General features: G+C 42.7%; 7 protein-coding genes, 1 long non-coding RNA gene and 1 pseudogene across 45 annotated transcripts in view; 5 read left to right on the forward strand and 4 right to left on the reverse strand.

The window, feature by feature from the left end:
- On the forward strand, positions 37,290 to 131,924 carry RALY (RALY heterogeneous nuclear ribonucleoprotein). Of its 22 annotated transcripts, XM_021077806.1 has the most exons (12): positions 37,435 to 37,791; positions 57,706 to 57,769; positions 59,833 to 59,924; positions 77,144 to 77,226; positions 123,295 to 123,559; positions 124,991 to 125,063; positions 125,256 to 125,303; positions 127,594 to 127,760; positions 128,478 to 128,591; positions 128,781 to 129,061; positions 130,307 to 130,355; positions 131,573 to 131,919. In XM_021077806.1, exons 5-11 carry the CDS (start codon positions 123,304 to 123,306, stop codon positions 130,349 to 130,351), a joined length of 984 nt encoding a protein of 327 aa, XP_020933465.1. In that variant the 5' UTR covers positions 37,435 to 37,791; positions 57,706 to 57,769; positions 59,833 to 59,924; positions 77,144 to 77,226; positions 123,295 to 123,303; the 3' UTR covers positions 130,352 to 130,355; positions 131,573 to 131,919. The 22 variants fall into 22 exon arrangements, with proteins under 22 accessions (XP_001929139.2, XP_003134451.1, XP_003359995.1 ...); XM_003359947.4 differs by lacking the exon at positions 57,706 to 57,769 and having other exon boundaries at positions 37,344 to 37,791; positions 131,573 to 131,923; XM_013985298.2 differs by lacking the exon at positions 57,706 to 57,769 and having other exon boundaries at positions 37,580 to 37,791; positions 127,558 to 127,760.
- ASIP (agouti signaling protein) lies at positions 132,078 to 308,250 on the forward strand. 9 transcript variants are annotated; one of them, XM_005672859.3, is made up of 5 exons: positions 132,078 to 135,001; positions 162,976 to 163,096; positions 303,208 to 303,377; positions 304,647 to 304,705; positions 307,864 to 308,250. In XM_005672859.3, the coding sequence occupies exons 3-5, from the start codon at positions 303,218 to 303,220 to the stop codon at positions 308,038 to 308,040; spliced, it is 396 nt and encodes a 131-aa protein (XP_005672916.2). In that variant the 5' UTR covers positions 132,078 to 135,001; positions 162,976 to 163,096; positions 303,208 to 303,217; the 3' UTR covers positions 308,041 to 308,250. The 9 variants fall into 9 exon arrangements, with proteins under 9 accessions (XP_005672916.2, XP_020932971.1, XP_020932972.1 ...); XM_021077312.1 differs by lacking the exon at positions 132,078 to 135,001 and adding an exon at positions 159,851 to 160,050; XM_021077313.1 differs by lacking the exon at positions 132,078 to 135,001 and adding an exon at positions 159,851 to 159,948.
- On the reverse strand, positions 140,645 to 159,732 carry EIF2S2 (eukaryotic translation initiation factor 2 subunit beta). The gene is made up of 9 exons (XM_001929150.6): positions 159,557 to 159,732; positions 154,394 to 154,571; positions 152,397 to 152,500; positions 147,910 to 148,045; positions 147,109 to 147,209; positions 146,352 to 146,500; positions 144,247 to 144,303; positions 141,719 to 141,804; positions 140,645 to 141,125 (listed from the first exon to the last, which is right to left on the reverse strand). Exons 1-9 carry the CDS (start codon positions 159,569 to 159,571, stop codon positions 140,950 to 140,952), a joined length of 1,002 nt encoding a protein of 333 aa, XP_001929185.1. The 5' UTR covers positions 159,572 to 159,732; the 3' UTR covers positions 140,645 to 140,949.
- AHCY (adenosylhomocysteinase) lies at positions 315,547 to 333,841 on the reverse strand. Its single transcript, NM_001011727.1, has 10 exons — positions 333,722 to 333,841; positions 328,045 to 328,235; positions 326,603 to 326,678; positions 323,636 to 323,785; positions 322,472 to 322,584; positions 321,807 to 322,014; positions 321,630 to 321,717; positions 321,411 to 321,528; positions 319,709 to 319,903; positions 315,547 to 316,466 (listed from the first exon to the last, which is right to left on the reverse strand). The coding sequence occupies exons 1-10, from the start codon at positions 333,747 to 333,749 to the stop codon at positions 316,335 to 316,337; spliced, it is 1,299 nt and encodes a 432-aa protein (NP_001011727.1). The 5' UTR covers positions 333,750 to 333,841; the 3' UTR covers positions 315,547 to 316,334.
- ITCH lies at positions 399,576 to 508,426 on the forward strand. 4 transcript variants are annotated; one of them, XR_002340135.1, is made up of 25 exons: positions 399,576 to 399,724; positions 404,423 to 404,549; positions 421,197 to 421,287; positions 426,320 to 426,461; positions 426,784 to 426,908; positions 428,054 to 428,191; positions 431,314 to 431,359; positions 441,887 to 442,044; positions 443,602 to 443,791; positions 445,642 to 445,737; positions 451,967 to 452,141; positions 457,351 to 457,420; positions 464,791 to 464,875; positions 470,558 to 470,686; positions 472,337 to 472,409; positions 473,463 to 473,534; positions 477,265 to 477,353; positions 479,852 to 480,011; positions 480,292 to 480,425; positions 480,746 to 480,886; positions 490,079 to 490,199; positions 490,610 to 490,714; positions 494,494 to 494,590; positions 501,561 to 501,633; positions 505,017 to 508,426. It is a non-coding gene; the product is annotated as an itchy E3 ubiquitin protein ligase (long non-coding RNA). The 4 variants fall into 4 exon arrangements; XR_002340136.1 differs by having other exon boundaries at positions 404,423 to 404,499; positions 505,017 to 507,672; XR_002340138.1 differs by lacking the exon at positions 426,320 to 426,461 and having other exon boundaries at positions 404,423 to 404,499; positions 505,017 to 507,672.
- Positions 468,446 to 468,700, reverse strand: LOC110257495 (annotated as a pseudogene).
- Positions 512,914 to 531,314, forward strand: DYNLRB1 (dynein light chain roadblock-type 1). 4 transcript variants are annotated; one of them, XM_013985283.2, is made up of 6 exons: positions 512,933 to 512,976; positions 519,461 to 519,516; positions 523,065 to 523,140; positions 528,193 to 528,346; positions 528,556 to 528,723; positions 530,938 to 531,314. In XM_013985283.2, the coding sequence occupies exons 4-6, from the start codon at positions 528,205 to 528,207 to the stop codon at positions 530,979 to 530,981; spliced, it is 354 nt and encodes a 117-aa protein (XP_013840737.1). In that variant the 5' UTR covers positions 512,933 to 512,976; positions 519,461 to 519,516; positions 523,065 to 523,140; positions 528,193 to 528,204; the 3' UTR covers positions 530,982 to 531,314. The 4 variants fall into 4 exon arrangements, with proteins under 4 accessions (XP_013840738.1, XP_013840737.1, NP_001177109.1 ...); XM_013985284.2 differs by lacking the exon at positions 519,461 to 519,516 and having other exon boundaries at positions 512,914 to 512,976; XM_005672863.3 differs by lacking the exon at positions 528,193 to 528,346 and having other exon boundaries at positions 512,950 to 512,976.
- Positions 547,293 to 548,968, forward strand: MAP1LC3A (microtubule associated protein 1 light chain 3 alpha). The gene is made up of 4 exons (NM_001170827.1): positions 547,293 to 547,484; positions 547,808 to 547,863; positions 547,950 to 548,056; positions 548,364 to 548,968. The coding sequence occupies exons 1-4, from the start codon at positions 547,445 to 547,447 to the stop codon at positions 548,524 to 548,526; spliced, it is 366 nt and encodes a 121-aa protein (NP_001164298.1). The 5' UTR covers positions 547,293 to 547,444; the 3' UTR covers positions 548,527 to 548,968.
- PIGU (phosphatidylinositol glycan anchor biosynthesis class U) overlaps positions 549,166 to 576,716 on the reverse strand; it is a 121,408-nt gene continuing 93,857 nt past the window's right edge. For 2 of the 3 annotated variants that reach the window (XM_021077222.1, XM_021077223.1), the window contains exons 9-11: positions 575,316 to 575,440; positions 569,470 to 569,612; positions 549,166 to 549,600 (exon numbers count right to left, since the gene is read on the reverse strand). In XM_021077222.1, coding sequence (XP_020932881.1) covers positions 549,487 to 549,600; positions 569,470 to 569,612; positions 575,316 to 575,440 — 382 coding nt within the window. In that variant the 3' untranslated portion in view covers positions 549,166 to 549,486. 3 annotated transcript variants of the gene reach the window in all.

The raw sequence follows: 576,716 nt of genomic DNA on the forward strand, positions 1-576,716 counted from the left end.
TTGTAATTTCTAGACCACTGACCTTGGTGTGATTTTATTTCTACTTTCCCCTTGTTCTGCTTTATTTGAATTCTTCCTAATGGGGTGGTATCATTTTTTTCAAAACAATAGAGTTAATTTTCTAAATGACTGCAAGAAAATAAACCAACATATGCAAGCATATCTAGCTTGATCACAGACACTGGAAAATTAGCAAAGTGAGAAGAGTTGGTTTTTTTCTTTTTTTTTTCTGGTGCTCATGTTCATTTATAAGACCAGCTTACCACTGGTATCAGTGCCTGGAACAATTTAAACATGTAACCCAGATGTACCCTGGAGTCTCTCGCTGTGGGCGATCTCAGTAAGACTGACTCAGATCCCAGGTCCACGGTCTGTAGGTCCACGAAGCCTCTCCAAGAGTCTGGAGCCTCTTGGGGTTCACAAGCTCCGTAACATCTGCCTCCGGGGGCCTGGTGCTGGCATGAATCTCAGTGACCCAGATGTGAAACTCAATCACACACAGACAAATAAACCACCCAGATCACAAAAAGCATTCATGGGTAAAATTAAATTTTTTCTCAGTTGGTAAAATTTTTAAATACAGAAAAGCCAGAGAGTAATCTAACAAACACCGATCCCCTCCAACTCTCAGGAGATGGATGATGCTATCATTTTAGAGTTTTTGCATCTGATTTGAAAACTCCTATGTACACTTCCCTCCCCAGAGGAGTTCACCATCAGGAATTTGCTATCTGTCCTTCCGCATCTTGTTTTCATATTTTCGCTGCATATAATATAGCCACAAAAGCTGGTGTTTTGTTCCACCAGCTGCCGTTGGCAGACGACCCTCAGCTGTAAGCTGCCTTTTTGAGGTAGCCTGCATACTTGGGAGCATAGAGACCTGGTCCCCTTGCCCCAGCTGAGCACAACTTTGCTGAATCCCAGCTTCAGAGTCCCTCAAGCTGGGGTTGGGTGTCTGGGTGGAGCATCAGAGTCCACAACACTGCCACATCTCCCTAAGAATTGTGATGGTAATTTTTTGGATAACACAATTGTCACTTGATATATGTGTATATCAAACATTTGTAACCACTTATGAAATGTGTCTTTTTTTGTGGGGGGGACTCTTCCGTGGCATGTGGAGGTTCTCAGGCTAGGGGTTGAATCAGAACTCTCGCTGCTGGCCTACACCACAGCCATAGCAATGCCAAATTCAAGCTGCATCTGCAACCTACACCACATCCAGGGCAACACTGGATCCTTAATCCAATGAGTGAGGCCAGGGATCAAACCTGCTTCCTCATGGATACTAGTCAGATTCATTTCTGCTGAGCCACGACAGGGACTTGTAACTGTGTCTTAATTGTGCATAGATTTCAGATGATCACAATGCTAAATGTCACCCTTTTGAGGTCTGTCTTCATAGTTTCATTGCTCATTCATCCAGTCAAAACTTGAAGGAATAAGCAGGAACGGTGCCTTTTCCACCAGAAATCTAGGCAAGAACAATTTCAAGTTACGCCGGCAGCGGAGTCACCAAAATGTAGTTATGGTAGAGACGCGATGTTGTTCTTTGCAGTGGCAGGAGAGAGGCTAAGATCTGGGTCACAGAGAGATAATCACACAAAGGGGAATGTGGGAGGCCAGGATGGGAGTTTTCTAGGGAATCAAGCTGTGGGAGGAAGAAGAGAATGACTGAAGTACTAAAGGATAAAGAAACAGCTCCATCTGGACAGCTCTTGAAAGCTGGGCAGACATGGACCAATTCCAGAAGCGTCACTAAGTCAGGATTTGGTTGGAGTTGGATGGAGAATTCTTTTCACCTGCAGCAGAGGAGAATCCCTGTGACCACATAGAAAAGACTCTGCTTTTTGGAAACAAAAGGTGTTGGAATTCCCTGGTGGCTCACAGGTTAAGGATCTGGTATTGACACTGCTGCAGCTCAGGTCACTGTATGGTGCAGGCTTGATCCCAGGCCCCAGAATTTTTGTACGCCATGGGTGAGCGCCACCCCCCCCAAAAAAAGTGTTGACTTTGCTATCAAGGCTGACATTGCAGTGAACTTACAGAATGGGCCCCAAAGGAGGAAAACAGAATGGTCAGCAGGAAGGCCTGGGAGAACCATTTTTGTCAGGGCCCCTCAGTTTAAAATGGAGAAAACAGAGAGCTCCCATTGTGGCTCAGGGGTAATGAACCTGACTAGTATCCATGAGGATGTGGGTTCGGTCCCTGGTCTCGCTCAGTGAGTTAAGGATCTGGTGGTGTTGCTGTGAGCTGTGGTGTAGGTCACAGATGTGACTTGGATCTGGAGTTGCTATGACTGTAGCATAGGCCAGCAGGTGCAGCTCTGATTCAACCCCTGGCCTGGGAACTTCCATATGCCACATGTGTGGCCCTAAAATAAGTAAATAAATAAAGAAAGAAAGAAAGAAAAAATAAAAATTAAAAAAAAAAAGAAAATAAAATGGAGAAAGCAGTTCAAAGTTGATTAAATGATAGGACCAGCATCGCACTATGGATTGTTGGCTATTCTGTTTACTCTCCAGATCTACCCTTCACCCTCCACAACCAGCGAGGCTGTGCCCCAGAGGCTCAGCTCTATGGACTGTGTCAACTCGATCCTTTCCTCTCTGGCTTCCTGTTGGGTTTGCCCAATGAGAGGCACCTGCCGAAGACTGGAGGGTTAAAGGAAAGAGTAATGAAGGCATTTATTTCCCCAGCTCCCTCCGCACTGGGGCCTCGGACTAGAACTGTTCTAGAAAACCCTCCCCTACAACTCCAGCTCTTTCCACATTCCCATGAATACCCTTCCTCCTTGCCTCTTCAGGCCTGGAGTCATAACACCCCCGATAACTGTCGCAGCCTCTGAGGCATTTCCCCATCCTTTAATAGTTTCTCTTAACCCTTCTTGCACCTGTAGAAATTCTTTATTCTCTTGATTATTCCATTTGAGTGTGCCATCTCTTTCCTAATGCAACCCTGAATGTTGTATCATTTGGGCTAGTCAGTCTAAAAGTGTTCATGCATAGTTGTCCCTTTTGGCTGCTCAGACTCAGAAATCCATACTTAGGTCTGGAGAATTTCCTACTATAAGACTCTCAGTGAGAAGTAGAGCTCCGTTCCTAACGCAGAAATGCTAGTTATTTGCTTTCCCAGCCTCCCTCACCACTAGGGTTTGGGGATGGAACCTAGGCTCAGGCATTTAGAGGTACATACCAGACTTTGAGAAGCCCGTGACATGGAGACATAGGGACAATGGAGGGGTCCAGTGTGGTGATGGTGGCCATAGAAGCAGCAATATTCTGTCTCTGGGGCAGTCCAGGCAGTAGGGCCAGTGGCAGTCCCTAGTGTCAGGTGTGAAGTTGATCAGGGTTAGGGAAGCAAGCTGAAGGGTCTGGCATTCCGCAGTGGGGGCAGCGGGGTCTTTACTAGATTAGAAAGGACCTGCGCTTCTGCCACCCTGGTGGCCATTCTGGTTCTCCAGTTTTCCCAGCTATGTTGAAAACTCTCCTGCGTCTATTTCACTTTCCTCTTCTGCTGAGGTCTACCAGAGTGAGTTTCTGTTGCTTGCATTTACAGTGGAGGTTTCCTTGGAGGTCCCTTACAAGCCTCTCAAGGAACCAGAAAACAGCGAGGGGCTGTGGCATCCACTCTATGCCAGCCTCTCTCTGCCTCCCGCTCTGAAACCTCAGTTTGTCCCATTCTCTCTGTGTATCTGCCATGTCCTTCTCCAGTTATGGCTTTGTCTTAACCCATGACAGGGCACTCTGGTCTATTGGTTGGGAAGCACCCACTTTGAGGCCAGAATGCTTGGGTTTGAATTCCAGATGTATTGCTTACTAACTATGAGGCTTTGTTCAAGTTTACTGCCCCTTGGAGTTCCTGTCGTGGTGCAGTGGGAAAAAAGCAAACTAGGAACCGTGAGGTTGTGGGTTCTATCCCTGGCCTTGCTCAGTGGGTTAAGGATCTGGCGTTGCTGTGAGTTGTGGTGTAGGTCGCAGACATGGCTCAGATCTGGTGTTGCTGTGGCTGTAGTGTAGGCTGGCAGCTATAGCTCTGATTGGACCCCTAGCCTGGGAATCTCTATGTGCCGTGGGAGCAGCCCTAAAAAGCCAAAAAAAAAAAAAAAAAGTTTACTGCCCCTCTTTCTTCTTCTGTACAATGATTATGGTAGGGTCTCCTTGTCTTGAGAAATGAATAAGATAATATATATATAAAGCCCTCACCAAGCTGCTTGGCTCATAGTAGCAGCATTATTATCATCATCATAATTCGAGAGCCTTATTAGAGATGTCTTTTTTTTCCTTTTTCTTTCTTTTCTTTTCTTTTTTTTTTTTCCACAGCCACACCTGCGGCATATGGAACTTCCCTGGCTAGGGGCTGAATTGGAGCTGCAGCTGCAGGCCTGTGCCACAGCCATGGCAATGCCAGATCCGAGCCACATCTCATGGCAACACCGGATCCTTAACCTGCTGAGCAAGGCCAGGGATCAAACCGGCATCCTCGCAAACACTATGTCAGGTTCTTAACCCACTGAGCCACAATGGCAACTCCCAAAGCAGATGTCTTAAACTCCAGTGCTAGGAGTTCCCACTGTGGCTCATCGGTAACAAACTGGACTAGTATCCATGAGGATGTGGGTTCGATCCCTGGCCTCACTCAGTGGGTTAAGGATCCAGCATTGCATGAACTATGGTGTAGGTCACAGATCCAGCTTGCATCTGGCATTGCCGTGGCTATGGTGTAGGCCGGCAGCTTTAGCTCTGATTCTACCCCTCGCCTGGGAACTTCCATATGACGTGGGTATGGCCCTAAAAAGCAACCAAAAAAAACCTCCAGTGCTAAAAGGGGCCAGGCAGGCAACAGGAATAAGTGACATGGAACCATATGTAAGAACACACTGGGACAAGGCGGGGAATATGGAATATGGAAGAGTGTGTGCCTGTTTAGGGGAACAGCATCTTCTCACCAGCAGCTGTTTATTGCCACATGGAATGTGAGCCCAGTGATGCCAAACTTTCCACTATTTCAACAGAAGCCAGACATTCAGATTTTTATGAGAAGCTTGGTGTTTCTAATATTAATAATCCAAAAAAAAATCACTATGCAGGATAAACAAAACACTTCTAGGTCCATGATGGGCTGCAAGCTGCCAATTTATGTGTTCTGAATGTAAATCTCTGAGTCCAGTTGAAATTCTCAGGGAGAGAATATGGTTGGTTCAGGTTCAGTCCTGAACTCAATCAACTGTGGCCATGATTCACTGCCCACCCAGTAGGGAATATGGTGAAAACTTTCTTAGAAGAAGATGTGGGCAAGAATGTGGTCATGGGAGCTCCCATCATGACTCAGTGGAAATGAATCTGATTAGTAACCATGAGGACACAGTTTTGATCCCTGCCTCACTCAGTGGGTTAAGGATCCAGCGTTGCATGAGCTATGGTGTAGGTCACAGATTCGGCTTGCCTCTGGCATTGCTGTGGCTGTGGCGTAGGCCAGCGGCTACAGCTCTGACTCGACCCCTAGCCTGGGAGCCTCCATATGCTGCAGGTGCAGCTCTAAAAACACCAAAAGGAGTTCCCATCGTGGCGCAGTGGTTAATGAATCCGACTAGGAACCATGAGGTTGTGGGTTCGGTCCCTGGCCTCGCTCAGTGGGTTAAGGATCTGGCGTTGCCCTGAGCTGTGGTGTAGGTTGCAGACGCGGCTCGGATCCCGCGTTGCTGTGGCTCTGGCGTAGGCCGGGGGCTACAGCTCCGATTAGACCCCTAGCCTGGGAACCTCCATATGCCGCGGGAGCGGCCCAAAGAAATAGCAAAAAGACAAAAATAAATAAATAAATAAATAAATAAAAAGACCAAAAAGAGAAAAGAGAAAGAAAGAAAGAAAGAAAGAGAAAGAAAGAATATGGTGATGAACACATTGTAGAGAAGAGAGGGCAAGAACTGAAGAGGCTCCCCAAGAATAGCTTCTCTGTGGATTGACAGGGACACTGAAGGCAAGTGTATCAAGAATGTGATGAGCCTAGTAATTACAAACTTAAGATGTGGGCTTATTTATCTTATATAAAAATATGTCTGTAGGAGCAAGAATAGGGCTGGTACAAAGACTCAGATATAGTCACATGATTCCAGATTTCTTCCATCTTTCTACACTTCCATCTTGACATGTAATTTTTATGTTCATGTGTTACCTCATGACTGCAAGATGGCTGCAGCTGTGACCATCATGACTATGTTCCAGGCAGAGAGAAAAGGAATGGAGAAGTGAGGAATGGTCCTTATGTAAAGACTTCCCACAAATTCCCAGCATAGTTCTTCCATCTCATTGGTCAGAACTGATTCACATACCCATATCTAGCCACAAGAAAATTGGGAAGGTGAATATTTTTAGCTTGGTATATTGCAGCCACAGACAACATCAGGGATCTGTTCATTAGAAACAGGGAGAGGAGATCCTGCGGCAGCTCAGTGATAAAGAATCCAACTAGTATCCGTGAGAACTTGGGTTCGATCCCTGGCCTTGCTCAGTGGGTTACGGATTTGGCATTGCCATGAGCTGTGGTGTAGGTCGCAGGCATGGCTGGGATCTGGCATTGCTACGGCTGAGGTGTAGGCCAGCGGCTACAGCTCTGATTTGACCCCTAGCCTGGGAACTACCATATGCCGTGGGTGCAGCTCTAAAAAAAAGGAAAAAGAAAAGAAAAAGAAACAAGGAGAAAATGGACCTCAGATAATCAGCAGCCTCTCACTGAATAGGTACTGTGTAGCAGACTTTGGTTAAGCACTGGCCACAACAGGTTGAAAGCCACAGCCTGTACAGCAGAAAAATACAGAAGTGATTATGAAACCCACTGCAGCTGGGCCTGGTTCCAAAGTGAGAAAATGAGCCTCTGGTTCCTTACAGCTCCTCCAGGCCTCTCATCCTTCCTGACCCCTCCTCGGCCCTCCAGCTGTCATTGTGGCCCCACCATGGCCTAAGCATGGTGGGAAGAATGTGTGATTAACACCAGTAGCAGTTTCATGAGGCACCAAGAGACGTTCCAGGGAGAAATATGTAACTGGCACATCTGGTTTATAATGTATATTAATCCCTGACATGTAATTTGAGTAATATATGTAAAGCAAAAAGTCCAAGTGCTGATTTAGGAGCCTTATTATTACCCTGTCAGCAGAATTCATGTTCTATTTGCACAGCGCTCCGGGTCCAGCATCTCATCCAGGGCAGCAGGAAGGAGAAGGCTTTCTGATAGATGCCAGCTGATGGCGGAGGCCCCCTGCAGATGGGGATGGGGCATCAGTCAAGTGCTTGGAGCCCCTAGAAAGGGTTGGCAGGAGCTCATCTTGGCAAGGAAGACTGTGGAACAAGACCAAGTTCCAGCTGGAGCTAGGGGCAGATCCATCCTTACCCCTCAAAGAATATATCTAGAAAACTGAGGGCTTTGGAGTTCAAAGCCAGCTCTGCCACTTTCTCACCATGTGAATTTGCACAAGTTGCTTCAGCTCTTTGAGCCTCAATTTTCCCCATCTGTAAATGGGAATCACAATAGCATTTAGCTAATAGAATTGTTGTGAGGTTTAAATAAAAACAAAAAAATGACAGCAAAACCCAACCACATACTGAGCATTTCCTGTGGGCCAGTAATATTCCGAAGGTTTTACATTTCATCTCACTGAATCCTCATAGCAAATTCATGAGCTAGATGCTTTTATGACTCAACTTACGATTGAATGAAATGAGGCACAGAGAGGTGAAATAACTTGCTCAAGGCCCTACAGCTTATGCCTGGCAGAGCTGACTTCAAACCCACATAGTCTGGAGCTCAGACTAGTTGTGGCTCAGTGGGTTAAGAACCCGACATAGTGTCTGTGAGGATTCAAGTTCGATCCCTGGCCTGGTTCAGTGGTTTAAGGATCTGCAAGCTGCGGCGTAGGTGGTAGATGTAGTTCAGATGCTGTGGCTGTAGTGTAGGCTGGCGGCTGCAGCTCTGATTTGACCCCTAGCCCGAGAACTTCCATATGCTGCAGGTGTGGCCGTAAAAAGAAAAAACACAACAAACCAATAAAAACAGATAGTCTGGCCCCTAAGCATCTCCTCTGAAATGCTTCAACAAACTGCTGTATTTTCTGAGGAGCACTCAGAAAAAGGGTAATTCTCCAGGGCAGTGATGTTCAGTAGATCTTCCTGCGATGATGGAAATGTTTTATAATTCTGTTGTGTCCAATACAGTAGCCACTAGCCACAGATGACTGTTGAACATTTGAAATGTGGCTAGCTTGACTAAGGGTCTGAATTTTAATTTAATTTTAATTAATTCAGGTTTAAAAAGTCACTTGTGGCTAGCGGATACTGTGTTGGACATGCAGCTTTGGCTCGCCACTCTCAGCCCTGCTGGAGGGTTTTAACCCCTTCTATCTGTTAGAACCTCAGGGAGATTGGTAGCTTGCCGAGTAGGGCTCTAGTAATAGGGCTGTGTGAACTGAACGAGGAGGGTGATGGTTCAGTCCTTTCCATTGCCAGTTAGAACATGCTCTGGACATCACCATTCAGAACACTACTCCTTTAAGAGAATGGGGGCTCAAGATCCCAAGCCTTCCAGAGAGCCCCTTAGCTGACAGCTCCAGGATCCTAGACATTGTCCCAGTCAGTGAGATTGTATGATAGACTTGGTATCTACCCTTCTGGAACTGGCAGTCTCTCGGGGCGGCGAGGGGTGGGGGGAAGGATATTAAGTAAGCAAATGACCGCTCAATTAATTATTTAGTAACAATTAATTAAACTCACACCTGAGTGTATGCTAATGTCACAAGTGATAAAATGGCAGTGAGAGAAAGTGCCTTGGAAGCCCTCAACGGAGAGCGGTTAATTGTGTATGGGGCTTTAGGAGATGGATTGGTCAGAGAAAAGCATCCAGTAAGGCAGGTAACCTTGAATTTGGTCTTAAGGAGTTGGAGATCATCAGGGTGAAATGTGAAGGAAGGGCATTCTAGGTGGAAGGAACAGCATGGGCAAAGGCACAGAGGTGTGACAATACTTCGAGTGGTCAGATAAAAGAGAACATTGTGATTCAAGGGGCAGTGAGAGAGGATGAGCCGGGGAACCGTACTGTGAAATGTCTTGAATGCCATGCTGGGCTGCTGTCGTTTATTCTAGGGGTGAAAAGTGTTTCTAAGCAGAGGTGAGCAGTTAAATTTGTTTCAAAAGGCAGGTTCTGCTGCACTGAATAGTGTGGAGCTCTGCTGCTCTCTAGCTTGGTGAAGTCTTCCTGGTCTCTCCAATTCTACTCTTGACTCCTCTGATCCAGTCTCCATTTTGTCTGTTTAGGGTACAGCCCTAAACAGACAAAAGGTGGGGGGGGCATTAAAAATGTGTATAGAAGTTCCCACTGTGGTGTAGTGGGTTAAGAATCCGACTGCATCGGCTCGGGTCACTGTGGAGGTGTGGATTCAATCCCTGGTGCAGTGGGTTAAAGGATCCAGTGTTGCTGCAGCATAGGCTGCAGCTGGGACTTGGATTCAGTCCCTGGCCCGGGAACTTCCCTATGCCAAAGTTGGGACCATAAAAAAAAAAAAAAAAAAAAAAAAAGTAAATACCTCTCCCAAGCACTCCCTTCCCCATCTACCTCTCCACCCTCAGGGATGCCTCAGGGAATTCTTTTGTGTGTAGCCTTCTAGATTTCTCTATGCTTGCAAATACTCTTCTGCCCTAATTTTCTTTCACTTAATAGCGAGATCTTTTCACATCAGTAAAGAGAGCATTCTCATTCTTTCTCTCTCTCTCTTTTTTTTTTTTGTTTTTTTTCTTTTTAGGGCCGTACCTGCAGCTTATGGGAGTTCCCAGGCTAGGGGTTGAATCAGAGCTGTAGCCGCTGGCCTACACCACAGCCACAGCAATTCGGGATCCGAGCCTAGTCTGTGACCTACACCACAGCTCACAGAAACACTGGATTCCTGACTCGCCCAGCGAGGCTGGGATGGAACTCTCATCCTCATGGATACTAGTCGGATTAGTTTCCACTTTGCCACAATGGGAGCTCTTCGTTTTGTTTTGCTTTTTTTTTTTTTTAACATAAAACACTTGTAGATTCACATGCAGGTATAAGAAATAATACTCACAGATTTCATGTACTATTTATCCAGTTTCCCCAAAGGGTGACATTTTGCAAAACTATGCTGCAATATCACAACTAGATACAGGCATTGCTGCAGTCAATATGCAGAATAGTTCCATCACCAAAAGCATCTCGGTGTTGCCCTTTTACAGACATACCCCTTCCTCCCCACTGCCTCCATCTCAGCTTCCCTGGCTCCTGGCAACCACTAATTTGTTCTGCATGTCTACAATTTTGTCATTTGAAGAATGCTGTACAAATGGAATTACACAGTGCGCAACATTTTGGGACTGTTTTTTCTTTTTCTTTTTAGGGCCACACCTGCACCATATGGAAGTTCCTAGGCTAGGGGTCAAATAGGAGCTACAGCGGCCAGCCTATGCCACAGCCTCAGCAACACAGGATCTGAGCTGTGTCTGTGACCTTTGCCAAAGCTTGGGGCAACGCTGGATCCTTAACCCACTGATTGAGGCCAGGGATCAAACCCGCATCCTCATGGATACTAGAGAGGTTCTTAACCTACCGAGCCACAGTGAGAACTCCAGGGCCGACTTTCAATTCAGCTTAATTCCTGGGAATTGCACATATCAGTAGTCCATTCCTTGGCCGACTACTATATCGTTGAGTGAACACACGACAGCTTTTTTGACCATTCACCCACTGAAGACATCTGGGCTGTTTCCAGTTTGGAGCTATTCTAAACAGTTTGGGTTGTACGATAGTTAGATATTTAGTTTTATAAGAAACTACCAAAATATTTTTAGAGTGGCTGTACCATTTTATATTTCCACCAACAATGTATGAATGATCTGATTTTTTTTGCATCCTCACCAGCATTGTTACCATTTTTCATTTTAGCTGTTCTAATAGGCATATATATATATAATTTTTTTTTTTTCCTTTTTAGGGCTGCACCGGAGGCATACGGAGGTTCCCAGGCCAGGGGTCTAATCGGAGCTACAGCTGCCAGCCTACACCACAGCCACAACAACGCTAGATCTGAGCCTCACCTGTGACCTATACCACAGCTCACGGAAACACTAGATCATTAATCCATTGAACAAGGCCAGGAATCGAACCCACATCCTCATGGATGCCAGTCGGGTTCGATAACTGCTAAGCCACTATGGGAACTCCTTTTGCCCATTTTCTAATTGGATTGATTTTGGTTTTATTTTTACTGTTGCGTATTAGAGTTATTTATATTCATACCCTTGTCAGACTTGTGGATTGAAACCATTTTCTCTCAGTCTGTAGCTTGTCATTTCATCCTCTTAACAAGGTCTTTCCCAGAGCAAAGTTTTTAATAAGTCGAATTTATAAATTTTGCCTTTAATGAATCATGTCATTAGTGTCACATCTACGAATTCCTTGCCTAGAGTTCCCTGGTGGCCTAGCAGTTAAGGATCTGGTGTTATTTCTGCTGTAGCATGGGTCAGGTCCCTGGACTGGGAACTTCTGCATGCCATGAGCAAGGCTAATAAAGACAAAAACAAAACAAAACAAAACAAACCTACCTCTTTGCCTAGCTCTAGACCCCTGTATTAGTTGGCTAATGCTCCCATAACAAACTATCACAGACTGGGTGGCTTAAACAACAGAAATTAATTTTCTCACAATCCTGGAGGCTAGAAGTAATGAGCTCATGGTGTTGGCAGGATTAATTTTTTTTTTTTTTTGTCTTTTTGACATTTCTTGGGCCGCTCCCGCGGCATATAGAGGTTCTCAGGCCAGGGGTCGAATCGGAGCTGTAGCCCCCGGCCTACGCCAGAGCCACAGCAACTCGGGATCCGAGCCGCGTCTGCAACCTACACCACAGCTCATGGCAACGCCGGATCCTTAACCCACTGAGCGAGGCCAGGGATCGAACCTACAACCTCGTGGTGGTTCCTAGTCAGATTCGTTAACCACTGCGCCACAACAGAAACTCCCAGGATTAATTTCTTTTGAGGACTCTCTCCTCAGCTTATAGGTGGTTGTGTTCTCCTTGAGTCTTCACACGGTCTCTCCTCTTCATGAGTGTCCTAATCTCCTTTCCTTAAAAGGACACTAGTCATTTTGGAGTCATATTGGAATTGGACCTCTCTTTTTTTTTTTTTTTTTTTTTTGGTCTTTTTAGGACCACACCTGAGGCATATGAAAGTTCCCAGGCTAGGGGTCGAATTGGAGCTGCAGCTGACAGACTATGCCACAACCACAGCAACACTAGATCCGAGCCACATCTGCAACCTACACCACAGCTCATAGCAACACTGGATCCTTAACGTACTGAGCAAGACCAGGGATTGAACCCAAGTCCTCATGGATACTAGTTGGTTTTGTTACCACTGAGTCACCATTGGAACTCCAGGACCCATCTTAGTGACCTCTCCTAGGGGTTGCTCTCGGAGCCCTGAGCCACTATGTGAGAAGTTTGACTGCCCTGAATCTGCCCTGCTGTAAGGAAGCCCAAGCAACATAGAAGAGCCATATACAGGTGCTGGGGTCAAGAATCCTTACTGAGCCCAGCCTTTGAATAATCCCAGCCTAATTTATACATACTTTTAGTCTTGTTTGCTTCTTTTTTTTTTTCATTTTTTTAATTACCCAAATGAATTTATCACACCTGTAGTTGTATAATGATCATAACAATCTGATTTCACAGGATTTCCATCCCACAGCCCAAGCACATTCCCTCACCCCCGAAACTGTCTCCTCCGGAGACCATAAGTTTTTCAATGTCTGTGAGTCAGCATCTGTTCTGCAAAGAAGTTCCGTCTGTCCTTTTTTCAGATTCCACATGTCAGTGAAAGCATTTGATGTTGGTGTCTCATTGTATGGCTGACTTCACTTAGCATGATAGTTTCTAGGTCCATCCATGTTGCAAAAAAGGCTGGTATTTCGTTCTTTTTAATGGCTGAATAATATTCCATTGTGTGTATGTACCACATCTTCTGGATCCACTCCTCTGTCGATGGACATTTAGGTTGTTTCCATGTCTTGGCTATTGTAAATAGTGCTGCAATGAAGTCTTGTTTGCTTCTATTTTTAAGTTAACCTATTTTTTTTTGTTTGTTTAAATACGTCTTTAAAGATGAATACTTTAAAATGTTTTTCTAGGAGTTCCCATCATGGCTCAGTGGTTAACAAATCCGACTAGGAACCATGAGGTTGCGGGTTCCATCCCTGGCCTCACTCAGTGGGTTAAGGATCCGGCGTTCCCGTGAGCTGTGGTGTAGATCGCAGACATGGCTCAGATCCCAAGTTGCTGTGGCTCTGGTGTAGACTGGTGGCTACAGCTCCAATTAGACCCCTAGCCTGGGAACCTCCATATGCCTAGGGTGCAGCCTTAGACAAAAGACAAAAAAATAAAAAATAAAAAATGTTTTTCTAATGCATATTGTAAACAATTGCTACCAACATTTTTTTGAGGGCCTCTCTCAGTATGTGGAAGTTTCTGGGCCAGGGATCAAACCCAAGCCATAGCAGTAACCAGAGACAGCAGGGACAATGCCAGACCTTAAATCCACTGAACCACCAGGGAACTCTGTTACCAAAACTGAAATTCATGCTCTTCCACATGTCATCTAAACTCCTCTTGTGACTCACCAGGAATACATCTTGCTTTCTAGGAATCACTGTACTAAGCTTTTTTTCTAATCACTAGGGTCCTAATTTCTAGCTTCTCCATTTGAGAATGCATGAGGCTCCCTTTCCCAGGTTGGTGTTGCATGTTGCCCCAAGGGGCCCCTGCTCTCTGAAGGAGCTCACTAACTTCATTCCCATATAGTGCATTGGAACAATTAGCATTCATGGGAAGTGACCCATGTCAGGAGCTGTGAGGGGTCTGACAGCTTACCCTATTTACAAGCTGAGAAGCTAGGCTGCTTCGTGGGTGCCAGCAGAAGACAGGTCCTGGGGCAGAGACAGGGACTGTTTTAGTTACAGTGAAAGTGTAGCAAGAGTGTCAGGCTTACTCTGCTTCCTCATGTCACCCATGTCCCAAGGAGGTGATACAGGTGGGCCTGCACACACAGTGAATTGTGTTGTAGAAGAAGTCTGAGCCTGGAGAATCTGCTGCTTTTACAGTGAGTGGCAACATATCTGCTCTTGGTCTGGGGAAGACGTTACTTTATCCTTCAAGGTTGCTTCCTACAAACACAATCCTGAGAAATGGCCTGGGTAGAGGGCAGTTAGGGACACTTAGGGCCCATGCTGGACTGCCCCTCCCAGGAAACCACACCCCCAATAGATACCCCAACCACAAGCTCCATGACCCAGGCCAGATAGTGCTGTGAAGTCCCAGAGTTAGAACTCCACCACGATCTTCCCATTCCCGATTCCACTTAAACCAGTCATAATAAAAGGTAAAAGATTTGTTTGCTTCAGGAGTTTAAGGTTTTTTTGTTTTTGTTTTTGTTTTTCTTTTTAGGGCCTCACCTGCAGCATATGGAAGTTCCCAGGCTAGGAGTCAAATCAGAGCTGCAGCTGCCAGCCTATGCCACAGCCACAGCAACACAGGATCTGATCTGCCTCTGAGACCTATACAACAGCTCACAGCAACGCCAGATCCTTAGCCCACTGAGCGAGGCCAGGCACCAAACCCATATCCTCCTTGTTACCAGTTGGGTTCATTACCACTGAGCCATAATGGAAACTCCTCAGGAGTTTAACTTTTACTAGTAAAATAATGCAAATGATAGAGTTCCCACTATGGCACAGTGGGTTAAGAATTCTACAGCAGGAGTTCCTGTGTGGCTCAGTGGTTAGGAACATGACTAGTATCTATGAGGACATGGGTTTGATCCTTGGCCTCACTCAGTGGATTAAGGATCCAGCATTGCTGTGAGCTGTGGTGTAGGTTGCAGACTTGGCTCGGATCCAGCGTTGCTGTGGCTGTGCCGTAGGCCTGGGGCTACAGCTCCAGTTTGACCCCTAGACTGGGAACTTCCATATGCTGCAGGTGCAGCCCTAAAAAGACAAAAAAAAAAAAAAAAAAAAAAAGAATCCTATGGCAGTGGCTTGCCAGGCACAATGGGTTAAAAGATCTGGTGTTGCCACAGATGCGGCTCAGATTCAATCTCTGGCCCCGGGAACTCCATGTGCTGTGGGTGTGACAATTTGAAAAAAAAAGTTAGGAGTTCCCACTGTGGCTCAGTGATAACGAACCCGGCTAGTACCCATGAGAATGTGGGTTTGATCCCTGGCCTTGCTCAGTGGGTTAAGGATCTGGTGTTGCTTTAAGCTGTGCCATGGATCACAGATGTGGCTCGGATCCGCAGTTGCTTTGGCTGTGGCATAGGCTGGCAGCTGCAGCTCCAATTTGACCCCTAGCCTGGGAATTTCCATAGATGTGGGTGTGGCTCTAAAAGGACAACAACAAAAGTCTCCTCCTTATTCTCCCTTCAATCCCAAAGTATTAAAGCACAAGTAACCATCAAATGATCACTAAGTACACAATGAATTCCGCCCCCACCTTCTCAGAACAGGGTTTTAGAAAAACTTACACTCATTTTTCTCAATTAACCATTTTCTTCCCAATAATAAAAAAAGAAATAAAACACTGATTCCAAGTTTATTTCTCAAAGCTCCCTCCTCTGCCCACCAAGCTGAGACCTGCTCTTGGATTGACAAATGATCCCAGTGCTGTATATTTGAGCTTTTACTGAGGCCTTCTGTTTGAGAGGAGATACGAATTGTGCAATTCCTCATAAAGAATGGATCTGTTCTAGTTTTTATGGTTATATCAGGTTATAAAAAGTAATAAATTAATTTAGAAATGATTCAAGAAAGAGAGGGAGAATAAGAGTCAGAACAAAGCTAGAGTGCATATTTTCTTTGCTGCCTCGTGTAGTGAGAGAGAAAACATGGAGGGTCTGGGCTTTATTTTACAAGGGGCTTAAATTACAAGTACCTGACTCAGAATGTTGTGTTATGACCATACCTTTTCCTCAGAGTTCTTTTTCCTCTTTATCCTTGGGGGTGTGTGTGCGTGTGTATGTGTGTGGAAATAAGAATTAGGCAGGGGATAGGTATTTCTAGGAGTCCTCAGAAGGAATTTCCTATGTGCAGTCACCTCTGTGGGGCCCTTCCTCTCTCATCCCAGCGGCCGCCTGGGAATATCTGCTGCTGGGGACGCCCCTTAGAGGCTCCTCATCTTTTCCACTGCTGCTCTGTATTAGTCAAAAATTCTTTGCTCAAAGTGCTAGAAACCCAACTCTGACTGGTTTGAGCATGACAAAGGGATTTATTGGTTCACATAACCAAACAGGAGTTCTGGTTGTGGCTCTGCAGAAATGAATCTGGGTAGCATCTACGAGGACGCAGGTTCGATCCCTGGCCTCACTCAGAGGGTTAAAGATCCGGCATTGCTGTCAGCTGTGGTGTAGGTTGCAGACATGGCTCAGATCTGGCATGGCTGTGGCTGTGGCATAGGCTAGCATCTACAGCTCCAATTCGACCCCTAGCCTGGGAACCTCTGTATTCCTTGGGTGTGGCCCTAAAAAAAAAAAAAAAAAGATAAACCCAAACGACAGACAGCACAGGGCGAAGCTGACCCCAGCAATCCAAGTGCCATCAGGCTTTTTTGTTTGTTCATTTTGTTTGTTTTTTATTCTTTTCAGGGCCACCCCTAACCCTAACCCAGGCTAGGGGCCAAATAGGAGCTGCAGCTGCCAGCCTATACCACAGCCAAAGCAACACCAGATTCAAGCCGCATCTGAGACCTACACTGAGGCTTGTGGCAACGCCAGATCCTCAACTCACTGTGTGGGGCCAGGGATCAAACCTACATCCTCATGGATACTAGTCGGGTTCTTAATCCGCTGAGCCACTGTGGGAACTCCTCATCAGTCTTCTCTTTCTTCTCTCTGCTGCTCTTTGCTTGTTGCAGTCATTCCTGCCTCTCACAGATGGTCTTTCTCTACAAGGAGGGGAATGTGGCCTCTGGCAATCCCTGAATCATAGCCTTCCAGCTTTAGCAACTCCTGAAGAACAGAGAACATCTCTTCTTTGGCTTTGGTGTAAAAGATTTCAGATGTCTCTATCTGGCCTGGCTTGAGTTGCATGCTCATGTCCTGGACCAATCACCATGATTCCATTTCCAGAATAAAGTTGGTGAACACTAGCGTGGCCACTGGGGAAGGCAACTGGGAACCAGAAAACCACTTTAATTTGTGTGAACTATCGTGTTCCTTATGAGAACTATGAAGCTGGTTCCAAGCCCTTTCCCCAGACTGCCCTTTAGGAGGCCTATCTGTCAGTGGCTGGGGCTGGGGTGAGATGGAAAATCCTCCCACATAGATGTTCTGTGAGCCTGCCATAAAGTCACACACCATCCTGGGAGGCAGCACCCTCTCACACTCTTTGGGGGCCCTTTGGATTTTGTCTCTGTGGTTCAGTGGGTGGGTCAGATTCAATACTACCAGGGTAGCTGGCCTGGGAGGTGGGACTGGACAGCAGCTGCTCACCTCTTTGGAACAATGTGGCTGGGAAACATGATCACCCAGTGTCCCTGGGCCCCTGGAAGGGCTGGCAACCAGCCAACTTCACTGGCATTTTGACTCCATTTAAAGTGTGGGACATTCTGACCTTGACAAGGCCGCACCTGTGGCATATGGAAGTTCGCAGGCTAAGGGTCGAATACGAGCTGCAGCAACCTGGGATCAGAGCCTTGTCTTCGACCCACAACACAGCTCACAGCAATGCTGGATCCTTAACACACTGATCAAGGCCAGGGAAACCCACATCCTCTTGGATACTAGTTGGATTCAGTACCACTGAGCCACGACGGGAATTCCCTGAGGGGTGTTCTTAATTGCCTCCCAGAGGGATTTGGCTCCAGTTGCCACAGTGGTAAACTACTTGATCACACAAAATTTATTGGCAGCCTTTCCTTCTCTGCCTCCCTCTCCACTCTACTACCAGTGTTTCTTGGGATCATCACCAAATAAATCAGTTGGTTTCAAATTCTGGTCCCAAGGACTGCATCTGAGGGAAGCCTAAGCCATCATCCATTTAATAGGTTTTTTTTTTTTTTTTTTTTTTTTGGCTGCACCCAGGGCATGTGGAACTTCCTGGGCCAGTAATTGAACCTGTGCCATAACAGTGACCCAAGCCACTGCAATGATAGCAACAGTCTTATTTGCTATGCCACAAGAGAACTCCCATTTAATATTTCTTCTTTTTTTTTTCCTTTATTTTTAAGGCCACACCTGCAGCATATGGAAATTCCCAGGCTATGGGTCGAATTGGAGCTGCAGCTGCTGGCCTATGCCACAGCCACGGCAACACTGGATCCAAGATACATCTGCAACCTATACTGAAGCTTACGGCAATGCCGGAAACTTAACCCACTGAGTGAGGTCAGAAGTCAAACCCACATCCTCACAGAGACTATGTCGGGTTCCTAACCAGCTAAGCTACAATGGGAACTCCCCCACTTAGTATTTCTTAAATGTCATATCTGTTACATATTCTATTAGAGGATGATAGACAATAAACATATATGGTAGAAGCTCTTATTTATCTCATGTTATCAGGACAGATATTTGATAAGTACATCAAAAATATTAGTTCAAATGTGTGTTAATCACAACATATGAAGCATACATACCTTAAACATTTTAGTCTAATTCAAAATAGGTAAATGTACAGTTAGGTGCCAATATTTGACAGAAGGCTATCTCCAGAAAATTCTGCATTGATCACTGAGGTTTCTGGGTAAGTGGAGATATGCTTGGGGAGAGCTTAAAGAGGCAAGGGAATGGCAGAAGAGAACCAGTCAGTGGCAGGGCAGAGTCAGCTCCAAAACTCAAGGCTTTTGAGTCCCAAGGCTTTTAGGACCGAGTCTTGTCAAGGTCAGAATGTCCCACACTTTAAATGGAGTCAAAATGCCAGTGAAGTTGGCTGGTTGCCAGCCCTTCCAGGGGCCCAGGGACACTGGGTGATCATGTTTCCCAGCCACATTGTTCCAAAGAGGTGAGCAGCTGCTGTCCAGTCCCACCTCCCAGGCCAGCTACCCTGGTGGTATTGAATCTGACCCACCCACTGAACCACAGAGACAAAATCCAAAGGGGCCCCAAAGAGTGTGAGAGGGTGCTGCCTCCCAGGATGGTGTGTGACTTTTTGGCAGGCTCACAGGATATCTATGTAGGAGGATTTTCCACAGGAGCACGCTTGGCCCATGAACTGGGCAAGACAGAATGCATGCTCCTGTGGGCAGGTGTTTTGGGTCTTCTCTGCAGCAATCATCCTTGGGGCATGGGTGGAGTGCTGAGGAGATATGGGCAGGGCTCTGGCAGTTGATGACAGATGGGTTATTCCTTCTTTTAAACCAAGATATCCTGTGGTTTCCCTCTCTACCTCTGAATCAGTTGGGAGGGGAGGACTGTCCACATATGGGTCCAAATCAGTCTCCTGGCCTCTTAGGCTATAGTCCCAGAGGACAGCACAAAGAAAGATCTATAAGTGGATCGACCAACACCAGATGCCATCTTGAGTAGAGGAAGGGGTGGAGCCACAGAAAGATAAACATTTTACTGAAAAGATACTAAGCACTTACATGAGATTGCTTTAAATTGGAAGAGGCTAAGTTACTGTTAATAATCAGGTTTATATCTTTCTTTCTCAATAATAGATATGAGAGGCACAAGAAAAAAAAAGACTGTACCTTATAAAAAATAAAGAACCTATATATTTCTTTGTATCCATGAGTTATAGAGGGTAGATTTCAATCCTCCAATAGATGGGATCTCTATGAGGACAGGGCCTTTACCCGCTTTGATCATTGCCATACTTATAGGTCATAGCACAGTGCCTGGCACATAAAAGATACTGAACGAATGACCGCTTCCTTTCTGAGATTCATTTAATTTCAATTAGTTTATTGCAGCTTTACCCAGAGCTGATCAGGAGTACTTGTATTTTCTATCAAATAATTAAGTGCTTTAGTAGAGAGCCAGGGTGTGAGGGGCCACTTTCTGTGCTCCACACAGGCTCAGCTAGACTTGCAGAGAATGGCGAGACTGTCAGGGCACTGGCTGATAATGGATGGGTTGTGTGTGTCCCTTCGATTTTATGCCCTCTTAATGAATATAAGTAATGGCTGTCTTGTCCCTCACTGCCGCTACATTTCTGTCTCCAAGTCTCATTGTGATCACAGATGAACAGTGCTCCTTAGACCCCTTATGTCCCTACAATCATGGAGTAGAGCTGGATTCCTGGGCCATCACTGCCCTCTTTGACCTGGATGATCTTGGGCAAGTTGTGTTCCCTCTCTGAACCTCAGATTCTCTATCTGGGTAGGGCAGCAGCCTTGACAATGGCTCTAGGCTTTTCTCTCTTCAAAGCCTCATCTCACAGTAAAAACATAGGTTACTCTTCAGCACATCAGGCTCAGTGGTTTAACAACCCAACTAGTTTCCATGAGGATGCGGGGGTTCGATCCCTGGCCTTGCTCCGTGGGTTAAGGATCCGGCATTGCCACAAGCTGTGTTATAGGTCACAGATGTGGCTTGAATCCAGTGTTGCTGTGGCTGTGGTGTAGGTTGGCAACTATAGCTCTGATTTGACTCCTAGCCTGGGAACCTCCATTTGTCTCAGGTACAGTCCTAAAAAGAAAAAACAAACAAACAAACATGGCAGTCCACACACTTCTTCACTCATAGGGATTCCCTTAATGATGCGAGTCTGGAGTTAGTTAGACCTGGGTCCAAATCCTGGGTTCAGATTCACCACCTCTTCCTGGAGGTATGACTTTAGACAAGTCATTTATTCTCTATGAGCTGCATTTCTTTCTTTTTCTTTTTTTTGGCTTACCTATAGCATATGCAGTTTCCAGGCTAGGGATCAGATCCAAGCCACAGTTTCGACCTACACCACAGCTGTGACAAATGCCAGATCCTCAACCCACTGTACCTGGCCAGGGATCAAACCTGTGTCTGTTGCGCCAAGGCGGGAACTCCTGCACTTCCCCCCCCCAATTAAACAGACACACACTTACACACACCCAGATGACATGCACTGTCCTATGACTGCCGAGTTCCTGAATCTACTGCTTGCTAGCTGCATGATCTTGCAAATTGTTTAACCTCTCTGACTCTGTTTCCTCATCTTTCAAGTGGGAATAAAAGTGTTCTCCTCCAGGGTTGCTGAAAGGAGTAAGCGAGTTAATATATGTGAAGCACTTAGAACTGTGCCAACAACATATCGAACAAGGATAAATGTTTGCTGTTATTATGGCTACCTATCTCATTGAAATTTTACAACCCACTCTGGGAAGCAGTCTGACTTTCCTACTTCTAAACTGAGGATAATAACACCCACAGCATAGGACGGTTATGGTTATAAAAGTAACATAGGCAAAATAACAATAGCTAATATTATTGAGTACTATAATAAACCAGATATTATGCTGTATGAGTCAGAAATGTACTTGGCAGCAAGAAGCAAGATGAAAATTAACAGTGGCACATATTTTTTATGGAGCTTCATTTATCTCACGTAAGAAGTTTGTCTTTCTGCTTTAACGTTTTTTTGGCCACGCCCACAGCAAGCAGAAATTCCTGAGCCAGGGATAGAACCCATGCCACAGCAGTAATCAGAGCCATAGCAGTGACAATGCTGGAATCTTTAACCCATTAAGCCACCAGGGAATTCCTGCTTTAACATTCTTTTTTTCTTAATGGCTGCACCCACAGCATATGGAAGTTCCCAGGCCAGGGATCGAATCCAAGCTGCAGCTGCGACCAGCACCACAGATGTGGCAACACCAGATCCTTTAACCTCTTACTCTGGGCCGGAGATCGAAGCCACTCTTCTGCAGCAACCTAAACTGTTGCAGTCAGAATTCTTTTTTTTTTTTTTTTTTTGTCTTTTTTGTCTTGTTGTTGTTGTTGTTGTTGTTGTTGTTGCTATTTCTTGGGCCGCTCCCGCGGCATATGGAGGTTCCCAGGCTAGGGGTTGAATCAGAGCTGTAGCCTCCGGCCTACGCCAGAGCCACAGCAATGCTGGATCCGAGCCGCGTCTGCAACCTACACCACAGCTCACGGCAACGCCAGATCGTTCACCCACTGAGCAAGGGCAGGGACCGAACCCGCAACCTCATGGTTCCTAGTCAGATTCGTTAACCACTGCGCCACGACGGGAACTCTGCAGTCAGAATTCTTAACCCACTGTGCCACAGCAGGAACTCCCTGCCTTAACATTCTTATCAAATTAGTCTCTGTTCCCAAGATTTCAAGATGGCTGCTGTGCTTCTCTCCATCCCATCTGTGTTCCAGGCAGAACATGAGGGGAAACGAAAAAGGGTAAAGAATGTCAAGTGAATCTGTCTCTTTTATTATTTTTTTTATTTTTACTTTTTGTCTTTTAGGGTAGAACCAGCAGCATATGGAGGTTCCCAGGCTAGGGGTCAAATTGGAACTGTAGCCACCAGCCTACGCCAGAGCCACAGCAACTTGGGATCTGAGCTGCGTCTGTGACCTACACCACAGCTCACGGCAATGCTGGATCCTTAACCCACTGAATGAGGCCAGGGATCAAACCCACATCCTCATGGATGCTAGTGGGGTTCGCTAGCTGCTGAGCCACGACGGGAACTCCGAATCTGTCTCTTTAAAAAAAACTTTTGTAGTAAGTAACACCAAGCAACTCCCACTCGCATATCATTGGCCAGAACTATCACCTGGGTTATTTGTGTAACCCTACCTGCTAGGAAGTCTAGGAAACCAAGCCAGGCTACATGGCAAGGGAGGCTGTAAGGAATTTGGGGATAGCCAAATCACAATATCTGTCAGGTATACATTTTCCTATTTAACCCCCACCAAAGCCTTGAGAGACTAGACACATTATAATGTCTGTTTAACAGATGAGTAAACTGAGGCCAGGAGAGGTGAAGGACAAGCCCAATTGTCTGTTGCCATGTAAAAAACCCTCCAGGGAGTTCCCTAGTGGCCTCGTGGTTAAGGATATGGCATTCTCACTGCCATGGCTCAGGTCACTGCTGTGGTGTGGGTTCCATCCCTGGCCCGGGAACTTCTGCATGCCATAGGGGTGGCCAAAAATTAAAATAAATAGGCACCCCAAAACTTAACTTTTTTTTTTGTCTTTTTGCCTTTTCTAGGGCCGCTCCCGCAGCATATGGAGGTCCCTTGGCTAGGGGTCAAATCGGAGCTGTGGCCACTGGCCTACACCACAGCCACAGCAATGCGGGATCCGAGCCATGTCTGCAACCTACACCACAGCTCATGGTAACGCTGGATCCTTAACCCGGTGAGCAAGGCCAGGGATTGAACCTGCAACCTCATGGTTCCTAGTCGGATTCATTAACCACTGCGCCACGACAGGAACTCCCCTTAACATTTAAAAAAAAAAAACATTTTATTTGCTCATGACTGTGCAGTCTGGGCTGGGCTTAGGTGAATGATTTTTCTACTGATTTTGCTGGTGATCACTTTTGTGGCTGCATTCGTTGGCAGGTTGGTTGACTGATGGCTGGTTTTTGTTTGTTTGTTTTTGCCACACCTGTGACATGCAGAAGTTCCTAGCCAGGGTTGATTCTGTGCCATAGCAGTGACCTGAGCCACAGAAGTGACAACATTAGATCCTTAACCTGCTGTGCCACCAGCAAACTCTGGTAGCTGGGATTCTGACTCTCTCTAGCCACACTCCTTAGATGGTTGTTCAGGGCTCCCAAGAATGAGCATTCCCAGAGGACAAGCCAGCATGCAAACATTTATTGTTTCTGCTTGCATCATGCCTGCTGATGTTCCACTGACCAAGGTTTGTCACATGGCCAAGCCCAGGGGAAGACAACATAAAAGCATGGCTACTGGAAAGTGTGGTTCATTGGGATCCACCAAAATAAGAGTGTGCTACAATTATTTCCAAGATATTTGACCAATGGCTAAAGTAGACAGAGACCTTTGCCTGCAGGATGACATGTGATAGTCCCCCCAGTCTCCCTACTCAGAATTATCTCTCCTAATAAACCAGCCCAAAAGCTGATGCTACCTTTTGCTTGACAGCTTTGGCCCGGCAAGACCAGGCTTTCATAAACTAGATAAGGTTTCAAGCCATGATACCAATGCAAATGATTGCTATGACTGCCCTTGTGTGAAGGATTCCATAGTGAGCCCAGGTGGTAGAGTGGTGGGGGCGCAGGGGGGGGGAGGGAGTATCCTGATTGGCCAGGATCAGGAGCCATCACCAGAGCCAGGGGGGATGGAGTCAGTTCATTCTGATAATTCGGATACTGATAATAGGTGACATTTAGAAGTGTTTATTATGCACCAGCCGCTTTTCTAAACACCTTATGTGAATTAACTCAAATAACCCTCCCCACAATTCTGTACAGTGGATATTATTCTCTGTATTCCTCACAGGAGGCATAGAGAGGTTAAGGAAACTGCCCAGATACACACAGCTAGTAAAAAGCAGAGCTGGGATTTAAACCCAGGCAGCATGACTTTAGTATCCACACTCTTTATGCCCTGGATGAAGAATGGGAGTGGTGGGAGTTCCTGTTGTGGCCTGATGGGTTAAGAACCCAACTAGTATCCACGAGGATGAGGGTTCAACCCCTGGCCTTGCTTAGTGGGTTAAGTATCCAGCTTAGATCTGGCATTGCTATGGCTGTGGTGCAGGCCGGCAGTTGCAGCTCTGATTGGACTCCTGGCCTGGAAACTTCCATATGCTAAGTGCAGCCTGAAAAAGAAAAAGAAAAAGAAAAAGAAAAAAAAAAAAAAAAAAAAAAAGAATGGGAGTAGTGGTTCATAGGAAAGTCAGGAACCAATATCAAAAAGAGGGGAGGGAGTTCCCGTTGTGGCGCAGTGGTTAACGAATCCAACTAGGAACCATAAGGTTGCGGGTTTAGTCCCTGCCCTTGCTCAGTGGGTTAACGATCCGGCGTTGCCGTGAGCTGTGGTGTAGGTTGCAGACTCGGCTTGGATCCCGTGTTGCTGTGGCCCTGGTGTAGGCTGGTGGCTATAGCTCCAATTAGACTCCTAGCCTGGGAACCTCCACATGCCAAGGGAGCGGCCCAAGAAATAGCAAAAAGACAGAAAAAAAAAAAAAAAAAAAGAGGGGAGGAGTTCCTGTTGTGGCCCAGTGGAAATGAATCTGACTAGTATCCATGAGGATGTGGGTTCGATCCCTGGCCTCGCTCAGTGAGTTAAGGATCTGGCATTGCTGTGAGTGGTGGTGTAGGTTGCAGACGAGGCTCAGATCTTTAGTTGCTGTGGCTGCGGCGAAGGTTCGGCCCTTAAAAAAAAAAAAGAGGGGGGACATGACACCATGTAGGCAAAAACAGTATCTATAACCTACAACCATGCATTAATACCGATTAAAAACATTCTGTGCCATTTAGAGCATAATTTGAAGAACACCTTTATGCTCTTTATGCAGACACCTGCATAATTGGGCATCTTCCTCTCTACTCCAGCTGGGATTCTTTTAGTCTTAGAGTCCCCTGATGGATCCAAAGCTAAGTTCCCAAGCCACCTGTCAAGAATTCTTGAGGTACAACAGCAAACAAGAACATCTGATGGAGAGCTCTTAAAAGAATATGGAGAGGACTTCCTGTCATGGCGCAGTGGAAATGAATCTGACTAGGAACCATGAGGCTTTGGGTTTGATCCCTGGCCTCGCTCAGTGTGTTAAGGATTTGGCGTTGCCATGAGCTATGGTGTAGGTCACAGATGTAGCTTGGATCCTGCATTGCTGTGGCTGTGGTGTAGACCAGCAGCTGTAGTTCCAATTGGACCCCTAGCCTGGGAACCTTCATATGCCTCCATATGCCTCGGGTGCGACCCTAAAAAGCAAAAAAAAAAAAAAAAAAAAAAAAAGAAGAAGAAGAAGAATATGGAGAAACAGCTTTGGAAAAGCAGATGAAGAACATGAAAGGGAAAGTAGTCAAAACTGCAGAAATGTATCTGGGACGCCAGGGCAGAAGCAAGGTAGATTGCGAAGTCTCAGGCAGTATATGTGACTCTTTTGAATATTGAGGGTGGGGAGGGCATGGAAGGGTTTGAGTATCTGTCACTTCCTGAGCATTCAATCCTTTTTGAATAAGATGCTCTAGAGATGGTTTTTCTCATTAGAACCAACGCCACAGACGCAAAGCCTTCCTTGTTTATATTTCTTCTAATGTTCTTCCGCTTGAGCAACTGAGCCTTTAAGGTCAATTTCAATTAATGCCGCTGCATCTGATCTTGGTGTTGCTGCTTATGGATGCAATGGAGGGGTGCAGCGAAGGTCACTGGGAAGTGGGGAGAGTTGTCCCCTCTGGTTAGGAGACTGGCAGGCCCTGGTTGAGGGAGGAATGATTTGCTTCCTACTTAATGAAGACCACATTTTAAAGATGCAGCCTGTCTATTGCTTGGAAAAAAAAAGCTAATTTGGAGAACTAGTCATAAGGTAGAGAGGAGAGACAAGGCTCTGAAGGCTGAGCTGGTGAGAAGTGAGACACACAACCTTGCACTGACCTATGACCCATAAACTAGAGCTGCCAGGAGCAGGCGCTCCAAGCCTACTATCTACTATCATGGAGATCCCCTAATTCTGCCACTTGTGCTTCTTTCCCTCCCAGCTAGGATGCCTCAAAGCCAGTGTGAATATGACCTGACACCAGTGTGAATATGACCTGAGTTTAGCATGGCCATGGGGTGGAACAGTTTGGGGTTGGAGAAATCAGGCAAGTTTCAATGAGAGGCGGAGACTGTCAGCCTATCAACTCTTTCTCCTTTTCCTTCCATCCTAACAAAGAGAATTCCTTTGTTCCCTTCCAAAGGGGATGTGTTTGTGATACAGATTTATGTTTTCCAAGACACTAGTCTCAGGAATGATTCTCTTCCCTTTGGAAAGTCAGGGCTCTTGTTTTTCATCTACTTTCTCATCAGTAACAGTCATTAGAGGACATTATAATTTTTTTTTCTTTTTACAGCTACACCTGCAGCATATGGAAGTTCCCAGACTAGGGGTCGAATCGGAGCCTTGGCTGCTGGCATACACCACAGCCACAGTAACACTGGATCTGAGCCACGTCTTCGACCTATGCTGCAGATTGTGGCAATGCTGGATCCTGTGTGAGTCCATGGATCCAACCCACATCCTCATGGACACTATGTCAAGTTCTTAACCCACTGAGTCATAACAGGAACCTCACGGTCATTTCTTGAGGATCTTCTATGTGTCACTGGACACTATACATGTTATTTCTAGTCTCCCCAGCAAGTGACAAAGTAAATGTTATTTATGCCCACTTTACAGAGGAGAAATTTAGGGCTTAGCTTCCTCAGGAGCTTGTCCAGTAAGAGTCAGGTTTGGGGCTGTAACTGAGGCCTGATCATTCAATTTCTGGCTCGGATGTCACCAATTACTGAACATTTGGGAGGTCCAGGCTCCTAAGACTTGCCAACGGGTGTACCCCAAATGAGAAATGTCTTTTATTCATGTCTCAGATATCTATATGAGCAAGGGTTCAACACAGTTTAACTTGCCTGGGAGTAGAAGTCAAGATGAGAAGGCTCCATCCCTAGTTTTGCAACTTTCCTGCTGGTTCCCCTCAAGTTTCCCTATCTGTAAAATGGGCAAGTTGGGATAAGTGTCTCCAAAGCTCAGTTCAGTCCAACCCAACCTATCAGTACTCATGCTGGCTTCTTGTTTGTGTTGGAAGGATACAAAAATGGACAAGGCAGCCTCCATCCTCTAGCGGAGCTGGACTTTCACAGTTATAAACAAAGGGCAACAAATCTTGGAGGGTGAAGCCTTTCACTGACACCTAGCTAAGGGCAAGTGTAGGTGGCAGTGGAGACAAGGTAGGCTTACTGGAGGAGAGAAATTCTCCTTCCCTGACTCTGACCACATGGTTCCAGTGGGTGCTGCCATCTCCTTATTTGCTCCACCTCCCTGTTCATGATGATTGGATAAAGAGTGGGCACCTGGCTCATGCCAGGTCAGTCATAATACCCAGTCCCACACCACAGATAGTTGGTCTAGGGATGCGTACCTACACATGTTGGACCAATCCAAGTCCTTCCCTTCAGGGAGACTTAAGATTCTGTCAAGACCAGAAGCAGAAAGCCTCCATCTCTCTGGTGGAGCAGCTGAGAGTTGTGAGGGCAGAGAGCTGCTGCAGCCAAGCATCGAGCCTTGAGGAGAAATGCTCGCACACATGGAGGATGAGACAAGGACTGAAGAAAAAGAGTCCTAGCAACACCAAGTCCCTGATCTCACCATTTCAGTTCCCTGAGCCTGCTTCTCCAGCCTTCCCATCAGTTCCAGGAGTTTCTCCATACCCTCTTGATAAATTCCTTTTCTATTTCTGTTAGCCTGAGTGTTCTCTCCCCGACTCCCCTTTTCCTTATTTGCAACTGAGAACCCTGGCTATATTCTGGGGCTTTGGGGCAATGCTAGTGGGGCTACCCTTCATCCCACTCAGGGAGGGGCCAAAAGAGAGTTTATTCTTAAGCAAGTGGACAGGAAGAAGGGTGTGATATTCCACTGGAAAGGGCATTAGCCTGGAAAGCAGGACTCTCTCCCTGTCACTGAACTTTAGGCAAATCTCTGTAACTGTCTAAGCCTCAGTTTCCTTATCTGTGAAATGGGACCTAGAAAAGAATGGTGACTCTCAAAAGGGTGTTTTCCAACAGCCTGTGGAGGGACCACTGCTTAAGGAGGGTGGTTTGTGCCGGGGGTGGGAAGCCCAGTAGGCAGGACTGTGGGTTCCCCTCCTCCACTTCAAACAAAGACTCCCTCCCCTGTTTATGCATTGCCTTTCTGTGAAAGGTCTGGCTTAACAGAGGGCTCTGTAGCTTAACAGGTTTAAAAACCCCTGGGAATTCCCATGGTGGCTCAGAGGAAATAAATATGACTAGTATCCATGAGGACGCAGATTAGATCCCCTGTCTCACTCAGTGAGTTAAGGATCCTGTGTTGCTGTGAGCTGTGGTGTAGTTTGCAGACTTGGGTCCGATCTGGGGTTGTTGTAGCTGTGGTGTAGACCAGTGGCTACAGCTCTGACTTGACCCCAGCCCAGGAACTTCCATATGCCCCACATGTGGCCTTAAAAAAAAAAAAAGGAAGAAAAAATAAAATAAAAATAAAAACCCCTGGATGAGATGTCTTTGGGGGCCTTTTATATTTTACTAGTTCAAGACTTCATGGGTTACAGAAGAAAGAATAACTTTCACATTGATGACAAAACAATTTTGAGTGGTTTGCTCTACATCAGACACTGTGCTTTACGTACATTTATCTTTTTTTTTTTTTTTTTTTTTTGTCTTTTTGCCTTTTCTAGGGCTGCTCCCACGGCATATGGAGGTTCTCAGGCTAGGGGTCGAATTGGAGCTGCAGCTGCCAGCCTACACCAGAGCCACAGCAATGAGGGATCCGAGCCTCGTCTGCAACCTACACCACAGCTCACGGCAATGCCAGATCCTTAACCCACTGAGCAAGGCCAGGATCGAACCTGCAACCTCATGGTTCCTAGTCAGATTCGTTAACCACTGCACTGCGATGGGAACTCCCATTTATCTTATTTTTAAAAATCCTTACATTTATCTTATTTTAAAAAATCTTTACAGAAGCCTTATGATGTGGGGAATTAATTATCCCCATTTTGCAGATAAGAACCTGGGACATGAAGGGTTAAGTAATTTGCTCCAGAGCACACAGCATTGTTAAGTAGTGAACTGGGGTTTGGACTCAAACAGATTAGAAGGCACGAACTGGCAGCCCACAGGCCAACTCAGCCTTAAGATGTGTGTCTTGGAGTTCTCCAGAGTTACTGTGGCTCTGGTGTAGGCCGGCAGCTACGGCTCCAATTCGACCCCTAGCCTGGGAACTTCTATATGCCATGGGAGCAGCCCAAGAAATGGCAAAAAGACAAAAAAAAAAAAAAAAAAAAAAGATGTGTGTCTTTTGGCCAGCACAGTGCTTTTTTTTCTTTTGAAAATTTGAATTAGTTGCCAGCATTTAAAAATCAGATGACTTTGTATAAAAATTTGAACTCAGAGCTTTTATTTTTTATTATTTTTTTAAGACCTGGCAACTGCCAACTCTAGGTGCACATGCTCCCACATGAGTAGTTGTTGCCTCCTTTACAAGGGGCATGAACTCCCAACTTACTAAAGACCCCATAACTGCTATTTTATACCTGAACTACTTTGCTCATTTACGGTATCTGCCTGGCCCTGTAGGCATTTGATTTTGCGACCCTGATTCTAATGACAAGCCTGTGTCTTTCTTAATGAGCTTTTCTTTTTTTTTTTTTTTAATTTTATTGGTGTATAGTTGATTTACAATGTTGTATTAGTTACAGGTGTACAGCAAAGTGAATCACTTATACATATACATATTCCATTATTTTTTCTCATAGAATTTTACAGAACATTGAGTAGACTTCCCTGTGCTATAGAGTAGGTCCCCTTAATGACTTCTTTCTTCTTATATCTTTCCATCTCCATCTGCTCCTTCTCCAGGTCCTGCTGATTCTCCTCCACCACGTCTGTCATCTGCTCCCTTCTCTCTCTCTCTCTCTCTCTCTTTTTTTTTTTTGGTCTTTTTAGGGCTGTACCCCAGGCACATGGAAGTTCCCAGGCTAGGGGTCGAATCAGAGCTGCAGCTGCCAGCCTACACCACAGCAACACCAGATCCAAGTCGCATCTGCAACCTACACTACAGCTCTCAGCAACACTGGATCCTTAACCCACTGAGGGAGGCCAGGGACCAAACCCCTTTCCTCATGGATACTAGCTGGGCTCATTACTGCTGAGCCACAGTGGGAACTCCAGCTCCCTCCTCTTCACTCACCTACCTTCCTCATCTGCCTTCATTGTTTGCCTTGGATGAAGACACCAGTTGGGTCCCTCTATTCTGCCCTCCCTTGATTCCATCTTTCTAATCCTAACCCAGTAGCTCCATAAATATTACTGTCAAATCTCTGAAGAAGGATTCACTCATTCAGGGTGAGCTAAGAGGGCAGGATTAATCTCTTTCTTTCTTTTTGTTCTTTTTTGGCTACACCCTCAGCATGTAGAAGTTCCAGGGCCAGGGATGTAACACGCACCACCACAGCGACTCGAGCTATAGCAGTGACACCACCAATTCCACTGAGTCACAAGGGAATTCCCAGAATTAATTTCAATGGTGAGGAGAGGAGGTCCTTGATGGAATATGTTGGGGCTCAGATGGCCCTGGGTTCAAATCCTCATTCCTTCACCTACTACCTATGAGACATTGGCCTGTCACATTTCCTCACCTGTGAAATGGGGACAAAAACAGAACCCAGAGTAGAACCAACTTTTGCTTTTGCTTTTAAAGGTTCTTCCAACCGCGATGTTTTACCTTTTTTTTTTTTTTAGGGCCACACCTGTGGCATATGGAGGTTCCCAGGCTAGGGGTCGAATTGGAGCTACAGCTGCTGGCCTACACCACAGCCACAGCAATGTAGGATCTAAGCCGAGTCTGCAACCTACACCACAGCTCACAGTACCCCAGTGCACAGCAATGCCGATTCTTAACCCATTGAGTATGGTCAGGAATTGAACCCACAACCTCATGGTTACTAGTGGGATTCGTTTCTGCTGCACCACAACAGGAACTCCAACACTATCATTTTAAAGCAACCTCTGCTCAAAACCTTTCAGTGATTCCCACTGTCTATGAAGTTAAGTGGAGAAACCGGTTCCTCCAGATACTAGTTCTAATCTACCTTTTATATCTCATCTTTCTCACCTTATACCCGGCACTGCAGAAACCCCTAGGGCTTACATTTCTACCTTCATATTTGCTATCCCCTTTCTCTAGAATACCCTCCAGTATTCTGCAAACAGACACCACCTAAAAATGTATGGCATTAATACCTCCACCGGTTGAATCCTACTCATCTGTTTTTGTTGTAAGTTACAATCCCAATTCAGATTACTCAAACTCCAAAGATGTATTAGTTTATGGAAAGGTCCAGAGGTGGGTCAAGATTCAGGGATGGTTTCATCAGGCCTCTGTCTCATTTTTTCTGCAATGCTTTCTCAGCCCTGCCCTCCTCTATGTAATGGTTTTTTTCTCTAGTTGGCTTCCCTCATGGTGCCTGTGATGGATGGTTAATCTTATGCGTTAACCTTTTTTTTTTTTTTTTGTCTTTTTAGGGCTGCACCAGCGGCATATGGAACTTCCCAGGCTAGGGGTCCAATCAGAGATGCAGCTGCCAGCCTCTGCCACAGCCACAGCAATGCCAGGTCTGAGCTGTGTCCGTGACATACCCCACAGCTCATGGCAACACCGGATCCTTTAACCCACTGAGTGAGGCCAGGGATCAAAACTGTGTCCTCATGGACAGTAGTCGGGTTCATTATAGCTGAGCCATGATAGGAAATCTTTTATGTTAACTCGATGAGCTAAAGAATGCCCAGATAGCTGGTAGAATGTTTCTGGCTGTGTCTGTGAGGGTGCTTCTGGAAGAGATCAGCATTTGAATTGGTAGACTAAGTAAAGAAGGGCAATGTGTGTGGGCATCAACCAATCTTTTTTTTTTTGGTCTTTTTTCTGTTTCCTGGGCCGCTCCCATGGCATATGGAGGTTCCCAGGCTAGGGGTTCAATCGGAGCTGTAGCCACTGGCCTACACCAGAGCCACAGCAACGCGGGATCCAAGCCGAGTCTGCAACCTACACCACAGCTCACGGCAACACCGGATCGTTAACCCACTGAGCAAGGGCAGGGACCGAACCCGCAACCTCATGGTTCCTAGTCAGATTCGTTAACCACTGCGCCATGACAGGAACTCCTCAACCAATCTTTTGATGTCTGAAGAGAACAAAAAGGCAGAAGGGCAAATTCTCTTTGCTTGAGCTGAGGTATCCATTTTCTCTTGCCCAGGACATTGGACATTGATGCTCCTGGTTCTTGGGCTTTTGGACTTGGACGAAATTACAATTCCTGTAATAAATCTCTTCTTATATATATTTAAATATATCCTGTTGGTTTTGTTTCTCTGGAGAACCCAAATACTGTGGCTAAGAAAAAATTATGCTGTAACTCTAGATACCATACCCTATACCACACTGCCCAGAAGGCAAAAGAATATCTCTTCCTCATTGTTCGCCTTTATTGGCCCAATAGTGATAGATCTTTAGTAATTAGAATGTAGAATAGTATGTGATTCAGTATGCAGGCTCTAAAGTTGGCCTCCACCACTTATTAACTGTGTGACCTTGGGGAAGTTAACTTCTGTGGCAGTTTCTGTAAAATAGGGATTCTAATAGTACTATCTCATAGGGCTATTTCAGGAATAAATAAGCTTGAAAAGCCCTGAGCAGATTGCCTGGCAACAAGTAAATGTTCCATGTTAGCTAGTGCTGCCAGAACATTTCCTCAGAAATATCTCCATTTTTACTCTATTTATTTATTTTTTGCTTTTTTTTTTTTTTTTTTTTTTATGTCTGCACCCACGGAATATGGAGATTCCCAGGCTAGGGGTCCAATTGGAGCTACAGCTACCGGCCTATACCACAGCCACAGTAACATCATATCCAAGCCATGTCTGCGACCTAAACCATAGCTCACAGCAATGCCAGATCCTTAACCCACTGAGCGAGGCCAGGGATCAAACCCATAGTAACCTCATGGTTTCTGGTCAGGTTTGTTTCTGCTGTGCCACAATAGGAACTCTGTGCCTTTTTACTCTAATCTTCGGGGATTCTTCTGGACAATGCAGAGAATTCCTAACATTTTTTTGTTGAATTCATAGCTATTCATTCAACAAATATTAAATGAGAATCTACTGTCTCAGGTACTAAGGAATGAGCAAAATAGACAAAATCCGATCTTTGTGGAGAACACACTGCAGGGGAAGGTAAGGAGGAGAGAGACAATAAACATACAAACATACAACATTTCAGGTGGTGGTAAGTGCTACAGAGAAGCATTCAACAAGAAGGGGTGTGAGGAGGTGCAGAGGAATGAAGCATTGCTATTTAATTAATTAATTAATTAATTTGCTTTTTAGAGCCACACCCATGGCATGTGGAAGTTCCCAGGCTAGCGATTGAATGGAGCTGCAACTGCCAGCTTGCACCACAGGCCACAGCAATGCCAGATCCAAGCCATGTCTGCAACCTACACCACAGCTCACAGCAATGCTGGATTCTTAACCCCACTGAGCATGGTCAGGGATCAAACCCTTATGGATACTATTCGGGTTCGTTACTGCTAAGCCATAATGGGAACTCCCAGAAGCACTGCTATTTTATTTATTAATTTAATTTAATTTTAAATTTTTTGTCTTTTTAGGGCCACACTTGTGGCATATGGAGGTTCCCAGGCTAGGTGTCAAATTGGAGCTACAGCCGCTGGCCTACGCCACTGCTGCAGCAATGCCAGATTGGAGATGCTTAACTGACTGAGTATGGGCAGAGATCAAACTCGCATCCTCATGGAATACTAGTTAGATTCATTTTCGCTGTGCCACAACAGGAACTCCAGCATTGGTATTTTAAATGTGGTTCACTTACTTAGGCCTCTCTGAGGAAATGATATTTGAGCAGAGACTTGAAGGAGTGAGCCACGCCAATATCTGCGAGGAGATCATTTGAGGCAGACAAAAGAGCAAGTGCAAAGACCCTAGGGTTAGCAATATACTTGGCATATCAGAAGAAGGAGGCCAGTGAGGCTGGAGTGAAGTGAGAGGAGGTGAGAGCAATACAATAGGGGAAAAGGTGAGGAGTTCCCGCTGTGGCATAGTCGGTGAAGAATCCAACTGCAGTGGCTCGGGAAGTTGCAGAGGCATGGATTCAAGCCCTGGCCCAGCTCAGTAGGTGTAGACAACAGCTACAGCTTGGATTCAGTTCCTGGTCCAAGAACCTCCATATGCCATGCGTGCAGCCATTTAAAAAAAAAAAAATAGAGGATAAGGTCAGAACAGTAGGAGGCAGGTCACACAGGACTTTATAGACCTTGAACATACCCTCGGTGCCAGTAGGAAGGGTGGGGAGGGTTTTATTTATAATCAAGGCCATGAACAGGAAGGAGTGCCTCAACTTGCCGGGTGGTGGTCTGATAGGTCAGAGAAGGCCTCTCAGAGGAGTTGGTGCCTGAGCTGAGTGTGGAAGGATGAACAGAAGGGATTTAAGCAGAAGGGAAGGAGTAATCTGAGTAGAGAAAGTGCTACAGCAGAGGATGATGAGATACTGCTGGATATTCAAGCAAACATGGTAAGGCTGGTTCACAGAGAGGGAGGTAAGAAGCCAGTGAATGGCCAGAAACAGAGCAGAGGAGGTTGGCAGGGACCAGATTCATTAATTGGTTGATGGATGGATTCATTCATTTACTCAAGTGTTTACTGCACTAGGCACTAAGCCCCATTACAGAATAATGTACAAAAGTCAAAGATTCCTGGTCTCATAGAACTTACCTTCTAGTGTAGAAGATGGGCAAAAACACATAAACAGATCAATAAACGACAGGACTAAAAAATGCCACGAGTAAACCAACTATAATGGAAAAAAATAAAAATAATTAAAAAAAAAAAAAGAAATGCCATGAAAGGGAGTTCACTTGTGGCTCAGTGAGATCCAGCATTGTCACCCCTGTGGCTTGGGTCACTGCTGTGGCATGGGTTCAATCCCTGGCCCAGGAATTTCTTCATGCCATGAGCATGGCAAAAAAGAAAAAAAGGAAAAGAAATACCATAAAGGAAATGAACAAGAGACCAAATATCTTATAAGCTGGGTGTTCAGGGAAGGCCTCTGAGGAGGTGATTTTTTTTTTTTTTTTTTGTCTTTTTGTCTTTTTTGTTGTTGTTGTTGTTGCTATTTCTTGGGCCGCTCCCGCGGCATATGGAGGTTCCCAGGCTAGGGGGCTCCCGCGGCATATGGAGGTTCCCAGGCTAGGGGTTGAATCGGAGCTGTAGCCACCGGCTTACGCCAGAGCCACAGCAACGGGGGATCCGAGCCGCTTCTGCGACCTACACCACAGCTCACGGCAACGCCGGATCGTTAACCCACTGAGCAAGGGCAGGGACCGAACCCGCAACCTCATGGTTCCTAGTCAGATTCGTTAACCACTGCGCCACGACGGGAACTCCTGAGGAGGTGATTTTAATCAGAGATGTAAGGCATAAGAAGGAACCAGAAGTTAGAAGAGGTGGGGGGAGAACATTCCTGGTCTTGGTCTTAGTTGTCATCAACTCTAATTTGATTTCTCTTCCTTTTCAAGGGAAGAGTCAGAGGTTATCAAACTACACAAGTGTAGCTATAATGGCTGGTCTGGGCAGGATTAATTTCAAACTGTGTCCAGTGCTGGGGAAATCCCGTCTCCTAGGCAGGTTTTGGGGGATGTGATGGGAAAAATACAATAATAGGCCGGACAATGCAAGTCTATAGCTGAGGGCTGAAGGTCTTACTGTCCTCACAGTGGAGGCTAGAACACGGATCTAGGTGAGAGTTCTCACAGGAGAAATATTTAGGAGGGAGGACACACATCCAGACCCACATCAAGTTACAAAAAATTTCCAAAAGGGTAAAGTTATTTGAATTTAACCTTTTTTCAGGTCCTCCCCAGACACGTCCTCATGACAGTGTCTTCTCCCAGACCCAACTGGCAGCGTGGATCCTCGCCCAGTGCACACACCAGGTTCCCTGTAAGTGAAAGGACCTTGCCTTCCTTCCTACTTCTCTTCCGCATCCCTCGAGCACTGCCCACCGCCAACTTGTTTGGGCCGCGTCTTCAGGCCCCGCCCACCTCCAGTCCCAGCCCTACACACACCCCCGGTCACCCTTTCGGTCCCGCCTCCTTCCGGCTCCTTCCCAGAGTGGCCACCTTTGGGCCCCTTCTCCCGGCTCGGCTTCCGGGCCCGCCTCCTTCTGCCCGGCTTCAATCTTTCCTCGGGTACTGGGTTTCTTTCAACCCCGCCTCCAGACCCCTCCTCTAAGAGCCTCTCCTCCCCCAGACTCGCCGGGCCTCCCTCCACCCTTGACGTCTCCTTTGGGCAAACCTCCATTTAGCCCCGCCCACACCCCTCCTCTCACACACTGCCCGGGTTCTCCACTCTGCGAGGCCTCCACTGTCTTCCATACCTGTGTCGCGCGTCTCTGCTCTCTGGCATCATCACCCTCTCCGCCCTGCCCCGCCTTCCGCTTCATACTGGTTTAAGCAAGTCTCTCTCCGCCCTAGCTCCGCCTCCCCAACCTCCCATCTCTGTCCCTCCTCCCCATCAAGCCCCGCCCTGGCCCCGCCTTCCTTTTCTCCCCGCCGAAGCTCTGGACCTTTCCAAAGCTAGACTGGAGAGGTGGGACGAGCCCTTGCGCGTGGGGGGCCGGGCTGTGTCAGGGCGACGCTACGGACTCCTCGCGCTTGAGTCGCCGTGCCCTTTGGAGACAGAGGCGGGGGAAGAGGGCGACTGGGCCACGGCCGGAGCGGCGGGCGGCGCGGAGCCCGCTCCGTGCTCCCCTACCCCCGCGCGCCTCAGTGGTGCTGGCCGAGGGAAGGACTCGCGGCTGCGGGGCTCGCGCGGCTGTCAGTGCGGCGGGGCGCGCGAGCAGCGCGGCTGCGGGGTGGGCTGAGCAGAGAGAAGCTGAGGGGGCGGTAGCGGCAGCGGCGATTCGCGTGCCTGTGCTCAGCTCCTCACGCCGCGGCCGGGGCCGCCTTCTCCCTCCTTCCTTCCCGCCCCCGAGTGCGGCGGTACCGCCTCCTTCAGCGCCGCGCGGCTTCCTCCAGACCTCCGTGCGCGGGTGAGTGGGGGCCGCGGGCGTCTTCTTAAAGGTGCGGGGAGGGGGTGCTCCTTATTCCTTTTTGGTCACCTACCTCCTGGCGCGGGCCGTCGCCTATTTTTAGAAACTCTTTTCTCGGCCATTCGGGGAGTCCCGGGAGCCCGAGTAACTCCCGGCCCCCTCCCCCCGCACCTTCCCTCCACCCGGGCTCGCCGCCCCGGGTCGCCGGCCCGCCCGCGCCCGCTCCCGGCTGCCCTGGCGTTCCCTCCCCGCCATCTCCCCGCGGGCCGGGCCTGGGCCAGGAGTTGGCGGGGTGGGCCGGCGCCCGCTTGGAAGTTGGAGTCTTTTGTGCTCGCGCCCCGCCCCGCCCGGCGAGGGGAGGAGGGGGGAGCGGAGGCCGCGCTGGGGAGGCCTTGGGCGGGCCGGGCTCTGGCTCCGGCCGCGAGCTTCTTCCGGTTCTCCCTCTCGGGCAAGGTTTGCGGGCTCCCGGAGGCGCGCAAAACTGGTCCCGCCTCGCTCCCCACGGGCCTGAGCGCCTCCTCGGTCCTGGGCTCGTTGCACACCCAGGGCTTGTGGAGGAACAACAGCAGGCCCAAGACCGGGGCCGTGTTCCGCACCTCACGCACGCAGCCTTTTGGCCTCAGTTCGCTTCTCAGTGCAAAAGGAGAAAGAAAGTCGCTTCGCAGGGTGATTGTGGATTCAGGGAGAGAACAGATATTTGAGGGAAGTGTTTACTACCAACAGGTAACATTTAATGGACTTGACTCGGGAACTTCCTAAGTCTTATTTCATTGAATGCTCACAATGGCCTTCTGGGGTTATCCCCATTTACACAAGCAGAAATCCACGCGCAGAAAGGTTAAATAATGTGTTCCAATTTACAGTTAGTAGGCACAGAAGTGTAAAGCCGTGGTGCTAGTACCTGTTATTTATTTCTTAGTGCGAGCTTGTGAAATCTCTCAGTTACAGAAGGGATTTTGACTTAATCTTTGGGTCACACCATTAGTTGAGAGACCAGTGTCCACTATGGATGAAATGCCATTCTTGATCTTTGGGAGGTAAGAGGGAAAGGAAGTTGCTATGAATTTCTTGCTAATATTGCCCGTTAGAACTTGATGGATGCTAACGACTCCAGATCTCAAGCGCCGAAGTTCCCTGGGGGTTTGGTTCAAGGAAGGCCTAAGCCGTTTAAAGCAGTGAGCTGCGTCCTTTATTTTGTTTGTGGCATGTTCCTCCCCACCAAACCTTGCTTGTCCTCTATAGTGTTTAGATTTAACACTATAAAATCTAATAGTGTAGGGGAGAGGGAGCAGAAAGTGGCTCTAGTCAACCGTTTCAGCTCCCTGCCTTCAAATAGGGATTTATTTCTCCTATTTTCAGGCAAGGCCCAGAAGGGTCAAAGTGAACTAAAGTTGACTTTGGCAGGTGTTCTAGATTTCCAATGTATTTCATCTCTGGTGTTTAAAGATTAGGCAAGGGAGTTCCTAGGCCAGGTCTTGAGGAGTCTCCTGATGTTAGCATTAGTTCTTTGGAGTGCGGAGATTGGCTGTGTTCTCCTATTTCCAAGATTCTGGATTTAAGAGTTGTATATAGGTCTGGAAGGGGTCTTATCTGGTCTTTTTTTTTTTTTTTCCTTTGGCTGCGCCTGTGGCATGTGGGAAGTTCCTGGGCCAGGGATCTGACCCACGCCACAGCAGCGACCTGAGCTGCTGCAGTGACAAATGCCAAATCCTTAACCCACTGTGCCACCAGCGGAACCCCTGCCACCTTTTGAAAGGAAGGAAGGCCTTAAGACCAGGAATGCTGAGTAAATTGAAATCACAGGGAAGTTGTTTACTCCCAGCATTAAAAGGCCAGGTTTTATGCACAGGTATATTATTAGTTCTCATAAGTTACCACTTTTATTGTATAGTACGTTATTTATGGTTTGTAGTGCTTTTTTGTAACCATTATCTAATTTCATTTCTCATCCAGTTCTGTGAGGGAACTTGCGGAGGTTGGTTTTATATCTCCTTTTTACAGATCTAATTGAGAATTAAGACGTAATATGGTTAGGGCAGTTGTCTTACCACCAAATTAAACAAGTGGTGAGGACAGGACATCTCTTATGGGCAAAGGATTTGATTTGATGTGGCAGCATGAACTCAGCCATTCATTTGGCTCTCCGATCCTCAGTTTCTTTATCTCTTAACTGTCACAGGGTTGTGTGGGGACTATGAGAAATGGCTATGAAAGTACATTGTAATAGTAGGAATAATTGCTAACATTTATTAAGTAATTTGCATGTAGCAGTCACTGGACTAAGGACTTTCTGTAAGTATCTCATGTAGTCCTCAGCAAGTATATGAATTAGGTACTATTATTAAGCCCATTTTGCAGAAGAAGAAACAGCGTTAGAGAGGTTATATAAGATAAAATTTACAATTTTAACCATTGTTAAATGTACAGTTCTGTGGCATTAAATATATTCACATTGTTGTGCACCATCACCACCATCCATGTCTAGAACTTTTTCACCTTCCCCAGCTGAAACTAACTACTTTCATAGTTTCCCCCTACCCCTGCAACTATCATTCTCTTTTCTGTTTTTATGAATTTGACTACTCTAAGTACCTCATATGAATGGAATCATACAATATTTGTCCTTTTGTAACTGGCAAAGTTGGCATTCTCAGTGCTTCCTTAAATCTAGGGTGCCCTATTAATGCAAAATGATTATTAGTTCTCATCTGCAGTAGGGTGTGGCGTGCAGCTCCAGAGCAAGAACTGAGGCCTAGTTCTACCTCTCTGGTTAAGCTCCCTTTGCCTCCTCCCCCCACTCTGTAGATTAAAGTTCCTTATCACTGAAGTCTTTTTTGGAAGTCTCTTGCTTGCCCCTTCTATATCTTCCAAAGAGACCTCCTACTCTTGAAATAGAACCCAGAGGACTTGCCCACCCCCGCTTTGCTTGCATCTTCCTTTCTGACTGTCCTGGGTTTGAGCATATGGGGCTGCAGTGATCAAGAATAGCAGTGCTATGACAGCAGCTTGGATCAAAACTACTTAGGACGATTAAATGGATTACCTTTATGAAATGCTCCTTCTTTGTGCCCTCTTCTTTCCATAAAGGCACACAAGAAGGATTAGCTTTTGGGTTCCTAGAGGGTATTTATGGATCCTCATTGCTTGCAGGTGGTTAAGATGGAATTAAATGCTGCATTTAGCTTTTCAGAATTGCCTTCAGTTGACTGCTTCTGGGTCTTTGTGTATTTTGGGGGATGTGGTGTTTGTGAAATGAAGTTGGAACTTTGTCTGGATGCCAAAAGGGGTTTGGGATGGGAGGTGTTCCAGAGAAGAATAATAGGGTAACAAACAGATCTGAACATGTTGCACTTTCCTTAAAAATTTGAAGGCCCAACATTGCCTACATATTATAGTCCATACCCCTGAGTATGATAATAAGGTCAGACTGTATTAAATTATTTATTGGATAGAATCTTGTAATTAAAGGACTTAGTCATGTAGCCAACCATCCAGCCAACATTTGAGTAGACTACCTGTTGAGATTTCATTTCACCAGGCACTTCATTTTTGGAAAATTTTCCGATTACAGACCAGTTATTAAGCATCTGCCACTTGCAGTACTAAGCTTGGGAATTTGGGTGTCTTGGGGGAAGACAGGCAAGGAAACAGTGTGAGAAGTGTTGTGACAGGGACAAGCACCATGAAAGCATGGAAAAAGGGTAACTAACCCAGCCTTGGTCAGGGAAGGCTTCCTCGGAGAAACTGGCTAAGGCTGCACCTCAAGGAAAGGATGTAACCTAGGAAAAGAAGAGATTTGGGGAGTTGAGATAAGCAAGACTGTTCTGGGCAGAAGGAATGGGAAATCTAGAGATGGTGGTGTTAATAGGTGAACTTTTGGCCATTTACTATCAACAGGCACCGTTCTAAGCCTTTAACATGTGTTAACTCGTTTTTTTTCCATAACTACCCTGAGAGGTATATACTATTATTATTCCCGTTTTGTAAGTGAGGCAACAAACCCAGAGGGGTTAAATGAGTTTCTCAAAACTTCTGGGTGGAGCATAAAGCATGAGATAGGTGGAGTGGCAAGAGATGAGATTGGCAGGTAGGCAGAGCAGAGGCCCAGTCCATGAAAGGGCCTTATTGCCCAGATTGAAGAGTTTGGACTTCATTTTGGTGAGGGGGCCATGATCCTATATGTATTTAAAAGGATATCTCTGGTCATTTGGGGAATGGATTTGTGGGCTAGAGCACCATGGGCAGAGACCAGTTAGGAGGCTTTTGCAGTAATGTAGGCAAGAGATGATAGTGTTTCAAATGAAGGGTGTGTGTGTAGAGAAAAGAAGATGGAATTGAGTTATGAATCACAAAGATTGTTGGAGTGGAGGGTAAGGAAAAAATCAAGCAACTCTTCTAGATTTCTACCTGGTGTAGTTGTATAGATCGGGCTGCTGCTCATTGAGGTGAGGATACAGGAGAAGGAGTACATGAGTGAGAAGGGAGGAATTCTTTTTAAATTTTTTTTCTTTTTTTTTTTAATCTTAAGTGAGAATTGCAATGATTTTTAATTAATTAATTTTTATTTATTTATTTACTTTGCTTTTTTTTTTTTTTTTCCTGTCTTTTTGCTATTTCTTTGGGCCACTCCTGCGGCATATGGAGGTTCCCAGGCCAGGGGTCGAATTGGAGCTGTAGCCCCCGGCCTACACCAGAGCCACAGCAACGCGGGATCCGAGCCGAGTCTGTGACCTACACCACAGCTCACGGCAACGGTGGATCCTTAACCCACTGAGCAAGGCCAGGGACCGAACCCACAACCTCATGGTTCCTAGTGGGATTCGTTAACCACTGCACCACAACGGGAACTCCTTATTTTGCTTTTTAGGGCCACATCCACGGCATATGGAAGTTCCCAGGCTAGGGATCAAATCCGGAGCTACAGCTACCTGCCTGCGCCCAGCCACAGCAACAGCAACGCTGGATCTGAGCTGTGTCTGTGACCTACACCACAGCTCACAGCAATGCCAGATCCTTAACCCACTGAGTGAGGCCAGGGATCGAACCTGCAACCTCATGGTTCCTAGTTGGATTCCTTTCTGCTGCGCCATGACGGGAACTCCAAGAAGGGAGGATTTCTCATTCAGGGTCTTCTTACATCAGCTTTCAATTACCTCTTTCTAGTTGTTGATCATAGTTCTTCAAGGGGAGGAGGGGAAGGGGGATCAGCATATTTGGTGACTATCCCCTGGATGATGTAGACACTAGTTTTGGAAAGGAGTTAAGTATTAGATCCTAGACATCCAGGCCTTGCATAGCCCTGAAGACTGCATATGTTATGCCAAGGAAAGCTTATGTTTTCTCCAGACAACATCCTTTGGCGTTGCTCTCTCCATGTGCTAGTGTCCTTCTCTCAGTACCTGCCTCCTAGGCACTGGGAAAACAAAGATGAGTGAAACATAGCTTAAGGCGCTTGTATTCAAAAGGGCAGCATGTCTTAGTAGCTTAGATACTGTAGTGGAGAGGAGAGAATGGGGTGGGGCGGGTTAAGTGAGGTAGATAGAACAGGATAGAGAGGGACCAAGAAGGATTTTTTTTATTAGAGGCATGCGTCAGGAGACCCTGCTCCACGCTCCATTCTTTTCCTCAGGTGGCAGAAATCCATACTTGTTCAAAGGGCCAGGTTTATCCATTTGAAGTGCAGTGGAAAATAATAACTAGATGACCCCCAGTGTCCCTTGTAGCAATAACATTTTATAATTCTAGATGATGATTTAGACAGTATATCTCTTGGAGAGGTATTTTCTTCCTTTCTCTTCCCTTCCTCCCTCTCTCCTCCCCTTTCTTCCTTAGGCAGTGGTAGGGGTGTAGAGGTAGAGATAGGATTTTCACATGAGTGTCTAGGAAAACCTAGATTTATTCAGTTTTAGCTTTATATATAAAATGTACATTTGTAGGGGAGAAGATGGCAGCAGTAGTGTTAGCCTATTGTCCTACAGCTGCCCCCTTCGTGCTATAAGGAAAGTTTCAGACCCACACTCTCAGGACTAGAGGGAAAGGAGCAGTGAGATAAATTGGGAGCCTAGTTACGAACCTTAGGATCTTTGGTCTGGTTCCTGCTACTAACTTGATGTATGGATTTGGCCAAGCCCCTTTCATTTCTTCATAAAATAACCAGAAGGCCAAAAGGTGAAGGCTAGGGACAAAAAAAGGATTGGAGGTTCTTCCCTAGTGAGGAATAACTAGAGACAGGTGTCTGCCCAAGTACCATTTTTAGTTACCTCTTCTGAATGTTTCTACAGCCCTTCCTTTTTTCTCAGTTTTAGTGACTTTATGTCACTTCATGATGGCCTCCATGTGAATAAATGTGCTGTACCTCCTGGGAGGGGGGGAGGACAGATGGGACGTTATACCCTAGGGTCTAGTCTGCATCCTTAAAGAGCTCTTTAAGCTGTCTACTGCCCCCTGCTCTCTATGCTGGGGTCGGAGTGGGGAGTTTTCTGAGGCTGAGGCACATGTATTTGGAGTGCTCCACTGACTAAAGTGCAAATCTGGCCGTCCTCCCAACATGCCCAGTGCAGTTCCACTGGGGGAAATATCATTCAGTGGGCTTTTGATGCTTGCCAAAGTCACATTAATTGTTTTTTTTTGTTGTTGTTGGGTCTTTTTTTTTTGTCTTTTGAGGGCTGCACCCACAGCAAATGGAGGTTCCCAGGCCAGGGGTCCAATTGGAGCTGTTGCTGCTGGCCTACGCCAGGGCCACAGCAATGCCAGATCCTAGCAGCGTCTGCAACCTACACCACAGTTAACGGCAAAGCTGAATCCTTAACCCACTGAGCAAGGCCAGGGATCGAACCTGCAACCTCATGGTTCCTAGTCAGATTTGTTTCCGCTGAGCCACGATGGAAACTCCCAAACTCATTAATTGTAATTACCTAATACTCCCTGGGACCTCGGTCTTCCTGTCTGTAAAACAAGGGGATTGGACTGGATAATCTTGAATCATACTATAGGTTTTTTTTTTTTTTTTTTGTCTTTTTGCTATTTCTTTGGGCCGCTTCCGCGGCATATGGAGGTTCCCAGGCTAGGGGTCTAATCAGAGCTGTAGCCACCGGCCTACGCCAGAGCCACAGCAATGCAGGATCTGAGCCGCGTCTGCAACCTACACCACAGCTCACGGCAACGCCAGATCGTTAACCCACTGAGCAAGCGCAGGGACCGAACCCGCAACCTCATGGTTCCTAGTCGGATTCGTTAACCACTGCGCCACGACGGGAACTCCATACTATAGGTTTTTATTGACACTCATGTCAAAACCTTATCTCCACCTCTACACCACTGCCTAACTAATTAAGGAAGAACGGGGAGGAGAGAGGGAAGAAGAAGAAAGAAAGTACCTCTCCACAAGGTGTACTGTCTAAATCATCATCTGGAATCATAGAATAAAAGGAAAATAAACAACATCATAGGATTCCCAAACACTATTATTAGGAGTGGAAAAACACCAGACCAGAAATTTGCATTTCCTTAGAGCTTTAGCTTTATGAGGTAGATAAATCTGTTGAGGTTACCTGGCCCTTGAAATGCCATCTGTAGAAACTGAATATTTATGTTTATTTGACAAGGTAAGAATCATTGCTTTATTTCAAGTAAGTATTCTCATTTAGAAGGCCACGTTTAGTGTTATTGGCCAGATTTTTTTCTAGCTATCTCCTGTTTATTTCCTCCTGTTTATTTATTAAAAATTTCACTAAGCCTAGTTAAAGGTGGTATTTGGATGGTGTCTGTTGATCTGTTTGTCTTGTTTCCTTTGTAATTCCTTGTGCTAGTGAAAGCAAGCTTAGCAGTGGATTTAAAAGAATCATTTCCATAACTCATTATTTCTCTAGGTCTGGGTTTCCTTTTTGGAAGGTAAGATCTTGATACATTGAGAAGTCAAAGGTTGTTCCCTGCTTACACAAACCATTTTAAGATTTTGTTCTTCTCAGGTGTAAGTGGGTACTGAGGAATAGTGCTCTCAGTATAATAATGATAGCTGTGCCCAAATCAGTTGAACACAAGAATAACTTTTCTTCGTACCTTAAAGACTCACTCTAAATTGATTTTCACACCAATTAAAATTAACTCTTACTAAAATTAAAGTCTTAGGTAGAGTTACCAAGCTAAGTAGGTTACCTAGGTGCTGTAGCAAGATTATGCTTGGAAGTCCAACTGCCTTCCATCCCTAAGTTCAACCGTTTGTTCCAGGAATTTGGAGTACCTACTGTGTGTTCTCCCTACGGAGAACATAAAAACCAATAGAGAGACGTGATTCCTACCCTCAAATTACGTTCAGTCTTGAGAGGGAGACAGATAAGTACAATAGGTTTATTCTTACCCCTGTTGCCCTGGCCTGGATATTTGAGTTAAGAGTTCAGAGTGGAAATAGCAGAATTGATGGAGACTTGGCAGGAAGACTTATTTGAATATCTGACTTATGTTTCAGTTTATTTTTGACCTTTCCTTTGTCTCTTCCTTTCTTCTGCCTGTTATCCAGATTTTATCCTCTGTTGCTGAGGTGTCCAGCACCCAGTGTGTAAAGTCAAGAACTTGAGGGTAGGGACAGCATTGTCCTTTAGGTTTGGGTGTCCGGACATCTGCCTAATGCTTTCCCTGTTCTCTTCACCTCAGTTCTCTGGCAGGCTTCAGGAAGATTTGATATTGTCTAGCTTCTTATTTAGGAATTAATAAAATTAAATTTCATATTGAATTATTTTAAGTTTTGTTATACTCAGTTTTTTTTTTTTTTTTTTTTGTCTTTTGTCTTGTTGTTGCTATTTCTTGGGCCGCTCCCGCGGCATATGGAGGTTCCCAGGCTAGGGGTTGAATCGGAGCTGTAGCCACCGGCCCACGCCAGAGCCACAGCAACGTGGGATCCGAGCCGCGTCTGCAACCTACACCACAGCTCACGGCAACGCCAGATCGTTAACCCACTGAGCAAGGGCAGGGACTGAACCCGCAACCTCATGGTTCCTAGTCGGATTCGTTAACCACTGCGCCATGACGGGAACTCCTATACTCAGTTTTGAAATAAAATAGCTCTATATTGTTTGCAAGTGGAATTACTTGAGGTGTGGTTTCTGGCATTTGATCAATTTGTGACTTATTAATTGTGACTATGCTGTGGTTCTTAAAGCCCATGCTAGTGTCTCTGTCAGGCTTTTTTGGACACTTTGTAGCATGGAGCCCTAGAAATGGAGGGAAGGTTGAGTTTACCCTGTCTCGAAGAGCTCTTGCTCTTCCCTTGTCCCTACCTCAAAAACAGTGTTATTTGGGATGCTGTGTTATGTTCATGATTTCTTCCAGTTTAGCATTACTTAAGAGATCTAAAAGAAGAGGAAATATGCCTGTGTACGTCCACAAACGTTAGGGCCAATACTGAAATCAATCAGCCAAACTGTGGAGCCCACTGAGTGCCTTCCTTGGTTCTGTGAGGGAGGTAAATATATATGTAAAGCATACTCTTATCTTCAGGGAACCTTTGGTCTCTTTGGGGAAATAGGTAATCATGAAGATGTAGATGATAAAAAGGCAGTTTGGTTAGAGAGCTTGGTTTGGAAGACTAAGGTCTTACTCTTATACCCTGGAACTAATTTGGCTAGGTAAACTGGGGTAAGTCATTTTTCTCTCTATGAAGCTCCATTTTCTCATCTATAAAATGGGGTTAATCTATGTCTTGGCTTCTTCACATTGTTATTGTGAGGAACAGGTTAGATAATGTTATTAAAAGTGCATTATAAAACCAAATGATGCAGTTTAAATGTGAAAAAATCATGAGTCATTTGACAGAGGTAATAGGTAAATAGCAGTTTTCTATAGAAGGGGCGATTTCTTTGTGCTGAAGTGATCAGAAAGAGTGGTCTGGACCAGCCTTGGGATTGGGAGAAAGAATGATGGAAGCATTTAGACAGAGGCAATGAGGGAGCAAAGGACTGTAGGCAGAACTGCTGAGGAGGAGCAGTGAGTGAGTATTCTCCAACCACATGCTTGAGTCATAGGGTTCAGGTGCAGTAGTTACTGACAGTTTTCAGAGGCATACCAGATCACGCTCTCATCAGCTGTGTTTGAGAGAAATCCTGTTGCTTCACATCCTTGACAACACTTACATTATCTGTCTTTCTCATTTTATGTCTCTCTGGTTGGTATGTAGTTACAGGAATGAATTGTAAGGGGAAGTTCCCGTTGTGGTGCAGCGGAAACGAATCCAACTAGGAGCCATGAGGTTGTGGGTTCGATCCCTGGCATCACTCAGTGGTTTAAGGATCTGGCCTTGCTGTGAGCTGTGGTGTAGGTTGCAGATGCAGCTTGGATCCTGCATTGCTTTGGCTGTGGCATAGGCCAGTAGCTCTAGTTCCAATTGGGCCCCTAGCCTGGGAACCTCCATATGCCGCCGGTGCAGCCCCTAAAAGCAAAAAAAAAAAAAAAAAGCAGTGAATTGTGAGAATCGTAATATGAACTCTCAGATAGCAAGACCATAAAGAGGTAGTGATTGGGAGGTTCAGAGGAGGGAGAGATTGTTTCTTTTGTGGGTATTTGTCACTCAGGGAACATTTATGGAGGAGTGAACATCTGAGCTGGGCCTTGTAGGATAAGAATAGTCACCATGTATTATCCAGGACCTTCCAAATCTCTAATATTCTGTCTGATTGTGCTTATAAGTGATGAATCACCAGTATTTCTATGTCTGGGCCAAATCTCTCCTCTAGACTACCCAGAAGCAGCACCCAGATATCTTTTCTCAGCTGCTGTGCTTCTCTCCTCTACCCACCCCCCCGCTTTTGTCTTTTCTAGGGCCACACCCATGGCATATGGAGGTTCCCAGGCTAGGGGTCCAATCAGAGCTGAAGCTGCCAGCCTGCACAACAGCTCACAACAACGCTGGATCCCCAACCCACTGAGTGAGGCCAGGGATTGAACCTGCAACCTCATGGTTCCTAGTCAGATTCGTTTATGCTTCGACACGACGGGAACTCCCTCTCCTCTACCTCTTTAATTCCAGAAAGTATGGTTGCAGAAGATTTAGGCTCCAGAGATGGAAAGAGGACATTCTGTGCAATGGGAACAACTTGAACAGAAACACAGATCAGGTGGCATCCATATTCCTGCTAATGAGCAGAGTAGGAAAGACACGTCCCATACTTTGGGGGTGGGTGGTGCCTTCTCATAGTCTCTTGGAACAGGTGGAAAAGGTAATCCCATCCCCAAGCCAATTTGTATTTAAATCGGATAGAAGGACGAGAATGACCTCTTTGCCTGAAATTACATCATTTCAGGGAAGAAATTAATCTAGCAAGCAGTCATACTCGAAGTATATTGAAAGAGATCTTGTCTTCTCTTAAAATGGAGGGGCAGGAAGGGAAATGCCAGGACCTAAAGAGCTTAGTCTCTCAGTGCTCATCTATTACTTGTATATTTGCTCAGGGAAAAATTGCCATTTCTTTGTCAGCTTTTATCCTGCCGTGTGAACCTTAGCTGGGTGTTTATTTTCTGTAGTTTTACCAAATCACTTTGAAGGCTGGAGTGAACATTGATCATGTCTTAGAGCCTTTCTTCTTTGTTCTGTCAGCAAATATTAGAAAATGTACCTTCAGTTACCTGGTTTTGAGAAATAAGGTGGCCCTGCCTACTCCCAGAGAGGCATGTTAAATATTAGTCAGCTCCTGATCCAGTGTCAGGTCCTGGAGTATTTTTCAGGAGACACTTGAGGGTATTAGAGCTGCCAGTGGGTATCTGGGCCTTTTGTTGAAGAGACTTGTTCAGTACTTGATTAAAAATCTGACCTGGGTTTTAGACCTAACTCTGCCATTTCAATTAATAGTAGCTGCCATGAATTGAGTGCCCACTGTGATTGAGATACCATACTTGGTACCTTGTTTTCATACTAATAGAACTGACACTGAAGATTATTATGTGCTAAGCCCTGTGTGTATGTGTGTGTGTGTATAATCTTTGTAATATAAATGTATATATGATCTTAGATAAGGCATATTTTATACATGAAATTTATGTGTAAGACATATTTACATATAAGATGTTAATATTTTGCATATAAATTTAAAATGTATGTAAATATATATTAAAAATCATTCTCTCTGAATTTGCCTGAAAAGTTTGGATGAAATGTGGCAGGTTGGGTAGTGCCCCTGCCCCTCCCATCCTGGCTCAGATCATTTCCCACCCTCTACCTATGGTCTCAGAAGGTAAAACGGACACTGAGGCAGGCGGGGAGCTGGGCTTCAGGGACAGGCAGAGGGCCTTTGCTACACTGCTGCCAGCTACGGGGAGCCCCAGGTCACGGCCTGGGACTGCTGGTGTGGGGCGGGCACAGACAACATAGCCACGCCCAGGTCTTTATGCATGAAGATTATGTAAAGGTTTTTATTGAAAAATATATAAATAAATGATCTAGATTAAAAAAAGAAATCATTCTCACCTCAACCCTAAGAAGTAGGTTCTGTTGCTCCTTATCATATAGGTAAGCTGAGACACCAGTAGATTAAGAAATATGCTTACAGTCATACTGCTAGTAAGTGGAGTTGCCAGAATTAAAACCTAACCAATTCTTGGGGAGTGGGGGGAATGATACATTGTGATGATTGTTATACAACTATAAATATAAAAAATTCATTGAGTAATAAAGAAGGAAAAAACCTAACCAATTCTTTTTATTTTTTTTTTTAATTTTAGTTTTTTTTTTTTTTTTTTTTTTTTTGCTTTTTAGGGCCGTACCCATGGCATATGGAGGTTCCTAGGTAAGGGGCCGAATTGGAACTATAGCTGCCAGCCTACACCACAGCCACAGCAATGCCAGATCCGAGCCGTGTCTGCGACCTACACCACAGCTCACGGCAACGCTGGATCCTTAACCCACTGAGCAAGGCCAGGGATTGAACCTGCGACCCCATGGTTCCTAGTTGGATTCATTTCAGCTGTACCACAACAGGAACTCCTTTTATTTTTAATGTGGAAAAATTAGAACATATACAGAGTAGACAGAATAGGTTAATGAAACATGATGTTCCCATCACTTAGCTTTAAAAGCTGTCTATTCATGGTTAATCTTATTTCATTTTAAACCACTACCAACTTCTCATCCTGTGCTTTGAAGAAAGCTTAGCTATCATATTTTGTCGTTAAGTATTTGACAATGTATTTCTAAAAGATGACTTTAAAAAAACACAACCATGGAGTTCCCATCGTGGCACAGTGGAAACGAATACAACTAGGAACCATGAGGTTGTGGGTTTGATCCCTGGCCTCACTCAGTGGGTTAAGGATTTGGTGTTGCTGTGAGCTGTGGTGTAGGTCGCAGACGTGGCTCAGATCTGACATTGCTGTGGCTGTGGTGTAGGCCAGCAGTTGTAGCTCCGATTGGATCCCCAGCCTGGGAACCTCTGTGTGCCATGGGTGTGGCCCTAAAAAGCGGAAAAAAAAAACAAAAACAAAAAATCCAATAAAAAATAAAACCATAGTGCCATTAACACACCTTATAAAATTTAACAATTCCTTAATATCATCAAAATCCAGTTTGTGTTCAAATTTCAAATTTGTTTTATAAAGCTCATAACCTTATTTTTATGGTTTGTTTAAGATTTATATAAGGTCCGCACATTGTAATTGGTTGTTATGTCTTTTAATTCTTTTTTAATTTACAAGTTCACTTTTCTCCCCTTTATTTTTTGAAGGAACTGGATTGTTTGTCCTGTAGAAATCTTGTCCATTGCATCTCTGTGGTATATTTAATACATTTCTATGTTCTCTGTATTTCCTGTAAATTTGTGGTTGTATAGAGGGCAGTATCTCTTAATTCTCCTGGCAGCCTTACAAAGATATTCTTATTTTTCAGATGAGGAAATAGACTGAGAAAGGTTGGGTGACTTGCTCAAGGCCTCACAGCAACCTTGGATTTGAACAGACCTCTTTATTTTTCACCACTCACCCATTCTGTGAGCTTGAGCAAATCATTTTCTGTTCTCCGGGACATGTTTTCTTTAATGTGTGCACTGAGAGCTCTTATAGGAGGAGTAACCTGTGTGCCTATAACCATTTAAGTGCCCACCATTTGATGTCATGGTAAATGATGCTGTGGGTGATAGTCATATGAATAGGACTGTCTTCAAGGAGCACATAGCCAGGGACTGTAGAACCATACCCTGTTTTAGCCATGGAGCTTATTTTGTCCACTAATCGTCTATAGGGTCGTTAGTCCCCCACAGGATTCCTGACTCACCTCCCTCCTTCCTGTTTTGCCCTCTTTCAAGGCATATTCCTCACTGCTGTCAGGTACTGTTTCCTAAAAAACATTTTTGTTTTATTCTCCCCTCTCAAAAATCCAGCTTGAGGGATCTGGCAAGTAAGAAACAAAGTTTTTCCAGCAATAAACCGTCCCTCCTTGGATTGAGTTACTATTTCAAGGGCAGCTAGTCTTTTTTCTTTTCATTTTGGCAAAGGTATTATTGCTTTTGTGGAAATGGAATCTGGAGATGATAGAATAATGATGGAGTGAAGCAAGGGGGATGCCACCTTGATTCAGGGGAGAGCATACATTTAGCATTATACTGTTCACTCCCAAGGACATCTGACTGTAATGGGGCAGTTGTGCTCTTTTGCAAAGAAAAGGAACTTTTAGTTGTGGAGTCCAGGGAGAAGAGTTTTAAAGGTATGCTGATGCTTGCTGTCTCCTTTTGAAGGGACCCAAGCTGCTGAACCTTCATCTCATTGGCTAGTTAAGCCATTCAAATGAATATGGTGTGTAGGAGTGAAGTGGAACAGAGCCTCAATTTGGGTCTGTAATTGGGTGGTAGACGACAGGTGGCGCTGGGATCCGGGTTGATGTACAGCTGCTACAGGTGGTAAAGTCAAAGATCAAGAGAAGTAAGGTTTAGACCATTTGTGTCACCAGAATGCCTTGCATATAATATTTAGTTACCTAATATCTTTTTTTTTTTTTTTTTTTTTTAATGGCCATACCTATGGCATATGATGGTTCCCAGGCTCATGGTAGAATCAGAGCTGCAGCTGCCAGTCTGTACCACAGCTCATGGCAATGCTGGATCCTTAACCCATTGAACGAGACCAGGGATAAAGTTTAAAAAAAAAATAATCTGGAGTTTCCGTCGTGGCGCAGTGGTTAACGAATCCGACTAGGAACCATGAGGTTGCGGGTTCGGTCCCTGCCCTTGCTCAGTGGGTTAATGATCCGGCGTTGCCGTGAGCTGTGGTGTAGGTTGCAGACGTGGCTTGGATCCCGAGTTGCTGTGGCTCTGGTGTAGGCCAGTGGCTACAGCTCCGATTCAACCCCTAGCCTGGGAACCTCCATGTGCCGCGGGAGCGGCCCAAGAAATAGCAACAACAACAACAACAAAAGACAAAAGACGAAAAAAAAAAAATTAATAATCTGAGGTTCTCTTGTGGTGCGGTGGGTTAAGGATCCTGTGATGTCATTGCAGCAGCTTGCATTGCTGCTGTGGTGTGGGTTCTATCCCTGGCCCAAGAACTTCCATATGCAACAGACATGGCAAGGAAAAAAAAAAAGGCAAATAAATTAATAAATGATTAAAAAATACTTTGAGAGTGGATCAAGCCAGAGAAGAAGACTGTGAAATCATGGATTCTAAAGTTCAGGATCCATGTGATCTAGGACCCTGGATAGCTCCTGGGAAGAGCAGTTCCTCTGACAAAAAGTCCTTGGGGGATTTCTAAGTCCTTTCTGTTCCAGATCTTTTCAGAGTCTTACCCTCTGGATCAGAGGTTGTAGACTGGCAGCCTTTTGGATTGTATGTAGCCTGCAGTGTATTTATTTTGAATTGGACCCCAACCTGGGGAGATTAAAGCTTTCAGTGGAGTTGCTATGTATGAGAGCAGAGACCCTGGCATATGGGCTATGAGGGTAACTGATTTTTTTTTTTTTTTTGCCTTTTTGCCGTTTCTTAGGCCACTCCCTTGGCTTATGGAGATTCCCAGGCTGGGGGTTGAATCTGAGCTGTAGCCACTGGCCTATGCCACAGCCACAGCAACGCGGGGTCCGAGCCGCATCTGCGAGCTACAACACAGCTCACGGCAACGCCGGATCATTAACCCACCGAGCAAGGCCAGGGATCCCGAACCTGCAACCTCATGGTTCCTAGTCAGATTTGTTAACCACTGAGCCAGGACAGGAACTCTGTGCCTTCTATTCTACATGGCTTCTTCCCATTATGTTCCACTGAATCATGAGCTCCACGTAGGAAGGATCCAAGTGTCCTGTTAATTTAGTTTTCCCAGTACTTACCATAGGACCTAAGTATTTTTTGAGTGAATGGATAAAACTATGTTGGAATTCTCAAACTGGAACACGTGAAATCACGGGATAAAACATATGCCTTCCTGAAGTTTCAGTGTACTCAAATCTTTTTTTTTTGTAGTTGGATTACTTTAAATACTATTATTAGTAATTTATCTTTTTGTCTTTTTTTTTTGTTGTTGTTGTTGTTGTTGTTGTTGTTGCTATTTCTTGGGCCGCTCCTGCGGCATATAGAGGTTCCCAGGCTAGGGGTCGAATCGGAGCTGTAGCCACTGGCCTACACCAGAGCCACAGCAACGTGGGATCCGAGCCGCGTCTGCAACCTACACCACAGCTCACGGCAACGCCAGACCGTTAACCCACTGAGCAAGGGCAGGGACCGAACCCGCAACCTCATGGTTCCTAGTCGGATTCGTTAACCACTGCGCCACGACGGGAACTCTCTATTATTAGTAATTTAAAAGTTTATTCTTACATTAAGTCATGTTATGGACTGGATCATAAATTAGCATGAATTTTTTAGATAAAATGAGAGGGCATCAAATAAATTATAGGATTATAATAAGCCCTTTGACCTTTATCTCAGAGGGTCTAGTGTTGCCAGATTTCTAATATTTTAAGAGAAGCTAGAAATCTAGAAAAAACAGAGATCTGATTTTAAATGTTGACAGTTAACTCGGGTTTATTTTTTAACAAACTTGTGTGGGTCAGACAAAACATGTCCTTGGTCCTGAGCATTTCTTTGTCACCTATGAGGTGATAAACAGGTCTGGACAGGAATAAGACTTTGGACAAGGCCAAATGGATGATAGTGTCAGAGACAGCTGCCATTCTGTGGCTGGCTTCCTGGCTTCAAACTGGCTGTAACTTTGAGTGTAAAGAATGAAGTTAAGATTTTGTTAGGTTATGGGAGTTCCCACTGTGGTGCAGTGGAAACGAATCTGACTAGTATCCATGAGGATGCGGGTTCAATCCCTGGCCTTGCTCAGTGGGTTGGGGATCTGGTGTTGCTGTGAGCTGTGGTGTAGGTTGCAGGCACAGCTCGGATCCCGAGTGGCTGTGGCTGTGGTGTAGACTGGCACTTGTAGGTCCAGTTCGACCCCTAGCCTGGTAACTTCCATATGCCACAGGTGCAGCCCTGAAAAGTTAGGTTAGGGAAATTCTCACATTAAACATCATCCTTTGTGGGTAGCACAGCAGCTTCTGTACTCTCTTATCCTTTAGAGAGCATCCTGTTTACTCCCCTTGTTTTTCTGATGAAGCTGAAGTCCAGAGAAGGCAACAGCTTTAGGATACTGTTTGCAGCAGCAACAGGTCCTGGGCAGGCCCCTGCTTCAAACTCTAGACTTTTCTTTGCTGCTTCTGTCTCATGCTCTTAGGGCATGGCACTGGGGGGCTTCTGGCATACTTTGGAATTGTGGGTAGACCCAGGCAAACTCCACTTCTTAGTATGGCCCTATCATCCTGAGCAAATGGAGGGTCGAGGTGGCAGTTACTAATGTTTAACCTCATCTTGGTACAAAGTGTCTATTTCTGTCACTAACATTAGATTGACCTAGAAAGATGTAGAGGACAGCTCGGCAACAAAGAGGCTTGGGGCCGAGATCCCTTCCTCTTGTGCCTCCCTTGGCTCTTCTCTTCCTCTTTTTTCCCCCTTCCTCTCCAGCTCCTTCCTCCTTGAGCCCTACTACCTCCCTTCTGTACCATCCCCTTTTTCTCTTACTGTTGCCCTTCTCCATGGGAGATTCTCATAATGCCACTGCAATATGCAGAGCCTGGGAGTGGGCCTGTTTTCCAGAAGTTTTGAGAGGACTTGCTCCAATGTAGGGCAGTTATATGTATTTAGAATACCTCTTCTTCACCTCCACCCCAGGTTAGAAAGGGTAAAATCTCAACTGTGGGCTTGGCTGCAAGGCTCATATAATCTGGTGCCACCCTAGTTTGCTGCCCTCTATCAGCAGCACAGTGTTTAACACTGTTTCCCTGTGCTCCTCCTCAGTAGAACGATTTTGTTTTGACTGTTTCCCTCTGAGTAGAAAACTCTCTTGGTTCCCTGTCCTCTAATTGACAAACTCCTATTTTTTATACTAGTTCAGATGCTGCCTTTCTCAGTGAAGCTTTCCCTAATCACTCCATAAGCAGAATCAATGTTGATCTTCTGCTCTGTCACACTTGAGTCTGCTCTCATTCATGAAAGTGAGACCTTATGGGCCAAGGGACAGTGCACTATTTTCCTTTGTTTCCTTTGTCTCTGTAATAGGCCTGGCACAAATAGTACTTGCAGAAAGAATGACAAATATATGTGTGCAGATATCTGTGGTATAAAGTTGAACATTAAATGCTACAGGTACAGTATGACAAAGTGTTCTGGCTGTTTATGGTAGTTCTTTGTGTGTGTGTGTGTGTGTGTGTATTTTTAGGGCCACACTTGCAACATGTGGAAGTTCCCAGGCTGGGGGTCGAATCAGGGCTGCAGCTGCCAGCCTACATCACAGCAATGCCTGGATCCAAGCCGCATCTGTGACCTACATGGCACCTCACAGCGACGCTGAATCCTTAACACACTGAGCGGGGCTGGGGGTCGAACCCGAATCCTTGTGGATACTAAATGGATTCGTTGCTGCTGAGCCACCATGGGAATTCCCTGGGGATTCCTGAGAACTGAGAGAAACTTTTAACTGAGAGAAATCTTGGAAGCTTCTAGAAGCTGGTAGCCTTTGAATATATCCTTGAAGATTTAGAAGTTCAGTTGACAAAGATGATGGGAAGAACATTCCAATTGGAGGTCACTTAGAGTAAAAGCAATGAGGTACAGAGGTCAGCCCCATATCCCCTAATTCACCTATCCCCTCAGCTAGAATTCTTTTTTTTTTTTCTGTCTTTTTATTGCCATTTCTTGGGCCTCTCCTGCGGCATATGGAGGTTCCCAGGCTAGGGGTCGAATTGGAGCTGTAGCCACCAGCCTACGCCAGAGCCACAGCAATGAGGAATCTGAGCCGCGTCTGCAACCTACACCACGATCATGGCAACGCTGGATCCTTAACCCACTGAGCAAGGCCAGGGATCGAACCCTCAACCTCATGGTTCCTAGTCGGATTCATGAACCACTGAGCCACGATGGGAACTCCTCAGCTAGAATTCTTGCTAGAATGCGTGCTAAATTTCTAGGCCAGACTATAGGAAATTTTCTCTTCTATCTTTTCTACCTTTTTTTCTTTCTGTTCTTTCCTTCCCTTGTCCCTCTCTCATGACCCTTTTACTTTTGGCTTCTTCTCAGTCCTTTCCCTTTTTTTATCTTCCCAATGCTCCAGTCCTTTTTTTTTCTTTCCCTTTTCCTCTTTAGGGCATATGAAATTTCCCAGGCTAGTGGTCAAATTGGAGCTGCAGCTGCTGGCCTACACCACAGCCACAGCAATGCCAGATCTGAGCCACAACTTGTGGCAACACTGGATCCTTAACCTGCTGAACAAGGCCAGGGATCAAACCTGCAGCTTTATGGATACTTGTAGGGTCCTTTACCCACTGAGTCACAATGGGAACTCTCTCTCGCTCTTTTTTTTTTAACTTTATTGTCTACCTTTTTCTACCTACTTCTTTCTTGCTGTCTTCCCCAGGCAACCTAGGAAATCCAGGCCTTTGGGTTGAGATGTGAATCAGCCATACAATATTTAACTCCAGGTAACACCTCCCCTCGTGAAAGCTGAGAAGTAACCATGGCATAATTGCTTTTCATCTGTCTTTTATGTTTTATTGGTGTTGACTTTTTTTAACCTCCTACATTGCTGGGGGTGTTGTTATCATATATATATATATTTTTAAAGTAGTTGTCAAAGTGTCAATTTTAGTGAGAAATTTCTGCAGAGAGGTCCTTGAGTGGTATGAGCCTTCAGGCAAAGCTAGGGCTGCATAAGTCAGAAATGCTCATGGATCTGTTTTCTCTTGCGTACAGGTGTCTGGGCCACACAGACACACATACTCCCTTCTATCCCTACAGGTTTGTATGCTTTGCAACACATACACAGTTGGCTCACAAAGGTGCACATATTTCTTCTCTTCCATACACATCCATACTCTTTCCCTTACCTTCAGGTGATCTACTTCCTCTCCTGCCACGTACCCACACATTTAGCCTCCTCTACCTTGTCCAACTGTTTTCTACCTAGATTTCAGAATTGTGTGTGCCACGAAAATACCTGTAAGCCTGTCTCACAGATACTACTACGTCCACTCCCTTACATTATCCACAAAAGTCCTCCCCTACACACAAATGGAGATCCTAGTTTCAGGCTAGTTTTAAAAGGAAGTGTCTTTGTTGACAGCAGAGCTAGCAGACCACTAGGAAGTATGAACCATTTATGGCAGATCCTTTGACCAAGACCCCTAGAACTTTCTAGGTGAGGGAATGAACCCATGCCATACAGCTACAGTCTGTGCCACAGCTGTGTCAACTCTGGATCCTTAACCTACACTACAAGGAAACTTCCACAGTTTACTTCTGAATGGCACTGCTATGAGCCAAAGTATATTTAAACATAGTTTCAAACTTGGGTCCTGTGTATTTTCAGAGTGATCATATACTTAGCTAAAGAGCCAGAGCCACTGTATGTAGATGGCTCCAAATCAGACTTTGTAGGGTGGGGCCTGGAAAACTGTATTTTTAAAAAGTTTCTGGAGTCCTCCTTTTGTGTAGCCAGCTTGAAAAACACCGATTGAGAGGAAAGAATTATAAGAAAATCTGCATTATCCTGCTGTAACACCTTGGACAAGTTATCTTTTCTTTCTTTTTTTGTCTTTTTGCCATTTCTTGGGCCGCTCTGGCGGCATATGGAGGTTCCCAGGCTAGGGGTCTAATCGGAGCTGTAGCTGCCAGCCTACGCCAGAGCCACAGCAACGCAGGATCCGAGCCGCGTCTGCAACCTACACCACAGCTCACGGCAACGCCGGATCGTTAACCCACCGAGCAAGGGCAGGGATCGAACCCGCAACCTCATGGTTCCTAGTCGGATTCGTTAACCACTGAGCCACGACGGGAACTCCATCTTTTCTTTCTCAATTGTAACAAAGCTCATGCTCTTAAAGGACCTTTTCAACTCTAAAATGCTTTATGATGAGTTCAGTCTGGGATCCTTTTCTACTACAAAAGTGTCCATCCTCTGTCTGCCCTGGGCAGGGCATTTCAGGCTTTGGCCAGAAGCCAGCAGAGGCGGCCTAGGCCCTGACCTTCTATCAGAAGCACTGACACAACTCCTAATTAGAAATGGGTCAACATGGGCCTGCAGCCAGGCTGGGGAGCCTGAGGAGGCCAGAGGAGTGCTCCTAGTTGGAGAGAATCTGATTACTATGGAATAGATCTGGTTACACTTGTCAACACAATGGTTCTGCTGCTCTTTTTCCCTAGGGACCAACAGGCAGGGCTGTCCTGAGAAAATGGGGAAATGGTTAACTTATATCCCTCTCTAATATGTTTGCCTCACCTTTATGAACTGATAATAGTATATTGATAGGTATATGGTACAGGCCCCCTCCTCAGATGGAAAAATCGCTTAGTGTTAAATTTTGGGTTAAGCCTCTTTGTTCATTTCCCCTGAAAGGGAAACTGAAGCTCAGAGAGGTGAAGTGACTTGGCTGCCCTATGTCACATAGCATGTTTTCTGTTATACTGTACTACAACATTTCTGAGCATTTGCAACACACAACACTCATTCCAAGCTGATGAACTTTTTTTTTTTCCTCCCCACTAGGGCCATCCCTTAGCCTTCTACACACTGAACTGAAACTCAAGCCCTCTCCTTGGAACTCTTCAAAGACTGGAGGAAATTCCTTAAAACCAGTGGTGAGGAGGATGGGGAGAGAGAGATGCTGTACTTGCTCTGGCTTTCTTACCTCCTTTCCAAGGTCCCTAAGGAGTGAGCAGGCTCTAATGAAAGAGATCAGTGATCGTTTGGGATCAGTGGGAGGGCTGAGTCAGGTTTCTGAACTGGCCCTGTGCAAGGAGAGGGAGGGGACTTATGACTAGATACTTTTAGGCATTGAAGACCTGAGGGCTTAATATGCTCAGCTACCAGTATGATCAGACCAAATTCCCCCTATGGTTTGGTCATTAAACAAACATTGTTGAATATTTCCTGTGTGTTGGATTATGCTGGTGCTAGGATGTACAGATGAAGACCCAGTCCCTGCCCTTAAAGACCTTACAGTCATCAAACAGGGAAACCAGAGTATTCTGTGTTGCATTAATAGAGGTATATGCAAGAGATTCTGGGATCACAGGGGCATGAAGGTGGGCACTCCTGGGGAAGATAACTTTGATCTGGCTTTGAAGGAAGAGTAAGAGTGGAAACAGACAGGGCAAGGAGGACACTTGAGACCAGGGAATTTGCACAAAGGAAAGCGTAAAGATGTGTCCAGAAATAGGTGAAAAAGGGGTGGACCTTAGAGTACTCCCTAACATGTAGCAAATCAGATTGACAGCCCTTGTGTATTGTTAGACTGGGGGCTGTAATAGCCATTGAATGGCAGTAACATAGGAGCCTCAAGTAGGAAGAAGGAAGTGATTTTGTTAGCAGAAGCTGACTGAGACTCAGTTTTAGGGAGGAAACTAAGCTGCAACCCTCTGTCCTCTGGGCCAAGCCTACAGAGATGCTGGAGGTTCTTGGCAGTGGTTTGAAAGCTCACCTGGCCCAGGCACAGGGCTTTGCTTCTTTGATTGCAAAATCCTCTGCCCCACTCAACCTTCCCCTCCTTTCTGTGTTCTTTTAAAAAAAGAAATTAATGGAATCTGTTCAAAATACCCCTGAAATGAAATTACATTTTTAACTCTAATTACCCTAATTAAAACTTGACAGCTGTAATCCTGGAATGGCAGATATGCTAAGTACCCCATGCCTGTGACAAGCTTACTTACCCAGATGGAATGTTATTCTGTTCTGGGCTTAGGAGAAAAATTCTTTTGTATGTTTGTTTTGTTGTTCCCCATCAGCAATTTAGTCTTTGGCCTCACAGCTTCCACAAGCTAGGATAGTCAGTCATACTTGTGGGCCACAGGCTTGTCCAGAACCCCTTATTCTCAACATAGATCCTTTTGTATCCAGAGGTGATGCTCCTGATGATTCTTACCACATACTTTTGAGTTCTCTCTTCAGTTGAGGTTGGACTATTTGCGCTGAGCCTTTTACTGGGTGAAATCCCCTGCCTCTGGGGATCAAGGATTGGTGCTTGTTAGAAGGCTGTCTGCTAAATCTGTTTCTGGGATCAGTTTATGGCTGGTAGTAAGGATACACTTTGAGGAGTTCCTGTTGTGGGGCAGTGGAAATGAATCCGACTAGCATCCATGAGGACTTGGATTCAGTACCTGACCTTGCTCAGGGGGTTAAAGATCCCTCTCGGAGCTTGCTCAGGGGGTTAAAGATCCATCTCGGAGCTCCAATTTGACTCCTAGTCTGGGAACTTCCATAGACCTTGGGTGTGGCCCTAAAAAGCAAAAAGAAAAAAGCTGAGAGAGGAGGATATAGTTTCAGGTCTGGGACAGGGAGCTCTGAAAATGGGGTCTCTCTTCTCTTCACATATCTCAGTATAGGCTGGAGCCACCTAGTGAAATACCCAGTCTTGGTCTCTACCTGAACTGGTTACCTGGTCAGATGATGAACATAATGGGGAGGGAGGGTGGCAGCCCTTGAAGCAGATTGAAGGCTCCATTGATGGCGTGAGTCATCTTATGGTTCTGTTAGAACCAAAGATCCCCATGTTCTAGTGACTTTCTCTTAGCCTAGAAGCCTGTTCAGTCAGCTTACACTGGGTGTTATGTTAGATACTGCAAGGGATACAGAGTTCAATAAGACACATTCCCTGCCCCTGAGAAGCTTAGAATTGTGGGGGAGTTGGAAGGAAGTAGTGGTTAAGGCACAGCCATATGGTGACTGATTACTTAAGGCAGAACAAGCAAAGACTTTAAACAGGTGTTGGCATTTGAGCTTGTCCCTGAATAAGTAAAATTGGCAAAGGAATAGAGAAGGGCTTTGCAGGTGTTAAGGAATAGCATGGTGGAAAGTAGGAAGTTGTCTGCTGTGATTGGAGTACAGTGAGCTGATAGAGATATGGTAGAGGATGAGGGTAGAGTTTAAACTTTATCCTATAGGCAAAGGGAATCCATTGAGGGTGCAGGACTGTGATGGATTGGGGAGGCAAGATGATTGGAGACATTAGATTAGTTAGAACAGGTGTCAGCAAGCTAATGCCTGTGAGCTAAATCAGTTTGCTGCTTCTTTGCATAAAGTGGTACTGGAATACAGCCACACTCATTTGTTCATATATGACTGTTTTCATACTAGATCAGCAGAGTTGAATACTATAGAGATTGCTGGCCCTATGCAGAAAAAGGTTGCTGACCTTTGAGTTAGAAGGTAATTAGGAAAGTTCCGTAAGAGGAGATAAGTGTCAGGACTAATGGAGGTGTCAAATGAGAGTTTTCAAAAGAAGGGACAGTATGATTTGGAGTTCCCCTTGTGGCTCAGTGGTTAACTAACCCGACTAGTAATCATGAGGTTGTGGGTTCGATCCCTGGCCTCGCTCAGTGGGTTAAGGATGCGGTGTTACCAGGAGCTGTGGAGTAGGTCACAGATGAGGCTCGGATCCCGTATTGCTATGGTGGTGGTGTAGGCTGGCAGCTACAGCTCCGATTCAGCCCCTAGCCTGGGAACCTCCGTATGCCGTGGGTGGGGTGCTAAAAAGACAAAAAAATAAATAAGGAGTTCCCATCATGGCACAGTGGTTAACGAATCCAACTAGGAACCATGAGGTTGCGGGTTCGGTCCCTGCCCTTGCTCAGTGGGTTAACGATCCGGTGTTGCCGTGAGCTGTGGTGTAGGTTGCAGACGCGGCTCGGATCCCGTGTTGCTGTGGCTCTGGCGTAGGCCGGTGGCTACAGCTCCAATTCAACCCCTAGCCTGGGAACCTCCATATGCCACGGGAGCAGCCCAAAGAAATAGCAAAAAAATAAATAAATAAAAAAAGAAGGGACAGTATGATTTAACTGAGAATTCCTAGCTTACTTACCTCTAAAACTTTGTCAAGGTCAAATTTGCTGAAAGTCAACCATGGTTTCAAAGGACACAGGATGCAGACAAGTCCTAATTTGCCCTTATCAGCTGTATGCTTGGGCAAATCACTTCCCAGAAGTTCAGGTGAATATGGTGAATAAAACAAAAAAAGAACCAATCAAATTTTTCCTCATGGTGCAGCATTCTTGTTCTACTACTTCTGTATACTTCGTCTCCCAGTTTATAAGTCTAAAGGCCCTCTATTGGGAAAGACAGGTACCCTAGAAAACCTGGATCAAAGTTTGTAATTTGAATTGTGAAGTTGGGGATGGATAGGCAGAAGGTTTTGATCTGGAGCAGCTGGTGTGGGAGAGGGGCTTATAATAGTTTGAGAACATCCTGTACCCTTCCCTCACTGCTTGTACTTGTTCTGACCAGGCTGAATTTACTTCTACCCTTCAATTTCCAGAGCATATTAGGCCTCTGCAAAACTAAAGGCTGGATTTATTTCTCAGTCAGCTCCTACAGTGGGAAACTACATAAGTACCACTGGACATCCCTTACACACCTCTCTGCCACTGCACTGAACCCCTCTGCTTCACTTCCTTTTTCCTAGAACATTCCCTGTAGGATAGGAAAAAACACTAGATGGGAGACCATAGTGGTGGGTTCCAAACTCATTTCTTCCTTCAGTTTGCTGTGTGACTTCAGGCAATTTGTTTTATGTCTCTGGCCCTTCTAATGACTTTTGGGGATCTGGGCTTTCTTTTTCTTTCTTTCCTTTTTTTTTTTTTTTTTTTTTTTGCTTTTTAGGGCCATACGTGCAGCTAGTGGAAGTTCCCAGGCTAGGGGTCTAATCAGAGCTGCAGCTGCTGGCCTATACCACAGCCATAGCAATATCAGATCCTAGCCGAGTCTGCGACCTACACCACAGTTCATGGCAACGCTGGATCCTTAACCCACTGATCAAGGCTAGGTGTTGAACCTGTATCCTCGTGGATACTAATCGGGTTCGTAACTGCTGAGTCACAACAGAATTCCCTGGGCTTTCTTCTCTAAGATCTCAACTTAGAGCATAGCGTTTTGCCATTTTTCTTTTCCCCTGTGTGCTTCACTCCTTTCATTCTGTAGTATTTGTGTATGTACATACTCCATGCTCTTTAAATTCACTGTATTTGACTGTGAGAAGAATAGTTATATCTCTAGCTATTTTTACTGGTAGGGTTCCAAGAACTGGCACTCAGTTACTGGTGTGGAACAGACCTTGGGAGTCAGGTCCAGCTGACCCTAGGATTCAGCAAGGCATGCTCTCTCTAGGATGGGCAGTCTAGTCTAGTTCAGTACAGGCTAACATTTTGCCCTGGCATCCATGATACAGCGGAGGAAGAAGGGCCAGACATTGATCCAGTCAATTTTTGTTGTTGTTCATTTACCTCAAAACTCTGAAATCTGTGCTATTATCAGAGATATCATTTTACAGATGTGGGGACTTAGTTTCAGAGGATTATTCAGTAGACAGAGACTAACTCATTAAGGATACAGGGAATAACCTAAATATTCCCACTTCCCAAATTGGGGAGAGTTGTGGAAAAGAACAATAGTAATCTACTCTCTTTAGAGGATATAAGAGGAGTTCCTGTTGTGGCTTAGTGGATTAAGAACCCGACATATTCTCCCTGAGGATGCAGGTTTGATCCCTGGCCTCATTCAGTGGATTAAGGATCCAGCATTGCCTCAAGCTGTGGCGTAACTCACAAATATAGCTTGGATCCAGTGTTGCTGTGACTGTGTTGTAGGCTAGCAGCTGCAGCTCTGATGACACCTAGCCTGGGAACTTCCTTGTGCCATAAGTGTGGCAGTAAAAAGGAAAAGAAAGAAAGAAAAAAAAAGAAAAAAAAAAGGCTACAGGAGAGCAGTAAAATAAAAGTGCCTGAATTATACCTAGTTTAGGTGGCCAGAGCCAGGGCGCACACCCAGGTCTGCATGTGTGCTATTTCTGCTGTACCATGCTGCCTTCCCTGTAGGATGGGGAGAGTGACAAACTCAGGTACAAGTCTAAGCTGGCAGACAGTCTCTGAAGAATCACCACTGGTGGAAAGGTCTAGCCTTGGATTCAGAGCCGGGCTTTAGTCCTAGGAGGGCCTGAAGTTAGGCAGGTGACCTGAGGCAGGACTCTCACATGGACTTGGGCCCATTTGTAGAATATAGCATGTGATTTTGCACCCTCAAGAAGGTGAAGCCCTGGTGATCAGCACTGGCAATATCCTGGAATACCACACAGATCCCCACAATCAACTCTATGGTACAGGAGAACAGGGAAGACAGGTTGACATACAGGGCTTATTGGTGGGGTATGGGAGTTAGGGATAGGATAAGACTTTTAAATATTTCCTGCTTGGAGTCAGAATTAGTTTGAGGACTGGGTTTGAGTTGCTGAATCCAATCTGAAGTGATAGAGCTAGGATAGACAGTGAGAGGGAAAGGAAGAGATTTTAGAGACTGACAGGAGCCACTTTTCAGGTTAAACAAATAAGAAAATTTTTATATGAAAAATATTTGTTATATTTTAAAATTATTCCCGATTAAAAACTTGAATAGGAGTTGTGGCTGTGGCACAAGGGTATTGGCGTCATCTCTGTAGCACCAGGATGCAGGTTCAATCCCTTGCCTGGCACAGTGGGTTAAAGGATCCAGTATTGCCATAGCTGTGGTGTAGGTTGGAGCTGTGGCTTGGGTCTGATCCCTGGCCTGGGAACCCCATATGCCATGGGGCGGTGAAAGAAACAAACAAGGAGTTCCTGTCGTGGCGCATCGGAAACGAATCCAACTAGGAACCATGAGGTTGCGGGTTTGGTTTGATCCCTGGTCTCGCTTAGCAGGTTAAAGATCCAGAGTTGCTGTGGTGTAGGTTGGCAGCTGTGGCTCTGATTAGACCCCGAGCCTGGGAACCTCCATATGCCACAGGTGCGGGCCTAAAAAGCAAAACAAACAAACAAAAAACAACAACCCCCCCCAAAACAAAATCTTGGATCATTTTCTTATCAGTATAGTCTTTGCATATGCTGGCTTCTTTTCCCAGAGGTCCTGTCTTCCTTCCTCGCTGACCATGGCTAGGCAGGCAGGTCATGGCTGGCTCTGGGCTATAGCATCCAGTTTGCTGCTCCATCTTGGGTCTTTCCCTGTGAAGCACTTGATAGTGCTGGATTTGATTTCTTCATCTGTGAACTATGAGGACTGGACTAGCAGATTGAGGTCCTACTGTTCTTTGTCCACCAGACCTGAAAGTTCCTTCTTAAGACTAGTTCTGAACTCCACCCTTGGTATCTTCATGTAACTGAACTGAATCCCAACTAAAATTCAGATTCTTTTTTCACCTGACCATCTACTTGTGATTTTAACTTTAGGTGAAATTAGCATTATCTCTCAGGTTCTGGGCGTCCTGCCCCTGCCCCTGACCTAGGGTTCTGGGGCTGAATCCACTTATGTAGAGCATTGTCACTGCTTTTTAAATACCCATTCAAAAACTTGTATATGAACTTGAAAGTAGCAGTTCCAGGTTCCACACTGAGGACACCTCCAAAGTTCTGTACTATAGGAAGTCTGGATGATGTGGGAAGTACCCTGGTTGGGAGTAAGGGGACTTGATTCTGGCCCTGCCATTGCCTTCCTTCTGTGACTTTGGACAGATCCTCTCCTCACTCTGGTCTTAACACCTCTTCTGTAAAATGGTGGGGCCTCTTCCAGCTCTGGTCTCATTAGGGATAAAAAGCCATCTTTTACGTACTTCGGTTCAGAGCACTGCCTGGCTCCAGCTTTGGTGTGTTGGTTACAGATTATAAAGCCTTAGATTCTTGCTTCCAACTCAGGAGGGGGAGGGGAAACTATCCAACTGTCTCATTAGCATGGAGAAAAGAAAACAGTAATTACTTGTGCCTCCCTTGATGATTCCTGCAGGATTGGTTCCACGGGGAAGAAGGAGGGGGAAACTGGAGACAGCTTCAGCTAAGGAAGGAGAAATGCCGTTAGCTGCCCAGAAAATGCAGAGGCAAGAATGATTGTCTTGGATGTCTGTTGTTTTCTCTGGATATTCCTCCCAGCAGCCTAGATACTGCCTGGATTGAGTTTCATCTATTTACGGCATGTATAATGTTCTCATACATGGACTTGGATTGGGTTCAAGAGCCCTAATGTCACCTGTTATTAAGTAACCAGCTGCCCTCCAAGGCCTCTTTTTGTGATATGCTGGGAACCCTGACACCTGTCTTCATTGGGGAGTAAAAGACAGTTTTACCGAGCCATTTTGTGACTTGGCTGCATTTTTATTATGTTGTGAGGTCATCTTTTTAAGCCCCATGGCAACCCAGCCAGTTGGTTTATTGTGTCAGGGCATAGGCAGCCACACGGTAGAGCCAGTCATAAGAGTCAAGGTCAGGTATTCTTGTGAGTGGGAGGAGTCTGGTAGCAAGACCATGGGGTTCAGTCCAGCCTGGGAAAAGCAGGCCTCACAAAGATTGAGGCAGTTAGAGTTTTGAGGCTAAAAGGTTAGGGGGCAAGCTGGAACAGAACTAATATATTGGCAAGCATGATTTCCGGGACAAGGACTATTTGCTCTGTGGCCAGTCTTGTACTCCCTGCTGGTTACAGGCAGTTGGGCACCCTCAAGTGCTGACTGTAGCAGAAATAGGTCTGAAGCTATCTGCAGGTGAGCCCTGCTCGATTGTTATGCTATGATTATGTCTCGTAGCTGCTCATTCCTGCCTTGGTTGCCACCACAGAGGCCTAGAAAACCCAGCTTCCGTTTTCCTTCCCCTGTTCCAAGGAAGATATCACTTCAGACACACCTTTTTCAATCAGTGTTCATGCATGCCCTGGAGATTGCTCTACTCTAAACACTAGGGGTTCTATAGGGACATACTATTTTCTTAAAAATTTGTTTTATAGGAAGTTCTTGTTGTGGTGCAGTGGAAATGAATCTGACTAGTATCCACGAGCATGCAGGTTCGATCCCTGGCCTATCTCAGTGGGTTGGGGATCCCGTGTTGCTGTGAGCTGTGGTGTAGGTCACAGACACGGCTTGGATCCTGAGTTTCTGTGGCTGCGGGGTAGGCCGGCAGCTGTAGCTCCAATTCGGTCCCTAGCCTGGGAATTTCCATATGCCACAGGTGCAACCCTAAAAAGACAAAAAAAAAAAAAAAAAAAATTTTTTTTTTTACAAATGTAAATAAAAATATAGGAGATGATGTCTTTTTTTTTTTTTGTCTTTTTGCTATTTCTTGGGCTGCTCCCGCAGCATGTGGAGGTTCCCAGGCTAGGGGTCTAATCTTAGCTGTTGCTGCCAGTCTACGCCAGAGCCACAGCAACGCAGGATCCGAGCCGCGTCTGCAGCCTGCACCACAGCTCATGGCAACGCCAGATCGTTAACCCACTGAGCAAGGGCAGGGACTGAACCTGCAACCTCATGGTTCCTAGTCGGATTCGTTAACCACTGCGCCACGACGGGAACTCCCCAGAGATGATTTCTTACGTTGAATCTCTGTAGCCCTCTGAAGCGTGCCCTTCTCTTATCCTAGGTCTTTTGCTTGGTTCCCCATCCTACCCAAAAGTCTTTGGTGTCCAGGCCCCAATTCTTCCCAAAATTTTCTCTTAATTCACTTCCTGGCTTCCTTCCCCTACTCACCAATAAGATTCCTTATTTCCATATACTCCTGTAAGAACCTGTTCCCAATTTCTTTTTTTTTTTAATGGAATACTTCAAAACAATAGCCTGGCCCAAGGAAAGGGCCTTATGTTAGTTCTTTTCAGACTAACTTCAGTCTTCTGGGCTATAATAAAGTGCTTCCCAGGAATAGGGACAGTTTGCACACTTGGTACACAATACATGCTGACCCTTACAAAGGTGTTCATAGCATGGAATTCCCTCCCAGTCTAAGGTGTTTTGATTAGGTATTTGAGTTCACCCCAGGCACATCTCATGGCTTTTTGCCTGTTTGTTACAATCTTAGCACATTTTGTCCTTTAGGGTATGGTATCCAGTTTGGCAAAGGCTCCTGTCTCCTCTTTAAACAAGTGGCCGCACCCGTGGCATATGGAAGTTCCCAGGCTAGGGATCGAGCCACAGCCACTGTAGAAGCAACGCCAAGTAGTTATGTTGTGAGCCACATGGGAAGTCCCTGTCTCCTCTTTATTGCAACAAATCTGAGAGCTTCTTGGAAAGGCCTGGTAACTCAAGTTTGCAACTCTGGTACTTGATGATGCACTTGCCTTCCACCCATGCCTGCCCATCTTTCCCTTAGGCATGCAGAGCCGACAGTTGCTGCATTAGGTACAAAATGGGAGAATTTGCCATTCCCTAAAACTTTATTATTGGAGTCTACTTGATATGCGTGGGGTGGGGGATGCCCCATATTTTTGAGCATGAGAAAGTGCAAGACATATATATATATGTATATATGTATGTATATATATATATATGTATATATATGTGTATATATATGTATGTATATATATATGTATATATATGTATGTGTATATATATGTATGTATATATATGTGTATATATATATATGGTAGAAAAAACATGGTTTTGGAGTCAGATCTATTGAAGTAAGATCTGTTTCCCAGCTGTATGTTTTTAATTATTTTATTTACTTATTTATTTATTTATTTTTTTGAGGGCCACACCTGTGGCATCTAGGAGTTCCTGGGCTAGGGATCGAATTGGAGCTACAGCTGCCGGCCTTCACCACAGCCACAGCCACGCCAGATCTGAGCTGCATCTGCAACCTCTACACCACAGCTCACCACAATACCAGATCCTTAACCCACTGAGCAAGGCCAGAGATGGAACCTGCATTCTCCTGGAAACTAGTCCAGTTCATAATGTGCTGAGCCATAACAGAAACTCCTCAACTGTGTGGTTTTAGACAGATTACTTTTCTGAGGCTCAGTTTCCTCCTTTAAGATGGGGATAATTCTGTGGATTTCAAAACGTTATTATGAATAATGAGAATAATTAAGGCTTTGGGTTTAGGGCATGATAATAGCAAATGTGTATTTCTTTCCTTTCTCCTAGGCCTTTTTTTTTGCTTGATTCATTCTTTTGTGGTACTTAAATGGAAAAACAGTACCTATCAGTGAGTAACTTGTGCCAGGCTCTGAGGTAAGGGCTTTCCCATGCTGTTTCATTTATTTCCCTCAGTAACACATTTATGAAGCGGGAACCTTTTCAAACAAATGTAGGAAACAGAGGCATAGAAGATAAATACCTTATTTGTGGTCACAAAGCTAGTAAGAAAGAGCTGGGATTCAATCCCAGGTATGTCTGATCCTAGAACCTGAACTCTTCACCACTAAATTGGTCGTTACTCCTTTTTTATTACTTTCCTTGAGCAATATGTGACCTCTAGAGGTTCTTATCTTGGCCCGTTGGTATTTGCACGCATGTAGTTCTTTAGGTTTTTCAGTATCGGTTAGTGCCTGACTATCTTTTGATGGAGTTACAGCCTTTCATTCAGAGCAGATCCCTTCAACTGAAAGGTGGTATAGCCCTCTTTTCATATTTCATTTTTTTTTAAAGAAACTATCCCCTCGGAGTTCCCGTCGTGGCGCAGTGGTTTAACGAATCCGACTAGGAACCATGAGGTTGCGGGTTCGGTCCCTGCCCTTGCTCAGTGGGTTAATGATCCGGCATTGCCGTGAGCTGTGGTGTAGGTCGCAGACGCGGCTCGGATCCTGCGTTGCTGTGGCTCTGGCGTAGGCCGGCGGCTTCAGCTCCGATTCGACCCCTAGCCTGGGAACCTTCATATGCCACAGGAGCGGCCCAAGAAATAGCAAAAAGACAAAAAAAAAAAAGAAACTATCCCCTCATTCCTTCTTTATCGTTCATATTAAACTAAATAGATTTAAACAATTAAGCTGCTCTTGACAGTCTTATCTGATCCATCAGAAAATCCTTCAGAAGAGTGGGTACTGTCACCCTCATTTTACAGATATGGAAAGTAAAGTCCAGGAAGGTGAAATGACTCGACATAGTCACACAGTGTATTAGAGGTAGAGCTGAACAAGCCTTTAGGTTTTCTCTCAGCTAGGTGCTCTCCAGACTAATTTAGTAAGAAAGAGAGATAAGTATATGTTATATGTAGATCAGACCTAAAGAGTGTTGAGCTATATTAAGGGCCCAGGATCTAGAGAATTCTGAAGGGACCTTGCCGCCTCCATCTCATTTTCATCCCAGTACTTTTAACACATTTGAGGAACTCAGCAGAAAGGGAGAAACCTTAGGGTTTGACAAAACTTTCATGACGTGAAGCTGTGGGGATAGGTCCAGAAGATGTCAGTTTCCCCTTACCCATAAGGAAGCTTAGACTCCCAGGGCTTATTAGCCTAGAGTAACCCTTACAGAAGGAGCAGAGGAATAGAGGAAGAACCTGCTTGTCTCTTGATCTCTGCAAGCCTCAGCCTAAACCAGGTGAGCAAGGCTTGGGCTGGGGCAGGACAGCGGTGAGAACTGAGGATTTGAGTCCTGAGGAGCTTCAGTTTACCTTCTGCTGACAGATTTAGTCTGGAATTTGGATAAGAAAGTTCCCTCCATTTAAAATTTATAAAGAAGAATTCCTAATACTGCTTTTTTTTTTTTTTTTTTTTTGTCTTTTTGCCATTTCTTGGGCCGCTCCCATGGCATATGGAGGTTCCTAGGTTAGGGGTCTAATCGGAGCTGTAGCCACCGGCCTATGCCAGAGCCACAGCAATTCGGGATCTGAGCCGAGTCTGCAACCTACACCACAGTTCACGGCAACGCTGGATCCTTAACCCACTGAGCAAGGCCAGGGAATCGAACCAGCAACCTCATGGTTCCTAGTCGGATTCATTAACCACTGTGCCACACCGGGAACTCCCTAATACTGCTTTTTAAAAAAAGACAAAAATAACTTTGTTTGTGGAACCAGAAGGAAAAAGAAACCTTTCCCAAAGTCTAGGCCTCAGATGCTTTAATACTACCCAGGCATCCCCTTCCTTTTTGTATCCTTCCTTACATTCTCTCTCTCTCCCTTTTTTTTTTTTTTTTTTTTTGGTCTTTTTAGGGCCGCACCTGCAGCATATGGAGGTTCCCAGGCTAGGAGTCTAATTGAAGCTGTAACTGCTGGCCTGTATCAGAGCCACAGCAACGCAGGATCTGAGCCGTGTCTGTGAACTACACTGCAGCTTATGGAAACACTGGATCCTTAACCCACTGAGCAAGGCCAGGGATTGAACCCGCAACCTCATGGTTCCTAGTCGGATTCATTTCTGCTTCACCACAACAGGAATTCCACATTCTCCTCTTTTACTCCTTTATTCTTCCTCTTTTTTCTGTTAACCACCCAGCTTCCTTTAGCCTTTTCACCTCTCGTCTAACTCCTGAAAACAAGAATAGGAAAAGGATACCTTTAGCTGACAGATTTAGTAGATATTTGACATTATAGATGTTGGAGCCAGGAGTCAGACATGGAGCTTGAGATTTTGGCCCTTATTTCTAGACCTTAGAACAAAGGTTGATGGGGCGGGTGTTTTATTCACACATAGGTTCCCCCAAATACTTAGTATCTCCTACCTGCCAGACTTTGTCAGATACTTGGGCTATTCCAGTTAATAAGACCCCAAGCCTGCCATTGAGGTCATAGTCTTATGGGAAAGCCACAGTAGGAGTAAACCTCCTCTTCTCCCCTCCTCCCCACCTCCCCTGATTCAAATCCTTGGATTTTGAGGTAGAAAGAATGTTAGAATTTATCTGGCCCTCCTTTCAAGTTGCTACATAGTAAGGCAGACCATGAATTAAGCAAGCACATAGACAGGCTTTGGAATAAAGTAAAGGAGACCTAGGTTCTAATCCTGTCTCTTGCTACTTACTAGCTGTTTGATGTTGAAGGATATGCCCATCATACCTTGCCCTTCTTCAGTTACCTTGGCTATAAAATGGGCATGCCATCATTTGCTTCAGAGGGTATTGCAAGGGTTAGCAGCATAACACGTAGCCCAGTGCTTGGTGCTAGTAGCCCATGTCTTTCTGTCACCCTGTATCAAGGTCTGGCTTAAGTTGTTCTTAGGAAGCTCCTGAGGCCACTAGTCAGACTGATTTCTTTTTCCACTTTTACAAGACATAGCAGTCTTTGAACTGTTAGGTCCTGCACAATACTCTTTTTTTTTTTTTTTTTAAATCGAAGTGTAGTTGAGTTCCCTGGTGGCCTAGAGGTTAAGGATCTGGTGTTGTCACTGCTGTGGCGTGGATTTGATCCCTGGCCCAGGAACTTCTGCATGTGTGGGCATGGCCAAAAAAAACCTTGGAAGTATAGTTAATTTATATATATATTCTTTCTCATGTTATTTTCCGTTATGGTTTATTACAGGATATTGAGTATAGTCCTCTACAGTAGGATCTTGTTGTTTACCTATTTTATTTTATTTTTTATTTATTTATTTATTTTTTTGTCTTTTTGCTATTTCTTTGGGCTGCTCCCACGGCATATGGAGGTTCCTAGGCTAGGGTTCGAGTCGGAGCTGTAGCCACTGGCCTACGCCAGAGCCACAGCAACGCGAGATCCGAGCCGCGTCTGCGACCTACACCACAGCTCATGGCAACGCCGGATCGTTAACCCACTGAGCAAGGGCAGGGACCGAACCCGCAACCTCATGGTTCCTAGTCGGATTCGTTAACCACTGCGCCACGACGGGAATTCCTGTTTACCTATTTTATAGTAGTGTATATCTGTTAACCACAAACTCCTTATTTATCCCTCCCCCACCCCCTTTCCCCTTTGGTAACCATAGTTTGTTTTCTATATCTGTGAATCTCTTTCTGTTTTGTAAATAAGTCCATCTGTTATCTTTTTTTTTTTTTTTTTTAGAATCCACATATAACTGACATTGTATCCACATATAACTGACATTTGTTATTTGTCTTTCTCTGACTTCATTTAGTATGATAATTTTTGGTTCCGTCTGTGTTGCTACAAATGGCATTATTTCATTCTTTTTTATGGCTGGGTAATATTCCATTGTACTTATATACTGTGTCTTCTTTATCTATTATCTGTGAATGGACATGGACATTTAAGTTGCTTCCACATCTTGGCTGTTTTAAGTAGTACTGCTAGGAACATTCAATTGCATGTATCTTTTTGAATTAGAGTTTTTGTCTTTTCTTGGTATATGCCCAAGAGGGGGATTGCTGGATCATCAGGTAACTCTATTTTTAGTTTTTTAAGGAATCTCCATACTGTTTGCATAGTCTTCCTAACTAATATTCTTAGTACTTTGTAGGAAGTTGACACAGTTCTACTCTGGACTGTAAGGAGCCTAAGGATAAAGATTATTCTCACTTATTCCCACATCTTCTATAACCCTTAACCCGGAGTTGTGACCATGGCTAACCAGGCCCAGGGATTATTTTCAATTGATTTGATAGATGACTTGGGGCTTTGCAGCTGACAAAAAAGAGCTGTTAAAGATTTGGCTGGGAGTCTTCCCATCTTTTCTTTGTCTTTTTAGGGCTGCACCCGTGACATATGGAAGTTCCCAGGCTAGGGGACCAATTGGAGCTGTAGCTGCTGACTTACACCACGGCTCATGGCAACGCCGGATCATTAACCCACTGAGTGAGGCCAGGGATTGAACTTATGTTCTTGTGGATGCTAGTCAGATTTGTTTTTGCTGAGCCATGACAGGAACTCTGAGAGTCTTCCCATCTTAACTCTTCCTCTTTCCTCTTCTGTTACCACATTGATTCTTACAAAATCCCTGTAGACAGGATGGGAATTGTATCCCCCTTTGTAATTAAGGAATTTGAGACTCAGAACTCAGGTCTCTTGATCCAGAGAAAGATAAGAGTAGCAGGAATTTGAACAGAAATCTTTGGTGACTGTCTTCATTCTCTGGAAGCAGTAGTAATCTTTACAAGGAAGAAGAACAGGGCAACTGTTGTTCTGAGGCCTTAGTGGATGGCGAGGTCAGAGCTAGATGTAGTCACAGAGATGTATTTTGTGAATATGACAGAGAAGTAAGAAACAATTCAGGATAACTTCATTGAATTGTTAGGCCTTGAAGATTAAGAAGGATTTGAAATGAAGAGAGGCTTTCTCGGTGAGACAACAACATGGACAAAAAAGTATGGCACTAGAAAGCTCACAGTAGAGGTTAAGGTAAATGATGACCAGACCCTGGTATGAGAATCTATAGAGGGAGGCTGAGGTGATTGGGAGTCATGACATTTTTTTGATCAGAGAAGTGGCATTAGAAACAGTGTGGCAGTGTGGGACCAATGGATTGGATGGGGCAGGAGGGGTTGTGGAGACTGGTGAAAAAGAGACCTGGAAAGAGGCTACTGTGTAACAGCCTGTCCTTGTAATGTCAATAAATTCTAAGAAATATTCCAGCAGTGCAGGCAGGAGATAATTAGATCCTGAACCAAGAAGTTGACACAGTAGGGAATAAAGATGATTTGGATGTAGAACTCTTAGAGCAGCAAAACCAAAAAAACCCAACCAACCAAACAAACAAACAAACCTCCTACAAGGACTTGGCAATTGTGGAAATGGGGAATGAGGGAAGAAGGGATTGGAGAGAGTGAATATTCGGAGTCTAAACATGTACTTGGGAGAATTGTTATACCATTTGCTGAACCACAGAGCCTGGGAGATGGAAGATGAGTTCAGTTTGTTAACATGTTAATGGGAGGTGCTGATAGTGTGTTCCCCTTACCAGTTATCCCTTAGTATCTCTGCCTTTGTGCTTTGACCCTGCCCTATAGCCATCCTTTACTTCCTTGAATTTGCTGCTTTATTCCAGGCCTGGAGCCTCCCCACCCCCAAACCCCATTGCACTAACCATGTCTTAGAACAACTGTCGTTCCTTCTCTGAAATAAAATAGTACGTGCAGGGTGCTTAGCCCAGTACCTAGTCTATTTCCAAGTGTACATTAAATGTTAGTGGCTATTAAATGGCTATTGTTGTGGTTCTCATCATAGCATTGTGCTCATGGTATTCTCTGGAACCACTTGGCTAAAGGACCCAGGAGTCATTCAACTGATGTTCAGTAAAAAGCCTGGACTTTTGGGAGAGGATCTCAGGCTTAGATATAAATGGGGACTCTGAGCCATGTCAGCTAGGACTAGAAAATGTGTTCCTGTCTTTTTTCTTCTGTTTTTGAGAAGTGGTAGGTGTGTGGTTAAGAGGGCAAACCCTGGGGCTCGGACTTTATGGTTAGAGTCCCATGTCTACCATCTATTAGCTGTGTGACTTGGGGCAAATTTACTTCATTTCTTGGTGTCTCAGTTTCTCCATTAGTACAATGGGGACTGTAACGCACACCAACTTTAAAAGAGGTGTAAAGATTAGAGTTAATACAAGTAAAGGTGCCTGGCATGTGTGCTATTCTCATTACCTTCGTCACCTCTGCCCTGTGTTCCAGGTGCTATATAAGAGTTTCAGTGTTCTTCAGCTGTCCTTACCCATTAGAGGAGAGGATGGGCTGAGAAACCTAAAACCAATCTCAGAGTGCTTGAAAGTTTGTCTCAGCTGGATTCCAAGTTATCTAAGCCTGGAGGAACCTCATTCCTCCCATCACTACATTCTAGCTATGTTGACTTTCTTGTGTCTTAGCATAACAAGCTTATTCTGGCCTATTTTTGCCTCAGGGTTTTTGCACTTTATGTTTCCCCTCTCTGAAACACTCTTCCCTCTAATCTTTGCAGACATTACCCTCTTTATTTCATTCAGGTCTCTGTCCAGTATTCACCCCTTGGAGAACTCTTCCTTGGCCATTTTATCTAAAAAAGACCTCATTCTCACTCCTTGTCGTTAGTTTTTCCCTTACTCTGCTTTATTTTTTTTTAGAGTACCTAGCACAACCTGCAATTATATATTTAATTATTAACCTATCTTGCTAGGATGAAGGAAATGTAAGGGCAGGAACTTTGAATGCCTGCATTGACCTATGTTCATGCCTATTCTGAGCACGACCCTAACTTTTTTCTCTGTTATATAGGTGAGCTCTGTTCTCAGAGGCATTTGGTGCTGATCCTGTAACCCAAAAGAGGAAATTGCTGCCTGAGATCAGCCTTGGTACTGGTAAGTGAGGGTGCCTAGGAAACTCTGTGCAAACTTGGGCCAAGATACAGGGTAACTAGTTTGGGACTTATTTTTACCCCGAGAACAGGTAACTTACAGGTAATTACTCCATGTCATAGGCAGCCTCCTGTGCTGGGAGAATTGGACTTGCTTTCCTGGAGCTGTCATGAGAGACAGTCTGGGATTATTTGCCACAAATAAAGCAAAACAGGCTCAATTCCTTCTGGCTTCTGCCAGCTGCTTTCTGCTGGGGGATATCCTGGACCTGGCAGCTAAGCCCCATTCTCCTATAAGCTCTCTTAACATGACTTCATAGCCCTTATAGACTTTGCTGATTTCATTCTTGATGGTAATTTACCAAGCCCAGAGTCAGCTTCAGAAAATCCTATAGTTTTATCAGTCCTGCAGAATATGGTCATGAGATGAGAATGGAATAGTAAGAGTAGAGCTTTATGAAGGGGGAAGTCCAGAGAAGCTTAGAAAGAAGACTTGCAGATGGTAAAGCAGGAGGGGAAATCAACATGTTAAGAACCAATAGTTGTGGTGTGGATCATTTAATCTAGACAGAAGCCCATTTTATAGATGAGGAAATTTAGAAAAAATTTAAAAATATTTATTATGTTTTATTTCAGGTTTACAGCAAAGTGATTCAGATATATTCTTTTTTAGATTCTTTTCCATTATAAATTATTACAAGATATTGAGTATAGTTCTCTATGTTACGTTATAGGTCCTTGTTGGTTATCTATTTTATAGGTAATAGTGTGTGTATTTTAATCACAAACCTCTAAGTTATCCCCTCCCACCCCTTTTCCCCTTTGGTAACCATAAGTATGTTTTCTATGGCTGTGAGTATAGACTCTATTAGATGAGGGAATTGAAGCTCAGGAAATGAAAGCAGTTTGCCCAAGGTTTACACTTGGGAATCCATAAAGCTGATATTAGAACCTGGGTCAGTCTAACTGTGAATACCATTGTTCTGACTTGGCAGACTTTCCTTGGACTGCTAATCTCCCTGGAATCATGACTTTTCATATAAAGTTCAAGAAGACAGACATCCTTAGGGATTCAGGAAGGAGGTCTAGTTATTAGAGGGACCCAGCAAGACAGGCAGGAGTTGGGGGGGGGGGTCCCTTCTGATCAATGGCAATTATAGTGAGGGGGTCACCGAAAAGAGGTTGAAAGATAAGAAAAACTTTCAAGCAGGCAGAGGCCCAGGCTAAATATGATTAGAAGGAGAAGACAACATATGTAACACATGGAATCCCATAACACTTGGACCAGCACAGATAGCGACCTGGAGAGCTGAGTTGCAGTTGGGAAGCCTAGGTTTTTATCTTCTTTCTCAACATTTGCATTTGAGTAATTGCCATTTCCCTATTTGTAAAATTGGAGTGCCTCCCTGTACCCCCACATGTCTGTTTTGTTTACACCAACCATGCAGGGTGTTATAGAGAATCAAATGAGAAATGCAAGTTAGAAAAGTTTGTGAATTATAAAACAGCATGACTGAAATGAGAGAAAGTGAGAAAACAGCATTGTAAGTATCCCTGGCATCTCAATCCCTGACCTCTTTGCCACCTTACTCCCCAGGGCTAAAAGGGAAAGTTTTGTTTTGTAAATTTACACTGTAAACTTTCTCCTATGCCCTTTCTTCTGTAGGCCCTACCTAAAGTTCAATCTTTCCACAAGCTCAGTCTTCCCAGGGCACAGAGACAAAGCCAGGCAGCCTTGGCAGCCATGATTTGCAGCATGTGGGCTGCAGAGTGCAGGTTTAAATGCACTCACACAGCCTGGCTCCAGGGCCACTGCTGGTACAGACATTAAAGCTGTATGTCTTCATATCCACAGAGCCCATCCACAGCATGTGTCTGTACTCACTAAGTTTCACTAAGATGTTGCCTGTTAACCTACTGTCATCTCAGATGAGAATGGTTATTCTTACTTTGGCTCTAGGTTGCCTGCCTACCCCAACCCCCACCCTTCAACTGCTAGTGAAAAACGTACTTATGATGTAGCCTCATATCTTATTAGAGGTCATGGTCATTCCAGTTTTTCTACCATCTCTCACCCTTGTCCAGTGATATAGGTTACTCTCTTCATACTCTGTAACAAAGGGCATTCTGTTCTCACTCGCCTGTGTGGTTGCACCGAGAGGTGTATCACCCCCTACCTGATGCTCCAGGAATCCACACTGGCCAACCTTCCCTCCTATTCTCAATCGCTAGGCTCTTGCTGTCGTGTCTTTTTGCCTTGGTTAATCTAAGGTTCCTATAGCCTCTGGTCTTTCCATGGCCTGGGCATCAAGCTTGGATTTTACTGTTCTTATAAAAACTGTGAAGAAGTTCCACTATTGACTCTTTTAAAATATGAATGATTCCAGAAGTTCTCATCATGGCTCAGCGGTTAGCAAACTCGACTAGCATCCATGAGGATGTGGGTTTGATCTCTGGCCTTGCTCGGTGGGTTAAGGATCTGGTGTTGCCTTAAGCTGTGGTGTAGGTCACAGATGTGGCCTGGATTCCACATTGCTGTGGCTGTGGCTGTGGCATAGGCCAGTGGCTACGGCTCCTATTGGACCCCTAGCCTGGGAACTTCCATATGCCGTGGGTCCAGCCCTAAAAGATAAATAAATAAATAAAATAAAATAAAATATGAACGATTCCATGTAAAAAAGTTTACAACATTGTGGTATCTACACAGTAGATAGATGTAGTAGTTAGATCTACAAAGATGTTATTTATCTAACATCCTCAATTTTCTGGAGTCCAACTAAAAAGGAGGAAACAAAACATTGTCATCCGTAAGACCTTGCACAGGCGTTGGTCAGCAAGCCTGGCACTTTAGTTTCTCAATCCTCATAAGACTAAGAACAGCATATAAAAAGGAAAGGATGAGTTGATGTATTAGCAGCAGCTAGAGGTGAGAACTAGGAGTAAGGGAGAGATAAAAGAATGATGAGAAAGGAAAGTTAAAACAAGTATGAAGGCTATACTTTTGAGCAACAGCCTTATATACATCTACGTACTTCAGTAAGATGGGGCAAGGTAATTTTTAAGGTAGTTCTAGGTTCTTAAAGGTGAAAGGTATCAGAGAATGTTTATTGTGTCTACTGTATTATCAGGCGCTGTATTGAATGCTCTATATGATTTAGTTTCATTTCCATAGAAGTAGGTATTGATATTCTCATTTCATAAATTACTGAGTTCCTGTTGTGGCTCAGTGGTAGCGAACCCAGCTGCTATCCATGAAGATGCGGGTTTGATCCCTGGCTTTTCTCAGTGGCTCGGGGATCCGGTGTTGCCATGAGCTATGGTGTAGGTTGCAGACTTGGCTTGGATCCCAGGTTGCTATGGCTGTAGCGTAGGCTGGCAGCTACAGCTCTGATTCAGTCCCTAGCCTGGGAGTTTCTATGTGCTGCAAGTGCAGCCCTAAAAAGCAGAAAACCCCAAATAAATAAATAAATTTACTAAGACTTAGGGAGGGACACACAGGCAGTGATTGGAAGAGCTAAGCTTAGAACTTGGAAGAATCTGGCTCTAAAGAACCATGTTTTTTCTGTTATTTGGTATTGGCTCTTTCCCTGTGACCTAAAACCTGGTCCTTCTTAGCCTCTTAAGCCAGTGGTTCTTCACCCATCCCCTTTTGTTCCTTTTCCTGTATAGGAATGTCTTGCTTTTTAAAGACATTCATTCAGGAGTTCCCTGATGGCCTAGCAGGAGTTCCCTGGCAGCTTAAGGATCCAGTGTGGTCACTGCTGTGGCTTGGGTCATTGCTATGATATAGGTTCAGTCCCCGGCCTGGGAATTTCTACATGCCATGAGCAAGGCCAAAATAAAGACGTTTATTTAGTGTATATCTATTGTCTACTTTGTGCCAGGCACAGTTTTAAGTGTTTGGAATGTAGCAGTGAAGAAAATAGTTTTCTAACTTCTAGTGGAGAAAAAACAAATGAGTATATATGAAGAAAAATAAAGCAGGCTAAGGGAGTAGGGACTGTGTGATGAAGAAGGCCTCTGTGAGAAAATAAAATCTGTAGAAATATGCAGGAACTGAAGTAGTGAATTATGTGTATATCATGGGGAATAACATTCTAGGCATAGAGTTTAGCAAGCTTGGCGGCCCTAAAATGGGGGCATGTTTAATACACTTGAGGAACCAAAGGAGGTCAGTGTAGCTAGAGATGAAGTAATAGGGAAAATGGAATATGGAGAAGAAGTCACAAGTGTGGATAGGAATTCAGATCATGTAGGGCTTTATTCTGAGTGACATAGGAAGCCACTGGAGAGTTTTGGATGGAGGAATGACATATTATGACATCCAATAAAAAGAAAAAAATCTGCATGGTTGTATTAGCTAGGACGTCCAGTACAATGTTGCACAGAACTGATGAGAGCAGATGCTCTTATCTTTATCCCAATTTTAGGGAGGAAGTATTCAGTCTTTCACCATTAAGAGTGATGTTAGTTATAGGGGTTTTTTTGGTGGAATGCATTTATCAGGCTAAGTAAGTGCTTTTCTATTCTAATTTGTTGAGAGATTTTATTATGGGTGGATGTTGGATTTGTGTGGTTTTTGTCCTTTCATTCTACTAACTTGGCACTACATTAGTTGGTTTTTGGTTATTAAGCCGACCTTGTATTCCTAGAGTAAGGCTCACTTGCTTATAGTGTATAATCCTTTTTGTATGGTTTCGAGGTTGTTTACTAATATTTCATTGAAGATTTTTGCATTTGTATTCATGAGGGGTATTTGTCAGTAGTTTTCTTGTGATGTCTTTTTTTTTTTTTTTCTTTTTGTCTTTTTTGTTGTTGTTGTTGCTATTTCTTGGGCCGCTCCCACGGCATATGGAGGTTCCCAGGCTAGGGGTCCAATCGGAGCTGTAGCCACCAGCCTACGCCAGAGCCACAGCAACGCGGGATCCGAGCCGCGTCTGCAACCTACACCACAGCTCATGGCAACGCCGTATCGTTAACCCACTGAGCAAGGGCAGGGACCGAACCCGCAACCTCATGGTTCCTAGTCGGATTCGTTAACCACTGCGCCACAACGGGAACTCCTTGTGATGTCTTTGTCTAGTTTTGGTATCAGGGTGATACTGGCCTCTTAAGTTGGAGAATATTCCTTCTTCCTCTATTTTCTTGAAGAGTTTGTGAAGGATTGATACTTTTTTGACTGTTTGATAGAGTTCGCCAATGAAGCCATGTGGGCCTAGGCTTTTCTGTGTTGAAAGATTTTTATTAACTAATTCAGAATGTTTTTTATTTGTTATAGGTCTCCTCAGATTTTCTGTTTCCTTTTTAGTCACTTTCAATAATTTGTATCTTTCTAGGAATTTGTTCACTTCATGTAAGTTGTCTAATTTCATGGCTTAAAGTTGTTTGTAGTATTTCCTTATAATCTTTTTAACTCTGGAAAGTCAGTAGTAATGTCCCCCTTTTCATTCTTGGCCTTAGCAATTTGTATCTTCCCTGTCTTTTTTTTTTTTTTTTTTTAATGATTTTTATTTTTTCCATCGTATCTGGTTTACAGTGTTCTGTCAATTTTCTACTGTACAGCAAGGTGACTCAATCACATGTATGTATATACATTCTTTTTCTCACATTATCATGCTCCATCATAAGTGACTAGATATAATTCCCAGTGCTATACAGCAGTATCTCATTGCTTATCTATTCCAAAGGCAATAGTTTGCATATGTTAACCCCAAATTCCAGTCCATCCCACTCCCTCCCCCTCGGCAACCACAAGTCTGTTCTCCAAGTCCATGAGTTTCTTCTCTGTGGAAAGGTTCATCTGTGCCATATATTAGATTCCAGATATAAGTGATATCATATGGTATTTGTCTTTCTCTTTCTGACTTACTTCACATAGTATGAGAGTCTCTAGTTCCATCCATGTTGCTGCAGATGGCATTATTTTGTTCTTTTTTATGGCTGAGTAGTATTCCATTGTGTGTATATACCACATCTTCTTAATCCATTCGTCTGCTGGTGGACGTTTAGGTTGTTTCCATGTCTTGGCTGCTGTGAATAATGCTGCAATGAACATATGGGTGCATGTATCTTTTTCAAGGAAAGTTTTGTGAGGATTTGTGCCCAAGAGTGGTATTGCTGGGTCATATGGTAGTTCTATATTTAGTTTTCTGAGGTACCTTCATACTGTTTTCCACAGTGGTTGTACCAATTTACATTCCCACCAACAGTGTAGGAGGGTTCCCTTTTCTACACACCCCCTCCAGCATTTATTATTTGTGGACTTATTAATGATGGCCATTCTGACTCAAGTGAGGTGGTATCTCATGGTAGTTTTGATTTGCATTTCTGTAATAATCAGTGATGTTGAGCATTTTTTCATGTGCTTGTCGGCCATCTTCTGTCTTTTTTTGTCAGTCTTGCTAAAGGTTCCATTTTGTTGATCCTTTCAAAGAACCAAGTTTTGGTTTCATTGTTTTTCCATTCCATTAATTTCTTATTTTACTTTTTTATTTCTTATTTTTTTTAAGGGCTGCTCCTGAGGCATATGGAAGTTCCCAGGCTAGGGATTGAGTTGGTGCTATAGCTGCCGGCCTGTGCCACAGCCACAGCAGCACCAGATCCAAGCTGTGTCTGTGACCTACACCATAGTTCACAGCAATGCTGGATCCTTAACCCACTGAGCGAGGCCAGGGATTGAACCCAAGTCCCCATGGATACTATATCTGGTTCATAACCTGCTGCACCACAAGGGAACTCTCTAGGTTACTTTTTTTTTTTTTTTTTTTGTCTTTTTGCCTTTTCCAGGCCTGCTCCCTTGGCGTATGGAGGTTCCCAGGCTAGGGGTCTAATCGGAGCTGTAGCCACCGGCCTACGCCAGAGCCACAGCAACGCGGGATCCGAGCCGCGTCTGCAACCTACACCACAGCTCACGGCAACGCCGTATCGTTAACCCACTGAGCAAGGGCAGGGACCAAACGCACAACCTTATGGTTCCTAGTCAGATTCGTTAACCACTGCGCCACCACGGGAACTCCTAGGTTACTTTTTTAAGTGTAGCCCGAATGAAACTTCTTCAGGCTTGACTGTCCTATGAGTTGTCAGGTGCTTCTGATAAAGTATCTCTGGAGAAGTATCTGGAGCTTCAGAGAGGGCCCAGCTCAGAAACAGTAGGGGAGGCAAGTGGTCAGCAGTGTTTGCATTACCAACAGGGAGCAGGGCAAGGACTTGATTCATAGTGCTGGGCAGCCTGAGTTCTGCCTTCCCCCTGTTATTACTGGGCAGGCAGGCAGTGGGGTGGGCCTGGGATTTGCGTGAGGGTGGGCCTGAAATGGGGGACGATATAGCAGATAGTCAGGTGACATGGAGAGCCAGAGCTCCCTGGGCTTCTGATATTTTACCTGATAAAGAGCTATACCCATCTCACAGACTTTGGAGACCTTAAAGAGTACCTCTGTTCCTCTTAATGACTGAGATTCTAAGCAGAGATTTGATTCCATGAAAGAAATAAGGCTTCAAGGCAGATCCCATAGGTAAATATGGAAGTAGATATTGAAGAACTCTAAGCAATGCCTAGGTTTGCTGGATACTTTTTGTGGCCTTAGTTTCCTCATCTATAAACAATATCAGTTTCTACCCACCCTACTGTGTAAGGCATATTTTAAATAAGTACTATGTAAAACCATTAGATACCATCCATATGTAAGGGACAATTATGTTAGTAATTACGGTCCTAGAGACTTGGGACAAGGTCTGAGAAAGTCCAGGAGCAGTTGCAGTACATCATCCTTCAAGGTGTAGGGGCTGAATTTCTTACTAAAGTGGACTCGTAGCTTAGTGTTAAGGCAGGAGGTTCACTGTCTGCCAGTGTAATCATCAGAAGACTCCTGGAGTTTTCTATGGAGAAGATCTGAGGGAGTCCATCAGGGCAGCTCATATTAAAAGTAGCTGTCCCTGTTCCTTTTCCACTCAGGAATTTTGCCCACATTTTATTGCTTTGGTTCCAGAGACAGCTAGCTTTCCTGATGGTTGCTGTCACAGGGAAAGCGACAAGGCCCAGCTCACTTGAGGGGAAGGAATAGTGTGCAAAAGGTTCTGGGCCCCATCAGGCCCTGTGTCCTCCTCCTCCCTCAGTTTTCATTAAAATGAAAGAAGGTCTTTCTGTCCCATTGGATCAGCAAGCCTGACAGAAGAGGGACTGACAAGTCCTATAAGTCAGATCAGCTAGAGGGCAGTTTTAAGGATGTTGACTGTGGCAGAGTTAGGATTCTGAGCGTAAGAATAAAGCCAAGAAATCAAACACCCAAACTGGGTAACCATAAATCAGTAAACCAATGTCCATGAGCAACTGCAGTGCCAGAATCCTGAGATGAGTAGGGCAGGAATAAACGGGATTTGAGATCTAGTGAGGCAGATGCAGAAAAAAAAAAAAACAGAAAACAAAAAACCTAAAACTATACTACAAAAGATCACATTAACCCCAAAACAGAAATTGCCTTTTTTTTTTTTTTTTTTTTTTTTGCTTTTTAGGGCTGCACTTGCAGCATATGGAAGTTCCCAGACTAGGGGTCGAATGGCAGTTAGAGCTGCCATTGGAACCTTAATCCACTGAGTGAGGCCAGGTATTGAACCCTTATCCTCAGGGATGCTAGTCAGGTTCGTCCTTGCGGAGGCACCACAGGAACTCCAGAAATAGCTTCTGTTGAATCATTTGTCATTTAGTATTATCCGAATCTCTACTGTTGTCCCTTCCTCTCATCTCCCTCCCCTCCCCTCATTTCCCCAGTTAGCGTAATATGTCAAGAGTAACTGTACTAATAAGTGCATAGGGCAGGGGATGAAAGTTATCTTCAGTATAATTGATCTTGAGGAAGATTAACTGCATCTTTCCCACTGTTGTATGTACTTTTGAAAACTTTAGGTCATATGCTGCTAGGGAAAGAGAGGAAGCTTTTAAATCTTTGAAGCCAAAGATTTAAATCCTTCTGATCTGACATTTATTTCCTATATTACTACTAACCTCTCCAAGCTATAGTTTCCTCATCTGCAAAATGGAAACAGTAATGCCTATACAGTTATTGTGATGCAAATAGGAGATAATGGGAAAATGCCTGGCCTGGATTGGTTGAAATAAATTCTGATACCACGTGTTCAGTGTTAGATTGTAGTAGAATGTGGAGTATTGTGACACAGGCTCTCGGCAAAGCATTAAATGTCTCTGGGCCTCAGTTTTCCTCAGTTCCAAAAAGAAGGAATGAAGTAGAAAGTTGATCTGTAATTGCTGATGTGTCTCTTCCAGTTCTGTGCCTCTGAAGGCACTTGGTCTATAGTTCAAAGGAAGAAAAGAGTCAGGAGGAAAGAAAGAGCCATTTATCTAAAAGGAAAAGTATCTAGTAGGAGTTTGCTGCAGGGGCAATGATCTGCCTTTCAGCCAGTACTTGGAAAAGAAATATCAAAGAGAAGATCAGAATGGTCTGGAAGGTTGGAGACTGAGGATATAATGAGTATAATGAGACTGTAAGGCATAGGACCCAGTTTGTTCTCCATTACTCAGTTTCCTGGTGTTCCCAGCAAGCTATTTCTCTTTTTGCAGCCCTCATATCCCCATCCGTAAAACGAATTTGGTGATGTATTCTCCAAGGATCTCTTTAGGCTTCCTAAAATTTCATTATCCTGTTTCTTCTGGCTCTCAAATTGGTTTGTACCCCGGGTTTTACTGTTGATGTTGAGGATTTCATTTATAGGAGAAAGTTTCTTAACTGTTGAGGCTTTGTCTGGCACCAGAGTATGTATTTAGAATGCTCTTGAAACCATAGTTTTAGGCCACTAAGAACCATAAAATTTTCAAGTCCAGAAATGCTTTGGTCCACTTGGCCTGACTTCCTCATTAACACTAAGAGATGATGCAGCAGAGTAGAAAGACTACTGGCTTTGACAGCAGACCTTAACTTCAGATTCCTGCCAGTATTAGCCTAACCTTTCTGAACCATAGTATCATCATCTGAAAATGCATGATAATAGAGTAGGCACATAAAGAATTATTATTTGGAGGAGAAAGAAAAAAACTGAGGACTAAGAGATGCTGTTACCTGCTCAGAATCAAGCTAGACCAGAACCCAGGTCTTTTGTGTCTCAGTCCAGGACTTGCTTTTCTGGCACCAAGGTCAGCTGTACCCGTATGTATGTAGTAGTGAAGACTGGAACTGAAAGGATGTCAGCTTTCTTAACGTCTCCGCCAGCAGTCTTTTCAATTCCCCTGTGGTGTGTGTCAGTAACACAGCACGTTCTTGTTTTAGAAACAGGCACTTCATAAGCACTCCTGTTTGATTTGCTTTGGCTGGTACAGGATCCAGATGCTCTTAGAATAGCACAACAGACTCTCCAAATCAGCCCATTCCCATTCTGAGTCACTCACAGCTCTCATCTGCTTCTGGCTGAGGTTTGTGCCCTAGTCTTCCCTACCTGTCATGTGAATCACATTCAGTCATCTTTTGCACTTTGTCCTTTCCCCTTGATATAAATCACATTTATTGAGTACCTACTATGTGCCAGGTACTGTGAATAGGTTAATTTGATATCTCCCTTAATCTTTATAATTCATTAAGTTACTAATAGCTGCACAGGGAAAAGCTGAGGCTCAGTGAACTAAATGATTTTTACTAGAGGCCATTTACCTAGTCTGTGAAAGAACTTGGGTTTGAACTCAGCGGTACTTCTGCCCCCATAGACCCCATATACTTTGTATAGTAAGCTCTTTCCTGAGTATCACACTACCTCTGGCCTCTGCCCTTCCAGGAGGGTAGAGTGTTCAGGAATGGCCAGGAAGGGGCATTCAGTGACTTTGGTATAATGGAAATCTCTTCCATGCCTTCAGTACATTTTCTTCTGCCCTGTCTTGCCTCAGACCAACTTCTCCAGGATCTAGTTGTGTGGTCCATAAGTTTAAGCACCAAGCCAGAGGCCAGGTTTCCATCTTCAACATGGAGGCTCTAGCAAAAAGTGTACTTGACATTTTCAAAAGTTGAATGAGGGGAATATGCCAAGCAACGAGCCCCTTCCTTACCTGTATGCCCAGCTCTGAAATGGAGGGAAGGAAGAGAGAGGGTCTCTGCATCTGAAGCGTGATGAACTTCCTTCAGGGATTTGGCAGGAGAGATGTACACAAGTAAAAGATTTCAGAATAAGATTGCTCTAATGTGTCTTCAAATCTGTTATGACTTTTCAGCTTACAAAGCACCTTGAGATCTTAGTATGAAGAAACTGAAGGCATCTAACTTTAGGTGGCAGAGTCAGGGGCTAGAGTCCAAATGCTTAGTCTTGATAAGGTCAGTGAGGTCCAAGGCCTCCCTGAAAGTGTTTTGTCTTTGGTCTTGGGTTCCACTCAATCTTCATTTGCGAAAGGGGCAGCTCACTAGTCTGCCCTTTTCTGAGTACGCCCTGCTCTGCCCATTTGTCCCCTTCCTTACCCCTTCCTACTCAACTGCTAGGGTCTTCTTAGTAAGACCTTCTTCTAATGATAATGTTTTTAAGCATAGGGTAAGCGGTGATAGTTTTGGCTATTTTCCCTAGGATCATTTGCCATAAAATAATGGAATTTTAGGATGTCAGAGTGGGAAGAGACCTTAATTAACAGTTATCAGTTTTATGGAAGAGCCCTTTATTTAAACACATAATTCAATATCTAAAACAGAGCAGCTCTGTTTGATGTGACATTGAGGGGCCAGTCCAGTCTACCAGTCCTGTCCTCATCAAAGACGGCCTCTGAGGCATCTTAAACCAGCGGGGTTGCCAGGAACACAGTTTGTCAAACAACACTGACCTAGGTCAATTCCCCCCTTTTATAATTGTGAAATTGAGGCCCAGCAAGGGGCAGTAAGTAGTATGCCCAAGGTCACACAGTAAATTAGTGACAGGTCTCCTGACTCTCAGCCTGGTGCCCTTTTTTGCTACACTGAGCTTTATGTCATTTCATAAGTGACCACTTGTTCCACTTTACTAACATCCTGCGCCTAGATGTCAGGCTTCTTTTGCCTCTTGGCATCTGGTTTCCATGAGGTAGGCAGGCTTGAGGGTGAGTATACTATGTCAAAGCATAATTTTCATACATGTGAACACTGTCAGGTTTTGTTTAACTCATTAATGTAGCAACTAGCAGAAAGAGAATAGCTGGGAGAATAGATTTATGTTGTTAGTGAAAAAAGATTGCTGAAATTAGATCCAAAATTAATTAATGTCTTAATGAAAATGTAATGTTTCATAATATCTTCTCTACAAAAAAATAGTACATATTCTCAGTTTTCTACACATTAACCTCTAATTTTGCAGAGTTTTAAAATATTTGAAGTCTGTTTGTGAACAGTAAATCGAATGAAATTCCATTCTGCAAGAACATCAGATAACTCAGATGCATACTAAAAAGAATGTCTTAACATGACTTTAAAAGGTTATACAGTCATCTTTTTGCCTAACCTCCAGTTTTGGGATAATTTTCGTTAGCAAAGCATGGCTGAAAATGATTAGAGCCTCTGGTATTAAAGCTGGCTAGACCTTTCCCAACTTTGAAAAGCATCTTTCTACCTCAGGGCACGGACCCAACTTCTTGGCTGAAGCTTCTGTAAGTAGCAGCCATCAATCAGCATGATCTTGAGCTGTCTCCTATAGCCCTATTCACTGGCTTGGAGCTTGGCCTTTGCTAATCCTAGACTTGGTCATGGAGGCCTTTTCTTTGCTTCTGGTTATCCTCAAGGCCATCTTGGATGCAGAGAGGTCAGAGTTCTATCTCTAGGAAGTTTGTTGTGAGCAGAGTTTTACTCAGGTAAAGTAGGCAACTGCTTTCATTATGTGGTTTTGTCTCTGAATTGTTTTGCCCATCTTCTTCCCACTGTTACGACCTGAGGCCAGATCTTAATCTCTCACTGACTTTAATTGCCAACTAACTTGTCTCTGCACATCCAGTCTTTGCCTCTTAAATATAACCTCCTTTTTCTCTCCGTAGGTTTTAAGATACAGATCTTATTCCTATCACTTTATTGCTCATAAAACCTCTGGAATAAGTCCAGCCTCCTTAGCATTACATTCAAGGTTCTGCAAATACTATTTCTCCCCTTTCTTTCCAGTTTCTTCTCTAATCCCATAGGAATTCATATTAGAGGGTAGAAATACTAGGGACACCAACTTTGGGACAATATGAAGGAAGAACTACCAGATTAAGTCCACCAGTGAAGGTTAGGAAGTGTAATTAGTTGTGGTGCTATGTTAACATCCAATATGGTAGTAAACATTTGTGCCTGGCAAAGGGATAGGTCCTTGGGGATAAGAAGGTAAACACATGGTCAAGGCCGTTGCAGCCCATAGTTTATCAAGGTAAGTAAAGTAAGTAGATGGCAGTGATAATGACTATTAATGGATGTGTGTGGAGTGCTTTGGGAGCATGGAGGAGGGGGGACACCAACTGCCTGAAGGTTTCACAAAAGAGGTAATATTTGGGGGGAGGGGAGAAGGAGTGGGATGAACTGGGAGTTTGGGGTTAGTAGATGCAAACTATTAAATTTAGAATGGATAAGCAATGAGGTCCTACCCATATGTACATGGTCTCTTGGGATAGATCATGATGGAAGATAATATAAGAAAGGGAATGTGGAGTTCCTGTTGCGGAGCAGTGGAAACAATCTGACTAGTATCCATGAGGATGCAGGTTTGATCCCTGGCTTCGCTCAGTGGCTTGGGGATCCAGCGTTGACGTGAGGTGTGGTGTAGGTCACAGACACGGCTTGTATCCCATATTGCTGTGGCTGTGGTGTAGGCCAGCAACTATAGTTCTGATTCAACCCCTAGATTGGGAACTTTGCTATGCCACAGGTGTGGCCCTATAAAAGCAAAAAAGAAAGAAAGGGAATGTATATATATTTATGGCTTGGATCACTTTGCTGTACAGCAGAAATTGGCACAACATTGTAAATCAACTATAATAAAAATATTTTTTAAAAAGAAGTGATATTTGAGTTGGACTTCAGGAATGTAGCATTTGACAGTTGTGAAAGATGAGCTACTTGGCATTTGTGAAGGGAAGTCTGTGGCTTCTAAGCAAAGGGACCAGAGCGGAGAAAGGCACGGAAGATTTCATGTGTGTCTCAGAGAAGAGTAAACAGTCAACTGTAGTTAGAGCATAAGACTTCAGGAATGGAGTGTGGTTAGGGTTAAAGTTATCAAAGTTAAGTTGGGGCTAAACTGTGTAAGGCCTCATATTTTAAGTTAAGGAAATAATGTGTGTATTGTATTTCACATCTAGCAAATAATAATTCTTTTTTTTTTGTTTTTGTGTTTTAGGACCACACTTGCGGCATATGAAGGTTCCCAGGCTTGGAGTCGCATTGGAGCTGTAGCCACCTGCCTACACCATAGCCACAGATCTGAGTTGTGTCTGCAACCTACACCACAGCTCATAGCAGTGCCGGATCCTTAACCCCCCCTGAGGTAGGCCAGGAATCGAACCTGCGTCTTCATGGATGCTAGTCAGATTCGTTTCCACTGAGCCATAACAGGAAATCCTAATAATTCTTTAAGTAATATGTATTCGTCTGTTTGTGCATGTGTGTAGTTGTGTGTTAGTTTGTGATTGTTACATTTGGAAGTGGTTTCCCCCCCCCCCTTTTACTTTTTGGGGCCATACCTGTGGCATATGAAAGTTCCCAAGCAAGGGATCGAATCAGAGCTGCAGCTGCTAGCCTACGTTACAGGCACAGCAACGTGGGATCTGAGCTGTGTCTGTGACCTACACCACAGCTCACAGCAACACCGCATCCCTGACCCACTGAGCAAGGCCAGGGATCAAACCCACATCCTCACGGATGTTAGTTGGATTCATTTTTTGCTGCACCACAATGGGAACTCTGGAGATGGTTATTTTTAAAGACCCACTGAGGCAAAGCAAATAACCTGAGCCAAAAGGACAGGTTAGACCTAAGCTCATGCAGGCTTGAATATTGAACTTCTGAGATGTTCACCAGTTCCACAATCCCACAAGTTAATCTTACTTAACATGTCAGAATTGGAAGGAACCTCAGGGACCAGTAGTTGATACATTCATCCATTCAACAAATGCTTGACACTGTTCTTGTGGCTGGGATATGGCAGTCAACAAAGACTGCCTTCATGGACTCGTTTTAGTTGGGGAGATGGAAAATGAATAAATCATTAAGAAAGATATGAGCCTGTTTGTAGAGAAACTAGAAGGCAGACAGGGTGGTTGGAATAGCACCCAGGAGAAAAGAAGCAGGAAATGAGGTTGGAAAAGGGATAGCTGAGGCCAGAATATACAGGGCCCATGTAGTAAGTTAGTACAAAGCCAGGATTGGTACCATCCTGATTCAGCCTCTCTTCCCTTGCCTCCCTGCTTTCTTCTGGCTTTTAGCCAAGATTAACTCAAATCCCATTTAATTCCTTTATTTTCTTCTCCCTCACTCAGCTCTCTTTCCCTAGCCCTCTGTCCAGGGCTCCTGTCACACCATTGTTCTGTTTCATTTCAGTCTTCTTTGCTTAATCATAGCATTAGCCTTTCCCAGACTCAGATTTGCACACATGGTCTGGTAATAGAGTGATTCCTGGAAGATCAAAGCTCCTTGGACATCTTCTAGTTTGATCCCCTGGTATTAGAAACCCAGAGAAGACAAGTGACTTGCCCAAGGCCACTTACCTAATTAGTGGCAGAACTTGATTTCCTTTGCCTCCCAGTCTCTGGCTTTTCATTTTCTCTAAGCTAACTCCCTTTAGTGTCCAGCAAAAGGGAGTCAAGTTGTGACCCACATAGTTGGCAAGAGCAGCTAGCATTCAGTGGCCTTCTGCCATCTGCCCTTAAGCTTTTTAATTTGCTCTTTGTCATGTGAGTTTACTGTTTTATTCTGGCCAATGTCTTTGAACTATCACCCTTTGCAAAGACAGTATGTTGCTAAATTTTGCACCCTAGTTCATGCTACTCCCCCACCCCCTTTTTCTACCCCTCTTCTGTTCTTAACCTCTAGGCCTGTCTTTAAAACCCAGCCCCAGTCTTATCTTGAGAGAAGCAGCGTAGAAAACACATACAGTGCTTGGAGTTGTATATATCTGAGTTTGAATCCCAGCTTTGGCTAATCTTGGATAATTTACTTGACCTCTGAGAACAGTTTTCTCTTCCTTAAAATGGGAATGTTAATACCTCCTTGATGAGATCATTGGGAAGATTAAAGTATTCTATATGGAAATTCCCATTGTGGCTCAGTGTGTTAAGGACCCAATGTTTTCTCTATGAGGAAGCGGCTTAGATCCCTAGCCTCACTCAGTGGGTTAAAGATCCAGTGTTGCCTTGAGCTGTGGTATAGGTTGCAGATGCCGCCCAGATCTGGTGTTGCAGTGGCTGTAACGTAGGTTGCAGCTGCAGCTCTGATTAGATCCCTAGCCTAAGAACTTCCATATGCTACAGGTTTGGCCATTAAAAGAAAACTGAAAGTGTTACATGTGTATACATGAGCATTCTGTAAAGACAAACTTAGTTGTTCTTCCTCAAAGGCTGTCCCGAATGCCCTCTCTCTTTTTCCTAATATCTAATAACCAACACTTCTTAGATGAGTTTCTGTGTGCCAGACACTGTGCTAAAGTGCCTTTACTTTTTTTTTTTTTTTTTTTTTTTTTTGTCTTTTTGCCTTTTCCAGGCCTGCTCTCGTGGCATATGGAGGTTCCCAGGCTAAGGGTCGAGTCAGAGTTGTAGCCACCGGCCTACGCCAGAGCCACAGCAACAAGGGATCCAAGCCACGTCTGCGACCTACACCACAGCTCACGGCAACGCCGGATCGTTAACCCAGTGAGCAAGGGCAGGGATTGAACTGCAACCTCATGGTTCCTAGTCACATTCGTTAACCACTGCGCCACGACGGGAACTCCTAAAGTGCCTTTAAAAAGTACTTATGTTTTCTTTGTTTTGTTTTGCTTTTCTTAGGGCCACAGCCACGGCATATGGAGGTTCCCAGGCTAGGGGTCCAGTCGGAGCTACAGCTGCCAGCCTTCGCCGCAGCCACAGCAATGCGGGATCCAAGCCACATCTTCGACCTACACCACAGCTCACGGCAATGCCAGGTCCTTAACCCACTGAGCGAGGCCAGGGATCAAACCTGCAGCCTCATGGTTCCTAGTGGGATTTGTTTCCGCTGCGCCACAATGGGAACTCTTTAAAAAGTACTTGTTATTGGAGTTCCCATTGTGGCGTAATGGAAACGAATCCGACTAGGAACCATGAGGCTGCAGATTCGATCCCTGGCCTCAGTCCCTGGGTTAGGGATTGGGCGTTGCCATGAGCTGTGGTGTAGGTCACAGATTTGGCTCAGATCCGGTGTTGCTGTGGCTGTGGTGTAGGTCAGCAGCTGTAGTTCTGATTCGACCCCTAGCTTGAGAACCTCCATATGCTGCAAATGGGGCCCTAATAAGCAAAAAAAAAAAAAACCAGTACTCATTACAAATATGAATCTATGAGTCTATAATTGACTTAAAATAAAATTATAAAAAGTTTTTTATTTTTCCACCATATCTGGTTTACAGTGTTCTGTCAATTTTCTACTGTACAGCAAGGTGACCCAGTCGCACATATGTATATACATTCTTTTTCTCACATTATCATGCTCCATCATAAGTGACTAGATATATATATAGTTCCTAGTGCTATATAGCAGTATCTCACTGCTTATGCATTAAAAGTTATAAAAAAATTTTAAACCACTTATCTCATTTTTTCTATATTTATTATTCTTGCTCTGTATAGTGAGATGCCATGTTAGGATTCAGTATTTTCTTGTGTTTCAGTTGTTGCTATTTTCTAGCTGTGTAAATTTGGACAAACCTTTTGACTTCACTCAATGTTTTTCCCACCAGAGCCCTAAAATTCCATCCCATAACCATTTGGAAATCTGACTTGCTTACCCTCTTGCCTTGGAAAATGTACCTCTTTTGATGACATTGCAGAGGCAACCTGGCTGGCACTGTGTGACTTAGGACAGTATGGGAGGCAAAAGAACTGGGTGTCTGGGAACTATTAGATCAAGGATTGATACCTCTTCATAAATCAAAAGACTTCTAGGCTAGAAATCTAGAGGTAGTGTTGATGGTGACTTTACTTGGATTATGTTCTGGGGATAAATGGGATTGCCAGCTTTATTGCGTGGAAGACCAGCAATGCACAGGCACTCTGATTTGGACTGGGGCAAAAGACCATCTATTTATGGCAGTGTCCATCATGACTTTGGCTGCCATCTCTGCCTTTCAGGACATCAGTTGCTGCTCCCGTCAGCTCCTGGGTAGGGTTGCTGATGTTTGATAGAATTTGCTCTGGAACTGCATAGATGTGAGTTCAAATCTCTGCTTGCCAGCTACTGATTATGTTCCTTAGCTAGTTCTTCAACTGGTTCCTTAGTTTCTTAAAATTCTCACTTACCTCTCAGGGCCTCAGTTTCTCCTCCTGTAAAATAGTGCTGTTGATATCTACTTTGAGGGCTGTTGTGAGGAGAGTCAGAATACCTCACGATTCAAATGGGTGTCATACAATACCTGATACTTGGGTGAATGGCAGGTTGATCTGAGGCTATTAGCTCTTTGAAGACTGGTGTCCTTGGGAGCTGACATTCAAATCAGGGCTGCTTTGATTCTCTGACCACCTCCCAGAAATGCACTAGACCCCCTCCTTTCCTTCTTCAAGTTCAGGCCCCAGAAATGTTGGGCAGTCTCTGTATCATCAGGTCACATATCTGAGTGAGCAAGATTGTTACTAGCAGACATACAGGGCCAGGGCAGGTAACTCAGGCAGCAGCCGATGAACAAAAGGCTCCTCTCTGTTCCCAGTAAATTGGTCCTTGGGGAGCCTAGCTTTGAAATTCTAATTGACACAGGAAGGAAAAGATTCATTAGGCTCTGGACTCATTAAAATGCTCTGCTGCTTACCTACGATTTATACTTGGCACTTTGTCAGGAGGAATTAAGTAAACCAGTGGGCTGGGAGGCTGCTGACAGCATAGTTCAGTGTGCCTGCTGCTGTTCATGGTCAATGATGTTGGGCCTTCCATACTCTGGAGCATACAGTGGCTTCAGAAGTTCCTCACCCTTAAGACTTAGCATGAATCTGAAGCTTCATATTTTATCAGTGCTAAAAGGACCTTTTGAGATCATTTATAGACAATATCTTACTTATGGTTGGTCCAAAGAAGAACTTGGGCTTGCCTGAGATCTCTGAGCACAGCAGTAGTGGAGTTAGTATTAGAAATGATCAGGCCTCCTGACTTCCAGGGTTGCTTTCTAGGAAGCTTTTCCCTGCATCACCTTTGGATTTCTAGAGCCAGGTTTTAATTCATTCAGCCAACAACAGATACAACAGATACCTGTTTTTGTTTTTGATTTTTTTTTTTTTTTGTCATACCCACGTCTGGCAGAAGTTCCTTGGCCAGGGATAAAAACATGCCACAGCAGTGACAATGCCAGATCCTTAACCCACCGAGCCATGGGGGAAGGGTCTTCATTCTTTTTTCCTTATTCTGTTCCATAGCAGTGATTTCCACTGGTCTGTCTTCCAGCTCGCTTACTCACTCTTCTGCCTCATTTATTCTTTTTTTTTTTTTTTTTTTTGTCTTTTTGCCATTTTCTTGGGCCGTTCTCTCGGCATATGGAGGTTCCCAGGCTAGGGGTTGAATCGGAGCTGCAGCCACCAGCCTACGCCAGAGCCACAGCAACGCTGGATCCGAGCTGCGTCTGCAACCTACACCACAGCTCACAGCAACACCGGATCGTTAACCCACTGAGCAAGGCCAGGGATCGAACCCGCCACCTCATGGTTCCTAGTCGGGTTCGTTAACCACTGCGCCACGACGGGAACTCCTGCCTCATTTATTCTGCCATTGATTCCTTCTAGTGTATTTTTCATTTCAGTTATTGTATTGCTCATCTCTATTCTTTATTTTTTTATTTTTTTATTTTTTGTCTTTTTGCCTTTTCTGGGGCTGCTCCTGCAGCACATGGAGGTTCCCAGGCTAGGGGTCTAAATCGGAGCTGTTGCTGCCGGTCTACGCCAGAGCCTCAGCATTGTGGGATCTGAGCTGCGTTTGTAACCTGTACCATAGCTCACGGCAACGCCAGATCCTTAACCCACTGAGCAAGGCCAGGGATCGAACCTGCAACCTCATGGTTCCTAGTCGGATTCATTAACCACTGCGCCACGATGGGAACTCCCTCATCTCTGTTCTTTAAATTGTCTAGCTCTCTGTTAAATATTTCTTGTATCTTGTCTGTGCCTCCATTCTTTTTCTAAGGTCTTGATTTACTATCATTACTCTGAATTAATTTTCAGGTAGATTGCCTATCTCCACTTCACTTGGTTGTTTTTTTGTGGGGGGATTGTCTTGTTCCTTCATTTGAAACATACTTCTTTGTTGTCTTGTTTTGTCTAACTGAAATTTCCTCAGGCTGCAGGATTCTAGCTCTCTTGCTTCTGGTGTCTGCCCCCTGGTGGCTGAGGTTGGTCCTGGGGCTTATGCAGGCTTCCTGGTGGGAGGGACTGGTGTCTGCCTACTGGTCGGTGGAGCTGAATATTGTCCTTCTGGTTAGCAGGGCTGTGTCAAGCAGTGTGTTTAGAGGCAGCTGTGAGCTCAGGACTTCAGGCAGCATGTCTGCTGATGAGTAGGGTTGTGTTCCCAACTTCTTAGTTATTTGGCCTGAAGCATCCCAGTGCTGGAGCTGCAGGCTGTTGGGTAGAGCCAGGTCTTGCAGATGAATATTCCCTGGGACATCTTCCATCAGTGTCCAGTGTCCTTGCCCCCACAATTGAGTCACAGCCAACCCCCTCCTCCCACAGGAGGCCCACAGGTAGGTCTGGCTGAGGCTCCTGTGGAGTCACTGCTTTGCCTTGGATCCCAGTGCACATGAAACCTTGTGTGTGCCCTCCAAGAGTGTAGTGTTTGTTTCTCCCAGTCCTGTGAAGCACCCGCACTCAGGCTTCTCTGGCCTTCAAAGCCAAATGCTCTGGGGACTTCTGATACTAAACCCCCAGGCTGGGAAGCCTGACGTGGGGCTCAGAACTCTCACTCCCTTGTGAGAACCTCCGCAATATAATTATCTTCCAGTTTGTGGGTCACCCACCTGGCTGGTATGGGATTTGATTATATTAGAAAAGCACCCCTCTTTCTGTCCTGTGGCACCTTCGTCTTTGGATGTAGAATATATCTTTGGGTAGGTTCCAGTGTATTTTGTCAGTGATTGTTCAGTTGTGATTTTGGTATTTTCATGAGAAAAGGTGAGCTCAAGCCCTTCTACTATGGTATCTTGTCAGGGTATTCTTAATTATAATATTAAGATTTTGGAGATTTTCTACCAATTTACAGATGAGGGAACTAAGGCTTAGAGAGGTTAAATATTGTTTATGGTCTTATAGCTTTTGACTAACAAAAACTAGGGTTATAAATCCAGATCCTGTGTTCTCTTTTGCATTATAGTGGATCTGAACAAGTAAAGTAAAAAGTAAAAAGATGGCAACCTTTCTGCTTCTACTTGAGTGCAGATTTCCCTCTCCCTGCACTAAATATGCAAAGAATGGCTTCAGTATGGAAAAAAACAGACTTAAATTGGCTGGGGAGAAAGAAAAGGAGCTTATTTCAAGTCTTTCTCAAACTGGGCTTTGAAATTTTAAGACCATGTGCTCCAGTGCTCTGTCAGCTCCTGCTGTTCCCGCTCATGACATTTACAGAGTGCTCTCTGAACTATTATGTCATTGGCTACATAGCAGCTTGTAGTGCAGACAGAGCTTGCTTTATAGGTAGGTAAATAGGTCTACAGAAATTAAGTAATTTGCCCAAAGTGACTGAATTATTCATGCCAGAATGAAGACTGGAATCCAGGGCTCCTGACACTATAAACAGAACCTCTTAAGTCATAGAAGAAGGATCTTTTGATTGACTCAGTTCATACAGTTCTTTTTTTTTTTAAATGATGTTTATTTTTTCTATTATAGTTGGTTTACAGTGTTCTGTCAATTTCCTACTGTACAGCAAAGTGACCCAGGCTCTCTCTCTCCTCTCACACACACATACACATTCTTTTTCTCACATTTTGGTCCATCACAAGTGACTATATATAGTTTCCTGTGCTCTACAGCTGTTCTCAATGCTTATCCACTCCAAATGCAATAGTTTGCATCTATTAACCCCAGACTCCCTCCCCCTTCCCCTCCCCCTTGGCAACCTCAAGTCTGTTCTCCAAGTCCATGAGTTTCTTTTCTGTGGAAAGGTTCATCTGTGCTGTATATTAGATTCCAGATATAAGTGATATCCTGTGATATTTGCCTTTCTCTTTCTGATATACTTTACTCAGTATGAGAGTCTCTAGATGGCATTATTTTGTTCTTTTTTATGGCTGAGTAGTATTCCATTGTGTGTGTATACCACATCTTAATCCATTCATCTGCTGGTGGACGTTTAGGTTGTTTCCATGTCTTGGCTATTGTGAATAGTGCTGCAATGAACATACGGGTGCGTGTGTCTTTTTCAAGGAAAGTTTTGTCCAGATATGTGCCCAAGAGTGGGATTGCATACAATTCTTGAATATAACCCATGAGCCAGAGACTTTGCTTAGCAAGAAAACCTCTGCTTAGGCTCAAACCATCTTGGTGCAGTGCCTTCCTCTAAGAGCAGGAACTTTTATTATTTACTTCTCTGTTCATGGCCACGGCTTGGTTCCAAGAATGCTTTGCTATTGTTTTTGGCCTTACTCTGCCAGAAGCTGAAGGGAACAGATGGCCACAGTGGTGTGGATCATGAGGGTGTGATCCCAGGCAGAGCTAGAGGATGAGTAGAGAGCCCTATATCTACTGCTGTTTTTATGCCCAGGTGCCTGCCAAGGTATTTTCCATCCCAGAACAAACTGAAGCTGGCCAGTCCTGCCCTCTTCCCCCCCCCCATAACACAATATACTTGTTGATCTTCTGGATAGATTTTATACAACAGCTTCTGTGGTCTTCTAAAAAGACCCTTTAGACCTAGTCCCTATTTTCCACAAATTAAGGAGTCTTACGCCCCAAAGGTAATCTGACATCTCCTTTATCTATAGGCCTTCCCATCCTTACAGTTGATTTTACTCCTGACTCCTTAAGTAGATTGGCTACTTACTGTGACTCTAACAAATAGCCTAGATAATAATCAGTACTGAGAAATTGACATGTTTTCAGTTCATCCAAATTCCTAACTGGAAAATTCTAAGGAACTCTATTTTGGGAAGTGGCTGGAATAAGGACAGTTGATTTCCATGATTCAAAGCCTGTAAGAACCTCAAGTACCTCAGAAAAATATCATGAAAGGAAATATTAACATTTGTTCACAATATTTCAAATATCCATTATATTCATATCTTTATACATTACAGAGCACTTTCATGCCTATCATTGCCTTCAAGTCTTAGAGTAATTCTTTGAGGGAAGCTGTCCAAGATTTACTCTTCCCACTTGACGGTTGTGACCAGGGAAGTTTAGGGAAGAAGGTTAGTGGTCATCTGATAACCGTGGCGGCAGAGCCCCAAACACAACCAAGATTTGGGAGACAAGTAGTCCTGGGTTTGAAATCTGGTGCTCATCACATTTAAGCTGCATGACCTTGGGCAAGTTACTTAGCCCCTTCAAGCCTCAGTTTTCTTCTCTGTAATAGGAGGATAACAGTATTTAACTCTTATGATTGTCTAAGATTAAATGATATAATATATGGAAAATTCCAGCACAGTTATAGAACAAGTATTAGGAGCTCAGTAACTGTAAGTTTCCACCTTAAGTTCTTATTTTCTGAGTCTTTGAAAATTAGTACTCTCACTACAGTAAAATGAACTACATGTAATAAATTTCTGTAAACCAGAGTTATCATTTAAGTGCCTCACTGGGTTAAGAGAACTGGATTAGTGGGAAGCAAAAGTGCTTTAGGCACTGGCTAAGTAATTCTGATACAAATCACAGTGAGTTAAAGCTGACAGAGACCCTAGAGATAGGTTCCAGTGTGTCTTTCCTCAGAAGGGATGTTAGTAACTTAGGGAAAGTTAGCCCAAATAATGCAAAGTACATTTCTCTAACTGTTGACTTCTCAGAGCCTTAACATGCTGGGGACGGGGGGAAGAAGGGCATGGAGTGTGCCAAGTTTCCTATTTTTATTTGATCTTGGAGCCCCCTTCTGAGGAACTCTTACTAACATTTGAAGAACACTGGCTTTTCATGGAAGAGTTCCTGCAACAGTGATCTGGTTCACTTCTTCCATTTTCTGGATGAGGCAGTTATGATCTGTAATTAAGTTTTTTTGTTTTGTTTTGTTTTGTTTTTGTCTTTTTGCCATTTCTTGGGCCGCTTCAGCAGCATATGGAGGTTCCCAGGCTAGGGGTCGAATTGGAGCTGTAGCCACCAGCCTACGCCAGAGCCACAGCAACGAGGAATCTGAGCCGCGTCTGCAACCTACACCACAGCTCACGGCAACACCGGGTCCTTAACCCACTGAGCAAGGGCAGGGATCGAACCTGTAACCTCATGGTTCCTAGTCGGATTCGTTAACCACTGCACCACAACGGGAACTCTTGTAATTAAGTTTACATAGCCAGTGCACTGAAGAACTAAATCTAAAGTTCAGGGAGCCTGACTTCCTCTTGGTCCACTCCACTATTTACACTCCATCATTCTTTCTCTTCCAGCCAGCAAATCATAAGATTACAGACAATTCTGCAAACCACTAATCAGAGAGAATTGTTAGAGCATCAAGCTTTCTGTTTTGATGAGTTTGTGCCAGTAAACAGGAAAATGAGGAAACAATAGGCTTAATGGCTACCAAATGTTTCTAAACAGTTGAAAGACCAGAGGTCAGGTAATTTTAGCTCAGGGTCTGGAAAGATGCCTCCTACCTACAAAGTTGGGGTTTTTTTTGTCATTTTTTAGGGCTGCACCCGTGGCATATGGAGGTTCCCAGGCTAGGGATATAATCGGAGCTGTTGCTCCTGGCCTGTGCCAGAGCCACAGCAACGCCAGATCCAAGCCAAATCTGTGACCTACACCACAGCTTACAGTAGCACCGGCTCCTTAACCCACTGAGCGAGGCCAGGGATCGAACCCGAAACCTTATGGTTCCTAGTCGGATTCATTTCCGCTGCGTGATGATAGGAACTTCTACAAAGTTTTAAGTCTGTTCTTGTTTTAAGAAGTTTCTGCTGCATCCAGAGGGCTCATCCAAGAGGTCCATAGTGCTCTTCCCAGTGATGAACACTCAGACATGGGTGACTATGGGAAAGATCCTAAGAGGGGTTTAAAGAGAATGTGTCCAAATTTCTGCTCTTCCATCCCATCTCCATCATGGAATTCAGTAGTTAGAAATGTGCTACTTGATTCCTATCCAGACCCTGGCACAGGGAGTTATCCTGAGCATTTATGTGGTGAGGGCACACATCTGGGGAGTTCTCTGGTGGTCTAGTTGTTAGGATGTGTTGCTTTCACCAGAGCAGCCTGGATTCATTCCCTGAGAACTGAGATTGCACATCAAGCTGCTGCATGCAATGGCCAAAAAGATTTTTTAAATTAAACAAACAAAACCCCACCTTTGACACTCAAAACAATCCTGTGGCATAGAGGTTATCTTCTGTGTGTCATATGAAGATCCTAAGATCCAGGATCTGACAACAAATTAGTGATGTGTTCATTGTTGTATTATAGGTGCCTAGTGCAATCCTAGTAGTTTTTTTTTGGTCTTTTTAGGGCCGCACCCATGGCACATGGAGGTTTCCAGGCTAGGGATCGAATTGGAACTGTACCCGCAGGCCTATGCCACAGCCAAAGCAACGTGGGACCCAAGCCGTGTCTGCGACCACAGCTCACGGCAACACCAGATCCTTAACCCAGTGAGCAAGACCAGTGAATCTGCGTCCTCATGGATGCTAGTCACATTCGTTTCCACTGAGCCAAGACGGGAACTCCCTCAAATATTTATTAATTAAAAAATTAGTACATTCTCAGGGCTGAACTTCAGTCTTCAAACTCTTTGTCCAGTGTTCTTTCCGTTAAGCCAGCATGATGGGATCCAGTGTTTGGGCTTATCTCAGGGTCACTAGAGAATTCAGAGAGGGTGGACTGGGTCTCCTTTGCTGTGTTGATTTCTGATAAGGACGGCAATTTTTAGCCTTTGTTGTTCTTTGCTTGGTGAGGACCTTGTACATCTTCCCCACCTAGAAAGCCCAGATTCAGCAGTTTCTGGGCTACAGATTCAATCTCTTGAGTCTCTGCTTCCTGTAGTCTACTGAACAAAGACACCACTTGCTCTGTCCCTCCTTTGTTTTCTCTCTCATCACTATTTTGCTTGTCCTTCTGCCCTGCTGATGGATGACAAACTTGGTTTTATCTCATGAACACCAAATATAGTCACTTCTACAGAGCTGCCATATAAGGAATACTGGGAATCCACTGACTCAAATAGTGTCCACCTAGGATTCTCTCACCTGCTAGTTAGCAGAAATTCACTGAGCATCTACTGGTTGCCAGGGCAGTGCTGGAGGCTGGGATTGCAAAGATTAATAAAAGAGTCTCCACTTTGTAGGCGTTCAGAGTCTAATGGAGAGAGGGAGATGTGTAGATACAAAAGTCCAGTGGATGTTGCTGCAACAGAGGTCTGTAGAGAATATCAGGGTCCAGAGGAGGGAGTGACTCTTCTGCCCATGGCATGGGAAACAAAGGCTTTCCTGAAGAGTTTTCATCAAGGGCATGACATTAATGGCATTGGGCTCAGAAACTTCTGGCTCCAGCCTCCATCACCAAATCACAAATTGGTTCTGGTCCTGCTTTATTGATGAAGCAATCTCTCTTAACCTTATTCAGTGTTAAGAGTGTGATATTTGGAGCCATGTATTAAATGGGGCCAACAGTAATAATAATTCTATTTAGAAAATTCCTGAATGCTTACCTAGCTGATAAATCATTTATCTCATTGATTTCTCACAACCTTATGGAGAAGGTACTATAATATTATTCTCATTTTACAAATGAGAAAACTAAGGCACAGAGTTAAGTCATTTACCCAGAATCATACACCTGATACATGGCAGAGCTGGGGTTTGAATCCAATTAGTCTGACTCCAGAGTCATTGTCCTGAAAGAGTCTCATAAGGGCCATTGTGATCTTGATATAATTCTTACCTCAAAGAGTTGTTGTAAGAATGAGAAGTAAAATACTTAGCAATGCATCTGCTATGTAATAAGCCATTAATAAATCATAATGATCATTTATTATATTATTGCACAGCCTCTCCTGAAGGCTAGAGTGGATTGGACTCCTGCAAATATGTCTTCTTTCTGTCTCCCAAGTCTCCTGACTTCATTATCTGTACTGCCTGCTTTTTTGTTTCTTAAAAAGCATAGATGAGGAAGGGGGTGGGGACAGTGGTAGATGGAGTTCACTTCAGCAGATACTGCCTGAGCACCTACTCTGAGCCAGGGTCTATCCTAAAAGGTGGGAAGGATGCCAATATTAAATAGCTTGTGATGCATGCCATCTAGAAATTCACAATCTAAGAGAGGAGATGACACGAAACAGATCATTTTTAATACAGTCTCTAAGATGGATCAGCACATCAGACCCCATTGCCCATAGCTCATATCACAACTAGCAGGGCAAGAATGACTTGCTGTTATATTAATTGTTGAGATAATCATCCTGTTAATATCCTTGTCATCATTAAAGCAGATGTTATTAATGTAGAAATTAGTAATACCTTAGAGAAGGCCAGCAGCTACTCAAAGGAAACTTTTAACATGCTCAATTGGAAAAACCTATTTTATTTTTATAGGGAGGACATGTGGGGCACTCCTAAACTGCCAGTAGGGATGAGGGAGTCATTGACTTGAGGAATGTACTATGGGGAAGGATTTATGTCTCTCAGGCCTCCCTGCTGGCTACCCAGTGTGCTCCTTATCACATACTTTATAGTTTCTTGTCCTCAGGCACTTTTTTTTTTTTTTTTTTTTTTTTTAATTTGGCAGAATGAGCAAGAAGAGGGTAGTAGCTGTCTGAGGCAGGAAATCTGCCAAGACAGGCAGTGACTGAGCATCTGCTGAGAGTGGCAGGCACTATGCCAGGGCAGCAAGGGTTTCGTGAGTGTATGTATTATTGCATGAGGTGCCTCCAGTTAGTTGATCCATGAGTATTATGGGAACCCCTGCCATGTGTCTAGCAATGTACTAGGTGATGTGAAAAATACTCTCAAAGTTCTGCGCTGCTGCAAGAGAAGACTAACATAGAAACGAACTGAGTTGACACAGAAAGAGTGCGCTGATCAGGAGTTAACTTGTATGGTTCAGACTTTCAACACCTGTAGGGACTTACGAGTGCCTTCTTACTCAGCACTGTCCTGCATATGACATAGGAATGGATCATGGCTCCTATGAAGTCCAGGCTCTTCCGCCCACAAGGCCCTTTCTCTCTCTCTCTCTCTCTCTTTTTTTTTCTTTTTTTCCTTTGGCCACTGCACCTGTGGCATGTGGAGGTTCCCAGGCTAGGGGTTGAATCAGAGCTACAGCTGCCAGCTTATGCCATAGGCACAGCAACTCAGGATTGGAACCTTGTCTACAACCTACACCACAGCTCATGGCAGCACCGGATCCTTAACCCACTGAGCGAGGCCAGGGATCAAACCCACAACCTCATGGTTCCTAGTCGGATTCGTTTTCTGCTGCACCATGACGGGAACTCCCCATAAGGCCCTTTCTGATCTAGCTTCTTCCAGGTTCTCTGCTATCATCTCTTGCAATATTCAGTTTATACTCTAAACTCCAGCCGCAGTGCGTATTATTATTCTCTAAATATGGAAGCGCTGTCCAGCCTCCACAACTTTGCTCATGCTGTTTCCTCCTTCCTAAATGTTCTCTCTCATCTATGTGAGGACTGACTTCAATTCATCCCGATGGATAAGATCATAACTTTTTTAAGATCATGCTTTCTTTCTTTTTTTTTTTTTTTTTTGTCTTTTTGCCATTTCTTGGGCCGCTCCTGCGGCATATGGAGGTTCCCAGGCTAGGGGTCTAACTGGAGCTGTAGCTGCCAGCCTATGCCAGAGCCACAGCAACTCGGGATCCGAGCCGTGTCTGCAACCTACACCACAGCTCACGGCAACGCCGGATCCTTAACCCACTGAGCAAGGGCAGGGACCGAACCCGCAACCTCATGGTTCCTAGTCGGATTCGTTAACCACTGCGCCACAACGGGAACTCCAGATCATGCTTTCTTGATGACTCCTCTGATTCCCTCTTCTCTCCTGTCCCTTTGGTAAGGAACATGGCCTCTTGAGTTCCCATGTGTCCCTGTCATAGCTGTTATCAAAATGAAACATAGGTTCTGGTTTTCCTGAGAATCCCCACCACCGGACTGTGTAGACTGAATTCTTCCAGCATAGGAATTGTACTTTGTACGTGTCCGGAAGAAACAGGTGCTTTAATACATGACTTTTTGGATAAATAACAGCTGAATTTTCAATATGTTATTCCTCTGCCTAAGAACCTACAATAACTTCTTTGTGGCATTCAAAACTCTCTGGACTCAAAAATTAGTATGACAATCATGGTAAACTGTTATCTTCATGTATGCATGAAAACAACACTGAGGATTTGCTTCTCCCCTAACCTGTTACCCCCTCGCACTCCCCACACACTAAGACATTCTGGTGAGGTTGCCAAGAAAGTGGCTTTCATTGGCGATAGCAGTGTAAATTGGTATAGCAGTTTTGGAAAATAGGCAGTATATCTCAATTTATACATTTTGACACCATAAAGAGACTGTCCTAGGGAAATAATCCGATATATAGAATGAACTTTCCCTCAGGTGCTATTCTAAATAAAATGGTGAGAAATTGGAAAAAGCCAAAATGCCCACCTTAACTATGACCAGTCTAAACTATGATAAATCCATTCATGGGAAAACTGAGTTAATAAAAAAATAATTATTTTTAAATGGTGCTTTTTGAAAACTGGGCAGCCATAATAACAGATATGTTATATATATAATGTGTTATAATGTTAACTGAAAAAAACCTATGTTACAGAATTGAATGAATGATCTAACTATATAATCCAAGTATAATGCACAAGAAAAAACATTGGAAAGAAATATACCAAAATGCTAACAATAGTTATGTCCTATAGCGGGGTTGGGATTTAGGTAATTTCTTGTAGTAATTTCAAAAAATAAACACACTAAGTATAAACACTGAAATTATTGGCTAAGAATTTTGAAATAATAAAGCAAAACTTTAATTTTGGTTTTAAGCAAAGGAGTCATGTAGTGATATTGTTCTTGTGACCATTTGGAGGATGAATTTGAAGAGTGGTAATATGAATGGAGAGAGAGGGCTACATTCTAAGGATATTTAGGAGGCCAAATCAGCAGGGCTTGGTTCAGTTTGTGAATCGGGAAATGATTTGATATGTGAAGGGAATAAGTATATGCCTAGGCTCAGGGAATTTAAGGATTTGTCCAAGGTTACATAGTAAGCGGTTGATCCTGGTCTATCTCTGTCCAAAGTTCACGCTCTTGCTCCTGCGACTGAGATATCTATTAAAGTTTGGGGAGGAGTTCCCGTCGTGGCTCAGTGGTTCATGAATCTGACTAGGAACCATGAGGTTGCCGGTTCAATCCCTGGCCTTGCTCAGTGGGTTAATGATCTGCTGTTGCCGTGAGCTGTGGTGTAGGTCGCAGACGCAGCTCGGATCCCACGTTGCTGTGACTCTGGCGTAGGCCAGTGGCTACAGCTCCTATTAGACCCATAGCCTGGGAACCTCAATATGCTGCAGGAGCGGCCCTAGAAAAGGCAAAAAGACAAAAAAATAAATAATAAAAGTTTGGGGAAACTTTTTTTTTTTTTAAACCAGCCTCTGCAGTACGGAAGCTTGTTTAGTGTAGTGTCTTTTTTGAGGGGAAGGTGGGCCAGAAAGGGTTAGTTAATTCTTTCTAAGACAATGATAGGGGAAAAGACCATAGACACTACAGCTGATTTTGTCATGATCAGTTGAATAGATTATTTTAGAAGTTCATTAGGTATTGGGCATGTTGTGCATATTGGGGGCTTTTTTTTTTCCTAAGTTGTTATGGTTCATTGAACTTTTATTTGATGCTTGTGGCAGAAGGGCTTCTTGCACTTAGGTATGCAGGTGTGTACCATATCTCATGCAAATGAGCATTTTGGTTATTATGACAAATTTATCAATGATGCTGCAGTTGTGGAAGTGAAAGAGTTCAGATTGGCATCCTCCAACAAGGGGCAGTGTCTAAGCAGCTCTCCTGAAATGAAAGAGTTTGCCTGAGCAATAAATGCTCCATTCCCATATTGTATCATATAGATTAGTCCAAGAAAAGGTGGTTTTGACTTTGAGTCTGTACTTTGGAGTCTGATACTTAGGCTTCAGGAAGAACCCAGTTCATACTAACTTGTTCATTATGTGACCTTGGACAATTGCCTTTGTCTCTCTGCTAAGACTGTAAAGTGGGTGTGACTTATAATTTCTCAGAGGATTATTGGGTATGAATTTGGTAGCTTTACCTTTAACTGGAGAAGAGGCTTTTAAACCATGTTAAAGGAGTTGAACTTGATTCTTGGTGGTGAAAAGCTGCTGAGGGGTCTTAAACAGGAGACAGGGACACACTTGGCTCAGTGGTTCATCCATGAGACAGTGCTTAGTAATATTTGTGGAATTAGCCTTGCTACTTGAGGGACAGAGACAGAGTGTCTGTGACAGTGGCACCATTCTCAGTCGTCATTAGTTGGGCCAAACATGGTAATGTGGAATGATTCTTAGAGCCTTGAGTTATGTTGTAGATCAGCACCCTGGAGAGAGGTCAGCTTTCTTCCCTTCTCTTATTGGAATGTGGGGGAGTAAATATATATATGCCAGGAGTTCCTCTTGTGGCTCAGCAGGTTATGAACCCAACTAGTATCCATGAGGACTCAGGTTCAATCCCTGGCTTGCTTAGTGGGTTAAGGATCCAGCGTTCCCATGAGCTGTGGTGTGGGTCGCAGAAGTGGCTCAGCTCCCATGTGGCTGTGGTGTAGGCCAGCAGTTGCAGCTACGATTTGACCCGTAGCCTAGGAACTTCCATATGTCAAAAGTGTGGCTCTAAAAAGCAAATAAATGCCAGCGCACGTGCCATTGGCAGCATCAAGCCTTTGTGGAGCTGTGAAGGGGTGGCATTCAGTGTTTTCAAAGAGAAGGATTGTTGTAATGAGGAAAATATTGATTCCACATGAAAGGATTTTAATCAGCTGCCCTTAGCCCTGAGAGACATAGTTCTTGGCTGCAGTGCCAAGTTGTGCACCATCTACCACCTGCTTCCAGCTGACTGGCTCAATGCCAGGATGCCTCTGTCCAAGAAGACCCATCAGCTCTCCATCCCAGAGAATATAATATCCCTGTCCACATTTTTGTAGCACATCTTAGGTAATAGTATACTCCCATATGTTACCTCCTTTGACCCTCACAACAACTTGCACTGCAACTGGGCACGGTGGGGATTTTTATCCCTGTTCACAGATAGGGAGCCTTGAACCAAGCTCAGAGAAGTAAAGTGCCTTCCCAAGTTCATGGAGCTAGTAGAAGTGAGGTTTAGAACCTAGGTCTCTAGATAAGCAGGAATTCAAAGCTAATAATTCCCTATTACTGTTTTAATCTAGGGGGGCAAGTCCTGCCACAGGAGGGGTTAGACTGCCCTCTCTGTATTCCTCTAATATAGGCTGGAAAATGGGAACGTGTGCACTACCATGGCACATTCTTCTACAGCCTTATTCAGAATAGAGTAGCCACAGGATGTGGAGGTTCCATTGGAGACATAACAGTGAGCAAGCAGAGGTTTCTTTCAATTTCAGCCCTTGGAGCATTGTTGCCCAGAAGGGGAGTTCAACCTGCCTTCTAGTCCTCAAGGTACAAAGAGAATTTTCTGGGAACCTTCACATAGGGCCTTCTTCCTGCTCCTCTTCTCAAGTTGTATTCTCTGGGGACTGCTTTACTCTAGATACTCATTTCTTTATTCATTCAATACTTAATGAGTGCCTACTTCTGTGATTCCTTTTATGTTCAAGGCACATTTCCAGATAGTAAAATTTCGGCAGTATGCTTGAAGAGAGTTTATTGCATCCATAGTGATAGTATTCTTTCCTTGATCACACTTCAGCTCTAGATCAATATTACAGTAGAATTCACCTTTTATAATCACAAGAAAATGTTCTGGGTTCCAACAATAACAATAATAACAGTAGCAGCAGCTAATATTTGCGTATTTTCTAATGTACCAGGCATTGTTTTAAACACATTATTTAGATTGTTCTATCCTTTAGCAACCCCAAAGATATGTATCACTACCCCCATTTTATAGGTGAGATAACTGAAGCACAAAGAACTTAAGACACTTACTGAAGGTCATGTCACATAGCCAGTTCATTGGCAGAATGAAGGCATTTGGCTTCAGGGGTTACTCTCTTGACCATATTACAAGGCCTCTGACACAGCAGTAAGCATTTAGGTTTTGGCTCCTGCTTGATGGTAGGCCCTTATTCACAGCAGCATGTTATACCTCTCTCTACATAATATCATATGACCCACTCAGTTCTGGGTTATGCTGAAAAATAGCACCATATTAGCTCAGTTAGAACAAAAACAAGTTTTGTTCACTGATGAAAATTTAGCCACACACCTAGAAGATTCAAGGTACACTATGTGTCTTGGCTCACTGGTTAAGAGCTACTCATCTGCCCTAGACCAGTCATACTCTTGGGTGTACAGTGGCATTCAGGAATGAATCTGATAGCCAGCTTGCTCTCAGGCAACTCCCTAGAAGAAGAGAGAAGACTGCTGTATAAACAGCTGTAATACAAGACTGAAAATTGGAAATACAAAAAGAGGATTACAATATGTTACCCCTTCCTGGCTGGTTTCCTCTCGTGTGGGGAGGAAGGGTCTAGAAATACTAGCCTCTTGAGAAATATACCTTACTTTCAGGTCAGCAGGCTTCAGGAACATGTTAGTCCTCATCAAGCCTAGATCATTTTGGTTGCAGGATATATCAAGACCTAGGGCAGATGACCAAGATAAATCACCTCCTAAAGTGTTTGATGGCACATCCTTTATCTTATCTTTGGCCTGCTTTTGTCCTCTTTTCTTTTTCTTTTTTTCTTTCTTTTCTTTCTTTTTTTTTTTTTTTTTTTTTTTGCTTTTTAGGGCCACACCTGTGGCATTTGGAGGTTCCCAGGCTAGGGATCCAATCAGAGCTACAGCTGCCAGCCTATGCCGCAGCAACGCAGGATCTGAACTGAGTCTGCGACCTATATCAGAGCTCACTGCAACGCCAGATCCCCAATCCTCTGAGTGAGGCCAGGGATCAAACCTGAAACCTTATGGTTCCTAGTCAGGTTCGTTTCCACTGCGCCACAATGGAAACTCCTCCTCTCTCTTTCTTAAGAAAGGAAAAATATCAGGATAGGTTTTTGTAAATTAGTCAGTCTAATACCAAAGTCTACAAGGAGTCAGGTTAAAGGACCCAAAAGAAATGAAATAACCTCTATTCTTTGTTTGCTTTGCTTTTTATAAAGGTTGACAGGGATGGGTGAGAGCAGCTTAGAGCTTGCTACTTACACTGTAGTCCATTGAACACATGAATGCTAGTTCGCAAACTGTTGCTGTTTGGTAAAGAGTACAGAAATGGAGAGTGAGTGCTTAGGAACTTTTACAGTAATATGACATTTTTATTGTACTTTACAAATGCACTTGTTTGTAATGATTAGAAGTTTAAAAAGCAAAACAACAAAAATCTGGTCCTTCACCACAAATAGTTTGAGAAATACTGGCTTTCCTAGTGTGAGGAAGTGAAAAAGAATGTCAGTTTTCTTGCCTTAGAATGATTTTAATAATACCTGCCTCAAATTGTTTGAGGATTACTTGAGGTTAAATAATATTTGGGATACATAATATGTGCCTGCCACTGTGGCATTTATTTCTCACAACTTTGAGGTAAGTTTTGTTATATCATCACCATTTTTCTGAGACTTGTCAGACCTGTAGTCAGTCTCCCAAGGCAATAGAAATAAAAACAAAAATAAACAAATGGGACCTAATCAAACCAACAAGCTTTGCATAGCAAAGGAAACCATAAAAAAGAAAAAACAAAAAGACAACCTATGGAGTGGAAGAAAATAGTTGAAAATAGTGCAAGCAACAAGGGCTTAATCTTCAAAATATACAAACAACTCAGACAGCTCAACAACAAAAAAACAAACAACCCAATGGAAAAATGGGCAGAAGACCTAGATAGATATTTTTCCAAAGAGGCCATATGGATGACTAGTAGGCACGTGAAAAAATGCTCAACATCAGTAATTATTAGAGAAATGCAAATCAAAATTACAGTGAGGTAGCATCTCACACTGGTCAGAATGGCCATCATTCATAAGTCTACAAATAAATGCTGGAGAGGGTATGGAGAAAAGGGAACCTGTACTGTTGGTGGCAATGTAAATTAGTACAACCACTACGCAGAACAATGTGGCGGTTCTCAGAAAACTAAATATAGATAACTGCCATATGATCCAGCAATCTCACTCCAGGGAATATATCTGGACAAAACTATAATTCAAAAAGATACATGTACCCATATGTTCATTGCAGCACTATTTATTATAGCTGAGACATGAAAACAACCTAATGTCCATCAGTAGATGAATGGATACTGAAGATGTGGTACATATACACAGTGGAATACTACTCAGCCATAAAAAGAATGAAATAATACCATTTGCCGCAACATGGATAGAGACTCTCATACTAAGTGAAGTAAGTCAGAAAGAGAAAGATGGGGAGTTCCCCCTGTGGCTTAGTGATAATGAACCCAACCAGCATCCATGAGGACACGAGTTAGATCCCTGGCCTTGCTCAGTGGTTTAAGGATCTGGCATTGCTGCAAGCTGTGCTGTAGGTCGCAGATGCAGCTTGGATCTGGCATTGCTATGGCTGTGGCCTAGGCTGGCAGCTACAGCTCCAATTCTACCCCTAGCCTGGGAACTTCCATATGCCACAGGTGTGGCCCTTTAAAAAAAAAAAAAAAAAAAAAAAGGCAAATACCATATGATTATACTTATATGTGGAATCTAAAATATGTCACAAATAAACCTATCTATGAAACAGAAGCAGACTCATAGACATAGAAAACAATATGTGGTTGCCAGTAGGGAGGGAGGAGGAAGTGGGATGGATGGGGAGTTTGGGGTAAGTAGATGTAAACTATTACTACATTTAGAATGGATAAGCAGTGAGTCCCCCTGTACCGCACAGGCAACTATATCCAGTCTCTCTTGGGATAGATCATAATAGACAATAACGTAAGGGAATGTGCGTATATGACTGGATCACTTTGCTGTGTGGCAGAAATTAGCACAACATTGTAAATCGAATATGCTTTAATCTTAAAAAGGGAAATAAAAACAGAGAGGCAGTAAGTTTGTAATGGGATCTGGATGGGTGCTGGCACTCTCAACCATTTTGCCATGTTCTTTGCAGAGCCTGGCATACAGGGGGCTCCCTGTCACTCCACTTTCTCTGCTTCACTAGAGGTCTGGAGATCCGCTTGCTCATTCCATTACTGACTGACCGTAACTTATTTTGTGACCTTGGGCAAGTCACTTCTTTAAACCTTAATTTTCACATTTACCCTCAGTGGTAGGGATTAGGTTTTATTCTTCTTTGGTTCCCAGCATTTAGCTGGACAGGGCTTGGCATATAATGGGTATAGAGTACTGAGGCAATTGATTACACTAGATGATCTCTAAGGGTTCTTTCAATCTCTACTTTCTGAATATCATAGGTATGTGATATCCTCTTCCCTCTTGAGCATCATGTTCCCCCCTCTCCACCTGGCAGCATGATTTCCTCATGTCTGTCTGTCTTAGGCCATCTTGGAGATAGCCACATGATGCCTGTGTTTTCACTCATTTGCAAAATGTGTCTAGGATAAACCCACCAGTGATAACACAAGTATGGGACAGAAGGGGCTGACTCACAAAGTCAGAAACATGCTCTTACTCCATTCTTACCCGCTGAGGCCTGGGCCTAGGGCAGCACTGCTGGCAGTCCTGCCAGGCCTGAGTAATGGCTGCAGCCTGGAGCAGGGTTTTCCATAAGCTTCATTGGAGTTTCCAGTAATTGGAACATGGCACCTTCTGACTTGTAATGGATGGCAGAACGAGAGGGGCATTTGTCACTGCCTGACTTCCGTGCAGGAAAGAGGCTCATAAGTCACAACTGACAAACCCTTTGATGACTTTTAAACTTCATTTACAGAAAAGAATAGCTATAATCAACCAACAGCAAGCAGTGACTAATCTTGCCACATTATCACTGTGAGAAGCCAGCCTCTTAAGGTGTGGGAAGCGGGAGGAATCCATCCCTCAGGCTCACAGCAAGTGCTCATTGGCTCTTGGACTTGAGAGTATGCCCTCAGCAAGGCTCCATGAGTTTTTTCCCCAAAGCATCAGAAAGTATTAGAAGGTGACCTCCTGGCAGGTACTGGGCACACTTAGCGCAAAGCCATTCTGGGCCAAGAGTAAGAGCACTAGCCAGCTCTTGTATAGAGTGTGTAGAGCTCTGCCACTTCTTGGCTTATATAGGACTGAGTGCTAACCCTTAGTTTCTTCATCTGTTAAGTGGACACAGTATATAGCATCGCCTACCTCATAGTAGAAGACATAGTGCAGTTCCTGGCATGTAGTAAGTGTTCAGCAGGTATTAATGATTAACACTGGAAGGGCCCTTTGTGGTCACATGCTCCAAAACTCATGGTCATGTGGCACCTCAGCAAAGCCAGGATTGATATGCCTATTGCTGGGGGGCAGTGTGAGGAGATGTCATTAGGAGCAGTCTAGTAAATTGGTAAGAACAAAGGCTTGCTGTCCTTTTGTCCTAATCATGCCACTTAATGTAACTATGGACAGATTATTTAAGCTCTCTCTGAGCCTTAGTTTCATCTGTGGAGTAAAGATGATACTAGTATCATCTCTTTAGGTTGTGATCAGGATTCTGAAAGATTATACCTGTAAAGCTTCCAACATAATGCCTGGTATGAATAAAATTGTGCTTTCCCTTTTCTCCCTCAAGACAGGAATTAGTATGCAACTGTCAAGGGAAAAAGAGCACAGAAGAAATTCTATTTCAGACCTTTATTTCTAGCTCTATCCTGCATACACCTATAGGAAGAAGGGCAGAATAGGGGGAACAAAGAGGAGACAGGGGCATGTTTTATACATTGTTCCTGCAGTTCCTCCTGCCAGGCATAGTCTCCATGCTACCACCATGGAAATTTTATGGAGCCTTTTGTGACACACCTGCCCCTTCTCTAATACACTAGACAGCTTTGCTGGGGCTGCGTCACGGGCAGTGGACTCCATCCAGGGTACATTTACTTTGTGGCCCTTGTGTCCCTTACTGGACTGGGAGAGTTCCTTGAGATCAAGTACCAGACTTGTTGCTGAATGAATGAATGAAGGATTCATTTGTTAATTGGCCCAGTGAGTGTTGGGATAGCTATAATTATCATTGAATGGGTAGGTAGGTATTTGGATGACCTCTTTGGTTAAAAACAAAAGATGGAGAATCATTTGTAATTCTCTAACTCAGTACTGGGGATTGTACACCCAAGTTTGTACCTACCCACCCTTTGTTGCCCTTTATCCCATAGCTACAAGGACTGCTTGGCACAGATGCTAAACCTCAGCCTAAGGCCATAGTCAAGGTAGGGTCAGAGTCCAAGATACAGGGAATATAGGGTATATACTCAGTTGATACTGGGGAGAGTTGACTGAGGCCCCAGCTCTACCTTTGGTTTCTGCTGTGGGGTCTCTTCTCAGGGCTAACAGATGCTCAAACCAGTGTTACAGTATAGGACTAGAAACCTCATGGTGTGGCTGGCGTAGAGTTGAGTCAGTAGTTCAGCAAGGCCCGGAACTCCTCTCAGCCAGTGTTCTTTCCTCTCCTGGTCCTATACAGTAGTGATTTGGCAAGCATAGGGTGGGGGCACTTTTATGAAATTTCTAGATTTGCTTCCAGATGCTAATCAAGGGAGAGAACATGCATAGGCTCCCTCCCCAACTGCCTTATTCTCAGGTTGGAGCACTGGAAGACAACCTGGGTAAAGAGCATTAATTAGGGCTGGAGTGTGGAGGATCTAGACTGCAAGGCTAGCTTCATTTGTTTTCATAGGGCATAGAGCAATTGAGTTTCTTATGTAAATATCTACTGGTCCCAGTTATACTGGGCACTGTACACATATTATCTCTAATCCTTGCCCTTCATCCTGGGAGGCTGGTAAAATCCCCATTTTGCAGTTTAAGAGTCAGGCCCAACAAGGCTGAGGGACACGTCTAAGGTTATCTCACATAAGTGGTAAGGCTGGGATTGGAACTTAGTCCTGACTGCAGAGCCTGTGCTGTTTCTGCTATTCCATGTTATTAGGAAACACTGAAGAAGCAGGTTCCTGGAGAGAGGGCTTTCTTAAAAAACAAGTAGAGGACAAGGCCTGTGAGCACTGTTTCCCAGCGTCTCCACAGTGCCAGCACAGAGAATACTGAAGAAATGTTTGTTGAATGAGTGAACGGGATAGGAGTTGGGTAATAATAGAAATAGGTAGGAGTTCCCATTGTGGCTCAGTGGTAATGAAGCTGACTAGGATCCATGAGGACGTGGGTTCGATCCCTGGCCTCACTCAGTGGGTTAAGGATCTGTCATTGCCTTGAGCTGTGGTGTAGGTCACAGACACAGCTTGGATCTGGCGTTGCTGTGGCTGTGGGGTAGGTTGGCAGCTGCAGCTCCCATTTGACCCCTAAGCCACGGGTGCAGCCCTTAAAAAAAAAAAAGAAAAAGAAATCAGTATAATCCCCTATTCATTTATAGTATGTTACAGATGGAACAGAGAACTTTCATATTGATTAATTTATTTGATTTTTATATCAGATTTGAAAGGTAGTCAGGGAAAAGATTATTTCTGTTTTCAGAATAAAGATGACAAGGCTCAGATAAATTACATGACTTGTTGCAGGTCACATGACTAAGAGCAGCAGAGTCAAGCCTCCTGGACCCTTTACACTCCCACCCATCCCAGGAGCCAGCCCTCACTGTTCAGCCTGACAGGAGCTGGGGTTTCTCTTGGGAGTGGAATGGTCAGGAACTAAAGAGCACTCCTTGGGAAATTAGTCCTTTCTGACCAGTAATGATTATTTTGGCAATGCTAATGAGTTGGGGCCTAGCGAGTTTAATGAGATTAATAGACGTTCTGTCATCCCTGGCTGCTTGGTAGCCAGGAACCTCTGGACTAAGGAGGCCCAGGTTGCTGATCAGTATAATTGCTTGGCTTTCTCCAGAAATAGCCTCCCTATCCCTGATAGCTGTTTTCCTTCAAAATTGCCCACATGTCTCCAGGATTATCTAAGGGCAGAGGTCTGGCATAGGCTGGTATGACCATTCATCCCCATGTTAGGGAATAAGGCCAGTGGTATAGTGGTATCCAGCAGGGCTGGCCCAGACAGAGGCTCTAAATAGCACTGGGGGGTGGGGTGGGGGGCATCAGGACCAAAAGTAGCTGCTTCTGTTTTGAAGTGAGTATTTTAAGAAGAGATCCACTGCTGAGGAGGTTTTACAGAATTGGAGAAGTGGGTGTTCTGATGATTGAGTGCCGCGGAGGTCAGGCTAAAGACTAGATCCTGATAGACAGGGCTGAGAGGGCATGAGGTTTGTAAGGCAGAGTCAGAGGCTTAGGACAGCTGAGGCAGTGGCAATGTAGAATGCCAGACAGGAAGCCTGGATTCAAGTCTCCTAGTTACTCCCTTCATTAGCTGGGTGATCTTGAGTAAGTCACATATCTTTGCTGATCCTCATCTTTTTCATCTATAAAATAGGACTAAGAATGTCAGGATCACGGATATAAACTGGCTTTATATCCTAAAGTCCTGTGCAAATGGGAGGCATGGTAATGGAAAAGGGAAAGGAGTAAGGACCAAGGAGAGAGGGTGTGCCTGGCTCAGGGTGACACATTCTTGCCATGAGAATCAGTACCCAAGGCATCTCTCTGCATAGGTTTTTGGGTTCCAGTTCTGGTTTTGCTCTATTAACCAATTAATTTGTCTTAAGCTTCCTTTCCCTATCTAAATTATCTCCTCATAGAGCTGTTGTGAGAATTGAATAAGGTAAGGTCTCTTGACACATCATTGACCCTCAGTAATTAGAGGCTATTATTATTGTGATACCCCCCCATGGGTGGTTCATTTACCTAAAGTTGTGGGGTACAGTACCTTTTAGGGTTTTTCTGCCTTTGCAAAGCCCTATCACTGTTCAGGCTTGAGTTTTGTCTTCCAAACAGCTTCCATTTAAAATGCTTCAATTGGGAAAAATGACTTTTTTTTTTGCCAAATTTCTTCTGTTCTTTTTAGCCTAGAGGAGTAATCCCATCCCTTGGAGCTGTAAATTGCATTTCAAAGCCTGTGTTCCTGGTGGGGTTTAGTTAGCTTAAGGGCCCAGCTTTTATGCAGCAGTTATTTCTCCAACAGATAAAAGCGAAGATACTTATTTGTGGGGGCCAGTCCCCAGTTTTGCAAACATTGTGCCTCCACCAAGCTCCTCACTGTCCTGGAGGCTGGTCTCTCAGTAGTCTAAAAGGAAAGACAGAATATAAGAATCTTAGACATAGATTCAGAGGACCCATGGGGTTCTTGACCCTGCTGCTCACTGGCTATGGCATATCCTGGGCAAGTCCACTCCCCTCTGTTCCTCCAAATAAAGCATCTAAACTCTATACTCATGAAGGTCCCTGCTAATCTGACATTGCAGAAGTCTCTGGGAACAGGTTACATTTTTGAACACCCCCTGCCCCAAGAACAAACCCTCTACCCACCTATCCTTAGCTCATTGCTAAGCATGGGGCCTCTGGGGGCTGCAAACACCTTGCTCTCAATTACACGGCTAATCCATGAGGCTGAGGGAGGGGAGGGAAATAGCTTAGCAAGTCAAGCAGCTTCTGCTGAATAGAATGTCAGTATTTTCTATGGCTCCTAACCTAAGCTAGCAGGAAGCCCAGAAGAGCCAAGAAAGAATTGTGTGGAGAGGATTGAGTTGGGAATGGTTGGTGTGGCGACCAGGATGTTTGGGTCAGAGACTAGAAAAAGGTGCTTGGGGCCTCAGCCCCAGTAGTCCCTCCACTCTGTGTCCCCACTTCAAGGCCATAGCTAGCCCTTCCCACTACCTTCTGGGATATTATCCTCACTGCTTCTTCCCTAACATTTATTGAGCATTTACTGTGTCTTGGGCTTTGTCAGGCTTGCCTCTAACATTTGCAGAACAGTACAGATGGAGACCCACATACAACGTGCCTAAATGTGAGAAGGTTATAACTTAGAAGTGAGGCTGACAGATTGGTGTGTTTGTAACAACCTGGAAGACCCTATTTAGGATTCTATACCTGAACCTGGTGGTTTCAGGAGACCTAGTCTGAGTGCACTTTCTTTTCATTTCCTACCTCCAACTCCATTACTCACTTTGAGGAGCTTCATAGACATGTATGTGGACTCTGAGTTTTTATGAACCCCCAGAGACACCCTTGAGAATATGCACCACAGCAGCAGAGCCTGCCCTGAGAATTGTGCAGGCCTTGAAAGCAGACTGGGGGCTGTAGTTGGGGAATACAGGTGCCTGGAGCATGCTCAGGTAGACATTTCTTCTTGGCTTTGCAGAGCAGCCACAGACGTACATTTTCCAAGTCTCTTCCCTACAGATGAGAAAACTAACCCTTCTGCGACATGGCTTCTGACTGTTTCTCTTTGGCATTGTTCACAGTGTGCTCCAGTCTGACCTTGACCCTCATCTAGAATGGGCCCAGAGATGGTAGTATTAGTAGACTGGAGACATTCAAGTCAGTAATTATTAGATCTTATAAAGAGCTTCACAGTTTGCAAAGTCCTATTGTAAACATTGTCCCAAACCCCAGGTGATAAGAGAAAAGACCATGTAGGGCCAAACACAAAGGACTTTGCTTACCAGCCAAGGAGTGAATGCTGATCCTGCTGTTATATAGCAGGCACAGATGCTCAGCAGAGGTCTGAGGGAACCCAGCATTGATCATGTCCCTGCCAGGTCAGTGGCAGACCTAGCAGTCATCAATAGATATCTATCACCCCTCCTTCTCTTTCTGTCTTAGTCTACACATCTGACCTCATTGTCTTCTTCAGCCAAAGCAGGTGGCATCTCCCTGGGCAAAAACGTTATGGCTTTGAGCTGAACCAACCTGAGAGTTATCTGATACCCATGGAAGAGACCCATGAACTTCTTTTAAAAAAAAAAATTTATTGGGGTATAGTTATCGTGTTGTATTAGCTTCAGGTTCCCATGGACTTCTTACGTACCCACAGATGCACAAGATTAACCTTTGAATGGCTTGTCATCCAGATAGGAGAGGGATTGTCAGAGAACTGTGAGGAATGGGGAACATACATTGAGCATTTCCTGGGTAATTTTCATGGGTAATCTCTTTTGTGTCTCTCCCTGCTTAATAAATGATTGGATGCAAAGGCAAACTGAGTAACAAAAAAAAGCCTGTCCTTCTAGCTCAGTTCCAAACCCACACCAGGCCCTTCATCAATAGCAGGGCCCTCTCAGCCCTCAACCTTTTACCTATGATGATGCACACCTTGGCTACTGCAAGTCCATCCTAGGAGCAGGTTCTTGAGAATCATTCTCCTGTCCAGCCTATGGTTTCCTTGCAGACAGTGCCATCTGCTGGTCAGGAAGTGCCAACTTCTCAGCTGAGAAGACTGAGGAGAAAAGGGTCTCTTACCCTAGTGGGACAAAAGGTATAGATTTCCCATCCTATACTCAGCTCTTCCCTAATTCACTGAAAAGAGGCCCTCTCTGCTTCAAAATATTAGATAAATGGGCAGGTGTTTATGGTTAGCCTAAGTTGTGAGAATATTTCTACACGCTGTGTGGTTCTGAAATAGCTCTAGGGTCAGGTTTTAAGATAGTGTTCCAAAAGGGAGTTGCACCAGCACATAGCAATGAGCAAAAGAGTTGGCCAGAATGTATGAATGCCAAGGCATAATGTTAGGCCTTTCCAATTAAAATAAGCCCCTTTTCCCTTTTCCTCTGGAGCCTGTGCACATATGAAACCTGTCCAAGGAGGGGAGTAGGAGAGATTTGTACAGTCCTTTGGGGTAAAAAACATTGCCTGAGTATAGAGATCAGAGAGTAGGTACAGTATCTAAGCAAAGAGGACAGGATTTGAATAAGTATCAAATGGATAACTCTAAAAAATTAGCTCATTAATGGAGTTCCCATCATGGCTCAACAGTAATGAAACCGACTAACATCGACAAGGACTCAGGTTCGATTTCTGGCCTCGCCCAATGGGTTAAGGATCCATCATTGCCATGAACTATAGCGTAGGTCACAGAGGTGGCTTGGATCTGGCGTTGTGGCTGTGGTGTAGGCTGGCAGTTACAACTCTGATTTGACCCCTGGCGTGGGAACTTCCGTATGCCACACTGTGGCCCTAAACATAAAACAAAATAAAAATTGAAATTAAGGAGTTCCGTTTGTGGCTCAGTGTGTTAACAAACTCGACTAGTGTCCATGAGGTTGTGGGTCCGATCCCTGGCCTCAGTAGGTTAAGGATCCGGCGTTGCCGTGAGCTGTGATGTAGGTTGCAGACACGGCTTGAATCCCATGTTGCTGTGGCCCTGATACAGGCTGGTGGCTACAGCTCTGATTGGACCCTTAGCCTGGGGAATCTCCATATGCCACAGGTTCGGCCCTAAACCAACAAAAATAAAAATAAAAAATAAATTTAAATTAAATTAATTTATTAAGAACAATTCTCAGATAATATGCTGGCATACAGTAAGTAGTACCCTTGAACAATTCATGGGTTAATCTGTATGTAACTTAACAGGCAACCCCCTTTATATCCACAGTTCTTCTGCATCAGTGGCTTCAGCCAACCACAGGAACCATGCAATATTGTAGTATTTACCATTGAAAAATATATAAGTGGACCTTTGGAGTTGAAACCCTATTGTTCGAAGGTCAATTGTATTTAAATTATATTTAGCTCTGGGAGGGAGAGTGATAAAGGTGAGAGAAATGGGCTTTGGGGACCAACAACTTGGGTTTGATTATATGTTCCTGAAGATTAATGAACTTGTTGGAGGCTGGTTTTGGTAAAATATGAATGATAATAATAACATTCATGGAGTCTTGGATTATTCAGTATGGCATGCCCCCTTAGTACATAGTGTGCTCAGTGAGGTTTCTTTTCTTTTTTCTTTTTTGTCTTTTTTGCCTTTTCTAGGGCCACTCCCGTGGCATATGGAGGTTCCCAGGCTAGGGGTCTAATCGGAGCTGTTGCTGCTGGCCTACACATCTGTGATCTACACCACAGCTCATGGCAATGCCGGATCCTTAACCCACTGAGCCAGGCCAGGGATCGAACCCGAAACCTCATGGTTCCTAGTCGGATTCGTTAACCACTGTGCCACGACGGGAACTCCTCAGTGAGGTTTCTTTGGCTCACCTTTTTCGAAATGGCTGGTACCAATAAGATAGCCTTGGTCCACTTCTGGATCAGACTGAGCAGTTTTTATACTACGTTGTCCTAGAGCAGACAGTCCTTCCAGTTACCATTTGACCTCTTTGCTATCATTTCACATCTAAGGAAAACCAGTGTAACCTCAATTAAAGGAGAAGAAATTAATCAAACAGACCAGGGTTCAAATCCCAGCCCTGTTATTCACTAGCTTTGTGACCTCTGACTCTGTGTTTCCTGTCTTACAAAATGTCCTTATTCTGTTTATCATGTCAGTACCAAATGGTAGAACATACATCAGGCACCTGGTATGAAGTCAGCATCCACTAAGATGAACACAGATGGGGAGGCATGTATAGGAAGGCACAAAGCAATCCGGTTTAGCCAGGTTGTGGGCCACGGAAGGCCCTTGAGCCCAGCTTGGGGCCCAGCCTCACAGTGTTCTCTTTCTTCAGGTGGCTACCATGTCCTTAAAGATCCAGACAAGCAACGTAACCAACAAGAATGACCCCAAGTCTATCAACTCTAGGGTCTTCATTGGAAACCTCAACACAGCCGTGGTGAAGAAATCTGATGTGGAGACTATCTTCTCCAAGTATGGCCGTGTGGCCGGCTGTTCTGTGCACAAGGGCTATGCCTTTGTGCAGTATGCCAACGAGCGCCATGCCCGGGCAGCTGTGCTGGGAGAGAATGGGCGAGTGCTGGCCGGGCAGACCCTGGGTAAGCGTCTCTCAGCATGGCCCTGCTCCATCTCTCCATGGGCCTGCACTCTTTAGCTCCCCTCTTACCTGCTTTTCTGTCTCACCACCACCCATAACCCCTGTCTGAGATGTTATAATTTAAATAGTTCTTAGTGACAACACCAGATCCTTAAACCGATGCACCGCAAGGGAGCCTGAAAGGGTTCTAGTTAAAATTCAGATTCTTCAGAGAAAGGGACTAGCACATTGGACTGCATATGATTTAGCCTTTTCTGAAAGCCTGTTTGCTGTATCAGAACATTTACTTATTTATTTGTTTTATCTTTTGTGTGTGTGTGTGTGTGTGTGTGTGGTTTTTTTTGTTTTGTTTTGTTTTTTGTTTTTGTCTTTTTGCCATTTCTTGGGCCGCTCCTGCGGCATATGGAGGTTCCCAGGCTAGGGGTCCAATCGGAGCTGTAGCCACCGGCCTACGCCAGAGCCACAGCAACGCAGGATCCGAGCCGCATCTGCAACCTATACCACAGCTCATGGCAACGCCGGATCCTTAACCCGCTGAGCAAGGGCAGGGATTGAACCTGCAACCTCATGGTTCCTAGTCAGATTCGTTAACCACTGCGCCACGATGGGAACTCCTGTTTTATCTTTTTAAGGGCTGCACCTGTGGCATATGGAAGTTCCCAGGCTAGGGGTTGAATCGGAGCTGCAATTGCCAGTCTACACCACAGCCACAGCAACTTGGGCTCTGAGATGCATCTGCGACCTATGCTGAAGCATGCAGCAGCACTGGGTCCTTAACCCACTGAGCAAGGCCAGGGATCACACCCACATTCTCATGGATACTAGTTGGGTTCTTAACCCCCTGAGCCACAATGAAATCTCCTATATGTAGAGTTTAGTAAAAGGTGAAAGATTTATGTGACCTAAAGAGAAACCAGACTATCATTTACCAAATATTTATTGAGAGTCTTAACATTTGCTAAACACTGCTCTGCTCTAGGCATAAAGAAGGTAGAAGGTTTGTGTGAATGTGCTAATTTGCACGTGGGCAGTTTGTATAGGATGTTAGAGCCAAATCTGAGGCTACATGAAAGTACATGATCTTATTACCTAGATATGTGAACATAGGTCTGAGGGTGTGTGTCTGATGTATGTGTTTATGTGAGTGTACCTGAGAATGCATATAGTGTGAAGTACATGGCTCTGTAAATAAGTGAGCGATTTGTTTGTGACCATGCATGCACGTGTCTGAATGTATATGAATATGTAAACAGGTATATCCATGTGATGTGTGGGTATGAGTAATTTGTGAAGACTTCTATTGTCCATGTTAGTAAAAGTCCATGTGTTTATCATGTAAGCACATAAATTGCTGCACACATGCATAAAGGCGATAGGTGTATGGGCCCTGCTGTCCTGTCAGCTTCTGACTCTGCCCCCTCCCTCTATACAGACATCAACATGGCTGGAGAGCCCAAGCCCAACAGACCCAAGGGGCTAAAAAGAACAGCATCTGCCATATACAGGTGGGGCGCTCTGTCTTGTTTGTCTGTCTCTGTCTGGGTGGGATTGGTCCCTCTTTCCACAGAGGGAGTGAACACTGGTGGTGACGGTGTGCCAAGCCTAGAATTTGGGGAGGCATTTGGAGATGAGGGCCTGTGGAGAGTGGGCTGAGCGGCCGTACCTAAGCCCTGGCCCTCTCCCCTTTGTTTCCCCAGTGGCTACAGCTTTGACTATGATTACTACCGGGACGACTTCTACGACAGGTGAGCAGGGGAGGGGCGTGCCCAGGCATGAAACAGCCAAGCTGGAAGGGTCCTGAGAGATTGCTGGTGCAGCCCACTCAGTCCTCCCAAGTGAGAACCCAAGCCCAGAGTTGTAGACAGGCATCTGCCCAAGGCTGCTCCTCAAGTTGGCAGAGCTGGTACTAGGGTCCAGTTCTGTAGGTGTCCAGGCCAAGAGCTCCCACTACCCTGCACTGTCTCCCAGCTCTCTGACTGCATTTTCTCTTCCTAATTCTGGGGTAGGACTCAATTGGGACTGGACAGCCAGGGCACATATAAATGTCACAAGGTGGACTACAAAACAGGTACAGGGCTAGGTGCAGGGGGTTTGAGCCCTTGCATTTCTGCTGTTTAGTTTCCTTACTCTCTGAGGTGCCCAGCCAGCGGAAGGACCCTCAGAGCTTAGTCTGAACCTCTTAGCTTTATATTTATAGCCAGAGGCCAGCAGTCCTTTGGAGGTCTGAATTAGTCCTTGGTAGGCTGTTGGTCCATCTCCAAGTCTGCCTAGACCCCAACCTCCATGGCAATAGCCACATTCTTTTTTTTTTTTTTTTTTTTTTTTTTTTGCTTTTTAGGGCTGCACCATGGCATGTGGAAGTTTCCGGGCTAGGGGTTGAATTGGAGCTGCAGCTGCTGGTCTACAGCACAGCCACAGCAACATGGGATCCAAGCCATGTCTGCAGCCCACACCACAGCTCACGGCAACACTGGATCCCTAATTCACTGAGCAAGGCCAAGGATCAAACCTATGTCCTCATGGATACTAGTCGGGTTTGTAACCCACTCAGCCACGTCAGGAACTCCGACTAGCCACATTCTTGTGTGGAAATTATGGTGGGGGCTGACCAAAACTTCTTTTTACTCATTCTCTTCCTCTCTCCCTATCAGCCTGCTCCAGGCTATTCAGGAAGAACAGAACCTCTCTGAACCTCAGTTTTCTCACCCTTGAGTGATTTCAGGAGATAGTAGTGGAAAGTGCCCTAGCCTGGGAGTCAGAAGACCTGGGTGCTAATGTCAGCTCTGCCACTGAATGGATTCATGACTTTGGGCAAATCCCCTCCTAGTCTGTGAAACGGGCTTGCACCAAGTGATAACTCAGGGCTCTTCCAGCTCTGGGATTCTGTGGTTCAGTGATTCTGACCAAGGCCAGAGCCGCCCCCTCCCCTTGGGGCAGAAATGCAGGGTCTGGGACTGGGTCTGTTCCCAGAGATTCTCCATCTCCAGCCATCACCATCCCAGGGCCGGGGCTCCCTAAACAAAGGAGTACCAAGGCCTGGGGCATTGAATTGCTTAGTGATGGCAGGTTTCCCATAATACACCCCAGAGGCTGCTGTTCGCCCTGCAGAAAGGTGGCAGCAGCAGCAGTGGGAGAAACCCCTACTCAGCCTACTGAGCTTCTGCCTAATAAGGAAAAGAAGCCCTCAAGGGCTGGGTGATGGCATCAGGGGCAGCATGCTCTCTGGGATGAGGGTCTGATTGAGCTGCCTAGCCTGATGTACCTGTTCATTGGTCCTCTTGCAACTCCATTGCTGAAGGGGAGTGAGAAGGATAGGGGTGACTAGGGACCGCCCTAGAATGAGCAAAGGCTTTTGGACTCCAGCTTCATCCTCTTAGATCAACATAGGCCCCTGAGTTGAGGGTCTCGGTACCCTGGCCTTTCATCTGTCACTCCTTCTAACCTATGTTTTTAACCAAGTTCTCCTATGCTTTACCCTCATAGCAGCCTCGGAGGTGCAGGGGGCAGGGAACAGAGAATTTGGGGTCACCATCCTCACTAGACAGATGGGAAAACTGAGGCTCAGGCAGGCTTAGGGATTGGCTCCCACTCCCACACCAGTGTTGAGCTGAGGATTTGTACTGCTTCAGGGAGATTCGCAAACTGACTGGAGCCTGGGGTGGCAGTTGACTGAACAGGAGCTGGGTCAGGTAATAGAGTAGGCCTGGGCATCAGAGTGATCTAAGGAAGTCTCCTTTCTGGGGCTGTTCTTAGTTTGCTCCTGTGTTGAGTGGTGCTATAACTATTGCCACCTGTCACCTCCCCTGTCCTTACCCAGCCTGGATGGTAGGAAAAGTAGAAGTAGTAAGGACTCCAGCTGCTATTAAGTTCAGGAAAGCCCTTCCTCTTCACCCTCAGGGCTTGTTGGGAGCAGGCAGAGGTCTGAAATGCAGGCTGCCCAGCCCTTTACCAGTCATACCTGTGTTGGTCTAGGGTCACAGTGCCCCCTGGTGGCCACAGGCTATGCTGCAGCCTCTGGCCCATTTGCTCTCACAGGCTCTTCGACTATCGGGGCCGCCTGTCACCAGTGCCAGTGCCCAGGGCGGTCCCTGTGAAGCGACCCCGGGTCACAGTCCCCTTGGTCCGGCGTGTCAAAACCACCATACCTGTCAAGCTCTTTGCCCGCTCCACAGCTATCACCACCGGCTCAGCCAAGATCAAGTGTGAGTGACTGTATCTTCTTACTAGGTATTTTGTATTTTTTGTCATTAGCAAAATAATAGAATCACTTTTTTTTTTTTTACATTGGAAGATAGATAAGGGAACAAATCTCCCACAGTTCTGCAGCTCTAATGCAACTCAGTATTTTCATTCATTTTTAAGAGGAAAAGGCCAACATTTGAGGAGGAGGGGCTTGGGTTAGGCACAGAGTCCAGTGCTATGACATGGAGCACAGTGAGGTGTCATCTTTCCTTCAGTAAGGACAAGGACAGGTCCACACAGGCCCGCTCCTCCACATTCATTCTGGTATGCACATGCTGTGGTCAGGCATTCAGGAAATCTGACTGTAAAAGACATATTTATACACCTTGAAAGAAAGATACTACTCTGTAATGCAAACAGAAACACATGCTTGTTCAGGTACACACAGAGATACACATCACACGCCTCCTTTCTTATCCAGCCCCAGTCCCTTTCAGAATTGGAAGATCAAGGGAAGAGATCCAGGTTCAGAAGGGTGAGCTGGTCACTGTAGGAATGGCCTCCAGGAAGTCTCACAGGGAAGCCACAGGCAGCTCTGGCCTTTTGCCTGGCCAGAAAAAGAATTGTGGACAAAGACCACTGGCTTACCTTCTAACTGACAGAACGGGGCTAGGGTCTTGTGCTAGTGTCAAGCTCCCAGCCCCCAGGTGACATCCCTGTACTCCATCCACTCCCAGTAAAGAGCAGTGAACTGCAGGCCATCAAGACAGAGCTGACCCAGATCAAGTCCAACATCGATGCCCTGCTGGGTCGCTTGGAGCAGATTGCTGAGGAGCAGAAAGCCAATCCAGGTCAGCTTCCCAGGGTCCTTGCCCAGCTCAGTGACCAGGGGCACAGGGCAGGGAGTGGGGAGGACAGTGCACGGGGCATGGGCTGTGGCCTCCAATCCCACATGGACCAGCTGTGCTGAGGCGTAGTTTCTGCTGAGATCTGCTCCAGGCTGAATTTGATTCCCCCTCCCCCATTCCTTCCCTCTGAAGACGGCAAAAAGAAGGGCGAAGGTGGCAGCGGCGGTGGCAGTGGCAGCGGCAGCGGCGGTGGCGGCAGCGGCGGTGGTAGCAGCGGCGGTGGCAGTGGTGCTGGCAGTTCCAGTGGTGGTGGCAGTGCTGGTGGTGGCGGCAGTGGCAGTAGTGGTGGCAGTAGCCGGCCACCAGCCCCTCAAGAGGACACGGCTTCTGAGGCAGGCACGCCCCAGGGAGAAGCACAGGCTCGAGATGACGGCGACGAGGAGGGGCTGCTAACACACAGCGAGGAAGAGCTGGTGAGGGGATGGCTGGGAGGGACTGGGACTGGACTTTGCACTCCTGGTGGCAGGAGGGCCGCAGGGAAAGGGGGCACTTCTGAGCTGGTTGGCCACCCTGTGAGCTTCCTCCTTCTTCCTTCTCAGGGGTTCGAGTCCTGGGAGGAAGAGAGGGAATGAGTAAGAGTATTTAGCTATTTCAGCTGCTAGTCAGAAATCTCACTGAGGACTGGGGCAGACCTCTCTGCAGCCCAAGACCCATTCTGGACTCTTTCCCACATGAGTTGGAGAGGGAAGAGTCATGGGCTCAGGCATATACAGTCTGCAGAGTTCAGAGAGTAGGAGGGGCATTGCCTGGGGCAGCCACAGGGATTGTGGGTATCCACTCTACCTGAGGATTGTCTAAAAGCCATTGTTGCCTGAGCATGAAACAGGCTGTCTCAAGAAGGAGTGAGTGAGCTTCCTGTTTGTTGTTGGAATTCTTCAGATTGAGGCAAGGAGCTTATATTAAGTGGGAAGATTCTGAGTCTATGAGATGCCTGTGGTGTGTCTACTGCTTGTTTACTGAACACTTACTGAGCACCAGGCCCTGTAGTTCACACCTTTTAACTTCATTTAACCTTAATAGGAGCCCTGTAGTGTGCAAAGTATAATTCTTGTCACATTTTACCCAATGAGGAAACTGAGACTCAGAGGAGTTAAGTAGCTTGCCCAGGGCCTTGTAGCTAATAAAGTTTGAGCCAGGATTGTAGCCTGGACTTCTTCAGCGGGTCTGTGAACTTTCTCCATGTGGCTGAGTTCCGCTGTAGGGACAAATGGGCTCATGGTCATAACAGTTATAGGGGCCTCCTCATGCCCAGCTTGTCTCTTCTTTGCACCTAGCCTGATACCCTGTCTTACTTTTTCAGGCATCGTAGTACTGCTCCATGAGGGCCTAGTGAAGGTGTAGATTCACCTAAGGTGGGGAGCTCACCAGCCTTCTAGGCTTTCAGCCTGCTCCAGTCTGAGGTCTTTCTGTGTAGAGACGCGTCCTGCCACACTTCGAACTTCCTTGATTGGTCCTTTCTCTCTGCTGAGGGGCCCTCAGACTACCCTGTCAGGATCCCAAGCCAGTCTTATTTAGTTATTTAGACTGGTCTCATAGTTATTCCCTTTGGCTGTCCCTCCCCCTTTCTGAGTGTAGTCTCCATATGTGCTCTGGGCCCAAGGGTAGGACAGAGCTTGCAGTGAGTGATGTATGGTCCTTTGTTGTCCCCTCCCTATCAGGAGCACAGCCAGGATACAGACGCGGAGGATGGGGCCTTGCAGTAAGCAGGTACGGGGGTCCCAATGGGGAAGGGTGAAGTGGATGGAAGGCATGCCATGAAGTAGACCTGGCCAGGGTAGTGCTGTGCACAGCAGTGAAGGTCGTGGCATCCCCAGCCATCCTGCCCTGCCACTTAGTGGTGGGGGCTTGGTGGGTTGCAGAGACAGAAGCAAGGTATGGGCTAGCTAGGTCCACCCAACAGGAGTTCCCTCAGTGCACTCCAAGCCACACTGCCTGTCTCCACTTGTGAGGATCTCCAAGTCTAGTGGAGGAAGACAAACCATTACCACCCAGTGTGAGCAGGATGACAGGGGCTGGGGAACCAGGGGGTCAAAGAGAGGTGTGGTGGAAGAGGTGGTGTGTAGCTGAGCCTGTTCAGGATCGAGAAGCATCTGAGGGAACACCTTAAGCAGAGGCACAGAACTCTGGCAGTCCTCAGTCTGTGGGAAATGGCCAGCAGCCTCCTGTGGCTGCAGTCCCAGCTCTGCATAGTAGGGAGGGGGAGCTGCTCATCACCAGAGGGTGATGATTATGTCAGACATAGGGGTTGGGGTTTGATCCTGTTTGGAGAAAATGCCTGTATGCCCTGGCCCCACAGGTTGTGATTGTAAGAGATGTAGAAACTGAGGCACCGAGGGGGGGTGGGGAGGGACCACATATCTCACAAGATCCCAGGGTGATAATTGGTGGAGCCTAGATTCGAGCCCAGTGGTGTGTGGCCTCGAAGCCCACCCTCCAGTTGGTATTTAGCACCTTGCTGGCCCCACCCTAAAGGGAAGCCAGGCCACACCAGCTCTACTGATACTCAGCCCTGTTGCTTTGCGGGCCATACCCAGAGTAAAACAGGCTTGGATTGAGGAAGACCTCAAACAGCAGAGGTGTCTTTACACAGGGCACATTCATGCTATGAGATGCTCCACTGTTCATCTGTGTTCAGGCAGTCTTTCCTCTTGGGGCTTTTTGGTTTGTTTTACCTGGGAGGCTAGGATTTACCTTGTTCAGCCAGTTCACAGGAGAGGGGCAGGGGGTTCAGTTCAGGTGAAGAAATGAAGGCTTAGGGAGTGGGGACTCTTGTCAAGGTTGCATAGCCAGAAAGTTAGGCCAGAGCCAGAGCACTGGCAGTCACTGTCTGCAAAGAGCAAATACCATCAATTTTTTCCTCTTCCCAAGAGCACAAAGGGGCTCTTCCTCTCAGCCTTAGTCTCTCTTTTGTCTCTCTTTCTCAGCCTGACAGGAGTGATGGCCACCGGCAGGAGAAGGGTGTGCACTGTACCGGGCTGGGCACCCACCCCTGGATGCCACCCCCAGCGGGTCCCAGAGGAGAGCTGGCAGCAGGCACCTCCTCCCTCCCTCGTCCCAACCAGTGCCACATTCTCTGCAGGTGGAGTTTTTGGCATCCCCTCCACACTCCCTTCCTGTTGGCAATGCCCAGGCCAGAGGGCAGAGCACAGTTTCCCTACACTCTGCCTTCCCTCCCCAGGACACTCCCAGGCTGGGGGTTTTTCTATAGGTTTGGAGTGGGGCGGGGGAGGGACAGGGAGGAGACCCTGACAATAAAGAGATTGGATCCCAACTTGCTTTGAGATGGGATGGTTTGTGTTTTCTCATGAAGGTACCCTGGCCCTCTTGTCCATCCAGAAAGCAGGTCTGCTACACCTCCTTCTGTTCTCTCCTTCACTCCTCCCTGCCAGGCAGCATGGTCTAGGGTCTCTCATACTGATCTGCCTGAGCCTTAGTTTCTATGTCTAAAATGAAGGTTAACAATGGTTAGTAGGGTTGTTGGGGAGGGTCATATATGCCATGAGAGCACTTTTATGGTTGAAGTGCCAGATATTTTTCATCCACTTGGTCAGGCAGTGAGTGCTAGGTCCAGGCCTCAATTTCTCACTATTGATCTGATCTTTTCCAGCTCTAAAATGGTTCTAGAATTAGCCAGTTCCCTCCCTTCTGTGTCCTGGTTTAGGACCCTTTTTTTTCACAGGGATCTCTGGCAGCAGGGGAAGAGGTAGAGGTTGAGGCCTTCCATCAGAGATCCAGACCTGGCGTGAAAAAAATAGCTCCTTGGAACTGATCAGAAAACTTGAGTCTGGAAAGATGAAGGTTCCAGAGGAAGGGGCTAGGGCCACAGGGAGCATCTCATCCCCCTGAAGAGCCCTTGGTAGAACATATCCCTACAATCCCTGAACCCACCATCTCTCCTTGCTGTTCAGAAAGTCAGAGCCTTGCACTGGCTAACCCACTTGCACACCTGGGTAGGTGCTCATGCTCCCATCTCTGCAAGGTGGGAACTGCTGCCCTGGACTGGAACTTGGGCGAAGTCCAAAGAAGGGGTTTTGGAGCCTGGTAAACGTCACCCTGAGGGCTGGTAGTGTGTTCCTGTATCCCTGGGGCTTAGTGCTGTGCACCCGTTGTACTATAATAACACTTCTAGTCTCTACAACTGAGGCACTCTTCAGAGCTAGGGGGACAGGTAACAGCAGGGGCTATGGGCTTCCTTAGCATGCTAGACATAGAGGGCCATGAGCACAGCAGGGAAGACCCTTTCCAGGGTTGGAAACATCTGCCTTGTCCAGAGGCCCTGCCTAATTACCTGGGCACCAGGACATATTCTGGACCCAGTGAAAATGGGACATCCAACCTGGCACCCTAGAAAAGTCCCTCAACTACTTCAGACACTGAGAAGGCTCACAGTTGGGCCCTTGAGTTGGGAGGTTCACATCCACAAAACCCTCCATATATATTCCCGTCCTCCCTGTTGTCTGGGGCCAAGAAAGACGTCTATTTCACTGCTCAACAATTTTCACTTTTTCTGCCCAACTTCTGAAAACCAACAGAAGATCGTGAAGAAATGTGATTATTAATAGATCCAAAGGACCATATTTTCTAGATGTTTTCAAGATCTGAAGGAGTTCCCTAGTGGTACAGAGGGTTAAGGATCCCTAGCCTGGGAACTTCTATATGCTGCAGGTACAGCCAAAAATATATCTATCTGTATATCTGAAGCATCAGTGGTGATCCTAGCAGCCATCTTGAAGGACAATCAGAGCCAGTAGGTTTCCTGGATTGTGAGCTAATACCTCCCCACCCCACCCCCTGCTTGTACTGCTGCCAATAAGGTTTGTGACCCTGGTAAGTCTTTTTCCTTGCCAGGTCTGTTTCCTCATCTGTGTAAGGAGTTGGCCTAGATCAGAGATAGCAAATGTGCCTTAGTTAATACTTATTTAGTATAACAAAATCATTTTGAAATTTAGTAACTTTAATGAACATCCATTTAGCTTCTGGTTCTGTGGCTTGGCAGTTTTGGCTGTGCCCAGCTGGGTGGTTCATCTGTGCCCTTATGTGGCTGAAGTGAGCTGGAAGCTGGTTGGGCCTAGATAACCACCCACCTGTCAAGTAGTTGGGCAGTGGGGCCAGCTGGGCCACATGCTCCTAGCATCTAGCAGGCAAGGCAGGGTAAGCAGGTGCCCTTCAAGCTCATGTTTGTATCATGCTTGTAAGGTTCTGTTGGCCAAAGCAGATTATATGGCTAAGCCCATAATTCCTCTTATGGCTATAATTTATCTCAAGCCTCATTTCACTTTCCAATTCAGAACATTTAGTAGCAACTGCTGGAGTGCTTTTTGAGGATTTGGAGCAGTTTTTAGACTGTTAGAAAATAGTTACATGATATTTTGGTCATGTTGTTTATGGGGAAGGAATTGAAATGTGGGTATGAGAGTCATACCCTGGCCAGGTCATAACAAGGACATTATATGCTATGCAGTGGGCCATCTGATGAGACCACAAAAATACAGAAGGTAGAGTAGGGCAAAAGATTCTAAGTCAGGTGTCCTGGGTTTGAATCCCAGCTGGGCCATTGATCGCCTTTGGGAAATCAAAATCTCTACCTGTGGACACATTGTTCATAATAAAATTATTCCATAATAATAAACCACTTCCTGAATATCTGCTGTGTAAAAGGCACATTATACACACACTTAGTTGATCTCCACAACCACCCTTTTAGGTGGATATAGTGTGAACTTTCAGTTACAATTTATAGAAATTGAACTCAATCCTGCTTAAGCAGGAGGAAGTTTACTGTTTCACAAATTTAAAAGCCCAGGGATAGATTTTCAGACCCCATGGGACCTGGGGTTCAAGAGTTGCCATCAAGACTGTTTATCTATTCCTCAGCTCGGCTTCTCAGACAGGTTCTAAGTGGTGGCAGAGCATGGCCACAGGGCGTGAAGCATGGAGGACAGAATCCCCAAAAGGAAAATATGAGTTCTATGGCTGGAAGAAAGGAGGCTTGTGCTGACAAAAATAGGTCTTTATTGTGTACTATGACCATGTTACAGATTTTACAAGGGTAGAGGTTCTAGAACATGGCCCCATGAACTGGTGGTATCTATATCCTCTCCCCTTTATCTGGACTCTGTTTTATTAGTAGAATATGGTGATGGTGATGCTATGGCAGACTCCCAGTCCTGTTTTTAAAGAACTAGCATTTTCCACTTTTGTGTTTGGAGACCCAGCCACCATGCTGTGAAGAAGCCCAGGCCACATGAAGAGGTCATGTGTACATGTATGTTCCAGCTGACAGCCAGTATCAACTGTCAGACACAAGGAAGCCTTCAAGATGACTCCAGCCTAGCCACTATCTGGAGAACCAAGTAAGAATTACCTCGTTGACCCCAGTCAAACCCCAGCACCATGAGTGATTATAATCAAAAACTTGTTGTTGCTTTGAGGCCACTAAGTTTTGTAGTGATTTGCTATGTATCATTTGATAACCAGAACACAAACTGAGACTCAAAAAGGTTAAGTAACTTGTTCTACTTTGGGGGGCTGGGTTAGGAGTATAGACCCTGTGTTGAACTGAGGTTCTATCCAGACTTTGTTGTATGACCTTAGGCATCTCACTGAGCCTCATCTTCCTCATCTGAAAAAAACAGAAAAGAGCAAATACTTTTTTTCCTTAAAAAAAGTAACAGACTATAATTTCCTATTTTCTTTCCTTTTTTTTTTTTTTTTCCCAGTCTTTTTAGGGCCATACTGCGGCATATGGAGATTCCCATGATTGGGGTTGAATCGGAGCCATAGCTGCTGGCCTACACCACAGCCATAGCAACACCAGATCCAAGCCTCATCTGTGACCTATACCACAGCTCACAGCAGCGCTGGATCCTTAACCCTCTGAGCGGGGAGCCAGGGTCTGAACCTTTGTCCTCATGGATACCAGTCAGATTTGTTTCCGCTGAGCCGTGACGGGAACTCCATCTTTCCTACTTATTTTTATATTCACCTTGTTTCAAAATGTATTTGAGGCAGCTTACAGAGAAAAGTCAATAGAATATTATAAAAATGAAGCAAAGGAAGGTAACAGCAGGAAGGCCTTTTTTTGGTGTTCCAGTGTCTATTATGAGCAGTTACAGTCAAGAGCAGTGTGTCAGGGAGTTCCCGTTGTGGCTCAGTGGAAACAAATCTGCTATATTATTCATGAGGATGCAGGTTCGATTCCTGGCCTCACCCAGTGCGTTAAGGATCTGGTATTGCCGTGAGCTGTGGTGTAGGTTGCAGACTCAGATCTGGTGTGGCTGTGGCTATGGCATATGCCTCGGGTGTGGCCTTAAAAGACAAAAAAAAAAAAAAACAAAAAAAAAAACCAAGCAGTATGTCATTCCAGTCACCAGTCCATGGAGCCCAGTTTGTATGAATGAGTGAATGGATACCCCTTCCCCCTTTTACTGGTCAGTGGGCTCTTAGTACACACACACCCCTCCCTGCATCTTGACCTCGGTGTACCTCCTGTGGGAGCCCAGATGATCAGGGTGCTGGGTCTTGTTTGGGGAAGTGCACTGGCTCAGAAACTGACAGGTTACCCATTCTTACTTTCTGACCTGGACTTCATCTTTTCTCCACCCACTAGCCCCTTCTAACAGTAAGCCCCTTTATTCCTCATACCCCACCTTCAGTGTCTTTTCTACACCCTACACACCCTAACATCCAGCTCCCTGACCACACAGGAAGCTAGCTGCCTAAGGTGAGACTGTCTCATTCATCCTTGCCCATGGGGTTTTAAAAAGGAACATGTGACTTGGTCAAGGAAATAATTATGGAGCAAATGCAAACCATCCAACATAGCATCTACTACTAAGGTCTTAATTATACTCTACCCCTGCAGCATTTAACTCTAGAAAGAGGGATATATTGTATTACACACACACACACACACACACACACACACACACACACACACACACACACACACACACACACACACACACACACACACACACACTAGCATTTCCTGGATGTTCTAAATTAACACATCGTTAACACAGATAACATTAATCTTGCTTAACCCTCACATCAATCCCCAAGGTTGGAGATACTCATCCCATGTTGTAGGTTGGGAAACACACTCTGGGTTGAAATAATTTACCCTAAATCCTGTCACTTGGATGGTGTGGGGGCAGGACGAAACCTAGGCAGTCACTCACCATATGCCTGTCATAAGTGACTCTCTGAAATTCCTCTCCCAGCTCTTGTGACAGTAGTCTCTTCTGGCTCTCCTCTGCACACTCAATTTCCTTTGGTGCCTCTTCCTTTTATGCCAGCACCTCCTCCTTTTTAATGTTTCTGTATAGCTTCCTGGCTGACTGAACCCATGGCTTCAGACTCCACATTCATGCCCCTAAGCTGCACTTAGGTCCCCACTCTGTTGCTCATGTCAGCATCTTCCACTCCTTAGTTGTCATGTTAATTTTTCCATCGTATGTCTTGGCTCTCACCTGTTTTTCATCCCACTGCTTTAGTAGTTTTTCATCCCTTTTTATAGATTTTTGCAATAATCTAGTCTTCCTGCCACTCACTTCCTATCAATCATCCACTAACCAGAGGGTAAATTCCAGACCCCTTAGCCTGGGATGTAAGTCCTTCAGGATCTGACTCCTTCCCTTCTATCTAGCTTAGCACCTCCCCTCTCCCAACCTGCCCTTACCCTCAAGCCAAATACACCCTCATTTATTCTTTATAGCTCAGCTCAGAAATCACCTTCTCAGACCTTTTTGGTCCCTCCGGTGTGCTTTTATTACAACTCTTACGTATTATATATATATTTACAGCCGGTTTGCTCATCTAACATTTTCACTAAACAGTAAGTAAGCTCCTGGAGGGCAGAACACAGGCCCTGGAGCCCAAACACCTGGAATTGCATCCTGACTCCCCACTTACCAACCATGTGACTCCTTGCATGAGTTGCTTATTCTCTGAATCTCCATTTTAGCTCTAAAATGGAGATAAGATTAACTACCTCAAAGGGGTGCTGAGCTGATTAAATGAATAAATTAGGGACTTTGGCCAGCACTAGCTCTTTATTATATAAATGATTATTTTAAAATAACCCAGGAGTTCCCATTGTGGCTCAGCAGTAACAAACCAAACTAGTATCCATGAGGATGTGGGTTCAATCCCTGGATGTGGGTTAAGGATCCAGCATTGCCGTGAGCTGTGTGTAGGTTGCAAATACAGCTCGGATCTGGCGTACCTGTGGCTGTGGCGTAGGCCAGCAGCTATAGCTCCAATTTGATCCGTAGCCTGGGAACTTCCACATGCCGAAGTGCAGCCCTAAAAAGCAAAAAAAAAAAAAAAAAAAAAAAAAAAAGTCACATGCACCCCCAATGCTCATGGCAACACCACTTATAATAGCCAAGACATGGAAGCAACCTAAATGTCCATCAACGGAGGAATGGCTGAAGATGTGGTGTGTGTGTGTGTGCGTGCGTGTGTGTATACACACAATGGAATGTTAGCAATAAAAAAGAATGAAATAAGGCTATTTACAGCAACACGGATGGACCTAGGGATTGTCCTACTAAATGAAGTTAGTGAAAGCCACACATCATATGATATGTGGAATCTGAAGAAAGGATACAAATGAACTTAATTACAAAAGAGAAACAGACTCACAGACATAGAAAACAAACCTATGGTTACCAAAAGGGAAGGGTGGGTGGGAGAGGAAAGGATTGGGAGCTTGAGATGGCATATGTATACTATGGTACATGGAATAGATAGTCAATGGGAACCTGCTATATAGCATAGGAAAATCTTAATATTCTGTGATAAACCTATATATGGGAATGGAAATTATGTGTAACTGAATCACTTTGCTGTACATCAGAAGTTAATACAACATTGTACATCAACTATATTTTAACAACAACAACAAAACAGAGGCCAAGCTTAAATCAAGAGGCAGTAACTAAAAGCATTCAGGAATATGTTAACAGGGAAAGTTTGAAAGGACAGGCCTTATGGTAATCACAGGGGACCCACCAGGTGTTTGGTCCTTTCCTCTCTAGAAAACATCACCATTAATGTGACAAAGCTCCAAGGATTATACTTCTGTTGCAAGTCCTTGGGAGAGTTTGAAGCTCCCATGGCCAGGGGCAGCAGGGCTTATCAGAATTACTGAGATATCAGAGTTCCCGTTGTGGCGCAGCGGAAACAAGTCTGACTAGGAAACATGAGGTTGCGGGTTCAATCTCTGGCCTTGCTCGGTGGGTTAAGGATCTGGCGTTGCTGTGAGCTGTGGTGTAGGTCGCAGACGCGGCTCAGATCCTACATTGCTGTGGTTGTGTAGGCCAGCAGCCACAGAGCTCTGATTTAACCCCTGGCCTGTGAAACCTCCATATGCCGCAAATGTGGCCCTAAAAAGCAAAAAAAAAAAAAAAAAAAAAAAAGACTTATTACTAAGATAGGCAACTACACTGTCTCAATGCAGAGCAGTCTTTAATAAAGCCCATAAACCCACCATCATCACAAAAATAGAAGCAATACCTATAGTCTTCAGGATTTGCAGGGCCATCCTTTGGGAAAAGGGATATGCTTACAAGTATCCTCCCCTCTGACCAGGGAAATTGAGCCTAAGGGAAGTAGGTATTCAACAGAAGGAAGATAGTGCATGGTGCAAAGCAGGCCTAGGTTAAGCACTGACTGTGTCAACCACTCACCAAACTATAAAGTCCCATGTCTTCCCACTAAAGTAATGGGAAGTGATGAACAGAACACACATATATACGCACAGAAGCACTAATTATACAAGAGGCACTGATCCTTACTTTATTCACGCAGTAACATCTGACATTGGGAATTGTGTGGATGTAGATACAAAAGAAAGAAGATGAAATCATAAACAGTTGAGTTCATCAGGGCAGTGGTGGCAGTTCAGCTGGTGTGTAGTCCCCTCAGGACTTACTGAGTTGGAATGCTCTGCCCCCTCCACCATTTCTTGGCCAAGGTGCTTTACAACACTTTGGCCTATACTTTAAAATCAAGGGTCACAGTGATTAAAAAACAACATGGTCAAGACATTCAGGGCTAAGTGACTGCTCCTGGCAGTCTGGCAACAACAAAGTGAGGAGCAGCATCATGCCCTTATCCGGGGTGTGCAAGGCAGATCACAGCAGATGTGAAAGATGATCTCTTCCCCTGTGCTCAGTGGAGAAATACCTTTTCAGCCAAACCCTCAGAAGGCAGAACCAGGAGGCACCAGAAGCACCAGACAAGTAGCATCACCTCTTGGTTTCTCAAGATCACATTCAAAAGCTGCTTTAATGCAGAAAATAGAAAAGCATTTGTGGTGGGCCTTTTTCAAATTCAACACAAGGTGGGGAGGAAAAAGAAAAGCTTCTAGCATCAGGGTTTGGACTCTCAAAAGAGTTCTCTCTACTGCATTATGTTACACCCCTTCCTTACCAACAGATGCCCAACTAGAATTTTTCTTGCTGTGCTGGTTACAAGACACATTTCAAAGGCCACGTCTCTAAACTCTTCGTAGCCAGTAAGGAAGAAAATTCTTAGGAAGCACCTTGTATTCCCTCATGTGGTAAGAGCTAGAAGACTTGACAGAGAGGTAGTGGCCACAATCCTCACATAATGAATTCATGTCTATATAATCTTCCCCTGGACACTGAAAACAGTCTGTCCTCCCAGATCTCATGCTTCAACCACCCTCTCGTGTGAAGCTGTGTCTATTTCAAGTATCTCGAGAAGCTGAGAAGGAAAATGGCTAAGCTGAAGCTTCTCAGGACGAGGATACAGAGACTTCACAAGAGTGCAGGCACAAATTGTTTTGCTGAATTCATTAAGCATAATTTTTTTTGGCCACACCTGTGGCTTATGTAAATTCCTGAGCCAGGGCTGAACCCTCGCCACAGCAGTAACAACGCCGGATCCTTAACTTGCTGATCCACAAGGGAGCTCTCTAAGCATAATTTTTTATAGAAAAGAAAACTGAAGGACAAACCAAATTGAAAGAATCACTGTTATAATAACTTTAATTTATCTTGCATTTTACAGAAGTCTATGACCGATTTTTAAAAAGCACTGCCTTACCCCTCATGTTTCTCTGACAGTTGTTAAAGTAGGCAATGAGTAGGTCAACAGCTTTGAGCATCGGCATCTTGCAAGGATTTCAGACCAACCAGCCACACACCAAAGAACTTGGCAGCTTTTCTATCTTGTTTTTAATACAATGGTATATATCCATTCTGATGGTAAACCTGTCCAGCCAACCTCCACAACATACTTTGCAAAATCAGTGGTGATTAGCAAATTAGTTAGCTTTGGCACGGAGCTGTGCTCGCTTGCCCGTGACAGCCTGGAAGCCAGTTTTGATGCTGGCAACAGAGCATCGAGAATGACAAGTTTCGCACTGTAAGAAATAGAGTCGGGTGTCCTTTTGCAGGATTGTGTCCGGTGATCGGCACGTATGACAGGTGACATATTCCTCTGCAGGAAAAGCAACATACAGAATTACCTGATAGCCGTGATACGCCAGAGATTTCTTTCCTTTGAAACACTTCTACTTCCAACAGCCCACCCTGGCACCCAGATCAGGAAAGCTTAGCTTAGCTACACTTAGCTATTCTGTGGGTAGGAAAATACAAGTTGTCTGATGTGATGCTTCAGGTACTAAACCATGTATTGAAAAAAAGACTCCAAATGTCTAAATAAGCACTGATGCTTGCCAGATCTACTCCTGGTTGTCTCTACAGGAGAGGCACTGAGAACTTCCTAGGTGGGAAGAGATTTACTAATTTTAAGTGATTACAGGAAGATAACAAAGCTGGGCCAGGCCAGGTCTGAATGCAGACATCTTTCTCTGACTTGGCTTTCAGCCTTGAACCAACCAGTTACTTTGATCAGCTGGGAAATCCTAATCAGTCACCAAGAGCCACCACCTCCTCCAGCTCCCCACCATCATTTCCTCTCATCTTTTAAGGCCAGCCTTTCTAGCTTCATTACAGACCAATGACTCCCCCCAAAATATTTCAGCCCAATGAGAATATTTCAGAAGTAGGTATTTAAATTTATAAACTTACTGATATATCTTCTCAAAACATTTTCTATCTGTTTCTGTTGGAATCTTCCTTTAATTACGAGTTGGTTATTACCATCTATAGAACCACTATGAAAGAAAACAAAAAACATCTCCATTATTATTTTTTCCTATAAGGAATCAAATTCCAGGACCTTTACACTTAGTGAATTTAAAATATAATCAGTGGCAAAGGATAAATTCTATCTAGTAGCAGTACTTCCTGACTTCTTAAAATTTATTTTTAATTTTAAGTAGTTGGTACCTGATGACCTACCCTTATTTCTTGTTATTTTGAATTTCAACTAAGCCTCCAGCAATAAATCTGATTTATAATTGATTTTAAATCTGATTTTAAGTCCTTCACTCTCTGCGTGATGACTCATTCATCCAACAGAGAATCACTTTTACTGAATGCACACCATGTGCAAAAGCAGAGGTGGGCTATAAATATAAAAAAAAAAATGAAAGGAGCTACAGCTATCTTTAAAAATTCTAAGACCAAGTCCTTTAATTCAGTTATAGTTGATGAAAATGTTCTAAAACTGTGGTGATGGTTAACCCTATGAATTTTAAAAACGGATTGTACATTTAAATGTGTAAATAACATCTATAAAGCTTTTACAACATACCCCCCAAAAAGGTGTAACTGAAATCACACAAGCCCCATATTATTAAATGGTGCTTAAAGAGAAACTTTTTGAAAAGAAGTTGCTGACAAGTACTTTTGAGAAAGCAAAGCTCTAGGCTAAACATCATTTGTTAAAAATTACAAGTCACAAAGTGAAACAAAATTCAGCCAGGCAGCACTGAATTTGTATTTGTTCCATATAAAATTGACTTCTGCAGTTTCCACTGTGGTGCAATGGGGTAAGAATCTGAATGCAGCAGCTCAGGTCACTGCAGAGGTGCGGGTTCAATCCCTGGCTCAAGAACTTCCATATCACAGTGAGGCCATAACAAAAACAAAAAACAAAAGAACCTTGACTTTGGCAAGAACCTCGCTTGTGATTCTCCTTTAACTCTAGGGGTTTAGTCATCCTTCATGGACTGTAATCCTTAATCTCCAGGCTAAGGTGATTCCAATGCTTGAAACAGAAATTTTTTTCATTTACCATCAAAAGAAATTGTAAGAATTAGTACAGCCTTGGAGTTCCCGTCGTGGTGCAGTGGTTAACGAATCCAACTAGGAACCATGAGGTTGCGGGTTCAATCACTGGCCTTGCTCAGTGGGTTAAGGATCTGGCGTTGCTGTGGCTCTGGTGTAGGCCAGTGGCTGCAGCTCTGATTCAACCCCTAGCCTGGGAACCTCCTTATGCCAAGGGAGCAGCCCAAGAAAAGGCAAAAAGACAGAAAAGAAAAAAAAAGTTTGAATTTTCTCAACAACCCTACAACATTTAGCCTGCTGACCAGTAAGTTCACTGGTCACAACTTGTTATAATTGTGAGAAAGACAAAGTTATTCTGAGAAGTAGAAAGAACAGTTAGCTTTTATTCCTACATCAGTTTATGCAAGTTAAAAAATAATCATTGTAACAAACTTACATTTAAAACACAATTTTTCAACAGCACCTACATTTCTACCACTGGTCAAATAAATTACTCCTTAATCTCTATTAAGTACAGCCAATTCCAACAACCTGAGTCTCATGAGTAAGAAGAGAACACCTCGGTTATCTATCTCTGTATTGCCAAGGAGACATGAGTTCAAGCTCCCAAGACAGGTAGACTTGAGTTTTGCAGCCTGCCTGCAATTAATTGTCTATGTGACCAACTATAACTTTACTTCACCAAACCTGTTTCCAAATCCATAAAACAGGGGTAATACTAGTTCCTACCAACAGTTCACAGAATTGTTGTAAAGACTAAGATAGTACCCAAAAAAGTACTTGGCACACAATGGGTGCTCAATGTGACAGTCATATTTATTATTACCCAATTCTACATTAGTTATTTTTAGCTTCCCAGAGCTGAAATGGCCAAACTCACTGGCTTGGGCTCCATGGGACAGTGGCCCTCCCAAATGGGGGTGGACTGTCTTGGTGTCTTCAACAGGTCAGCCCTAATTAGTTAGGGAAGTAACTGATTATGGATCACTGTTTCAATGTTCCTCCCATGCCACTCATCCATCTCATCAATTTATAAGCTATACTTCATCAGTAGCCTATTTACGATTTAGAAAATAAATTCTAAGAAAATGGTCTCTTCTGAAGTCTGGTACATGCTCCATAAAAAGACTCAAGAATTCCAATTAATGAGAGGAAACTCTAAACATGGCAGAGCTATGGTGCTCATCTTGGTACACCAACAGGCCTGTTCAGGTGAGCCACCCATGAACCTTGTTTCCTATTCCCAAGCAGCCAACCCCTCCCATAGAAACAAACTGATTTTCTTCCTTCACTGGCCTGAAAGTTCTTCTGACCATCAGGTGAATGTTTTTTTTCTAAGTATGTTATATATTCTTTTCAAGTTCTTATGACATGTCCAATAATACTGTAAATAACTACATATAAATAGGAATATAGTTTCTTACCTTGTACCCAATTCAGCCAATAAAAAGGCAAGGAGATGTTTGGGCTGACGATGTAATCTGAAAAGAAAGAATATATAAACCTTATCTTTCATGGAAATCTAACCAAACTTCTCTAAAAACCCCACCTTGTTCACTGTTTTAATTTGTGATTACTCAGCTACTAGGTAAATCTTAGCACAGTTCATCAAACTCTGAAATGAAGACAAATGATACATACTATCTATTTACACTTTAAAGCTCATAAAACAATATTATGTGTTATTTATAAATCCATACATATAAGTAAATGTCTCATATGTAAATACCAACTAAAGGTAAATACCAACTTTAGAGGATAACACTTTTTTCTGGGAAGGTAAAAGGCATCACAAAGAGATATAAAGACAGTCTTAAATTTTAACTATAAAAGGTCAAAATATACCAAATAAAGATAACGAGTACTTGGGTGTTTGTTATGCTAATTCCTACATATTTCCTGTTTGAAATTTTTCATTAAAAAAAAACGGGGTAGCATAACAGCAGAAAAATTTAAAACAGCTAAAATATTCACCAATGGAGAGCAGTTAAACAAATTATAGTAATTCATTCTATCCTGCTTTTAGAATATAAGATCTCCAAATACAACAACAAAAAAAAAAAACCCGCAAAAAGATATATACACATAAAATGAAAAAAAAGCAATAAGATCTCCAAATACAAAAAAATAGAAAGATAATATACACATAAAAGCAATCAGAGCAATGCCATTCAGTATTTTCACTTTTTTATTCTATTCACTTGGCATTGTCTGAGCTTGTTTCAATAACTAAGTACTACTACTACTACAATTTTTTAAGTCATTTTTTCCAAAAATGTAAGGAGCAAAGGGTTGGTGAAAATGCAATAAAACAGGTAGGCACCTACACTGCTTATAAGAGTATAAATTAGTATGAGCTCGTTGAAAAGCAAACTGCCAACATTTGCCTTAAAAATGTCCTTTCCTTTTGACGCAGCAATTCCATTTTGGGAATTTCTGCCCTAAGGTTCTGTTCTGAGCTCTGCCAAGATATATGTATAAGGATGTTGCCTGAAGCTCTGCCTCCACCATGAAAACTTGAGAGCAATCATGTCCAGCTAAGGAACTGTCAGAATACAGTGTTCTACAACTCCTAAAAATATTTATAAAGACTATTTAATGACATGGGTAGAAGTTTCACAGTATGTTGAGAAAAATATGTAAAACCAGTATAATATCAATTTATTTTAAAATATTTATATGCATAAAAGTAGCTAAACATAAAAATGTTAAACTATGATTACCCATCTCTTAAGAGTGGCCTTACAGATGATTTTTCATTTTCTTTAGTAGGTCTATATTTTCTAATTTTTTTATAATAAGCAGACACTACTGTTGTCATCAGCAAAAAAGTCAAAAACCTTTTAAGTCATGCCTATAGGCAATGAAAACAAGTGGTCATCTCTGGGCAGGGAATTTTTAGTGATTATTTTTTGTTTTCCCTTTTATCTGCAACAAGCACAATTAACTTTTAAAACTGAAGAACAAACAGGAGATGAGGTCAGTTGCCCTAAAGAACCTACCAGAAAAGGTGTATCTGAGGAACTCTGAGAAGAGCCAAGCCCAGACAGTGACCTGAGACAGGCATAGAATGCAATGGTAATTAAGAAAGTCAAAATTTCATCAGCTCTATCTTGGCAACTGCCATCCAAGGAAAGAAGCACACTAAATTTATCCATTTTCCCAAAGCTCACTGCTTGTACTTGCTTGGCAGGCCCACCCCAGCATGATAAGCTTTTCCACCTCCCTGGACTCCCCAGGACCCTAACTGAAGACTACACTCAACCTCCTTACTTTTCACTCCATCTGATTAGGATCCTCTCATGGGTCAGCATGAGTTGGCTTCTCTCACCTCTAGATGCTTAATAAAACAAACCTTAAGACCTATGAATTGAAAGAACTGATGGACCTGAACTGTGACCTCCCTCAGCCCAACCCTGACACCTGTGCATTCTCTCTCTACCTGCAATCAAGTCCACAATAAGGATATTTAACATATACTCTATTGAGAATCTGGTATTATACAGTAACTCTGCATTAACAAACTTACAGTTTACAGATATCTGTAAAGTTGACAAAAGAAGTTTTCTTGGTTCCCACTCGGACAACCTGTGGAGGTTTCATAACAAATTTCCTTTTCTCTCCAGCAACCATATCTGGATTCTTTTCCCTCATGATGTTGAACACTCGATTCAGTAGCTATAGAGATAAAGTGGTTTTCATGTACATTCTCATCAATAGCAGGAATATAAAGTTCCCACTGTGTGTTTCCTTTAAGCAGAGCAAACATTACTTTTTACTAAATGTACACGAATATCACAGGTTCTGAGAGTAACTTGAAAGCAAGACTCAATCTTCAACCAGGGACTGGTCCATTATGAACACTAAGCATTCCTTGTTCAAAGTTAAAGGAATGAATGAGCCCCTACTAATTCTATTGTTTCCATGGGAAAGTAGAGTACATGGTAAAGATTCAGGAAAGCTCAAACAAGCAGACTTTACACTACCCTGGTCCCAAATTACCCACTCCCTCTCCCTACTGTCTGTCCCCCTTTAGTGGGGTTCCAGTGACCCCAGAAGTTCATGGATTCAGATAGAACAGTGAGTACTATAATGACTGCCACATTGTGGACAGCCTGCCCCTATGTGGGCATCAGGCAGTGCTATGTACTGGCTGTGTGACCTCTCTGGGTCTGTTTCACTATTAGTCTGTTACTTCAATGGCCCTTCCAATTCAGGGAACTTGTATTCTGCTTTTGAGTTCTAGTGAACAGTTTAGCCCCTTTTCATAACAGAATCTGTCTTACCTCTTCATATGTGTAGTCTCTTTCTGAGCCTGCCCAAGCAGGGCCTGTCTGGTTACTGAATGAGATACCATCGTCTTTTTTGCTGTCTTCATCTTCCAAAGCTACAGATAACAAAGACTATAAGAATGAGAGGTAAAGCCTGATACAATAACAAAAAGAGGGAGAGGGAAGAAGCAGATCTAGAGAAATGAAAGCTTCAAAGACATTTGTCTTCCCTCCCAAAACTGCATTCACAACAGCCTTAAGCATAAAGGCATCAAGGCTCACAAATGATCCTTTATTTGTTAAACACAGGGATGTTACAATGTTCATAAACTACTGTTATTAGAGACCCTCTAATTAGGAATTTGTGGTAATACAGAAACAACTGAACTGTTTCCTCAATAAACATAAGATAAAACAATGCACTGGGAAAATTAGAGGAAAAAAATGTCCAACTGTCTTGAAGCACTTAAGAAACACATACATCCATAAAAAGCCATCTGCTGACTCTACAGCACTCAGAATCTAATAAAGCAGCACTTTTAAAAAATGTAAAAAAATTTTTAAACATTATTTAAAATTGTTACAGTAATTTCCCCAATAGTCTGAATCAGTATGTTTTAATATACTCACAAATGCCACATTCTTCCCCCATGAAATCTTTAACTGTAATTATCTAGTTAGATTCTATTTCCTTTTTGCTTTCATTATTAGGAAGTGAAATAAGGGGCAAGAAAAAATAAAGGAGCCCACCCATGAAAGTGACTAGGTCAAAAGCTTGTAGAGCCTAGGGATGAACTGCTCAGCTCCCAATATTACCTTCATCTTTCTCTAGTATTTCATCCTCATCTGGGAACTTGACATTCTTCTTTTTCTTCTTTTTATTGCCAAGCATAATGTCAAGGTCATCCTCTGGTTCAGCTGGTTCTTGAACATCACTTTCAATCTTAAGATCCTAGGAAAGTGAAATTAAGTTTCAACATTCTGCTACTAGGATTATTATTATTTATTATTTTTAATGACATGGGCTGACATGGTTTTGGAGGGAAAATATCAAATATTCAAAAGTGGAGTTACAGATCAGAAATGTCTCTCACAGGTGAACCAAACTGGTTCAGAGTTTGTCACTAAACTGGTTTTTTTTTTTTTTTTTTTTGGTCTTTTTTTAGGGTTGCACCAAGGGCACATGGAAGTTTCCAGGCAAGGAGTTGAATTGGAGCTGTAGCGGCCAGCCTACAGCACAGCCACAGCAATATGGCATCTGAGCTGTGCCTGAGACCTACACCACAGCTCATGGCAACACTGGTTCCTTAACACACTGAACATGGCCAGGGATTGAACCTACATCCTCATGGATACTAGTTGGGTTCCTTACCACAGAGCCACGATGGGAATTCCTAAACTGGAAAGTTTTCAAGAACACTTTTGTGGGATCTTTTCCTTTCTTTTATCCATCACCCTTAGGACCTTATTGTAATTACCATCCATGTGTTTAACCTGAGAAACAAGGTATGTGAATCTTCTCATTGACAATCTTTAACAGAGGAGAGTTCAGGAATGTTTAAAATAAGTTCCTAAGTATTCTGATGTAGTTAGTGGGAGAGTTTTTATTTTCCTAACACCAAATATGTGGTATTTTTCCATCCCAATTCCCCAACTCTCTGACACTAACTAGGTAACCTCCAATTCAATGCAGTTCTAACACTATTCAGAGTTAGTGATGAACTTCCTAGGTTTAAGGGCTCAGTCCCAGAAGACTGTCCAATTCAGAGACAAGTTCCAAGCATAGAGTTCCCAGGTTTCCCACACATCTGAACTACCTGGGTTCAAATTCAGAGGTTCCTACACACCCTTGCCCACCACTCCCCTCTTGGGTCAATAATGTGCCAGAAGGATTCACACAACTCAGGAAAACACTTTACTTAACTATTACCTTATTATATATATAATATTATAAAGGATACACTCAAACAACAAAACTGAAGATAGAGGAAGGAAAGAGAGGCAGGCGGGCAGTGCTTCCATATCTTCCCCAGGTACACCACTCTCCCCATACCTCAATGTGGTCACCAATGCTGAAGCTCTCCAAACACCATTGTTTAGTGGTTTTAATGGAGGCTTCATTACATAGGCATGATTGATTACACTACTGGCAATTGAGACAGAAATCTCTTGGGGTGTGTATGTGAGAAACTTCCAACCCTCTAATCATGCGTGATGTTTCTGATGACCAGCCGCCATCCTAAAACTATCCAGGAGCTTCTAGCCACCAGTCATCTCAAAAGACACTTTTATCCAGAGATTCTAAGAGTCTTAGAAGCAGTGTGCCAGGAACAGGAATAGAAGTTCCTTTGCAATGCATCAGGTTAAGGATCCTGTCACTGAAGCAGCTCAAGTTGCTGCTGTGGGTGGGTTCAATCCCTGGGCCAGGAACTTCCACATGCTACAGGCATGTCCCACCCCCCTCCACCAAAAGTTTGATACAGGAACTAGAAACAAAGACCAAATATTTTTTATTACACCAGAGTCAGCTTGACACCACACTGTGAAGGAATCTTTGGGCATTACTTCAATGGATGACATCATGAAAGTGGGAAAAGGCAGAACACATGGAGAACTAGGGTCACATGATGAATGGAGACAAGGGAAAGCTTGATTCCCAAGATTAGCTGCTACAGGAATATAACAGGGCATATCACAACCTTGAAATGAAACATACAAACTCCAGAAAAGGGAGTTCCCATCATAGCTCAGTGGTAACAAACCCGACTAGTATCCATGAGGATGCAGGTTTGATCCCTGGCCTTGATCAGGGTTACAGGTTAAGTGGGTTAAGGATCCAGTGTTGCAGTGAGCTGTGGTGTAGGTCGAAAACTCGACTTGGATCCCACATTGCTGTAGCTTAGGCTGGCAGCTACAGCTCCAATTCAACCTCTAGCGCCTGGGAACTTTCACATGCTGCAGCTGTGGCCCTAAAAAGACAAAAAAAAAAAAAAAAAAAAAGGGAAAGCAAAAAAGGCCAGTCTCAAACCCCAGCCTTCTAGTTTCACCTTCCTTTCACCAGTGTATCCAACTTCCTAACTTCTAAAGTGTGCTGTCAGCATTACTTATTTCTATTTTTTTGTGTACCTACACTACACTACTCTATAAAAAAGCTATAGTAATTTTAAAAATCTAAAAGCAAAAAAGTTGGAATAGCCTGGAGTAAATGAAGCTCAGCCTTGAGATCACAAATCCAGCTGTGCAGTCTTAGTGCCACATTTAGCCATCAAAGGCCAACTAGTCCATGTGTATTAGCTGGATAAGAAACCAGATATTAGCAGACAAGAAACAATTAGCCTAGTCTCTAAGATGACAATCAATAAATTAAAAGCTTAGATATACTAAATCAGCCAGCTTCTAGTCCTATATTATTATTTACTTTATCCCAGGAAGATCTATTTCCAAACTGAGGCTAAGCCCCTGTGAAAGAGAATAGCACAAAGTGTTTTTCAACATTTTTCAAAGGCCTTGTCATGGCATGAAAATTCAAGGGGACAGTAACTCAAGATCCTAAAAACACTTAAGCTTCAAGTTAATGTCCATGTCTTGCCTGATAAGGATTCTTTTAACAACCTCTTATGTTATGACTTCAATAGCAGAGAAAGAAGTATCCAAGTACCAAATAAGAATAGAGCTTACGGAGTTCCCATCATGGTTCAGTGGTTAACAAATCCGACTAGGAACCATGAGGTTGTGGGTTCGATCCCTGGCCTTGCTCAGTGGGCTAAGGATCCAGCATTGCCGTGAGCTGTGGTGTAGGTCGCAGACTCGGCTTGGATCCCGTGTTGCTGTGGCTCTGGTGTAGGCCGGTGGCTACAGCTCCAATTGGACCCCTAGCCTGGGAATCTCCATATGCCAAGGGAATGGCCTAAGAAATGGCAAAAAAGACAAAAAAAAAAAAAGAATAGAGCTTATAAGTGACTCTTCAGGACAAAACCTACTAGAGAAATTTGTTAACCAAGACTCTCTCTGGTACATCTCTGATGTGAAACCTTGTTACTTAGGATATTTATACCTCATTTATTCAGTATAATCTGAGCATTTCTCCTTATCAATTTCTCTGTCATAGTAGGAAGAGAATCCCCAAAGAGGAAGAGAGTAAGATGAATCCAGGTAAAATAATCTTTTATGGGGGGGGGGGGGCGCATACCTCCGGTACATGGAAGTTCCTAAGCCAAGGGTCAAATCAGAGCTGTAGCACCAACCTACGCCACAGCTTGCAACACCGGATCCTTAACCCATGTTGCTCCTTAACCAATGAGTGAGGCCAGGGATTGAACCTGCATCCTCATGGATACTAGTCAGATTCTTAACCTGCTGAACCACGACAGGACTCCCAGGTAAAATCATCTTGTTCTAAAGATTTCTAAATTATCTATGAAAACAAGAAAAATATCTTATTTCAATACCCTAACAATTAGCACACAATGCCTGACTCACTGTCATTAATACAAATTTGCTGAATTAATCAAGTCTTCAAATTTGTGACACTGTTTCTAAAACTCAATGAATTACTGCTATGTGTGGGATACACATTATATACTTGAGTCTGAGCAAATAAATAATTAACCAAAGAAAAATTTGGGTAGAGGGCACAAAATGGGACAACTTAGTGCATGTGTATTCTCACTCTTGCCCTATCTCTGTGTATACATAAAATTGCTATTATCCTAAGTTTTATAAGTAGATGTGTAAACTCTGTCCAAGATTCCTGTACAGAGTCTTTAAAATGGCAGCGCTAAGAAAAGGAAGAATAGACTTCTCATCTCCTTTCTCTATCCATCCTCCTATTCACCTACTTATCCATCCATCTATCTACTACTGCTCCAAAGAATTTTATCTGCATTAGAAATCAATCCAGAAATAAGACGATGACAAGGCCTCAAGTCCCTATAAGATCAGAGAATTCCATAAAGCCAACCTGAGTGCTCTGGTTCACCTACAGGCCACAAAATCATTATCTACTACAAGATTTCTCAAAGAAATACCTCCCCTTAGCTAATCTCAGTATGATTAATGATAAGTGGCATTTTGGAATCATCTTAATGGTACACATTTCCATTGCGGAAAACCTAAATTTATATTCCTTTGAACTATAATCCCTTTAGGATAGCTAGTCAGACACAATCCCAAGAAAATGACCTAAACGGTGATTAAATACTTAATAACGAAAGCAAAGCTAGTAGATGACACAGAGAGAAACATCATCCATTAGCAACCTTTCAAGAGGTCAAATTTTACCTTCAATAAGAAAGCAATACTACCTTTACACCTTCTTCAGCTTCATCAATATCAAATATCTTTTTTGTTTTTTTCTTCTTTTTCTTCTGATTAAAGAAGTTCAAGTCATCTAGATCATCAGAAGCATCTAAAAAGACATATTATAAGTCAAACCAATGTTCCAGCTATTAACTAATCCAAGTCACCAGAATAATGAGATTGGTATTAATCAGCATAGTAGTTCCTACCTACCTTCTTGCCTACTATCTATACCTTAAATCCTAGTTCCAGCCCAAATGAACTACTTCCACTTCTTAGTGCAACACATGTGGTCTCTCAGCTTCCAGAGCTCTTACCTTATCTCACAGGATCTTTGTTAGAAGTTACTTCCACCAAGAAGTCTTCTCTAAGCCTATCCCTCCTTTCTCCCAATTGGGCTAGATATCCCCCAGGTGCTCCATTAGTACCTTCTGTCACTCCAACAGAGGCTTACCAGCTTGCTTGTCTATCTCCCAATGAAATATTTAGGTTTCTCCTAGTACCAGTTCAACAAGTTATTCATTCAATCAATCAACCAACAAAGAGCCTTATAAAGTATTTCATGTTCATTAAAGCTATAATATGAGGAGTTCCCACTGTGGCACAACGGGACTAAGGGATCGGTGGCGTCAAAATTGCCAAGTTCTTCTCCCATGAAATCTTTAACTCTTAATTATCAAGTTAGATTCTAGTTAGCTTCCATTACTAGGCACTAAAATAAGGGGCAAGAAAAAATTTAAAAGGAGTCCATTCATGAAAGTGACTAGGCCAAAGGCTTGTAGAGCCTAGGAATGAACTGGGATGGGATGGGTTAAGGTGGGGTGGGTTAAGGATTCATCACTGCCACACCTGCAGGTCAGGTCACAACTGTGGCTTGGCTCTAATCCCTGGCCTGGGAGCTCCATAGGCCACAGAGCAGCCAAAAAAAAAAAAAAAAAGAAAAAGAAAAAAAAAAGTAATGCTACAGTATGAACAAAATGAAATTTTATCCCCTTTACTAAGAATTAATGGGTTCAGTTCAGCAAGTTTTCCATTTGTTCTGCCCTATTATACACTAGAAATATTTACTTACTTACTTATTTATTTTTGTCTTTTTAGGGCTGCACCCACGGCATATGGAGGTTCCCAGGCTAGGCGTCTAATCAGAGCTGTTGCTGCCAGCCTATACCACAGCCACAGCAACACCAGATCCGAGCCTCATCTGCAACCTACACCACAGCTCATGGCAACGCCAGATCCTTAACCCACTGAGCAAGGCCAGGGATTGAATCCGCAACCTCGTGGTTCCTAGTCAGATTTGTTTCCACTGCTCCATGATGGGAACTCCGACACTAGGAATTTTTAAATAACTCTGCTACAAAGTTTTTCAAGGTGCTTTTTATGAATTCATTTTGTCTTGTTAAAAGAATGATTTATTTTCCAAGCTTGTGTTAAACATGTAGAAGATGCTTAGCACATTGTAGATGCTCAATGAAATGTTAGTTTTTTCTATCCCTAGTAGTTTCTCCTATTCATCAAACATGAATATGTTTACTAAATTATTTATTTCTAATAGTCAAATGGTATCTATGTTAGAGCACAAGATGGAATAACTAATGTTGGTATTTAAACCAAAATATTTTAGGCTGTAATTTTAATCTCTTCCAATATATTCTCAGACTTGCTAAGACACAAAATTGCCCATCTTGATCCTATTTCTTTCTGCCTACACTAAAATACAACCACCATTAAAATTGGAGGAGACCTCCCAACAGGCTAGACTGAAAAACCAGCACCAGAATGACAGTTTTGTCATTCTGCCTTATGGATTTGGTGGAATTACCCTGAAATAAGTCTATGAGAAATCTGGCAAGGTCCCATGCACATAGACTACTGATGGCCTCAGCTTGACTAGGAACAGCCTCATCAGGCTGAGAGGTCACTATATGCACAAAATCCAAAACAGACAGAAGAGAATCAGGTCTCCTAGGACAACAGTGACTCCCTCATGTCTACCATTTACCTTTTTTCCTACTGTCCTCTTCATCAGCTTCTACATCTTTGTCTTCAGTAGGCTCTGGCTCCACTTCTTTTGTTTCTGAGGGCTGAGTTTCTTCTGTCTGGGCATCCCCTTCCTCATCTAACATAAAAGGCTTCTTCTTCTTCTTTTTCTTCTTGCTCATAGTAGGATCAAAAATCATCTGTTTAAAAGACAATAAGAAAGGAGACCATGTGAGAGTTTTTAATGATACTCAAATTTCAAGTATGCTATACTCTCTAAGGCATACTCTTAAAAGAAAAAGGACACCTGACCTGATTTAAAAAAAACTATCCTGAAATTCACACAAATCTTTAAGGAAATCCAGCAGCAATCCAATATATAACAAATCCCTGAGTAAGAGAAACTTTTTTTTTTAAGATTTTTTAAGTAACATTTATTTTTTAAAAGTTAACATATGCATAATAGGAAACTGAAAAACACAAGCAAATAGGAAGCAAAAAACAGTCACCCATAATCAAACATTTTACAGTCTGATATGGCCTTCTAGATCTCGTTTGCATGTCTACACAATGAAACATCCATTTTTACGTAAGAGAAACTTCTATACAACCTTTTACTCTGCTTTTTGTTTCTGGAACATTCAAATTTTTCTTGGATCATTTTTATCTGAAGTGCACTACAGATTTAGTGAAAAACTAATTTATAACTTGTTGCAGACTGTTTGTACTAATCACTCGGGAAAAAATATAAAGTGTTTAAAAAGCACAAGTCTAGAACCCAAGTGACTGAATTCAAATCCTGACTCTGGCTCTTGTGTTACCCCAGATAGTTTCTGCTATCCACTCCACACCTCAACTGTAAAACAGAGACCAGCAGCAGAACCAAAACTAAACCTCACAAGATTATTAAGAGGACTAAATAAGCAAATAAATACAAAACACTTGGCACAGTGGCTGGCACAAAGGTACTCAACAAACGTTAATAATTATTATATAATGCTTTACAGTTCACAAAGCATGGTATCTCTTGATTTCATCAATGCAGGGTGATCTAATTTCCAAGACATATCATGAAACAAAAAAATTCCCAATTTCTAATTAACTTAAATTTCTAATTAATTAACTTAAATATCTTTATGTCCCAAGTACATTAAAGAAACTGAGCTACCAAATTATGGTCTGTAATAAGGTAGGGAAGTATTGTCTTTACCCAATAGAGAAGAATTTGGAAGACATTCTGGAAATTGAAACAGCCTCATTTCAAAGTTCTCCTCTCCTACCTTAAGAAGGATCTAACCATATAAATGAGTAATTCTAAGGAATGGAATTTGGCAAATTTAGAGGACAGAAGAGCTAGAAGGAAGGAGTTCCCCACTGCTGACCTGCTTGGTCTTGGGTCACCCTACATAGAGTGTTGTAATCTGTTCCAGGGAAGTACCTACAATTCATCTTCATTCCTGAAATATGGAGATTTGGCAAAAGGACAGACAATACTCCAGGCACTAGAAATCTGCTGGTCTGGCAGGTCTTACAATTCATTTGTTGCATTTTTTTCAAGCATCAAGTTCCCTAAACTATTATTCAGCAAGACAGACCAAAGATGAGAGGGATCCTAAAATAGTCAAAGGACATCCTCACAACCACCTTGTTATCACCTGAAAAACATTCTTAAAGTCCACAGGGAAATAGTATGCCTTATAAAGGATTATAAATATGCAAGAATTACACACCAAAATAATTAATATCTTTCAATTACTGACTCTGGATACTTAAGACATATACTCATTACCTCATTTTATTCATACCACTCAGTGAAGAAAATAGTTTCAAAATATGGAAACCAGGGATTCCAATGCAGACCTCCCCCAAACCACAAAGTCACATCAGTCTTGACTTAAAAAGTTTGATTTTTTTTTTTGACTTTTCATATCTGACTTAACAAATTATCACATCCCAAATATTTTATAAGACTAGTTGGGATTTGAGAAGCAAATAGTTGCCCACAGTGCACTTATGAAAAATCAGACTCTCTCGAGGTAGCTTTTTCTTAAGTCTACAACAAAACCTCCAAAAGAACAGTTTTCCCTTTTCAACTTCCGTCACTGGGTTGCAGAAGGTCAGGAAAAGAGACTACCAATAACGGCCTAAAGTGCTTCAGCAAATTGGAAGCCTACCCCCACCTACCATACCTTACTCAAGATAATAACTTTAAGGCCATACCACACCCAGAAGGCAGGGGCGAGTTACAAAAGAACCCAGAGAGGCAGGGTGAGCAGAACAAATGCTGTGAGGTAATCTCTGGGTGATAGGATCCTGGGAGATTTTCATTTTGCTCTGTTTTTCTGTGCTTTGTATACTTCATAAAACACACATTCCACTTTAAATCAGAAACTTTAGTTTAAAGCTTCTTCTGTTAAACATCTTACCATGCTATATGAACCAACTTGATGTTGTGATACTCTGTGAATGGGGTCTAGTAATAATCTTAGCTGACAGCACTTTACTGCCTGCGATGAGCAGATATCTTCCTCACTAGGCAGCACTTACATTCTAGAAGTTCTTTTAGAATATTGCTCCTGCAGCAACTAGTAGTAGATCTCTAACATTTGTGAACACTTGTGGTGACCACAGAATAGCACCCCACAGTATCCTGCACTATACAGGTACTTTATTCTATTCTGCTTTTTAAAGGTCATGATTCCACCAATTTAAAAGAGACTATGTCTTGTAAGTTTGGGGCTTAACTGCCAGGTTTAAATGGAAATGTGTGCAGTTTGTGTCAACTACACATTAACAAACTAAAGAAAAAATAAGGAAATGTGAAGAAAAAAAGAAATTATTTTTTAATAGTAGGTTCTTTAACCCCCTATCCCAGCCACCAGGCCAGACTACTTCCATTCTGGGGCATCCCTGGCTGTTTATAAATCATTTCCATGTACAGATTTTCATTGTTCCTCACAAGGCTGTAAAGTAGTCAGAAGTTAAGGACTGGCCTAAGAAAACTTATCTACTCAACAGTATTAGAGGAATCAGAACCTGAACATACCTTCAGAGTGAAAACCAAAGGCCAGAATTCTATTCCCACTGACTTGCTGTGTGATCTTGGGCAACTCAACCTCCCTGGGCCCTAATTTCCTGTTTACAAAATGGACTGGTAGGAGTTCCCATCATGGCTCAGCAGTTAACAAACCCAACTAGTATCCATGAGGACATGGGTTCGATCCCTGGCCTTGCTCAGTGGGTTAAGGTCTGGTGTTGCCGTGGCTGTGGCATAGGCCAGCGGCTGCAGCTCCAATTGAACCCCTAGCCTGGGAACCTCCATATGCCTCGGGTGCAGCCCTAAAAAAATAAGACAACAAAAATTGAAGGGAAAAACAAACAAACAAACAAAAGGACTGGTAGAGCTGAGAAATGCAAAGCTGCTTAATACTTTATTTGCTTCCAAAGCCCCTCTGCTAGGATGCTGGTTCTGCCATCTCTGCTTGACAAAATCCTTTTCACTCTCCAATAACATTCTACTTGCTTCAAAATCTAATCCCACTGATAAAACTGAATCAATTCTTCAGCCCTCCAAATCACTATGTTGATGGTTCTCTTTCTACCTCCCGCAGCAACTAGTAGCAGCTCTCTTACACTTGTGAACACTTTACCACAGAAAACCACACACAGAATAGCACCCCACAGTATCCTGCACTACATGGGTACTTCATTTGTTAGAGGTTATGAAAAGCTTAGAAAACAGGTATAAACAAAACAAGCATGAGACACCACCACTCTCACAACTTTTGAAATACAGTGGCCTAGAGCAACGTCTACCATGATCTCCAAACAAGAACCATGTACCTCCCCTTAGACTCAAGTTTCTTTCCTAAGACAGCAAGAGCTTCCTAGTCACCTAAATGGAGACTTATAATTCTACTACTGGCTCAGCCACTTACTATTTGATCACAAGCATTATACAACTCTCTAAAAGCCTCGGTTTGCTCATCTCTAAAATGGCCATAATAATTCATCTTAAAGGGCTGTCATGAGAATCAAATGAGATTGGAATTTCCCCCCACCTCCGAACAAGATCCAAATTCCTTAATTTGGTCTTCAAATCTCTCTATGAACTAGCCAGTATCTATATTTCAACGGATTAACTCTAACCCAATTGGAGAATACACTATATTTTGTAAGCACACTTACTTGCCCTAACCACTCCCTTGCCCTGGCTTCAGGCCTTCCCACTACTTGAGGAAATTTAAAGCATTTCCAAGGCCCACCTTAAAGCCAAAACTCAAAAAAGCCTCGAATTTTTCTTTTTCCTTCTCTACAACGCCTTAGAGGCCAAGCACTCGGAATGTTTACAGTGAATTATAAACTCAAGAGATTTTTTTTTTTTTTTGGTGGAGAAAGCTGGCCGGTAAGCGGTAGCTCTTCCCTCAGTGTTAATAACTACGGATAGCACTTAAAGTCAAATTTCACTTTAAGTCTGGTTTTATATAAACCGAGATAAATCTAGCCAAAAGGGATTTGAGGAAATGTGCTGAGTTACAAGGACGATAGTAGAAAAAGATCCAGGCAGCTTCGGAGCCCGAACTTCCCGCTGACGTCGCAGTGAGCTCTGCTGAGAAAGGCTCAGGGACTCAGGCCCTAAAACTTTCCGAGGTTAATCACTTTTTCAGGCTGAAAGATCTTTTCCTATCTCCCTCGCTTCCCGGTCTTTAAAAAGAAAAGTTATTAATAACGCTCTAGATGAGAAAAGGAGTGGATGAGGGGTAGGACAAGCCAGGCTGCAAAGTTTTAAACGAAGACGCTCCGAGACGTTCCTCTCGGCACCACCAGCGCCCAGCGAGGGAGAGCTGGAGCTGAAGCGTCAAACCGAAAGAAATGCTGGGGCTGCCAGTCCCAGTCTCGTTCAGCTGGGGCATTAACCCAACATTCAAGCCCTCTTCTGGAGAGCGACTCAACGTGCTCTCCAATCCGGAAACGCCGGCCTCAGCGCCGCCGCCCTGACGAGAGCGGGGCTAAGCCAAGCCGCGGCTCCGGGGCTCTAACCGGCTCTACCGCTCAGGGTCGCCTAGGCCCGGCAGCCCCACATGGCGGCGGCCGGTCGCTAGGCCGCAGGCCCGGTCTCCCACACTGGGGTGAGTTTGGCTCCCTGCCTCGGTCCTTAGCCCTAGCGCCAGCCTCAGGCCCTCACCTCGTCCCCGGACATGGCTGCGGCTCGAGTGGGCTCAACACAGACGGAAAGTCGGACGGGTCAGCCTCAGACCCCGGCTTCAGAGCTGCTCCTGCCGATACCTCTCTCACCACCGCACTAGGATCTTGCATCAGCGAAAGGGAACGACACCCCGCCCTCTCCTCGCAAGCGTTAGAAATGCGCCTGCGCAGAGCCCGCCAACGCGCAGGCGCGCGGAGAAGCCGACCTAATTCGCTCCGACTGGCGCGAGTTACCAGGCGACGTTCCAGCGCCAGGCAAGCCGGGACTTGTAGTCCGCCCGGGAGAGGAGGGCGCCTGCGCGGCGGCCGCCCAGCGACCCGTGCGCGTGCGCGACGTCTGAGGCAGCGGGGCAGGAAGGTTCCATTTCCCCGGTAGTGACTTTTACTTCAGTTTTTCCAGGCGTACGGAACTGTGCAGTTCTGCCTTGCTTGTGGAGTGAATTCGGGGCAGTTCCTCCTGGGTCAGGGTGGTGGGTAAGGCACTCAGTAATATGAATTTGTTGGGGCTTTAGTTTTCTCTGATAGCTCCATCATGCCCCCTCTGGAGTGTTCTAGTCTTTGAGAAACTCTAAGTTGGGGCTAAAGGTGCGCACCTCTCTAAGGGGTTGTACTTCATGAGAAATCTAACCCAACAGGCTGGATTTCAGCTTGGGAGGTCGGAAACCAAAAGCCTTCTCCCTGTAGACGGGAGAGGAGAAACGGCTTGGCAAGAGGCATATGTCAGGAAACATCAAAATCCTTGTTTGTGAAGTCTCTGCTTGAACCCTGTGGATGCAGTTCCCCTTGACACATAATAATAGCAGTTACCCTTCAGCAGGCTCTCACTGTTGTCAGTGCCCTACAGCCAAAGACCACGGAGAACACCCCTGAATTTGAACAAAGCTGGGCCTTTTGTCTTCTTGCAAGGAGGGGAGGCACACCATGAGGCACAGAGGGGCATCTCAGGAAGAGGGTGCTAGAAAGAATTCATAGGAGTTCTTTTGGAGGGGCTTTTGTAGGTAATTTGGGGGAGGGTACAAGGAAGCAGCCCTTCTCTCTGGATTGGATGCTATTAGGAGATGGTGGTATTTCTATGACGGGGTATTTTTTTTCTATTTATGGCCACCCTTGTGGCATATGGAAGTTCCCAGGCTAGGGGTTTAATCAGAGCTGCAGCTGCCGGCCTACACCACAGCCACAGCAACGCAGGATCCGAACCAAGTTTGTGACCTACACCCCACCTTACAGCAACACCAGATCTTTAACTCACGAGCGAGTCAGGGATTAACCCGCATCCTCATGGATGCTAGTTGGGTTCGTTAACCACTGAGCCATGACGTGAACTCCAAGGATGGGGTGTTTTAATAGTTCTTATCTAAAAGTGGAGAAGAACCAAGAGTGGCTAAAGCTATGATTGGTTTAAAAGGAGCAGCCCCTCTTATGGTTGGGACAATGTTATTTTTTGTTTGTGTTCAGACATGCTTATAGAGTGGTGTTGGTTTTGTCTTGATCCATCATGGTCACAGAGTGGTTTTGTCTGATATTGGTGTCTTGTGAAATTATGTTCTATAAAGCAGCACATTCTAGTTGATAGTGCCAGCCTAGCTCCCACTATTTAGGGACTGCTTTTCTCCATCTCACTGTGCTTCATATCACTCAATACATGTTCTCTGCTTTGGACCTCAAAACAACTGTGTGGACATATTAAGTACTCCACCTTGGATATTGGTCCCTAAGCATGGTAGGTAAAATTAGGTCTCAGCCTCCAAGGATCTTATAGGTTAGTAAGAATGATCCAAATCCAGACAGTCTGATGCCAGTGGTTTCTGCTTTACCACCTTGAGAATCTGTACCCCTAAGGAAGCTACACTGCCTCCTCAGTAATTTTCAGCTACTAATAGCTGTACTTACCAGGATTTTTCAACAGCAGCATTCTTGACATTTGGGGCCAGATAATTCTTTGTTATTGGGAGCTGTTCTGTGCATTGGAGGAATTTAGCAGTATCCCTGACCTCTATCCACTAGCTGCCTGAGGCACCTTAGTTGTGACCCTACACTAGTTGTGACAACCAAAAATGTCTCCAGATATTACCAAATCACCCCTGGTCAAAAGCCACTGGTGAGGAGTTCCTGTTGTGGCTCATCAGTTTACAAACCTGACTAGTATCCATGAGGATGCAGGTTTGATCACTGGTCTCACTCAGTGGGTTAAGGATCTGGCATTGCTGTAGTTGCTGTGTAGGCCTGCTGCCATAGCTCTGGTTCAACCACCGGGCTGGGAACTTCCATATGCTACAGGTTCAGCACAAAAAAAGCAAAAAGAAAGAAAGCCACTGTTGAATACCATTTATCTCCTGATTTGTGAGAGGTAACAAATATTTGGGGCATGACAGTTCCCAAGTCACTTTGATGGAGGGGCCTTTGAAGAAGAGAGACAGAAACAAAGTGGTCTAAGTTTTCGAAAAGTCTATTCAACTAGGAAAATGAAGACCGAGACAAGGAAAAGACAAGTGGGAAAAAACAAAGGTAGAGGAGAAACGATAGAAGTGGAGAGGAGCTCAAAGGAAATCACCCTTAAGTTACTCAGTTCACCCTAACAAATTCAGTTCATGTTAACAAAGACACACAAAGTCTTTTTTTTTTTTTTATTTCCAGGTGGAAGGGAACTTCTATTACTTGATTTTTAAAATTTACTTATAATTTTATTGCGTAGTGTCATCAACACTATTTCTTTTTTTGTCTTTTTAGGGCCACACCCGAGGCATATGAAAGTGCCCAGGCTAGGGGTCGAATCAGAGCTGCAGCTGCTGGCCTACACCACAGCCACAGCAACACCAGATCTGAGTCACATCTTCGACCTGTACCCCAGCTCATGGTAACACCAGATCCTTAATCCACTGAACATGGCCAGGGGTCAAACCCACGGTCCTCATAGATACTAGTCAGGTTCATTACCACTGAGCCATGATGGGAACTCCCACAAAGTCTTAATGAGGCCTTATTGTACTGCCACTCCCTGTTTGGGAAATGCTAGTCTACTTAGCAAATAGACTTAACTGCTTTTGTGAAAAGATGTATTTTCCTTTACAACGTGGTACCAAATCTGACCTCCCTGAACTGGTTGCTTATCAGAGACTTTCTTCAGAGATTTCACACTACCCCCAAGGTAGTAGTTTGTTTTCTAGGGAAAGCCAAGATTCCCTGGGGAGCTGACAAAAGTCACAAAGCAACGATAGCTAAGCTTTTTCAGATTTTCCAAGAGGTAGCTCTTATTGAGGTTAAGCTAGTAAGAACATCAACACAATTGTTATTTGTGTTTTCCTAACCTCTTTCACCTAGGAATGTATAAAACATATAGACATTTATTAATTTTCTTCTCATAATGGTGAGGGAAATCATTGTGATTTTCCTATTTTATAGCTACAGAAGCCAAATTATGAAGTCCACAAAAAATATTGAGAAATCCCGAACAGCCTACTGGAATCTTCACTGTGATCCATTCTTGATGCTCAGCACCACCCAGATCTCCAGCTTCCCAGTAGTAAGCTAATGATGATAATCTTTCAACTGCATACTAAATTTTATGTTTGCGCAAGCTTTAAAGTATTCCTTAGTTTCTTCATTTCACCCATAAAATAAACGGTAGGCCTATAGAGGCTATGGCTTACAGAAAATTAGTGACAATACTTGAGCTAAAACCCAGATCTCATGAATTTTAGTCCAGTACTCTCTCTACTTAAGCAAGCCAAAATCTGATGGTATTTCCCACTGCAAATCTTCCTCATCTCATTTAGCAAGGCACTGTTCTCTGCCTGGTTGCTCAAGTCAGAAATCCAGGAGTTAACTCAATTCCTTTCTTTTCCTCACTTTTTCATCCAATTCATTATCAAGTCTTACTGATTCAGTGTCCAAAATAAATCTCAAATCCAACCACTTCTATCTCCACTGCCACTAGCCTGGCCCAGGTGATTGTCATTGCTTTCTGGGATACAGCCCCTTTCCTTCATAACACTTAGCACAATGTGTTTATTTCCTTCATAACACTTACCACAATTTAATTTATTTGCCAGTTTTTTACTTGTAATTTCATAATCTCACTTCACTGTAGAATGTATATAAATTTCTTGAGAATAGGTGCAAAATGTGTTTTGTTCACTCTAATATCCCCAGCACCTAGCAGAGTAACAGTTTCATCATAGGCGCTTAAATATTTGGTAACTATTTGTTGAAGTTGTGGGTGAAAATCCAGTAGTATCTGAAATTTTAACAAAATTCTTACAGTGCTAGAGTTGAAGTTAGAGTCTTTATTTAATCATATATGGTAAAAATGACTGAAGCTAATATAATTAAAATCAATAGTATTACAGTATGTCTGAAAGAATGTGTTAGAATTGAAATGGTTCTCCTGGAATCCAGAAAGATAGGACTCTGCCAGGATTTGGCCATGTTTTTTCATCCAGCAATGTTCAGGATAGAGAGATCATAAATCCAAAGACCATTGTTAAGCTAGTCTTAAGTACGCGTGTCTAGAGCATAGGTAGTTTCTTGGGCTTTACCTGGGCCTGAATGAAACCATCCACTCTCTTTTTTCTGATCATTTACCACAGGATATGTTGATTATGAACTTAGATTCTTTGGTGGCTTTACACAGGGAAGGAAACACTCTGGGCAGCAAACAAAAATATTTTAGTTCCTGGAAAAACTTATTCTACACTAGAATGTAACTTTGTGAGGGCAGGAAATTTTATTTTATTTTATTTTATTTTTTCACTTTTTAGAGCCATACCTGCGGCATATGGAAGTTCCCAGGCTAGAGGTCGAATCAGAGCTGTAGCTGCCGAGCTACATCACAGCACCAGCAATGTCAGATCTGAGCCTCGACTGGAACCTACACCACAGCTCACAGCAACACAGGATCCTTAACCCACTGAGTGATGCCAGGGATCAAACCTGCATCCTCATGGATACTAGTTGGGTTCTTAACCTCCTGAGCTACAGCAGGACCTGAGGGCAGGAAATTGTTAATCACAGCTGTGTCCCTGGATCCTAGAACAGTGCTCAGCACAAAGTAGATCTTTTTTTTTTTTTTTTTTTTTTTTGTCTTTTGTTTTTGTTGTTGTTGTTGCTATTTCTTGGGCCGCTCCCGCGGCATATGGAGGTTCCCAGGCTAGGGGTTGAATCGGAGCTGTAGCCACCAGCCTACGCCAGAGCCACAGCAACGCGGGATCCGAGCCGCGTCTGCAACCTACACCACAGCTCATGGCAACGCCGGATCGTTAACCCACTGAGCAAGGGCAGGGACCGAACCCGCAACCTCATGGTTCCTAGTCGGATTCGTTAACTACTGCGCCACGACGGGAACTCCCAAAGTAGATCTTTTATAAGTGTTTGATGAATGAATGTGTATTAGTAAATTAGAATTATACTTTATACCACATTTTCTTATGAATTTGGTTATTGTGAGTCAGTCTTCAAGTATCTGTTCCATGCTAGATTCATTAGGAAAATCAGATTTCTGATCCTGCTGGACAAAGATGAGATCCTAAACTCCAATGCTCCACCTCAAGGATCTGTGAGACCCTATTTGGTTAATCAGCTGAACTCCTTCTCCCAGGGCTCCTTCTTGATTCTCTGTGAATCTAGTTCATCCTCCATCTAGCTTGCAGTTTCCTTAAAAAAAAAAAAAAAAAGAAAGAAAAAACTGATCATACTCCTTCTCTGCTTGAAAGTCAGTTAATTCTCTGTTATCTTTGGCATAATAGTTATGCACAGTCTACCTCTCCAGCTGTCCTCATCACTCTACTCTCTACCCATTTTACTGTTCCCTATCATGTATTATACGGTTCAGCCACACTGAATCACTTAATGTTTCCTGAAAATGCTTTTCCCTTATCTGGGAATGTTCATCCCTTCTCTTCCCATCTGATGAACTCCTCTTGCCATCTTTAAAGATTCAGCTTAGATGTTATTTTTAAAAAGAAGCCTATGATTTTCATGGGGGTTGGGGAGAACAGAGGTTGGTGAGGTGGGAAGCTATTCCTTTCTTTCTACTTGTTTTCTCTCATTACTCTATTGCAGTATCATATTATGGCTATCTTTGATATCATAGAGGGCAATATCTGTGTCTTATCTTTCTTTGCTTTCTCAGTGCCAGCACATGTTTGTGAATGCAAGAACCCATATGAGGCGATAAGTATGAGTGCTAATAACTAACGTACAAAGGCTTAGCTTCTTGAACATAGCCTCCTTCCCAAGGGAGAACAGGAATTTAACAGCTGTGTTCAGTTTGGAATAATTAGGTGTGAACATAGTCTGGAAAGAAATGTGCTTTGCATACTCCCTTTATGATTTACTGTAAAATGACGTGATAACAGTTTTTTTGGTAGATTGGCAGGCCCTTAGAAGGGAGTGATTTATCACACCGTGTACACATTCAGCACCTTGGATTGTATCTACTCATTGCTCCTCTTTCTCCCTTGCTGTTGAGAGAATTTGTAGCCCCAACGTTGCCTAGCACAGGGTTTAGCACTTATTAGGAGCCCAATAAATGTTTGTTGAAAGAATGCATAATTTTTTTTTTGTCCTTTTGTCTTTTAGGGCCGCACCGGCGGCATCTGGAGGTTCCCAGGTTGGGGGTCTAATCAGAGCTGTAGCTGCTGGCCACAGCCATAGCCACAGCAACGCAGGATCCGAGCTGCATCTGCAACCTACACCACAGCTCACAGCAATGGTGGATCCTTAACCCACTGAGCAAGGCCAGGGATCAAACCTACGACCTCATAGTTCCTAGTCGGATTCGTTTCCACTATGCCACGATGGGAACTCCTAAAATGACAAGTGTTAACAAGGATGTGGAGAAATTGGAACGCTTATGTACTATTAGTTGGAATACAAAATGATGCAGGCACTATTGTGGCTGTTCTTCAAAACAATATGGTGGTTCCTCAAGAAATTAAAAATAATATTACCATATGATCCAGCAAGTCCAATTCTATATATTCAAAAGAATTGAAAGCAGATTCTCAAAGAGGTATTTGTTTACCCATGTGTATAGCAGCATTATTCACAATAACCAAGAGGTGCAAGTAACTCAAATGTCCACTAATAGATGAATGGATAAACAAAATATGGTATATACATGCCATATTGAATATTGAATACATGAACATTATTCAGCCTTAAAAAGAAGGAGATTCTGGAGTTCCTGTCGTGGCTCAGTGGTTAACGAATCTGACTAGGAACCATGAGGTTGCGGGTTCAATCCCTGGCCTCCCTCAGTGGGTTGAGGATCTGGTGTTGCTGTGAGCTGTGGTATAGGTTGCAGATGTGGCTCGGATCCCAAGTTGCTGTGGCTCTGGCCCTGGCGGCTCCAGCTCCAATTAGACCCCTAGCCTGGGAACCTCTATATGCTGTGGGTGTGGCCCTAGAAAAGACCCAAAAAAAAAAAAGGAAATTCTGACATGCTACAACATGGATGAAGCTTGAGGACATTGTGAAATAAGCCAGTCACAAAAAGATAAACACTTTATGATCCTATTTATATGAAGTGCTTAATATAGTCAGATTCATTGAAACAAAGTAGAATTGTGGTTGGCATGGTCTACAGGATGAGGGTGAATGGAAAATTATTGTTTAATTGGTGTAGAGTTTTAGTTTTGCAGGATAAAGAGTTCAGGAGATTGGTTGCCAACAAGGAGAATGTACTTAATTGTACATAAAAATGATTATGATCGTAAATTTCATGTTAAGTATATTTAATCAGAATTTTAAAAAAAACAGTAATGAATAGGTAGTCAGAAGACCAAGGTTGGCGCTCCCGGGTTGTTCTTGATGACTAATAAATCTTGAGCAAGTCTTTTTTTCACTCGTGCTTTGATTTCTTCATCTTTTAAACAGGATAATAAAGCCTGCCCAGCTTCTGGGTTTGTGTTAGGATCAAATACAAAAAACAAAAACAAAAAACATCAATAACTCTTAAGATACTTTTCAAGTAGTAGTTTTCCCAGTATTCCTGTTCCCTGATCTCCTTTAATATTCATTCCAAGTTTCACATCTTATTTCATAACAAAATTTTCCTAAAGATGCCTCAGCAATAACCCATTACCACTTCAAAGGACATGTATGCTGAACTCTTTCAACTTGGGCTGCCCACATTTATAATTTGGTCTTGGGAAAACAGCAAATAAAAAGCCTTTATGAGGACTAGTGGTAACCTAAGATGCTTATTACTAATGTGGTTTAGCATTAATTGGGGAAATACAAGCTTTGGATTTTCATGTAAACATAAGAAAGCTGGTCCCAAATTAAGGGGATAAGAGGAAGAATGAATATCTGCTGAGTACCTACTAAGTGTTAGGACCTAGCAGATGTGTACAAGCATTATCTAATTTAATCCTCATGGTAGCCTGTCAGGTTAATAATATTATACTCATTTTATAAATGGGGAAAAATGAAGCTCAGAGAGGTTAGGTCACTTACCCAAGATCACACAATTTATGACTGAGATGCAATTCAAGTCCAGGTCTGTGTAACTGAAGCTGATATTCTTTCTACTCTCTTACACTGCCTCTCAAAATATATTTGACTATGTTACTTGGTAATAGAGTCAATGGTATATGTTGTATATTTGATGTATATTCATGCATTTATATCAATTTTATTTCCTTAGCCATTATAAATAAGACCGGCTGTGGTAGGATGATTATCACCACTTAATAGATGATGAAACAGTCAGAAAATTTAACTTACCTAAAATCAACATCAACCAACTAATAAATAACAAGACTCGTTCCTGTCATGGCACAGCAGAAATGAATCATACTAGGAACCATGAGGTTGTGGGTTTCGATCCTTGGCCTTGCTCAGTGGGTTAAGGATCTGGCATGCCGTGAGCTGTGGTGTAGGTCGCAGATGTGGCTCAGATCTGGTGTTGCTGTGGCTGTAGTGTAGGCCAGCAGCTACAGCTCTGATTAGACCCGTAGCCTGGGAGCCTCCATATGCCACGGGTACAACCCTAAAAAGACAAAAATACAAAAAATAAATAAATAAAATAACAAGACTTGAAAATAGGTATTGCAATTCTCAGACCCATGTTTTTTCACGACAGCTTCATGAGAGCAGAATTTTATCTCTGAATTTTCTCCTTCTGGCTTTTTTTAAATGGGAGCAAAAAGAGTGAGCATTTCGATAGTTTGGCACTTTTCAAGGTACATGGACAGATTAAAGGCATGTGATTATCCCTGTTCTCTCCCCCAAATCACTAAAATGACAGTGAGTTAACAGTTTAAATCTTATCATTCCACAAAGACAAAGGGAATAAGAAAGATGACAGCAGATGATAGCAAAATCTTGGAAGATGGAAAGTTGAGCTGAGAAAACCAAATTCAAAATATTTGAGCAGGATGCATTAATAAGAGACAAGCAGGTTCATGTTGCTGAACACTGAAACATCAGGAATTGGAAAGAGCATATACTATAGCAGTACAGATATGTGAGGGGTCAAAAGGAGGGGGATTGGCTGAAAGTCTATAAAAGAAGTTAAACTATAAGGTCCCTTCTTCATCCTGCTTAGTTAGGCAACTATCCCTCTATCTCCCTGGTTTATTCTGTGAAAAATTGAATTAGAGAGGCTCCAAACTGAGATGCCAGGTACAGCTAAAGATCTTAGCTGAGGAGGCTGGGATAGGAGGATATTACACTGAAAACAGATCAGATGAATATCTACATGCTGAATGATGAAACTTGTCCAGCCCTCTTGCTCTGTTTCACTCCAGGAATGCTGACAGCAAGGCTTATATTCTCCAGGCAGGACAGCGGAGAAATAATTTTGGAAAAAATTCGAAATTGAATAACCCCAGAAGAAATATCTGTAGATACTAATACTTGAGGGTCTCCCAACAAAACAGATAGGTCCCGGAGTTCCCATTGTGGCACAGGGGAAACGAACCTGACTAGGAACCATGAGGTTGTAGGTTCCATCTCTGGCCTCGCTGAGTGTGTTAAAGATCTGGCATTGCTGTGAGCTGTGATGTAGGTCGCAGACACAGCTTGGATCCCATGTTGCTGTGGCTATGGTGTAGGCCGGCAGCTGTAGCTCCGATTGGACCCTAGCCTGGAAAACTCCATATGCCGCCGGTACAACCCTAAAAAGCAAAAAAAACAAACACGCAAAACAGATAGGTCCCCACTTTATCAACCTGCACTAAAACCCACCAACTGAAAAACTGTTCTGATTAACATTGAGTTTCCAAATACCTTTTGTAATGACTCACTTTTTTTTTTTTTTTTTTTTTTGCTATTTCTTGGGCCACTCCCGCGGCATATGGAGGTTCCCAGGCTAGGGGTCGAATCGGAGCCGCAGCCACCGGCCTACGCCAGAGCCACAGCAACTCGGGATCCCAGCCGCATCTGCAACCTACACCACAGCTCACAGCAACACCGGGTCCTTAACCCACTGAGCAAGGGCAGGGACCGAACCGCAACCTCATGGTTCCTCGTCGGATTCGTTAACCACTGCACCACGACGGGAACTCCCAATGACTCACTTTTAAATATGAAGATACAAAGGATCACCAGATGGTTGAGATAAGCCTTAAGCAAGAAAGATAGCATCAAATAGAAATGGAAAAGAAGAAAGAAACTCAGACCATACAGAAAACAGAAGAATATTTTTTGACAATAATAAGCATCCTTTGCCTCTGATAGTACAAAATAGTGTTGTGTTAGATCTGCTCTTACTAGATTCTGGATGTTAATTGTTAAATTTTCAGGAATTTTGCTAGTAGGCTGTTAAACCATTGGTAGCTTTAAAACTGACAATGGTAGAAGTGTTCCCACCACTGTTTTGTTGCTCAACACAACAAAACCTTTTTCCTCCAGGAAGCCAATTATTAAACTTTTTTTTTTTTCTCTTATGACTGCACCTGGGGCATATGAAAGTTCCCAGGCTAGGGGTTGAATTGGAGCTACAGCCACAGCCACAGCAACACCAGATCCAATGTGCATCTTTGAGCTACGCTGAAGCTTGCAGCAATGCTGGATCCATAACCCACTGAGTGAGGCAAGGGATCAAACCCACATCTTCATGGATACTAGTTGGGTTCTTAGCCTGTTGAGCTACAACAGGAACTCCTAAGCATTTTTTTTTTTCTTTTTCTTTTAGGGCCACACCCAAGGCATGTGGAAGATCCCAGGCTAGGGGTCTAATCAGAGCTGCAGCTGCCAGCTAATGCTGCAGCCACAGCAATGCCAGATCTGAGCTGTGTCTGTGACGTATACTGCAGCTTGTGGCAAGGCCAGATCCTTAACCCAGTGAGAGAGGCCAGGAGTCAACCTGCGTCCCCATGGGTACTTGCCATGTTCATTACCACTGAGGCAGGATGGAAACTCCAATATTTATATTTTTATCAAACATTTACCAGCATACTACTGGTCCTCTTCCCCCATACTAGAAAACCTTATATACCTCTTTGTGTTAATATTAAAAAGTAGAAAGACTTTCTAAGCAATCTTTTCTAATCTCAATATTTCACAGAGAAAGAAATTGAGATCCAGAGAAGTAAACCAGTTTGTACATGTCATATATCTGGATAGTAGCAAAGCCAAAGCTGGATTCCAGCTCTTCAGTCTTCTGGTCACTTTTTTTTTTTGGTCTATTTGGGGCTGCACCCTCGGCATATCGAAGTTCCCAGGCTAGAAGTCGATTTGGAGCTGTAGCTGCTGGCCTACACTACAGCCGTAGCAACACAGGATCCAAGCCTTGTCTGCGACATATACCACAGCTCAGAGCAACACCAGATCCTTTAACCCAGGGATTGAACCTGTGTCCTCATGGATACTAGTCGGGTTTGTTGTCGCTGAGCCACAACAGAGACTGCTGGTCACTTCTTTTTATGCCACCACATTGTCTTCATTTCTGTGTAAACTATAGCTCTTTTCCTAGGTATAACCCTAAGTAAGGTCACAAGTACTGTTCCAACAAAATAATTCTTAAGGGATGTCAGTGAACAGAGCACAGCTTTCTCTCCTCTTTGTTCCTTTTGCAGACAGATTTAAGTTACCACATTTGTTTTCGGAGAAAGAACAGATCCTCCTATTCCTGAGTCTTACAGGCTATGAAAAAAAAATTTTCTTTTAATGTTTATTGGTTAGTTTTTTTTAAATTTTACACTGCTTTATTGAATAAAAAGAGATTGCTTTTCATAAAAGTGCATTATATGACACTTAGAAACATGTTTGTGAACTTTTATTGCACACTCCCTGGGAATGATTGTGAATGCCAGGCAGCAAGTTTTGTCTCTTCTACAGTGGCATGGCTGCCCAGTAATGTCTTCCTTTCTAGAATTCTCATCATTAGTTTGACTATCTGGAATCAAGGTGTTTGTTAAAATGCGCAAATGTTAACTAGGAAGAAATGTGCAAAGAGCCATTTTTAGAACCTTAGAGGAATAAAAACAGGATAGATATTTGGTGATTTTGAAGGGATAAGGATAATAAAGAGAGACCCAGAGTAAAGTAGAAATTTCCGGTAGGATAGGTAGGATAAGCCTATCTTTGGTGATTTGTCACAACTCAGAAGCCATGGCAGCTAGGGGATAGCATGAGAATATTAGTTGAAATAAGCAATCTTATTGGAGATGTCAATGAGATCTTGGGAATATGGTTAACCTCTGAGAACAGAGCTATTAAGAAACAACCTATGCTTATCAGATCTTTCTTGGAGTGTTATCATTAGAAAATTTGTAGGCAAACTAGGACACTTTTCAAGGGAGAGGTTTGTTACTGGAAATCAGCCTTCAGTAAGTATTTATGTGTCATGACTGCTTTTTACATTGGGATACATCAGTGAACAAAACAAAGATTTCCTGCCCTTGTGGAACTTACATTTTTGCAAGGCTAGACAGACAATAAACAAAATGAATACAGACTGTAGTTAGAAGGTGAAAAGTGCTCTCAATAAAAAGAAAAAAAAATAGACAAAGCAAAGTGAATCATGTCGAGAATGTCAGGAAATTTGAAGGATGATAGTTCCATTTCTTCTATAAAGTATGGAAAATAATACTTACCATTGTTGTAAATATTTAATGTGATATTACTTAAGTAATTTGTACTATGCCGAACATACTTGGCAGTGACAGTAAAAGCTCTGCTCCACATTATCTTTACTCCAGGATCCAGGTCTTTTATCTGAAACACTTCCTGTTTAATGTAAGAGGGAAAAGAAACAGGCAGATCGTTCACTGGCTCTTAAATCTTCTGCCCAGAAATCACACATGTCACCAGTTTTATTAAACCAAATCATATGGTGTGATAGTTTTCAAATTATGTCCACAAATTATTTGATATTCCTACCTTTAGAAAGTAGAGCCTAATTCCTCTGCCCTTGAGTATAAGGTAGACCTAGTCTCTTGCTTGTAATAAATACATGAGGAGTTCTCTCATAGCTCAGTGAGTTAAGGATCTGATGTTGTTACTGCTGTGGCTCTGATTATAGCTGTGGCATGGGTTCAATCCCTGACCGCCTCCAGGAAAAACAAATACCACGATGGCAGAAGTAACATTGTGTGACTTCCAAGACGGGGTCATGAAAGGCATTTCAGTTTTTCTCTTGGTTTACTCACTCTGGAAGAAGCCAGCTACCATGTCTTGAGGTCATTCAAGTAGCCAGTGGTTAGACGCATGTGAAGAGAAACTTAGGCTCTTCACCAATAGCCAGTGAGGATCAGCGATCTCACGCCAATAGTCATGTGAATGAACCCTCTTGGAAGAGGATCTTCCTTGCTTCATTCAAATTTTCAGATATCTGCAGCCCCAGGAAACATCTTTTAAAAAATTGAAGCACAATTCATTTACACTATTATACTATATCAGTTTCAGGTATATAACATAGTGATTCAGTATTTTTATTTTATTTATTTATTTATTTTTTTTTTTTTTTTTAGTTTTTTTGTCTTTTGTTGTTGTTGCTATCTCTTGGGCCGCTTCCGCGGCATATGGAGGTTCCCAGGCTAGGGGTTGAATCGGAGCTGTAGCCACCGGCCTACGCCAGAGCCACAGCAACGCGGGATCCGAGCCGCGTCTGCAACCTACACCACAGCTCACGGCAACGCCGGATCATTAACCCACTGAGCAAGGGCAGGGATCGAACCTGCAACCTCATGGTTCCTAGTCGGATTCGTTAACCACTGCGCCACGACGGGAACTCCGTGATTCAGTATTTTTAAACATTACAAAATGATCACCGCAATAAATCTAATTATATGTTACCAGCAAAATTATTATATTATTTACTATATTCCATATGCTATACATTATACCCACTCATGTGACTTATTTATTTTATTACTGGAAGTTTTCTCCCTCACCTATTACACTCATTCCCCCACCCCTCTCCCCTCTGGCAACCACCAGTTTGCTCTCTGTATCTATGAACCTGTTCTTGTTTTGTTATGTTTGTTTTTTGTTTTTTAGGATTTTTTTTTTCTTCATTTTTTTTGGCCTTGCCCACAGCATGTGGAAATTCCTGGGCCAGAGATCAAACCCGCTCCACAGTAGCACTCCAAACTGCTGCAGTGACAATGCCAGATCTTTAACCCCCTGCACCACAAAAGAACTCCTGGTTTTTTTTTGGGGGGGGTGTTTTGTTTTGTTTTGTCTTTTTAGGGCCACAGCCATGGCGTATGGAAGTTCCCAAGCTAGGGTCCAATTGAAGCTGTAGCCACCGGCCTATGCCAGAGCCACAGCAACTCGGGATCTGAGCCATGTCTGCGACCTACACTACAGCTCACGGCAATACCAGATCCTTCACCCACTGAGCAAGGCCACGTATTGAGCTTCCATCCCCATGGATATTAGTTGGGTTCTTAACCCACTGAGCCACACAGGAACTCCTCCTTTCATAATTCTTGTATTTTTAGTTATGGTCTTTTCTTTTCTGCTTAAATAAGTCCTTTTAATATTTCTTGTAAAGCCAGTGTAGCAGTGTTGAATTTCTTTAGCTCTTGCTTCACTGTGAACCTCTTGACCTCTCTTTTCACATCTGAATGATAGCCCTGCTAGGTATTCTTTTTTTTTTTTTTTTTTCTTTTTGTCTTTTTGCCTTTTTCTAGGGCTGCTCTCTCAGCATATGGAGGTTCCCAGGTCAGGGGTCTAATTGGAGCTGTAGCTGCCAGCCTACGCCAGAGCCACAGCAACTCAGGATTCGAGCCGCGTCTTCGACGTACACCACAGCTCACAGCAACGCCGGATCCTTAATCCACTGATCGAGGCCATGGATTGAACCGGCAACCTCATGGTTCCTAGTCAGATTCGTTAACCACTGAGCCATAATGAGAACTCCATAGGTAGAGTATTCTTAATTGCAAGTTTTTTCCTTTGATCATTTTGATTATATTGTGCCACTTCCTTCGGGCCTGCAAAGATTCTGCTGAAAAGTCAGCTCATTGATTTATGGGAGTTCCTTTATATGTAACTAGTTGGTTTTCTTTTGCTGCTTTTAAGATTCTGTCATTATTTTTTATAATTAAAATATAGTTGATTTATAAATTGTGTTAGGGGAGTTCCCTAGTGGCTCAGCAGGTTGAGGATCTGGTGTTGTCACTGCTTTGGCACCAGTTCAGTCTCTGGCCTAGGAATTTTCATGTGCTGTGGGCACAGCAAAAAAAAAAAAAAAAAAAAAGAAAGAAAGAAAGAAATCATAAAACAAATGTGTTAGTTTCAGGTGTATAGCCAAGTGACTCAGTTAAATATATATATTCTTATTCAGACTCTTTTCCATTATAGGTTATTACAAGATGTTGAGTGTAGTTCCCTGTGCCATATAGCAGGTCCTTGTTGGTTATCTATTCTATATATAGTAGTGTGTATATTTTAATACCAAACTCCTAATTTAGCCCCTCTCATTATCTTTCATTTCTGCTATTTTAATTATAATGCATCTTGGTGTGACTCTTTGGGTTCATGTTGTTTGAAACTCTCTGTGCTTCCTGAATATGGATGTCTGTGTCCTTTCCTAGGTTAGTGAAGTTTTCAGCTATTATTTCTTCAAATAAGTTCTCTGCCCCTTTCTCTCTCTTCTTCTGGACCCCTGCAATGTTATGTTAGTGTGCTTGATGTTGACCCAGAGGCCTTTTAAACTGTCCTGATTTTTTTCTAATCTTTTTTTTTTCTTTTCAGCTTGGATGATTTCTACTACTCTGTCTTCCAGTTTTCTGATCCATTTCTTTGTATCATCTAATCTACTGTTGATTCTTTCAGTGTATTTTAAATTTGAGTTATTGAATTCTTCAGCCCCATTTGGCTCTTCATTTTTTTTTTTTGTCCTACCCATGGCATATGAAAGGTCCTGGGCCAGAGATCAAATCTGAGCTGTATCTGGGACCCACACCACAGCTCTGGCAGTGCCAGATCCTTAACCCTGGATCCTTAACCCATTGCACATAGCAGGAACTCCTAGCTCACCTTTAATCATATAACTCTTAAATTTCTTCTGGTTTTCATCCATTCTTCTCCTGAGTTTATTGAGCATCTTTATGATTGTACCTTCAACTTTATTTCAAGTAGATCTCTTATCGCCACTTGACTTAGTTCTCATGGGGTTTTGTCTTATTCCTTTGGAACATATTCCTCTATCTCCTAATTTTGCCCAATTCTCTGTATTTCTTTCTTTTCTTTTTTTGTCTTTTTAGGGATGCACCCATGGCATATGGAGGTTCCCAGGCTAGGGGTCTAATCAGAGCTACAGCTGCCAGCCTACACCACAGCCACAGCAACGTGGGATCCAAGCCATATCTGCTACCTACACCATAGCTCAGAGCAACACTGGATCCTTAACCCACTGAGCAATGCCACGGATCAAACCCATGTTCTCATGGCTACTAGTCGGGTTCATTAACTGGTGAGCCATGATGCAATTCTCTGTATTTATTTCCATGTATTAGGTAGGTCAGTTGTTTCTGAGCCTTGGAGAAATGGCTCTATACAGGAGACTTCCTATGGGCCCCAGCAGCATATCCCAGCATCACCAGAACTGTATGCTTTAGAAGTATTCCCCATGTAAGCAATGTGGGCCCTTCTACTGTGGTGGGCCAACTGCTGTGGGTGCAGTGGTAAGTAGGGCTGGCCCTGGACTGATTGGCTGCCAGGCCCTGCCTCATATGGTGGTTGTCAGCCTGCTCATGAGCCAGGCTGGGTCCTGGCACAGCTGGCTACATGACCTGGAGGTTCTCAGGGCTGATGCCAGCCTGCTGGTGGGTGGATAACCCCGCAATGCTAATAGGCTAAAGGGAGGACTTCAAAATGGTGCTTCCAAGCACCAGTGTCATCATGATAAGATATGCTCCTATAAATGGACTGCTGCCAGTATCTTTGTCCCCAGGGGAAGTCCCAGTTGCTTCTTGCTTCCCCCACTATCTCTCCAAGATGAGAAAGTGGGTCTAACCCAGGCTTCTTTGAAATCCCTTTCTCCGTGCTGGGACTCAGAGTGTGAGATTTTGCACACACCCTTTAAGAACAAAGCCCCTGTTTCCTACAGCGCTCTGACTCTCCCATGCACAAGCCCATTGTCCTCCAAAGCCAGATGTTCTGGGGGGCTCATCTTCCAATGCAGGACCCCTGGCCTGGGCAGCCAGATGTGAGTCTCAGACCCCTCATTCCTTGGGGTGAACCTCTTCAATTTATCCTTCGTTTGTGGGCCACCTAACCAAGGGTGTGGATCTTGATGATACTGTGTCTCTGGCCTTCCTACAAGACTCATGTTTCTTGCTTTATATCTTTAGTTGTAGAAAATCTTTTCTGCTAATCTTTAGGTTGCTCTATAAATAGTTGTAATTTTGGTGTGTCTGTGGGAGGGGGTGAGCTCAAGGTCTTCCTATTCCACCGTCTTGGCCATAACCCACTCCTCAGCAAACCCATGAGAAACTGAGCCAGGGCTACCTAGTCAAACTACACCCAAATCTTTGACATATAGAAAAAATAGGGTTTTTTTAATTGTAAAGTTTGGAAGTATTTGTTATATAGCAGAGATAACTAATACATATAGCCACCTCTGAGTTCAACAGGGAAGAATGTATAATCCTCCTGCAGAGAGAAGAATAGTAGGGAAAGAAACTGGAATATTTGGTGAACAGTAATATCTACGACAGTAGCTAAATTATTTAAATATAATCCTCTACCGTTTCATTAGACAAATGTCTGAAGCAAGTAATAAATCACGTAACCTCTGCACATTTACTCCCTTTTCCTTATCCTATTGTCCAGCAACTTCCATAATTGAAAAATGAGGTATTTTAAGTCAGGGTTCTGATACCCTTCCTAATTCCTATCCACTGCTGATTCTTAGAGTTATAGGGTTGTCAGATCCATTCTTTCCCTGGATTTTGATCTCTCCTTAGTCCCAAATCAACCAATTTGCAGCAATGCTAGATCCTTAACCCACTGTGCTTAGCTAGGTATCAAACCTGCGTCCTAGTACTCCAGAGACGCTGACAATCCTGTTGCACCACAGCAGGAACTCTGAATCTTCTTAAATCTCTTTATATGAGGTATAAAGATACGTGGCAATGACCTATTATGTTGTCAAAGAAATTATAGCTTTGTATAAATAATGAACCTCATATTGATGACATTTGTGGCTGACAAGTGGAAGATCAAAAACACTTAAGTGGAGGAGTTCCCACTGTGGTGCAGTGGGTTAAGAATCTGACTGCAGTAATTTCTGTTCTAGCTCAGTAATAAGGAACCTGACTAGTATCCATGAGTATGCAGGTTCAATCCCTGACCTCACTCAGTGGGTAAGGATCCTGTGTTGCCCTGAGCTATGGTGTTGGTTGCAGATGCGGCTCAGATCCAAGCTGCTGTGAGAAAGAAAAAGAAAACAGAAAAGAAACTGACTGCAACAGCTTAGGTCGCTGCAGAGGTGAGGGTTCAATCACTGGCCCAGCACAATGGGTTAAAGGATCTGGCATTGCTGCAGTTGTACTGTAGGTCACAGCTATGGCTCGGATTCAGTCCCTGGCTCAGGAACTTCCATATACTGAAGGTATGGCCATTAAAAACAACAAACAAACAAAAAAACAGCCACACAAGTTGAAAAGGAAGATAGAGAAGTTAGGATGATAGGCAATTATTTTTAAAAAAACCCAACTCTGATTGCAAATTGGATCCAGTGAGAAAGACAGTAATAAAATCTAGCCCTGTACGTAGGTTAGCCAGTGATAGTAAACCTCATGTATTCTCAGTGTAACAGGTTGAGAAAGTTCCATAGACCTGGATTCTAGGATGAGGACCTTGAAGACCAAATAGCCATGGCTAAGATGACCACTGGCTAGGCCCTACAGAAACACCCCTGCTCCCTCTTATCAATTAATGCTTGATTGGTCCTGCATTTGACTCCTGAAGAGTGAAAGGTTAAAGAATTCTGACCAACATCATCTCCTTCTCCACCCTCCACTGGGGTTAAGCACAATTAGAAGTCAGAAAGAAATGTGAGAAAAGAGCAATCCAGTACCGTGGTAATTTTACCTTCCCTCCAGTTAGATCTAAGCTCTTTATATTCTAATTCTACTGCTCAATTTTAAAAGAAATGAGCTTTCTTTTTCTGAGCTTTCCTTTCTTTTATCTTTTTCTGTCTCAAGACTGGAGTCCTTTATCCTTACTTTCTGGACTTTTCACTAATACGTCTTTCCTTTCCCTTGCCGCAGTCCTAGCATTCAAACAGAGACAGCTTGGAACAAAGCATTGGCCAGTTGATAGACACTAAAAACTCTCATTCAGGAGTTCCTGTTGTGGCTCAGCAGTTAACGAATCCGACTAGCATCCATGAGGATGCGGGTTCGATCCCTGCCCTCACTCAGTGGGTTAAGGATCTGGTGTTAAGGTGAGCTGTGGTGTAGGTCATAGACGCGGCTCAGATCCTGCATTGCTCTGGCTCTGGTGTAGGCTAGCAGCTGTAGCTCCAATTGAACCTCTAGCCTGGGAACCTCCATGTGCCGAGGGTGCGGTCCTAAAAAGACAAAAAACAAACAAACTAAAACTCTCACTCAACCCCAAACATGGTGTTACCTATTGCTTCTTCAAGTTTTCCAAAATGGAAATTTATATATTTTTTTCTGGTTATAGAGGAAATAAAAGCTCATAAAAAATGAAGCAATAGGAGTTCCCGTTATGGTGCAGTGGTTAACAAATCCAACTAGAAACCATGATGTTGTGGGTTCGATCCCTGGCCTTGCTCAGTGGGTTAAGGATCCGGCATTGCTGTGAGCTGTGGTGTAGGTCGCAGACACGTCTCTGATCTCTAGTTGCTGTGGCTCCTTCGTAGGCCATCGGCTACAGCTCTGATTTGACCCCTAGCCCAGGAACCTCCATGTGCCACGGGAAGTGGCCCTAAAAAAGGCAAAAAGACCATGTCAGTACTAACAGATTTTATTATTACTGTGTAATAAAGGGGGGACATGGAGTCTGGAAAAATAGGCAGATAATTGACTTATCGATATGACATTATAATACATGATATGTTCAGTGATATTTCATGGTATATTCAATGTGTTGTCCTTCATTAACAATGTATAGTTCATTGAGCTGTGCAAAATTTCAGTGAAATAGTACATAAACACAGTATTTCCATCAGTCTCTACATATTCATCTGAAATGCATTGCTTCAGTTGATTATGGCCTTTGTTTCACTGAATAAGCCTGTTCCTTTAGTATACACTAGAAGAAGTAACCAAGGAGGTGAGTATGTATCTGATTTTTAAATAAATGTATGTTTTCCAGGGAGTTCTTGCTGTGGTGCAGCAAGATCAGTGATGTCTCTGCACCAGGATGCAGGTTCGATCCCTAGCCCCAGCACAGTGGGTTAAAGGATTTGACTTTGCCAGATAGGATCTGACTTTTGCAGCATAGGTTGCAAAAGTGGCTTAGATTTGATCCCTGGTCCAGGAACTCCATATGCTGAAGGGCAGCCAAAAAAGAAAACAAGAAAAAATAAATTTATGTTTCCAGATTTTGTGGCTGCTGTGTATATAATAGTACAGATATATTGCAATGTATTTAACAAGTCCTCCTTTAATGGACATTTAGGTTGTTTCCAGTTTTTCGGAATTGTGAGTAACAAAAGGCAGTTAACATTTTTATTCATATTCATGTATCTTTGTGGAATTATTGATTATTTCATTGAGATAAAGGAGAATTCCTGAATCAAAATGAATGACATGTAAAATTGGATGTTACTGCCAAATTGCCTTTCAGAAAAGTTGAATCAGCTTACGTTGCCACTAACATTTGAATCAGTTTATATGTCCACCTAAAGTACATGAAAATGACTCTTTCCCACATATTCACATATGGGTATCTTTTTAAAAATTTTGCCAATATGATTCCTATTACTGTTTTAATTTCAATTATTCAATTATCAATGAGGTTGAGAGTATGTATTTCAGTGGTTTTAGTATGTTTACCATGCTGTGCAACAATCTCTGGTTGTTTTTGTTTGTTTCCAGTAGTTTTTATTATAAAATAAAACAGATACAGAGAAACACACACAGAGACCTTAGTGAATTATTACCAAGTACTGCTTTTTAACCAGTACCCAGGTCAAGAAATATAACTTTGTTAGCTCCTTCAGAAGACTTCCTTGTACCTTATCCCAGTTATAAGCACCTTCCTTCTCTCAAAATAACCACTATCCAAACTTGTATGGTAACAATTCCCTAACGTTTCTTTATTGTCTTATCACCTGAGTGTTATACTGTAGTTTAATCTTGCCCTTTAAAAAATATTAATATTTCTTTGTTCTGTGTTTTAAATTTCTTTTAATTTATGGTTTCTTCTCCATCCTTTTCCTTTCCTTAAAATTTATCTTTTTTTTTTTTTTTTTTTTTAAGGGCCTCACCTGTAGCATATGGAAGTTCTCAGGCTAGGGGTCAAATTGGAGCTGCAGCTGTTGCCTACGCCACAGCCAGAGCAGTGCCAGATCCGAGCCACATCTGCATCCTACACTGCAGCTCACGACCATGCTAGATCCTTAACCCAGTGAGCAGGGCCAGGGATCAAACCTGCATCCTCGTGGAAACTAGTCGGGTTCATTACCGTTGAGCCACAGTGGGAACTCCTAAAATTTATCTGTTGAAGAACCTGGTCCATTTGACTTGTAGAGTTCCCACAATCTGGACTTTACTAACTGCATTTCAAGGACTGGTCAGCATTGTCATATGTCTTTTGTATTGTGTACAAATTAGCAGCAAGATGCAAAGGCATTATCAGACTCAAGTGATTCCTTTGACGAGTCTACACATTTTGTATGGTTGCCTGGTTGTCCCTTTCTTTGTGAGATGTTAGCAGCCACTGTTGCTCTTTGCCTAAATCCAATTCACAGGGGATTGAAAACTGGTTAATTCCTAATTCTTTCTTTTTACTTATTTGCTGAAATACATCTATAAAGAGATGCTTGCAACTACTTACATACCCAATAGTACAATTCATGTTGGAAAGGCAGAATAAATGCTTAACCCTTTCCCTTTGTTTGCCAGTTTTCAAGATCATGAATTGGTTTCCTATCATACTCCAAATGTGATCAGCTTTTTAAAATATCACTGTGAGCTCAAAGATTTAAGCATATTTGATCAGTTTTAATCCATTGCACTTATATGGACACTCCAGTTGTCCCATTTTTGCTCAGTAAGCTATTCAAGTTGTTTCCTGGGTCCTTTTGTTTTTTGCGTTTTTTTTTTTTTTTTTGTCTTTTTGCCATTTCTAGGGCCGCTTCCATGGCATATGGAGGTTCCCAGGCTAGGGGTTGAATCGGAGCTGTAGCCGCCGACCTACACCAGAGCCGCAGCAACGCGGGATCCGAGCCGCGTCTGCAACCTACACCACAGCTCATGGCAACACTGGATCCTTAACCCACTGAGCAAGGCCAGGGATGGAACCTACAATCTCATGGTTCCTAGTCGGATTCATTCACCACTGAGCACGACGGGAATTCCCTCCTGAGTCCTTTTGACGTGATGAGTCCTTTGACAGATTCCTTGCTAGATAGTATAACAAAATGTTCCAGATTCATGTTGTACTTTTCCTGGCCCTGGTCTGGAATTATTTCTCTGAGACATCCTAGGTTTTTTTAAGTGGGAAATGGTAGTTCAAGATCACAATCTGGGAGTTCCTGTTGTGGCGAAGTAGAAACGAATCCAGCTAGGAACCCTGAGGTTGCAGGTTCAATCCCTAGCATTGCTCAGTGGTTAAAGATCCGGCATTGCTGTGAGCTGTGGTGTAGGTCACAGACTCGCCTCAGATCTGGTGTTGCTGTGGCTGTGATGTAGGCCAGCAGCTGTAGCTCTGATTAGACCCCTAGCCTGGGAGCCTCTGTATGCCACAGATGCGGCCCTAAAAAAAAAGGCAAAAAAAAAAAAAAAAAAAGGTCGCAATCTGGGCATTAGAGATTCTTGCTACTACTGGGCAGTTCGTGTTTTTAGACCTTGTCTAATTGTGTTAACATCTTCTGTCAGTTTTTTGTTTTTGTTTTTGTTCTTAAGGGCTGTACCTGCAGCACATGGAAGTTCCCAAGCTATGGGTCACATCAGAGCTGCAGCTGCTGGCCTACACCACAGCCACAGCAACATGGGATCCAAGCCACATCTGTGACCTATGCCACAGCTTGCAGCAACGTGGGATCTTTATCCCACTGAGTGAGGCCAGGGGTCAAACCTGTATCCTCACAGACATTATGTCAGGTTCTTAACCTTCTGAGCTGCAATGAGAACATCCCCTTAGTTTTTGTTAATTTCACTCTAATATATCTATGTATGCATTTAGGTTTATTTTTATGCTCAGTATCCATTAGTCTTCCTAAGTGGTTTTGTTTCTTACATCAATTTTGAAAAATACTTAACTTCCAATCAGTTTTCTAAAGAAATTTTATAATTTTGCACTCCCACCCACAATGTATGAGCATTCCAGTTAATCTACATATTCAACAATGGTATTGTCCATTTTTTAATTGTAGCCATTACACTTGGTGAATGGTATGTAGTGGTATCTCACTTTGGTTCTGAGTAAGGATATTGAGTATCTTTCAGTTGTTTGTTATAAGCCATTTAGATATCTTTTGTGATGTGTTTGTTCAAACCTTTCGCTCAAGTTTTTAAATTAGGTTGTGGTCTCTTTTTTATAAATTAGTCTGAGTTATTTATATATTCTAGATACAAGTTCTTTGACAGATATGTGTTGTGAATATTTTCCCCCAGTCTGTGCCTTACCTTTTCACTGTCTTAATGGTATCTATTGATGAGCTCATAGGCTGACTCTTGCTTTTTATGGACTATTTCTTTGTAATTTTTTTTTTTTTAAGACCCCTGCCATATGGAGGTTCCCAGGCTAGGGGTTGAATCAGAGCTACAGCCTCTGTCCTGTGCCACAGCCACAGCAACAAGGGATCTGAGCCGTGTCTTCGACCTACACTACAGCTCACCACAATGCCAGATCCTTAACCCACTGAGCAAGGCCAGGACTTGAACCCGCAAACTCATGGTTCCTAGTCAGATTCGTTTCCGCTGCACCACAACAGGAACTCCTCATTGTCCATTTTATAATCTTTGAATTACATTTTGTAATTTTTAAGAGCCCATTGTGTGTGTGTGGGGGGGGGGTGTCTATATGTGCTTTTTAGGGCTCCACCCACAGCATAGGGAGGTTCCCAAGCTAGGGGTCTAATTAGAGCCACAGCTGCCGGCCTATGCCACAGCAACAGCAATGCCAGATCCCAGATGCATCTGTGACCTATACCACAGTTCACAGCAATGCTGGATCCTTAACCCACTTGATCGAGGCCAGGGACCGGACCTGCAGCCTCATGGATGCTAGTCAGATTCATTTCCACTGCGCCATGTTGGGAACTCCCAAGAGCCCATCTTTGGTAGGACTTTATTTCTGTAAATTTTGTATGATCTGGGTTGAGATTTCCTCTCTAGAGAAATTTAGTGTTTGCTCTTTTCAAATGCCTAAATGAAGGTCCTAAAAACATGTAATTAGTGTAAATATGATCCTCAAACCCGCCTGAGGGTAGGCCTGTGTTTACACTTTTTTTTTTTTTTTTAACTTTTTAGGGCCACACCTGTAGCATGTGGAAATTCGCAGGCTGGGGTCAGATCAGAGCTACAGCTTCTGGCCTACATCACAGCCACAGCAATGCCAGATCTGAGCCAAATCTGCAACTTATACCATAGTTCATGGCAATGCCGGATCCTTTAATCCACTGAGCGAGGCCAGGGGTTGAACCCGTATCCTCATGGATACTAGTAGGATTCGTTTCCACTGCACCACAACAGGAACTCCTATGCTTACAAATTCTTGAGGAAGACTTTTTTTCATGCAGAGCAAGCTAAAACATGCATACTTCTTTGTTATTCCTCTTTAATTATAGAAAAACTCTGGTCCCAATTTTTCCTCAGCAACCTGCTTCATTTTCTGTTCCCATGTCTTTTAAAACACCAGGTCCTTGGTTACTGAGACAAGCAACCTCCTCCACTTCCCTATCCATAGGATCAATTCTTATTTATCTTGAATTTTTTTTTTTTTTTTTTTTGTCTTTTTGCTATTTTTTTGGGCCGCTGCAGCGGCATATGGAGGTTCCCAGGCTAGTGGTCGAATCGGAGCTGTAGCCACTAGCCTACGCCAGAGCCACAGCAACGCCAGATCCGAGCCGCGTCTGCAACCTACACCACAGCTCACGGCAACGCCGGATCGTTAACCCACTGAGCAAGGGCAGGGACTGAACCCGCAACCTCATGGTTCCTAGTCGGATTCGTTAACCACTGCGCCATGACGGGAACTCCTATCCTGAGTTTTAACTCACACTTTCTTTGTAGTCCTTTAAAATTTCTTAGGAGCATAAATATACATTTAAAATAATATTCATGGTATTTTAGTCAGCAATTTTAAATGTTTTATAGCAGGGAGGTTTTCAGAAAATCTAGACTGAAATATTGATGGAAACACAATGCCAAACATTTCTATACCCATCAAATCATTCCTTTTCTCATCTCCTCACAGTCCCTTGGGAGAAAATACATAATAAAGATGTGAGGGCCTCTCTAGTCAACACAGACGTATTTGGAGTCTGGAAAGTCAAAACAGTGTAGCATAACTTTCCTCATGAAGATTCTGCTAAATCCTTAGGGATTTTGTTAACATTTGGTTTTGCTTAATTTTACCCACATCCTCTTTTTCTCAGAAATGGGCATTATGGGGGTTCTAATGGCTTCTTGAACATCAAATAGCTCTTAAAAGTAAAACTGTGATGGATTGAGTGTGAATGAATCAAACAGGGATTAAATTTCCATTGAAATACATATGGATTTAATAATTAGCAGGAAAGCTCTTCATAATTAAAAAAATGTTTTAGGATAATGTTCAAGATGTTAGAGAAATGCAAAATGTTGCTGAATTGTATTGTCTTAGCTTATAGATTTCCTCTGAAACTGATAAAACAGCCATAGACCAAATAGTTCCAACCAAGAAGTGATAAAGTCTAGTAGTTTCTAGCAACTAATGAGCATTTAAGAAATTTAAGCTTAATCTCTATTTTTTTTTTCAGTTTAAAACACCCTAAAATTACTTTGATGGAGGGAACTTCTGTTGTATATTCCCTCATGAGTTTACAGTCTAGTAGAGGAGTCTGTGTGCAAACAAATGAAAAAAATAGTATATGCAGGGAATGGTACAGAGAAAAGGAGGGATTATTAGCTCTCCAACCTAAAGCAGTATAAAAAGTCAGCCTGGATGATGCTTGACCTAAGTCCTAAAAGAAGAGCTATTTGTCTGCTGGACTACTCTCAACAGAAGGACAGCATGTGTAAAGACTCAGAGGTAGCAAAACAGCTTGGAATTTTTGGAGAACTATAATTGAGAGCACTACAGGGATAGACCGTGCTGCAGGGGCAGTTGGAGGTCTGACTAAAGAGGTATGGGGTTCCAAGAATCTAGGTTTTATCCTGAAAGATCAATATTTTGATTATCACAGCTGCTTAGCACTCATTATTTATTTTTTGGCCATGCCCATGGCATACGGGCCAGGGATCAAACCCATGCCACAGCAGTGATCCAAGCCAGAGCAATGACAATGCTGAATCCTTAATGTGCTAGGCCACTAGGGAACTCCATCTATATATGTTTTTAATGTCACCTTTATCAAAGCATAATTTTTATACAATAAAGTGCACCCATTTTAAGTTTACATCTTGGTGACTTGGCAAATTTATACACCTATGTAACCATCACCATTCAATCTATAGAATTTTACCATTTTCTCAGAAAATTCCATTCTGCCCCCTTTTCAGTAAATTCCTCCAACCTCCTAACACACACACCTAGGCAACCACTATAGACTTCTGTCAAAATAAATTAGATATATCTTTTTGAAAGTGTTAATGAAATAGAATTATATATATACTCTTGTGTGTGTCTTCTTTTGCTTAACATGTTTTATTTTTTGTGGCTTCTTTTGCTTAACATGTTTTGTTTTTTTTTGTTTGTTTGTTTGTTTGTTTGTCTTTTTAGGGCTACGCCTGTGGCATATGGAAGTTCCCAGGCTAGGAGTCAATTGGAGCTGCAGCTGAGCTACCAGCCTATGCTGCAGCCATAGCAACACCAGATCCTTAACCCACTGAATGAGGCCAGGGATCAAACCCAAATCTTCATAGATACTAGTCAGGTTTGCTACCACTAAGCCACAATGGGAATTTCTCAGCATGATTTTTTTGAGTTCAACCATGTTGTTGTAATAGTTCTTTTTTTAATTAGATTTATATACCACATTTTGTTCATCTAATCACCTATTCGTGGATATTGGGTCATTTCTAGTTTCTGGCTATTATAAAGTTGCTATAAACATTTGTGTATAAGTCTTTGTCAGTACCCATTTTAACTTGTGTTGTAACTAATAAATTTTCTGGAAAAACCCTATCTACCACCACCCCTCCTCTAGCTAAAGTATCTATGTGTGTTGCTGGGAGTGAAGGGAGGGCAGCATGAAGCATTTGTTCAAGACCTGGACAATCACAGAACCTCATTCTCTACAACAGTAATTGGTCCAAGGAACAGATATGCAACTGAAGAAGCTTAGAGTACAGTCTTTTCCCAGAAGAAATGAAATCTTTTTTTCCTCTTGGGTTACTAAAATGGGACTATATAAACCTGAAGCTGCCACATCTTTCATCCCTGATGGCATAGAGGAAGCCCTTCTATCATAGGAGAGAGTAAGAACAATGGCATGAGAGGAAATGGGAATGGAGGAAGAGAGAAAGAGAATTCCTGCTTCCTCCAGTAATTATTTATGCCTGACAGGAACACACACACTTAGATAGAATTGGGAATCCAAAGAACTTAATAAAGAGAAACTGGAGCCCAGAGGAGAAAGACACAGCTGAAACTCATGAATCATGTTCTCAGTGTCTGAGTTCCATAATGCCAGTGTTTTCTTAACTTTGAAATTAAACAAGGAAGCTGCCAGCCTGAGGCCTGGACAAAGAAGGGTAAATTGATACCTCACTGTGGAGCAAGGAGATTACTATGACAGAGAACCATTTCCCTATCCCTCTTCCCTCTCTACCCATCCTTAGGTCAGCTCAACAGGTGTGTATTGATACCTGCCTTTGAATGGATCAGTGTGTTGGATTTGGGGGATGTAAAAATGAGTAAGATAGTCTGTCCTTTCCAGAACCTCACACAGTAGAGGAGGGGTAATTCATTTAGCGTGGAGGCAAGGGCTATAAGGAGCTAAGTCTTAGGGGACAAAATGAGAAAAAGAGACAAGAGCACTACAGGCAAAGATAGGGAGACAAGAAACATTTACTGTTTTAGTCTATGGTCAGAGACAGGGCATAGCCAGAAATAATGCTGTAGAAACAGCAATTGGGTCATGAAGGACCTAGAATGCCACACTAAGTTTACATTTTATGTTATAGGCATTGGGTTACTTTTTGAGGGCTGCTAAACAAAGTACCATAGACTCAGGGACCTAAACAATAGAAATTTACTTTCTTGCAATTCTGGAGGCTAGAAGTCCAAGATCCAAGGTATCCACAGGTTTAGTTTCTTCTGAGACCTATTTCTTTGGCTTGCAGATGGCACTTATCCCTCTGTATGTGTCTCTTTCTAAATTTCCTCTTCTTGGGAGGTCCCGTTGTGGCTCAGCAGGTTACAGACCCAACTTGTATCCATGAAGATGTGGGTTCAATCCCTGACCCTAGTCAGTGAGTTAAGGATCCAGCATTGCCATGAGCTGCAGTGTAGGTCGCAGACATGGTTTGGATCCTGTGTTGCTCTGGCTGTGGTGTAGGATGGCAGCTGAAGCTCTGATTCGACCCCTAACCCTGGAACTTCTGTATGCCAGAGGTGCGGCCCTAAAAATAAATAAATAAATAAATAACCTCTTCTTTTAAGGGCACAAGTCAGATTGGATTACAGCCCACTCTGATGGCCTCATTTCAACCTAATGAGCTCTTTAAAGTCTCTGTTTTCAAATAAAGTTATATTCAGAGGGACTAATTGTTAGGATTTCAACATATAAATTTTCAAGGGACACAATTCAGCTCCTAAAGCATTATAAGTGGGGAAGGACATGAACAGATTTGTATTTCAGAAACAAGTAATAGTGTGGAGAATGGACTGAAGGAGGGCAAGGTAGAAAGACCACAAATTATGGAGTTGTGGCCTCCTTGGAGCCATAATTCTGGCAATTACTAGGTGAGTAAACTTGGGAAAGTCATTTCATCTCTCTGAACTTCAGTTTCTTTTTATGTAAAATGGGGTATAATAATATCTACCTCACAGGTTTGTTGAAAGAATTAACTGTGATCATGAATGAAAAGTATTTCATAGAGAGCCATACACTTGTTATTTATTATCCTTGGTACTCTCAAAGAATATATTTATGTCTGTAGGTGTGAATGGGAAGCATATATATATACACATATATATGTATATATATATATATATACACACACGCATATATATGTATACATACATACATATATATATGCCACAGCAACATGGGATCTGAGCCACATCTGCAACCTACACCACAGCTCATGGCAACGCTGGATCCTTAACCCACTGAGCGAGGCCCGCATTGTCTTGGATCCTAGTCGGGTTAGTTAACTGCTAAGCATGAAGGGAATTCCCAGAAAGAAGATACTCTTTACAGAGGATTTGGTGGCTATGATTTGTTGAGTTACCTGCCACAAGCCCTGGATGTGAGCCCTGGAATATCTCTTTGTTCTAGAAGGGGATCCCCTCCCAGGTCACAGGAATTGGTTGCGTAGTACTTGTACATTTGAGAAAAGTGTGAAAAAAATTTCCCAAATGTCTCCTATTTCAGACTTCTTATTTATGTCTCATTTCTATAAGTATAAGAACCTTGAGGGAAAGGAGAGGAACTGTTTTTTTACTATGATTTATGTATGTGTCTGGACACCATCACCTCATTATTAATATTTTTGCTAGCAAGAAATGATCCCTGGAAATTTTTACTTGGTTTTTTTATTATATATAATAATAAGTACTTCTGTGAAATATATACCTCAGTCAACGCAGACACAGACTATATATCTCCTTGACATAAGATTTATTTTAACTTTTTAAAAAATGATTTAGTTGATCAAACGTATAATGCTTCTAAAAACTACCTCAGAGGAGAATGTTTCTTCAAAGAAGTCTGACATTTTCGTATGAGAAAACATTTTCTTAAACTTTAAATGTTAACAATATTCTTTGATAATCCACCAAATTATTTTATAAAGAAGCTAGAAAATGTGAATGAGATCAGGGACTGATTATTCATTCATTGAACAGCTACATTTAGGACAGGAGATTTTTATCAGGTGTTAGGTGTGGAGTGAGTAAATAAAACATAGTTCCCAGAGTTCTCGTCATGGCACGGCAGAAATGAATCTGACCAGGATCCATGAGGACACAGGTTCGATCCCTGGCCTGATTCAGTGGTTAAGGATCCAGCATTGCTGTGAGCTGTGGTGTAGGTTGCAGACAAGGCTCGGATCTGACGTTGCTGTGGCTGTGGTGTAGGCCAGCAGCCACAGCTCCAATTTGACCCTTTGCCTGGGAACCTCCATATGCTGCAGGTAAAGCCCTAAAAAAGCAAACAACAATAACAAAAAAACACACAGAGTTCCTGCCCACATGCAGCTTACAGTCACGTGGGAGAGTTAGACAGTAAATACATAAATAAACATACCATCAACACGTAATTACAAATTGTGATAACTTCTATAAAGGAAAAGAACAGGTTGCTATGGATGAGAATAACAGTGGAGACTTCAAATGTGTGTTGCTAAGGAAATGACAAACTGAAACCTGAAGGATGAGTAAGAGTCCTGAGAAGTGGGGAGAAAGTAGTCTAGGCAGAAGAAATACCATGTTTTAGTCCTGAGACAGGAAATAATTCATCATGGAGTTCGTTAAAGCAGACTCACATAGCAAATCTCAGGAAGAGCTCAGTAAAAAAATTCTTTTCTTGTTTCTCCTGTCCTTATAGTTAATACCGACTAATGGCTTGGGTATGGTCTGATCTGAAATAATTGCTAACATTTGAAACCCATGAGATCAGGGTTAACTTGATCCCTGGTGAGGATAAAGAGATTCAGGGGGATAAAATCTAACTTAAGTGTCTAGCATAAACTTTATTTATCTTCATAGATGGATGTTGAGTTTTTCTTGACATTCCACCATAGGTGTGGTGCGGTTTTTTTTGTTTGTTTTTTGTGGGGTCTTTTTTTGTTTTGTTTTGGCTTTTTAGGGATGCACTCACGGCACATGGAGGTTCCCAGGCTAGGGGTCTAATTGGAGATACAGCTGCCAGCCTACACCACAGCCATAGCAACTCCAGATCTGAGCCTTGTCTGCAACCTACACCACAGCTCACGGCAACACCAGATTCTTAACCCACTGAGCAAGGCCAGGGATCAAACCCGAAACCTCATGGTTCCTAGTTGGATTCATTTCTGCTGTTCCACAACGGAAACTCCCACCATAGTTTTTTTTGTTTGTTTGTTTGTTTTTTGTCTTTTTGCCTTTTTCTAGGGCTGTTCCCGCAGCATATGGAGGTTCCCAGGCTAGGGGTCTAATCAGAGCTGTAGCTGCCAGCCTACGCCACAGCCACATCAATGTGGGATCCGAGCCTTGTCTGCGACCTACACCACAGCTCACGGCAATGCCGGATCCTTAACCCACTGAGCAAGGCCAGGGATCGAACCCGCAACCTCATGGTTCCTAGTCGGATTCGTTAACCACTAAGCCACGACGGGAACTCCACCACCATAGTTCTTTTTTTAACTCTGTGAATTTTCCTGGAGATCTGGTGACCTGTGTGGTTCATGTGTTCCCTGTTTCTGTTACTGCTCTTCCTCTTACCATCAACACCTCTGTGACAGTTTTCATAGCCAGGCACCTTGGAGCCACTTTGACTCTTCTGTCACTTGTCAGGAGCAATGGATTCCACCTCTGCATTGTCTCCCCAATGAGTTACCTCTGGTCTATTCTCAGGGCCACTGACTCCACCCAGGCTTTCCTGATCAGTTCCTTGGCTCCAGCCCCATCCACCTTAATCCATCCTTCAGGTTACTGCCATGTTTATCTTCTTTGAGTACTGTTCTAATTCTGCCCCTTTCTTAGTTCTGACCATTTATTCTGTAAACAAATGCCCATAAAACTAATTTCCCCTTAAGCCTCAGAAAGCATAATCTTTAATATTACCTCAACTTTTGCTCTTGTTCAGTCTAGAGTACTCCTCCTATCCCCTACTCACTGTCTGGCCATTCCAATCCTACAGTCTTCTAGTGCTTTAAGCCATTCTTTTATTCATTCATTCAGTAAATATTGAGTGCCAGGCACTGGAGATACACAGTAAGCAAAGTAAATACCGTTCCTGCCCTTGTGGAGCCTACATTTTCCCAGAAAGGATGATAAACATTTAACCAAAGAAATACATCAAATCAGAATAAGAGAGGAATATTTCCCTTACAGCAGATTAAATAAGTTTCTCAGACCCTTCAAGCTGAAAGGCTGCATTTGAAATTAGTTTGGGAAGCTAATGGTCAAAGTTAATCATCATTGATATAGTATATGGTTATAGAGAAAAATTAGTTTGGGGAAGTTAAAACCAGTTTATGAAGAGCCTTGAAAACCAGGCCAGGAGTTCCCGTTATGGCTCAGTGGAATAAATCTGACTAGGATCCATGAGGACACAGGTTAGATCCCTGGCCTCGATCAGTGGGTTAAGGATCCGGCATTGCCGTGAGCTCTGGTGTAGGTGTAGGCCAGAGTCTGCAGCTCCGGTGCAGTAATGCAGTATCCAGGCCACGTCTATGACTTACACCACAGCTCACGACAACACTGGATCCTTAACCCACTGGGAATGAGGCCGCGGATAAAACGCATGTTCTCATTGATACTAGTTGGGTTCGTTAACTGCTGAGCCATGACTGGAACTCCTATTTGGTGCTATTTTAATTAACATTTAATGACATATTCACACCATAATCCTTCTTAGCTGACATCCTGTGACAGTTATTTCTTTGCCACCTAAATCACCTAGACTGGTAGTAAGGAGATTTTATTTATTGTTTTTATTTTTTAAAATTAAAGTATAGTTGATTTACAATGTTGCAAATTTCTGCTGGTCAGCAAAATGACTCAATTATATAGATATATATTTCATATTATATGCATATACATATACATATGTGTATATATACATGTGTATATATATAGTACTTGGCACAATGTCTGGCATACAGTAAAAAGCATTAATAAGTGGTTGTGGTAGTGATATAATAATGACTTCACTGTTTTCTTCCAGCTTCATATACTCACTTTGAGTGATCTCACCCACCCTCAGTGCTTCAATTCCCATATACAAGTTGATGACTCAAATTGTATTAATCTCTAGAATTTGAGATCTCAAGATACATATCTTCCTATCAGACATTTCTTTTGTATTCTTTTTTAAAATTAAAGTTGATTTACAATGTTGTGCCAATTTCTGCAAAGTGACTCAATTATACATATGTATAGATATATTCTTCTTAATATTCTTTTCCATCATGGTCTATCTCAGGAGATTGGATATAGTTCCCTGTGCTATACAGTAGGACCTTATTGTTTATCCTTTCGAAATGTAATAGTTTGCATCTACTAACCCCCAACTCCCAGTCCATTCCTCTCCTTTGCCCCATCCCTTGGCAACCACAACTCTGTTCTGCATGTCTGTGAGTCTGTTTCTGTTTCACAGATAGTTTCATTTGTGCTGTATTTTAGATTCCACATATAAGTGATATTATGGTATTTGTCGTTCTCTTTCTGACTTACTTCACTTAGTATGAGAATCTCTAGTTGCATCTATGTTGTGAATGGCATTATTTCATTCTTTATTATGACTGAGTGGTGTTCCATTGTGTATATACACCACATTTTAATTTATTCGTCTGTTGATTGACATTTAGGTTGTTTCAATGTCTTGTCTATTGTTAATAGAATTCCTAAAAAGTTCAAAATTAAGGAATTGATACATTCATATTTTTTAATGAAAATGTTATCTGGCAAGTTACCAAAAATATGTGTAGGAGTAATGTTTTAATTGTAAATAATTTAAGGCAAATCATAATTGAATTTCTTAAAGCTAGATAAAGAGAAAGGCTTAACTCCTGTTCTTCATCCCCCCTGCCTTAGGTTTGGCCTTTTTTTTTTTTTTTTTTTTTTTGTCCTTTTAGGGCTGCACCCATGGCACATGGAGGTTCCCAGGCTAGAGGCTGAATTGGAGCTGTAGCTACTGGCCTACAGCACAACCACAGCAAGGCCAGATCCAAGGCACATCTGCAACCTACACCACAGCTCATAGCAACGTCGGATCCTTAACCCAGTGAGCGAGGTGAGGGATAGAACCTGCCTCATGGATACTAGTCAGATTTGCTTCTGCTGAGCCATGATGGGAACTCCTCCAGGTTTGTCCCTGTTATGTCTTAGCTGGATTTTTACAAATAGCCTCCAACTAATCTCCTTACCTCTGATTTACTTCATCAGTCTTCTTTTCACCGCCAGAGTTTTTCACTGATCACTGAACAAAATCCAAATCTCTTAGCATGCATATTCAACCCTTTCTCCTCTCTCCAACCTCAGTACCTCCCCTTACCACAGCTGCTCCCATTCTCTAACCACATGAAACTATTTGTGGAAAGAGTTGTCTTATCTCTGGCCTCTGTGCCTTTTCATGTGCTATTGCCTTAGCCCTTCCTTTAGTTGATTTATTGATTTGTGGTTCCCAATAATCTCTAAATTTTTGAAAGGAAGGGACTGTCTTCTCTACAGTACTTGCTGCATAGCTCAGTACCTATTTTCAGAGGAGTAAATTTTTCATCTAAAATTATTTTTATTTAATAACAGCCCAACAGCGTGTGAACTCTGTTGGGTTTTTGTTGTTTTTGTTTGTTTTGGTTTGGTTTTTGGCTGTGGTGTGCAGTGGCTTGATATGGGATCTCAGTTCCCAGACCAAGGATTGAACCCGGCTGCAGCAGTGAAAGCACTGAATCCAAACCACTAGGCCACCAGGGAACTCCCCAGAAATCTACTGTCATACACTTATATGTTGAGATTGAAGAGAAACTCTTTTCTGAAGCCAGAAAAGTTTTCTCTCGATACAAGATATTGTTTGTTGTTGATACATTTATATTTGGCTTTGTTTAATTTTTAGCATATTTTGGACCAAACAAAAAAATTTTAACTTATTGACATTCATGAAAAATTTCAGTTGATCCTTGTGTTTAGAAAGAAAGCTATTAAAATGATATTATTTAGCATCAAAAATACTCACTAAAATGCCTGAGAATGGCAATGTTTTCTGAATGTCTTAAATATGTGACAGTTCTTTTATGAATGAGCATTCAACATGTTCCATTCACCAAAAAAAGATAGGAGTTCTTTTGATAATTGTTAGAAAAGAAAATCACTGAGAGTGTGTATTCATTCCTGCAAATAATTAGGCATATTTTGTACACATATTTAGAGACTGTCTGCACAGATATAACAGTGTGCAGGCATAAACCGGTGGTCCATTCACTACCATTGGGCTTGTGGAACATGCCCCAAGTGGATGGAGAAGGCATAGGCTAGGGATTTACAAATTAATAGAGTTAATGTTTAAGACCAACTATATTGAGGTGAGTAGAAATATGATTTCATTAAATTTATTTAACTGGATTGAAATTCATAAAAAGTGCCATTAGTGAGTTCCCAATCAAGCAGTGATTCTGAAGTGGATTGGGAAAGGCATATACCCTTATAAAGACATATGTCCCAGTCATCAAAGTATTATATCACCCTAACCACCCTGAATCTGATTGTATGGGAGAAGGATTTTGCTCTCTGACAGGAATGTGCTGCACTTGGAGACTCAGTAGTAGTGGATGAGACTAAGATGTTAACCCCAAATTATAATAGTATTGGCCATGTAATGGGTACTATAAAAGTATAAAATTTTATCATGAAATTTGCATCCTTATAGGGAAAACAAAAAATAAAAGATATCCAAATTGGAAGAGAAAAGGTAAAACTGTCACTATATGCAGATGACATGATGCTATATATAGAAAATTCTAAGGACTCCACATAAAAACTACTAGATCAGGTAAATGAATTCAGCAAAGTAGCAGGATACAAGGTTAACATTTAGTAATTGGTTGCATTTCTGTATACTAACAATAAAATATCAGAAAAGGAATGTAAAAAAAAAAAAAACATTTAAAATTGTACTCCCCCAACAAAACTTAGGTATAAACCTGTCCAAGGAGGTGAAAGACTTATATGCTGAGAACTATAAAACATTAATAAAGGAAATTAAAGAGGATTCAAATAAATGGAAAGCTATCTCTGGAATTGGAAGAATTAATATTGTTAAAATGGTCATACTCTCCAAAGCAATCTACAGATTTAATGTGACCTCCATCAAATTTCCCATGATATTTCTCACAGAACTAGAACAATGAAAATTTATACGGAATCATAAAAGACCCAGAATTACCAAAGCAGTCTTAAGGGGGAAAAAAAAAAACAAAGCAGGATGCATAATTCTCCCAGACTTCAGACAATACTGCAAGCTATAGTAATCAAAACAATATGGTATTGGTACAAAAGCAGACATATGGATTAATGGAACAGAATAGAGAGCCCAGAAATAAACCCAGACGCCTTTGTTCAAGTAGTCTTTGACAAAGGAGCCAAGAAAATAAAATGGAAAAAAGACAGTTTCTTCAGCAAGCAGTGAGGGTAAAATTAGACAGCTGTGTGTAAATCAATGAAATTAGAACACACCCTCACACCATGCACAAAAATAAACTCAAAATGGCTAAAAGACTTAAACATGAGACATGATGCCATAAAACTCCTAGAAGAGAACATAGGCAAAACATTCTCTGACATAAACCATACAGTGCTTTCATAGGTCAGTCCCCCAAGACAATAGAAATAAAAATAAATAAATAAACAAATGGGACCTAATCAAACTTACAAGCTTTTGCACAGCAAAAGAAACCATAAAAAAAAAGACAACCTACGGGATGGGAGAAAATATTTGCAAATAATGCAACCAACAAGGGCTTAAGCTCCAAAATACACAAACAACTCATACAACCCATCAACAAAAAAACAAACAACCCAATCGAAAAATGGTCAGAAGACCTAAATAGACATTTCTCTAAAGAAGACATATGGGTGGCCAATAAGCACATGAAAAGATGCCCAACATCACTAATTAAAGAAATGCAAATCAAAACTACAGTGAGGTACTAGCTCACACCAGTAAGAATGGCCATCATTAATAAGTCTACAAATAAAAAATAAAATAACAACAAAATAGTCTATAAATATCAAATGCTGGAGAGGATGTGGAGAAAAGGGAATCCTCCTACACTGTTGATGGGAATGTAAATTGGTACAACCACTATGGAAAACAGTATGGTGGTTCCTCTGAAAACTAAAAACAGAATTACCATATGATCACAGCAATTCCATTCTTGGGAGTGTATCTGGACACAACTATAATTTTAAAAGATACATGCACCCTTGTGTTCATAGCAGCACTATTCATAATGGCCAAGACATAGAAACAACCTAAATGTCTATGGACACATGAATGGATTGAGAAGATGTGGTACATATATACAGTGGAAAACTACTCAACCATTAAAAAAGACAAAATAATGCCATTCACAGCAACATAGCTGCAACTGGAGATTATTATACTAAGTGAAGTAAGTCAGAAAGAAAACAAAAAAATACCATATGATATCTATATATGTAATCTAAAATATGGCACAAATGAACCTATCTACAAAGCAGAGACAGACTCACAGACATAGAAAACAAATTTGTTGTTGCCAAGCGAGAGGAGGGAAGGAGTGAGATGGACTGGGAGTTTGTAGTAGATGCAAACTGTTACATTTGGAAGGGATAACAACAAGGTCCTACTGTATAGCACAGAGAACTATATCCAATCTCCTGGGATAGACCATGATGGAAAAGAATATTAAAAAGAACATATATCTATTATAAGAATGTATATAATATATAAAATATGTAATATAGGAGTTCCCGTCGTGGCGCAGTGGTTAACGAATCCGACTAGGAACCATGAGGTTGCAGGTTCGGTCCCTGTCCTTGCTCAGTGGGTTAACGATCCGGCGTTGCCGTGAGCTGTAGTGTAGGTTGCAGACGCGGCTCGGATCCTGCGTTGCTGTGGCTCTGGCGTAGGCCAGTGGCTACAGCTCCGATTAGACCCCTAGCCTGGGGTGGATTGAATTCGGCTTGGATTCAGTCCCTGACCCAGGAACTTCCATATGCCACGAGTGTGGCCAAAAAAGGGGGAAAAAATATGTTGAACCATTCCTGTGATAAAAATCCTTCTTGGTAGTGAAATTGAATTTGATTCCTTTATATTTTATTTGGGATTTTTGCAAGTATGTTCATGAATCAGATTGGCATATAATTTTTTTCTTCTTCTCTCGCTGTCCTTGTTGGATTTTTAGCTTCAAGATTATGCTAGTCTCAGAGTTTCTGTTGTCATGGAGCAGAACTGAATCTGACTAGTAACCACGAGGTTGTGGGTTCGATCCCTTGTCTCACGAAGTGGGTTAAGGATCCGGTGTTGCCATGAGCTATGGTGTAGGTCACAGACGCAGCTCAGATCCCATGTTGCTGTGGCTCTGTGGCTGTGGTTCGACCCCTACCTCAGAACCTCCATATAACACCAGTGCGGCCCTAAAAAGCACAAAATTAATTAATTAATTAATTAATTAAAGAGTATGCTAGTCTCAGCAGTTCCCACTGTGGCGCAGTGGGTTAATGATCCAGCTTGCTTCTGTGGAGGTGTTGGTTCCCATCCCTGGTCTGATGCAGTAGGTTAAGGATACTGTATGGCTGGAGCTGTGTAGCAGGTCACAGCTCCGGGTCTGATCCCTGGCCCAGGAACTTCCGTATGCTGTGGGGGCAGCTGGAAAAGAAGAGTATTCTAGTCTCATAGTATGCTCATTTATCAAAATATTTTAACAACTTTTTTTCCTTTTTCTTTTTTTAGGGCCGAACTGAGGCGTATGGAACTTCCCAGGCTAGGGACTGAATCAAAGCTGCAGCTGCCAGCCTACACCACAACTCATAGCAATGCCAGATCCTTAACCTGTTGAGCCAGGACAGGGATCAAACCCACGTCCTCATGGATCCTAGTCGGGTTCATTAACCACTGAGCCACAACAGGAATTCCAAGAACTCCATAGTTTAAAAACCTTTTTTCGCCATTGCTTCTTACACTTCTTTATTTCCTTCTTGGTTCACTTTTGTTTTGTTGTTTTTTAAACCAAGAATTGACTGGCTAATTCATTCAGCAAAAATTGTTTGTTCACCTACTATGAAAGACAGTTTAGTTCTGACAATGCAGTGGTAAATCAGGTATCACTGGCATTGCCTTTTTTTTTCTTTTTACCTTTTGACCTCCTTTACCCATTTCTCCTACATCTACCCCGACCCCCAATTTTGACAACCGCCAATCTGTTCTCTGTATCTGTGAGCTTGTTTTGCTGTTGTTGTTTTTAGGTTCCATGTATGAGAGAGATCATAAGGTATTTGTTTTTCCCTATCTACTTATTTAACTTACCATAATGCTCTTGAGGTCCATCCATGTGAGCACAGATAGCAAGGTTTTTTATTCTTTTTATGGCTAAATAATATTCCTCCTGTGTGTGTGTGTCCTTGCAATTTCCTTATCCATTGATCCATCAATGAAAACTTTGTTCATTTTTCTCCTTAAAGTACATTCCTCAATAGGTCTTTCAGCAAGATTGTTTTGATGGTAAATGTTCTAAGTCCCTGTAAGTCTTTAAATACATTTCCTTTGCTTTTACTCCTAAATTATAGTTTATCTAGGTATAGACCTTTAAGTTCACCCAGTCCATGAAGCCCTCTGGATTTCACCAGTTCTGAACTCACTTTATGTTAATTTCTCTCTCTCTTTTTTAAATGTTTTGTTATGGGTTGCTGTTGTTTTTTGGGGGGTTTTGTTTGTTTGTTTGTTTACTTTTTAAATTTTTTACTTTTTTAATTTGTTAATTTCTCAATTCAGCATTCCTGAACTGTATAGGTAGTATGAATTTCAACCACATGGCTAATTTAGTTCACACTTGGAGATCTATTTTCTCTCCAGTATCTATTTTCTATCCACAGTCCCGGCTAATGAGCCATAGTTTTTGTTTTTGTTTTTGTGTGTGAACCTAAGGTATTAGAACAAAGAGATATAGATGCAGCTACTTTGAAAAACAGTTAAGCAGCTCCTCAAAATGTTAAATACAGAGTTCATATGAACCAGCAATTCTATGCCTAGGTATCTATCCAAGAAAAATGAAAACACATATCCACACTAAAAATTGTACATGAGTGTGCATAGCAACAAAAGCAGAAACAACCCAAATGTCCGCCGGCTAAAAATTGGATAAACAAAATCTGGTATATTCATACAACAGAGTATTAATCCATAAAAAGAAATGAAATACTGATGCATGCTACATTGATGAATCTTAAAAACATTATGCTGAGAAAGTATCCAGACACAAAACACTATTGTGGTATGATTTCATTTATATGAAATATCCAGAATAAACAAATCTACAGAGACCAAAAGTGGATTAGTGGTTGGTTAGGGCTGGGGAGTGCATAGAAGGGTAAGGGGGAGTGACAATGGTTGTTAATAGGTATAAAGTATCTTTGGGGGAATGATATAAATACTCTAAAACTTGGAGTTCCTATTGTGGCACAGTGGTTAACGAATCCGACTGGGAACCATGAGGTCCCAGGTTTGGTCCCTGGCCTTGCTCAGTGGGTTAAGGATCCGGCGTTGCCGTGAGCTGTGGTGTAGGTCGCAGATGCAGCTCGGATCCTGTGTTGCTGTGGCTCTGGCATAGGCTGGTGGCTATGGCTCTGATTCAACCCCTCGCCTGGGAACCTACATATGCCTCAGGAGTGGCCCTAGAAAAGGCAAAAAGACAATAAATAAATAAATAAACAAATAAATAAATACTCTAAAACTAGATTATAGCGATTGTTGCAAAACTCTCTAGATATACTAAAAACCATTGAATTGTACACTTTAAACTGGTGAACCTTTTGGTAGATAAATTATGTCTGAATAAGGCTGGGCTTTTTTGTTTGTTTTAAGAAAGAGCTCGAAGGAGTTCCCATCATGGCTTAGTGGTTAACGAATCTGACTAGGAACCATGAGGTTGCAGGTTCGATCCCTGCCCTTGCTCACTGGGTTAAGGATCCGGCGTTGCTGTGAGCTGTGGTGTAGGTTGCAGACACGGCTCGGATCCCACGTTGCTGTGGCTTTGGTATAGGCCATCGGCTACAGCTCTGATTCGACCCCTAGCCTGGGAACCTCCATATGCTGCAGGAGCAGCCCTGGAAATGGCAAAAATACAAAAAAAAAAAAAAAAAAAAAAAAGACCTCGGAGTTCCCATCATGGCTCAGCAGTGATGAATCCAACTAGTACGCATGAGGACTCGGATTCCATCCCTGGCCTCACTCAGTGGGTTAAGGATCCAGTGTTGCTGTGAGCTGTGGTGTTAAGTCGCAGACGTGGCTCGGATCTGTTGTTGCTGTCCTGTGGTGTAGGGGGATAGCCTACAGCTCCAATTTGACCTCTAGCTTGGGAACTTCCATATGCTGCAGGTGCAGCCCTTAAAAAGACCAAAAAAAAAAAAAAAATAGTAAATAGCCTTCCCCAAAACACAAAATGTTTTGTGTTATAACCACATATACATTTATTATGTAAGTATATCCTATCACTTTTTATTCTACAAAATGCAAATGTAGCACAATTACTTTGGTTAGATGAGGAGCTGAATGGTTCTATATAGCAGGTCTTAACCGATCTATTTCTTAGTGAATGGCCACAATTAGTTTAATAAATATTTTTGAGCATTTACTGGACCAGTTTAGAGTGGAAAGTCTAAGCTGCTATTATAGAAAAACTCCAAAAACAGTTACTTAAACAAGATAAATGTGTATTTCTCCCTCATGCAACAACCTGGGAGGCAAGCATTCCAACAAGGAAAACAGAGATTGGGAGACAAAGCAATCTGTGCTGTACCAACCTTGTGCTAGGCCTTGTAGTGAGCCCAGGGACAGATCCAGGTTTTGAAAATCCAGAAGCTTCTGTTGCCAGATCTCGAAGAGATAGGGGAGGAGCCAGGATATATAAGAAGTTTGTTGCTAGGAAAAACATATAGTCAAGTATAAAAAGATTACTGCTGATCACGAAGAACAGACATCTTAAGTTAATGATTTCAGTGCTTTTCTATGTACAGGAAGATGCAAGAATTTGAAGTCATTGAAATGTTTCCTTAGATATATATCTTAACTATTTAGGGGCCAGCATAGCCAAAGCACAGAATGCTTCCTGTTTCTCTCCATCCTGTATTCCCCTCAGGGTACACTGTCCGTAGGACTGCAGTGGCTAATAACTTTATCCTCGTAGAACTGGAATCACAGGCAACATTTTTTTTCTTTACAGACTGAAACTAGATTTAAATGTTGAGGAACAATAGAAGATTAGGTAGAGACAAATGATGAAATGTCCTGCTGAGATGCCAGAGTGAGGCTTTTGGATTTGATTAGATCAAGAGTAGGCAAACTGTGGTCAGCAGGCAGGCCAGCCAAATCTGGCTTACCTCCTGTTTGTGTAAGTAAAGTTTTATTGGAACACCACCATCCCCACTTCTTTATATACTTCTAGATATTTTCCAGTGAAGGCAGAATTAAGTGATTGCTAAAGAGACCTTATGGTCCACAAAACCTTTATAGAAAGTTTGCTGGTCCCTGGGAATAACAGTAAAGATTTGATAAAAGTGGGATTTTAGAGAAAGACTTTGATTATCAGTTTAATCTAAGACTTACTGTAAGCTAAGACTGATCCAAGACTTAAGGCATTTGCAGATGTTTTCATACCTAAATGATGAGACTCTTCAGTCAAAGAACAGGGAAATATAAAATCCTTTAATAAAGAAGAGAATTAAGGTTTTATCGGAGACCACTTTAAAAAATCTGGTATATTGGAGTTGCCGTCATTTCAGTAACGAACCTAACTAGTATTTGTTAGGACGTGGGTTTGATCCCTGGCCTCACTCAGTGGGTTAAGGATCCAGCGTTGCTGTGAGCTGTGGTGTAGGTCACAACCGAGGCTCGGATCTGGCATTGCTGTGGCTGTGGTGTAGGCCAGCAGCTACAGCTCTGATTCAACCCCTAGCCTGGGAACTTCCATATGCAGCAAGTGCGGCCCTAAAGAGACAAAAAAAATATAAAAAATAAAAATCTGATATATTTACAGCTTTTTAACCAAAAGTCCAAAGCAGTTTTAAAAAACTGTAATTGAAATATTTCCTACTTTGCAGGAAAATTGTGCTTTAAGGAATACGTTAGGTTAAAATGAAACTCATTGTCTTGCTTTAAAACAGTTCTTGAATCATTATTTATTTTTCCTTGCTGTTCTTTTGTTTCTGAATCTTTCACAAACCAGTTGGGGCCAATTATCTTCCATGCAATTAAAATCAAATAGTTTTTTTTGTTTGCTTGTTTGTTTTGTCTTTGCTAGGGCCGCTCCTGAGGCATATGGAGGTTCCCAGTCTAGGGTTCTAATGGGAACTGTAGCTGCTGACCTACACCACAGCTCACAGCAACACCGGATCCTTAACCCACTGAGCAAGGCCAGGGATCGAACCTGCATCTCTCTGTGGAACAGTGGGTTAAGCTTAGGTCTCTGCAGAAGGGCAGGTTTTGTCCCTGGTGTGGTGCAGTGTGTTAAAGGATCCAGCATTGCTGCAGCTGCAGCTCAGATTCTATCCCTGGCTCATATGCTGTGAGTGTGGCCATATTTAAAAAAAAAAAAAGAAAGAGGAACTGTGTCATTTCACTTGCAAGGGACTGAAGCAAGAAGCATAATTTAACTCAGAGATTAATGTGAATAAAACAATGGTTCCTGAAAAGAAGTAAACTGATTCCTGTTATGTTATACTCCTTCACTGCCCATTCATCCCACTGAAACTACTGAGAGCAATTCTTTTTTTTTTTATTATTATTATTTTTTATTTTTTTTATTTTTTTTTTTAGCAATTCTAATCATACCTTTATCCATGTTCACAAAATGAAAGAAAAAAGAAACAGGGGAGCACCTATTATGTGCAAGGCAGTGTGCTATACACTCTACATATATTATTTCCTCTAACTCTTTTTTTTTTTTTTTTTTTTTTTTTTTTTTTTTTTTTTGTCTTTTGTCTTTTTTTGTTGTTGTTGTTGTTGTTGTTGTTGCTATTTCTTGGGCCGCTCCCGCGGCATATGGAGGTTCCCAGGCTAGGGGCAGATTCGGAGCTGTAGCCACCGGCCTACGCCAGAGCCACAGCAACGTGGGATCCGAGCCGCGTCTGCAACCTACACCACAGCTCACGGCAACGCCGGATCGTTAACCCACTGAGCAGGGGCAGGGACCGAACCCGAAACCTCATGGTTCCTAGTCGGATTCGTTAACCACTGCGCCACGACGGGAACTCCTCCTCTAACTCTTATTACATTATTGAGATTATTACTATTGCTCCTAAGACTTTACTCAAAGTTTCAAAAGGCCAGTCCAGAAGGCTGGGTAGGACTGAAGCAAAGGTCTGATGACTATGTTGTGATGCAGCCTTTTTGATCAAAAAAGACTTTGCTTATTCATAAGTGAAAGAAGGAAAAACAGCCTCAACAAAAAGATGAGGGAGTTCCTGTCGTGGCTCATTGGTTAACGAACCCGACTATCATCCATGAGGGTGCAGGTTCGATCCCTGGCCTTGCTCAGTGGGTTAAGGATCCGGTGTTGTATTGAGCTGTGGTGTAGGTCGCAGATGCAGCTCAGATCTCACGTTGTTGGCGTAGGCTGGCAGCTACAGCTCTGATTCGACCCCTCTCCTAGGAACTTCCATGTGCTGCGAGTGCGGCCCTAAAAAGACAAAAAAAAAAAAAAAAAAAAAAAAAAAGATGAGGGGGTAGGAAGAAAATGAAGTTGAGGAGCAAAATCCACTGACTCCACAATTTTGCCTACAGCATGTCTTGGTTTTTGATTATGTGGGGCAACTAATATAAAACAATAATCAAAAGAATGTTATTCATTGAGTTACAAGAGGACAGTGACAAATGAGAGCAAAAATGAAATTGTAAGGCCATTATAATGGACTTTTAAATCATTTTAACAATTAAAATAACCTCTCATCTATGTAGCTATGGTACTATAGAAGCATCATGCTTTGGGGGATAGGATCCATTTTTCCAGGACCTACTATAAGTCTTTTGAAGAAAGGCCCATCAAATAAAATAAGTTTAATTCTTTCAAGGATAATAATGAGCCCAATTTTAGGTAGGAACAGTGGATTCATTCAGTTTCAACACAAAGACTTCCTGAATGGAGACTTTATTTTTTCCATAAGTAGAAACTTCTAAAGACTTTAAAGACTCCCATGTCATTTGACATGATAGTTCCAGCCAGTTTGAAAGCAGCACTTATAAAACTTTTAGCAGTCTGCAGACCTGGAATCTAGTGTTGTTTCCTTGAACACTCAGTGGGTTAAGGATCTGGCTTTGCCGTGACCTGTGTGTAGGTAGCAGACATGGCTCGGATCCCATGTTGCTATGGCTGTGGCATAGCCGGTGGCTACAGCTCCAATTCCACCCCTAGCCTGGGAATCTCCATATGTCATGGGTATGGCCCTAAAAAGCCAAAAAAAAAAAAAAAAGAATACTTGTAAAAGTAGAAAGCAAAATAAGAGGTGATTTTTTTTCATTTCAAATAAATTATTTAAAACATTGTTTAAACCTATTGGATTTCTAACTAATAAGCATTATCTTATTCTTTCATATACCTTTATTTCCAAACTAGTCCATCATCTCTTTTTTGGACTCTAGATAGACTTCCAACAGGTCTATCGCTTATAATCTTACATCCTAACTAATCCATTCTCTAGCAGCCAAACTTGTCTTTTCAAAACACAAAACAGGATTTGCACAGTGACCATAATGGAGTGATAGTATTCAATTAGCTCTTCTGCAATAAAAAATATGAAACAGGACAAAATGTATGAAATAAATGTCTTTAGATGTTGGACATAGGCAGCAAGGACTGTGATTCCTGAGAGAAAGGAAACAAAAAAGATAAACCTCATGATTGCTCTTGCATTTTGCATGGAGGTAATTTTCAGCTACAGCATAGGGAGGGGGACCAAACAGAGTCTGATGATCTCACCAAGCCGAGGAAACAAATATTAGAATTCAAAGTTATGAGGTAGCTGGTTTTTTAGGGATGACATACCATGGAAAAGATATCTATTCAAAGAGGGAACACTTGATGTCTACACAGGGATCCCCTTGAATCCTTGCTATTTTGCTACTAATATTAAGCTACTTAGTTTTACATGTATTGGGTGATATTCTACTAGACTGAACAAAGAATAGCAACTACCAGAGATCACACTGGGGTAGGAGATATTCAAACTCCCACAAGCCAGAGTGAAGGGACATTGTTGAACATCCTGGCATTCACTGGAGACCCCGAAAGATCTTGCCTTAGGAATTTCAATAACCTAGTAATAGCAAAAAGATTATTCTAGAGCCTCTTTAACAAAACTTGAAAACATGCCTCAAAAGGATGAAGACAATCCTCAAGTAAATTACTACTTAAAAAAAAAAAAAAGGAAAAGAGGAGTTACCATCATGGCTCAGCAGTTAATGAACCTGACTAGTATCCATGAGGATGTGGTTCGATCCCTGGCCTTGCTCAGTGGTTAAGGATCTAGTATTGCCATGAGCTGTGGTGCAGGTGGCAGACGTGGCTTGGATCTCGTGTTACTGTGGCTCTGGTGTAGCCCGGTGCCTATAGCTCCGATTGGAACCTCCATATGCTGCTGGTGAGGCCCTAAAAAGACCAAAAAAAAAAAAAAAAAAGAAAAGAAAAAAAGGAAAAGAACTATCTGCTTGAACAAAACTCAATACTATTGAAGGAGACAACAAAATCCAAACACTCGACAATATAGCCTTCATAATATCCAAATACAATAAAAAGTCACTAGATAGGCAAAGAAGCAGGAAAATGTAACCTATGACAAGGAAAAAACAAATCAATACATAGACCCCCAAAATGACAAAACAGTATGATGAAAACAGTAGGCAAGGATTTTAAACAAGTTTTTATAAATATGTTCAAGGACATAGAAGAAGCTGTGAATATGATAAAGGAGATAGAAATTCAAGAACTGAAAAATAAACTATCTAGGATTTCCACTTTTGGAAAGATGGAGCAGATGTACTTTTCTCTATTCCTCTCACTAAGTACAGCTAAAAACACTGGGTATTACATATAAAACAAATATTAGAAGACTGAAAGATGGAAAGAAAAAAGCAGACTGACTAGGGACCTCAGGACCTGAGGAAAGACACAGTGATGAAGTCCCTTGTTTTCTTTTTGCCTAATGTCCCAAACAGTTATTATGAACAAGAGAGGTAAAGTTATTACGCTCCACCAGAACTGGTAAAATGAAGATACCGGTAGACTGTCATGTTATGTAATAAAATACCTACAGTGACCAATGAAATCTTTTCCTCTACGATAAGGCAAGGATGTCTTCTCTCACCATTTTTATTTAACATAGTGCCAGAAGTTCTAGTTACTGCAATAAAGCAAGAAAAGGAATGAAAAGACATATAGATAGGAGAGGAATAAATAAAACTGTCCCTATTTGCATACAATATAGTTGTCTATGTATAAAGTCCCAAGGAATCCACACAAAAAAAATCATGGTGCTATTACGTTAGTTCAGCAAGATTACAAGATCCAAGATATACAAAAATCAAGTTTATTTCTGTATACTGACTTTGGACATATGGACACCAAAATCAAAACTATAATACTATCCCCCCACACACAAAATGAAACTTTAAGAGTTCCCTGGTGGCCTAGCAGTAAAGGACCAGGCATTGTCATTGCTGTGGTTCAAGTTCAATCCCTGCCCCAGGAACTTCCACATGCCACAAGTGCAGCCAAAAAACAAAAACAAAAAACTACAATACCATTTGTAAATACATAAAACAACAAACAAAAAGAAACTACTTAGAGATAAACCTCTAACAAACCATGCTGAAAACTACAAACTGTTAAAAGAAATAAAAGATCTAAATATATGGAGAAATATACTATCTTCAAGGATTACAAGATTGCATAGTAAAGATGTCAGTTCTTCTCAAATTAAACTCAGTTTAATTCAATTTCTATCAAAATATCACAAGTTTTTTTTTCTGTAGAGACAGATAAGATTATTCTAAAATTTATATAGAAAGGCAAAGGAACTAGAATAGCCAAAACAATTTCAAAATATGAATAAAGTAGGGAAATCAGTCTACCTAATTTCTACACTTACTACATAATTAAAGTAGTCAAGACTGTGGTAATCAAATTTCTGAACTAAAAAATAAGAACAAAAACCTGAAGATACATTATATACAGGGTAATAATGATTAAGAATTGCTGACTTATCACAAACAGTATAAGCCATAAAACAATGGAATGACAGTTTTTAAAGTGCAGAAAGAAAAAACCTAACTCAGTATTCTATATCCAATAAAAATATTCTTCAAAATTAAGTGAAATAAAGAAATTAAAAGACAAAAGCTGACAGGAATTCCCTTTGTGGTTCAGCAGGTTAAGAATCCAACATTGGACCCATGAGGATATGGGTCCAATCCCTGGCCTTGCTTAGTGGGTTAAGGAACCAGCATTGCCACAAGCTGCAGTGTAGGTTGCAGATGCAGCTTGGATCTAGTGTGGCTGTGGCTGTGGCACAGGTTGGCAGCTGAAGCTCCAATTCAGCCCCTAGCCTGGGAACTTCCATATGTCATGGGTACAGCCCTAAAAAAGAAACAGAACAAAACAAAACTGTAAAGGAACTTCTTCAGGCAGAAGAACTTGATTCTATAATATGAACGAAGAGCATCAGAAATGATAACCATGTGGGTAAATATAAATGATTGTCCCTATCTTAATTTCTTTAAAAATAATTGACTGCTTAAAGAAAAAATAATAACAATGTATTATGGGATTTATAACATATTTAGAAGTAAAATATGAAAAAGTGCCAAAAGGCAGGAGGAGAGAAAGTGGAAACATTCTATTGTAAGATTCTATGGCCAAAATCAACTGATTTTTGACAAGAGTGCCAAGATCATTCAGCAAATGGTACTGGAACAACAGGATATCCGCATGCAAACAATGAAGTAGGGCCCATAATTCACACCACATGTAAAAAGAGTAGGGCCCATAATTCACACCACATGTAAAAATTAACTCAATGTGGTTCAAAAGCCTAAAGGTAAGAGCTAAAGCTATAAAACTCTTAGAACAATAAGATTAAAATCTGTTTGATCTTGCATTAGACAGTGGTTTCTTAGATATGACACCAAAAGCACAAGCAATCAGAGAAAAACCAAGTCAATTAGACCTCATCAAAAATGAAAACTGTTTTTCTTTTTAGGGTCACACCTGTAGCATATGGAAGTTTCCAGGCCTAGTGGTCAAATCGGAGCTGCAGCTGAGGCCTACACCACTGCCACAGCAACACCGAGTTCAAGCAGCATCTGAAACCTATGCCACAGCTTGAGGCAATGCTGGATCCTTAACCCACTGGGCAAGGCCAGGTTTCAAACCCGAGTCCTGATGGATATTAGTTGGGTTCGTTTCCACTGAGCCACAACAGGAACTCCTAAAGTAAAGTAATTTAAAGAGGAAGCCTTCAAAATACATAGCTCCTGGTGGGAAAATAAAGGCAAGTTATGAGTCAAAGATGACTCAATCAAGGATGGACTTTTTTAATACATGATATTAGGTCTTAACAGCCATTTGGAAAAAAATTAAATTAGATCTGTAACTAATGGCATAATAAGAATAAACTCCAAGTGGATTAGAGACCTAAGTGTAAAAAATGAAATCATATATTAGTAGAAATCACGTATCAGTAGAGTTCCTCTTAAACCTGAAAGTAGCAAAAAGTTTCCTAACTATGATGAAATTCAGAGCAATTTAAAAAGATTAATAAGTCAACAAATAACAAATGCTGGAGGGGGTGTGGAGAAATGGGAACCCTCCTACATTGTTGGTGGGAATGTAGATTGGTACAACCACTATGGAAAACAGAATGGAGGTACCTCAGAAAACTAAATATAGAACTACTGCATAACCCAGCAATCCCACTCCTGGGCATATATCTGGACAAAACTTTCCTTGGAAAGATACATGCACCTGTATGTTCACTGAAGCACTATATACAATAGCCAAGACATGGAAACAATCTAAACGTCCATTGACAGATGAATAGATTAAGAAGATGTGATATATGTACAGAATGGAATACTTCTCAGCCATAAAAAAGAACAAAATATTGTCATTTGCAGCAACAAGGGTGGAACTAGAGACTCTCTTACTAAGTGAAGTAAGACAGAAAGAGAAAGACAAATACCATTATGATATCACTTATATCTGGAGTCTAATATATGGCACAAATGAACCTTTCCACAGAAAAGACTCATGGACTTGGAGAACAGACTTGTGGTTGCCAAGGGAGAGGGAGTGGGATGGACTGGGAGTCTGCGGTTAATAGATGCAAACTGTTGCATTTGAAGTGGATAAGGAATGAGATCCTGCACAGGGAACTGTATGTAGTCACTTGTGATGGAACATGATGGAGGATAATGTGAGAAAAAGAATATATGTGTGTGTGTGTGTGTGTGTGTGTGTGTGTGTGTGTGAGAGAGACTGGGTCACTTTGCTGTACAGTAGGAAATTGACAGAACAGTGTAAACCAGCTATAATGAAAAACCAACTATAATGGAAAAAATGAAAATCATTAAAAAAATTGATAGGAGTTCCTTTCGTGGTTCAGTGGAAACGAATATGACTAGTAACCATGAGGGCATGGCTTTGATCCCTGGCCTTGCTCAGTGGGTTAAGGATCTAGCATTTCCATGAGCTGTGGTGTAGGTTGCAGATGCGGCTCAGATCTGGCATTGCTGTGGCTGTGATGTAGGCCAGTAGCTATGTCTCTGATTCAACTCCTAGTCTGGGAACCTCCATTTAGGTGTGGCCCTAAAAAGACAAAAAAAAAAAAAAAACTTTTTTTAATTAAAAAATTGATAAACTTTACTACATAAAATTTTTATTTTTTAAATTTTATTATTTTTTTGTCTTTTGTCTTTTTAGGGCCACACCCACAGCATATGAAGGTTCCCTAGGTCGAATGGGAGCTGTAGCCATAGCCACAGCAATGCAGGCTCCAAGCTGTGTTTGCAACCTATACCACAGCTTATGGCAACACAGGATCCTTAAGACACTGAGCAAGGCCACGGATTGAACCCATGTCCTCATGGATACGAATTGGGTTCGTTAACCGCTGAGTCACGATGGGAACTCCTGCATAAAATTTTTAAAGTTGTTCATGACCAGAAAAAAAATATTCCTTAAAGTCATAACACAACTCATATATAGGATGAAAATATTTGCTATGGATACCACAAAGGGCTAATATCCCTAGTGTATAAAGAATTATTAAAAATTGAATGGCAGGAGTTCCCTTGCAGCTCAGCAGAAACAAACCCAACTAGTATCTATGAGGATGCGGGTTCAATCCCTGGCCTCACTCAGTGGATTAAGGATACAGCATTGCTGCGAGCAGTGGTGTAGGCTGAAGATGCAGCTCGGATCTCGCATTGCTGTGGCTATGGCTGTGGCATAGGTTGGCAGCTGCAGCTCCGACTCAACCCCTAGCCTGGGAACTTCCATATACCTACCTGTGGTCCTAAAAAGAAAAAAAAAAAAAAAAAATGAGTGGCAAAGGAACAAAAACCTGAAAATGAGAAAAAGAAAAATGAGAAACAACCTAAACAGACTTTACACACACAACACACACATGATATAAAAATGGCCTTCAAATATATGAAAAAATGCTGGCAGGTCTAAATTATTTAAAGTAAAACAGATTTAAAATACATGAATGCTCAACGCTGTTATTCAACATAGTGTTGGAAGTCCTAGCCAGAGCAATTAGACAAACAAAGGAAATAAAAGACATCCAAATAGGAATAGAAGAGGTAAAACTGTCACTATACACCAATGACATGATAATATATATAGAAAACCCTAAGGTCTCAACCCAGAAACTACCTGAACTGGTTAACAAATTCAGCAAAGTAGCAGGATATAAGATTAACATCCAGAAATCAGTCACATTTCTATATACTAACAATGAAATATTAGAAAAGGGATACAAAAATACAATGCCTTTCAAAATTGTACCCGAAAAAATCAAATACCTGGGAATACACCTTACCAAGGAGGTGAAAGACTTATATGCTGAGACCTGTAAAACATTAATCAAGGAAATTAAAGAGGATATAAAGAAATGGAAAGATATTCCATGCTCCTGGGGTGGAAAAATTAACATTGTAAAAATGGCCATACTACCCAAAGCAATCTACAGTGTCAATGCAATCCCTATCAAATTACCCATGACATTTCTCACAGAACTAGAACAAACAATCCAAAATTTTATATAGAACCACAATTGCCAAAGCAATCCTGAGGAACAAAAACCAAGCAGGAGGCATAACTCTCCCAGATTTCAGGCAATATTACAAAGCCGCAGTAATCAAGACACTGTGGTACTGGTACCAAAACAGATACACAGACCAATGGAACACAATAGAGAACCCAGAAATAGACCCAGGCATCTATGGTCAATTAATCTTTGACAAAGAAGGCAAGAATATAAAATGGGAAAAAGACAATCTTTTCAGCAAGTATTGCTGGGAAGTCTGGACAGCTGCATGCAAATGAGTGAAACTAGAACACACCCTCACACCATGCACAAAAATAAACTCAAAATGGCTTAAAGACTTGAATGTAAGACAAGACACCACCAAACTCCCCGAAGAGAACATAGGCAAAACATTCTGACATCAACCCTACAAATGTTTTCTTGGGTCAGTCTCCCAAAGCAACAGAAATAAAAGCAAAAATAAACCAATGGGACCTATCAAACTGACAAGCTTTTGCACAGCAAAGGAAACCAAAAAGAAAACAAAAAGATAAGTTACAGAACGGGAAAAAAATTTCAAATGATGCAACTGACAAGGGCTTAATCTATAAAATATACAAACAGCTTATATACAACTCAACAGCAAAAAAGCCAACAACCCAACTGGAAAATGGGCAAAAGACCTGAATAGACATTTTTCCAAAAAGATATACAAATGGCCAACAAGTACATGAAAAAATGCTCAACATCACTGATTATTAGAGAAATGCAAATCAAAACTACCATGAGATACCACCTTACACCAGTCAGAATGGCCATCATTAATAATTCCACAAATAACAAATGCTGGAGAGGGTGTGGAGAAAAGGGAACCCTCTTGCACTGTTGGTGGCAATGTAAATTGGTACAACCACCATGGAAAACAGTATGGAGGTACCTTAGAAAACTATACATAGAACTACCATATGACCCAGCAATCCCACTCTTGGGCATATATCCAGACAAAACTTTCCTTGAAAAAGACACATGCACCCATATATTCATTGCAGCACTATTCACAATAGCCAAGACATGGAAACAATCTAAATGTCTATTGACAGATGATTGGATTAAGAAGTTGTGATATATGTACAGAATGGAATACTACTCAGCCATAAAAAAGAACAAAATAATGCCATCTGCAGCAACATGGACAGAACTAGAGACTCTCATACTGAGTGAAGTAAGTCAGAAAGAGAAAGACAAATACCATATGATTATCACTTATATCTGGAATCTAATATACAGCACAAACGAACCTATCCACAGAAAAGAAAATCATGGACTTGGAGAATAGACTCATGGTTGCTAAGGGGGATGGGGAGGGAGCAGGATGGATTGGGAACTTGAGGTTAATAGATGCAGACTATTGGAGTTCCCGTCGTGGCTCAGAGGTTAACGAATCCGACTAGGAACCATGAGGTTGCGGGTTCGTTCCCTGGCCTTGCTCAGTGGGTTAAGGATCTGGCGTTGCCGTGAGCTGTGGTGTGGGTCGCAGACGTGGCTCAGATCCTGTGTTGCTGTGGCTGTGGTGTAGGCCAGTGGCTATAGCTCCAATTCGACCACTAGCCTGGGAACCTCCATATGTCGCAGGAGCAGCCCTAGAAAAGGCAAAAAGAAAAAAAAAAAGATTACTAATCAGTTGACCTTAAAATTTTGATATTATTCAGGTGAGCCTAACCTTATCACATGAGCTCTTTAAGAGAATTTTCTCCCTCTGGTGGCAGAAGGAATGAGAGTAATTTGAAATGTGAGGGGGATTCTGCAGCTGGCCTTTTGCTATTTTCCACGGTGTGAGAGGGCCACAAGAGAAGTAATACATGCGCCCTCCAGGAGGTGAGAGGAGCCACCACTGTGAACCAGCAAGGACATGGGAAATTCAATTCTATACTTGCAAGGAACTAAATTCTGCTAATACCCTGAATGAGCTTGTGAGCGAACGCTTCCTTCATCAAGCCTCCAGATGAGTATGCAAACAGCCAAAAACCTTGATTTCAACTCTGTGAGACCCTTAGTAGTTAATCTGGCTATACTGCGTCAGCATATGGAACTGTGAGCGGCTAAATTTGTGGTAATTTATTATATAGTGTTAGAAAATTAATAAATTAATACAAATGGGCAAAATATAACCAATATCAGATTGGATGAAAAAGTAAAACCAAACTATATATTGTTTATAATAGATACACATATATAAGAATACAGAGTGAAAAATAGGTGCTTGCTTCAACAGCACATATACTAAAAAATTGGCACGATACAGAGAAGATTAGCATGGCCCCTGTGCAAGGATGACACGCAATTCATGGAGTGTTCCAGATTTTTTTATGATGCAACATGATAGAGGATAATGTGAGAAAAAGAATATATGTATGTGTGTGACTGGGTCACTTTGCTGTACAATAGAAATTGACAGAACACTGTAAACCAGCTATAATGGAAAAAATAAAAATCATTTTTAAAAAGAAAAATAGGCACAATACTATTAGTAATCATAAAAAAGCTAAAGTGGCTATATTAATATCTAATAAAGTAGATTTTAGGATAAATAAAGAGGAACTTTTCTTCTTTTATAAGTATAGTTGATTTACAATGTTGTGTCAATTTCTATAGCAAAGTGACATATATAAATATATACACATACCCAATTGCTTTCTTATCTTATATCATGGTCTGTCCCAAGAGATTATAGTTTCCTGTGCTATACAGTTGAACCTCATTGCTTATCCATTCTAAATGTAGTAGCTTGCATCTATTAACCCAAAACTGCCAGTCTATCCCCCTTCCTCCTCCTGCCCTCTTGGCAACCACAAGTCTGTTCTCTATGTCTATGAGTCTGTTTGTGTTTTGTTTGTGCCATATTTTAGATTCTACATGTAAGTGATATCATATGGTATTTGTCTTTCTCTTTATGACTTACTTCACTTAGTATGATAATCTCTAGTTGTACCCATGTTGCTGCAAATGGAATTATTTCATTCTTTTTAATGTCTGAGTAGTATTCCACTGTATATGTGTACCACATCTTCTTAATCCATTCATCTGTCAATGGACATTTAGGTTGCTTCCATGTCTTGGCTATTGTGAATAGTGCTGCAGTAAACATACGGGTGCATATATATATTTTTTTTTTCCTTTTTAGGTCCACACCTGGAAGTGCAGAAGTTCCCAGGCTAGGGGTCAAATCAGAGCTGCAGCTGCCAGCCTATGACACAGCCACAGCAATGCCAGATCCAAGTCATGTCTGTGACCTACACCACAGCTTGTGGCAATGTGGGATCCTTTAACTCACTGAGTAAGGCTAGGGATCGAATCCACATACTCATGGATACTAGTTGAGTTCTAAACTTGCTGAGCCACAACAGGAACTCCATGCATGTATCTTTTTGAATTATAGTTTTGTTTAGATATATGCCCAGGAGTGGGTCTGCTGGATCATATACTAGTTCTATATTTAGTTTTCTGAGGAACCTCTGTACTGTTTCCATAATGAGGAAGCTTTCTTAATGATAAAATGTCTTTCGTTAAAAAGATACAGTTCTAAATGTGAATTCATATAATAACAAAGTTTCCAAGTATATAAAGTAAGGAGTACTCTTGTGGTGCAGTGGATTAAGGAGCCAGTGTTGTCATTGCAGTGGTTATGGTTGCTACCCTGGCATGTGTTTAATCCCTGGCCAGGGAAATTTCACATGCTATGGGTGTGGCAAAAAAAAAATCCATAAAGTAAAACCTGGTGGATGGAAGGAAAAACAAACAATACACAATTATAGTTGGAGTTCTCAACACCCTTCTCTTGGTAATTGATAGAACAGGTAGCCATAAAATAAGTAAAGAATCCATGAATAATACAATGTAAACCAACTGGACCCAATTGCCATTTATTGAAGTCTCCTCCCCGAACTAAAGACTATACATTCTTTTCAAGCACATCTGGAATAAACATTACTATAGACCATATGCTAAACCATGCAATAAGTATTAATACAGTTTAAAAGTTTGAACTAATACAGAATATACTGTCTTACCTATTACTTAGCCACAACAGAATTATATTAAAAATAATAATGCAAAGTTATCTGGAAAATAGTTATCAAATATTTTAATATTAAGCAAACATGTTCTTTACCAATTCATGGATCAAAGAGAAAAGTCAAAAGAAATCAGAAAATATTTTAAAGGGAATGATAATTAAAACCACATATCAAAAGTTGGGGGATGCAATTATGTAGTCATTATAAGTTTATACCTCTAAGTTCTTGTATTAAAAAAGAAGAAAGATGTAAGATCAAATGCTCTAAATTTCCACATTAAGAAGCAAGGAAAAAGAGAGCAAATAAATGCAGAGTAAGCAAAAGGCAGGTCATTATGAATGTAAGAATGGAAATCGGTGAAATAGAAGATAGTCAAAAACTTGGGAAAATTAGTGAAATTAAAAGTATGTTCTGGAGCCATCGTGGCTCAGCGGTTAACAAACCTGACTAGCATCCATGAGGATGTGGATTTGATCCCTGGCCTTGTTCAGTGCGTTAAGGATCTGGTGTGGCTGTAGCTGTGGTGTAGGCTGGTGGCTACAGCTTGGATTGGACCCCAAGCCTGGGAACCTCCATATGCTATGGGTGCGGCCCTAAAAAGGCAAAAAAAAATTTTAAAGTATGTTCTATGAAAAAGTTAACAAAATTGATAATCTCTACAAAACCGATTAGGAAAAAAAAGAGACAGGAGTTCCCACAGCTGCTTAAGAATCCAGCGTTGTCTCTGAGATGGTACAGGTTCAATCCCTGGCCCTGCACAGTGGGTTAAGGATCCAACGTTGCCACAGCTCAGGCTACCATGTGGGACACAGCTCAGGTTTGATTCCTGGCTCAGGAAATTCTATATGCCCCAAGTGCAGCTGAAAAAAAAAGAAAAAAAGAGGAAACGATAGATTACTTTCTCTGATCTCCTTGTCTCCAGATGTGTCACATCAATCTACCTTCTACAGCTCTGTTAGTGCAATTCTCCTGCGGCAAATGGAGGTTCCCTGGCTAGGGGTTGAATTGGAGCTATAACTACCTGCTGGCCTACACCACAGCAACAGCAACACCAGATCCGAGCCGCATCTGTGACCTACACCGCAACTCACGGCAACACCAGATCCTTAACCCACTGAGTGAGGCCAGGGATCAAACCCACATCCTCTTGGATACTAATCAGGCTCGTTACTGCTGAGCCACAGTGGGAATTTCCAATACAATATTTGTGAATTAAACCTGATTATATGTCTCTCCTGCTTAGAACCTTTCAGCAACACCGCAAGGTATGGTGTAGGCTCCTTAATCTGCTCTGTAAAAAGCCCTCCCTGTCTGTTTTCTCCTTATCCTTTGTGCCCTTCCTGCCCTCATCCTTGTTTCCCTCCACATATTTGCTACCACTGGCCTTTCTGTCTGAAATGTGGTCTCCTTCTGCTGTCTTTCTCCGACTCCCCTGCCCCCGCCACCCCCTCATAACTAAGTCCTATTCATCATTTAAGGTTAAGCTCAAGTGTCACTTCTTCAGAGAAGCCTTCCCTGACTAGCCCCATTCCCAGGGCCCATCAGGTGCTGGCTTATCTTATGTATGCCTTTGTCAATGCACAAGCCTCATTTATTATTTTTATAATTACATTATATGTATCTCTTCTTCTGGACTGTAAACTGTAGGCAAGAACAATGAAGAAGAGAAATCCATGCACAAGTCTGCACTGCCCCCAGGTGGCCACATCAGAGCTCTGGTGTGGGAAGCAGAATACCCAAGTTAGGTATGTCTCAGCTGGACACCCAGCAGTGGGGAGACCAGGGGAGAAGCCAAGACATGCAATCATCAAATTGGGTACTGGAATATTTAAGGAATGCCTTTCTTCAATATCACTGTGTGATTTTTGGCATAAACTTAAGACATATTCAGAGAAGTCAGTTCAGTTCACCACCTAAAATGTTTGAGGACTTAGGGCTACAGAATCCTAAGAAAGCTAAAATAATTTTTCAGTTTTTACCATAAGATTTTTTTTTAGAGCTAAGACTAATTTTCTCATATTCAATCACTCAATTATTGGGGCCTTAGTTTATGCCATGCACTATACTAGAAATGGTGGCTATAAAGACATCGTCCCTGCCTACAAAGATTTTACAGTCCAGAAGAAGAGATAAATATAATGTAATTATAAAAATAATAAATAGCAATAATAAAGAGGCTTGTGTGTTGACAAAGGCATACATATGATAAGCCAGCACCTGACGGACCTTAGGAATGGGGCTAGTCAGGTAGGCTCCTCTGAAGATGCGACACTTGAGATTAACCTTAAATGATGAATAAGGTTACTTCCTCTCCCCTCCTCTTCATTCATTCTCCCCATGCTATGACTTCACTCATTTTGTATCCGCAGCTCTTAGCATAATGCTTGGCACATAGGAAATACTTAACAAACATTTGTTGAATATGATGAAAGCTGCAAGGCATTGAGCAAAATATGGTTCTTTTATTTTCACTTTCTATTTCCATTTCTCAGGAGATTTTGGTTACTGGTGCCAATTTCCTCTTCTAATCATTTCTGTTCTTTCTGGGCCATATGCATCCCATTCCAATTTTACCTAGCTTTCTTTGGCTAGCTCTCACAACCCACTCCATTCATTTATTTCATCATTCAGCACATGTTTATTAAACATCTGCTGTTCTGCAGGCACTACTCAGGCATTGAGGATACAGCAGTGGAAAATATAGATGGGATATTTTCATGGAGCTTACATTATGGCTGAATAACTAAACTAAAAACAAGTAAACAAACAAGATAATTTCAAATAATGATGAGTTCTAGAGAGGAAATAAAGTGATGTGCTAGGGAGTGAAGAGAGGTTAGTCAGGTGAGCCCTCTTTGAGGAGGAGACATTGAAATCTGGAAGACAAGGAGGAGAAATCGATTTGAGGATCTGCAGGGGGAAAAGGCAAGTACGCAGGCCTAGATAAGATCAAATGACTGAAAATTATCAAGCATTATATCCTTAGCCCATCAATATCCCTTCATCTCTTTCACTAGAGAAGCTTTAATCCCTTCTGAGAAGTGATTGACTTCCCTTAACTTCCACCATCTCTACCACTCAAATCATAAAATTTTCTTCAGTGGATCTCATTGAAGCTCATCTGAAGTTCATCTGATGGAAATACCAATCTATGGGATTAGAGGCTTTATGTGGTCCCTTTTGTGGGAATCTATTTTAAGGGGCTTCCTCCCCTATCATTTCCAGAAGGACTAGATGCTGCCCTCCCAAGTCTAGGAAAGGTTCATCTCACAGGAACATCTCTCAGATGGAAATCCAGGGGTAGCATGAAGGGGAAAAACACAATTCTCTGGACAGACAACCATGAGTGCGAGAGCTTAGAGTCCACTTCAGTGAATCCCAGGACTGTCTCCTCACCCCATGGCCTTTTTTTTTTTTTTTTTTAGGGCCATACCCAAGGCACATGGAATTTCCCAGTCTAGGGGTTGAATCAGAGCTACAGCTGCCAGCCTATGCCACAGCCACAGCCACGAGGGATCCAAGCCCCTGAGACCTACATTACAGGTCACGACAATGCCAGATCCTTAACCCACTGGGCAAGGCCAGGGATTGAACCCTTGTCCTCATGGATACTAGTCGGGTTTGTTTCTGCTGTGCCACAGTGGGAACTCCCCTATGGCCATTCTTGTTACCATTTCTCCACACTGTGTGTTGCCCTCCACTGGGCTGTCATGCCCAGCTGGTGAGGGAATCCAAAAGAGTTGGCCTCCTCTCTTAGATGCCTGAGCAGTGGTTTAAAGGGGCCGAGGGCTTCCTGCAGCCGGAGACATGAAATGCTCTTAGTAAGCCAGGAGCCAGAATCAAAACCATATGGTTTGCTTTGCAGCAAAGATCACAGGGCCTGAAAAATTAGAGTAAGGAGGGGACAAGTTTTCGGGGTAAGGCCAATGTGCCTATCCTAATCCTAGCAGCCCTGTACTCTTACCTGAGATCCCTCCTGTCCTTGAACTCCTGGCCATTTGGACTCTCCTCAGGCCCAGACTGGTAGAAGTTCCAACAATAAAGTCAGGAAGACTGAGATTATCCACCCCCAGTACATCCTTGTCCCCTAAAATCCTCTTCAACAGATGGTTCCTAAATGAAGACTCTCCTTACTTACTCTTATCTCTAATGAATTGACATATATATCCCACATCTTAAAAATATTAAACTAGCAGCCCTTTATCTGCTTTAAAAAACTGTGAATCTAAAATTTTTCTTACATTTTTAAATTTGTCTTAGATCTTTCCAAGGTGCTCCTGAGGTAGAATCCATAAGCATCAAAAAGAAATGCAGGAGATCCTGCAGTGGTTAACAAATCCTACTAGGAACCATGAGGTTGCAGGTTCGATCCCTAGCCTTGCTCAGTGGGTTAAGGACCTGACGTTGCCATGAGCTGTAGTGTAGGTTGCAGATGTGGCTACAGCTCTGATTAGACCCCTAGCCTGGGAACCTCCATATGCAGTGGGAGTGGCCCTAGAAAAGGCAAAAAGACAATAAATAAACAAATAAATAAATATTTTATATATATATATAAATGCATGCTGGCATTCCCTGGTGGTACAGTGGGTTAAGGAGCCAGCATTGTCACTGCTGTGGCGTGGGTTTGGTCGCTGGCTGGGGAACTTCTTTATGCCATAAGCTTGGCCAATAAGAAAAAAGAAAAAAAGAAATTCATGCTTATGACTACTTCTAAAAGGATAAACTACATGGACCTAATGTGGAAGCCTGGATTTGGATTTGCTTTAGGACTTCAAATGCCAGGGCTTCTGTTAGTTCCAGTGGGTTCCTGTCCTTACTGATACGTGAGCCAGGATTGTTTACAGACAAGTTGGGGAGGAGGGGCTGCATGCCTGGAGCTAGGATAGCCTGCAGTGTCATCTGCTGAGCAGACCAAGGCCAAGGCACTTGAGGAAAGGTTGAATCCTAATTCTCTATCTACCCCACTGCCTTTCTGCTCCTCTGACCCTAAACCACCACTTCAGTGGCTACCTGTAAAAGGCAGCATTTGTGGGAAAAGGCCTATGTCCACAACTCTCCATTTCCATGCAGAAGGGTTTGGGGTGGATGCTTTTGCTTTAGGGCTCAGACTGACCCATAAACGGGAAGAACATTCCAAGTTGCTCTTTACTATAAGGAAGGGGTAGAGGGAGTTCCCTTGTGGGGTTAAGGATCTGGTATTGTCACTTCAGCAGCTCAGGTTGCTCCTGTGGCACAGGTTCGATCCCTGGCTCAGAAACTTCTTCATGCTGCAGGCACAGCCAAAAAAAAGGAAAAAATGGGTACAGCCTCAATGCCTCAGAGTTGAGAGCCTGCCCCATAAGCCTCTCCCACAATCTATTCACCCAGGGCTAGTCTGCAGTATGCTGGGTCATGGAAGAAAAAGCAAAAGCAAAAAACAAAATGAAACAAATAAACATGAATTTTCCTAACTTTCATCTGTAGGTAATTTTTTTTTTTTTTTTTTGTCTTTTTGCCTTTTCTTGAGCCACTCCCGCCGCATATGGAGGTTCCCAAGCTAGCGGTATAATCAGAGCTGTAGCCACTGGCCTATGCCAGAGCCACAGCAACGCAGGATCTGAGCTGCGTCTGCCACCTACACAGCTCACGGCAACACCAGATTCTTAACCCACTGAGCAAGGCCAGGGATCGAACCCACAACCTCATGGTTCCTAGTCAGATTCATTAACCACTGAGCCATGACAGGAACTCCTCATCTGTAGGTAATTTCTTGAATGGGAAGGGAAACAGAAAGTCTGACAGAGATGATGGTTCTCCTCCTTGGCTGTTGCTGAAAGTAAGTGTTTACAAGGTTGATGGTGGGATTTTGTCTTAAGCTTCCCAAAGGAGCAAGAACATTCCTGTGCCTGCCTCCCAGAACCCCTGATTTGCTCCACTATATGCTGATGTCAAAGCAGGGAGCAAGCTCCTGAAGCCCTTTGGCTCCAAACACCCTCAAAGACAAGCCCCTGGTGGTAGGAGCTTCAACCATGCAGGATATTTAGAAAAGCTGGAGTTAAGCCTTTGCTTATCTCCTGGTGTGATTTCTCATTGCCCTTCAGGGACTACACACAGAACCCAAGGGACTGGCTATTTGGGTGAATCCAGTGGAGACACTGCCAGTTATAATTCATTCTTATCAGCCACAGAAACAGGATTAAATTAAGTATCAAACATATGTGCCAGAATGCATTAGGCACTGCTAGGTTGGCAGGATTGTTTTGAAATTTTTGACCAAAATAAATGATATTTTGGTATGTTTTATATATTCGTTGTATAAACCCTATTTTATTTAAGCATCACAATAATAGTATGCTTTGGGAGTTCCTGTCGTGGCGCAGCGGAAACAAATCCAACTAGGAACCATGATATTGCGAGTTCAATCTCTGGACTCTCTCAGTGGGTTAAGGATCTGGCGTTGCCGGGAGCTGCGGTGCAGGTCGCAGATGCGGCCTGCGTTGCTGTGGCTGTGATATAGGTTGGCAACTACAGCTCCGATTTGACCCCTAGCCTGGGAACCTCCATATGCTGCAGGTGTGGCCCTAAAAAGCAAAAAAAAAAAAAAAAAAAAAAAAAAAAAAAGTACCTTTTGGAAAGGGAAAGTATGAATATCATGATTATATAGGTGAAGAAACAAACACAAAGAGATTAAATGACTTACCACGTCTATTGTTACCAGAGTCACGACTGATTTCCTAACTACACACAGAACCCAAGTTCCATGCCTTTTCCATTATTTCACTTTAAAAATAAACATCTTCCAAAAAGTTGCAGTAAGACAGGGTACTTGGCAATCATTGAACCCCCTCCCTGGGCTCCCATTGTAATTGTGGGGTCTTGCTATTTCAAGGCTGAGTTGTCCTTTGCCATGGTATGCTCTCCCCAGACACAGTTCACATGTACAGAACACCACCATACACTTTGCATATTATTATCTCAATTCATTCCCCAGTATCTCCATTGAGGATATTACTTACCCATAGTACTGATAAATGGAAGCTCAAAGGCAGATACATTAGTTTAAAATCCTAGAGCTGGTAAGTAGCAGTCGGAGCTGAAATCAGGTCTTCTGGTACTTTGATCCTCTTTTCTGTAATACCTAAACGATCCAGAAACATTTGCCATAACAGGAGTCCAATATAGACCTCCTCAAGAAACAACGGGGTTTGTGGACTTTGCCTGCGTGAGGCAGATTCTAGGGCAGGGATACCAAATAATACAGTAGAGAACCTCCAGTTTCTCCAAAAGTAGCAAACACAGGGTATCCATACAGAAACATGTGAGCATGCTTAAGTGGCATGTGCAGCCCCGCCTCCCCCTACCAGGGGTTTGCTCACAGCTACAACATCTTGACAACCTATTTAAACCAACTTGCAGTAACTGGCAACAAAGTATCATTTTCTGACAAGCTGAGTCATTGAGTCTCTGCAGACTTTGGAAGAGGGAATCCTTCACTGAAACACTGGAGAACCAGGGGATCCCAGAGAGGTATGTAATAAATTCCACTCAGATATTGGAATTTGTTTCCTTTTCCTCTTTCTTTCTTTCTCCCCCCCGCCCCATCACATTCAAAGAGCAAACAAATTGTTTCCACCTTGTCAAGCAAGGTGAGAAGAACATTCATAACTTCCTTCATTCTTGAGTGGGTCTGCATCAAAGGATTGAGAGAGCTAATAGCACCTGGGTAATTAAGGGTGGCATCTAAGTTATCTGAGAGCACTTTGTATACGTGATAGAATTATCCGAATAGGTAAATGGTGTTTCAGATACTTCAGCAAAATCCAATTACAGGTCTCCAAGTCCATTCTAACTTACAGTTTCCACACTGTAAATTCCTTACCCGTGGCGTAGGCAGCCTGTTTTGAAATTCTCTAAGAAACTACATGCAAACTGGCCCAACAAATAGCTGAATGTGCACATCACTCCATTAAAGAGGGAAAGGCAGACTTGGATATAAGTACTAAATTTTATCTCATGGTATCAGAGCATCCTAGATAACCCGGCGGCTTTGTCGTACAGTTGGGTCATTAAATAACTCACAAAACTCCTCTCCAGCAGCTCAGGCTCTGTTAACTCTTGCTGTGAAGCTGGGATGAGGAAAAACAGATCTTCTCAAGGGGTTAACTCTTGCTGTGAAGCTGGGATGAGGAAAAACAAATCTTCTCAAGCTGCAGCTGCAATTGACATCTCTTTCACCCCACACCTGAGCTCCTGCTCCCTGGAAGAGAAGCCTGAGTAAAGACAGCCCTGGCAGCAGAGAAGGGTTATTTTTGTCAACGGCTGCTTCTGACTTCAGAGCTGTGGGCATTGAGCTAGAGAGCAATACAGAGAGAGGACCAGGAAGTAAATGACACTGGGAGATGGGAAACTCAGGGAAGAAAGACCCTCAAAAAGTTGTGCTTTCAAGGTTCATCTTTTCATCTGGACTGGTGAGTCTCAAAATTTTTAGTCCTTAGACTACTTGAACAGAACAAGAGTCTCACTATTTACTAGATTAAATAAACATGCCGGCAAACAAACAAACCAAAAAAAACCACTTTCGAGGTGTTTTGGCAGAATCCCTGTGATAATTTCTAGCTCCCTTTAAACATGTTTGTTTTGATGGTTTTAAGTTTTGATTGAAATCCACAGTGGAAAATACGTTTCAAAGGGAAAAAAACAAACCACCCAACACACTTCTGTGCCTTACATTTTGACCCAGCCCACAGGACGATTGGAAGAATCTTTGCAGACCCACCAGAGGTCCCCGGATTCCATTTGGAGAACCATTGATCTAAAAACGACATCTTGATTTCAGAACCCTTCTTTTGATCTGGAATTATCTCTTATTGACCACAGAGAGCTGTTATTGACGATTCCTGGGACAGGGCCCTGTATAGTGAGAGGTGAGCCCAGTGTGGGAAGAAGAAATCTCTTTCTCTTTCTCAGCGGGTGTTTTGGTATAGTACGGTATCTATGCTTAGTATGATATCTATGAGCTCAATTTCTTCTCTTCCTCCTCCTCCTTTTCTTTTTTCTTTCTTTACTCTCCTTTCTCCTCCTCATCTTCTACTTTTCATTTGCTACTTCTATGGTAAAAATTTCTCCAAGCCTTACAGTGCCTAAATGATTTTTGCATGGTACATTCCGCTAATTGGAGTTTCATAATCATAGTTTCTTATTCACTCGCAGGAAATATTCGAGCACCTAAATTATTGTAAAAGCAGCTGGCCACTGCGCATGCCTTATATACAGGTAGCTGAGGTAGTAGCAAAGAGGGAAGGCTGCAGGTCTGTGCCCTTCACTGTACCAGATTGCAGAGCTCTACTGAGATACGTGTAGGAAAGAGGAACTTTTGTGGAGGAGCAGCCATGTTGCAGTGAACAGACAACACAAATAGTAACAAGTCCGGGAAGTAATGGAACCATACCCTGGAAGCATGCAGCTATAAAGGTTCTTTTGGTCAAACTGCTCTAAAAATAAAGGAAAAGACTCTCACTCATGTTGAAGGTAGGACATGTGTTTGCATCTCCTCTGCTTAAGCCACAGGGATCTCATTAAGGATCAGGGCATTAACACTAATAGCTTCATTTTGGGCACAATCCTCAGCAGGATGGTCCCATGCAAAGATAATTACCAGGAATGAGGGGCCCATTATAGCCTTTTGATTTGGTCATTCAAACATCCTGTCAGACAGATGTAGAAAGGAGACTAATCCTTACCTCAAAAGAAGTAAATCGTAGATTGAAGTGTCTGGTTTCAGTCTGCGTCAGGTTGAGACTTTGAAAAGCAGAACTGTGGGGCTAGGAAATCACACACCGGATTCCATTGCTTTGGAGTCCGGCAAATATTCAAGAGTATAAGGAAATGTATAACCCAAACCCAGGCTTTTTTTTTTTTTTTTTTTTTTTTTTTTGTCTTTTGTCTTTATAGGGCCTCCCCCGCAGCATATGGAGGTTCCCAGGCTAGGGGTCTAATCAGAGCTGTTGCTGCCGGCCTACACCACAGCCACAACAATGCCAGATCCGAGCTGCGTCTGCGACCTATACCACAGCTCATGGCAACACTGGATCCTTAACTCACTGAGGGAGGCCAGGGGCCAAACCTGAAACCTCATGGTTCCTAGTTGGATTTGTTTCTGCTGCACCACGACGGGAACTCCCAGACAATTATTGGCAGTTTTACTGTTGAGTGCAGTAACCCCAATTTTGTGTACGTGGCTCTGGGTTGGAATAGTCTGGGCAAAGGGCTGTTTCTGGTTCTTCAAGACAGTCTGCAGGAATCTCGAAAGTTAAAATAACATAAAACTTGCCATCTTTTGGTTATGTCATGAATGTTTCTCTCTTCTAAGTACTTCTGCATATGGGTAAGCATTCTAGCAAAGATGCTGTTACAGTCCAGTACAGGGATGCAAAGGAGACAAGTGTTCAGAGTTGGGCAAAAGAGCCAGGATACTAGTCAAAAAGAGAGAAGAGTTCTTATAGAAGAACTAAATAGGAACCAAAAAGATTAGATGTCAGGGTGGGGGAAAGGTGGATGGTGGCAGGGTGTTATCTTTGATTGAGATAAGAAAGAATACAGTTCAGGGAAAATGTACACAAAAAATAGACTGTGGCTTGAGAGAAAACTGACTTCAGTTAGGGAAGATTTATTCATATTTTGGGGAGGAAATTGGAAAGAACTGTAAAGCTAGGATCTGTATTTAATTTAAATACCTGTGCAACTGGGTGTGGGGGGCCAAAGTAGTCTCTAGAGACCTTAGAGGTCTGCATTTTGCTCAGAAGTGCAGCTGTCCTGAGGAAAAAGAGGATGAGGGTATTGCAGTGGGGGAGAGTTCCTTAAATTCTCCTGATGGCCCCCACAAAGGCAGGATCCAGCCATAAATTGCCTGCTAGACAGCCACCGGTTCTGTCTCCATCTGTTCCCCAAACCTGTGCTTAACAGATTTTTTTCTTTATATTCAGGTGTTTTTTAGAAGAATCAGCTTGGAGCAAAAGTACTAAATTCAAAACATTCTAAAATCACAATTTAAATCTTATTTAAAAGATTTAAGTAACACCCAGCTGTTAGGTGTTTTACTCTTCCCTTGGTTTGTTCTCGTCTCAAGTGATCTTCAGGCCTCATTCCATATAGTCAGTAATCAGACATTTAGAATGGAAAAAAGCAGTTTTTTTAATTGCTTCCTTATGTCCTGTACTTGCACTCTTTGGCATTTGGCATTTGGCTTCTTAGGGAAGAGTATACAGTGATAACTGACTGGGTATCTGCTTTAGGTTCAACTGTGAAATAAATTAGGAGGCCATCCCTATCCTTAGCACACTATAAATCAGGGACAGAGAGAAAAATTTACTGGCCCCTAGTGAAGGTATCCACTGCTTGGAGCTTCCCTGTGGTCAGATGCCTGACTTACAGGAGCATCAGACCTGGGAGCACAACGGTCGGGACTAGGAATTAGGAGACCAGATTCTAGTCCTGCATCTACTTATCGGCCAGTTGGACATTTTGTTTTGTAAAATACCTTTCAGGTCTTGAACCTATAATTCTGTTGGGTTGTCTGACGTTTTTATTGACCTGTAAGCATTCTCTAAATATTAGAGACATTTGTTGTGTACATGTTGCAAATATCATTTCTCAATACTGTCAAATCATATTGGAGCCTGCAGCAAAAGAAAACTCAGAAATAATGATATCTGTAGTTAAATTTTTGACATTTCGTTCATCATGGATGTTTTAAAGTTAATTTTGCTTTTAAAAATATTGCATTAACATCTTATTTGTTTTGATTACTGAGGCTTTTTGGTGCCCCCCAAAATCTGGCCACACCCAGGGCATGTGGAAGTTCCCAGGCCAGAGATTGAACCCATAGCACAGCAGCAACCTGAACCGAAGCAGTCACAGCACTGGGTATTTAACCCAGTGAACCACAGAGGAACTCCAAAATTTGTGTCCAAGCTTAGTGCCTCACTTGCCCCACCCTGATCTGGCTCTTATTCCATTCTATGGCTTGCATTTTCACTCTCTTTATAGTGTTATTTGTTGAAAAGGAGTTCCTAATTTTAATTTTAATTAATATAATTGAATTTTTCAAGCTTTTCTTTTATGGTTAGCATTTTTAAAATTCTATTTAAGAAATTTTTCCCTACCTAAAAATCATAAAGATATTCTCCTATAATTTCTTCTAGAATAGTGCTGTCCAGTAGAACTTTCTGCAGTAATGGAATCATTTTCTCTCTACAGCAGCCAATATCATGCACCTATTGAGCACTTGAAATGTGACCAATATGTCTGATGCACTGAATTTTAAATTTTATTTACTTTTAATTAATTTAATTAAGTGTGGCTAGTGGCAACATAATCTGACAACATTGTCCACATTGAACTGATTTTAGGGAATACTATGAGATCGTATTTCCTTTTTTTCTTCTATGTGAATATCCATTTGACCCAGCATCATGCATTGAAAGGACTGTTAATTCCTTACTTTTATAATTAACGAATTGTCTATATGTGAATCTGGTTCTTGGATTTATCTATTAATTTTTTTTTCTATTTATTAGTTTGTGCCAATTCCATGCTGTTTCAATTATGGTAGCTACTGTAATGAGTCTTAATACATAATAGAATAAGTTTTTCATGTTTCCCAGGATTATCTTGGCTGTTCATAAACTTCTTCATTGCCACATAAATTGTACTTATTTGTTTGTTTATTGAAGTACAGTTGACATACAATGTTAGTTTCAAATGTACAACATAGTGATTTGACACTTAAATACACTATGAAATGATCACCAGATAGGCTTAATAACCATCTGTCACGGGAGTTCCCATCATGGCGTAGTGGTTAATGAATCTGACTAGGAACCACGAGGTTGCGGGTTTGATCCCTGGCCTTGCTCAGTGGGTTAAGGATTCAGTGGTGCCATGAGCTGTGGTGTGGGTCGCAGACGTGGCTCGGATCCCACATTGCTGTGGCTCTGACGTAGGCCAGTGGCTACAGCTCCGATTCGACCCCTAGCCTGGGAACATCCATATGCTGCAGGAGCGACTCAAGAAAAAGGCAAAAAGACCAAAAAAAAAAAAAAAATCTGTCATTGTACAGTTATTATATGATTATTGACTATATTTCTTATGCTGTGTATTATATCCCATGACTTATTTATTTTATTACTGGAAGTTTGTACCTCTTAATGTCCTTCAATTATTTTGCCCAACTCCTTACCCCCTCTCCCCTCTGGCAATCACCGGTTTGTTCTCTGTATGTATGTCTGTTTCTGTTTTGTTTTCTTTGTTTTGTTTTTTAGATTCCCTGTGAAAATGTAAAAGGAATTGGTCTTTTTCTGTCTGACTTATTTTCACTTAGCATGATACCCTCTGTTTTGCTGCAAATGGCAAGATTTCATTCTTTATGGTTAATATTCCATTGTATATATATATATATATATATATATATATATATACATAGTCTTTCTTTATCCATGTATCAATGGATATTTAGATTATTTCCATATGCTGGCTACTGTAAATAATACTGTAATAATTCAGTTTATTGTTCATTGAATAATATTTTTCACATATGCTTTTAAATTAGTGTTTGTTTTCTTTGGGTAAATACTCAGAAGTAGAAATGCTGGATCATATGTAGCTCTATTTTTAATTTTTTGAGGGACCGCCATACTGTTTTCCATATTGACTGTACCTATTTACATTCCACCAACAGGTCATGCAGGTTCTCTTTTCTCTACATCCTTGCCAGTGTTTATTATTTGTTTTTTGTTTGTTCATTTGTTTTAGGGCCACCCGTGGCATATGGAAGTTCCCAGACTAGGGGTTGAATCAGAGCTGTCCCTGCCAGCCTACACCACAGCCACAACAACGACAGATCTGAGCCATGTCTACAACCTACACCACAGCTCACGGCAATGCCAGATCCTTAACCAACTGAGCAAGGCCAGGGATAAAACCTGCATCCCCATGGATACTAGTCGGTTTTGTTACCACTGAGCCACAAAGGGAACTCTTTTATTTGTTGTATTTTTTATGATGGCCATTCTGACAGGTGTGAAGTAACTCATTGTGATTTTGATTTCCATTTCCTTGATGATTGCCATTTCTTTGGCCATCTGTATGTCTTCTTTGGAAAAATGTTTAGGTCCTCTGACCATTTAAATTTTTTTTTTTATATTGAGTAGTGTGAGTTCTTTACATAATCTGGATATCTAATACCCCTTATGAGATATAGTGTTTGCAAATATTTTCTCCCATTCAGTAGGCTGCTTCTTTGTTTTATTGGTAGTTTCCTTTGCTGTACAAAAGCTTTTTAGTTTGATGTGGTTTCATTTGTTTATTTTTGCTTTTGTTTCCCTTGCTTTAGAAGACAGATCCAAAAAACTATTATTTGGAGTTCCCTGGTGGTACAGCAGGTTAAGGATCTGGTGTTGTCACAGCTATGGCTCTGGTTACTGCTGTGGTGCAGGTTCACTTCCTAGCCTAGGAACTTCTGCATGACCTGGATATAGCCAAAAAAACAAAAATAAAAAACTGTTACTAAGCCCAGTTTCAAAGAGTTCTCTGCCTATGTTTTCTTCTAGGAGTTTTATGGTTTCAGGTCCTTAATCCATTTTGAGTTTATTTATTTTTTTTTAACCATACCTGCAGCATGCAGAAATTCCCAGGCTGGGCATCAAACCTGCGCCACTTCAGTAACCAGAGCCATAGATAGCAGTGACATCTCCAGATCCTAAAGCCACTGAGCTACCAGAGAACTCCCATTTTGAGTTTAATTTTGTATATAGTGTAAGAAAATGATCCGGTTTGATTGTTTTGCATGCAGCTATCCAGTTTTTCAATACCATTTATTGAAAAAGCTGTATTTTTCCCATTGTATATTCTTGCCTTCTTTGTCATAGATTAATTGACTGTATAAGTGTGGGTTTATTTCTGAGCTCTCTGTTCTATACCATTGATATATGGGTCTGTTTTTTGTGCTGGTACCATACTGTTTTGATTACTATAGGTTTGTTGTGTAGTCTGAAATCAGGGGGCATGATATTTCCAGATTTATTCTTTATTCTCAAGTTTGCTTTGGCTATTCAGAGTCTTCTGTGATTCCTTGCAAATATTACAATTATTTGTTCTAGTTCTGTGAAAAATGCCATTGGTATTTTGATAAGGATTGCACTGAATCTATAGATTGTTTTGGGTAGTACAGATATTTTAACATTTATTCTTCCAATTCATGAGCATGGTATATCTTTCCATCTGTTTGGGTCATCTTCAGTTTTCTTCCTCAGTGTCTTATAGATTTCAGAGGACAGGTCTTTCACCTACTTTGTTAAATTTATTCCTAGGTATTTTATTCTTTTTGATGCAACTGTAAATGGTTTTTGCGTCTCAAGGCTGCACCTGTGGCATAAGGAAGTTCCCAGGCTAGGGGTAGAATCATAGCTACGGCTATCAGCCTGTGCCACAACCACAGCAATGCTGGATCCCAGCTGCATCTGTGGCCTACACTGCAGCTTATGGCAATGCCGGATGCTTTAACCCACTGAGCGAGGCCAGGAATCAAACCTGCATCCTCACGCATACTAGTCAGGTTTGTTTCTGCTGACCCTCGATGGGATCTCCTGGAATTGTTTTTTTAATTTATTTTTCTGGTAGATGGTTATTAATGTATAGAAACTCAACAGAGTTCCATATATTAATTTTGTATCCTGCAGCTTTACTGAATTTATTTGTTCTAATAGTTTTGGGTGGAATCTTTAAGGTTTCTTACATATATTATTTTGTCATCTGCAAATACTGACAGTTTTACTTCCTTTCCAATTGGGATACCCTCTATTTCTTTTTTTTCTTTTTTTTTCCTTTTTTTTTCTTTTTACTTTTTTTACTACTCAAATGAATTTATCACATCTATAGTTGTATAATGATCATAACAATGTGATTTCACAGGATTTCCATCCCACAGCCCAAACACATCCCCCCACCCCCCAAATTGTCTCCTCTGGAGACCAAAAATTTTTCAATGTCTGTGAGTCAACATCTGTTCTGCAAAGAAGTTCAGTCTGTCCTTTTTTCAGATTCCACATGTCAGTGAAAGCATTTGATGTTGGTGTCTCATTGTATGGCTGACTTCACTTAGCATGATATTTTCTAGGTCCATCCACGTTGCAAAAAATGCTGGTATTTCGTTCTTTTTAATGGCTAACTAATATTCCATTGTGTGTATGTACCACATCTTCTGGATCCACTCCTCTGTCGATGGACATTTAGGTTGTTTCCAAGTCTTGGCTATTGTAAATGAATATTGCAATGAACATTGGAGTACATGTGTCTTTGCGAGTCGTGGTTTTCTCTGGGTACATGCCCAGGAGTGGGACTGCTGGATCAAATGGTAGTTCTATGTTTAGTTTTCTGAGGCATCTCCATACTGCTTTCCTCAGTGGTTGCACCAACTTACATTCCCACCAACAGTGTACTAGTGTTCCTTTTTCTCCACACCCTCTCTAGCACTTACTGTTTGTAGATTTTTTGATGATGGCCATTCTGGCCAGTGTAAGGTGGTACCTCAGAGTGGTTTTGATTTGCATCTCTCTAATCATGAGTGATGTTGAACATCCTTTCATGTGTTTCTCGGCCATCTGTATGTCTTCTTTGGAGAACTGTCTGTTTAGATCTTCTGCCCATTTTTTAATGGGGTTGTTTTTTTGGTATGGAGCTGCAGAAGGTGTTTATAAATTTTGGAGATTAATCCCTTGTCTATCGATTCACTTGTAAAGATTTTCTCCCATTCTGTGGGTTGTCTTTTTGTGTTGTTTAGGGTTTCATTTGCTGTGCAGAAACTTTGAAGTTTGATTAGGTCCCATTTGTTTATTTTTGTTTTTGTTGTCAGTACTCTAAGAGGTGGTTCTAAGACGATGTTGCTGTCGTTTATGTCAGATTGTTTGGCTTATGTTTCCCTCTGAGAGTTTTATAGTGTCTGGTCTTATATCTAGGTCTTTAATCCATTTGGAGTTTATTTTTGTGTATGGTTTTAGGGAGTATTCTCATTTCATTCTTTTCCATGTGGCTGTCCAGTTTTCCCAGCACCACTTATTGAACAAGCTGTCCTTTCTCCATTGTATATTCTTGCCTCCTTTATCATAGATTAGTTGGCTGTAGGTGCGTGGGTTTAATTCTGGGCTTTCTATCCTGTTCCACTGATCTATATTTCTGTCTTTGTTCCATTACCATGTGGTTTTGATGATTGTTGCTTTGTAGTCTGGGAGCCTCATTCCTCCAGCTCCATTTTTCTTTTTCAGGATGTCTTTGGCTATTCTGGGTCTTTCGTGCTTCCAAACAAACTTTAAAATGTTCGAGTTCTGTGAAAAATGTCCTTGGTAATTTGATAGGGATTGCATTGAATCTGTAGATTGTCTTAGGTAGTATAGTCATTTTGATAATATTAACTCTTCCAATCCATGAGCATGGTATATCTTTCCATCTATTTGTGTCGTCTTTGATTTCTTTCATCAGTGGCTTATAGTTTCCAGAGTACAGGTCTTTTGTCTCTTTAGGTAGGTTTACTTCTAGGTATTTTATTTTTTTGGATGTGATGGTAAAGAGGATTGCTTCCCTAATTTCCTTTTCTGCTCCTTCATTGTTAGTGTATAGAAATGCCATCAATTTCTGTGTATTGATTTTGTATCCTGTGACTTTGCCAAATTCGTGGATGAGCACTAACAGTTTTCTGATAGAGTCTTTAGGATTCTCTAGGTATAGTATCATGTCATCTGAAAATAGGGATAGTTTTACTTCTTCCTTTCCAATTTGGATTCCTTTTATTTCTTTTACTTCTCTGATTGCTGTGGCTAGGACTTCCAGAACTATGTTGAAGAGTCGTGGCGAGAGCGGACAGCCTTGTCTTGTTCCTGATCTCAGTGGGAATTCTTTCAGCTTTTCACCATTGAGAATGATGTTCGCTGTGGGTTTGTCGTATATGGCCTTTATCATGTTGAGGTGGGTTCCCTCTATTCCCACTTTCTGAAGGGTTTTTATCAGAAATGGGTGCTGGATTTTGTCAAAGGCTTTTTCCACATCTGTTGAGAGGATCATATGGTTTTTATTCTTCAGTTTGTTAATGTGGTGTATCACACTGATGGATTTGCGTATATTTAAGAACTCTTGCATCCCTGGGATAAATCCCACTTAATCATGATGTACAATCCTTTTAATGTATTGTTGGATGTGGTTTGCTAGTATTGTGTTGAGGATTTTTGCATCAATGTTCATCAGTGAAATTGGCCTGTAGTTTTCTTTTTTTTTTTGTGGAATCTTTGTCTGGTTTTGGTACCAGGGTGGTGGTGGCCTCATAGAATGAGTTTGGGAGTATCCCTTCCTCTGCAATTTTTTGAAATAGTTTCAGAAAGAGAGGTGTTAGCTTTTCTCTAAATGTTTGATAGAATTTGCCTGTGAAACCATCTGGTCCTGGACTTTTGTTTGTTGTAAGTTTTTTAATCACAGTTTCAATTTCAGTTCTTGTGATGGGTCCATTCATCTCTTCTATTTCATCTTGGTTTAGTCTTGGAAGATTGTACTTTTCTAAGAATTTGTCCATTTCTTCTAGGTTTTCCATTTTATTGGCATATAGTTGCATATAGTAGTCTCTTATGATCCTTTGTATTTCTGTGATGTCTGTTGTTACTTCTCCTTTTTCATTTCTAATTTTATTGATTTGAGTCCTCTCTCTTTTTTGCTTGATAAGTCTGGCTAAGGGTTTTTCAATTTTGTTGATCTTTTCAAAGAACCAGGTTTGCGTTTCATTGGTCTTTTCTATGGTTTTCTTTGTTTCTATTTCATTGATTTCTGCTCTGATCTTTATGATTTCTTTCCTTCTACTAACTTTTTTTCTGCTCTGATCTTTATGATTTCTTTCCTTCTACTAACTTTAGGTCTTGTCTGTTCTCTCTCAGGCTGCTTTAAATGTAAAGTTAGCTTGTTTCTTTGAGCTTTTTCTTGTTTCCTGAGGTGGGCTTGTATTGCTATAAACGTTCCTCTTAGAATGGCTTTTGCTGTATCCCATAGGTTTTGGAGTGTAGTATCTTCATTGTCATTTGCTGCCAAGTATTTTTTAATTTCCTCTTTGATTTCTTCAGTGATCCATTTGTTGTTTAGTAGCATGTTGTTGAGTTTCCACGTGTTTGTGTTTTTTGCAGTTTTTTTCTTGTTGTTGATTTCCAGTCATATAGCGTTGTGGTTGGAAAAGATGCTTGATATGATTTTGATTTTCTTAAAGTTACCAAGGTTGGATTTGTAGCCCAGGATATGATCAATCTTAGAGAATGTTCCATGTGCACTTGAGAAGAATGTGTATTCTGCTGCTTTTGAATGAAATGTCCTATAAATATCTATTAAGTCCACCTGGTTTAATGTATCATTCAGGGCCTGTGTTTCCTTATTGATTTTCTGTCTGGTTGATCTGTCCATTGCTGTAAGTGGGGTGTTAAAGTCCCCCACTATTACTGTGTTATTGTTGATTTGTCCTTTTAAGGTTGTTAGCAGTTGCCTTATATATTGTGGTGAACCTGTGTTGGGTGCATAGATATTTAAAATTGTTATATCATCTTCTTGGACTGATCCTTTGATCATTATGTAATGTCCTTCTTTGTCCCTTAAAATATTCTTCATTTTAAAGTCTGTTTTGTCTGATATGAGTATTGCTACTCCAGCTTACATGGAATTTGAATGGAATATTTTCTTCCATCCTCTCACTTTCAATTTGTATGTGTCCCTAGAAGTGAAGTGGGTCTCTTAAAGACAGCATATATATGGGTCTTGTTTTTGTATCCATTCAGCCAGTCTGTGTCTTTTGGTTGGGGCGTTTGGTCCAGTCACATTTAAGGTAATTATTGATATGTATGTTCTTATTGCCATTTTATTAATTACTTTGGATTTGTTTTTGCTGCTCTTTTTTCCTTCCTTCTTCTCTTGTTCTTTTCTGACTATAGAAGTTCCTTTAGTATTTGTTGTAAGGCTGATTTAGTGTTGCTGAATTCTCTCAGCTTTTGCTTATCTGTGAAGGTTTTTATTTCTCCTTCAAATCTGAACGAGAGCCTTACTGGGTAGAGTAATCTTGGCTGGAGGTTTTTTTCCTTTCATTGTGTTAAGTATATCATGCCACTCCCTTGTGGCCTGCAGAGTTTCTGCTGAAAAATGTACCAATAACCTTATTGGGGTTCCCTTGTATGTTATTTGTTTCTTTTCCCTAGCTGCTTTCAAGATTTTCTCTTTGTCTTTAATTTTGGTCAGTTTGATTAATATGTGTCTCGGGGTGTTCCCCCTTGGGTTTATTTCATACGGTACTCGTTGAGCTTCCTGGATTTGAGTGAGTGATTCTTTCCCCATGTTAGGGAAGTTTTCGGCTATTATCTCTTGGAATATTTTTTCTGTCCCCTTCTCTCTCTCTTCTCCTTCTGGCACCCCTATAATATGGATGTTGGTGCGTTTAATGTTATCCCAGAGTTCATTTGTTTTCAATCTTTTTTCTCTTTTCTGTTCTGCATCCGTTATTTCCACTAATCTGTCCTCCACCTCGCTTATTCGTTCTTCTGAGTCCTGTATTCTGCTGTTAGCTGCTTCTAGTGAATTTTTTATTTCAGTTATTGTATTTTGCATCTCTTCTTGTTTAAGTTTTATATCTTGTATCTCTTTGCTCAGTGTTTCCTGTAAGTTATCCATCTTTGCCTCTAGTTTATTTCCAATGTCTTGCATCATCTTCAGCATCCACAGTCTAAAGTCTTTTTCCTGGAGGCTAAGAATCTCCTCCTCGCTTAGCTGATTTTCTGGGGTTTGTCCTTTCTCCCTCATCTGAGTTATAATCCTCTGTCTTCATTTTTATAGGTTTTTGGTGTGGTGATCTTTGTATAAATAGTAGAGTTGTAGCCTCTCTTACTTCTGATTTCTGCCCCCCTGTGGCTGAAGTTGGTATGGGGGGCTTGCTGTAGGCTTCCTGATGGGAGGGGGTGATGCCTGTCCCCTGGTAGGTGGAGCTGATTCTAATCCCTCTGGTGGGTGGGGCTGTCTCTGGATGGGATTAGAGGCAGCAGTGTGCCTGAGGGGTCTTTGGGTAGCCTGTTTACTGAGGGGCAGGGCTGTGATCCCGCCTGGGTTGTTGTTTGTGCTGGGGCTTCTCAGCAGCTGACTGAGGGTGGGGCCAGATTTTCCCAAAATGGCCACCTCCAGAGAAAGGCACGGCTGCTGAATATTCCCAAGAGCCCTGCTTTCAATGTCCTTCCCTCACAACAAGCCATGCTCACCCCTGTTTTCCCAGGATGTCCTCCAAGAACTGCAGTCAGGTTTGACCCAAGTTCCCATAGAGATTTTGCTTTGCCTTGGGACCCAGTGCACGTGAAAATCTGTGTGCACCTTTTAAGAATGGGGTCTCTTATTTCCCCCAGTCCCGTGGAGCTCCTGCACACAAGCCCCACTGGCCTTCAATGCCAGATGCTCTGGGGTTCTTTCTCCTCGTGCCAGATCCCCCCACGTGAGAGTTTGTTGTGTGGCTCAGAACTCTCACTCCTGTAGGTGAGTGTCTGTGAACCAGTTAGTTTCCAGTCCATGGGGCTTCCTGCCCATGAGGTATGGGGTTGTTTATATCATGAAATCACCGCTTCTACCTCTTGATGTGTCCTCTTTTTCTTCTGGAGTAGGATATCTTTTTTAAGGTTTCTGGTCCATTTGGGTGAAGAGTGCTCAGTCTTTAGTTGTGAATTTTGTTGTTTTTAGGAGAGAAGTTGAGCTCCAGTCCTTCTATTCCACCATCTTAATCCCATCTCCAGATGCTCAGTGAATTGACCATCTGGTATCTGGTTGGAGTGAAGGGAGAGATATTGCTCCAAATCATCCTTTAGCTCTTTCCAATTTTGAGATAGAATGTTTCAATTAAATGAGGACTTCGTCTTAACCAGGTTCTTTTTCAGGAAAGAGGTTTCTGTATCTGCCTTCTAAAATCACATTCCAAAATACAAAAGGACTTTCTCCCTGTGTCTGGACTCAATGAAGTTCAGGTTCTTCATGTCTCCTCACAGAAGGAATTCAGCAAGAGACAAAATAATAGGCAAGAAATAGACTTATTAAGATAGGACACTTGTGAAAGGTGCAAGCAGGCAGGCACGGAAGCTCTACGCGATGATGGGAGCTACCCTCTATTTCTTATTCTTGTCTGTGGCTAGAGCTTCCAATACTATGGTCAAATAAAAGTGGAAAGAGTTAGCATCTTTGTTTTGTTCATGATCTTAGAGAAAATGATAGCATCTTTTCACCATTGAGTATGATGTTAGCTATGGGTTTGTTGTATTACATTGAGGTACATTCTCTCTATACCGACTTTGAGGGTTTTTTTTTTTTAATCATATGTGGATATTAAATTTTGTCAAAAGTTTATTCTCTGTTTTTGAGAGGATCATATGATTTTTATCCTTTGTTTTGTTAATGTGGTATATCATTGGTTGATTTGCTGATATTGAACCATCCTTGCTTCTCTGGGATAAATTCCACTTGATAATGATGTATGATCCTTTTAATGTATTAGCGAATTCAGTTTGCCTATATTTTGTTGAAGATTTTTGCACCATATTCATCAGGGATATTGGCCTGTAATTTCCCTTGTCTTGTGGTGTTTTGTCTGGTTTTGGTATCGGGAACTACTGGCCTCATAGGATGAGTTTGGCAGTATTGATTCCTCATCAATTTTTTTGGAATAGTTTGAGAAAGATAGATATTAACTCTTTAAATGCTTGGTAGGGAGTTCCCATTGTGGCTCAGTGGGTTAAGGACCCAGTGTTTTCTCTGTGAAGATGCAGGTATGATCCCTGGCCTCACTCAATCGGTTAAGGATCTGACATTGCTGTAAGCTGTGGCAAAGTTTTCAGTTGTGGCTCAGATCCAGTGTTGTCATGGCTGTGGTGTAGGCCTCAGCTGCAGCTCCAATTCAACCCCCATCCCAGGAACTTCCATATGCTGCAAGTGCAGCTATTAAATGAAAATATGTAAAAAAAAAAAAAGTTTTGTATAATTCACCCATGAAGCTGTGTGTTCTTTTGTTTGTTGGAAGTCCCTTGATTACTGAATCAATGTCATTGCTAGTAATGTCTATTCAGATTTTCATTTCTTCTTGATTCAGCCTTAGAAAGTTAATTCTAGAAATGTATCCATTATTTCTAGGTTGTCAAATGTGTTAACATATACTTGTGTAATCCCTTATGATTCTTTGTGTTTCTGTAATATCAGTTGTAAATTCTTTTCTTTCATTATTTATTTATTTTAATTAAAAAAAATTTTTTTGTCTTTTTGTCTTTTCTAGGGCCACACCCTTGGCATATGGAGGTTCCCAGACTAGGGGTCTAATTGGAGCTGTAGCCACCGGCCTATGCCAGAGCCACAGCAACTTGGGATCCAAGCCACATCTGTGACCTACACCACAGCTCACAGTAATGCCAGATCCTTAACCCACTGAGCAAGGCCAGGGATTGAACCCACAACCTCATGGCTCCTAGTCAATTCATTTCCCCTGCACCACAATGGGAACTCCCACCACAACCCAATTTTATAGCATTTCCATCTCAAACCCCCAGCCCATTTCCCCACCCCCAAACTGTCTTCTTTGGAAACTATAAGTTTTTCAAAGTCTGTGAGTCAGTATCTGTTCTGCAAAGAAGTTCATTGTGTCCTTTTCTTAGATTCCACATGTAAGTGATAGCATATAACGTTGGTGCCTCACTGTCTAACTTCACTTAGCATGATAATTTCTAGGTCCATCCATGTTGCTGCAAATGCTGTTATTTCTTTCCTTTTAATGGGTGAGTAATATTCCATTGTATATATGTACCACATCTTCTGGATCCACTCCTCCATCAATGGACGTTTAGGTTGTTTCCATGTCTTGGCTATTGTATATAATTCTGCAGTGAACATTGGAGCACAGGTATCTTTTTGAGTCATGGTTTTCTCTGGATAGATGCCCAGGAGTGGGATTGCTGGATCAAATGGTAGTTCTATTTTTAGTTTTCTGAGGAATCTCCATACTGTTTTCCACAGTGGTCACACCAATTTACATTCCCACCAACAGTGTGATAGGGTTCCCTTTTATCCACACCCTCTCTAGCACTTACTGTTGGTAGATTTTTTGATGATGGCCATTCTGGCCAGTGTAAGGTGGTACTTCACAGTGGTTTTGATTTGCATTTCTGTAATATTTAGTGATGTTGAACATCTTTTCATGTGTTTTTTGGCCATCCGTATGTCTTCTTTGGATAATTGTCTGTTTAGATCTTCTGCCCATTTTTTGATGGGGTTGTTTGTTTTTTTGGAATCTCTAATATAAATTTAGAGATTAATCCTTTGTCAGTTGCTTCATCTGCAAATATTTTTCTCCCATTCTGTGGGTTGTCTTTTCATTTTATTTAGGGTTTCCTTCACTGTGCAGAAACTTTTAAGGTTTTTTTTTTTTATTATTTTGTTGTTGTTGTTGTTACTGTTGCTATTTCTTGGGCCGCTCCCGCGGCATATGGAGGTTCCCAGGCTAGGGGTCCAATCGGAGCTGTAGCCACCAGCCTACGCCAGAGCCACAGCAACGTGGGATCCGAGCCGCGTCTGCAACCTACACCACAGCTCACGGCAACGCCGGATCGTTAACCCACTGAGCAAGGGCAGGGACCGAACCCGCAACCTCATGGTTCCTAGTCGGATTCGTTAACCACTGCGCCACGACGGGAACTCCGAAACTTTTAAGTTTAATTAGGTCCCGTTTGTTTATTTTTGTTTTTACTGTCATTACTCTGGGTGGTGAGTCTGAGAAGATACTAATATGGCTTATGTCAGATAGTATTTGGCCTATGTTTTCCTCTAAGCGTTTTATAGTATCCAGTTGTATATTTAGGTCTTTAATCCATTTTGAGTTTATTTTTTGTATGGTGTTAGGAAATGTTCTAATTTCATTCCTTTACATGTGGCTGTCCAGTTTTCCCAGCACCCCTTATTGAAGGGACTGTCTTTTCTCCATTGTATATTCTTGCCTCCTTTGTCATAGATTAGTAGGTGCATGTTGACTGTAGGTGCATGTTTTAATTCTGGGCTCTCTATCCTGTTCCACTGATCTATATTTCTGTTTTTGTGCCAGTACCATATGGTTTTGATGACTGTAGCTTTGTAATATAGTCTTAAGTCTGGGAGCCTGATTCCTCCAGCTCCATTTTTCTTTCTCAGGATATCTTTGGCTATTCTGGGTCTTTTGTGTTTTCAAACAAACTAAAATATTTTGTTTGAGTTCTGTGAAAAATGTCCTTGGTAATTTGATAGGGATTGCATTGAATCTGTAGATTGCCTTGGGTAGTATAGCCATTTTGAGAATATTAATTCTTCCAATCCAAGAGCATGGTATGTCTTTCCAACTGTTTGTGTCATCTTTGATTCCTTTCATCAGCATCTTATAGTTTTTAGAGTACAGGTCTTTTGTCTCTTTAGGTAGGTTTATTCCTAAGTGTTTTATTCTTTTTGATGTGAGGGTAAATGGGATCATTTCCCTAATATCTCCTTCTGATCTTTCATTGTTGGTATATAGAAATGCAGTCAATTTCTGTGTGTTAATTTTGTATCCTGTGACTTTGCCAAATTCATTGATGAGCTCTAGTGTCTTTAGGGTTTTCTAGGTATAGTATCATGTCATCTGCAAATAGTGATGGTTTTACTTTTTCCTTTCCAATTTGGATCCTTTTATTTCTTTTTCTTCTCTGATTGCCATGGCTAGGACTTTCAAAACTATGTTGAATAGTAGTGGTGAGAGTGGACAGCCTTGTCCTATTCCTGATCTTAGTGGGAATTCTTTCAGCTTTTCAACATCAAGAATGATGTTTGCTGTGGGTTTTTCATATATGGTCTTTATTATGTTGAGATGGGTTCCCTCTATGCCCACTTTCTGAAGGGTTTTTATCAGAAATGGGTGTTGGGTTTTGTCAAAGGCTTTTTCCACGTTTGTTGAGAGGATCATATGGTTTTTATTCTTCAGTTTGTTAATGTGGTGTATCACACAGATTGATTTGTGGATATTGAAGGATCCTTGCATCCCTGGGATAAATCCCACTTAATCATGATGTACATCCTTTTAATGTATTGTTGGATTCAGTTTGTTAGTATTTTGTTGAGGATTTTTGCATCTATGTTCTTCAGTGATGTTGGCCTTCAGTTTTCTTTTGTGTGGTATCTTTGTCTGGTTTTGGTATCAGGGTGTTGGTGGCCTCATAGAATGAGTTTGGGAGTGTTTCTTTCTCTGCAATTTTTTGGAATAGTTTCAGAGGATAGGAGTTAGTTCTTCTCTAAATATTTGATAGAATTCACCTGTGAAGCCATCTGGTCCTGGGCTTTTGTTTGTTGGAAGTTTTTTTTTTTTTTTTTTTTTTTTTTTTTTTTTGTCTTTTTGTCTTTTTCTCTTTTTTTGTTATCGTTGTTGTTGTTGCTGCTATTTCTTGGGCCGCTCCCTCGGCATATGGAGGTTCCCAGGCTAGGGGTTGAATCGGAGCTGTAGCCACCGGCCTACGCCAGAGCCACAGCAACGCCAGATCCGAGCCGCGTCTGCAACCTACACCACAGCTCACGGCAACGCCGGATCGTTAACCCACTGAGCAAGGCCAGGGACCGAACCCGCAACCTCATGGTTCCTAATCGGATTCGTTAACCACTGCGCCACGACGGGAACTCCCTGTTGGAAGTTTTTTAATCACAGTTTCAATTTCAGTTCTTGTGATGGGCACCTGCGGCATATGGAGGTTCCCAGGCTAGGGGTCTAATCGGAGCTGTAGCCACCACCGTACGCCATAGCCACAGCAATGCGGGGATCCGAGCCACATCTGCAACCTACACCATAGCTCATGGCAACACTGGATCCCTAACCCACTGAGCAAGGCCAGGGATCGAACCCGCAACCTCATGGTTCCTAGTTGGATTCGTTAACCACTGAGCCACGACAGGAATGCCGAAAGATTGTACTTTTCTAAGAATTTGTCCATTTCTTCTAGGTTTTCCATTTTATTGGCATATAGTTGCTTGTAGTAGTCTCTTATGATCCTTTGTATTTCTGTGATGTACATTGTAACTTCTTTTTCATTTCTAATTTTATTGATTTGAGTCCTCTCTATTTTTTTCTTGATGAGTCTGGATAAGGATTTTTCAATTTTGTTGATCTTTTCAAAGAACCAGCCTTTAGTTTCATTGATGTTTTCTATGGTTTTCTTTCTTTCTATGTAATTTATTTCTGCTCTGATCATTATGATGTCTTTCCTTCTGCTAACTTTAGGTCTTGTCTGTTCTTCTCTCTCTAGTTGCTTTAGATATAAAATTAGGTTGTTTATTTGGGCTTTTTCTTGTTTCCTGAGGTAGGCTTATATTGCTATAAACTTCCCTCTTAGAACTGCTTTTGCTGCATCTACAGCTCCTATTCTCCATATGCCGTGGGTGCAGCCCTAAAGAGACCAAAAGAAATGCTTGATAGGATTTCAGTTTTCTTAAAGTTAACAAAAGTTGATCTGTGGCCCAGAATGTGATCAATTCTAGAGAATGTTCTGTGTGCACTTGAAAAGAATGTCTGTGCTCTTATTGGATATAGTGTTCTGTATAATGTCTGTTAGATCTAGTTGGCTTATTGTTTTAAGTCTTCCATTTCCTTATTTACCTCCTGTCTGATTATTTTATCCATTGAGTATGGGATACTAAATTCTTCAACTATTATTTTGATGTCCATTTTTCCCTTAAATTCTGTCATGTTTTGCTTCATATATTTCAATGATCTGTTATTAGGTAAATAAATGCTTGTAATTGTTATATCTTCTTGCTGTATTGAACCTATTATTAATATACAATGTCCTTCTTATTTCTTGTAAGTTTTTTTTAAAGTCTGTTTTGTCTGATATTAGTGTAGCCACTCCTACTCTATTTTAGATACCATTTGCATGGAATACATTTCCCCATCTTTCATTTTCAATCTTTTTGTCCATTTGGACTAATGTGAGTCTCTCGTACATAGCTTATCGTTGAATCACATGTTTTTAATCCATTCTACCAGTCTCTGTATTTTTACTGGAAAGTTTTAATTTTCAAAATGCTCTTTTGATGGGCAAATATTTTAATTTTCTTGAAGTCTAATATTTCGCTTTTTCCTTTTACAGTTACTATATTTTATGTTATGCCTGAGAAAGATTTGCCTATTCCATGGTTGCAAAGATATTCCTCTAGAAGCTTTATTATTCTAGATATTAGGTCTGTGATCCCTCTTGAATTAATTTTTGTGTATGGAGTGCAGTAGAGCTCAGAATTGTCATTCCACAGAGATATCCAGTTTCAGCATAATTTGTTAAATACACTTTCATTTTTCCACTGATTTTTCTTGGTACCTTGGTTGATACTCAATTGACTGCATGTGTCTGGGTCTATTTCTGGGCTCAATTCTTGTTATTATCTATTTCTGCTACTTCTATTGTAAGCCTGATGTAGCTTTATGGTAAATTTTGAACTCAGGAATATAAGTATTCTCCAACTTTGTTCTTCCTTTTCCAGGATTGATTTGTTTATTCTAACTACTAGATCCTTTGCATTTCTGTACAACTCTTAGAACCACATTATCCATTTCCTTAGAAAAAAGCCTCCTGAAATCTAGAGAGATTTGAGTTTCCATATGATGTTTTTTCCCTCCAGAGAAGATTTACTTTGGGTTTATGTCAGGCAGATGGGCTCTGGGCTGAGAACTGGTCTAGTTCTAGTTCATCCTTATGCCCAGGATAACCTAGGGTGTTATCAGGGCCATTCCTTCTCTTCTGGATCCTTATTGTAATTTTCGTCTTGCCATTCCTAGGTGGGAAATTGCTGAAAGCTCTTTTCAGCTTCTCAGTGCTCTTTCTGTTTTTAGAATCAGCAATTATCTTCAGGGTAAACTTTTCCTAAACACCAGGTTCACCTTTTTTGATTTCTCTTTTCTTTCAGATCTTAGATCAGCAAATTCTCACTGCTTTGGTAGCTCTTCTATGCCTTCAAATTGGTGTTTAAAAAATAATAATTTTTCCAGTTTTCCTAATTGTTCTCAGCAAGAGGTTTGTCTGTAACAGCCTAATTAGCCAGCCTTTGCCAGAACAGGAACTCTCTGACGTACATTTTTTTAAAAATATAAGTTAATTAGCATTAACTTTGTTTTGGAAAATATTTTCAGATGTTCCTAATAATTCTGGAGATAATTGGCAATTACCTAGAGGGATGGGAATGTTAACATGGAGCTTTGGCTTCAGCATCTTAGGGGGTGAATACCACAGACCCTCAGACAGAATGAGAGAGGCCACAAACAGAATGTGATATTTGGAGCTGCTCACCAAGTCTACTTGGTGTTCCTTATAAATTTTCCACACCCTTGGAGTTCCCGTCGTGGCACAGTGGTTAACGAATCCGACTAGGAACCATGAGGTTGCGGGTTCAGTCCCTGCCCTTGCTCAGTGGGTTAACGATCCGGCGTTGCCGTGAGCTGTGGTGTAGGTTGCAGACGCGGCTCAGATCCTGCATTGCTATGGCTCTGGCATAGGCTGGGGGCTACAGCTCCGATTCAACCCCTAGCCTGGGAACCTCCATGTGCCGTGGCAGCGGCCCAAGAAATAGCAAAAAAGACAGAAAAAAAAATTTTCCACACCCCTATTTCCACCCAAAATTTGGATGTTGGAGATAATATCCCTTTGCTTATTATATTCATCCAGCCCCACTGAAGCAAAGTGATATTAACTCATTCAACATTTTCCATTACTGAGTTATAGCACCATGTGAGTTGTATAGCTGGATAATATTGGAAAGCATTCCTATTTGCTTTTAGATGTTGATAATGGAATCCGCTCACTCTAGCTTAATCTAGACTTCTCACTATGCTGTCACTTAACAGGAGAAATCAGGTTGGTGGAGGTGGAAGCAGCAAGGGGAGAAGAGAGTGTGCCCTATTCAACAATTTTAACTTAAGCCTCTGAAGTTTCTCAAATAAAATATGAGTATAGCTGGAAGCCTATGGCTCTTGTACACAGGTGTATACACATAGGCAGCTACATAGACCTCAATACACACACTCCCAAGTACATACATATTACACACTCGAATGTGTACAGACATAGACTGATAGCTCCTGTGGAACAGGTATTATGAGAACAAAGAAGCTTAAACTTAGGCTAAACTGGATAATACCATATAATCCACTGGATACTATGTGGAAAGAAGTGACTCAAATGACCCTCTTGCCCTCTTGAGAAAGGACAGCATCAAGAAGCAAGAGCTGGAGTTCCCGTCATGGCGCAGTGGTTAACGAATCCGACTAGGAACCATGAGGTTGCGGGTTTGGTCCCTGGCCTTGCTTAGTGGGTTAAGGATCCGGCGTTGCCGTGAGCTGTGGTGTAGGTTGCAGACGCGGCTCGGATCCCGCGTTGCTGTGGCTCTGGCGTAGGCTGGTGGCTATGGCTCCGATTTGACCCCTAGCCTGGGAACCTCCATATGCCGCGGGGGCGGCTCAAGAAATAGCAAAAAAAAAAAAAAAAAAAAAGAAGCAAGAGCTGACTTTGGCTGATGTGCCAAGTATGTGCTAGGATACCTTATATACATTATCGCATATATATCCTCATTTTCTATAGAATAGATATGTTATCCACATTTTTAATTTAAGGCCACAAAAGGCGCTAACAAAGGTCAAATGGCCAGTGCATTTGCAGAGCCAAGACTGAAATCTAATTCAGCCTGGCTCCAAAGCCTGTTGTCTTAAAGTATGAAAACGAGGCAGAAGTTCTTATTTAAATAATTAGAGTCTGCAATAGAGTTTCTGAATAGGAGCATAATTAATGACTTTATTATTGCTCTCTCACAGTGGCCATCAGCATCAACTTCAGTGAATAAGAATCTATTGAGCACTTACTAAGTGCTCAGTTAATAGGATTTGATGGGCAAGGGTAAGGTTATGTGTGAACGATGAGAGGAACAGAGCACAGAAATGTTAGCATTAACAAACTTTTTCTGAACACCTATACACTGGCCTCATTATTCATAATATAAAGACAAGAAGTATAACCCATGGTCCTAATCCTTCAAAGCTTATAACCTAGTTACTTCAGAGGTTATTTATGTAGCGTCTACATGTACAGAATCTAGATGCCTATAGAAAGCACAGAGAATACAAAGACAAGTAAGCCTAGAACTTCTTTCATGAAATTCACACTCTAAGGTGAGTCAGACTCACAAACAGGCCCTTATAGTATAAGATATTGAGTTATAAAGTAAGCACAGGGTATCATGGGAGCATGGAGAGGGTACGTGTAGCTCAATATGGGTGATCAGGGAAGCGGGAAGAAGTGACTCCTGAACTAACCTGAGGGAGGCAGATAGAATGTGTCTGAAACACTTAGCAAGGAACACTGACAACATATGTGTTCTGAACAGAATTATGCAGATTATCTGGCATTATAGAACCATAGAAGGTCAACAAATATTCCATGACTTCAGGGTGGAATCTATCAGACCACAAATATTTCCTTCTCTTCCCTTTGCTTCTGCAATTCCTAAAGCCATTATTTTTGTGGGGAATTTTTCTTCCTCCTTCCTTTCCTCCCTTCTTTCCAGTCTCTTCTTTGATTTTTTTCCCCCCAACAAATAGGGAGGTCATAAAGGCTGTAGAAAATGAGGAAGGCTTCAAGCAGAATGTGAGACTTGAAGGATTCATGGGATTTAAATATAAAAAGGGAGAGCATTGAGAGGAAAACAAGGAGTTCTCTTGTGGTGCAGTGGGTCAAGGATCTGGTGTTGTCACTGCAGCAGCTTGGCTTACTACTGTGGTGAGAGTTTGATCCCCAGCCTGGGAACTTCCATATGCCTTGGGAGCAGCCAAAAAAGAAAGAGAGAGAGAGAGAGAGAAAGGGAAACAAATGCCAACTAGTGAATTAGTCAGCTCACATTTATTGGACCCCCTTCTCTGCCTCCTTATACCATGTTCTGGGAACACTGAGATTAATCTGGCGCATGGATTGAAATGAGCAGTTACATGTTCATGGGCAGTCAGTGGAAATCATATGTAGAATAATGGGAAATAAAATCTAATGAGCAAAACGGGATTAGATTGTAAAGGACCTAGAAAACAAACAGAAGTTTAGACTTAGTATGGTCGATATCAAGAGTCCTTTTAGGCTTTTGAGCAGGTGAGGGGGGAAAAATTGGTAGGAAAAATTTGAGAGAGGGAATACTATTATATAGACCTACAAGAGGCTGTGTGAGAGCATAATTCTGATAATAAGAACCTCTAGGATATGGCAAAAGGAATGGGAAGAAAGGAGTGGGACCTTTTAAAGAAAGAAAGGACAGGTCTTGAGGATATAGAAAATCTTTGCTTCCTAGATAGAAGTTTTTATCTTAGGAAATGCCCAGTTACGGGCTACAAATCCTAAAAGAAGTTGAGTTGGGAATGTACGCTACAGAGAGGAAAGGAAATGAAAAAAAAAAAAGGATAAGGCTATAACTGCTATGCTGTGCAGCCAATAAGTAGGCCAGGCCTTAGGTATCTTCCAGTGAGGTTTAGAGCTCAGGTCCTTTGAAGTAGCTTTTTAAAAACAGGTAAAGTCTCTGAGAGCTAAAAGAGACCTTACCTAAAGCAAACTTTACCTGTTTTTAGAGGGCATTTTTTATCAGATGGAGCAACTCTGAAACAAGAGACAGAGCAGGGGAGCATTTTAGAAGGCTTATCATGCAGAGAAGCTTGTGAAAACATGTTTTAAGGACGTAGATCCTGAGATCCTGACTTGAGTGTTTGAAGCAGGGCCTGGGAATCTTTACGATGCTCTTAAAATGATATTAATGGAAAAGGTACCCGGGAGACCCTTTGAGAAACGTTTAGAGAAAGAAAACTACCTTCTCAGGGAGGACTGGGCTGGTATCTGCTTTCTCAGGATCCATGTGACTTCACCACAGCCAGCCTCAGGACTGCTAGACCTTTCTATCCCATCAAGGTTATTCTGCTCCATTGGCTGTGAAAGAGGAGATACTCCTGTTCCAGGACACTGACTCAGACAGGCCTATTGAGTGACTCTAAAGGCTTTTAGACATCAAAAGCATTTTTAAGAATAATCATCATAACATAGTAATGAATCACAAACATGCAGACATTTGCTTAAATGACCCTGTAGGGATTGGATTTAAAAAATGGAAGGGGCTGCCCAGATTCAGGGGTATAGCTAAATGAACTCCCTTGAGAAAATCAAGCAAGACAACCAAAGAAGACTCTTGGGATTGCCCCACCAGGACTTCTGAGGCGACTCTAATGAAATGACTTACAAATGTGTTGAAGTAGCCTCTATGGCGCCCACATTAGCCTAATTCTGGTTGAAATTGCACAACCAGGGTGGGCTAACAATCTTTGGGACATGAAGCAAGGTCCAACATTCAAAGCTTGGCTGATCTGACCAAGACTCTTTTCTCCTGCCTTTGAATTTATATAGTTCCCTAATTATATGACCCTTATGCTACATAAGCCTTTTTATTTTATATTAAAAGTTGTGCTCTTATCTCAACTTTCCTTCTAAATTCGATACGTCATCTTTTTAATCTTTTTATCCCCCCACATCCCTTCTACTAGGCCCCATGAAATATAGTCATCTTCATTATATAGAAAATTCTTATAGATTGTTGAGTTTATTTTCAAACTTCATTTGGTTTTGCTGACCTTTCTGGTTCTAGTACTACACAATTAAAATATAGCTTTATAAAACTTTTTGATATCTCATAGGATATATTCCCCTTATTATCCTCCTTTTTCAATATTTTTCATTATTCTTACGGTTTTTCTCAAATGAACTTCGGAGACAATTTAACAAAAAAATTAAAATTACACTGGGATTCAGATGGAGATTGTTAAATTTATACATTAATCTGGGGGAAAATATTTTTAACCATAATAACTCTTACCATCAAGGAAAATAGCTTGTCTTTCCACTTGTTCAAGTTTTTTCTCATGTCTCTCAGTAGAATTTATAGCTTTTTTCATATGCATCTTCATAATTGCTTAAATGTATTCCTAATTATTCTTATAATTCTTTCTGCTGTGAATTAGATATTTTTATGTTGCCGTTATAATAGTTTTAGATCATTATTGTTGACATATACAAACACCATTGATTTTTAAATCTTTAGTAACTAGACTTACAACTATTTTAGAGCACATGTGTCATGTGTCAACTGATCATATTGGCAAAAGCACTTTACCTGTGTGTTATATACATAATTTACATTTATTATATTAATTAGCTAGTGTATTTTCTTGGTTCATTATGAATGTAAATTAGGCTTAATCAGGAAGTGATTAAAATTTTTAATCATACATTGTCTACAAGACAATGCCATCTAAGAAAGCCACAAAATTTAATTTTAAGGCAAGTGACAGCTTTGTAATAAAGGAGCAATGTCTTCACTTGGCTTATAGTTTACTAAACTTGAATATCTGTGCAGAAATTGATGGTACTAGTAAGACAAGTACTTTTAGTAATAATAGCTACTACCATTTATTGAGATTTTACTATGTATCAGCCATTAGGATAGACATTCTGTCTTAGTTATTTTAATTAATGCTCACAACAACTCTAGCAAATAGGTATTTATATTGTTTTACAAATGAGGAAACTGAAGTTCAAGGAGCAGAAATAGCCTGTCTATGTTTATATAGGTAGATAATGATAAAAACAGAATTTAAGCTTAAGTTATCTGACTTTAACTCCAAAAGCATGCCGTTGACACTTGATTACTTCCCCTAAAAACTGATCACTATGCTGGTGATGAGTTTACCATAGCATATGCTTAATGCTCACAGAGAGTTAAGAACATAGCATAATTCTGTTCAGGGCCTTGATTTTGTTACTTCAAATAGAATTAACCCACTAAGATGGAATAACTGGGACTGAATTTACACCTAAAACAACTAAACAAACAACAAAATATTTGAAACAAATGGTTTCAATGGATAAGAGGTTATGAAAGCCAATGATCCCTAAAAGATGGAAAACAAAAGAGCCTAACAATTTTCTTAGCTTAATGACTGGAAAGTTTATACACCATGGTTCAGTGACAGAGAAACCAGACAAACTGGCAATCTTGAGTTCAGAAGAAACAATGCTAGGAGTCTCTAGAGATCAGAGCATGTGCAGCTTTCAAGGCATGGTTTCAAAGAGGATATTGCTGCACAGAGGAAAAAACTCTAGAAATCTTCAGAAGATCCCCCCTAGAGTATACATCAGAATATGAAGAAACTACCTGAGGCTGGGGGGAGAGCCACCAAAAAGTATTAATGGGGGAAAAACACCAAGATCACACACCATGGAACTAGTATCTTTTCCTACCATTAAGAGTGAAAAACACCCATAATTCACAGTCCATCAGGAAGAGTATTCACAATGGTTTTACCTTAATACTGGGAAAAAATTAGTCCCAGGCTAAAAGTGGCTCTGGTCCTGCCTAACAAAGCTTCAAATCAAGACCTGAAAGAATAAAACTGTTTCCAAATACCCAAAACAATCCCCAAGAATATTTATAGATATTCAAATGTGTATATCACCTGGAGTTCCTGTCATGGCTCAATGGTTAACGAAACCAACAAGTATCCATGAAGACGCAGGTTCAATCCCTGGCCTCACTCAGTGGATTAAGGATCTGGCATTGCTGTGAGCTGTGGTGTAGGTCGCAGATTTGGCTCGGATCCCATGTTGTTGTGGCTGTGGCATAGGCCGTTGGGCATAGCTCCAATTCAACCCCTAGCCTGGGAACCTCCAGGTGCAGCCCTAAAGAGACAAATGACAAAAAAAGTGTATATCACCCAATGAGGTAAAATTTGCAATATCTGGCCATCCAAACAAAATTTACCACACCTTCAATAAAACAGCAAACTATGACTTGGAATTTGGACAAAAATCAATCAATGGAAACCAACCCAGAAATGATACATGATAAAATTTAGAAGCAAGGACAGTAAAATAGTTGTTGTTGCTGTATGCCTTATTACAAGAAGCTAAAGAAAGGATTGACAATGTTAAGTGGAGACATGAAAGATATAAAAACCAATCAAATTTATAGAGATGAAAAATACATTGATGAGCTTAATGGTATACTGTTGTAGAAGAGATTAGTGAACTTAAAGACACAACACTAGAAACAAACAAAAATATCTGAAAAAAATATATATATACAGACATACCTCATTTTACTGCACCTAGCTTTATTGCTCTTTTTTACAAACATCAGGTTTCTTTTTGAATATAATGAAAATCAGAAAACAGTGGGAAAACATGTTTAAAGTGCTGAAAGAAAAAAAAAAAAAAAGCTGCTAACCACCTAAAGTTCTATACCCAGCAAAAATATCTTTCAAAAAAGAAGGTGAAAATGGTCACACCCATGGCATATGGAAGTTCCCAGGCTAGGGGTCGAATCAGAGCTGTAGCTGGTAGCCTATGCCACAGCAACATCAACGTGGGATCTGAGTCATATCTGAGACCTACACCACAGCTCATGGCAACTCCGGATCCTTAACCCGCTGAGTAAGGCCAGGGGTCGAACCAGCAACCTCATGGTTCCTAGTCGGATTCGTTAACCACTGAGCCATGATGGGAACTCCAAAAGTGAGCAAAGAATTTGACTAAACATTTCTTCAAAGAAGATATACTACTGGACAATAATAGCACATGAAAAGATGCTCAGCATCATTGGGCATTAGACAAATGCAAATCAAAATCACAAGGTAGCATTTCTTACCTATTAGGATGGCTATAATCAGAAAGATGATAGTAAATGTTGGCTAGGATGTGGGGAAGTTGGAACTCTTGTACATTGCTGATGTAATTGTAAAATGGGACAGCCACTTTAGAAAACAGTTTTGACAGTGCCTCAAAATGTTAAACATAGGAGTTCCCCTTGTGGCATAGCAGAAACAAATCCAACTTGGAACCATGAGGGGGCGGGTTCAATCCCGGGCCTCACTCAGTGGGTTAAGGATCTGGCATTGCTGTGAGCTGTGGTGTGGGTCTCAGACTCGGCTCAGATCCCACATTGCTGTGGCTGTGGCATAGGCTGACAGCTGTAGCTCCAATCTGACCCCTAGCCTGGGAACCTCCATATGCTGTGGGTGCGGCCCTAAAAAGCACCAAAAAAAGAGAAAAGTTAAACATAGATTTATTGTATGACATAGTAATTTCACTTGTAGGTGTATACCCAAAGTAAATGAACATATATTCACACAAAAACTTACACATAAGTGTTCACAGCCGCATTATTCAAATTAACCAGGGAGTTCCCGACGTGGCGCAGTGGTTAACGAATCCGACTAGGAACCATGAGGTCGCGGGTTCGATCCCTGCCCTTGCTCAGTGGGTTAATGATCCGGCGTTGCCATGAGCTGTGGTGTAGGTCACAGATGTGGCTCTGATCCCGCGTTGCTGTGGCTCTGGTGTAGGCTGGCAGCTACAGCTCCAATTAGACCCCTAGCCTAGGAACCTCCCATATGCCACGGGAACGGCCCAAGAAAAGGCAAAAAGACAAAAAATAAATAAATTTTTAAAAAATTTTAAAAAAAATTAACCAAAAAATGGAAACAACCTAAATGCCTGTCAACAGATGAATATGTAAGTGAAATACATTATATCTAAAAATGGAATATTTTTCAGCCATGAAAAGGATGAAGTACTGGAACATGCTGCAATGTGATGACCTTTGAAAACATTATGCTAAGTGAAACATGCCAGTCACAAAAAACTATATATGTATGATGGTTGCACAACTCTGTGAATATGCTAAAACCGCTGAAATTGTACAGTTCAAAAGGTGAATTTTATATGTGAATTATATCTTAATAAAACCATTATTTTTTAAAATATTAATCTCATCCCTCAATGATGCCAGCAGTCTGAGGATAATAAGGGGAATTAAATTTCTATCAAATACTTTGCAATAAAATGTGTGTTATTATCATCTAGAAAGCCAAAGTCATGTTAGTTTCAAGGGCCACAATGGTGTGACCAGAATTGGCTGATCAGACTAGAACAGCAAAACTATAATTTAAAAATGAATCAACAGGAAGTTCCTATTGCGGCTCAGTGGTAATGAGCCCAACTAGTATCCATGAAGGATCCTGGCCTCCCTCAGTGGGTTGAGGATCCGGTGTTGCTGTGAGCTCTGGTATAGGTCGCAGATGCGGCTTGGATCTGCCATTGCTGTGGCTATGGTGTAGGCTGGCTGCTGTAACTCCGATTTGACCTCTAGCCTGAGAACTTCCATATGCCGCAGGTACGGTCCTGAAAAGAAAAAAAAAAAAAAATGAATCAACAGCAGTGAGAAGCCCTCAGAAGTCAGAGGTCTGATGTCATCAATTTGCCAGGAGCCAGCAGGGTCAACATCCAGTGCAATATGGCCTTTTTTTGCCACGAGGCAAAAGTGGTAGCTCCTGCATTAGAAATAATAGGATTTTTTAATGTGGGTGTGTGCCCAGTCCCTGATGTGCTTCCATGTTCAATGTGATGATGGATGTACCTAGCAGTTGTGCCAATCAGGATGGTATAGGCTTGATGAGCAGCTTGATTCCTGTTGGCCTTATCAGATAATGATCCCTTAGTGTATACATCATATGAGTGATCCAGACTATTTGATTGGTAACTGTAGTTTGTTTCCACAGTTCATAACCCAAAGAGGAATGCCTTTAATCTGCCTGTCTATAGTCTTAAGCAGCAAATCAGACAGCTAGGCTACTAGCAGTAGCCCAAGAGTCAGTTAAAATATGGCATGACTAGTCCTGTGGTAAAGGTGATGGCTTTCATTTCAGCCCATTGTGCCAATTTGCCCTTACTGTAGCTGGTATTCCAGAATTGTCATTAGAACTAAAGAGCCAGTAGCACCATCAGTTTTCATTTTAACATAACCACCAGTGAACCAAGCTTAGGCATTTTAGGAGAACCTCTGTGAATCAAGGGCCTAAGTGAGCCAGTAAGCGGAGAAAGATTTCACATAAAGTCAACATGTCACTAGGGCTAGCCAAGATGTGTGCTTGAATATACCATTTCCATTTGACTAATGAGGCTTTTTGAACCCTTCCACAGTTAGTTGTAGACTTCTTGTTTATCCAAATAGGACTATCAGGCTGAAGAGTCACACAGCCTCTTGGGTGAGGCATTTAGTTTCAATATGGGCTTAGTAGCAGGTTAACAGTTGCCTTTTTTTTTTTAAGAATGTCCTTTGGGTGAGCAGACTCAATCTTTTTAAAAATAATTTTATTGACCTATAGTTGATATACAATGTTGTGTTAATTTCTGTTGTATAGCAAAGTTACTCAGTACACACATACACACACATATATATATTCTTTTACTTTTTTTTCTTTTTGCTTTTTATGGCCACACCTGCAGCCTATGGAAGTTCCCAGGCTAGGGGTCAAATTGGAGCTGCAGCTGCCAGACACAGCCACAGGAATGTGGGATCTCAGCCACGTCTGCAACCTAAACCGCAGCTCATGGCAATGCTGGATCCTTAACGCCCTGAGCAAGGCCAGGGATCAAACCCACATCCTCATGGATATTAGTTGGGTTCATTACTGTTGTACCACAATGGGAAGCCCCCTTTTCATATTCTTTTCCAATATGGTTTATCATAGGATATTGAATATAGTTCCCTGTGCTATGCAATAGGACCTTATCTATCCTATATCTAATATTTGCTTCTGCTAATCCCAAATTCCCAATCCTTCCCTCCCCTACTCACCACCCTCTTGGCAACTGCAACTCTGTTCTCTATATCTGTGAGTCTGTTTTTATTTCATAGATATGTTGATTTGTGGGTTTTTTGGGTTTTTTCTTTGTCTTTTTGCCATTTCTTGGGCCACTCCCGTGGCATATGGAGGTTCCCAGGCTAGGGGTCTAATTGGAGCTATAGCCGCCAGCCTACACCAGAGCCACAGCAACGCGGGATCCGAGCCGCGTCTGCAACCTACACCACAGCTCACGGCAATGCCAGATTGTTAACCCACTGAGCAAGGCCAGGGACCGAACTCGCAACTTCATGGTTCCTAGTCAGATTCGTTAACCACTGCGCCACGACGGGAACTCCTGTGTTGTATTTTAGATTCCACATATAAATGGTATCGTATGGTATTTGTCTTTCTCTGTTTGACTTAACTTAATATGATAATCTCAGGTCTATCCATGTTGCTGCTAATGGAATTATTTCCTTCTTTTTAGTGGCTGATATATGTATGTATGTGTGTGTGTGTGTGTGTGTGTGTATATCTCACATATTCTTTATTGATTCATCTGTCAATGGACATTTAGGTTGTTTCCATGTCATGGCTATTGTAAATAGTACTGCCATGAACATAGGAGTACATGTTCCTTTACTACTATAGTTTTATCTAGGTATATACCCAGGAGTGGGACTGTTGTGTCACATGGCAGTAGTTGCCTTTTTTCTAAAGGTTTGTACTCGGTGGCTCCATCAGGCAGGTGGTACTGCTATACGAAGAAATGGCCGGAGTTCCCGTCGTGGCACAGCAGTTAACGAATCCAACTAGGAACCATGAGGTTGCAGGTTCAATCCCTGCCCTTGCTCAGTGGGTTAACGATCTGGCATTGCCGTGAGCTGTGGTGTAGGTCGCAGATGCGGCTCTGATCCCGCGTTGCTGTGGCTCTGGTGTAGGCTGGCAGCTACAGCTCCGATTAGACCCCTAGCCTGGGAACTTCCCTTTTTCCTCCTAGGAATCTGTATTGTTTCTGCTGGACCCCTAGTTCCCTGTTCAACAAAACAAACTTTTAATGTTTTTATTCCCCCCAAAACTCAAGGTTCTCATTGTTGACATCATTTATTTCAGCTTGAGGGACTCCTGGCTCACTAGCCATTGCCACATTGCATTTTACTGGGGCCCTAGGCTATGATGTCCATTGTCATCCCTTCTTCCTATTACTGTCCAAGATTCTTGGTCTCTTTAATAAATAGAAATTAATAAAAGGCCAGATAAGAAAATTCAGGCAAGGCTTTATTGGGGCCCCTTCTGTACCAGGTGGTAGTGAAAACAGCAACAGGTTCCCTTGTTTGCTCACTCCCTGAGGCGGGCAGTGAGCTTGTTCCTGTATATGGGGTGAGAGTAGGTAGAGGTGGGTCCAAGGAACAGGCTAGAGGGGTGGCTTAGGTGGTTCACCCACCCCTTTGGTAGTGTTCTGTGCAGCAAACATGCATACTACCCTGCATTTGCTCTTAGCTCTTCAGAAGTGGCAGTTGGTCTTTTAGTTTTTATGTATCCTATTATCCATAATTTGCCCCACTGTGCATGCACACAGTTCCTTTAATCCCTTTTAGTTTCTTTGTATTTTGTTGTTTAAGGAGATGTATGTTCAGGTGCAATCACTGCAGCCAGTGCGGCAAAGGGTCCCAGGTCCCAGCTTGTCTCAGTCCTCCCACCCTGAGGAGGATGAATAACAACCATTCAGGCACCATTTTTTAGATGGTTTGTTTCAGTCCTTCCTCTCAAACTGCTCAGCTTCGTTAAAAGATAGAGTACTGGAAGACTTTTCCTTCCCATATAACCACCCATCACTTGGGCAAGTATATTCATTATCAGATCCCAAAGAGTCTCCTCATAACCCTAGTCCTTGCCTCTGGGGCCCAGGTCCTTTTTCTTCCAACAAGTCTTGTCTCTGTCAGCATCCTTCCTCATAATTCTCAAGTCTGGGATTTGGTTTTATCCTACTTACAAGCTGTGTAAGAAAAACCTAGTCTTCCTGAGTAGAGAAAAACTTCCATCCTGCCTTTCTCTCCTGTGTACCTTCTTTACTCTCACACTCACCACATTCACAACACTTCGGACACAGATATGTGAGGTTTTTTCCCTTCACCAAGCATTTCACTGCAATACCAGTTCATTGTCCTACAATTAAACTCAATTCTGACACTTTCTACCCAAAAATAGCATCATACTCCCCACCCCCACTTCAGATGCCAATCACAAACTCAGGCTATCACCTGTGTTTCTGACCAAGTAGAATGGAGGTTCCAGCAGCCCCCTCCTTGGATTCAGTTGATTTGCTAGAGTAGCTCTCAGAACTCAGGGAAAATTTACTTATGTTTACCAGTTAATTAAAGAATATGATTAAGGATACAGATGAACAGCCACATGAAGAGATACTTAGGGCAAGGCTGGATCTGAGTGCAGGAGCTCCAGTCCCTATGAAATTGGTGTTCTTCACCCTCCTGGTATGTGTATGTATTCACCATCAGGAAGCTTCCCAAAACCCACGCTATTGGGGTTTTTAATGGAGACTTCTTCATGTAGGCATAATCAATTATTAGCTCCATTTCTAGCCCCTCCCACCTCTCTAGAGAAGTGAGGTGATGTGGGAGGTTGAACATTCCAAGTTTCCAATCATGATTTGGTCTTACTGATGACCACCCCCAATCCAGGGGCCAACCATGAGCCCAGCCAGAGTCACCTCATTAGAAAAAAAAGATGTTTCAGAGTTCCTGTTGTGGCACAGTGGTTAACAAATCCGACTAGGAATCATGAGGTTGCAGGTTCAGAGTTCCTGTTGGGGCACAGTGGTTAACAAATCCGACTAGGAATCATGAGGTTGCAGGTTCAGAGTTCCTGTTGGGGCACAGTGGTTAACAAATCCGACTAGGAATCATGAGGTTGCAGGTTGCTCAGTGGGTTAAGGATCCGGCGTTGCCGTGAGCTGTGGTGTAGGTCACAGACTCGGCTCGGATCCCGCGTTGCTGTGGCTCTGGTGTAGGCCGGTGGCTACAGCTCCTATTAGACCCCTAGCTTGGGAACCTCCATATGCCGCGGGAGCAGCCCTAGAAAAAAAAAAAAAGAAGAAGAAGAAGAAGAGGAAAAAAAAGATGTTTCTAGCACTCTTATGGCTTGGGAATTTACAAGAGTTTTAGGAGCGTTGTATCAGGGACAGGGTCAAAGACCATATATTGGAACAAGAAAAAAATGCTAGTGTTCTTATCACTTAGGAAATTGCAAGGGTTTTAAGAACTCTGTGCCAGGAAGGGGTGGGGTGTGTGTGTGAAGAGACCGATATAGATATTTTCTTTTATCTTTCACAAGCTAATAAGTTAGCATGTTACTGTTTTATAGATGCTGGCAGACAGCATAAGACTCCTGGGTCAAAAACAAAATGCGTAATGAGTTCCTGCTGTGGCACAGCAGATTTAGGGATCCGGCATTGCCACAGATGTGGCATAGGTCATAGCTGTGGCTCAGATTTGATCTCTGGCCCAGGAATTTCCATATGCTGTGGGTGCAGCCAAAAAAAGAAACCAAAACAAAGTACTTCATGCTCACTGCATAGCAAGCAACCTGAAGCATGTTTATATCTTTTCCCCTTGCCCGACAAGTAAGAGGGTCACAAGGTGGGGGCAGATGGATGCCTGCTGTTTACAGTGGATTGCATTAAGGGAGAGGATTCCTGAGCTTGGATTTTATAGCAAGTAGTAAGCAAGACTGGTGGATTTGGTTTCTCTTTGTTTATTGTTTGTTTTTAGCTGTACCTGCAGCATGTTGGAATTTCCCAAGGCAGGGATCAAACCTGCACCCCAGCAGCAACTCGAGCTGGTGCAGTGACAATGCCAGATCCTTAACCCACTGCACCGAAAGGGAACTCCCAAGCCTGGTTTTTGTCACAGAGGGTGACATTGCATCATCCCTCAAGATTGCTCACAAGTACAATTCTGAGAAATAGCTGGGTAAAGGACAGTCAGGGCCTTGCACTCTTGGCATACCCAGCAAACACCTGGAAGAGTATCATTCAATTAATACACTGCCAGTGGGAATGTAAAATGGTGCAACCACTTTGAAAAGTAGTTTGGTGTTTTCCTAAAAAAGATAAACATATATGTAGTATATGACCCAGACATTCCCCTTTATGTATTTAACCAAGAGAATTGAAAGCATGTATCCATACAAAGACTTGTCCATGAATGTTCATAGCAGCTTTATTTGTAATAGCCAAAAGCTGGGAACAACCCAGGTTTCCATCAACAAGTGAATAGATGATAATCCTTCATGCAAGGGATTGCTACTAAGCAATAAAAAAGGAATTAACTTTTTTTTTCTTTTTAAGGCTGTACCTGTGACAAATGGAAGTTCCCAGGCCAGAGGTGGAATTGGAGCTATAGCTGCCAACCCATGCCACAGCCACACCAGATCCAAACCATATCTGTGACCTACACCGAAGTTTATAGCAACACTGGAACCTTAACCCACTGAGTGAGGCCAGAGATCAAACCCCCATCCTCATGAACACTTCTTAACTCACTGAGCCATAATGGAAACTCCAGGAATGAAGTATTAGCACATGCAACAACATATGTATATCTCAATATAATTTTGCTTTGTGAAAGCGGCCATTTTAAAATAGAAGAGTATCTTACAGTTCCGTTTATATAAAATTCTAGAAAGTGAAAACTAATCTATAGTAACAGAATTAAGACCTGTAGTTACCTGGGGACCAGGTTGACTGGGGACAGTGGGGGGTGGGCAAAGAGAGGGATTAAAAGAGGCAAGAGAAAAATTTTCATGGTTATGGATATGATTATTATCTTGATTGTAGTTATGGTTTTACCAGTATTTACTGATATTTACAAATATCAAAATATATCAATTTACAAACTATATATGTACAACTTACTAGCTGTCAATTATATTTCAATAGGGCTGTTAAAATGAACAATGCTGTTAATCACAGTGTTTTTATAATTAAAAAAAAAAACTAGAAACAAGGAGTTCCCGTTGTGGCACAGTGGAAACTAATCTGACTAGGAACCATGAGGTTGCAGGTTCGATCCCTGGCCTTGCTCCGTGGGTTAAGGATCCAGCATTGCCGAGAGCTGTGGCGTAGGTCACAGACGCAGCTCGGATCTGGCGTTGCTGTGGCTGTGGTGTAGGCCGGCAGCTGCAGCACCAATTCCACCCCTGTCCTGGGAACCTCCATATGTCACCAGTTCAGCCCTAAAAAGACAAAAAAACAAAAACAAAAAAACTAGAAACAAAAATTGTATTAGTAGGGAATATTATGTAGCAATTGAAATCGCAGTTGTGATTTCTTTCTGAAAAGAAAAATGTCCACAACATGTTAAGTGAAAAAGCAGGCTATACAGCTTGCATATTGTCATCATAGCTACCCTCTATTGAGCATTAACTTGTGCCAAGCACTGTACCAAGAACTTGCACTATCTTTTGCCACGCCCATAACTATCCTATGAGGCAGGTGCTACTATTGTCTGCATTTGAAAGATGAGGAATCTGAATCATAGATACTTGGCTCAAGATTTCAAACTTATAAACAAATTATAACTGAATATTGTTCATTTCTCAGCCTAAATTCTGAACTTCTCACTACACTACAGTATTTCCTCTATTTGTATCATGATTCTCCCTCTCCTTCATAGGAGTGGATGTGGTATATATGCAAAGAAAGACAGTAGGAAGAAAATATATTCAAATGACTATATGGTTAGTTATGGGTACTAGATTTCTAGTGATTCTCACTTTTCCCTAGATTTTATGTATTGTCTGATATTGGTAGTTAGCATGTATAAAATATCAGCTTTTCTAAGCAAAAAAATAAATAAAGCAAATTTCATTTGAAGTAGTAGAAATGATAGCATGGAGCTTCTCTTGTGGTATATTAAGAGAAATTTTTTTTTCTTTTTTTTTTTCCCACTGTACAGCAAGGGGGTCAGGTTATCCTTACATGTATAAATCTGGAATAAGATTGCCTCCGTTTAAATCCCAGCTCCATCAAGTTCCCATTGTGGCTCAGCGGAAACAAATCTGACTAGGAACCATGAGGTTGTGCGATTCGATCTCTGGCCTCATTCAGTGGGTTAAGGATCTGGCATTTCCATGTGCTGTGATATAGTTCACAGACCCAGCTCAGATCTTGCGTTGCTGTGGCTGTGATGTAGGCCGGCAGCTGTAGCTCCTATTCAACCCCTAGCCTGGGAACTTCCACATGCCACTAGTGCCTCCCTAAAAAGAAAAAAAAAAAAATCCTAGCTCCATCAATCCATCTCCATTAATTTTATAGCTGTATAATACTGAATGAATTTCTTTTTTTATTGCTAGGTAGTTAATAACTTTTTTATTAATGATTTTTATTTTTTTCCATTATAGCTGGTTTACAATGTTTTGTCAATTTTCTACTGTATAGCAGGGTGACCCAGTCACACATACATATATACATTCTTTTTTCTCACATTATCATGCTCCATCGTAAGTGACTAGATATAGTTCCTACTACTATACAGCAGGATCTCATTGCTTGTTCATTCCAAAGGCAATAGTTTGCATCTATTAACCCCAGATTCCCAGTCCATCCTACTCCCTCCCCATCCCCCTTGGCAACCACAAGCCTGTTCTCCATGTCCATGATTTTCTTTACTGTGGAAAGGTTCGTTTGTGCTGTATATTAGATTCCAGATATAAGTGATAATCATATGGTATTTGTCTTTCTCTTTCTGACTTACTTCACTCAGTATGAGAGTCTCTAGTTCCATCCGTGTTGCTGCAAATGGCATTATTTTTGTTCTTTTTTATGGCTGAGTAGTATTCCATTGTGTATACATACTACATCTTCTTAATGCATTCATCTGTTGATGGACATCTAGGTTATTTTCATGTCTTGGCTATTGTTAATAGTGCTACAATGAAAATATGGGTGCATGTGTCTTTTTCAAGGGAAGTTTTGTCCAGATATATGCGCAAGAGTGGGATTGCTGGGTCATATGGTAGTTCTACATATAGTTTTCTAAGGTACCTCCATACTGTTTTCCATGGTGGTTGTACCAATTTACATTGCCACCAACAGTGCAAGAGGGTTCCCTTTTCTCTACACCCTCTCCAGCATTTGTTCTTTGTGGAATTATTAATGATGGCCATGCTGACTGGTGTAAGGTGGTATCTCATGGTAGTTTTGATTTGCATTTCTCTAATAATCAGTGATGTTGAGCATTTTTTCATGTGCTTGTCGGCCATCTGTATATCTTTTTTGGAGAAATGTCTATTCAGGTCTTTTGCCCATTTTCCAGTTGGGTTGTTGACTTTTTTGCTGTTGAGTTGTATAAGTTGTTTGTATATTTTAGAGATTAAGCCCTTGTGGTTTGCATTGTTTGAAACTATTTTCTCCCATTCTGTAAGCTGTGTTTTTGTGGGTTTTTTTATGGTTTCCTTTGCTGTGCAAAAGCTTGTCAGTTTGATTACATCCTGTTGGTTTATTTTATTTTTTTTTCCTCTTGTGTCTTTTTAGAGCCACACCCATGGCATATGGAGGTTCCCAGGCTAGGGGTCTAATCGGAGCTGTAGCTGCCGGCCTACACCACAGCCATAGCAATGTCATATCTTTAACCCACTGAGTGAGGCCAGGGATTGAACCTGCAACCTCATGGTTCCTAGTCAGATTCATTTCTGGAACTCCCGGTTTATTTTTTATTTTCATTTTTTGTCTTTTTAGGGAGGTACCTGTGGTTTATGGAGGTTCCCGGGCTATGGGTACAGTCGGAGCTACTGCTGGCCTTTGCACAGCCACAGCAACACGGGATCCAAGCTGCATCTGCGACCTATACCACAGCTCATGGCAACACCAGATCCTTAACCCACTGGGCGTGGCCAGGGATCGAACCTGCATCCTCATGGATGCTAGTCGGGTACGCTAAATGCTGAGCTACTATGGGAACTCCCTCATTGGTTTATTTTTGCTGAATGAGTTTCATAATGTCTATAAACTCCAGTTTCCTCATCTATAAAATAATAGCACCTAGAATTGTTGTGAGGATTAAATGAGATAAAGTATATAAAGTGCTTAGCACAAAATTTGGCACAGAGTATGTAGTCAATCTATTTTATTTTTTTTATGGTTTCCTTTTATTAGCATGAGTTAAACAACAACTTGCCTGACGCTTTAGTAGATCCCAATGCACCATCTTAAACATAGGCTCTGCTTACGTCCTAGAGAAAAACAAAACAAAACGGTATTTATGGAAGGCCTTTTAGGGAATCCAAAGGGAAAACGGTTTTACAGGAAATAGTTGAGGAAAAAAATAAAGTCACATTCTGAGGTTCCAAGCAGACATGAACTTTGAGAAGGACATTACAACCCGCTACATTCATAATTGCTGATCAGTGCCTTCAGTCTAAAACTTTTAATTAACCATAAGTACAATAAGGGTACAAAGGGTAATTAAGAGGCGCAGTTTTAGTCTGACTTGCTATGCAATATATGACAATGGGCAAATCTCTTTATTCTTCTGGAACTCAACTTTCTATTCTATAAGGATGTTGGACTAAACAGACTCCTAAAGTCCCTCTTAGTTCTTATATTCTATGATTCTCAGGTCATGTATTTATTCACTTTTCACTGGACATCAATTGAGCATCTCTGGGGCCAGGCCCTCACTAGGACCTAGGGATAGGTACAGTGACAAACAACATATTTAAATGCCTTCCCTCATGGGGCTTTCATTCCAGAAGGGAAATACAGGCACTGAACATGTCACGCAAATAATCATAATTTTATTCACTCTAAAAAGAAAAGTACAGGAGTTTCTGTCATGGCTCAGTGGTTAACAAATCTGACTAGGAACCATGAGGTTGCGGGTTTGATCCCTGGCCTTGCTCAGTGGGTTAAGGATCTGGCATTGCCGTGAGCTGTGGTGTGGGTCGCAGACACGGCTGGGATCCCGCATTGCTGTGGCTGTGACGTAGGCCGGCGGCTACAGCTCTGATTGGACCCCTAGCCTGGGAACCTCCAGATGCCATGTGAGCAGCCCAAGAAATAGCAAAAAGACAAAAAATAAAATAAAATAAAATAAATTAAAAGAAAAGTACATATTGCTGTGAGAATGTATATTAGTGAGCCCTAACACAGTCTAGGGAATCAGAAGATGTGTTAAGTAGGTAACAAAGAAAGTCAACAACCAGGCAAAACTACTTGAGGCTAATTCTGTCTCATGTGCAACTACTATAGAAATTCAAGTAGTAAACAGTACTGTTAAACCACAGTGCCTTCTGGCATCTCTAATAAGTTCAAAAGTTCATAACACTCATGAAACCCAGTGGTAGTATTTGTTCCTATTATTTTTTATGCAGCACTGAATCTTCCAACAATTTATGAGCCAGTTAGTTCTGCAAAAAAAAAGGATATGTCTGTGGTGGAAGTCTGTCAAATGGTCTGTGCCTCAGATAGATGGCACCTCATTGCAGTTGTCCCTAAGATATTATAAAATCCCTAAGGATTTTCTTTCATAACTGGAAATGGAATTTTTTTTTCTTGTTCTGGGATTCAACCCAAATTCTCTAAAACCCCAGATTGCATAAGCTCCAAGGCAAGTCCCCCAAGCTGTGTTCCATTGTTTCCTAGAGAAAATCAGACTGGGATCTCTGTGGTACCTCTGGAGTTCATAGTACAACCATGGGGAGATTGGGTAGAAATGAAGAGATGGGAAGTCAGAGCAGGATTGGGGTCCTCTAAGAGGGAGAGAAGAGTTAACTACCACTTTAGCTTGAATCTCAGCCCTAAATCTGGCCCTGAATTGCAGTCTGATCCCAGGGTCACACTGAACCCCTTTATTCCTATTTCTTCACTGAAATATTTCCTTGACCCTCTTAGAAGGATGGGAGGGAGAATGAGCTCCTTAAAATCAGAAACAAAATCTCCTAAAATCTGTAATGTTCTATATTCTTATTTTATCTTCTATAATTTATTTTGCCTATAGGATGAGTCCTAGACTGCACACCTGTAATGTTTCCCTCTGTGTGGTGTAAGGGGAGTTTGAGAGGCATAATATTGAGAGAGTTCAAAACAAGTCATTTAACTGATGTGTTCCTCTGTCTTCTCAACTATTAAATGAGAATAATTCCTAATTTATAAGGTCATTGTGAGTGTTAACTACAACAAGATATGTAAAGTACTTAGCATAGTGGCTGGCACATGCTAAGATATCACTGTTTGATAGCTGTTATTATTATTACTGCTGGGCTAGGCCCAATTCAGATCTTTCTAGAGAGTAAAAATCTAGTAAGTATTACAAGTAATCAGAGTCTTGGATTGCTACATATATATATCACTTAGATTGCCATTAATTCTTTTCCCTTCACTTTGAGCAATGTAAGAAAGAAAGGCTTTATAGAGTAGTAAAGGATTAAGCAGAAACTACCAATCACGGAATTCCCATCGTGGCTCAGTTGTTAACAAATTCGACTAGGAACCATGAGGTTGTGGGTTTGACCCCTGGCCTCGCTCAGTGGGTTGGGGATCTGACGTTGCTGTGAGCTATGGTGTAGGTCGCAGACTGGGGCTCGGATCCTGCATTGCTGTGGTTGTGGTGTAGGCCGGCAGCTGTAGTTCTGATTCAACCCCTAGCCTGGGAACCTCTATATGTCATGGGTGCAGCCCTAGAAAAGATAATAATAATAGTAATAATAATAATATGCCTTCAGTATATTGATTTAATCTGCTTTCACTCTTTAGTCCTCTGTGTGTGTGACACATGTATGCATTCTATGACTAAACATGGAATGACAGCTAGTTTGTATTCTCAGTGAAAAGAAAATAATTAAGCATTTTGAGAACTTTGTTTATATCTAAGTTTATATTCTAATTAATCATTTGAATGAGATCTTTGGAGTTACCCTTGTGGATCAGCAGGTGGCATAGTGTCCATGAGGATGAAAATTCAATCCCTGGCCTCACTCATTGGGTTAAGGATCTGGGGTTGCCACAAGTTGTGGTGTGGGTCACAGATGCAGCTCAGATCTGGTATTGCCATAGCTGCGGAATAGGCCTACAGCTGCAGCTCCGATTCAACTCCTAGCCTAGGAACTTCCTTGTGCCGCAGGTGTGTCTGTAAAAAGAAAAATAAATAAATAAATGAAATCTTCTTCCTTGATTGTAAGTTTTAGTAATTGAGCTTCAGTTTTGACATTGTTTTAGTTTTTCCATTCAGCAAACGTTTACTGAGTACCTACTGATACCAGGCATAGTGCTGGTTATCTCCACATGTTATTTCCTTGAAAAAATAATAAGCATAGAAGTTTTTGTGAAAATCTGCTTTGTCCAAAGCCATTGAGGAGTCTGAAAGAGTCATACCATGGATGGGTCAAGGTAGAATCTGAAATATGCAAACATAGAAAGGGAAACAGTGTAAATATGTGCTAAGGCAGAAAATGTGAGATTTCAATGAGACTTTATTGACTCTGTAACATGTCTGGCAAAAGAGTGCTTGGTGCCATCCTTGAGAAATATTCTTTCTAGAGTTAAGTCCCAAAGAGTCCCTGCATCAGTAAAAACAGGCTCTTCCATCGCTGTGATTTAAATGATCTCTAGGCTTCTGGAAATCAAGGAGACACTCTCTGGGAATGAGAAAAGAGGAGTAATGCATCTAAAGACTGCAGAAAATATTTTTAACTTACCCTTAGAGGAGTTCCCATCATGACGCAGCAGAAACGAATCCAGCTAGGAACCATGAAGTTGTGGGTTCGATCCCTGGCCTTGCTCAGTGGGTTAAGGATGCAGTGTTGCCATGAGCTGTGGTGTAGGTCACAGACATGGCTCTAATCCCAAGTTGCTGTGGCTGTGGTGTAGGCTGGCATCTGTAGCTCTAATTCCACCCCCTAGCCCTGGAACCTCCATATGCTGTGGATGTGGCCCTAAAAAGAAAAATAATAATAATTTAAAATAAAGTACCCTTAGAATTGTGAAAACTGAACAAATACTAGGCCATAAAGTGAGGCTAAACACATTTTTAAAGGACTAGTACCAGAATTCCCTGGTGGCTCAGTGAGTTAAGGATCCAGGGTTGCCTCTGCTGTGGCTCATCCAAAAAAAAAAATAAAGGATTAGTATCAGAGAGACCACAATGCAATTAAGTTAGAAACCAATAGAAAAACCTCACATATTTAGGAATTTTTAAACTTAACTTTTTTGGGGGGCTGCACCCATAGAATACAAAACTTTCTGGTCCAGGGGTCAGACCCATGCCACAGCAGTAACCAGAGCCACAGCAATTATAATACCAAATCCTTAACACACTGAGCCACCAGAGAACTCTAGAATTTTTAAACTTAATTTCTTAACTCATAGGAGTTCCCATCCATGGCTCAGTGGTTAATGAACCTGACTAGTATCCATGAGGATGCAGTTCAATCCCTGACCTTGCTCAGTGGGTTAAGGATCCGGCATTGCCATGAGCTGTGGTAGAGGTCACAGATGTGGCTCAGGTCCCAAGTTGCTGTGGCTGTGGTGTAGGCCGGCAGCTACAGTTCTGATTCAATGCCTAACCTGGGAACTTCCATATGCTGCGGGTGCAGCTCTAAAAAGACAAAAAAAAAAAAAAAAAAAAAAAATCTTAACTCATAAGCTAAAAGAGAAAGTATAATGGAAACTGAAAAATACTTATAAACTGAATAGTAGTAAAACTACTATGTATCCAAACTGGTGGGATGCAACCAAGCACTGTTTAGAGGGAAATTCATATCCTTAATGGGAAAAAAAGTAAGAATTTCTTAAAATTGAAGAGTTAAGCATCCAGCATATGAAGTTAAGAAAAAAATAGCAGAATAAACCTAAAGATGCAAAAAAACAGAAATTAATGAAAAAGAAAGCAAACATACACTGAAAAAGATCAATAAAACCAAAATTTGGTGTTTTGGAAATAACACTGGTAAAATCAATTAAGTAGACAGGAGAAAAAGTACAAATAAACAATATTATAAATAATAAAAGATGATATGAGAGGTGGTAAAGAGAGTAAATAGATACAAAGAATAGTATAAACAATTTTAGGCACCAAATTTGAAAACATGAAATAAATAAATTCCAGCTGATTGATGAAGAAACAGAAAACCTGAATTTTCCTATGATCATTAAAGAAATTGGGTAATAATTTTAAAATCTTAGCATATTCTATATGATGCACTCTGATAAACCTGGAAAGTAAGTTCTACCAAACTTTCAAAGAATAGGCAGTCTTGCACAAAGTTTCCAGAAATCTTTTTTTTTTAATTTTCAAAGAGGGACACTTCCCATTTCCTCTTATGAAGATGTCAAAACCGAACAAGGAAGAGTTCCCCCTGTGACACAATGGGATCGACAGCATCTCTGGAAAGCTGGGACCTAGGTGCCAGCTCCCCTGGCACAGGAGGTTAGGGATCCGGCATTGCATCAGCTGTGGCATGTCACAACTACAGCTGGGATCTGATCTCTGGCCCAGGAATTCCATGTTCCATGGGGTGGCCAAAAATGAAAACAAACAAATAAACAAGGATAGTGAAAGAAAACAGGACAGGAAAAAAACATAGCACTTTTTGGGTTTACACTAAGAATGCAAAATTGGTTTAATAATGGAAAATAAATTAATCTAATTCACCACATTAACAGATTAAAGGAGAAAAATCATATGAAGCAAAACCCAAGATCTGTTCTTGATTTAAAAAGAAAAAAAACGAAGAGGAGTTCCCGTCATGGCTCAGTGGTTAACGAATCCAACTAGGAACCATGAGGTTGCGGGTTCGGTCCCTGCCCTTACTCAGTGGGTTAAGGATCCTCATTGCCATGAGCTGTGGTGTAGGTTGCAGAGGTGGCTCACATCCTGCATTGCTGAGGCTGTGGTGTAGCCTGGCAGCTGCAGCACCAATTCAACCCTTAGCCTGGGAACCTCCATATGCCGCAAGTGCGGCCCTAAAAGGTAAAATGATAGATAGATAGATAGATAGACAGATAGATAGATAGATAGATAGAAGGAAGGAAAGAAAAAAGAAAAGAAAAGAAAAGAAAAGGAAAGAAAAGAAAAGAAAAGAGAAAAAGAAAGGAGTTCCTATTGTGGCTCAGTGGTAACAAACCCAACTAGTTTCCGTGAGGATGCAGGTTTGATCCATGGCTTCACTCGGGGTTACAGATATGGCATTGCCATGAGCTGTGGTGTAGATCACAGATGTGGCTCAGATCCTGCATTGCTGTGGCTGTGGTGTAGGCAAGCAACTGCAGCACTGATTCTACCCCTAGCTTGGGAACCTCCATATTCCGAGGGTGTGGCCCTAAAAGGTAAAATAAATAAATAAAAGAAGAAGAAAAAAAGGCAAGAGAAAGAAACCTCCTTGATCTAATGAAGGTCATCTATATTACCACATATAATTGTGAAATGTTGAAAGTATCCCCCTTTTAAAAAGATTAGCAATAATGCTTCATCTTACTCAACATTATGCTGAAGATCCTAGCCAATATAGTAAGATAAGAATAAGAATTAGGAGTTCCCGTCATGGCGAAGTGGTTAACGAATCTAAGAACCATGAGGTTGCAGGTTCGGTCCCTGCCCTTGCTCAGTGGGTTAACGATCTGGCGTTGCCGTGAGCTGTGGTGTAGGTTGCAGATGCGGATCAGATCCTGCGTTGCTGTGGCTCTGGCGTAGGCTGGTGGCTACAGCTCCGATTCGACCCCTAGCCTGGGAACCTCCATATGCCGCGGGAGCGGCCCAAGAAATAGCAAAAAAAAAAAAAAAAAAAAAAGACAAAAAGAATTAAACAAGAGAATGCCATTTGTAGCAACGTGGAATCAACCAGAGATTCTCATACTAAGTGAAGTCAGAGAAAGACAAACACCATATGATATCACTTATATGTGGAATCTAAAATATGGTACAAAGGATGTGGAATCTAAAATATTGTACAAACGATCCTATCCACAAAACAGAAACCGTCACAGGGACATAGAGAACAGACTTGTGGATGTTGGGGGAGGGGGGAGTGGGGTGGATTGGGAGTTTGGGTTGGGTAGATGCAAAATATCACCTTTAGAATGGATGGGCAATGAGAGCCTCCTGTATAGCACAGGGAACTAAGTCAAATCTCTTGGGAGAGAACATGAGCGAGAATAATGTGAGAAAGAGAATATATCTATATGTATGTATATGTGTCACTTTGCTGTATAGCAGAAATTGGCACAACATTGTGTATCAAGTGTACTTTAATAAAAATTAAAAAATTTAAAAAGAGAGAAAATGTAAGTCAACACCATAATGAAATACTGTTGTTTATGGGATGGGCAAAGTTTTTTAAAGCTTAAAAAAAAAATATTGGTGACATAATGAGGCAAGGACAATTCATATCCATTCCTGACTAGAGTGTTACATTGGTAAAATTAACGTGGAAAACAGTTTGGCATTACCTAATAAAGTTGAACATGCATATAACTTTAAAGCCCATCAATTCCAATCCTGAGTATATATAGTAACACTCAAGAGATTTAAAGAATGTCCAGAGCAGCTCTGGGTTTTTGTTGTTGCTGTCATTTTTATCTTTTTAGGGCCACACCCACAACATGTGGAAGTTCCCAGGCTAGGGGTTGAACAGAAGCTGTAGCTACCAGACTACACTACAGCCACGGCAATGCCAGATCCGATTCCATGTCTATGACCTACACCACAGCTCACTGCAACGCATATCCTTAACCCACTGAGCAAAGCCAGGGATTGAACCCACATCCTCATGGATTCATTATCACCAAGCTGCGACAGAAACTCGAAGCACTGTTATAGCCCACATTGGGAGCAACTCACATAATCATCCCATTAAAATATGGATAAATAAATTGTGGGATGTTCATACAATTGAATACCATATAGCAGTAAAAATAATTAAACCACAAATTCATACATCAAAAGGTAAAACAGAAGAAGCAAGTCCCATAATATATACAGTGTTATTCCATTTAGACAAAGTTCAAAAATGGTTAAACTGTTTATTGTTTAGAGATTCATTCTGATGTACTAAACCATGAAAGCAAGCAAGGGAATCATTCAGCTGAAGTGAAAGGTAGTTAAGTTCATAGTCTCTAGAAGACCCTTAAAGAGTGGTACTAATTCCACATAGAAGTAAAATTTCATTAAGGAAGATATTTTTGGATTGAAAGGCTTGGGGCCTCTTAAATAGCACCAGCAGGAGCTAGGCTCTTGTCTCTGAAAGGATGTAAGGCCCCACCTCTCAAAACCACTTTCTTCCAACCCAGCAGAGATGAGTACGGCCCTCAGAGGCAGTTCTACCCCCAGAAAAACTATTCCAATAAGTTCCAGATATGGTGCAGAAAAGGCACCATCACCACCCCAGGCAGGTCACATGTCTCCTGCCTAGCTCACCCCACACAGGGAACTGTAACCTGAATGAGGCAGCCCAGTGCACTATTCAGAATCTTTCCTGGAAACACCATGCACTAGGTCAGCATTTCAGAAGTGTGTGTGTGTGTCTTTTTAGGGCCACACCTGCGGCATATGGAAGTTCCCAGGCTAGGAGTCAAATCAGAGCTGTAGCTGCCGGCCTACACCACAGCCACAGCAACGTGGGATCTGAGCTATGTCTGTGACCTACACTACAGCTCATGACAATGCCAAATCCTTAACCCACTGAGCTGGGCCAAGGATCAAACCTGTGCTGCCTCAGAGACAACACTGGGTCCTTAACCTACTGCACCACAGCAGGAACTCCAGGAAATACTATTTTAGAGTTAAAATTCTAGTATAGCTGTTAATTATCTATATTTTTAAAGATTTAAGTATCTCCATAGATAAATCTCAAACTAAATATAAGTACCTACATGGATAAATCTCTAATAATAGTAGCAAACACATGGTGCTTACTATGTGCAGGCATTATTCTATGGGATTTACATGTTTTAACTAATTTAATTCTCACAGAAGTCCTATGAGGTTTGTACTGTTACTATCCTTATTTTACTTATGGGTAAATTGAGGCTCAGAAAGGTTAAGCAACTTACCCAAGATCATGAGATAATAATAGTAGAGATAGGATATGAGCCCAGGTTATCTGCCCTGGAAACTTAGTGCTTGACTACCAGGCTATACTACTTCTCAATAGTTTAATACTGCTGAAAAATCAAGATGTAGATGGATACATATAGTATGAAACCATTTATGTAAGTTTTTCTTTTTTTATGGCCACACCTGCAGTATATGGAAATTTCTAGGCCAGAGATCAAATCTGAACTACAGCTGCGACCTATACCACAGCTGTGTCAACACCAGCCACTGAGCTGGGCTGGGGATCAAACCTGTACCACAGCAGTGACAACACTGGATCCTCCACCCACTGAGCTACCAGGGAACTCCTGGAATTTTTTTAATAGATAGTCTAATTCTCTCATTTAGGATTTAAGGTCAATCTGTATAGTTTAGAGAACCAATCATATAGTAATTTGTTCAAGGGCCTACTGTAAGTCAGTGGCAAGAACCAAGTCCCTAGACTCAGAGCACTTTTCACCCTCACACCCTGCTTCCACATCTTGCCATTCTTTCTCTCTCTCTCTCTCTCTTTTTTTTTTTTTTTTTTTGGTCTTTTGAGGGCCACACTCACGGCACATAGAGGTTCCTAGCTAGGGGTTGAATCGGAGCTGCAGCTGCTGGCCTACACCACAGCCACAGCAACATGTGATCTGAGCCACATCTGCGACCTACACCACAGCTCACAGCAATGCAAGATCCTTAACCCACTGAGCAAGCCAGGGTTTGAACCCGTGTCCTCATGGATGCTAGTCAGCTTCATTAACCACTGAGCCATGATGGGAATTCCAATCTTGCCCATTCTTATACAATCTGTTTTACCTCCTGATTTTCTCCCATAGTATCATGGTTTTGCCAGCTGGACAACTTGAATTCGTCTTGTTGGCTAATTACTTTTAAAGAAATAATTTTTGAATGCTCACTTATATTCCACTGTCATACTCGAATAGGATTATATTAAGGTCATAAGTCTCAATCAGCACCAGAGCCAAGCCTTTCTCTAGGAATTTTATGTCTTTGCTGATTTCTTTCCCTCCTCTTTCTTCCTTTTTCCCCACTTAGTTCTACCTCCCATAACCCTCTATTCCCATCACCTAAGATCCATCAGATTCAGGATTTTGCTTCCTCCTCCCAATTCCATATTCAAGCTCTTGACTTATCTGAAGAGCTTACTTGGTGGGTCATACAATGAATTAAAAGTTTCCATGTGGCTTAGCAGGATACAAACCCAACTAGTATCCATGCAGATGCAGGTTTGATCCCTGGCCTTGCTCAGTGGGTTAAGGATCCGGTGTTGCCATGAGCTGTGGTGTAGGTTGGCCGCTACGGCTCTGATTCAACCTCTAGCCTGGAAACTTCTATTTGCTATGTGTGAGGCCCTTAAAAAAGACAAAAAGAAAAAATAAATAAATAAGTTCTAGTTTGTTCAAATAAAACCCAAGTGAGAAAGGTGGAGAGCCACAGCCAAATAACTTACAGAGTCAGCAGAAGGGCAGCCCTTCAACTGTTGAAAATTTACATAGAAATTTGAAAATTATGTGACCAATATTGAAACTTTCCCCAAAGATTTACTAATAAGTGAGGCTGGGCCTCACCAATCTGCCTACCTAGGGTTTAACTTCTCACCAAGTCCTCCTTAGCCCACCCAGAATTTCTGAAAGAAGCTGAGTTAAACCCTTCTTTGGCAGGATTTGTTTTTCCAGGTTAACTCATTGGGGCGAATTTGCATTCTCTCTCCTGGGATCTATTCTGTATTAAAGTCTCATTACATACTGCCCATGAGTATCTTCAGTGCAACCACTTCCTTTCCAAACCCTTCCAACTTCAGTGTCAACACCAATTCCAATTCCAAAGACTGGGAAGAAATATAGGGAGATCAGACAACAAGGCTTGTGACCACCAGGATAAGTATGAATGCAGGCTGTGCTTGGCTAAAAGCAAGAGATGAGATAGGGAAGCCAGCTGCTGGGAGCTCCTGGGGTCTTAAAAATCTCACAGCAACACATCTTGCCTCTGCTGCATAAGGACAGGGAAGACGCTCAGCTCTGGCTTCCCTTAGAGAGGCTGATAAAGAGCACTGTAAGTAGGAGAAAACAATTTTCTTTTCTTCTGCTGCCTGCAGAGATCCTATTTCCTCCTCTGGGTTCTGGGTTTAAGTTTCAAATGACCTGGGTTGCTAGAGATTCCCTTTATTTTGCTTCTTTTGTGGAACCTACTCTGCTGGTCTATTTACTGCTGCTTTTCTGATGATGAAACATTTTTTTCTTTTCATAGTGGATCAGTGCAAATCTTCCTGCCTATGAGATGAAGTTTGAAATAATTTTTAGTGTGGTTGTTTATTTTCTTGTTCTTGTCCTTGAAATTACAGACAAGCAAGTCCCAAGCCTCCTTTGTTGCAAGCCCCTCTTTGGCCTCCACTCTTTGAGGAGAAGCATATGAGTTTAGTTGGCAGTTTAAATATGCTTTCGGAGTGAGTGAAGCTACTGCTACTTTGGAAAGTTTAAAGAACTTGCTGTTCATCTTTCATTTCTTAGTTCTCAGGAAAGCTAAACAGATATATTTGTTTTACTTTGTTGTGTCAAAGCAGTTAGGAGCTTAGCATAAAGCAAGTAATCTATCTTTTGCTAACCAGTAGCTTCTTATTTCTCTTTACTGTGCTTCTTCCACTTTCTAGCAAAGAAAGAAAGAAAGAAAGGAAGGAAGGAAGGAAGGAAGGAAGGAAGGAAGGAAGGAAGGAAGGAGGAAAAAATCCAAGAAGTTCTTCCTCAATCCTGACTCCAGAATCACATTTGAGTGCTTCTTTAAATGTCTTCAGAAAGTCATTTGTAGTATCAGATTTCTAATGACTCTCACAGAGTAGAATTTGGGATTTAGGGTCAGTCTGCACGTGAAGAATTGGTTCATTTCCTATTTATTAGAGCAAAAACAGACAACCAATCTTCCATTTATTGCAAATCTTCCTTTTCATTTCTAAGTGTTTGATTTTTTTATCAGTGTGGATAGCCATTTTGGTAGATTTTAATGTCCCTTAGAGAAAAGCTCAGGTTAATATTTTCAACTGTGGATATTTCTGCTCCACTTCAGTAGCATTGGACATTGGTTCTGCTGTTTCCTTTGTAGAGGCTCTAGGAGGCTAAAGAGATGGCCTATTGGAGTCAATTTTGGTTTTCTTTGGTTATTTGAGGGGCCTTTGTTGGATCAAGAGATCTTGACCCATTCCAAAAAAACACTTTCACAAGTGTCTATCTCAAAACCTTTTCTACCTTCTCTAAACACAGTTTCTTTATTTCATACATAGTCTTAAGTTTTGTTGAGCTGTATTTCCTTGGTTCTACCTTGATCCTTTTCTGCAGAAAATTTCTCTGATGTCAAAATCTCTTCCCTTCTGGGAGTTCCTGTTGTAGCTCAGCAGTAACAAACCCAACTAGTATCCATGAGGATGTGGGTTCGATCCCTTGCCTTGCTCAGTGGGTTAAAGATCCAGTGTTGCCGTGAGCTGTGGTGTAGGTTGCAGATGCAGCTTGGATCTGGCGTTACCGTGGCTGTGGTATTGGTCGGCAGCTGCAGCTCCAGTTTGACCCCTGGCCTGGGAACTTCCATTTGCTGCAAGTGCAGCCCTAAAAAGCAAAAAAAAAAAAAAAAGTCTTCTCTTCCTTCTGTTATAAAGTTGTTGAAGAATTGTAGCAGACCATCCACCCAACTTCAGGCCATGCTTAGTAAACACAGAATGCACCCCCAAGTAAAAAGAATTCAGAAAACCAGAAGATAGCATGATCACTGTGGCCAAAAAAAAAAAAAAAAAAAAAAAAAAAAAAAAAAAAGCAGAGAAGTGGTTTCTAGAGAGTAAAACCAGAATCAATGAAGTCCCCACTAAGGTCTTGGTTGAGTGAAGAGAATGATGTCAAGAGATTAAGCATTTTAGCAGCTCCTACCAGCATTGTATCCCTTACACACTGTGAAAAATGTGTATCTGAGGAGCCAGGACTCTGACATCTGTTTCAGTAGAACAAAGAGACAGATTTCACACTGACAAGCAGCTGCCTGCATGATCTGTGTCCTTTTGCTTCTTGAAAAGGAACACAGCCTCAAGCCTTCTTTCAAATTCTAACTCAGAGCCCCTTAGGCAGATCCTGGCCTGCCACATGGTTCTTAGTCTCTAAAGAAGAGTCCTGAAGCAGGCTGTTCACATAAGACCCAAACCACCCATTAGAATATTAATCATTTTGGAGTTACCATATGGCTCAGCAGATTAAGAACCCAACATAGTGTCTACAAGGATTCAGGTTTGACCCCTGGCCTCGCTCAGTGGGTTAAAGATCCAGCATTGCTGCAAGCTGGATTGCAGATGCAGCTCAGATCCCGAGTTGCTATGGCTATTGTGTACGTCAGCACCTGCAGCTCTGATTCACCCCTAGCCCAGGAACTTCCGTATGCCACAGGTGCAGCCTTAAAAAAAAAAAAAAAAAAGAATGTTACTCAAATTGTCATTTGTTAGTCATAAGAATTAGACTAGTCAGTGAAGTTACCACAGTCAAATCAGCCTGTATATATAGATACTTATCCAAGAGATCAAATAATTTTGGTATTGTTTAAAGTTTTTCTAATACTTTTGTTTTGTTTTTTGTCTTTTTAGGGCCACAGCTGAGGCGGCTGGAAGTTCCCATGCTAGTGGTAGAGTCAGAGCTGTAGCTGTCGCCTACACCACAGCCACAGCACTCCGGATTTGAGCTGCATCTGCAACCTATGCCACAGATCATGGCAATACCAGATCCTTAACTCACTGAGCTAGGCCAGGGATCAAACGCATGTCCTCATGGATGCTAGTCAGGTTCATTACCACTGAGCCACGACAGGAACTCCTCCAATACTTAATAACATGGTAAGGAAGACTTTATTCAATACTACTGCAACAGGGATATTGCAATAGGAGAGAAAGATCAGGCTCAGCTCCAAATGCAACAAAGACAGTTGGGAATTTTCAACTAGTGAGCAGAAAATTTTCAGCAGTGGATGGAAAATTACTAAGAGGAGACATCAAAGGTAAGGAGATTCTTACTAAAGTGAGCTAACAGGATTCCTGATAAAAGGTTTGTACATCAAAGGCAGGGGTGAGGAGGAGTTCCCATCGTGACTCAGCGAAAATAAATCTGACTGGTATCCATGAGGACAAAGGTTTGATCCCTGACCTCGCTCAGTGGGTTAAGGATCTGACATTTCAGTGAGCTGCAGTGTAGGCTGCAGACACATCTTGGATCTGGCGCTGCTATAGGCCGGCAGCTACAGCTCTGATTCAACCCCTATCCTGGGAACATCCATATGCATGGGTATGGCCCTAAAAAATGTGCTGGGGGTTTGGGATGGAAATGCTATAAAATTGGGTTGTGATGATTGTTGTACAACCATAAATGTAAAAAAATTCATTGAGTAATTTAAAGAAAAAAAAAAAGAAATGATGACTGCCTTGCTAGAAAAGTAGGCAAAATAGATCACTTACAAAAGAAAAAAGAAGTGGTCAATAAACAGATGAATTTTAATTTCCACTAGTCATAAGCGAAATGTAAATGAAAACAGATCAAACTGGCAAATATTATAGCCAATGATGGCAGTGTGATGAAATGAACACCCATACACTCCTTATGGGGTACAAATCCATTCAAGTTTTTCATCTTTCTTGTTCTAGTAATTGTGCTCAAACCTATTTATCTAAAGAAATAACTATGTATTTGTACAAATTTTTAATGTGTTCACTCAGTGTTATAGTAAAAATTAGAAACGATTTAAATGTCCAATAATAGGCAATTGGTTAAATAAATAATGCTACATTTATGTAATGAAAAAAAAAGTGGAGGATGAAAATTTTGATTGAATAATCAGATGGGGGGGGGGATTCTCACTAAATTGACAAGATTCTTGCTAAATCTGAACTGTGCAGGCCAAAGACAGAATGGAGAGCTAAGGTCAAGTCCTAGTTGAGAAGAGGGCTCAGAAGAGCCTAACTAAAGTTTGGTGAGGGAGAGTCTTTGTCAGTGTCCACAAGCTTTTTTCTCTTCCTCCCCATCTATTTCCATCCTGCTTCCCCCAACCCATCAGCTACAAAAGAGAAGTCTCTACTCTGGTCAGCCAGCATCCTTATACTTCCCAGACTCCCTCACTATTAAAAACAAAGTGTGCCAGCCTCTCAGGCTCCAGATTCAGCACCTCAGTTAGCACATGTATCTCTGACTCATTCCAGTCTCTGGTTGCTAAGGTCAGTTTACTCCCTGATGAAAGAATCAAGGCCCTTCCCACTTTGGGAAACTTGCTTTCCAGAGGTGGAGAATATCTCTGACACCCGCTGGCAGCAGTCCCCACTCCTTGGACAGTAAAGGAGGAAGAGCTAGTGATTAAGCAAACACATCACTCTCCCTTTAGCTGACATATTTTTAATCAATCTGACAGTTAACTCTCACTATTATGATTCATGTCTCTGCCTTGTCACTAATTATCAGTTTGAGTTGTCTTACAATGAAAACGGTAGCACAGTGGACTCTTACTAATTCAAGTGACTGCTTGGGAAACCCCTTTCCTCCCCTGAGCCTCAGATTTCTTATCTGTAGAACCAGAGTGCATGGACAAAATCAGTGTTTCTCACACGTAACTATATATCACAATTGCCTGGAAGCTTACTAAAAATATGTCTCCCATGCTTCATCCCTGGAAATTCAGATTCAGTGGGCCTAAGACAGGCTTTCGAGTTTACATTTTGTAAAAGCTCTCAAAGAGAATGGATGAACAAATGTGGTATATTTATAGTGGAATACTAATCAGCTATTTAAAAAAAACCTACTTATGCATGCAACAAAATGAATAAAACCTCAAAAACATGTTGAGCAACAGAAGTCAGATACGGAGTTCCCATTGTGTCTCAGTAGTTAACAAATCCAACTAGGAACCATGAGGTTGCAGGTGCGATCCCTGGCCTTGTTCAGTGGGTGAAGGATCCGGCATTGCTGTGAGCTGAGGTGTAGGTCGCAGACTCAGCTTGGATCCCGAGTTGCTGTGACTCTGGCATAGGCAGGTGGCTACAGCTGAGATTAGACCCCTAGCCTGGGAACCTCCATATGTTGCAGGTGCGGCCCTAGAAAAAGACAAAAAAATAAAATAAAAAGTCAGATACAAAAGATTGCATGGAAGTGGTATGATTCCACTTAACATGAATACAGAAACCAGCAAAATTGATCTATGATGGTAGGAGCCAGAATAGAAGTTACCTCTGAAGGGTAAAAATGGAATTGCCTGGAAAGAAGCACAAGGGATCTTTCAGGAGCGGAAGAAATCTTCTGTACCTAGGTTGAAGCAGTAGTTACACAGGTGTATAAAGTTCAAATTCATCAAGCTGGATACTTTAAATTGGTGCGTTTTACTGTATGTAAATTGTACCTCAACAAAGTAGTCTTAGCATGGGGGCAAAGTGTTCCCCTGATGACTCTAATGCATAGCCAGGCTTAAGTTTCCTGGACAAGATGATCCCTAAGGTCTCTTCCAGTTCTGAGCCCCATATGGTTCTTATATCCCCATCTCAGGCCCCCTTACCAGTCACTTTTATCCACAAATTGGATTATTTATTTTACCTTTCTTAATCAAATGAGGCAAAAGATACTAAGAAAAGCCAGAGTCCTGGGCTATCCTAGCACTGAGATAAGTGATGCTAATGAACTTTAAGGGTTGTCAAAGCCCCATTGTGACTGAGAACAAAGGCCAAGTAAAAGACGTTAAATCACCATCAAATCTGACTTGTAACCTGTCCTGTTGGTCCAAAAAGAAACCAACAAATCTGAGGACTTTCTGTTGCTGGTTTTCTTTTCTATTCATTCCTTTTTCACCAAATATTTTATTGTGTGCCTTGCTTTGTGCTAGGCCTTGCTAGTTAGTGGGAGTAGCAACTTAAACATGATAGCAAGGTTCCTGCCCTCAGGGAGTTTAAATTATACAAGAGAAAGAAAGCCAAATACAAAGATAAACACAGATAATTGTTAATTGTGGTAAGAGCTATGAAAGAAATAGGGTGATGGGATAGATACAGGCGAAGTACAGTTTTAGATAGAGTGGTCAAAGAAGGTAATGCAATTCCGGGTGGGGCTCAGTGGGTTAAGAACTCAATTAGTATCCATGAGGATGTGGGTTCAATCCCTGGCCTTGCTCAGTAGGTTAAGGATCCAGCTCTGCTACGAACTGTGTTGTAGGTCACAGATTCAGCTGGGATCCTGCAGTTGCTGTGGCTGTGGTATAGGCTGTCAGCTGTAGCTCTGATTTGACCCCTAGGCTGGGAATTTCCATGTGCTGCAGGAGTGGCCCTAAAAAAAAAGAAAAAAAAAAAAAAAAAGAGGTAATATTTGTACAAAGATCCAAAGATTGCCAATGATCCAATCATGAGAAAAACTGAGAGAGTCAAGTTCAAGGCCAGGGAATAAATGTTAGGACCAAGGTAGAAAAAAGTTCAGCGTGTTTTAGGAACAGAAAGAAATACAGTATGTCTAGAATCTAGTGATTGAGAGGGAGAGTCTCTCAGATGAGGTCACAGAAAGTAACAACAGGGCCTCACAGGAAATTTTTATTTTATTTCAAAAACAATGGGAAGCTCTTAAAGTTTGGGTGGGTTTTTTGGTAGTCGTTTTCTTGTCTGCACCCACAGCATGTGGAAATTCCCAAGCCAGGGACTGAACTTGAACTACAGCTGTAACCAGAGTCACAGTAGTAACAATGGTGAATCCTTAACCTACTGAGCCACAAGGGAACTCTGGGAAGCTATTAAAGTTTTTAAGCAGGGGGTGATATATGATTTTAATCCCCCCACCAAAAAAAAAAATTCATTCTACTCTTTTGGGAATGGATGGAACAGGACAAGAATGAAGACAGGATGTCAAGTAAGAGACATTTCCAGTTGTCCAGGCAACAGTCCCAGAGGTTCAGAAACCCTGCTGAACTGCTAACCAAAGCTATGTTGAAACCAACAAATCTGTGTTAGCTTTGGTAACTGGATTAACCAAAGACAGCAAGAACAAACAGCTTCAGAAGTTAGTGAATTCCTCATGCACAGTTGGCCTTGTCTTTCTGATGTTTTTCCTGCATGTCATGATGAGCCTGATTAAAGGATTTCTCAGAATGTTGGGCTCTGTCCCTGAAGTGCCTTCCTTTAGACTCATTTGCAAGGAGGCAGTCTTAAGAAGTGAGCCAAGGCTTCTCCAGGTCTTTGTCATCAATCCCTTTCTCTTTTGGGGGATCTCATGTCCACTCTCAGCAGAATCTGCCCTCCTAACACAGTGCCCCAAAACTCTCTGGATCATTCTTTCTTTGCTTCTACTTCTTATCCCCTCCTCAGAGCTCTGCTCTCAGGTAGGAAAACAGAAAACTAGTCCAGTAACACTAATTTCTACCAGCTTAACCATGACCGAGAGCATTTGCACTTTATCGTTATAGCCCATAAAACATGCTATGGAGGTTAGCTAGTTCCTAAGAAAAGATATTTTAAGGCAGAATGAGGTTTAAATTCTATTTTGTAAGTTATCCCTCTCTGCATTCCCAGAGAACTCTGACTAGCAGACAGAGGATGTCTGAAGAAAAGCATTAACTGCAGACATTGTTGATCTTGGACCCTGGAGAGGGATTTGGAGCAACATAGGGTGAAACTGGCTTTCCATAGAAAGCTTAAGAAATGACAGTCTGGCAGTCCTCGAGTAGAAGGCCTCCTCTGTCTGACAGAAAACAGGAGCCCAGAAATTGGCCAGAACAATGGGCCTGGAAGAGGCAAGACTTAAATAGGCTTCTGAAGGGAAGTGTAGGATTTGGAGAAGGAGATGGAAAATAGCCATGGTCTTCTAAACGAGGTGGATGAAGCTCTCATTTGCGAACTAGAAACTACAAGTCCAAAAATGCACAACTCTGCCCCTATCTTGCTCCCTATTCCCCATCCATGTTTGTAGAGAGAAATGCTGGAGGTCAAGCATAAACCCATGTCTGACAACACTGATTGATACCAATGGTGCTACATTTTCCTTCCTTCTCTCTTCTCCCAACCTGGGCAAGCTGGAGTCCTCTTAGGGATGAGCAACACTAAGTCACAACCCTGATCTTGTGGGTAGGATGAGCCAGAGAATCATCCCATTCAAAGAGGAACAAAAGCAACATCTTGGCTCGGGGAGTTCCCATTGTGGGGCAGTGGAAATGAATCTTACTAGTATCTGTGGGGATGCAGGTTCAATCCTTGGCCTCGTTCAGTGGGTTAAAGATCTGGCATTGCTTGGATCCCATGTTTCTGTGGCTATGGCATAGGCTAGCAGCTGTAGCTCCAATTCGACCTCTAGCTGGAATTTCCTTTACCACCTGGCTCCAGTCCTCATAATTCTTCTATTTCTTTGTCTTTTCCTCTCTACTTATCTTTCTCCTTTCTACTTTCTTTTTCTACCAGTTTTTTATTCTCTTTTTAATTCTAAAATCTAGTAAGTTTAACATTTTATACATTCCTCTTCTAAATCTGTTTTTTTAAAAAGTAGATGAATTTTTTTTACTTTGTGTGTGTGTGTGTGTGTGTGTGTGTCTCTTTTTAGGGCCAAACCCACAGCATATGGAGGTTTCCAGGCTAGGGGTGTTATCAGAGCTATAGTTGCCAGCCTGCATCACAGCCACAGCAATGCAGTATCCCTAACCCACTGAGCAAGGCCAGGGATCAAACCCGCACCCTCATGGATCCTTGTTGGGGTCATTAGCCACTGAGCCACAAAGGAAACTCCCTAAAATCATTTTTCGATTATAAAATTTCATGACTTAGACCACATATTACAATCATTACCAGATTTGGATGTAAATCATTGTCTAGTTCCAGAAATTACATTTATCCTCAGAGGGTAAATCTTCACCATCAGAAGGAATAGTCCACAGAATGTGGTACAGCCTCTCTGAAGCCTCTGCTCATTTGGAACCACAGCAAATCATGTTAACTGAACTCAGGTCCAGCAGCTCGCCCCTCGAAAATCAGTACTCAACAGGCAAGTGTTAGTAGAAACAGAAAATTTTGCTTTTAATCAGAAAGCCAGGATTCTGGGGAAAAGGTGGACTCATGTCCCTAAAACCCAACTCCAAAGATTCTGTTCAGCTATGAAAATGTTTTAAGGGAGATGAGAAAGTAATCTCAGTTAGTCATTGAGTTAGGGGATCAGGCTTATTGCCATATCCCACTATGTTCAGGCTTATCAGCTCTTTGTGATGTTTCTTTAGATTCTATCTTGTTCACATAGTTTGTTCATGAGATTTTTTATGTCTTTTTTTTTTTTTTTTTTTTTTTTTTAAGGGCTACACCCGTGGCATATGGAGGTTCCTAGGCTAAGGGTCAAATCAGAGCTATAGCTGCTGGCCTATGCCACAGCCAGAGCAATGTGGGATCCTAGCCATGTCTGCGACGTGCACCACAGCTCATGGCAACCCCAGATCTTTAACCCACTGAGTGAGGCCAGGGATCGAACCTGTGTCCTCATAGATGCTAGTCAGATTTGTTTCCACTGAGCCACCATGGGAACTCCTGTTCATGAGATTATTAAAGGAGAAGCTAGGGAAGAGATCTGGCCATCTGTTAACTAGTTATTCTTTATTTCTGCTTTGATCTATGGAAAGAACCAAAAGGTTAGGCAAGGTATTGTGTGATCAAAAGATTTGATATGTATGCTTGGGCTGGAGATGAGTAGAGCATGGGGTGCCTGGCTGAAGTTTAGTTACAATATAGCTTTGCTAAAGTGATGAGACAAAGGGGGCCTCCTGCAGAGAGCTCTTTCCTATAAAAAGTTCTTTCCTGCCAAAACTGCTTGCATTCAGAGTTAGAAGAGAGCTTAAACACCTAATCAAATCCTTTTTTGTACAGATGAATAAAAGATGCCCATAGAGAGAAAGTAACTGGTCAGAAGTCCCACTATGAAGTACTGTCTGAACTGGGTCTAGAGCCCAGATCCATTCTTTGGCCCCTGCTCCATTGAGAGGTCTCAAGCACTGGTAAGACAGCTGCAGGTGATGGCTAGAAGCAGTCTCATTATTATGTAACTTACTACTGAAACTACTGAGTGTAATTTAATGTTTCCCCCAATCCACAATGTTTTTTTTCTCTCACAAACTTCTTTATAGCCATCATGTCACACCATTAGTGTCAGCTCTCTCAGTCTTGAAATAGAAATGGCTTCGTGGGTATGCAGCTTGAGCAGTTGCACAAGACCTCACACTTGGAGGACCTCATGCTTGCTTAGTTTAATGCACTCCTTGAAGTCCTCAATTTTTAAAAGTAGTCCCACATTTTCATTTTGCACAGAGCCCCACAAATTAAGTAGCCTACTTTTAACTTACATCCCAGGAGATAGAAATGAGAAGGAAAATGGTCTCCCTGTTTTGTTGAAAGAGATGTAATGAAATGCCTAGAACTATCCTTTGGGAGAGTATCAGAAGTGTGGCACCTGTACTCAGGCCAGCCTCTACTTCCCACGGCCCCAGGCCACCAGCCTGGTTTGGACATGCAGGACCTAATGATCTTCGCAGTATGAGATCTGACTTCTTAAGAAAAGCTCTAGCCAAATGGTTGATTAAAATAGGATAGAAATCTTAGTAACTGGCTTTGGCTGTGCACATCTGGCCTGATGGCTATAAAAGGAAGCCACCCTCTAGGGTGGGAAATTCAAAGAGACTGCCAAAGGGGAAAGGCAGCAGAGGTTGTCTGCTGCACAGAACCATGTGAAAGAGAGAGGACCTGGCCAGAGCAGCACAGAGTGTTTGAGGAGCTGTGACCCAAAATTGGAAGGAGGCTAAAGAAACTAGAGAGGTCCTTGTTCAACAATAACCCACAAATTCATCCAAGAACTTATGCGGATTAACCGCCCTCTTTTTTCTGCCTATCCAAGGCATTTATTTCACTTGTACCTCATCTATAGCACTTCTCTCCTCTTTTTGTTAGTTATTTTGTCTTCCCTGCAGAACCGAAAGCCATCTAGAGGCCGCGACTCTTTGTTATTCATCTATACTGAGCATATAATGAATTGATTCAATTGAGAGAAGCATTTACTGAGGCCTTATTTTGTGCTGAGCTTAAGCACTAGGGCCAGGGATAGTGGGGAAGGGATGGGCATGGACATGAATAAGACACAGGCTCTGCCCTTAATGAGTGTTCAATCTAGAAGAGACAGGCAGGGGTTCTGTGGTGCAGCAGGTTAAGGATCTGGTTGTCATTCTGTGACTCTGATTTCAGCTGTGGCTGGGGTTTAATCCCTGCCCAGGGAACTTCCATATGCCACAAGTGTAGCCCTAAAAAGACCAAAAAAAAAAAAAATAATAATAATAATAATAAATTAGAATCACTTACCTAGTGCACAACTCATTACAGTACAATGTGTCTAGGGAGGAGAGAAGAATTAACTCCCTGGAAGGGATGGCTTCCCATGGCATTCAAAAAATATTTGTTGCTGGGGAGTTCCTGTCAGGGCGCAGTGGTTAACGAATCCGACTAGGAACCATGAGGTTGCGGGTTCAGTCCCTGCCCTTGCTCAGTGGGTTAAGGATCCGGCGTTGCCGTGAGCTGTGGTGTAGGTTGCAGACGCAGCTCAGATCCCGCGTTGCTGTGGCTCTGGCATAGGCCGGTGGCTACAGCTCCGATTGGATCCCTAGCCTGGGAAACTCCATATGCTGTGGGAGCGGCCCAAGAAATGGCAAAAAGACAAAAAAAAAAAAAAAAATTGTTGCTTTATTGGCTATTCTCAGGACAAAACAAAATAGATAAAGTATTGCCACTCTTCTGCTACCTCAGAAATTATCATCACTTATAAGCCTGAGTGAACATTAGGGAATGGGCTAATATCCCTGGTGAAATCTCCCAAGCCCAGCCTGGCCAGGCACTTGTCGTGGTTGCATGTCATCGGCTGCCCAGGTGGATGAAAGGTGTTTGAGGCAGTGGGATCCTTATGTAGCTGCTGAACCTGTGGTAACTGTGAATGAGAGGTATTTCTCCTGTGGCTCTGACTCTCAGTATTTGGTTCAGCTAATTTGGCTGAGAAACTAAACCACAGCAAAAATTGTGTGTTTTATTTCTCCCAGGTTTTGGCATATCAGAAACTGTGGCTGATGAGCCAAAAGAGTAATAGTCTTCAAGAATGTTCCAAGGCGGAGAAGGAGCCCTAGGTAATAGGAAGATTTGCTATAAGAAAGCCCTACACTTATCAGACACAACTTAGAATAGATTTACAAGGAGATCCTGCTGAATAGCATTGAGAACTATGTCTAGATACTCATGTTGCAACAGAAGAAAGGGTGGGGGAAAAAAATGTAATTGTAATGTATACATGTAAGGATAACCTGACCCCCTTGCTGTAGAGTGGGAAAATAAAAAATATATATATTAAAAAAAAAAAAAAAAAGCCCTACAGTTGGAGTTCTCATGTGGTGCAGCAGGCTAAAGATCCAGTGTTGTCATTGCAGTGGCTTGGGAAGACAGAGCACTAGGTGCTGAGAGCAAACTGCACCCTAAACTTGAAGTACAAAAGGGAAGGAGGGTCTTGCAAATTCCCCAGCCTCATTGTCACAAATCAAATATAACTCTCCATCCAGCTTCTTTAAATCCTTTGGTGTGTCAAGGAGCATCTAGAATTTTCTTTCTTTCTTTTCCTTTTTTTTTTTTTTTTTTTTTAATCTTTTTAGGGCCTCACCCGCAGCATGTGGAAGTTCCCAGGCTAGGGGTCCAAACAGAACTGCAGCTGCCAGCCTATACCACAGCCACAGCAACCCAGGATCCAAGCTGAGTCTGCCACCTACACCGCAGCTTGTAGCAACCCTGGATCATTTAACCCACTGAGTGAGACCAGGGAACGAACCCACATCCTTATGGCTACTAGCCAGATCCTTAACCCATTGAGCCACAGTGGGAACTCCTGGTGTTTTATTTCTGTTCCTTTATTGTTTCTTATTACAAAGTAATAATATGCTTATAACAAAATTCAAATACAGAAATTCATGAAGAAGTTCCTGTCTGTACTTCATTCTCCATACTCAGTTCCACTCCTAAGAAGTAATTGTTATTAAAATGTTAATGTATATTCTTCCAGGCCTTTTTTCTTTGCATATGCGAACATATACACATTTAAGGGAGTTTTTATATTTGTTTGCAAATGGGACCACACTACTCAAATTCTTCAGTTTGCTTCAGTGTTGTATTTCTTTAATATATTCTAAACCATCACTAGTCTGACATGATATACCTTCCAATAAGCACACTCTCCCAACCATATTACATAAGTATTGCCTAAATAGAAAAAAAAAGAAAAAAGAAAAAAAAAACCTTAAAAAATCCTCTGCTTTCATGTGCTTATAATTCACAATGAGCCCCTGTCAGATTGCAGGAACATATACAAAGAAGGGGGTCTACATTTTAGCTCCTAGGAGCTGAATGATTCTGAGATTTTTAGGAGCTAGAGACCTCCTTATGGATACAGAGAAACTATGGAACTTCTCCCTAGAAAAATGCACATATGCACAAAATTTTGCAGACAATTTTAAGGTTAATAGTCTCTCCTGCTAATTTCCCATTCTTCCCAAGTATATGTTTTGTTCCAAAAGATTAGTCAGGGGAAATCTGCCTCCATTACTGCTAGCCTATATGAGTTCCTCCTTCATGTTGGACCCCTACCCAATTTTCTCCTCAAAGGGGTGAGCTTCACCAGATCCCTAGCCATTGGTGTTTGGCAAGACTGATGGAAGCCACTATTACAGTGAACTGAGCCCAGTTCCCTTCCCTGCAATGCCAGCTTGCTGGCTGCCCAGACCCCCTGGCTCCCCTCAGAGGTACACCAGCATAGCCCAGGGCAGGCTGTCTGGACTGCAGCTTATTAATACCTAGTCAGTAGCTGATATTGTTCACTGTCTTCAAGAAGACTCTCCTGCCTTCACCTCTTCCTCAGTTCTCATCTCTCACTATACCTCTGTCCCAATAATTGGCTAGCCATCCCCCATCCCTGGAACACTATAATCCTTTCTTTTGCTTTGGGAACCGAGGCCTTGACCTTAAAAGTTTGAGATATCAGGCCATCCCCAGTGCCATAGCTCAGGGGATGTCTGCAGGGTACACTCAGTGTACACTGTATTTTTCACCATACTCAAAGGTACTCTGGACACTGCTGTCCATATTCCCTCAATCAGAGCCCTTACACTTCAGTACTCATGTTCACTCATGCACACACATACATCAATAAGACTCCTGTGGGTATATAAACCAATTGCATTTAGCCATGATTTTCCACACCCTCTTTTCCAGAGTTTAATCAGATTCAGTCACATTCATGCATTTATAAATCCTTCAACTATTCAGGATACACAACAAGTGGTCTTTACAAACTCATTCTTTGTATAACTGCCTACCCCAACACCTGCCCCAACACCTGGTAAGCAGGAATAAGAAATTATGGATTCATAGAATTTTAGAATAGAAGATCTTTAGATTCTTTCATTCATTAAATAAATCTTTATTAAGGTTCTACTCTATCCCTGGTAATGTGTAGTGAGTCATGGTTCTAGCCTCTTATTTTACAGATAAGAAAGCAGAGGCCCAGATGGGCCCAGGGTCACACAGCTACTTAGATGGCAGGTATGTCCATGTAACTTAGATTCTTTATATCCACATGCTGAAGAGAAACTCATCATAAATCCTAAGCAATAACTTAAAGCAGATGATGAATTTAAAAGGAAGAAGTGTCGTCAGTGATATCACGGATCAAAGAACATTCTTCGCCGCCACAAAGTGGAAGGACAAATTACTCTCGAGAAAAGCAATTACGCAGTTAGTCATTGCTTGTCAGCATCATGATCTTGTATTGATAGATGAGAGTGTGTGTCCGATATTGAGTAGTAACACCAATGAGAGTTTTATAGGTCCATAATCTGTTACCTGACATTGTAAAAATCCCAAAGTTCTGAAAACTGAAAGGTTTTTTTTTTTTCCCCTTTGGTAACTCGTTTGGCAACAAAACCTGTCCTGAATTGATACAAATCAATTCATAGTCTTTGTTTAGCCTTTGTTCACACATTTTTGTTGCAGAAGCATGAATATTTTTGTTCTGGGTGCTCCCAGACCCCTTATATGTGGTTTAGTATAGCATATAGATTACATTGTTTTTCTAAAATCCACAGAATTCTGAATGCTAAAGAAAATCTGATCCCAAGAATCATAATACAACTAGTTATTATGGACGTATATTATATTTAGAATCTACATATCTCCCCAGGATTAGTGTAAAGAATATTCTTCTTACCCTCTCCTAATACACAAATAAGATTAATTCCACTGAGACTTCCCTCTTCCTAGACTTAGTCTGGTTTTATATTTCCACTAAGTTACTTAGGTTCTAAGAAATTGTATTTTACCTTTATTCCTTGAGTTGTTTGCACAGCAAAGGAAATTTTTTTAAAAAATTAAGCCCTCAGGGAGTTCTCGTCGTGGCTCAATGGTCAATGAATCTGACTAGGAGCCATGAGGTTGCGGGTTTGGTCCCTGTCCTTGCTCAGTGGGTTAACGATCCAGCATTGCCATGAGCTGTGGTGTAGGTCGCAGACATGGCTCGGATCCCAGCATTGCTGTGGCTCTGGCGTAGGCCGGTGGCTACAGCTTCGATTAGACCCCTAGCCTGGGAACTTCCATATGCTGCGGGAGTGGCCCTAGAAAAGGCAAAAAGACAAAAAAGAAAAAAAAAATTAAGCTCTCAGATTCACAACATGCTGAATTAGTCTGGAGATGCTACCTGGTGAGATCTCTTCCCTGCCCACTGTGCAGTGGCTAGTATTTATATTAGGCCTGCTGGCTGCTCTGATGGGGAAGTGATTGTCTTCCTGCATTATCAGGTGTTCAAAGGAAGTGATAAATGTGGACTTTGGGTCTCAGTTATTCTTCCCAAAACCCCAGCCACTCCTTTTCCAACTCAGATTTCTCAGTTGCCCTTTTACTTCTTTGCAGGAATTCCAACATGCTTCTTTGGTCAGTTTTATATAATTTATGATAAGGAAGCCCAAGAAATAGAATAACTACATATATTGCCTCTCAATTAATGATGACTCTTGTGACTTTCCTTAATCAGTGCTTTTCCTTAATCAGAGCTTCCCCCAACCCATTCCACCATCTCTCCATCCTTTCCTTCCTTTTTTTCTTTTCAAGTTGCATTTATTTCTGATTTGTCCTTCTAATTAATACCCACTGCTGCTACAGCTCTGCTACTTGAAAAAATGCTCTCTTAAGAAATAATCAGAAGGCCAAAAGTAAATACAAAATTGCTCTTAAAAGAGATTGGGGATATAAAATAAAATCTTAAAATACACATTTAATTTTATATAACTAATCAAAATACCATCTTGTAATTTAGAATGATTATATTGCTTTTTTTTTTTTTTTTTTTTTTTTTTTTTTGTCTTTTGTCTTTTTAGGGCCGAACCTGTGACATATGGAGGTTCCCGGGCTTGGGATCAAATCGGAGCTGTAGCTGCCAGCCTACACCACAGCCATAGCAACGCCAGATCCAAGCTGTGTCTGCAACTATCACAGCTCACGGCAACGCCGAATCTTTAACCCACTGAGCAAGGCCAGGGATTGAACCCACAACCTCATGGTTCCTAGTAGGATTCGTTTCCACTGCGCCAGGACAGGAACTCCAACAATGATTATATTTTTTATTCATATTCCAGGTATTATTGCATTGAATCTGTATGAATTCTGGCAGCATGGTTAATAGAAAGTTTGAAAACATTTTTATAACTTTTCATTATGGAGATTTCCCCCTCTATCTCTAATAATCAAAACTTACCAGTCCTGGAGTTCCTGTCATGGCTTAGTGGGTTGAGAACCTAACATAATGTCTGTGAGGACATGAGCTCAATCCCTGGCCTTGCTCAGTGGGTTAAGGATCCAGTATTTCCACAAGCTGTGGCACAGGTCACAGATATGTCTCGTATCCAGCATTGCTGTGGCTATAATATAGACCATACCTGCAGCTCCAATTCGACCCTTAGCCTGGGAACTACCATATGCCACAGTTGCAGCCTTAAAAAAAAACTTGCCAGTCCTAACTCTTGTCGTCTTAGGACCCATCTCTGTCCTAAGCAAATCCGAAAACTGATAAATTAATGAGAAGTATTATTAGTACTGGCACAAGTTATCTTTCCAAAATCATATTTGTCTTTTCATTTTTTATTTATTTTTTATTTTCTTTACTTTTATTTTTTGTCTTTTTAGGACTGCATCCGTAGCATATGGAGGTTCCCAGGCTAGGGTCAAGTCGGAGCTGTAGCCACTGGCCTACACCACAGCCATAGCAACAACCAGATATGAGCCAAGTCTGCAACCTACACCACAGCTCATGGCAATGCTAGATCCTTAACTCACTAAGCAAGGCTAGGGATTAAATCTGTGTCCTCATGGATGCTAGTCAGATTCATTTCCGCTAAGCCATGATGGGAACTCCATGTCTTTTCATTTTTTCAATTGAAGTATAGTTAATTTACAATGTTGTATTAGTTTTAAGTGTACAGCAAAGTGATTCAGTTATACACATCTGTTCTTTTTTAGATTATAGGTTATTACAAGATATTGAATATTGTTCCCTGTACTATATACAGTAGGTCCTTGTTGTTTTTCTATTTTATATATAGTACTGTGCATATGTTAACCCCAAACTCTTAATTTATTCCCCCCACCTGATACCCACCTTGACAGCTGTAAGTTTATTTTCTATGTCTGTGAGTCTATTTCTGTTTTGTAAATACATTTGTATCACTTTTTAAGATTCCACATATAAGTGATATCATATGGTATTGTCTTTGACTTACTTCACTTAATGTGATAATCTCTAAGTCGATAATCTCTAGATCCATGTTGCTGCAAATGGCATTTGTATCACTTTTTAAGATTCCACATATAAGTGATATCCTATGGTATTCATCTTTGTCTGATTTACTTCACTTAATATGATTATCTCTAAGTCGATCCATGTTGCTGCAAATGGCATTATTTCATTCTTTTCTATGGCTGAGTATTACTCCATTGTTTATACGTACCACATCTTCTTTATCCTTCATCTGTAGATGAACATTTAATTTGCTTCCATATCTTGGCTATTATAAATGGTGTTGCTATGAGCATTGGGGTTCCAGTATCTTTTCAAATTAGAGTTTTCTCTGAATATAGGCCCAGGAGTGAGATTGTAGGATTATATGGTAACTCTATTTTAAGTTTTTTAATGAACCTGCATACTGTTCTCAATAGTGACTGCACCAATATACATTCCCACCAACAGTGTAGGAGAGTTCCTTTTTCTCTACACCATCTCCCGCATTTATTTGTAGACTTTTTAATGGTGGCCATTCTGACCAGTGTGAAAGAATACTTAATTGTAGTTTTGATTTGCATTTCTCTAATAATTAGCCATCTTGAGCATCTTTTCATGTGCTTGTTGGCCATCTTTATGTCTTCTTTGGAGAAATGTCTGTTTGGAGCTTGTGCCCATTTTTTGATTGGATTTTTTTATATTAAGTTGTATAAGCTGTTTGTATATTTTATTTTATTTTTTGTCCTTTTTTTTTTTTTTTTTTTTTTGCTATTTCTTGGGCCGCTGCCACGGCATATGGAGGTTCCCAGGTAACGGGTCGAATTGGAGCTGTAGCCACCGGCCTATGCCAGAGCCACAGCAACGCGGGATCCGAGCCGCGTCTGCAACCTACACCATAGCTCACGGCAACGCCGGATCGTTAACCCACTGAGCAAGGGCAGGGATCGAACCCGCAACCTCATGGTTCCTAGTCGGATTCATTAACCACTGCGCCACGACGGGAACTCCTGTTTGTATATTTTAGAAGTTAATCCCTGATTGGTAGCATCATTTGCAAGTATTTTCTACTAGTCCATAGGTTGTTTTTTTGTTTTGTTTATGGTTTCCTTTACTATGCAAAAGCATTTAAGTTTAACTAGGTCCCATTTCTTTGTTTTTGCTTTTATTTCCACTATTCTAGGAGACAGAGCCACAAAAATATTACTGTGATTTATATCAAAAAGTAATCTGCCTAGGTTTTCCTCTAGGAGTTTTATAGTATCTGGTCTTCCATTTAAGTCTTTAATCCATTTTGAATTTATTTTTGTATATGGTGTTAGAGAATATCTAACTTCATTCTTTTACATGTAGTTGTCCAGTTACATTTATCTTTTTAAAAATGTCATCAATACCTTTATTCAACGAAGCAATTAATTACTTCACCAATTAAAAGATATTGATAGAGGAGTTCCCATCATGGCTCAGTGGAAACAAATCTGACTGGCATCCATGAAGAGCAGGTTTGATCCCTGGCACCACTCAGTGGATTAAGGATCTACGGTTGCCATGAGCTGTGGTGTAGGTCACAGACACACCTCAGATCCCAAGTTGCTGTAGCTGTGGTATAGACCACCAGCTACAGTTCCAATTTGACCCCTAACCTGGGGACTTTCATATGGCTCAGGTACAGCCCTAAAAAGACAAAAAAAAAAAAAAAGATATTGATAGAGCAAATACAATGTGCTCGCTTAATAGTTCCTCACGATTCTCACAATCCTTAAAGAGGGTAAGCATACTTTTCTGTAAAAGGACAGACTGTAAATATTATGCTTCATAGACCACATAGAGTCTCTGTTGGATTTTTTTTTTTTTTTTTTTTTTTTGCCACACCCATGGCATATGGAAGTTCCTGGGCCAAGGATCAAATCTGAGCCACAACTGAGACCTACACCATAGCTATGGCAACATCAGATCCTTTAACCCACTGCTTTGGGCCAGGGATCAAATCCACACCACCACAGAGATAACACCAGATCCTTAACCTGCACACCACAATGGGAACTCCTTGAATTTTTTTTTTTTTAATAGAACGCTTTAAAAATGTGAAAACCAGAGTTCCCTTGTGGCACAGCAGGTTAAGAATCCAGCATGTCACTGCAGGGGACTGGGTCACTGCTATGGCTAGGGTTCAGTCTCTGACCTGGGAACTTCTGCATGCCACGGTGCAGCCATAATTAATTAAAATGTACAAAAAGGAGTTCCATGGTCATTCAGTGGTTAAAGATCTGGTGTTGTCTCTGCTGTGGCTCATGTCACTGCTGTGGCCTGGGTTCAATCCTTGGCCCAGGAACTTCTGCATGCTGCAAGTGCAGCCAAAATTAAAAAATATTTAAATAAGTAAACAAAAATAAAAATGTGGGAACCATTCTTAGCTTGAAGACTGTACAAATGCTACACGGAGTATGGAAAGAGCAAATGAATACTGCAGTCACTGAGTGCTACAGATTCAGCTTCAGTGTGGACTGTGACAAATGATAAGTAAACAAATGCTTGTATACCAAGCTAAGTACTATGATTAGGTCAGACATAGTCAGGCTTAAGAAGTGGTAAAGAGGAATTTTGTATGGGGACCAGGAAGTAGCCAAGCTTGGCTGGGATGTATACTTCCTGTAAGAAAAAATAAAGCTGGAAAGGAATGCAGAGGGCAGGTGGGATTATGTATTTCATTTGGTTATCAGGGTAACCCCTGCAGAGGAATGACATTGCTTAGAATCCAGCGGCAGCCTCTTAATTGGTATTCCTTCCTCCCTGTCCTCCGTCTCCACACCCCAGTCAAAGGGGTCTTGGTACAATGCAAATCCGATTAAGTCCCTCCCCCTGTTCAAAACTCTTCGGTCATTTTCCACTGAACTTAAGATATTGTCAGAGTTCCCGTCGTGGCTCAGCGGTTAATGAACCCGACTAGTATCCATGAGGACTCAGGTTCAATCCCTGGCCTTGCTCAGTGGGTTAAGGATCCAGTGTTGCCATGAGCTGTGGTGTAGGTCACAGACAAGGCTCAGATCCCTTGTTGCTGTGGCTGTGGCATAGGCCAGCAGCTGTAGCTCCGACTCGACCCCTAGCCTGGGAATCTCCACATGTCCATATGCCATAGGTGCAGCCCTAAAAAGACAAAAGACAAATATATATATATTGTCCAAACTCCCTACCATAGTTTACAAGTCCCATCATGATCTGGCCCCTGCCTCCATCGCCTGTTAATGTTTATTTGCCAACTTTACTGATCTTCTGTAGTTCCTCAAATGCACAGCCTTTCTTGCCTTTGGATCTTCGTATTTGTGATTCTCAGTGTCTGCAACACTACTACCACCTCCACCCTCTTCTCCAACCTAGCTAAGTCCAAATCAGGCCTCTGTTCTCAGCTTCAGTGCAGCTTGCTTCAAGAGACTTTCCCTAGCCCATGCATTAGTTTGAATAACTTGTCAGTTTTTCCTGATAGAATGTACACTCTGTAAAGACAGGCAGTAATCATTGGGTATCTCAGTCACCATTGTAACCAAAGAATCTAGCTTACCACTGGTTCATAGTAGGTATTTAACAAATACTTGTTAACTAGATGAATGAATGTATGAATGAATGAATGGATGAAAATGGGACTTTATTTAAAAGGAAGCTTAGCTTGGTTATATGTTCTACAGTCAAGGAGGACAGTGAAGAGGTGGTGATAGAAGACCAGGCAGGAGAATTAGGCTACTAGGGACAGAAGGAATGGAAAGGGAGGGAGGGAGAAACGGGGGGAATGAAAATCACTAGAATTTAATGACTGACTGATTCGGTGTGGGAAACAAAAGAGAAGGAGAAATTGTTCTCCAAGCTGAGTAGGCCAACTGCATCATTAGAAAAAGGAGTCCCTGCTTGGAAGTGAGGGCCCAGGAATTGAAAAGGAAGGAATGGAGGAAATAGTTCAAATATATTTCAGCCCATTTTCCTCAGTCCTAACCAGTTAGCCATCCCAGGCGATCCTGCTGGCTCTAGTTACACTGAACCGGGCTAAAAAAAAATCCATTTAGCTGGAAAAGAAGCTAGAGTCCAAGTGGCCCTGGCATCTAAGACAGAGAGAAAGGCAAACTAGGATAGGCAGTTATGACGACAGAGTTACAGCGGCTGGGAGGCAACCATGAGGCTCTGGGCCCCATTAGAAGGGGTTTGGGGGAGTTCCCGTCGTGGCGCAGTGGTTAACGAATCCGACTAGAAACCATGAGGTTGCGGGTTCGATCCCTGCCCTTGCTCAGTGGGTTAACGATCCGGCGTTGCCGTGAGCTGTGGTGTAGGTTGCAGACGCGGCTCGGATCCCGCGTTGCTGTGGCTCTGGTGTAGGCTGGTGGCTACAGCTCCGATTCAACCCCTAGCCTGGGAACCTCCATATGCCGCGGGAGCGGCCCAAGAAATAGCAACAACAACAACAACAACAACAAAAAAAAAAAAAAAAAGAAGGGGTTTGGGTAGGCCTGGGCAGTTTGGAGCCATTGGTGGCTGAGAATGAAGGCTAGGAGCACCAGAGACCCAGAGCTATAGACCTGTGAACCAAGATGAAATGAAGTCACCACCAGCGAGCAAGGAGAATACAGTTCATGCTGCTGGCAGGATCAACCAGGCAGGAGACTTATTTCCAAAAAGAGGGCAGAGAGAGACCCAAACAGGAGAGAGAGGCAGTTTCAGCAAACTCTTACTGAGTGATGCTATATATCCAGCATTGTGCTAGCTTCTTTATTGAAAAGTTATTTCCATCTTTTATTAACTCTCTGAGGATTCCTCAGAACTAAAATTTCTACTCCTTTACAATGGGGATACTAAGCCTCAGAGAAATTAAGTAAAATGTCCAAGGCCACAGTGTAGTGAATGGGCTCCCATTACAGCAGCCTGGCCAAATTCTAGCCTGCTCCTACCAGTTTTGGTTGGAACAATAGTCTACATGCCTATTATATTCCAGAAGGAGCAGAGCCAAACAACTGGCCCCCACCCTCATTTTAAGTTTCTTAAACTTTTAATGCTCATTCTCCAGCATTAAAATCAAAACTAGGAGTTCCTGTCATGGCACAGTTGAAACGAATCTGACTAGGAACCATGAGGTGGTGGGTTCAATCCCTGGCCTCGCTCAGTGGGTTAAGGATCCCATGTTGTCATGGCTGTGGCTTAGGCTGGCAGCTGCAGCTCCAATTCAACCCCTAGCTTGGGAACTTCCATATGCTGCAGGTGCAGCCCTAAAAAGCAAAAATATATATATATTTTTTGTGCATATATATTACATATATATAATTTCAGAATATAACATCTATAAACATATGTCCATTGAACTTAGTGTGGTTAGCTAATGTTTACACCAGGCACTTCATTAACTCCTGATCCTATTTTAATTCCCAGCACACCATGTGTATTGGGTATAATAAGGTCTGTTTTCATTGATGAAGAAATTGAATCTCAGAATGATTAAGCAACTTGTCATCACATAGCTTGTAAGTGGTGAAGCCACATATGTTTGACTGCAGAGCCTTTGTTCTTTCAGCTGCACTGTTTTACCTCCTTTAAACAAAGAACTAAGTCTAATTGATGAGAATGACCTCATGAACACTTAGAGCCATGAAATGCTAAGCAATGTAGTATTTAGGGTAAGAGCTGGAGGAGTTCAGAAAAGGGTGAGAGCTATTTGGGCTTGTCTGAGACTGAAAGAGGACTGTGCTAGAGCTGGAACTGAGCTGCATATTTAAGCATGGTCTGGCTCCACTGAGAAAGGGAGAAACGTGACCAGGGGAGGGGAGAGAGTGGACAATGTTGTTGAAGCAAGAGCAAAGGCAAGGAGATGGAGTCAGTGTGACTGGTTCCACTGAGAAGAAGGAATGGGCTGGAGTGAAGAGGAAATGTAAAATGTGAGATAATTTAAAGGGTGGGAAAAATTTGGTAAGAGGATATAAAGGTCAGGAAAGAATGAGTCAGGAGTTCCCCTCCTGGTGCAGCAGAAACAAATCCAACTAGGAACCATGAGGTTGCAGGTTCGATCCCTGGCCTCGATCAGTGGGTTAAGGATCTGATGTTGCTGTGAGCTGTGATGTAGGTCACGGATGCAGCTCAGATCCAGGATTGCTGTGAGCTGTGGTGTAGGTCGAAGTCGTGGCTGGGACCCTGCGTGGCTGTGGCTGTGGCTATGGCTATAGAGTAGGCCGGCAGCTGTAGTTCTGATTCGACCCTTAGCCTGGGAACCTCCATATGCCATGGGTGCAGCTCTAAAAAGCAAAAAAAAAAAAAAAAAAAAAAAAAAGAAAAAGAAAAAAGAATGAGTCAAAGATTAAAACCAACATGATTGGACAAAGAGAGTATAGTGGAGCCAGACCATACTCACATTTAACTTATGCAAAGTCAACTGTATGTACTTAGTAAATGATTGAGAGAGGGGAGAGGAGCAATTTAAATATGCAGGTGATACTTCTCAACATCCCATCCAGGGAGCCTGTGCTCTGGGTAAGGAGATACTCACTCCAGAACTGGGAGCTGGGGATCTACTATTCCCTCAGCTGGTTCCTGTACATCTCTCTCAGAGTATGAACATTTCACTATGCTGGTGGTGTTCAAAGAAAAATATTTTTCTCATACAACATGACCCCTAAAGGCAAGCCAACTACTTATTCTGGTGTAAAATTAAAAAATAAATAAATAAAGCCATCATTTCCCAGCTGGAGGAAATTTGTACTCTGCACTTTTTTTTTCCATAGCTGTACCTGTGGCACATGGAAGTTCCCAGCCTAGGGGTCACATCAGACCTACAGCTGCAGACCTACACCACAGGCACAGGCAACACCAGATCTGAGCCAGATCTGTAACCTATGCCAGAGGTTGCAACAACCCACCAAATCCTTAACCCACTGATTGAGGCCAGAGATTAAACATGTATCCCCACGGATTCTTTTGATCCACAAGTGGAACTCCCTTGGAGTCTAACTTTAGACCTAACTAAGATGCAACTCCAGGGCAAATAACAAGGAAAATTATCCTTTAGAATCCGTTGAGAGTAACAGAAAACTCATAATAAATAAAGGGAATGTAATGGCTTACCTGATAAATTCAGATATGATGGGCTTCAGGCAAGTTCTACTCCAGTAGTTTAATTATGTTACCAATGTCCTTCCTTACTATATATCCAATCTGCCTTTTATTGTGTCACTTTTGTCCTAAAGCTGGCTTCCCTTTATAAGATGCCTGCCAACATTAACGAGGACTTCTGGCATTTTATTATATATTCAGTGAGAGAGAAAGAGCTTCCTTAAATAATCGGAAAGAGGCCTGGACTTCCTCTGGGCTATATCATCTTCAGTCACATCCCCATTCCTGAACCAACACTAGGAGGATGGGATGGGATTATACTGTTTGTCATGAATAAGTCAAGGCTTCCCCTGGATGTGGAGCTAAGATCACTGTCACCCAAAATATATATCTAGGAAATCCAGAATCCTCTTAGAAAGGAGGAAGATCATAGTTGATGCTAAAGAGGCAACTAACAATATTCTTTTCAGAAACCCACAAAGCCAGAAAAATGAAGAGCTTAGTTTAAGACAGGAGTATGTATCCAGTTGGCGTTTACCAAGTTACTGCTCTGAGCTGGTCACTGTGCCAGATACAGAGTCAGAGAAATAAGTAAAACATTGCTTCTCTCTCTCTTTTTTTAATCAAATGAGAGACAAATGCATAAACAATGTGACAAGGGATTTATTTGACAGAGAACAGCACAAAGTTCTGAGAGGGGAGAATGGAACAAATGACTACACCTCAGGCTTTCCTGATAAAGATTTGTTTGGTTTAACTATTGCTGACAGGGACTAGAAACCTCAGAGATCAAACTGCTTGGAGCTAGAAACCTTAGGGCCTCAAGAAATGTTTTGGGGAGTTCCCGTCGTGGCTCAGTGGTTAGTGAATCCGACTAGGAACCATGAGGTTTTGGGTTCAATCCCTGCCCTTGCTCAGTGGGTTAACGATCCGGCGTTGACCTGAGCTGTGGTGTAGGTCACAGACGTGGCTCGGATCCCGCGTTGCTGTGGCTCTGGTGTAGGCCGGCGGCTACAGCTCCAATTCGACCCCTAGCGTGGGAACCTCCATATGCAGTGGGAGCGGCCCTAGAAATGGCAAAAAGACAAAAAAAAAAAAAAGAAATGTTTTGGGCTTTAGGGACTGAGGAGCTATATTGTCCCACCACACACAAAAAAAGATACGACCTGCTTAAGAAACCCCTGTGTTGCCTTTCTGTTTTATATATTGGGATTCTGCAAGTCATAGTTCATTTGAAGAAGGTGTTCCCCTGCTAAATGAATGTAAACCATGTAAACCACTGTCCTAGCCCACCCCCCTCATTTTACCTTGAGTCCATCAAAAAAAAAAAAAAAAAAAAAAAGAATGGATTTGTCCCAAGTCACACATTTACTAATGGTTGAGCCAAGAGAAGAACTCAAAGCTCTGATTCTGATTCTGAGCTCAGTGCTCATTTCACTGGCTCAAGAAAATTGGTGGCCAGTTCATGACTGGCCAGTGCCTATTGATGAAAGGATCAGAAGGAATCAGAAGAGCGAGCTGAGAGAGATAGAGGATGGACTTCAAAAGGAAGGGACCGCCCCCTCCAGCTTCAACAAGTTTAGGAGGAGGTTGGGGCCTGGCTGGTTGAGTCCTTTTCTCTTGGAATGTAACAGAAATGGAGAAAAGTTTACTCTAGCCAATCTGAAGGCCAGGAGGAATAGGCTAGAAATTGCCAGGCTGAGCCCAGAAGTGGGCAGCATCAGCACAAACAGACTGTTTTATTCTCTTCTCACCTATTATCCCTCTGTGCCATGCCTATTATTCTCTGTGCCATACCTATCATGGCAGGGCACAGAGAATCTTGGAAACACAGCCTCAGCTTTTTCCCAGACCAGAAAGAACATGCACGGGGCAGGGGGTGGGGGTGGGGGGTTGCCATGTGCAGAGAAGATAAAGATGCTGCTGAAACTGTGAGTCCTAATTGAGCCTAACCTAGACATTCATGGGAAGAAATCCACTCTGGGATCTGTTAGCTTCATCAAAATCCAGCTAGCAATAAATCAATAAATCTAGTTAGCCTGTGTGAACAGGTCCATTCTATCCTCCTGACACAAACTTTACCTGCATTCATTTCCTCTGGGTGTCAGAATACAGCATAAGCAAATGATATACATGCTTGTCTGAATAAACAAGTTATCTCTGCATCTTTCTCATTAAGCTTTATTCTCTGCACTTTAGTATAAACCTCTGCCACTGTGAGGCATTTTTGGGGAACTTTCAACAACTCTGTCCAGGCATAAGATCTCCTGGGGCCAATGACTTAAAAAAAAAAAAAGCACCCCACTTCCTGTAGGGCAGAGACCAGTTGCAATTGCAATGCATTCTTTTTCTCTTTGCTTCAATCTTCCTGCCTTCCTTGTCTTTCTCACTTCCTCTCTCATCTCTCCTCTTCTCTCTTCTTCCTTCATCAGTTCCCCTTCCCTGTCCTAAGCCTTGCTGGCCCTCCAGTTCCACTGGGACACTGGCATATGGAATGGGGTCGGAGCACCAGCCCAAAGGAACACAAAGAAAGCAGGAGGGCACATCCATTTGCCAGGACCCCTGACCCACCTGACTGACTTCTCTGTCTCACTCAGGCCTCCCAGGATGGATGTCACTCGCCTCCTCTTAGCTACCCTACTGGTATGCCTGTGCTTCTTCACTGCCTCCAGCCACCTGGCACCTGAGGAAAAGTCCAAAGATGAAAGAAGTCTAAGGAGCAACTCCTCCATGAACCTGTTGGATTTCCCTTCTGTCTCTATTGTGGGTAAGCAGCCTGGCCTGGGGCCCAGCCTCTGGGCTCTGGCCTATGAGAAGGGGCTGCAGGATGTTAAACACACTCCCTAAGCTGATACCAGGATCCATTACCAGGATCCATTGCCTAAGTCAGAACTCCTTCATGTTCATTCCTCAAAACCACCCTGGAGGAATAAAGTGCCCCTTAACTCGTTTAATTTGGGAGAGCCCTGCCTGCCACCCATCTAATATACAACTTAGCATGTTAGAGGCTCTGAGAAACCCTAAAGTCAAGACACTTGCTGAATATGGTTTAACTTGAGCATTTCTGAAACTTATTGAATCACAGAACTCTTTTCAATGGTAAAAATTTTAGGAAATGCTGCAGAATATTACCAAGTCAGGGATGAATAAGTCCTTTCATGTCAGGGTTGAGATTTGAGAATGACTGCTCAGGGAAAAATACCGGGGGCATTAGAGCCTGACATTGGAGATCTTGACTCCATCTGATAATAGTAATAATAATGCATGTACTTATTTTGTGCTAGGCACTATGAAGTGAGTATTATTTTCATTCCTATTTTATTTCACAGGTTAAAGAAATTAAGGCTTAAGAAAGTTAAGTAGCTCACATAGGGCACACAGTTCTTAATTGGCAGAGCCAGAATTCAAACCCAGGTGTTTACCGAGAACCTAAGTTCAAAACTAATATTCCTTACTGACTTGCCTCTCACTTAAAAAAGAGAATATTCTAGACATATCGGGGAAGGCACTGGGGCACATTAACAATGACTGTTCACCTTCAATGTGCCACACTTTCCACTTTAAAAACATATCTCATTTATCCTCAAGACAGCTCTTCAAGGTAGGTATTACAATACCCTGCTTGCAGATGAGAAAACTGAGTCATAAAGAGGTTAAGTAGGTTGCCCCAAACCACAAAGCTGTTATATGGCAGTCAGGATTCAATCAGGTATGCCAAAACTCTGAGAAATGAGAACTAGAATTATAAGAAATACAAGTCCATCCATCTACAAGACACTGAGTCCCTTTTCCAGGGCCTTCTTAGATTTCCCCTTTGCTTTCCCTCAGAAGACTCTTAACTCTCAGTACCTGGCCCCAGGTCAACAGCCAGGCTAACAAACATCTGCTGGCCTAAGTCCCAAGATGTGATCTATCCAGTTAACCTTTCATCCTCTCCCCAGCCCTGGGGCTTCCCGGAGCCCCCTCTGCTCCTCCCACTTCATTGCAGCTCAGGGTCCTCAGAAACTGACTTTGCTCGTTTTGTCTATCTTTGAAGCACTGAACAAGAAATCCAAAAAGATCAGCAGAAAAGAAGCGGAGAAGAGATCTTCCAAGGTAGGCCTGGGAGTTCTCATTGTGGGGTTGAGACTAGGCTTAAAAGGGAGAACCCCTCAAACCCTAGCTAAGAACTAAAAGATTTTTCCTGCCTACATCCCAAAGAAACTGAAAGCTACCAAAAAACTTCCTGGCCTCCAGCCCTGAACCAGACCCCAGAAGCTGAGCTTCGCTAGGCAAGATGGCTTATCTGCTAAAAAGCATCTTCCTATACTAGCTTACACTCTACCTAAAATTTCACCATCACTCTTCTTTCGGATTAATGAATGTTTCCCAAACCTCAGTCATTTCAGAACCATTTCTACAATTTTTGCCATATCTGAGTTTCACCAAGTTATTTAATATATTTGTTTAAAGTGAAAACTTAAAACATTATATAACTGTTATAGAAAACCATATCACTTGGCATTAATAGAAAGTAACTATAAAAATAAGTAAAATGAAAACTTTTTTAGTGAATTTTAGCTGGTTGGTGTTGCCTGCCAAAGCTCTAAATCTGAGGCTTGCTGTGTTAAAATGAAGATGAATTCCAGTCATGGCACGCAGAAACAAATATGACTAGGAACCATGAGGTTGCTAGTTCGATCTCTGGTCTTCTCAGTGGGTTAAGGATCCGGCATTGCCATGAGCTGCGGTGTAGGTCACAGACATGGCTCGGATCTGGTGTTGCTGTGGCTGTGGTGTAGGCCAGCAGCTGTAACTCCAATTAGCCCCCTAGCCTAGGAACTTCCATATGCTGCAGATGCAGCCCTAAAAAAAAGAAGCCAAAAAAAAAGAAGAAGAAGAAGATGAGAAAGTGTTGGGAAAGCATTAAGGATATATTGACATCAAAATGAGCCTTGCAAGTTGAAAGACATTATTGAAAAAAAGAATCCTTTCTCACTATATGATTCCCATCATTTAATATTCATGTATCACCTAAAATCATACTATCATGTACAGGTTCCCACACTTTGGGAAATACTAGACTAAGGCATTTTGAAATGCACACATTATCCCTATTTTGGTATGCTTCATTTTTTCAGAGCAACTGTAATCAGAGCAGGGAGTGCTGAACTAGGGATTGGGAAGGAATAAAATCTGGCACTGGGTGATCACAATAAAGTTTCTGCTCTTCAGGCCTTCTGTAAACGAGTAGATCAGATGATTGACAGAATTGTAAAATCTATTTATATGCTGGGTGCTGGGACTATAGTAGTGAATGAGAGACATTGCTGTTCTCATGGAGTTTACACTCTTCTGGGGAAAATAGGAGAACAGCAAGTAAACTAATAAATAGGTAAGATAAACTCAGATAATGATAAACACCATGAAGGAATTAAAGCATGGTGATGAGATAGAGAGAAGGGAAGAGTGGTCAGGGAAGTTCTCTAGAAGAGAGCAGCACTTAAAGACTGAGAAAGTCAGTAATCTTAAACAGCAATGCCCAATAGAAATGCTACATGAGCCACATATACAATTTAAAATTTTCTAGTAGCCACGTTTTAAAAAGTAAAAAAAGGAGTTCCCTAGTAGCTTAGCGGGTTAAGGATCTGGCATCACATCTGTGACTCAGGTCACTGCTGTGGCACAGGTTTGTTTAATCCCTGACCCAGGAACTTCTGCATGCTGAGCACACAGCCAAAAAAAAGAAAGAAATTTGTAAAAAAAGTAAAACAGGTGCAATTAATGTTAATATTTTATTTAACCCAATTGATCCAAAATATTATCATTTGAATATGTATTCAGTATAAAAAGTTATTAAGATATTTTATATTAGGAGATCCTGTCGTGGCACAGTGGAAACAAATCCCACTAGGAACCATGAGGTTGCTGGTTCAATCACTGGCCTCCCTCGATGGATCAAGGATCTGGCCATTGTGAGCTGTGGTGTAGTCGAAGACGCAGCTTGGATCCCCTGTTGCTGTGGCTGTGGTGTAGGCCAGCAGCTGTAGCTCTGAATAGACCCCTGGCCTGGGAATCTCCATATGCTGCCCTAAAAAAAAAAAAAAAAAAAAGATATTTTACATTTTTTTCCTGTAATGAGTCTTTTGTAATGAGAGTGACTTACACTCTCAATTCCGATGCTAATTTTTTTTTTTTTTTTTGTCTTTTTGCCTTTTATTGAGCCGCTCCCCAGGCATATGGAGGTTCCCAGGCTAGGGGTCGAATTGGAGCTGTAGCCACCGGCCTACACCACAGCCACAGCAACACGGGATCCAAGCCGCATCTGTGACCTACACCACAGCTCACGGCACGGCATCACCGGATCCTAAACCCACTGAGCAAGGCCAGGGATCGAACCCGCAACCTCATGGTTCCTAGTCGGATTCGTTAACCACTGTGCCACGATAGGAACTCCTGGATGCTAATTTTTTTATGCTTAAACTAGAGCTATAGTGCTAACAAAACAAAGTTGTTGTTTCCCCCAATAAAGAGGAAAATATTTTACAGTATTTTCAGCTTTAAATTTTAAATTAACTAAAGTTAAATTTGAAAACTCATTTCCTCCCTTGCACTAGACACATTTCAAGAACTCAGTAGCCACATATGGCTAGTGGTTGCCTGTTATTGGACAGCACAGCAAAGAATGTCCCCAGGAAAGGGGGTAGCAAACTCAAGGCTCCTGCAGCAGGAACTCATTTACTGTGTTCTGTGCACAGAAGGCAGGCCGGTGGGGAGGTGTGGTAAAGACAGGTGGGAGAACTGGGCCGGCCAGAGAACTTCAGAGACCAAAGTAAAGTTTATGTTTCATTCTAAGCGCAAAGAGTAACCGCGGGGCAAGGCGGGGTGGGGGTAGCTTTAAGCCATCATAGATCTTCCAAGAGGTCCCTTTTGCGCACTGGAAGATGGACTGTAAGGAGGAAAGAGAACAGACAGTGGCCTCCCACTGCTACCCAGGGTAGCTGCGCTAGTGAAGAAGTGGATAGCCTCCTGATCTGTTGTGAAGGTAGAACTAACAGGGATTCGGATACACCAAAAGGGGAAGAAAAAGAGACGGTAGTTTAAAACCGTGGAGCTGAGTGGGATCCCCTACTGAGAGAAGAGGGCCAAATCGAAGCCAGTTAAATTTTGATGAGGATAGAGGCAGGTGGGGCAAGGAATTCCCAGGCAGAGGTGAGGAAGAGTGGGGACGGGCGGAGGTGGACGGCTTGGGCAGCCCCGGCGTTTCCCCACAGAAAAAGGCTTCGATGAAGAAGGTGGCACAGCCCCGGCCCCCGCGGCCTGCCCCCTGCGTGGCCAACCGCGACAGCTGCAAGCCTCCGGCGCTCGCCTGCTGCGACCCGTGCGCCTTCTGCCAGTGCCGCTTCTTCCGCAGTGCCTGCTCCTGCCGCGTGCTCAACCCCACCTGCTGAGCGCGCCTGCCTCCCGGTGGCTGGCGCGGCAGGGCCAGGTTCCCCAGACCTGGGGGACCCTCTGGGGCGCTTGATCTCCAGTAGGTGTGGCTTCCTAGGAACGGGTGCGGGTGTGGCTACTGACGTTGGGGCGGAGCTTTCAGGAGGAGGGGCTTCAAGGAGACTGGGCGTGGGCTCTGCTAAATTCCAAATACACGCAGGCTGCTCGAAGGTGTGTGGCTGTTTCTTTAAAGAATCCGAAAGCTCCTTTTCCCTTCGCGGGGTCTCCTTCACCGCCGAAGTCCCGCCGGCTGCGCGCTTGCTCTTTCCCAGGCCAGTGGAAACCCAGTTACCGGCCCTGAGACTGCTCTCCTGGTAAGCGCTTTTCCGGGTCTGGCCGCGGGAGACGTGCTGCCCCCTATTTTTAAGCCTGGGAACACCCGAAGCTGCTTTCAAAACGAGGAAGGCAGAAAAAAGCCTTTAAGGAACTGCCATTCAGCCTTTCACCCTTTCCCCCTTCTAAGGAGCTCCTCCTATCGCCGAAAAAACAAGAATGGCTACAACTCCATACAGAGTGTCACTGGGCTGTCTGTCCTAAGAGGTCTGCGGATACAACCGGGGTAGCTGGTCGTGACTGGGCATTACCATAGGTCCCTAAAGCCAGAAGGCTTTGGCCTGAGGATCCTAGAACCTTAAGAGACTTCCCAAAAAAGGTTACACTAAGAAACAAGTAAAGGGGGTCGATACTACTTTACTACAAGTAAAGGGGGTCTACTGGAAGCTCTGAGGACCTCAAAGAATCAAGGAAAATCCATACAACAGGCCTCAGAAAGGATAGGACCCTGAAGGACATGGAAAGAGCCAGGACAAAGAAACAAATGAGCAGTGTTTTCAGGGCAAGACTATGGAATAAGTCACCTCTAACCACTTCAGTTCTTGCATGGACCAGTCATAATTCAAATTCCCAAGAGAGAAAACCTGATTGAGTTTCTCCCACTCCCAAGCTGAACATTGACCATAGGTCCCCAGGCATTTTTAATTCTGACAGCCTAGAGTTTGGGCTCTCACAAGTAGGCAACAGGTGTTCAGGAATCCTTCCTCACTACCTACCCTAGCCATTTCAGTTCTTACATAGACACATTCATAATTCAGATTCCCAAGAGAGATAATTTGACCTGAAGTGGTGCCCAGGAAAGGGTGACTCATTTTGATAGACAGTCTCACAAAGTCTATTCATAATGTGGGAGGGATAATTCGCCAATAAAAAAATAAATAAAAAATTAGTTGCTAGAGGGTAAAATCCCCAACTGGCCACCATGAGAAGCTGAACTCTGGATTTAGTCTGCAGACACCTTCAGCACCAGAAATTCTACATCATAATCTGAAGCAATGGTTTTAATTTTTTTTTAGGAGAGGTACTCTTTCCTCAGTTGAATTCTTAAGGGGGAAACTTCATTATATAATACACATTAAAACAGTTTTAAGGAGTTCCTTTGTGGTGCAGTGGGTTAAGGATCCAGTGTTGTCACTGCAGTGGGCTGGGTTGCTGCTTTGGCATGGGTTTGATCCCAGGCCTGGAAACTTCCACATGCTGTGGGCACAGCCAAAACAAAAAACAAAGAAACAGCTTTAAGTTACTATAATGTTATAAGGATGCACACAAAAAATTGAAATTGGAGATTAGAGATTAATAGTTGCCCTCTCATCAGCTTCAACAACCAGTTTGTTTCCATCTTTTGTTTTCATTGCACAGTACCCCAAAAGGTCCAATTCACACAGAGTTGTTTCAAAAAAGTTTCAGCAGCTCATCCTGTGACCTCAGAAGTCTTCTATTAAACAGAAACAGCAAGAGGTTTTTTCCAAAATCTAGTCCAGATGGGCTCCAACATGTTAAGAGTTGGTGCCTCGCACATTTAAACATGTATGTTTTTATCACATCCTTTAAATGGCTTCAAAGTTTTTAAAAGTAGAAATTGAAGTTTATGTTTCTACAGAAACAGTATACTTCAAAAACCACTATCCTTAGAGGTAGCTGGTCCTCAGGACCTCAGATCTCTTCTTGGTTTGTGGACCATGGACCAATCTAATTGGCAATCTTTGGATCCTTATTCTAAGTTCCTCTGTTTGAACAACCACACAGATCTAGCATCCTTCCACTGTCAGGAAATTACCCTCAGTCATACAGTGGGAACGTTATGAAGGAATTTAACTCCAAAAACCAATTTCTATGTGTGAAGGGGACAGGATAGGTAAAGAAAAGAATGTGGTCTTAATTGAATGAACCAAACCATCTGTAGTTAATTTCAGATTAGTCTAGAATAAACTTGTTCCTCCCTTTCTTCTTCCATGCATCAAGTATATTTTTTATGAGGCATAGGGTGTGTGTGTGGAGGGCCTGGAGGTGCAGCAGGAATGTCTTCTGTTTTCTCAGTTAAATCATCAGAATATTTATGTTCACTCCAGGAAGGAGTTTTATACTGATGGCTTACGGAATAGCAGTAGCTATTGTCAGCTCTCCTAGCTGGCTGTGGGAATTGTAGTCTGAGAGTTGGCACCACCTGATGGTGGTGAAAATGACAATGACGATTACAATGATGACTGTACCTTCTTGTTATCTGGGGAGCCCAGCAAATAGCTTCATGCCTTTGACTTATGAAGGTTTTTACATCTTTTAGAGCTCCTCTTTAGAATTCCTGGGCCCAATGGCTGCATAGACTACCAGAGCTATAATAAAAACAACTACTAAGGAAAATTAATATAATCATGATGATGATAAAAAATAACCTTCCCAAATTACCTAATTTGGTGAAAGCACATTTACAAGCCATTGAGTGAGCTGATTCCTCCCCAAATCAAAAAGTAGAGCCTTGGAGGAGTTCCCATTGTGGCTCAGCGGTTAACGAACCCAACTAGTATCCATGAGGATGCGGTCGATCCCTGGCCTCGCTCAGGATCAGGCATTGCTGTGAGCTATGGTGTAGGTCACAGATGCAGCTCGGATCCCAAGTTGCTGTGGCTGTGGTGTAGGACAGCAACTGTGGCTCCAATTTGACCCTTAGCCAGGAAATTTCCACATGCCACGGGTGCGGCCCTAAAAAGATCCCAGCACCTCTAGCCTAGCAAGGCCCTTCCACCACAGCCTACCACATGAAGGTGGGCAGAGGGGCTTCATATACAGGAATAAGCTCTGGCCTGGAGGCAAGGAGCAAACAGGATACCTCGATCTGCAGGGTGACTCTGGACATCACTTAAACTCTGGGCATGCATTTCTCCATGTAGCAAATGCTGGATTTGGCTCTTTGGATGCTCTAAGGTCCTTGAGTTCTGAGATCCTATGATTTTTTTTTTTTTTTTCTTTTTAGGGTCACATGTACAGCATATGGAAGTTCCCAGACTAGGGGTCAAATCCAAGCTGTAGCTGCCAGCCTACGCCACAGCCACAGCAACACAGAATCCCAGCTGCATCTGCAATCTACACCACAGCTCACAGCAGTGCAGATACTTAACCCATTACCCGCTAAGCCACAATAGGAACTCCTGGTTTTTGTAAAGTACTGTCTAATTTTCTAAATATTCTAAATGCTCTGCCTTCGCAACAGCCCCCTCCTACCCTTGGGTGCCTGACACAACTCTGAAAACTTAACATAACACTCTTTATAGGAGTTCCCTGGTGGCCTGGTGGGTTACAGATCCAGCATTGTCACTGCTGTGGCTCAGATCACTGCTATGGCACGGGTTTGATCCTGGCCTGGAAACTTGCGAGTGCCATGGGCACAGCCAGAAAAAAAAAAACCAACTTTTTATATATCTCAAAACTGACCCTCAAAACAACCATCTGAGGTATATATTTCTGTCCCTGCCCAAAGTCACATGGTGAGTTAACAGCAGACCCAGGTCTCCTTCAAAGCCCAATCCATAAAACCCTCCAGTCCTTAACCTCACTTTCTGGGGAAATAAAAATAAAAATCCAATCAAGTCAGATACTACAGGACCCTTAGCCAATTCCTTCTTTCCTCATGAAGCCCAGATATCAGGAGTGGAGGTGGAGAAGCAGGAGACACATCAACTTTTATTCCGGGTACCTAGTCAGTGTCACACATGTGACAGATTAGCAGGCCTGAGATCAGAGGTAAGGCTGAGACCAGATGTGAAAGCAGAGGGTGTTTTGTTTTTTGTTTTTTTTGAAGAAAGATTCTGAGATCTGGCAGATCATCTCGTAAGAGGAAAGGAAAAGTCCAGGATAACAAAAACCAGAACCCCCTAGGGGACAGTATGCAGGGGACCACATGGGCTATCACAGGAGGGAACATCTGGCCTGAGTCTGGGAGAAGACAGACTTGAGGGAAGGGGGCATGCTTGCACACAGGCAAGGGCCTACTGGAGGGAGCAGCATGACTGCTGTGTGATATGAGGCGTTTAACCTCTCTGGCTCAGATGAACAACAGCCTCCCCCTTTTCTATTCTACTGAGAAGTCCCAAAGACCACCATGGAAGAGCAGCTGAGGGCAGTAGTCTCTGGTGGCAGCCTTGCCTTAAGGGGACCCGGGTTATAGTTCCAGATTAACTGATCCAAGTGTTGAGGAGTCTGAAACCAGGCTCCTTTCCTTCTAAACCTGGACCTGTGGGTGTGAAAAGGGCTTGGATTCTGGTTCTTAGAAGAGTCCTACCTACTACAAAATCCAACTCATTCTCTCCAAGCTTGTTTCCTAAACTATAAAACAGGAATTCAGATCTCTACAGGGTTATCATGAGAAATAAATAAGCACGTAGTGCAGTGCCTGGTACACAATTGGGTATAAAAGAAATGGCAGTAGGCAGTAGTAGATCTCAGTCTGTTTTGACCGTTGGTGCCATGACTGGTTGAGAGGTGGGTCCCGTGTCATTTGATACTAATAGTTGTAGTACCAAAGCTTGTAAATTATTAACAGTAGAGCCATAGCATATATTTCATATAACCTAATGAAATTTCAACTGTGTGCATGAAGGAAAAAGGTGAGAAGTGGGCAAGACACCTTGATGAGCATCTAATGCTGAGTAAGCTTGGGGAGGTCTATTGATCCTTTAGTTTTCAGCCCTTTCTGCCTGACCACAGGCAACTAAGTGTGACTCAAGGGTTTTGCTTGACAGCATGTCTTTTTTTTTTTTTTTTTCTTTTTGGCTACAGCCATGTCATGCGGAAGTTCCTGGACTAGAGATCAAACCCACACCACAACAGTGACAGTGCCAGACCCTTAACCTGCTGAGCCACAAGAGAACTTCAGACACCATGTCCTTAGAATTTAACATGAGCCCTGACTCAGTATACTTCAAAAAATTAGAGCAAACAAGGCTTTCTATCACTCAGATGCATCTGCACTCAAATAGCAGATACAGGCAAGGGCATGCCAAGCATAATGCTATGGCCTTATGGTTGGGAAAGCTGATCTGCCATACAGGGTTGGCTTCAACCACCACCTCATGTTCTCCTCCTTACTCAATTTGCTCAACCCTGAAGGAAGAAATACTAAAGAGAGCCCCAACCCCAACCCACTATCTTCTGTGAAAACATCATACCTTTAGTGAAGCAACCTTCACTTAAACATTCCCCATTTGAGAGTTCCCATCATGGCAGAGTATGATCTTGTGTCAGGCCATCTGGCCTCTTCTGAACCTCTCTGCTCATAGTAACATGGGAGTAATAATACCACCTCATAGGCAAAGACTGAGAATACAAAAGCAAACAAGCCATAAGAATGAATGTCCAGTCAAGTAGAATTTCAGGGATCTGTGCAGCTCAAGAATTAAAACTGGAGTTCCCATCATGGCTCAGTGGTTAACAAATCTGACTAGGAACTATGAGGTTGCGGGTTTAATCCCTGGCCTCCCTTAGTGGGTTGGGGATCCGGTGTTGCCATGAGCTGTGGTGTAGGTCACAGATGCGGTTCAGATCTGGCCTGGCTGTGGCTGTGGCGTAGGCTGGCAGCTACAGCTCCAATTAGACCCCTAGCCTGGGAACCTCCATATGCCTCAGGTGCGGCCCTAGAAAAGACAGAAAGACAAAAAAAAAGAAAAAAAAAAAAAAAAAAGAGTTAAGAACTTAAATTGTTCTGCTACTCAAAATGCCTTTGCCTTCAATTCCTATTAAAAATATTTCTTTCAGAGTTCCCATTATGGCTCAGTGGTAATGAACCTGACTAGGATCCATGAGGACACAGGTTCAATCCCTGGCCCCACTCAGCAACCAGTACTGCAGGTTGCGGTAGAGGTTACAGATGCAGTTCAGATGCAGTGTTGCTGTGGCTATGGTGTAGGCTGGCAAATGCAGCTCCAATTGGACCCCTAGCCTAGGAACTTCCATATGCTGCAAGTGCAGCCCTAAAAAGCAAAAAATCATAAAAACTTTCAAAATCCACTTCAAGGAGTTCCCTTTGTGACTCAGAGGTTAACGAACCCGACTAGGATCCATGAGGACTCGGGTTTGATCCCTGGCCTCACTCAGTGGGTTAAAGATCTGGCTTTGCCATGAGCTGTGGCATAGGTCAGACATGGTTTGGATCCAGCATTGCTGTGGCTGGGACATAGGCCGATGGCTGTAACTCTGATTCAACCCTTAGCCTGGGAATTTCCACATGCCTCATGTGTGGCCCTAAAAAAAAGTAAATTTAAAAAAAAAAAAAATACACTTAAAGCATCACCTCTTCCTTCCTTCACTTCTCCTGTTGCTGCCAGGCACTGAACTCTTAAGCTGGGTAGAGAAATGGAAGTGCCAAGAGGTAACAAAGCTTTTTATACACCTTCCTTCTCCTAGTTTGAGATTCCTAGTAGGCTGGGGTTAGGTCTCAAACATCCCAGCATCCCTATCAGGCCTTTCATTCAGTGGATAACCCTTAGAATAGTAACCTTCCTAGATGGGTTCTTGTTTTTCTTTGACTTCCAAGACAAGAACAGGGGTTCAGTAGATGACCAATTAGACAAATAGGAGAGAGCCAAATTTCCCACCCACCTTCCTGTGATTTGAACCATGATGAGGCCACTTTAGGAAAGACACTTAACCTATTTAAGGCTCCATTCTCATCTGTAAAATCAGGATAATATTACTAAGCTTGTTGTGAGAATAATGAAAATAAACTATAAAGCACCTAGCACCCAGTAGGTGCTCAATAAATAATAGTCCCCCATGGAGCGCCAGATTAATCCAAAGTGGAAATGAGGAGAAAAAGAAAATATAAATTGGGACAGAAAAAAATAACGTAGAGGAAATAAATACAGAGATTACAATAAATATAAATAGGCTAAATTCACCTATTAAACTTTGAGTCTTAGATTGGGTTAAAAAAACAGGCTGTTTACAAAAGACACAGGTGAAGCCATAAGAGTTCCGCTCTTCATTTTAGCCATCATGCCAAGCACAAGAGTTTGCCTGCTGTGCTTATCACCACACACTACAACACAGCAGACTATGATAGCACATCAGACTCTTACCTCTTGGTTCATACCATACATTGCTGGCAGTGGATTATCTATAAAATAAAGGCTTACAATTTTTTTAGGCACCAAAACTTTTATTAACCCACCATCTTGCTCTCTTTTAACATTATAAACATTATATAAACATTATAGACCAAATTAACCTTTTTGACCCAGGGTTGTGATAGGAACCATCAAGTTATGATGTGGTGGCAGATCTGTGTTGCTTTTATGTCTCTCTGGCCCCTCTCAACCACTGGCTGTCACTTCTCTTGTCCTTTCTTGGCTATCCCTTAACAATATATTCCAACCCCTGTAAAACAGGGACTCAAAAGTACCAACCTCAGTGTTCTGAGGTTTAAGAGAATGCCAAGCACTAAGCCAGGCTTTCAGGAGCATTCAAACTCCAGCAGTTCCTCCACACCCTTTGACGCGGCTCCTTCTCATCTGTCATGGGCTGAAGAACTTATGAACCTCTAAGTCAAGAACATGGGTATAAAGTCCATAGGCAAGATGAGGGCCTGGATGGTAAAGTGCATGGGCTTTGTGACCACCACTGCCAACTCTCAGCCTAAGGAAGGAATGGCTGAGTGAGCAGATCCAAAACTCCCAAGCTCGTGGTTCCCTGTGGGTTACTCCCGTGTACCTCCACTGTGACCAGGGCTTGAGGAGGGACATCTCACCTCCCAAAACCAGACTTGGAATAGTATGAGGGATGCAGCAAAGGCCAAAGACTGAGTGATCAGCCCCAGGGAGTCTATGGGGGACATTATCAAACCAATGTCAAAGTTGGTGCCATTTGCTCTTGGGGAGGAGAGGTGGGACCCAGGCAAGGACAGCAACTGGAAGGCAAAGGGCTGGTCTGGTTCTCAATAGCGGTAATGATCAGGCTTGAAGGGGCCCTCACGAGACATGCCCAGGTACTGGGCCTGCTTCTCAGTCAGCTTGGTCAGCTTCACGTTCAGCTTGCCCAGGTGGGCTTCAGCCACTGCTTCATCCAGCTGGGGAGAAAGAAAGAAGTTGGAATCAGTGCCGTGCTCTGCATCTAGCCACCAAAAGAGGCAGGAACAGTTCAGTTCTGATATCTGGCAAGTGTTATGCATATTACCTCATTCTATCCTCACAGCCAGCCTCCAGCAGATGTGTGGTTTTTGACTGCTCAGCTCCCCTTCCTGAAGAGGGAACCAGGCCACATCCTCCCCTCCAAGTAGCCCTGCTGGGACCATCAATTATATCTCCTTTCTCACCCTCCACCAACCTAAGCAGCAAATGCTCCCCTGGAATTTATCTATCGACAGGACACATTTTCATGACAGGGGCTCTCAAGATTCCTAAACAGGGAGGCTATCAGTATCAGCTCACCAGTGGTACGTCTACTTGACAAGAGCAGTGACTGCAGTGGGGTGGAAAAAGCCAAGAAACAAAGACAGAGCTCTGATGGCAATAAATCCCTAGATCCAGTGTCTGAATGTTAGCCTCCTCCATTATAGAACCAACGGAGTCCCTTATAGATTATCTTGATTGTGGTTATTTCAAAATACATCCTTATATGTCTATTTCAAAATAATTTGTATGTCTATAAATTCATAAAACTCCTTCCTCCAAGAGGCAAAGCCGAATTCCTTACCCTTCGAATGACTCAGTTCTAATGAATAAAGCAGAACTGATGGTATGATGGAGACTAGGTCCTAAAAGGCACTTCAGCTTCCTCCTTGCTCCCCGTGGATCTAGGAGAGGCCAGCTGCCATCTTGAGGGAACTCAGGCAGCCTGTGGAGATACTCATGTGGCAAGGAACCTCCTACTAACAGTGACGTGAAATGGATCTTCCAGTTCCAGTCAAGCCTTCAGATGACTGCAGCCTGGCTGACATCTCAACTGCAACCTCATGAATTAAGCTGCTCTCAAATTCCTGATGCACGGAAACTGACATAATAAATGTTTACACAGCAATAGGTATACACCAGTTTGAACAGGGTTTCTATCTCCTACTTGCCACTAAAAGGATCCTGATCAGTAGAAAATTGCCATCTCCTTTTACAAATGTGGAAATCTAGGCTCAGAAAGATAGAAAACTCGCCCAAGGTCACAAAGCTAGCTAATGACTGAGCTAGGATTTGAACCCAGGGTCCATCTGGCTCTAGAGCCTATAACTTGTCTCAAGTTACAGTCTCCAAGGCAGCTTTGAGGACAGGTAACAGAAACCAAGGAGGACAGAAGCTGCGTTAGGTAAGGCCAATTTCTAGGTCTGACCAGTGCTGAAACACATAAAGGGAGCATGAAAAGGAGGGTAAGGGGCTCTGAGTGAGGCTTTCACTTTCCTGGTGTCCAGCTCTGGGTGGGGCCTCTCTCTACTCCTAGGAGCCTTTAACCCCACAGCCCAGCCCAGAGCTTCATGTCTGCAAGTGGTTTCATATCCACTGTCTCATTAGAGCATCACAAACACCCCTACAAAGGAGGGCAGGATTTATTCTTCTTTTTAACAGATGAAGAAACTGGGGAGAGGCAGTCAAAGGCAGAAGCAGAGCCCAGCCCCAGGTTCATGTCAGTTCTGGAAGGTCTCTAACACCCAGCATACGCACTGAATCCTCCCCTTCACTTGGCCTGGAACATAAGGTGCATCCCGTACCCAGAAGGCAGTGTGTCATAATGGTTAACAACTTGGATAGATGAACCTGAGATCGGCTCCTGGCCCAACACTTTACAGCTGTGGGGGCAAGTCAACCTCTGAACCTTAGATTCCTCGTCTGTAGGATGGATCTCTCATAGCTGTTACAAAGGTCAGTGGTAATCAGGAGTGCTTGGTGCAAGTAAGTACCTTAATAAATGGTGGCTGCTCTGCCATTATGGTTAACTAAGGTACCCAACCCCTTACCCATAGATCACATGTGAGATAAGAAGCCTGTCCCCAACCCATGTCTTGGCAGTGATGGAGGAAGCAGATAAGGATGGAGCCCAGTGCTGGAGTAGGAGGTGAGATCTTTGCCTTTTCACTTTCCAACCTTGGTCTCCCTTCAAGGGCCTGCCCAATTTCTCACCTTATTTATAGCCATGTTTCCTCCAACTGATATCAGATGAGGGATCAAGTGAAACTTTTTTAACCCCACAACAAGCATGGGGACCTGGCAGACTGCGTAGGGCAGGATAGCCCCTTGAGGCCCTGACAGGTAAAACATCTGGTCAGGCAAGACAGGGCCTGAGGAAGATGAGGGGGAAAGGAGTTGGCTGGCTCTGAGGACAGACACGCTGGCCTCTTGCTACTTCTTATTAGTTGGCAGAACCAGCTTTTCAAAGGGTGGGAGAGACTCCATCTCAGCCCCTCCAGCAGCCAAAGGCTGAAAGCAAGAGCTACTTTTACCACTGGCCAAGAGGGAAACTAAGGCCTTGTCAGGCTAAGCAGCAAAGCCAGATTCACTCGTGACACTGGCAGAAAGAGCCAGGACCAAAATATAGCATTCTGACCCCTAGGTCTGGGCACGTTTCATGGGGTGTTAGGACAAACACTGGGTGTGATGTCAGAGGATCTCACTGTCACGGTTATGCTGACCACACACTCAGGGCATGTCAGATGCCTTGTTCGGTGTGTTAGTGACCTTATCTCATTCCAAGACTACAATCCTGCAGCCCAGAGGCTGCATTTGGCTTACGAACTTGTCCAAGTTGACCTACCTGGTTATATTTAAAAGTCACATATTTCACACAACAGTATTATCTGGCTTCTCTTGAAATGTCAGAAGCCTGGTCCAACAGGCCCAGGTTGATGACAAGCAGCCAACCCCTTCAGCTGGCGCAAGTGCAGAGCAGTCAGTTCCTACCCAGTCTATTTACCTGCCCAATCCCTGTGGGCATGTGGGTTTGTCACCTGTGATCTAAGGAAATCCTCTCAATCCTTAAAGGAGATGCTATTACCTTCAGTTTACAGATAAGGAAATGGAAGCAGAGAGAAGTTAAGTAACATGCCCCCATCATTCAGCCTCTAAGATTAAGATTCAAACCTGGGTGTGTCTCACCCCAAAGCCCATGCTCTTCTCACCACCCAGCCCTGACATTCTGGAAGTTATTCCCTGCTTTTGGCCTCAGCTTTCTCCTCTGTTAAACAGAGAGAATGATTTCTGCCCTGCGGAGGACCCCGTGAAGATCTTGAAGAGGGCAGAGAGGTGAGCATTTATGAACTCTGGCAAGCCCTGCATGGACAGCCCAGGGTGGACACATGACCCTTGGCCAGGGGTGGAGGTAGGAACCCACCTTCTTGGGCAGGAAGTGGACCCCGACAGGGTACTTGTCTGGGTGGGTCCACAGTTCAATCTGTGCCAACACCTGGTTGGTGAAGGAGTTGCTCATCACGAAGCTGGGGTGGCCCATGGCACAGCCTAGGTTGACTAGCCGGCCCTCGGCCAGCAGGATGATGCGGTGCCCATTCTTCAACAAGTAGCGGTCCACCTGCAAGTGGGCAGAGCAGCAATAAGGGCTGGTAGGGCACTGTCCCCAATGTCTACTCCATCCTCATCCTACCCTCTTGTCTAGCAGGCCTCCCTGCCTCCAACAGTGCCCGTCAAGGGCCTAGACTACCCTAGAACCATCTTCAGCACAAGGCCTGGCACACACAGTAAGAGCCAATTTTTTTTTCTTTTTATGGCCACACCTACGGCATATGGAAGTTCCCAGGCTAGAGGTCAAATCGGAGGTGCAGTTGCCAGCCTATGCCACAGCCACAGCCATGCCAGATCTGAGCTGCACCTGCAACCAACGCCACAGGTTGCAGCAACGCCAGATCCTCAACCCACTGAGCAAGGCCAGAGATCAAACCTGCATCCTCATAGACACTATGTTGGGTTCTTAACCCATTGAGCCACAATGGAAACTCCAAGAGTCAATATTTATTAAGCAACTCTGAACTGCAGACCTCTTAGATCTGCTGTGAGAATTTAAAGAGCTGCTATGTGCAAAGCACTTAGTTTAAGTACTACTGATTAGTTACTGTTATTATTGTTGTTGTTATTATTATTGGCAGGTGCCCCAGGCTGAGAACATAAACAAAACCGTGTGTGTGTGTGTGTGTGTGTGTGTAACTATGTATGTACATGTGTACGTATAATTTTATCACACTTAATCCTACTAAGAGCCCTATGATTTAAGTACTACTATCATCCCCATTTACAGATATAAAACTGAGGTTCCCTGATGGCATAGTGGTTAAGGATTCAGCATTGTCACTGCTGTGGCTCAGGTTTGATCCCTGGCTGAGAACTTCTGCATGTCACAGGTGTGGCCAAAAAAAGAAACAGAAAAAAACCTGAAGTTTAAAAAGGTAACTCACTTGTCAGAGCTACACATTAGCAAGTGGCTGCAATTTGAGCCTGGACAGTCTAAAGACAGGCTCCATGTTCTCGATCTCCATGCTTATTTAGTAAAAAGCTAAATACAATGGTGCAGCCTTGGCTGCACATCAGAATCATGTTGGGGATTTAAAAATGGGAATGCTGGAGTTCCCATTATGGCTCAGTGGTTAACGAGCCCAACTAGTATCCATGAGGACATGGGTTCGATCCCTGGCCTCACTCAGTGGGCTAAGGATCCGGCGTTGCTGTGAGCTGTGGTGCAGGTCACAGATGCAGCTCGGATCCTGTGTGGCCGTAGTTGTGGCTGTGACGTAGGCTGGCACCTATAGCTCCGATTTGTCCCATAGCCTGGGAGCCTCTATATGCCATAGGCGCGGCACTAAAAAGACAAAAGACGAAAAATAAATACATAAAATAAAAATGGGGGTACCTAGGCATCACTCCAAGACTTCAATGTAAGTAGCCTTGAAACCAGGCCCTCTTCCTCCCCATCCACTGCCCAGGTTTGTCAGACCTCTGCCTCTGCCCTCCTTGGTGTCCAGCCCACGAGCACGCCCCACCTTGGCACTCCATCCGCTATCCCAGCTGGCAGGGCTGGGGCTTCTCACCTGGGGCTTGATGTTCACCTTCTCCACTGCGTTCTCGTTCAGCCACTTGACATCGATCTCCACGTCAAAGTGTCCGATGTTACACACGATGGCGTCATCTTTCATCTGCTCAAAGTGCCTGTGGGGGAGCCCCAGCCAGTGGCAGGCTGTGAGGGACAAAGAGCAGTCCCAAGTGTGCCCCCTCCCTCACTCCCTGGACCCACCCCACCTGGCCCCTACCGGCCGAGGATGATGTCGATACAGCCCGTGGTGGTGACAAAGATGTTGCCCTCCTGACAGGCCTCATCCATGGTGGTCACCTCATAGCCTGTGTAGAGACAGTATCTGTGGGTCACCCAGAGTGGCTTCCCCCTCCTCTGGCCCCGTGGCTGACAGCCGACCCTCGCCCTATCATACCCTCCATGGCAGCCTGAAGTGCGTTGATGGGGTCGATCTCCGTGATGATGACGCGGGCCCCGAAACCCCTCAGGGCCTGGGCACAGCCCTTGCCTACGTCGCCATAGCCCGCTACCACTGCCACCTTGCCCGCAATCATCACGTCTGTGGCCCGCTTGATGCCATCTATGAGGGACTCCCGGCAGCCATAGAGGTTGTCAAACTTGCTCTGAAAGGAGAGGGGGCAAGGGGGCGATAGGGCAGGCAAGGCCCCAGGGCCTCAGACCCACTCTCAACATCTCAGCCTTGTGGGCCTTGGGCTGCTGATCACCTCCCAGGATTTCTCTGGGACCACCAGCTAATGTGTTCATATGCTCTTTGCCCTGTTCAGCCCCAAGACTTTCTCCCTAGCCCTTCTCTGCCAGTCCACGTTTCCTGAGGATCAACCACGAGGGACTGCCCAAAGAATCGGCTTCACTTTAAAGTTCTCGCTGCCCAGCTCTGAAGATCACTATGTAGTTCTTTGCCTCTTTAATGCACTTATTACCGTCCATCTACAACCCCTTCCCCCCTCAAATGAGGGCTAAGTCCCTAGCCTGCAGCCTTCCAAGGGGACTTTCTTCAGGGCTTATTCCTGAGCTGCACTGGGAACCAAGACTACAGCCATCACTGTCCCACAGGCTCACCTTGGTGACAGAGTCATTAACGTTGATGGCAGGCACCTTCAGGATCCCGTTGGCCTTCATCTTGTACAGGTTGTGGACTCCCGTTGTGGTCTCTTCAGAGATGCCTCGGATGCCTGAACAAGAGGGGACGGGGAGAACCTCAGGCCAGAAGGGGCTGCCCAAGGGATGGGGTGGCCTCTGGGATGAGACCCCAAGAGAGAGCCCACATCTCAACTCACCCCATTTCCTCATCTTTGCCTCCTAAAACCACTCTTTTTTTTTAGAGTCCTGTCTTCTGTTACCTGTAGCACAGTCTACTCATCACCTAGGCCAGCATGATGATGGAGGTGTCACCACCATCACCAGGCCTAATGATTCTACCTCCCAACAGCTCCCAAACCTTCCACTCCTGTTATCACTGCCCAAGTCCCTGCCATCATCATCACTTGCCTGGTCTCCCAGCCACAATCCATCCTCTACACAGCAGCCATTTTTTACATGTACATTTTCAGAGAAGTCTTTCAATACCATCCAGTTACTTCCCTTTGCTCTAAGGGTCAAGCCAAAACTCTTTTCTCTTAGTCTATTAAATCTTCACACACTTGATCTTCATTAATGCTCCAGCCACATCCTGTAATTCTCCCCAGTGAAGAAAGGTGCCATGCTAACTTTCTGTTGCCCAAAATGAACAGTCTCTCCTTTCCCGCCTCAGGGCCTTTGTATTCACTAATAGCATCCCCTACTTTCCTCCCCACCCAGCTTTTAACAAACAAAGCTGACTCCTCCCCTGACCTGGTGGTTTTTTTTTTCGTTTTTTTGTTTTTTCTTTATGGCCACACCTGCACTATGTGGAAGTTCCCAAGCCAGGGACTGAATCCAAGCCAAAGCTGAGCCAGACCACAGATCCAACCCTCGCCTCTGCAGGGACCCGAGCCACTGCAGTCAGATTCTTAACCCACTGCACCACAGTGGAAACTCCCCTGCCCTGGTCTTACACTTGCCCTTGGACCACAGCATCTCAGCCAGACCTCCCCTAGCCATCCCAGCTCACCTGCTATCCTCCTATCTTCCATGGAATCTGCTGCTCGAGGCACTGAGTGTCCTGCTGGGCCTGCTACTTTCTCGTGAGTAAGCAAGTCCCCATTTACACCACCAGCACCCAGCCCACCCACTGGGCCAACTCACCTGACAGGAGCTCTGGGTACTTGGTGTGGACGAGGTTGGTAAGGTCACCACCATCATCCAGGATCATGTTGAGGGGCCCATCCTTGAAGTACAGTGTCTGCTCAATGCACCACAGATACTCCTCGTCCGTTTCACCCTTCCAGGCATACACTGGAGAGTGAATGGCACATCAGGGTCTGGCCGTCCCCACTGGCACCTACTCCAGGGAACCACCTGGGTAGAGCCAGTAAGATCTCCCTCCTAATTTCCATCCCCAGCCACCCCCAGCCCCTCTGAGGTCCCAGCAGTGCTAAGAACACAACTTGGAGCAAGAGAAATCTGAGTGTAAATCCTGGTTCTGGTCTCACCAGCTGTGTGACTCTGGGCAAATCACTTCACCTCTCTGAGCCCAAAAGTAGGATTGAGACAGAGGCCAAATACAGACCCCCATATATAGGTATCTGGAAATAATTATTTCCTTTCCTACCCTTTTCTGTCTGGGCTCCCAACCAACAGTGACCAGGGATCCTACCCACAATACCCACTGCTGGGATGGGGGTGTTACAGAGGCAGGGAGCCACATTCAGGTGGCCCCACAAGACAGGACCCAAAGTTCATTCTGCACTGAAAGGACTTAATGACCCAGCAGTCTCTGTGGTAGGTTATCCTAGGGAAAGTCCAGCTAAAAAATTACTAATAGCTGCCACAGCTGCCACTATATATGGAGCACTTTCTTTTTGCTATTTTTTTTTTTTTTCTTTGGGCCGCTCCCACGGCATATGGAGGTTCCCAGGCTAGGGGTCAGATCGGAACTGTAGCCACTGGCCTATGCCAGGGCCACAGCAACGCAGGATCCGAGCCGCGTCTGCAACCTACACCACAGCTCACGGCAACGTGGATCGTTAACCCACTGAGCAAGGGCAGGGACCGAACCCCCAACCTCATGGTTCCTAGTCGGATTCGTTAACCACTGCGCCACGACGGGAACTCCAATATATGGAGCACTTTCTCGGTGCCAGACGTAACACTAACTGCTCATGCCCCATCTCATTTTTCACAGAAACCCTGTGAGGCAGACATCACCATCGCCATCATTTACAGATGCCCAGAGAGGGGCTAAAATGTATCCAGGTCACTCAGCATGAACTTCCAGAGCAGGCATCAGAACTCAAGAGCTCCTGACTGCCAGCCCAGGCTCCTCCCATCATGTGGTACAACTCAGACGCAGGTGTAGGGCTCCCATGAACCTCCTGCGAACAAAGGACACCTGCCAAGTAGGGCCAGCTTCCCTTCCCCAAACTGGAGCCAATCATTTTTTTGTTTTTTGGGCCACACCTGCAGCATATAGAAGTTCCCAGGCTAGGGGCCGAATCGGAGCTGCAGCTGCTGGCCTATGCCAGCTGTGCAGGATCTGAGTTGCATCTGTGATGTACACCACAGCTCACAGCAATGCCAGATCCTTAACCTACTGCACAAGGCCAGGGACCGGACCTGATATCTTCATGGTTACTGGTTGGATTCATTTCTGCTGAGCCATGACGGGGACTCTGAAAATGGCCTTGAAAACAAGGCCTTTTCCAGAAAAAGGCTACGGAGCCCAAACAAGACTGAGAAGTTGGGAACATGCTGCTCCAGCCTTGGTCAGTTTCTGGAAAGGTCCTCCCCCTCTCTTTATGTGTGGCTGGTTAGAAGGAACTATGAACATCCTATTTCAGCACCATCAGAGCTAACCACTTCCCTCCCCAAGCCCAGGGACACATGTGACTGTTTCTTCAGCAGCTTGTGAGAAAGTCCTTCCGCTTTAGTCCTGGTCCTTTCCCAGTACCCTAGACCATCAGATCCTGCTCAGTGGACCTCTGGGCCTCTTTTTCTACCCAGTATCCCTCCCTGATTCTTTTGGAAACAGATATACATCCTTCCTTTAAGGAATTCTCCCTTTTCAACATCATGTGGTTCCAATCATTGGATCAGCCCTTCCTGGTCACATAGACTTGAACTACGCCAGTAAGTGCCTTCAGTAAGATTTTAAATAACAGCTAGGACAGGAGTTCCCGTCATGGAGCAGTGGTTAACCAACCCGACTAGGAACTATGAGGTTGTGGGTTCAATCCCACAGCCTTGCTCAGTGGGTTAAGGATCTGGCGTTGCCGTGAGCTGTAGTGTAGGCCGCAGATGCGGCTCAGATCCCAAGTTGCTATGGCTGTTTGCTGTGGCTGTGGTATAGGCCGGCAGCTACAGCTCTGATTAGACCCCTAGCCTGGGAACCTCCATATGCCACAGCTGAAGCCCTAGAAAGACAAAAGCCAAAAAAAAAAAAAATTCCCCCTTTGTCTCACACAAGTGCATGGCCCAGGACCTAAGTTGGAATCCAGGCAGCACCACTTACTGTATGATCTTGTGTCAGGCCATCTGGCCTCTTCTGAACCTCTCTGCTCATAGTAACATGGGAGTAATAATACTCATAGGCAGAGGCTGAGAATACAAAAGGAAACAAGCCACAATAATGACTGTCCAGTCAAGTAGGATTTCAGGGATCTGTGCAGCTCAAGAATTAAAACTGGAGTTCCCGTCGTGGCTCAATGGTTAACAAATCTGACTAGGAACTATGAGGTTGTGGGTTTAATCCCTGGCCTCACTCAGTGGGTTGGGGATCCGGCATTGCCGTGAGCTGTGGTCTAGTTTGCAGACACGACTTGGATCCCACATTGCTATGGCTGTGGCGTAGGCTGGCAGCTACAGCTCCAATTAGACCCCTAGCCTGGGAACCTCCATATGCCATGGTAAGTGGCCCTAGAAAAGGAAATAAACAGATAAATAACAGCTGGGACAAAATAGCTCTTTCCAATGGGTCACTAGGCTAGGATTCTATGGCCATGACTCCTCTCCCCTGCCACAGGGAAGCCTGTAGTAGAAGAAATTAGTGAAGCAAACAGAAAAGCAGAGCCCCTTGATACATTCCCACATCCCCCAGCAGCAAGCAGGACTCACCTGGAATGCCAGCCTTGGCAATGGCAGCTGCTGCATGGTCCTGAGTAGAGAAAATGTTGCAGCTGGACCACCGCACCTAAAAGAGCCAGCAGACTGGTCACAGACTGCTCAAGTCATGGGACAGGAATAAAAGCACTGGAGGACTTCCAGTGACACAGAAGAATCTGACTAGGAACCATGAGGTTGCGGGTTCAATCCCTGGCCTCACTCAGTGGGTTAAGGATCTGGTGTTGCCTTGAGCTGTGGTGCAGGTCACAGACACAGCTTGGATCTGGTGTTGCTATGGCGGTGGTGTAGGCCGGCGACTGTAGCTGATTTGACCTGAGAACCTCCACGTGCCATGGGTGTGGTCCTAAAAAGCAAAGAAGAAGAAGAAGAAGAAAGAAAAGAAAGAAAAAGCACTGGAGCTAGGGGTGAGAGGCTTGGCTCTACATCCAGCCAGTTCTGCAACCATAGGCTGGGGATATTGGTGAACAGGTGAGAGCCAGAGCAGTGACAAGACCCAACTTATGTTAAAATCTTGCTCTGTGCTGTGTAGAGGGAAAGGGGTCGACAAGTTAAGAAGCTGTTAAGAGTTCAGACCAGAAAGAAATGCAACTGCAGCAGCGGAAGTGATGAGTATATTTTGAAGGCGGAGCTGACACGATCTGCTGTTGGACTGAGAGAGAAAGAGGAGTCAGGGATGTCTCCAAGTTCTTCAGCTGAGAGAACCTGTAAGGCTGGAGTCTGCATTTGCTTACATGAGGAAGACTGCAAAAAGAGGAGTTTGTTTGGACATGCTGAGAATGTCAATTAGATCTCCGAGTAGAAATGACAAATAAGCGGCTGGATATACAAGTCCAGAGTTCCAGAGAGAAGTCCGAGGTAGTAGTACATAATATCATATATGTACTATATGTCTATATATACATATATGTCTATATACCATATAGACAGTATTTAAAGCTATAAAATCACCAAAAATGTGAGCGCTGGAAAAAAATTACAGGTCCAAGGACTGAGCCCTGGTGTACAGTGTTGGTTGCTTTGGCCGCTCTGCCCTGCTCACTATTTGGAAAACGCTTGCTGAGATTCCCAGAGAATTTGGAAGAACGGCACTCATTGGTACACATGACCCAGGCAGAACCAATCAGAGCTCGCCATCCTTCCAGCAGCTATGATTGGCCAAGGGCAGGCATGTGACTCCTGAAGGGCCTATGAGAGCCAGACCTTAAACGGACCACTGACTTGAGTTTTTCCCACCGGAGCTCATCGGCCAGGAGAATGTGAATTGAGAGCAGTCAGACACCATCTTGCCAGTGAAAGAGAAAAGCTGCAGAACAGGCACCACAAATGGGGGGAGGGCTACTGTGACAGGGCTGCAGCTGGAGCCCCCGCTGGGCCTGACCGGGCACAGGGCTGGATTTCCCCGCTTCACAAGGAACTGCTGCTGCTGGGCTCACCTCAGCACCCAGGGCGACGAGGGTCTCAATGAGTACAGCTGTCTCCACGGTCATGTGCAGGCAGCCGGCAATACGGGCGCCTTTCAGTGGCTTGGAGGCGGAATACATCTCCCGCATGCGCATCAGGCCTGGCATCTCATTCTCTGCGAGGTCCAGGGCCTTGCGTCCCCAGGCGGCCAGGCTGATGTCAGCTGCAAGGGCAGGATGAATGGGAATTTGTGAGCCGTCTCATCACACCAACCACGAAGCACCAGCCACTTGGCACTCAGCCACTTGTGGACTCGAAACATGAGGCTGGGTAATCTGGTTGCTGCCCTTTCTCACTTATGCAACAAGGATTTTTGGAGTCAGGGCAGTCAAAAAAGAAAGACACAGTCCCTGCCTAACTGCTGCTTATTTAAAGTCTTGTGGGAGAACACATTTAATCAAAGAATCACACAGGTACACGACTATTACAACACAGGTAAGTGCTCCCTTGAAAAATCTATCAACCTATATATACCTTTTTGTGGCCACCTGCCAACCTCCTCCCTCCCTAAATATTTTAGCTCCTGGCTCTCCACCTTCGGAGTCATCACTCCTGGTGACTTCAATACCCATAAATTATATAATCTTAAACTGAGCACACTTCTTTAATCTCCTTGAAGATATAAAAATGCTCCTCCACTCCTAATGTTTCTTTCCACATGGACAGAATTCATTTGTGTAACTAACACTCTTAGCCTCTCTGCCCCAGGGGAGGTGGAGTGACTTGTCTAATTAGTAAACTTTAGGAGTTCCTGTCATGGTGCAGCAGAAACAAATCGGACTAGGAACCATGAGGTTGAGGGTTTGATCTCTGGCCTTGCTCAGTGGGTTAAGGATCCTGCGTTGCCATGAGCTGTGGTGTAGGTTGCAGAAGCGGCTGGGATCTGTCATGGCTAGGGCATAGGCTGGCAGCTGTAGCTCCAATTAGACCCCTAGCCTGGGAACCTCCATATGCTGCAGGTGCGGCCCTAGAAAAGCAAAAAAAAAAAAAAAATTAAAGACTAATTAGTAAACTTAGGAGGAATAAACCAGACACTCACAGTTCAGGTCTCCCTTGTTTTGCAAGCAAGCAGCAGCCAGCCTGCCTGCAGAAAGCGTGTTCTTCCACACAGTGACCTACCCAGGCCCGCCTTGCCTGTAACTGGTGGGTTAACTGCTGAATTTGGGGGTTCAATTAGCACGATCATCCTCTGGCTTCAATGTTATTAGTCATCCCTTAGTACCTACAGGGGACTGGTTGCAGGAGCCCCTGTAGATATCAGAATTCTCAGATGCTCAAGTCTCTTATATGAAATGGCATAGTACAATGAATACTACTTTTCTAATAATCTCTCCCTCCCTCCCTTGCCACACTAGCCCAGTCTCAAGGTCAGTCCCTAGGTCAATGTTTGCAAGCATCCCTGGTCAGGGTCATCCGGCATGCTTATAAATCTCCCTCTGGGCAATCAAATTCCAATCTAGGATGGGGCCTGGGACTCCTGGTGATTTTTATCTTTAGGGGAGCTTAGATCCTGTCAATCACCCACAGGGGTGGTGGGTGGGAGGGAAAGGACTGTAGAGAATTTAGTAATAACAATAATAAAGCTAACTGAGTCAGTGTACCTCCTACTAGACATCTAAACAAACTTCAGGGATGAAATATCCCCCCTCCATGGGAGGGATTACTCCCACTATGCCTCAACATATACCCCTTTCAACCCCCTACCCCACCCCTGCCCACCTAGGCAGGCCATCATCCATGATACTCTCCCTTGGAAATCTTGATTCCAAGCAGCCTTCTGTGGCCACGTCCCCATCTTTCCACCCCTCTTCACCTAGAGCCCCAATAAAGCTGCAACCAGTCAGATCATCCATTAATCCTACTGATTTCCACTGTCCCTCACCACATCCTTCATGTTCTCAACTTCTTCCACAGTTGAAGGTTCCACTGTTCCGTCTACCCTCTTGTCCTCTAAGAACTCCCACCCTGGTTAAACCCACCCCTCCACTGTACCCAAGTCATTGAGCACAGCAGGGGGAAAATGATGATCTCTAAGAGTCTCATTTATTAGGACCACAAATCTCAAGGGACACTGCAGCAATTCTACCACATCTTAGTAAATTTACCATGTTTTCTTCCCTCTCCAGACCTCTAACATCTTTCCTTATCAACTGATGACTTCACAATTCATTGAGAATTCACAGCTATGCTACTTTCCCTCCATGGAATTCACTAGTCCTCCCCATGTGTAGTTATAGACCAGGCATTCTCACCTTACAATGCACAGAGCTGTATCTGCTGCGTGGGCCTGATCTCATAGACTTCACTACTCCACTGAAACTGCTCTTCTCAAGGCCTAATCCCCATAACTAATAGTCAACTATTTATGTTCATGTCTCTCCCCTGCAGCACGAATAGCACTAATTACTCTCTCCTTCTGAAACCCTTTCTTTGCTTGGCCTCTATTCCTGTCCTTCTGTGGTTTCCTTGCCACCTTCCTGGCTCCTCTTCCTGTAACAGTCTAAAGTTTGGAAGCCCTCAGGGCTCCATCCTCTCCCTCTTCTCTCCTACTAGATGAGCTCACCCTATTTTATAGCTTGAAATACCTTTTCTACATCAATGTCTCCCACATATTCATCTGCAGCCCAAACTTCTCCCCTCAGCTTGAGACTCATAATCCAACTGCCTACTCAGCATCTCCACTTGGATGCCCAGGTGGATTATGTGCCTGGTTTGAGCCCTTGTGATTCCTTGCCCATACCCTTTAACTTGTTACTGCCCTGATTTTCCCAGTTTAGGAAGTGAAACCACCATTTGACCAGCTGCTCCAACCAAAAACTTATGATGTCTTGATTCCTCTTTTCCCCTTTCACCCCCTTCCAACCCATCAGCATACTGTTGGTTCAACATCCCAAATTTAAGCAATCCAATGGCATCTCACCACTCTGGGTCACTTAAGTAGCCTCCTCACTGGCCTCCCTACTCCCACATACTATTCTCCCCAAAGAAGCCAGAAGAACAAGCTTTTAAATTTTAAATTATATCACCTCCATTCTTCCACTAAAATAAAAAACAAACCAACCTTCAATGGCTTCCCCTTACCCATGAAATAAAATCCTAACTCCTCACATGGCCTTAGGGCCCTACCTTTGTCACTGCCCACCCTTCTTCCCCACCTCTTCACCCCTTTCTCCCCCTCACTGGTTGCTCAACCTTATCGACCTCTTTACTGTCTTCAGGTGAGCTCAACTCATTCCTACCTCAGGGCTTTAACCCAAGCTCTTAGCCTGGAAGGTTCCTCCCTGAGCACCTGATAAAGTACCTGGCATACAGTGGGTGCTCAACAAAAACTCTGAAACAGGAAAGAACTTGGTATATTGGTACTGGAGGAAGACAGAGTATGCCAGGATGACTCAGTAGAGTAAGATGATGAATAAGGAGTTATGGAGTTTCAAGGGGAGTATCATGACCACACTTGTCTTTTGAAAAGACCCTTTTGGTTTCTGCCTGTATCCGTGGAGCATGAGACCCAGGAAGACCTGTGAGGAAGAAGACCAGAACTTGGATGGTGGCCGTGGACACAGAGAAATGGGCAGATCTCTTCACTTAAATACTACATTATCTGTATGCTGTCGTCCCCCCTCTTTCCTGAGTCACCTTTGTATCTCTAGTGCCCTGCTGGTCCTGGCACAGAGAAGGGATCCACAAATGTTTACTGACCATACCTATTGTAAGGACTAAAGGAGAGAAGGTCCATGAAAGGGACTGGCACAAGATGGAGGTGGCATAAAAAAAAACAAATCTGAACCCAGTCTAACTCCTAGGCTCAGAGAGGGGTTTGCCCCAGGTTTGCTTCCACAGCCAGTCAAAGGCAGAGGCGGGGCTGGCAAAGGTGGGGCTAGAGCTAGAGGCTCCTAGGAGAGGCCCAGCAGTAGTGGACAATGGTTCTGTCCTATCCTAAGTTCCACCCCCTCTGCCACCACCTGTCCCTCTAGCTAAAAAGAACTCTTTCACTGCCCTCAGGACAGCTGTATACTCAGGACTAGGCCTGATGTACTCAAAGGGTACAGGAGGGTCTGATACTCTAAGCTTTGGGGTTTTTGGTGCCCAGGGAACTGAGGACTTGCAGTAACACCTGTTCCAGGACAAGCCAAGAGGAAAAATAGCAAAACCCTCCCTGAGCCTCAGTTTCTTCATCTGTAAAGTGGGAATAACCATCCCTAACCTTCCTATGAGCCCTGAAGATTAAAGAAGATGCAACATGGGCAAGCACAGTATGCCCTCCCTAATGGAGACTTCCTTCCTCCAACCCTACCCTGCCAAGCTCCTCCACTTCCAAATGCAGTCTTACCTCCTCCCATACAACCCAAAGCCCTCAACCCTAACTCACCCATCTCTCCACAGTATGACAAGCCCTTTTTCCAACTCTCCCACTGACATGACCTTGATTTAACCTTTCTAGGCTTCCACTTCATTCACACCACAGGGACAAGAGTCTGCTCTGGGCTGCAACTTGATAAACAACTATTGGTAAGTTACTATTTCCACAGAATCTTTCCAAGTCATTTCCTATTACACCTTCAGCTTCTTCCTCTGTATAATGGGATAAAGTCCACCTCTAAAGGTCATTCTGTAAACAAATGCAAACCCCCAGATACACAGCTCCATAAATATTGATGCCTTTCTCTGGGTAGAATGGTGTCTTGAATTTACTTTAAAAACTGATAGTCTGCCTGAACAGTTTTTTCCTGAAAGGTCAGTGGGGCTGTTTCAGATGTGTTCACTTATATACTGTGGTGAAAAGGTGAGCAGGATCTGGATTTATATCCTGCTCCACCACCTCCCAGCTATAAGATCATGGACAAGTTAACCTTTTTTCCTGTATCTCAGTATACTCATTGTAAAATGATAAAGTAACAGCCCCTATCCTAAAAAACCGTGAGAAGAAAATGAATTAATCTAGAATAAAGGTAGAAGGCAGTGCCCATTCCACAGTAAAAGCCCAGTAAACATTAACTATCAATGCACAGCTTCAATCCCTAGGAGAGCAGTAAGGATTTTTCTAGCCACTCCAAAATTTCTTCGAGATTCTCTGTACGATTGTCCCTGTTGGCCAGGTGGGTGACCCCAGAGGTTGAGTAACAAGCCCAAAGTCCCTTGTAAGTGGACTAGTGCTTGTGTCGGCTCAGTCTCCAGGCCTCTCCTCACGTGCCCTTCGGGGTCTTAATGACCTCGTCTTCCCTGTAGGTGGCCCAGAGAGGGATAAGCACTTGCCCAGGACCACCCAGGGGGCCAAAGAGCTGGTCCAGACCCAGGAGGCAGGATCCAGGCTCCCCGGTGTTGGCCCCAGCAGGTGCCATTGGTCCCAGGCCTCGGTTAGGTGTGCGCTCCCCGCCCGCCCCAGCCGGCTCCGTGTGGAACACGCCGCGAGTTCACCACTCCGCAGCCCGCGCCGCTGCACCCGGCCTCGCGGGGCACGCCGGGACTCGTAGTGCGCGGCCGCCTCCGAAGACCTGCTCATGGCGGCGGAAGAACTCCAGCCCCCAGAAGGCCTCGCGCGGCCAAAGACCGCGCCAAGCCAGCGATTCAAGGGGCTCCTCCTGAGCGCCCCGATTCGGCCCTGTGGCTGCCGTCCCAGCAGGCCCCTACCCTGCATGTCCAGGGACTCACCGACTTTGTAAGGCAGCTTCTCCGACATGCTGGCGGCGCTTCCACACGTAGTGATGGACACGAGCGAAGGGGGCCGGCCTTGGGCTGGGGACAAACGCAGGGCGGGCGGCGCCGGGCAGGGATCTGCGAGTGGCACCGGCGCCTTTAAATATCTTACCGTAGCTTGCATATTCATGAGTCCCGCTGGTGCTGAGCGGTCGGGGCGGGGCCCAACGCAGGGGGGCGGGGCCCAACGGAGGGGGGCGGGACCAGAACGGACTTTGGTTGGGGTTCAGACCAGTTTTTAGCTTACGGGGACCTTCCACCTCCCGAGCAGCGTAGCGAAAGGAGTTCCAGGAGAGGCCTGATATCAAACCTGAGGCCATCTTTAACTTCATTCATTCAATCAGTGAATCCGACGCCAAAACCGAGTGAAATTGAAATTCCAACCAGTTCACTTCCCAGAACCTCAATTTCCTCTTCTATAAATTGGGCAGAATGATACCTACCATACAAATAGGTAAAGTTGCAATATGTCAACACCTAGCACATGGGAGACCTTCCACCCTCCTCCCACCATGCTGAGTTTAGGTAGATTTGTATGCATTTTTAATACTTTTACTACATATGCATAAATCATTAAATGCTTCATAGAAGTCACTCTGTGTTTAAAACCTTTATTTAAATAGTGCCATACTGTACTTACTCTTCTGCAACTTGCTTTTTTTCTGTTAATATTTGTAAGGGTCATGCATAGAGTTTTGCTGCTGTATAGTATTTTATTGTATACATCGTGTGATTAATTTACCTGTTCTATATTCAGATTTTATACAGTCTGCCATTATTGTGTATATGAAAAAATGAACATTGCCTCTTAGCCCATGAGTAGGTGTCCTGGAACCATAAGTGTACTCAGGGGTGGAGTTTTTGAGATAAAGGCACATTTTTAACTTTCCTAGATATTACCAAATTGTTTTCCAAGGTAGCTCATCCTATCACCAGCAGTGTCTGAGAGGGCTTGTTGATCCACATCCCTGTCATCACTTGTCAGTCTGACAGAATTGTTTTTTTCTTTTTTGCTTTTTAGGGCTGCACCTGTGGCATATGGAAGTTCCCAGGCTAGAGATCAAATCGGAGCTGTAGCTGCCAGCCACAGCCACAGGAATGCCAGATCCTTAACCCACTAAACCATGCATTGCTTAGTTTTGACTGTTTCACCTTTGTGTAAATGAAATCATAGGATACATATTCTTCTGCAACTTACTTTTCTCTTTCAGTTCTATTTTTTTTTTTTTTTTTTTTTTTTTTTGGCAGTGCCTTTGGCATGTGGAAGTTCCCAAGGAGGGATCTAACCTGAGCCACAGCAGCAACCCAAGCTGGTGCAGTGACAACACCAGATCCTTAACCTGCTGCACCGCAGGAGAATTCCTCAACATTGTTGGTTTGTTTTGTTGTTGTTGTTGTTGTTTTTTCCTGTCTTTTGTCTTTTCCATACACCTGCAGTATATGGAATTTCCCAGGCTAAGGGTCGAATTGGAGCTGTGGCTGTAGTGTAGGCCGGCAGCTACACCACAGCCACAACAACGCAAGATCCGAGCCACATCTGTGACCTACACCACAGCTCATGGCAATGCCAGATCCTTAACTCACTGACAAGGCCAGGGATCGAACCTGCATCCTCATGGATACTAGTCTGGTTCCATAACCACTGAGCCACAACAGGAATTCCCTCAACACTGCTTTTGAGAGTCATTTCTGTAAGGGCTATAGCTGTGGTTCATTTATTTTCATTTCTGTATAATCCACTTATTTACTTATTCTATTTTTGATGGACATTGGATTGTTTCAGTTTTTTTTTTTTTTTTTTTTGCTGCCATAAAGACTACTGCTTAATATTCTCATGTGTGTGTACCTATATGGATATAGATGTAGATATATTTGTGAGCCAAATTGCTTGAATACATACACTCATGTCCAACTTAACTAGGTAATATGAAACTATTTCCCAAGCAGTTATCTCAGTCTATACTCCGATCAACAGTGGATTAAAAAATCTTATTTTGGGTAGTTCCCATCATGGCACAGTAGAAACGAATCCAACTAGGAACCATGAGGTTGCAGGTTCGATCCCTGGCCTCGCTTAGTGGGTAAAGGATCTGGCGTTGCCATGAGCTGTTCTGTAGGTCGCAGATGCAGCCTGGGTCCTGAGTTGCTGTGGCTCTGGTGTAGGCTACAGCTACAGCTCTGATGTGACTCCTAGCCTGGGAACCTCCACATGCCACAGGTGTGCCTCTAAAAAGACCTAAAAATTCCTGTTTTATGCCCTTATCATCACTTCCTATTATCAAATTTTTAATTTTTTTGCCAATCTGACAGGCATGAAATATCTTGTGGTTTTAATTTGTATTTCTTTGACTTCTAATGAGGAAAATTTCCATTCACGTCTCTGCCAGTTTAAAACTAGGTGGTTTGTTTTTCTTTTCAACTTATAGGAATTCTTTACATAATCTCAATACTAGTCCTTTGCTAATTACATGTGTTGAAAATGTCTTCTCCAGGTTTGTGGTTTGTCTTCTCACTCCCTCTATGTTGTTTTTGGATAAATACAGATTCTCAGTTTTGCTGTAGTCAAATTTTTCAGTCTTTTCCCTTAGTGTTAGTGGGAGTTTTTGTCTTATTTTAGAAAACCTAAATACCCCAAGGTCATAAAGAATTTCTCCTATACTGTTATCCCAAAGTTTTATAATTCAAATATAAGGTATGAGGTAGGAATATAAGGTATGAGGTAGGAATTCTATTTCATTTTTTTACACATGGATAAGCAGTTGTTCCAGCGTCCCTTGTTATCCTTCTCCCAGTGACCTATAGGTCCATCTGTCATACATTAAGTGTCCATCAATACATGGGTTATTTCTGCACTATTTTGATGCATTGATCTATCTATGCACTGATTTTTTTCATGGCCACATATGAAAGTTTCCAGGCCAGGGATCAAATTTGAGCCACAGCTGCAACCTACACCACAGCTGCAGCAGTGCTGGGTCCTTAACCAACTGTGCCACAGCAGGAACTCCTATAAAGTGTCTTTTTGATCAATTTTTTTTCTCAAATATTATTACATTCCTTACAACATATCTGACAAGGACAGGAGTGCACCTGAGGTGGAGGAGGAGAACTGACAACTTTGCCCTTTTCTATTTTTTCACTGTTGTAATTTTAGCATTATTGGGACTTGCCATTTCTTTGCATGGATATTTTGAAGACACTTGTCTTTTTTGTGGGGTTAATATAGGAAACCTGGTAACATACTGTTTATGCTTGCTGAGCCTGACAGGGGCACACACTGCACACAACAGACAACAGTGTACTGCAGAATGCTGAAAGGCAATAGTTAGGGTCCCACTGTCCACCCCTCCCCAGGTGTGGACCCCTTTCTGTCTGGAATTCTCTGCTACCGCACATGACACTGACCCTCAGACAAAGATCAGACATACAGACCAAGTAAGGATAACAATATTAATTAATGACAAAAATCCATCTAAGTGTATATTGTACCTTGAGAGATACCAGCTACGAACATGTTTGCTAATACAGGTATAGTAAATTCATTCGAACAAAACTTTTGGAGACACTGGCCTCAGGAGAAGGTCCAAGCACCTTAGTCTGGGCTTCAAGGCCCTCCCTGGTGTGGACCCTACTCATCTACCTCACCTTGTCTCCTTGCCAATAGCATCACAGTCCGCGTGATAGCAACCCAAAACTTAGGGATGGTTCTCACATGCCCACTGTGTTCTTTCCTGCCTTGATACTCTTCGCTTTCTCCCTGGATGCTCCCTGACCCCAGTCTTCCTGTCTAAATCCCACTTGTCCTTTAAGTCCCAGCCCTTTCTTCACCCCCCTGGCCAGGATAGATAACCCTTCTGTGCGCCCACAAAATTCCTAGTGCAACTCCAGCGCTATGCTTTACACATTGTTTTATACCATCTTTGCGGGGCGGGGAGGGGGTGCTCCTTCTCTCTTTAGCCCCAGGATCCAGTACAGGCCCTGGTTAATTTCTAAAATAATAAGTATTGGGAGTTCCCAATGTAGTGTAGTAGAAACAAATCCGACCGGTAACCATGATTATGTGGGTTCAGTCCCTGGCCTCGCTCAGCGGGTTGAGGATCCCATCTTGCCAGTAGGCTGTGGTGTAGGTAACAGACGTGGCTCGGATCCCACATTTCTGTGGCTGTGGTATAGGCCAGCAGCTGTGGCTTCCATTTGACCCTTAGCCTGGGAACTTACACGTGCCGCAGTGAGCCCTAGAAAGCAAAGTAATAATAATAATAATAATATAAGTATTTATAAAAACCAGAAGTTGGAGTTCCCACTGTGGCGTATTGGGTTAAGAATCCGGCTGCAGGAGTTCCCGTTGTATCACAGCAGAAGCAGTATCCATGAGGATTCAGTTTCGATCCCTGGCCTTGCTCAGTGGGTCATCAATCCAGTATTGCTGTGAGCTGTGGTTTAGGTCACAGACACAGCTCAAATCTGGCGTTGCTGTGGCTGGGGTGTAGGCCAGTGGCGACTACAGCTCAAATTTGACCCCTAGCCTGGGAACCTCCCTATGCTGTGGTTGTGGCCTTAAAAAGACCAGAAAAAAAGAAAAAAGAAAGAAAAGAAAAGAAAAAAGAATCCAGCTGGCTGCAGTGGCTCAGGTCACTGTGGAGGTGCAGGTTTGATTCCTAGTCTGGGAATCTCCATATGCCCCACGTGTGCCCATAAAAAGAAGAAACAAAACAAAACAAGGTGAAGTTATTTATTCATTCATTAAGTATTGATCGAGTTCTGTTGTCTGCCAGGCATGGAGCTAGCTTTCTGAGAATGAAGCTGTGATCAAGCCAGACCCAGCTGGCATTTGCATTCTAGTGGGCCTGGGGTGGAAAGTAAAAAATAAATAAATGAGCAAGCAATTTCAGAGGAGTATTTGTTTATCCTGCCCAAAGGCCTTTGCACATGCTGTTTCCTCTGCTTAAAGTTCTTCCTGATCCTTTGTACAAGCTACTGCTCTTCCTTGTAAATCAGGTATGCCAAAATGTAGCTTGCTTTATTATCATTTTTCTGTGACTCAGTGGGAAGAAGGAAGCCCTCAGTGGCTTTTGAAGTCCCTCCCAACCTAAGACACTGTGTTTCCCATTGCAGCAATGTCGTCAGCCCTATTCTGCTCCCTTGGGCTCCTAGGAAAATCATCCTGGGGAGTTCCCATCGTGGCACAGCGGAAATGAATCCGACTAGGAGCCATGAGGTTTCGAGTTCGATCCCTGGCCTTGCTCAGTGGATTAAAGATCCAGCATTGCCATGAGCTATGGTGTGGCTCACAGATGTGGCTCGGATCTGGCGATGCTCGTGGCTGTGGCGTAGGCCAACAGTTGTAGCTCTGATTAGGCCCCTGGCCTGGGAACTACAGGTGTGGCCCTAAAAAAAAAGAAAAAAAAAATCATCCTGGCATATAGCTGACGGTTAATTTGTTGTATGGTTGATTGATCGAATGAACGAACATAGTTACATTTTAGCTTTTGACATTAAGTCAAATTTATTTTTCATTCTAATGTAGAAAAGTAGAAAAATAGAGAAAGGGTAAACAAGTACCTGTCTTAGCCTGAGTCTCATAGAAAGTAGAACTCATAACAGAGGCTTTAAGTGTAAGACTTTTGGGGTGTGTGATCCAGCGGTGCAGACTGAGGGAGGGCGAGGGAGCAGTGGGCAGCTGTATTGGTGGGCTGGCCACCACTCTGGGCTGCCGAATCCCACCATGGAAGAACCTGAGGAATTGAATGAAATGTGTTTCTCTATCCACAACTTGCTACGTAATTTGCAGGACCCTGTACAAATGAAAATGCCAAGCCCTTGGAGTTCTCTTGTGGTGCAGCAGGTTAAGGATCTAGCACTGTCACTGCAGTGGCTCTGGTCACTGCTGTGGCATGGGTTTGATCCCTGGCCCCGGAACTTCCACATGCCACAGGTGTGGCCCAAAATTAAAATTAAAAATTAAAAAAGAAAAAAAGAAAATGCAGAACCCTAGTTCAAAGGTGAGGAATGAGGGGAATGCCATCAAAGATACTAAAATAGGAGTTCCCCTTGTGGTGCAGTGGAAATGAATCTGAGTAGTATCTATGAGGATATGGGTTCGATCCCTGGCCTTGCTCAGTGGGTTAAAGGATCTGGCATTGCCGTAAGCTGTGGTGTAGGTCACAGATGAGGCTCAGATCTGGCGTTGCTATTGCTGTGGCATAGGCTGGCTGCTGCAGTTCCAATTCGACTCCTAGCCTGGTAACTTCCATATGCCAAGGGTTTGGCCCTAAAAAGCAAAAAAAAAAGATAATAAAATATAGAGCTTCCCTACTCTTCTGAAGTTCCTCTCTTGACTTGATTTGCTATTTAATGTCAGCCTAACTAAAGAAAAATGTAATTTAAATTTTACGATTAATCTTTATATTTTACAATGCCACTTTTAAAGATAAATATAAGAGCGTCTAGCTCATATATAGAATCACCAAAATTATGCAATTTATATTTCACAACTTGTACTTGCATATGTGTTTTGTTCTAACCAGAAAGAGGAAACACTGCACAAAAACGATTTCATTTTACTTTTATGGGTTTTTTTCTTTTTTTTTTTTTTTTTTTTGGCCTTTTAGGGCCCCACCTGTGGCATACGGATGTTTTCAGGCTAAAGGTTGAATCAGAGCTACAGCTGCCGAACTAAACCACAGCTCACAGCAATGCGGAATCCCCAGTCCACTGATTAAGGCCAGGGATCGAACCTGCATCCTCATGGATACTAGTCGGATTCATTTCTTTCCGATGCACCACTATAGGGACTCCCTCATTTTACTTTTTGGTATGTGCACATTTTATCAACACTCTGCCTTTAGCTTGCCAATGAATAAGGAGGGACAGAAAAGAAAAAGAACTATGGATTTTCCCATCTTTCCCTTTCCTTCTACATTTTCAGCATGTTGGGCTAGTACAGATACGTAACATGAGGAAGACATGCTAGGGTCCCTTGGTTAAGGTTTTTCTGTGTCAAGTCAATTTCCAGTTTGTACTGGCTTTGTCTTGCTAAACTCCACACATCGTGCGTCCACTGGACTCCTATGTCCATGAGACTTTGAGACCATAACATCCATGCAAAGATACCCTAGTCATATCACTCATTTGAGGGAAAAAAGGGGGAAATATTTATCCACCAGCTTGCAACCCCAAAAGGTCCAGATCTCTCCCCACAGGTCATTAACCCACTGAACTTCCAGGAGCTGCATACAAACGCTCTGAGCAACCAGCCTTAGCACATGAGCTAAAGGTGTGGGCCAGGCACAGCCAGGGATGCACTGCACAGAACTAGTAGGACCTTATGCAGAATCAATTTCCAATAGCAAGTCTGGTCTGCGAGCCAGGTGAGTTTAAAAGAATCCGAAGTGGGGTACAGAAGGGTCTGACGTAGACAGCGGATCCTCCTCCCACTTGCCCCACAGTGCTCTCACCATTTACCATAGTTTTTATCTTTTTTTCCTATCATTTTTATCTCTAATATATAGATTTTATAGAAGTTCCCTGGTGATCTAACAGGTTAAGGATCACTGCTAGGGTGCAAGATCCATCCCTGGTCAGGGAACTTCTGCATGCCACAGGCTCGGCCAAAAAAAAAAAAAAAAAAAAAAAAAAAATAGGTAGATAAATTTTATATACATAATATATACTTATATATATAATTTTTATGTTGCTATATGAAGATAATTTTCCTTTTCAAGAGTTCCCATCATGGTGCAGCAGAAACGAATCTGACTGGGAACCATGAGGTTTCGGGTTCAATCCCTGGCCTCACTCGGTGGGTTAAGGATCTGGCGGCCCTAAAAAGACCAAAAAAAGAAAAAAAAAATTTTCCTTTTCAATTTTTGAGATATTCACAAACCATAAAATTCACCATTTTATTTTTATTTATTTATTTATTTTATTTTTGTCTTTTTGCCTTTTCTAGTGCCGATCCTGCGGCATATAGAGGTTCCCAGGCTGGGGGTCGAATTAGAGCTGTAGCCACCGGCCTACGCCATAGCCACAGCCATGCGGGATCCAAGCCACGTCTGCAACCTACAGCTCACAGCAACACGGGATCCTTAACCCACTGAGCAAGGCCAGGGATCAAACCTGCAACCTCATGATTCGTTAACCACTGAGCCATGACAGGAACTCCAAAATTCACCATTTTAAAATGTGGTTTCAGAAGTTCCCTTGTGGCACAGCAGAACTGGCTTGTCACTGTGGTGGCTTGGGTCAGTCCTGGCCCAGGAGCTTCCACATGACAAAGGAACAGCCAGAAAAAAAAAAAGGAAAAAAAAGAAATCTTCCACCCAATAGCAGTCAATTCCTATTCTTCCCTCCCACTAGCCCCTGGCAACCACTAACCAATGCACTTTATGTTTCAATAGGTTTACCTATTCTGGACATTTCGTATAAATTAAATCACACAATATGTGACCTTTTTTCATTTTTACTTGAGGTATAATTTTTATACAATGATAGCACAGAACTTAAATACAGTCTAGATGAATTTTAACAAATGCCTACATCCATGTAACCTATACTCCAGCAAGAAAAGAGAATATTTTTGAGGATAAGGTATTTTACAGTGCACATGAAGTGGATATATCACACCACTCTCATGGAATAATAGGGTCTTTCCATTTTTTCGCTATAAGTACAGTGAGTTGTTCATTCATGCAGAATTTCCTGTATATTTTGGATCATTTTCTTTTTTTTTTCTTTTTTTCTTTTTTTCTGTGCAGATACATCCCCAATCTGCTAATTCTTTTTTTTTTTTTCCCCCACTGTACAGCAAGGGGGTCAGGTTATCCTTACATGTATACATTACAATTACATTTTTTCCCCCACCCTTTGTTCTGTTGCAACATGAGTATCTAGACAAAGTGGATCATTTTCTTGGAGGGAAAAATCCTAGAATTCGAAGTAACTTGACCAAAGGATATAAGCATTTTAAAAGGTCCTCCTGATTTATTGCCCTGTTGTTTTCTAAAAGTCATCTGCAGTTTCTGAGTTTGTCACGACATGTCCATCATCATTTATAATATCCTTCTTTTCTTTTTTCTTTCTTTTTTTTTGCTAATTTGGTAAGTGAAAATGATGCATAATTTAAATGTACATTTATTTACCATTGGAACTAAAGCTTTCCTGTTCCAGAATAAATCTAGTGAGAACATCCCACTGAAAGGTTCTGATGATCCATTTGGATCTATGTAGCCTAGTGTGAGATGCTTTATATTCCATTTGTTTCTTCAGAGGCAATTTCCACAACCCCCATCACTGACACATTCTGTGGTAGAGATAACTGCCACCTCTCCCATTGCCTCTAATGCTTCTTACCTCATTTTTGACACTCCTGCTGTAGATCCTGGGGAGGCATATCACCTTTCTGAGCCTCAATTTTTCTTACTGTAAAGTGGGAATCATAATAATAATATCAACTCAGAGGGTTGGTGCTAATCAAAAAATATCTTCACATGAGTACAGCGCTGTCCAGGTTGCAAAGCACTGTCGAATCCATTTTCTCACATTGAAAAGTTAATAACTTTTTCTATTAAACAGATGTATATAATGTAGAAAACAGAAAAGTATAAAAACTGTAATTCAGAGATCATTACTGTTACCACTTTTACATGTTTTATGTATTTGAAATCATATTGTATAGCGATGTTCTTGGGGATTTTTTGTGGTTCGATTTTTGCTGCGTGGGATTTTTTTCTGGCCGCACCCACGGTGTATGGAAGTTCCTGGGCAAGGGATTGAACCAATGTCACAGCAGTGACCTGAGCCACAGCAATGACAATGCCAGATCCTTAACCTGCTGTGCCACCAGGGAATTCCTATAGACATATTCTCATACCTCTTTTTTTCAACTTATCACATGAGCTAGCTTCAAAACGCTCTCAATTTGTGCCTGGTTGTATTCAAAGTCCTTTGTAAATAGTAACTCATTCAGAGATCCCATTGTGGCTCAGTGGGTTAAGAACCTGACTAATATCCATGAGGATATGGGTTGGATCCCTGGCCTCCCTCAGTAGGATCTGGCATCACAGTAAGCTGCGATGTAGATCACAGACAGGGCTGTGGATGTGGATCTTGTTGCTGTGGATGTGGCATAGGCCAGCAGCTCCAGCTCCAATTCAGTGTCTAGCCTGGGAACTTCCATATGCCAAGGGTGTGGCCTCTCAAAAAAACAAAAGAACTCATTTAATCCTCATAACAGCATTAAGTAGGTTTTTTACATATTGCAAATGAGGAAACTGGCACAGCGAAGTTTCATAACTTGCCCATAGTTAACGCAGCTAATAAGAAAAGGAGCTAGAATTTGAACCCAGTCAAACTCCAGAATCAGCTCTTAACTCCTAGGCAGTTTCTCTCACTACAGAATATTCCAGCCTATGGAAATATCACAGTTTATATAACCAAATTCCTCTCATTTCAGTTTCACTTAATATAAATACACATCAACATGTCCCCCCTCTGATGCATTATGGCTTCATGTAAATTTGTAGAAATAGAATTACTTTTGGAGTTCCCGTCATGGCTCAGTGGTTAATGAACCCAACCAGTATCCATGAGGATGCAGGTTTGATCCCTGGCCTCACTCAGTGTTGCCGTGACCTGTGGTGTAGGTGGCAGACGAACCTCGGATCCAGAGTTGCTATGACTGGCGTAGGCCAGCGGCTACAGCTCCAATTCAACCCCTAGCCTAGGAATCTCCATGTACCACTGGTATGGCCATAAAAAGACAAAAAAAAAAAAAAACAAAAACTTGCTTAAGGAATGTCAATTTTTGTCAAAGTCTTTTTGTCAAAGATTGAATTTGCCAAATTAATTACCTTCGAAATTTGGTTCCTGGTATTGATACTCTCCAAAATTGAGTATAATTTCATATTTCAAATATTTTCTAATTTATTGGGTGAAAAAATTTTGCCGTACTCTCCCCAACAATAAGCATTATTTTTTTTTCTCTTTTTTGGTCACACCCGCAACACGTGGCAATTCCTGGGCCAGGGATTGAAACTGCACCCAGCACCAATCCGAGCCACTGCAGTGACAACACCAGATCTTAACCCACTTTGCCATAAGAGAACTCTAGCATTATTACTTGTTAATTAAACTTGTTAATTTGAGATAAATATAGATTCACATGCAGTTGTAAGAAATAGTACAGCCTTGGAGTTCCCGTCGTGGTGCAGTGGTTAATGAATCCGACTAGGAACCATGAGGTTGCGGGTTCAATCCCTGGCCTTGCTCAGTGGGTTAACGATCCGGCATTGCCGTGAGCTGTGGTATGGGTTGCAGACGTGGCTCGGATCCTGCGTTGCTGTGGCTCTGGCGTAGGCGGACAGCTACAGCTCCGATTCGACCCCTAGCCTGGGAACCTCCATATGCTGTGGGAGCGGCCCAAGAAATAGCAAAAAAAAAAGACCAAAAAAAAAAAAAAAAAAAAAAAGAAAGAAATAGTACAGAGAGGTTCCATGGTCCTTTTACCCAGTTTCCCTCAATGGTAAATCTTGCAAAACAATGTACAAAAATCACAATCAAGATTCTGACAATGATATGGTCAAGATACAGAGCATTTCCATCACCGCAAGAATCCCTCATGTTGCATTTTTATAGCCATACCCACTTCTCCTCTACACCTATCCCCTTCTTTTTTTTTACTTATTTTATTTTTTTTTCATAATTTTTTTTTATTTTCCCACTGTACAGCAAGGGGGTCGGGGTTATCCTTACATGTATACATTACAATTACATTTTTTCCCCCACCTTTTCTTCTGTTGCAACATGAGTATCTAGACAAAGTTCTCAATGCTATTCAGCAGGATCTCCTTGTAAATCTATTCTAAGTTGTGTCTGATAAGCCCAAGCTTCCGATCCCTCCCACTCCCTCCCCCTCCCATCAGGCAGCCACAAGTCTCTTCTCCAAGTCCATGATTTTCTTTTCTGAGGAGATGTTCATTTGTGCTGGATATTAGATTCCAGTTATAAGTGATATCATATGGTATTTGTCTTTGTCTTTCTGGCTCATTTCACTCAGTATGAGATTCTCTAGTTCCATCCATGTTGCTGCAAATGGCATTATGTCATTCTTTTTTATGGCTGAGTAGTATTCCATTGTGTATACATACCACATCTTCCGAATCCAATCATCTGTCGGTGGACATTTGGGTTGTTTCCATGTCCCGGCTATTGTGAATAGTGCTGCAATGAACATGGGGGTGCACGTGTCTCTTTCAAGTAGAGTTTTGTCCGGATAGATGCCCAAGAGTGGGATGGCGGGGTCATATGGAAGTTCTATGTATAGATTTCTAAGGTATCTCCAAACTGTTCTCCATAGTGGCTGTACCAGTTTACATTCCCACCAACAGTGCAGGAGGGTTCCCTTTTCTCCACAGCCCCTCCAGCACTTGTTATTTATGGATTTATTAATGATGGCCATTCTGACTGGTGTGAAGTGATATCTCATGGTAGTTTTGATTTGCATTTCTCTTATAATCAGCGATGTTGAGCATTTTTTTCATGTATTTGTTGGCCATCTGTATATCTTCTTTGGAGAAATGTCTATTCAGGTCTTTTGCCCATTTTTCCATTGATTGATTGGTTTTTTTGCTGTTAGGTTGTATAAGTTGTTTATATATTCTAGAGATTAAGCCCTTGTCAGTTGCATCATTTGAAACTGTTTTCTCCCATTCTGTAAGTTGTCTTTTTGTTTTCTTTTGGGTTTCCTTTGCTGTGCAAAAGCTTTTCAGTTTGATGAGGTCCCCTATCCCCTTCTTAACTCCTGGCAATCCCTGGTCCATCTCTCTAATTTTTTTTTTTTTTTTTTTTTTTTTTTTTTTTTTGCCACCAGCAGCACATGGAGTTCCTGGGCCAGGGATCAGATCCAAGCCGGTAGCTACCACCCAAGCCACAGTGGTGGCAATGCCAGATTCCCTAATCTACTCTACCGGGCAGGGGATCGAACCTGCATCCAGCACTTGCAAGATGCCTGCAATCCTGTTGCACCACAGCAGGAACTCCTTTATCATTTCAAGAATGTTATGTAACTGGAATCATATACTATATAACATGCTGGGCAGACTGACATTTCCAATTTTCCAATAATCCTCTGGGGATTCATCCAGGTTCCTACACCTATCAGTAGTTCATTCCTTTTTATTGCTGAGTAGTATTCCTTGGTATGGGTGCACTACTTTGTTTAACCAGTCACTCACTGAAAGACATCTGGGTTGTTTTGAGTTTTTGACTCTTAGAGATAAAGCTGCTATGAATATTTGTGTACAGGTTTTCATGTGAATATAAGTTTTCATTTTTTCAGAAGTGCAATTGTTGGGTTGTAAGGAAGTTGCATATTTTGTTTTATGCCAAATTGTTTTCCATTGCCCATTAGCAATGTAAGAGTGATTCAGTTTCTCCACACCCTCTCCACCATTTGGGGTGTCACTGTTTTAGTTTAGCCATTTTGATAGATGTATAGTAATACTTCATTGTGATTTTAATTCGCATTTCCCTGATGTTGAACGTTTTTTTCATATGTATATTCACCATTTGTATAGCCTCTTTGGTGAAATATCTCTTTCATGTTTTTTGCCCATTTTCTTTTCTTTCTTTTTTTTTTTTTTTTTGTCTTTTGTCCTTTTAGGGCCATGCCTGCAGCATATAGGGGTTCCCGGGCTTAGGGTCTAATTGGCGCTACAGCTGCCAGCCTGCACCACAGCCATAGCAACGCCAGATCCGAGCTGCATCTGCAACCTACACCTTAGCTCACAGCAACGCTGGATCCTTTACCCATTGATTGAGGCCAGGGATTGAACCCACAACCTCATGGTTCCTAGTCAGATTCGTTTCCACTGCGCCATGACAGGAACTCATTTTTTTTTTTTTTGTCTTTTTGCTATTTCTTGGGCCGCTCCCGCCACATATGGGGGTTCCCAGGCTAGGGGTCTAATCGGAGCTGTAGCCACCGGCCTACGCCAGAGCCACAGCAACGCGGGATCTGAGCCGCGTCTGCAACCTACACCACAGCTTACGGCAACACTGGATCTTTAACCCACTGGGCAAGGCCAGGGATTGAACCTACAACCTCATGGTTCCTAGTCAGATTCGTTAACCACTGAGCCATGATGGGAACTCCTGCTTTGTCTTCTTGATAGATTGACTCTTTTATCATTATATGATGAAAAAGAAACAAAATAAATCAGGGAGGGAAAGAGATCTCTTATTAGTGCCAAATAAAGGTGGAATCCAGGCGCTCCCTGTGGTTTGGGGGTGGGGTGGGGGGTTAATAATTTTTCCTTTTAAGTTTACTATCAGACTGATAAAAATTAAAGTGTGATAACTGTTAGTTTTCTGTTGGTGAAGCTGTGGAGAAGCAGGTCCCTTCACGCATTGCTTTTCATGTTGTACATTGGTCCAGTTTTCATGAGCAACACTCTGTAATAGCTAACAAGATTACAAACTCACATACCCTTTGCCCAAGCAGTTCCACTTCTAGGAATTTATCCCAAAGATATGAGAACATGAGTTGAAATGACATTAAGAGCGAAAGATTGGAAATAGTCTAAACATCCACCAGTAGGATATTTTTTAAATAAATGATAATATTAGCTACAGGGTAGAATACTTTGGGTGGCCCCTTTTTAAAAAGGTGATGTTTATTTATAGATATGGAACAATCCATTGTCAAGACGAAATATTAAGTGAAGGAAAAAGAAAGGATTGGCAGAACAGTGGGCCTAGTATGTTATTGTGTAAAAAGAAAAAAAAACCTTGCAAATAGGTTTTTGCCTATTTTCATACATAGGCATGTAGATAAATAGATGCATACGTATCAGGCTGTGTTCACAAACAACTACTAACAGTGCTAGAGGAGGGGCTGTCCGCCCACTCTGCTGAAGGCCACAGGGGACAAATAATTGTCAGACCCCCCCTTCTCCCCAGCCTGGCGCCAGCAGCAGGCTCTGGGGAGGCTGAGGGGCCCGGGAAACAATGGGCAGAGACAGACCAGGCCCTGTGGCCTCATCGCCCGCCCTTTGAACCCGCCCTTTAGTTGTTTGCTTTTGCCGACATTTAGGTCCCCAGCTTGGAGGGTGGAGAGGGGCGGAGAGGGGCGGAGAGGGAAGGAGCCTGTCCATTGGCCAAGGGGCCCTCCCGACTGCCTTGCTCAGATTCGGGATTAATTGGGATGCTGAGGACAAGGATGTCTTCTTTGGGGGATGAGATAAAAGAATACAGTTCTGGGACACCCCCACTGCTCCACCCCATCAGGGTGTCTCCCCCTCTCCCCAGTTCCTTCCACGCCCCTAACTCCAGGCCCCCTCAAGTTTGTGAACTTCCCTTGGGTCCGCTTTGGCTTTGATGTCACTGCTGGGCAGTGGAGTACTGAAGCGGGGGTTTTCTTAGAGAGCTTGGAACAGCCTCTCCCCCACGCTGCCACTTAATGCTTCTCATCCCAGACCGCCACGTGGAAAGCACCCAATATTTGTGGAATGAATTAACACTCCCAGATGTCTGCCTAGGAGCCCGCGTTGTGGTGTTTCTCGTCTTCAGCCCTCAGACCTGGCTGTCTTTGGGATGGGGGTCACAAGCTCCCCAAGTCCGACTTATGTCCCCAACTGAGACTGGGTGTCCTCTTGACTCAATTCGCATTCCAGTCCAGGCTCCCATGATCCTGTTATACTAACACTTACTGGGAGCCTGGTCCAGGGACCCTAGGAACCCAGAGGTCTGGGATTTTACTTCTTCATTTCTCAGATGATCCTTTCCCTTGAGGAGAGATAGACACGGAACATGGGATGTTCTGAGAGCTTGAATCAGGGCTGCCCCGGGTCCGGAGGTCGTCCTGAAGTGGAGAAAGGACGAGTTCAGCCGACAAAGAGGAAGGAGGCTGCTCCCCAGCACGCTGCCCCTCTGCTGGGCTCCTTTTGTTGGGAGTCCCAACAGCACCCCCACCTCCGAACTGCCTCTCCGTCTGGAGCCCATCTTTACCCAGTAGTGCCAGGAGAGGGCACCCTGCTCCTAGCTTTGGCTTCAGCCTGCCGCACCCTGTGATCTCACATAAAACCCCTGGGAGATGGGCAACATTTTTAAATGTAGGACTTCCCATTGTGGCGCAGCGGAAACAAATCTGACTAGTAACCATGAGGTTGCAGGTTCAGTCCCTGGCTTTGCTGAGTGGGTTAAGGATCTGGTGCTGCTGTGAGCTGTGATGTAGGTCGCAGATGTGGCTTGGATCATGTGTTGCTGTGCCTGTGGCATAGGCCAGAGAGTGAAGCTCCAACTCAACCCTAGCCTGGGGGAACCTCCATATGTGCAGGTATGGCCCTTAAAAAAATGCACTTTATTGCTACCTCTCATAGAAGAAACTAAGGTTCAGAGAATTTTGATGGACATGGCTAGAGGGTAGTCTTTTGACTTGGTTTGAGTCTTTAGCCTGTGGAAGTATCTGCTCTGGGTATTGATAGTGACACCTAGAATAATGATATCAGTTAACATTTGAGTACTTCTTATGTGCCACTCTATAAGGTAGGTGCTGCAATTATACCCATCTTACAGATTTAAAAAAAACTGAGGCTTCTAGTTAGGAAGTGCCAATGATGTCTGGTCTAGAACCTCTGCTAATAAGCACAGTGCCACCCTGCTTTCCATAATGCCCTCCCCCACCACCCTACGTTCATTTGAGAGTGCTAGGACCCAAGAAGGAACAGGAAAAGACCTTGCTCCCCTAAGTGCCATCTTAGTGAGCATGTGTGTGTATGTGTGTATACGGTCATACAAACCCTTGCACATGTCCATTCACACCTGTATACATTCCCAAAAGCAAAAAGCAGGAAAAAAAAAAAAAAGCACCTGTATACATTCCCCACCGTCACACCCAAATACACACACACATATTTCACATTCTCACATACTGACACGTATTCAGACTCTTACCCACACTCTGTTGGGTTCAGCCGTTGACTGGGCTTTAACTAACTGCCAGGACCCTGAGGCCCAAGGGAGCTTCAGCCAGTGATGTGTAAACTCTGTGTGATGCTCCGCTCCTCCCTTCTTCTTCCCTTGCATTCATTCCAAAAACATTGCTGGGAATCGCTCAGTGGAACACCAGTGGGTGACTCAGACCTGGCCCCTGCCTTCAAGGAGCTTCCTTCCTGTGACAGCCACTCCCACACAGATCATCCATGCTGGGACAGGTCTGAGCAGAGTGTCCAGAGTGGACAGAGGGGTCAGCCTGGGGCTGTGGAGGTTTCTCAGAGGAAAAGGTACCCACTTGGGTCTTCAGAAAAAGCTAGGCAGAAAAAGCAGGAAGAAACTGTCCAGGGGTGGGAACATTTGCACAAAAGGGGGGAAAAATAGCACCTCACATCATGAACTGTTTTAAATCCTTTAAGTAGATTATCCCATTTAACCACCTCAACAACCCTGTGGGATAAAATCATTATTTACTGCATTTTATAGATAAGAAAACTGAGGGTGAAAGGCCTCAGAGTAAAGATCAGAACCCAGCTCTTCCTTGCTCAGGGCCGAGGCTCTTGGCCCCAGAGCCCTGCTGCTTTGGCTGTGACCACTTCTGCTTCCCACACATATTCACCCTTCTTCTCTTTCCCTCTACAACTGAAGGGGACACTCATAGGTGCACCGATATAGTGTCACCCTCCCTCTCCCTCCAAAACTTATCTAAATAAGGTGCTTCCTTTATCCAATGTGCAGTGCTCTTCTGCCCAAGAACTTACAGGTAGAGTGCCCTTAGGGATCACACAGTTTTGTTTTGTTTTTGACCCACAGATTTAGAAAATGTGTTATATGTGCCCCTAACTTTTTTTTCCTTTTAAAGATTGTTTTGTATTATACTTGGTTTACAAGGCCCCTAACTTCTTCACAGAGGATTGAAAGCTCAGAAGGCTGTGAATTCCTCCAGAGCAGCTGCCAAAGTTTGGGCATCTCAGGATCCCAGCATCCCAGCCTCCCAGCATCCAGGCCTGCCCCAGGACTGCTGCCTGGTTAAGGTTTGTGGACTGGAATGGATGATGCATAAATTTAAGCAAAGGTTTGAACACAGTAATCCTTGGGATGTTTGCCCTGTAGCTGTTTTCTGATATTTTGAGTTAGTTGCCATTCACTTTAATTGGGAGATTTCATATGGAAAGCTGTATTTCTAGCTTCTCTTGAAAAATTATCAGGGAGTTCCTGATGTGGTACAGTTGTTAAGGATCTGGAGTTGCCTCAGCTGAGGCTCAGATTCAGTTCCTGGCCTGGGAACTTCTAGGAGTGTGGCTGGAAAATCCTTGGCATGCACAAGTTCCCAGGCCACAGATCAAACCCATGCCATGGCAGTGACCCAAGCCACTGCAGGGACAATGCCAGATTCTTTACCTGCTGGGCCATAAGGGAACTCCTCGTTGTCCTCTTTAGATTGTATATAAACTCTCCAGGCCAACATATATCCTCCCTGGCCCACTTCGGTTTTTCTGCCAGTCTCATCTCTGATTTTTCTCAATGGTCCAGGATCATCCTAATGAACATTGGTTGTCATTCTCCTTTGCATTGCACCCACTGAGTTGTTTGCCCCTATGCTAGATGCCTCTACATTGCATGACCTCCTGAATTCTTTGTTAGTTACAATTTATCTATCTTCCGGTTGCCACTCAGGATCCTAAAATACAAGCACAATAATAATAATCCCTTAGGAGTTCCCTGGTGGCTCAGCAGGTTAAGGAACCAGCATTGTCACAGCTGTGGATAGGATCACTGCTGTAGCAAAGATTCAACCCCTGGTTCAGGAACCTCCACATACCATGGGTATGCCCCCCCCAAAATTAATAATAAACTCAAGCTTCTGGGATGGATCCTTATATCCTTCTAATAAGGTGGATAGGACTGAGATCCTTATGCATATTAATTACAGAAGAGGAATCTGAGGGATGAGCACTTGCCTGAAGCATCACAGAGTCAGCAATGGATGAGAGCAAGCCTGGGGCTTGAAGAGCTCACAGATAAGGATATTGATGAGTCAGTGGTCATGTGGTGTGAGGATCAGATGATCAAGGTTGTGCTCTGAGATCCTGGATCTTGGAAGTTGAAGAGGAGGGTCCAGAAGGAGAATAAAGGGCTTGGCATCACCTCCCCCATGATGGTATAGGCTAGTTGTGGGTAATTTCTGCCCTGGCATCTGGTATCTATTGCTATGTAACAAATCATCTAGGATTACTGGCTTAAAACAACAACAATCATTTATTATTACTATCTTTTGGATTAGGGAGTTGATTGGACAGGCAGTTCAGCTGGGCAGTTTTTAAATTTTTTTAATTTTTTGCTTTTTTTTTTTTTTGGCTTTTTAGGGCTGCAACCAGGGCATATGGAAATTCCCAGGCTAGGAGTCAAATTGGAGCTGCAGCTGCTGGCTTATGCCACAGCTACAACAATGCAGGATCCAAACCAAGTCTGCAGCCTACACCACAGTCTCACAGCAATGCCAGATCCCTGACCTGCTGAGTGAGCCTAGGGATCGAACCTATATCCTCAAGGATACTTGTTGGATTCGTTTCCACTGCACCACAGTGGGAACTCCCTGGCCAGGCAATTGTTTTGTCAGGGTGTCTGTGCTTGCAGTTAGCCAGTGGCTGGGATTGTGTCATCTTGAGGACTCTTCACTCACATGATGGCCAGTTGATGGGACTTTCAGCTGGGATCTCCATGGGACTGTCAGCAGGAAACCAGTACTTGGCTTCTCCATGTGCCCTGGTTTCCTCATAGTATATTAGCTGAATACAGGTCGACTATGCCAAGGGAAAAAGCCAGACAGGAGTTATATCACCTTTTTAAAAAAAAAAAACCTCATCTTTTAAGGAGTTCCCGCTGTGGCTCAGTGGAAACAAATCTGACTAAACCGTGAGGATGCAGATTCCATCCCTGGCTTCGCTCAGTGGGTTAAGGATCCAGCACTGTCATGAGCTGTGTTATAGGTAGCAGATGCGGCTTGGGTCTGGCGTTGCTGTGGTGTAGGCCAGGAGCTATAGCTCTGATTTGACCCATAGCCTGGGAACCTCCATATGCCATGGGTGTGGCCCTAACAAAAACAAAAAAACCCCCAAACTAGTCTTTTTAAAAACTTTTTCTAGCTTTATTCTGATATAATTGTCGTAAACATTGTCTAAGTGCAAGGTGTACAATATGATGATTTGATACACGTATTGTGTACGTGTGGAATGAGTACCACCATAAGATTAGTTCACACATTATTCACCTCACATAATTACCGGTAATTTTTTGTTGTAGTGTTGCGAACCTTTAAGATCTACTCTCTTATCAACTTTCAAGTATACGATACAGTATTGTTAACTATAGTCATATGCTGTGCCTTAGGTCCTCAGAACATATTCACCTTATAACTGGAGTTTATATTCTTTGACCAGTGTCTTCCCAGTGCTTCAACCCCCATCCCTCCAGAATGGCAACCACCATTCTACTCTGTTTCTATTAACTTGATGTTTTTATTTTTATTTTTTGCCACACCCAAAGCATGTGGAAGTTCCCGGGACAAGGATCAAACGTGCACCACAGCAACGACTCAAGCTGTGGCAGTGACAACACCACATCCTTAACCCGCTGTGGTACAAGGGAACACCAAATTTGACATTTTTAGATTCCACTTGTAAGACCAGACAATATTTGTCTTTCTCTTTCTGATGTATTTCACTTAGAATAATACTGTTAAAGTCCATCCATGTTGTCCCAAGTGGCATGATTTCCTTCTTTCTCTCTCTCTCTTTTTTTTTAATGATTTTTATTTTTTTCCATGATAGCTGGTTTACAGTGTTCTGTCAATTTTATACTGTACAGCAAGGTGACCCAGTCACACACACATATATGCATTCTTTTTTCTCACATTATCATGCTCCATCACAAGTAAGGAGATAGAGTTCCCAGCACAATACAGCAGGATCTCATTGCTTATCCATTCTAAAGGCAACAGTTTGCATCTATTAACCCCAAACTCCCAGTCCACCCCACTCCCTCCCCATCCCCCTTGGCAACCACAGATCTGTTCTCCATGTCCATGATTTTCTTTTCTGTGGAAAGGTTCATTCGTGCCATGTATTAGACTCCAGATATAAGTGATATCATGTGGTATTTGTCTTTCTCTTTCTGACTTAATTCACTTAGAATGAGAGTCTGTAGTTCCATCCATGTTGCTGCAAATGGCATTATTTTGTTCTTGTTTATGACTGGGTAGTATTCCATTGTGTATATATATATATACCACATCTTAATCCATTCATCTGTTGATGGACATTTAGGTTGTTTCCATGTCTTGGCTATTTTGAATGGGTCATATGGTAGTTCTATATGTAGTTTTCTAAGGTACCTCCATACTGTTTACTGTTTTGCATAGTGGTTGTACCAATTTACATTCCTACCAACAGTGCAGGAGCATTCCCTTTTCTCTGCACCCCTCCAGCATTTGTTGTTTGGGGACTTACTAATAATGATGGCCATTCTGACTTGGTGGTACCTCACGGTAGTTTTTGTAAAGCGAGTGCAGAGAAAAAGAGAACTGGCCAGGTTTTCAGGCAAAGAGAAGAAAATTTATTAGAGGGAAAAGGAGAGGGTGACTGACCCTTGAGAAGAGTCAGCCCCCCCGCCCTTCTCGTGGGGCCTTATTATACCCCATGAATGGGAAATTGGATTCCCCGAAGCAGGGGGAGGTTAGTTTATCTTTCTCCTGCAGCTGGACTCTGGTGGTCATGTGGGGAGGTTAGTTTATCTTTCTCCTACAGCTGGACTCTGGTGGTCATGTAGTCGTGAGATAGTCAGAGGTGGCTCATGGTAGGGTGGTCTGGTAATCTTGAGAAAGCTGGAGGTGTGTGGTGTCCCACGGTGAGGGGCGGGGAAGAGCCTTGTAGTCTTGGGAAAGTAGGCATCACCAGCGAAAACAGGATGTCACTTGAGCAAGATGGTTAGTCTCATGGATCAGCATAAATAGCCATTTTAACAGTGAGCCCCCATGTAGAACCTAACAGCTTTGATTTGCATTTCTCTAATAACCAGTGGTGTTGAGCATTTTTTCATGTGCTTGTTGGCCATCTGTATATCTTCTTTGGAGAAATGTCTATTCAGGTCTTTTGCCTTTTTTTTTTTTTTTTTTGGGCTGTTTAGGGCCACACCCACAGCATATGGAGGTTCCCAGGCTAGGGGTCGAATTGGAGCTACAGCTGCCAGCCTACACCACAGCCACAGCCACAGCAATGCCAGATCCAAGCCGCATCTTTGACCTATACCACAGCTCCTGGTAACGCCATATCCTTAACCCACTGAGCAAGGCCAGGGATCGAACCCACAACCCCATGGTTCCTAGTCGGATTCATTTCCACTGCGCCACGACTGGAACTCCTGCCCATTTTTCAGTTGGGTTGTTGGCTTTTTGGCTGTTGAGTTGCATAAGTTGTTTGTATATTTTAGAGATTAAGCCCTTGTCAGTTGCATCGTTTGAAACTATTTTCTCCCATTCTGTAAGTTTTCTTTCTTTTTTTTTTTTTATGGTTTCCTTTGCTGTGCAAAAGCTTGTCAGTTTGATTAGGTACCATTGATTTATAAGGTTGATGTCAGAGAATGTTTCACCTATATTCTCTTCTAGGAGTTTGATGCTGTCTTATCTTAAGTTTAGGTCTTTAAGCCATTTTGAGTTTGTTTTTGTGCATGGTGTGAGGTCCTTCTCTTTTATTGGCTGAATAATGTTACACACACACACACACACACACACACACACACACACACACACACATATACACCACATTGACTTTATCAACTTAGCCATCGATGGACACTTACGTTGTTTTCTTGTTTTGGCTGCTATCTGTATCACCTTTTATGATCTAACCTTAGAATTCATATAGCATTACTTCCACCATACTGTTGAGATAGTCACACAGACCCACCCAAGTTCAAAGGAAGGGACCATAGACTATACCTCTTGATTGGGAATAGCAAAATTCTAGAAAAGGATGAGGGATAGAAAATATCTTCAGATGTTGAGTTTTGAATCCCAGCTCTACCATTTATGGTTCTGAATCTCAGTTTCCTGATCTATAAAATGGGGCTAAGAGTTCTCCTGCGGCACAGCAGGTTAAGGATCAGGTGTTGTCTCAGAGGTGGCTTGGATTCCTGCTGTGACATGGGTTTGAGCTCTGGCCTGGGAACTTCCATATGCTGCAGGTGTGGCCAAAAAACAGACACACACACTCCATCCTACACCACAGCCACAGCAACGTGGAATCAGAACAGTGTCTTCGACCAACACCACAGCTCATGGCAATGCCGCGCTGATGGAGGCGAGGGATCAAACCCGCATCCTCATAGATACGAGCTGGATTTGTTTCCGCAGTGCCCCAATGGAAACAGGGGAGTGTTTTTAAAGGCAATATTTGGGGGTAAGGGCTGCAGGATTCATGACTTTCTTCTGTTTGGTTGGTGATGAGGTAACAGGTCGGTGTTTCAGGAATTTTAGTCATCAACCTCCTGGTTCCAGCCAGTCTGGGTCTAGGGCTAGTGTTCAGCACAGAGTCACCATCCCCCACTTGGGGCAGGAAGCCAGTGGTTAGTTCCTGAAGAACAACTCAAGGATATATTTCAGATTGTTATGTATATTCCATGAGGAGGAACTAGAACTCTGTTTTAGGGAAACTATTATTATTACTTCTCATGTCCCACTGCTTTTCCTTTGTTTTTGCTTTCCCTCACTTCCCTAATTAGTAACTTGCGGGTGCCTGCTCTTTGAACTCTGGAAAGGCCTAGGAAACTAAAGCCTTTTTCTACAGATGAGAAATGGGGACCCAGGAAGGCCCTGCTTGGTCTCTCTCAGATATATTTGAAAGATATATATATATATATATATATGCCTCGGGTACAGCCAAAAACAAACAAACAAACAAAAAGGGTGAGTTTTCTTTTCTTTTTTTTTTTAGGGCCACACCCTCGGTACATGGAGGTTCCCAGGCTAGGGGTCTAATTGGAGCTGTAGCCCCCGGCCTACGCCAGAGCCACAGCAACACAGGACCCTTAACCCACTGAGCAAGGCCAGGGATCGAACCCACAACCTCATGGATTCTAGTCGGATTCGTTAACCACCGAGCCACAATGGGAACTCCAAGGTGAGTTTTCTGAATTGGTTCTGGAGTTACCACAATTAGCTTTCTAGTCTCCTACTTCTCTACTTCCAGTAGTAAAGAGAAAGATCACCTATGGTGTGATCTGGCAATAGAGATACACAAATGACCTGCATTGCATACTCCTAATCAACCACTTATAAGAAGTAAGGAACTGGGTGACAAAGTATATGATACTTAAACAGTTTTGGAAAACAAATGATTATAATTACTTTGCCTGGTTGCTCTTGATGTCAGTCGACAAAGTGGTGCCAGAAAATAAAGAGCTCAGGGGTTCAAATTCCCAGCTTCAGTCTTTGCATGAATGACCCAAGAGTTTCTGTCCTAAAGGAGTCTCTTATCTTCCGTGGTCAGAAGTCGTTGAAAAAAAAAAAAAAAAAAAAAATCAGAGGCAGAATCTCCTCCTGAGATTGGCTAAATTGTAATGTAAATTGAACTCCCAGCCTCAAAGGCTGTTTACTGTTAAAGGGAGGGCATTGACTGGGTAAAAAATGGGATTTTATAAGTTAGAATGGAGTTGTGTGGAGGACTCTGATGAAGCTGGGGATATTGAGCCCCTAAATTCTGATGAGTATTCTTTTCTTTTTTTGGTCTTTTTGCCATTTCTTTGGGTCGCTCCCACGGCATATGGAGGTTCCCAGGCTAGGGGTCGAATCGGAGTTGTAGCCACTGGCCTACGCCAGAGCCACAGCAACTCGGGATCCAAGCCGCATCTGCGACCTACACCACAGCTCACGGCACCGCCGGATCGTTAACCCACTGAGCAAGGGCAGGGACCGAACCCGCAACCTCATGGTTCCTAGTCGGATTCGTTAACCACTGCGCCACCACGGGAACTCCTGATGAGTATTCTTTTCCAGTGAAGAGACGCCCCCACCCCCATGGTACCTGCTTTTCCAAATCCCTCTGAGGGGATTCACCCTGCATTGATTGAATAAACTCCAACGGCCTCCCCTGCGGCAGTGGCTATGCAGGATAATGCTGATCCTCCTCAGGACCCATCCGACCAACCTTCTTGGTTTCAAGATTCAAGTCCCAGCAGGCCTCTGAAAGTGAGATATGGAGTTCCCGTTGTGGCGCATTGGAAACGAATCTGACTAGTAACGATGTAGGTTCTATCCCTGGCCTCGCTCAGTGGGTTAAGGATGTGGTGTTGCCATGAACTGTGGTGTAGGTCACAGATGGGGCTCGGATCCCTAGTTGCTGTAAGTGGCAATAGGCCAGCAGCTACAGCCCCGATTCGACCCCTAGCCTAGGAACTTCCATATGCTGTGGGTGCGGCCCTAAAAAGCAAAAAAAGAAAAAGAAAAGAAAGTGAGATTCAATATGTGAACCAAGGACTTAATCAGCTGCCCAGCAGGAAAACTGCTGGTTCGAGCCAAAGAGGAAGGAGATGTTAAGGAATGAAGAAAGGTCTTTGGACTTCTTGATTTTACAGGAAGGGACCATAAGTCTGCAAAAGTACTCTATTCTTTAAGGCATCAGTGACCCTGCAGGTGATTCAGAGATTCCCCAGGGAGGCCTCCTTAATTTCTAAAGAGGGGAAGGGGCATTGCCTGACTTTCCATAGGCCAAGTGACTTCCTCTCAAGGCTGTTGGGCTCAACTCCTCCCTGACAGAACCCTGGGGACAGGACTCTCCTGGACCTGGACCTAACAGTGGGCCTGGAGGACAGAGTGTGGAGCCAAAGAAGGTTTTTCTCAAGCCTTAGGGTCTCATGGAATTTGCCTTGCTAGGTTTTGGACTTGCTTGGACTCCTTCAGCCCTTCCTTATTCCTTATTCCACCCTTTTGGAGGGAAAATATCTATCCTGTGTCTGACCCACCGTTGTATTTTAGAAGCACATATTTTTTTTCTTTGTTTTTTTAAGTTTTTATTTTTTGTCTTTTTAGGGCCACACCCACGGCATATGGAGGTTCCCAGAATAGGGGTCGAATCGGAGCTCTCTAGCTGCCACAGCCACAGCAATGCCAGGCCAGGTATCAAACCTGTGTCCTCATGGATGCTAGTCAGATTCATTTCCATTGAGCCATGACAGGAACTCCTCTTGTTTGGTTTTATAGGTTCACAGCTGGAGGGGAATTTGCCTCCTCTGGATAAATCATACTTTATTTATTTATTTATTTATTTATTTATTTATTTATTGTCTTTTTGCCAATTTCTTGGGCTGCTCCCGCGGCATATGGAGGTTCCCAGGCTAGGGGTCTAATCAGAGCTGTAGCCACCGGCCTACACCGGAGCCACAGCAACGTGGGATCCAAGCCGGGTCTGTGACCTACACCACAGCTCACAGCAACGCCGGATCCTTAACCCACTGAGCAAGGCCAGGGATCGAGCCCTCAACCTTATGGTTCCTAGTCAGATTCGTTTCCACTGCACCATGACAGGAACTCCCTCTTTGAGCCTTTCTGTAGAACTAAAACCCCCAACAAACGGAACAACTACTTGATAAGCCATCTTCTTTCTGGGAAGAAGGACCACCAGAACCAGTCCTGGGGCCAGTAAACATCAGCTTTGAAAGGCAATGCAAGTTTGCCTTTACCTGATCCTTATCTAAGGTCCTATTTTCCACTCCCCAAACTATAAAACCACCTCCTAATCTCTTCCAAGGGGGGCACAGTCTTTAAGGCATTAGCCTGCTGTGGGCCCCTTTTGCCTGGCAAAGCACTAAAGCTGTCTTTTTCTCCTTTACCCCAAACTCTGTCTCCACATTTCTGTTCAGCAATGGCAGACAGGGGCCATTGCCCTGTTGCCAGGGAGTTTTGGCAACAGCGTTAGGGGACCATTGACCAGAACCACCCACCTTGGCCAGGTGTGGTGGTACTAACCGCTTGCATGAGTTATCTCCTAACAAGAGGTCCCAATAAGGAAAACAGGGCTGCCTCTGAAAACTAACCTAGAGAATTTGGGAGGGGCCAAAGGAGGGAGGAAATACCAGCCCATAATATTTCCTGCCAACCTCCCAGAAACCCTCAGGTTGGAATCCATCTTGGTTGAGAAATGCCCAGTCCACCAGCAAGGACCCTGAGTTGGACCAAATATGGGCACAAACAAGATGATTGGCCCGAGACAACATGGAAAGCTCACCCCATTACTATAAACCCTGAAACTATGAGCCACTTGGCAGAGCATTTCCCCTGGGTTCCCTTACTCTGCTGCTCTCTGCTCAAGTGCCCCTTTCCAATCAAATATTTTGCTTTGTCAGTACCTGTGTTTCCTCAGACAATCATTCGCAAGTGCTAGATGAGTGTCCACTCTCAGGCCCCAGAAGGGGTCCTTTCCAGCCATCAACCATAGCAGCAGCCCCTGAAGGTGCACCCTGAGGGGAATTCAGTATGGAGGACAAACAGGTTACATTCAGGATGAAGAAAAACAGGTTGCCCAATGCCACCAGTCACTGTAGCTGTCACCGATAGTGAACCCTGAGGGGAATTGAGGAGAGAGAAAAACAGGATACTGGATACTGGTCCTAAATAGTTAAGATGCATTATCCAAGAAATCATTTCTGTGATCCCAGACTCTTGCATCTTCCTATACATAGAAAAGCACTAAAATCATTAACTTGGGTGTTTGGTTTTTGTGATTAGCAGGAACCTTTTGATGTTTCACTACTTGGTTTTTGGAGTTTTGTTTTGTTGTGCTTTTATCTCAGCAAAAACTCCTATATATCCTGGCTCTTCTCTTACCTCTTTCAAACAGTCCTTCAGAGCTATCTAAGAGGCCATCTTCTGGGCTCAAGTCCTCAGAAAGTCTGCTGAATAAAACGTAATTCTCAACTTTTATTTTTATTTTTTATTTTTGCTTTTTAGGGCCACAACCACGGCATATGGAATTTCCCAGGCTAGGGGTCAAATGGGAGCTACAGCTGCTGGCCTACAGCCTAGCCACAGCCATAGCCACAGCCACAGCAATTAGGGATTCGAGCCATGTCTACAACCTACACCACAGCTCACAGCTGGATCCTTAACCCTCTGAGCAAGTTCAATCACGGATTGAACTCGTGTCCTCATAGATTCTAGTCGGGTTTCTTACTGCTGAGCCACGGCAGGAACTCCATGAGCAGGCAGATCATACAGTGAGATATTTCTCAAAGGCCAGTAAGTGTATAAAAATTGTGCAACATTATAACTCATCAGGGGGATATACATAAAACCAAGAGATTGCCCTATATAGTCATCAGAATAGCTAAAATTAGGAAGACTGATAATGCCAAGTGTTGACAGGGATACAGAGCCATAGGAACTCTCATACACTGATAGTGAGTGTGAAAAACCTCTTTGGAAAACTGGCAGAATCTATTAAAGTTGAACATATGCATCCCTCATGACCCACAAGCTCAGGGCCTGTCACAAATTTCATGACACCTTCATTACCTCTCTGAGACTACGCCAGGATTGCTCAGGGACCCTTGCACTAGTATTCTCATCCTATCAGGATCTGAATTCAATTCCCACCATGGCTGAGCTCCTGCCCTTCCTCCAGCACTCCCATCATCAACCTTAACATCACCCGTTGCTGCTCCTGGCTTCCCTACCCTGGGCCCCTCCCACATCAGTCCCTGTCTTTCCTCTGTGGCCTCTGAGCCTCTTTTTTCCATTCAAACATGTTTTTGGACCTTCCCAAAATATCCTCTTCCTTCACAACTTCTGTACAAGAGGAAATGGGGTGCCCCGACTACAGGTTGACTTCATTTGGAGGAAGGGTGCTTTGTAAAGTTTGTCTGGGGAGATACCATAATCTTCACAAAGCCTTTATAGTCTCCTCCGACCTGACCTTTCCAACCTGACCTTTCACAAAACATACCACTTCCCTAGGTCCTTCTCCAGCAGAGGCCCTAATATCCTGACAGTCAAATGCATCTCAGAACCTTATTCATTCCCAAGGGCTCCTTCCGCATTGTCGCCTCTAATGATGAGTATTGACCATTCCTTTTAGCCACTCAGCATCTGAATTCCTTTCCTGTGTTTGGATAACACGCCCTGCCTCTGAGACAGAGCCCTCCCACCACACCTACACTAGGAACCAGAAATACCACCTAGAGGTATAGTCGTGTGACCTGGGCTTCACCAATCATATACTCACAAGTCATATAGACTATTTTTTTTTTTTTTTTTTTTTAACAGAAGAAAAAGAAACCTTAGGTGTTCTGTCCTGGCTCAGTGGTTAACAAATCTGACCAGGAACCATGAGGTTGCAGGTTCGATCCCTGCCCTTGCTCAGTGGGTTGGGGATCCAGCATTGCTGTGAGCTGTGGTGTAGGCCGGCGTCTACAGCTCCGATTGGACCCCTAGCCTGGGAGCCTCCATATGCTGTGGGAGCGGCCCTAGAAAAGGCAAAAAGACAAAAAAACAAAAACAAAAAACAAACCTTAATTTGTGCAATTCTCATAGAAATGGAACCTGGGAGTTCCTGTCACGTGGCTCAGCAGAAACGAATCTGACTAGCATCCATGAGGACATAGGTTTGATCCCTGGCCTCACTCAGCGGGTGAAGGATCTGGCATTGCCGTGAGCTGTGGTGTAGGTTGCAGACACGACTTGATCCTGCGTTGCTATGGCTGTGAGGTAGGCTGGCACTTACAGCTCCAATCAGACCCCTAGCCTGGGAGCCTCCGTATGCCACGGTGCAGCCCTAAAAAGACCAAAAAAAAAAAAAAAAAGGAAAGAAAGAAAGAAATGGGACCTAAAAAGTAACCAAAGCAAAGCTCTTTAATTTTTAAATTTTATTTTAATTTTTTGCACTTTTATATTTACAAAAGTTTTTATTGTAGTTGATTTACATTGTTCTGTCGATTTCTGCTGTACAGCAAAGTCACCCAGTCATAAATCTATACACACTCTCTTTCTCATATTATCTTTCATCACATTCCATCACAGGTGATTGGACATAGTTCCCTGTGCTACACAGCAGGTGCACTCTTTTATATTTTTAAGACAAATAACAAATTTGAGAGGATTTGAAAGGTTTGACAAGAAAAAGAAACTTAGGTTTGGGTTCTTGATTAGTAAGGAATTTAAGCAAAGTTTGGGCTTGAGTAGTAACTTAGTAAAGAAATAGCAAGATTTGTTCATATAGTCTTCACAGCCTAGAATTCCCTGTCTCTGGTGGGGAGGCTGTCTTTCTACTTCCTGAACAGGGAAGGCAGCTTTCCCTTGAGAGATTTATTTCCTGCTCTCAGGGAGAAAGAAAGGGGGGGGGGGTCAAAGTATCTCTCTTGCATCAACTCTTTCTTAAGTAATTTTAATTCAAAATAGTCAATATGCCCTTGAGGCATATTTTGGGCCAGCATGCCCTGCACACAGACTCTTTATGGGGCAACCATATCTGGGCTGCTGTTGGCAGTGGTGCTGTCTTCATTGGGCCAATTCTGGCCCATGCTGTAGGGCTCTGACCCTGGCTATGTAGTCTCTAAGCCTGGTTTTCTATACATCTGGGAGATTCTGAGTTGTTGTTTTTTGGCTTTTGGTTTTTGTTTTTTTTCCTGTGCCTGCTACACATAGTAGTTCCTGGGCCAGGGATTGAACCCGCCACACAGCAGCGATCTGAGCTGCTTTGGTGACAATGCCAGATCCTTAACCCAATGCACCACAAGGAAACTCTCTCCATTATCTTGTGTTTTCAGAAATAAATTTGCTTCTAAATTAGACAGAATTATTTTTTTGAATTTTTAAAAATTTAAGGTATAGTTGATTTACAATGTTGTGCCAGTTTCTGCTGTACAGCAAAGTGTCTCAGTCTTACATGGCTATACATTCTTTTTCTCCTATCATCCCCCATCATGTTCTGTCCCAAGAGACTGGACACAGTTCCCTGTGCTATACAGCAGGACCTCATTGCCCTTCTGTTCTAAATATGATAGTTTGCATCTACTAACCCCAAATTCCCAGTCCATCCCACTCCCTCCCCCTCCCCCTTGGCAACCGCAAGCCTGTTCTCTATGTCTGTGAGTCTGTTTCTGTTCTGTAGACAGAATATTTTTTGTTTCTTACAACCTCATCTATCCTGACATACATTCTTCCTCTCCATGTCAAAACTCCAGCTCTTTTGGGCTCATGCTACTCAACTCCATTCCCCCTCTCCCTGCTTTGCCGCTGTCTACCAGCCTCCTCTTCATTTACTGGGGGCTTTGGCCCCTGCTGCACACTCTTCACTTCTCTCCCAAGTCCTGCAGCCTCCTCAGCCAGTGGCAGTCAACTCCACTTTATCCAGCCGTCTACTCCATTGACCACATCCTGGAGCTTATCATCCTGTTCCTATTAGCTAGAATTTTGACTGAAAATAAAATAAATCCCAAATAAGTGGGTTTAACCAAAAGGGATGCTATTATCTTACGTAACAAAAATCTGGGGACAAGGTGGTTCCAGGGTACATTAATTGAGTGGCAGCTCTGTGCCTTCATCAACGACTCAGATACTTCCTTTTTCTTCATTCTGCTGTCAGGTCCTGGCTCTGTCATCAAACTGGCTCCCCACATGGTCACAAGATGAGTACTCACCCCCCGAAACCAGGCCAAATGTCACATCTATGACAACATTCAGACTCAGAAGAAAGGGAACTTTTTCCCTTCTGCTACTTTTGAAGACGAAAGGAAAACTTTTCTAGATGTGCTCTCCTCCTCCCATTCCCCCATTTGTCAATAAATGACCACATTAACCAGAACCGCACCACCTACCCATGCCTAAACTAAAAGCTGGCACATCAGCAAGAATCAGATTCGGATGCAAAGAACAGAAATGGAAAAATAAAAGTGGCTTTAGAAAAGTTTCTTGGGAGTTCCCATTGTGGTGCAGTGGAAACGAACCCAACTAGTATCCATGAGGATTCGGGTTCGATCCCTGGCCTCGATCAGTGGGTCGGAGGATCCAGTGTTGCCATGAGCTGTGGTGAAGGTCACAGACACAGCTCAGATCTGGTGTTGCTGTGGCTGTGGCCTAGGCTGGCAGCTGTAGCTCTGATTGGACCCCTAGACTGGGAACTTCCATATGCCACAGGTGCAGCCCTAAAAAGCAAAAATAAAAAATAAATAAGTTTCTTGTGTGTAAAGAGCTTGGAGGTTGCCTTGGAGGTAGGCTATCCAGGGTTGTTATGGCAGCTTCTTAGTGTCATTAGAAAACCAGAAAGTTATCTTTCTACTTCACCATTCTCAGTGTGGCTTCTATCACTAAGGTTATCTCATTATCCAAGAGAGCTGCTTGAATTCCAATCATTACATCCTTTTTCTAGGCAGAAAGAATGACACCACCATCACCCCCAAATATCTCAGAAATCACTACAACATCTTTTAGCTTACATCTCCCAACCAGACTTAGTCAAATGGCCAGAGCCAATTTTTTTGTTTGTTTGTTTGTTTTGTTTTTCTTTTTAGGGCCGCGCCCACGGCATGTGATGTTCCCAGGCTAGGGATCCAATCAGAGCTACAGCTGCCAGCGTACGCCACAGTCACAGCAACATCAGATCTGAGCCGCATCTGCAACCTACACCACAACTCAACTCACGACAACACCAGATCCTTAACCCACTGAGCGGGGCCAGGGATCAAACCCACAACCTCATGGTTCCTAGTCAGGTTCATTTCCACTGCACTACGACAGGAACTTCCAGAGCCAGTTTTAAAGGATTGTGAAAAAATAATGTCTTATTTCATGAACCTAGATGCTTGGCTAAAAATTTACAGACATATCTTTCTTTGACCCAAATTTCCTTTCCTTGGGCTCCTGGGAAACCAGGGAAATTTTTCATGATTTGGAATCACAAAGATTTGGACTTAAATCCTTCCTCTGACTGAGTCAGTTAAACTGTCTGAGCCTCTGTTTGCTCAGTTGTAAAGTGAAGATACTCAAAGTATTGCCTAAGGATGCTCTTGGTTGCCAGTAATAGAAAACCTAACCAATAGTAGGTTAGAGGACTTCTTTGTCTCATGGGAAGTCTCAACACAGGAAGCTGCTCGTACTATTTCACTGGCTTGATCATGTCATGGCCAGTGTCTCTATGACTCTCTTGGCCTATTTCTCATGTTGTAACCTCATGGAAGATGTTGTTTCACAGGTGACATTATATCCATTTTCCAGGCAGAAGAAAGGAAAGGTAAGGAATGAAGGATGAACCTGATTCTTTTCTCAAAAAAAGCCAGCATGTTCCCAGAAGTCTCACGCAGAGGACATTTCTTCTGTCTCATTGGCCAGAATGAAAGTTAATCTTTGAATAACAAGTCCACTTATAAGCAGATTTTTTTCAATGTATATCTACTGCAGTACTACATAATCTTCTGTTGGTTGAATCTGTGGATGCAGAACCATATTGATAAAGAGGATCCACTATAAAGTTATGTGGGGATTTTTGACTGCACAGAGAGTTGAAACCTCTAATCCCATGTTGTTTAGAGGGCCCCCCTTAGGTGGAAATTAGCTAGAGAGGAGATGAAATCAATCACTATCCAATAATGTCTACACACACACACACACACACACACACACACACACACACACACACGCCTACCTCTCAGGGGTGATATGAGGATTTAAAGAGCATAGTGCCACCAGATTAGCTAAAATTTAAAAGACTGACAATGTCAAGTGTTGACAAGGATATGGAGCAACTAGAACTTTCATACATTGCTGGTAAGAGAATGAATTGGTACAATCCCTTTGGAAAATTATTTGACAGTATATACTAAAGCTAAATATACACCTCCCTTGTGATTCAGCAATACTCCTAGATTTTTGTTTTTGTTTTGTCTTTTTCTGGCCATACCTGCAGCATATATAAGTTCCCAGGCTAGGGGTCAAATTGGAGCTACAGGTGAGGCATACACAACAGCCATGGCAACACCAGATGTGCAATCTACACTGCAGCTTTTGTTAATGCTGGATCTTTTACCCATTGAGCTAAGCCAGGGATAGAACCCTTATCCTCACAAAAAAGACATTGGGTCCTTAACTCACTGAGCCATAACAGAAACTCCCACTCCTAGGTTTTTATTCCCAAGAGGAGTGAATACAGACGTCTATCAAAAGCCATGTATATGAGTGTTCGTAGCAGCCTTCTCCACTGAAAACAACTCAAATGCCCATCAACAGTAGAATAGATCAGTTGTGAAATATTCATAGAATGGAATACTATATAAAAAGAGAGAAGGAGAAAGAAGAGAAGAAGAAACTGTAAATACAACAACCTGACTTGTCCAAAGTCATGTTGCAAAGGCAGGATTCAAACCCAGGTGCACTGGCTCCAAACTCCGTGCTTTGTAGAGGAAACAAGATGTTCAATTGGTGGAAGTGTTAATCAGAAAGGCCTTTTTGGAGTTCCCGTCCGAGTTAAAAAAAAACGATGGTGGGAGTTCCCATTGTGGAACAGCGGAAACAAATCCGACTAGGAACCATGGGGTTTCAGGTTCAATCCTTGGCCTTGCTTAGTGGGTTAAGTCGCAGATGCAGCTCGGATCTGGTGTGGCTGTGGCTGTGGCGTAGGCTGTTGGCTACAGCTCTCTTTAGACCCCTAGCCTGGGAACCTCCGCATGCCATGGATGTGGCCCTCAAAAAAGACAAAAAAAAAAAGAAAGGCCTTTTTGAGGGGGCATTGGTAGTGTTACCATTAAAAATATGATAGAGATGTTTCCACTGTGGTGCAGTGGCTTAAGAAATCAACTGAAAAAAACAAAATCTGAAAGATTTTTTTTCCTGTCGTGGTTCAGTGGTAGCGAACCTAACTAGCATCCATGACGGCACAGGTTTGATCCCTGGCCCTGCTTAGTAGCTTAAGGATCTGGTGTTGTCATGAGCTGTGGTTTTTGTTGCAGATGCAGCTTGGCTCCTGTGTTGCTGTGGCTGTGGCTGTGGCATAGGCCAGCAGCTTCAGCTCCAATTCAACCCCTAGTCTGGAAACTTCCATATGCTGCAGGTGCAGCCCTGAAAAAAAAGCAAGGAAAAAAAAAAAGGGGGGGGAATTCAACTGCAGTGACTTGGGCCACTGTGGAGGTGCAAGTTTGATCCCTATCCTAGTGTAGTGGGTTAAAGGCTCTGGTGTTACTGCAGTAGGTTGCAGCCGCAGCTCAGATTCAGTCCCTGGCCTAGGGATTTCCATATGCCATAGGTTAAACCATTAAAAAAAATTAAACTAAATTAAAATTTTTAAAAATCCTTTAAGGAGTTCCCATTGTGGTGCAGTGGTTAACCCATCTGACTAGGAACCATGAGGTTGCGGGTTCCGTCCCTGGTCTTGCTCAGTGGGTTAAGGATCTGGTGTTGCTGTGAGCTGTGGTGTAGGTTGCAGACACGGCTTGGATCCCTTGTTGCTGTGGCTGTGGAGTAGGCTGGTGGCTACAGCTCTGATTGGACCCCTAGCCTGGGAAACTCCACATGCCGCAGGTGTGGCCCTAAAAAAGGCAAAAAGACCAAAAACAAAAAAACAAAACAAAAACATCCTTTAAAATATATGATAGAAATTCCCTTGTGGCATAGCAGGTTAAGGATCCAGTGTTGTCATTGCAGTGGCTCAGGCCACTGCTATGGCTTGGGTTCAATCCCTGTCCTGGCAACTTCCACATGCCAGTGGTGTGGCCAAAAAATATATATGTGTGTGTGTGTGTGTGTGTGTGTGTATACACACGTACACACATATATATTTGTGATGGCTTTTGACTCAGCCAGTCACCATCACAACCCACCCTAGGAAACATCCATGTGGACATAAAGAGATATGAGCCAGGATGTTTCCTTCAGCAGTGTTCTTAAAAGGGAAAAATTGGAAACAACCCAAATATCCCCCAATAGGGTAATGAATTAAATAAACTGTTCCATTTAGGATGGCCTGAGAAATCAAGTGTATAAAATGTGGACTCTCAGTTCAAATTCGGCTTCCTTCACTCCGTTAATATAGTTAACCTCTCCAGGTATTGCTCCACCTTTGGAGTGGAAAGAATGCTGGTGATCGCAATCGGGAGGGCTGAAATGAGATAGGCACGAGAAGCATGGACCATGCGGCCTGGTACCTCGTAGGTCTTTGGATGTATTTTCACAGTATTTACACTATACCATAGTGGGCAGCAGTTAAAAAAGAACTAATAACTCTGTATATTCTTGTATAGAGAAGAAATCTCTAAGTTCTGGAGTGAAGTAGGAACAGTTAGTTGCAGAACAGCATGACCTCTTTGGAAAGCAAAATGATATATTTCTATATGTTTATGCCACAGATTCATAAAAACAATATCTAGCACGATATGTACCACATTTCCATCAATGTCACTTCTGGGGCAATGGAAGCTTTTTGCTGTTTTTTACCCCTGGGTTTTGCCACTTACTAGCTGGTGATTTGGGGCAAGTTATATTGCCTCTCTGTGCCTCGGTTCACCCATTTTTAAAGTAGGAATACACTAGTAGCTACCTGATAAATGGTTGTAAGGATTAAATGAGTTAACACACAGAAAACAGTAAATATAGTGCCTATTACACAGTGTAAGATAACTGTTAGTGATTACTTGTGGAATTAAATTTCTTTTTATTTTTCTGTGCCCTTTCACTGTACTAAATAACCTCTCTGTCTTGCGGGTTCCATCACTGGTCTCGCTCAGTGGGTTAAGGATTTGGTGTTGTTGTGGCTGTGGTGTAGGTTGGCAGGTATAGCTCCAACTCGACTCCTAGCCTGGGTGGGGATAGCCTCCCCCTCATAATTCCTTCAGGGTCTCCAGCAGAGGAAAAGCTTTAAAAAGTTTGAAGAATGGTATTGGAGACTATGGGGTTAAGACAGAGTCCAGGGTAAGAATCCAGGAATCCAGACCCTGTTGGGGTAGTAGTAGGACCTGGGCTCCAAGAACAGGGCCTATTTCACCAAATTTAAGGTCCATCCTTGGAGTTTCCATCGTGGTTCAGTGGGTTAAGATCCCAATTAGTATCCATGAGGACGCAAGTTCAATCCCTGGCCCTGCTCAGGCAGTTAAGGATCTGGCATTGCTGTGAGCTGTGTTATAGGTTGCAGATGTGGCTTGGATCCTGTGTTGCTGGGGCTGTGGTGTAGGCCTGGAGTTATACCTCCTGTTCAATCCCTAGCCTGGGAACGTCCATAAGCCTCGAGTACACCCCTAAAAAGCAAAAAAAAAAAGTGGAGTTCCCTTTGTGGGTCAGTGGTTAACGAATCCAACTAGGAACCATGAGGTTATGGGTTCGATCCCTGGCCTTCCTCAGTGGGTTAAGGATCCAGCATTGCCGTCTCCTGTGGTGTAGCTTGCAGACTTGGCTTGGATCTGGTGTTGCTGTGGCTGTGATGTAGGCCAGCAGCAACAGCTTCGATTAGACCCCTAGCCTGGGAACCTCCATGCGGCCCTGGAAAAGACAAAAAAAAAAAAAGGGCCACACTCTTTTTTTTTTTTTTTTTTTTTTTTGCTTTTTAGGGCTGCATTCTCCGCCTATGGAAGTTCCCAGACTATGCGGCAAGTGCAGCCCTAAAAAGCAAAAAAAAAGGAGTTCCCATCAAGGCATAGCAGAAATGAACCTGAATAGGAACCATGAGGTTGCGGGTTCCTTCACTGGCCTCGCTCAGTGGGTTAAGGATTTGGTGTTGCTGTGGCTGTGGTGTAAGCTGGCAGGTGTAGCTCCAATTTGACCCCTAGCCTGGGATCTTCCATGTGCCACAAGTGCAACCCTAAGAAAAAAGCAAAAAAAAAAAAAAAAAAAAAAATTCCATCCTCGTAATATGTGCCATTATTTTTTGTACCTACTTTTAAAAAATGCTGCTGGAGTTCCCGTCGTGGTGCAGTGGTTAATGAATCTGACTAGGAACCATGAGGTTGCAGTTCGATCCCTGCCCTTGCTCAGTGGGTTAAGGATCTGGTGTTGCCATGAGCTGTGGTGTAGGTTGCAGATGCAGCTCGGATCCTACATTGCTGTGACTGTGGTGTAGGCCGGTGGCTATGGCTCTGATTAGACCCCTAGCCTGGGAACTTCCATATGCCGCAGGAGCGGCCCTGGAAAAGGAAAAAGACAAAAAAAAAAAAAAAAAATTAATTAATTAAAAATAAATAAATGAATAAATAATGCTGCAATTAGTTTATGACTTATCAACTGTTGTATTTATTCAAAAGGTACTAAAAAGGAAACAAATATATGCTGTAGAATCATTAAAATGAGTCCCTAAAGTGCTGAATGATTATGCCCTCACCCCAATTTTTATATTTTTTTACTATCCCACTAAACTGTAAAATAAGTGCAAGAGGATTTGCCTAGTGATGATTACTTTGAAGTTTTGGTTGGAGGGGGGGAATAGTAAATGTCAAATTCCTTCCCTAAACCATTTCTCATCTCCTTTGTTCCCCTGCATGGCTGAGTCAGCCTGTTGGGTGACCCAAGCCAGCCCTGGGGGAGGGGGAAAGCCACACAACTGAGTCCTTTGAGCCTCTCCTCTGCCCCGAGGCCAGCAGCAGCTGGAAAGGGGCCCAGCTTTATGGGGGAACAATGGTGCCAGCCAGCTGTGGGTGAAGCTGGGCTGAGCAGCCTGGCCTGGCTTGGCCTGGGTTCAGAAAAGCGACCCTTGCACCTGAGAGGTCCATTCCATTTGGGCAAAGGTCTGCGGGATCGAGGAAGAGCGGAGAGGGAATTCCCTCAGCATTCCAGGTGAACAGCTCTCTGCCTGGAATCCCAGAACCTCTCAGCCAGAGGACCTCAAGGCCCATGGCACTGAATCACCCCACTACAAAGATAAGAAAAACAAAGGCCTCAAAGGGGCTGGAACTTGCCCTAGGTCACACAGTAAGTCAGTGCCAGTATCCAGGTTCTCTCTGACTCACCAAGTCCACTATCAAGTGATGATTTATGCAATCTATTATAAACATGCCCAGGTCACGTTGCTTTGACAAAGAATCCCTCTGACACATCAGATGAAGCATCTGACCTACCTGATCACTGGAATGAAATGCACAAGACCTGAGGTATGAATACCTCCAGGATGGGGAGACCTGTGAGTACCTGCTTGGCTCTACTCCTTCAAACCAATCTTCACTGTGATATAGTAACTGCCTCAATTCAAATCCCACCTCTTACACTTCCCATGTGCATGATCTTGGGTAAAACACTTTGTCACTATGGTAACCAGCCTCCAAGACAGCCTTCAGTGATTTTTTACCTGCTAGTATCCATACCCCTGTAGAGCCACTTCCTTCTGACAGTGTTTAGGGGTGACCTATATAACCACTAGGAGATTGCAGAAATGACAGTGTGACTTCTGAGGCTCAGTCAGAAGAGGCATTTGAGTTTCCATTTTGTTCTCTTGGTTCAGTTACTCTGGGGGACGTCAGCTGCCATGCTGTAAGTACATTCAAAGCAATGGAGAGATCCCCATGGCAAGTAACTGAGACCCCTTGCTAACTACCAACTGATTTGCCATCCATGTACATGAGCCACCTTGGAACTGGATCCTCCAGCTTTAGGACAACTGCAGCCCTGGTTGACATCTTGGCTGGAACTTCATGAGGTGCTCCAGGCCGGAATCACCTAGTTTGTATTTATTTATTTTTTCTGTTTTGTTTTTGTTTTTGTTTGCTTGGGTTTTTTGCTATTTTAGGGCTGCACCCGCAGCACATGAGGTTCCCAGGATCAGGGTCAAATAGGAGCTACAGTTGCCAGCCTATACCACAGCCACAGCAACTCAGGATCCAAGCGGTGTCTGTAACCTAAACCAGAGCTCACGGCAACGCTGGATCCTTAACCCACTGATCGAGGCCAGGGATCGAACCTGCATCCTCAAGGATCCTAATCAGGTTCATTAACCACTGAGCCACGAAGGGAACTCCTACAGAATCACCCAGTTTTTAAATTCCTGCTCTTAAATTCTTGAGCCACAGAAAATGTGTGAGATAATAAATGTTTATTTATTAATTTGCTATGTAATAGATAATGAATATGGTCACTTTTTGCCTCCCTTTCCTCATCTTCACAATGGAGAAGTTGGAATGCCCCTTGTGGCTCAACAGTAACAAACCTGACTAAGATCCATGAGGATGCAGGTTCAATCCATGGCCTCGTTCAGTGGGTTAAGGACCTGACGTTGCCGTGACCTGTGATGTAGTTCACAGATGTGGCTCAGATCTGGCCTTGCTATGGCTATGGCTATGGTGTAGCCTGGCAGCTACAGCTCTGATTTGACCCCTAGCCTGGGAACTTCCAAATGCTGAGGGTGCAGCCCTAAAAAGACAAAAAAAAAAAAAAAAAAAAGAGAGATGTCGATCATACCTGCTTCATAGAATCATAGGGAGGATTCAATAGAAGGGTGTGTGGGAAGGGTCTGACTCATAGCAAACACTAGTAGATGGGAGCCAACATTGCTGTGTTATTTTATGGACTTCATTAATGAGAGCAGAGGCTGAGTACTGTATGCGGAAGGGCTAAGAGGGAGGGTGAAATAGTAGCAACCAGTTTCTTCCTTATCTTCCAGGCAATTCAGCTCTCTACACTTACATACGCTCTCCCAAGTCAGAAGTCCTTCAGAGAACCCCCATTCCCTCTTCTTAGAAGGCAGTGAGGGGACCATTACTGCTCCGGAGCCTTCCCCTTGAAGGTCTCTGTCTCCACCTCCCCTGCCCTTGGAGCTCATCAGGTAATTTCTTGCTCATCTGCCAGGAACAGAAATTGCTTCATCTCAGCACTTTCCAGAGATGGTCCCTTACCCCTCCCCCCATGCCACCCCTCACAGCTCCCCAGCCAAAGATTGCTTTGCTCCTTAATCTATCTTTGAGAACTGAGTTTAAACTTTAACTCTGCTATGGATTTGTCCAGTCACTCAACCTCTTGAGCCCAATTTCCTTATCTGCCAAGCAGAGACAGGGAATTTTGCCTTAGGATTTGTGGGGGTAGAAAATGTAGCAAGGCAACAAGGAGGTAGGAATGCTTTGTTAAAGGGAAATACTAAGCTGTAAACTTAGGGAAATATTAAACTGTCCCCAGTCTGTCAGGTGCTGCCCACCTCCTTGCTCTGCCCCCTTAGACTTCTCCCCGCAACTGCAGCCACTTAATTCTTACATTGCAGGCTCTGCCCTGCTCTGGGCTTGAGATCAAGTTTTTTTTAATAAAGGAATTTTTTTTTTTTTTTTTTTTGTCTTTTTGCCTTTTTCTAGGGCCACTTCCTGCAGCATATGGAAGTTCCCAGGCTAGGGGTCCAATCTGAGCTGCAGCTGCCGGCCTAGCCAGAGCCACAGCAACACTGGATCCGAGCCGAGTCTGTGACCTACGCCACAGTTCATGGCAATGCTGGATCCCTAACCCACTGAGCAATGCCAGGGATGGAACCTGCAACCTCATGGTTCCTGGTTGGTTTCGTTAACCACTGAGCCATGACAGGAACTCCAATAAAGGAATTTTTAAAGAGATTTAATCTCTCTCGCTCTCTTTTTTTTTAGGGTGGCACCTATGGCATATGGAAGTTCCCAGGGCAGGGGTCGAATTGGAGCTGCAGCTGTCGGCCTTCATTACAGCCACAGCAATGTGGGATCCGAGCCGCATCTCTGGCCTGCATCACAGCTTAGAGCAACACCAGATCCTTAACCCCTGAGTGAGGCCAGGAATTTAATCTCTTTAATCAAGGGCTCAACTATAAGTTGAAAAGGTACCTTCTTCCTATGTCCAAACCCAGTTTAAAATAAATTATTTTTGGAGTTCCCTTGTGGCAGAGTGCATTGAAGATAACTTCAGGTAGTCTAATACATGTGTAATTGGAGTCTCTGAAGGAGAGAGACCCATGCCTCTGTAGTGACCCGAGCTACTGCAGTTGGATTCTTAACCCACGGCACCATGGTGGAAACTCCGAGACTTCAAAATTATTTGAAGTGACAGTGGCTGAAAATTTTCTAAATGCATTGACATAGTGATCTATGTAGAAAGACAGTCCAGGGGAATTATAAAAACTACTAGAACTAATAAAAAGATCAATATACAAAGATAAATTGTATTTCTGTTAGGTTTTTTTTTTTTTTTTTTTTTTTTTGTCTTTTTGCCATTTCTTGGGCCGCTCCCACGGCATATGGAGATTCCCAGGCTAGGGGGGGTCTAATCAGAGCTGTAGCTACCAGCCTACGCCAGAGCCACAGCAACGTCAGATCCGAGCCACGTCTGCGACCTACACCACAGCTCATGGCAACGCTGGATCCTTAACCCACTGAGCAAGGCCAGGGATCGAATCCACAACCTCATGGTTCCTAGTCAGATTCGTTAACCACTGCGCCACGACGGGAACTCCTAAATTGTATTTCTATATTACTAGCAATTATTAATTGAAAATTGGAATTATAATATCATCCAAAATCTGCATCCAGAACTATTGCATATTTAGGGGTAAATATGATAAAGGATATGAAACAGAGCCGAAAACTACAGAACATTGCTGAGTGACTAAAGAAGACCTAAGTCTAGAAAGAAACTGTGAGTCAGAACACTTAATAGGGAGTTCCTGAGTTGGCTCAGCAGTAATGAACCTGACTAGTATCCATGAGGACACAGGTTTGATCCCTGGCCTAGGTTAAGGATCTGGCATTTCCATGAGCTGTGGTGTAGGTTGCAGATGCGACTTGGATCCTAAGTTGCTGGGGCCGTGGCATAGGCCAGCAGCTACAGTTCCAATTCAACTCCTAGCTTGGGAACCTCCATATGCCATGGGTGTGACCCTAAAAAGACAAAAAATTTTTTTAAATTTAAAAAAGAAGACTTAATAGCATGTGAATTCTCCCCCAAATTAATCTGTGAATTCGATACAATCCCAGTAAAAAATTCCAGTGGACTTTTTTGTAGAAGTTGACAAGCTGAGCCTAAAATTCATAATGAAAATCCAAGAGCCTGAAGTAGAGAAAACCTGACTTCAAGCTGGAATAGTCATGCCTATATGGGCTTAGTATAAAGACTGAGAAATAGATTCATGAACAGAAGAGAGTGTTCAGAAATGCATCCACACATACAGGGACAAGTGATTTTCTACAAATTTTGTAAAGGCAACTGAGTAGAGAAAGTAGTCATTTCTATAACTTGTGTTGAAACAACTAGTTATCCCTATGCAAAAGATAAAAAAATGACAAAATTTAAAAGGAACTTTGATCTGTATCTGGAACTTTTTATACAAAAATTACGTCAAATTGAAATATAGAAGTAAATGTTAAATCTACAAGAGTTCTCAAAGGAGTTCCTGTCATGGTGCAGTGGAAGCGAATCTGACTAAGAACCAAGAGGTTGCAGGTTCAATCCCTGATCTTGCTGGTCGGTTAAGAATCCAGCGTTGCCGTGAGTTGTGGTGTATATCGTAGACGTGGCTTGGATCCAGCATTGCTGTGGCTGTGCTGTAGGCCAGCAGCTGTAGCTCCATTTTGACCCCTAGCCTGGGAACCTCCATATGCTTCGGGTGTGGCCCTAAAATAGATAAAAGACAAAAGACAAAACAAAACAAAACAAAACAAAACACCCAAAACGAAAAACTTGGAGTTCTCTTGGTGCCACAGGGGATTAAGGATCTGGAGTTTTCACTTCCAGGCTTGGGCTACAGCTTTGGCAAGGATTTGACCCCTGGCCATGGAACTTCCACATGCCCTGGGTGTAGGGGAAAGAAAAAAACAGCAAACCTTTATGACATTGGGTTAGGCAAATTTTTCTTAGATTCCATAGCAAAAGCACAATCCATAAAAAAACAAATTGATAGATTGTATTTCATCATTAACTCCATATTGGATCTTTTTCTTTAACTTTCATATTCTATTGCCTTTGCTACAAGTTAACCACTGAAGGAATGTTGCCTACAAGCTGAAATTACACATAATGGCCCATCTCTGGGAACCCTGCCTCTCATGTAATGAGCATTAAGCTAATATACTTTTGTTTAGGAGAACCTTGTGGCACAGTGGGTTAAGGATCCAGTGTTGTCACTGCAGTGGCTTGGGTTGCTGCTGTGGTGGTTTGATCCCTGGCCTGGCAATTTCCACATGCTGTGAGCACAGCTAAATAAATAAAACAAACAAACAAGCAAATAAAATACCTTTGTTTAGCTCACAAGAAACCTCCTGACAAAGCCCAAATAAATTAACACAATCCCTCTGAAAACTAATGGGAACCAGGAAGTGCTTCATTTTACACTGCCCTCCCACCCCACCATTTATAAAAGAAGCCTGAATTCTAACTCAGGGAAGATGGTTCTTGGAGATACTAGTCCACAATCTTCTTGGTCTGCTGGTTTTCCAAATAAAGTTGCTATTACTTGCCCCTTCCCACCAAAAACATGTATTTCATCAGAATTGAAAACTTCTATGAGTTTCATGGTGGCTCAGTGGGTTAAGGATCTGGTGTTGTCACAGCTGTGGCTCAGGTCTCTGCTGTGGTGTGGGTTGGATCCCTGGCCCCAGAACTTCCAGATGCCACAGGTGTGGCAAACAAAACAAAGCAAAGCAAAACAAAACCTTCACTTTTCAAAAGACTGTTAGAAGAATGAAAAGACAAGTCACAGACTGGGAAAAATTATTTGTATATCATAAAAAAATAAAGTACCAGGATACATAAATAACTCTGAAGACTCAGAGTTCCCATCATGGCTCAGTGGTTAATGAATCCGACTAGGAACCATGAGGTTGCATGTTCCATCCCTGGCCTCGCTCAGTGGGTTGAGGATCCGGTGCTGCCGTGAGCTGTGGTGTGGGTGGAAGACCCAGCTTGGATCCGGAGTTGCTGCGGCTCTGGCGAAGGCCAGCAGGTACAGCTCTGATTAGACCCCTAGCCTGGGAACCTCCACATGCCGCGGGTGCGGCTCTAAAAAAGACAAAAAAAAAAATAAATAAACTCTCAAGACTCATTTAAAGAACAGACAACTCAACAGTGAGCAAACGATTTGATTAGACACTTCACCAAAGACCATATATGGATAATAAATAAGCGCACGAGGAGTTCCTGTCATGGCTCTTCAGAAACGAACCAACCCAACTAGTATCTGTGAGGATTCGGGTTTGATCTCCGGCCTTGCTCAGTGGGTTAAGGATCCAGGGTTGCTGTGAGCTGAGGTGTAGTTCTCAGACACGGCTTGGATCCCTTGTTGCTGTGGCTGTGGCTACAGCTCTGATTCAGCCCCTAGCCTGGGAACTTCCATATGCCCTGGATGTGGCCTTAAAAAAAAAAAAAAAGTAGCACATGAAAAGATGCTCAGAGTAATTAGTTGTTAGGGAAATCCAACTTCAAACTGCAGTTAGAAACCACACCTACTATAATGGCTAAAATTAATAAGACCAACCATACCAAGTGTTGGAGGAACTGGAGTATTTATTTATTTATTTTCTTTTTAGAGCTGCACCCACAACATATTCCAGCTAGGGGTTGAATCAGAGCTGCAGCTGCCAGCCTACACCACAGCCACAGCCACAGTAACACAGGATCCAAGGTGCATCTGCAACCTACACCACAGCTTGCAGCAGTGCCAAATCCTTAACCCACTGAAAGAGGCCAAGGATCAAACCCACATCCTCTTGGATACTAGTTGGGCTCTTAACCCACTAAGCCACAATGGGAACTCCCTATTTTTTATTTTTTAAATTTTTAAATTTTTTTGGCTGCACTTGCAGCACATGGAAGTTCCTGGGCCAGGGAGTCAACCTACACTACAGCAGCCACTCCAGCTGCTGCACTAACAATGACATATCCTTAACTCACTACCCCACAAGGGAACTCCATAATCAGATGTTCTTTTTTTTTTTAATTGGAGTATAATTGACTTACAATATTGTATTAGTTTCAGGGGTACGACAAAGTGAATTAGTCATACATATAAATATACCCTTTTTTTTCCCATATATGTTATTGCAAACTATTGAGATTTTCCTATGCTATAGAGTAGGTTCTTATTAATTATCTATTTTTTACAGATGATTACATAAGATTGGTTTTCTTTTCTTTTCTTTTCTATCTTTTTTTTCTTTTGGCCCTGCCTACAGCATGTGGAGGTTCCCAGGCCAGTGGTTAAAATGCCATATCCTTAACCCATTGCACCACAGCAGGAACTCCCAGATGTTAACTACTTGATGAAGCTGACTTCATTCCAGGATCACCAGAACCAGTCCCAGAGCCACCAAACACCAGCTTTTAAGAAGAAGGAAAGCTGATCCATATCTGTGGCCCTATTTCCCACTCCCAAATATAAAACCCCTTCCTATTCTCTCCCAAAGGAGGGCACAGTCTTTAGGGCATTAGTCTGCTGTGGCCTCCTTTGCCTGGCAAAGTAAGTAAGCTATTTCTTTTCTCCTTCCCCCAAAACTCTGTCTCCGCATTTCTATTTGGCACCGGTGGACAGAGCCCCAGTTTCAGCAACACAACAATCGGCATAAATAGCCAATATAATTGTTGTCTCCAACAGTAGCAAATGAATTCTCTCTCTCGTTCTGTTAATTTATAAACTTACAGATTTGTATTTAGTCAATGTTTAATGATTAATTTTTGTTGTTAATACTTAAATTGTGCCAAATTTAGGCTGTGGAAGTCTCTCTGAGCTTTGTTGTTTTTTGCTTCTTATTGACACAGTCTTATTAATCTTAAGTGCATTCATATTTTTGGCATAACAAGATGTTCCAGGTTCTACTTCTACTTTCCCCTTCCAAGCTTTAGAATTTGCCATTTCTCCAAAGACCTCTGGCCAATTTTAATGGAGAAAGGTACTTAAGGAATAAAATTTGAGCTGGAAGTATGTTCATTGCTATTGTCTTATTATTACTTCCAGGCCCTCCCTTTCATTGGATAAATCTAGGAATGAAAATATATATATATATATATACATATATATGTGTGTATATGTGTGTGTGTATATATATATATATGTATATATATATAAAATCATGAGATTATACTTTTATTTCTGACTCAAAGTGTTTTTTCTAAATTTCTTTGACTTTATATTCAGCTTTCTCTCTCTCTCTCTTTTTTTATTTCTTTTTCTTTTTGGCCACCCAGGGGCATATGGAGTTCCCAGACCAGGGATCAGACCTGAGCTGCAGTTGCCACCTAAGCTGCAGCTGTGGCAGCACCAGATCCTTTAAGCCATGGTGCTTGGCTGGGGATTGAATCCGTGTCCTGGTGCTGGGAGACACCACTGATTCCCAATGTGCGACAGGGGGAGTTCCCATATCTCTTTTTTCTTACATAAAAACTTTTGATTCCTAATAGTAACATATTTACTTAATTGCTTTGTCCTACTTGATACTGCTATAGTTCCAAAATTACTATGCCAACATTAATAGGAATGAAATGAAGCAGGGCCCCGTGGGGCTCCTGCACACAGAAACTTTTCTAAGTCCCCCATTTGGTTCTTCCTTTTTTTTCTTTTTTTGGCTAAGTCCACAGCCTGTGGAAGTTCCCAAGCCAGTGTTTGAACCCACACCACAGCAGTGACCTGAGCCACTACTGTGAAAACACCATTCTTAACCTACTGAGCCACAAAGAAACCACCCCCATTTCTTGTTTGTAGGAAATATGCCTCATTCAGCCTCCATCACCTTCCCTGAGGTCCAAAGGGCAGGTTCAAACAGTTCCTAATCCGCAAAGGGAGGGGATGCAGAAACTAGGGAGGAAAAGTTAGGGAAACAATAATGCAGCCTTGGGGCAGGGTCCTGGTTCCCCTTCAAGGGATACGCATTAACAGTATCTTCCAGGAGTTCCTGTCCTGGCGAATCAAACTAGGAACCATGAGGTTTCAGGTTTAATCCCTGGCCTTGCGCAGTGGGTTAAGGATACAGGCATTGCCATGGCTGTGGTATAGCTCGCAGACTCGGCTGAGATCTGGCATTGCTCTGGCTCTGGCATAGGCCGGCAGCTACAGCTCCCATTAGACCCCTAGCCTGGAACCTCTATGTGCCCTGAGTTTGGCCCTCAAAAGACTGAAGACAAAAAAACAAGCAATATCTTCCAGCTCTTCTGCAAAACTAAAACCCTCAACAAATTGTAGATGTTAACTACTTGATGAAGTTTTTGTTGTTTTTTTTTTGTTTTTTTTTTTTGCCTTTTTCTAGGGCTGCTTCCTGCGGTTTATGGAGGTTCCCAGGGTAGGGGTCTAATCAGAGCTGTAGCCACTGGCCTATGCCAGAGCCACAGCAACGTGGGATCCGAGCCACGTCTGCAACCTACACCACAGCTCATGGCAATGCTGGATCCTTAATCCACTGAGCGAGGCCAGGGATCAAACCCACAACCTCATGGCTCCTAGTCGGATTTGTTAACCACTGACCCACAAAGGGGAACTCCACTAGTGGTTCCTAGTGGATTCGTTAATCACTGTGCCACGACGGGAATTCCTTGTTTCTAGTTTTTTTGTTTGTTTGTTTTTGCCTTTTTGCTATTTCTTGGGCTGCTCCTTCAGCATATGGAGGTTCCCAGGCTAGGGGTCCAATCGGAGCTGTAGCCTCCGGCCTATGCCAGAGCCACAGCAACGCGGGATCCGAGCCACATCACTCCTGATGAAATATTCTTCAAGGACTATTAGAACCTGTCCTGGGACAATTAAACACCAGATTTGAAGAGGAGTACAAGTTTGCATCTACCCTGATCCTTATTTGTGGCCCTATTTTCCACTTCCAGAGTGTAAAAGCCTTTCCTATTCTCTTCCAAAAGAGGGCACAGTCTTTGGGGCATTAGCCTGCTAAGGCGTCCTTTGCCTGGCAAAGTCATAAAGGCTTTCTCCTTTCTCCTTCACTCAAAATTCTGTTTCTGGGAGTTCCCATCAATCCCTGGCCTCGCTCTGTGGGTTAAGGATCCGGCATGGATGTATAGTTTTCTCCAGCCGTGCTCATCGTGGCTGCCAGAGACTGCAGACAGACAGATGATGGGGCTCATTCTGGGTTGGGGATTACCAAGGAGGGGTTGGGCAAGGATTTCTTCACAGTGTTTGAGCAGGGAATCCTGGTGGACCAGGAGGCATGTGGAAGCCGAGGGGATGGGTGGACCATGTCAGGGCCAGTGGACTGTGGTCTCAGTGAGGTCATGGATGGAAGGGAGGAGGTGGTAAAGTAAACTTGAGTGTTCAGACTTGGTGTCCAGTTATGACCCTGGGAGACCCAGGTCACTCGAAATGAGGAGACCAACACCAGAGGAAGGCTCTGGTATTGAACCAATCATCCTAGAAGGACCGTGGGAGTTGAAATGAAAACAAGACCATCTGTCTTTCCACAGGCAGGAAACAGAGGTCAGAGATGACAAGGAATGTTTTCCAGGTCTTACAGTGATCCTGGCATTGGGCTGGGTTGAAGGCCAGCTCAGTCTAATCTCAGAGACTGGGTCAGACCACTAGTCTACTGTTGAATTAGAGTTCAGCCTCTGGGGCTGAGTCCCTGAGTTGCTTTTGTCTCCTCTCCTATAGGGCCAGCCTCTGCCAGGCCACCTCATGCCTAAGGCCATCAGTGGTTGCCCCTGCCACCTGTTCCCATCATCTCTGAATCCTGCATTCTGCCCGTTATCATGGACTTCTCCTCCATGCTGGCTGTCTGTCTCCAGAATTTATTCTACCCTGCTGGCTGGTTCTATAGCTCTAGATCCTGCTGTTCATGGCATAGTCTATTCCACAGCTAGGCCTTCTTCTGACATGGACTATAAAAAAAATGACAATGATAATGAAAATAACAACCCCTGCTTCTATTACCTTTATCAAGCACCCACTCTATGCCAACCTTGGCATATATCATCTCTCATTTGATCCTTGTGATAACTCATTATTGTCCCCATTTTACAGATGAGAGCACCAAGCCTCAGAGAGATTACATGACTTGTCCAGAACCACACAGGTGGGACATTGCAGAGCTGGAGTTAATCCTAAATATTTCTGGCTCTCACAGTCCTTGTCCTTTGCAAATCATGAAATTACATAAGATAATGGAAGTTCCTGTGGTAGTTCAGCGGGTTAAGAACCTGACTAATTTTTCATGAGGATGTAGTTTCAATCCGGGGCTTCACTCAGTGAGTTAAGGATCCAGCATTGCCACACCCCGCAGCGTAGATCAAAGATGTGGCATGGATCCCAAGTGGCTGTGACTGTGGCATAGGCTGGCAGCTGCAACTCTGATTCAGCCCCTAACCTGGGAACTTCCATATACCCCAGGTGCAGCCCTAAAAAGAAAAAGGGGGGAAAAAAAAGATAATGGACATGACAGGCTTTGTAACAGTACAACACATTCTTATTAAAATAACTTTTTTAAAAAAGAATTCCATGTCTTTGTGCCCCATCTGCCAATGCAGGCTGGCAAACCCTGCTCAGTCTCCTCCAAGAACTCAGAATCCCTGGGGGTATCTGTATTCCAGAACAAGTCCTGGCAGCTGCCACATTGACCTTATCATTGCTAATCCTAAGTGCATGGGCACTAACAGGGTTCCTGGCATCTGGACTAGCTCTTTACACATGATTTCACATATATGTCCATACACCTCTTCAGTCAGTAAATATATTGTTTTTATTTCACAAACCAGGCACAGAGAAGTGACATAGAACGTGTTGGTAGTCCCCAGAGCTCAGGGTTGGCAGAGAAAGCTGTAGTGTCTGTGCCCTGCAACAATTGTACTGGCCAGAATCATTCTCTTCTGGCCAGGATTCTCAACGGTGATTATTAATTAATTAATCTGACAGCAAACTAGAAGTTTTCATTTTTGTTTTTTGTTTTGTTTTTTGCCACATTGGTGGCATATGAAAGTTCCCAGGCCAGGGATCAAACCCAAGCTACAGCTGTATCCTGGTGGCAGTGACAATGCGGGATCCTTAATCCACCAAGCCACACAGAAACTCCTAGAAAGTTATTTTATTTTATTTTATTTATTTATTTATTTTTGTCTTTTTGTCTTTTGTTGTTGTTGTTGCTATTTCTTGGGCCGCTCCCGTGGCATATGGAGGTTCCCAGGCCAGGGGTTGAATTGGAGCTGTAGCCACCGGCCTATGCCAGAGCCACAGCAACGCGGGATCCGAGCCGCGTCTGCAACCTACACCACAGCTCACGGCAATGCCAGATCGTTAACCCACTGAGCAAGGGCAGGAACCGAACCCGCAACCCCATGGTTCCTAGTCGGATTCGTTAACCACTGCGCCACGACGGGAACTCCCTAGAAAGTTATTTTAATAAGAATGTGTAATACTGGTATAAAGACTGTCATGTCAATTATCTTATTTAATTTTCATGGTTTGCAAAAGACAAGGACTATGAGAACCAGAAACAAAAATAAGATATTTTTATCCAAAATAAAATGCAAGGGGAAGGGGGGGTAGAGGAGGGAAGGACTGGGAGTTTGGGATTAGCAGAGGCAAACCATTATATGTAGGATGGAGAAACAACAAGGTAAGGTCCTACAGTAGAGCGTTAGGGAACTATATTCAATATCCTGAGACAAACCATAATAGAAAAGAATATGAATAAGAATATGTGTGTATACAGAGTTTCCATTGTAGCTCAGTGGTTAAAGATCCCCACTAGTATCCATGAGGATGTGGGTTCAATCCCTGGCCTTGCTCAGTGGGTTAAGGATCTGGCATTGCCGTGAGCTGTGGTGTAGGTTGCAGATGCAGCTCAGATCTGGCATTGATGTGGCTGTGGTGTAGGCTGGCAGCTACCGTTTCAATTAGACCCCTAGCCTGGGAACCTCCATATGCCTCTAGTGCAGCCCTAAAAAGTCAAAATAAAAACAAAACAAAACAAAATGTGTGTATGTATAACGGAATGATTTGCTGTACCGAAGACAACACTATAAATCAGCTATACTTCAATAAAATTTTAAACAACAAAATAAAATGAAAAACCTAGACAATAACCTGCATCTAACCCTATGCCCCTCCTTTCCACTCAACTCTTTACCTGACCAAGGCAACCACCCTTAAATACTGTGTTTATCATTCTCTCTCTCTCTTTTTTTTTTTTCTGTTCCTTTTTTGGCCAAGCTCTTGGCATGTAAGTTCCCAGGCCAGGGGACCAACCCACATCACAGCAATGACAACGCCAGATCCTTAACCCACTTCGCCACAAGGAAAACCCCAATTCCCTCTCTTTTTTATTTTATTTTTTTAATTTCTTTTCTCTCTCTCTCTCTTTTTTTTTTTTTTTTTTGGTTGTTGATGTCTTTGTCTTTTTAGGGCTGCACTAGAGGCATATGGAGGTTCCCAGGCTAGGGGTCTAATTGAAACGGTAGCTGCCAGCCTACACCACAGCCACATCAATGCCAGATCTGAGCTGCATCTGCAACCTACACCACAGCTCACGGCAATGCCAGATCCTTAACCCACTGAGCAAGGCCGGGGATGAACCCCCAACCTCATGGTTCCTAGTCGGATTCGTTAACCACTGAGCTACGATGGGAACTCTGGAACTCCACAACTCCAATTTTTTAAAATTTCTATTGCAGTTCCCGTCAAGGCTTAGCGGAAATTAATCTGACTAGTATCCATGAGGACGCAGGTTCGATTCCTGGACTCCCTCAGTGTGTTGAGGCATTGTCGTGAGCTGTGGTATAGGTTGCAGTTAAGGCTTCAATTCAACCCCTAGCCTGGGAACCTCCATATGCTATGGGTGTGGCCTTAAAAAGACAAAAAATAAAATAAAGTAAAATAAAGTTTCTATTGAATGATAACATATATAGTAAACCTCACAAATATTAAGTGTACAATTCAAATTTGTTTGTGTGTATATAGATTTTTGTGAAACCATATCAACATATAGAAAGAAGATTTCCCATGCCCCAGAAGCCTCCCTCATGACCCCTCCTAGCTAATCTCTGATGCTCCAGAGTAGAGTATTCTTATCTATGTCGACTTTATCAACTTAATGTTTGCTTTGCTGTTTGTTTGTTTGTTTGTTTTGGTCCTGCCTGAGGCATGAAGAAGTTCCCAGGGCAGGGATCAATTGATCCTGTGCCACGGCAGCAACCCTTAGCCACTGAGCCACCAGGGAACTCCAGTCTTGCCTGTTCTTTTTCTTTTCTTTTTCCCACAGAGGTGGCACATGGAAGTTTCTGGGCGAGGGATTGAATCTGAGCAGCAGCTTTGGCAGCTGTGGCAATGTTAGATCCTTAACCTGCTGCAACACAGCAGGAACTCCCTGCCTGTTCTTAAATATTTTTTAAAAAGTACACTCTTCTAAAAAAGAACACAATTAACTTCTTTTTAGAACAGACACTGACTCACAGACTTTGAAAAATTTATGATTTCCAAAGGAGACAGGTTGGGGGGGTGGGGGATGTGTTGGGGGTTTGGGATGGAAATGCTATAAAATTGAGTTGTGACGATCATTGTACAACTATAAATGTAATAAAATTCATTGAGTAATTAAAAAAAGAGAGAGAGAGGGGTTCCCATTGTGGCGAAGCAGAAACGAATCCAACTAGGAACCATGAGGTTTCGAATTTGAGAATTTAATCCCTGGCCTTGTTCAGTGGGTTAAGAATTGGTGTTGCCATCAGCTGTGGTCTAAGTCGCTATCGAGGCTCAAATCTGGCGTTGCTGTGGCTGTGGCATAGGCTGGCAGCTACAGATCCAATTAGACCCCTAGCCTGGGAACCTCCCTGTGCTTCGGGTGCAGCCCTAGAAAGACAAAAGACAAAAAAAAAAGAAAGAGAGCCAATGCCAATCTCAAAGCCCAGTCCCTCCCTCTCCCCTCCACCTGTCCCCTTTGGTAGCCATACCTTTGTTTTCAAAGGCTGTGAGTCTGTTTCTGTTCTGCAAATAAGTTCATTTTTGTCCTTTTCTTAGATTCCACATATCATATGATGTTTGTCTTTCACTGCCTGACTAACTTCACTTAGTACGATAATCTCTAGCTGCATCCATCTTGCTGCAAATGGTAGTATTTCATTCTTTTTATGGCCGAGTAATATTCCATTGCATATATATATATACCATATCTTTATCCATTCCTCTGTTGATGGACATTTGGATTGCTTCCATCTCTTGGCTGTTTTAGATAGTGCTGCAATGAGCATCGGGGTGCATGTGTCTTTTTGAGTTATGGTTTTCTCTGGGTGGATGCCCAGGAGTGGGATTGCTCAATAATATCCCATGATAATCTGTATGGGAAAAGAATCTGAAAGAGAATGGATGTTGGGTACATGTATAACTGAATCACTGTCATACAGCAGAAATGATCACAACATTGTAAATATACTATCTGTCAATAAAACTTTAAAAAATGAAAAAAGTACACTTTTTATTGTGCATATTCTTTTTGTCTGGCTTATTTTGCTTATTGTTATGTTTGTGCAATTCATCTATGCTTTTACCTGTAGCTATGATTTGTTCTTTTTATTGCTGTATGTATTCCATTGTATAAACATAGCCTAATTAATTTTATTCATTCTCCTATTAATAACATCGGGATTATTCCCTTACTTGTCTTTGTATATTGCTTTATTTCATCTACATGTGTTTCTAAACGTTTTGCTTCCATGTTTACAACTGAGAGAACAGAGGCTCAGAGAAGGTAGGTGACTTGCCTGAGGTCACACAGAAATAAGAAGCAAAACCAGGATGGATTCCATATCCTGATCTCTGCACCTCAACTGCAAAGGAGTAGGAAAAAGTCTCTTCCTTCCACACTCTAGGACTGAGGGATTGCCCTGGGTGTACAAAAGACCAAGGTTGCCTGACTATTCCTGGTGGCAACAGGATTACGATGCAGCCTGTTGGCTGGGAACTCTGTGCATGTGACAGGAGCTCATTCTGACTCTTTCAGGCAGCAGTCACAAATACTTGACAGCTCATTTCATGACCACTGTGCTGTGCAAGGTCTGAAAGCCTCGGGGATCAGGGGCTGAGCCTCTGTTCCTCTCCAACCCCTGGCCAGGCAGAGTGAAATATAGCCACCAGGTGGGCAGGCCCAGGCTGGTGGCCCTAATGGATGGCCCTGGGCTGGCTACCAGTTGCACTTGTTCACATCTTACCTTAGTAGTCTGTCTTTCTCTGCATACACTCTATGATGAAAATTACATTTGTCTTTAAATCAACTCACTTTTAAAAAAACAATTTTAGTTATTTTTTTTAATTTTGTTTTTATTTTTTACTTTTACTTTTAATTTTTTTTTTTTTTGGCCAAACCCATGGCAAATGGAAATTCCCAAGCCAGGGATCGAACTCCAGCCCATAGCAATGACAACGCTGAGTCCTTAACCTCGAGGCCACCAAGGAACTCCCTATTTTCATTTCTTACTAAGTATTTAGATTGTATTTACTAAATAAAATAAACTACAGTCAGTTTCATATCAGCACATGTAAAATTGCCTCTCTCTCGCTCTCTTTCTTTTTCTTTTTTTCTTTTTTGGCTGTGCCCACAGCATGTGGAAGTTCTCAGGCTAGGGATCAAACCAGAGTCACAGTTTTGTGCTACAGCTGTGGCAATGCTGGATCCTTAACCTGCTGTGCCACCATTGAACGTCCTTGAGGAGTTTTTTCCCCCCACTTTTGGGCTATTATGCAGATGTATTTTTTTTTCATTTTTCTGGGGTAGATATGTAAAAGTAGAATTGTTGGGTCATACGATAAATTTATGTCTAGCTTTTTTTTTTTTGGCTGCACTCAGGGCATGTGGAATTTCCCAAGATCCTTAATCTGATGAGCTATCAAGGGAACTCCTGGCTGTACCATTTTACACGGTCTTCCTGTTTCTCAACATTCTTGCCAACTATGTTGTCTTTTTTTTTTTTTTTTATTTAACCACTCTCGTGGTTATAAAGTGGCATCTCATTGTGATTTTAATTTGCATTTCTTTAATGACTAATGATGTTGGGCATCTTTTCATGTGCTTATTCCTGTATCTTCTTTATTCAAATTTTTTACCCTCCACTTTTTTTTTTTTAATTTAATGTTTACATATAGGGCATATGGAAGTTCCCGGGCCAGGGATTGAATCTGAACCTCAGCTGCGAGCTATGCTCAGCTGTGGCAATACCAGATCCTTTATCCCATTGTTCCCAGGTCATGGATTAACCCACACCTCCATAGCTGCTGCATTCAGATTCTTTACCCACCATGCCATGTGGGAACTCCTGATATTTTTTTTTTTCTTTTTTCTTTTGTCTTTTTAGGGCCGCATCCATGGCACATGGAGGTTCCCAGGCTAGGGGTCTAATCGGAGCTGTAGCTGCCAGCCTACACCACAGCCACAGCAACGTCAGATCCGAGCCACATCTGTTACCTACACCACAGCTCATGGCAACACCAGATCCTTAACCCACTGAGTGAGGCCAGGGATTGAACCCACAACCTCATGGTTCCTAATCGAATTCATTTCCGCTGAGCCACCACAGAAACTCCCATTTTTATTTTTAATTGCAATAGATATGGTTGTTTTCCTACCACACAGTTTGCAGAACACCAGTTAGCAAAACAAATCAGTTTTCATCATATCCATGCTAACACAACTGAGATACCAAACTTTTTGTTCTTGGCCAAACTAATAGAGAAAAGACAGCATGTCATAATTTTAATTTGCTAAATTCCTACTTTAGCTATATTCTAAACATTATCTGCGAAAAGGTGTGCTTGATATATTAGTTACCTACTATGTCAATATATATTATTATTATTATTTTTTTGCTTTTTAGGGCCATACCCACAGCATATGGAGGTTCCCAGGCTAGGGGTTGAATCAGAGCTACAGCTGCCGTTACACCACAACCACAGCAACAGGGGATCCAAATTGCATCTTCAACCTACACCACAGCTCATGGCAATGCCAGATCCTTAACCCACTGAGCGAGGCCAGGGATTGAACCTACAACCTCATGGTTACTAGTTGGGTTCATTAACCACTGAGCCATGACGGGAACTCCAATATATATTATTAAGAGACAAAACTACTGGGGTTTCCTGGTGGCCCAGCAGTTTAAGGATCCGGCATTATTACTGCTGTGGCTCTAATAACTGCTATGGCATGGTTTTTTGTTTATTTTTTTAGGGCAGCTTATGGAAGTTCTCAGGCTGGGGTTGAATCAGAGCTGTAGTTGCAGGCCTAAACCACAGCCACAACAATGCCAGATCCAAGCTGCATCTGCAGCCTACACCACAGCTCATGGCAACACTAGATCCTTTAACCTACTGAGCAAGGCCAGTGATCAAACCCGAATCCTCATGGATAGTAGTCAGGTTCGTTTCCGCTGAGCCACGATGGAAACTCATTTTATCTTACTGAAGTATAGTTGACTTAAAATTCTTCAAGTGTACAGCAGAGTGGTTCAGATATATATATGTGTATGTATATATGTAATTTTTTAGATTCTATATATAATTGATAACATACAGTAGTTGTCGTTCTCTGACTTATTTTACTAAAGCATAATATCCTCCGGGTCCATCCACATTGTTGTGAATGGCAAAATTTCATTCTTTTTTTGGCTGAGTAGTTTTCCATTTTTACATATGCTGCATCTTCTTTAGCCATTCATATGTTGATGGACCTATGTTGCTTCCATATCTTGGCTATTGTAAATAATGCTGCTATGAACATTGAGATGAATGTCTTTTTTTTCTTGGCCACACCTGCAGCATGTGGAAGTTCCCAGGCATGTGATCCAACCTGCATCACAGCAGTGATCCTAGACCTTAGAGTGACAATGCTGGATTCCTAACCTGCTCTGCCACAAGGGAACTCCTTATTTTTAGTTTTTCGAGGAATCTCCATACTGTTTTCCATAATGGCTAAACCAGTTTACATTCTCACCAACAGTATAGGCAGGTTCCCAGAAGTTTTGTTTTGTTTTTTTGATGACCATTTGTGGCAGCACCTAAAACTATTTTGTGTGCATCCATCAGTGCACCATCCCTTGGAATATATTGGCTTAAAATTTAAGAATGTGGGCTCTAGGGAGTTCCTGTTGTGGCTCAGCAGGTTACAAATCCAACTAGTATCCATGAGGATACAGGTTCTATCCTTGACTTAGCTCAGTGGATTAAGGATCTGGCATTGCCTGAGCTGTGGTGTAGGTCACAGACTGGGCTTGAATCTGCAGTTGCTGTGGCTGTGGCGTAGGCCAGCAGCTGTAGCTCCAATTTCACCCCTAGCCTGGGAACTTCCACATGCTTTGGGTGTGGCCCTAAAAAAAAAAAAAAAATGTGGCCTTTAGAGTCAGGCTTACCAAATTTGAACCCTGCTTCACCCTTTACTAGCTGATCTCAGGCTAATCCTCATACCTCTTTGGGACACAGTTGCCTCATCTGAAAAATCAGGCACTAAATTTAATTGAACAATTACTGTGGTCCTGGACTGTGTTACTGCTCTCTCATTTTATCCTCCTCACAATCCTGGGAGGTAAGGTACTACTGTTAATCTTGTTTCACAGGCTGAACACAGGTGACTAAACCATGTGACTTTTTGATACCTGCCCCTCCTCCCTCCAAGTTTAGAAGGTCAAGAACAGAAGACAAAGTCACTTGTCCCAGTATTTCTAATTGTAACCTTTAGGGCCCCAGAGGTTTACATCAGTCAAGGCTGAGTTCTAAGATTCCCTGGAGTGTTTCTGGTCTGGTGTCACCTTCCCAGCTTGCCTAATGTGACCTGGATGCCTGTCACTTGATTTGATCTTTGCTTGAGGAATTTGCAGGCATGACTTTAATTTTTTTTTTTTTTTAAAGAGATGTATATCCCAGTTTAGGACAGACATTTCCAGTGAGAACTGTAGGCAAGAAATGATTCTGATCTACAATGAGTGACTGGGGCTTTCCTAGCAGAAGGACAACTTTATGTTTGAGAGGAAGAAAAGAGGGGACAAAAGATAATGAGCTGGACTAGAGAAAGCTCTGGCATGCTGTTATTATTTAAGGGAGTTCATCAGACCTGCAAATGCTCATCTGAATTCGAGTCCTCCCCAAAGCTGCACAAGGAGGTGCTGAAAGCTCCTTATGGCTGTTTATTTTTACAATTTATTTTTTCACTTCTATATTCAGTACAGAAAATCTGGAGGATACAGAGCAGCACCAAGTCTCTCTCTGTTTTATTTTAGGATTACACCCGAAGTATATGGAAGTTCCCAGGCTAGGGATTGAATCAGAGCTGCAGCTGCTGGCCTGTCCCACAGCCACAACAATGCCAGATCCAAGCCGCTTCTGCGACCTACACCACAGCTCACAGCAACGCCAGATCCTTATCCTTCTGAGTGAGGCCAGGGATTGAACCCGAGTCCTCATGGTTACTAGTTGGGTTTGTTAACTGCTGAGCCACGATGGGAACTCCTGACAAGGTTTCTTTCTTTTAGCATAATGCCTGATGCTTATGTATTTTATTTTGTACATTTGTAATTTGTTTTTAATCATGTGTGTGTGGGGGGCACACATGCGGCATGTGGAAGTTGCCAGGCCAGGGACTGAACTTGCACCACAGCAGCGACCCAGGCTGCTGCAGTGACAATGCTGGAATAGATCTGTAACCCGCAGCAGCACCAGGGAACTCCAGTAATTTATTCTTTCTTATTGCTTTGTAGTATTCCACTGTGTGTGAATGGAACGTGATTTATCTGTTTTCCTTTTGCTGGAACACGCAAGAGTTTTAAATATTTTGAATTTGTTGCCAATGTTGTAGACCTGAATTCAAGTCCTGACTCTGCCACTTGCTAGGTATGACCACAGGCTGGTTCCCTTACCTCTCAGAAACTCTGTTTCCCTGTGTGCATAATGGGACAAGTTATAGCTATTGCTTGTTGAGTGCTAGCATGTGCTTGCCTGGCACCGTTCTAAGTGTTTTAAAGGCAATAGCTCATTTAATCATACAACCAATGAAATAGGTTATATTGCTATTCCCATTTTTTTTCGTCTTTTTAAGGCTGGATCCACAGCATATGGAGGTTCTCAGGCTAGGGGTTGAACTGGAGCTGTAGCTTCTGGCCTATGCCATAGCCACAGCAATGCCAGATCAGAGCCTTGTCTGCAACCTACACTACAGCTCAAGGCAACGCTAGATCCTTAACACGCTGATCAAGCCCAGGGATCAAACCTGCATCCTCATGGTTACTAGTCAAATTCCTTTCTGCTGAGTCTCGATGGGAACTCCACTATTCTCATTTCGAAGATGAAGAAACTGAGCACTCCACTTAAGTTGCTGGGATAATTCAATGAGATAGTGCATATGAAACACTTAGGAGGGAGTTCCCATCATGGCGCATGATACCAAACCCAACTAGCATCCATGAGGATGTGGTGTTCCATCCCTGGCCGCGCTCAGTGGGTTAAGGATCTGGAGCTGCCCTGAGCTGTAGTATAGGTCAGATCCAGATATGGCTTGGATCTGGCATTGCTGTGGCTAAAAACACACAAAAAAATTAACTATCCTTTTTTATTTGACCTTACTGTTCCTCATTGGCATTTAAGTTTGCTATCCCAATGGAGAAAGTATATAAAGCCCTGTAAGTAGGGTTGCCAAATAAAATACATGCATCTTACCTGCTGCATTTGTCATATATTTATACTAAAAAAAATTATTCATTGCTTACTTGAAGTTCAAATTTCACTGACCATCCTACATTTTTATTTTCTAAATCTGGCAGCTCTACCTGGGAGAGAGTGACTGAGGTGACTAGGGACGGAACTGTGTACTTCATTCCGTAGATAACAAAACAGTCTTTTTTTTTTGTCTGTTGTTTTTTTAGGGCTAGGCCTGTGGCATATGGAGGGTCCCAGGCTAGGCATCGAATCGAAGCTGTAGCTGCTGGCCTACACCATAGCCATAGCAACGCCAGATCTAAGCCGCGTCTGCAACTTTCACCACAGCTCACAGCAACGCTGGATCCTTAACCCGCTGGCCAGGGATCGAACTCACAGCCTCATGGTTTCTGGTCGATTTGTTTCCGCTGCACCATGATGGGAACTCTCAAAACAGTCTTAAAGAGGGAAAATGATGAGCCACAATTTCAGGTCTTAAGTGGTTTCTTGGGATCTGATCAGAGGCTCCCAAAAGCCCCATCCAGTGTCTTCTCTCCATCAACTAGAGTTCTGCCACTTTTCAAGTCTTCCCTGCCTCTGGCAGCTGAAGGCAGAATGGCTCCAGGGAAGAGGGGGTCAGCAGCGTGACTAGCAGCATGACTAAGTGTTCTGCAGGGAAAGCCAGTAAGTGACAGGTGGCCTGTGGGCTGCTGGGGGTTCTCTTCCTACTCCTTCCAGCTCTGCATCCCTGCTTCCTTCTCTCCTCAGAGGCCTGGGAAACTGCTTCCCTTGCTGGTGGAGGCCTTTCCCAGGCTCTAGCAGGGCTGACCTGTCCCAGACTGACCTGGCTGTCCAAGGCAGGAGGAGAGTATAAGTGACTCAAAGCTTTTTTTAGCCACCAGTCCTGCATTCTCACCAGGCCAAGGCTAGACTGGCTTTTAGATCAAGGAACCTGGGAGCCAGAGCCACACAGCCTGGGAGATGAGGAAATGCCCAGGCTGGGATCCTCTGCCCTCACCAATTCAGCTTCTCTTTGGAGAACCGCCAACTAAACACCTACCCTGGATTACCCTGGATTTCCTAGAATCTTTACAACATCCTAGGGGGTAGAATCTATTATTCTCATTTAGAGATTTGGTCACCAAGGTTTAGGGAATTTCTCTAAGACCCCTGAAGCAATTTTTTTCCCTTTTTCAGCTGCACCCGTAGCATATGGAAGTTTCTGGGCCAGGGACAGAACCTATGCTACAGCCACAACCAGAGCCACATGCTGGATCCTTAACCCACTGAGCCAGCTGGGAATTCCAAGAAGCCTGAATTATTAATTCTGCTAGGTTCTGCCTCTCAGATCAGAGCTAATGCACCCTATATAAATAAAATGAGTATGCATGTATACCAGCACCCAGATCAAGACACAATTTTTTTTTTTTTTGCCTTTTTCAGGGCTGCACCAATGGCATATGTAGGATCCCAGGTTAGGGGTTGAATTGGAGCTACAGCTGCCGGCCTATTCCACAGCCACAGCAACATCAGATCTGAATTGCATCTGTGACCTATACCACAGCTCACGACGGTGTCAGATCCTTAACTCACTGAGCGAGGCCAGGGAGCAAACCAGAGTCCTCACGGATACTAGTTGGTATCGTTACCACTGAGCGGCAATGGGAACTCCAAGACACAGGATATTTTTTATCAGGCTTAAGAAGCTTCTTTGTGTCTCCTTTCTGGTATTAACTCTCCTCTAAGGTAATCACTCTTCTGACTTCAAACACCATACATTAGTTTTGCCTGATATTATACAATTTTTTTTTTGGTCTTTTTGCTATTTCTTTGGGCCGCTCCCGCGACATATGGAGGTTCCCAGGCTAGGGGTCCAATCGGAGCTGTAGCCACCGGCCTACACCAGAGCCACAGCAATGCGGGATCCGAGCTGTGTCTGCAACCTACACCACAGCTCAGGTCAACGCCGGATCGTTAACCCACTGAGCAAGGGCAGGGACCAAACCCGCAACCTCATGGTTCCCAGTCGAATTTGTTAACCACTGCGCCACGACGGGAACTTCTGATATTATACAATTTAAAAATTGTAGATAAAGACAGAATCTGGAGCCAGAGAACTTTGGTTTTTTTTGTTTGTTTGTTTTTAAAATTTTTATTGAAATTTAATTTACAACGTGTGTTGAGCCAGAGGACTTTGGTTAGACCTCTGGTTCCTGGTTGAATGAACTTGAACCACCCATCTAATTTCCTTGCGACTCCTTTTTTTATTTTTTGGTATAATGGGCACAAAAATACCTCATATCTTAAAGGCACACTGTGTTCGCCAATCTCTCCCAGTGATAAGAATAGGGAGTTCCTCCGTAAGGACCCTTCATTGTCATTGCAGCAGCTTCCATTGCTACTTCAGGGAGGGCTTGATCCTTGGCCCTGGGAACTTTTGCATACTGTGGGAGTAGCCAAAAAGAAAAAAAAAAAAAAAATCACCTGGGGCAAGAGTTAAAAACCCACATTCCTCCAGAGCATACATTCCTTTTTTTTTTTTTTTTTCTGGTCTTTTCGTCTTTTCTAGGGCCACACCTGCGGCCTATGGAGGTTCCCAGGTTCCCAGGCTAGGGGTCTAATTGGAGCTGTAGCCACTGGCCTACACCACAGCCACAGCAATGCCAGGTCCAAGCCAAGTTTGCAACCTATACCACAGCTCGTGGCAACGCCGGGTCCTTAACCCACTGAGCAAGGCCAGGGATCAAACCCGAAACCTCATGGTTCCTAGTTGGATTTGTTAACCACTGTGCCACAGCGGGAACTCCTGCATACATTTTTTTTTTTTGTCTTTTTGCTATTTCTTGGGCCACTCCCGCGGCATATGGAGGTTCCCAGGCTAGGGGTCCAATCGGAGCCGTAGCCACCAGCCTATGCCAGAGCCACAGCAACGCAGGATCTAAGCCGCGTCTGCAACCTACACCACAGCTCACGGCAACGCCGGATCGTTAACCCACTGAGCAAGGGCAGGGACCGAACCCACAACCTCATGGTTCCTAGTCGGATTTGTTAACCACTGCGCCACGACGGGAACTCCCCTGCATACATTTTTAATAGGACAAAAATTAGGTGAGAGTAGAGAGGAAATTAAAAAAAAAGTTTTTATTTAAGAGTTCCTGTTGTGGCTCAGTGGTAACGAACCTTACTAATATCCATGAAGATGCGGGTTCAATCCCTGGCCTCACTCAGTGGTTTAAAGGATCCAGTGTTGCCATGAGATCCAGTGTTGCCATGAGCTGTGGTGTAGGTCGAAGACACCACTGGGATCCCTTGTTGCTATGGCAGTGGCTGTTGTGTAGGCCTGAGGCTACAGCTATAATTTAACCCCTGGCCTGGGAACTTCCATATGCTGTGGGTGTGGCCCTAAGAAGACAAAAAAATTTTTTTTAATATAAAAGCACAGATATGTATGGCACATAAATCGATAAACAGTATGTTTGTGATATTAAAATTTCATGGGGGAATTTAGGGAAAAAGTGTTTAAAAATGTTCCTTACAGAGATGATAATTTTTTTCTTTTTTTTGCTTTTTTTAGTGCCGCACTGAAGGCATATGGAGATTGTCAGGCTAGGAGTCGAATTGGAGCTGTAGCTGCCGGCCTACACCACAGCTCACAGCAATGCTGGATCCTTAACCCACTGAGCGAGGCCAGGAATTGAACCTGAAACCTCATGGTTCCTAATCAGATTCGTGTTCACTGCACCACTGCGGGAACTCCCAGAAATGATAACTTCAAAAGGGAAGTGTTGAGAAACACTGCCCTACCGCAACCACAAGTGATTCTCCAAGTGTGTTCTGAGGTTAAAAAATGCAAATCATGAGGCCCAGCCCAGAGTTTCTGAATTGGAAATTCTAGGGGTGGGGCCCAGCAATAGACGGTTTAACAAGTCCTTCAGGTGATTTTGATGGGCACTAGAGTTTGAGAACCTCTACCCTACACAGTCTGAATAGGGAGGGTTATGGGACTCTGTACCTTTTTTTTTTTTTTTTTTTTGGCCACGCCTGCAGCATGCATAAATTCTTGAATCTAAACCACAGCTGTGACCCGAGCCACAGCAGTGACAACATTGGATCCTGCTAAGCCATCAGGGCACTCTCAGGAATCTTTTTTCTTTTCCCTAGGAATCTGTCTTTAACCAGCTCTCCTGAAGTACACTGCAGGAAACACTGATATGGAGAATTCGAAAGTAATTTGAAAAGTGTAAGTGACTTTCCAGATGGTAAAATAAAATTTTCTTTAGGAGGGAAAACACGCTAAACAGTAATAGCAAAGGTCACTTTGTTGTGCCTCTGAGTCTACCCGCATAGCCTACTAATTCTCACAAACAATCCATGACGGAAGAGGATGGACTCAGGAGCCAGACTGCTTGGGTTCTTATCCAGCTTGTGACTTGGTTTGTGCATCTGTAAAGTGAGGAAAATGAAGGTACTTCCACTGTAGATTTGTTGGGAGGATTAAAGAAGCTTATTGATCAGCATTTAGAATACCTGCTTATGTTGGCACCACTTCCGTGTAGTGATTTTCATCACCTCTAAAAGCACCTTGTTAAAACATGGGTTTGAGCCCAATGAATTTAACTCTCGAGTGTACTTTTTTTTTTTTTTTTTTTTTTTTTGGTCTTTTTGCCTTTTCTAGGGCGAGCGGCGTGTGGAGGTTCCCAGGCTAGGGTCGAATCGGAGGAATCGGAGCCGTAGCCACCGGCCGATGCCAGAGCCACAGCAACGCGGGATCCGAGCCGAGTCTGCAACCTACACCACAGCTCACGGCAACGCCGGATCGTTAACCCACTGAGCAGGGCCAGGGATCGAACCCGCAACCTCATGGTTCCTAGTCAGATTTGTTAACCACTGCGCGCCACGACGGGAACTCCTCGAGAGTACTTTCTTAAGGACTAAGTTATAGTTCAGTGGTTCTCAAAATGTGATTACACACCAGCAGCACACCAGAGAGATCGTTAGAAATGCCAATTATTAAAATTATTAGATTCTATCCCAAATGTGCTCAATTAGAAACTCCGGGGGTGGGGTCTAGTAGTCAAAGTTTTAAGTAGCCCTTCAGGTGATTCTGATGCACACTAGCTTGGGATCAGCAGCTACAAGTCTTTAGAGGTTCTGGTGAGTAGCTGGGAGGGTTTTTTGAAATGCCTGGAAGTCATCCATGAGTCCTTCCCACCTGGGTGAGAGCAAACTTCGATTTAGCGGCGCTCACCAGCCTTGCCAGCTATTCTTGCCCGCAGCTGGCTAGTGCGCAAGGCCTTCTGGGGCTTGTAGTCGGGATCGCGCCCAAGCCAGAGACGCCTGCGCGTTGGCCGCCAACTCGCTCTATTAGCTGCGGTTGGGGCTCGGGACCGGCTGCCATCTTAGTCGAGGGAGTGAAGAGTCGTCGCCGCCCCGAGTCCTGGTAAAAATCCCCGGGCGGACCGGAGGCAGTTCTGGGGAGAGGGAAGGTCCTGGATGAGAGTGTCCAAGGCGAGCAAGGGGTAGAGGAGTGCGGCGCGCTTGCCGGGACCCCACAGCCGCGGCTGCCTCCTCTTCCCTCAGAGCCGGTGCCCGTGGGGGGCGCGGGGAGCTCGGGCTAGTGGCAGGGGCCTGGCGGGGGTGGGTTGGCCGGACGCGCCGAGCGGCCACTGCTGGGCTCAGGCGTCTGGAAGCCCCTCGCCTCGCGGGCGCCCAGTTGTGAAAGGACTGGGCCGCCGCGGCGGGCGCCAGCAGGGTCCGGCCCGGTACCCCTCAGCCCCGCCCGGGGGCCACTCTCCGGCGGCCCGGCCTACGCGCGGGGCCCGGTGGCAGCAGCCGGCGCGAGCGACGTGGCCCTGCAAGGGGCGGCGGCCGGGCCCACCTGCAAGCCACTGCCCTTCCCGAGACTTTTCGGAGCCCCCAGTCTCGAGGGGCCCAGCACAGCGGCTGCCGCCTTTCTCTTTTGCACTCCCCTCCTCCCTCCATTGTCCCCCATCGTGGTGGTCCCGGCACCGGCTCCCTCCTCCGCGCCCACTACCGCCGCCGCCCCGACCCAGCCGGCGCCTCCCGGCGCTGAGTTTTGCAGACGTGGAGCTGTCACTGTCCTTCCTCTTGAGAGTGCCCTTTTCTTTAGCGGAGAAAGGAAAAAAGTAGCCGTGAACGTGTTCTAAGGGTCGAAAGGTGTTTGAGGGCAGACTTAGTGGGCACTAGTGGGGAACTCAAGTTTTCAGACTTAGCTTCGGGCCGATGCTGAGAGAGAGATAAACACTGGGTCTGTGGGCCCCAGGTAAACGTTGGGCCTAAAGTTGGCGATGTAACCAGATGAATTTTGCAAACCACACGAAATTCATAGTTCTCCAGTAATAAGTCAACATGTTTCTTTGGTTATATTCGTATCTTGATCTTGTTAGCTTTTCTGCCATTCTAGAGCTTAAGAATGCCTTGTGAGTGTGAGGTGGGGAAGGAAGAATGGAATTTTTCTTTGAAAATTAATGAGGCACTGGAGCCAGGCATATGTTATTATACTTAGCTGGGGTCTTGCATGAATTCGAATACAACCAGATCTTAAGAAAGTGCTAAAAGCAGTATATTTCCATCTCACAACGGAATAAAGATTTCTCAGCCTGTATAAAGTTTTCATGACAGATCTGGTGAGAACCTGCACTGTTTATTCATAGATTTATTCAAGGTGTAATTACTTCATCTTTAAGATTTAGAAATGAAGGTGGAAATTCAGCTGCTTTTTTGAGCAGTGTAAGTTTTGGGGTTTGAGTCCCAAAGGAATTCCTTCATCTTCATCATGAGTCAAGTCAGCAGGGATATGATATGATATGAAATAAACAAGTGCAGAATACTTCTTCAGTTTATTCTAGAGTTAACTCTATATTCATTAAAGAAACATCTTTACCCCTATTGGAATAGACAAACCAGTAGCCCCTAAATTTGATCATTACAATAACTAGGGGAGTTTTTTAAAAGTGGAAATACCAGAGATTCATTTCCTGAGATCGATTTGATACTTTTGATTTAACCTTGACAAATTTATTTTTTAAACTTGCCTCAGGCAGTTCTATTGGTCTTGGGAACCACTGAGACTAACAATGTGTTCAAACCAAAAAGCTTTGATAGGAAAGAGGAAGTAGCCAGTTCTGTTTGGGTTGACCTTGGAAAGGAGGAAGGATCTGCCCCTGGACCTAAGTTATGTCTTAGTTGATGAGTAGGAGTGTGATTGTGATGGGGAAAGGAAAGGACAGGGGAGGCAGAGGAAACTTGTTAATATTGTGTGTAAATGCAGAGAATTGTGGATGAAAAAGGGAGCAAAGAGTGGAATGGGGAAGGAGAGCGATGTGTATATGAGGCCAGAAAGGTAAAAGGAGGCAACGATATGAAAAGTTCTATGTGTAATGCAAAAAAACTTGTTTTATGTTGTTAGCAAAAGATACAGATTTTTAAACAGGGAAGTTATGTGAGTACATTTGCTTTAGAAAGATTCCTCTGGCGATTAAGAGTGAAAGGATGGAAGAGTGGCTATTGTAGAAGTCTAGGTGAGAAGTGAAAAGGCTTGACCTTGGAGAGAGGCTGTGGGGATGATCACAGGATTGGATTGAATTCCTCACTTGTGCAATTTTGTTGCCCTTTTTCTGTATGAGGATTTTTTTTTTTTTTTTTTTTTAGGGCCAGCCCAGGTAAAGGGCTGTTTTCTATCAGAAGAACCCATTAGCAAAAGTAAATATATTGCCAGGTTATATATGTTAATGATACCAGAATGTATTGTTCAGTAGCATCCTGAAAAATTAGTATCAGATCAGTTGCAATTTGGAGGAAAATTTGGAGATTAGACTGAAATTTATGACATTGCTTTAAGCTTGTTTCAAGTGTTTTTCTCCAACCCTCAGAAACTTGGTATTAGAATTTTAGAGCTGGAAGATATTGTAAAAATTTATCTAGTCCACAGTGGCAGATGTGTTTTGTTTTATGGCGCCAACTTTCCTTTGAAGTAGCTGCCAGAAGCCCTGTGTTGGGAAGGATTTTAGTCCATATGTGTTCTCTGGGAAAGTGAGTTATGATTGATTATTGATGACTCCTCTGTGGATACTGGTTTACTGATGCCTCTTTTGTGGACACTAGTTATGTAGTGGGTAGTATATGCCAGATACATTCTTAGACTAGGCCAACCTGTTAGTTTTCTATTTGTTTTTTAAAAAAACAAAAAACAAAAAAACTAAGGAGCTCCCATTGTGGCTCAGCAGAAATGAATCTGACTGGTATCTATGAGGATGAAGGTTCTATCCCTGGCCTTGCTCAGTGGCCTAAGTATCTGGCATTGCCATGAGCCGTGGTGTAGGTCATAGACAAAGCTCAGACCTGGTGTTGCTGTGGTGTACAGCTCTGATTCGACCCCTAGCCTGGGAACCTCCATATGCCAGAGATGTGGCCCTAAAAACACAAACAAAACCAAAACAAAAAAACTAGTTAAGAATCCACTAGGGGTTCCCATTATAGCTCAGTGACTTAGGAACCCAACTAGTAACCATGAGGATGTGGGTTCGATCCCTGGCCTTAGTGGGTTAAAGATCTGGCATTGCTGTGAGCTGCCGTGTAGATTACAGATGAGACTTGGATCTGGTGTTGCTGTGGCTATGGCATAGGCTGGCAGCTGCAGCTTCAATTCAGCCCCTACCCCGGGGAATTTCCATATGCTGCAGGTGTGGCCCTAAAAAAAAAATCAGAACTAGAAGTAAAATCAAGTTTAACTTTTGTTATGTTTTCCAGTGTATCAAGATGAATGTGTGCTACTAAAGAGCTTTTGGTATTGGACCAAAAGAAAAAAGTATTTCTAGCCTATATCTTTTGACAGAGAGTTTAACACAGAACTTTGACCTAGCAGTGAGTTTTGCTGTATTCATTCTGGCTTAAGAAATTTGTGTTAGTAGTATTTATAGGAAATAGCCTCCCCCCCTTTTCCTTTCTTGTTCTTTACCCTTCTCTCAATTTGGGTTTTGGGGATTGGTTTCCTTTATATGAGTTAAGGCAAAAGTATATAAAGGCTTTTTCTCCCCCCTTATTTATAGCACCTATCCAAATTGTGGGCTCATAATAAGCGCTCAGTAAAGGCATGTTGATTTTTGTGGCTGTAAATTATACTGGCTTTGAATCAATATAAATTAGCAAGGGGGGTTACAGAACAGAATTGCAGCATTCTCTGGTTGAGAGGTCAGCCCTCAGCTAAAAATGTTGGGTTGGAAACTAGCCTCACAACCAGAAGCTGTTCCTTGCCTCTGTCCTTTTTCAGTCTAATATAGTGTACTGTTCTTGGAGAACTACTGCCAGCTCAGCTCTTTGCTTCTTTTCAGAACTGGTTATACTCAAATCCTTGGAGTGCTTTTTCTTTTCTTATTCCTATGAGCTTCCAAGTTGGCAGGGACCGCCCTTACTGTGATCCCAGTAGGTAGACTATGTGTTTATATGGCCATCCTTGTTTTGCCATTTGGCCATATGCAGGTAGGGATCACCTCATACTATGTGAGTCATTTTCTCCCTTACTTACCTTCTTATTGGGCCTGCTCCATCAAAAATTATCCTAGGGAGTTCCCGTTGTGGCGCAATGGTTAACGAATCCGACCAGGACCCATGAGGTTGTGGGTTCGGTCCCTGCCCTTGCTCAGTGGGTTGACGATCTGGCGTTGCCGTGAGCTGTGGTGTAGGTTGCAGACGCGGCTTGGATCCCGCGTTGCTGTGGCTCTGGCGTAGGCTGGTGGCTACAGCTCCGACTCGACTCCTAGCCTGGGAACCTCCATATGCCGTGGAAGCGGCCCAAGAAATAGCAAAAAAAAAAAAAAAAAAAAAAAAAAAAAAATTATCCTAGCAAACTTTTTTTTCACTTAAAGAACTCTGATTTTATTTTATTTTTTGGCTGCACCTGCAGCATGCGGAAGTTCCTGGGTCAGGGATAGAACCCACACCACAGCAGCGACCCAGAACTGCTGCAGTGACAGTGCCAGATCTCTAACCCATTGCTCCCACAAGAGAACTCCCCAGTGAAACTTTTTAAAGCACATTGTGTCCTCAGGTTCCCAAGGTCATCACTGATCTGATGTATTTACAGAGATAATGTGTTAATGGACCCTCCTTCCTCTCTCAGGTAACATGCATTTAGCAGTGGCCTTCTGGAGACAGCGCCTTAACCCCAAGAAGTGACTCAAACGGTGAAAACTTCAGGTATTGTGGCATGCCTGTGAGAGAGATTAGGGACAGTGATGATGCAGAGGGTGAGCCCTGATCATATTAATGGGTATGGGGAGGTATGGGGAGAGACCATTGTTGATGTTGGCTACATGAATTGGTTCGAGAAAGAGATGGTTTCCACTTGGATCTGAAACCATAAGCTGCCTCTCTACAAGGCTTAGCCTGTGAGCCACATTGTACTCTCTTTTTTTTTTTTTCCGGTGCTTCCTAGGGCCGCACTCACAGCACGTGGAGGTTCCCAGGCTAGGGGTCAAATCAGAGCTACAGCTGCTGGCCCTCACCACAGCCACAGCAACACAGGATCTGAGCCGTGTCTGCAACCTATACCACAGCTCACAGCAACGCTGGATCCCCAACCCACTGAGCAAGGCCAGGGATTGAACCCGCAACCCCATGGTTCTCAGTCAAATTCATTTCCACTGCGCCATGATGGGAACTCCCACATTGTACTCTTAATTTAATTTGGGTCCTCTGACTTTTCTGTTTGTCTGGCTTCCTTAGACATATACGTGCTTTTCTTGTGTTCTTTTATAAGCATTTACCTCTATGTACTTGTCCAGACATGTGCACATATATGGTTGAAAAGTGTAGGACTTTAAAAGAAGTCAGAATGATATAGTGGAAAAAGAAAAGAGGACTTGGAGAGGAAAGGTCTGTGTTCTGATTCGATTTTGCTACTGATAAATTCTGATTGTTGGCAAATTATTTAATCTTGACAGGACTCAGTTTATATATCTATAAAATGTTGATTCCTACTTGCCTCCCTGGCATGTTGTGAGGATCAAATAAAACAATACATTAAATTTTTAGAAAAAAATGAATTCATAATTTGAGGTATTATCTAGATCTATAAAGTGGGAAAAGTTGGCAACAATATTGAAAAGGAAGACATGAGAACAGTACCGATTCACTTTAAAAGATCAGGAGAGGAGTTCCCGCTGTGGTGCAGGGAATAAAGATCCAGCTTGTCTCTGTGGAGGCACTGGCTCAATCCCTGGTGCAGGCCAGGGATTGAATCCGAGCTGCATCTGTGACCTACACCACAACTGCAGCCGCTCTAGGTCCTTAAGAACTTTCATATGCCATGGGGGTGGGAAAAGAGGAAAATAAAATTAGGAGAGAGATGAAAAAAAAGATCAGGAGAAAGAAAAAAAAAAAAGCCTACTGGTTAAGAAAAAAAAAGTAGAGTATAGAAAAAGTCAAGGGAGTTCCCATCTTAGCATGGTGGAAACTTAGCCGACTAGGAACCATGAGGTTGTGGGTTCGATCCCGGGCCTTGCTCAATGGGTTAAAGATCCGGCATTGCCATGAGCTGTGGTGTAGGTCGCAGACATGGCTCAGATCCCATGTTGCTGTGGCTGTGGTGAGGACTGGCAGCTGTAGCTCTGATTTGACCCCTATCCTGGGAACCTCCATATATGCTGCCAGTGTGGCCCTAAAAAGCAAAAAAAAAAAAAAAGAGAGAGAGAATAGGGAGTGAATGAAGTAGAGCACATGAATTGGTAGATGAGAAAGCTGAATAAGAAGAGAGGGTCCCTTTCGTTTTGCTAACCCTAACCTTGTGAATTAAAAGGTTGTTCCCAATATTTTTATTATTGTTATTACCACCTCTCTTCATATAAGTGTCCCATCTATACTTAGCTTCTTGTCTCCTTTATAAAAATTAGTGTTTCTTATCGATTCGATTTGTGACTTTTTGTGTTTTAGGGACTTTTTTTGGCCACATATATGGAGGCATGTGGAGGTTCCTGGGCTAGAGATTGAACCCATGCCACAGCAGCCACTCAAGCCGTTGCAGTGACAACATCAGATTTCCTCGGCCTGCTGCACCGCAAGAGACCTCCTAGTTTATATTTTTGATAACTAGTTGCCTTATATTTATGAGAGACCAAGGCTATGATTTGCTTATTATGGTATACCAGGCCAGTGTGATAATCAAATGTGTGTTTAATCTGTTCTTTTATGTAATTATGAAGAGAAAGGAAGGAGTTGGTGGGGATGCTTTGTGAGAGATCCTAGGAAAGGGAAGTGGTTAAGAGGAAAAGAGATGGTGAGAGTAATTCTTAGAGGATAATGAATGGAAAATCATGAAAATGGAAAAACAAACAAACATGTAAAACAAAAAAGATAGTGTTTTCTGCAGTTGAAGAAACATGGCACATTTCCTATCTTTAATGGTGATAATACTTGACAAAAAGTTATGTGCTAAGAAAGATCATTTTCCATACCAAATATCTTTAAAATAGTTCTAAAAGTATCCACTTCATCCTGAGGGCACAAAGTAGTTCTTTTTGGAAAGAAAACTGTGCCAACATTCAGGAGGCCTGGGTTATGGCCTTGGTATTGCTTGTTACTTAAATTCTGTGATTTTTTTGGTGGGGGGACCACATCTGAAGGATATGGAAGTTCTCAGGCTAGGGGTCCAATCGGAGCTACAGCTGCTGGCCTATGCCACAGCCAGAGCAATCCAGGATCTGAGCCGTATCTGTGACCTACACCACAGCTCACAGCAGCGCCAGATCTCTGACCCACCAAGTGTGGCCAGGGATCAACCCTGAATCTTCATGGATGCTAGTTGGATTCATTTCCCCTGTGCCACAACAGGAACTCCCTAAATTCTGTGATCTTGAGCAATTCACTTAAATCTTTCTGGCCCTTATTCTATTGAAAGTATAAACACATGCTCTCTTAAGTTCCTTCTAGTTCATTCTTTGTCCTTTGTGCTTCATTTGCTAAGTACTAATTTTTCAGGGTTTTGTTGATATCACAATATAGGAATGGTTTAAAATATAATAGGACTTCGTAATATTCAGTGCTTTATAAATGAGAAGCCATTTTATTTTATTATTATTATTTTTTTGGCTATGTCCATGGCATGTGAAAGTTCCCAGGCCAGGGAGCATACCCATGCCACAGCAGTGACCCAAGTCTGGATCTTTAACCCACTGCACAACAAGAGAACTCCGGAACACCTGTGATTTTAAACCAAGAATTCATTGGAGTTCTTGTCGTGGCTCAGAGGAAACAAATCCTACTAGGAACCACGAGGATGGTTCGATTCCTGTCCTTGCTCAGCGGGTTAAGGATCTGGTGTTGCCGTGAGCTGTGGTGTAGGTCGCAGACGAGGCTCAGATCTGGCATTGCTGTGGCTCTGGTGTAGGCTGGTAGCAACAGCTCCGATTAGATCCCTAGCCTGGGAACCTCCATATGCCGCAGGTGCGGCCTTAAAAAGACAAAAAAAATAAATAAATAAAAAATAAGAATTCGTCTGTGTTTGAACTTACTTGCCTTACTGCAGAAATAGTCCAAGAAATATATATTATGTATATTATTTTTTTGGATTCCCTAAACATTTCTCTGTTAATTACAGGGAAATTTTTCTTTTAAGACAAGAAAGTAATCCAGAAATGCTATCTGCATTTAGGTAAACTTTGGTTTGTTGGTTTTTTTTGTTTGTTTGTTTGTTTTTCCATTTCTTGGGCCGCTCCCGCGGCATATGGAGGTTCTCAGGCTAGGAGTTGAATTGGAGCTGTAGCTGCCAGCCTACACCAGAGCCATAGCAACACAGGATCCCAGATGCATCTGCAACCTACACCACAGCTCATGGCAACGCCAGATCCCTGAGCAAGGCCAGGGATCGAATGCTCGACCTCATGGTTCCTAGTCGGATTCATTAACCACTGAGCCACAATGGGAACTACTGGTTTGTTTCTTAGTCGTTTTTGCGAAGAAAGAATAGTCTGTAAAATTTAGTCTTTTGGAGTTCCTGTCATGGCTCAGTGGAAATGAGCCTGCATCCATGAGGACACAGTTTTGATCCCTGGCCTTATCCAGTGAGTTGAGCTGTGGTGTAGGTCACAGATGTGGCTTGAATCTGGTGTGGCTGTGGCTGTGGCATAGGCCAGCAGCTGTGGCTCCGATTCAACCCCTAGCCTGGGAACCTCCATATGCCGTGAGTTCACCCCTAAAGAGCAAAAATAAATAAATAAAATTTAGTCTTGTTTTTTTTTGTCCTAGAGAGTCAACTGAAATGGTCACAGAGGAAAGGATGATAGTCTAAAGGAATACTATTTTAGGGGTTAACATTGTGCACTAGACTAACATTGTCTAATTTTGAATTTTGGCTCTTCCACATATTGGCAGTATGACCTTGGCCAAATCAGTAAAACTTCTTGGTGCCTTAGTTTTCTCATCTGTGAATTGGGAACAATAATAGCATATGTCCAGAGTTGTTGTGTGGATTAAATGAGATAATGTACTTTTGCTTGAACAGTAGTTGGCTGAGAGTAAGCAGGAAATGTTAATTACTATTTTCGCTATTGTTGTCATTATCATATTGTTACCACCAACCTTGTCTGTCTTAAATTATCACCTCAATTCATTAACTCATTCAGTAAATTTATCTGTGGTGTGTATTGTAAAGTCAGATTCCTCTACAGGGCTAGCTGAACATTTTATTTTATTTTATTTATTCACTTTTTTTGTCTTTTTAGGGCCATACCTGCGTCACATGGAGGTTCCTAGGCTAGGGGTCCAATTGGAGCTGTAGCTGCCCGTCTGTGCCAGACCCACAGCAACGCAGGATCCAAGCCTCCTCTGTGACCTACACCACTACCTGAACATTTTAAATACTAATGGTAGGAGTTCCCCTTGTGGCTCAGCGTAAACAAACCTGACTAGTATTCGTGAGGACACAGGTTTGATCCCTGGCCTCCTTCAGTGGTTAAGGATCTGCTGTTGTGGTGAGCTGTGGTGTAGGTTGAGGGCTTGGACCCCACGTTGCTGTGGCTGTGGGCGTAGGCTCCAATTGGACCCTTAGGCTGGGAACCTCCATATGCTGCAGGCGTGGCCCTAAAACAACAACAAAAAAAAGTAATGGTAGATCAGATTGGAAGTTAAGTGAATTAGGGAATTAATGTGAATCCAGAGGAACAGCTGTTTTTTAGCTTTTGTTCACTTTATATTTTATTTTAATTTTTTAGCTGCAGTTGCAACATATTGAAAGTTCCCAAGCTAGGGATCGAATCAGTGCCACAGCAACACCAGATATGAGCCATGTCTGCAACCTACAGCATAGTTCACGGCAATGCCGAATCCTTAACCCACTGAGTGAGGCCAGGGATCAAACCTGTGTCCTCACGGACACTAGTCAGATTCGTATCTGCTGGGTCACTATGGGCACTCCCCCAAGTTTATTTTTATTTTTATTTTATTTTATTTAATTTATTTTTTTGGCTTTTTGCCTTTTCTAGGGCTGCTCCTGCGGCACATGGAGGTTCCCAGGCTAGGGGTTTAATCGGAGCTGGAGCCACTGGCCTATGCCAGAGCCAAAGCAACGCGGGACCCTTAACCCACTGAGCAAGGCCAGGGATCAAACCCACAACCTCATGGTTCCTGGTCCGATTCGTCAACCACTGCACCACCATAGGAACTCCCCCAAATTTATTTTTAAATAAATAATTCAGGAGTTCCCTGGTGGCCCAGTGTTTAAAGATTTGGCATTGCCACTGCTGTGGCTTGGGCTCAGTCCCTACCCAGGAACTTCTGCCTGTCAGGTGTGTAGCCAAAAAAATAAAATAAGATAAAATGTATAATTCAGTGTTGGCTCACTATTTTTATTTTTATTTTTTATTTATTTATTTATTTTGTCTTTTTGTTGTTGTTGTTGCTATTTCTTGGGCCGCTCCCGCGGCATATGGAGGTTCCCAGGCTAGGGGTTGAATCGGAGCTGTAGCCACCGGCCTACGCCAGAGCCACAGCAACGCGGGATCCAAGCCGCGTCTGCAACCTACACCACAGCTCACGGCACCGCCGGATCGTTAACCCACTGAGCGAGGGCAGGGACCGAACCCGCAACCTCATGGTTCCTAGTCGGATTCGTTAACCACTGCGCCACGACGGGAACTCCGTGGCTCACTATTTTTAAATGGCTGTATTCATGTATATTGAAGTTCCTGGGCCCAGGATTAAATCTGAGCTGCAGCTATAACCTATGCCACAGTTGTGGCAATGCCGGATCTTTTTTTTTTTTTTTTTTTTCCTTTTTTTCTGCATTTTAGGGCCGAATCCACGGCATATAGAGGTTCCCAGGCTAGGGGTCTAATCGGAGCTACAGCCACAGCAACGCAGTATCTGAGCTGTGTCTGCGACCTACACTGCACAGCTCACAGCAGCGCCAGATCCTTAATCTACTGATCAAGGCCAGGGATTGAACCTGCAACTTCATGGTTCCTAGTCAGATTCGTTTCTGCTGTGCCATGACAGAAACTCCAATGCCAGATCCTTTAACCCACTGTGCAGAGCTGGGTATTGAACTTGTGCCTCCACAGTGAACTGAGTTGGTGTAGTCAGAATCTTAACCCATGAGCCACAATGGGTACTCCAATGTTGGCTCACTATTGATGGGGGGTGGGGTGGCTATAGATGTAATGTGGCCTGAACATCTTAACTTTCTTCTAAGGAGAAGCTGGAATTCCAGATTTTGTGAGAAATTTTTATTTTTAAATGCTGGCAACTGAATGAATTCATAAAAACACTGTAGGCCAAACAGTCACCAGGCAGAATTTTGTCTTGTGGGTTGCCACTCTGCAAACACTGATCTTGACTTTTTGTATAACCCATGTTTCCTCTGGGAAGAAAGTTTATCCACATAGAGATTTTTACAAGTTTAAGCAGTACCTTAAAGTAGTCTAGGGTTGAATGAAGGATATAGAGTAATTATAAAGGCAAAGAAGAGTCAGAAAGTTATTTAAGACTGGGATTCAGAATGGGAGAAATGACGCAAATGGACCTGAGGTGGTGGCAGTACAGTGAATAGGAGTTGGAATTTAGATTTGTCTAAAGAGGGTTTGTATAGTCCTGGTAAGAGAAAGTTTGGAAAGAGACCATTGCAGGGACAGAAAAAAGTTCTCCTCACTTCTAGGTTCTTTGGCTGGCCCAATAATTGATATGACAGATTGATAGAAGAAAAACAAATTTTCCAAGTATGGTACCAGAGCCTCATAAATGTTTGAGAGAGACCTAAAGGGCAGCCTGCTAGTGGAGGCTTATATTAACACAGTGAGCTAAGGAAAGGAGTAAGGGTCTAGTGATGTAAAGGGAGAAAGGCCATTCACTGAAAAAGGAGAGGAGATGTTTGGAAAATAAGGTTGCCCTGTTAAAGCAGGTTAAAGTTCTTAGATAAAAAGATGTGTCTGATAACAAACAGTTCTTTTCCTGGTACAGGCCTCCTTTCCAATGTAAATTTAGGCAGATGGGGAGAGAAGAGGTAAAGAGCTTTTCCTGAATCTGCTGGGTTTTGATTGTTTCTAGCTCAAAATAATCCTTATGCTAAAGTGGCATATTTGGGATGGCAAATTCTGCTCCCCTCACCAGCCTTCTTATTTTGGGATAACCTTAAGTCCTATTGACTGACAGGATAAATTGGTATTTTGTGAAGATTTTTTTGGTACTATTGAGGTTTACAGTAGGGTCGATAGCTTCTGGAGGCAGGGAGACCAGGCTAGGGAGGTGGTAGTGGGAATGGAAAGAGAGGGACAGTGGAATCCTGCAGTAAAGAGGGCAAATTTTGAAGGCTTTTCCTGTATTGATTCTTTTGTAAAAATTAGGGTATGGAGAATAATACTAGAGAGGTTATCTTTTTTTCATGTTATACATCTTTATTACTGTCAGCCCAGTTATCCTCTTTAATAATGGATCACATACATAGCCTTATGATTTCCCAGCTTGCATAAGAAGAACAGAGAAGAATCAAAGTAGTTCAATAGCTTATTACATTTCTAGTTTTGGATTTTTGATGATCTCAGTTAACCTCTGATAGATATGTGTAGACTTGAATTTATACGTGGAATTTTTGTATTTACCAGGGATTGGAAATACTGACAAAAGAAAGATGTGGAATTTTGTTGCAAAAACTTGGCATAGTAATTTATGATTAGAATGTTTAAAGAAGCTGGTAAATGTTGTAGGAAGGTGGAATGTGTTTGTTCTGTATAACCTGAGAAAGTGATTTTTAGGATTTAATTTTCATGATTTAGTGGATCTTTTGTTCATTTATACTCTCATGGAAATTTTCTTGACATACACAGGAAAGTTATTCCTTATTCTTAGGTACAATGCAAAATGTTGTTATTGTAAGGAGTCTTTTTTAGTGAGTAAGCTGGATAGTGTGTTAGATGTAGCCTGAAAATTAAGAATATTTGAGAAATAGCCACATTTCCCTTATTGATGAATAGAAACACTGAACTGAGCTTCTGAAAAGTGGATGGAGTTGCCGCCATCATAGAGATGCAGTGATAGTGTAAAATTTAGCTAAATCTAAATCTCATTTAATGGAGAAGGGATTTAGTTTTTGTTTTTTGAACTTTTGAAGTGTGGTCTAACCTAGTTTGGGGGCTTCATTTGTTGTGAAAATTAAAAGGGATCTTTAAGTGGTTCATTTAATAAGTCTGCTTGAAAGAAAGGAACATGGAAAAGGGTTTAGCTGCATTTGCTGCTGTGGAGAGTTAGTAGTCAAAGGGAAATCCTAGATTATCTTTTTTTCACTTGAATTTTTAGGAGGAAAGATAAGTTACTGTAGGTCATAATTAAAAATTGTATTCTAGGGAGTTTCGGTCATGGTGCAGCAGAAACGCATCTGACTAGTATCTGTGAGGACGCAGGTTCGATCCCTCTTCTTGCTCAGTGGGTTAAGGATCCCACTTTGCTGTGGCTGTGGTGTAGGCTGGCAGCTGCAGCTCTGATTTGACCCCCAGCCTGGGAACCTCCATATGCCACTCGTTTGGCCCTAAAAAAGACAAACAAAACAAAAAACAAAAAAATTGTACTTTATATGTACTGAAATGTGCAGAACCTAGCTACTCCTGGTCTTCATTTGTTCAGAATGTTGATCTACTGTCATCCACTCCTTTGTCCTTTGCTTTTCGGGGTTCAAACTTTTTTCTTTATTTTTTGCTAGGGTTTTAGGAGGGCATGGAGATGTAACACATACGTTCACTTTGTACTGTTAGTTGATTTTACTATATAAATTGGTGTTTTCACTTTTAAGGGACAAAGAAAATGATTAACTTGTCTGTCCTCATTATTTTTTGTTTGTTACTGTGGTAAAATATATATCAAATAAGATTTAAAATTATAACTTTTGGGGGGGTGGGGGGGCTGTGCCCTTGCCCCATTGAGGTTCCCAGGCCTGGATCAATCTGGAGTCACAGCAGTGACAATGCTGGATACTTAACCTAGGGAACTTTTTTGCTTTTTAGGGCTGCATGTAGGAAATAATGGAAGTTCCCAGGCTAGGGGTCAAATTGGAGCTGCAGCTGCCACCTACACCACGGCCACAGCAATGCAGGATCCAAGCCACATCTGAGTCGTATACCACAGCTCACAGCAAATGCCAAATCCTTAACCCACTGAGCAAGGCCAGGGATTGAACCTGCATCCTCATGGATGCTAGTTGGGTTTGTTACCACTGAGGCACAAGGGGAACTCCATGGGAACTTTTTTTTTTTTAAAATGGTCATCCTGGAGTGCCTGTTGTGGCACAGTAGAAAGGAATCCAACTAGGAACGATGAGGTTTCGTGTTCGATCCCTGGCCTCACTCAGTGGGTTAAGGATCTGGCATTGCTGTGAGCTGTGGTATAGGTTGCAGACATGGCTCGGATCCTGAATTGCTGTGGCTGTGGTGTAGGCCAGTGACTGCAGCTCCGATTAGACCCCTAGCCTGAGAACCTCCATATGCCGTGGGGTGCAGCCCTAAAAAGCAAAAAAAACAAAAAAAAAGTCATGCTAATGGGAGAAGTGGTATCTCATTGTGGTTTTGATTTGCATTTCTTTTCTAGTGATCAGTGGTATTGAATGTCTTCTCATGTGCTGTTTGTATAGCTTCTTTGGAGAAATGTTTCTTCAAGTCCTTTGCTCTTTTTTTTTTTTTTTTTTCTTCTTCTGTCTTTTTGCCTTTTCCAGGGCCGCTCCTGTGGCATATGGAGGTTCCCAGGCTAGGGGTCTAATTGGAGCTGTAGCCACCAGCCTGCACCAGAGCCACAGCAACACGGGATCCAAGCCGTGTCTGCCACCTACACCATAGCTTATGGCAATATCGGATCCTTAACCCACTGAGCAAGGCCAGGGATGGAACCCACGTCCTCATGGTTCCTAGTCGGATTTGTTAACCACTGAGCCACAACCGGAACTCCCTTTGCTCATTTTTAAATTGGATTATTTGGTTTTATTGGTGTCTTGATTGTTTTGTAGGCTGCTGCCTACATCTTCTTGGTTTCTTGCTATTCTTCCTTTTCTCTATTCTTGATAAAGCAGTTACAACCATTCTCTAATATATAGTCCCTCAGTAAATGTTTGATAAAATGTTAAAAATAGTGCTTTCTGGAAAGGTTGAAGGATGGTTGGGGCAGGATCTTTTTCTCTGGTTTTAGAATTCTCTAATCTCTTTTAACAATTTACTTTGTGGGGTAAACATTTATAAAGGATTAAGCTTTTAGGCAAAGAAGTCCTTGTGTCATCTAAATTTTCTTTTGGAGAAGGAAGTTACGGAATCTTACTAAAAAGATATTTGCCTCCTTTTAGAGGACTTGCTGTTACTGTTTGCCTACAGAAAATATCTGTCATCCTGAGATATCCAGACAAAGGTTTTTACTTTTGCAATTCTGAAGGGAAGAAAATCTGTTTTAATCATTTCAGTGATTCACTTATTCGAGTTTTTGGGATGATTTGGAATTTCTTACTTTGAGACTATGTTATTTGTTAGGGCTCTTTTTTGTTTAAGAGGGATTTGGGAGTGCTCATAGACTCTATTTTAATAATTTTGAAAAGGACCAAACTGAATAAGTTCATGCACAACAATGACATAAGTATTTTTTTTTTCACTTTTTCCCTTGCTTTTTTGTTTGTTTTTTGTTTTTGCCTCCTTTATGGATCAAACCTGAGCCATAGCAGCAACAACTCTGAGTCCCCAACCACTAAGCCACCAGTGAACTCCCTGTTTAGTTCCTTTTTGGGCTATGTCAAAGTAGAGGAGGCAGTCTTAGAGCAGAATACTAAGGTAAAGATCTGCAGACCCAAAATGAAGGTAGAATTGGCTCTGCTTTCATAATCCTGTTTGCTTCCTATTTTGGGCTCTTGGAAGTAAATGATTCTCTCATTTTTTTCTGGTTTTTTAATGCAATCTTTAAAACAATACTTTTTGAAAAGTTCTTTTAATGTAAAATGCATGAATTTGTTTATAAGGTCTCCATAGTCATTACTCATTACTTGACAGTTCTTAAATAATGTATAAAAATAATCTGAGGAGTTCCCATCGTGGCGCAGTGGTTAACGAATCCGACTAGGAACCATGAGGTTGCGGGTTCGGTCCCTGCCCTTGCTCAGTGGGGTTAATGATCCGGCGTTGCCGTGAGCTGTGGTGTAGGTTGCAGACGCGGCTGGGATCCCACGTTGCTGTGGCTCTGGCATAGGCCGGTGGCTACAGCTCCGATTTGACCCCTAGCCTGGGAACCTCCATATGCCGCGGGAGCGGCCCGAAGAAATAGCAACAACAACAACAACAAAAGACAAAAAAAAGACAAAAAAAAAAATAATAATAATCTGAGAAAGGTTTGCTGGAAGGATGGGGGTGGTGACTATCCAGGGTCTTATATTTTGAGGAGAATTAGTGGATTTTGAAGAGATGGTCACAAAACGAGTTTTTTGGGGGGGAGCTAGGAAATTCAACTTTATATTTAATTAGTTTTGGAGTTCCTGTCGTGGCTCAATGGTTAACGAATCTGATTAGGAACCATGAGGTTGCAGGTTCGATCCCTGGCCTTGCTCAGTGGGTTAAGGATCCGGCGTTGCCATGAGCTGTGGTGTAGGTTGCAGATGCAGCTCAGATCCTGTGTTGCTGTGGCTCTGCCATAGGCCAGTGGCTACAGCTCTGATTAGACCCCTAGGCTGGGAACCTCCATGTGCCGCAGGAGGGGCCCTAGAAAAGGCCAAAAAGACAAAAAAAAAAAAAAAAAAAAAAAGTCTTGTTTTGGGAGTTCCCATCGTGGCCAGTGGTTAACGAATCCAACTAGGAACCATGAGGTTGCACGTTCGGTCCCTGCTCTTGCTCGGTGGGTTAACGATCCGGCGTTGCCGTGAGCTGTGGTGTAGGTTGCAGACACGGCTCGGATCCCGCGTTGCTGTGGCTCTGGTGTAGGCCGGAGACTACAGCTCCGATTGGACCCCTAGCCTGGGAACCTCCATATGCCGCGGGAGTGGCCCAAGAAATAGCAAAAAGACAAAAAAAAAAAAAAAAATTAGTTTTTATAATTTCACCCAAGCATTGTTTGCAAAAGAGAAAAAAATATATATTTTTTTCTGCTTTTCAGGGCTGCACCAGCAGCATATGGGGGTTCCCAGGCTAGAGGTCCAATCAGAGGTACAACTGCTGGCCTATGCCACAGCTGCAGCAATGCCAGATCTGAGCTGTATCTTCGACCTACACCACAGCTCATGGTAAGGCAGGATCGTTAACTCACTAAGTGAGGCCATGGATTGAACCTGCGTCCTCATGGGTACTAGTCAGGTTCATTAACTGCAGAGCCACCATGGCAACTCCGAGAGCAGTATTTATAGTGGTATAACAGTAGCTATATTTATTGTGTCATGTCAAATTCTTTAAACTCTAGCACTAAATAGTCAATCAAAACCGGGACACAATTTGTAATAGTTAATATTAAGTCAAAAAGCCTTTTGTGAGAACAGGGAGAAAATTTCCTCCTGGAATACTGGGTACAGAGTTCAAACCAGCAGATGAATGCTAAAAGTTAAATTCTGATGCCAGTTTCCTTAACTCTTATATACTATTGAACCTTGAAATTTTTACCTTCCTGTTTTTCTTTTTAAGATAATTGCCTCTTTGTGCATATGCTTAAGAATCCAGGCTGGATTCTCATTTGGCCGGAAAATGGGAAAGAACTTTAATGTGAGATTATTACATGATGTTTAGAGCCAAGATGTCATTGTTGTGGGGGATAGGGGCTGGTCCATATCTTACCTCCCTGTTAAGGTAACTTCACAGTAAATGAGAAAGTACCTTTTCTCTGTCATAAGCGTGTTTGAGTTCATTTCCTCCCCTTTTGTTGAAAAATTAAGTTATGGAAAAGAGTAGTTACCTTCTACCCCAACTCGGAAAACTCTTACCCCTCTGACAATACCTGTATCAACCCTTACACCAAGGTCAGCCCATTTGCTATCATTAGTGGAGAATGGGATCTAAACATTGCTCCTTAGTCTGTGTTACATTGGCCTTAGTGAACAGGAATTAACTTTTTTTTTTTTTTTAGGGCCACACTTGCGGCATGTGGAAGTTTCTAAGCTAGGGGTTGAATCAGAGCTACAGATGCTGGCCTGTACCACAGCCACAGCAATGCAGGGACCTATCCCCATCTGCTACCTACACCTCAGCTCATGGCAACACTGGATACTTAACCTATGAGTGAGGCCAGGGATCAAACCCGAATCCTCATGGATACTAGTTGGGTTCATTACCACTGAGCCATGACAGGAATGAAGGATACATATTTTAAAATAAGCCTGGAAATGTAGGAGTGGAATTCCTGTAGTGATGTAGCAGAAACAAATACGACTAGGAACCAAGAGGTTTCAGGTTCGATCCCTGGCCTTGCTCAGTGGGTTAAGAATCTGGTGTTGCCGTAACCTGTGGTGTAGGTTGCAGACTTGGCTCAGATCTGGCGTAGCTGTGGCTGTGGCCGGCTGCTGTAGCTCAGATTCACCCCCTCGCCTGGGAACCTCCATGTGCTGTGGGTGCATCCCTAAAAAGCAAAAATAAATACATAAATAAATAAATAAGGCTAGAAATGTAGTTTGCCCTGTTGTTTATGGGACAAGATGTTACTGAAATAATCTTGTGAAAAGTGTCTATGTCCACTTTTTTTTTCTTTTTGTTGCAATGGAGGCTTTATTTTTCATTATTATTATTAATTTTTTTTTTTTGCTTTTTTAGGGCTGCACCCACGGCGTATGGAAGTTCCCAGGCTAGGGGTCAAATCAGAGCTGCAGCTGCTGGCCTGCACCACAGCAACTAGGGATCTGAGCTGAATCTGCAACCTACACCATAGCTCATGGCAACAGTGCATACTTAACCCATTGAGCGAGGTCAGGAATCAAACTCACATCCTCATGTATACTAGTCAGGTTCATAACCTGCTGAGCCACAACTGGAACTCCTTCCACATTTTTCTTTAAACTGCCTTTCAGGAAGGTGTTAAGGTGCATTTTTATTGCTGGCAATGTTTTAAGCACCTTCTTTTTTACATTTGACATTTTGTTACATTTTTCTAGTGTGATACCAAACATTACTCAAATAAGTAAAAGTGTTAAGAATTAGTCTTATTAATATTTTTTGCTTTTTAGAGCCATACCTGAGGCACATGGAAGTTCCCAGGCTAGGGGTCCAGTCAGAGCTGCAGATTCTGGCCTCCACCCATAGTCATGTCATCACCAGATCCAACACTACACCATAGCTCACGGCAACACCAGATCCTTTTCCCACTGAGCAACGCCAGAGATTGAACCTGAAACCTCATGGTTCCAAGTTGGATTCGTTAACCACTGAACTATGATGGGAGCTCCTCCCAGGAGCTGTTGTGGTGTAGGCCGGTGGCTACAGCTCTGCTTAGACCCTTAGCCTGGGAACCTCCGTATGTCATGGGTGCGGCCCTAGAAAAAGACAAAAATAATAATAATAAATTTTATTGGAGTATAGTTGGTTTACAGCATTTTGTTAGTTTTAGGTGTGTGCAGAGTGCATCAGCCTTGGATATAGTCATATCCACTCTTTTTTAGATTCTTTTCCCTTCTATGTTACAGAATGTTGCGTAGAGTTCTCTGTGCTATACAGTAGACCTTTGTTAGTAATCTGTCTGTTCCATATATAGTAGCGTGTATATGTCAATCCCAAACTACCAATTTATTCCTTCCCCTCACATTTCCCCTTGGCTACCGTAAGTTTGACTTCAGGTTTGACTTCAAGATCTGTTAATATGTTTCTCTTCTGTAAATAAGTTTATTTGAACCTTTAAATGATATATGATATTTGTTTTTCTCTTATCTGACTTACTTCACTTAGTATGACAATCTGTAGGTAAGTCCATGTTGTTGCAAGTGGCATTATTTTATTTTATTTTATTTTTTTTTTGTCTTTTTGCTATTTCTTGGGCCACTCCCGCGGCATATGGAGGTTCCCAGGCTAGGGGTCTAATCGGAGCTGTAGCTGCCAAGCCTACGCCACAGCCACAGCAACGCGGGATCCGAGCTGCGTCTGCAACCTACACCACAGCTCACGGCAACGCCGGATCGTTAACCCACTGAGCAAGGGCAGGGACCGAACCCACAACCTCATGGTTCCTTGTCGGATGCGTTAACCACTGCGCCACGACGGGAACGCCAGTTTTTTTTTATGGCTGAGTAATATTCCATTGTATATATGTACCACATCTTTATCCTTTCCTCTCTGTCTGTGGACAGCTATGTCACGTCTATATCTTGGCTATTATAGATAATGCTGCAGTGAACATAGAGGTGCATGTATCTTTTCACATTATGGTTTTCTGTGGATCATTATGGTTTTGATTTGCATTTTCCATTTTTCTTTTCTTTTTTTCTTATTAGGGCTGCACCTGCAGCATATGGAAGTTCCCAGGCTAGGGGTCTAATCGGAGCTGTTGTTTCTGGCCTACGCCAGAGCCATGGCAATGCCGAATCCGAGCCTCATTTGCGACCTACACCACAGCTTATGGCAATGCCGGATCCTTAACCCCCTGATTGAGGCCAGGGATCGAACCTGCAACCTAATCGGATTCATTTCCCCTTTGCCATGATGGGAACTCCTGGAATGTCTTAGATACCTAAATGAAGTTGTTTAGAGTTCAGCAGTGAAATCTGGGATAGAATGTATAAAATTGGAACCGTTAGTATATAGATGATGTTTAAAGCTCTAACACTGGATGATATCCTTGAGGAAATGAGTATGGAAAGATGAGAGAAGAGGGAACCAAGAACAAAGTCCTAGGACACTCAATATAAGAGAGTAGAGAAAAGAGAAAGAATCGTCAAAGGAGTCTAAGAAAGATCAGTCAAGAGGTAGGTCATAAACCTAGAGAATGTGTATTGGGAACTCAAGGCAAGAAAGTAACTCATAGAAGGAATGATCAACTATGTCCGATTTTGCTAGTAAGTTAATGTAGGTTGAATGCTAGAATTGAAAATGGTACTTAGCAATGAGAAGGCCACTGGTTATGATATGGCCTTCAGTGGGACATGGAAATAGCCTGATTAGCACTATTTACATTTTTTTAAAATTTATTTTTATTTTTTGTCTTTTTAGGGCCACACCCACAGCATATGGAGAGGTTCCCAGGCTAGGGGTTGAATTGGAGCTGTAGCTACTGGCCTACACCACAGCCACAGCAATGCCAGATCCGAGCCGTGTCTGTGACCTACATCACAGCTCACAGCAACGCTGGATCCTTAACCCATTGAGTGAGGCTAGGGATCAAATCTGCACCCTCATGGATACTAGTCAGATTTGTTTCTGTTGAGCCACTATGGGAACTCTACGTATTTTTTAAGGGGGGATTTTTGTTGCTTACAGTGTCTTTTTTGTCCTGTTCAGGTTTGCTGTTTTGGTGGTGGTATGACTGACAGTCGATCACAGCTTGGTTCAATGGGTAGCCTGACCATGAAATCACAACTTCAGATTACTGGTATGTCTTAAAAAAATCTATTGCTTTACTTTTCCCCCACATAAGATTTAGAAAAAACCAAAAACTTAAGTCTTTATTGGCTGTTACATATCAGGTGCTAAATTAATAATTTGCTGAATAAATGAACAAAATGTTTGAATATGTTTCAGGATATTCTTGGGTATATTATAGGATTTGGGTTTGTTTTTTATCCATTAAACGTGCTTGGGCAGTTGCTATTGAATTTTTTGTTTTAGATTTTATTAGCTTTTGTTGAGAGATATTTCATGTACATACACTTTATCCATTTAGAGGTCAGTGATTGTTAGTACGTTCTCAGAGTTGTGCCGCCATCACCAGTCAATTTTAGAACATTTTCACCACTCCAGAAAGAAACCTCTGCCCCATGTTCTTCAACTACCCTCAGCCCTATTTATTGCTATCTCTATAGCTTTACCTATTGTCTCATATAAATAGAAACATAAAACGTTTGGCCTTTTGCCTCTGATTTTTTTTCACTTATCATAATAATGTTTTCAAGGTTCATCTGTGTTGTAGCATGTATTAGAATTTTTGTTGCCCAGTTCTATCCCATATGTGGACATATTTTATCCATTTATTAGTTGATGGATGTTTGAGTTGGTACCACTTTTTGGCTATTATGGATAATTATATGAACATTTGTGTGCAAGTGTTTATGAAGATGTATGTTTTCAGTTTTTTTGAGTTTATACCTAAGAGTAGAATCACTGGGTCATAGGTCATATAATATCCATGTTTAGCATTGTGAGGAATTCAAAATTATTTTTCAAATCATCCGCACCATTCTGTATTCCTACCAGTTATGTATGTATGAAGGTAACTGTTTTCTTTCTCTCTTTTTGCTTTTTAGGGCCGCACCCTTGGCATATAGAGGTTCCCGGCTAGGGGTCTAATCAGAGTTACGCTGCCAGCCTACGCCACAGCCACAGCAACATCAGGTCCGATCTGGATCTGTGACCTATACCACGGCTCCTGGCAACGCTGGATCCTTAACCTGCTGAGCGATGCCAGGGATCGAACCCGCAACCTCATGGTTATTAGTTGGATTCGTTTCCACTGTGCCATGACCAGAACTCCAGAACAATCAAATTCTTTAAACTTCTCATGTTACATACCTAATATACCTGCTTTTTATTTTTAAAAACTCAGTAAAATAATAAATGGAGATGAAGTCTCCATCCTCAGAAATAAATATTGTTATATTGCTTTAGATTTAGGTATATATACTTTTACACTTTTTTCTTTGCATAAATTGGCTATCTTACTTGCTATCATTATTGTCATAGTAAGAAAGACATTTAATAAATGCTTAAATACATCTCAAGGAGGTGTAATTCTTACCACTTTAAAGCTTTCAGTCTTGGATCTAAAAAATTCTGAGAATATACATGTATAGGCAAAAACATTTTAATAAATCAAACACTGAATAGTGGATAAAAGTTAAATATTTAGCAGATATATCATTAGATATGAGACAGCCAGAGAACATCAAGTAATAAACAGTGAAGTGCCAAGCTGAATAGAATCAAATGTCCTTCATCATTTTTTACTTCTTTGCTTTTGGTGCTACAAACCTCAGAACTGTTCTTGCACAGAACCTCTTAATTGACATTGTATTTTTTATTATGTTAATACAATGATGCTAGTCTCTTTTCTCAGCAATGTCAGATTCTCAGTGATTCTTTTTTTTTTTTTTTTTTTCTTTTTTTGCCTTTCCTAGGGCCGCACCCTCAGCATATGGAGCTTCCTAGGCTAGGGATCTAATCGGAGCTGTAGCTGCCAAGCCTACGCCAGAGCCACAGCAACGCAGGATCCGAGCTGCATCTGTAACCTACACCACAGCTCACAGCAATGCTGGATCCTTAACCCACTGAGCAAGGAACCTGCAACCTCATGTTTCCTAGTTGGATTCGTTAACCACTGAGCCACAACGGGAACTTGAGATTCTCAGTGATTCTACTTGTTTTTTGTAAGCTGCCTCAGCATCTTCTAAAATCAAGGAAGGCATAAATATACAAGTTTATTTTATTTTTATTTATTTTTTTGGCCATGGTGTACATAAGTTCCCTGGTGGTTCAATCCCTAGCCTAGGAACTTCCACATGGCTTGGGTATGGCTGGAACACCCCCACTCCCCATGCTGGCCGCCAAAAAAAACCCCGAAAATGTTGTTATAAAAGACTGATGTTTTTTAGGGCCAAACCCATATGGAAGTTTCCAGGCTAGGGGCTGAATTGGAGCTGCAGTTCCTGGCATATACCACAGCTCCCACAGCTCCCGGCGTCTCTGGATTCTCTGACCAAGGCCAGGCATTAAACCCACCTCCTCATGGATACTAGTCAGATTTGTTTCTGCTGCGCCACAACAGAAACTCCTCAAATTTGTTTCTTAAAATCTTTTTATCACATATACATAACACCCATCATGTGGAAGTTTCTGGGCCAGGGATCAAACCTGTGCCACAGCAGCAACTGGAGCCACTTTAGGGACAACCCTGAATCCTTAACTCATTGCGCCACTGCTGGATTTTAGTCCTGGTTCTGATCCTTAATGGTTGTGTGTCCATGTGCTTGCTCCATAGCTTTATTTGTCGAGTAAGGATTTTAATATCTTTGTCACATGGTTGTTCGGAGAACAATGTATATGATTTGGAAAACTCTACAACAGTGTATAAGTGCAGGGAAATATTTTCTTTCTCCGAATTCTTTATTTTTTTTCTCTCAGTAGAATTACTCGTATCTAATTTGATATCTTAATAGCAGTCAAAGCTTAAAAACTTTATAAGGCTGTTATTTATTTTACACTGTCTTCTTTCTTAACACTATCACTCTGATTTTCTTAAAATTTAAAAGGAACTGGAATGAATGATACTGTTTGGTGAAAGAGCATCGATGTATAATTGTAAAAATTTAATGTATGGTTAGAATATTGTGTTAGCATTATCAAAAGGCTTAAGAGTGGATCACATATTTAAAATTTTCTTTGCCTCTTTGTCATCTATGCTTCAAATCTGTGTGTCTCATCAGATTCTGCTGATATTTATTCTTGGATTTCTTGGATTATCTGTTCCTTATCTGTAATTACATGGCCTGGGTCCTTACCTTGGTTTTGGACATAGATCTGTCTGTCTTTCTCTCTCTTTTTCTTTCTCTCTCTCTGTCTCTTCCTGTCTGTCTCTTTCTTGCCTGCCACACCCATGGCATGCAAAAGTTCCTGGGTCAAGGAAGGAACCCTCACCCCAACATTGCCTGATCCTTAATCTCTAGGCCACCAGGAAACTCCCTACAAATTTCTTAGAATCGAAATTAGGTGAAAGCATTGATCTTCAGAACAGAAGGATCAGGAGTACCCATTCTGGCACAGTGGGTTAAGGATCCAATGTTGTCTCTGCACTGGCTCTGGTTACTGCTGAGGTACAGGCTCAATCCCTGGCCCAGGGCAGTGGGTTAAGGATCCGACATTGGAGTAACTGTGGCATGGGTCACAGCTATGGCTTGGATTCCATCACTTGCCTAGGAACTTGATATGCTGTGGGCAAGGCCAAAAATGAAAGCAAGGATTAGAAGAACATTAATAACATGAAATCATATGCAGTAGTTACTGTGTGTGTGTGCAACTGTAAAGCAAGGCAACTTCATGACTAATCATTTAATTCAATAGATGTATTAAATGTCTCTCAGGTTTAAATCACTAAGTACTATATGAGTTATAAAGACTGGTCATAACATTGCCATGAAGGGGATTACAGGGTGAGTTACGTAAAAATCAATAAACTAAAATAATGAAAGTTGTAGGAGCCATAGATAAATATGAAAATGCTGTGGAAGCATAGTGACGAGAACAATTTAATTTCTTAGGTTTAAGTAATCAGAAGGGCAGCCAAAAAAGAAAACAAAAGTTAAAATTTTATTGGATGAAAAGGAAGAGACAGAAGATCATTATGAGTAGAGAGGGTAGCACATATGAGGAGTGAAAGTGGCCTTATGAGGTACAGCAATGTACAAAGGGTGGTTTAGAATACCAGGGACCTTGGAGGAACTTGGTAGAAAGAGATTGTAAAGGTAGATTAGTAAACAATGTAAAATGTCCCAGAAGAATTTAATCTTCATTTTGTAAGCATTAGTGGATCATTGAAAAGTTTTGACTTAATCCCATCTGTTCTAATTCTAGTTGCTGTCAGTATTAGAGAAGTGAGAGCAAGAACACAATTGTTAAGAGGCCTTTTGGAGTAGCTGAGGTGACAGATGATACTGACATTTTTCTGGTTCTCTTTCTTTCGGTTTATTTATTTGTTTGCGTTTTAGGACTGCACCCGCGGCATATGGAGTTTCCCAGGCTAGGGGTCAAATTGGAGCTGTAGCCACCAGCCTACACCACAGCCACAGGGATTGAACCTGCGTCCTCCAGAATGCTAGTCAGCTTTGTTTCCGCTGAGCCACAATGGAACTCCTGGTTCTCTTTCTTTCAGTTTGTAGTTCTTTTGTTCTTTTAATTTACTACGGCAGTTTAAATTTTAGCAAGTAGACATTGATTTATTTTATAACAGCATAGTAATGAGAGTTTTATGCAATCTCAACTTTGAGATTTGAATACTTAAATGATTCCTCCTGTCCAGGCTTTACATTAGCCCTTGAATAAACTTTTAAATTCTGTTGAGCTTGTTTTTTTACATCTAGAAGTTAAGATGATAATACCCAGCTCACAGAATTGAGGGTTTCTTTTGTGTGTCTTTTTAGGGCCACACCTGCAACATATGGAAGTTCCCAGGCTAGATGTCGAATCAGAGCTGCAGCTGCTGGCCTACACCACAGCCACAGCAACACCAGATCCGAGCTGAGTCTGTGACCTACGCCATAGCTCACAGCAACGCTGGATCCTTAACCCCCTGGACAAAGCCAGGGATCTAACCTGCTTCCTCATGAATACTAGTCAGATATGTTTCTGCTGAGCCACAATGGGAACTCCTGTTTAACCTTTATGAAATTAAATATTTTCCCTTTTCTTTTACTTAGTCATTTCTGCAAAACTTAAAGAAAATAAAAAGAATTGGTTTGGACCAAGTCCTTATGTGGAAGTCACAGTAGATGGACAGTCAAAGAAAACAGAAAAATGCAACAATACGAACAGTCCCAAATGGAAGCAACCTCTCACAGTGTACGTTTGAAAGTATTTTTTTTTTTTTTTTAGTTAAAGTGTAATTGATTTATAGTGTTGTACCAATTTCTGCTGTATGAAAGTTTTTGGGGGTGGTGCGAGGGGAGCCGCACTTCGTGTGGCATATAGACGTTCCTAGGCTAGGGCTCAAATTGGAGCTGTAGCTGCCACCCTACGCCACAGCCACAGCAACGCTGGTTGTAAAGTAAAATATAAAGAGTGCGGTGAGAAGTTTCAATTGTAATTTGTTTAGGATCCCGTTGTGATATTTAATGAAAAAAAATTTTTATTTATTTATTTTTTAATCTTTTTTTACTTGTAGTATCGTCACCCCTGTGAGTAAATTACATTTTCGTGTGTGGAGTCACCAAACGCTGAAATCTGATGTTTTGTTGGGAACGGCTGCATTAGATATCTATGAAACATTGAAGTCAAATAATATGAAACGTATGTATGTAAAAATAATAGAAGTTATGCTCAGCTTTTGTTTTTCTTCAAGAAATTCATGTGCCAAACATGGAGAATGACTGTGTTCACTATTTGTTTTCAGGTTTCCTTGATAATAATATTAATAAGGACCTGAATCTTGAACTATTTAAAGCATTCTGAGTAAGCATAGATTGGCCAATATTTTGAATCCAATATTTAAAAAAAATTATTTAGTAGGAAAGATGTTTATTCTAATGCTTGATACTCAATTATGAAAAACTAAAAAAAATAAAGATGAAGGAGAAATGTAATCACTTCAGAAAGACAAATAGGGTTAATATTTTGATTTCCTTTTCAAATGCTTATTTTAAAATTTCCTTATTTTAGAATGCTGGGTTTTATTTATATGTGTATATCTATCTGTTTATACTGTAGATACATAAAAACTTGAAATATGGGCTTATTTTAATTAATATATTATTATTTCTTTTTTTGGCATATTCTGGGCCAGGGATCAAACCTGAGCCACAGCAACAACCCAAGCTGTAGTAGTGCCAGATCCTTAACCTGCTTCACCACAAGAGAACTCCAGATTCAATTTTTTTTTTTTTTTTTTCTTTTTAGGGCCACACCTGCTGCATATGGAGGTTCCAGACTAGGGGTCCAATCAGAGCTATAGCTGCCAGTCTATGCCACAGCCACAGCAACGCAGGATCCAAGCCATGTCTGTGACCTACACCACAGCTCACGGCAACGTCAGATCCTTGACCCACTGAGCAAGGCCAGGGATCAAACCTGAAACCTCATGGTTCCTAGTCAGATTCGTTTCTGCTGTGCCATGATGGGAACTCCTCTAGATTCATTCTTAAATCATATATTTTCACTGACTATAATTCAGACATCTATTACTGAGTAGTCTTGTGGCTGATTTTATGTAAGGAGAAAATGTATGTAAGTGGGATGATTGACCTGTTCAGTATTTTACATTGCAGGTATTAATCGTGTTTTTTTTAAAATGTTTTGATATCAAATGGACTGGAAGCTTGTGTGAAACCTGTTAAATTGTCTACACTGAAATGTAAATTTTTTCTGACATTGTTTTTAACTATTAAGATGACTTTTAAAAAAAAAAGTGACTTTTATGTAATTTTGTTCTCTTCCAGTTGAGGAAGTAGTTGTCACTTTACAGCTTGTAGGTGACAAAGAACCAACAGAAACGATAGGAGATTTGTCAGTTTGCCTTGATGGGCTACAGTTAGAGTCTGAAGTTGTTACTAATGGTGAAACTTCATGTTCAGAAAGTAAGTAATAACTTCTTACATAGTCTCTAATGATTCTTCTTACATTAGCCACTGTAGTATGTTGTAATTATTGCCATTTTTCACATTAAAGAAATTATTTCCTTTTTAAAAAGTGTTCATTTTCAGCTTTCCTTTTAGCACATTGTTTCTATGAAGAAAACAGTTTTCTATAAGTTGAAAAGCTAGCTAAATAAAAGCCACATCACTTGGCCCTCTGAGTGATGAACTGATTTATAAAGTATCCATTCTGTAAGGCCATCAATGGCTGTTAATATGGCATACTTGATGCCACATCTTCTCCAGTGCATGGGCAGATATACTTAGCTCTCTGTAGCAGTGTCTGATTGAGTTTTAACTTGACTCAGAACCTGCTTAGTACTGTACTAGAAAAACAAGTACAAGCTGAAATTGATCTGTTTCCTCTTCTGTTTTAATAGGCTACATTTATTGAGATGTCTTTGAGTTGTAATAATAACAGAAAAAATTATAATATACATATGCTGGTATATTTTGCAATTTATGATTTGCTAGTGTTTGTTAAAGGGAATAAATACAAGCTATAATTAAAAGAAGTTTGGAGTTCCTGTCGTGGCGCAATGGTTAACGAATCCGACTAGGAACCATGAGGTTGCAAGTTCGATCCCTGGCCTCGCTCAGTGGGTTAAGGATCTGGCATTGCCGTGAGCTGTGGTGTAGGTCGCAGACGTGGCTCGGATCCCACGTTGCTGTGGCTGTGGTGTAGGCCGGCAGCTACAGCTCCGATTAGACCCCTAGCCTGAGAACCTCCATGTGCCTCGGGAAGCGGCGCTAGAAAAGGCAAAAAGACAAAAAAAAAAAGTTTGAAGGCATTTGAGTTAGTGCCTGAACATCTAGAATGCTTACTAAAACAACTTCTCAGTGGATGTATTTCTTTCCCTTACTAATATGTTAATAAGTATATTTTCACGTGAAACATAGATTTAGTGGCCTCAAGACAAAGAGCAGATTGTTTCCTTGATTATTCTGACAGAGATCTTTTTGTTTACTTAGAAAGTCGTTATGAAACCTTTTGCATTTGTCAGGTGCTGCTGTACTTCTGTTTCTACTTTGGAAGACTTCCTACTTCCTCTTTACCTAATGACCTTTTTCAATAGCAGGGCCTTCAAGATAGTCCTGTTGTAACTTCCAGATTGGTTCTTTGGGGTTAATGAGAGTGAAGAGAAACTTCTGAATTGGTCACACTGTTTCAGAATTGACACATTCACTTTGATAGAACTCTGTAATAGTTACATTTTTAAATAAATTGGAATTCTAGAAGATAATATAAGTTAAATTACATTGTTAAACTGCCCGGAACTCCGGTATTTATAGTTTCCTAAATCCTTTTTTCTATAAATTGAGACTACTACTTCTGCAGAATATTTAATAATTAGCAGAAGTAAAGCATGTTAGTCTCCCCCCCCCTTTTCCCCTGCTGCACCAGTGGCATATGGGAAGTTCTCAGGCCTGGGATAAAATCTGAGCTGTATCTGTGACCTATGCCACAGCCATGGCAATTTTTTAACCCACTGTGCCAGGCTAGGGATCGAAACAACAGTGCCACAGAGACAAACCAAATCATTAACCCACTGTGCCACGGCAGAAAGTCTGCATGTCAGTCTTTATATTTCAGAGTAGAATCTAATCTGCGCATTTATACTTATGAATTTGCTGTTTATTTCCTACAGAAGTGGACTTTTTTTTTTTTGCCGTTTCTTGGTCCACTCCTGAGGCATATGGAGGTTCCCAGGCTAAGGGTCTAATCGGAGCTATAGCCACCGGCCCATGCCAGAGCCACAGCAACGCGGGATCCGAGCCGCGTCTGCAACCTACACCACAGCTCACGGCCATGCCTGGTCCTTAACCCACTGAGCAAGCCAGGGATCAAACCCGCAACCTCATGGTTCCTAGTCGGATTCGTTAACCACTGCGCCACTACGGGAACTCCAGAAGTGGACATTTTTGTGTCACCAGTTTTCCACTAAAGTAGGAAATAATTGATGGAATATAACCTGCTTCTTTGAAGTAAAAAGAGGCTTTAATTGGGAAGTCTTAGTGGATTTTGGTTGGAGTTGCCAGATAACAGTAGCTGCCATTTTTTGAATGTTTATCATGTGCTAGGCACTATGGTGTGTTTATATAAGTATTCACCTGACCATCACAATTTTGGAAGGCATTACCTGCATTTTGCACATAAAGGAAAGTGAGGCTCTGGAGTTTAAATAGTATGTCCAGCATCACACCAATAATTATGAATCAGAGTCAAGATTGAAACACAAATATTTATTGGTTTCCTTTTTTTTTTTTTCTCCACACTTAGGAACTTTAGGAGTTCTTGTTGTAGTTCAGTGGTAACAATCTCGAGTAGTATTCGTGAGGATGTGGGTTTGATCCCTGGTCTTGCTCAGTGGGTTAAGGATCCAGTGTTGCCATGAGCTTTGGTGTAGGTTGTAGATGGAACTTGGATCTGGTATTGCTGTGGCTGTGGCATAGGCTGGCAGCTATAGCTCTGAATTGACCCCTAGCCTGGGAACCTCCATTTGCCACAGGTATGGCCCTAAAAAGACAAAAGGAAAAAAAAAAGTATGAACATTGTGGCACTCATTTTGGCTACTTTGAGACCCATTTCTGCCTTTCCTATTCTTGAAGCTGTTTTCAGTTCCCTTCCAAAAGAGATTTTACTGGTTTTTCTGTTTTCAAAATCTGTTTTTTTCTTTGTCTTATTGGTAATTGCCACTTTTAGGGGGTGGTAGTTGGAATACAGATATAGCTAAAATTGGATTAGAATCAAGCAAACATGTATTTCAAAGAAGGCAGAAGTAGCAGTAGCACATGAGCAATATACCTTGACTCATTAACATCTCTTATAATAATCACTTGCATACACACACAGAATAATCATTTACACAAAATTTTGGTAAAACTTCTTAATCACATGAACATTTATCACATTTTCATTTTAAATGTGTTGGCCTTTAACTGTTACAGTATGTTCTTTACTAGAAACATTTAATGAAAAGTTTTGTTTACATAGCATGTTTAGAAAGATGGTGAAAACCACTTTTTGAAACTCATTTTCTGTCTAAATTTTATCGATTTTAAAGGTGCTTCGCAGAATGATGATGGCTCCAGACCCAAGGATGAAACAAGGTAAGTGTTCACTTACCACATACCACAGAATGAAAGAAACAACAAGGGGGGATGAATAAGTTTTATTTTAGTCGAAACTTTAATTCATATTGATAAAGGAATAAATGAGCATCAAAAATTTGGGGGCTCAAGGTAAGAAGGAAATATTTATGGTATATTCAGTACTCTTAGGTTATGTGACTGTAATTCTCTAGAGTAAACTAGAGGTACTCAGATGTTAATACTTCAGCTTACAGAAAGTGAGTATGTTGGCACTTTTCAAAGGTAGGGAAGTTCTGTGTCCCAGAGTCATTACTGGGATGTGTTCTTTTCTACAAAAGCTGGACTGTAATTTTTGGTTGTATGTGAAGATCACTATTAGCTGTGCTGTCTTCGGATCTTCATTAGAAGGGACAGAGATTTGTACCAGCTGTTTGCTCTTAACCTATATCCAGCATTTTAATGAGTCCGTCTGCTATGCAACTCTAGGACCTAAAAAATGTTGAATGAATCGTGTTGTGTTAACTCAGTTAACAAATTTGAAGTATTTATTGGTTATCCTGGAAACTGGGAATCGGAGATAAAATTAGGAAATAAGCTGATCCTGGTCTTGAAGCAGTAAGTGACATGTTTTAAGAAGAGAGTTACAAATCCTGTTGGATTCTTCTCCCCCCACCCCAAACCAATTAAGTGGTGGATATAGGATGAACCACAGAAGGAAAAATCAGAAGAGGAAAAGACCAGTGTCATAGGACATAAGGGAAAATATCCAGAAAGATAGGGTATTATAGTTTCAGATGCTGCAGGGGAGGATAGGTGGAGCAAGTAGGCCAGAATGTCGATGGTGGTTGTAGAAAAGTTGTTAGGCACATGGGAGTCCATGTACTTTGATGATGTATGAAAAACTCATCAAGATCTTTAGGAAAATCAGAATTTATAAAGCTACTGTTTAACCTAATAGAAATCTACCTTCACAGTCATTCCTGTGATAAATAGTAATTTAAGAAGTAGAATATTTAGTTAATTTCTTGCCCAGAAAAATAACTGTAACTTCTTATTGTGATTTAAAAGCAGTAGAAAAGAAAAGTTGTTTTTTTTTTTTTTTTTTGCTGTATAGGGCCACACCCGTGGCATATGGAGATTTCCAGGCTAGAGGTCTAATCAGAGCTACAGCTACCAGCCTGTGCCACAGTCACAGCAATGCCAGATATAAGCTGTGTCTGAAACCTATACCACAGTGTATGGCAACACCGGATCCTTAACCCACTGAGCGAGGCCAGGGATTGAACCCACAGTGGATTCATTTCCACTGTGCCCAACGGGAACTCCTAGGAAAGGTTTTAAAGCTGTCTCTAAAGACTGGAAGACAACCTATGCCTCTTGTGTTTCTCTTTAGTATGTTTCATAGATTTTTTTTTTTTTTTTGGCTGCAACCTCAGTATGTGGAAGTTCTTTGTGGCAGTGATGACACTGGATCCTTAACCTGCTAGGCCACAAGGAAACTCCTTTAATAGATTTTTTTTGTTTGTTTCTTTGTTTTTTTGTGGCCTCACGCATGGCATATGGAGGTTCCCAGGCTAGTTCCTTTAGTTTCCTTTCCCTCGTGTCATGTCTGTATGTTTCTCAGTGTTGTCTTCCATCATTTTATGAATTACCCAAGATGATTGGTGCCTGGCATACAGGATTTTTTTGTTGGTTGTGCCTTCTTGACTGTTAATCTTTAATTTGTATGTTATGACCATATGGTCTTATCAGCATCTTTGTTCTATAGCATTTTTTTGCGTTCTTTTTTTTTAAATGCTTTTTTTTTTTTCCATTACAGCTGTTCTGTTAATTTTCTACGGTATAGCAAAGTGACTCAATCATATATATATATATGTGTGTGTGTGTGTATATATATATTCTTTTTCTCACATTATCCTCCATCATGTTCTATCACAAGTGTCTAGATATAGTTCCCTGTGCTGTACAGTAGGATCTCATTGCTTATCTACTCCATATATAATGGTTTGCATCTATTAACCCCAGACTCCCAGTCCATCTCACTCCCTCCCCCTCGCCAACCACAAGTCTGTTCTCTAAGTCCATGATTTTCTTTTCTGTGAAAAGTTTCATTTGTGCCGTATATTAGATTCCAGATATAAGTGATATCATATGGTGTTTTCTTTTCCTTTTTTTTTTTTTTTTTTGTTGTCTTTTTGCCATTTTTAGGGCTACTCCCGAGGCATATGGAGGTTCCAGGCTAGGGGTCGAATCAGAGCTGTAGCTGCGGGCCTACTCCAGCGTCACAGCAACGCAGGATCCGAGCTGCGTCTGCAACCTATACCACACCTCACGGCAATGCCGGACCCTTAACCCATTGAGCAAGGCCAGGGATCGAACTTGCAATCTCATGGTTCCTAGTCAGATTCATTTTAAACTACTGAGCCATGACGGGAACTCCCATATGGTATTTTCTTTCTCTTTCTGGTTTACTCTGTATGAGAATCTCTAGTTCCATCCATGTTGCTGCAAATGGCATCATTTTGTTCTTTTTTTATGGCTGAGTAGCATTCCATTGTGTACATATATACTACATCTTGTTAATGCATTCATCTGTCGGTGGACATTTAGGTTGTTTCCATGTCTTGACTATTGTGAATAGTGCTGCAGTGAATATATGATTGCATAGCGTTCTTTATCTTGTCCCTAACTGTCTGAGCTTATGAGCAGATCAAATACATATATGTATGATGATAAGCCTAGGTTTGTAAGACTGAAGCAGAACAAAGCTATACTAACAGTTAATTCACTTTTCAAATATAACGGTGGTGTTTAGTTCACACTGAAAATTCTATATAGTATATAGGTTTCCATATTGGCTTTCAAAATCCATTTCAGGTTTTTAGCTACATACCCACTCATTAAAGAAACTGAAACCATCAGTTCTATTTTAGTATCACCATGTTTCTGAGACTTTACATTAGAATCACCTAGAGAACTTGTTCAACCACAGATTGCTCATTTTTTTTCCCCTGTTCCCAAATCCTTGCATCTAGGGTGGGGCCCAAGATTTGCATTTCTCACAAGCTTCCGGGTGATACTGGTAGATGAGCTCTTACACTTTGAGAATCACTGTTTGTTAGACATACAGTTATTTCTTAGATTACAACAAACTATTACAGAAAATCTCTTCAGATATATAACAAAATCTAATTTTTTCAATTCAGGCTTTCACAATTTTCCAGAAATGTCATCACTACATCTTTTTTTTTTTTTTTTTTTCCGTCTTTTTGTCTTTTCCAGGGCCATTCCCGTGGCATATGGAGGTTCCCAGGCTAGGGGTCTAATCGGAGCTGTAGCTGCCAAGCCTACGCCAGAGCCACAGCAACACAGGATCCGAGCTGTGTCTGTAACCTGCACCACAGCTCACAGCAATGCTGGATCCTTAACCCACTGAGCAAGGCCAGGGATCAAACTCGCAACCTCATGGTTCCTAGTCGGAATCGTTAACCACTGCGCCACCAAGGGAACTCCATCACTGCATCTTAATTTTATCTTCTTTTAGTACAGACTTCTTTGAATCTTGTTTCTTTTTTGAACTCTTTAGTTTTGCTTATTAGAAAATGATAGGTTATTTTTAAAATGTGAAATAGTGTATATAAAATGTTTGAAAAATTCATGGAAGAAATGGCATTTGACCAGAGACTATAAAACATAGTTATAATTTCCATATGTATATCTTGAGGGAATTGTAGGAAGGAGTTTTAGGTGAAAAGAAGGAATATAGTCATGGAGGTGGAGGAGAACATAGGAGGGAGTTTTATTGGAAATCTTCTCTGGCTGAAAATGAGTGAATGGAAGTAGGAAGTGGTAGGTGGTGAATTTGAGAGTAGAATCAATCAATATTTATTTATTCTTACTCTGTTTCTGGCAGTATGATGAACATGTTTCCTATTTTTTATTTTTTTTTAATTTTTATTTTTAGAGCTGCACCCTCAGCATATGGAAGTTCCCAGGATTGGGGGTTGAAGTTAACCAGAGCTACTGCAGTGACAACATTGGATCCTTGATATTAAACCACATGGGAACTCCAAAAATCAATTTTGAAATCAACCTGGAATCTAGTCTGATTTTGGGAAGAGCCAGAACTCTAACCTGATACTTCTTTTTCCATACAGCCAGTTTTCCCTGGCATGATTAGGCTAAAACCTCATTCTCTTTCTGTAGTACTTAACAATGTTAAATACCCTATCTTTTAAAAATATTTCTCTCTCTCTTTTTTTTTTTTTTTGTCTTTTTGCTATTTCTTTGGGCCGCTCCCGCGGCATATGGAGGTTCCCAGGCTAGGGGTCAAATCGGAGCTGTAGCCCCTGGCCTACACCAGAGTCACAGCAACGCGGGATCCAAGCTGCGTCTGCAACCTACACCACAGCTCACGGCAACGCCAGATCGTTAACCCACTGAGCAAGGGCAGGGACCGAACCCGCAACCTCATGGTTCCTAGTCGGATTCGTTAACCACTGCGCCACGACGGGAACTCCCAACATTTCTCTCTCAATATCTGTGACACTGCTTTTCTAATCTTACACTCCCATATATCCTTCAGTTTGTCCTTTTCCTCCTCTTCACTAAATATAGGCACTTGTGGTCCTGTTCTTGTCTTTCTTTTCTTTCTCTGTGAATTCTGCCCCCCCACCCCCAGGGTCTCAAATTCCATGATTCCAAAGATAATATCTAAAATAATTTGAAATCAGAAATTGTTTCATTGTCATCCACTGGTACCAATAAATGTAGATCTGGAATAACTGCACTCCCAAAGCTAGTCTTCTAGTTCTGTGGATGACACTGCTACCCTCCCAGGCAGTCTGACTTTTCTTCTCTTATGTGTCTCTTGACACTCAATGCCTAAGTCCCACTGATTTCACTTCCACATTCTCTTTCTACTCTTCTGCACTGCTCCAGTTGTAACCTTCACTGTCTTTCAGTGGATGACTATAATAAGTTCCCAAAAAGGTCTTCTTACCTTCACCACCACCACCATATAATCCAAACTATACTTGACCATCAAATAATTTTTCATATGGAGTTTTGGCCATATCAATGTCCCTGTTCAGATATTTTGAAAGACATTTCTCTCTATCAAAAAATATATATGCCTACACTTGCAAACAAAGTCTCCATGTGACTCTAGCTTGTGCAATGAAAACATTTATTCAACAATAAGCACTTACATGGAGAAAAAAAAGCATTCCACTTTAGGCAAAGTAAAACAATGATTATGAATTCAGGCTCCGAAGGTAAGGTAGTCCCAGGTGCAGCTATGCCACTTATGCTATTAATTCAGGCAAGTTCCTTTCCTTTTCCAAGTTTTGTTTTTCTCATCACTTGCAAAAATGATACCTACCTATCCCATAGAGATATTTAAAGATTAACTGAAATAACAGGAACCAGAAGTTCCTGTTGTGGCTCAGCAGAAACAAACCCAACTAGTATCCATGAGGACACGGGTTCGACCCCTGGCTTTGCACAAAGGGTTAAAGGATCCAGTAGTGCCATGAGCTGTGGTGTAGGTCACAGGAGAGGCTCAGGTCTGGCATTGCTGTGGTTGTGGTATAGGCTGGCAGCCTAGGAACTTCTCCATGCCCTGAGTGTGGCCAAAGAAATTAGTTTTTAAAAATGAAACTATAAAACTGTTAGAACAAAATATTTCTAAATACATTTAATTATATAGAAATGGAAAAACCTTGTGTTTTCAGAAATATAAAATTTAAAACAAATGACATTTAACTAATGATGATAAATAATTTATCATCATTAAATGATACAAATTAATGTCTTCATATTATAAAGTAATAAGGAAAAACTATTCTTTTATAATAGAAAAATATACAAAAGACATAGACATATATATAGTCGTGCATGGAAGAAGAAACTCAGATGCCCTATAAGTACTGTTGAACATTAACATTTTTACTTACTAAATTGGCAGACTTCAAAATACATAAGTACTTTATGGTGAAATGGGATTTGTTTGTTTGTTTGTACCTGTAGCACACAGGCTAGGATCAGTTGTTGATGTGGCTATAGGTGTCTGCAGCTTTATTTCCACTTTGATCCCTAGCCCAGGAATTTCCATATGTCACAGGTGCAGTCCTAAAATAGTAATATATATATATATATATATATTTTTTTTTTTTTTTTCTTAAATTAGCAGTTGGTATTTCAGCCTTCAAAATACTTGCATACATGACCCAGCTATTTTGTTCAGGCAGTCTACCCGGAGGAAATAGAAAATGTCACCCCTCTTTCCTGAAAAAAGATTGTTATGCTATGTCCACATGATCAAGTATTCAGCAGTCATTAGAAATATTTTTGGGAGTTCCCGTTGTGGCTCAGTGGTTATCGAACCCAACTAGTAACCATGAGGTTGCGGTTTCGATCTCTGGCCTTGCTGTGAGCTATGGTTTAGGTTGCACATGGGGCTCAAATCCCGTGTTGCTTTGGCTATGGAGTAGGCTGGCGGCTACAGCTCCAATTGGACCCCTAGCCTGGGAACTTCCATATGCTACAGCTGTGGCCCTAAAAAGACAATAGACAACAAAACAAAACCCAGAAATGTTTTTGGATAATTTTGGTGAAATGCCCAGTTTGTAATGAATGATAAAACAAAAATTCAATCCAGGATATGAAAACTGTATGATCACATACATTGTATAAATATAGTCAGTCATAGCCAATGAAAAAGGACAGATAAGAGGTGCTTTGATTTCTTAATGGTAATAATCTCTAGAATATAGATTTGATGGTAATTTTTATTTTATAATTAGGATTTTTAATTTCGATTTTTAATTAAAAGTTAAAATGGAATAAATGTATTAATTGCATAAATGTAAAAAATTATGTGTAGGAAAGGAGAATGAGAGAACAGCTTGAGCAATTAATATAGAAATTTTTTTTTAAATTTTAATTTATTTATTTTGGCCGTGCTCACACCATGTTGGTAGTTCCTGGGCCAGGGATTGAACCTGTGCCACGGGAGAAACCAGAGGCACAGCCAGATCTTTAACCTGTTGCATTACAAGAGATCTAGGGAAGTTTTTTTGTTTTTGACTTCTTCTGTGGCTTGTGCAAGTTCATATGTGGGGGATCAAACTTGTATCACAACTATAACCAGAGCCATGGCAGGGACAATACCGAATCCTTAATCCACTGAGCCACAAGGGATTTCTCTGGAAGTGTTCAGTTATATTTGTGGCTGAGAGGAATAATCTAGAAGGAAGATGATGGAAGAGACAAGAAAGGTGTTAAATGTTGGTGAAAAGTCTTACGGAATATGTTAAGGACACACAGATAAGCCTTGAAAAAGCGAAGATCGATTTTTTTCCGCAGAAATGGGAAATGGAGATGTTTAGTCACACAGAGAAATTTTAAAGTGGAAAAGAATGTTCAAGAATAGCTGAAAATCATCATTTTAGAGAAGAGGAGGATTCAGGGTCATCTACAAATTGGGATTAGGTATTTGAGGAGATAGAAAAAGTCTTAAGAAAGAGCAATGGGAACATGGCCAGGAATAGATGTAGTAAATGATTTTGTAGCTCAGTTGAAGTTGTCGAATAATGTAAACTGAAGTCCATGTTGCCTCAGTTATTCTGAAGTGATCAAGCTTTAGGAACTGAAGTTTGTTAGAATAAAAAGATTATAAACTGAAGAAGCACAAATATTAACTTTTTCTGTCTTTTGCTTGTGTCTTTATAATTGTACAGGACCTAGTAAAAGCCCTTTGTCCCATGAAATTGCTATTAAAATATTTAAATTACTATTAAATTTTTAAAGTTACTATTAAAATTTTAAATTATTAAAAATTAAAAATTACTATTAAAATTTTTTGCTGTTAATTTTAACACTAGTACACCAATCCCATTGAACCTGTGGTAGAGGTTTTCATAGTCATCTGTCATTTCTAATTATTTCTCTTTTGGGGAACTTGAGCTTTGACTTTTTTTTTTTTTAATTACAAACAGGAAAAAATAATACCCATTTTGGTACCCCAAAAAAGAATTTTTGTCTTGTGATTCATTGAAAATGAAAACCTCAGGACTTTTCCTTACTTCTCTCAGTGGAAAATTAGTCAGGATTTTTGCAGAACTATTTGCCCTTTAATATGATACTTTACCTAGTTTATTTACTAATAAGCATCTAATTTCTCAGCTGGAACATTCTCCAGCATTACTTGCTGACCTCAGAGAACGGTAGTGGGGAAAGTAAATGAAAGACTAGTTTTAGTATCAAAAGGTTGCTTGGGGGTGGGGAAGTGTTGGGCAATAGTGAATTAAAGGTGTAGCCTGTGATAGAGCCCTAATGAGACCTGAAGGGAACTGAGGGACTGTGAAGATAGAGGGGGTTAAAGGTCGTGGAGACTGAATTAAAGATAAAGTAGTAGGGGGCACAGCAGAAACAAATCTTGACTAGTATCCATGAGGATGTGGGTTCGATCCATGGCCTTGTTCAGTGGGGTTGGGGATCTGGTGTTGCCCTGAGCTGTGGTGTAGCTTGAAGACAGGGCTTGAATCCTGTGTTGCTGTGGGCTGTGGTGCAGGCCAGCAGCTATAGCTGCATGTTAAAATCTTAAATCTAATGTTTAAGATTCTAACCTTAAACACAAGACAACATCTTTAGAATCAGTTTCTGCTGTGCCTTTCCTTACCATAGCAGATTTACAACATGCCCTGAATGGTCTGTCTCCATAAATCTCTAAAACTCCAATAGCAGTAGGTGGGTAATTTAGTATGAACCTTCTAGCAGAGAAGGTTTTAAGGAATCATTTACTCTAGGTCAGTGCACTTGTGAGGCGTAGAGACATTAAATAACTTTTCTTTGGTTACATAACTTGTCAATTGGAGAGTAGGGCTAGAAACCGTAGTTTCCCATTTTTGGTCCATTCTACCAATTATTTGTCTTTTTAAAAGCATCAAGTACCTTTCTTTTAAATTAGTCACCTCTTGAAAGAGTATATAGAGGCAGTACCCAGGATGTCAGAGGCATACAACTCCAAACAAACAAGTATATGACTCAACATCTAGGGGAAGGAGAGTGGTGTCAAAGCTCACTCTTGCTTGCTACATTCGGTTTATATTCTGGGATTGCTTGGTCTTTACTGCAGTCAGTCTTGCTGTGCCTGGTTAGAGCTGACTGCCTATTACTGAGCATTTCCATTTATAAGCATTTGAGGAACCCCCAGAGCAGTACTTGTTATACCCTGCTGTTCACACAGGTCATCTGGATATCTTGTTAAAATGCTGTCTCTGTTATAGTGCACTGGGAGTTGAGTCAAAGATTGTGCATTTCTAACAAGCTCCTATGTATTGTGCTTGTTTCTGGTCCAAATACTATATTTTGAGTAGAAAATGCCCAAAGACTTCTGGGAAACATAGCATGAAAGTCATTTAAAGAGTTCTTTTGTGGCACAGTGGGTTAAAGGATCCAGTGTTGTCACTGCAGCAGTCTGGGTCTCTGCTGTGGCATGGGGTTGATCCCTGGCCCAGGGACTTCCACATGCTGTGGATCTGTCTCCCCCCATGGGGGGGGGATTTAATAGGTTATTAGCTCTATTTTAGTTTCTTGAATCTATTAGATTTTATTCGGACCTGTTGTGAGATCCAGGAGTATACAGTAATAATGTGTAGTGGTTCCAGGTCGTACATATCAGAGCTTTAGCTGAAGCACATCCAGACCTGTTAACTCATGCTCTACTTTCTAGTCAACAGCTAGCCTCCCTAGGGAAAGGAATCAATTGTGTATAACTGACAGTACTAGCCTGACATTCCTCTTAGTTGTTCTCCCCCCTTTCTTCCCTCCAATTGATATCAAATTGCTTTGAAGAAATGAGAGTGCCTTTAAAAAAGTCTGTGAGTACCTCTCTTCTAGATCACCAACTTTGAATATTTTATATACTATTTGCTGGAAGGGGGTAGAGTACTTTTTCTCGTGCTATGAAAATCAGCCCTATCCCACACCTAAATAATATTATGAACTGATGTAAACCAAGGAAATAATGATTAAGTTATCTATTCTTGTGATAAAATGGTGTTCTTTTTAAATTCATTTGAAAAATTTTTTTTTTTTTTTGTCTTTTTCTAGGGCTGCTCCCGCAGCATATGGAGGTTCCCAGGCTAGGGGTCTAATTGGAGCTGTAGCCGCCGGCCTGCGTCACAGCAAGGTGGGATCCAAGCTGTGTTTACAACCTACACCATAGCTCATGCCAAGGCTTCATCCTTAACCCATTAAGCGAGGCCAGGGATAGAACCCACCAACCTCATGGCTGCTAGTTGGACTTGTTTCTCTTGCGCCATGACAGGAACCCCGTATTCCTAACCAGCATACCTAGTAATTCGGAATGGTCCCAAGTATTTCTTTGCCCTTGTTTAAACCCTCTCTGTTTCTCAGTGGGCTCTGAGAAATTAATTAGGTGGCTTTCTCAGGCTCCTAGAACTTTAAGTTTTGGTCTTCCTTCTGGTTTTTTGTTAAATTGATAGAGCATTCTTTTTCTCTTGCTTTCTTCTTACCCAGAGTGAACACAAATGGATCAGATGACCTTGAGGATGCAGGGTCTAGCGACAGTAGGAGGGTCAATGGGAATAATTCTCCTTCACTCTCAAATGGCGGTTTTAAACCTTCTAGGCCTCCAAGACCTTCACGACCACCTCCACCTACCCCACGTAGACCAGGTGTGTATTCCAGCCATACACTAGGGATGTAGCTCTTAGTACTGTGATTGTAAATAATATTCTCTCTGGGATTTGATTATCAGGTAAGTGTTAGGAGACCCTTTTAGGTTAGTTTTCTAGCTGTATTTTTACAGTTAAGATTTTGGCCAAGAAGAATGATCTTTCTGTAATAATCAAGATGTGCTTTCTGTAATAATCAAGTAATCAAAAATCTAAGTTTTTCTGCCCAGAGTGGCAGAAAAGTTATTGAGGCAGGTGCTCTACTGAGAATGAAAATCACATGTGTGCTATATAAAAGTATAGGGAGTACAGATAAGATTACAACTTTTTTCAGGGTTTGCAACATAAGCATTTCATAGTCAAGGATCTGGCTGCTTATTCTCATTATATCCTTTAAAAAGCCAGTCAATAAATGGCAAGTAACCCAACAATGCTAAATGATATTCAGATATTGAAGCAAAAATTATATAAGTAAACATTTTTCATGTAATAAAAATGTAGACATCTCTAATTAGAATATTTAATGTTCTGATTAACGAGAATAAATCCTTAATTCTTTTTTTTTTAACTTCCATGTGTTAGTATGTGGACAGGAAATATAAAATAATTCAAGTAGTATTAGAAAAGCAAATTGTCCACAAATGATTTTATTTAATGACTTGTTTATTAAATTATAGTTGATTTACAGTGTTCCTTCAATTTCTGCTATACACCAAAGTGATCCAGTCGTACATATATATATATATATATATATATATATTTTTTTTTTTTTTTTTTTTTTTTAAATACTGAGTTCCATCATGTTCTAACCCAAGAGGTTGGACATAGTTCCCCATGCTATATAGTAGGACCCATTGCTTACCATTCCATATGTAATAGTTTGCATCTGCCAACCCCAAACTCCTCATCTATCCCACTCCTTCCCCCTTCCCCTAGTCACTTTGTGTTTAGTTATACATCTTGCCCTTTTTTCTGTAGATTATCACGTTAACAGTATATTCCAAGTCCTTAAGTTTATGTATTACTTTGTCATAATATTGATGACTTCCTCCAGGAATTGTTTTGTCAACAAGTATTTCCTGAAGCTATAATATGTAATTAAGCAATAATATCCCTATAGTTACATAAGTTATGTATCACTATATATAATAGTTATTATCAGTCAAATCTTCCATATTATAGGTAACAATAGTTGGTCAGATATCTGTAGGGTTTCAGACCTGTTTTAAGAGTATGAAAAATTACTAAATGAACCTATACCAAGGGACATGAACACTTTTCTAAAAGTTTATTTCCTTTGGCATCAGGAAATGAGAATCTGTACGTGCTTCAAAATTATAATGAAACACAGGGTAGACAGGATCTAAAAAGTGGTAAACAGGCTTACTAGGTGGGACCATTGGCTATCTCCTATTATTTATCTTTTTTAAGTGATTTTTACTGGCATATCCATACTTTAAGTTGTGTATTTGTCAGCTACCTTTTTATTTTTTAAGTCAATATTCTATCCTAAATTTAGATTTCTGAAAATTTTTCTGTTTTTCTCAAATTTTAAAGCATCTGTCAATGGCTCACCTTCTGCCACTTCTGAAAGTGATGGCTCTAGTACAGGCTCTCTGCCACCAACGAATACAAATTCAAATACATCTGAAGGAGCAACATCTGGATTAATAATTCCTCTTACTATTTCTGGAGGCTCAGGCCCTAGGCCATTAAATCCTGTACCTCAAGCTCCCCTTCCACCTGGGTGAGTAATTGTTTTTGTTAACATTTGTTTTCTGGAGTTCCCATTATAGCTCAGTGGTAACAAGCCTGACTAGTATCTGTAAGGGTGCCAGTTCAATCTCTGGCCCAGATCAGTGGGTTAAGGATCTGGTGTTGCTGTTGAGCTGTGGTATAGGTCACAGATGTGTTTTGAATCTGGCATTGCTGTGGCTGTGGTATAGGCTGGCAGCTGTAGCTCCAATTCAGCCCCTAGCCAGGGGACTTCCATATGCCACAGGTGCGGCCCTAAAAATGAAACAAAACCAAAAACATTTGTATTCTTCATTTTTATTTTTGGTTGCACTCGTGTCATACGTAAGTTTCAGGGCCGGTAGTCGAACCTGTGCCAGAGCTGTGACCCAAGCCACTGTAGTGACAAAACCAGTTCCTTGTTGAACCACGCTGAACTCCATTCTTTAAAAAGCTGTTCTGATTTGCGTATGTGGAGTGGGGTATTGTCTAGAGTCAAACTGAACAAAAAAAAATACTTTTGAAATTTCTCCCTCATTTCCATAGCAAAGTGGAAGAAAAAAAAATTTTTTTTAAACTGAAGAACTCTGAGGTATTAAAAAAATAACTAAGGCCAAGTAATAAAATATTCACCTAGTTCAAATTGCCATTTCTGGCGTTCACGTTGTGGCTCAGTAGGAACCATGAGGTTGTGGGTTCCATCCCTGGCCTTGCTTAGTGGGTTAAGGATCCCATGTTGCTATGAGCTGTGAAGTAGGTCGCAGACGCGGCTCGGATCCCAAATTTCTGTGGCTGTGGCTGTGGTGTAGGCCAGCGGCTACACCTCTGATATTAGACCCCTAGGTGGGAATCTCCATTATGCCATGGGTGCGGCCCTAGAAAAGACAAAAAAGACAAAAAAAAAAAAAAAGACAAATTGCCATTTCTTTGAAGGAGAAAAAGATTACATAAAATTTTTTTTCCCATCGTAAAGTCATATGTAGCAAAGTAAGAATAATTTAGGAAACAAAATTAATACTCAGTCTTTAAACATCTACTGGATATTTAAAAAATTATTATTTTTGTATACACACACTTTGTGGCATTCAGACTATTCCAGTGCTCAGAATGCTAATCAAATCAATTGATTAGGTGATGAATTGATAAACTTTAATGATGAGGATTTTATTGTTAAACAGTCTGTATTACTTATGTGGGTAGTTAAGCCATTTTCCTTTTTGAAAGCCCTACATGGGAAGCCAGATCAGAATGTTGTTTGTGCAAGGGATATTAGCAAAGAGAATCTGGGTAGGTGCTCTGAAGTAATTGGTTCTTCTGAACTATCTTGATTTATTCTTATGGTTTTCACTTTAAGAATAAACCTACCAAGGAAATGAGAATACTCAGATTGACTTTGTCCATGGGACTATGCAGGGGCACATCTGCTCAAGTCTTATTCTTTGATTTCAGCTTTTCTAGAATGGTAACTGTCCTTTGCCCTTCAGTTAACAGTTCAGTCTGTCTTCAGATTTCATAACATTAATTAGTTTTCTTTTACACTCAAGTCCTCTGTATAATCTGATCAGATTGAGATGGATTTTGTCTTCATAGTTCATTGCCTCAAGCCTTTTTAGAAATGTAAGACATCTGCTAGAGCAGGACTTCTGTAGGAGAAATCTTACTTATTCACTGTGTGTCATCCTTGGGATAGTATTTCTTGATTTTATTCCTAATTTTTTAAATTCTGATAATCTGCTGTGTATACTGACATGCTTACTTGTCCCAAGTTCTGTAATACCATATAAGAGAAAAAAACAAAGACAGGATTAAAAGGCAGCCTTCTCATGCTTGTAGCATATTAGCCTTTTAAATTTTGTGTTTAAGTTGGGAGCAGAGAGTGGACCAGCATGGACGAGTTTACTATGTAGATCATATTGAAAAGAGAACTACTTGGGATAGACCAGAACCTCTACCTCCTGGGTAAGTATCTGAATTAAAGAAGAAAAAAAGTATTTACTATAGAAATATATCTGTATGAAATCTTCCCTACCTTTCTACTTTTCCTCTTCTTGTTGGTCTTTTCTCTGTCTACTTTGTTTTGTGATAGATGCCGACTGGGGAGAAGAGAGTCAAGGAATTGATTGACCATGATGAATGACTTATTTTCACTCATTTCTGACTTTCATGGGTTTTGCTACTTCTAAGTTTTCCTTTGTGAACTTTTACCTGTCTCAGACCATAGAGTTATAAGATAGTTTCTTTTAACCGAATAAGAATTATAGGTTCTGTCATATATATTAAGGTAAAATTCTTAAAATAAAAAATTCATATATGTTAGTGAAATGACTGCAAGATAGTTTGGGATAATTAGTAAAATGGGGATATGTAAATCCATGGTGTTAAGCATTTAACATTTATATAAAATAATTGTAAGTAAAAACTGTAAGAAAAAAATTTTATTCAAGAGTAGTCAGTAGCATGGAGTTCCTGTCATGGCTCAGCAGAAATAAATCCAGCTAGGAACCATGAGGTTGCACGTTCAATCCCTGGTCTATCTCAGTGGGTTAAAGATCTGACGTTTCTGAGAGCTGTGGTGTAGGTCACAGGCGTGGCTCAGACCTGGCATTGCTATGGCTATGGCGTAGGCCGGCAGCAACAACTCCAATTCGACCCCTAGCCTGGGAACCTCTGTATGCCATGGGTGTGGCCTTAAGAAGGAAAAAAGAAAAAAAAGTATTCAGTAGCAAATGGGGAAATATTTAATCATGCTAATAATCTTTTTTATTTCTGTCTTTGTCTTTTTTGGGCTGCACCCGCGGCGTATGGAGGTTCCCAGGCTAGGGGTCTAATCAGAGCTGTAGACGCCGGCCACAGCAATGCCAGATCTGAGCTGAGTCTGCAACCTACACCACAGCTTATGGCAATGCTGAATCCTTAACCCACTGAGTGAGGCCAGGGATCCAACCTGCAACCCCATGGTTCCTATTCGGATTCGTTTACCACTGAGCCACGACGGGAACTTCTAATCGTGCTAATAATCTTAAATAGACACCTGAAGGGTAGTTTTTACTTGTTAAATTAGCAGATAAGCCATGAGCTGTGGTGTAGGCCACGGACGTGGCTCAGATCCAGGATTGCTGTGGCCCTGGTGTAGGCCAGCGGCTACAGCTCCGATTTGACCCCTAGCCTGGGAACCTCCATGTGCCACGGGAGCGTCCCTAGAAAAGGCAAAAAGACAAACAAAACAAAACAGATAATATCCAGTATTTGTGAGATTGTGGAGGAATGTTACCTTATAACATTGTTGGTGGTAGTATAAATTAGCTAAAGCCCTCGGAAAATATATATAACCATAGTAATACACATACTCTTAGTAAAACCTTCTCCAGAAATTCTAAACAGACAATGCAAAGGAACAAAATATCTTTGATATATAAAAGTATTTATTAATTTACTACAGTTGGCCTTTTGTGTGCATGGGTCGAAAATATTGGGGGGAAGAAATTCCAGGTGGTTCCTAAAAACAAAACTTGAATTTGCCCATACAGGCAGTTATTTACATAGCATTTACATTGTGTTAGGTATTGTAAGTAATGTAGGATTATCTAAAGTATAGAAGGGGGGAGTTCCTGTCATGGCTCAGCGGAAAAGAATCTGACTAGTATCCTTGAGGCTGCATGTTCCATCCCTGGCCTCACTCAGACTTAAGGACCCAGAATTGCCGTGAGCTGTGGTGTAGGTCACAGGTATGGCTGAGATCTGGCATTACTGCGTCTCTGGTGTAGATTGCCAGTTGTAGCTCTGATTTGACCCCTATCCTGGGAACCTCCATATGCCATGGGTGACCCTAAAAAGAAAACCCCCCAAACCCAAATAAAGTATATGAGGGGATATGTGGAGGTTGTGCCTATTTATATGCAAATACTATACCATTTTTAATAAGGAACCTGAGTATCCAAGGAGTATCCTGAAACCTATTCTGTATTTATAATATTAGAGTAGTAGAAATAACCCTAAGCAATCAACCAGGTAGAAATCACCAAATTATTTTATCAGTGTTTGTTTACTTAGTGTTATGTACCCAGTTGAAAGATAAATAAGATCTATTCTTGTGAAAATGTGTTTTTTTTAAATCTGTGAAAAGCTATATATATTCCTGTTAGGATTGCAAGTCAAAAGACCATTTGACAGAAAATGAGAGCATTTCTCTTCATTTTTTTAAATTACTGGATGAATGTTATTATTTATAGTTGTACAACAATCATCACGATCAAATTTTATAGCATTTCCTTCCCAAAACTCCAGTGCATCCCCATATCCCCCAACCTGCCTCATTTGGAAACCATAAGTTTTCAAAGTCTGTTAGTTAAGTATCTGTTCTGCAGAGAAGCTCATTGTGTCCTTTAGGTCTTGTCTGTTCTCCCTCTAGCTGCTTTAGATGTTAAGTTAGATCGTTTATTTGAGCTCTTTCTTATTTCCTGAGGTAGGCTTATGTTGGTATAAACTTCCCTCTTAGAACTAGTTTTGCTGCATCCTATAGGTTTTGGAGTATTGTATTTTTGTTGTCATTTGCTTCTAGGGTATTTTTAAATTTCCTCTTTGATTTCTTCAGTGATCCATTGGTTGTTTAGTAGCATGTTGTTTAGTTTCCCCGTGTTCATGTTTTTTGTGGTTTATTTCTTGTTGATTTCTAGTCATATAGCATACAGCCTTGTGATTGGAAAAGATGCTCGATAGATTTCAATTAAAGTTACTGAGGCTTGATTTGTGGCCCAGAATGTGATCAATCCTAGAGAATGTTCCATGTGCACTTGAGAATAATGTTTATTATGCTGCTTTTGGATGGAATATCCTATAAATATCTATTAAGTCCATCTGGTCTAATGCTTCATTTAGGGCATGTGTTTCCTTGTTGATTTTCTGTCTGGATGATCTGTCCATTGCTGTAAGTGCTTTGTTAAAGTCCCCTGCTATTATTGTGTTATTGTCAATTTCTCCTTTTAAGGTTGTTAGCAGTTACCTTACATATTGAGGTGATCCTATGTTGGGTGCATATATATTTACAATTGTTATATCATCTTCTTGGATTGATCCTTTGATCATTATTAACGTTCTTCCTTATCTCTTATAATATTCTTTATTTTAAGGTTTGTTTTGTCTGACATGAGTATTGCTACTCCAGCTTTCTTTTGTTTCCATTTGCATGGAATGTTTTCTTCTGTCCTCTCACGTTCAATTTGTATGTGTCCCTAGAAGTGAAGTGGGTCTCTTGAAGACAGCATAATATATGGGTCTTGTTTTTGTATCCACTCAGCCAGTCTATGTCTTTTGGTTGGGCATTTAGTCCATTTACTTTTAAGGTAATTATTGATGTGTGTGTTCGTATTGCCATTTTATTAACTGTTTTAGTTTTGCTTTTGTTGCTCTTTTTCCTTCCCTTCTTTTGTTCTCGCCTCTTGTGGTTTGATGACTATCTTTAGTGTTGTATTTGAGTTAATTTTTCTTATTTGTGTGCGTATCAATTGTAGATTTTTGGTTTTCAGTTACCCTGAACTTTTGATATCCTGTATATATACAGGGTTGTATTAAGTTGTTGGTCTCTTAATTGCAAGTGCATCTCCAGTGTCCTGCATTTGTACCCTTCTTTTTTCATGATTTCTGATTTTGATAACATATTTGTGTGTGGATGATTTCCTATCTTTGCTGTAATATGCCTTTATTGGTGAGCCTTGTCATTTGTGGTATTTTTGTTTCTAATTGTGGCCTTTTTCTTTTCTGCCTAGAGAAGTTCCTTTAGTATTTGTCGAAAAGCTGGTTTAGTGTTGCTGAATTCTCTTAGCTTTTGCTTATGTGTAAAGCTTTTTGTTTCTCCTTCAGATCTGAATGAGAGTCTTGCTGGGTAAAGTAATTTTGGTTGGAGGTTTTTCCCTTTCATCATGTTAAGTATATTGTGTCACACCTTTGGCCTGCAGAGTTTCAGCTGAAAAATCTGCTGATAACCTTATCGGGATTCCCTTGTATGTTGTTTCTTTTCCCTAGCTGCTTTCAATATTTTCTCTTTGTCTTTAATTTTGGTCAGTTTGATTAAGATGTGTCTCGGGGTGTTCCTCCTTGGGTTTATTTTACATGGTACTTGTGCTTCCTAGATTTGAGTGAGTGGTTCCTTTCCCATGTTAGAGAAGTTTTTGGATATTAGCTCTTCGAATATTTTTTCTGTCCCTTTCTCTCTCTATTCTTCTGGCACCCCTATAATATGGATGCTGGTGTGTTTAACATTGTCCCAGAATTCTTCAATACTGTCTTCATTTCTTTTAAGTCTTTTTTCTCTTTTCTGTTCTGCATTGTGATATGCACTAGTCTGTCTTCCACCTCCCTTATTCGTTTTTCTGCCTCCTGTATTCTGCTGTTGGTTGCTACTAATGAATTTATTTCAGTTATTGTATTTTGCGTCTCTGCTTGCTTAGGTTTTAAATCTTGTATTTCTTTGCTCAGTGTTTGCTGTAAATTATCAATCTTGCCTCCAGTTTATTTCCAGTGTCTTGCATCATCTTCAGCATCCTCAGTCTAAAGTCTTTTTCCTGGAGGCTGATAATCTCAAGATCAGTTAGCTATTTTTCTGGGGTTTTTTCTTGCTCCCTTATCTGAGTTATAGGTCTTTGCTTTTTCATTTTTGTAAGTTTTTGGTGTGGTGTCCATTTTGCAGACAGTAGAGTTATAGCCTCTCTTACCTTTGATGTCTGCCCCCCTTGTGGCTGAAGTTGGTACAGAGGCTTGCTGTAGGCTTCCTGATGGGAGGGACTGGTGCCTGCCCACTGGTAGGTGGTGCTGATTCCTATCCTTCTGGTGGATGAGGCTTTGTCTCTGAGTGAGATTAGAGAGGCCCGTGTGCCTGGGGGGGCGGGGTTCTTCAGGCAGCCTGTTTACTGATGGGTGGGGGCCTGATCCCACTCGGGTTATTGTTTGGCCTGGTGCTTCTCAGCACTGATGGGTGGGGCCAGATTTTTCCAAATTGGCCACCTCTAGAGGAACACTCACTGATGAATATTCCCAAGAGCTTTGTCTGCAGTGTCCTTCCCCCAGATGGAGCCACAGTCACTCCCTGTTTTCCCAGGAGCTCCTCTAAGAACTGTAATCAGGTCTGACCCAGATTCCAATAGAGCCTCTGCTTTGCCCTGGGACCCAGTGCACCTGAAAGCCTGTGTGCACCTTTGAAGAATGGGGTCTCCGTTTCCCCCACTTCCGTGGAGCTCCTGCACACACACCCCACTGGCCTTCAATGCCAGATTCTCTGGAGTCTCTCTCCCAATGCCAGATCCCCAGGCTTGGGGATTTGATGTGAGGCTCAGAACTCTCACTCCTATAGGTGAGTCTCTGTGATACTTTCCAGTCTGTGGGCCTCCCACCCAGCAGATATGGGGTCGCTAATATCACATAATCGCCCCTTGTACCTCTTGATGTGGCTTTCTGTTTGTTTTCTGGAGTAGGGTATCTTTTTTTGAAAGTTTCTAGTCCACCTGGTTGAAGGTCTTTCATCATTTGGTTGTAATTTTGTTGTTTTTTTATGAGAGAAGGTGAGCTTCAGTACTTCTATTCCAGCATCTTAATCCCCCATCAGCCTTGCCTTTTCATCATTGTCTTCTTCTATAGCTTTTGTCTTAATGACTGTTTAAAACTTACTCCATTAAATATGTTGTGTTTCAAAAACCTAACTGATACCTCTTAACTTTTAAGAAAAATTTTTAGAAACATTCCTCTTACGTTTGCTTATGGAGTCCATTTAAAAATATGTAAAAGACCTTGGAGTTCCCGTTGTGGTGCAGTGATTAATGAATCCGACTAGGAACCGTGAGGTTGCGGGTTCGATCCCTGGCCTTGCTCAGTGGGTTAACGATCTGGCATTACCGTGAGCTATGGTGTAGGTCACAGATGTGGCTCGGATCCCACGTTGCTGTGGCTCTGGTGTAGACTGGTGGCTACAGCTCTGATTAGACCCCTAGCCTGGGAACTCCATATGCCACGGGAGCGGCCCTAGGAAAAAATAAATAAATAAAAAGATAAAAAAAATATATAAAAGACCTCAGATAAATCAAAAGTAATTTTGAAAGGTAAAATTTTACCAAACCTGTACCAGGGATAAAATGAAGTCCAGTTTAATTCTTATCTATTTCACAATTATGTACTGAATCTGGTTGTTTTTGTCCTGATTTAGCTGGGAACGACGGGTTGACAACATGGGACGTATTTATTATGTTGACCATTTCACAAGAACTACGACTTGGCAGAGGCCAACATTGGAATCCGTCCGGAACTATGAACAATGGCAGCTCCAACGTAGTCAACTTCAAGGAGCTATGCAGCAGTTTAACCAGAGATTTATTTATGGGGTGAGCATATGTACTTGCATTAAAAAACTTAGTATTTGATTTTTTTTTTGTTTTCAGTATTTTGTGATTTTTATTTTTTCCATTATAGTTGATTTACAGTGTTCTGTCAGTTTCTACTGTACAGCACCGTGACACAATCAGATAGATTTTTTTTTCTCACATTATCCTCCATCATGTTCCATCACAAATTCACTGTGCTATATATAGCAGGATACCATTGCTATCAAAGTGTTTGATTTTTAACCTTCTACATATGAGAAATAATGCACTAAAAGTAGGTAGAAATACGATGGCAACCCAGTTGTTTGCTGCTGATATTGTTTTTATTTATTTATTTTTTGTCTTTTTTTTTTTTTTTGCTATTTCTTTGGGCTGCTCCCGCGGCATATGGAGATTCCCAGGCTAGGGGTCTAATCGGAGCTGTAGCCGCCAGCCTACACCAGGGCCACAGCAACGCGGGATCCGAGCCGCATCTGCAACCTACACCACAGCTCACAGCAACGCTGGATCGTTAACCCACTGAGCAAGGGCAGGGACCAAACCCGCAACCTCATGGTTCCTAGTCGGATTTGTTAACCACTGCGCCACGACGGGAACTCCTGATATTATTTTTAGACCTTGTCCTGTGTATTCTGTGTAGGTGATTTATTCTTTGATTTTAAAAATTTCCTAAAGTTCAACCTTCTTTGCTTTGTTACTGTCAAAAACAAGAAGTTAGGACAACTCAAAATTTGTTTAGAAAAGAATAGTAAAAATAAATCCAAGCAGTTTGAAAAGAATTAAAACAGTTCTGAATTTAATACTGTCTAACTTAGCAGAACATTAGACTGCTTGGGTCTAATTAGCACCTGACTCAAGTGGTCATTCAGAACTGATGATAGAATTGAACCCTTTTGTAACACATATCGTTTATGCAATAAATTACTTGGTGTTCCGGGTGTCTAAAGAAATTCAGTTCCTTATAGGATAATGTCAAATATATTAATATTTGAAGCCATGTTATCTTTGGTATCAAAACATCTTGGAGTTCCCACTGTGGTGCAGCAGGAACGAACTCGACTAGAAAACATGAGGTTGTGGGTTCGATCTCTGGCCTCTATCGGTGGGTTAAGGATCCAACATTGCCATGAGCTGTGGTATAGGTCACAGACGCGGCTCGGATCTGTTGGTGTAGTGGCTGTGGCGTAGGCTGGCAGCTGTAGCTCCTATTAGACCCCTAAGCCTGGTAATGTCCAGATGCTGTGAGTGTGGCCTAAAAAAGCAAAAAAAAAAAAAAAATCTCCTTTCTGGAAATGAAGTTTTATACATTTTCCTTTAGAGTAAGATTTATCTATTTATTCATTCATTCATTCATTATTCAGACACTTATGTTGCTTCCCTATCTTGGCTGTTGTTGCTATGAACATTGTGCATGTATCTTTTTGAATTAGTGTTTTTGTTTTCATCAGATACATACACCCAGGAGTGGAATTGCTGGATGATGTGGTAGTTCTATTTTTAGTGGGGGGTTTTTTCATCTTTTTGTCTTTTTAGGGCCGCACTCTCAACATATGGAGGTTCCCAGGCTAGGGGTCCAATCAGAGCTGTAGCCGCTGTCCTCTGCCAGAGCCATAGCAACTTGGGATCCAAGCCGTGACTGCAACCTACACCACATCTCATGGCAATGCTGGATCCTTAACGCACTGAGCCAGGCCAGGGATTGAACCCGTGCCTTCATGGATGCTAGTCGGGTTCACTAAGCACTGAGCCATGATGGGAACTCCCTCTATTTTTAGTTTTAGGTTTTTTTTTTTTTTTTTGGTTGTTGTTGTTGTTGCTATTTCTTGGGCCGCTCCCACGGCATATGGAGGTTCCCAGGCTAGGGGCTGAATCAGAGCTGTAGCCACCGGCCTACGCCAGAGCCACAGCAATGCGGGATCCGAGCCGCGTCTGCAACCTACACCACAGCTCACGGCAACGCCGGATCGTCAACCCACTGAGCAAGGGCAGGGACCGAACCCGCAACCTCATGGTTCCTAGTCGGATTCGTTAACCACTGCGCCAGGACGGGAACTCCTATTTTTAGTTTTAGTTTTTTAAGGAACTCTGTACTTCACCAATTTACATTTCTATTAGTAGTGTGTAGGATTCCCTTTTTCTCTACATCCTTACCAACATTTGTTATTTTGGGTTTTTTTGATGATAACCATTCTGATAAACATGAGGTGATATCTCATTGTGGGTTTTGTTTTTTTTTGGGGGGGGGTGCACCCACAGCATGTGGAAGTTTCCTGGCCTAGGGTCATATAGGCACCAGAGCATCGACCAGAGGCATAGCAGGAAAAAGTCATTTGGTGTTGCTGAGAAAGTCTGTTCTATTGGTTATATGAAGTGGCCTTTGTTCTGACCCTGGTTACAGGGCTGTAGATACTCACACAGCATTTTATTTTATTTATTTTATTATTTTTGCTTTTTAGGGTTGCACCTGCAGCATATGGAAGTTCCCAGGCTAGGGGTTGAATTGAAACTACAGCTGCCGGCCTTTACCACAGCCACAGCAACTGGGGATACAAGCTGTGTCTACAACCTACACCACAACTCATGCCAAGGCTGGATCCTTAATCTGCTGAGCGAGGCCTGGGATCGAACCTGCATCTTCATAAGTACTAGTTAGATTCGTTTGCACTGAGCCACGACGGGAACTCCAGCAATGCTGGATCTTTAACTCACTGCACTACAAGGGAATTTCCAGCAAGACCAGTTCTCTGCAGGTCTGTCATCCAAGAGCTTTTAAATCAGAAATGCAGTATTTCTCATGTGCTTTAAAATTTAGTCTGTTAACTCAGCTTTTCTAATAAGTTAGTGATATGAAAAAAAAAGAGACACTGTAAGATCTGCTGTAGATTTAGATTTAAGAGACTAAACCAAATGCAATGTGATGACTTTAATTGGATTCTGATTTAACCCACCAAGCAATCAAGCATTTAATTAGAGATTGTGTACTAGGTAATAAAACTAGCATAGATTCTTTGCTAGGTGTGATAATGATATTGTGATTGTGTAAGGAAATGTTCATAAATTTTAGAAAGGCATCTAAGATACATAGGAATGAAATGATGACTGATTTTTGCCTTAGCAAACAATGTGGGACAAAAATAAAGAAATGTGCTAGTTGAATCTTGGTGCTGGGTATGTGGAACATACCGTCTTATTTTACTTTTTTTGTTATATTTTATTGTATTTACAATTTGTGTTTTTTAGACTCCACATACATGTTTTATCATATAGTATTTGTCTTTCTCTGTATGACATTTTAATTTAGCATAGTGCCCTCCAATCCCATCCATATTGTCTTGGCATAAGTGACAAAATTTCATTCATTTTTAAGGCTGAGTTGTATTCCAGTAGTAGGTCTTCCTTATCTATTTACTTGGGTTTTTTTAAAATTTGATTTTTATTTTATATAGGTGGTTTCAGGTGTATAGCAAAGTGATTCATAAATATAACTTTTTAATCTGATTTTTTACTTCGGCTGTGGTGTGCATTAGCGTGATGTGGGATCTCAGTGTGTGTGTATATATATCCATTATTTTTCAGATTCTTTCCCTATATAGGTTACTACAGAATATTGAGTAGAGCTTTCTGTACTATACAGTAGGATCTTGTTGACTTTCTGTTTTATATATAGTAGTGTGTATATGTTAATTCCCAACTTGTAGTTTATCCCTTCCCACACATTTCCCCTTACATAACTCTAAGTTTGTTTTCAAAGTCTAAGTCTGTTCCTGTTTAGGTTTTTAATCTTATTTTTTTACTTTGGCTGTAGTGTGCATCAGCTTGATGTGGCATCTCAGTTCTCAGACCAGGGATTAAACTAGGGCTACAGCAGTTAAAGTGATGATTACTAACCATCATCTGTTTTTTTCCCCCAAGACTCTGCATATAAGTGATATGTGATATTTTTGTTTCTCTGTCTGATTTAGTATGATAGTCTTTAGGTCTATCCATGTTGCTGTAAATGGTATTAATTCATTCTTTTATGGCTAAGCAATATTCCAGTGTAAATATGTGCTACATTTTGAGTCCTGGTGCTGGGTATATTGGATACATTGTTTTATTTTACTTGTGTATTTTTTTCTATAATTATTTTTTCAGCAGTTAGTCTATTTTTTATTTGCTTTACTAAAGAAAGGTGCCAGAACATTTTTAAATCATGGCACAACATTGTAAATCAAGTATAATTATGAAAAAGAAAGGCTTTAGGCGTTCCCGTCGTGGCGCAGTGGTTAACGAATCCGACTAGGAACCATGAGGTTGCGGGTTTGATCCCTGCCATTGCTCAGTGGGTTAAGGATCCGGCGTTGCTGTGAGCTGTGGTGTAGGTCGCAGATGCAGCTCGGATCCCGCGTTGCGGTGGCTGTGGTGTAGGCTGGCAGCTACAGCTCCGATTGGACCCCTAGCCTGGGAACCTCCATATGCCGCAGGAGCGGCCCAAGAAATGGCAAAAAAGACAAAAAAAAAAAAAAGAAAAAAAAGAAAGGCTTTAATAAGCACATCTTACTGAGAGATCACAAAATATTCCCCATTTATTTATACGTTTAAACTAAAACACACTCATTAACCCTGCATAGTCAATATGACTTTTGACTCCTACTTGCCATTTATCTAACCAAACCTCTTCACCATTGTGATAATTTCAAACAAATTTAAGAGGTCATCTATACAGTCATCACCTCCTTCCAACTGCAGTTCCTTCCTTTGACTCACCTGACAGCCTATTTATTCTTCCTGCTCCCCCAGCTCTCTTCTCACAATTCTTTGTATATACTTTGTTTTGTATATGATCTTCTGTTAATGAGTTAGAAATACAAGATTTTTCTCAGTCAGCTGATGACTTTGAGTACTTCTATTTACAAGTGACTTTGGGATGGCTTATATACTTCTGTGATTTACTGATTTGCATGAAAGGAAGGAAAAGCCATTTGGATGTAAAATTATTTATAATATATGAATTTCAAATAATTTCAGATGTTAAATTATATTGACAAAGATTTATTTCTCCATCAGAGTCACTGGCATGACTGATTTCTAAGATGTGAACATGGTAAGAGTACCTATGATATAAAGTTGCTCATGGCTAGGGAAGGCATATCATAACTTATTAGCTTGTTCTCTACTTATCTGTTTAAGTTGTTCTTTATTTCACTATTTTGGTGGTTGTTCTTTTTAGAATCAAGATTTGTTCGCTACATCACAAAATAAAGAATTTGATCCCCTTGGTCCCTTGCCACCTGGATGGGGTAAGTCACGTGGATTTTTAAAATTGAATTCAGTTGTTTTAACAATCAGGTATTATGGATAGATAATACACCCTTCTCTTGTTTGAGTGAATATCTGGAAAGCTTTTTGGGTGTGTTGGTTTAATTCAGAGTGCCAAATGAGCATTAAATTTCCAAAAAGTTGTGAAGTTCCCTGGTGGCACGGTGTGTTAACGATGCAGCACTACATATGGTGTAGGTTTGATCCCTGGCCTGGGAACTTCTGCATGCAGCAGGAGCAGCCCCCCCACCCCCCAAAAAAACTTCCCCAAAGTTCTAATTTACTCTTCTAAAATTTAAAAGTATTTTGCCACTCAGCATGAAGAAGAAATTGATTATTTATACACATGATGATCTGGATGACCTCAAGGGCATTATGCTTAGTGATTCAATTTATATAACATTCTCGAAATGATAAAACTAAAGGGATAGAAAATAGAATAGTAGTGAGACAGAGCCACTGAAGGTGGGTACAAATACAGAAGGTCACAGAAGCGGTTCTTATGTGGTGATGGAAGAGTTCCGTGTCTTTACCATGGCGGTACTAATTACATAAATCTATACATGGGGTAAAAGTGCATAGAACTATACATTTACATAAATGAATTTAAATTTTAAAGATTAGTGAAAATTGAATTTTTAAATTTTTTGTCTTTTAGGGCCACACCAGTGGCATATGGATGTTCCCAGGCTAGGGGTCCAACGGAGCTGTAGCCATCAGCCTATGCCAGAGCCCAGCAACGTGGGATCTGAGCTGTGTCTGCGACCCACACCACAGCTCACAGCAATGCTGGATCCTTAGCCCACTGAGCAAGACCAGGCATCGAACCCGAGTCCTCATGGATGCTAGTGGGGTTGGTTATCCTCTGGGCCACGACGGGAACTCCGAAAATTGAATAAATTTTGTAGTTAACAGTAATTTACCAGTCTCAATTTCCTGATTTTGATACTGTGACACAACTACGTAAGATGTCACTGGGGGAAACTGGTTAAAGTGTATGTGAGATTCTTTGAACAATTTTTGCAACATGTTGTCAGTAATAATTATTTCAAAATAACAAGCTTTAAAAATATTTTGATCACATAGGTGATTCCAAAACACAGTTCAGAAATTGATTGAGTTGATGTTATTCAAAGAATAGTGGAAGGGGTAACATGTTGGGGTAGTAACTTTGTTTCCTGTAGTATGGAGCTCATGAGCATTTTCTCTTATAGAGTACCTTAGTTATTAAATCTTTGCTAGAGTTCCCTTGTGGCGCAGTGGTTAAGGATCTGGCGTTGTCACTGTGGCAGCTTGGGCTGCTGCTGTGGCTTGGTTCAATACCTGGCTCAGGAACGTCCATGTGTCACAGTTGCAACCCCCCAAAAAATCGGGGGGGGGAAACACTTTGCTAATAGATTAATAAATTAATAGTTAAGCCTGCTGCCACATTGTTGTTTTTTCTCCCTCAGTCTGGAAGTTCCCAGGCTAGGGGGTTGAATTGGAGCTGCAGCTGCTGGCCACAGCCACAGCAACATGAGATCTGAGCCACATCTGCAACCTGTACCACAGCTCATGGCAGCGTTGTATCCTTAAGCCACTGAGCGAGGCCAGGTATCAAACCTGCATCCGCATGGATACTAGTCAGGTTCATTACTGCTTAACTGCAACGGAAACTCCTCTATCTTGTTTCAAAAATATTTTTATTTGACTTTTATTAAGGTATAGGTGATTTAGTGTTGAGTCAATTTCTGCTGTACAGCACAGTGACCCAGTTGTATACACACACACACACACACACATTCTTCTCATATTATCTTCCATTATAGTCTATCCCAAGAAACTGGATATAGTTCCCTGTGCTATATAGTAGGACCTCATTGCTTATCCATTCCAGGTTGTTTTAAAGCTGTTACATGAATCATAGTGCTGTAGCAAGTTTCCAGAATAAACATTGCAGCATAGAAAGTTTTGAATGGAAGACAAAGAGAATATAGAAAGTAGAAAACAGCACAGTAAAGCTATTTATGGAACTAGTTGAAGTTTTATCTTTAAGAGCTGCAGACATTTTAGAAAGTGATATTTCCAGATAGTCTTGTTTTGGAAACATCTTTTTCTAAGATAGATTGCTTAAGCATTACTTTATTTGTGAACAGAAGGAAAAGATTGATGTGCCAAGATCACATGATTCTGGGCAATCAGTGATACTGGCTGTATAAGCCTGCCATTCAGTTACCCCATTGCTCTTTTTTTTTTTTAGTGCTGCATCCACAGTATATGGAGGTTCCCAGGCTAGGGGTTGAATAGGAGCTGTAGCTGCTGGCCTACACCACAGCCACAGCATCGCCAGATCATTAACCCACTGAGTGAGGCCAGGGATCGAAACCACGTTCTCATGAATCAGTCAGATTCATTTCCACTGAGCCATGATGGGCAGGCCTACCCCATTGCTCTTAAACTTATTTATGCCTAATATTCTTTTGAGTCAACGAAGTAAAAAAGTAATAATTCATAGTTATTATTGTTACTAGCTTATAACAAAGGGAAGGCATATGAGCATTGTGAACTTCTGTCTTCAGTGTGTCTAGCTGTTGGGTCTGGCTCTGTTGGAGTCATAATGGACAGTATATATTTGGTATGAAGTACTTGAGGGGATATTGCCCTTTTGAAACATATTGAACCAGGCTGATGGTCTTCTCAGCTTTATTTTTAGAGTTGTCTCATGCTTGTGTTACAGAGGAGAAATGGATTCACTCAAAAGATATATCTGAAGGTGTTTCATCCTGTTAATATTATTTCAGAAAAACCATGACCTGATTAGCTTTTGTTAGAAACACGAGCTATTCTACTTGTTCTCTAGGTCAGTTGTAAGAAAAATTACTTCTTGCTCATAGTAACCTGAATTATGGGCTATGTGCCTTTATTTGAAAAGCTTTTTTTGCAAAGCTGGTCCTCATGTTCTGTATCATCATCCTCACTATCAGAATCTTTTTCTTTTTTTTAATTTTTATTTCTGCCTTTTATTGCCACACCTGCAGCATATATAGAAGTTCCTGGGCTAGGGATTGAATTTGAAATGCAGCTGGAGGCTATGCTGCACCCTGCGGCCACGCCAGGTCCTTAACCCACTGATGGAAGCCAGAGATCGAACCAGCATCCTCACGGACACTATATTGGGTTCTTCACCTCCTGAGCTGCAGCTGGAACTCCATTTTTCATTTTTACTTCCGCCAACAAATAGCACCTCCCTAAAATAATGCCTCTGAAGACCCATTCCCAGCTTATTTATATTATCAGAATCTTGCCTTATTTATGTTCTGCAAAATATTAGATTTCTCTCTTCTAAAATTGAAGTGCACACCCCTTCCCCTTTCTAATGAAATGCTGATATCAGCGGTATATACATGGAACAATCATAGAAATAAGTTTTATATTTTCTTTATTTTACCTCGTGTTAGCTTTTTGGTTTCACTTTTTTAATGTTTTTAAACTTTTATTTAGAAAGCCTAACTAGTAAAATTACAGAACTAGAAAATGTATGAGCAGTAACAGAAGTGTACAAACTAAATATTTAAAGCATCAAGAAATAAAATCGGAGTTCCTGTCATGCCACAATGGAAATGAATCCAATTAAGAACCATGAGGTTGTGGGTTCAGTTCCTGGCCTCACTCAGTGGGTTAAGGATCCGGTGTTGCCGTGGGATGTGGTATAGGTTGCAAACGTGGCTCGGATCTGGCATTTCTGTGGCTCTGGCATAGGTCAGCAGCTATAGCTCTGATTGGATCCCTGGCCTGCCTCCATGTGCCTAGTGTGCGGCCCTAAGAAGACAAAAAAAAAAAAAAAGAAAGAAAGAAAGAAAGAAAATCCCAAGCAATTAGATGTTTTTCATGAAAAAGAAAATTTTCTTAGTTAAGACTTTTAAAAATGATGTAAACCAAACCCTTAAATCTGTTCATCCAAAAGGAAAGAGGAAAATCCCATGCAGTTCTGAGCTCCATGCCTTCATTCAGTACAGACTACCCATGAGTAAGATGAGGGTAGCTCTGATGTGGTTGGCAGGGTGCTCAGATCTCAGAAACCTTGGAGACCTCAGGCAGTGACTCTGCTCATGTTAAGCTTTTAAAATTTATTTTCTGGAGTTCCCATTGTGGCGCAGTGGTTAACGAATCCGAGTAGGAACCATGAGGTTGTGGGTTCGATCCCTGCCCTTGCTCAGTGGGTTAAGGATCCGAGCATTGCTGTGAGTTGTGGTGTAGGTCACAGACGCAGCTCGGATCCCGCATTGCTGTGGCTCTGGCGTAGGCCAGTGGCTACAGCTCCAATTCGACCCCTAGCCTGGGAACCTCCATATGCCCTGGGGAGCGGCTCAAGAAAAGGCAAAAAGACCAAAAAAACAAAACAAAACAAAACAAAAATAATAAAATTTATTTTCTTTTATTGTATGGCTATACCTGCAGCATATGGAAGTTTCTGAACCAGAGATTGAATCAGAGCCACAGCCGTGACCTGAGCTGCAGCTGGGGCAACACCACATCCTTTTAACCCACTGTGCCAGGCTGGGTATTGAACCCACACCTCCATAGCTACCAGAGCCTCTGCAGTTAGATTCTTAACCATTCTCTGTGCCACAGTGGGAACTCCTAGGATATTAATTTTATTTATTCATTTATTTATTTAGCCGTGCCTGTGGAAGTTCCCAGGCTAGGGATTAGACCTGAGCTATAGAAGTGACATCACCCAGTCCTTAACCATTGGAGTACCAAGGAACTCCTGGATATTAATTTTAGATTAAGGAAGTTCCTTAAAATTATTTGTTTATATAAAATTATAGATCTGCAATATACTTAAAAATTTGAATTTAATATGACTGCCAAGAACATGACCTTACTTTGTTTTCATGTAGTTAGATGTAGCACTATAGGTACTTCTTTTGCCTCAGACACAACTCTTAGAGTTGGTTGCATGTTTGCATCTCAAGATGCCATGACCACCAAAGCCACTGTTAATATTTAGGATATGTGACAAGATACAGAGTCCCATTTTTCTGTATATTGTATACACCCAAGTTCTAGTTCCATTTTAGGCTCAGCAGATACAGAAAGTAGCTGAGATGTCCAGAGCAGATTTATGATACTTGCCAGTATATACCTTCTGATGACTACTCCCTACCCCCAGCCCCTGCCAGTATCATCATTGCTACTTGAAATCATAGATTCAGTGCTGGAGATAAAAGTTGCCAGACATTATCTTGACAGTGCTATATAATTTTGCCTAACACTCATTCTGCAATATCTTGCTTAAAGATCCAAAGGATCTAAAAAAAGTTTGGAAAAAAATTAGGTATCAACTTTTCAAACTGTAAGAAATGAAAATTGGGTTTTTTTAACCATAGATTTAAGCTTTTTTTTTTTTTTTTGAAAATTACTAATTTTAGGATAGTATACTTAAAAAAGCTGAGAATCCATATTATACTCTTGAATACTTCATTTATTAATTGTGAGACATCTTGGCCAAATTTAAAACATTCAGACGCTGGAAGAGAGCTTTTATTTTGAAGAATTTATTTGTAATGAGCAGAAAAGTCAGTAGTTCAAACAACAACAAATGTTAACATTAAAATTTCAAAATTATTTGGTTATTAAGAGCAAATAATATCACCCATCTTCTAAACCTTAATGAGAAAGCCCAAAGAAGCATGGCAAATTTTGTAGAATGGGACAAGAAAACAAGGAGAATTCTAAAGTAAGATTCCAGTGGAGAAACAAATAGCTGCTTCAGATGCAGTAAATTAACTGAGCCCTGCTTCCCAACCCTTATGTATAAAGTTATTATAAAGTTAAAGATATTTGTGACTTGGAAACTGGTTGTATTAAGAAGAAACAGGATTTAGGAGTTTCTGCCATGGTGCTCTGGGTTAAGAATCTGACTGCAGTGGCTTTGGATGTGTGGGTTCAATGCCTGGCCCAGTACATTGAGTTAAAGGATTCATGTTGCCACATGTGTGACGTAGGTGACAGCTGCAGCTCAGATTCAGTCCCTGGACAGGGAATTGCCTTATGCCATGGGTGTGGCCATTTAAAAAAAAAAGAAGAAACATGTTTTGTTTTTGTTGTTGTTTTGGCCTTATCTGTGGCATGCCAGGAATTGCACCTGCACCATAGTGGCAACCTGCAGTGATAATGGCGAATTCTTAACCTGCTGTCCCACAAAAGAATTCCAAGAAAAAAATGAATAATGCTTAATTAGAATATAACAAAGGCATTCCCATGGTGGCTTAGTGGTTAATATATCTGACTATTATCTGTGAGAACGTGGGTTTGATCCCTCGCCTCGATCAGTGGGTTAAAGGTCCGGCATTGCTGTGAGATGTTTAGATGTGGCTCAGATCTGGCTTGGCTGTGGCTGTGGAGTAGGCTGGCAGCTATAGCTCCAATTCAGTCCCTAGCCTGGGAATCTCCATATGCTGTGGATGTGGCCCTAAAAAGACCCCCCCCCAAAAAAAAGACAAAAAGAATATAACAAAGAGCTCCCTTGTGGTTCAGCAAGTTAAGTTCCCTGGCCAGAGAATTTTGGCATGCTGCAGACACTGCCAAAACAATGACAACAGTGGAAATCTCCACAGTGAAACAGGTACCAGTTCTATTTCCCCATAATATTTTAAGAAATGAGATGAGTTTCCATCCTCCAGCTGCTACTCAATTCTGAGATTTGGGTTAGATAATTTAACTGGTCTGAGTTTCTATATCTTCAAAATAAATAAAAACTCCTTAATCCATGGGACTGATAAGGCTTAAATGAGGTCATATATGCAAAGTTAAAATAGTTATTTATTCTTGCTACTATTGCTGGGGCTGAGCAGATTGAGCAAGACATTGTGAATTAAGTCTACTTAACTTCTAGAATACAGTATTTTCATAACTTTAGTAAGTGAATTTAATAGTGAAAGAATAAATTAACCCTTTTAAAGTTGTGATGTAAAACATAAAATCGTGAAAAAAATAAAACTATAACATTGGGAGTTCCTGTTGTGACTTAGAGGGTTAAGAATCCGACCATTATACATGAGGATGTGGGTTTGATCCCTGGCCTTGCTTAGGATCCAACATTGCCACAAGCTGTGTGTAGGTCAAAGATGCAGCTTGGATCTGGTGTTGCTGTGCCTGTGGCAAAGGCCAGCAGCTGCAAATCCAGTTCAGCTCCTAGCCTGGGAACTTCCATATGCCACAGGTGTGGCTCTAAAAAGAAAACAAAAACTATAAAAATCAGTAGTGCAATGGGCCAAGTCAACTCATCTCATTGTTTTAGTTTGAGGAAGAAGACAATGCCAACTCTAACGCTTTGCCTTTTTTTTTTTTTTTTTTTTTTTTAAAGAGAAGAGAACGGACAGCAATGGTAGAGTATATTTTGTCAACCACAACACTCGTATTACACAGTGGGAAGATCCCAGAAATCAAGGGTAAGAACTTTCAGTTATTAGTGTATAGATAAACTTTAAGATTGTACCCTATTTCTGGCTCAGTTATAAAAAAGTTTAAACTTAGTTATTTTCCCCCCAAAGGCCTTAAACATTAATCATCTACATTCTTTAGAAAGAAAAAATATTATATTATTACTGTCATATTGTGAATATAGGTTTCATGTTCTTTCATATAATGAATGTAGGGGGTGGGGGTGTGTGTGTGTGTGTCACCAAGCACCTATTTCTTTTTTTTTCTTTTCTTTTTTTTTTTTTTTGTTGTTGTTGTTGCTATTTCTTGGGCCGCTCCCGCGGCATATGGAGGTTCCCAGGCTAGGGGTTGAATCGGAGCTGTAGCCACCGGCCTACGCCAGAGCCACAGCAACGCGGGATCCGAGCCGCGTCTGCAACCTACACCACAGCTCACGGCAACGCCGGATCGTTAACCCACTGAGCAAGGGCAGGGACCGAACCCGCAACCTCATGGTTCCTAGTCGGATTCGCTAACCACTGCGCCACAACGGGAACTCCACCAAGCACCTATTTCTTATTGCCAGTTAGTAATTCTGAAGCAAGGTTTTGCAAGCTGCGGTATCTGGATATAATTCAGGGAGTATTTGACTTCAGAAAAATACACATTCAGTTTCACTAACCTTCACCTGAAACTGAGTATTCCTTCCATTATGATTATAGGCTACAGCCAAAGTAGAATTAACAATGAGTAAGGACTTTGACACCAGTAAAAATGATAGGTTTTTTTTGTATCATTCTGCAGTTGTTCCAGATATCTCAAAATATTGTTTACACATAATTACAAGAACTTGATAGTTAATATACAACTAAAGAGACAAATTAGTTTTTACAGGTTTATCTTTTTAGTATTTATAATTGTTTTTCTTTGTAATATTAGTGATAGTGTATGGGTTAGTTTGCTAGGGCTGCTTTAATAAATGCCGCAAATTTGGAGTTCCTGTCGTGGTGCAGTGGTTAAAGAATCCGACTAGGAACCATGAGGTTGCGGGTTCGATCCCTGCCCTTGCTCAGTGGGTTAACGATCCGGCGTTGCTGTGAGCTGCGGTGTAGGTTGCAGACATGGCTCGGATCCCGCGTTGCTGTGGCTCTGGCGTAGGCCAGTGGCTACAGCTCCGATTCGACCCCTAGCCTGGGAACCTCCACATGCCGCGGGAGTGGCCCAAAGAAAATAGCAAAAAGACAAAAAAAAAATAAATAAATAAATGAGCAAAAAGACCAAAAAAAATAAATAAATAAATAAATGCCGCAAATTGAATGACTTAAAGAGACACTTGTCTCATAGTTTAGAAGGCTAGTTCAGGAGTTCCCAAAGTTGTGGTGCAGTGGAAACGAATCCAACTAGGAACCATGAGGTTGCAGGTTCGATCCCTGGCCTTGCTCAGTGGGTTAAGGATCCAGTGTTGCCCTGAGCTGTGGTGTTAGATCACTTCCAAAAAAAAAAAGGCTAGTTCATCATCAAGGTATCTGCAGAGCTATTTCCTCTGAAGGCAATAGGAAAGGATGTGTTCTAGGCCTTTTCCCTATCTTTAGTAGTTCCCTGGTTGTGGCAGCCTAACTCCAGTCTTCATATGGCATTCTTCCTATACGCATGCATATCTTTAATGTTCAGTTGCACCCTCCTCCTTCCTTCTTTTTTTTTCCACACCTGTGGCCTGTGGAAGTTCTTAAGTCAGGGATGGAACCTGCGTGTAGAATCAACCCGAGCCACTATGCTGACAATGCTAGATTCTCAACTCACTGTGCCATGAAGGAACTTTCAGGTTTCACCTTCTAATAAGGACTTTAGTCCTACTGGATTAGTGGCTTGCCTTACTGCCGCATGATTTCACCTAGTTACATCTGTAATGACCCTGTTTCCAAATAAGATCACATTTTGAGGTACCAAAGGTTAGGAGTTCAACATAGGAATTTGGCTCGACATGTCAACACATAACAATATGTAATGCTGTTGGTTTATCAGACTGCCATGGGGTTCCATTCTGTAGGGAATTTGGCAAGTTCTGTAGTCAGAAGGCACAGTCCCCACAAAATTGTCCTAACTTAAGACATCAGTCACAAGCTGGGAGGCTTCCAGGATTGCTCTCGCTTCCGTCAGACTGGGTAAAATGTGGGGAGTCTCCTCAACCACTTTCAGGTTCAGTAGCTTCCTATAGAGACTAGAATTCACCAAAACCTATTATACTCACAGCCACCTTTATTAGGGGGAAAGAATATAAATTAGAACCAACAGAAGGAACCAGATGTTTAGGGCAGAGTCTGGGAGGAGTCCACATGTCCCGAAGTGATGTGGAACAATATGTGCTTGGTAATGCTCAGTAGGGAATCTCACCTTAATCTCTTGAATCCAGAGTTTTTATTGTGGCTTCAATATGTACTGCATGCATGGCTAACCTTTAGTTTCTAGCCCTTCTGCAGTGTTTGGGCTAATACCTTTTAGTGTTTAATTACTCTAGCGGTCAAAGCTGATACAGCATATCCCAAAGCCTCCATCATAAATAACATTATTGACTGTCTGGTGTTGAAAGCCCCCAAGCAAATAAAGAGATTCTTGACAGGCAGGACATTCCTGAGGCCTAGAGACCTCCTTCCAATAGCCAAGGGCAAAAGTCTCACTTCTGTTTAGGTGTGATTAATTCTTCACATGTGTCATAAGTTGGAGTTTTAAGGACTTCTGTTTTAAAGATATGCTTTAAGTTTAAAATCTATTTCTGGGAGTTCGGCTCAGCAGAATCGAATCTGACTAGCATCCATGAGGACACCAGTTCAATCCCTGGGTTAAGGATCTGGCATTGCTATGAGCTGTGGTATAGGCCGCAGTCTTGGTTTAGATCTGGCATTGCGATGGCTGTGATGTAGGCTGGCGGCTACAGCTCTGATTGAGCCTCTAGCCTGGGAACCTCCGTGTGCTGCATGTGTGGCCCTAAAAAGACCAGAAGTAATAATAAAATCTGTTTCTGGGTACCAGCAAAGCAAAACATTTTTATGGAGTTATAATATGTAACTTAAATATATTCAGTTTCTTAAGAAAGACTAAGAATTTCATAAGTAATGTTTTAGTTTCTTTGTAGCCTTCTACTCCTATGGTTAGAATAGACCACAACACCTTTAAGGGCACATGGAGGTTCCCAGGCTAGGGGTCCAATCAGAGCTACAGCTGCTGGCCTATGCCACAGCCATGTCAGATCCGAGCTGTGTCTGCAACATACACCACAGCTCATGCAACTCTAGATCCTTAACCCACTGGGTGAGGCCAGAGATCCAACCCATAACCTCATGGTTCCTAGTCAGATTGTTTCCGCTACACCATGATGGGAACTCCCTCCGTGGATCTTTAATGTTTTAGAGCTGAAGTTAAAATCATATTTTTTTTTTAGCCCATAATCAAAACTTCAGTGAAAAACTAACACCAAAATAGGAGACTGCTATTGTATTCCTTACAGAATTAAACATAATGACATTATCTTGGTAGATTTACTAGATTTACTGAACTGATAAGGCTTTCTGCAATAGATTGAAATTCAAGAAGTTGTGTGGACATTAGTGTTGCTTTCTTCTTACCGAACATCCTTTTGTGAGTCTCACCTTCCCTCCTGTTGGCTGGCACAACACTGTTGAACAACCTACACGAAGCACCACTATCTTAGCATGGTTGAAAACCATGGTGATCTTGTAGGAACCTGGACATTTAACATCCATAAAGTAAGAATTTGGACTCTGAAACAGCTTTTTTTTTTAATGTTTTTTCTTTTCCTCTTCCAAGGAAGGATGCAGTAAATCTCTAGCCAAAGGCATGTTGGTCCTTTCGCAAGCACAGCCCTTCCAGATCTGTCTAGAATCATATTTTTAATAACACAATTGACCCTGAATCTTTCCATTTTGTTTTCAGGGCAATACTTATTACTGAGCCTGTCTTGCAAATATTATTTCAACTAAGGAGAATTGTTATCTTCTTAAATTTTTAGGTAGCCTATTTTATCTGACATTTGTATTAGTTATAAGTGAATACAGTTAAATATTCTTAACCTATCGACATAGTTCACAAAATACTGTACTAGGCCATGATTCTCAGCCTTTGTTCTTCTGAAATAAGTACGCTTGAGAAAGTGACCCTCTTATCACCAATATTGGCTCTTTAAAACAATGAGATTAAATGCCTCCAACTGCTCCTCTTCTTTTTTTCTCATGTGAACTTGAGTATTTCCATTGTTTTGTTTTCTTAATAAAGCCAACAGATAAGAAAATTAATTTGCAAGAAATAGCAACAACAACAACAACAACAAAAAGACAAAAGACAAAAAAAAGAAAAAAGAAAATTAATTTGAAATTGTAGAGTAGAGAAAAACAAACTGGCTAATATGGAAAAAACTTGGAACACATACTTAATTAGCTAATTGGCTGTCATTATGACAGAATGCACAAATACAAATTGCAAGAGGTGTGTTCAGTGGTTCCCTACTCATTTTAGTGTCGTATTTTGAAATGTAAAAATAAATTTCTTAGACTCATGAGTGACCAGTGTTCATTATATTTTGTTGATGTCTTAATTTTAATATGTAATAAATTAAAATTAAGTCATTTATAAGTGCCTTGTAATCTAGTTCCTATTTTAAAATTTACATGTTACTTACATGGTGAAAAATTATTGCTAGACACACAAGCTGAAATATTTGATAAACATTGGTGCTAGCACTATGAAGGAAGTACTTTAAGAGTCCTGAAGAGAAGAATCAAAACATGGTAGGAGAAGTAATAATAGGTACAATTTGAAGGCTTTACTTCATGAGATTTTTACGTGTATTGTCTTATTTATTCCTTAGTCTTATTACATAGCTATTAGTTCCATTTTATGAACTAAGAAACTGAAGGTCAAAGAGTTTAAGGTCTAAAGACTGGTGTTAAGGAGGTGGGTAGGAATAATCCATAGAAGAGTACTTGAGGAGTTCCTGTCGTGGCACAGCAGAAACAAATCTGACTAGGAACCATGAGGTTGCAGGTTCAATCCCTGACCTCGCTCAGTAGGTTAAAGATCAGGTGCTGATGGGAGCTGTGGTGTAGCCGTACACCATGAAAGCACAGGGTTCATGTAACGAAGTTGCAGGTAGAGTGAAGAGGTAAAACAGATAGGGACCATTGAGGGTAGAGTATAGAGGCAGAATTCAGGCCAAATGGAGGGGTTTAACCATTGCTTAATGGTGAATAGTAATATCACTTTTAGTTGAGAATGGATATGTTCAGATCTCTATTTAGTACCATCAACAATACAGTGTAGAATCAGTGAAACTAGAGGTAGGAAAACCAGCTGGATGGCTATTGTGAAAGTTTAGAAGAGATGAATAAAGCCAAGGTAAGGATGGCGCTGGGGATTCACAACGGTGATGAACATGAAAACTTCCAAGGTATAATTGGCAGAACTTGTTTTAGATAGGTAGGGAATAAAGGCCAAGTAATGGGGAGAAGACTGATGGTTGATGCACTTGTTGACATGTTTAATGTTCCTATAGGATTTGTAGTAAATAATTGGAAAGTACTAGAATAAATGATTTTTTTTAGAACATTTCTACTACATTTATGGGTGGGTATTTTTAGTTTCTGTACTTGGCAAATAAGCAACTCACAATATTCTTTATTTGTTTTCTATGTTTTAAATAGTCAATTAAATGAAAAGCCCTTACCTGAAGGCTGGGAAATGAGATTCACAGTAGATGGAATTCCATATTTTGTGGACCACAATAGAAGAACGACTACCTATATAGATCCCCGAACTGGAAAATCTGCCTTGTAAGTTTTTCCAATATTTTAATTAAAAGTAAAACTCCTTGCTGTTTTTAGCATAGGGAACATATATCCAGTCATTTGTGATAGAATATGATGGAGGATAATATGAGAGAAAAAATGTGTATGTATGTATAACTGGGTCACTTTGCTGTAGAGCAGAAACTTATACAACATTGTAAATCAATTACAATAAATTTTTTTAAAAAGTAAAACTGATTTCAGAGTTCCCACATGGCTCAGCAGGTTAAGGGCCTGATATTGTTGCTGCTATGGCACAGGGTTGTTGTTTTTTTTTTTTCTTCTTTTCCTTCTTAAGACTGTACCTAAGGCAGAAATCACCAAAGGGACAGAAGTAGTCAATAGTGGAGTTTCCTTGTGGTGCAATGATTTAAGAATCTGGTGTCATTGCAATGGCTCAGGTCGCTGCTGTTGCTAGGGTTCAATCCCTGGCCTGTGAACTTCCACATGCCACTGGTACAGCAAAAAAAAAAAAAAAAAGTCAGTGTAAATAGTCCTAGATCTGCTAAAGAAATTGAATTCATCACTATTCCCATAAAGAAAATTCTGGCCTAGATGACTAAAGTGGTAAATTTTATTAAAATTATAGGTAATAAGTAATGCCAATTCTATTCACATTTTTTCATAAAATATAAGAGGTTGGGAATACCTCCCACCTTATTTTATGAGGCTCCTGTAACTGATACCCAAATCAGACAAAAACAGGATAAGGAAATTACTGACTTCCAAACGTAGGTGTCAAAATCTTTAACAAAATAATGGCAAGTTAAGTCCAGCAAGGAGTTCCCGCTGTGGGATCAATGGCATCTCTGGAGTGCTGGGACACAAGGTTCAGTACCCAGCCTGGCACAGTGGATTAAGGATCTGGAATCGCTCCAGCTGTGGTTTGCATCTGATTCTTGGCCTGGGAACCCCACATGCCCTAAGGCCATCAAAAGAGAAAAAAAAAATAGTCCAGCAAGATATTAAAGGGTTACACTATTATCATGTAGAGTTTACCACCGGAATGCAAAGTTGGTTTAATATATAAAAATATATTAATATTTTTAATATATATAACATGATCAACATACAAAAATCAGGAGTTTTTGTCCAAACTCTGATTGGACCCCCTAGCCTGGGAAACCTCCATATTCCACTGGTGCGGCCCTAAAAAACAAAACAAAACAAATCATCTATTTTATACAGTAATGTGTATGTTACACCCACTCTTTCAATTCTTCCCTCAACAGTTGCTTTATTCATTTATTTTTTTTAAATTTTTAGTTAAAAAAATTTTTTTTTCCTTTTTACAGATGCACCTGTGGCATAAGGAAGTTCCTGGGCTAGGGGATGAAATGGAGCTGCAGCTGCCGGCCTTCACTACACCCATCACTCTATGCCACAGCAACATCCCATCCCTAACTGAGCCGAAACAGGAACTCCCCCTCAGTGGCTTTAAAAAGATCATTATTTATTTCTGTTTCTTATGTTAAAACAGTCTTCAGAAGTATTTGTTAAGAAGGAAAAAGGTGGTGTTAGGAATATGGCATACCAGGGCACTTTTGTATTTGACTGGTAAGTACTTAGGGAGTGTGAAATTATGTTTTCCTTAAATACTTTATCATAATGTGTCATATTAACATTCTTTCTCAGAGACAATGGACCCCAGATAGCCTACGTACGGGACTTCAAGGCAAAGGTTCAGTACTTCCGGTTCTGGTGTCAGGTTAGTATTGGGACTGTGTTTCTGTACTCATTTTCTTTTCTTATGTTGCTTATACAGTCTGACTGGGAAAACAATTAACTCAAAGAAAAACAGGTAAAATAGAAGCATTGGAATCTTTTTCCTATTTTTAGGTCAAAGAGAGAGATTTATCACTTAGATAATTTATGGCTTATGTTGTCCAGAAGAATAAATTTGAAACCATTTGAACAAGAAAATGTTGCTACTCATTCCAGTACTCATTGTTTTCAGAATGCAGAAATCTTCAAACAAATGAGTTACATTTTTTTTTCTTTTTTTTTTTTTTCCAGGGCTGGATCCACAGCATATGGAGGTTCCCAGGCTAGGGGTTGAATTGGAGCTGTAGCTGCCAGCCTATACCACAACTCAAGGCTACACTGGATCCTTAACCCACTGAGCAAGGCCAGGGATTGAACCCGCAACCTCATGGATCTTAGTCCAGTTCGTTAACCACTGAGCCATGACGGGAACTCCTGAGTTACTTTTTCTGATGTATGAATTATAGCCAGTCCCTTTCATTATATTATTTGATATAAAGGACTTTGATAGATCCATCCATATGTATCCTTTTGGTACATACCTTAGTGTATATTATATATATAGTTATATTTGAAACAAGTGATGAACTATTTCTGACATATATTTACTGAATTAATGATTTCTTTATGGGGTCTAAATAAATTTAATGCTTTAGTCGAAGTTTTGAATATTTTAAACCCTTGTACATCAAACTGTTGTAATTAACTAGACCCATCCAAGCAAAAAAATTTGAATTAGCTTTTTAAAAATAAAGATTTAACCCATTAAATAATCATTGTGCAAATGAGATCTTGCTTTCTTGTGTTTCTTCTATATCAAGTGATCTATATTAGCATGAATACTCATAAATGCATGGTTAAACATTATTAAATGTAAATTCGTATTCATAGTCTACTTGTTTTTGTAAAGAATAAAGTAAGTAAAACTTTACTCTTTTGGTTTTTTGATAGGCCATTTTAATGGTGAAAGTTGACTTAAGACATTCTTATATTTCAGCAACTGGCCATGCCACAGCACATAAAGATTACAGTGACAAGAAAAACATTGTTTGAGGATTCCTTTCAGCAGGTACTGTTTCATCCATTAAATGGTTTACTCTATGGCTTCCAGTCCAGAACCTTTTGGTGCTGGCACTTTAAAGTGTTTGAAACTTTTTGACTTGGAGTCCTTGAATTTTAAAGTCTGATCTCATTGCCAGATGCTTTAGTATTCAAAATGTAGGAAATGCAGACAGTTGTGTAAGTTCTTTGCCTTTAAAATGTCAGAGTAACTTAGTGTTTATTTTCAGATTTCCATTTCTAATCTCAGTGTTTGATTTGAAATAGATATTTAAGTAAGAAGTAGGATTTTGGTAGACAAAAGTTTGGAAATATCCACGAATATTATTGGATGCAGGTATCAAAGGAAGGGAAGACCATGCTTTTATCTCTTGCATTTTTACAATAAGCATAGTTATTCTTACAATTTAAATATTTTTTTAAACAGTAAAAATGTAATTGGTCATTGATGACAGTATCTATAAATAATATTTTCAGGAGTAGTCAACCAGTGTTTTATTTGTCCTCAGAATCTGAGTTATTTAACATTTGTTTTACAACTTAACCAGCTAACTGCAGCTAAGTATTAACTGACTTTGTTATATTAAAATAACCAGTGAACGTATGTATTAAAATGAAAACATCCAGTTCATTTTTATTTCATGGCCAGATGTGGGATGATTCTTTATTATCAAATCCTTAACCATGATTTTGGTAGCTATAGCTTTAATATGTACCAAACTGAATACAAAGGGAAAAGAGATTGTCTGAGATAGTTGACAGTAGCTGTCTACTTATTTTCAGAAACACTGGTTCTTTACTAATGGATTCTCAGTTGTTAAGACTGAAGCCAGTGAATATCCTGCTAAGTAGGAACAGATAAATTTTTATTTTTTATTTTTTTTAAGATGTCATTTTATTTTCCTAATGTGGGGCTAGATTATGTTTATTTATTCCTTTTCAAAAGAAGAAAACTTATTAAATACACTTACATCTCTGGTTTAAAAATATAATTCCAAAAAAAGCTTTTAAAACAAAAAGCTGTGTGTTCAAATTTAGTACAAATTCATTGATAACAAAACCTGACCTGATTAGACATGAGGCTGTTTATAGTGATTATTTAGCCTAATTAGTGTGAATATTCATGTGATAAGCAGCAGTGTGGATATGTTCACCTACAGGTTGTTGTCCCAAGTTTTGATGGGCTTACTATACTGTGGCAAAACAGTCTATTCACCTTTTTAGAATTAAAAAAAATAACCCAAGTTCAGAAATATTTCCGGTCTCAAGGATTTAGAGAAGAACTTGCTAATGTATATTAGTGATGTAACTGGAAAAAAGTAAAAAGAAATTGAGCTCGAGGGTGATGGAATTATCACAAAACTGGACTGTGATGATGACAGCACAGTTCTTTTTTTTTTTATTACTCATTGAATTTTATTACATTTATAGTTGTACAACAATCATCACAACCCAATTTTATAGCATTTCCATCCCAAACCCCCAGTGCATCCCCCACCCCCCAGCCTGTCTCATTTGGAAACCATAAGTTTTTCAAAATCTGTGAGTAACCTTTCTACAAAGTTCATTGTGTCCTTTTTTTAGGTTCCACATGTAAGTGATAGCATTTGATGTTGGTGTCTCACTGTCTGACTTCACTTATCATGATAATTTCCTCTTCCGTCCACGTTGCTGCAAATTTCCTTCCTTTTAATGGCTGAGTAATATTCCATTGTGTATATGTACCACATCTTCTTTATCCACTCCTCTGTTGATGGACATTTAGGTTGTTTCCATGTCTTGGGTATTGTATAGTGCTGCAGTGAACATTGGAGTACATATATCTTTTCTTTGAGTCATGGTTTTCTCTGGATAGATGCCCAGGAGTGGGATTGCTGGATCAAATGGTAATTCTATTTTTAGTTTAGGAGCAGATAAATTTTTAGAGCAGAGGTTGACTAAGGTTTTTTTAGAGTCATTCTCTTGATCTCAGTAAGATTCCAAGGCCATTCTCTATCACAGTCATTACCTATTTCTAATTTTCTTGTTTGTAACCAGCATACAGTCATTGAGTAGTCAGTCTCTGGTAGGCCAGTTTTTTGGAACATAACTTGCCAGTCTGTTATGATCCTAAACAATGCAAAATGCTGAAAAATGCAAAACATGATTAAATGTCTTTTTACCTTTTGAAACCTAGAGAGTTTTGCTAAATGACAGACCAGATGGTGCAAAAACACCATCCGTTGAATAAATGTGAAGTAAAAACTGAAGAGAAAAATTCGATTATTTTGGAAGAGTGACATATAGCAAAATTAGCATTAGATGTTCATAATAACTATTAGATGACGTTGTTTGGGGGAGTAAGTGTTTTTGTTTTCATAGGATAACTGCTTATGGGGGACATTGCAGGAGAAACATTTTTCCTCCTTCATATTAGACATTTGTTAAAGAGTATTATTTATTTATTTAATTTATTATTTATTTTTTGTCTTTTTGCCTTTTTCTAGGGCCTCGCCCGGGGCGTATGGAGGTTCCCAGGCTAGGGGTCGAATCGGAGCTGTAGCCGCAGGCCTACACCAGAGCCACAGCAGCACCAGATCCGAGCTGCGTCTGCGACCTACACCACAGCCCATGGCAACGCCAGATCCTTAACCCACTGAGCAAGGTCAGGGATCGAACCCACAACCTCATGGTTCCTAGTCGCATTCGTTAACCACTGAGCCACGACGGGAACTCCTAAAGAGTATTATTTAAAGGTATTTTCTCCAGAGGAGTAGCAAACAAGATCAGGGACAGCCTAACAGTTTGAAGAGTGGTCACAGGGACAAGGATTAGCCAGAAGGACTAAGAAATGAATAAAACCTGTAACATTTCTCATTTTCATTGCTGTATTTCTAGCCTGTAGTGTTTGTCGAATATTTGTCATGAGCATTGAATTTTTTGTTACATCTGATATTTTCTTGTTGGGGTGGGATATAATTCATAAACGTGATATATCTGTTTTGTTGAAACTGAGAGAGCCCTAGCACAAGCAAGTCACTTGCTGAGACCTTCTGGATAGATAAATACGGTTGCTCATTCTTATCCTTTCATAAAATAGTGTCATGGAATGGACTTTTTTCTATCCAAGCCCTGTCCTTTTTTTCTCCTAAGAGTAATTAATATTTGCTATATTCTACTGGCCCAGTTTTGGGCAAGTAATTAAATACTTTTAAAAAGTAAGAACCCAAATGACCTATACGTTGTAGCTCAGTAATGGTACTGTCCTTCAACTATGAAGATGATCTTATTAACCACTGTAGTAAAATATAAAATTTGAATAGTTTTTCAGGTTTCCTCTGAAAATGAGTTTCCAGGTTAATTATTTTCTCTTTCATTTCCAAATTAACCAGTTAACTATTATGTGTACCTTTGGGCTATAAAACAGACCCAAACCTACCCAACCACAAAAGGACCTAACTTTTGCTCATAGCCACAAATTGTTCTGCTCTAAGCAAGTGAGAGAAGCAACTTTATGTCAGTAGTAGGATCATTTAAAAGCAAATTACATACTTATAAAGTATATGTACAATTTATAAAATATGGTGAAACTTTGCTATATTTTCTATATGTGTGGTGTTGACCAACCCTCAGATAACATTCTGTTTCATAGGTAATTTTAAGTTATTTATAATGAAAGAGATTTCAGACCTTCTAAGTGGTAGAAGGTGTTTCTACTTTTGCCAGTCTATCACTTCTTTTTTTTTCTTTTTTTTTGGTAGATAATGAGCTTCAGTCCCCAAGATCTGCGAAGACGTTTGTGGGTGATTTTTCCAGGAGAAGAAGGTTTAGATTATGGAGGTGTAGCAAGGTAGTGATAATATGAATACTCAGAACTTAGTTCCTTTCCTACAAAGGTATCATTACACTTTGCTTGCAAGTATTATTTTCTCAATTTTCTATTTCAGGAAAATGAAATGTAGGACATTATTATATCTTTATTCTGAAACTATAAAATTTCTAGAAATATCAGTTCAGTGTTACTGCTGGTCGATTCACCCATATCACTCATTTAATCCTTAGGATAATTCTTGAGAATATTTTACAGTTAATGATAAGACTTAGAGACTCACCAGCCACATAACTTTTGCTCATAGCCACAAATTATTGCACAGCCTAAGTGCAAGCTTTGCACCATCAAACTAGAAGCCGGTGTTCAGTCTACCACCTCATATCTGTTCCACAGAGCATGCAAGGCCATATAGTTTTCAGGTCACTTACCCCATCACAGATTCCCGATATAGGTGACAGTCATTCAATTCCCAATTGAGAATATATAAGGTTGTATAAAATAGGAGTTCAAATTTTAAATTCTCCTTTCTTTATATTGGAGCTTCTAATCAAACTCTAGAAGATAGGCTCAAGCAAGAAATTGCTTTGCTGGAGTTCCTATTGTGGCTCAGTAGGTTAAGGACCTCATGTTGTCTCCATGAGAATGTGGATTTGATCCTTGGCTGGCTCAGTGGGTTGAGGATCCAGTGTTGCTGTAAGTTGTGGTGTAGGTTGGAAAGGTGGCTCAGATCCGGTGTTGCAGCTCCAATTGACCCCCTAGCCTAGGAACTTCCATATGCTATAGGTGTGGCCATTAAAAAGAAAAAACAAAAGAAATTGCTTATTTCATAACAGTATATCACACTAGGTTAAAAAATTGCACAGCATTGGCAGTATGTAAAGCCAGGGACTTTAGAGTCAAGATAGGATTTGATCATTTTTCTGCACTCATTAGTATGATTCAGGGCAAGTGTCTTCATCTGTAAAAGAAGAATAGTTCTTTTTTTTTTTTTTTTTTTTTTTTTGTCTTTTTGCTATTTTTTGGGCCGCTCCCAAAGCATATGGAAGTTCCCAGGCTAGGGGTCCAATCGGAGCTGTAGCCACCGGCCTACACCAGAGCTACAGCAACGCGGGATCCGAGCCACGTCTGCAACCTACACCACAGCTCACCGCAACACCGGATCCTTAACCCACTGAGCAAGGCTGGGGATCGAACCTGCAACCTCATGGTTCCTAGTCAGATTCGTTAACCACTGCGCCACAACGGGAACTCCAAAAGAATAGTTCTGTCTACTTTTCTAGGATTATTGTGAAGAGGAAAAATACTGTTTATTAATATGCTAGTTCAGACCCTGAGTCTTTGTGTTGTCACTAACTGGTTGGCTGCATTTTAGTGGTGTTTTCCTAGGTTGTGTTTCATAGCTCACATTCAAAATGTGTGGAGTAATTACAGGTACATGGTAATATTAGTAAAAACATTTACTCTTGTATAAGTTAAAGATAATAAAGGTGAGGTCAATCATTCTTTTTTTTTTTTTTTTTTTGTCTTTTCTAGGGCCGCACCTCGGCATATGGAGGTTCCCAGGCTAAGGGTCTAATTGGAACTGTAGCCGCCAGCCTACTCCAGAGCCAGAGCAACACGGGATCCGAGCCACTGCATCTGCCACTTACACCACAGCTCATGGCAACACCAGATTCTTAACCCACTGAGCAAGGCCAGGGATCAAACTTGCAACCTCATGCTTCCTAGTTGGATTTGTTAACCACCGAGCCACGATGGGAACTCCAATCATTCATTCTTAATTAGAAAATCAAATTGCAGTATTAAAAGTATAAGCAGGATTATAACCAGAGGCTATAAACCAATAGGAAAAGAAGTCTCAGGCACAGGCTGATACCACATGAATTGCCTGACATTGCCCCTGTGTACTATTCTACAAGATTCATCCATGTTACATGGTAACTATGATCTTACATTAGCGTTGGTTGGTATTTTCACAGCAACCTTCTCAGAGTATTTTCCTGATTTCTTGAATTAAGTGTTTTATTGCCTCTCTGAAATTGGAAGGTTTTTCCTATTTAAGATTTAGAGAGCAGTGGCACTTAATGAGCATCACTGAGGGGCTTGGTAATGGATGGAATAATGCTAGATTTGTGTCAGCTGCTCTAATCACATGGGTCAACAGTGAATTTTCAACTTGCCTATGTACCGTATTTCATTGATTCTAAGACTAAAATTTTCACATACCTGAAATTGAGATGTGCATCACAATTAGAAGAACATCCTTTTAGTAGTTTTAAGTAATGTTGTCTTTAAAGTTAATAATGTCTTAGAGTCTTTGAAATAAAATAAGCAGTGTGTAAACATCTCTGTAAAATAGATGTCACTTTACACCAAAGCAGTAAAAATCAACATGAGATTAGAGAATTATTATCACCTGAGGAGCATAGATTCCTGAGAACTTTGTAGTGCTGCTCTTTGATTTGTTGGCATGGTTACTTAAAGATATTTCATACTAAATTTTCTTTTGGTTACAGAGAATGGTTCTTTCTTTTGTCACATGAGGTGTTGAACCCAATGTATTGCCTGTTTGAATATGCAGGAAAGGATAACTACTGCTTGCAGATAAACCCTGCTTCTTACATCAATCCAGATCACCTGAAATATTTTCGTTTTATTGGCAGGTTTATTGCTATGGTAAGTGCTCGTGGAGAATTGTGTTTGCTTTAATTCAGCAATACCTAAGCATTGTTTCTTTAAAATTTCTCGTCTGAAATTAATTTTCTCAACATTTGTCTAAGATTGGACTTGTTATATCTGCCCTTTTCCCAGAAATATTCCATCACAATCATATGACCGGAGTTGTTTGTTTTGCCGGGGGTGGGTGGGGATTGAATGAAGAACTCATCTAACATTCTGAAACACAGTGACTAAGGTATAAAATTATTTTAAATCATTTCGTTTTCCTCTTGTATAGGCTCTATTCCATGGGAAGTTCATAGACACAGGTTTTTCTTTGCCATTCTATAAGCGTATCTTGAACAAACCAGTTGGACTCAAGGATTTAGAATCTATTGATCCAGAATTTTATAATTCTCTCATCTGGGTTAAGTAAGTTTGTTTTCATTTAATTTATCAAAATATAGTCTATCTGCTTTCATTATGGTGTTGGTAGCTTATTCAAACCGTAGGCATGTAGTTATTTTACTGATGTTAAATGGTTTATAATGAACTTGTCTCATTCACTGGGATTAATTTTACAACAATATACCCAATATCTTAGACAAGAATATGACTTTAGATCCTGATGTTCCAATTTTCTTATTGATTCTTATGTTACAGTTTAAAAATAATTATTTAAGAACACAGTCCTTTAGTTAAAAACTCTTACATGATTAATTAGTGTAACAGTGTTACTTTGATTTGTACAGAGAAAACAATATTGAGGAATGTGGTTTGGAAATGTATTTCTCCGTTGATAAAGAAATTTTAGGTGAAATCAAGAGTCATGATTTGAAACCCAATGGTGGCAATATTCTTGTAACAGAAGAAAATAAAGAGGAATACATCAGGTAAGAGAGAATGCTTATTTTGATATAGTCTCTAGCCTTTCTGTTGGACTTAAAGTACATTAATAATTGCTTAGTAAGACTAGTGGACAGTATTTCAAAAAATACTTGCCTTTTTACTAATAATTATGAGAACTGATCTGTATGTATTAGACTGTTTAGGACACAGTTGACCACCTCCTACCTTATAAGTACATTGATAGAGGGACACTTTTATCTGGTTATAGTCGTGGAGCAGGAATCTGATATATTTAATTTGAGCCTTGATGGTTGGGAAGTATTCAGTTATGTAGAAATAAGAGCAAAAGTTATGTGCGGAGATATGTAGGCTAGACAAGGCACAAAAAGTAAATAGAGAAGAGTTGCCATGGTCTTTAGTGCTGTCAGGTAGCTCAGAGCTGGTGGCCCTTTCTGTGATGTCCTGCATTTCAGAAGCCAGAGAAAGTGAATCCTTCGAAGATGTGGAGTCTGATAAGTTATGATAACCCTTAAGTGAGCACTTAGAGCTATAGCCAGTGGTAGATGTAGAGCCAGATTAGAAGAAATTAAGTACTAAATTCAGTAGTGGTTTATTCTTTTTAACAAGCCTGGCAGCAAAGCCATGAGAAGTCGGTTGGATGTTTGTGGATGCAGCAAGTTAGACTATTTGTTCTGTAGATTAATGCAAACTGTAAACCTTACATAGAATTAGTCTACTGGGTGCTAATGGGTTTTATAATCCCTTTCTGGTATATTTCAGTTTAACCAGAATTTTGAAGATTTTTATAAAGTGGTAGAAAAAAATTTGGTTGTATAGAACTTTGATTTTTCTCCAGAAGTGGAAGTTTAAAGGGTAGAAGCAGTGCTGGATCACTTTTTAAAATACCAATTCTGTAACTACATTGCTATGTGACAGCATGTCATTGAAAAGAATCTCAAAATTATATGGAGATTGTTTTCATGGGGAATACTGGAAGAGCAGGTAAAAACTTTTAAATGATTGTTTTATTAGTGTATTCTCTTAGACTCTGCATTAGTTCATACCTTTTGTCTCAAGAGTTGTTAGTTCACTCGCATCCTCTCAACACCAATTCTATCAGATTAGCATGAGATTTCATATTGCTACTTCTTGAGTTTTAGTTTCTGGGTCTCTTGCCTACCTTTCTACTTTAAAATATTTAATGTGTCCTTTCCAGATTTCTTGTGATTAGTCTTTGAATTGTATATCTTCCACCATCTTTTTTTTTTTTGGTCTTTTTCAATCCTTTGTCTTTCTGTTCAAAGTATATTTCTTGGAGTTCCCATTGTGGCTCAGCAGGTTAAGAATCTGACTAGTGTTCGTGAGGTTGTGGGTTCCATCCCTGGTCTCACCCAGTTACTTAAAGGAACTGTGTTGCTGTGAGCTGTGGTGTAGGTTGCAGATGCAACTTGGATCTGGCATGGTTGTGGCTGTGGCTGTGGCTGGCAGTTCCAAATCAACCCCTAGCTTGGGAACTTCCATGTGCTACAGATGTGCCCCCCAAAAGTATGTTTCTTATTCATAGCATATTCTTTTTTTTTTTCTTTTTTACGTATATGATTTTTTTTTCATTATAGGTGGTTTATAGTGTTCTGTCAAGTTTCTGCTGTACAGCATGGTGACACAGTTACACATACATATATGGATTCCTTTTTCTTATATTATCATGCTCCATTATAAGTGACTAGATACAGTTCCCAGTGCTACACAACATTGCTTATCCATTCCAAAAGCAATAGTCTGCATCTATTAACTCCAAGTTTCTAGTCCATCCCGCTCCCTCCTCCTCCCCCTTAGCAACCACGAGTCTATTCTCCCAAGTCCATGATTTTCTTTTTTGTGGATAGGTTCATTTGTGCCATACATTAGATTCCAGATACAAGTGATAATCATATGGTATTTGTCTTTCTCTTTCTGACTTACTTCACTCAGTATGAGAGTCTCTAGTTCAATCCATGTTGCCGCAAATGGCATTGTTTTGTTCTTTTTCATGGCTAAGTAGTATTCCATTGTGTGTATATACCCCATCTTCCTAATCCAGTCATCTCTCATGGACATTTAGGTTGTTTCCATGTCTTGGCTATTGTGAATAGTGCTGCAATGAATGCGGGTGCATGTGTCTTTTTCAAGGGAAGTTTTGTCCTCATATATGCCCAAGAGTGGGATTGCTGGGTCATATGGTAGTTCTGTGTGTAGTTTTCTAAGGTACTTCCGTACTGTCTTCCATAGTGGTTGTACCAGCTTACATTCCCACCAACAGTGCAGGAGGTTCCCTTTTCTCTACACCCCCTCCAGCATTTATTTGTGGACTTATTAATGATGGCCATTCTGACTAGTGTGGGGTGGTATCTCATGGTAGTTTTGATTTGCATTTCTCTAATAATCAGTGATGTTGAGCATTTTTTCATGTGTTTTCAAATGTTGGCCATTTGTGTTTCTTTTGCCTATTTTTCAATTGGATTGTTGGCTTTTTTGGGTTGAGTTGTATAAGTTGTTTGTATACTTTAGAGATCAAGCCCTTGTCAGTTACATCATTTGAAATTATTTTCTCCCATTCTGCAGGTTGTCTTTTAAGTAAGCCTTAAGCATATTCTTAAGTCTTACTATCATTATTCAGTCTGATAATCTTTACTTTTCATTGTAGTTAATACATTTAAATTTAATGTTATTACTGGTAGGATTGGACCTAAGTCTGCCACCTTGCTACTTAACTTGTTTCTTATTTTCTTCCAGTTTCTTTTGTTCCTCCTTTCCTGCCCTGTTTTGTATTAATAAGAGTAATATCTAGTTTTCTTTTTCTATCTCTTTTTTTTTTCTTAAGCGCCTCACCTTAGGCATATGTAAGTTCCTGGGCTAAGGGGTTAAATCTGAGCTACCACCATCCACAGCAACACCAGACCTGAGCTGTGTCTGTGATCTATACCATAACTCAAAGCAATGCCAAATCATTAATCCACTGAGTACAGCATGGGATGAAAGCTGCATCCTCATGGATACTAGGATTTGTTTCCCCTGAGCCACAGGGGAACTCCACCTTTTCACTTTTTTAATGATTGCTCTAATGGATATATGTGTGCTTCCTTAATACTCATAATTAATATTATACTAATATGTTAATGTATGTAACACTAACTTGTAATTAATATAGCACTTGTACACTATAAGAGGCTCATAATAATGTAATTCTATTTATCTCTTTTTAGCATTTGTGCCACTACTGTTTTATTTGTAACCACATAATACCATATTCTTGATTTAAGCAATCAATAGATTTTTAAAGACTTTAGAGAATAATATTGTTTTATATTTACTCACCATTACCATTTCTTACTCTCATCATTTCTTTCTGCAGATTCATTTTTTTTCTACCTGGGATCATTTCCCTTCAGCTTTGTAAACTTTATCTTTTCTCTTAATGTGTGCCTGGTGGCAGTAAATTCTCAGCTTTAATTGAGAAACATCTGGTTATATCACCTTCAGTTTTTTTTTTTTTTTTCTTTTTTGGTTCTGCCTTACAATTTTTATTTTTATTTATTTATTTTATTTATTATTTATTTTTTTAATTTGTGCTTTTTTTTAATTACTCAAATGAATTTATCACATCTGTGGTTGTATAATGATCATAATCTGATTTCACAGGATTTCCATCCCACAGCCCAAGTACATACCCCCACCCCCTAAACTGTCTCCTCTGGAGACCATAAGTTTTTCAATGTCTGTGAGTCAGCATCTGTTCTGCAAAGACGTTCCATCTGTCCTTTTTTCAGATTCCACATGTCAGTGAAAGCATTTGATGTTGGTGTCTCATTGTACGGCTGACTTGACTTAGCATGATAGTTTCTAGGTCCATCCATGTTGCTAAGAATGCCAGTATTTTGTTCTTTTTAATGGCTGAGTAATATTCCATTGTGTATATGTTCCACATCTTCTTGATCCATTTCTCTATCGATGGACATTTAGGTTGTTTCCATGTCTTAGCTATTGTAAATAGTGCTGCAATGAACATCGGAGTGCATGTGTCTTTGCGAGTCGTGGTTTTCTCTGGATAAATGCCCAGGAGTAGGATTGCTGGATTAAATGGTAGTTCTATTTTGAGTATTCTGAGGAATCTCCATACTGCTTTCCACAGTGGTTGCACCAATTTACAATCCCACCAACAGTGTACTAGGGTTCCTTTTTCTCCACACCCTCTCTGTTTGTAGACTTTTTGATGATGGCCATTCTGGCTGGTGTAAGGTGGTACCTCATAGTGGTTTTGATTTGCATTTCTCTAATAATGAGTGATGCTGAACATCCTTTCATGTGTAACTCGGCCATCTGTATGCCTTCTTTGGAGAACTGTCTGTTTAGATCTTCTGCCCATTTTTGGATGGGGTTGTTTGTTTTTTTGGTATGGAGCTGCAGAAGGTGTTTATAAATTTTGGAGATTAATCCCTTGTCCGTCAATTCACTTGCAAAGATTTTCTCCCATTCTGTGTGTTGTCTTTTTGTGTTGTTTAGGGCTTCCTTTGCTGTGCAGAAAGTTTGAAGTTTGATTAGGTCCCATTTGTTCATTTTCTTTTTATTGTCAATACTCAGAGGTGGTTCTAAGAAGATGTTGCTGTCGTTTATGTCAGAGAATGTTTGGCCTGTGTTTTCCTCTAAGAGTTTTATAGTGTCTGGTCTTATATCTAGGTTGTTAATCCATTTTGAGTTTATTTTTGTGTATGGTGTTAGGGAATGTTCTAATTTCATTCTTTTCCTTGTGGCTGTCCTGTTTTCCCAGCACCACTTATTGAACAAGCTGTCCTTTCTCCATTGTATATCCTTGCCTCCTTTGTCATAGAGTAGTTGGCTGTAGGTGTGTGGGTTTAATTCTAGGCTTTCTATCCTGTTCCACTGATCTATATTTCTGTCTTTGTGCCAGTACCATGCGGTTTTGATGATTGTTGCTTTGTAGCATAGTCTATATCACCTTCAGTTCTGAAGGATATTTTCACTAGATTTGGAAATCTAGGTTTATAATTTTTACTTTTTTAAGCACTTTTTCCCAATGATGTCATTACATTGTTGGCTTCTATTTTTGATTATGTGAGCCATTGTATTTATTTTGAGAATAAAATGTTTTTTTGTGACATTTAAAAGAGTTTCTCTCTCTCTCTCTTTTTTTTTTTTTTTCCGGCTATACCTGCAGCATGTAAAAGTTCCTAGGCCAAGGATCAGACCTGCACCACAGTTGTGAACTGTGTCACAGCTGCAGCAACTACAGATCCTTCACCTGCTGTATCACATGGGAACTTTCAAAAGATTTTATTTGTATGGTTTTTTGTTTTTGTTTTTTCTCTTTTCATGGCCACCCCTGTGGAAGTTCCCAGGCTAGGGTCAAATGAGAGCTGCAGCTGCCAGCCTCTGTTACAGCAAGACCGGATCCAAGGCACATCTGTGACCTATGCTGTAGCTTGCGGCAACATGGGAACCACTGAGCACGGCCAGGGATCAAACCTGGGGAGTTTCTGTGTTAAGAATCTTCATCTTGGAGTTCCCATCGTGGCTCGGTGGTTAACGAATCCGACTAGGAACCATGAGGTTGCAGGTTTGATCCCTGGCCTTGCTCAGTGGGTTAAGGATCCGGCATTGCATGAGCTGTGGTGTAGGTTGCAGACGCTGCTCAGATCCCATGTTGCTGTGGCTCTGGTGTAGGCCAGCAGCCTCAGCTCCAATTCGACCCTTGCCTGGGAACCTCCATATGCCACGGGATCGGCCCTAGAAAAGGCAAAAAGACAAAAAAAAAAAAAAAAGAATCTTCATATTTTCATAAATTCTGTCCATCTAATCCTATAGATTCTTTAATACATTTTTAATAGCTTTTATAAAATAAAAAGGAAGAGGGACCCAAATCAATAAAATCAGAAGTAAAAAAGAAGTTACAACTGACACCACAAAATAAAAGGTCACAAGAGATTACTATGACCAAGTACTACCAATAAAATGGCCAACAACAAAGAAGTGGACAAATTTTAGAAAGGCACCATCTCCCAAAGCTTAACAAGGAAAAATTAGAAAATATGAACATACAAATTACCAGTACTGAAATTGAATCAGTAATTTGAAAACTTCTAACAAACAAAAGTCCAGGACCAAATGGCTTCACAGGGGAATTCTACCAAATATTTAGAGAGGAGTTATTTAGTGTCTTAGCTTTCTGAAACCATTCCAAAAAATTGTATAGAAAGGAACACTTTTGAACTTATTCTGTGTGGCCATTTATCCCCTTGATACCAAAACCAGTCAAAGATATCACAAGAAAAGGTAGCTATTAGCTAATAGCTTTTATTTATTTCTGGCTGCACCTAGGGTATATGGAAATTCTGGGGCCACAGATCAATCCTGTGCCACATCAGTGACAATGGAGGATCCTTAATCAAATGCACCATCCGGGAACTCCCAGGCTAATACCTTTTCAAAAGTCTTTACCAGGAATTCCTGTTTTGGCTCACTGGGTGAGGGGACCCGAAGTAGTCTGCATGATGATGCAGGTGGGTTGGAGATCTGGTGTTGCCACAAGCTGTGGCCTAGGTCTTGGGGGTGACTTGAATCTGAAGTTGCTATGGCTGTGTCATGGGCCTCAGCTGCAGGTCTGATTCAGCCCCTAGCCTATAGCTTCCATATGCCACAGGTGCATTTGTAAGGAGAAAAAAAAAACAAAAAACAAAACATCTTTACTAACTCAACATTGGGCCTTATTTTATGGATTTTTTTTTTCTCTTATGAGTCACGTTTATTTTCTTTCTCTTTCTTTCTTTCTTTCTTTTTTTTTTTTTGCTTCCTTGCGTAGATACTGTTTTTTAATTGTGGATGATACATGGTAGAGACTCTGAATTCCTTTTTTTCCCCCCCTTTGGTGAATACTGAGTTTTCTTTTGACAGGCAGTTAACCTTGTGTGCAGATCACATTGATTGTGCAGAAGCTTGTTAGAGCACATCTATTTCCATTTTGCTTTTAATTCTCAGAAAAATCTTTATTCCTCAAACATTGTTCATACTCCTTACAATGGAAAGCCCTAGGTGTTTTCCATGTAACTTTATGAGAGTTAAACTCCTAAATTGTGTGTCTCTAGCATATGGCTGATGAAATTTTTACTTGGGTCTTTGGCTTTCCAGTTGCTGCATTGCATAGGTTTCCTTGGTGTCTTATCATGCTACACATGTATTTATGAGTCATCTAAGGTTTTAAAGTATATTTCTGTGCAAATTTGGGAGTTTCTTTGTTTTCTTTCTTTCAGAGATTTTTCTATAGCCACCACCATCCTCATGTCTTCTTAGCCCAATAATACTCTATTTTAGTTTGAGTTTCATTTCCATGTTTTCTTTGTAAACTGGGTATGTGCCCTTAGAGGAAAAGCCTAGTAAATTCATTTCAGCTCTCGCATGCCAACTAACTTCAAGAATCGTATCCCGGAGTTCCCGTCGTGGCGCAGTGGTTAACGAATCCGACTAGGAACCATGAGGTTGCGAGTTCGGTCCCTGCCCTTGCTCAGTGGGTTAACGATCCGGCGTTGCCGTGAGCTGTGGTGTAGGTTGCAGATGCGGCTCGGATCCCTCATTGCTGTGGCTCTGGCGTAGGCCGGTGGCTGCAGCTCCAATTCAACCCCTAGCCTGGGGACCTCCATATGCCGCGGGAGTGGCCCAAGAAATAGCAACAACAACAACAACAAAAAGACAAAAGACAAAAAAAAAAAAAAAAGAATCGTATCCCCACCAGTTTCTGCCTCTCTTCATTTCTCTTTCATATCTTCAAACATTTTTAAAAATTTGCCCAGTGTTTATAATCATAATCAGTTTTAATTAACTTTAGGACTGTCGTTGTCTCCACCTATCATCAAGTAATCAAATGCCTAAAGTACATGTTTGCTTATTAACATCATTAAGAAGTAAACATTTAAAATGTCTGTATTTGATGTGATTTTTTTTTTTTTTTTTTTTTTTTTTTTGTCTTTTTAGTGACACACCAGCAGCATATGGAGGTTCCCAGGCTAGGGGTTGAATCAGAGTTGTGGCTGCCAGTCCATACCATAGCCAATGTAGGATCCAAGCTGAATCTGCAACCTACACCATGTCTTACGGCAGCACTGGATCCTTAACCCATTTAGTAGGACCAGGGATTGAACCCACGTCCTCATGGATGCTGGTCAGATTCGTTTCCACCGATCTACGACGGAAACTCCTGATGTGATTTTTTAACTCTGTTAATGTGTATATTTGTAGATGCAGATTACAAGAACATCAAAAGTTTAAATCTGGTATATTTAGTGCAAACCATTTTTCATTATGAATACTTTTATCCAGTAGTGTCTCAGTGGGATAAGGATCCAGCATTACCACTGCTGTGCCTCTGATTACTGCCATGGCATGGGTTCGATCCCTGGCAAGAACTTCTTCAAGCCATGGGAGTGGGAGTGCTCCCCCCCTCCCCAAAAAAGTGCCATCCAAAAAAAATTGCTTGGGGGAAACCTATAAGTTAAAAGAACCTTAGATTTTGGCAGTGTAGGAATCTTTTACAGATTCTGATCAAGTCAGTATGTCTTAAAATTGAGTTAATCGGTTGACGTTGAGCACTGAATATTTGATATAAAAGAATTATTTTTGACTTTTTTGTGTGATGATAAAGTTACAGTTATGTTTTTATTAATTTATCTCTATATCTATTATTTATTTTCCATTTGGTGTCACACCTGTGGCATGTGGAGGTTTCTGGGCTAGGGGAGGAATCTGAGCTGCAGCTGGTGGCCTTCACCACAGCCACAGGAATGCCAGATTCAAGCCATGTCTTTGACCTACACCTCAGCTCATTGCAGCACTGGATCCTTTAACCCACTGAGGGAGGCCGGGGATTGAACCTGCACCCTTATGGATACTACTTGGGTTCTTAACCCACTGAGCCACAGCAGAGTCCCTAGTTTTTTAAATGAGAGCTCATCTTCTAGAAATATATACTGAAAAGTTTGTTTTAAATGAAATTGTGTGCTATCTAGGGTATGGATGGGACATAATGAATTAAATTAGTATTGTATTGAAGTTGAGATATCTGTACATGGGGTTTACTTTACTTTTATGTATGACAATTTTCATAAAAATGTTTTTAAAAGTTATTTTTATACTCAGATTTTAAAGGTAAAAATCTAAACTTCCTCATAGCTTTTTTTATATTCATTTACCAGAATGGTAGCTGAATGGAGGTTGTCTCGTGGTGTTGAAGAACAGACACAAGCTTTTTTTGAGGGTTTTAATGAAATCCTTCCCCAACAGTATTTGCAGTACTTTGATGCAAAGGAATTGGAGGTAATGAGTTCTTCATCTGTAGCACGCTGGTAAATGATGTCTTCAGGTGTCTACTTTCACCTTGCTTTGCCGTCTTTTCAGTGGCAGTAGTATTTTTTATTCTGGCTGGATGTTTCTGAAATAGCCCCTGGTATTTAAAAGTGTTAGCAAAAAAAAGGGTTTTAGAACCTCTGTCCAGTGAGTGACTGACTAAATATGTGTATATGTGACACCAAACATCGAAACTCAACTTTCCTAAGTATAATAGATGAGATTTTGATAAAATTCTTGATAAACCGTTGACAAGCCAAAGTCCCCTGATTAATCTTTTGAAAGTTGTTTACTACTACTCTTTTCTTACCTATATCTAGCATTTTTATGAAGCTTGTTTAGTTTCCTAAAGAAACCATTTTTCTTTTTCATTTTTAAAGGTCCTTTTATGTGGAATGCAAGAGATTGATTTGAATGACTGGCAAAGACATGCCATCTACCGTCATTACACTAGGACAAGCAAACAAATCATGTGGTTTTGGCAGGTTTGTCCCAGTTTATTTCTTTTGGAAGACATGCCATAAATTTTTAGAATTTGCTTACCACATAGGGAAATACTTCACAGAACAAAATGTACCATTATATTAAGGCTCCTTATTCTATTCTATGCATTATAATAAATGAATACTGATTTAACAGCACTCTTAAAGACTGTTGCCAAATAAGCAACACACGCCTTGCATTATTGCCCAGGACCTAAGACAAATCCAGATGATAATATTCCCTTGCATCTCATCTAAATGCTTTTGGAATTTTATAAAACTGTCTGAAGTATCATTTTCATCATTTATATCTCATTAAGAATTAAATAATGGTCAGAAGGCATGACTTAAGAGACTTTGGAATCATAATAGTGTCTCCTCAAAAAATGTCTGCTATAAGGACATGAAAAGTTACATCAAAAGTAAGCATTAGGAAAGTGTAAATCAAAACCATGATGAGGAGTTCCCATCATGGCTCAGAGGTTAACGAATCCGACTAGGAACCATGAGGTTGCTGGTTTGATCCCTAGCCTTTTTCAACGGGTTAAGGATCCAGCATTGCGGTGAGCTGTGGTGTAGGTCGCAGACGTGGCTTGGATTCCTGTGTTGCTGTGGCATAGGCCAGCAGCTACAGCTCTGATTAGACCCCTAGCCTGGGAACCTCCGTATGCCATGGGTGCGGCCCTAAAAAGACAAAAGACAAACAAAACCACAATGAGATATAAACCCATTAGGCTGGCTATTATTTTAAAAAATGGAAAATAGTTTCTCTTGTGGTTCAGCTGGTTAGGAACCCGACATAGTGTCTGAAAAGTTGTGGGCTCAATCGCTGGCTTACATAGTGGGTAAGTATCCAGCATTGACACATGCTGCAGTGTAGATCACAGATGAAGCTTGGATCTGGTGTTGCCATGTCTATGGCATAGGCCTGCAGCTACAGCTTTGATTTGTCTCCTGGTCTGGGAGTTTCCATATGCCACAGGTGCTGCCATGTAACTAAAAGGAAAACAGTCATCCTTGGTAAGGATATGGAGAAACTGGAAGTCTTCTGCATTGCTAGTGGCAGTATAAAATGGTACATCATTGTATTAAACAGTTTATTGGTTCTTCAAAAAGTTAAACAAAAAAATTACTATATGATCTAGCAGTTATACTCCTTGGTATATCCAAAAGAATTGAAAGCAGGGACTCAGATGGATAATGTTTGACTGTCTGTGTTCATATCAACATTATTCACAAAAAGATGCAGCAATCTAAATGTCCAACAACAAGTGAGTGGTAAACAAAAGGTGGTATATCTATACAATGAAATATTGTCCAATTTTAAAAAGAAAAGGAAATCCCCCCCTTTTTTTTTAATGCTATCTATATAGTTAAGTAATTTTTATGGTCAAATGTGGCAAATTGAGATTTTCTCCACTCTTGAATATGCACATTTTAGTCCTAAATACATTTTCTAAAAAGTAATTTATAGGAGTTCCTGTTGTAGCCTAGTGGGGTTGACAGTGTCTCTGGAGTGCTGTGACTCAGGTTGGATCTCTGGTCCCAGCAAAGTGGGTTAAGGATTCAGCATTGCTGCAGCTTCAGTGTAGCCTGTAATTGCAGCTTGGATCTGATCCCTGGTCCAGGAACTCCATATGCTGCGGGTCGGCCAAAAAAGGAAAAAAAAGTAAATTTTATACAAATTTAAATTGTGAAATTGAGAGGAAATTCTGATGCAAGCTACAACATGGATTAATCTGAAGGGTTTTATGCTTAGTGAAGTAAGCTAGCCACAAAAGGACAAGTAATATGTGTTTCCACTTATATGAGTTACCTAGAATAGGCAAATTTATAGAGACAGAATGTAGAATAGAGGTTACCAGGAACTGGGGAGTAGGGAGGCAGAGTGAGGAGATAAGTTTAATGCTATGAGTTTTTGTTTGTTATAATTAAAAACACTTCTGCAAACAGTGTGATTGTACTTAGTACCACTGAATTATAAACTTAAAATGGTAAATTTTTCTTATATGTAATTTACCATATTAAAAATTTTTTTTCCTGCCTGCTATTTATGTAAAAAAAATTCCTGTTGTGGCTCAGTGGGTTAAGGATATGATGTTTTCTCTGTGAGGATGCAGTTTAGATCCCCCTGGCCAGGCCCAGTTGCTTAAGGATCAGGCGCCTTCATACTGCAGCATAGGTCAGCGATGCAGCTGACGTCGAGTGATGCTGTGTTGGAGGCAGCTGCAGCTCTGATTCAACCCCCTACCCAGGAGCTTCTTCCATATGCTGCAGGTGCTGTCATAAAAAGAAAAAGGAAAAAAAAAAAAAAAGATCAGGTGACTGAGCACTTGTAACAAATACAATTAATGCAGTACGATAAAAATTCTTTACAAAAAAAATTTTTTTCTGAGCCAAAATACTTGTGCTTCAGGCTAGAAAGCATCCTCCAGAAACTTAAAGGTTTGAGTCAGATTTGTAGGAGTTAAAGCCACATAATTCTGGCAACATATAGCTACACCAAGATATAAAGAACATTGTTCCCTGGAGTTCCCGTCGTGGCGCAGTGGTTAACGAATCCGATTAGGAACCATGAGGTTGCGGGTTCGGTCCCTGCCCTTGCTCAGTGGGTTAACGATCCGGCGTTGCCATGAGCTGTGGTGTAGGTTGCAGACGCGGCTCGGATCTGGCGTTGCTGTGGCTCTGGCGTAGGCCGGTGGCTACAGCTCCGATTCAACCCCTAGCCTGGGAACCTCCATATGCCGAGGGAGTGGCCCAAGAAATAGCAGCAACAACAACAACAATAACAAAAAGACAAAAAGACAAAAGACAAAAAAAAAAAAAAAAAAAAGAACATTGTTCCCATTGTGGCTCAGTGGAAATGAATCTGACTAGATCCACGAGGACACAGGTCTGATCCTGGCCTCACTCAGTGGGTTAAGAATCTGGCATTTCTGTGAGCTGTGGTGTAGGTCGCAGACCCAGCTCATATCTGGTGTGGCTGTGGCTGTGGTATAGACCGGCAGCTCCAGCTCCAGTTCAACCCCTAGCCTGGGAACCTCCATATGCTTGTTGTAGGTGGCCCTAAAAAGACAAAAAGAAAAAGAAAAAAAAGACATTGAGAGGATAACATTACTGGGATACATCTGGATGAGCATTCATTAGCTTGATTTCATTAGCTTAATTTCATTTGTTTGTAAAACCAAAGAGTTTGAGCTGACTTGAGCTCTGTGTCCTAGGTTACAATATATGAATGTCTACAGGACAGTTAGATCTAGTGAAAAGTAGGAGCTGCCCCAGAATAGCTGAACCTGAGACTGCGTGACAAGGGAGTTCTTGGTCTCAGGGCACTTCTTTTTTTTTTAAGGGCCACATCCACAGCATATGCAGGTTCCCAGGCTAGGGGTTCTAATAGGAGCTGCAGTTGATGGCCTACGCAGAATCTGAGCTGTGTCTGCAACGCAGCTGATCCAGATCCTTAAACTCACTGAGTGAGGCCAGGCATTGAACCTGCCTGGTCATGGATGCTAGTTGGATTCTTAACCCGCTGAGCCACAATGGGAACTCCTTAGGGCACTCTTCTATCTCCCTATAGGTTTGTGGTAGTAAGATTTATATAAGGGATGGTTGGTGGGGCTTTGACCACCATGGAATAGCTCCAAAATCCATTGTGGTGGATACACTAACTTTCTAGTGCATCTGATACTACGAGTTCAGTTAAGATTTGAAATCTTTTTCTTTCCTGTTTAGTATGCTGTCACATATGATCTATGTATTTCTTTAAAATGTTCTTTTAATAGTTTGTTAAAGAAATTGATAATGAGAAGAGAATGAGACTTTTGCAGTTTGTTACTGGAACCTGCCGATTGCCAGTTGGAGGATTCGCTGACCTAATGGGTATGTCTACATGGTCACTTTTCCTATAGTTTATCACACTGCTGTTACATTAATATCAGAAATAATAAGTATCACCATTTTCTTAATTAATCATTGTTAACCTGGATTTGTGTAAACTTTTAAGTCACTTTGTATTCCTTATCTCTAAAAATTTTTAGGCCTTAAGCTAGACCCCACATTTTAACTCAGTAGAATAACCATCTATATGTAAATCTGTTTCTTTCTTTCTTTTTTTTTTTTTGTCTTATTAGGGGTGCACCCGCAGCATATGGAGGAGGCTCCCAGGTGAGGGATCCAATGGGAGCTGTAGCTGTCAGCCTACACCACAGCCATAGCAATGCCAGATCCTAGCCACATCTGCAACCTACACCACAGCTCACAGCAACATTGGATCCTTAACCCACTGATTGAGGCCAGGGATCAAACCTGCAATCTAATGGTTCCTAGTTGGATTCGTTTCTGCTGTGCCATGATGGAAACTCCTGACTTGTTTACTACTCTTCTCTGTGATACCTGAAGTTCCTTGAGATAATGATCCTTCACCTTTCTATTTCTGGTGCCTAGCACAGTGCTTATCACATAATAGTCACTGATTAAATTGTATGTTGTTTTTTATTTTTTATTTTATTTATTTATTTATCTTTTGGTCTTTTTGCCTTTTCTAGGGCCACTCCCGCAGCATATGGAGGTTCCCAGGCCAGGGGTCTAATCTGAACTGTAGCCACCAGCCTACGCCAGAGCCACAGCAACGCAGGATCCAAGCCGCGTCTGCAACCTACACCAGAACTCATGGCAATGCCGGATCCTTAACCCACTGAGCAAGGCCAGGGATCGAACCCACAACCTCATGGTTCCTAGTCAGATTCGTTAACTACTGTGCCACGACGAGAACTCTTGTGTGTTGTTTTTAATCAATGTGAGTTTATTTTATGACTAAATAATAAGTGTAGTGAATTCAGGTCTTTAACACCAGCACTGTGCAAGTACCATAGGAAGATAGAAGAGAAGGTGTGACTCTTAAGTCTGCTTCAGGTGCTTCAGAGTTAGAATTAAAGAAGCAAGTAGGCAATTTGGGGTACAATGTGTGGAACCAGTTTAAAAGACTTTAAAACTTGGATATTACTTAGGGTTTTGGAAGCTATGAAAACTTTGAAGATCTGAGAACTTGCTGAAGCTACATTTTAGGAAGATTTTATAGTAAGATATGGCTTGTATTGAAAGATGGGGAGAGTCTGGAAATAGGAAGGAATTATTACAGCAATGATAAGAACCTGGTCTTAGGAGATGAAGTAGGGATGGAAAAGAAAGGATAAAATGCTAAAGAAGTTCCAAAGATAGAAATAGGGCTTGATTAGAAGATGAAATATAAAGGAAAATGTCAGAGATATTACCATGTTATGAAACATGGAGAAGTTGTGAAGCATAAAGAATCTGCTGAGCTTAAGGTGGCAATCAGACAGGTACCTAGAAAATCTGGGGAGGGGAGGAGCAGTTTTTAGGTAAGTGTAGAGAGAGAAAGAGTCGTAAGGGCAGTGAAGCAGTGATATTCGAAGCTGTGGGAATGCATAGGCTTATGCAGAAATAGAAAACAGAAGAATGGAGCGCTGACGCTTAGAAACATCTCTATTTAAGGATGAGATAGGAGTAGCCTAGATACGGATTTAAATGAGAGGCCAGGAGTTCCCATCATGGCTCAGTGGTAACAAATCCAACTAGGATCTATGAGGAAACGTGAGTTCAATCCCCGGATTCACTTGGTGGGTTAAGGATTCAGTGTTGTTGTGAGCTCTGGTGTAGGTTGGAGACATGGCTCAAATCCTGCATTGCTGTGGCTGTGGTATAGGCCAGCAGCTGTAGCGTCAGTTTGACCCCTAGCTTGGGAACTTCTGTATGGAGTGGGTGCAGCCCTATAAACCAAAAAAAGGCGGGGGGGTAGATAGGCCAGAGAGTAATAAGGAGAAATAAATATTCTAGTCTCTCCAATGCAGTGTAGAAGTTTTTATCCAGTGCTACAGGGAGAAAGGACTTGGAAAGGAAAATTTCTAAGTAAAGTTTTTGGAGAGGGGCACCTTTGAGGATGCTGTTTGGAAAAGAGGGGAACTCTCTTACGTCATGGCAGGTTAAAGGTCCAGCGTTGTTGCTCAAGCGGCTTGGATTGCTCCTCTGGAGCAGGTTTGATCCCTGGCCTGGGATCTTAAACATGACAAGGGTTTGCCCCCCACCTCTACCCCCACACCCCGCCAAGAAAAATTAGAAAAAGATAAACCATGTTATGGGTTGAGGTAAGGAATAGTGTCCAAAATGAGAAACAAATTGGGACAAGCTTCTCAATCTAAACTGGAAATCTGATTTTTTTTTTTTTTTTGGTCTTTTCGCTATTTCTTGGGCCGCTCTTGCGGCATATGGAGGTTCCCAGGCTAGGGGTCCAATCGGAGCTGTAGCCACCGGCCTACACCAGAGCCACAGCAACGCAGGATCCGAGCCACGTCTGCAACCTACACCACAGCTCACAGCAACGCCGGATCGTTAACCTACTGAGCAAGGGCAGGGACCGAACCTGCAACCTCATGGTTCCTTGTCGGATTCGTTAACCATTGCGCCACGATGGGAACTCCGGAAATCTGATTATTTAAAGAAATGAGAACTAGATCTTCTCTTGGAAATAATATTTGCGGTTAGGTGGAGCAGTCTAAAACACCATAGAAGGATACCTGTGGAAGGCAGAGACAGATTGTGTTCCTTAGAATTTTCATGGACTTTTGGTTTAACCTTGCTTCTACCCAGTATAGGAGAAGAAAGTTTTAAGAATGCTATATGTAATGATTTATTGTGGTAGGTTTAAACCTTATGAGATCTAACATCCCATTTTGTAACACATTTATAATGTCCTATTTAATATTCTGGAATGAACTTGGTAGATGTGAAATTATGTATCTACAATCTCTAATTAAAATATACAGATACATAACATTATAATATAAAGAAATTTTTTTTAAAGTGATATAAAATAAAACACTGGAATTCCTGTTGTGACGCAGTGGAAATGAATCCGATTAGAAACCATGAGGTTGTAGGTTCCGATTCATAGCCTTGCTCAGTGGATTAAGGATACACTGTTGGCGTGACCTGTGGTGTAGGTTCTAGTCGCGGCTCAGATCCTTTGTTGCTATGGCTATGGCGTAGGCCTGCAGCTTTATCTCTGATTTGACCCCTAGCCTGGACACCTCCATATGCCATGGGTGTGGCCCTAAAAAGCAAAAAAACAAAAATTAATTAATTTAAAAAAATAAAATGAAACATTATTTCAATACATGTATATTTTGGGACAACTCTATTAGAAGACATAATTTGTCAGAGCCTTGTTTCTACTTAAAAGAAAAGATTTGGGAGTTCCCCACCAAACAATGGGGCTAGGACACAGATTTGATTCCCAGCCCAGCACAGTGGGTTAAGGATCTGACATTGCCACAGTTTGCAGCATAAATCTCACCTGCGGCTCAGATCTGATCCCTTGCCCACGACTTCCATATGCCACAGAGGTGACAAAAAAAAAAGATAGAGAAATGGTATTGGGGAATTCCAACTGTGGTTCAATCGCCTGAGTGTGAATATAGTGTGGCTCAAGTCACTGAGGAGGCTCAGATTTGATCCCCAGCCCGCTGCAATGGGTTCATGATCTAGCATTGCTACAGCTGCAATGTAGTTTGAGGCTGTGGCTCTGAATCTGGCCCTGGCCCTGGCCCTGGCCCAGGAACTTCCATACGCCATGGGTGCGGTCATTTTTAAAAAAAAAAAAAAGGTTTAAAAGGTCTGAAGCCCTTCTGTATAAGAAGCACTGGAATATGAAAGAACAGATAGAAAAGGTAAGAAATATTAGACTTAAATAAATATTAGAAAAAGAGGAACATAACCTACATGAATTAAGGATAATATACCTGCCAAAATAAATTACAGCTAATCTAAGTGAAGAAACGAGGTAGATCTTAAAGTGTAGTTTCTAATTATGAAATTCTGGTATAGGCCAAGACTGGTATGTAAAAAGGCCTCAGAGATGATAACATTCGAAAGTTGTAAAAGGTGCAAGAGTCTGTATGGAAGTTGTTTTAGGGACAGTGTCAGAATAAGATGGAAAACAACAGGCAGAGTCTTTAAATCGCTCTTTCCAGGTGAGAGAGAAGATCTGTGAACTGAGTTCCCACTTTTCCATTCTTTGGCCACTGGAAAAAATCCTGTGGTGTGCTGGTCATTTAAAAAAAAAGAGAGAGGAGTTCCCTTGTGGCGCAGCGGTTAACGAATCCGACTAGGAACCATGAGGTTGCGGGTTTGATCCCTGACCTTGCTCAGTGGGTTAAGGGATCCAGCGTTGCCGTGAGCTGTGGTGTAGGTTGCAGACATGGCTTGGATCCCGCATTGCTGTGGCTCTGGCGTAGGCTGGCAGCTACAGCTTCAATTAGACCCCTAGCCTGGGAACCTCCACATGCCGTGGCAGCGGACCTACAAAAAGGCAAAAAAAAAAAAAAAGAGAGAGAGAGAGAGTTCCATCGTGGCCCAGCAGAAACAAATTATGAGGAATTATGAGGTTGCAGGTTCAATTCCTGGCCTTGCTCAATGGGTTAAGGATCGGTGTTGCTGTGAGCTATGGTGTAGGTTGCAGATGCGGCTTGGATCCTGTGTTGCTGTGGTTGTGGCATAGGCCAGCAGCTGTAGCTTCGATTGAATCCCTAGCATGGGTATCTCCATATGCCGTGAGTTTGGCTCTAAAAAGCAAAACAAACAAACAAACAAACAAAAAAACAACAGGCAACTTAAGTCATTAAAAGCAATATAGGAAGTTCCCTTGTGGCACAGTGGGTTAAGGATCTGGCGTTGCCACAGCTCTGCCACAGGTTCCAACGACAGCATAAGTTCGATCCCTGGCCTGGGAACTTCTACATGCTGCAGATTTCCCTGAAAAAATTAAAAATTAAAATAAAAGCAATCCAGACTACTATTACATATTAAATAGGATGATTAGGAGTTCCTGTCCTGGAGCAGTGGAAACAAATTTGACTAGGAACCATGAGGTTGTAGGTTTGATCCCTGGCCTCACTCAGTGGGTTGAGGATCTGGCATTGCCTTGAGCTGTGGTGTAGGTCCCAGATGTGGCTAGGATCTGGCGTTGCTGTGGCTCTGGCATGGGCCAGCACTACAGCTCTGATTAGCCCCCTATCTTGGGAACCTGATATACCTCGGGTGCGGCCCTAGAAAAGACGAAAAGACAAAAAAAAAAAAAAAAAAAAGGGATGATTAAATGAAACATTTATATGGTTAGAAATGCTATAATAGGCGTTCCTGTCATGGCGCAGCGGAAACGAATTCGACTGGGAACCATGAGGTTTTGGGTTCGATCTCTGGTCTTAGTAGATTAAGGATCTGGCGTTGCTGTGAGCTGTGGTGTAGGTGGCAGACGCAGCTCGGATCTGGCATTGCTGTGTCTGTGGCTTAGGCCAGCAGCAATAGCTCCAATTCGACCCCTAGCCTGGGAACCTCCATGTGACATGGGTGCAGCCCTAAAAAGAAAAAAGACCCAAAAAAAAAACCACGATTTTTTTGCTGTAATATATTGAAAAAATGTGTGAGTACATAAACTAATAATTTCAAGTTTAATTAATATATTTTAACTATCCTTTTTCATAATGACCATTTCTTATATTTCTGGACTTTTTATTTTTTATTTTTTTGTCTTTTTGCTATTTCTTGGGTTGTTCCCGCGGCATATGCAGGTTCCCAGGCTAGGGGTTGAATCGGAGCTGTAGCCACCGGCCTACACCAGAGCCACAGCAACGCAGGATCCGAGCCACGTCTGCAACCTACACCACAGCTCACAGCAACGCCGGATCCTTAACCCACTGAGCAAGGCCAGGGACCGAACCCGCAACCTCATGGCTCCTAGTCGTATTCGTTAACTACTGCGCCACAACGGGAACTCCTAAATAACTACTTTTGAAAACACTTTGATGTCATTAGGTACAGAATTATACCAATTTAAATTTGTACTGGGTTTTGTTAGGTGGGACATGAAAAAATTCTTTGGGTGTGACTCTCACACATGGCAGAACAGTTAGTGTCCCTGGCCCCTTCTAATTAAAAAGTTCAGGCATTCCTGTTGTGGCTCAGCAGTAATGACCCCAACTAGTATCCATGAAGATAAGGGTTTGACCCCTGGCCCCACTTAGTGGGTTAAGGATCTGTTCATTGTTGCTATTAGCTGTAGTGTAGGCTTGCAGCTGTAGCTCCAGTTCGACCCCTAGCCTAGGAACGTCCATATGCCACAGGTGCAACCCTAAAAAGACAAAACTAAAATCTGGTAGAACTACCAATCCTTTTACCCCCACCCAATAAATGCTTCTCAGGGAGCTGTGGTGACCTTGAAGAAAACCAGTGTGCAAAGATCACCATTCACAGCTGTATATAACACAAAGTAAATGAGAGGCAAGAATTGGTATAAGTATGTAAGGGTGTGCCCTGCAGGACCCATAAGCACAAACATTAATACTGAATTCACTAGTTTGCTTACATTTTCTGAAGTTTAACCAGTTTTCTATGTAAATCAAGTTTAATAAGATAGTTGTAGTTTTCCTGTTGTGTTTAAAACTAAACTTAACCTTTTTATGTGTTCTGTTCTTATGTGAGGTATTACTAATTATAGTATTCTGTTAGTTTTGCTGAGGAATGCTATATAAAACTTCATTTTCTTTTCTTGGGCATACATTACCTATATGGTTCTCAAATTATAGCACTTGTTAGAATCATCTGGAAGCTTGTTAAAACACACATTGCCCAGCCTCACCCCCCAGTTCCATAGGCTTGGGTTAGGACATGTGAATTTCCTGGTAATGAGTTTCCTGGTGATGCTGATGCAACTAGTTTGGGAATAACAATTTGAGAACCATTGTACTGTCAAACTCTTGATGATTTCACTGTATTTTAGGGAGCAATGGACCACAGAAATTCTGCATTGAAAAAGTTGGGAAAGAAAATTGGTTGCCTAGAAGTCATACCTGGTAAGTAAAATCAGAAAGAGTATAGAAAATAGGCTTGGGAACAGTTTTCCCAGGGTTACTTGAGATGTTGCCTCCTGGGCTTGATGTCCTAAGAATGTCTTCCAAATACAACATAACTCTCACCCAAGAAAAAAAAAAAAAGAAAGAAAAACTTCTTCATTCATCCTATATATACTACATGTTAGAAATTAAAAATGAAATATTTTCACCATGGTATTGAATTGTTTTTGAAAACTTTCTTAATTTAGGTAAGAAAGAGGAGTTCCTGTTGTGGCGCAGTGGTTAACGAATCCGACTAGGAACCATGAGGTTGTGGGTTCGGTCCCTGCCCTTGCTCAGTGGGTTAACGATCCAGCGTTGCCGTGAGCTGTGGTGTAGGTTGCAGACGTGGCTCGGATCCTGTGTTGCTGTGGCTCTGGTGTAGGCCGGTGGCTACAGCTCCGATTGGACCCCTAGCCTGGGAACCTCCATATGCCGCGGGAGCGGCCCAAGAAATAGCAAAAAAACAAAAAAAAAAAAAAAAAAGAAAGAAAGAAAGAAATTAACCCACTTTCATTCAGTAATATTTAGTAAATTTACAGAGAAGTAACCATCTAGAAAACTTTTAACTTTTCTGTGCAGGCAGAGGAAGAAATCAAATCTAGAGTATAGGGAGAACTAATCTAAAATGGTGACAAATATTTTGTCATTATGAATGTAGTTTAGGAGTTCCCGTTGTGGCTCACCAGGTTAAGAACCCGATGTAGTGTCCACGAGGATGTAGGTTCAATCCCTGGCCTCACTTAGCATGTTAAGGATCAGGCATTGCTACAAGGTGAGGCATAGGTCAAAGATGCGGTTTGGATCTGGCATCACTGTGACTGTGGTGTATTCTGGCACCTGCAGCTCTGATTTGACCCCTGGCCCAGGAACTTCCATATGATGCAGATGTGGCCTTAAAAAGAAAAAAAAAAAAATGTAGTTTAGCCACATTTTCAAAAATGTGCAAAACTAAAAACCAAACCTTATCTTTCTTTAATAGAGTATGTTGGAATTGAACCTAATGTCAACAACATTATTTGAACTTTATTTTGGGAGACATTTCAGTGGTCCTACATATACCTTGATGGATATCCATTTGTTTTCCATCTGTCCTTTAAAAAAATTTTTTTTTGGTGGGGGCTGTAGTGGGGGGCATTTTAGCAGCATATGGAAGTTCTTGGGCCAGGGATCATACATGAGCCTCAGCAGTGACAATGCCAAATCCTTAACTGCTAAGCCACCAGGGAATTCCCTCTTTCCTTTTGTATTTGTTAAATTGTTTACTCCTTTATGTGTTCATACATGTGCTTTTTAAAAATAACAGCTTGGTAGTTGCCTCTTTGGTGCAGTGGGTTAAGGATCCAACTGTAGTGGCTTGGGTCACAGTGGAGGTGAGGGTTTAATCCCCAGCCCAGCGCAGTGGGTTAAGATTCCAATGTTGTCACAGCTGTAGTGCAGGTCAAAGCTTTGGCTTGGACTTGATCCCTGGCCCCAGGACCTTCTATATGCCACGTGTGTGACCAAAAAAATAACAACAACTTGGCACTTTTGTTGAAAATCAGTTGACAGTAAATAAATACACAGGTTTATTTCTGGGTTCTCATTGATCTGTATCCTTAGTGGCAGTAACATTGGCAGTTACTAATTACTGTAGCTTGCCAGTAAGTTTTGAAATTAGGTATGCATTCTTCATCTTTTTCAAGGTTGTTTCTGCTCTTTGGGTCCTTTGGATTTTCATATGAATTTAAGATTAGCTTGTCCATTTCTGCAAAGAGGTCATCTGGGATATTAATAGGAATTGCTTTGATCAGTTTAGGGGAGTATTGCCACATTAATAATATTTGGGCTTCTGATGCAGGAATATCAGATGTATTTCTATTTATTTAAGTGTTCTTTAATTTCAACAATGTAGTAGTCATTATACAAGCCTTGCCTTTCTTCTGATAAATTTATTTCCAAGTGCAATAGCTTCTTTTTGAAGCTGTTATAAATGGGAATTGTCTTCATTTCAGATTATTCATCGCTAAATATAGAAATACAGTTCATTAAAGTACCTTCATTCTGTATATGTGTTTTGATTTGACCTTTCGTTCCTTTTTTTCAAACTTGGGACAGACTATATACCATTAGATTATTGTGAACGGGTTAAAAATTATCTCCGTCACACGTGAAAATCAGCCTCATGACTTTTTCCAGTTCCATGTTTCCATTTGTTCATCTCCATAACTGTAAAATTATTTTCCTTTTGTGGGTAGCATTATTTCTTCTGTTGACAAACATCTTCCTGCACCTTAACCGAAATATATAGGAGATGGCCATGGCTTTAGTGCATATATCACTCTTTTAACTTGTGAAGGTGTTCTTTTTTTTTTTAAACTCAATGAATTTTATTATAGTTGTACAACCATCATCACAACCCAATTTTACTACATTCCATCGCAAACTCGCAGCCCATCCCTGTTCCCACAGTGTGTCTCCTTTGGTAACCATAAGTTTTTCAAAGTCTGTGTGTCAGTTTCTGTTCTGCAAAGTTCATTGTATCCTTTTTTAAGATTCCACATATAAGTGATATCATATGATGGTTGTGTCTCACTGTCTGACTTCACTTAGCATGATAATTTCTAGGTCCATCCATGTTGCTGCAAATGCCACTATTTCATTCCTTTTTATGGCTGGGTAATATTCCTTTGTGTATGTGTACCACACCTTCTTTATCCACTCGTCTGTCAGTGGACATTTAGGTTGCTCTTGGCTATTGTATACAGTGTTGCAGTGAACATTGGAGTACGTGTATCTTTTTGAGTCGTGGTTTTCTCTGGATAGATGCCCAGGAGTGGGAGTGAAAGTGTTCTGAACATGGCTCCAAAATTAGAAGATGCCCTTTAAAAACTCACAGCTAAGAGGGGTTAGCGAAATTCAGTAGGACCAGAAAATTAGATATTAGAGCAGAAATTTTTTTTTTCATGAGGTATACTTAAAATCTTTTGGTAAGAGACCTTTTTTTAGCCTATAAAGCCTAAAATATTTACAGCAAAAGTTTGCTAACTACACTTAAGTTAGGGTCAATGGGAAAGCTTGAGAGGACTGACATTTTCTGGAGTACCTGCTGAGCACCAGGTACTATGCTATCTATATGCTTGTTTCTTCTTCACTCTATCCTGAGAGGTAAACGTTATTATTCCCATTTACCAAAGAAGAAACTGAGACCGGGAAAGGTAAAATGCTTGTGCTCAAAGGCTTAGTGACAAGAGCTGGGATTTGAACCCCACTTTCTTGGCTTTAAAACCAGTGTGGTAAATACTACACTGCCCATATGATTCTTCATGTATTTCCTTTTCTAAGCTAATGATTCTTACTTTTAGTTTTAACCGCCTGGACCTGCCACCCTACAAGAGTTATGAGCAGCTGAAAGAAAAGCTATTATTTGCTATTGAAGAAACAGAAGGATTTGGACAAGAGTGACTTCTGAGAACTTGTACCACCAAAGGACAAGAACTTACTTGCAGTGTTTGTCCTTTTTCTTCTTTGCCTATTGTACATCTTATAAAATTGGACTGTGACTGTTGAGAGAGTTATCTTGAGTGTAAGTAAATTAATGTTATCATTGAGATTTCTCTCCCAGTGATTCTGGATATCTTAACATTTCCAGAAATCAGATCTGCAAATGACTAGTCAAAACTTAACATGAGATTAACACAGCAATGAAATCTGCCTTGTCTTATTCCACTAGATTGTTTCCTTAACAATTTTGTATATGTGTATCAGAAGTCTCACTTGGGGAGTAAGTTTTTTTCTTTTAGAGATTCTTCAGATATGCAAGGAAGTCCCTTGGTAACTAAAATATATAAGATCTTCTTATTAAGCCTCATGTTAAGAGATACTTGTTTGAAGTAGCCCAACTTCTGGGGATGTGAACAAACTTCTGGCTTGTGCTCTTCCTCTTATTTCAGCCTGGCCTGACTGTTTTTCTTCCTTTCTGGAGCATGAATCCATACATCATTTTGATGTTATCCTTAGAAAGGACAGATGCTAGATTCTTGTAGTTTTGTTAACTTGAATTCAGGGAGAAGTTGGTCCCAGCCTGCAAATGACTTTATAACTCTCTTCATTTGGGAGTCTGATTGTTTTAATTGCCTTGGAAATACTAAACTTTACAAATAATGATAACACTGTGCTTCCTTCACTATATAAAATTTAACCTAGATTTGGAATTAATTTAACTGATTTCATCAGAGGCCATCATTGATAATTTTTGTATGTTCCTATACATAAATTGCATCTTCATGATTTTATCATAATCCAACAACTTCAGTTATATTTAATTATTGTTAAGGAGTTCAGGTTATAACTAGAATGCTTTCTAAAATGCTTTCAAATCCAAGTAGAGGTCAGTGAAACATCCCATAAAATTATACTTTCATTAGGGAGGGAGAGCTGTGGTATTAGCTAAAAAGACAGGAGTCATACATTTACTCTCAATACATTTCTAGTAACCACAGAAATGTATTCTCTATGTGAATTAAAACTTCAGATTTATCATTTTTCTGACATATGTTGGAATAGTTTTTTCCATTCTTTCTATTGTCCTGATTTGAATATTCTCTTCACCTCCAAAAATTTTAACAGGTTTTCCCCTTAATTATTTAATAATAGATTGCCCCATTAGTAACTGATTAATGCACTTTGACCTTCTCTGTAGTAATTCTTTTAACTTAGCCTAGCTTTGACTCTGTCAAGATGGCTGCTATCAGAGGTTTGACATTATGGACACTGGGAGGAAGCCTAAGCCAGCTGAGTGCCTGTCATAGCTGAATCTTGATTTGAGGGTGGCCTCATAACTCATGAAATAGGGACTTTGGCAGATTTCAGTAGCATTGCATGAACAAGTAGTATTGAGACAAAATAATCAGAGAGTAGCAAACCCCTGTTCCATGTGGAAAGAAAAAAAAATTATTTTTGTCCTTAGCTACTCTTGCTTTTACATCTTGGAACAACAAGAAGAACATTTTTAAACTTGTGTATCTGTACTTTAAAACACTGCCATCAAAAAGCAGACTTAATGTAAAAGGGTTGCCTCATCCAGAAATTGTTGGTGTAAAGGGGGGAGATTGGGGTCTCCCCAGTCCTATCTTTATTTTTATTTTATCCTACATATGCTAGGAAATGTGGTATGGTCTCTTAAAAGCCCTATTTGTCTTCAGAGTAGCAACCCTGCCTTTTTGTTGTGGAGGGGGAAAGCTATTGCTTTGTCTTACAGAGCAAACGTCTGCCAACTGCCCCTTCGTTACATAAGTCTGAACTTTGGTAATATGTGACTATGGAGATTAAGCCTTCTGTAAAGACTTCTTATTGAGGTGAATGCTCATATTGAAATGTAGTTACCTACAATATTTACTAGAGATTTATGAGATTAAATTAAGAGATAACGTAAGAAAGTAGACTTTTTTTGTTCTACATAATGCTTGATGATTCATTTAGGGACCTAGAAATGTTGTGTGAAAATGTATAAATATCACTCAAAAGGCTTTCTGCCCTATATTTTTAAAATACAGAATAGTTATATTTGAAGTAGTCCTGGCCCTAGTTCTATAGGGCTTGGCTATTTAATATTTTTATGGAAGAAACGTTTAGTTCCGGAAAAGGTAAATGCTTGTATATATTTTTGCAGCCTGGGATCTCCCTTATTCCATTTCTTCCTTTAATTTAAATGGCCACATGTATATGTCTCTCCCTGCTGTGTTAGGAAAATGGGGGCTGGATATCCCAAGAATCAGAGGTTATATAAAAATAATGCAAATAGACAGTGGACATAAATATCTATCAAATGCTATCTTAAATTTTGGTCCAAACTGAACATTTGGAAATAGATTTATTGTAAGTGTTTAATTAGAGCGATTTCTTAAATCTGAGCTAAATTGCTTTTAGAGTCCTTTTTCTTTGTAAGCATTGTAAATGCTAATAAATCCTGTTAATTTTTTTACTGCATGTTATGTTGAAATAAAAACAAAGTAAAATGAGCAATTGCCTTATTCTTCTGCTCTTTTGGGAGGTTGGGGGAGGTATCATTTCACATACCGTGGGTCAGCAGGGAAGGACATCACTTGATTCATCAAATAGAGTGATTTAAAACTGATCCAGCATCTGATAATAACAGTGAATTCTTGTAATAATTATTTTATGCTATATGAGAGTGCAGAAGAATCTAATTTCATAAGACTTACAATAACTCTATTTAAAATTCAGGTACTAATTTTTCACTAGGAAATTGACACACCAATATCAGTTTATCAGAAATTTTAGTGAAGCATGACTCAGCTGTCCACCAAGGTCTCATCCTAGATGAACTATTTCAGTGAAGCCCACTCTGCACTTTTTATTTATCTGATTAATAGTCTGAAATGTTATTTGGAATGACTCATGGAAATTAGACTTCTGTTTTTATATCCTTCCTTGTTTTTAAACTCCTTTAGGTTAACTACTGCTATTTAATATTGTTGGCATCTCCAGCCCCCCTCATTTTTTTGTTTTAGAGTTATTTACAAAATTATTTGTATATATGCTATGCTTTCTTAACTAAAAATGGGATTGCAGCACTGGATTGTATATTATTGTATTGGAGTTCCTTTGTTTTCTTGAACTGTAATAGCAAATACTCAGGTAACTACAAATTTCACAAGGAGTCAAGTGCTCTTATAAGGTCCTTCAGGGGATGCCTCGCTTGCATTTCTTTAAAAGATGTAAGACTGTTTACAATTAAACTTTTTGGTCCTTCATTTGCACACTTCTCTGTTAGTCTTAAGGTTTTCCCCACCTGCAGGGAAGCCTTCTGTATGAACAGGTCATATAGATTTCTACTCCTCTGCTTCTGTAAATGGGCAAGTTACAGCCTGCCTGTACTGTCAAAAAAAAACTCACTGAGGTGAGACTGGATTTGGTGCCCATTTTGAAGAGAACCAAGATGAAGATGTCTCCTTTTCTTGAACAACTAATGGTTCTCTAAGACAGGATCCCAGCCAGAAGTGCTCAAGAGAGAACCACCAGCTAGCTACCAAGACTGTCAGTAAACTTGTTTCAGTAGACCTTTTTCTTCTTTGCTTTTTAGGGCTGCACCCACGACATATGGAGGTTCCCAGGCTAAGGGTCAAGTCGGAGCTATAGCTGCTGGTCTATACCAGAGCTACATGGGATCCAAGCCACCTCTTCGACCTATACCACAGCTCACAGCAAAGCTGGATTCCTTAACCCACTGAGCAAGGCCAGGGATCAAACCTGCAACCTCATGTTCCTAGTCGGATTCGTTAACTACTGAGCCACGATGGGAACTCCTGGTAGACCTTTTTCTTATTAGGAAAACAAGAGATTATGTTCTCCTTTAAAATAGATTCCATGGAAAGAAGAGGGAATTTATTTGTTGTTTTTTTAAACACGGTGATCTAACAGTGACTGGAGGACAGAAATTACAGGTTCCTCCCAGGTCCTGCAAAGTAGACCCTATCCTGTTTATCCTATATAGGCAGCTGGAAAGCTAGTTTCAGCATGGCTAAGAGAAAGAGGGAAAACATGTTCCCCCCAGCATGAGGAAATCTTCCACAGGAAAATAAGTAGTTGGGTTGGTTTGTTTGCTTTTAAGGGCTGCACCCGAGGCATATGGAATTTCCCAGCCCTGGGGATAGAATCAGAGCTGCAGCTGCTGGCCTACATCTCAGCCACAGCAATGCCAGATCCCCAGCTGTAGCTCATGGCAATGCCGGGTCCCTGACCCACTGATCAACTCCAGGGATTTAAACCGCATGGATACTAGTCAGATTCGTTTCCAAGTAGTTGTTTGTTTTTTGCTTTGTAGGACTGCCCCTGCGGCATATCTAGGTTTCCAGGCTAGGGGTCTAATCAGAGCTACAGCTGCTGGTCTACATCACAGCCATGCGGGATCCAAGCCACCTCTGCAACCTACACCACAGCTCACAGCAAAACTGGATCCTTAACCCACTGAGGGAGGCCAGGGATCGAACCCGAAACCTCATGGTTCTGAGTCGGATTTGTTTCCACTGCACCGCAAAAGGAACTCCCCCAACTAGTTGTTTATTCTGATCATTTGCCTGTCCAGCTCCAGATCCTACAAAGCATCAAACTGGGACTCCGCTGTGGCTGAGACTGTTCTGTTCTCTGGAGTAGAATTCTCTAGACTCTTATGAAAAGCGCCTTACATTGTAACTCCAGCACAGAAACTGCTGTCATTCCCATTTCATTTATCTATTTCTGTGTGTCTGGAGGGCTCCTTTGTGGTCAGGACATTTAGGAGGATCCACAGGAATCTTCCTGGTTGGCAACAAGGGTCTTCAGTGGAGACCTGTACTGGTCCCTTGTGAACAGTATACTGGTTCACAAGATAATACTGGTTCCTTGTGGACAGGTTCCCACTGAGCAAAGATGCTGTGGGCAAGAGGGCTTCCTCAAAGAAACCACAGGGAAGAACCTTGAGAATTTACAGTCATACCTGCAGATCACTGAAACCAGCCATACTGTTATTTCCATCTGTCTTATTAAGACCTCTATTTGTCTTCTCTGTCCTAGCAACTGGTATCACACCCATATTCACTTAGTCCAGGATAACTGTCAACACTTACTGTGTCCCAAAAACTTAGATATGCTATATGCACTGTCATTTAGTCTTCCTGGCCACTCACAGAGAGGAATGATTATCTCTATTTTAAAGAAAAGAAAATAGGCTAAACGTGGTTGAGTAACTGGAAGTGTCCAGTTATTAAGTGGCAAGAGTGCAAATTGGAATTCAGGATTGTTTGATGCCAAAGACTACATGCTTAAAAAGTTTTGCTGTACTGCTACTTACAGCAACCCTGGGAGTCTTCCATGGGTTAGCTGTTCCATCTAATTGGTCTCCAAATCCTGTCGAATCCATCTCCAGAACTTCTTTTGAATCACTTCTCTCAGAGCTGCCCCATTGCCACAGCCCACATTCTTCATCCCTACCCTGGTTTGCTGTAGCAATCTCTTGTCATTGCTTCCATTCTCTCCAGTCCACCTGTGCTACCTTAGAATGCCCGTTGGAAGACTTCAGTCTCATGGTTCTCCCCTCTTAAAATTTTACAAGTTTCCTCCATTGCCACAGAATAAACTCTAATTAAAGCTCATAAGCCTGTCCACTCAAGGCCCTAACTATTTCCAAATCAGTCATGAACCCATGGATCATTGGCCATTCTCTTTTTTGCTTTTGTGACTGTGATGTTCAATTCATTCACCCCTCTCAGTACAGTTCTCTATATGTAAGATTGTGGTAATGATCCTTCTGTGCTTTTCTTCCAGGATTTTTTTTTTTTGCTTTTTGCTTTTTAGGGCTGCACCTGCAGCATATGGACCTTCCCAGACTAGGGGTCGAATCGGAGCTACAGCTGCTGATCTCCACAGCCACAACTAAACAGGATCTGAGCCGCATCTGCAACCTACACCACAGCTCCCGGCCATGCTGTATCCTTAACCCACTGAACGAGGCCAGGGATTGAACCCACAACCTAATGGGTCCTAGTCAGATTCATTTCCGCTGTGCCTCTTACAGGATATTACAGGATATTTTGAGGTCCAGTTACTACAGCCCTTCTTCCCCTTGCAAAATGTTTGTCGAATGTTTCCAGAGTTCAATAATCACTTCTTTGTGTCTTAATACTTTTTTTAAAACTTTGAAATAATTTGACTTACAGAGCTGTTGCAAATATAGTATGGAGAACTCCTCCTGCACACTCTTCATCCAGCTTTCCCCAATGTTAACATCTCATATAAGTTGACATCTGTAAAATAATGCTAAACTAAAACCTTTTTACAGATTTCACTAGTTTTTCCACCAATGTCCCTTTTCTCAGTCTCTTTCAATCTGTGACAGTTCTCATTCATTCCTTGTCTTTCCAGACTTTGACTTTTTTTTTTTTTTTTTGGGTCTTTTTGTCTTTTTCCCATTTTCTTGGGCCGCTCTCGCGGCATATGGAGGTTCCCAGGCTAGGGGTCCAATTGGAGCTGTAACCACCAGCCTATGCCAGAGCCACAACAACGATGGATCCGAGCCGCGTCTGCAACCTACACCACAGCTCATGGCAACGCTGGATTGTTAACCCACTGAGCAACCTCATGGTTCCTAGTCGGATTCGTTAACCACTGCGCCACGACGGGAACTCCAGTTCTTTTTGTGTGTGTGTGTGTGTGACTTTGACATTTTTTGAAGAGTATTGGTTGGGTACCTTATAGAGTCCCTCAAGTTTGGTTTAATGTTTTCTCATGGTTAAGGCCATGGATTTTTGTGAAAAACACCACAGATGTAAAGTGCCCTTTGCAAGATTATCAGAGGGCACATATTAGTATATCCCATAACCAGTTATGTTAACCTTGATCCTCTGGTTATGATGGTGTCTCCCAAGTTTCTTCACCATAAAGTCACTATTCAATCTTCTTAACATGCAGACGCCCCTGGAAGGAAAACCAAATCCTTACTCAACTGAACGAGGCGACAGTGGAATGAAAGTTTGGAGCTTGAATTCAGCAAGCTCCAGTGCCTCCAAGAAACTTTAAGCTGAGGCTACAGGAGATAGAGTGGGTGTAAGCCCAGTAACATAGCACAAGGTTCACTAAATGGCAGTTGTCTTAGCAAATTATTTCCTGCTAGAGAACCCAGAATTTTTTTGTGTGGAAAACTTAACATAGGGCTCTAGGAAGAAGGGTCCCCCTTTTAAAGGTGAGCAAATGAGGGACTACAGAAATTTGAAGTGGCTTCTCTAAGGCAACACAAGGGCGGCCCTGAGCTAGAGGTTCTAAGACTAAAAGACTCCCAGGCTAGCCCCGACCACTTTACCTCAGTGCCCTCATGGAATCCGGGGGAGTCGCTCACGAGACCCTATGGATTCTTGGCTCCAGTTCGAATTTCGGACTTTTTAGCGCATTTTGGCTCGGAGCCTCGCCTTGCCTCAATTCGGGAGCAAAGTGGATATCAGCAACACCCACTCCTTCAGAGTCTCTCCCCACCCTACACCCAGGACCTCCAGAGCTAGCTCAGGCCTCGGTTAAGTGTTGAAAGCCTCTTCCAACAAAGCCAACTTGCCTCTTTTCGGCATAGCTGGAGCTGGGAATTTTCCATAGCTGGATTGCTACTTTGCTGTTCGCGGACAGCACTGGGCCAATTCCCCAGGATCCGCCTACCCGCCTGCTGGCTCCTGATAGGCTACCGAGCCTGTCCGCTTTGACAGGAGCTGTGCGCAGGCGCAGAGAAGCTCCGGGACTGGGCTGAAGGCCGGCGACGAGGAGCTACAGGATCGGTCCGAGATGGTGAGTATCTGCTGGGAGCTTGTGGCCAGCGGCCGGGAGGTGGCCAACCACGACCTCCCACCACCCTCAGCCCAGAGGTCCATCCTCCCGGGCGGCATCCGCGGGGCTGGGCGCGCCGGACCGAAGCAGTCTGGAGGGCGGAACCGGGGCGGCGCGGGCCTCCTGACTCGGACCGAGGGGGCCGAGGCGGGGCCACCGGATCCAGTGGTCCCTTGACCGGAAGTAGTTGCTGGTGCCACGGGGAAGGATTGACGGAGCTGGGCACACGGGCCCCTGCATCCTAGCAACCTTGGCCTTGTTGAGCTATAACAACAATAGTGATTATATTTTCTAGAAACTTAATTCGTGCCAGACACTGCTATACGCTTTACATACCCTGGCCTGCCTCCTCACCGTAGCTCTGTGAAGTAGGTACGACCATTATCCCTGTATTACACACTCGGGATGTAAAACCCGGTGAAACTAAGTGCCCTGCCCCAGTAAATGACGGAGATGGACTTGAACCCTAGACACTTGACTGCTGCCTTTCTGTGTGATTCTTTCGAGCCGTTGAGAAATGGTGCATGAGTCAGAAACGAGCGGGATCCACCCTTGTGGTTCCTGCCTTGCTGACTGGAACTGTGGGCTCTTTATGCCTTTACAGGTTTGGTTTCTTGTGTTTTTAATCCTCCCAACTTGTAAAAAACAAAACAAAACAAAAAAAACAACAACTTGGAAAGAGCTTTTGAACGTTAAACCATGTGAATGGTTTTAAAAAATCGTATTTAAGAATTTAAAGCCTAAAAGAAAAATTGAAAGGGAATAAGAAACAGTACCATACCTGGAGGTAACGACTTATAATTAGGCAGATTACTTGTTTTGTTTTCGTCAGTTTTTGCTTTATATAGTTTAGCTGTATGTAGAATAGATACAGCTATTTATAGTTTATAGTTAGCTAGTTTATAGACTAGATGAGGTAACTTTATCATTCATATCACTTTTTAAACTGTAAAAGAAATTGACTTTTAGCAGATAATAACTGCACACAGTAAAAACAAAAAAGCATCTGAAAGGATCTAAGTGAAAATAAATCTTCCACCAAACCTTGATACCCAGCTTCAATCTCCTTTAGAAACATTAGTTCCTTTTATATGTATACCAGCATGTATATATGTCCTGTCTTTTTCTTACACTAATAGTAGCTTCCTGCAACTTCTACCATGCTATTGTGTGCTTCTACTCATGAAAGCAAAATATATTTAGATGCACATTTCAACAAATTGAAGCAGTACCAAAGTTTGTAACGTAGAAAGTATATGTAGTTCCCACCTCACTCCTCTCTGGTAATGACAGTTGGGTGTGTTTCTTTCCATATTTATTAAGTGCATAAGCATATTTATATATAACCTGTTACATGATATTGGAACATATTTATACATATTAAGTTTACTCTAGGCTATATGGGTAGATAATCTCATTTTGGAACTTACACTCTTCACTAAAAACTATCAGATATTTTTCCATGTCATTATATACAAACGTACTTCATTCTTTTAAAGGAGTGTATTTATCTTCTACTGCAGTATATACATTGAGATGTATTACAGTATTTCACTCCAGACAATGCTACAGTGCTGTTTTTGTCCTTTTTTTTTTTGCCCCACTCATGCTAGTGTTTGTGTAGCGGTAAACAGAAGTGGTACTAATGACGGGCACATTTTAAACATTTTGTAGAAACTGACAGATAGCTCTTTTGGATGGTGATATAAAAGTCATCCATAGGGAGTTCCCGTCGTGGTCCAGAGTTACGAACCTGACTAGTATTCATGAGGATGTGGATTCAATCCCTGGTCTCGTTCAGTGGGTTAAGGATCCAGCATTGCTGTGAGTGGTGGTGTAGGCTGGCATCTGCAGCTCCGATTCGACCTCTAGCCTGGGAATTTACACATTTAGTGTGCGGCCCTAAAAAGAAAAAAAAAAAATCCATAATCACATCCAGTTTTATTCCACCACACAACTGTTTTCATCTTTGTATGCTATGTTCTCCTCGTCTTTGTTTACATATGCATATTTTTTCAAGATATACATTCTAGTTTTTTGTTTCTGTTTGGTTTAATGTCCAGAGACATATAACTTTGTTGCCACATCATCTTTGTATTGAATTATTTTTAATGATTACATGGTAGTCCATGAAATATTTGAACCATAATTTGCCAACCCATTTCCCTATTTGGGTTGCTCCTAATTCTTTGTTAATAAAGATAGCAGTTTAATGAATGTCTCTGTATGTGTAGAGTTTGTTTTCTTTTAAACAAATTTATTAGATGATTTTCTCAGGAGAAATTCTAAGGAAGAGACTCTCTGAGGCCGGGGGACCAACACTTGCAATAGTGTTGTCCAGTAGCTTTCTCAAAAGGTTGCGTTGGAGTTCCAGTCATGACTCAGTGGAAACAATCTGACTAGTAACTATGAGGATGCAGGTTCAATGCCTTGTCTCGATCAGTGGGTCAAGGATCCAGCATTGCCATAAGCTGTGGTGTAGGTCACAGATGTGGCTTGGATTCTACGTTGGTGTGGCTGTGGCGTAGGCCAGTGGCTAGCAGCTCTGATTTGACCCCTAGGCTAGGAACTCCCATATGCCTCTGGTGCAGCCCTAAAAAGACAGAACAACTACAAAAAAAGGTTGCATTGCCTATGTACCAGTTTTGCTGTAATACTGCCAGTGTTCAAAAGATATCTCAGCATTGCTATAATTTTCATGTTTATATGTACAGGGGGAGTTCCCGTCGTGGCGCAGTGGTTAACGAATCCGACGAGGAACCATGAGGTTGCAGGTTCGGTCCCTGGCCTTGCTCAGTGGTTTAACCATCTGGTGTTGCCGTGAGCCGTGGTGTACGTTGCAGATGCAGCTCGGATCCTGCATTGCTGTGACTGTGGTGTAGGCCGGTGGCTACAGCTCTGATTAGACCCCTAGCCTGGGAATCTCCATATGCCGCAGGAACGGCCCAAGAAATAGCAAAAAGACAAAAAAAAAAAAAAAAAAAAAAATATATATATATATATATATATATATATGTACAGGGAACAATGAACATTTTTCTGTGTGTTTGAATTTCTTTTGGGTGTATTTTCTCCTAGTAGCCTTCTTGCCCTCTTAATTTTAGAGACTTAACTATTTTTCTTAATATTCTGTGTGATATTTTAGAATTACCCCCTTTTTTTTTTGGCTGCACCCACAGCATATTAAAGTTCACAGGCCGAGGACCAAACCCATGCCACAGAGGTAAACCAGAGCCACAGCAGTGACAATGCCAGATTCTTAACCTGCTGAGCCACCAGGGAACTCCTGGAATTACTTTTCTGCCTGTTTTATTTATTTATATATATATATCTATTATATATATTAATATATAAATATATATTATATATATTAATATATAATATATATATATAATATATATAATATATATATTATATATATATATATTATATATATAATGGCCTTACCCATACAGCATGTGGAAGTTCCTGGGCTGGGTATTAAATCTGAGCTGCAGCTGAAACCTATACCACAGCCGTGGCAATGCCAGATGCTTTTGTTAAAATCAAACTTGAGCCATCACAGAAACAATGCCAGATCCTTAACCCACTGTACTACAGTGGGCACTCCTGTTATATTTGATGCACTTGTTTTTCTCTCCTTTTTTGTTTTCTAGAAGTTAAAACAAATTTTTTTTTTCTTTTTGGGCCACCCCGTGGTATATGGAATTGCTGGGCCAGGAATCATATCTGAGCCGTGGTTATGATGTAAGCCGCATCTGTGGCAACACTGGATCCTTAACCCACTGTGCTGGGCCAAGGATTGAACCCTCATCCCAGCACTCCCAAGACACCGCTGATCCTGTTGTGCCACAGGGGGAACTCCTAGAAATTAAATTTTTATATTCAGTAGTCGGATTGGATACTGTTCCTTTATGAAACTTTTGCTTCGGATAATTATCCCTCCTATGCAAAACCAATAAATAATCATGAAGTTTTAGTTCTACTTGTTTTTTTAATCTGTCAGCAGCATGTACCTGGGAACTAGAGCACCCAGGAGTTTTGTCTTTTCTCTGATGCAGACACCCATGTTAATAGTAGTAAAGACTCAAGAAGCTCCCTAATGGCCTAACTGGTTAAGAATCCAACGTTGTTGCTACTGTGGCTTCAGTCACTGCTGTGGCACAGGTTCAATACCTAGCCCAGGAACTTCTTTTTTTTTTGTTTTATTAGGGTCGCACCCATGGCATATGGAGGTTCCCAGGCTAGGGGTCAAATTGGAGCTGTAGCTGCCAGCCTACACCACAGCAACATGGGATCTGAGCCGGGTCTGAGACCTACACCACAGCTCAAGGCAACGCTGGATCCTTAACCCACTGAGCAAGGCCAGGGATCGAACCTGGATCCTCACAGGATACTAGTCAGGTTCATTAACTGCTGAGCCATGATGGGAACTCCTAGCCCAGGAACTTCTGCATGCTGTGGGTGCAGCCAAATAAAAAAAAAAAGATGATGACGACTCAGGATGCTGAAGATACCAGTTGGGCTCTTTCTAGGAGTAGGATGGGAAGTTGGAGATAGGAGCTGACTCTGGGGGGCTCCATATCCCCTCAGGTTTTTCTGGTACCAGTTAGCTAGCCCTGATAGGAGCTGACTCTGGGGGGCTCCATATCCCCTCAGGTTTTTCTGGTACCAGTTAGCTAGCCCTGCAGGGATGACAGACTTCTCCTGTCTGCAAATGTTCCTGTTGCTGCTTGTGGCTTTTTGGTATCATGTGTTTTCTTTCTTGACTCCTTCCTTTAGGGCTGAACTTGAAGTTTGTTTTGAGCAATTTCTCCTGAAAGCAGATGCTCTATGCCTTCTGGAGACCCTTCTAGGCCTTATGGCTCTCACTCACCTAGGCCTAGCCCTACCCTACTGGTTGGGTTCAGGTTGGACAAGCTACTCTCCATCCTTACAGGGAAAAAATTTTATTAAGTTGGACTACATTAAAAATTTTTAAAAATAAAATAAAAATTTTAAACTTCTGATTATTGAAAAAAATACTAAGGTTAAATGAAAAACATGGAAGAATCGTGATTTATATGATGGGCAAAAGTCTAATATTTCTAACAAGAGATTTTGAAAATCAATAAGATTTGTAGAAAAATCAAGACTCAAAAAGAGGAATGCAGACAATAAATTCCACTAACTTCACTGATAAGTCTTTTTTTTTTTTTTTTCTTTTTTCTTTTTCTTTCTTTTCTTTTTATGGCCACACCTGTGGTATATGGAAGTTCCCAAGCTAGGGGTCGAATCAGAGCTGCAGCTGAGTCCTATGCCACAGTCACAGCAGCACCAGGTCTGAGCTGCATCTGTGACCTACATGGCCTCTTGCAGCAGCACCAGATCCTCAACCCACTAAGTGTAGCCAGGGATCAAACCTGTATCCTCACAGAGACTCGTTGCGTTCTTAAGCCACTGAGTCACAATGGGAACTCCAATAAGTCTTTTTTTTCTGACTAACCTCACTGATAATTCTTAAAAATTATTGAAAAGTTGGCTTTCTATTATTTGGGGTTTGCCTATTGTTTGTTTGTTTTTGTTTTCTGTCCTGCCTGGGGCTTATGGAAGTTCCTGGGCCAGGGATTGAACCTCTACCACAGCAGTGACTTGAGCCACAGTAGTGACAATGCTGGATCCTTAACCCCCTGAGCCACCAGAGAATTCCAGGGTTTTGCCTATTAGATTGGCAAAAAACCAAAAAACTTGGAAATACTGATTATCTCTGTTCCTCGAACATGCCAAACTCCTTCCCACTTCCCACTTTGCTTTCATCCCATTGCCCAGAGTGCTTTATTTTCCCTTTATTTAATTCTTGGTTTAAAGATGATATCCTGACCACACTAGCCAAAGTCGCATTCCCTTGTCCCCCCACCCCACCCTGTCCCTGTACAGCGAATCTTTGTCACTTGTTTCTGAAGGTTTCTTGCAACAAAATGTGAGCTCCCTGAGGACAAGGAGCTCATCATTTGTGGTCAGTGGTATATTCAGCTCTTTTCTTGACCTGCTATGTGTGCTTGGGCAAAACTCTTCTTCTGAACTTCGGTTCCTTGTTGTAAAACGGATATCATACTAACCATGGAAAATTCAGATGATCATGTATCTGAAAACAGTGATCCTATATCTTACCTGAAGAGGGTACTGAGTAGATCAGTGTATCCTTGTATGTTCTCTCGTTCTTGGTAAGTGTGTGTTGACTTTTTAAGAAGCCAGATCTCAGTGGTTTGTTCTTATTAAATTTAGGATCAGCTAAACCCTCGCTCACTTTTACCCTGGAAGGTAAGACCATGTCCCCCCTCTACTTAAAAAGGTTAATTTTTGTAAAACATTATTGTAGGAATGCTTTTTATTTGCTTCTTAAGTATTTATTGAGCCTATCCTCTACCGGGTACTGGGATCATAAAGACTAGTTTCCTGTTCCCAGGGTGCTTTGGGTCTGGAGGAGGAGACAGATGCAAAACACAGTTATACTCCACTGTGGTAAGTGCTCTGGAGTCAGGGAGCCATGGGTACCTAGAAGAGGGGCAGGTGTCGGAGAAGCCTCCCATAGGAGGCTCATAAGCTGAGTCTAAACAGTTGGGAGTTAGTTTCATGAAGTAGTGAGTGAGGGAGAGGTTTCTTCTTTCAGAGGGAGCAGCGCATGCCAGGGCCCAGGCTCAGGCTGGCTGTGCTTGCCCCCTGCAGTCCATTATCCATACAGCAGCCAAAGCCATCCTTTCGAAACGCCGTCAAAACCTGCTAGTGGCTCCCCACACTACCACCATTAAAGTCATTACTGTAGTTTCTGAGGCCCCCTGAAATCGCATCTGATCCTAGCTATCTATCTCTCTCTCTCATCTGGCTGCCTGCCACTCACTGCATTTCAGCCACACTGGCACCTTTGCTTTTCCTGAACACACCACTTCTCCGCTCAGGGCTCTAGCACTTGCTCTTCATGCTGCCTGAAACACTCTTCCTAGAAATCCACATGGTTAAGCTCCCTCTTTTTCAGATCGCTACTCAACTATCACCTGAGCTAGGCTTTTTCTGACCACCTTATTTAAGATTGCCATCATGGAGTTCCTGTCATGGATCAGCAGGTTAAGAACCTGACTAGTATCCATGAAGGTGCAGATTTGATTGCTGGCCTCGCTCAGTGGGTAAGGATCCAGCATTGCCACAAGCTGCAGTGTAGTTTGCAGACGTGGCTCAGATCTGGCATTGTTATGGCTGGGAAGTAGGCTGGAAGCTGTAGCTCTCATTTGACCCCTAGCCTGGGAACTTCCACATGCTGCAGGTGCAGCCCTAAAAAGCAGAAAATAAAAAATAAAATAAAATTGCTATCAGCCCCTGCATTCCAGACCCCCCATCCCTACTATATCTGACATTTGTATCTTACTTATTTTATTAATGTCTGACTACACTGTCTACCAACGTTGACTTCCTGAGGGAGGGATTTCTGTTACAGTCTGTTTAATACAGCACCCCTAGCTCTTAAACAATGTCTGGCACATAGAAGGTACCCATATTGAATGAATAGCCATCTTATGAAATTTCATTTTTCTCATTTTGGCCCCACTTTAAGACCTCCAGGGGATATTTTGAACTTCAGTTCTGACATCTTTGGATGGTTCCTCTTCTCCAGTTTGATTGCAGATTGATTGAGCTTGTTCTATTCTTACGTTGAACTTATCAGAGCCCTGTAGTCCTCAAATCAGAGATCTCTGATCTCTTGATATACAGAGAGATGAGTTAAAAAATGGGTTTGTTTGTTGTTTGTTTTTCTCCACTCACAAGATACAGAAGTTCCTAGGCCAGGGATTGAACCTGTGCCACAGCAGCAAGCCGAGCCACTACAGTGACAAAACTGGATCCCTGTGTCTCAAAGGAACTTCTAAAAAATGCTTTTAAATAGAAGCAATATAATGGAATAAAAGAGACTCTTTTCTTAAAAAAGAATATAGGAGTTCCCGGGGTGGCTCATCAGAAACGAATCTGAGTAGCATACATGAGGACGTGGGTTTGATCCCTGGCCTCACTCAGTGGGTTAAGGATCCAGTGTTGCTGTGAGTTGTGGTGTTGGTCGTAGATGCGGCTCAGATCCCGAGTTGCTGTGGCTGTGGTGTAGGCCGGCGGCTACAGCTCCAATTCGACCCCTAGCCTGGGAACCTCCATATGCCATGAGTGTGGTTCTAAAGAGACAAAGAATGAAAAATAAGTAAAACCTTATCTATAGTTCCCTGCTCTCAGTGTGGCTTTTTTTTTTCATAATCCTTCTAGCCCTCTTGTTGTTTTCATATGGTTGCAGTCACCAAGCGCTTTTTGCAGTGGTATAAGTATTCTGATCACCGTTGTTAATATGTGTATTATATTCCTGTGAATGGACATTCCATAATTTACTTGGTCTTTTCCCTAATTATTGGGCATTTCTGGCCCTTCCTGCTTTTTGTTAGCACAGATGCCACTGCAGCAAATACCTTGCTGTGTTCTTTTAGTTCTTTTGGATTATTTCCTGAGGGTAGATTTCTAGGAGGGTTACCAGGTCAGACTGAGTACTGTGTAGTCTTGACCACTATAGTCCTTTACGTCTCCTCTCCAGAGTAGTGTATGGTAGGAACTCGGTGAACGTCTGGACCACTTGTGATCTCATACATGCGTGGCCCACTGTGTGGTATTGTCACATGCACATGTCTAGCCCTGTCCTTTTACCAAGGCTCTGGATTATAGAGCCATCAGGCTTTTTGCTGTTTTGTAGGAGGAAATTGTTTGCCCTTCCTTCCAGCATTTGAGAGTGTTGGTACATCATTGGGGTGTGGGTGGCTGTGACTGGATTGTCAGGCTTCTGCCTACTAGAAAACAGTCCTTCTTTGTGCTGTCTCCATCCTCTGTTTAGAAGCTCCTCCCCCTGGGCCAACTCATTAGCCCCGGAGGGTAGGGAACCACTCTTGGTGAACAGAGCCTCTATTTCCAACACAGTATGACTCTCAGCCTTTGAGGAGCTTCTGACTGGATTCTAAATGGGTCTGGAAAGGCCCTCCTCAGAGCACACACATGTTAAGCCAGTTTCCATCCACAGGAAGAGTTAGGCCTAGTTCAGTTAAGCAGCTGTTTATTGAGCCCCTACTCTTCAGACCATTATAGAGACTCTCGGTCAGACGGTACCTACTGCATCCTCAGAGTGCCACAGTCAAGAGTTCAGGGAGTCAGAAGCAGGCAAAGACATCAGTAAAGGCTTCCTGGAGGAGGTGATATCTTAGATGCTCTAGGAGAATTTGTTGGATTTCAGCAGAGAAGAGGCCTTGTTTGGGTAAAAAGATGTGGAGACAGAGGTTTGGACGTGCAGGTGGAGAGTGCAGGGGAGGGTAAAGAGATGGGAGCAATAATAGAGCAGTAATAATAAGGCCTCGCATGGCAGGGGGAGGACCCAAAGTCTGATTGTCCATTCTGTTTACAGATTCCGTGTGCTAGACCGTCTCACCTTGACTAGCTCCTGGAGAATCCGGACTAATGAGTCCCTTCTCCAGCTTTTCCTCTGGCTGTGTGCCTTGTGTCACACTATCTCAGACGCTAGGTCATTAAGTCCCTGAGTCTATCCTCATGGGATCATTTTGCTTCCTTTGGAATGTTTTCATTTGTGCTGTTTGGGCCACAAATGACAATATGTCTCCTTCCTGTTAGATACCCCCCTTTTTTTTTTTTTTTAGTCATCAGAGTCCTCTGGTTTGTCCCCCAGCTGTGCCAAATATATGAGTCATGGATGTGTATAGACTCCTGGGGATGGTATTTGATCTCTGCTTCCAAATAGCTGAGGGAGAAGGAGTAATAGTGCCTGGTAGGAAAAGGGCCAGGAGCAGCCCCACCCCATACTGGAGTATGGTGGCTTAGATGCTGCTGGTGGCCTAGAGACCATTCCAAATGCTGGGGAGGTGCCACGTGCCTAGGTGTTACTTGTTTGTTGTTGGAACGTGTGATTCATCTGCCAGGGGTTTGAAGGGAGTTGATTCAGTCTTCTTGACCCCTCCTAACCTTGACCTTGTTCTCTCTGGCAGGCGGAGGTGGAGGAGACACTGAAGCGACTTCAGAGCCAGAAAGGCGTGCAGGGTATCATCGTGGTGAACACAGAAGGTACCCCCTCCTTCCAGCTGTGACCTGAGTGCACACAGGCCCCCGGAAAACAGCCCAGCACAACATAACACTTGTTCTTTACTAAGCCTCTTCATGTACCTGATCTATTTTTCATCCTTTTTTAAAAACACCTCTAGGAGTTCCTGTTGTGGCTCATCGGTTAACGAACCCAACTAGCATCCATGAGGACGTGGGTTTGATCCCTAGCCCCTCTCAGTAGGTTAAGGATCCGGCGTTGCCATGAGCTGTGGTGTAGGTCACAGGCAGGGCTTGGATCTGACGTTGCTGTGGCTGTGGTGTAGGCCGGCGGCTACAGCTCCAATTGGACCCCTGGCCTGGGAAACTTCATATGTTGTGGGTGCAACCCTAAAAAGACAAAAACAAAAACAAAAAACCTCTGGTGTGCCAGCATTATTATTGGAATTCTAAATTTTAAAAAAAGGAAAAATTCACTCTATCCTACTGCCCTGACACATACTTTTCAGTATGCCATGCTTTTTAGCCCTTGTTTGGGTTCATTTTCTATTGGTCATAGTGACAGGTGTTACCCTTTTGCATGTGTTTATTCGTGAGTATTTGTTTGTTTGCTCCATGGTTTTTTTTTTGCTCCATGGTTAATGTAAGAAAAATTTTAAGTGCCAGTACAGTGTTTGTTGATCATCCCACATTTATGTTGGGTTTTGTTTTTTTGTGGGTTTTTTTGGCTAGATAATACTCATGTCAGCTTCTTTGGGCCTGTAGTTTTCACTCCTCTTCTGGGATGTTATTTCAACAGCTGGAAGAGCACAGATACTAATTTTCCCAAACTGTGGTAGACATGGTGAAAACGGGGACTGACATGATCACACACCTGTTCTGTGCTGGCCCACTGGCTGGTACTTTACCAACATATCATTTCATTTATTCCTTCAAGCAGCTCTGTGGGCTCCATTTTGCCATGGAGAAAAGTGAGTCTAGAAATTTAGTTGATTTACCTACCGTTATAGAGCCACGATTTCATCCCACATGTGTCTGAGCGCACTTGTGCTCTCACACTGTGCTGTGAAGGACCAGAGAGTAGCTTCTGGATGATGTCTTAGGCCATGTCCAGGGCCACCCAGCTGGGCTCTCCCAGGTCTCTAGCCCAGTTCATTCAGTCAGCTCTGGTTTTGTTCAGGGCTGCTTGAGCACCTCGGTGTGTATGCATTGTCATTTTAGCCCTTGTTTAGGAAAGGCAGAAATCTCAACAGGGTCTACCTAAATAGGGCAGAGCACAAGTCACCCAGGGTGACAAATTGGAGGTGGTGTGTCCTCAGAATGCTGTTTTCCAAGTCATCAAACCCTGGCCAGCCAGAGTGCTCTCCACCTTTGTCAGAGTCTAATTAAACCCTGTGGTCATGGCCTTCAAAGGAGGCAACAGGTTGGGGAGCCTAGAGGACACCAGGGGAGGCAGCTCAGGTCTGCCACTGATCAGCTGGGTGGCCTGGGCTTCCCCTTCCCCTCTTCAGACTTTAGCTGCCCCAAATGGAGTGCTTGGTCCTTGCTTCTAGAAGCTTCTTGCTCCAAGACCCAAAAGACCCAAGAGTCAAAAAGAAACTCTCCTCTGGGACTAGACTTTTTTTTTTTTTTTTTTTTTCCCGGTCTTTTTTTCAGAGCTGCACTCATGGCATATGGAGGTTCCCAAGCTAGGGGTTGAATCAGAGCTGTAGCTGCCAGCCTACACCACAGCCACAGCAACTCAGGATCCAAGCCTCATCTAAGACCTACACCTACAAAAATTGAGCCTTTTCATTGGGAAAATACAGCCCCAGCTGCTTACCTTTTGGATACTAATGTAGCAGTCCTGCACAGTGGCTAAGAATGTAGAATGTGGAACCAGACTGCCTAGGTCTGAATCCTGACTCTACTTATGTATCAACTGTATGATCTTAGACAAGTCATTTAAGCATTCCCTTCCAGTTTCCTGATCTGTAAAATGTGGGCAGTCATACTATTTTCCTCTAAGGGAAGCTTTTAGAATAGTGCCTTATGTGTAGTAAATGCCACATGAATAGTAAAATTACTGTGTGTTTACTTATTTGTAATTCGTGCTCCATTTACAGAGCTCCCACTTTAGTGTCTTATTTACATTTCACACAGTGACCCTGCAAACAGGGAGATTTGCCCATTTTTCAGATGAGAAACCAGAAATTGAGAGCAGGGAGGTGACCTGTCCCAATCAGCCAGCCATAGGTGGATGGGGTCAGAATTCACTATTCTATAGGGCTTTTAAACCCTCTGAAGCGTCCATTAAAGATCAGAGGGAGTTGCCGTTGTGGCACAGTGGAAACCAATCTGACTAGTATCCCTGAGGATGCAGGTTCGATCCCTGGTCTCGCTCAGTGGGTTAAGGATCCGGTGTTGCTGTGAGTGGTGGTGGTGTAGGTTGCAGACGTGGCTCGGATCTGATGTTGCTGTGGCTGTGGCTGGTAGCTGTAGCTCCGATTCGACCCCTAGCCTGGAAACCTCCATGTGCTGTGAGTGCAGCCCTAAGAAAAGCAAATAAAAAAAAAAAAAAAAAAAAAAGACTCAAATGTAAACTCCCTAAAGCAGGGATTTGTCTCTTGTGTTCACTCCTGTATCCCCAGCACTTGGAACAGTGCTGACACAAAGTTGGTGCTTAATAAATATATGTTAAATTTTGTTAATGTTTTTTGTTGATTGATAGAGGCAGGTTTGGTGAGAGGACCTGGCTGTACAACCTGACAGACCTGAGCCCCAGATTAGAAATCTCGCCTTTGGGAGATCCTGCTGTGGCGAAGTGGGTTAAGGATCTGGCTTAGGTTGAACTGCAGCTCAGATTCAATCCCTGGTCCAGGAACTTCCATATGCTGTGAGTGTGGCCAAAAACAAAAAAGAAAAAAAAAAAAGAAATCGTGCCTTCGAGGTGACCAGCTACTTCTGCGGGCTACTTGGTCCCCATTTGTGAAGGCAGAGGCTTGGCGTTGGCAGCCTAGTCATTAGGGTATATTTGAGACATTCCCCACCTCTGGCATCCTGGGAATCTGGAATTGATCTCTTGTCCTTGTCTGAAATTATCCCAGTTTTGTCCCTGCCCCCACCCTCACCCTGCCCCCCTGTGTTTTCTTTTGTTTTAAAGTGAGCCGACAAGAGGTTAGTTTCTTGTCTTCTTTACACATCCTCTCACTTGGTAGAAATGGTTTCAAACTCACAGTATTTGAACTACTGAAATAATACCTTCTGTTTACTCATTTATCGACAGCCATAAAATGTCTTTTCTAAAGATACTGCTGAGCAAGTCAGACCTGGTTCTGGCCTCAGGGGCCTTATCATCTCTTAGGGGACAAACACGATGATCACTTCCCTAAAGCTGTGATACCAAACTTGAGTAACTGCTCTGAAGGAAGATTGCCTGGTGCTGGGACAGTAGAATGGGGGACCTGACCACATCTGGAGGCGGATGGAGACATAAGGGACAGTGGGAGTCATGAGAGAAGAGGGGAGGAAAGGAACATTCCAGGCAGAGGGACTTTGTGGTGTGTAGAAAGAGGGCGAGAGGGTTGGCCACCCAAACTTTGCCAGGTCTCGAAACTGGCCCCCCAGGTTGCGTTTATTGTGTGGGTGGTGTTGATAACAGATCACTTACTACATGCAGATTCCTGTGAAACATTCTCAAAGGAATTGAGCCATATTTAATTCTCACACCTGGACTCTGAAGCCCAAGCATTATTTTAGCAATGAGGAAATGGAGGCTCAGAGGCGTTAAGTCACTTGTCTAAGGCCACATAGCCATGAAGGAACAGAGCTGGGGTATAAGCACCGGTCATCAGATGTCAGAGCTCCTGCTCAGCCATCTCCCCGGCTGCCCACACTGCCATCCTTAGAAGGTTCCGCTCTTGAATGCGGCCTCATGAGGTCCCGCTGTGTATATTACTGCCATCTAGGACCCAGCAGCAGCCCTGGTCATCCTGTCCCTTCAAGGCAAGTGATCACTACAACCTGTTCTCATAGCTCCACTTAGCTCAGGACAGCCTCTCTGACTCAGCTGCTTCTCTTACTACTGTGCCCTCTTCTGCCCACCCTTGTGTTCCTGTGCCCTACAAGGTCAGTTTCTTGCCATCCATGGGTAGGCCTGAGGGTGACTGTCTTTGGCTGAGACCCTCAGCTGGTCAGTTATGGGCCAGATCAATAGGGTCCTGGGACCCAAATCCAGCCACTTATGTGTTGGGAACAACTTGTCCCACATTCGTCACAAGAACCTGTCAGCTCTGGGCACTGCTGACATGTTATGGTAATTCTTAGGCACCTGGTGGCCTGAGGTGGCTCAAGCTGAGCCCATTCCTCACCTCTATGACACTGGGCACCGTCCATTGAAGTAGGTCCATTTAACAATTCATTGTGAGGAAGCAGTCCTTAAAACACAAAAGGCTTGCTGTAGGATGTTGCTCACTGCACGATACCTTTTTTTTTTTTTTTTTTTTTTTTTTGTCTTTAGGGCCGCACCCACGGCATATGGAGGTTCCCAGGCTAAGGGTCTAATCAGAGCTGCAGCTGCCAGCCTACACCAGAGCCTGGGCAATGCAGCATCCGAGCCAGGTCTGCGACCTACACCACAGTTCATGGCAGCACCAGATCCTTAACCTACTGGGTGAGGCCAGAGATTGAACCTGCATCCTCATGGAGGTTAGTCAGATTCATTTCCACTGAGCTGTGATGGGAACTCCTGCATGATAATTAAGTTAAAAAGTCCAGCCTAAGTACCCACAACAGGGGAATGATTAACCCTGTGGAATGGCCACTTGTGGGCTCTTTGAAAGCAGTAGCAGTGCTGTTTTCAAGGGTGGATTAAGGGAGAGAAACAAACTTTAAAGTGGGGGCACAATCGTGTGTACACACATGTTTATAATTGGGCCCTAAGCCTCCTTGGTGGGAACTAGAGCAAAATGCTAGCAGTGGTTCTGTCTTGACACAAGCTGACCTTTTTTCTACACTTTTCAGTATTTACTTGTAGGAGCTGTTCTCCTTGTTCATGTTCTAAGTGTTATGAATGACAGTCTCTCCTTCCATTGCTAGAAGCCAGTCAGTATGGTGCAGCCCTGTGAATGGAGCCCCGCCATGGAGTCAACAGGCCTGCATTTTAATCCTGGCCCTACTGCTTATCTTTATCTGCTATGCGACCGTAGACAGGCCGCTTCCCCACTCAGAGTTTCTGTTGCCTCGTTGGCAGGTAAAGATGGTGAGGCCCTCAGAGGAGCTCTGGGAACTAGTGCTGACACACTCAAAGCACCCAACACTAGGCCTTCAATAAATAGTGGCATCAGTTTTGAACTGCCAGTCTAAACTATGAACTGCCAGTCTAGAATTATGGGCGTGGGCTGGCACCTGGGCAGAAAGGAGCGCCAATGTTCTGCTCAGTCCTTTCTGCTCTCCCCTCAGGCATTCCCATCAAGAGCACCATGGACAATCCCACCACCACACAGTATGCCAACCTCATGCACAGCTTCATCTTGAAGGCCCGGAGCACCGTGCGTGAAATTGACCCCCAGAATGACCTCACCTTCCTTCGAATTCGCTCCAAGAAAAATGAAATTATGGTTGCACCAGGTAAGGGGTCTTCCTTATCCGACTTAGGAGCAGACCCTCACAGTGCATGCTCTGAACATATCAGGAAGCTGAGCGCATGGGCCTCTCCATGGGTCTGAGGAGTTGAAGGTACAGCTGTTACTGCCTCACTGTCTGATCTGTCTCCAGCTGGCAGCCCAACAAATTACTCATTTATGGTGATTCTAGGCCAGACTCTGTCCTGGGTGCTAAGCCACAGAGGGGAATTGTGATCTCATGGTGGACAAATTATGTGGTCTCCATGGACGGCATCTCTTGGCTTAAAGCTTCCAAGAATGTCTGCTCTGGAGTTCCCATCATGGCTCCGTGGTTAACAAATCTGACTAGGAACCATGGGGTTGCAGGTTCGATCCCTGGCCTTGCTCAGTGGGTTAAGGATCCGGCATTGCTGTGAGCTGTGGTGTAGTCGCAGACGCGGCTCAGATCCCACGTTGCTGTGGCTCTGGTGTAGGCCGGCGGCTACAGCTCCGATTGGATCCCTAGCCTGGGAACCTCCATATGCCACGGGAGCAGCCCAAGAAATGGTAAAAAGACACACACACACACACACACAAAATGTCCGCTCTGGAGCAGCCGAGTTAACACGGTGTTATCAAGCTTTAACACACTGCTTCCACAAAGTACTGGGAGTGTTGTTGAACGTAGAGCTTGATTATTTGTAAGAGACGGTACTGCTAATTCTATCTGTTTTTATCAGTTTTACTGGTAGCTTGTTATTTCTATTTGCCCTTTTTTTTTTTTTTTTTGTATTTTTGTCTTTCTAGAGCCACTCTTGCAGTATATGGAGGTTCCCAGGCTAGGGGTCCAATCGGAACTGCAACCACAGCCACAGCAATGTAGGATCCGAGCTGCTTCTCCAACCTATACCACAGCTCACAGCAGTGCCAGATCCTTAACTCCCTGAGCGGGGCCAGGGTTCGAACCTGTGTTCTCATGGATGCTAGTTGGGTTCGTAACCACTGAGCCACGATTGGAACTCCATATTATTTCTATTTTTATTAGAGATTTTTAACTTATGCAGATTCCTTAACCATAAAACTCAGTCATATAATATCTGCTTCTTCCCAGATGTTCATCATCATGCGAAGAAGCTTTAGGCTTGAATCTGAACAGGCACAAAGCAGGCATGGCCAGGGTCCTGCCATTTCTCTTCCATTCAGCAGAGGGCAGACCAGAGGCATTCAGCATCTGGGTCAAACCCACCTACCCTACCTGGCATATTTGCCTTGGCTTGGGCAAGTCATTTAATTCTCTGAGCCTTAGTGTTCTCATTAGTAAAAATGAGAAAACACTGGTCCCTGCCTCAGAGTGATTCAAAGATTCATTGAGGTGCTGTATGAAAAGTGATTCACCCAGGGGTCTGCTCGTGGAGACCTTGGTCAGTGTTTGCAGTTTGATTATTAAGTGGGTAAAGTTGAAACACCCGCTTCTCCCATATCCTCTTCTGTCAAATGAGAGGCACTTGGGCTCACCCCTGAGGACCTGGACTTGCTGTGATTTCATGATGGACATTCCTTCTGAGTGGGCTGGATCCCCAGAGCTGGAATTCAGTTAGCTTTGACCCTCTATGGCCTGGTGCCTTTGAAATTTTCTAGTCCAGAAGGCTCTGGAAGACCAGCAGCTTGTGACAGAGCTGACATTATCCAAGACCAGTGGGGTTGAGGTTAGAATTCCATCTTTGATACCAACAACCTCGGTAACCTTAAACTGACAATTCTCCCCGAACCTGCAGCATCAGCATCACCTGTGAACTGTTAAAAAATGCAAATTCTCAGGCTCCCTCCAGAGACACTGAGTCTGAAGCCTGGGGTGGGAGCAGCACTGTTGTTTTAAACAGCCCTCCAAGTAATTTCTACATCCTCTAGGTTGAGAACCATTCTTGTAGGCAGTTCATTTAAACTCTGAACCTGAGTTTCCCTACCCAAAAACCAGGAAATCCCATCTCCTGTTACTGGGAGGATTAGAAAAGACAGGTGCTGCAGACCCGCTTTCCAGTAGCCACAGGGCAGAAGCCCCCACAGGAAATTTCCAAGTTCATCTCCTGTTTCCCCAGCAGATAGAAGTAGCCTGAGCCTTGGTGCTTTTATCCCTCCCCCCAACCTCTCATTTTATAGTTGGTGATTTAATGATTTGCTTGCTTTGTAGTGTGTTTTTCTCCCATTCTAAATTTAGTGATTTTTGTTTTCTTTTTTGCAGATAAAGACTATTTCCTGATTGTGATACAGAATCCAACCGAATAAGCCACTCTCTTGGCTCCCTGTGTCATTTCTTAATTTAATGCCCCTCAAGAAGAAGAGCGTGAATCATGTCAACTGACTGGCACGTGGAAGTCACTTTAGTGCCCTCTCAGACCCTACCAGTGACGGGTGGACTGTGGCTCCACCCACCCCACTAAAGCCATCCCTCTGTTAGCCAGTCACCCGATCTTCCGGCAGAGCCCGCATTCCTCTGGTCCAAGTTTCAGAGCAAGAGCTCGTGAGAAGTCCACACCCTGTTTCCCTCTGAATTTGAGTTCACTGTGTCGCCCTTGGAAGAGGCTGTTTTTCTTTAACTAAAAATAACCAAAACACTTACCCTGCTGTGTGTCTTTAAACACTAGTTCTCAGGCCTCACTTCCTGTGTAGTCACATGGTCTGAAGGTGAAGCCCAATGCCACCCGCAGCCCAGTGGTGGATGGTGCTCCTTATTGTACCTGTGGCCACACTTACTGGGCTTGAATCTGGTTTATAACTGGTGTCCTGGTTTCTGGGCCTCTGGTCCCTAGCTATCTCTTCCGTCATTTCCTGCTCCCACCAATGTTTTGGGGTTTTTTTTATTTTAGGGCTACACCTGCAGCATATGGAGGTTCCCAGGCTAGGGGTCCAATCAGAGCTACAGCTGCCCACTTATGCCACAGCCACGCTGCATCCTTAACCCACTTAGCAAGGCCAGGGATGGAACCCACAACCTCATGGTTCCTAGTTGGATTTGTTTCCACTGCACCACGATGGGAACTCCCCCGCCAATGTTTCGAAAGATTGTTTTTAACTGCACTTCACTGGGGAAAGGAAATGAGGGAACACTGGTTGAGTACCAGGTGTGGCTCATACCATCTTCGCAGTACCCCGCAGACGGCTATTTAAAGGCCTGTTAAGGAAGCGGAAATAAGGTTCTCAAGGTTGATTTGCCAGAGGTCACACAGGCAGAAGCGTAGGTCTCTGCTCTTTCCACACGGCCTTCCCCAGAAACCCCAGATGGTCACCTGAGTGGGCGCCTCCTGGGTAAGCGTACCCCTCCCTTAGACACGAGTCATGGGGGTGGGGTGGGCATGGGAGCAGCGAGGAAGGCGGGGTGCGCCTGCCTCTCCTGAGGCTGTAGGCCGCTCACCATCCAGAAGCACGCTGGGATTTTTTTCCCCCGCAGAAACCACATGTATTTATTTATTTTTTATTAGGTTTTCTTTTTGTCTTTTGTTTCTTGTTACAGAAGGAAAAAAGTTAAAACTGTAGTGCAAGCCTGGAAACTCCCCTTCCTTGTCCTCCTCCCTTCCCCAGCAGTGAGCTCCGTCTGCAGTGTGAGTTCTTCCATTCAACAAAAACGCTTTCTTAAATTGCCCAGCGAAGTTCTCCTCAGCAGGACCAGGGGAGTAAAGCATGACCTTTGGGAGCCAAGAGGTATAGATAAGGGCTCAGCAGAATTTTTTCAAAATCTATTTTTTTGAAAGACCATAGGAATTTTCCACTCCATAATATGTTTGTCTTTAACATAGAAATAATCCTTTCAAATAATTTCCCCCAAATCTTTGAGTAAAACTGATTCTCTGGGAAATCACCTCATGTTTGCCCCCATCCCTGTGGACCAAGAAGCATATTCTCAGGAGGGGTGACTGCGAGACTGGACCAAAATGACCCTGAATCAGTAATTATCTCAGAGATCCAATGTTTAAAAAAAGTGAGGAATGGCCACCCGTATCTTCTCTTTGTTCTCAGAGGCTATTGCAGCTAGGATCCAAGTCCAAGGTTCCGGAGTTTCTCCAGGAAGGATAATGGGGGGAAGACTGTCTGATTGACGTAAATTACCCCCCCCAGGCGAGGGCAGGGGGCAGGGGGCAGGGGAGGGCTGCCTCCAGGGCAAGCGTTTGGACCTTCCTTTGGTTTAGTTCCTCTGCCCGTCCCTCTTGCTTTCCTTAAAGTTTTCCATCCTGAGGGAAATTTGGGCTCCGTCTGGCTTTGAAAACCGGAGGACCCATGAACAGAAAGATGCTCTACCTCCTAGTGCTCTGGGCGGTGGGATTTCACACCTGGGCAGCCTGCCTCGGCTTCATTCCAGTTTTGATGGCGGCATGCAGAATTCCTGATCACGTCTTCAGGTGTGAAATTCCAGGTTTTAAGAAGTCTAAATAATGGTGTAACACATGCAGATGCCCTAGTGTTTCTGACTTAAAAGTAGCAAGTGTCGGGGCAAACCGTAACTAAAAGGTTGGACACTGATATGGTGCTGGGCATGAGGGAAGGGCGTGGCTTCTGGGTTCCAGAGGTGCGTTTGCCAAAACAACAGGGTGTTTCCACTGCTAGCATTATTAACATTTTTAAACATGGAAGTTGAAATAATTGTGTATCCTCCATTTAACTCAATAATTGGTACAATTAGCATTTTTCTCTATCGCATAACTATCCATTTCTCCCATCTATCCATCCAATTTTTAGATGCATTTCAAAGTACATGCTCCTAAACACTTCGACATGTCTCATTACCTAGTTTGTTGACCCTTTTTGGAGAATGGGTGAGATTTACATACGGTGAAATGCATATAGATCTTAACAAATGCTGACATCTGTCAACCCAACCCTTTGTCAAGATCTCATCATCCCAGATGAGATCTCCTGCTGCTGCCCAGCCAGTCAGTGCCTCCAGTCACCAGAGGCAACCCCTCTCTGATTCCCTTCAGGTGGGCTCTTCACCCTCCAAGCTGTAGCTCTCAGCTGGGGTCCCTGAGCAGGGGGCCTGCAGTCCAGGGAAGGGGTTGCCTCCCAGGGAAAATGCTGCAGCTGTCATCTCCATTTATCCCTCCACCTCAGCACTTCCTGATGTTCCTCTGTGAGCTGGTATCGCCTTTTCTCCAAAAATATATGTTCTAAAAACACTCTGGGAAATGTAGGCTCTCTATTCTTTCATTCACTTGACACTCAAACCAACTGCACTTTGTACATGTTCTCATTGAGACCCCGAAACCATCTTTCCACACCAAATTCAGGTTCTGGAAAAAGAAAACATGAGAAAGGATCTCATAAATTGGATCACTGCAGCAAAGTGGAAGTCGTTAAGTTGCCAAGCACATCCAGGTGGTAGATGCAATCCAGTGTGGGAGAGCTTAAGCTGATCAACCACATTCAGTCAAGGAAGAACACAGAACACATTCAAAGTGCTGGTTCTAGTTAAACAAGCTCAATTGGCTCAAAGGGCAGTTTTATTTGGGTCTCCTGCCGTCCTGTCCTTAACCTCGTCCTCTGGGGCCAGCTCTTCCCCTTCCCTGGCTGGAATGGAGGGCAGGTCCCAGGCTTCTCCCTTCGGTAGCTGACGTGTCCAGCCCTGTGTAACAAAGCTTTTGGGCTGCGTCTGGAGAGAGGGGCCACCCCTTCCCCATCTTGGGCCCAGTGCCAGCCTTGCCCTCCGCAGTGGAGGGGGCAGCTCATGTGTGGCCCTGGCCTTGAGCTCTCCCGTGTTGCCGAGAGCAGAGTAAGATGAGGGGAGGAAAGTTCATTACCACCGTGAACCGGCTTCTTCCTCTCCGAGCCGGAGGTGTGTTCAAAGCTGACACTTGTGCTTTTGGTGCATTTTACGTGGGTTTTCAAAGATCCCTTCTCCTTGTCGTGCTGTCACCTTCTGTCAAACACCCCCAACCCCCATTCCCTTCTTTTGGGTGATAAGTGTGGTCTCTGGCTGGCTCCCTGTAACTTTCCTTTTGGCCCCTGGTGCTCAGGGTCCCCCTTTATGGAGTCAGGGTGAAGCAGAATCACCCTGCCACCTCCCTCTGTAGATGGTGAGACTTGAGCACATCAATGGCTTCTAAAAATCACCCTCTAACTTCTAGCTCTTTTATAGGCTAAAGATGAGGTAGAGTGTGAACTCACCTGGGGCCACCCTGTTTTGCATTGGTCCCTGTTCCCCTCTTGGCACATGGCAACTACTGCCTTGGGGTCTCAGCAGAAACTGAGACAAAAATAATTACAATTTAACGTCTTTATTCACAAGAAATACGTTGTTAAAAACTTGCCTGAAGTTGAGGTGCAATTTTGTGATTTTTTTTTGTTTTTTAATTTCCTGGGTTGTTTTGACTTTCAGGTATTAGATTTCCATATGTATTTAGGAAAAACATCATAAGCAAAGTAGCAGACTGATTGTAACTGGTTCTTATTTTGCAGTCTTTCTTTAGAAAACAGTACTTTATTCGTTTATTCATTCAATTATTTGGTGAATGCTTGCTAAGTGCCAGGCCCCAGCCTAGACGTAAAGGAGTTGGTGACAAGAGCTTATTTCTCATGGAGATGAGATAGCCAATTGAAAAACAAGTATCAAACTATGTTTGGGCTCCTCCCTAGACCAATTAAATAATCCTTGAGAGTAAACTCTGGACTTGATCAATTTGTAAAGGCTGCCTGGGTTTCTGTGACATGTAGCTAGGGTTGGGAACCACAGGCACAGTCTTACATGCCATGGTTAAGAGTACAGGAGGCTATCTATAACCAAAATATCAGTCAGAGATAAGAGCTTTTGAAAGATAAAAAATGAGGAATAAATGCATCAGAAGAAGAGGTGCAAGCTAAAGTTGGGGAAATCTCCAACAAAAAAGTGGGGAGGGAGTTCCTGTTGTGGCGCAGTGGTTAACAAATCCGTGAGATTGCAGGTTCGATCCCTGGCCTTGGGTTAAGGATCCTGTGTTGCTGTGAGCTGTGGTGTAGGTTGCAGACGCGGCTCGGATCCGGCATTGCTGTAGCTCTGGCGTAGGCCAGTGGCTACAGCTCCGATTAGACCCCTAGCCTGGGAACCTCCATGTGCCGTGGAAGCGGCCCTAGAAAAGGCAAAAAGACAAAAAAAAAAAAAAAAAAAAAAAAAAGTGGGGGGGGGAAAAGAAAAGTTTAGAAAATTAAAGGATTAGTCCAGGAGAGTCAACATCTGATTAAAAGAAGTTTCAGAAAGAAGACAGGATAGAACATTATCAACAAGAGACAACAAGGCGTTTCTGTTGTGGCTCAGTTGGTTAAGAACCTGACTAGTATCCATGAGGACACGGGTTCAATCCCTGGCCCCGTTCGGTGGGTTAAAGGATCTAGCATTGCTGTGAGCTGTGGTGTAGGTCACAGACGTGGCTCAGATCTGGTGTTACTGTGGCTGTGGTGTAGGCCAACTGCTGCAGCTCCAATTCAACCCCTTGCCTGGGAATTTCCATGTGCCGTGGGTGCGGGTGAGACCTGTGTCAGGCCTCATCATCATGATATCTCAGAACACTGTGGACAGATACAATCCAGACAGAGAAAAAGAAAAACAGAGTACAAAGGATTAGAAATCACATCCATATCACTATAAACTAGAAGAGAAGGGAGCGATGCCCTCAAAATTCTGATTAAAAAAATAAAGCCTAGAGTTCCACACCCAGCCCACTGTTAAGTGTAAGAGTAAGGTAAATATTTTCAGATTATATTTATCTGCCATGCATGTTCTCCCAGGGAGCTAGTGACGAATGTACATCAAAATTAGAGAGTGAAGGAAAGAATGGAAAGCATGGTACCCAGGCAGTTTGAGTCTCCAACACAAGAGAGTCAAAGGGTTGTGTCAGGAGGATGGTGAAGTGTGCTGGGCAGCAAACTCAGAGGCAGTCCTGAATGGGGTAGAAGGATGCTTCCAAAAACAAAACAAAACTGATAGGTTATCTCAGGTACGTGGATATAGTCAAAGGAAATTTTGAGCTTGAGTTTTCAGCGGAGTGTGAGACGCCTAAACATTCTTTGTTCCGGAGGCCCAGAGTGTAAGTCAAGGGCTGCAGGTGGGGATTTGGGGGTCAGTGTCATGTTGGAGGCCCTGACGGTGTGAATGTGGACACAACCCAGGTTGACAGGAGCAGGCTGAGGAAAGCGGAGGCCCATGCAGGGCGAGAACCTGAGGGGCAGCGGGAAAGGCCAAGGGGAGGCACCCATCTGGGGACGGCAGGGCTTAAGGACAAAGGAGGAGAGGAAGAGGGTGGAGACCCTGGCCTGGTCATTCGGGGAGGTAGCATGAGAACTGAGCTCTCCCTTGGATGGAGAGGGAAGGGGACCAAGGGAGTGAGTCCCAGAGAAAGGCTGGGTCCAAGGTCCCACGTGGGTGTCTCCGTACCGTAGTGGTTATCACAAGGTCCCATGTGGGCAGTGGGGTTGGCAGTCATGGCCTGCACATCCCAGAGAAACCAGGGACTTCAAGGAGGAAGGGTGGGGCAGCCCCAGCCAGAGGCTTGGGGACCCCTGGGTGGGTTTCAGTCCCTCCTGCCTCTGGAAAACTCCACTTATAATTCTGTAAACAGGAACAACCAATCCTTAATCAGAGATAATGACCCTGACTACTCCTGGGTCCTCCCACTGTGAGGCCCATTTTACAAATGAGTTCTGCCTTAAATAAGATACCCCAGTACCGTGGTACCAAAGTTGGTTCATCTGATTCCAGGTCCTGTTTCCCCAGGACTCTGTGTCTTCCTGGTCACTCACTGACCCTCAACCTCAGAGGGAGGCTCTGTTACTAACTCCATTTTGCAGATGAAGAAACTGAGGCTCCAGAAAGAAAGGATTTGCTCAAAGTTATCCAGTAAGTGGTGAAGCAACTTTATACCCAGATATGTCTGCTGTTGTATACAGGAGCAAACAGGCCCAGAGAAGGGACCTGCCATGGTTACACAGTAATTGGTGGCCTACAGGCCAGGAGATATCTACTCTCAGGTGACAAGCCAGCTAAGGCCAGCTCTGCCTTTTCTCAGGTCCCTGAGTCCCAGTCAGAAGCCACAGAATAGCATGGATGAGACATTGCCCTGAGCTGACAGTTTCCCCAACCATCCCAAAGAGTTCCCTCAGACCCCTTGGGTGCCCAGCAGCAGTCCTTGGCCCAGACTCAGTCCTGCACATGGGGTGCAGGTGGCAGACTAACCCTCAGATGGGCAGGGACTTGGAGAGATGACGCAGTGGGTGCTCAGAGGAGAGGTCCTCATCCAACAAGAATTTACTGAGCACCTACCATGTGCTACACTCAGAGCTGGGATGGTGCAAGAACCACACTTAAAGGAAATACTGCCCAACGGGGCTTACATGTTAGTGGGAAAGGTAAGTAAAATACATTTTTAAAATTATATAGCATATTAAAGTTAAGCCCACAATGAGCAATCACTACATGACCACCAGAATGGCTAAAATTTTAAAAACTGGCAACGCCAAATTTTGGAAAGGGAGCAGAGCAACTGGAACTCCCATGCTTTTTTTTTTTTTTTTTTTTTTTTTGGCCTTTTTTGGCCTTTTTAGGGCCGCACCCACAGCATGTGGAGGTTCCCAGACTAGGGGTTGAATTGGAGCTGTGGCTGCCGGCCTGTACCACAGCAACAGCAACGTCAGATCTGAGCCGTGTCTGTGACCTACACCACAGCTCATGGCCACAGTGGATCCTTAACCCACTGAGCGAGGCCAGGAAACAAAACCATATCCTCAGGGATCCTAGTCGGATTCACTAACTGCTGAGCCATGAAGGTAACTCCCTTTTATTTCTTTTTCAATGGAATTTTTTTTTTCTTTTTGCCATTTTCTTGGGCCACTCCTGCAACATATGGAGGTTCCCAGGCTAGGGGTTGAATCGGAGCTGTAGCCACCGGCCTACGCCAGAGCCACAGCAATGCAGGATCCGAGCCGCGTCTGCAACCTACACCACAGCTCATAGCAATGTCAGATCCTTAACCCACTGAGCAAGGCCAGGGACTGAACCCACAACCTCATGGTTCCTAGTCGGATTTGTTAGCCACTGAGCCATGACGGGAACTCCAATGGAATTTTTTTGAAAATTAACAATGTTTTACAATGTTGTGCCAATTTCTGCTGTGCAGCAAAGTGGCCAGGTCGCACATATATATACATTCCTTTTCTTATATTATCTTCCATCATGGTCTGTCCCAGGTGACTGGATATAGTTCCCTGTGCTGTACAGTAGGACCTCATTGCCCATCTATTCTAAATGTAAAAGTTTGCGTCTACTAACCCCAAACTCCCAGTGTGTCCCACTACCTACCTACCTCTCCCTTGGCAACCACAGGTCTGTTCTCCATGTCTGCGAGTCTGTTTCTATTTTGTAGCTAGGATCATTTGTGCCATATGTTAGATTCCACAAATAAAGTGATATCATATGCTATTTGTTTTTCTTCACTTAGTATGAGAATCCAGTTGCATCCTTGTTGCTGCAAAAGATATTTTGTTCTTTTATGGCTGAGTAGTATTCCATTGCATAGATGTACCACATCTTAATCCATTCATCTGTTGATGAGTTGTTTGCATATTTTGGCTGTTGTGAATAGCGCTGCTATGAACATATAGGTGCATATATTTTTTGAATTGTAATTTTGTTCAGATATATGCTGAGCAGTGAGACTGCTGGGTCATATGGTAGTTCTATATTTAGTTTTCTGAGGTACCTCCATACTCTTCTCAATTGTGGTTGTACCAATTTACATTCCCACAAACAGCGTAGGGCGGTTCCCTTTTTCTCCAACCCCCTCTAGCATTTGTTATTCGTAGACTTATTAATGATGGCCATTCTGACTGGTGTGAGGTGGTACCTCACTGTAGTTTTGATTTTCCTTTGTCTAATGATGAGCGACGTTGAGCATTTTTTCATGTGCCTGCTGGCCATCCGTATGTCTTCTTTGGAGAAATGTCTATGTAGGTCTTCTGCCCATTTTTCGATTGGGTTGTTTTTTTATTGATGAATTGTATGAGTTGTTTGTATATTTTGGAGATTAAGCCCTTTTCAATTACATCATTTGCAACTATTTTCTCCCATTCCTTAGGACGCCTTTTTTTTTTTTTTTAATGGTCTTTTTTTTCTTTTGCTATGCAAAAGCTTATAAGTTTAATTAGGTCCCATTTATTTTGTTTTTATTTCTATTGCCTTGGGAGACCCATATATTATTGATAAGATATGGAACATTAATTTCAAGCATAGCAACATAATGATTCAATATTTGCATATTGTGAAATGACCACCCTAAGTCTAGTGAACATCCATTACTATACACTCTTATAAAAAATTTTTTTATCATGAGAACTTTAAGGTCTACTCTTTTAGTGCCTTTCAAATATACACTATAGTAGGAGTTCCCTGGTGGCACAGCAGTTAAGGATCCGGCATTGTCACTGCTGTATCACAGTGGGTCACTGCTGTGGCACAAGTTCGATCTCTGGCCCAAGAACTTCTACACGCCATGGGTGTGGCAAAAAAACCCCACTATTAGTAACCATAGTCACCATGGTGTACATTATGCATCCCCATGACTTTTTTGGGGGATGGGGGCATGCCCATGGCATGTGTAAGTTCTCAGGTCAGGGATAGAAGCCATGACACAGCCGTGACAGGCTGGGTCTTTTTTTTCTTTTTAGGGCCCGAGGCACATGGAGGTTTCCAGGCTAGGGGTCAAATCAGAGCTGCAGCTATTGGCCTACACCACAGCCATGGTATCCGAGCCACATCTGAGATCTATGCCACAGCTTGCTGTAATGCAGGATCCTTAACCTACTGAGTGGGGCCAGAGATTGAACCCATATTCTCATGGATACTAGTTGGGTCGGTCATGGCCAAGCCACAATGGGGACTCCCACAAAGCTGAGTCGTAACTGCTAGACCACCAGGGAACTCCCCCATGACTTTTATGTACTTATTTTATAACTAGAAATTTGTACCTTTGGGAACTCAGCCACTCCCCGCCCCCAGCCTCTAGCAACCACTAATCTGCTCTGTTTTCTGTATTTATTGTTTTGCTTTGTTTTTTAGAGTCCACATATGAGATTATGGTCCATCCATTTTGTTGTTGCAAATGCCAAGATTTCCTGCTTTTATGGCTGAATAATAGTATTCCCTTGTGTATATATATGCCAAATTTTCTTTCTCTGTTCATTTATTAATGGACACGTAGGTTGTATCCGTATCTTGGTTATTGTGAAGCTGCTGCAGCGAATGTAGGGGTGCATATTTCTTTTCAAGATAGTGATTTCCTTTCTCTTGGATACTCAGAAGTGTAATTGCTGGACCACGATAGTTTCATATGCTGTTTTGCATAGAGATTGGGACCGATTTACATTCCACCAACAGTGTACAAGTGTTCCCTTTTCTCCACATCCTTGCCAACACTTGTTATTTCTTGTCTTGAGAATGGCAGTTCTAAACAAGTGTGAGGCGCTCTGTCCTTGTGGTTTTGATTTGCATTTCCCTGATGATTAGCGATATTAACCACCTTCCCATATACCTGTTGGCCACCTGTGTGTCTTTTATGGAAAAAAATGTATACTTAGATCCTCTACCCATTTTTAAGTTGGATTATTTTTTGCTTTTGAGTCATAGGAGTTTATGTATTTTGGATATTAACCCTTTATCAATAAGATATATGATTTGCATACATTTTCTCCTACTTGTTTTGTCTTCATTTTGCTGATGTGCAGAAGCTTTTAATTTTGATGTAGTCCCTCTTGTTTATTTTTTGTTTCTGTTGCTTTTGCTTTTGGTGTCAATTCCAAAAAGTCATCACCAAGACTGATGTCAAGGAGCTTACATATATATGTTGTCTTCCAGGAGTTTTATGGCTTCAGGTCTTACATTCAAGTCTTTAATCTATTTTGAGTTGATTTTTGTGTATAGTGTAGGAGAGTGGTCCAGGTTTCCCATGATGGTTTACTGAAGAGACTGTCCTTTCCCCATTGTGTATTTCTTGGTTTCTTTGTACGTAAACTGACCAGATGTGTATGGGTTTATTTCTCGGCTCTCTATTCTGTTCCATTGATCTATGCGTCTATTTCAAAAAAATTTTTTGGCCACACCCACATGTGGAAGTTCCCAGGCCAGGGATCCAGGGATTGGACCCACGCCACAGCAGTGCCCTGAGCTGCTGCAGTGAGGATGCCAAACCTTTTCCTTTCCTTCATTTTTCCTTCCTTCCTCCCTTTCTTTCCATACTTGCAGCATAAGGAAGTTCCCAGGCTAGGGGCTGAATCAGCTGCAGTTGCCAGCCTAAACCACAGTCATACCAATGCCAGATCCGAGCTGCATGTGCAACCTATGCTGCAGCTTGTGGCAATGCGGGATCCTTAACCCACTGATGGAGGCCAGGGATTGAACCTGCATTCTCATGGGTTCTCAGCCCAAGGAGCCACAATGGGAATTCCAACAATGCCAGATCCTCAACCCACTATACCACAAGGGAGTTCCCTATGTGTCTATTTTTATTCCCATACAATACTGTTTTGATTATTATAGCTTTGTAATGTAGTTTGAAATCAGAATGTGTTGCCTTCAATGTTGTTCTTCTTAAGGTTGCTTGCTTTGGCTATTTAAGGTCTTTTTTGGTTCTATACACATTAGGATTGTTTGTTCTATTTTTGTGAAAATGCTATTGGAATTTTAATAGGGATTGTATTGAATCTGCAGATTTTAACATTAATTTTTGCAATCCAAATGAGCACAGAATATTTTTCCATTTATTTGTGTCTTCTTCAGTTTCTTTCATCAATGTCTTCTAGTTTTCAGTGCAGGTTTTATGCCACCTTGGTTAAAGTTATTCCTAAGCAATTTATTCTTTTTGATACCTTTTTTTCTTTTTTTTTGTCTTTTTAGGGCCACACCTGCAGCATATGGAGGTCCTCAGGCTAGGGGTCCAATCGGAGCTATAGCTGCCAGCCTACACCACAGCTACAGCAACACCTGATCTGAGCCGCGTCTGCAACCTACACCACAGCTCACAGCAATGCTGGATCCTTAACCCACCGAGCAAGGCCAGGGATTGAACCCGCAACCTCATGGTTCCTAGTGGATTCATTAACCACTGTGCCATGTCGGGAACTCCCTTTTTGATACAATCTTAAGTGGAATTGTTTTTTTAATTTCTCTAATAATTCATTATTAAATAAGACCATTTCAGGAAGACCTCCCTGAGGAGATCGTGAAAATGAGAATGTGAGCCCCGAAGAGATCTTGGGGAAGAATGCTCCAGCAAAGGGACCAATAAGTACAGAAATGCTCTGGGGCACACAGGTCTCTGGGATTCCCAGAAGGGCAACAGCCAGAAGGCCAGTGTGGTTGAAGCTAAGGGGACAAGGGTGAGGGGAGATAAGGTCAGTGGAGCAGCAGATCCTACAGGCCTTATGGGCTACTGTTCAGCCTTTGACTTCTGCTTCTAATGAGTGAGGTGAAGGAATAGTATAATCAAACACCTCTGTGCATAGGCTGACTCTTGTCAGTGTAGTGAGACCAGACAGAACTGGGCGAGGCCAAAGCATGGAGACCAGCGAGGAAATGGTAGCAGTAGACAAGCAAGAGATGGTGGTGGCTCTGGCTTGAATGGCAGCAGTGGCAATGGCAAGAAGTAGTCAGGTTCTGGAGGTATTCTGAACATGAACCAAGAGGATTTGGTCATGGACAAGATATGGGGGAAGAAGGAAAGAAAGGAATCAAAGGTGACAGACGGGGACAGGGAAGATTAGAGTGCATTTTAGGGGAAGATCATGAGTTCACTTTGGGGAGGTCAAGCGTGAGATGTCTGCTAGACTTTCAAGGAGAGATATTGAGTAGGCTAGGCCTTTGGATTCAGGGGAGAACTGGAAGCAGGAAGCAGGGAGAGAAGCCAGAGGACTGGTGGGCGGAGTGTCTGCCCTGGTGACTGGTCAGGTAAGAGGAAGATGGAGAACCAACCCTGGGATTTGGGGAATGGGACTGTCCCCAAAGGCTTAGGCAGACAAGAGAAAGGTGTAACCACTTCCCCCATGCCGTGGCCAACCTAGTTCTTTCAGTTGCTCCCCGTGGCTCTGACCACAGTCTCCTGTAACAACGTGTATATGAGATGTGCCCACAGCTCAAGAGTCAGCAAACTAAGGCTCTCAGGCCAAATTTCTCCGTTTTAGCAAATAAAGTATTAATGTGACACAGCCATGCCCATTCAGATTGTCAGCCTGCAATGCTGAAAATATTTACTGGTGGAGCTTTTAAAGGGAAAGTTTGCTGACCCCCTTTCTCCCTCTTTCACTACAGCAATGTTCTGCTACAGGAATACACAAGATATTTTATATGATGTTTAGGCTAATCCCAATTTTTTTGCTATTATGAAAATATTTCAATAAACACACTTAACCATATTTCCTTGGGGTCATGTGCACACCCACAAGTGTAATTCATGGTTTGCAGGATATGAGCATCTTCAGTTTTGGTAGAATTTGCCAAACTGTTCTCCAAAGTCACTGAAGGGATTTAGTCTCCCATCGGCAGAGTTCTCATTTTCCCATAGTACCCCAAAACTTAGTATTGTGTGTTCTTAAGATTTATTAGTTATCAATATAGTAGATTCCTTAGGGTTTTCTGGCTATGAATGATAGTTTTGCTCTTTTTCTTATCTTGGTGCTCTGGCTGGGCCCTCCATATAAGATTACATTTTGTTCAATACAATTTAAAATTTTGTTCCTGGCTCTAAATGTTTAATATTTACCATATAATACGGTGTTTTACCCTTTGGTAATGTTTGCTGCAGGTCTGGGCTTTTTTTACTTTGGGAGAACTGAACTAGAAAATCATCTGGACTATTTTTTTTTTTTTGAGGTTTATGGCTACTCAATATGTCTATTTCTTTTTTAATTAGTCTTAGCAAATTATTTTTTTCTAGAAGATTGTCCATTTCATCTAAATTTTTAATGTAGTGGCATAGTTTATAATCTCATTTTTGTTATTTCAGCTATACCTGAGATTGTGCCCCTTTGGCCATTAATGCTTACTTTACTGGTCTTTTCAAAGATCTGGCTTTGCTTTGTGGTCCATACTAGTGCTTTTGTTTTCTATATCATCAATTTCTTCTTTTCATTATTACCTTCCTTCCACATTCTTTGAATTTACATGTAATACATTTTAAAATTCTTTGACATTCTCTGCTCATAAATTTTCCATTATTTCTTCTTACCTAATATCACCAATAAGGTTACAAATTTTCTAAATACTGCTTTAGTTCTCACCTCCGCCACCCGCCCCACCAATCTGGAATTTTTTTTACATGTATTCTTATTTTTAGTTTGATCTATATAGTTTTCATTTGTATCTGATTTTTTTTTCTGTCTTTTGTCTTTTTAGGGCTGCAGCCACAGCATATGGAGCGTCTCAGACTAGGGGTCTAATTGAAGCTATAGCTGCTGGCCTACACCACAGCCACAGCAATTCGGGATCCAAGCTGCGTCTGTGACCTACACCACAATTCACAGCAACGCCAGATCCCTAACCCAGTGAGTGGGGCCAGGGATCAAACCCACAACCTCATGGTTACTAGTCGGGTTCATTAACCACTGAGCCATGACGGGAACTCCTGATTTCATCTTTGAGTAGTTTTCTAGAAATATGCTTAAATATCCAAATATTTGGAGTTTACACAGCTCTTGCCTGGGATCAGAGAACATGGTCTGTGTGAAATTGATTACTTGATTTCTGTTGAGATTTGTTTGGGGTCTAATAGGTCATTTTTTTAATAAATGTTTCTTGTGTGCTTGAAAGTAACATTAAAGTGCTATGGTGTTCTATTAGCCTCGACTAGGAATATTAATAGTATTAGAAATCTTCTAAATCATTTTTTTTTTGGCTGTTTGGTCTATTAGTTACTGAAAGAGGTTTTAAATCTCCCACTGTGATGAAGGATTTGGCAATTTCTCTTTGTATTCTGACACCTTTGCTTCATACATTTTAGGCCTTATTTTTTTAACTTCTAACATACAAATTTGGAATTGTTATATCTTAGAAAATTGTTTCCATCATTTTGTGTTGAGCCTCTTTATCTCTAATAGTGTCCCTAGCCTTAAAGCCTATTTTTTGTGACTATGCTATGAATATATCTTTTGGTTAGTTTTTCTCTCATATACTTTTTCCCATCTTTTTACTTTTGATTTCCTTAGGTTTTAAATGTCCTCTTGTAAACAGCAGAGCTGCATTTTATTTTTCTTGGCCAATTTGTTCATCTGTTTTAACAGGTGAATGTAAAACATTTAATACCTCTGGTTTTGTACCATTTATATACCATTCTTTTCACTTTGCTTTCCCTTTTCTCTTTTTCTATCTATTACATTTTTTTAATACCCTTTACTAAACTTTTCTCTTTTATGCATTGACATATACTTTCTATTCTTTGAGTGATCCCTCTGAAGTGTTTGAAATACATACTTGACTATACAAAGCCAGGTAATTATCAGTTAGCTTTATCCTCTTCCTCTCCAATAAATCAAGCTTCTTAAAACACTTGACCTCTGACCCCCCTCCCCAGTCCTACATGTGCCATGCTCCTGTGCTATGCTCCAGACTCATCAGCACCATTCTTGTTCCACAGCAGGTGTTTGTTTAGATCCACTTCCCATTTTACCAGCTTAGTAGCTTACCATTTTTCTAATTTCTTCTCCTTAGAGTTGGGCAAATTCACTACAGAGTGTCTAGATGAGTTTTTATTTATTCTGTTCTGGATGTTATATGAGGATCCTGGTTTTTAATCAATTTTGGAAGTTTTTCTCCAGAGCTTCACGGTCTTTTCTCTCCTTCTGGAATGCTAATTAGACCTGTGAATTCTCACTTTGCCATTTCTGTCACTTATTTTATACCATGTAAACATGGTTTGTTTTCCAGGTAATTGCTTCTGCTCTCTCATCCACTTCAGTGATTTTCTTTTTTGCTATATCTAACAGGGCTTGCTTGCCTCGTCCTTCTGAGACCTGAATTTCAGTAGCTGTTTTTCAATTCTAGAAATTCCTTCTAAAACCTCTAGGTTCCTTTTCAGTGTCTTGCTGTCTTCATGTTTTAATGCTCACCCAACCCCCCACAATGACCACTACCTTTTTCTTTCTCTAACCATATGCTCCAGGATGAAGACTTCTGGTTCACTGTTGTCATCCCCAATGCCTCATACGGTCCCTGGAACAGAAAAGACTCTGAGCGAGGGCTGTCTGACGCCTTGGTTACAGTGGAAACAGAAGGATGCTATGCCGCAGCCTGGCCAGCTCTCCCCACCGCCAGACCAGCCAGCCTGCTCCCTGGCCTTGCTGGCGTCCATTCTCCCCTCACCCTGGGCCTGGGGGAGCCCACCTCGCCTGCCCCTGCACAGGCCGTGACGTCACAGGACTGTGACGCTCACTGGGCGCCTCCCCTCCTTCGCAGTGTGGGGTTGGGGGTGGGGGCGGGAATGCAGGCTCCCTGCGCCGTGATGTCACGGGCCCGGGCGGGCAGATTTTGCGTCGGCCCAATGGGAACGGCGCGCTGGCCTCCCCTTTAAGGAATGTTATGACCTGACGTCACCCGGGCGAGTTACCTCCCCGAGCCGCCGCCGCTGGGCTCAGCGCGAGCCCCAGAGCCCTTGAGCGGGAGACGCGGAGCCCCCGGAGCCCCCAAACCACAGCCACCTCCCCGCCTCGCGCGACCGGGAGCCCCGGCCTGCGCGCTCCGCCGGGCCTGTGCGATGCCCTCAGACCGGCCTTTCAAGCAGCGGCGGAGCTTCGGTGAGGCCCGACTGGCGATCTGCGAGCGCTAGGGGTGGGGGCGTGGGGGGGTCGGGGGTGTTGGCAGATCTACTTGTCTGCCGCAGGTGACGTCAGCTTCATGACGTCAAGCTCGGGTTGGACCCCTGGGCTGGGAAGCAGGCTAGGGCCTGGGCCCGGGCCTCCGCCTCCCATCCCAGTGCTGTGCCCCGGCCCTGGCCCTACCTCCACCCGCCTGGGGCTTGGCGGGGGGCGGGGCGGGGTCGGGGGCCGCCCCTCGGGGACTAGTGGGGCGGAACCCAAGGAGAACCTCGGCTGGCCTCATCCCCGACTGCTGTCTGCAGCCGACCGCCGTAAGGAGGTGCAGCAGATCCGCGACCAGCACCCTAGCAAGATCCCGGTGAGTCCTACCGCATACCCCGCCCCCGTCCCCTGGCCCCAGGTCCAGCCTCCCGCTCACGCGTCCCCGCCCCACCTCACTCCCAGGTGATCATCGAGCGCTACAAGGGTGAGAAGCAGCTGCCAGTCCTGGACAAGACCAAGTTCCTGGTCCCAGACCATGTCAACATGAGCGAGTTGGTCAAGATCATCCGGTGCGCTGGCAGCAGCTGTCAGGAGGGGGACTTGGGTCCTGCTGGGATCAGGCATTGGTCTGGGTCCTTCTGAGAAGGAAGGGGTGGGGGTGGGACATGGGACGGGGTGCCGAAGCCCTCTTCTGGGGAGGTTGGGAACGGTCAAGGTCAGGCCTGGGATCAGTATCTTGTCAGAGGTGAGAGCTTCTAGAAGGGGCTGGGATGGGTGTGAGGGGGAGAATCAAAGTCAGGGTGGGTAGGGGGTGAGGGCTACACTCACCCAGCGGCCAGGCCCCTCACGTTTGGCTTGCCCTCCCGCCCACCTCAGGCGCCGCCTGCAGCTGAACCCCACGCAGGCCTTCTTCCTGCTGGTGAACCAGCACAGCATGGTGAGCGTGTCCACGCCCATCGCGGACATCTATGAGCAGGAGAAGGATGAGGATGGCTTCCTCTACATGGTCTACGCCTCCCAGGAAACCTTCGGCTTCTGAGCCAGCAGTAGGGGGTGTTGGCTGGGAGTCGGGGGCCCTGTCAGGCTCTGCCCAGGGAGCTCCTGGCACTGGAACTAAGCTGTCTCTGCCCCTGCCCCTGGTGGGTTGGACAGGGATGCTGCCACCCAGCCAGAGGGCACCTATCACCCCTACTCTGCCCCTGGATGGATTCTGGCCCAGTCATATTAGGGTTGCCCCTCCGGGTGCTGGCTGGGAGGGGGAAGAGTGGGAAGCAGCCCCCAGCACCCCTGCCCTGTGTGGTTTGTCTTTTTTTTAGACCCCTGCCTGTCTGCCCACCTGTCCCTCCCCAACCTGAGGCGCTGCCCATGCCTGGATCTGCCCACCCCTGAAGGACTGGGTCCTGGCTCACCTGGTCTTGACATGGTGTATGGCTCTGTGGTCATTGTCCCTTTGCAGAATAAAGATTGCTCAGGCCTGCCTGGCCCTTTGCCTCCAGCTGCTTGGGGAGTGGGGAGGGCTGTGGGTGGGGCTGCCCCCACCGTTGTCCTCTCACTGGTGCACAGACTTGTGTGCTGTGGACTCAGGGCTCATTCAGGAAACCCACGCCTGTGTATAGTGCATCGTGGGGGTACTAGAGGCCAAGCCCACCTCTTCCACGAGGGCAGCATGGTTCCAGGTAGACGTTTTCATAACAAAAGAAACATTTATTAAGTAGCCACAGCCTAACAAACCCTGCTCACCTGCTTCTTCCCCTTTCCTGCTTGGGAGGGGCTCCTGGTGTGCAGAGCCACACAGTGGGGGCCAGGTGGAGACTCCTGGCTCCGCCCCACAGGCCTTGCTGCCAGCCTTGGCTCCTCACTGGTGCCAGATATTCATGACCCTGGACTCAAACCTCATCTGCCCCAGGGCTTGCCTGCTGGCAACGCTGGCTAGAGGGCTTGGCCCAGCTTCTGGGCCTTTCGCCCCCTGAGGTCCGTGCAGCCCTGTGCCCAGCCAGGCCTACTTGAGCACAAGCATGGCCTCCGTGCCGTCCTTGGCGGTCAGGTAGAGACCGTGTGTGAGGTAGTACTCCCGCCGCAGGAAGGCGTAGAAGTAATCAGAGATGAGCAGGATCTGGGGGGAGAGAGAGGGTGTGAGAAGCTTCGTGGTACCTCCCCCTGAACCTTGGGTCCCTGAGGGGCTGGGCAGGGGTTGGGGAGACACTGCCCAAGGACCCCCCCACCCACGCCCCAGCCTCAGGGCCTACACTTGACCTGCACGGTCTCACTGGCCCCTCAGAAGATGCCCTCCCGCCCTCTTCCTACCATGGTCTGTACTTCCATCCCCATCTCTGGCCTCTGAACTCCAAACTGCTGCCCCTCCATCTCACCTCTGGGGTACCCACAGGCATTTCCACCCCAGCCAAGCCCCTTGTCAAACCTGCTTCTCCCACTGGGAACCCATATCCCTCACCTTTCATTCAGGTGTTTCAGGTCACAGTCAATGGACACGTCTCCGGCCACAGAACAAGCCACCAAGCCTGTCAGTTCTATTTCTACCTCTCTGCACAGCTGCCACCTTGGATAAAGCCACTGGCTTCTGAACAACAGTGCTCTCCTCTCTGGGCTTCCTGATCTCAAACCTCCCACCCACCCACCCTAGCAGCAAAGGCTGCTTTTCAAAACGCAAATCTGGACCAGCTTAAGGTCCTCGAAAGGCTGCCCATGGCTCTTAAGGTGAAGATCAGACTCCCTGGGGCTCCACGGCCTTGCACTCAGTCCCTGCCTGTGTACATGCTTCTCCCTCTCCTGGGCTCCACCTCATGGCTCTAGCCACCCGGCCTCTTCCCCCCCAAGGCAGGATCTCTGCTGTTTCCTCTGCCCAGAATGTTCCATTCCCCTTTCATCTAGTCAAACCTGCTAGCTCTGCAGGTCTCAGCAAGGATCTCTTCCGCAGAGAAGCCCTTCCTCACACCCCAGATTGGGTCTTGGTCCCATTAACTTCTATTTGGCAGCATGAACACATCCAAACTGCAGTTTTGCATTCATTCATCTGCGTGATGGCCTGCTGACTGTGGTGCCTGGCCTGGGCAGGGTCCCTGAGTGATTCTGCCACCGAGGAATCTGTGCCCAGCTCGGTCTGTCTTTTCTGTCTGGGCCTTGGAATCAAAAGAGCCCTAGTGGCTCAGCCTCCCACTCCCTCACTGAGGCTCAGAGGGGAACAGGGATTACCAAGGTATCTGGAACACTGGGCTTGCAGCCTTACCTTCCCAGTCATCCAGAGCTTTCAAGGAAGACCCCCTGTGCCTGGGGCAGAAGGGGCAGGGCAGCTCACCCAAGGGGAGCTCACCACTGAGGACACCCCCGGGTCTCGGGCAATTGGAGGCCTCTCACACTGTCCGCACCAACCACTTCGGCGCAGATCAGGGAGACATAACCTGGAGCAGGGGGCACATCCGGCTAGGGCCTTGGAGCAGATCAGAGCTTGAGCTGGGGATCTCAGCCTCTGACCCCCAGATCCCTGTCCCGAGCAGCCTCTCTCACGCTGTGGGCAGGAAGCAGAGCACAGAGAGGTCTGGAGGCAGCACTTAGGACCCACACCATCAATGGCCTCAAGACAAGGACCTGCCATTCTGTCACCACAGGAGCCCATCTGGAAAGCTGATGGTTCCCATCTTACAGATGAGGAAATTGAGGTACAAAGCGCTCCATTGTTAGCCTAAGGCTGTAGTAGGAGAGCTGGACTAGTGGCCATAACCCTACAAGGTGATACACCTGGGGCCCAGTGTGCCAAGGGCACAGAACTCAGGCCTTGTCCTGCACGCAGCTGCCCGTGGGGGCAGTTATCACCCCAGAGGCGGCCCTCACCCCCCTACAGCCCCATTCCCACCCAGGCCCAAGGTGCCAGTCTGGGGAGGGGGTCTGGAGCTGGTGGGGACTGATCCCTGAACCAGGTCAGATGAGGGGCAGGTGCAAAGTCACAACTCACAACAACTCCAATGTCGCACACAATCAGCTGGTCAAATAGGAAATCAAAGTCCTAGGTTATTAGGTTAAACTATATTAAACTGCCATTTTTTTCAGATCAAAAGTGGTTGAGTATTGGCAATTTCATATGGTTCAACTTCATATAATATGGGGAAAAAAATCAAGAAATAGTAGAGTAAGTATATCATCTACAAGTACCAGAACAAATATCGGTAAGACCTTAGGGAGCCATTTTTTCCTTGTAAGCCTTAACTTCGTAAATTACGTACACATGTTATGTTGATAAAAATAAAAATCCAATTACAAACAGCCAATAAATGATTGAAAAAGTAAAGAGAATTCCTTGTGGAATCCTGACCAAAGAACTCCAAATAATATATGTAGATACTCTCCCCTCAGGAGGGGGAGCTTAATTCTTGCCCACTCCCCACCCTCTGGCCCCTGAGAGTCCGCCGGACTCCATGACTCACATCCAAAGAGCAGGGAAAGAGAAAACAGTAACTTCGCAGTGGAGAAGCCTAGCAAACACGATCTTAACCAAGTGATGAAGGGTGAACGGCATGAAATGCGGCCGGCATGTACTGCCCGAGTCATCCAAAAACCTAAAACACGGCCTCATGATGGGAAAAGCATCCAACAAACCCAGAGGGGACCCTCTACAAGACACCTGGCCTGTGTTCCTCAAGACTGTCCCATGTCACGAGAAATAAGGAAAGACAGAGTGTGAGCAGAGGACGTGGGGGAGAGGCGACAAATCAATGCAACGCCGAACCTGGGACTGGATCCTGGGAGAGAAAGAGGACACAGGGAAAACTAGTGAAATCCACATAACATCTGGAGCTCACCTAATAGTAACATACCAGGGGCAGTTCCTTGGCTTTGACAAACACACTATGGTAGTATTATAAGATGTTAACAATGCTGGGAAGTGGGTGGGGGGCATATGGGAACTCTGTACTATCTAATTATTCCAATATTTAAAAGTTTATTTTAAAAAGCAATGTACAATTGTTATAGTCAATGACATAAGTGAACCCTAAAAATATCCTGCTAAATGAAAGAAGGCTTTAGAAAGGGTACCTTAAGATTTGTGTTTTTCACTGTATGTCATTTCACATAAGAAAAATGTAAATAAGTACTGAGCTCTGGATAATGATATACATGCTGAAATATCTAGCAGGAAATGTACTGATTACAAAAATAAGATGGACTGAGGGATGGATAATTTGTGATCATCCAAGTACAATGAGATGGTAATGGTGGCGTCTAGGTGGTGGTATAGGTGTTCAAGGTTAAATCTTTCAGCTTTGCTGTGGGCGAAAACTTTCATAATAAAGTACTGGGAAGAGGACGTGGAGGGAGGGCGCTCTGACTGCTGGCTTAGTCTGTCTGGAGCCACAGGTCACTAGGCCTGAATGGGTACTCTGCTCGTGCTTGCAGGGAGAGGGCGTCTCAGGGACACGCTGACCGGGAGGCTTGGCCCTTTTGGAGGGAAGCCCCTGGCTGTCCTGGACTGGCCGAGACAACCTCTTCTGACCTTGAGGCTTTCCTTTTGGGCTGAGGAGAAGGGATTTCCCAGAGGCCTTGGGATTCAGCCAAGACGGCAGTTGCAGACCCGGTGCCCCGTTGCCCAGTCTGGGCAGGAGAAGTGGAAAGAGCACGGGTGAGTTAGTGGCTGTGTGACCCTGTATAAGTCACTTCCCCTTCCCTATGTGGCATTTTTCTCATTTGTAAAATGAGCGACAAACTCTAGTTTGTTACTTACAGTAGTGGCTCTCCTCGTCCTTGCTCTGTCCCCCTGAGCTTTCAGAGACCTGAAGAGCAGCCCATTCTTTAAAGCTGCCCTCACTGACCAGAGCTGGGCCCCTCGGCCTCCCTCCTGCCAGCGACAACCAGGTCACACCAATTCCCCCCCTCAGAATTCCAACTCAGCCCCCCTTCCTCCCTCCCACTGCCCCTTCTTGCTGGGAGACCTCCCTCACCCTCTGGTTCCTGAGTAATCTTACACACAGACAGACACACACAGACACATACATACACCACGAGAGCCCTTCACTTGCCTGCTCAGAAGCCTCCAGCACTCCCCTCACCCTGGTCACACATCATGTCCCAGCAGCCCTGGGACACAGCCTGGTCTTGCACACACTATGTGGCCACCTCTTGGTGCCTCTGCTCACGCCCTCCCCACCCCCCGGGTTGGAATGATCCTGCAAAAGAGCTCCTACTCATCCCTTGAGAGGCAACATCTCCATCTCTAGCCCCAGAATCTACTCTAACCCCTGCTCAGTTATACAACCCCTGAGTGAAGTCACCTCCCACCGGCCTCCCCACCAAACGAGGCAGCATCTTCCCTGGCTCTGTGACTACAGACCCAGTGGAGGGCTGGCACGCTGGGAGCAGTGTGCTGGTCCCACCCCTTTGGCACTGCCCCAGTAAGGGCTCACTCAGACCATATTCCTCTCACTGGCAACCATGAGAGCTCCAGGCTCCCCTTTGGGCCACGATGAAGATGAAGATTGAATGGGGTGGCTGATAAAAGGGTGGCCAGGGACAGAGAAGGGTAGACCAGAAGTGGAATGAAATGGTCAGAAGATGCTCCACTGCAGGGTGCAATAAGGAGAGACCAGGAAACCAACACCTGAGTAACTGCCCAGCCTTTAACAAAAAGCACATCATTGACTCTTCCCAACACCCTGGGGGAGAGCTTATAAGCCCCACTTAGAGATGAGCAAACTCAGAGGCTAAGGGTCTGGCCTAGGGCCACTCAGAAGTAGGCGACATGTATAGGTGGCAATGCCTGTACTGCCTGACCGGAGCCCAAACCCTAGTCCTTCCTTGGCCGCCACAACCCCTCTCAAGAGTCTGCACCCACATATGCTGAATCCTACTATGGCTCCACATCACACTTCATCTCTACTAACACCCCTGTCAAGGCTGTGCTCCTAGTTCACAGCTCTGTCACTTAGCCAAGGAGAGAGAGTTTCTTGAGAAGGCAAGACAAGTGCCTAAGCCAGCAAAGGCTGTTGATGCACTGCATCTAGAATTCGTGGGGCTCGGGATCACAGCCTGGGCCAACACCGTCCTCTGGGCTGCAGCGTCTGGGAAAAGCAGGTACTGTCACCCCAGGCATGTCCCAGTTCCCCAGGTCTCTTGCTTATGTTGGAGATGCCAGTGCTCAAAAGCCAGCCCGGGGGTTGGGGGAAGTCATGTGGTCGTCACCAGTGGTGACCAAAGTGCATCCTCTGCCCTCCTGCCCAGGTGCTAGGAAACTGGGAGCAAGAGCCAACGGCTAACTTGTGCAGCTGGACCGGGCTTTGGGGTGACCTGCCAACTCACAAGCCTGAATGGACACGCACGGAAGGAGGTGGTGGAGAAACAGAGCTCCATCCTCTAGCTCTAAAGATGCCAAACAGGAGTTCCCAGAGTTCCTGTCGTGGCTCAGCGGTAATGAACACAACTAGTATCCATGAGGATGTGGGTTTGATCCCTGGCCTCGCTCAGTGGGTTAAGGATCTGGAGTTGCTGTGAGCTGTGGTGTAGGTCACAGACTAGGCTTGGATCTCATGTTGCTGTTGTGGTGTAGGCTGGCAGCTGCAGCTGTGATTTGACCGTAGCCTGAGAACTTCCATGTGCCACAGGTGCAGCCCTAGAAAGAAAAAAAAAAAAAAAAAAAAAAAAAAAAGGAGTTCCCTTGTGGCACAGTGGTTTAAGGATCTGGCATTGTCACTCCAGCAGCTCAGGTTACTGCTGGGACATGGGTTTGATCCCCGGCCCAGGAACTTCCACATGCCACAGGTGCGGGGGGTGGGTGGAAGCAAAATAATAGGAAAATCACTGGATCTCAGCTTCAAGAGTCTGGAAAGTCACAAAGTAAGATCATAGTAGCAACTGCAAAGTAAGAGAATGGCAATTATCATCTACGCCAGTTCATATAAACTTTCTCCACTCACTTCAATATTCCCCACTCACAACCATTCTTCTTGAGGAAAGTGAGGCTACTATCCCCTTATCAGGTTTAAATAGCCTCCTCCCTGTGCTCCAGATTTCAGCTCACACTCCTGGCCTCTTCCCTTCCTGGCACTGGGAGGTTTTCAGAGCATGAATCTGATCTCAGATGTCCTCAGCTTGAAACCAAATGGTCCTCAGCTAATGAGGCCCATGCAGGCCTTGTGGCTCTGACTGCCATTGTCCTGATATGGCTTCACTCCCTGTCAGGTGGCACATGCCCATCCTACAGAACAGCCTTCCACGCTAGCTCACTCCCGGGCTTGCTCACCCCCAGGTGAACCACCTTGAACCTGGTTTGACCCTCCTCATCTCTCGGGACTCACCGCCTCTCCCCAGGAGCATCCTTAACCACCAGCTCTGAGCTCCCCAGGCCGAGTTGACCCCATTCAGAGCACTCTCATGCTGCCCTGGCCCTCTTCTTTCTCTCCTTCAGATGGCAAGCTGCTTGGCAGTGTCTCATTGACCCCTAGCAGAGCACCTGGCACCTAGCAGGCACCTAGATAATACCTGCAAATCAATAAATTAGGCCCGATGAGTTACGTGACCTGCCCAAGGCCAGGGAGCTGGGCAAGGATGAGGCTGGGAGTCACCGTGGAGTTTGGGCCTTCAAAGTCCAGGCCTTCCCACTGGCCTTGTCCCCCTATATTTAGCCTGGTCTTTTCATGTCACTCTGATTATGCGGGTAGGAGATAAGCTTGGGATGCTGAGTGCTGAGCCAAAAGTCTGAGGATGGGAAAGGCAAAGGATGAACTAAGATCCTGACAAAGTGCCACCAGCTGAGGACAGCAAAGCAAACATGCACACCCTGTTGGACGAGGACGGGGGCTCCAACCTGGGCCACTGGCACCTCAGGTTAGGAGGAATAAACATTCCTTCCCGTCAGGGTTTTGGCCCCCATCTGTCCACAAATGTGGGCTCTGTGCTACCAAACCATAGTGATCTGCCCGACATTTCCTCACTGGTCCCTTCCCAAACACACACCAGGCCAATGGAGACATAATTCCAGGAAACAGGACTGTGGTTTCGCTTGCACTGGGTGAACAAGTGAGTCCTGAACAGGCCCAACATGCCAGAGGATTGGTGTCTAGATCTCTGGGCGGAAAGGCAAAAGCAGGGCCAGCCCGGGATCCGCATGGTTTGCAGCACAAGGAGAGGGGTTCTGAGTGAGGAGGCAGCAGCTTGCAGAGCATCCAGACCTTTCCGGGAAGAGTAGAGGGAGGCTGCCAGGAAGTCTGTTTTGGATGCAGACACAGAGAGGGAGTGGGGCTCCCGGGGGGTGAGAGGGGCAGGAGGCTCTGGCTCTGAACCCCTAGATCCAGCAGGACCTGCCATTGGCCCTGCTCTGATCAACAAAGAGAATAGAACTGGGATTTCAGGGTGTACGTACAATTTTGTGTGAGGTCATTGGTTAGAAATTGTGGTTTCTGACCCCTGCTCATTCTTTTATCAATAGACAGTCACTGAGTATATTCTTCTAGGTGCTGGGGATATGGTCATGACCAAGACAGGCCTGGGGGCTGCCCCAGGGGAACCTACAGTCACTGAGAGGGCATGAGAAACAGGGTATGAATCAACACACTGCTCCCTCCAGAGCACAACTGCCCACCCTCAGCTGCTTCATCTGCAGCTGAGATGATAAGAGCAGTGACTCCTTCAAAGGGCTGTTATGAAGATTAAGTCAATGCTTTACCATAATTTAAAAAAAGGACACAGGGAGCTGTGTGTGATTGGGTCCCTTTGCTGTACAACAGAAATTGAAGAAAATTGTAAGCCAACTATACTTTAAATAAAAAAAATTTTAAAAAGAAACTGAAACAGTAAAATCCAATAGATTCTCTCAGATCTCCACCCCCCCCCTTTTTTTTTCAGGGCCACACCCTTGGCATATGGAAATTTCCAGGCTAGGGGCTGAATCCAAGCTGCAGCTGCTGGCCTACACCACAGACACAGCAACTCAGGATCCAAGCCACGCCTGAGACCTACACCAGAGCTCACAGCAATGTCGGATCCCCGACCCACTGAGCGAGGCCAGGGATCAAACCTGCATCCTTATGGGTACCAGTCAGATTCATTTCCACTGTGCCACAACGGGAACCCCGACTGGTTTCTCTTTAGAAAAAAAAAGAAAACAACCTGAAGGGCTGTTGGTAGGAGGATAATGAGTCCTATGGAGAAACAGGTCCTGTCATGTGCCAACAAGGAGAGGTCACCGAGCTGTTTCACTGCAAGGGCAAACAGTCAGGAACCCATCATGAAGCCAACAATAAAACACACACACAAAACTCCTGCTCCATGAGCAGATGAGGAAACATCAATGCACAGCAAAAGGTCCAGAAGGCTGAACAAGTGCATGATCCAGAAGGTTAAAGGGACCACATGGGTCTGGCCCCTAGTAGGAGCTCTTTAGCTGTAATTCTGGGGAAAGTCTTCCTTATGTTGCCAATTTTTAAGTTGAAATAGGGTAAGTGGGACATCTTACCTTCCTCTTAAAAAAGCTAAATTTAAATATTTATTTTCGTTCACATGGAATCCCAGATAACCATTATCTTTCTGCTGCTCACTGACCTGCAGAAAGTTTAAAAAAAAAAAAAAAAAAGAGGACGAGGATTGTTCTCCTTCCCTTGGTTTCCAGGTCTGAACATTTCCTTAGGAATTTGCTCTGGAAGAGCTGCTTACGCTACTTCCCATGTTAACATGTATCAGCAGGTGAATCTTCTCACTACCCTGGAGGTGGGGGGCATCACCTGCACCCTGGAGAGGTTCAACCACTTGCCGAAGGTCACACAGTGATGGAGCGGAAGGAGACCTCCACCAACCAATCCGTCTCAACCCCTCCTTCTCTTTCTCTCCCATGTAAATGTCACACACACCTATGCACCTATGGATGGTTCACTGTTGTCATTTCCTGACTCTCGGGCACTTATAATGAGCAAATGAGCTGTGCTACATGCTGAAAAACACTTACTGGCCCCAAGGGAAATGTTTACCCTTCATGTCACTAATAATTACTGATGATTTATTCTACTGTGGAGCATGGCACTGACCGACTCAAACAGAGGGGGACTCACAATCTCCAGGCCAAGATGTTCTCTCATTCAGCTCTGATTCAGCCGTGATGGGGCTGGCTCTGGACGCCTGCTGAAAACCCATACTCATCTGTCTTGCTCAGGGAGGGGGGATTGGGACCAGGCACTATTAGGCACTGCTGCAGTGAGAAGAGCTGAGAAGAGCTGGCTGTGGGGCTGAGGACACTCCCTGAAGCCATGCCTCTCACCAGAAGCACGGAGTGTAAGTCAGATGACAGCTGCACTGGCCTGGGCTGTGGAGGACACACAGGGGCTTCGCTGGCCAGGGAGACCAGGCCTGGCAGAAGCCAGAGAAGGGTTGCGGACAGAGCTGCTACCCCTGACCTTAGCCCCCCTCCTAGACCCCCTCCCCTTCCCCTCTCTGAGTCTGGAAGACCCAGCACCTACTCCTTATCCCCTATGGCTTTCCCAGTCCCCTCACAAAAGGAAAGGGGTACTCATGGCTTCTGGATTTCTCTAACAGTTACTCATTGCCCATTTGGCCATTAATTACACGATGTTCTCCTGGGCTCTTTTTGGTTCATTCAATCATTCTACAAATATTTGCTAAACAGCTGCTCTGTGCCAAGCACTGATCGGGTGGTTGGGGACCCTGCAGGGGGCAGGAGAGACAGACCTCTGCCTTCACGAAGCACATGGGCGAGTGGGGGAGGCAGAGAGAGAAGCACTTGCAAACTAAGTGCTACGTAGGAAACCAATCAGAGGCTAAGAAAGAGACCATGGGGTGTTCCTGTCATGGTGCAGCGGAAACAAATCTGACTAGGTACCATGAGGTTGTGGGTTCGATCCTTGGCCTCACTCAGTGGGTTAAGGATCCAGTGTTGCTGTGAGCTGTGGTGTAGGTCACAGCTTGGATCTGGCATGGTTATGGTTGTGGCGTAGGCCGGCAGCTACAGCTCTGATTAGATCCCTGGCCTGGGAACCTCCCTATGCCGTGGGTGCAGCCTTAAAAAGAAAAAAAAGAGAAAGAAAGAAAGAGACCATGGGGTGGGGAAACCTCACATAAGGCCTCTCTTAGGTCTCTCTTAGACATTTAACTCCTAAATGTTTCCTACTATGCTCTGCGGCTCCCAAGAGGCCAGAGGGCAGAGATAGTATAACCTTCATGATGAGGAGTGACTGTCCAGCCAGTTTAACGCTCCAGGACAAGGACAGCCTTGATGAGTAAGTGTCCCCTGATACACTCCTTTTGTGATCTGGCAGCAGCAGCAACAAAGCCCAAAGCTGGCAGTCCCAGGAGGCATCTGACCCAACAGAGGTGTCTCTGGCTCAGAGCCACAAAGCTCAGACCAGAGGAGACCAATGACACAGGTGTGCCGGATGCCTGAACAAACTGCCAGCTTATGGGCACCTGGACCACTGCTGGGAGGCCTGGAGGCCTGTCTGAAGGGCAACTTGGCAAAAATATGCCAAAATGTATGATGCCTGGAATTTGTCCTAGAAAATACTGGCATGTGTGTACAAGAGTCTATGGAGGGATATGCAAGGATTTTCCTTTTTTTTTTTTTTTTTTTTTTCTTCTTCTTTTTTGGTCTTTTTAGGGCTGTACCTGCAGCATATGGGAATCCCTGGACTAGCGGTCAAATCAGAGCTGCAGCTGCTGGCCTATGCCACAGCCATAGCAGCACCAGATCCAAGCCTCATTTGCAACCTACATCACAGCTCATGGCAACGCTGGATCCTTTAACCTATTGAGAGAGACCAAACCTGCATCCTCATAGGTTCTAGCCAGGTTCATTATCGCTGAGCCACAACGGGAACTCCAAGGATCTTCCATTTCTAATAGTGAAACAATCGGAAGCAACCCCAATGTCCATCATTGGCCTACCCAGTCATATAAATCATGGGTCATCCCACTGTGGGATGGATAGCACAGAGCCATTAAAAAATGATCTCAAGAGGCAGGATCAAGATGGCAGAGGAGTAAGATGTGGTGCTCACCTTCTCCCACAAACACATCAAAAAAACCCATCTCCATGTAGAACAATTCACACAGAACATCTACTGAATGCTGGCAGAAGACCTTAAACCTCCAAAAAGAGCAAGAAACCCTTCATATAACTGGGTAGAACAAAAAGAAAAAAAGAGAGAGAGAATGAGAAAGGAATCAGGACAGGACCAGCACTTATGAGAGGGAGATGTGAAAGAGAAAAGGAACCCATGCCCTGGGGAGACACCTAACTGATGGGAGATCAGCCAAGATGGAGGGACCTCAAAGCTGCAGAGAAAGTACAACAGCTGGACTGAGGAGGGCAAAGCACAGAGAGAGCTGCAAAGATCATTGGTACCACTGCCCCTGGACACCACAGTCTGAGATGCTCAGCCAGGGGCTGGGCACTGAGACTCAGGCTCCGGAGTTCAGTTCTGGGGAGAGGACTAGGGTTAGTGGTGTGGAAACAGCCTGAGGGAGCTAGGGAGTAGCGTGCCAAGGACTGGGAAGTGGAGCACCACAGCTGAGGGAACCCAGGAGGAGGTCTGGACCTGCAGGAGAAGCAAGGCACCATTGCTGGGGAGAGCAAGAGGAGCAGGGGTGAACTGCCATAGAAATATCTTTCTCTGTGCATGCGTGGACTCTTGGAGGATGGGGCTATGGGTGGTCAGGCGCCTGTTGTACCAACCATGGGTGGCAGCACCTCCTGCACAGGATAAGTGTGATGGGACGCTTCTTTCATGATCTACAGGCAGTGGGGGCAAACCATGACTCCAGAGGTGGGCATGGCCTGCCACTACTAGGTGTCCATGAACAGGCACCACCTGTGGCCCCAGTCACCTCAGAGGTCAGCACAGAGGAGCGCATTGCAACTGAGCACAACCTGTCGTTGCTTTCACTCCCATGGGAATGCACACACCCCATCGCTGCCACTGCCAAATGCTCTGGGTGCTGCCTAAACCTGGCTGAGGCTCACTGCCACTTCTCAGGGCCTTGCAACTAGGAGCGGCCTGTGCCACCTTCCTGTGGGTCCTTGCTACTGTCAAGTGCTCAGCAACCAGACACTGGCTACTAGCCCTGCCCATTGCCTCCATCTCCCTGGAAGCATGCACACACCCTATCAAGGGGATGACAGCCTGCACACACTGAGGAAAGAGAGAGCAAACATCCAAACCCTCACATCAAAAATAAATAGTAAGTCCTCACAAAACATGCAGAGGCGCTCTTGCATATAAATAGCCCTCCAAGACTACAATAGTTAGTTTCCCAAAACTCAAAGAATAAGAAAAATATAAGCAAAATAAAGATACCCAGGAAACATTCCCAGTTAAAAGAACAGAAGAAGTCACCTGAAGGAGCAAAGAGTGAAACAGACCTCTGCAGCCTCATAGACACAGAGTTCAAAAAGGAGATAGTAAAATACTGACGGAATTAAGGGCAAATATGAAGGAAGTAAGAGTGGATATGAACAGTAATACAGACTACTTTAGAAAGGAACTAGAAAATACAAGGAGGAGCCAAGAAAAATTAGAAAATTCATTTGCAGAGAAACAAACTGAGTTAGAGGCACATGAGCAGAATGAATAATTAAGAGGGATGAACTAGTTACTTGGAAGATAGAATGATGGAAATCACCCAATCAGACAGAAAACCAAATGAAAAAAACTGAAAGTAATATAAGAGATCTATGAGATAATATAAAGTGGGCCAATCTATGCATAACAGGGATTCCAGAAGAAGAAGAAAAAGAAAAGGAGATTGAAAATATATTTGAAGAAATTATGGCTGAAAACTTTCCAAATGAAATAGATATCAAGATACAGGAAGCACAAACAAGCCCACACCAAGATATATTACAACAAAAATGGCAAAAGCTAAAGCTAAGAGAGAATTCTAAAGGCTGTAAGAGAAAAACAAAGTGTTAATTATAAGGAAACCCCAAAAGGCTATCAGCTGACTTCTCTACAGAAACATTACAGTACAGAAGAGAGTGGCAAGATATATTCAAAGTTCTAAAAGGGTAAAATGTGCAGCCTAGAATACTCTACCCAGCAAGAATATACTTTAAAATAGAAGGAGAAACAAAGAATTTCTCCAACAAACAAAAACTGAAAGAGTACAGCAATACTAAACCCATTCTAAAAGAAATACTGAAAGGGCTCCTCTAAAAAAAAAAAAAAAAAAAAAGTAGGAAGAAATAGGATGGGAGAAATCACAATTGGAAAGTAATCATTTAAATAACCAGTATACAGAACCAAAACAAACAAACAAAAAAACTATTGCAAATGTGATGATAAACACAAGGAATAGCAAAAGGACAAACATGAAGATGTTAAAAAAGGACATTATGTGGGGAAGGAAAGTAAGAAAATCTAGACTCTTTTTCTAGGATGTGTTTGAGCCTATATGACTATTAGGCTAAACCAAGCAGATATAGGAAGGGGTTAATATACCTGAAAAACAGGGCAATCACAAATCAAAACCAAATAATACATTCACAAAATCAAAGAGGACACATGCATAAAATAAAAGGAAATCATCCAACCAAAAAAAGAATGGAACAAAGGAGAAACATAGAATCAAATGGAATACAACATTTAAAATGGCAATAAATACATATTTATCAATAATTACCTTAAATGTCAATGGACTAAATGCTCTAATCAAAAGGCATAAGAGTGGCAACTGGATTAAAAAACAAGAGACTACAATAAGTTGCCTATAAGAGACTTACCTTAGGGCAAAGGACACATATAAATTGAAAGTGAGAGGATGGCAAAAGATATTTCATGCAAATGGAAAAGACAGGAAAACAGAAGTTGCAATACTCATATCAGACAAAATACATTTTAAAATGAAGGCCGTACAGAAAGAAAAGAAAAACATTATTTAATGATTAAAACAAAACAAAACAAAACAAAACCTGGGATGCTGCAGTGGTGGAACCTGGCATCTGGTAGATGCCAGTGAAATCCTCAGGTGACGTCTGGCCACGTCACGTCTTCCTTGGCTTTCCTTCCACCCACCACTTCTTATTTAAGCAAATCCACACAAGCTGTGTTTTCTATGATACCTGTCTGTGACTTTCCAGAGCTGCAGGTTCCCCTACCCCCTTTACCAGGTGTTAAAACTTTTCTTTTTGTACCAGTGGATCTGGGCCCAAGACACTACCCACACTGGAAGGGAATTTCTATGATAAATGTATAAACTGAAAAAAAAAGACACTATTTAATTATAGAAGGATCAATTCAAGAAGAGGATATTACACTCGTCAATATATACTCCTAATATAGGAGCACCCAAATACATACAACAGACACTGACAGACATAAAAGGAGAAAATGATGGGAATACAATAATAGTAGGAAACTTTAACACCCTACTCACATCAATGGACAAATCCTCTAGACAGAAAATCAGTAAGGCAACAGAGATCCTAAATGACACAATAGAAAAGTTAGACATAATTTATATTTTCAGGACATTACATTCCTCCCCAAAATCAGAATATACATTCTTCACAAGGGAACATGGAATATTCTCAAGGACTGACCACATAGTGGGCCACAAAACTAACTTCAACAAATTTAAGAGTATAGAAATTATTTCAAGTATCTTCTCTGACCACAATGACATGAAACTAGAAATCAACCACAGGAAAAGAAATGAGAAAAAACTGACTACATGGAGACTAAACAACACGCTACTGAAAAAAAAAATCGGTGCTTAGAGGGAAGTTCATAGCAATACAGGCCTTCCTCAAAAAAGAAGAAAAATCTCAAATTGACAACTTAACTCACCACCTAAAAGAATTAGAAAAAGAAGAATGAACAAAACCTAAAGTCAGCAGAAGGAAGGAAATCATAAAGATCAGAGAGGAAATCAGTAAAATAGAGATTCAAAAAACAATAGAAAAAAATCAAGAAAACCAATATCTGGTTCTTTGAAAGGGTAAACAAAATTGACAAGCCTCTGGCCAGATTCACCAAGAGGAGAGAAAGAACTCAAATAAAATAAGAAATGAAAAAGGAGAAATCTCAACTTATACTATAGAAATGCAAAAAAAAAAAAAAAAAAAAAAAAAAAGAGAGAGAGAGGATACCATGAACAATTATATGCCAACAAATCTGATAACCTAGAAGAAATGGACAACTTTCTAGACACACACAGCTCACCAAAATTGAATGAAGAAGAAATAGATCAACTGAACAACAGACTGATCACTAGAAATGAAATTGAATATGTAATAAAAACACTGCCTACAAACAAAAGTCCAGGACCAGATGGCTTCACAGGCAAATTCTACCAACATACAAAGAAGACATTATACCCATCATTCTTAAACTTTTAAAATTGTACTCCACAGAGTTCCTGTTGTGGCCCAGCCATTAACAAACCTGACTGGTATCCATGAGGATGCAGGTTCAATCTCTGGCCTTGCTCAGTGGGTTAAGGATCTGGCATTGCTGTGAACTGTGGAGTAGCCCCGCAGCTATAGCTCCAATTCGACCCCTAGACTTGGAACCTCCATATGCTATGGCTGTGGCCCTAAAAAGACAAAAACAAAAACAACAACAAAAAAAACCTCACTCCAAAAAATTGAACACCTAGGAATAAACCTGACCAAGGAGGCAAAAGACTTAGATGCTGAGAACTCTAAAACATTAATCAAGGGAATTAAAAAGTACTCAAAGAAATGTAAAAATACTCCAAGTTCCTGGATTGGAAGAATTCATATCATTCGATGGCCATACTACCCAAAGCAGTCTACAGACTCAATGCAATCCTTATCAAATTACCCATGACATTTTTCACAGAACTAGAACAAACAATCCAAAAATTCATATGGAGTGGGATGGACTGGGAGTTTGGGGTTAATAGATGCAAACTATTGCATCTGTAGTGAATAAGCAATGGAATCCTGCTGTATGGCACAGGGAACTATGCCTCGTCACTTGTGATGGAACATGATGGAGGATAAAGTGAGAAAAAGAATAAATACACATGTGTATGACTGGGTCACTTTGTTACACAGCAGAAATTGACAGAATATTGTAAATCAATTATAATGGAGAAAATAAAAATTTTAAGAATAAAGAAAAAACCAAAACCCCCCAAAATTTATATCAAACCATAAAAGACCCCAAAACACCAAAGCAATCCTGAAACAAAAACCAAGCAGGAGGCGTAACTCTCCCAGACCTCAGACAATATTACAAAGCTATGGTAATCAAGATGGTGTGTACTGATACCAAAAAAGACAGACAGACCAATGGAACAGAATAAAGAACCCAGAAATAAACCCAGACATCTGCGGTCAATTACTCTTCGACAAAGAAGGCAAGAATATAAAATGGAAAAAAGACAATCGCTTCAGCAAGTGGTGCTGGGAAAACTGGAAAGCTGCATATAAATTAATGAAACTAGAACACACACACAACATGCAAAAAAATAAATTCAAAATGGCTTAAAGACTTAAACCTAAGACACCTAGAAAGAGAACTAGAAGAGAATATAGGCAAAACATTCTCTGACATCAGCCATACAAATATTTTCTTAGTTCAGTTTCCCAAAGCAATAGAAATAAAAATAAACAAATAGGACCCAATCAAGCTTAAAAGCTTCTGCACAGCAAAGGAAACCATCAAAAAAAAACCCAAAAAGATAACCTAAGGAATGGAAGAAAATAGTTTCAAATGATGCAACTGACAAGGGTTTAATTTCCAAAATATACAAACAACTCATATAACTCCATAGCAAAAAAAACAAATAACCCAATGGAAAAATGGGCAGAAGAACTGAAGACATTTCTCCAAAGAAGACATATGGATGGTCAACAGGCACGTGAAAAAATGCTCAATATCACTAATTATTAGAGAAATGCAAATCAAAACTACAATGAGGTACCACTTCACATCAGTCAGAATGGCCATCATTAATAAGTCCACAAATAACAAATGCTAGAGAGGGCATTAAAAGGGAACCCTCCTACACTGTTGGTGGGCATGTAAATTGGTACAACTATTATAAAAAACAGTATGGAGTTTCCTCAGAAAACTAAATATAGAACTACCATGTAACCCAGCAATCCCACTCCTGGACATATATCCAGAAAAAACTTTCCTTGAAAAAGATACAGGCACCCCTGTCTCCATTGCAGCACTATTCACAACAGCAAAGACATGGAAACATCCTAAATGTCCATTGACAGATGAATGGATTTAGAAGATATGGTACATATATACACAATAGAATACTACTCAGCCATAAAAAAGAACAAAATAATGCCATTTGCAGCAACATGGTTGGAACTAGAGACTCTCATACTAAATGAGGTAAGTCAGAAAGAGAAAGACAAATACCATATGATATCACTTATATGTGGAATCTAACATATGGCACAAATGAACCTATCTACAGAATGAAACAAATTGGCCGTGGAGAATAGACGTGTGGTTGCCGGGGCGGGGGGGAGTGGGATGGACTGGGAGTTTGGGGTTAGATGCAAACTATTGCATTTGGACTGGATAAGCAATGAGATCTTGCTATATGGCACAGGGAACAGTATTTAATTACTTGTAATAGAACATGATGGAGGATAATGTGAGAAAAAGAATGTATATATATGTATAACTGGGTCACTTTAGTGTACAGCAGAAATTGACTGAACACTCTAAATCAACTATAACAAAAAAATTTTTTTAAACGATCTCAAGAAAAGATCATTAAGAGAATAACAGCAAGTCAAAGAACAGTACTTAGAGTGAGATGTCTCTGTGTTTGCATATGGACTTAGATCTGTCTGTACGTGCAGAGGCTGTCTGCAAAGACACACACCAGACCCATCCTAACAATTGCATCTGCACTAGGGTGGGAAGGGGTGGGACCCAGGCAAATTGTTACTTTTCATTTCATATGCTTTTGTTTTGTTTGACTTCTTTTCCCTGGAAATTATGCATTCATGTATTATTTTGTATGATTAAAAATATATTTCAAAGAGATTAAAAAAAGATAAAGGACAATGGCAAGAGTTCAACCTGGTTTTACCCTATAGCTCAGCCACCAACACTCCCACCCCCACCCCACCCTACTTCTTCCCAAACTGAGTTGCTCCTGCCTTTGATGGCACCTGGCAGCTTGCATACATCCCCCATGCTGTGTTCAGAAACCGTTTTCTCCTCAAGGCAGCCAAAGGGGGAAAAAAATCTGTCATCTGGCAAGTTCCACAGATACTTGGTAATCAATGCAACTGTATTCCTGACCCACACCGGACACTCACAACCTGACAAGCTTCGGACTATTTCAGTGGAGTTCACCAAGCTCCCCAGAGGTGCAGGGCGGGCCCAATGCCTCCCACGCCAGTCATCACTTTCAAAGGAAAAATAAGGGGATTTCAGCAAGACACAAGAGCCAGAACAAACTTTTTCTTGATTTCCTCAAGGTACTAAGCTGCATCCTGTGGAATTCTGTTTGCGTGGACACAGGTAAGAGGTGCTAGCATCTGCCATTAGTGACCTGTGTAAGTGACAGGCAGTACAGAACCTCTGGCCTGGTCCCGCCCAGGCTACAGGGCTCTCCGTTTCCCTTCCTGCTATGCACAAACCAAGATAAATAGCTGGACTGGACATGAATTGTCCAGAAATGTCCATGCAGGAAATACCAGACCCATCACTCACTGCAAGAGCCCTAACTCTCTTCTTCTTTCTCAGAAGCTAACCTTGGAGGCAAGCATCTCCCTAGGAATTATTCACTGGCATCACTGGTCTTTCTGGCGAGCCCTGCTTCCCATCCCATCCATTATGCACAGGAAGTGCCAGGCTGTGCCAATGCAATTGAAATGGTAAATGGTATGACTGATTCTTGTAAGACCTTGGCAGTTAGGCCAGAGCTGACCCTAGGGAACGCAGCATGGTGAACAAGAGGACGTCAGAGAAGTTTGCTAGACCGCCTACAACAGAGTCTCTGCAGAGCTTGTAAAAAATACAAATTCCAGTCAATATCTCTGGGAGTGGATCCTGGAATGGTCCTTTTTTTTTTTTGTCTTTTTGCCATTTCTTGGGCCGCTCCCACGGCATATGGAAGTTTCCAGGCTAGGAGTCTAATCGGAGCTGTAGCTGCCGGCCTATGCCACAGCTACACCACAGCAACCGGGATCTGAGCTGTGTCTGCAACCTACACCACAGCTTACAGCAACGCCAGATCCTTAACCCACCGAGCAAGGCCAGGGATCAAACCTGCAACCCCATGGTTCCTAGTTGGATTCGTTAACCACTGAGCCACAACGGGAACTCCAGGTCATCTTCATTTTTTAACAAGCTCCCCACGGTGATTCTGAGGCTGAGACCCATTGCTCTATGGCTCTGAGAGAGAGGCTTTCCCCCATCAGAGGAGGGTTGGAGATCCTTGTTGGTGCTTCTCGGACCCCCTCAGTCTCCTCTCCTGCCACCGCTGGCTGCAGTGTGTGCTCCAGACTTACTCAACAGCTAGACCCACTATATATCTCATCTCTCTGCCTTTGCTCCTGCTGCTCCAAAGTCTGGAAAGTCTTTCCTCCCCTTTGCCTCCCTCCCCTCCCTCACACGCTGCACTGGTTCTAGCTGTCCCGCACAGCCCAGGCAGTTCCAGAAAGAGGGTGGACTCAGAAACTGGATTGAGCCTTGCCTGAATTTGGTTCTTGGCTCCTCTAATGACCATGGGCAACAGAAGCCTCTGTGAGCTTTGGTTCCCATTCGTAAAATAGGGATAACACTGTCTGGAAGGCTTGCTGTGAGAATTCGACACATCGAGATGCCCAAGAACGTTAGCCAAATTCAGTTTTCCCTGCTGCTCTTACTTCCCTACCTTTTCTATGAGTCCTGGAACTACTTGAGGGGAGGAACTGTCCCTCATTCATGACCAAACGAACCCCCTGTTTTGGCAGAACCCAGGACCCAGGTTGAACGTCGGAGGCTACAAAATAAATCTTTGTCCCAGTGGTGCCTTTGACTCTTACCTGCCCAACGTTGAAGGTCAGTGTGATGGCATAAAAGAAATTGGAGTTGGCACTTCCTGCGTAAATCCAGAGGTGCCACAGGACAGGGAAGAGCAGGGAGCAGGCGATAATGATGCAGGTGAGGACAAAGATGTTTCGCAGGACTGTAAAGACAGAGGTCACAGTTAGCCCATTGCTGACTCTTTGGGACTCCTTCCTTGCAGGGATGGCCCTGCAGGACAGAGAAGTCCAGGAAAAGCCTGATGTAGCTGAAAGGTAGAACCCCTGCCTCCCAACACACACACGTGCACACACACACAAGGAGAGGCACCAGGCTGCCAAGACCCAAACCTCAGACCCTTAGCTCCTCATGCCCAAAGCTGGTGGGATGTCCTAGATTTGGACTCAACCTCACCTTGCTTTTTCTCTCTCCCATTTTTTTTTTTTTTTAAGGGCCACACCCTCTGCGCATGGAGGTTCCCAGGCTAGGGGTTGAATTGAAGCTACAGCTATTGGTCTACACCACTGCCACAGCAACACAGGATCCCAGCCTCATCTGCGACCTACACCACAGCTCATGGCAATGCCGAACCCTTAACCCACTGAGGCCAGGGATCAAACCTGCAACATCATGATTCCTAATCAGATTTGTTTCCACTGTGCCACAACGGGATCTTCTCCGCTGCCTTGCTCTTTAAGTCTCTTTTTGACAACGTCCCTCTCTAGCATCACCCCCACACCAAGAGGGAATGCAGAATCCCACCCGAAGCGCCCCCCTCACCAAGCTCCCAGAGGACCTGGTACAGAGGGTGGTTCGAGGGCAGGCAGGCCGAACTCTGCTGGTGGAGAAGGCAGCCTGACTGTGGGCTGCAGATTTAGCCTCAGAGAGATCTTGGTAAAAATTCCTCCTCTGCCAGCAAGTTTCTGAGTCCCAGCTTCCCCATCTCTAAAATAGGGCTAAAATGCCTACTTTGTGGGAGCATCCCATGAAATAAACAAGATGTGTGGAAAAGCTGGCACAGATATACTGCCGTGTTTTTTATTGGTGCGGTAACCAATCACCACAAACTTAAGTGGCTTAAACAATACAATTTACTATCTTACATTTATTTACTATCTTACATTTCGGGAGGTCAGAAGTCCACAGGCTAAAATCAGGGTACCTGCAGGGTTGCCTTCCCTCTGGTGGCTCTAGGGGAGAATCCGTGACCTTGCCTTTGTAGTGTGTAGAGGCTGCCTACATTCTTGGCCCATGACCCCCTTCCTTTTTCAACCAGCAATGATGGATTAAGTCCTTCTCACATTGTATCACTATGATCTCCTCTTCTGCCTTCCAATTATACTTTAGACCCTCTGACCATGTAAAGTGATGTAGTCACAGGTTCTGGGGATTGTGGGGTGGCCATCTTTGTAGGAGGCATTATTCTGCCTACCACACTGTGCTTTTATTTTCCATTTAATTCAATAGGGGATCTCTGACAGTAGGATTATATGCTATCGTTTCTTTATACTTTATTGCATTTTTAAATAAACTAATAAATATTATTTAAAATTAATTAAAAGAATGCCTTAAAAATTAGCACTTAAAAAAAAAAAAAAACAAAAACACCAAAAACTTAGCACTTAAAAAAGCTCAGGTAAGTTTCCTGGCAGGCACTTAATGATCAGAAGTTCCCTTCCCCTCTCTGATCCTGACCTTCAGGAAATCCCTTCTCCCAAGTCAGAGTTTTGGGACATTTAAGGGATGAACCTTAAGGCCTCTTGTCTCAGTTGTACAGTGACTTGGTTGAAATGCTATCCTGGCGGTTCATGCACTGGAAGGCGGACTGGATTACAGACAAGGTTCTCAATTCTGGTTGTAAAATGAACTCATCTGGGGAGCCCTGCCCAGACTAAGTCAATCAGAGTCGACAGGGGTGGGGCCCAGGCGTCCATACTGGTTTCTAAAAGCTCCCCTGGTGATTCCAATACGCAGCCAAGACTGGGACCCACTGGTGTACAGCTATAGACCCTTACCAAATAAGCAGCCCACACCAGTCTGTAACAGAGACTTCATGGGTCTGTGTCACATTGAGAATCATCAGGACAAGGTAGTTCGGAGTTTTCTTAAAGCTGAATGTTTTCAACTTAACGTTCCCTCTTTATTGAAAAATGATAGGTGTCTTGCTGCTGGCTGCTGTTGTTAAAATGTCCTTCCTTTTATGAAATGGGGATGAATAACTAGTAGTTGACTGTTTTTTGTTTTGTTTTCTTTTTTTGTTTTTGTTTTTGGCTGCATCCACGATATATAGAAGTTCTAGGACCAGATTTCGAACCCACACTACAGCTGCGACCAGAGCCACAGTTGCGACCAGAGCCACAGCAAAGCTGTGCCACCAGGTAACTCCTGACTGTTTTAATTTCTTCAGTAAAACAAAAAGTTGGCAACTTGGTCACCAGGATCTTTTGAAATGTTAGTGGTCCATGAAACCCCAAAATTTGGAAACGCTCGCCTGGAGGACTTGCAAGGTCCTCTTTTCTGATCTGAATTTCCAGGATCCTGGGCTTTCAAAGCTGAGAGGTGAAAGCCCTGACTCAAGCCTGAGACTTCTTGGAAGCCTTGTCCTTGCTCCCAGAAACAGAAGTCTGGGAAAAGGGATGTGTACACTGAGAATTATGCTTGTTATTATTAATAAACATATTTTTAATAAATATTAAATTATATCTTCAAGAAAGGAGAACTCCAACATTGGTGGTCCTTTACATTTCTCAGTGGTTCTTTCTGATCCCCTGGAAATTATTTTGCTGAAAAGAACATACACTATTCCTAAGATGAAACTCCTGTGGCCTGATGGCCCAAGTGGATTTTTGTTCTATTCTTCTAGTCCCTTTGGATTTCAGACTCGGTGACAACAGATGACCAAGAGGTTGAGAGAGGCTCACATGCCGCTCCTGGGTGCAGTCACAAAGAGCTGCAAGGATACATTCCCATGTGCCTGGAGGAACCGTCGTCACCAGCGTCCAGTTGGCTTCTGGCCTGTGGTGACCTTTGCAGGACTGGGGAGCTGCTGCTCACTCTTGCTGGCTGACAGGCCAGAGGATTATAGCTACATGCCAGAGCAGATGGAGCCAGGGACCTGGGGCACAGGACGGCCTGTTCCAGGCACTAGGAGGTATCGGAGATGTAAGAGATGACCCGGGCCTGATGAGACGCAAGGGTTCACCCTTCATCAGCTGTGCTAGGCCAGATGGAATCAGATTCCCCACCACGTTTACTGGGTGACTTTCTCTGATCTCTGGCTCCACTGCTGACAAGCCAAAACTTCAGGCAAGTCATTTTCCTTCCCTGAGTCTCAGGCTTATTCAGAAATAAAATCCCACTTGAAGAATCCAGTCCCATCAGGAGGGGAACAGAGGGGATTTAGGGACTTCAAAGGTCATGGTGGTGATGTTTCTTTTCTTAAACTAGGTTCTGGGTATATAGGACTTTGTTGTGTTATTTTTTATAATTAATGTGTATTTTAAAATCAGTATTCTTTTATCACTATAAAACAGTTAATAAAAACAAAATAAAGCACACACACACACAGACACACAATCCAGCCCTTTGGTAATTGGCTCTTTGAGCTGGACCACTGCAGGCTGGCACGGGCTCTGCCAGCAGGCTGTTCCCTAACACCGCAATTGCGCGTTCGTATGATTCATCCTGGCCCCAAGCCCCACAGAGTCCCAGCGTCTGGGACCTGCACTCAGGGAGGGGCCCACGTGCCTCTTCTCCCCACTGAGCCGGACAGAAAAACAAAACAGTGAATGTGCGAGCAGGCATGTTGGCACTGGAACTAATGTTTAAACTGAATTCTTAACCACATTAGAAGGCTGAATATATTCAACCTAGGCACACAGACTCTGCAGAATCTCCACAGGTCCAGGCTGAATGTAATGACTCACAGCTGCCATGCCCCAAACAGACATCGTGAGCACGAGTACCTTCTGCCACAGGAGCTGCGCCTCGAGAGGTGGCAGCCCAGGCTCTCTGCAGGAACCTTCAGATGAACTAAACTTGCCCAGCCAGCCAGCAACAGCATCTATTAGATCATCCAGGGTTTCAGAAACGCCATCCTTATTTTTTTGTGCCTCACCACCCCAGAGGGCATAAAATAGCTTATTTCAAGTTTTGAAAAATATGTTTATTTCAGTGACTCTGAATGACTGTGGGTACCAAGCCTAAGGCTGGCTTTGATCATAAAACTATGCAGGAGACCCCTCCGCCCTGCAACCCCTGCATAATTATCACTACTATTAATAACTGCAGTGCTATTTACATTTTCTTCTTTCTCAAACTTGAAACGCCCATGAAAGATATTCTCCCCATATGACAGATGAAAAAAACGGGAGGCTCAGAAAGGTTAAATAACTTGCTATAATGGGAAAGCCAGGACTCAGACTCAAGGCAATCTGGCTCCAGACCATGTTCAGCAATAGGAGATGAAAGATATTCCCCGAGGGAGATGCAGCCAAAAACGACTCCATTTGGAGGGGAAAGGGGATCAACATCCCCAAGACCCACCCTGTCACAAACTGGGGTAGGTTCCTATGCCCTGTGACTTGCCATTGGCCACTCTGCCAAGGGGCGCCAGGCGGACTCTGAGGCTGCTGGACTGGATGATTCTTGACTGTGTAATGAGGGTGTCGCAGGCAGAAGATGCCACTTCCTGCTTCCAGTCAAGCTGCCTGGCCACCACCCTACCAGGCATCACCTGCAGGAGCAGCAGGGCTTGGCCTGCCCACTCGCCTGTTTATCTTCACTCAGAGGCCCACTCCTACAGGTAGAGTTCTTTCTAACAGCTGATCAGTTTCACTTCCTGGTTGACACCCAGCAGTCCCAAAACAATAACAAAGACTTGCTTCCTCTGAAGTCTGCCCTGCCTGGGTTCATTCTTGACACCTTGCTGTGCACCCACCTTAGGCAAGGAAAGTTCAACAGTTCCCTTCCCGGTTTAGAGAATCGAGTGGTACTGGGCCACTGGCACTGCCTCTTTACTAGAGAGGTTTCAAAGAGCCAAGCACAAACATGTGCTGAGTTGTTCTGTGTGTCAGGTTTGATCTTGGGTGCTGGAGACACAGAGGTGAGGGAGCCATGAGCCTACCCTTGGGGAGCCCACAAACACTGAAAAGAACTCACATAGGGGGTGAAGAGCCAGACTGAGGGAGACACTAGGAAACACTAGAAAGCATAACTAGATCACCACTAGGCCACCTTTTGAGGAAGGGATGGTTAGAGCTTAAGGGGTCTTCACAGCAGGCAGGAAGTCTAATGTTGCCTGTCTGTCTTCTGTGGATCTTTCGACACACCACTGGGAAATGGTTCAAAGCCAAGGCCTAGTGCCGCACTGTCCAACACAACAGCTACTAGCTGTGTGTGCCTTCTTAAATTGAAGTTAAAAATTCAGTTTCTTAGCATACTGGTGGCTATTCTATGGGACTATCCACAGAAAGCCCAAATGGACAGCACTGGCTGGAGGCTCACAGGTTTGGAATCTGACGCCAGCCCTTCTACCTACCAGTCAAGGAACAAGTGGCTCTACTTTTCTGTACCTCAGTTTCCTCATCTGCAAAATGGGGATACTTTCTTCAGAGTCTGGTGTGAAGATAAAATGAGCCAACGTGTGTAACACTCTTAGAACCACAGTGGCCAGGTATACTGTAAGTGCTCAATAAACGTAGTTATTTTTATTATCATCACTAGTCCACAGCACCAAGGAGGCAGATATTGTACATGGTGTCCCGGCCGATCAGTGCTGCTAGCACAGCAAGTGCCTATTCATTCCTTTTTCCCTGGCCGGGGGACACCAATCTGCCAGCATGGGGTCAGAGGTAGGAGTACTCACATCTGTAGAGGTGGTTCCACACGGGGAAGAAGGCCATGTAGAGGGCCACATCCCCCACGGTCGGGTAGGACTTGAAGATGGAGATGATGGCAATCTGGATGAACATGAAGAAGACAGGGTGTTCCCTGGGGAAGGCGGGGCAGGGCAGACAGAGAGAGGAAGGTCAGTCAGGGACCAGGCCACCCCAGAGACTCCTGACCCCACCCCTCGATTCAAATCCAAAAGTACTCTCTGGGGTCTTCACAGAGGGCTGGCTCTGCTACCCACAAGACACAGGGCCAGGCCAAGTAGCAGAAGCAGAAAACTGCGGGGACCGGAAGATGCCCAGAGGTGGGGAGGAGAGCCCAGCAAACACTGAGAAACAGTCCACAGAGACACTTCCCATCAACCCCTCCCCCACCGCTCTGAGCCTTCCCCCAGGAGCTGTGGAGGAAGAAAACAAATGAAGTCAGCGTCCTTTATTACTGGGCTTAAATGACTGCTTGTCAGCGTAAAGAGGCAGCCGCCCTTGCCAGAGGCCCCTCTGACATTGGACCCAGGGCAGGAAGTGCCTCCTTGCTGAGGCTTTTCTCTCTGACAACATGGTCAGTGGGGTCCAGAGACCTTTAGCTATGATGAGCTCCTTTCCTGAAAGAGAACTGAGAGCTGCATGCAGCTTTTCGCTCTTAAGGGCTGGAAATGGAGTTCTTGCGTCCTTAATCTAGTAAGACTGGCTGCCATTTCCTAAACCCTCACTCTAAGTCTTATGCGAGGTCCTTTTCTTGCATCAATGCATGTGATCCTGACTACACTGCAACTGCACCTCGAGGTAGGCAATGCCGTCACTGCATTTTGCAGATGAGGAACTCAGGTTCAGAGAAGGTAAGCAGGTTCGTAAGTGGTGGAGTTATTTGTCTCCAGAACTGCTCAGCACCACCAATGCTGCTCTCCTGAGTGCCAGAACGACCACAGCTCTGATCAGAGAGGGTGAGACAGAACCCAATTTCTGGTGCTCCTCCTCTGAGAGCTGACCAAGGGCTGAAGGGAAGCCAACAGGAAGGCTTACACCTTCCTTAGTACCATCTAAACAACATGCACATGCCCTACTTCTGCCCAGTAATCTGGATGCCTAGCTCACGCAGCTTTTCCTCAGAGTAATGGCATTCTTGTCTGGCAGGGCAAAGGTCAGGGTGACTCAATGGGTGTAAATCTAAGATGTGGAGACAAATGTGTACACACCCAAATACTCTACAGCAAATGACTCTGAAACTCAGAGTGACAAAGTCACACAGACCTGTATCCTCTAGGAAGGGTCCAGCTATCTCAGTGAGCATCTTCGGAAGGATAATCCAGACCACTGGTTTTGGGCTTTTTAGGGAGCTGGTAACAGCTGCAACATTCCTATGAAGAGGCTAGTGACCA

This window comes from Sus scrofa, chromosome 17, assembly GCF_000003025.6.
Source record: "Sus scrofa isolate TJ Tabasco breed Duroc chromosome 17, Sscrofa11.1, whole genome shotgun sequence".
Taxonomy (NCBI): Eukaryota; Metazoa; Chordata; class Mammalia; order Artiodactyla; family Suidae; genus Sus; species Sus scrofa.

Coding starts and splice junctions, on each gene's coding strand:
- RALY (XM_021077800.1), top strand. CDS start 123,304: ATGTCCTTAAAGATCCAGACAAGCAACGTAACCAACAAGAATGACCCC. Junction 125,064..125,255: donor ACAGCATCTGCCATATACAG/GTGGGGCGCTCT, acceptor TTGTTTCCCCAG/TGGCTACAGCTTTGACTATG. Junction 127,761..128,477: donor CGGCTCAGCCAAGATCAAGT/GTGAGTGACTGT, acceptor ATCCACTCCCAG/TAAAGAGCAGTGAACTGCAG.
- AHCY (NM_001011727.1), bottom strand. CDS start 333,749: ATGTCGGAGAAGCTGCCTTACAAAGTCG. Junction 322,585..323,635: donor GTACCCAGAGCTCCTGTCAG/GTGAGTTGGCCC, acceptor CCTCTTGTTCAG/GCATCCGAGGCATCTCTGAA. Junction 321,718..321,806: donor ACTTCAGGCTGCCATGGAGG/GTATGATAGGGC, acceptor GTCTCTACACAG/GCTATGAGGTGACCACCATG.
- EIF2S2 (XM_001929150.6), bottom strand. Junction 148,046..152,396: donor AAGCTGAAGAAGGTGTAAAG/GTAGTATTGCTT, acceptor TCACTTTCCTAG/GATCTTAAGATTGAAAGTGA. Junction 144,304..146,351: donor TTTACAGATATCTGTAAACT/GTAAGTTTGTTA, acceptor CTTTCTTTTCAG/ATTACATCGTCAGCCCAAAC.
- DYNLRB1 (XM_013985284.2), top strand. CDS start 528,205: ATGGTGCAGCCCTGTGAATGGAGCCCCGCCATGGAGTCAACAGGCCTG. Junction 528,347..528,555: donor TTCTGTTGCCTCGTTGGCAG/GTAAAGATGGTG, acceptor CTCTCCCCTCAG/GCATTCCCATCAAGAGCACC. Junction 528,724..530,937: donor TGAAATTATGGTTGCACCAG/GTAAGGGGTCTT, acceptor TCTTTTTTGCAG/ATAAAGACTATTTCCTGATT.
- MAP1LC3A (NM_001170827.1), top strand. CDS start 547,445: ATGCCCTCAGACCGGCCTTTCAAGCAGCGGCGGAGCTTCG. Junction 547,864..547,949: donor AGCACCCTAGCAAGATCCCG/GTGAGTCCTACC, acceptor CCTCACTCCCAG/GTGATCATCGAGCGCTACAA. Junction 548,057..548,363: donor GAGTTGGTCAAGATCATCCG/GTGCGCTGGCAG, acceptor CGCCCACCTCAG/GCGCCGCCTGCAGCTGAACC.
- ASIP (XM_005672859.3), top strand. CDS start 303,218: ATGGATGTCACTCGCCTCCTCTTAGCTACCCTACTGGTATGCCTGTGC. Junction 303,378..304,646: donor CCCTTCTGTCTCTATTGTGG/GTAAGCAGCCTG, acceptor CTATCTTTGAAG/CACTGAACAAGAAATCCAAA. Junction 304,706..307,863: donor CGGAGAAGAGATCTTCCAAG/GTAGGCCTGGGA, acceptor GTTTCCCCACAG/AAAAAGGCTTCGATGAAGAA.